At 41.8% G+C, this 576,716-nt stretch overlaps 8 protein-coding genes and 1 long non-coding RNA gene across 16 annotated transcripts; 5 read left to right on the top strand and 4 right to left on the bottom strand.

The window, feature by feature from the left end:
* Nucleotides 1-12,439: 12,439 nt before the first annotated feature.
* LOC130265344 (uncharacterized) lies at nt 12,440-24,337 on the bottom strand. Of its 3 annotated transcripts, XR_008842588.1 has the most exons (3): nt 21,994-24,337; nt 13,383-18,758; nt 12,440-13,041 (listed from the first exon to the last, which is right to left on the bottom strand). XR_008842588.1 is itself a non-coding variant. In XM_056514382.1 (2 exons), exons 1-2 carry the CDS (start codon nt 22,925-22,927, stop codon nt 18,745-18,747), a joined length of 948 nt encoding a protein of 315 aa, XP_056370357.1. In that variant the 5' UTR covers nt 22,928-24,337; the 3' UTR covers nt 12,440-18,744. The 3 variants fall into 3 exon arrangements, 1 of the variants encoding a protein (XP_056370357.1); XR_008842589.1 differs by having other exon boundaries at nt 12,440-18,758; nt 23,923-24,337; XM_056514382.1 differs by having other exon boundaries at nt 12,440-18,758.
* Nucleotides 24,338-95,151: 70,814 nt separating this feature from the next.
* Nucleotides 95,152-361,018, top strand: PALM2AKAP2 (PALM2 and AKAP2 fusion). 4 transcript variants are annotated; one of them, XM_056513035.1, is made up of 11 exons: nt 95,152-95,704; nt 145,469-145,549; nt 160,977-161,107; nt 205,119-205,233; nt 205,838-205,859; nt 213,959-214,060; nt 220,517-221,221; nt 255,222-255,304; nt 339,011-341,411; nt 348,180-348,358; nt 357,496-361,018. In XM_056513035.1, exons 1-11 carry the CDS (start codon nt 95,660-95,662, stop codon nt 357,586-357,588), a joined length of 3,957 nt encoding a protein of 1,318 aa, XP_056369010.1. In that variant the 5' UTR covers nt 95,152-95,659; the 3' UTR covers nt 357,589-361,018. The 4 variants fall into 4 exon arrangements, with proteins under 4 accessions (XP_056369010.1, XP_056369011.1, XP_056369012.1 ...); XM_056513036.1 differs by lacking the exon at nt 220,517-221,221; XM_056513037.1 differs by lacking the exons at nt 213,959-214,060; nt 220,517-221,221.
* Nucleotides 361,019-372,363: 11,345 nt separating this feature from the next.
* On the top strand, nt 372,364-379,543 carry SLC46A2 (solute carrier family 46 member 2). The gene is made up of 4 exons (XM_056513040.1): nt 372,364-374,025; nt 375,578-375,661; nt 377,281-377,437; nt 378,901-379,543. The coding sequence occupies exons 1-4, from the start codon at nt 372,966-372,968 to the stop codon at nt 378,956-378,958; spliced, it is 1,359 nt and encodes a 452-aa protein (XP_056369015.1). The 5' UTR covers nt 372,364-372,965; the 3' UTR covers nt 378,959-379,543.
* Nucleotides 379,544-384,823: 5,280 nt separating this feature from the next.
* SNX30 (sorting nexin family member 30) lies at nt 384,824-427,516 on the bottom strand. Its single transcript, XM_056513039.1, has 9 exons — nt 427,108-427,516; nt 408,877-409,065; nt 403,295-403,405; nt 399,458-399,616; nt 396,949-397,144; nt 396,101-396,300; nt 390,493-390,579; nt 387,426-387,578; nt 384,824-385,242 (listed from the first exon to the last, which is right to left on the bottom strand). The coding sequence occupies exons 1-9, from the start codon at nt 427,438-427,440 to the stop codon at nt 385,183-385,185; spliced, it is 1,488 nt and encodes a 495-aa protein (XP_056369014.1). The 5' UTR covers nt 427,441-427,516; the 3' UTR covers nt 384,824-385,182.
* Nucleotides 427,517-427,623: 107 nt separating this feature from the next.
* LOC130264675 (uncharacterized) lies at nt 427,624-429,644 on the top strand. 2 transcript variants are annotated; one of them, XR_008842502.1, is made up of 3 exons: nt 427,624-427,720; nt 428,022-428,256; nt 429,013-429,644. It is a non-coding gene; the product is annotated as an uncharacterized LOC130264675 (long non-coding RNA). The 2 variants fall into 2 exon arrangements; XR_008842503.1 differs by having other exon boundaries at nt 427,681-427,766.
* A 9,117-nt stretch (nt 429,645-438,761) lies between these two features.
* On the top strand, nt 438,762-450,636 carry INIP (INTS3 and NABP interacting protein). The gene is made up of 6 exons (XM_056513873.1): nt 438,762-438,936; nt 439,298-439,405; nt 439,940-440,027; nt 446,642-446,744; nt 449,245-449,335; nt 450,230-450,636. The coding sequence occupies exons 3-6, from the start codon at nt 440,003-440,005 to the stop codon at nt 450,323-450,325; spliced, it is 315 nt and encodes a 104-aa protein (XP_056369848.1). The 5' UTR covers nt 438,762-438,936; nt 439,298-439,405; nt 439,940-440,002; the 3' UTR covers nt 450,326-450,636.
* A 20,251-nt stretch (nt 450,637-470,887) lies between these two features.
* KIAA1958 (KIAA1958 ortholog) lies at nt 470,888-535,948 on the bottom strand. 2 transcript variants are annotated; one of them, XM_056514204.1, is made up of 5 exons: nt 535,739-535,948; nt 503,961-505,225; nt 484,263-485,812; nt 483,147-483,204; nt 470,888-475,288 (listed from the first exon to the last, which is right to left on the bottom strand). In XM_056514204.1, exons 2-3 carry the CDS (start codon nt 505,111-505,113, stop codon nt 484,767-484,769), a joined length of 2,199 nt encoding a protein of 732 aa, XP_056370179.1. In that variant the 5' UTR covers nt 505,114-505,225; nt 535,739-535,948; the 3' UTR covers nt 470,888-475,288; nt 483,147-483,204; nt 484,263-484,766. The 2 variants fall into 2 exon arrangements, with proteins under 2 accessions (XP_056370179.1, XP_056370178.1); XM_056514203.1 differs by having other exon boundaries at nt 483,147-485,812.
* A 12,435-nt stretch (nt 535,949-548,383) lies between these two features.
* LOC130265114 (hydroxysteroid dehydrogenase-like protein 2) lies at nt 548,384-550,219 on the bottom strand. Its single transcript, XM_056513927.1, has 2 exons — nt 550,049-550,219; nt 548,384-548,598 (listed from the first exon to the last, which is right to left on the bottom strand). The coding sequence occupies exons 1-2, from the start codon at nt 550,101-550,103 to the stop codon at nt 548,399-548,401; spliced, it is 255 nt and encodes an 84-aa protein (XP_056369902.1). The 5' UTR covers nt 550,104-550,219; the 3' UTR covers nt 548,384-548,398.
* A 3,710-nt stretch (nt 550,220-553,929) lies between these two features.
* On the top strand, nt 553,930-572,377 carry HSDL2 (hydroxysteroid dehydrogenase like 2). The gene is made up of 11 exons (XM_056513381.1): nt 553,930-554,018; nt 556,739-556,902; nt 557,310-557,408; nt 557,554-557,668; nt 562,513-562,616; nt 563,435-563,533; nt 568,308-568,502; nt 568,997-569,068; nt 570,410-570,598; nt 571,502-571,630; nt 572,075-572,377. Exons 1-11 carry the CDS (start codon nt 554,002-554,004, stop codon nt 572,185-572,187), a joined length of 1,296 nt encoding a protein of 431 aa, XP_056369356.1. The 5' UTR covers nt 553,930-554,001; the 3' UTR covers nt 572,188-572,377.
* Nucleotides 572,378-576,716: the final 4,339 nt, after the last annotated feature.

The raw sequence follows: 576,716 nt of genomic DNA, 5'->3' as shown, positions 1-576,716 counted from the left end.
TCACTTCAACTCTGATTTCAACTCTGACTTCAACCACAAGTACTTTTTGTTCGGGCTTTGGCTTCTTGCTTGGATTACTTTCTGCACTCCTCCTTTGAAGTCCCCTCTCTCAGTCATGTGGCAGACTGGTGTCCTAGGTTACAATGTGAAGATATGCCCTAAGGGATGTATCCTATCCCCATCTGCTGTAACCAGGTGGGGCAGTGATTCTTATCTCTGTGGGAGATATCCTCATATGTTAAAGCCAGATGGGACAATGTTCTTTATTTTTCCCACGACCCACCCTCCCTCCAGGAACCTGTCTTCTATTAATGGGCCACTGAGTCCCATTGCATGACTGATAAAATTACATCACCCCAATGTGAGATGCTCCACCCATGGGGAGGAGCTAAGCCTTTCCTACCTCGATAAAAACTGAAATTTGAAACACCAAAGCTGCCCTTACCCACTGGTTTCCAGAGGACAAGAGCTACCAGGACCACTGCCAGAATTTCCACAGGATCACTGCTTCGAGAAGACCTCTGCATCCGGACTGCTACCACCATCCTAACTAGCATGGTGTCAGGTTGTATTCTGACTCTGTGGTTTTTCTTTTGTATGTACTATTGCATGTTTTTTCTTTTTTCTTTCTTTCTTTTTTTTTTTTTTAATTTATTTTTTTGTTTTCAATATTTTTTTCCTATTAAATTGTACTTCTTCCTTGGAGTCTCTCACTGGTTTTGATTTCAAAACCATTACAACTGGCTATCACATCTTTAATAAATATCTGGGCATGAGTGCCTTGTATTAAAAAGTTTGTTCAGGTCAGTAGAAAGATTCTTGCTGACTGCAGTGGGTTGGAAACTGCATGCTTTGGGAAAAGATCCAAGAGAAAACATTAAACTGATCAGCATATCCTTTGTATTCAGTCTCTGTTTTCTCTAATAAATATGAGGCACATGCTTATAAATCACACCCGTTCCTCTGTTCTCTATAAGTCTTAGTTTGGTATTTCACACTGCCCTTAACAGTGGATGTGCTTTGGGGAAAGCAATTTTCTATTCTACTAGCAGTCATACAAGTAGTGACAAAAGTGTTGACAGTTCACAGTAAAAAGTCAGAAAGTGCATTTGTGGGGGTTTTTTGTGTTTTTTTATTGCTACATCACATACATATGTGAACCTCTCCTAATGTGAGTTTCACTATCATCAATCATACATTCCAGATATCACAGTGATTCAGCAAAGGGATTAATTTGTTTCAAAAGTCAGACTTCTAAAGTCAGTGCTCTTCATGAAGTTGTGTTCCCACCAACAAAGACCTCAAGAAAGGTTCTTGGATTTATCCTTGGAGATAACAGCAGAAGTGCCAGCTGAGCACCTCTGCAGCTCTAACATCTCCTGCTGCCCCTTATGTCTCAGTGCTGAGCTAGATTTATTTATATATATATAAAAATGAAAACAAGATGAGAGTACATTCAATCTCAGCAGCTCATCTCCTGTGGCCAAGACACCTGCCCTGCAGCCCATGTCTGGAGGGGTGCAGGTGTGTATGGGAGACCCATTTCCTTCAGGAGCAGCAAATGAGGCACAACAGATCCCACAGGATAGATTACATGGATCAAGATGCCCACTTTAAGGCACTTGAACCAAGGATGAGATCTCCAGCAGCCCTACAGGAAGTTTGGACACCCAGCTCCCCTGGAGGGACAGGTGCATGGGACAATAAAGTACAGCCCTAAATTATTAACTATCTAACTCTAACACACCTCATTTTCACCTGGGGAAATAAGGAATGCAAAGAACATGCATTCCTACTAGAGAAACTTTATTCAGCTGCCTAAGAGTGTTTGATATCATTTTTAAAGGTAGATAATGCCAGCCAGGGGTTTATGTACAGAATCAGGAATGGGATGGGACAGCTGTGGAACATGTCTCAAGCTGCTTTAATATTATTTCTTCCTCCAAGCATCAGTCTCATTTCATGGATGGGACAGCGGGAAGATGCCAGCAGCTACTATCCTCAGCAGCAGCCACAGAACGTGATGTTACAAAGCACTTTGAAACTTTTTTGACCAATCACAAAAAGCAAAAGCATATTGATGGTAGCTCCATCTAACCACTGTAAGTACATGTACCTTTGGTTAAAACAATGCTTGCTTATTTCCAACATAATACCTATTTGTAAGCTTTAAAATACAATGCAAAGAGCTCCATTATTGAGTTTAGACCTTCCTAATATTTTGCTAGATAGACTTTTCTTCAGCTTAGAATTATTCTAGCCAAGAGTTAATACAAAGAACATTGTTCTATTTGTCCTTGCTTTCTACATCTCATAGAACTTTTCTGCTGGCATGCCTTATGCTTTCTGCAAAGCTCTAATTGCAGATTGCTGTCTCTGAGGTCTGCTTTTTTGCAGCTTTCCCAAACCCCTCTGATTTTAAGGATTCCCACAGGAGATGCCATTTTTAATTTTCCTGTCCAAAAGGGCATGCATGTTCTGCAACTCTCGTGTTGTATCCGTAGGTTCTTTATGGACCTTTTCCATTTAAAACTGTTTTAGACAGCTGTGCTGAGACCACAGAACTAAATTCTAGATATCTGATTATCACAGACCTGACAATCCTTCATCTACAATCTGGGAGGAGCCCAGAAAGCAAAGACAAAAATTGAAGTAAGTGTGATTCTGGGTTAAATAGTATAAAATAATCAGATATGAAGAATATGAAAGCTTTTTTATCATTACTTTTCCTAGTTGGAAACCATAAATTCTGTGACCTAAAATGTCTCTTACAATCCATGGCTGCACAGTTCTATTACCAAGAACACAAATATTAGCTGATAGAATAAGTCATGCTGTACATGGATAATCAAGAGATTTTACAATGTGGTCTAAACAGTAGCAAATCTTCAATATTGAACTACATTGCTGCTGCCTCAGCAACTCCCAGATGAATGAGTACAATAATCAACTACATCATATACTGATTTTTTCTGCCTTTCAAAACAGGGTACGGGGACATTGGCCACTTGTGTTTACAATTCTGCATCATGTGGTTTAATTGTCATTTTATGATTTCTTACAGTATCTGTTAATCAGTGCTTTACTACTGCCTAGTTTCTGCTTTATAGCCATGGCTATTTCAAAGATTTGTTTTGCTCTGAGACAGCAGCAGAATGCAAATCAGACCTATGTTTACCTGCAATGCTCAATAGCTCCTGGGAATACCTTACAATGGCAATTTGTCATTCCCAACACTTTCTGATACTTCAGTGACAAATCAAGTGCAACTGGTTCAATGCTGCAAGCTGTAGCAATGTGTTTATCTTTTAAATCTGTGGCTGAAACTAAAATGATCAGCATTAATTATTCAAGAACATAAAAGAAGTGATGAGCTTTCAATCACTATAAATCTAATCCATATAAAACACATTTTAAGTATAACTAAGATGAGCTAGATAAGCTTTTTTTATTGTTATCAAATGATTTTTTATCTTCAGAATCAGGCTCTCTTATCTCCATCCTTTATGAGATCTTCACATTAATTGCAATACAATATCCCACAGATACTTTGTGCAACTCTTCTGTTAATAATTGCTTACCACAGATGACACATCAATTTTTTCTTTGACAACAATTAAAATTTTTGTTTGCGCATTCCTAGACTAAACTTCATGAAACTTGCAAATTTTTTAATCAATTGATTTTTGAAAGAACAGTAGTATTTCTCTTCCTGATTTGACTAAGAAAGAACAAAACCTGAGGCTAGCAAAAAATGTAGATGAAAACTTGTTTATGAACATTTATTCAGCTGATACTTCATACCTGTACATATATACATTGTTTTTAGATAGCAGTGTATTTAACCAAAGGTTTACAAAGTGATGTGAACTAACTATCTGGTCATTGCTTTATAAGATTTGCTCCCTTCCCTTCCTTTAACCTTTCTTGTTCCTGCGAGCCATAGGGAGTTGTGAATGATAAAGAAGTTCCATGGTATCAATGAATCCAGTGGATTACTGACATTAAAATCAAAATCAAAAGTATACACATGCCTTGTTTACTAGAAAAAAAGAGAACAAAAGAGAAATCTAGGTTTTCATTCCTGGACATTAATCAGATTTAAAGGAAATCTTGCACAGAATGAAATACAATTTGCAATAAATTTTAAACCAGCATGCAATTTTCACCCTTAATTATTTTAGCAAAGTGTCTTTATACTATAGGTACTTTAGAAAATAATTTGAAATAATGGTCTATGGAACCATGCTGTCGTAAAACATCAACCCTTTTTTATGTTTACCCTTTCTTCACAGAGAAGAATGAATGTTCTATAAATCTGCTAAAGGAGAGAATGCATCGTTTAAAATGCTGAGCACTACCTTTCGAGACACAGAGGATACTTAATGCAGAGATAGTCTAAGAAACCCCCAACAGAGTGAAAAGAGAATAAACGTCATTATCCCCTTACATTTTTCCCCTCCTCTCCCCAGCCAGGGTGGTGCCTGAGAGGGTTCTAGAGACGGACCACAACTCACAGACAAATAACCTCAGTCAGGTTCTATTACCCACAGACTGACAGACCTGTGAGCGTCATCTTCAAAGCCTCTCCCTCTGGCTCTTCGTCCTGTGCAGAGCAGTTCCCCTGGACAGGGACAGCAGATGGGACATCTGGGAAGAAAAGGGAACACTGAGTCAGGAGCAGGGCCTTTCCCTTGGCAGCACCTGCACTTCCATCAGGGAAGAGAAAATCTCAGCGCCTCCCCAGGAGGGCAGGAAAGGAAAAGCAGGCCGGGCAGGCCAGGGTGTGGCGAGCGCAGCGTGGCGGGACTGTCCCGCAGCCCCCGGCAGCCCGGCACAGCCGGCACAGCTCCCGGGCCCTGCCGGCACAGCTGCCTTGCCCCAGGACAGCCCCTGTGCCGGCCGGGGCAGCTGCGCTGAGCAGCCCCAGCACGGGCAGGGCCGCTCCTGCCCCTGTGCCGGGCACTGCCCACGGCCACAGCCCACGGCACCCTCACCCCACCCTGCCTCACCGGCCCATGGGGCCTCACCCAGGCTCTGTGCCAGCAGCAGCTCCCTGCTCCTGCTCCTGCTCCTGCTCGCGGCCTTCAGCCTCTCCCTGCTGGCTCCTGTCAGTCCTCCTGCTGTCTCCAAGGTCTTCACTGCAGCTGTGGCAAAAACAGAGGCTCAGGAATTAGTTCCAAGGCCTGGCAGAGCTGCAGTCCCAGACCCCTCTGTGCTCCCTGCTGGCCCCCTCCATCCCCTCAGCCCCACCATGCTCGGCAAACCCAAGTCCCCTTCAGTTTCTTCAGAGCCTCGCAGTCCTCTCACCCCCCTCAGTCCCTTCTCACCCATCCCATCCCCTTAGAGCCTCCCTCAGCCTGTGCCACTTCCCTGTCACCTCAGTGCCACCATCGCCCTCAGCTGCCCTACACCCTCAGCCCCTCAGCCCCCTCAGTCTCACCGTCCCTCAGCAGCTCCTCAGGGGACACTGCCTGCGGCCACCGGCAGCTGCCACCACTCCAGGGACACCCGGGGCTGGAACTGCTGCTCCGCACAGCCCAGCCGCCAGCTCGGACCCAGCACAGCAACAGGAGACAGAGTGGCACAGGGGAAAAACAAGAGATTAAGAAGGCATTTGTGAGAGATTGCAAAAAAAGGCCTGTATTTGTACAAATATCAATCTTTGTAACTAAACTCCCATATAAATATAGATATGCCTAGTTATAAACTTAACTATATATATATGTAAATGTAACTATACATATGTAAACATGCATCTAGGCACATCTATAATTTCACATATAAAAATATAATTATATACATATACATCTATATATAACTTAAGCTATCCAGATCTATTAACACAAGCTATATAAATGGATAGACATAACTATAGACATACAAATACACATATATAAATCTGTAAATATAACTATATAGATAATTAGAACTATATTGGCAGAGGGATTTCACCTGCCTGATGGTCACAGGTCCTCCCTCTGTCTCTTCCTGCCACACAGGGCAGTCCTCCTGGAGAGGTCCATCAGATGGGATCTGGGAAGCAAAGGGAACATTGAGTCAGTCTTGGTCCTTGTGCGAGTTTCCCTTGGGCATCAACTGTCCTTCTGTCAGGGACTCTTCAAGATGGTCTGAAAGGCAGACTCTCACTTGGAATTTGAAGCCTGCTCTTTAGAGAACAGGGACCCCTCTAAATGTTCAAAACAGTGTAAAGCATTAAAGTATCTTGATAAAGTCTCAGTGCTCTCAGTGCAAATGGCACCTGTGAGAGCTTGAAACACAGACTGTCCCAGCTCCCACAGAGAAGCCCAGCCTTGTTCTTTCTCTGTGCTGACAGAGAAACCTCAGGTCTCACTAGTTTTGGGTCATTTAGACTTCTCCTTTTGTTACCGGATTTGCGATTTTCAACTGCTTGGCCTCTGATCTCCTGCTCCTTGTTTTTCTTGTGTCTCATAAGATACACCAGCAGACTGCTACTACATTTAGTCAGTGATTTGGCCTTCTATCCTGACTTTCTGCTTTTTTTTCCCCTCCGTTCCTTCATGAGTCGCACAGTCTGGCCTCCCCTTTAACCTTGCAGAAAACTTATCCACGGACCTCAGCAGAAAATTGGGACACCAGGCTTGGTGACACAGCTCCCAAGGGGTCGGGTTTATTCCCTGCTCTCTTGCCATAGCACAGGACTCAGTGTCAGAGCCTCTGGAGAAGTGTGGAGGGCAGGGCTCGGGGAAGTTTTGTCAGTGCAGGATCTGAACTAAAGGCACCGGGAAGCACCAACTCTGCAGACAAGAACTCAACTCTTCTGATCTCCCTTCCTGCCAGAGGCAGGCTCAGAGCAGCTGTCTCACACCTCTCTAAACCAACGGGGGCTCTGTCCTTACCAGGCTCCTCACGCTCTGGGGAACTGTTCCCACAGCTCTCGGTGCCACATGAAGCTTCTGCTGCTGCTGCTGCCCTGTTCAGATCATCGTCTCCTGAACACACAGGGGCAACATTAACATTTCCCTTGTAAGAAAAACAGAAAGAAAGAAATCCGGAGATCACTCACTATTTTCTTAGAATCATATTACGGATAGAGGGACTCTCCTTCTCCACTCCCAGCGGACATGGAGCACAGTGGGGGAACACTGCCCACACAGTTCACATGACAAGCATTTTAAACTTAGGATTTGGGTGGTCAAGATGAAGCTGAAGCCCTTACAAAATGTCCCTTGAGGCAAAATGCAGAAAACCAGAAGACACCAAGTGAGAGGACGTGCCCTCATGTTCTCACCCTGGCTCATCCCATGAGCTGCAAGAAATCAGCCAGCAGAAAGCCAGGGGCCCTCCTTGTTGACAACACGGCTGTCAGCAAGGGCAGAGCTCGCTCCCAGCACTGCCTAGGGCTATGTGCTGCAAACCCACACGAAAAGCACACATCTCATTTCTGGCTGGAAATCTCACCACCCCCACCCAACTGCTCACAAAATCCATCACCAGGTGCTGCTTTTTGGAGCCCTCTGCTGCTGCCCCATATGTATGACCCAGGCAAACCTTTAGGCACCTAGGATATTTCCAGGATCACATTTTCCAGTGCCAAAAGTCTGTAAATTTGGATGGCAAAAAAAACCCCAACTCATCTCTTCTGCAATAGCCCATCTATCCAAATCCTAAAGATTTTAAAGCTGGTTCAGAGACTGCAATGTCTTTTCTTGTATGGAATGAAATTCTTTTGAAAACGGCTATCTGTGAGTTTACAGAAGACAAAACACATCCCACTTGAGAATGAAATATTAGTAAATCCAAAGAATCCCACTCCCCACCTTGAGCCTGCCCTTCCTCAATCATGAATGTACTGTAGCCGGTGGGGTCAGCACATCAACAGAAAGAGAGGCATTCTTTGGCCAACATGTATAATAACTGCTAAAAGGCCTTTGCAACACTTCAGGCAAGTCTGGGAAAAGTTAGACAAACAGGATTCCTCATCCAAAGATTGAATCTGTCAAATGACAGAAAGCTGCAGTTCCAGCCCATCCCCAGATATGGCTCTGGGAGCGCCTACACGCACGGCACGGCTCACACAGCAGCAGCAGCTGCAGCCCAGCCCTGGCTTTGCCTTGGTCTTCCAGCACAAAAGAGGCAGAGCCCACATCTGCTCCTGGAAATGAGGCACCTCTCACATGCCCCTCCCTGCACAGGACACTTGGCCTTCAGTGGCATTCTCCAAACACTCTTCTTTCCCATCAAACAAAGCCTGTTACAATCTACAAAGCATTAGCATAAATGCTCCTGCATGAGGCATTCTTCCCAGGAAATGGAGGAACTAAACGTGGCCAACACAAGCTCACATCTTTTCATCCCTATTCTTTTAGAGGTCTTACTTTTCCAAGAATAATTAGACAACTCTCTAACAAGGAAAGAAATTGACTTGAAGAAGGATTTGCTTCTCAGCCATGTAATGGTTCAAAGGCTCTCAGTTCAGCCTCTTTTATTCCCATCCAATGGGGTTATCTGAGCAGAGGGAGACCTTTGAAGCAGGGATCTCCTGATCTCCGGAATAATTTTTTCTGTTTCAAGGGCTAGCTGTGATTCCTTTTCTGCAGTAGCATTCCATGCTGGAGGCCATCGATGCTGCACAACCAGCACTACCAGGTGGAACACTGGGGGCTGAACTGCCCTGTGTGGCTGCAGGAATCCAAACACATTGGTCAGGCTCCACAAGGTGGCTTTGGGACACAGAGCTCTATTGCTGCCTTGGATCAACCATCACAGGAAGCACATAGGAAATCCAGGCACAGAATCTTTTGACCTTCTAGGACCCTCTTCCTAGTAGAATTTAGAGTTTCTGTCTCACAATGACAGAGCATTGTGGAAAAATACTTCAAGTGGTCACTTTTCATGACCTTTGGAAAAGCAAGGCTAGAACTCTTTTCCCACCTGGCGAGCCGGGGCCTGGGGGCTGCTGCTCCCTTTGGAGCTGCTGGAAGCTGCATGCTGGATGCTGAGCACCTCCCAGTCGGCCGGAGGCAGCCGCTTCCCGCGGAGCCCGAGCAAGTGGCAGGGCGGCACCCGGAGCTGCTCCCGCTCGGCCGGCACCGGCCGCTCCCTGTGCAGCAGGAGAAAGCTGCTGGGCGGGTTCCCGGGAGGCAGCAGGGGCCGCTCCCTTGTGCAGCGGATGGAAGGGACTGTGCCCGTCCCGCCCGGGCGGCAGCGGCCGCGCCCTGGGGAGCTGCTGGGAGCCGCGGGCCGGGCGCCTGCGCCCCTCCCGCCCCGCCGCCAGCCGCTGCCTGTTGGCCGCGCTCCGGCGCTGCAGGCGCAGCAGCAGCTCGGGGCACTCGCGGCGAAAGCAGGGGCTTGTGTAGTGGAGCCAGGCCCCGGCATCGCCCGGCGCGGCTGAGCCGAGCCAGCCCGGCACCTTGCGGAAGCCGCAGCGGTAGAGCTGCCGCACGAAGCTGCGGAACTGCGTGGCCCTGAAGGTGCTCGGGGCCGGAGCCTGGGCGCTGCCCGGGCTGAGCAGCTCACGCTCGACCAGGGAGCGGTCGATGAGCAGTCCCTGGGCCCGGCTGTCCCAGCACACGGAGCGGACGGGAAGGCTGTTCGCCAGGCGCCACAGCTTGGCGGGGAAGGTGCCGGGGTTGAGGCCGGCGGGCAGCGGCCGCTCCGCCGTGGCGCCGATCGCCGACTGTCGCCACAACGGCCGCGGCTGCGGCGGCGGCCTGAGGGGGGCGCTGCGCGGCAGAGCCGGGGCTGCGGGCCCAGCGGGGCGGGGCGGCTGCCGGGGCCGGCCGGGCACCGCGGGCAGCGCGGGGCGGCTGCAAACCCTTCCTTGTGCCTCTGCCTGCAGCCATCCTTCCGCCTCGGCAGAAGGAAATTCTTCCTCTTTGTGGAAACTATGGGAGAGACAGACATAGATAAATGCTCCCTGGGCAAGAAGTGACCAAGAAATATATTGTGAAACTTTGTGATAAGATAATGTTACCAGGCAAGGGGATGTCATGAAGAATGTGTAACCAATGGGACATTGTCACCAAAATTAGAACCCTATGTGAATGCCATGCAAGTTAAACCTTCTATAAACACCTTGTATACTCAACAAAATTGACTTTTTATCACAGCTCAGAATGTTCCCCATCTCTCCAATCGCTCATAACAGAGTAACCATACTTTGCAGTCTAGTGAATTCAAAATACCTGAAAGCAACACTTAGGGGGCCACCTTAGTCTCTGGGCTTTAGAGTGTAAGAGGAGAGAACATAAAGTCTGTTATCCAACAAACAAAAATGCAAAGCAAAAAGTCATGTTAACTGCTCTGAAAATGCACCTCAGTTTTGGAATGAGCTTGGTGTGAAATGGTTCTTTGTTGAACTTCGCAAGCAACGTGTTCCTCTTCCTCGCTTGGGTTTGCTTTGTCTGCAAACAGCACTTCAGGCTGTTCTAGTGCTGCTCTTCCTTGACTAAAATGTCTCTGTACATTCGCCAGTCTCAGCTGAATATCTGTATGAGCTGTTTAGTGTGATGACTGCCCCAGTATTGTTAGAGCTGAAGCTGTGATGCCTTGCTTTGAGTCACCCTGTCTGCCGGACATGCTGCTCAGGTCTGCCGGGATCGTGATCCTCCCTCAAGTGAGCTGAGCTTGTGGAAGCATGTCAGGGACATTGAAGAGCCCAGGTAGCTCAAGTGGAAGAAATTTTCATCATCTGTGCCCATTCAGGCTGCCTATGGGAAGTGGCATTTGTTGCCTGAGTAGCTCTAGGTGGACTAAAGGTCATGGTGAGGGCTGTGGCAAAGGAAAAAAACTTGGATTTTTCAGGGGAGTTTTTAAAAACAATCACATCTCATTCTGGCTGCTGTCACAGGAAGTTTAGTCACTGCCTAAGGTAGCTCAGGAGTGATTGTGGAATACTGCTCTTGGACTTGAAAAGGTATGGACTATTCCTCATCCAGATGTGTGGCTGTGGGCCTGTGTGTTTATCAGTGACACACAAACTGAGAGAGGCAGACAAATCTGCACAGCTCCTGGGGTTTAGGTGCCCTTCTGCATCTTCTGCTTGCTGTAAAATCTTCTTGCCAAGCAGTGGAAGATACATCTCCTTCTTCTTGTCCAGGAATATCAGCTTGACCATCTGTATCTTGCAGCTCATGTCAAAGGAAGTACTGGGGACCTGGACATTTTACAGACTCAAGACCTTGTCTCATGTATTTGCTGTGTCCTTCAGTGAAGAATGTCTTCTTATCAGGAGAACTTGAAGGCATTCTAGACCTAAGGCAAACCAAAAGAGAACCAAAAAATTCAAGCATCTGCTGTCAGGATTGAGGAAAAAGAAAATGCAAATATTTGCAAATGGCTCAAATGAAGAATTGAAGAAACAAAGCACGGTTTACTCTTTTAAAGCTAAAGGAATGAAAGTCTGCCTCCTTATGCATCCAGCTGCTTTCCAGGTGTGCACCTGCCAGGGATTTAACCTTTCTGTATACTGTAGGTCTCAGGCTAAAACTATAAGCAGACAAACCAAACCAAACAAAACTAACAAGCAACAAAACTCCACAAACTTCCCCAACCCCAAACAAAACTAAACAAGCAAACAAACAAACAAACAACAAAAAACCCCAAACACCAACCCGCCCTGCAAACCAAATGAAAAGTAGGTGGAGAATCTTGTTTTCATGATCTCCCTGCTTTGACATAAGACAGTTAAGACCTCTTGACCACAGGATGAGATTTTGAGGAATAGGATGTTCACCAGATTAACACCAGACGCCCTCAAGAGACCTACTCACAATGTCCCTAATTTTGAGGACGTGATTTAAGTATATCAAATAATTTGTGGGAATGTTTAGCCAGTGAGTTTGAGCAAAGTAATGAATATGTCTTAATTCCATGGGTGTGCATGTGTTAGGAAAGTGATTCCCCACACAGCCAGCATTGAAATAAAGTAATGCCTCTTTTCCTACACTGAACTGGCAGTGGGGAACAAGCCGTGCTTGGTAATTTTCATTTTAGTCATTTCTATTGAAGAATAAAGAAAGGTGAAAATTAAATATTTTCCAGCTGTGCCCTCTGGTTTACCTTTTTGAGGCACAAAGCTCTGTGCCACGGTGGCCTGGGTGTGTGCAGAGCAATGCAGCCCCCACAGACCCCTCGGTTTTCCCACAGGTGTGCCCAGCTGTGGCAGCAGGAAGAGCCCGCAGCGCAGTGGGCGCCGTGCCCTGCCCAGCCAGGGCTCTGTGCACAGAGCAGCAGCAGCGCCAGCACCTTTCAACCCGCTCCTGCCTTGGCATCACCTGGGAGACAGAAGCCTCTGGAAATCAGCACCACTAGTCACATTCCCAGCTTGGAACAGCTCCGGCTGGCGGGCAAATCCTGCTTCCAGGTAGGAATAAAGGCAGAGGTAGAGATTGTTGCATCTGGTTGTTGCTTGGGGTGATAGCAAGTAAAAAAGCAGGAAGGGCCTTTGCAGGAGTTTTACAGAGATGTTTTATTTCAGCCACACATGTGCACCGTCCAAAGTTCAGGGAACAAAGGCTAAGGGGCTTGTGGGGCTTTAGGTTTAGTACATGGGATGAGCAGGGCAGGGAGAGCATCAGGGACCAATTACCAGGGGACAGGGAAACAGGGTGGGAGTGACTGAAAGGCTGACAGGCAGGGAGAGGGCACGGGGGTGGCCTAGGGAATACAACAGGGGCTTGCTTCTCCTAATTAGAAATTACTTCAGTCTCCACAACTGCCCTTTTCTTTATTAATCAAGAAGGTTTCTTTTAAGGATTTTAAAATTAAATGGTTGAGGTAAGTAAAAAATACAAAATGACAAAAACAATTAAAAGCATTCATAAAACAATTTCCAAAATGCAAGCTATTTCTTGAGTCTCTAATGTCTGAACAGATTTTTGAAGCATCTTGGAACTGGTAGCAAGAGAGGTGAAGTTTTCTTGGTATGGCTTGTCAGGAAACTGAGTCAGAAAAGGGATTCTTCAGCATGGACTGGCACTCTGGTGGCCGTTAGCAGTGTGGTTAGCTGTGATTGATCTTGTACGAAGTAGAATGGGGGTGGAATACCTGTTGAAACTGTAAATAGAAATAATTAATTTTGAAGTAAAAAACAAAGGTTGTTACCTTGGGAGATTTTTCTTTCTTTCCCCCCCATATCATCTCCCACTTTGTATTAAAAAGGAACTTTGGGAAAAGGGATTGGCAGCTGGGTGGTAAAGGTAGGGAGAAGCATGGCTGTGGGAGGGAGACCATGGAGGGGAAAGTGGGGTAGGAGTTTGAAGGAACATGAAGAAAGGGTAATAGGATTTAGGGAAATTTTGAAAGGACTTATTTTGTGGATGAAAAAAGGGGAAAGTGGAAGGGAAGTAAGGAGGCAGTGGGGAATGGGGAAAGGCACTTGAAGGAGTGGGATTTACCTGTTTGGCAGGTTTTGCAAATAGAGGAATGAGCTTCTTGTTGCAGGACGGCTGATTGGTGTTTTATGCTATTTTTGCTTTTGGATTGCTGCTGCGACTTGATGGCTGTTGGCTTTGGGCTTTATCTCTTTGGTTGTTGTGTGAGGGACAACGTTTTTTAGGATGTGGAAAGTAGTTGCAGTTTGGTGTGTGAATGCTTCCTTGCACTGGAACTCCACCAGGCCCTGTAACACTGGCTGCTTGGGGTCCTTTTCCTCCTTGTACTACATCAAATTCCACAAATTCTCCATCTCCTACACTGCAGAGACATTTTCTGGGGTTATTTTTTTTGATTGCAGTTTGATGGACAACCACATCTGCTTTGGTATCATTTTGGGTGATGAATCCATATCTATTTTTCACATTACCATTTGACACTTCCCAAAACTTTTGTGGCAATGACTTTTTTAATTTTGCCTGTGAGTTTGTGTCCATGGCTGTGTTGCTGGACGTGCTGGTGTTGGTGAGGCTGTTGCTGCTGCTGTTGCGTGCCGGCGGGGCCGGGTGCGCGAGGCTCAGCGGCGGGCAACAGGGAAACAGGGTGGGAGTGACCGAAAGGCTGACAGACAGGGAGAGGGCACAGGGCTGGAGGCCTCTCATTTTCCCTAATTGGGAATGCCTTTCTGGATCTCCACAGAAAAGGAAGAACCTGGACCAGACGGGAGACCAGAAGAAGAAACATGGAACTTAAGTCAGAAGTAATGGGTAAAGAGCGTAGATGTATAAGAGGTTCTAAACACATCATTTATGTAGGTGGGCTACATTGTAAAAGATACTATGTGTCTAATGATACCCATCAATGGCGGATTCCAAAGTCATCAAATATATACTGGTCCAGGAAACAGAAACAGGGCTGCTCATTTGTTGAAAGAGAAAAATTATATGAATGTATCACCAGAGAACCTAATCTCTTCTTAGGTGATCCCCAGGTTTTCAAATTCTGGAGTGAAAACAGTATTAATTTGGAGAAGCAACCACAATATTGGAGGGCCCCAGAAGGTCTCTTTTGGCTCTGCAGAAGAACTGCTTATGTAACACTCCCAAAAGACTGGGCAGGTAGTTGCACACTAGACATCATAAAAACATCCTTTTTGCTACTTCTCTGAGTTGAAGGACAGCATCTAGGAGTACCCCTTTATGATGAGTTAACAAGAAAGAAAAGAGATATACAAATAGCGGGAGAACAGAAGTGGGGGAATGAAGAGTGGCCACCAGAAAGAATTAGTGCTACCTATGGCCCTGCCAGCTGGCCCCAAAATGGGTCATGGGGCTACAGAACCCCAATATATATGTTGAATAGGATGATTCGGTTACAAGCACCATTGTAAATTGTTTCCAGCCAGTCCACCTTTGTCATGGACTTACTCTCGGCCCAATCCCGACAAATGAGAACAATGATTTACCAGAACAGATTGACACTGGATTATCTGCTAGCTGAGGAACAGGCTGTGTGTGGAAAATTTAATTCATCAGAATGTTGTGTAGGGATAGATGATCATAGTGATATTATTAAAAATACAACTACCAACGTCAGGAAACTAACCCATCTTCCTGTGGAACAGTGGACCCCATTATTTAAAACCAATTGGTGGGATAACATTTTTAAGGGAGAGTGGTGGAAAAAGGCATTGATAATTGCTGGAGGTGCACTAATCAGTATTATTTTCACCCTTGTATAATCCCCTGCTTGACCCGAGTGATCACAAGAACCATACTGCGTTATTCCAGGACAATTGTATAGTTGGGCGAAAGCTGCCACCAGCGACCGCTATCAAAAATGTTATGAAAGGGAAATTCCCCACTGACTCAGCACATCTCAACCTATGATCCATAAGGCTCGATCCAAACAGTGTTGCCTTCATCATCTTGGACCTTGACTGTTTGTTGGGAGATTTGAGTTACCATAACACCTCTAATTCCCATTACTGATGATGCCCTCGTCGTTGGCCAAGAAGGAGGCCATGCACTAGCAGGAATGATAGTTACATCAGATCCTGTATCCATCATACCTACAGCAGAAATTGAATGACCAATTTTGTTGATAAGGTTGATAAAGGTCACTTGTCTTTGTGGTCTTTGCATAGTAATTTTTTCACAGAAGGCAACTTGCAAAGAACTGGTTGATCCAAATCCTCCTTTTTTCTCAATGGTACTATGGCATGAAACCTGGCTGTGGAAAGGAATAAGTTGTGCTATTGTAGATCTACTGGTACAGTCACAGGAGGAGAAAATATTTTAATCATAATCCCTATAGGACCTTGATAATCAGCATCAATACAACCAGGAAGCACAAATATGCCTTGTTTGGATGCAGGTGATCTGTCTATTAATAGTGCTGAGAGACCATTCTCAAGGGGTCCAGAACATGTGGATGGCATGACATGGACTTTGTCATTAGATATGACTGCGGTTGCTGCCACGGCCAAATTGACTACTGTATTTCTTCTGGTTGCAGCGGCAAGCTCATGAAGACAGCCAGAGCCCGAGGATATTTTTTCCCCGCGTCCATTGGCCTGCGGGATACCAAGTTTCCCAACAGGAGGGTTCCATCTTTCTTAAATCTTGAACGACATTTATTTGCTCTATGTCCCCATTTATTGCAATGCATGCATTCTCTGGGAAAAGCATTTGGAACTTGGCTTTCTGCTGGTTGATTCTGCTTCTTTCTTTGGGGACAATTCTTTTTCAAATGACCTACCTGCTCACGGGAATAACAGGCCACTTTCATTTCTTGGTTACCCTTTCCTTGAGTTGGAACTTGTTTGAGGGCAACAGCCATAGCAGAAGCATGAATTTTTGCCTTTTCAGCTTGCCATAACAATGGAGTCCATTTGCATGCTTCGACCATCTGAGCAATAGAGGCACTAGGTTGAAGAGTGGCTATCAATCGCTTACATGCTTCATTGGCATTTTGCGTTGCCAATTCTTTTGTCAGCGTTGGTTTCAATTCAGAAGACACGTTTGGGGTGTTCTCTATGGTGTCTCAAAGGCGGTCTACAAATTTTATGAAAGGTTCTTCTGGTTCCTGCATAATTTTCGTGTAAGGGAGTTGTGGAGTTCCAAGTTGTGGCAGTGCAAGAAATGTTGCCAACGCTGCATTCTGAGTTTGAGTCAATATCGGACTATGAAGAACATCTTGTCTTTGAGGGTAGTGTTGCCTTTTTACTGGGGCAAGTGCAACCTGGTTCGGAGCAAGACCACGACGGTACTTACAAACTGGCCGGACATAACACACGTGACGCCAATGTGGTGAACGGTGAAATGCAATTTATTTCCTGTGGGCACCCACTTAAGTAACCGCAGTGTGCCCACGTCACTTCCTTAAAGCTGGTTGCTGCGATACAACTGGGTGGCGTCATGGGGAGGAAGGGGCCCTGCCTCCTCGTACAGCCCTAGATCTTCCAACCGGCTTTGGCTAACTACATTTCCCCCCTCCCCATGAACGGTTAAAGTTGTAACTTGCATAAATGCGGTGTTAGTATAAATTTTTAAACATGCTAGTAAACAAATGCAAACTTTTTTAACTGTTATTTTAAACTAACTGTCATTGTTGCAAAAGCATAAATCAGTTCAACTTAAACGAGCTTTAATAAACTGGGTTATTTTGTTAAGCAAGCAGGGTCCAAACACAAGTGCAAGCACTATGGTTATAACTGGTCCTATTAGGGTGGAAACTATAATAGTAATCCAGGGGTTTTGGCTAAAAAGAGAATTGAACCAATTATGTTGTTGGAATTTTTGGCTGCGACGCCGGAGCCTATCTTTAAGCTCGGCCATAGACTTTCGAATGGGGCCAGAGTGTTTTACATAGGTGCAACACTCTTCATTTAAAGCAGCGCACAGTCCTCCTTGTTGCATCAGCAAAAGCTCTAAACCTCGCTGATTTTGCATGACCATCTCCAACAGGGAGAACAGGGATTCTTCTAATCTTAGAATGTTTTTATGAATTTCAAGGAGGTCTTCATCTATCGCTTGCTGCAGCTGTAGCAGGTTTTGCTTTTGTGTTACTAGTGCGGAAATGCTAGTAGCAGCGCCCGTTCCTCCCAAACTTAAGAGGACTGCTAGGCTGGCAGTGGTCACCAATTCTCACTTTTGTAAATGGAGCCCTGCTTCAAAGTGAAGAATCACCTCGTTGTCGGTGTGGTACAGGATTCTAGGAATAACAACGACTTGAATGCAAAAATCGTTAGACTCATCAAAATGCTTGATGGAAACACAAGGGGTGATACCAGTGGTATGACAAGCCCATATACTTCTAGGTGCAGGGATGGCCCAAAGGTGTTGTTTGTCAAGGGGGACCGAGATGTTACAGAGCTGCTTATTTTGTGTTGCCAGGGGTTGGCTACCTATGCAGATCCCTTGGCCTGAAACCACTTTTAGGGTAATTCCTTTACGGGGAGTGTCCCATTTACATTGTTTGGGGCTAGATTCTTTGGAATAACTAAACATTATGGGGAGGCCTATTCCTTCATTAAAAGGTGGTTTGGAGTCATAACAGAGCCAACAAGACCTGGTGAGGTTGGGGTGTGAGGCGTTAAGGGACATAAAGGCAGCATATAACATTTTAGTAAACAAACTATGTGGAGGAGTTTCAGGTGCTGCCCTAAAGGGCATTAAATTGTTTATGGGTTTAGGGGTAACTTGTACGGAGTTAGGCACAGCGGTTGTGGTAAGTGGCTCCTCTTTTTCTTTGGGAGCTACAAGTTCGTTAGGCCCAACTGCTATGTATTGCTTGGGTGAGTGATATCTAATAATTTCTATTACAGTGCCACGGTCACGGGGATGATTTAGGATGGAAGCATCACGACGTATGTACACTGACCACATTTTTCCCAGGGCCCAACTTGGATCTTGGGGTTGTAAAACAGCGACTGTAAGGTGGGTACAGTTTCCGGGGTGCTTGCTTTTTGATATACAGCCGCTAGGCCAGCCTGTTACTTCTAAAAATTCATCTTTTCTGAGGGGTTTCCACCGGTTACCGGTCACGATGGTTTCACAACCCCAGTACCCACAAAACCAGTAGCCCGGGTAAGTGCAGTAGCTTTTTCCCGGATTACTGCTGGGGCACCAATATGTCCCTACCTCAATGTACCATCCATACTTGCTGGATTGGTCACTGGTGAAAATGTCTGCCAAGCGCACAGTCCAGGTAGGAGTGTTGGTTTTGGACTGTCCTATGAGCGCGCCGGTAAGAAAGTTTCAGAATGTCCAAACGTAGGGCTGGTAAGGGTGGTCATTTGTTCTTGCTTGACTAACACTGAGGTGGGCTGAGGATAGCAGGATGCTAAGGCACAGAAGTAAAGCCTAGTGCTTGGCGGATGACTCACGGTGGTAAACCTGTAAAGAGATACTCAGAATGTTCATTAGCTTTTGCTGGGTAGTACTGGGTTTATGGATCTTAAAGGACACCATTTAATAACATCATCTTTTTTAACCGCTGCATATCCTCTGCCGGTTACAATTAACTTCCAACCTGTTTCCCATTCCCCTATTTCATTTTTTACACTGACCGGGGGACCCTCTTCAACTGCTTTTGCGGCCACATGCTTTTGGGAGGGAGCCTAGTTTTGGTCTCCTCTGGGAAACTGATTTAATGCGAGCATGGCAGTTGCTAGTAGGCGTGGCTGTTCTGATGGGGGAATGGGGAATGGCGCTGGTGAATCCTTCTGCTTTTGCCAGAGTTTCTAGTTTGGACTTTAGAGTTTGGTTGGCCCTTTCCACTATGGCCTGGCCAGTGCTATTGTACGGGATGCCTTGTTTTAGGGTGATGCCCCATTTGGTGGCAAACTCTTCAGCTGCCTTAGAGACAAAGTTAGTTCCGTTGTCTGTTTTAATTTGTTTTGGAATGCCGAGCCAGGCCATGGCCGACAGCCAATGCTGAACAGTAGCTTTGGAATTGGTCTTGGTGTGTTGGGTGGCGACAATCATGCTGCTGAATGTATCTACAGTGACAGCGAGCCATGCTCTGAGTTTTAGCAGCTGACATAGCATGAAATCCGTTTGCCAAATCTCTGAAGCCTTTAGGCCTCTGGGGTTGACGCCGCTAGACCACAGCGGTGACTTTTAGCAGTAGGGGCAGGTAGCCACGATATGTTTGGCGTCAGACATGGGGATGTTACACTGTTTGGCTAGCGTTTTGGCTCCTATGTGGAGGGATTCGTGTAGCTGGCATGCATCTTGTACGGTCCATAGGCCTTTTGCTGCAGCATCGGCCTTTTCATTGCCTATTTGGAAATACCCCTTGATCGGATCGTGGCTATTGATGTGGACCACTGTCACAGTGCCTTGGCGTGAATACAGTGCTTCTTCAATCACGAGGGCGGCTGGCGAGATGGAAACGCCTGGATGGTACATTGCCTGGCAGAGTTTTGCTGTGAACATGGAGTCTGTAACGATGTTAAGATGTTCAGTTTGGAAAAGGTTGCAGGCTAGCACTATTGTGGACACTTCCAAAAGCTGGACTGACAGGGATTTATCTTTTGTTTTGATGCATTGCCATCGGCCTTGCTCCTGCCACACGACTGCTGCTGTAGAGGTTGTTGACGATGCGTCGGTGAACACTGTTGGGCTGGGCAGAGGTCAGTCCCTAACTTTTGGTGTGAGGTCAATGTCTATTATAGCGAGTAGCTGCGTCCACGGGGGCTTAGCAGCATAACAGGGTTCTCCCGCGAATCCGAACAAGGCTAGAGCGAGATGTTCTGAGAGTGTTACTGACACGGAGGGGATCTGTTTTCGAAATGGAAGATATATTTTTGCAGCCTCAGAGCCTAGGTGATTTAGGGCGAGCTTTCTGCCCTTCATAATCAGGCTTCCAAGGCACTCAACACCGGGGGAAAAGGCCCGCGAAGATCTTCCGAGGACTACCCACTGTATTGGTTTTGCCAAGTCAGGAGGCCCTTGAATTAATGCTCCGACTCCCCCCTCTTTTGTAAAGTGCACATACAGATCTAAGGACAGGTTGGGGTTCCATCTGGACAGCGCAGCGATGGGTAGCTGTTGTTCGATATAGTCAAGTGAACGAGCAGCTTCTTCTGAGATGCTTTTAGGTTCCCATGAATGTTTGCCCTTAGAGAAGGTCATATAGTGGAGACATAATTTCTAGGGGAATAAGAACAGTGTTGCGCAGCCACTGTAATAATCCCACTATTTGTTGAAAGTCGTGCAGCATCTTGATGTCTTGGCGAATTTTGATTGTAGGGGGCGACACATGGAAGCTGTCAATTTTCACACCTAGGAATGTAATTGAGGGGCCCTTTTTTATTTTGGTTTCTGCAATTTTGAACCCGTTGGTTCTTAGCACTTCTGAAACTGCTGTTACAAGACTATCTACTTGATCTGATGAAGAGGCAGCTATTAGAATGTCATCTATGTATTGGATGATCGTAGCCTTGGGATTTTCTGACCGAATTGATGCTAAAGCTTTGCTCACAACAATTTGACAAATCGTAGGGGAGTTGACCATTCCTTGTGGTAGGACCTTCCACTGAAAATGGAGATTGGGCTGGTGGCCGTTTGGGAACACAATGGAAAAGGCGAACCGCTCTTTGTCCTGTTCATGTAGTGGTATTGAGAAAAAACAGTCTTTGATGTCAATCACGGCACAAGGTTGATTTGTTGGGATGAAAGAGTTGCTGGGTAATCTGGTTTGCAAGGGGCCCATCGGCCCTGTTAACGGCTTGCAAGTCATGCAGTAGGCGAAAACCTTCGCTGTTGCGCTTGGGAATTACAAAAACAGGTGTGTTCCATGGTGAGATGGAGGGTTCGATGTGCCCCTTTTCCAATTCTCACTGGACCAGTTGAAGGAGTGCGGACATTCGAGACTCAGGTAGGGGCCACTGTTCGACGTACACCGGATCTGATGACTTCCAGGTTAACTTAATTGGGAGCGACGGGTACGCCACAGTGGCCCTAAGGGTAAATTTGTCACCCTAATTCCCAGTAGAGCTTGCGCATCTCATCCTAGCAGCAGTGGAGTGTTAGATAGGACATAGACGTGTACGTTGACAGGCTTTTCAGCTCCATATGGAGTATGGACAATTACCAATATCAGATCTACACTCTTTCAGGCGCGTTGGACTCCTCCTACTCCAACTACGGCTGCGGCATTCTCCAGCTGCCAGTTTGGGGGCCAATGTGTTTCCGGGATGACGGTGACGTTGGACCCGGTGTCCACCGTGAAAGGAAGAGCAATGAAGCCATCATCGGGTCGTCGGGCTGGTCGGCAGACTCCCCAAACTATTGGGGTTCGGACATGTCACAGTTTATGGCCAAGGCCAGCCAGGGAGTGTCGTTGGGCTGGGGATTGTTGCTGAAGTGTGTTGGGTTTACATGCATTTGTCTTTGGTGTTCTTTGTCACTGTATGCATGGCCGGCGCTTGTGGAAGCGGTGCCTGGGTTATAGCATTGGACATGGCTTGGGCTGTAAAGTTGGTCACTTCTTTGGGGGGCAGCGGATTCGGGAGATGCTCCGCCCCAGTAGGGACTACATATCTGGGCCGCTGGCTGTCCCAACGGGAAGGGAGCTGCATGCGGCCCGCTTGCCCCCACCCCCGCCCATTTCCCTGTTTCTTACCATGGGCAGAGTGTCGAGCGATGTGTCCTTCCCTTCCACAGATCCAGCAAGGTACTCTTGGTCTTGGCGGAGGGAGATCTGTAGGCAGAGGCTGGCTGTGGTTATAGCGGTTTTGAATGGCCATTACCTCAGCCACTGTGGCACTGACTGCGGCTGGAAGTGGAGCTACTGCAGCGCCAACCACGGCTTGGACCGGAGCTAAATTTTCTTCTTTGACAACATGTTTAATCATTGTCACGAGACTGGCACCAGGTAGCACTGACCGTAGTAGTTCTTTGGTCGATTGATTACATTGTTGTCGCAGGCACCCCTCGAGTACTGGTCCTTTTGCTTCCGGTGGCAGGTCTGAGGCATCTACGGCTGCCTGGAGGCGGTCGACAAATGCAGTGAAGCGTTCGCTTTCAGTCTGCCTGATGGTGGTCCATGGAGACGGCTGGGCAACCACTCTGCAAGCAGTGCGGATGGCTTCTCTCGTGGCACGGGTTGTAGCGGCGATTTCAGAGGCTCGCAAACCCTGTGCCTGTGCTTGGGGACTGACCATTTGTGGGCCTCGGCCCATCAGTCGCATTAGACTGGAGTTGCGCTGTGGGTGCTGGTCTCCGCTGGCTTTGGCGAGCATTTTTTCTAAGTTGTCTTCCCACTCTTGTTTAAAGACGATCATTCCTGCCCCGTCAAAAATCATGCAGCATGTTTGCTTAATATTAAAGGGGAGCATGTCATCATTACCGAAAAGGCCGTCAATAAGAGTGGAGACCATAGCAGAGTTGATCCCTTTTTCAGCGATGGCTTTGGCAACTGCCTGTACGTCCTTGGGGTTTACCGGGGAATAAGCTGGTAAATTATTGTCTAGTCTTTTGACTGGAAATATTTGCGCTGCAGCTTCGGGTAACTCAGCAAGTCCCGTTTGAACCTTTTTCCAGTCTGTTAGGGCCATAGGTTTAAAGAAGTCTTTTGCTTGTACGGAGTGTGGGTGGGCCTGTAGGTTTGGTGAAGGCCACTGGTATAGGATCCATGTCTTAATCGGAGTCCGAGTCAGAATCGGACTTTGCGCAAGAGGGGCATTGTCCTTTGCTTTTAAGCTCACCCTACCACTTGACCCAAAGCGGCTCTCGGGCCCGCTCAAACTCTTCCTCCGACTGGGAGGAAGAGGAATGGTCAGAGACTTCCTGTCGACTGCACCTTTTAGTTGGGCTCCGCCCTCTGGATTTTTGGTGGGTGGAACCTCTACTTTCCTTATTCTGCCTCCCTTCTAGAGATTTCTCGGCCTTATAAAGGAGGCGCGCTTTCTGATTGGGTCCCAGTTTCTCCTCCCAGTCATGGGTCGCACCTCCCCCCTCGCATTTACGACCACGCATGACCACGGTGGGAAAAGGTTCCTGGCCCTTCTACTTCTGTCTTGGCGCCATATTGTGGCACATAGGGTGGTGGTCTATTGCAGACTTGTTTTGTGCCTGCATTGCTAACACTACCCTCAGAGTCTGGGGAATTGTCGCAGCTTAGCTGTGGGTTAGGGTTAGGTGCTGAATTGGGGACAGGGGTGGGAGATTGGGACCGCAATTGCGGAAGGTTGTTAGTTTTAGATGACAATTCCAAACTCGCAAAACAATCACTAAACGTGGTCTGAGTAGTGGCTCCCACACCCAGCTTTGGAGTTATTTTTAAACATTGTTGAGCTGCTTTCCAAGTTTCCTGTTCTGTTAACGCTTTTTCTAGTGCCTGAATTACCTTCCCCCAACTTTTAAGACATTTACCAGTGCCAGACGCGATGACGTCTTTGGAGAGAGCATTTGTACACTTTTCCCAACATCCCGAATGCAGAACATCCACGGGACAATCAATGATTCCTAATTTTAGCAGTCGCATGATTGCGCATCCAAAATCCTTGAATTTACATTCAATACCCCACTGTTTATAGATTTCTGCAATTACCTTGCCGATTGAGTCCATCCCGGCGGTACTGGGAATGTCCTCCCCGCCGAAGTCAGCCCAACTGCTTCGATCGTCTCCTCCTCCAGCGTGTCTCCCGTCACCCAGAGTGCACACGCACCGTGTGTCGGGGGGCACTCCCGGGTTTCAGCACCACTTGTTGCCTTTTAAAATACTGGGGCAAGTGCAACCTGGTTCGGAGCAAGACCACGACGGTACTTACAAACTGGCCGGACATAACACACGTGACGCCAATGTGGTGAACGGTGAAATGCAATTTATTTCCTGTGGGCACCCACTTAAGTAACCGCGGTGTGCCCACGTCACTTCCTTAAAGCTGGTTGCTGCGATACAACTGGGTGGCGTCATGGGGAGGAAGGGGCCCTGCCTCCTCGTACAGCCCTAGATCTTCCAACCGGCTTTGGCTAACTACAGGGTCACGGTAAACCCCTGTTCCCATCATCTGATCTAGGCTAGCAAATTTGAGTGGGTCGTCAACGGATAGATTGAGACTATTCAGCATGTTGTCTTACAAGCGCTCCTGCTACTTATTTAACTATAACATATATGCCGTAGGTGTAAGCACAAGCTCCATTATTGCCTTAATATCTGTTCGTATTAGTGACATATATTTAAATAAAACTGTTATTTGATTCCTTACTAATTTATTCTCAATACCATACTGCATAACCGTTTATTGCAGTTGGGTGACTGTGTTCCAATCCAAGCCCTCCCATCGGTCCTCTTGCTCATCTTGTACCACTGGCAGAGTAAGGGCATTAATGTGAAATCTCCTGTTAACTGAGCATTTTCTATTATTCCCTTCCATTGTTTACGGTTATTAAATGTTGGATCCTTGGGCGGCAGCATAGGTTCCTTGTTTCTTTTCTGCTCGGCTTTCGCCAGGTACTATGAGAGTACTGAGCAGCCCATCTCCTGTGGTCTCTTTTGTGTCTCTCCCATCACTAAGCCAGAGCTGCTCTTCTTTGGTAATTGCCGCATTTTGTCCATATTTTGACCATATGTAATTATCAACCTTTTCTAAGGTCCATTCTCCCGCTTTCACCCTCTCTCCTATTTTGGGGTCCTGTTAACTCAGCAGAAACCTTTCCTCCACTATTCCCATTGCTCTGTTTTGTTCAACTGTTCCTCAACATTACGCAGTCCTGTTACAATTGCGTCATGATCCTTCTTATATGCTGCCTTCACATCACTTTTCTTAGAACCCGCATCAAGCCGTCTTATTTCAACTAATGTGTCATGAGCCTAGCGTGTTCCTCCAAATTCAGCCCCTGCTCATTGGGGAGCAGCACATTTACTGAGTCAACCTCCATTGCAGGAGCAGTGGGCTCCCCTGGACGAGGTAAATCTTCTCCCGTCCAGGGGGGTAAATCCTCATCTACACTTTTCCAGGCTTTTTGATCTGCTAATGAAACTGGAAAAAAACCTTTTTTCTGCTTCCACTTTTTTATCATTTACTTCTACTTATCGTTCCATCTCAGAAACCTCATCTTGTTGGTCCTCAGCTTCTCGCCCCCCCTTGTTGAAATACACCCTGCAAAGCTACTGCCACATGTGCTTCCCCATGCAAGTTTTCAATTACCATGAGCACTTTCCGGTATATTTGAGCTAACTTTTCAGCTTTGGGGGCCCTGGTCTGTATTTGCGCCCATAGTTCTTTTTCCACCTTCTCCCAGGTGTTAACATTTGAGTAGTATCCATTAAAAGACCTTTTCGCCTGTACCTTTTCGCCTGCGGCTTGATCCAGCCGTTTATCAGTCTTTTCTGCAAGCCTCATTAGGCTGTCCAGCTCAGCGTGCTGTTGCAAAGAGGCAACATTAGGAACCCAGGAACTGCAGCAGCTGGAACAGCTGATATGCACTTTAAGAGAAGGCCATACACAAGTATATTGTACACGCCATAAGAATGTAACTTGCTTAAGACATATGTAGTTGAGAAAGGTCTTCAGATGATGGTCATGAGAAACAAATGTTTTGCAGATGAAAAGGTGGAAGGAGCAAATATGTGTCAGTATGACTTGTGCCATGCTACAGGATATAGAAGGGTGACTGTCTTGAGCTATTCCATTTGTGGAGGTAGAGAAGTGTTTAGGAAAACTGCACTTGAGAATTATAATCTGGGAACACTACAGAATTTCAGAAGATGTACTGTATGTGAGTGGTTACTCACACATGGGATGTACTTTGTATTACTGAAATTACAGTCAGATTTTACTTTGTACAAGCATGGGGCTGGAGGGTTGTTGAGTGTACTTCTGCTGTGGTCGGTGCAGAGGAGCTGCCTAGCAGAGCCAAAAGAGTCTGGAAAATTCTGTGGAAAGTAGCAAAGGACCAGTTTTCGTAATCTTCAACCTATCATGGGCACATTATTTCTCTAAGTTGCATTAATGCTTATCATGCATGTAGTCAGTACTATTAAATCAATTTCAGTCTAAAATGTTTTGGTTCTGTGGTAACTTCTAGAAACTATCTCCTTAAAGGACTGATAATGTCAGTGGAAAAAATGCACAATTACTGTGTCCATAAACCCTTGTCTCCCCATCTCAGAATGCAGCCTCCTAAAACAGACGGATAGAAAAGGCCGGATTTTTCACTCCAAGATTTTGCCATTACTTTTTTCCCCTCTGCCCATGTCTATACCTTGTCTATCATTAGGTGGACATAGATTTAAATGCAGTACAGAAGGGTGCCCATGTTATGAAGGCTTTTAAGATCACCCTAGACATGAGTATTCAAGTCAGGAATCTTTCAGTTTATTTAGCTGACTGTGCCTGGCAGCAGAGGTCTATTGACCTCTAACATCCAAGAGCTTTTTGTGAGCGTTCCCAAAGCATAAATGTTATGCTTCTGTGTGGTCCCTTTCCATCATAATTCATATATTTTTCTCCTGAGCACAGCAGTGTGTGCAGTGAGCCAAAGTCTCCTTCAGAAAGGTCTGCATGTTTAGCCTCCAGACTATCACCAAAGAAAACATCTTTAAGCAAAGCAAGCATTTGACACTGCCATCTGTCTTGCAGAGAAAAAATATCATTCCCTTGGCCTCATTGAAGCAACTGATCTTCGGTCTTTGCTGTCAACCACTGCATGCAGCCTTCTGTCTGCTGACAGGTAGCTGCCAACTCAGGAAGGTTTTAGAGCACTAAACCCACAGAAAATTATATAGGAAGAGGGATATTCTTGTGCCTCACAGTCCTTCTCATCTGCTGAAACAGATGATTGTTTCCCTAACCCCTGCCACAGCTGGGGTTGTATTCTAGATATCTGTGGCTGGGTAAAGATTCCAATTTTCAGTAAAGCTACATCACTATAAAGTAATAAGAAAGCAAGAAGTACTGACTGTCCACATAGCCAAGGGTGTGGAGTGTGTGATTTGGGACTTTAAATGCATTTCCTGCCTAGGGAAACTAGGCACAGTGTGCCAGACTACTAAAGAACGACGTCAGAAATCATGAATCTGTGCACCTGTGAGGACTGTGAGCACCGCCTTTTCCTTCGGTTTCTACCTTTAGACATGTGAATTTTCCAATCTCATGTCCTCCAGATGTTCAGATCCAAATTGTGAGGGTTCCAGATTACTTGTGGAGTCCACCAAAGCTCTCCTTCTTGTCTTGAATATGGCACATGGGGCAGTTTGCAGAGATCTATCATCAACTTCTATACTGATGCTCATGAAGCAATGCTTGAGCCTTTGTTTCCCCTTTCCTGCTAGAGAAGTGATATAAAATGGCTTCTCTCAATTCTACATCCAGTTGAAAAAATATTTTCTACACACTTCATCTCAAGCTGCACTGAATTTCTGGAATCCATTGGCCTGCTTCCTGTCGTGAAGCAGGGTGAAGTGATAAAGGGCAGCCTTTGACCTTCAGTTCTTTTCCTGGTTGCCACAAGTGATGATAATCAAGGGCTGGTAAGGCAGCTGGACATTCAGCTTCTCAAAGAAATCTTACAGCTCTAGTACGTTTGCTCTTCTTTGCTTTCCTTCGTACAATACCTCTCATTGCACTTACTCAGTGTTTAGGGGCTGTTCACTCACCTCCCCTCTGGGCACATAGTGTGCTGTGTCTTCTGCTCCTCCTGCTTCTGCCTCTCCTCTTCCCACAGCCTGTTTCAGTGGCCTCACAGGCACAGGCATTTTTGGCAAGGGTGCAACCCACTGAACAATAAGGAGCATTCTGATTCTGAGCAGCTCCCACTGCAGTTTTCTTGCTGGTGCCTCACCATGGATTCTTTCAGAGGCAGAGATGGTAGGCACAGGCAGTGCACTGTGGGGGAAAGAGAGCAAAAGGACACAAACATTACATGACAGGGAGGAGAGAGGATTGCAGCAGAGCTGGAGGAGCAGTCCATCCATCCATCCATCCATCCATCCATCCATCCATCCATCCATCCATCCCACCCTCCCTCCATCCCTCCATCCATCTCACTGTACTTCCCAGTGCTGCCAGCCCCTTCCTGTCTGGACTGCATGTTGCTGGTGAGCCTCTTTACAAGCAAAACTTGGTGACTTCGAAGAGATGATCCTGCTACCCCGATCCTGCTGTCCCCTTGCCTGAGGCAAGTCTGTGGCTAAACACTGAGATTGCAATGTAACATCTTCCTTAGTAAGACTGTGATTTCAGCTGGAAAGCAGTTTGATCAGAGACTCAGATAGGAAACAATTTTATTTGGAAATGACACAAAGAATTGTCCTTGCTTCTAAGCTTCTATGGTTGCATTCAGAAGGTTTCATTGATGATGTAATAACTGTCCACATGAAACATTCAAAGCATCATAAAATCCTTGGGCAGCCACCTGTCTCACCCTTCCAACCTTTCCAAGGAGTAGCCCAGCACTTCTTGCAGCACAAAGCCCCAAGAGGTACATCATCCATTCAAGTCAGCCTTTAAATGCGTAGGAAACAGCTAAAGATTGCTTGATATGCCTGTAGAACAAGTCATTATTCAAACAAAAACAGCTACTATGGGAAATTCCTGTAAATGAATTAAAGGTTATAAAGTATTAGTTATTCAAATGAACAGAAACAAGCAAATATATATATATATATATATATATATATATATATATATATATGTATATGCATGCATGTGTACTTTTGTGTATGTATCTGTTCCTATATCACAGCTTTTACTTATGGGCTTTCCAGCTGTCATCCCTCAAGCTGTGTTTGAAAGACAAACCTCTTGTTTGTTATGTGTGGCATAGTAGCTTGAAAATTTATTTTTTAGAAGCACTTTGAAAAGGGCAAAGAAAAGAGAAAGTAAGAACAGAGTTGATCATGGCTCAGTAGAAGGATACACAGCACCAGAGGCTTTGACTGAGCATATTTGTGCCATGGCTCTGTGTCCTTCCATGAGCTCTGAGAAACTGGCAGGTCAAAGGTATTCAAACCTTTAGAAGGATCATCTTATTTGCTGTGTTCTGCAACAGTTTACACATAAATCTTTAACCTTTCTGTATTACTTTCCATCAGTTATGTTGGCAGTCATTCAGAAATGGAAAAAAATTTATAAAACACTGTATATTAAAAAAAAAAAAAAAAAAAGTATTTACTGAAAGTACAGTATGGTCAACTGTTGTGCAGTGCTCCAGACCAGAAGTTGTGTGTCCCTGTTTCGCCCTCCACGCTCCCCACATGGGCAGGACACAGTAAGGGAGTGTCTTTCTGCCAGAATATTTTGGAAGAGGCTGGGGAGGGGGCGTGGGCAGACCACTGAAGGTGTCTGTCCGGAGAGAGTGTCAATGTCAGAGGAGCTGAGACAGTTCATCACATCAACTTCTGCTAGTCTTGGAAGACTGGCTGCCCAGAGTTATTCAAACTCTCTGTGTAGCTGGCCTAAATCTGTTTGTCTCAAGTCATCTGGATGAGAAAGGTGATTTTACAGGTTTTGCAGTGATTAATCAGATGGAGAAACAGCCTTGCTATGTCTTTCCAGGGAATTACTGCAAAAATATGTGAACTGTAACAAAGTAGTGGTTATCCCTGACCTAATGACTGTTATTATCAGGATTAAATAATAGTTTTCTGTAAATTTGCTATAGATATTAATTATTGTTAATCGGCATAATTCTTAGTACGGTTGTTCATTGTGAAACCTTTTGCAAGCTGTATACTTTGAAAAGCTGTATTTAGCATTGCTTTGAGAAGTTCTCACTCACATGAATATTTTAGTATAGTTTCTTTTTGATTCAGGGGTGTAGTGGCTTTACAAGTAGATACACGAATGCTTGAATACCATGTATGACCATCCTCATAGTGGTGACTCATTAACAGTGGCCTGATTTCTGTTCAGATCTTGTTCAAACTTTTTCATCTGCTCATTATTATAAGAATATCCTGGATTGTGTTTTTGTCTCAGATGACAATGGCACTAGTTAGAAGATGATAAGCCACAATTGGATTATCCTCAGTTATAATCCACAAATCAAAATAATAAATTGCAAACACTGCAGCACCTAGAAGAAACCATTACAGTCTATTAGATGCAGTTTAGAGTGCTAATGACATGCTAGGATCAGGCTCATTGGGAAAGACACTACTTGACTGCATTGCTTGGCAGCACAGGTGGATGCTGTGAGCTCCTGTCCCAGACAGGTCAAAGCCTCTGCTGGGCAGCACAAGCTACTGGAAGAATTTATTCTCTGCTGCAGATGGCAGCCAGGCTCCTTATGGTGCTCTACATACATTGGGCCCCAGAGAATTCAGTGCTGGATTTTGAATGTCACCTCTGTTGTGACAGGATGTTCCCACCACAGCTCATGTGGTGGGACTGCTCTCAAGTTTGGTCTCTGCTGAAACTCCAGTATTTCAGTTACAGAGGGAGATGAGCAGGAAAAGCAAGTTCAAAAGGATGAAAATCGCATTGGATGATTTTGGACCCCACAAAAAAATGCAGCATCTTGCTCAAAAAGTTCTTTTGGAGTACTCAAAGATGAAAGGAAGGAGCAGGAGAATTAAAGACGGTCCAAGGCTGAGCGCTGAGTCCTCAGGTGGATTGATATTGGGCTGCTCCTCCCAGCCCTCACAGTTTACTCCTAAATGATGAAGGAGGTGAGTGAGAAACCTCTCCTGTAAGCACTGTTTTCCTTTGCTCCACATCAGCTTCTGTCTCCCCAGTCATAGGCTGGAAAGTTCTGGCCTTTACTCTCTCTTACCTAGGGGAGGCAGCAGGTACTATGAGTGTCACAGGAAGCTGATGCAGAGCGCACACGTAGCACTGCTTGCAGGACTAAAGACGGGCAGGACACAAATCTTTGCAAAGTGTGAAAACTTCTATGCTACGTAGTTTAGGGCTGGCTGATATACTGAAGGTATTGCAGCAAATAAAAGCACTCCCTGGAGGATGCTGCCCTGGTGCTATTTCTCCATGCACTCCTGTGCTACAGTGCATACACAGTGCAGTGTCTTGTCCCTGGCTACTTCTGCTGCATTTCATTTGCTGCTCTGAAGTTCTTGAGCCTGGTGTAGGTACCCACATGCTATGCCCGGGCAGGAATGTTGTTACAGTTTCAAAGAAAGCACTGTCTTTCTGCCTGGGGCCGCACTGATGCATCCCATCAAGTTCCTCACAGCTTTCAGAGAGAAGGCTGACAACACAAAGAATGAAGAATCCAAATAAAAGAAGAAGCCTGGAAACTCCACCTGACAAAGCTCTTTCTGACACGGATGGGAGGAGATGTGCAGCATTTGCAACTTGTGAACTTACGGAGAAACATTCATTTTGAGGGATGAGGGGCCTCCTTTTGCTGCTGGCTGCTGTGACAGCCTCTGGAAACGAGGTGAGGCAGAGCAGCACATGGACGAGAGGAAAGCCTGTAGCACAGCATATACAATCCGGCCATGGAAGTAATCTCCACTGGGTGTCACTGTGACCACGAGTTTAGCAGAGCTGGCGCTGTAAGCATTTCTTACATTCTCAGCAGAAATACCTGTTCTTGAGGAGAACCAGCTTGGTGTCGGTAGCTTCTATGCCAGAAATAAAGCCCTCAAGGGGCTTATCCCACACTTCTTATATCCTGCTGTTTGTCCATAGAGTTGTGGCCAGCAGCAGGATGATGAAGCACAGCAGTGTTCTTGAACCTGGCCTACACTTCAGGAGTTTCTTGTTGTTCTGCAGCCTTTTTAGAAAGTGCTGTGAGACTCAGGGAGATATTATAAATGCTCTGTCTCCTTTCTGACCTCTGGGAGACAGATTCTTAGTTACTGTGATTGTAATCAGGGGAAGATTCAGTGCATCTATTTGCCAGTATTCTGGAGAGCTGACTTTTACAAGGTTCCAGGATCCTGGAAGCTGCTAGAGTATGGTCTGACGCTGATTAAACCTGCGTAAATTCATGAAGGAGAAATGCTATGGAACTGTAATCCGAAGTGATTGAGGGCATAGGACAAAGGCATTGGACTAGCAGAGCCAAGGCAAGACAGCATTATTTCAGTGTTGGGATTGAATACACTGCCAGGCTGCTGTACTTATGAAAAATGCCACTTCTGCAAGCACTTCCTGTCCTTCTTTCTTGGTGTATCCATCTGTGGTTCCTGCATTTCAGCTTACCTGTGGGAAGCAGGCATATACAACACGATCCACTAATTTCACCTGCACCAGTGCCTGTCATGAGGCTTCTGCTCAGCTACTGCCAACCATTCACCTTTCTGTTCATATTTCATCACACTTTCTCCCATGTCTTCTCTTCATCTTTAAAATTGCTGAACATACCCAGCCCTTGCTTTCTATGCCAAGAGCTAGGCCCAGATCTTGGCAAGAGCCAACTTGGTGTGTGAGGAGTAGGTTATCCTGGTGTCCCCAGCTGCTTCTTTCATCACTGGTGCAGCATGCTCTATTTTCACCCATCAATGCTACTTGTAACACCAAACACTAATATCACTCCTAAAAATTTAATATGTTCAAGTGGGATTAACAGTGTCAGCTCCTTGCTGCACAGCAGATCTCTGAGGCATATTGAATTCTGATGTAGAAATTTTTCCCAGAAGTAAGGAGACTGTCCATGTCAAAACCCCATATGTCATGCAAGCTTGGTGCAGTTTCTATGAGATGAGGTAAGAGGAGAGTTTGGTCTGAGCACCCAGCTGAGATAAAAATCAATTCTTTGAGAGATGGTATACAGTAATGTTTGCTTCTCAGATCATTGTTCCAGCTGAACACTCATGTGCCGGGAGATGGATGTGCTGGGAGCTGTACATGCTGGGAGATGGGTGTGCTGGGAGATGGGTGTGCCGGGAGATGGGTGTGCTGGGAGACGGATGTGCCGGGAGATGGGTGTGCTGGGAGATGGGTGTGCCAGAAGATGGGTGTGCCGGGAGATGGATGTGCCGGGAGATGGGTGTGCTGGGAGCTGTATATGCTGGGAGATGGGTGTGCCTGGAGATGGGTGTGCTGGGAGATGGGTGTGCCGGGAGATGGGTGTGCCGGGAGATGGATGTGCCGGGAGATGGGCGTGCTGGGAGATGGATGTGCCAGGAGATGGATGTGCCGGGAGATGGGCGTGCTGGGAGATGGATGTGCCAGGAGATGGATGTGCCGGGAGATGGGCGTGCTGGGAGATGGATGTGCCTGGAGATGGGTGTGCCTGGAGATGGGTGTGCCAGGAGATGGGTGTGCTGGGCAATGGATGTGCCGGGAGATGGAGTGCCAGGAGCTGGGTGTGCTGGCAGCTGGGTGTGCCGGGAGATGGATGTGCCTGGAGATGGCGTGCCAGGACATGGATGTGCCAGGAGCTGGGTGTGCCGGGAGATGTGTGTGCTGGGAGCTGGGTGTGCATATGGTGCTCCCAGGGAAGACCTCTTTGTGTGACGAAGATGGGCTTCAAAGAGTTAGTAGATGAACTTTCCTCTTTTGAGGGAAGGTCCAGCTCTGAAGCGCTTTGCCTTCAGGCTGCCACAGGGCCTCGAGTTCCCATTTTGCTTCTCCATAATCTTTCTGTTCTCCTTGTCAGGGTGTTCATTGTGCCCACCCTTCCACAAATTTTAAGTATTCTGAAGAGAATTGTCCTTATCTGCTTTTGACAAAGAGTCTTTACTGTGATTTTTTCTGCACCAGGGCTTACAGTCTTCCTTCAAGATCTCCCATTTAGAATTGCGCAGAAAGTAGATTTCTTGTCCTGAAGGAAGATGTCAAGATTTAAATAATTTTGTTATAAAGGGAGGCCAGAAGAGCAATTTTATTACATATTTCTTAAATGGAATTCCAAGGGAGATTTGCCCAGATTTGATCCTCTCTCTTTACTCCTTTTTCTCGTTTTTGGTTTTTGTCTTTTTTTCTTCTCCATTAAATGAGGTAAATATCACTTTGAAGAATACAATAAAATTATCTGTAAGAAGCAACTTTTACTTTGAATACAGGAAGTATACAGACATATTTGATGTACTTCTTGCTAAAACAAATGCAAGTGGTGAAGAATATATTCTTATATTGATTAAGTGCTGTCCTGCTGAAAAAAGATAAAAGCTTTTAAAATTGAAAGCTCAAACACTTTCTAGCATGCAGTTTGAGAATAGAGACTAATCTCAGTTTGTGTAGAAGCTGCCTTGCTGTTGAGCTGTGGCAGAATATGAAGGGAATGCTGAGTCTACCTTAGTTTGACAAAACTGCTTTTTCTTCCTGACCAAAATGGGGGCTCACCCCTCCTCCTGTCAGAGACAGAGGGCAGAAATGGATAGAAGGGAGAGGAAAGATGAAGTGTGGGCTTTTCCCACTGAAGTCTCCAAGGGGCATATTTTTCTAGCCAGGATAAGTTACAGACAGAATCTATCTGAGGACTGGGATAAATTTTTGAGGTTTCTCCTCTCAATAGTTTCACATTTTACATGCAGAGAGATGGGGTTGGGATATTTTCCTTGGGAGATCTGTGAGTCTTTGAAGTGGCTTCTTAAGTTTAAACTAAATAAGACAGCATGAAAAAGAAGTGACTTACATTGTTTTCTTTAATATGACAAATACATTTTAATAAGTAATTGTAGCATCAATGCTGTTTTTGACCGGTTCTATCACATAAGAGTTTTGTCTCTTAGCTTTTAATACCATGTTATTCTGCACTCTCTAGTATATTTCTGATTCTTTTGTGAAATGTTGTATTTCTGATTCTTTTGTAAATGAGCCTCTGGCTTGGCATATGGATAATACCAAGGGGCAGAGAGGCTGCTTCAAGAACACTTGATTTTCTGAATGTTACATGTGATTTAACAACACTACACCTAGCACAACTATTGTGCCTATCAGGTGGCATTATTTTCACTGAATTATCTGCAGTAGCAGAAATGAAGGTCAGTTATTTTTCTCTCAGTTATCCCTGAATTTAATTTAGTTTACCAATCAGGCTCTAGAGCCTCAAATAGCTGCCCTGCAAGTAAGAAATGTGTCATGCAGAATTATTACTTTTGGCCTCAAATTTTATGCACTCAAGGTCTAAAACCATCTCGTTTTATCACAATACAACTTTCCATTTTCCTTTTTCAGCTGAGAAATCTGAACAGCCTATTTAAATCCAACAGAACATTTCTACATTATGTAGAAGCCTTTTCCACTTCTGCTGTCATAAGCACACACAACTCTTTACCAGAAAGCTAATAACATGCAGATTTTCTCTTAAAACTGAAAGTTTTGATTTTAAGTATTTACCTCTCATTGCATTAAACATCAGCTATCTGCTGGATACAAACTTGACAGTTCCCTTGGGATCTGTCCCAAGGGATATGCCTCATCTGGTCTCTTTTTCCCAGGATGCCTGGTACTGGGATTGACCATTGAAAGGACAGGTCTAGGTTTGTATTCTTTCTTCATTTAGGTGGCAACTTGTTGAAAGCATGAGGACGAGTTAAGCAGTGCAAAATGAAGGGTTTTAATTGTACATTTAAACTGTTTACTTTGTATTTTTTGATGCTGCTCTCTATTTACTTCCTATGTAAAAAGAGCATATGGGGCAAGAAAATATTGTTGAATACTGTAAATGCCACTTTCTTCAATAAGCTGTAGTATTTCATTGACGAATATATCTGAGATTTCTAGGGATTTTTCCACAAAACCTTAGATAGTTCCTGCTTAGCAGGGTTTGAGAAAAAAATGAATAAGGAAAAACCCTTAAAAACAAAAAAACCCACCTTTTCTAGACTTACGGAAAAGAAATACAGACTAATCTTTAAAAAAGTTTGGAAAAAACATGCTACAAAGCCTTGGCAACTTCAAATGGCATAAGGGCTTTCAATCTGTTGAAGAGAATTTTTCTTAATTGTCTTACACAGATAACAAGCTTCCCCCACCTTGTCTTATGTTGCACACACATTCTTGTCAGCATCAGCATATTCTCTTGACTCCTTTAAGAGAGAAGATGAAAGCAGTACAAATTCAAGGCTATTTCACTTTATACTGATGACAAATGGACCTTTAAATGTATGACAGTCAGAAGAATTTGGCAGACTATTTGAAGATAAAAACTGAAGGAGGTCAGGGTTAATTTAAAGGCAGAATTTTAGCTTCTAACCACATTTGATCTTATCTTGAAAGTAATTATTTAATATAATATTGCATGGAAATAGAAAGAGCTGGAAAAAACCTTAAAAGTCATCTGACACAGCATTGAATTTCCAGCATATTTTTTAGTGTGTGTCTTGGAAAAAAAGGAAGCAGCTACAATTTCAGCCCTGCTTTCCAGAGCAAAAATGTACTCCCACAGGGGTTTGTTGCTGATGAATGAGAACTATCTCAGAGAAAAGTTTACCATGTAAAAATGCCTTGCATGTGGTAGAGTGAGAGGAGTATTCTTCAGTAAACATAGCAAAATAAGCTTTGAATTTGCAGTGGGATATTGATGAAGACAGCCAAGGATGGTTTTGTTACACACTGACTGTGCCAGAGCACTCAGCGAATCCGCTTCTTGCACACTTTTCCCTCCCTTTTTGGCTGCCCATGACACTTATATTTGGTTTTTTATGGTTGCTATTCATCCGGCATTTTTCAGAGCCTGGAAGTGTGTTCAAAGCAGATACACAGCTTTTGTGGAAAATATTATCTAGGTTGCAGTGGACTAATTAAGTTCCCTGAAGATTGAGGGTCTGTACTTTTTTCTGGTCTAGCAATGGTAGTCAATACTTGAATCTTCCAAAAGTGTGAGGTCTCCTGTTTTTCAATCATATGGGAGTTGGTCAATCACAAGTTATCTTTTAACTGATCATTTTTCCTCAGAATTGAATGTTGCAGAAGTACATGCCCTACCTAATATTTCTGGAGGAGAAGGAGCATATATATATGTGTGAAAAGGCATGCATATTCCCTCTTTGCACCTTTTCTAATGCACAGAACAGAACACAGAGATCTGGAGCAGCTCTACAGTGGCTGAACATTGCAGCCCAGATTGGTACCCTGCCATCCATTTCTGCTTACACCCTTTCCATTTGCAGCAGTGTGGGACTTCTTGTGTGTAGGAGGGTGCAGGAAACTTTTCCCACTTTTTTCCAGTTTAGCCTTGTTACGCAGGCCAGTTCTGCAGGCAGGTGACAAAGTACCACATAACCATGATTCAGAAACTCACTGAAGGCTCTGTCAATGTTTCTGATAATTTTGCTCATTAATACACAGAAATTAATGCTTGTAGGTTGCTTGCCTTAGTTTGCTGAAAATTTAGCCTAGGCCTTGTAACTATGTAATGCCATTAAAATCTGGACAGCAGCATGCACTGAATTAAGCACATTTTCAGTGATGGCAAACCATCAAAAGTTAGACCTTGTGTGCAAACGTGGGTTAAACTGTACAGAGTTTTAGTTCCCCCTGAATTTTTTTCTGATTTTGACATTTCTGCACTGTATAACCCTAAATATCTTCTGATCTTCTGTTTGAAGCTATATGCCTGCTGTATGCCAAAGTGCATGTGTTGTCTTGTAAGTGAGAAGTTGCCACAATCTCTTGACTAAAAAGTGACTTATAGATAGATGGAAGAGCTCTTCTGGGAAGAGGTGTCTTCATTAACATTGGCTTTGTGTTTTGTCAGTAGCATAAAATAAGTTTGAGCTTAGCCCCAAGAAGATACCAGTTCTAGGTATGGCAGCACACCACCAGTCTCCATGTGTGAGTATGGAGGGATCACTAAGCTCTCTGGGTCTCAGAAGTGCCTTGTGTCACTATAATCCTGTTTTACCAGATGGGGTTTGTTACCCAAATTATGTCAGTACACGGTCCCAGTCTTTACCATTATAGCTGTACTGGTAAAATGTTTTGAGCCTTGACCCTGCTGTAGAAGGCAGAATTTTAGGAGATCTTTGGGTGTAGTTTCTGTTGAATGAGGAGTGGGAGAAATACTTGAAGTTAGATTCTAAAAACCTCAAGAGAGAGAGACACTTTTAGCTGACCTGCTTAATTGTTTTCTGGTTATATTAATAAGCCATTCCTGATTCACCAGATAGTCAACCAAGAAAAAAAAATTTGTATCTATTCTTTCTTATTTAAATGCCAGTGCTTGGGATAAATATACCTGGCTTATTTTTCCATCAGTCTTCTAGTAGAGTAAAACCAGAGCTGTGATTATTGATATTGTGGAATTGGCAAGTGCAGAAAAAGTGAAAGCAATGCTCAAAGAAATTTTCAACCTGATAAATAAGAAAGAATTATTACTTAAAGATCTTCTTATACTTACATTATTAGTGAAACAAATTCCACAACACAATAGAAGCTGAGAATCCTGTTTCAGGTTCTGCTTGAGTTAGTCACAGACAAAAAAATTTAATTTTCAACTTTTTTCCCAATTCTTAATTGAGGCATTAGCACCATTTTTGTGAAGGTTGCCTTGCATTCTAACTGACTTTCAAATAAAATATTATTTGCAAATTACTTAGTGTATTCAATGCCTGACTCAGTCTGGCCTGCTAAACTGGGCAAAGCACACTCTGAGCATGATTAGTAAACACAGGGAAACCTTGGGGGTTTTTTATTTGAAAATGCCAAGAACTGTAATCAAATCAAAACAGAGGATTTTTTTTCTCATCCATTTGATACTGTTTTAAAACATGAACCATGAGACTGTGTTAGGATATATTTCTTTTGGAGTCTCCAAGTAAGCAGCAGTCCCAGTAAGAAGTCTGCTTTGAGTAAGCAGTGTGTTTAACAAGGATATATACTCACCAAATTGTCATTGTGCAAAGTTTATCTACATAGTTAGAGTGCACATGGATATGGTGTTTGATACATAGAGGGAAAAAACCCCATAGATTTGTAAAATGTTAATTTGCACGAAGAAAGAGACTTCCTGATGTAGACTTCATCCACTTTGGCAGAAATACATAGATTTTTAGCTGTGTGCTGCTGAGAGCCGACATTTCAATACCTCAGATGATGAAAAATTTCATCCTAAATGTAATATAATAGGTAAGAAATTCTCAGCAAAGATTTCATCTAATGATTGCCTTACCAACTGAATATTGTAATGTTGCATCTCCTAGAACCATACTGCAATAATTTAGGCTTCTGAGTCTTTGATCTGGTGTTGTAATAACCACACCTGTCACATTTTTTTTCAAAGTATCAAATCTCAAAATTACACCACACTCTTTTCAATCAAGATGAGTGCATATGGGAAAAGTTTTTATTGACATTGTGTGTTATCAACAGTAATTATTCCTGTTTCGGTTTTTTAAATGAAAGCATCAAAAAACTTATTTTTTAATTATGAAAGCTCTTAAACCCTCACAAATTCCAAAAAACCTCACAAATTCCAAATTCATAAATCTTCCACAAATTGTTATTTTAACAATTAAAAAGAAATACAAATTAGGAAGACAAATGTTTTGAAATATTTCTGTTTAAAATTAACTTAATTTTTTTAAAAAGTAATGGAATTAAACTTTGGTATACTTTATAGCAAAAGATTCAAATACCTGTCAACCTGCAACTCTGTTTATCTTGGTGTTTCATGAGCAAAACACACAAATAATTTAAAAGAATAGAACAACCTATTAATATCTAAGCCAAAATTTTTATCTTGCAGTATAATAGTAACAGATCCAATTCAGATAAGTTATGGATTTGGGGTAATAAAAGAAATAAATTCAAGAACCTCATAGTCCATTTTTAGTATTAAATCTGGGAGAGTGGTACTTTCATCTGCCACAATTTGCTTTACCTTTCTTGGCATTTCTTCCCCTAGAAGATATTTACATGTTTCTGTAAACCCCTTCCACTTGTATAGCCAGAATCTCTATTTACTGTCTTTCTTTGGGATAAGGATCCCTTTTCTGGTTCAAAGGGGGTGTGCAAACCACATCTGTTAAGGACTAAGCATGGCAGTGTTGAAGAGGAGGGTGCATGGGTGTAACCTATGTGGACAACCATTGCCTTCCCTGGTTTTCAACCTCAGTCATCTTCCTTGAAATCAGGTTGCACACGCTGGATCTGCTCTATCCACAAAGGCTCTCTGGTATTTTCCTAGGTGGCTCTAACTCTGTCTCCTTATACTAGACATATATCTAGTGTCATGTGTCATTCATCCAGTATCAATGTGTCAGCATTCTCTGAAACTAAGAGTAAATGTCCATCCTAATGCATAGAGTGGTGAGTGACAGGGAGCAGCTCTGTAGTTACGGATTAGCAGCAGGGAAGTGACTTCAACTTTCACTGCATCCACAGCAGGATGGCTGCAAACAGCTTGTGCTGTGCATCCCCTCTGCCATATAGAATATGGCATGGGTGGGAGGTGAGGGGAAGGAGTAGGACTGGGCTCAGAATGCAGCATCAAACCCTTTTCCTGTTCGTGGACTGTAGATTTACAGAACCATAGAATCATGTATGTTGCAAAAGAGTTCTAAGATCATTGAGTCCACCCACAAACGTGTGTTTTTATTTCAGTGTTGTAATTATCCACTGCTTTAACCTTGCTAAGACTCCAAGCGTGCAATAGCTGCATCAACATGGAGAGTGCCAGAACAAGCTATTCCTGTGAGTCAACTCTGCACATGTCCACATAGATGTAAACAGCTGCACAACTGCAAGGCCAATGCATGGGCTTGGGATGTAAAACAGACCATTAACAGAGAAGCACATCTGCTGAAGGATCATGTCTTTATCAGGTGCATTTCAGTTAGGGCTATCAAACAGAAAACTCAAAAACCTCCTGCCCACAAACCTTGTACAACCTGTACTACTGAGAGGAAGTGAAAATGAGCCATTTTTGTGAGCTGGTTTAGAGAAAAATCTTTTAAAAATAATATTTAAATTTATAGATTTTCTTTAAGGAAACGCATGTAATATATTTAATAACTGTTTTGTCAGCCACATAAGTATTTGTTTCATGGTGGATTATTTACTGTGGGATAAATGGCACTTAAAGAAAAACTTTTAAAATGCAATTCCTTGTTTGACATCATCTCACTAACTCTTTTACTAGTAACTTTGCAGACCATAGGAGCTAAAATATTTCAAAATGCACTTGCAGCAGAATTCTCCACTAATGTCCAGCTTAAAACTGGATTTCATTCTTCCCAGTGGTAAGACATGTGTGTCCTGTGCCTCAGACAGACATCTGTATTATATCATCATAACACTTGAACTACCATTTACCACAGAGGCAGAAGTAAAGCCTTAACTAGATGCAATGTGAGCAATCCCACTGATAAGGCTGGGAGTATCAGGCAGTGCAGAGTTAAACTCACTGTTTGCTTGCCAGCTGCCTTTTTGTGTATCCATTATGGTCCCTGGTGTTCCCACAGACAGAAAGAAGTCTTCCCACCTAACCCTTCTATATATCACTTCTGCCAGGAATTCTGGGCCTGTCTTATTTAATGATAATGGCCAATCAACCTGACATTTTGTATTGTTATGAACAGTGAGTAAACATAACACTGTAAATTTTATTCCCTCTTAAGTTGTTTTCCAAAGCTCCTTTTCCAAAAAAAGGAATTAATGATGTTAGGTAACCCAATATTTCTTCTGCACACTGTTAATTTCCTTCACCCACTTATTTCAATTAAGTGCAAGTCATTAGTGCAACTTCTCATTTTGTTCTAATGAGGTATATATTGATTTATAATGGAGATTATTTTCTTTAAGATTAAATGCATTTTCAAATAAATGGTTAGAAAGCCTAGCAGCACACTAATCTTTCCATCACTTAGGCAACATATTCACCTTTTCTTCCCCATGGCTGCTACAAATTATTAGAAATATACTATTAGATTAATTACCATCACAATTTAACAGCTGGATCTGCATGGGATCTTATCAAAGATACTTAAAAGTGAGGGTCAGGATGAGGCCTAATTACAATTACAGCATTTTGAGACAGCCCAAGCAGAGGATTCCTCTGAAGTAGTTCTTGGTTCCTTTGAAAGGCTTGATGTGAGAAGCTCTCTTGAAGCCCAGAGGTCTAATCCATGTGCAGAGCAAGGTGTTCCTTTAACTCTGTATGTGTTGCTGGTCTGCGTGCACATATCATGATGCTATGCTACATAAAAAGCCAGAAATGTGAGAAAGCAGTTCTGGGTTTGCACAAGTGCTTATCTCAGAGCCTGAGGATGAAGAGAAACCAGGGGAGTCTTGGAGTGCCTGCACACACAGACACTGACATTCTATCTTCTTCTTCAGTGGTCCATTTTCAAGGCCAGGAGCTGTAATTTCTATTTAGCAAGTCACAGCTGCTTTGCAGAGTAATTTCCAGGCCTATAGAACAGGCTTGAAGGTTTTATTTGAGAGCATGCAACATGCTTGGTATGTATTTCAAAAATACCTTCCCAACAGCCAAAGCCACTAAAAACGTTCGCAACAACCTGTAGCAAAATGTAACAGAAGAGTTTGAAGCTAAATTCCCTTTTCAGTTTTCTTGGGTCACAGGCTTTATGACTGATGAGGGACAAGGAATGCAGCCTCCTGGACACTAACAGTACAAAAAATCACAGTCTGAAAAGAGATTGGGTTGAAATCATCATATCCTTAGTGTGTCCCAGGAAATTTGCTCCTAAAGAGAGTCAGGACACGAGATCTCCTGGGACCTCCATCCTAATGTAATAGGTGAAGCCCTAACTCAGGGAAACGTCTGCAAGCTGAGCAGCACATTCGTTCAGGGAAACACTTCCCAAGAGAAGCAGCCCTTCTCCCAACTCCACTATTCCCTGGCCCAGTCCCTTCAGTGTGTCTAGCAGCCTGCAAGGCACAGGTGCTTCCCATCAGACCAAACACATCCCAGCTTGAGTGGAAAAACTCAGGCTTGGCTCCATCACAGTATACAGAGGGGGCCTATTACTCCAGAGCTCTGGAGAAATTCCTCCTCTCCAATCAGCAAGGTAATTAATTTTAACTAGCTGTCCCACTCTTAAGATTATATAAAATCCAAGTATATTTCAGAGATGAAATTACTGTCAGCAATCAGCTATAATTTTTTCCATTTTGCATTAAAAGGAAGAGGAGGCACCAACTTAATTTTTTAGCCCAGTTCATCTTTGCATCTTCCTCTCTTTTCACAGGGAGCCTACTACAAATGGCCTCAGGGATTAAATTATATCTTTCTTGAGTATCTGCACAGAGAGCAAAATTTCCCCAAACCTGAGGAATATTATATCCTCTGAAACTGAAAAGAAAGATGGTGGAGGTATTAAGGCCAAGGCAATCCTACATGCCAGTGAATTTCCACTTCTGCGAAATTTCTGGAAACAAAAGTTTTTCATCTGCTCATGAGGAACTAGTTTTTCTTAGGCTCCACCTTAAGCCTCTAATAGTCAGTTTTACTCTTTGGTGCACTGCAAACTTCAAGTGCAGCTTTATAGTCCCCTGCTCAAGGTGTCTGAGCTCTTCCAAGTTTAGATGTGTTTCAACCACAGGTGTTAAGAACAGTTGTGGTTCATTACTAAGAAGGCACTTTCGAGCCAGGACTTCAGTCTAAAGGCAGCTACATATCAACAGGAAAATTGTACTAACCTCTGCATTTGCAGAAGTATGAGTCATAAGAGATGTAGGTGACATCAGTCCTACAAAAACTTGGCTTTCGCTTTCAGGAAAATACACATATGAAAAAATGGAAAGGTTTCCTTCACTTGCAAAGCCACAAAAATTTGTGCATCTCTTTCTAAATTTTTCTTTTCTTTCAAAATGACCATATTTAAGAATTTTCCTGGGGAGAAGAGCTAAAATATTTGCTGCTTTCTAAAAGACCAAAAGTATTATTTCAGTCTTAATTTTGTTCTTACTGAGAATGCTTTCTTTCTGTGCCATAAAGCATAAATAGAATTAATTTGCTGTCAGTCTTTTTTGCATTTTTGCATGAGCAGAGCTTAACAAATGGCTCTGAAATTTAATCATGGCTTGGTTACCTCTACAGCATTTAAAGGAATCAGCTTTATCCTCTCTCCACTGCCAGGAAAACAGAAAGCAAAACAAGCAAAGTCATCTAAAGCTTTCTTCCCCTCCAGAGTGATGTGAAATCTCAGAATACTTAAGATACTATAACCATAATATACTGCTGGGCTTTTAAAAGAAGCTTTAGTGTCTTTAATAGAAAATATATGTATATCCTCAGCATTGTTTTAGTCCCAGTTTTCTACCTATAGTATACTATACTATACTATACTATACTATACTATACCATACCATACCATACCATACCATACCATACCATACTATGATTATAGTATGTGATTTTACAACTATTACTGTAGAATACTCCTCACAGTATGGCATATTTAATGCCTAGTAGTACAGATTTATGTAATTGGCATTTAACTTATACAGAACTTCAAGCAGGCCAAAACCATTATTTTAGGCTCTTTTTGAGTTTAATAAATTGAGCCAATATTCAATCAGTGCCAGATAGTGTATGTGTCTGGCTGAATGGACCATCTACTCTGATGCTGACACACATATTCAACAAGCCAAGTTTCACTCCTAAGAAATCACTAGAAGCAGGTAGCTATTTATAAATTTTGAATTCCAGAAAGAGCTTTTATGATCATGTAGTCCAAATTTCCATGCAATATAAGATGGTGAATCTAAGTAATTCCTACATCACGTTGATTCTTTTTTGAGCTATATTAAATCTTTAGAAAGATACATAATGTAATGACCTCTCTAAAAGGGATTAACAACAGCGAAAAAGACATTTCTTTCCAGATGTTGGCATTTTAGCCAGATGTTTTAGCATTTAAGTGCTGAATGCACAGTAGCAGTTTTGACTATTTTCAACTTCTTAATGGTCTATGTTCCCAGACAACATAAAAAACGTTCTATATATAATTCATGGGGAGAAAATATATATGTTTTTTCTTCCCTCCCCCCATAGCTGCCCCCCTACCCCACAGAAAAGAACAGAAAAGAAAAAAAAAAAAGGAGGGGAAACTACAACCATTAAAAATAATGACTGATTTCCTGTGGGTTTGCAGTCTGAAATATGTGATAATGTGGAAAGTATTTGAAGTCATAAAATGGGTCCAGCTTCATAATAGTTCAAATGAAGACACTTTATGCAGCATTCTCTTTAACATGAGGACTTCTTCAACCTGTATAGACATACAAAATTGTGTGTAAATCACGAGTGTGATATTTTAAATTTTAGTCAGTGCCAATGAAAGCCATTACACTGACAGCACTGGAAGTCCGTAGCCTGAGTTTACCCAAGTCTGGTGTAGTTTGGCCTAAGACCATGAGAGGCACATCATTGAAGGAATTCAAACCTGAGATCTGATGTGTGACAGGCTACTGTGAGAAATGCGAAAAACTGAAATAGTTTCTAAATAAGTGACTGAAGACCTGCTTTCTTTTCCTTCCTGCAATTTCTCTCTCTTTCCTTTCTGGAAGCACATGGCAAACAGCAGCTATGCCTTTGAAGAGGGTCGCATTTATATATTTTCCCCCATTTTCTGTGCTTTTTTATGTGTAAGACCTTTCTTGAGCACATAGCTCCCCTGCTCCCAAGAGCCTTACAGAATGTGTTGTATCATACATATCATCTCCTTCCTCCTCCCTTAGCTATGAAAAACAGTAGCCTTCCAGGAAACAAATTCTCATTCTCTACCAAGAGGATCTGCTTGTGTCCACCATGACAACAACCATCCACAGCATTTAGCTTTGCTTTTTTATTCCTGAAAGCATTGTACAATAGGAGGAAATTCCCTGCATAGATTCCACCTCTCTGCCACTAAGCCTGCTGAGTCCAGACTCTAACGGGCAGTTTTTCATCCACCTGCTTTCAGGTCTGTGAAGTCTAAAGGCCAGGATGCCATGGGGGTTTTTACACCCTTCCTGTCACAATCTGAGGAACTGGTTTTTTCCCATCTTTCTTCTCCATGGCACACAGTGTCTGGAGTAGAAGACATGACACACCACTTTAAAAACTGAACAAATGTAGTGTTCCTCTTTTCTTCACCGAAATGTTTCAGCTTGCAAAACTAACTCTGCCCTCAATATCCACGTGGCTTCTCTTCTGCCCAGTATACTTAGCTGTCTCTGGATATCTTCAGCTATATGCTGGCATCCAGATACACACATGTTTATAGGAAAGAAAGACACAGTCCAGTGCTGTGGAGGACTCTGAGGCCCAGCAGACCAGCAGTTGCAGACTATGTTGGTTTCTGTGAAAGCACACACTGCTCAAGGTCCTTCCATTTGATGAGTCCTATGCATTTTGCAGGAAAAAAATAGCTGTTATGATAATAATAACAATTTTCCTATGGCAGGAAGAAAAATAAATACATTAATATAAGATAAAACAGAACTAAAAACTGGGCAAACACTGATGCCTGCAAAGCTTTTGTAGGAGGCCATGATGGGAAAGGAAATATGGAAATACCTGAAAAGGTCCATCTTTCCCCTTACTTCCTTCTGAGTTATATTAACTTTCTGTCTGGTTCCTTTTATTGCCTGAATAGAAGTGTGTCTTGACAGGCTTTGGACAAGCTGATCCATCCAGTCCTACAGTCTCACTTACCCAACAGCCTAAATTCAGCCAGCTCTGTCAGGCTGTATCTTAACAAAGGACAGATGACCCAGTCCTCTAAGGTCTTTCCCACATTTTGTAATTATACTGAACACATGAAAAAGAGATGCACAAAGAGAATAGACTGACTGTGGTGATGGAACTCACCATTATGCCAATGCCTGTAGACATCTGTCTTTGCAGTGGTGCATTCTTTGCTCTATAAAGGCCAACTTAGATGTGTCTGACCACCCAAACTGATGCCTGTGAGAGAAGCAGGTTCTCATTTCCTTAATTTCTCTCATTTTAATGGCATACCTTATAATTTGGTAGCCAGGAGTGATGGTGCTGGAGTGGCTAACAAAGTGATTGTGTGTTTCAATACTGTGTTGACAGGCTCCCAGGGCCTGAAAACTGTAAGAATTCTTTCCCTGCAGGTTATTTGTTCCTCTGAAGACCACCCTTCCCCTGCTTCCTCAGCTCCTCTTATGCAACTTAAAACAATGACATGACCTGTACTGTAACTCTTCATCCAGTCACTCCATGAGATTTTGTGAAAGGATTGTTTTTTTATTTGAGGGACAGTTATGGCTATGTCAAACAGAGGCACCAGGGTATTTCACCACCGTGAGCATTTGAAACAGAATCACAACTTTTGTATATGCTCTTAGAAGTGAATCAAAGTGAAAGGGTCCTTTCCTTTCTACTTCATCCTTGCAAAAAAACCATACCTGTATACTGAAGGAAGTCTGTCTGCAGGTTAGCTTTAAATCTTCTCCTGTTCCTCCCCGCTTCCCCATTGTTTATCTAAATCCCATCATCTCTTTGTGGAATTACTTCTACCATCACTAATTGCCAAGTTTCAAGGGCAGTTTTTTATAATTGGACACCAGCCAAAACACCAAGTGTATCTAAACCTCTCAACTGTGTAACTATTGCCAGTTTTACTGCTGTTTAACCTCCAGGAATTCAGCTTTGATTTGAAACAGTTCATTGTTTTGAGTCATACTTACTTCTAATGCCCTGTTGTCATTAAAGGGAAGGTTCTGCCAGCTTTATAGAGCTGGTGAACAGCATAATTATAATGAATGTATATATCTGATTTCCTAACTTACATGCAAATTTTCATCATCATAACCCAAATTTTATTCTGTCCAAGGTTAAGGTGTCCTAAGTCTTTGCATTTAACACACTCTTAACTGAGAATCATAACTCAGAATTAAAACCATTTGAGGAAATAAGTGTTTACAAGAGAAAAGTTGGGGTGCTGTGATCAGTGAAATCAGTAGAGTTCTTCTTCTTGACATGAATTGCTGTGAGATTGGGCAATGGGTAGAAGAAAGCGTAATTGCTTGTGTCTGTCATCAGGATGAGCAGTGTGAGGTGTGCTCAAAATGACGAGGAAGTCAAGCTCAGATATGCCAGTTCTCACCAAGAGAGAGTTTGCATTTTGTGTGAGAGTTCTAAATCCCACTGCTTTTAGCATAAATGGGCAAAGGAAAGTAAAGAATGTATTAATATCCCCATGAAAACACATTGAACTGTTTATCCAACTCAGAAAGCAAAGGAAACTGCACACAAAAATCCTTTCAACACATGATATGTTAGTACAGTATGAAATCAGGCAAACTTCCCTGACAAATGTTGATAATGATCTCTAAATATTTCTTCCCAAAGTCAGTAGAGGAGAGACAGCCTAGAGCACCACACCTCCAGGCCAGTCCTTCCTCATACAAACCCAGAGTGAGATGAGACTTTTACTTCAATGCATCCCACGAAAAATCTCGTTGAACAAACTGATGGTGACATTAGTATGATCAAAACTTGGGTAAAGCTCACAGAGGAATAATGCTCAGTCACAGAAGTTTTCTGTCCCTCAAGGACAGCATGTCCTCAACATCAAGGAGTTCCCCCATTGATACATTGCATCAGTCCCGTGTCCTTGCTCCTCTTTAAGGCCTTGGCTTCAATGGAAAACTCTCTGCTTGGGCAGCTCTTTGTGCTTACAGACCCATGACTGAACACAGAGGGATCTGCCCAGGCATGTCTGTGATTAAACTGTGCTTTCTTGGCTTGATGGAAAAGAGATACGTGTTTTCCTGGTCACCCAGGAGAAACACTTATTACACCTGACACTGTCTCAGTGTTATGGTAACCATCTCCGTGGGATCTAAATGGCTTCTAAGATTAAAACCTTCCTCACTTCAGAGCTCCTAGAACAACATGTTCTTTTTCCTCGTGCTTTTACTCACTGTGCACTTTATTTCAAGCACTATAGCTCAGTGGAACAAGAGATCACAAGAAGATAGAACATCAGTTGATTTGTTCTTTTAAAAAATGGGAGAAATTACTTTCTTTTGGATGAGTAAAAAACCCTATCTATCTCTGAAAAAATATGAGACTTCTCCACTTCCAATATTCTTCTGAAATGCATTATAGCTGTAATATTTTAGGGACTGCACTTGTACTCTTTTACTGACCTCAAGAAAATAAAAAGGAACAATTTGATTGTTTATCAGTGACAGCTGATAAATCTCTGAGCCAACAGTTGTGAAAGCTGACTGATTATAACTATTAAAATTAATATTAACTATGTAAGTCTCAAAATACTCTTCTACCTTTTGCTTCTGTGTAATGAACATATCCAAATATTCTGCTATTTGTTAATGTTATAAAATCTAATGCCACAGAAAGAGCATTTGTTATTCTGTGGTCATTTCTAAAGTGTTGAGAAAAGAGAAATTGAAAAGAACACTTTTGTCCACACTCATACATTCTATAATTGTGTTTGCCACTATTGTCTTGATTCAAGTATGATGAAATTGGTAGTGAGGGAGAATCCCTCACTGTGGCAGAACCAGGATGGGAATACAGGGTGAATGATTTTCCCTTAAACCTCCTGAATATAGCTCCTAGAGGATTGCAATGGAAAGAAGAAAAACACAAAGGTGGAAAATTGTTGAGAGAAAAGGAACTGTGCCCATTGGCATGACTTACAAAAGCAAGTCTCAGCACCAGATGATTTTACAAAGTTCACCAGTAGCATGAAGTTTGTAATTTGGCTGTAAATACACACCGTTGGCTAACACCACTACTCCAATTAACAAAAATAGCAACAATGACAAAAAGTACCCCAGCACAAAACCAGCATTGTTACTGTCAACAGAAGGCATTTGTCTCTGCTCACCTTGTCCTGTCTGAAGACATCCCACTTTATTGGAAAAATCACCTCATGCCATGTCCTGTATTCCTAACAATGAGCTGTTTCTCCAGCCAAGCAGGCCAGTGAGCTGAGAACAACTCCTAAGCACAAGAAATCCTTGCACAGAGCTGCTATGGAATGGCACCATGGAGAATCACAGTGACAGACTTTGGGGCAGGGGGAATTGGGATGGAGGGATTGCAAGGTCAGATGGGCAGAAACAGCTACACATGCTTTTTTCTAAAGTAAACTGATTGTGATTCTAATTTGATTAGCCGGTACTGGGGTTAATTCAAGTTTTAATTAGCAAAACGTTCATACTAATTATAATTCATATTACCATGGAAGGCTGTTAATTGGTGTAATTAACACTATTATTAATGTCCCCGAATGGTAGGGAAATTGTTTCCATGACTAACAGGAGTAACCTCTCCTTGGAATTGCTAATCCATTATCTTCTGACTTCCTCTCCCATCACCACAGCAGCATGGTCCAGGTTATCTTGCCTGCACCACGTCTCGCAGGCTGGTTACCTGCCAGTGATGGGAGAGCCAAATCCCTGCACAGGCCACTCTGCAGCTCGACAGGAGGGGCATGAAGAGGGGCTCAGCAAGAGGTGACACTGCCAGCACAGCCCAGGGCAGCCCAGCCCGTCCCCACAGAGAGGCAGAGCTGTTTGTCTCCAGCCGGGACTCAGCTGTCCTATAAACTCCTGGAGACTTTTTCTCCCTGCGGCTGTAGTTGGCTGTTGACCCACAATCTGCTTTCAAAATCATCCATGTAAGGCTGACTTCAGCTCGGGCAGTTGCATTCCCAAGGGTTTGCAAGGGCTTGGAAGCTGCAGATTTGCTGAGACCCACAATGCCTGGAACATGCTTCCTCCTTGCCGTATTTAGTTCATTCCTTTCATAGAAGTGAAGGAATGTAGAAATATAAATAGCACTATCCCTCTGAGGAGTACTAGCACATGCAAAATGTATTCCTCAAACCGAATATTTAATTGATGATCTCTGTAGAAATTAACCACAATATCCCAAAAAGCACATAAAATATCACAAAATACAGGACCAAGAATGATTCTTTTCTAAATACTGGCTTCAAATTCTAACAGAATTGTAGTCCTTACTGTCTTCCTCAGACTTAGTATGAATGCTAGAGGATGAAGTAAGTAAATCTACCAATCTTTACATTTTTCCCTTCTTTTTAATACTTGATACATCAAGCATTTAATTTATTTAATACATCAAGACTTGAACCAGCCAATGAACAGAAAGGTGGAGTTTTTCATCTTCTTCTGGTTTAATCCTTGATTCTGAGTATTATTCAATTCTTGTTACCAGCAAATATTTGCACACTTATTTCTTAATTTAATTTTTTTTTTTTTAAATCTGAGTCATGCTCTAAGTGGACATGCTGCAGTTTTGTGGTTTTCTAACTGGTAAATTAGCACGTTGAAGATAAAATATGATAAAACAGAGCCAGAAAGCATTCCAATATTCTGCTTGGTAAGATTTGCTCCAGAAATCTTGGAAGATGAACTGGGTTAAAATCCACAACTTGACTGTAAATTCCACAACAGGAAGAAAGAATCAAATTCCAGGCATACTGGTCATGGAAAATAAACCTTAAGATGATCATTCTGCTAAAGGGTATCTGTGCAAAGACCCCAAGCACAGGAGTGACATTTAGCTTTAAGGTGTCAGTGGGCAAGAAAATAATAAGCTAAATCTCTTCTTCTTGGGCTTATCCAGTATTAACTGGAATGCAGTTTCTCATGGAGTTTCTTGTAAGAATACATTTTGTTCTCTGTGTGTTTTCCCTTTCTCTTATTCCACTGCATTTGCTGTGAATACTTTGGAGTAAGTAAGCCTTTCCACTATAGAAGTTTTGCTCTCCAAAATGTATTCCTGGTGCCTAAGTGTGTGCTCCAGCCAAAGTATTGCCTGCAGATTTTCAAGATATGGGTGGAGATCTGTGTAGTGTGTGAATAAAAAAATATAATAAAAAATAATTATAAAATAAAATAAAATAAAATAAAATAAAATAAAATAAAATAAATTTGTGACTGTTTTCTCTGTTTAGTAAAAATAACTGAGAAATTTACAAAACACATTCACTGCTAGTGTAAATTAACAGATCTCTTCCAGTCATAACCAGGAGGAGGCATGACCCTGCATTGCTTAAGTTTTGTTGACTTGTGTTATCAAAACTTCTGTTTTCCAGATAACTTACTACAGCTCCCATAATTAGTTTGATTTGTTCAGAAGAATGTGCCCAGATTCCATAGGTTGTAATTCCATAAAAGCTATGTTTTAGTAGGAAAAAATCAGTCATCCACTTTAACAATGCTTTAAATTAAAACACACTTGTTTTCTATGCGAACTTAGAGAATCAACTGTTTTTTATTGAAATAGAATTGAATTCTCATCAAAGTGACAATTTCACATTAAAAGTTAATGTGCTCAGAAATAGTAACTTAGATTCCTCCTCACAGTTTTCCAGTTCTTATAATGGGATGTTAAAACCAGTCAGAAAGACTGAGAGAGTGTGAACAGAAATAGCAACCAAAAAAAGGTAAATAGAATAAACAAAGGGCCTCTTCAAAAAGGATAAATGTAAATTCACAAGGTTTTCAATATAATTCTTATTTAGATTCTCATTTGTCAATCAAGACACCTTCTAGACTCCTAAGTTTTTTGTTTGTTTCTTCATCTGATAAATAGCTTAAAAGCAAGTTTCATCATTTTATATTGGACATACTGCTGAGATAACCATGCAGTGACAATAAACACAGTCTTCTTTGTGCATCCTCCAGTGAGCATCTGGGATTCATCTGGGGTCTGTAGTTTGCATCAGGAGGTAACTGTGGTCCCTCCACATGTCTCTGGTTTGGTCAGCATTCTGTTTTCATTTAAGATGTATGTGTCAACATCTGTCATTTCTTTAATCACCAGAAGAAGAATTAAATTACCATTTCATAAAAGAACATTGACAAATAATTTTCTCTCAGGCACAGCAAGAAAAGAAGGGAAGTAAAGGCTGATGCATCATCTTGCCTGCAGAACAATGGAGCACAGCCTTGTAGAGTTTTGCATAAACCATGTGTAAGGAATTGTGGCTCAGAGTCAGGGATGGTAACAGCCTTGCCACAAGGCAGTGGTGGCTAACAGAAGAGGTTAGAGCCCTAGGGCTGAAAAGCCTTCCAGATATGCTTTGCAGCTGTGCTGGGTTGTGATCATTACACTCTGCTTCTGGGAGAGTGGATGGGCTATAAACTAAACAGGAGGCCCATTAAATCATCACACATGTGTGCTGCAGATTAAGGTCACAAGCCTGACTATTCACTCTGTGGGGATTCCTACTTATGTCAATGCACAAAATCAAGACCATACCTGAATGCAGCACAGAATTCTCAGGGTGAATGCTTCCTTTTTCAATATCTGTATATTTCTAAATATGGGAAGCTGCTTTGGGTTTAAGCTGCCAAACCTACTGTGAGGCTTTCTTATTCTTAATTAATGCTGCTGCTTTTCAATAAGGAACTTTTCAAAGACTCAATGCTAACTAATTTATGACTTATTCTCTGAAATCAAACAAGTTCCAAATGCTTGGTAGTACACATATCTCATGTAGCACCAAGCACAGGGAAAAAAAGAAGTGGGGCTAGATTTTGTGTGAGGTTACCTGATGACATTTTTAGCCTCACAAAACCTACATTAGCCTGAAGCAGAAGATTGTTATCTGGTTTTAAGGCATTTGGATTTGTTTAGTTCCAGAGAAACATACACCTACTGAAGAAACATTCTCCCTGTGAATTCTGTACTGCATTCAGGCATGTTCTCAATTTTGTGCATTGACATAAGTAGGGATTCCCACTGTGTGCCACGGGATCTTTGGAGGTCAGCCTTTGGTGAGCTGCCCCTTAAATTTCTTGATGCTTTTTAATTTTTTTTTTAAATTTTTTTTTAATTTTTTTTTTTTTCCCCCCAGAAGGATCAGGAATTAGGCCACAGAAACTGATGCGGCACGTGAAGCTCAAAGTGACTCCTGCTGCTGCTTCAGACATCACAATCCTTAGCAGAGGCTGAAGGTATCTGCAGGTCAAGAGTTTCCTCCTCTCCTATCCCTGTGCAGTGCTGGAGGCGTTATAGATACCAGGGCTGATCTTCCCAGGGAGGATTGACTGGGATTACTGTGGGAGTTTGCTGAGTTGTCCTAGACTGTATTGGTTCTGGGAAATGCCAGGAGGCCTTTGGAGATCAGGATTCTTGTTCATCATTCTGTCTCTCATGAGTCCAAGCTGAAAAGTATTAAAGATTAGGGGGAAAAAACAAAGAAAGAACAAGTAGAAAAAGAGAGAAAATTTTAAAAAAATTAAATCCAATAGTATGAAATTTAAGCAAATAGCACTAATAGTAATGAATCTAAGTAAATTAAACTAAAATGGGACCCTTGTTTGTCTTTTTTTCTGAGGGAAAAGCACTTCAGAGACAGAATCACTGTGCTGGTTCTGTACTGATACCACACTTTACTTTTTAATTTCAAGTGGTGTCATACAGTGATACCATTGCCAGTGTTTTTCACAACACTTCATTAACCCAGTTGTCATTGCAGCAAAGAAAATACGCTTCTTATTATTATTAGTGAAGCAAAAGCTCATAAGCATGGTAAAATTGTCATTAATCTGTGTAATTCCCTGCCAATTCAGAGGTTAAATGTTTCGACTACTTCTTTGAATCAACTGTATGTTCAACCCTTGGCATATTATGTGTTTGTATAGAAAGTTTTTATTATTATCAGTATCAGATGCTCCTTCTGCTAAAATAATTCTAAATAGAAATTGTGATGCTGTATGGTTTCTTTGTATTCTGGTATGTATTACTTGATTTAGAAAAGTATACATGTAAAGAAATCAATTATAAAAATCAGCCTTTTTAAAAATTTAATTTAAATATATTTCCCATTTGAAGAAAATGAATAAATAACTTTCTTTAGTAAGAAGACCTATCCCCACTCCACCATTCTCTTGGTGTGTTGGCAGGTAGGTTCAATCACAACTCCTAAGCTTGAAGGAACTAACTTGTCCTTTGGACTATGGGGGTTTTGTGGGCAAATGGGGAATGGGAGGGAATATTTGGCCTTTGGCATTGCAGGAAAAGCTCTTCCAGTCTGAAATTTCTAGAGCACAGGTTGGGGCCCTAAGAGATGCCACCTTCAGCTAGGCATGGCCAAACCTCGCCTGTTAGGAGACAGATGGGGGCAGGGAGCATAGTGACACAGTGAAATGGGAAAAAGTAGGCTTTTATAGAAAAGGAGGATATCAAAAAAAGCACGAGGGTGTTCTGTCTTTCCTACTGTCATAGTATTCTCCCCTCCAGGAAAGAACACAGTGTTTTCTTCTCTGTCTTTAAAATCCAGTGTGGGCAAATCCTGGCTCCATGAGAAATGAAAATGAAAACCAGTGGCATATGATTTGTTATTTTATGTTTACCATTGTAGTTTGGAGCTGGGCATGTTCCAGATCTTTTAAAGAATTTATATTTTCAAAAAAGAAGGTCAGTGTACCTGCAGTAATTTTTAATGAGCTCACAGATTTAAATGGAATTTTAAGTGAAGAAAAGTAATTTTAAAATTACTTGCATGCATGGTATCTACAAGCTAAAGGAAAGAAGGGATATTTATAAACAAGCATTTTCTTAACAGAACAATTGGCATTTTCTTTGCTACTAATCCTGAAACTGGAGGGGCTGCCCCTTCTAAAATCTCTATTACTCAGTTAGTTTCCAAGAAATGAGTGTGAAGCTAGAAATTCAAATTCAGGCTTCACAGGAGGAACTCATAAAGGAGAGCCAGGGGCAAAGAATAAACAAACCATGAAAGGTACATTTTCTCACATAAGGAGCACATCCATTCATTCTGCTGACTCCAAAGCAACCAAACAAATTAATGCTGAGATCCAAGGGCTGGGTCTTAACCACATAAAACCATTTTCTGGGGGTTGTCATGATGGGGGGTTATTAAATTTAAATTGCTGCCCACACTTAATACTATATATTCAAAGCAATTTTTACATATTTTGAAAACAAAAGACAAATTCAGAATTTTTAAATTTTGATAGGAGCTTTTTATTGGACAAAAATTACTGTGGATGTTTCAAGCTTATTTCTCACCAAATCAATGCAAGGAGGGAATGTTAGCAGGACAGTGTTAAAATCAAGTGTTCTGGCAATGCATCTTTTCTACAGCTTAAACCAACTGACTTCATATGGGCTGGAAGAGTTTTGTCTGTATAAAGTAGTGATGGGGACTCAGAAGATTAGCTGACAAAACAGATTTAATCATGTTTTATCACAGGGGGTTTTTATGGTTTTTTCAAGGGAGACAGAGTTATAACTCAGGATAGCTGACTTCCACAATATTCATACACTTCTGCCAAAATCACAGCAAAATTTCCAGAATTAAGAGCTGGATAGGTTCTTTTGCTGGAAAGTTCAAGCTTCAAGAGATAAAAAGAAGTCCGGTCTTTCTGGATAAAAGCTGCAAAGAGAAAAATCTTGAGAAAAATCGAAACAATACAAATTTAAATAAAACAGGGTTTCCAAAAACATACATTCAAAAGAAAGTTTTAAAAAAACTCTTATTATTTTTTATTGGTGGCTTGAATTTTTCCCAGGTTTTATCAACTTTTTCCAAGATTTTAATTCTCAGAAGAATATACAGGCAATTCAGCCTTGCCAGGATTAGGATCAAGGCTGTCTTTGCCCCATCTGCCTCCAACCAGGAGCAGTGTGTTTTACTCTGTCAGTGTTTAGTGTTACCAGCTATGAGAAACATTTCTTGTGTCTGCTTTGCAGATTGCTTGGTTTAAAGGAGGATGATGTAATACAGCAAGGAACAAACAGCTACTTTCCCTGCAGTAATTTTACCTCTTCTCTGTGAGAGGACTACTTTCTAAGAGATAATCCGTCCTCTTCACCAGCAGCACTACTTTGTGCCTTTTATTCTATTTGCCTTGATGTCCCACTGGAAAGGTTGGTTCAATTTCAGGACCGGGATCAGTCAGCTTTCAAAGTGACATCTCAGCTAATCAGGAAATGGAGCCAGTTCAACATCTGGCTTTTATTTGAGAGTAGCTCTGCATCTGAATGGTGAGCTCAGAGAGTGGAGACAACAGCAGGACTTTGATCTGCCACTGTTTAATTTTGCTTGGATTACTGAGGTCACCATTAATGTTAGGAGGAATATGACAACAGCCTTACTCTAAAGGCTTCCTGACTGGAATTCCTGTACCTTTACTGGTCTTGTTGGCCACCAAACTGTAGTAAAGGTGTATTTCGTATGAAGACACTTGAAGTAGTTCCCCTAAGACCTGGTGACATTCTTAAATAGCTAAAATTTAGACTGGGAGCTACACTATCTTCTTTCATAGGCTTTTGTAGGCAGAGAGGTGAGGAGGTTGCTGGAACACCTGTCAGTGGATGTTTCTCACCCTGGTCCAGGTCTTCTTGATCCTGATGAAGACAAATAAACCTCTATTTAAATGAAGTGAATGAATGATGCTTTGGGGCTAGTTCTTTAACTGGAATAAACTGACTGCTTTCAGCACTAGCAAGCAAAATATCTGTGTTTAATATCTGTTGATGGGGAATATGGTCAGCAAAAATGGTTTTCTCATAAGCCCTTTAAGCACTGGTACACAGATTTTTTCCAGCATTCATGTAATCTAGTTATCCAATCAATCACATATGCCACTCAATCACATTTAGAGACCCTTGTCTTGTCTTAGAAAATTTAACTCTAGAGGGCTTTTTCTTCTTTGCCCAGTAGAAAGCAAACTGCTAACCCAGTTCTTCTCATTGTTAGACTAGTTCAGCTATTTTTATTTACTTAAGTTACTCTGAAACATGCATATGCAGAAAACCTGAAAGTTATCTGACAGTCACAAAAGAAATGCCTGATCAAAATATAAACATGTAGGCAACATACTTCTTTAATCACTGAGACAAGTGCTTCTAATTTAAAAATGGATGAGAAATGTCTATCTCAGGACAAAGGGACAGTTAAGAATGGCTGAGGGTGTTGGCAGTACTGATCACAGAACCATATATTTATTTGGGCAGGAAAAGACCCTTGAAATCATCCAAAAGTAAATGGGATCTGGTCCAGACCTCTTAGTATGACAGCATGATCTTTGGACCGTAACAAGTCTTAGTCTGATGGTGTAATAGGGCCTGGAAGCCAAACAGAACCACTGACTTCCACTGGGCAGCAATCTACAGCAAAGCAGAGACTGGAAAACATAAGCAGCCCCTTGGTTTCAGGAGCTATCAGCAGCCTTCAGATGCAAACTTTCTGCTGCAGGCTGAAGACTGGTGGATCCTTGCTTCCCTTTTTAGGCAGTGCTTCTGAGTGCAGACAGAGCCTCAGCCATCCTTTTTATACTGGGATGAAATGCAATGCCAGCTGCTATCAAAAACAAACACTGAAAGGCAAGGAAATTAATAGGTAAAGCTCAAATTTAAACTGAGAACTCATAAAACTATTTTCCTTTTATTGAGTAGTTAAGGAAAGATAGGTTTCATCACAGCACACATGGGACAATGGAAAGCAGGAAAGAATGGCTCATCAGATTACTAAGCTGAAGGAGAGAAAGGTTTTGGCCAAATTAATACATTATTATTTAGTTTATCATTTAGATTTATTTAGGGGGTTAACAAAAACATCTATCCCAGTGCTCAAGGCACTTTTGCCCAATATTAAGGCGAAAAAGAAATAAACACAGCTGTCCTCCTTAAAGCTAAAATAAATCCATTATCAGTGCCCTGTTTTAGCGTCAGCTTGAAGCTGAGCATCAACTTGAGTGCTTTTCTGTGTCCATGACAGAATTAGAGTGCTGATTTTCTTGAACAATGCTTATCTATCTATTTTGAAACTATCCTATAGTCATGGTCTTCATCTTCTAAAATACATATATTTGTTCATTACCATATTAGGCCTTGGAGAAGGATTTCACAGTATATATTGCCTTTGGAATTTTTTCACTTATTTCATTGATTTATTAATGTTTTGCCCACAAAAGGGATAATAAACATTCAGTAGCTTGTTTCAACTTGCAACAAACACATGTTTGTAAGTACACATTGTCCAGGAAAAACTTGTTCAGTGACTTGCACCTAATCAAGAAACAGATCTAAATTTAACAAAACAAAATGGATTAGAGAGCAAAGACAGACTAAGGCTTTCACTGACAAGCAAGCCAAGAAAGACTTTGGAACAATTTCAGAAACTTTCCAGTAAGAAACAGCAGCAAGTACAGAGAGGTTGTTCACCAGCATCTTTTAAAAACATTATTTTAAAAATGGATAACCATCATAAATAATGGGGAAAGGTTTGTACAAAAGGAAATTTAAGCAGAAATCTCACACCAAACATTGCTGTGTGGAAACTGAGGCAAAACACTCAAGAATATCTCACTGTTGCAAACTTCCAGCTCTGATTTAGCAGCAGAGTAACTGTCTCAAGGTGGCTGGGAGCTGCCGCCAGACATTCAGTACTGTATATTTTTTCTTCATGTTATTGAGAGGGAAAGGTTAGACAGAGACAAGGTTTATAAAAAGCAGACTTTGCTCAAGTATTTTGTTTAACCTCCATAAAATATTCCCAGCTTCAGTGCAGAATCAAGGGCTGGGACAAGGGGAACATAGGATGGGTACTTGCATTTCATTTAGTACATTTATCCTGGCTTAATTAGGAAACATAAAAGTTTTCATTTGGATGCAACACAGCAATAACCACTTTTATAAAGGCAGGCAATCAGTGTGGTATAAAAGAGTATTCCAGGCTATTCAGAGCTGAGGTAATGCTGTTGCATGTGGCAGTTTTGTAGCTCGTCATGCACAAGAAAAGGTGTTCAGTTCTTTTATTGCCTCACAGCCCATGGTGTTTGGCCACTGCAACATGCTATCATCAGCTTTAGCACTTAGGTAAGCAAAGTTGCCGTAGGCATTAATGGAAAATGGTGGGTATTTCTGACCTCATACTGAAAATTTCCTGCAAAAAAATAATTGAAATGACAGCAGCACGTCTATTTCTTTTTTTTTTTTTTTTTAATATCATTGCCTATCCAGAAATAGCTAACTTATACTGCCCAGGTAAAAAAAGATTGCTGGTTTGTTACTTTTTTCATGAAAATGGTATCATGGTAATATCTTGAGAATTAAGCAAATATTAAATTTGTCAACGAATTTTCCTCCAGAGAAGGAAAATCTTTTGTTATCCAGAAGCCAGTATCTGTGAGGCATGGAAGACAAGAGTGATTTGGGACAAAGGAAGGAGAGGAAAAAGTGAAGACAGTTCTCTGGCACTTCATAGCAGAAAGAGGAAGGAGTTGTGCTTTGTTGCAATTCTTCACCTTTCACCCCTTTCCTTTTCACGCCCCTCCTGCAGCAAGTGAAAGCTGTGCCCTGTTTATTTTTGCTGGTCTGATTTATAAGGAGGTGGCATATAGATGTGTTCAAGCCAGAAGGAAGGGTTTGAAGCTTAGATGCACTGAGAAACCATATATGGTAAAGGCTGAAGAATTTTTCAAGCCATTTTTAATATAGAATTTTTTCTCATTAGCAGTGGTAGAAATAGTAGTTACCATCAGGCTATATGTACATATAGTGTCACACTAGATAGAGTATTGCTGTTATATACAAATAGTATCAGACAGACACTTTTTTACTACTAAGGCTTTGGGATTGAGGAAGCCCTTGGACTGTGAGGTGTTGTTAGAGGAAATGTTGCAGGTGAGCAGGGCACAGGCAGATGAAATGGACCCACCAGAGCAACACTCACATGGTAACTTAGACTGAACACTCCAGAATAGAAAAGCAGATGAAACTGACAGAAAGGGAGTCTTGAAATTATTTAACTTAGAGAAACATTTTCCATTTTGGGAGCAAAGTTTTCTAGACTTGGCTGGAGCCTTTAAGTATAAGCTATCTCAGAAGATTTCCTCTCTGGTTTTTCATAGCAGCACTTATGTGTAGAGGCAGGGAGAAGGAAGGGGTGGTGAATAAAGAAAAATTGTACTAAATTTGTTCTCTAGGGAGGATTTTGGTTATAAAGTAATGAAGTGATCATTACCCCTGAGTAATTTCTGAACAAATTTTACAGGTTAGCATTATTCCCTATGGAAATGTTAGTGATTTTGTGCCTAAACCTACAACAGTAGGAAACTGGGAGATACATTTGCATGGGTCACTCTTGCAACTTTGTAAGTCTAGCAAACTTCAAATTTATGAGAAGCTGCCTGCATTTAATTTCATTTTTTTTAACCTCCTTGTGTTCGGTAGTAGGAGGAGGGGAGGGTATTCCCAGGGGCATCTTCTAGTGAAATAAATATAAGCAGAAAAGGGGAAAAATTAAGATAGACTTTCTTGTATTGTGAATCTAGTGTTTTATGTCTTGCCTACATTTCAACAGACTTATTCCACCCTCAGCCTTCACATCACATCTCAGTTTACCTTCCTCTCCACCCACAAAGCCCAAAAGATTGAAATTTTTAGTTGCCTTTATAACATTTTCCTGCATTGCTTGCTGGTTTCTTTCCCTGCGTGATGCTTCCATCTTTACTTTGGATGTTATTCATTGAGTGAATCTGGTAATCATTAAAATCAGATATTGTTGTCATAGGACCTGCATAGTGTGTGGTGAGAATTGGCATGCTTCAAGCAGCTTGCTACTGAGAGAGACAAGCAAAGACAGTATGAGGAGAAAAGACATTCTAGAGTGTTCAACTAAAAGTGCACAAATGTAAAGAATATATAGCTCAGGGTCATTTGGAAAGCTGCAGCAGAGCCAGAAACAGAATTCATGTTTCCTTATTTTTCACTAGAAACCCATGCTTCCTTCTCCATGCTAGCAATTTTCCACAAGCTGCCTTGTAAAACAAATGAAATGTGTAATTCAAAAATACTATAGGAACTAGATGTTTAGAGAATGTCTTCATGTGATTTTTTTTCATTAAATATAATAAGAAATATTAAATTATACAGAGGTCATTAACTAGTTCTTTACAGGCATCTTCTATAACATTGAAACTACTTTTTCTGTACCCAAGTACTTAGGAAGACATGGCTATTTGATTTTATATTTACGTCAGAGAACACCAATTTGGGATTTACTTCCAGAACACTTGAGTATCTTGCAAAATAGAATAGCTTAGTAATAGAACTTCTTTATAGCCACTCAGTGCTTTCCACTTTTAAGAAAAAGAAAAAATTACTGACTTGATAGTGAGCTATGAGGCTATTTATTTTGAAACGCTGAGAAGTGATTATGCAGCAATTTTGACCTTTCCTGTCATTCAGGGGATTTGAGAATGGAGCAAATGCTTACTTGCTGGCAAAGCAAGGACCTGCCTCACTACATGTGTAAAGAAAACAGTTACAGAATAAATACCAAGGATTTATGCTAGCCAGCCACTCTTCACTGAGTATCATAACCTGAGTTTCCTAAGGCTGACTGCTTTCTTAGTATACTGAGCTGACATTTACAGTTCTCATTCCAGTACCGAAGTTTGCATTTCCTGTGACATTATCCTCCTGCACCCACATAATCTGGTAAACTTTGCTTTTGTTTAAAGGTGAAGGTCTTTACCTGATCTGGAGACATCCTGGTCAAAGCAAGAACTAGCCTCGTCCCTCTCAACATGCTGTGCTAATTCAGACTGATGCCTTGGGAATTGGTAAAAATTCATTGCCAGCCTAGTTAGATCAACTTGAATTTTCACATGAGGGTAAATGCATATGTGTTTTTAATTAATCCCCTGCCTAAATCAAGGGAAAGGATATTGCATTTTTCAGCAAAATTGCTCCACGCAGTGCTGACTGCATATATTTAACAGTTCTTACTCATGTAACTGAGAAAAGCCACTGGAAAACTTCCAAACCACATTGAGTTTTTGCCTGGCCCTGTTTGAACTCTCCTCCACCTGGTACAGGGCTGGGGATCTGGAGCTGGCAGCACCAGTAGGAGTTCTATACCTGCAGTCCTGATAGAAGAAGCTTGTCCAATAAGGAATTTGCTTTTAGGCAGCATCTTCCCCTCGGTATGACCCTGGTGAAATCTATCCCTGAACATTAAACATCATGAATAATCCCACCTCCTCTTGTCAAAGACATCAAACATATGCTTAATTTTCAAGTAAGTCCTTGGTAGGAAACTTTGTATGAGTTACAGCATGTCATTGAAATGGTTACCAGGTAAGCTCATTGCTCAATATTAGCAGAATGTATACATTACTTTTTTCTTTTTTTAGGTCTCGGTTTGTGGTTTACTGACCAGTAAACAGATTTCTTATACACTTCCCCCTTTCCCCCCTTCCCATTTTTATTTTGTTTTCCTGTCCTACTCATATTCTTTTGAAGAATTTGGTTAGATTTTGGTTTCTCCAACTTTCTGATCTGTTTAGGAATCAAATAGCTCTTTAAACACGAAGCCTTTCAGGCCTTTTGATTTGGCTAACCACAGAGGTCAGTTTTTAATTTATAATTTAAATTATTCCAGATGCTAGCACAAATGAGAATTGCAAAGAGATCAGTTTTGACATGCTCTTTAATACAACATGTGGTTACAATTTATAGTCAAAAGTCACCTTTCCCAGGATAGCTTGGATTTTGGAGGTCAGAGCAGGTGAGATATTTTTTTCTCGGTTAAGGCACTGACAAGTGGCAAAGGCTGATTTTGGAGTGCCTTATAGTATAGTAAACCTATACATAGGAAGAGAAAGAAACACAGTCATTAAAAAAGCAATAGTCCTATATGGATGATTTTCACAAGTTGCTCCACTGTCACAGAATACATTTCCAGAAGAAGGATTAAAGGAAAGATGACTTTGCCAGACTTTGTGTAAAAAAAGTCTTTGAGAAAAGGAAAGGTGCTCCCAAAGGACAGCAGAGATGCTTGAAATACCTTCTGCCAGGAAAAGGTCAGACTGAACTACTGAAGTTACTAAGCCTTCACAGTGTTTGCTTTATCATTTTTCCTCTCATGAACACTGATAAATAATAGTTTCTGTACAGGAAAGAGTCCTCTCACCTCAGTCAGCACCCACTGGGAAGAGCAAGGCACAAACCAGTGACTGACCAGACAAGCCATCTCCCTGGCATTGCTCCTACCCCTTGCACATGACGGGATTGATGCAACTGGAAAACAGTAATTTTTCTTTACAAGGTTAACTCATTGATGCATCCACTCCTTGGCCTGGGTAACTGACCATTTATACAGACTGATGAAAGATACTGGGAGAGAAAACCTTGTGTTCAATAGGTGCTCAGAGAAGCTGTGGATGCCCCATCCCTGGAAATGCTCAAGGCCAGTCTGGGTGGGGCTGTGAGCAACTTACACTAGGGGAGGTGCTGCTCCCCATGACTAGGGGTTTGAATGGGATGATCTTTAAGGCCTGTTCCAGCCCAAACTATTCTGTTATTCTATGTGGAAAGACAGTACAGCATGTGGCAGCAGCAGCTGCAGTTTAGACTGATTTTATGTCTTTCAACGCAAATATATGGGTGGTGGTGTTTGCCTGTGCTGCTGCAGAGGAATAAGCTAGTGTTAGATATCTCTCAATTTTCCAAAGCTTACCTTTTATCTGTGTAGAAGACACTGCTTAAGACATTTTTCATAAGCACACCACTTTGTGGCAACTCTTGTTTGACGACAACTCTTTATACCAATTCCCTTCTCCTTCAGAGTTTCCCCCTCCCTCTCCTCCCAAAAAAAAAACCAAAAAACCAAAAAAACACAAAAAACCCCAAAACAAACAAACAAACAAAAAACAAAAAACAAAACAAAACAAAACAAAACAAAACAAAAAAAAAAAAAAAAAAAAAAAAAAAAAAAAAAAAAAAAACCAAACAAGTATTCCTTGCACAAAGTGAGGTTCAGTTAAACAGTATAAACGTACAGATTAATAGCTAAGATGATGATGTGGTTAAGTTAGAGGTATTGCACACCTTGTGATTTTTCAATGTTTTTCTGCCTTGTGCTGTATTGTTTTGGAAAGCTCTCAAGCGAGGAAGTCTTTACAAGATGAGAAGAGAGAAATTATTGCAGATTAGAAGATTATTAAAAATTGCATTGTCATCACCAAGATGATTGCAAGAAGCTATACCTAGTGAAACAAAATTCTCCCTCCCCATGCTTCTGTACTATTTCTGATGTCAGGAGCACACAGAAAAGTACCTCCTTGCTCTTTGCCATAGCTGGAATATTTAGAGGCATTATTTAGAGAGTGACATACTTAAGGCCATCCACACTGTGCCATACCAAAAGTCTAACTTGTTCCTTATCCTGCTTCCAGCAGTCATTTTAAAGTGGATACCTGGGAATCTACATATTATATCTTGGCCTCAGGTGCTCACAATTTCATATGTAGATCTCTACAATAACTGCTAAATTTCTTTCTTTTGAGGCATCCCCACCTATTACGCAGCTCCCAGTACAGAAAGAATGCCCAATCTTTTCATATCCTTTAGTTATCCTGCCTTGACTCCTTCGTATCTACTCTGAAACTACAGTACAGAAATTACACATGGTATTCAAAGGATGAGGAAAATACAGCTATTCAGTGGTAAACAAACCTTCTGGCTTTCTCTGTTCCTCTTGACTTGCCTTTTATTCTGAGCACCATTTTACACTGAGATGACACTTTCTTGGCAGTATCAGTCAGAGCCCTAAGACCTCTGAAGAAGTCATCATCCACCCATTGTCCATTATCTTATGCAGAAGCTCAGATATTTTGCCTTGTGGAACTTTATGTAAGATTTCTCTACACTGAATTTCATTCCAGTTTTCACTCAATCACTCAGATATTTCTGCAGCTCTTCACACTTGGCTTTTTTAGCTGTTACCTTTAATGTTACCATCCTATAGCTCATGTCATTCCCAGGTTTTTTATTAATACATTGAGTAGCACAGGTTCCTGCATGACTTTGAGAAGTTTGGCCTCACATTTACTTATTCTTGCCAGAAGTCTCTCTTATGACATGGCTGCCGAGTTTCCTTGAAAATTTGATAAAGATTGTGAAACAATTGAACACACTTATATGAATTTGTGGTGCTCTTCAGCTTGCCCAGTCGTAATGAACTTTACGGAGTTCAAATAATTATTTTAAGTATTCTTGCTGAGCCATAGTAATGAAAACAGAAATAAACTGAATTCCTGGCTGACAAAAGCTTTTGTGCTCCTGTTGTGTATGAAAACTTCCCTTTTGAAAAAGTGTTTATAATTTCTGAAATATTTTAAAACATGAATGGTACAGTGCTATTGAAATAGAACAAGAAGTGGTCAGCCTTTACTACCAAGAATACAAGATATGAAGATCCTTGAGGGTTCATGGTACTTCCATGGACTGAGCCTCTGTGCTGACATTGTTTTGGTTCTATTTTAATTTCCTTATTTTTTCTGTAAGCTTCCACACACTTTTATCACTGTCTGTGATGTTTGCAATGAGGGCACAAAGCTCAGCTAACAAACACAGACCCGGTACATACAAATTTGGATATTTTATACCAGAAAACTGCCATAAAAACTACATAATATGAGCTAAAAGCACCATAGAACTCCTTCACAAATTACATCATACTTCTCTGTAAATTCGTACTAGGCATAAAACAAAGACAAAATAATTTCTAGGGCACACCAAGGCTGATCCTAATAAAGGAGATAAAATACAGTCAGCAGATCAAAACAGCATCTGGACCCAGTGGCTAATGGAACATTTCAGTATGGAGATATAATGCAACATAATGCAGTAATGATAGCTGATTTTTCACAGATTGTTATACATCATTAAAACTTTATATGCCCTGATCAGCAGCTTTGAGTGCTGCTCCTGCTTGCAGACCAGGATCAGCCATGAATAAAGTTATTTTTAATGTCTTCACTAAAGAAATACATTTTCAGAGGATACAAATAAAAGCTAAAATTGAAAATATTAATTTTGCCAAAGCCTTACTCTAGCCATGCATGATACCATAACACAGCTATTCCTGCTTCCAAAAACAGCTCTTCTGAAAGGTGAAGCTGTAATATGATTCTATCAGGAATTATTTTAAAACCTAAGGTTTTATTTGCTAGGTCATTTGTCCTGTTGTGAGTCATGTCTCATAGCAGAGGAGTCAAAGGCTCTGACTGAACAATCACTCTTCAGAAAAGAAGTCTGATACATGTTGCTGCCTATAATCTTCATTGATTTAAAATGTAGTATCACTCCAAGCACTGCTTGTAGACAGCCATGGCAGATGCTCTGGAGATGCTGTTTCCTGTTCTGTGTAGATCCTGTGATGAAACATCACCCAGATGGACTTGCACCGTAATTTTTCTTTAGAAGAGAAAAACCGCTGTCTGTTCAGTGGTACCTTCACCCTTTTAAGAAGTCACCTTCCATTTATACACTTTTATGCAGCAGTTCAATACTCCATACACTTCACACAACCTTTCTTTGCCCATAGTTAGGTCAGCAAGTGAGTGCCAGCAGTACCCAATGCCAAGCTCTATTTCAGGTGGTGAAGAAGTGATGACAAGCAAATTAAGAATTGTTGTTTTCCAGGATCAAATGTAATCCCATGAACATTATTATCTCCAGGGGGGAAAAAAATGCAGCTTGCAGAGGTTGCAAAAGTTTTTGGTTTTTTTACATACCTACAAATGTTTGAAAGTAGCACCTTAAGGTAATATATGAGGATTCTAGCTCTCTATTGATCTTACATAAATTGGGAGTAAAAGCTGTAAAATTAAGAAGCTGAGTTTACTGAAAAGAAGCCTGTTTAGACTGTCAAGCCTAAAGCCATTCATCCAGTAATGCTTTGCTGCAAGTAAAACAAGATGGCCCTAAAAAATATCTTTCTCAGCAACTGTCCCTTTATGACAATACTGGTACTTTACACTGAGACTGACCCATGGGAGATACTATAAAAGCAATATTTTTCTGCATGCAGCCTAGAAGGTGCTTTTCTAGAGTACAGAAAAGGGTATCATCAGACCTCAGGAAAATTACTGCTCCCCTTCAGGATTTCATGTAGATCAGTTTTTCAAATGGTTATTAAATGTCATAACAAGGAAAATTGTACAGTCATGGAATCACAGAATCACAGAATCACTAAGCTGGAAGAGACCATCAAGATCATCAAGTTCAATCCAATCCCTAACATCTCAACTAGACCATGGCACCAAGTGCCACATCCAGTCTTTTTTTAAACACATCCAGGGATGGTGACTCCACCACCTCCCTGGGCAGACTATTCCTGATAAACTTTTTCCTAATATCCAACCTGTATCTCCCCTGGTGCAGCGTAAGATTGTGTCCTCTTGTTCTGTCAGTTGCTGCTGGTGATAGAGACCAGCCCCCACCTGCCTACAGCCACCCTTCAGGAAGCTGTAGAATGATAAGGTCACCCCTGAGTCTCCTTTTCTCCAGGCTGAACAGCCCCAGCTCCCTCAGCCATTCCTCACAGGGTTTGTGTTCCAGCCCCTCACCAGCCTTGTTGCCTCCTCTGGACACACTCAAGTGTCTCAACGTCCTTCCCAAACCAAGGGGCCAGAACTGGACACAGCACCCAAGGTGTGGCCTCACCAGTGCTGAGTACAGGGGAAGAATGACCTCCCTGCTCCTGCTGGCCACACTATTCCTGACCCAGGCCAGGGGCCATTGGCCTTCTTGGCCACCAGGGCACAGGGCTGGCTCATGTTCAGTCAGCTGTCTGTCAGTGCCCCCAGGTCCCTTTCTGCCTGGGCACTGTCCAGCCACACCGACCCCAGCCAGTAACACTGCAGGGCATTACTGTGGCCAAAATGCAGGACTCTGCACTTGGACTTGTTAAACTTCATCTTATTGGACTCTGCCCATCCATCCAACTGTTCCAGGTCTCTCTGCAGAGCCTCCTACCTTCCAACAGATGGACACATGCTCCCAGCTTAGTGTCATCTGCAAATTTACTGATGAAGGACTCAATACCCTCATGCATGTCAACAGTGAAAATATTGAACAGGACTGGCCCCAGCACAGACCCCTGAGGGACACCACTGGTGACTGGTGCCCCATCTGGATGCAGCACCATTCACCACTCTCTGGGCCCGGCCATCCAGCCCGTTCCTAACCCAGCACAGAGTGCTCCTGTCCAAGCCATGGGCTGCAGCTTTTCCAGGGGTGTGCTGAGGGAGACAGTGCCAAAAGCCTTGCTGAAGTCCAGGTACACAACACCCACAGCCTTTCCTGCATCCAGGTGGGTCAGCTGGTCATGAAAGGAGATCAGGTTGGTCAAACGTGACCTTCCCCTCCTACACCCACACTGGCTGGGTCTGATGCCCTGGCCATCCTCTAAGTGCTGTGTGATGGCACTCAGTATAAATTGTTCCATAGCCTTCCCAGGTACTGAGGTCAGGCTCACTGCTCTACAGTTCCTAGGATCCTCCTTGCCACCCTTTCTATGAATGGGTGTCACATTGGCTGACTTCCAGTCATCTGGAACCTCACCAGAGTCCCAGGACTGCTGCTAAATGATGGAGAGAGGCTTTGCAAGCTCATCTGTCAGCTCCCTCATCACCCTGGGATGGATGCCATCTGGGCACATAGATTTGTGAACATCCAAGTGGCTCAGCAGTTCTCTGACAGCCTCCTTCTGGATACCAGAGGGACCATTCTGCTCCCTGACACCATCTGCCATCCCAGGAGGACAGTTGTCCTCAGCACAAGCCGTCTTCCCAATAAAGGCTGAGGCAAAGAAGGCATTAAGCACTTCCACCTTCTCCTCATCTGCATTCAATAGAGAACAAAGGCTGATTTTACCCTTCCTTTTGCCATTAACCTGTTTGTAAAAACATTTTTTATTATCCTTTACAAAAGTTGCCAAATTAAATTAAAACTGAGCTTTGGCCTCCCTTAATTTTTTCCTACATGCTCTAGACACCCCCTTAATTAATTCCTGAGAGACCTGACCCTCCTTCCAAAGATGATACATCCTCTTTTTATTCCTAAGCTCCTTCAAAACCTCATTGCCCATCCAGGCTGCACGTTTGCCTCGCTGACTCATCTTTCAGCACACAGGTACAGTCTGTTGATGGGAGTCTCAATGTGAAGATAACAGTCTAATTTCGTATAGATCATAGGAAAGGGACACAGACAAGGCAGCATGGGGGAGCAGGGGAACAGGGTGTATTATTTCCAGGCAGTGCCCTTTAGGGTAGTAGTGTAGCTCCACATCCTCTGTAATTGCATTGCACAGCCAGGCTGAAGGATGAAAGCTGCCCTTCACCAAACACACCCTCCTGGGCTTGATGTGCACCTCTCTCTAACAGGATTACTTACCCCTTGTTAGGTAAGCATAAAGCAAAAGGAAAGCTTTGCTGCTTCAGAGCCTGAATTAATTTGCTTACGTAGTCTAGCTACAGTGTGGTAGAAAAACTCATCAATTTGAAGAAGCTGCTCAAACTGAAATGCAAAAATCCCATGGCACTTTTAAAAAAAATATATGTAGATAACCTGTGATAATGAATTAGATAAATATTATCACTAATTGGAGAAGACTGGGAGAAGGCAGAGAAAGATGAACACAGGGATGGGTCATCCTTTCTTGCAAGGGATGGTAGTAGATTGAGATTTGCTAGCCTGGAAAGAGGGGAACTGGGGGAAGCATGGTAAAGCATTCATGTAAAGCATGAATGATTTGAAGTCTCGCTTTTGTCTGAAGGATGCTGTGGATGCTAAAGGACTATTGAGGTTCAAAGAGTGAGTGTGTAAGTCCAGGGCAGCAACGTCCAAGGAGGGTTATGTCCAGCTCCAGAAATGTCTGAGCCTCAGATGGCTGGAGACTGAGAGGAGGCATAATACATAAGATTGCCCTTTTAAAGCATACCTTCCTCCTTCAGGATCTGTTATGGCCCACTAGGCAACAGCTCTTCGGTCTGGCACACCACAGTTGCTCTTGCATTGTGTGAACTCTTGGGGCTGAAATTTTCTGTATGATCTGACTGTCTTTTCCTCCATCAAAAAAAGTTTTTTAAAAAAAGAACATTGTGGGGAATAAAGAATAGGAGTGGAAAGTAATAGTTGTACTGCTTTTAATGTTGCAGCTACAGGATACACAATATTTAATTACTTGTTAGGTACTGTGCCTTGTGTCTTGTGATATATGCAAAGTTGCAGATATAAGTTAGTCTTATTTTATTAAAAATAGGTCAAGGAAACTGAATTTAACCTTTTAAATAATTGGATTCTATCCATAATAATAGTTTTTGCCATCAATGTGTTTGAAGTGTAAAGAACCAAAAGTGTTCTTGCAAATTAATTAATTTACAGATAAAATTGACAGTCTTCATTTCACAATGCAAGCATTTATTTCATGGAAGAAGAAAAACATATTTGTTGGAAATAAACACTGGTACACTGAACTAAAGAGTCCACAGTGAAGACTATAGATTTTGGCCAACTTGAGACACAACAGATCATGACTTCAAAATATTCTGTCTGCCTCAAATTACTTGTTTCAATTTTGTATGCCCTAAAATACTGTTTTATAGAAGAAGAAGAAGAAGAAGAAGAAGAAGAAGAAGAAGAAGAAGAAGAAGAAGAAGAAGAAGAAGAAGAAGAAGAAGAAGAAGAAGAAGAAGAAGAAGAAGAAGAAGGAGAGAATGCCAGACTATTTATTGTAAATAATGCTCCCTTGCCTCATTACAAAGCATGTTTGCACTAACAACTATTTCAGAGAGGTTGATGAACTAGAGCAATTAAGCATACAGACATTAGCAAATGCAGTCTGACCAAAAATCCCTCTACAATGCATTCAACTTCAGTATTACAGTGTCAGTGTAGTGATGTCAGTAACAGATGTAAAGATCACAAAAGTATCTTGCTTCTCAGAAGACAGAAAGTGCTTGAATTCAGGAAAAACAAATGAATAAATGCCTTCTGTAATTCACACCTTTTTTGTCTTTTTTATAGAATTGCATTTTTAGACATCATGCTATGCAAGTTTTCCTTAGAATTTCTTTAATACTTACTAATGGAAGGAAAATCAAATCATGAGGTACTGTAGCAAAAAAATTTTGAAGGTATACCCAGGTAAGTAGCCCTGAAATGTATCTGACTACCCAATTTTGCATCAGATGCCAGTAGAAAATAGGAAATGAGCATAAGGACTTGACGAATGGGATCATTGCTTACTTACTTACATTTCCTGAGATATTTAAAGGGATTTCATATGTGTAAAACTCTTACTAACACTTAATTTTAGTTACCCCTAACTAAGGAGCTGTTGTATTCAACAAGAAATAATGTAACTGAGTTTTCTTTTGATGTTTTGATGAAGATGATCTAAAGGAAAAGGACTGTGAATGGGAGGGCTAAACATCTTCTGCACAAAAACACTTTTGCTAAATCTTGCTTGGAAGTGAAACAATGATGTACCCATATGTTTTTGCAGGGGTCTATCACCCCTTGCCATCACAGATGAGAGAAACTCTTGGGTGCCAGAAAAAGAAGTCTTAGTCTTATAAACTGGAAGAAAAATTTTAGGTATCAGATGGCCAGAATGTACCATGAAATGTCACCATCTGAAGCATATATTTTCCCTTAAATTATGGGGGAGGATCTTGCACTTTTCACAAGTATGGCTGAAGAATCTATGCACCAACACCTCCAAAAGGACAAGTAACAGCAAACCAAGTATTTAATCTCTACCATAACACCAGCAGGCAATAGTGATGGTGTTCTTACTTTGTAACTCCGCAATGAATGGTGGTGAATTAATTTTTAAAAAAACTCAATTAATGAAAGCATAAGAGATAACACAAAACAGCAAAATGTACCCAGAGAAATCAATCAACCTTTACCAGGTTACTTGCAAAGTCATGTTTCTGTCTGAGAAAGAGGTGTACAAACAAGGAAAGTTCTGCTTCTCTGAGGATGGAACACCTGGTCTCAGTAGATACAGTGCTCTACAGGAATGCTGATGTTCTGTCATTAAACAGATGACTCATCAGTATGGAGGTTTCATTGGATTGACCTAGAAGGTGGGGAGATACATAATAGTACATTACATGACATGAGCCCGAAAAAAATATTAAGGAAAAAACCTGTAGACTGCTAAAAGTACCATCCTTGAGCTGGATTAATGCTGCTAATGTTTCAGTAACTTGGCTAGCCACCAAAAGAGCATTAACTGTTTCTAGGAATTGAACAGATTTTTGTTTGCTTTTACTGCAACCATTTAAATTCTTATTACCTCCAATTGCCTTTAATCTGTCGTGACCATAGAATATTTCTGTGACAGAGTTTTACTTTAAAAACTAGGGAAGTTTTATAATTGACTTGTTGTTTGACTCATTTCTGAAACTGCTGGATGCTGGGCCCAGAGAGGACATGAGATGACTTCTACATATATTAATATACCTTCATAATACATATATTAATATACCTTCATAATGCTTTCTTACTGGATTTCAAAAACGTGTTTTACCTTTGTCTTGTCAAAGGCTGTAGGAAGGAAATTGAGTCCTTGAGTAAAACAAATGCCCATGACAATCACCTGATGCAATTACACTGTTGAGCTCTGGGACTGGCTTTTCTTGTGAAGGCTATTTTTCAATGAAAAACTTGAGATGAGATGCTGATATCATGCAACAGGTCCCTGACATAAGTGAAGGCTGGGCACTCAGTTTAGGTTTATAAAAAAGAGGGTAAAAGCTTGTTCCTTTATCTTTGGTATTAAATGTGTATGAATATGCTGAGAGCCAAAACAATGTATTTTTTCACACTACACCTTTCACTTTAGGTGATATGGACACACATACATGAGTTTCATATGCTTTCAACATCTGCATTTCAAATAGAATTTATACAATTTTGCATGGAAATTAAATCCTTCAATTGGCAATCCGAAGTACTTTAAAAACATGAAGTTTTTCTGACTTATTCTTTGAAGATTTTGGAAAACTGTAACTTCCCTTTCCCATTCTGCCTCCTGCCCTACCAAAAAATATTCAGGCAATGACAGAGCTGGATAGACATGGCTTAGCTTGTGAAAATGTTGAAACTACCATGAAAATGGAATAAAGTACACATTGTAAAGGAATTAGGGCTGGGTGGTCTTGCAATAGAAAATACTGCAGCAGTGCTCTATTGGTAAAAAATACATTTGCTCTGCAAATCTGCTGCTCCAAAAACTCTTGTGTATTTCAACTGTTCTTACTTCATGCAATTATACTGGTGCAAATTCTCCTAATACAGTCTGCAAGCACACACACTAACTCTACAAATTACACCATTGCAGGTTTGATGAATATTAATCACATATATTAAATATATAAGTAAACAAGTATACTAACAAAACAGTTCTGATGCAGGCTTGTTAAGACCTGACAATGCTTTAGGACTCTGATCTCTGCTGACAACATGTTTTATTCATTACAGCTCACATCAAACTTACTGACAGCTTGTTTGAATGCTGCCCTTGGTAGGTTGCTGAGTCCCTTTTGTTGCTCTTCATTCCTTCTGTTACTAAAGTGTTACCTGAGCTGTAGCTGGAAAGTGGGATCAAGCACCCAGGAGCTTTATTAGCTGCCTGGACAGCACCAGAACATCTGTGCAAATTGCACCTGGAAACCCAGCTGGATGGCTAACCAACAGTCCAGTTTGTATTGCAGTGGCCCTGCAACACATTACATAATTGACCAAATTGGATGGATTTAATCTGGCATAGACAGGCTTCTCCTCTCTGCAGAGGAGTATTTAGCTCCTGCAGAGGACATCCTTAGGCTGCATTTCATTCAGCATCTGTGCAGTGACTGATGGGCAAAATGGAAGTCTTTATTTATGGCCAGGCTGCTACAGAAGTCCAAATAGTGACATCTTTTTCTTTTACAAGGTAGTGGATGGAATCATCAGCTGTATGTACAAAGGCAGTGGAGTTTAGAGAAGATCACTAACTCTTCCCTTCCCTCCCTGGTACTAGTCTCCCTTCCTCTCCATTGCTCTCTACTCCTCTTTTCTTATTTTTCTGTCCCTTCACATCTTTCTGATATAGTATAGGTTAAGTTGCAGTTCAATAACGTAATAAATACTTTCAGGTTATATCTGCAATTCTTGCTGAATTTTTAGGAATATTGCATAAATTTTGTCTCATTTGGCTCAGTCTTCAGTTGAGTCACCAGTGGCACAAAGGAATAATGTCTCTGCTGCAGGAACAAAAAGCCTCTGTATACTGCCCGTAGGAAATTCAATTGGTGTCTGTCTGTCTGCTTCCCTTTCTTCCTGGGGACACTTCTGAGGCACTATAATTGTCTTAGCTCGGGAGATAAGTGACAATTGTGGATGGGAGGAGGAAATCTCTCTATTTTTTTATCTGTCTATTGAGATGCCAGTGTCAGCCAAGAAGCACTTCAGAGGTCTACTCTTATCTGTCAAGAACAAGGACACATGGAAAGACCTAGTCATGACAGGAAAAGCCAGTTTCAAGGGTGCACATGCCTAGGGCTTTCTGTAATGTTTACTGATGAGAGGCTCACTGGCATGCTCAGGGCTGGATCACTGCTTTGGGAGAAGGCAGGACGGAGCTAATTCAAACCCTCGGGTTCCTACCAGCCACATGCAGAGGTTCATAGTCATAAACATTCACCTCTTCTGGGATATTTGCCCACATTAAGTCAGTACAACTTCACTGATTCCTTTGATCTCAAAAGCATGCATGCCTGTTTCCTACATGGCTTCTAGCATCACAGGCTGGTTTACACGGACTGAGCAAATTTGACCTAATATGGATTTGCCTGATTTTCTTAAAAAAAGTGCCTCTATGTGTGATGGAGGAAAATTTGGAGTCTAATTACATGCAGGTTGATTTAAATGGTCCCAAGCTATACAAAAATGAGAAAACTGCTGGAGCCCTGAGAGCCTCTGTGTTTCCTGGTTGTGTACAAAAGACACTGCAGCAAATTGTTTCAATTGGCATAATAAGATGAATGAATCATAAAGCAGACAAGCAGCAATTCATCCCTCCATGCAGCTTCTCCCTCTAATAGTATTGTAGTTAGTCAGCTCAGTAATTGTATTTTCACTAACATTTTGCTTGCAGTCAGGTTCCTCTGCTCTTGCTGACCAAAGAGGATAACATACATTCAGAGGTTTATCCCAGAAAATAAAATAGTTTTGTAGCTCTACAGAATTTAATCTTAAGTGCAAAGGCCAGAGTTTCCCTCACCAGATACACATCCATCAGTAGTCTCTGACCCAGGGTAACCTTGGAAATGAGTGTTCAGCTCATTTTCACCATCCAGACCAGTGCAAATCCCGTTTAATAGGCACAGGCTTCAAGCTGCTCATCAAAAGAGCAGAATACCCCCAACTTTATTTTCAATTTTTGTAAGACCTAAGCAGGCTTATCAAAAAATTTCTAGTCAGACACCAAAGCTTTTTTTGATATTTTTTAAACATTAGATTTCAGTTGGTAGAGGTTTCACACAGAGGCACATTGTAAAAATGCTTTCCTCATTGCTCAGTTTCATTGCTTAACAGTGTAAATATAAAATACTGAATTCTACAAACTCTGTTCCCCTTGCCTTCACAAGTATTTGTAGGAAAAAGCCATCAGACCTGTGTCCAAAATTACAAAGTTATACTTGACTGCATAGGCATTTTTTTCAAAGCATGTAAATGTCAGGTGTTGGAATTTGAGGTTCTGGATCGTTCCTGAATACACTGTCTTGACACCAGTCAAGGGTAGCATTATCTAAGATCTGTTCTGGGTCACATGTGCAACACTGAACTCTCTAGCTTACCTCCTTGGCACTATTTATTTTAAATATTAGGGGATTAAGCAAAATCAAACCCCAGCATTCATGTATTATTTTCTGATTTCAGAAAATACCATCTATTTTTACAAGATCTGGAAATCATTTGAGTTTTTTTTTTCTAATTACTAATGTAGAAAGTAATTCTGAAGATTAACAAAAATATGGGGTATGTAGACAAAATATAAAGGAGGACATAAAGAAGTTTTCAGTGTCAGCAATTTATGACAACCCAATATTTTTCTTACACCACAAGAGGATTGCCTCAGAAGACTGGTAAAAGCTTAGCAATGCCATTAGCTAGCAGTGCCTTCCACTCTGAAAGGTAGGCAAACGCAAAGATGTTCATGGTCAAAAAGGAAAAGCAAAAGTCAGAGGGTCCACAAGAACTTGCATAGTTTCATTAGTAAATTATGCACTAGGCATGGAAATTGGTATACATTAGTAAGTTAGTCCCTTATCTTTCAGTATAAACACATGGTGATGGATTTTGAAGAAAAGGTAGGGTGAAAGAGGAGAGAGATTAAAAGAGAGGAGAGATAGAGTTGGGGAGGGAGGGAGGGAAGGAAGGAGGGAAGGAAGGAGGAAGGGAAGGAGGGAAGGAAGTTTGATCATCAGTACCAGTCATGGCTCCAGCATTGACACAGCTGATGTGACACAGCTGGTGAGGTGTTTTAGAGTCCTGGAGGCACCATCTGGACTTCAGGGAGGTGCATTTTATAGATAACTTTCCCCACCCTGGAGTTAAGTTTCTCAGTTTCTCACTTTAAGCACAAATTATTTGTCATGCACAGTTTGTTCTTTTATACTTTTGTGAAAATGGGTCAGAGGGTTTCAAGGGTCTTTAGTGACCTTGATCCACCTCTATTGGGTTGACCTTTAGTTGACAGTCCGTGCCTGCTTCTTGACCTCATTCCTGTGTCTGTCCTGTGCTGTGCTGTGCTTATCTCCAGAAGCCAGAAGGGTATTTGGCCCAGAAAAATACTGTCCTACCTCTGTCTGGTCCCCTTTTCTTGACATATTCTGCCCTTTTTCACAGCATGTTCTTACTATCAGTCCTTTGTTCAGCTTCAAGCTCTCCAGCTATCAGTATTTGAAACATACATGTTAGTCCCTTATCTTCTGGGCTGTTGCAGCTGAGGCAAAGCAGTCATATATGTTACACATCAAACTGAGCTCTACTTCAAGTCTCTGGCCACAACCAACCTTAATAACAGGTCTATGTGGTATATCTAATTCGACTAGTGAAAATTTTGTGTTCCTTTCTCTGCTTTTATTTTTCTGGCCATTTGCTTAGCATTGATTTAATATCCCCAAACTTGGTTCTGATTTGAGTGCATTTTTTTTCTACATGGTATTTGCTTACACTGCTTTTCTCCATAGGTTTGTTTTTTTTGGTTTTTTTGGTTTTTTTTTTTTTTTTTGGTTTTTTTTTTCCTATTTAGTTGCCTTTACCACCAATCTTTTAAAATAACTGTACTTCAGCTTGGCTCTTTCTGGTCACCAGCTGCTGCTATTCAGTAGTTTATAGAGAAGGCATTTCCTAGAGATTATGTACTCTCAATGAGAATGCTCTTATGTTGATGGATTTCAAATGTGATTTTCTGAAGTATTCATTTAATGCTCTGTCTTTATGGAAGTGCCTTCCAGTTCAATTAGCTGTCCACTTTTAGAAAGCAATGCACAGAATGGTGGGTTAATAGTCAAAACTAACCAGCTGAAGTTTGGATACTTAAAATGTTTTGGGTTTATTAGAGCTACAGAACAAATGGCACTTTGTAACCCTCCAGTTACTGCCAATTGTCATCTGAAGATGACTAATTTCCTGTAAGCTCTTCATTCAATCACTGTTATTTATCTAGCTCTTGATTCCCATATTACCTTTGGGGACTGATTTACAGGTGTGCTTGTGCCTTGATATCCAGTGCCCGCCAAAACCTAGGTAGGATAACCCCGATGAAGATGGCTGGTATGATGTAAGGAAGATGTATGAGTACATCTTTTGCACCCTTCACAAATGTGTGCATCACTGCAATGGACTAGGCTGCAATGTGTCTGAATTCATCTTCCGACAGAGGTGGATTACATATGAATTACTTCAACATACTTCTAATCCTATTTTTGGCATCCATGAACAAAGTACCAACTGCAAATGGAAAATGTGTTGGCAAGTCCTTCTCACAAGGATATGTATGTTTCAGCCAGGATGGGGTGAATTTTTTACAGCAGTTGGGAAGGGGGGGGCATGGCCATACCCTAATGTTATTCAATACTACATGGAATCATTGCCTGGGGTGGAGAGGAGGGAAGGGAATTTTCTTTTCTGAGGAGAAAGGTGTCCTTTCCTGATCAGGAGAAAAGGAAGAGTGGGGAAGAGCCCTTCAATAGTTGCCACAGGCTTAACATGTAAATGGTTTCTTTATCTTATACCTCATTACTGTTTCCAGTAAATTATTCTTATCTCAGCCTATAATTTTCACCTTTTGTGCCTCTAATTCTCAATTCCATCACACCAAAGTGGTAAGAGGGAGGGGAAGGTGGAAGGGAGTGAGAGGCTGTGTGGTTTGGAGTCTCTAAGGAGAACTACATGGGGAAGTACCAATCCTAAATCATGAGAATCTATTAGTGTATGAGGAGTCAGTGGATATCCAACAGATGTCCAATCTGTTCCTCCTCAGCTGTAGCAAGACCACCTCCATGTATCTTCCTTGTAGGAAGAAGAAAACAAATCTCAATTCATTGGTCTTGGTTTCTGGCATTCACAACTTTCTGCTGCTTTTATAATTGTTTACACTGCTTTGAACAACCACATTGACTTTGGAGAAGTGAATAAGCATGCTTTTTCCTCAGGATTGCCATGTAAGTTTTAGGTCAGCACCTGCATGATGTAAACAGGCTTGTAGACAGCTGAGTAGAAACAGAAAAAGGAATTTGAAAGGATTTATTTTAAAGTATCAGAAAATAACAAGCAAAGGGCTTGAACAGTAAAAAGGCTTGAGTAAGAAAATGCAAGCAACAGAACCAATAGAGAGGAGATTTAAGAAACTGCCTGTGAGTAGGCATCAGCTGTTAGAGTCGCAGCAGTTTGATCTGGCTTATGAGGGAAAAAGATGGGCCAGTTCCTGGTGCAGTTGAGAGCTTTGTGAGTGAGCACCACAAAGTACCACAGAATCTCAAAATGGGTCAGGTTGGAAGGGATCACAGTGCATCTTCTGGTCTAATCTTCCTGGTCAAGCATTCTGGAGCACATGGCACAAGATTGCATCCAGACATTTTTTTAGTATCTCCACAATCACTGGGCAGCTTTTGCCAGGGTGCAGTCACCTGAACAGTAAAGAAATTTTTGTTCATGTTCAGGTGGAACTTCCTGTGCTTCAAGTTCTGCCTTTTGTCCACCACAGAGAAGAGCTTGGATCCATCCTCCCGGCACCCTCCTTCCAGATACTTATAGGCATTGATTAAACCATCTGCCTGACTTCTCAAGGCTAAAAAGGCTCATCTCCCTCAGCTTTTCCTCATAAGACAGCTCAAGTCCCTTTATTGATTCAAGCTTGTTCTTTTAAAATAACTAGAAAAGAAGTCTCTGGGGTGACTTTATTTGACCATACTGTAGCTTTTTAGTAGCTGAAATGAACCTGCAAGAAAGCTGGGGAGAAACTTTTTACAATGCTGTGTAGTGAAAAAACAAGGCTTTAAACCTGAAGAGGGTAGGTTTAAATTAGATATAAGGACAAAACTTTTTACAGTGAGATTGCCCAGAGATGTGGTAGATGCTTCACCCCTGGAGGCATTGAAGATCAGGCTGGACAGGGTTGTGAGCAGCCTGATCTATTTGGAGATGTCTCTGGTCATTGCAGGGGGTTGGACTAAATGACCTTTAAATATCCCTTCCAACACAATGTATTCTGTGGTTCTGTGATTCTGCAGTGTAGTGGAAAGTGTCCTTGGCCATGGCAGAGAGGTTGGAATTGGGTGATGTTTAAGATCCTTTCCAACCCAAGCCACCATATAATTCTGACTATCTTTGTAACCCTGCTGAACTTGCCCCAGGAGCTCTGTGTCTTTCTTTTCCTTGGGACCCCAGAACAGATCACAGCACTCCAGATCTCACCAGGGCTGACTAGAGGAGCAGGATCCCTCCCTTGACCTGCTGGCACTGCTCCTCCATGCAGCCCAGGATGTCACTGGCCTTTTTGGCCACCAGGGCACACTGCTGGCTCATGGGGAGCTTGCTGTCCCCCAGGACCCCCAGCTCCTCCTCCACAGAGCTGCTTTCCAGCAGGTCAGCCCAGCTTGTACTGGTGCCAGGGTTGTTCCTCCCCACGTGCAGGACCCTGCATTGGCCTTTGCTGAATTTCAGGAGGTTCCTCTCTGCCCATCTCTCCAGGCTGCTGAGGTCCTTCTGGAGGGCTGCACATTCCTCTGGGGTATCAGCCACTCCTCCCAGCTGTGTGCTGTCAGTGAAATTGCTGAGGAGGCCTCTGCCCCTTCATCCAATTGATGTGTAAGTTAAACAGTACCAGGCCCTCAAAGGACACCACTAGTGACAGACCTCCAGCTAGACTCTGTGTCACTGACCACGGCTCTGTTGCCGTAAGCATGCCGTGCTTTTCCTGCAAATTAGGAGAGGATGCAAGGCAGCTGTGCCTCAGTTCCACCTGAACCATGGTGGCAACGGAGGAGGGGTTGGAATTCCTCACACCTAACTGGCCATAAGTGAGCTGGAGGTTCCCAAAGCTGGGTTGGTTTACTGTGGAGATTTCCAGGGCAAGGTCTGCTCATTTTGTCATTGATACTACCACTGCTGCTGATCAAATAGATTGGTTGGTCCAGCCATGAGCTCAGAGAGACCTCCAAATAAGTATTCTGCTGTAGAGAGTGTATTTCCAGAAGAGGACTTAACTTCATGAAATCCTAAAAACATATTTAGTGAATGGTACTTAGCTTTTCTCACTGCAGTAAAATGAGTCCAAGAAGGGGACCTAATCTAAATTTTCTTGCTGAGACTACCCTGCAGAGCCTGAAATTCAAAGATACAATATCTGCTTTGTTAGTCTATGAGCTTGCTGTAAAATATGCTGTAATCTTTGCCAGGGATATGTTGTGCATTCCCTGGAGGTTTTTCAGCACTGAGGAACACTTCAGACTGCTCAACAGTTTGTTCAGGCTTTGCCTTATAAGGCCTTTTAACTCCAGCACAAGCGCATGACAGCCCTCCAAGTGCCAGGCTGTGGGGAACAGATCACAGCAGCAGTTTCTCTGCTCAGAGAGCCACATTTATCCTGTCTGCCTTAACCCACTGCCCTCCCAGCTCCTGTCCTGACAGGCAGCGTAAAAATGGGGGCTTAGGGCAAAGGGTGGGAAGTGCAAAAACTTAACTCTGCCTTTGTGCATGTCCTTACTGGAAAGACTGAATGATTTTGAACACATCGAGATTCTTTTGAGTTTTACACAGACTTTGATTACAGCTGTGGTGCTCTGGGAAGATTGGTGGTGTACCATTTTACGCACACTCTTCAGTGGTAAGGCAGGGATCTGCTGCTCCCGGGAGACATCTGTTCTGCTGGTGAAGCTGAGAGCCATGAGTTAAAACTTGCCCTCAGCTCATTCCCTTCTGCAACAGTAGCAGCAACTCTCTATCAGGGCAGCAGAAACATCTTGCTTTTTCTATTCTCGGAGTGTCTGTGTCTTATTTTAGCAGCCCTGAAACATCAGCAGATAAGGCTAAAGTACTGAAATGGGGAATGCTAACCACTGAAGGCCAAACATGCTTTACTTTGACTTAAAATATCCTCTGGTTGAGTTATAAGCCATGGGAAACAGAGACTTGTGGAAATTCAGGAGTACTCTCAGCCTCTCCTGTAGTTCCCATCAGCATTCCCATCGCGCTTGGCCAGGCTGCACATTGTCAGAAACCTCACTGGCCTTTGCAAGTGTTTGGAGTTGTGGGGAAAAGCAGCCCAGTGTGGGGGCAATACAGGGAACAAAACAGACAGGAACAGACCTTGGGCTTCCTGCACCTCAGCCCCTTCCCAGAAGGCTATCCCATCTCCTGCAGGCTAAAACCACTCCTTAAGCTCTTTCCACATCCAAGAGGGCCTTCCATATTTCAAAACCTACAAGTAGTAGGAACTTCTACTACATAGATTCAGTAGCTGAGTAAGTCCAGGGGAAATAATTCAAAAGAGGACCCACAGAGATAGGGTTATATGACTTCAGTGGGGCTACATTTGAAAGTGATGTGTTCGAAGACTCTGAAATAAACTGTAACCTACTTTGAGGGCAAAAAATACTGAGACATCAGTAGCCAGTATTTGTCATCATACTGTACTTTATCCAGAGCCAAAAGATCATGACTTAATTAGACATTAAAACTGCAAGAATCACAGTATCCGTGGATGTTGAGTTGCCCAGAGTTAGGGCAGAAGTAGATTTTATTTTCAGAAACAGACAAAAGATCTGCCTATGTTGTATGTTGAGCTCCGTATACCAACAGGGACATTCTTACAAAAATTTAAGCTGCATCTGCTAATCTCCAAAACAAACGAACTTCTAATAGTTTAAGTTGGTTTAAAACAAACAAACAAACAAACAAAGAAACAAAGAAAAAACCAACAAAAAAACAAAACCACAAACAAACAAAAAAAATAAAACCTCCCACCTTTTAAGCACTTTTGGACCAACTTTTACTTACAGTCCTATCTAATGTGGGCACTGCTGAAAAGTTTTTCCAATTTCTTACTTGCAGCAATGCTGCGTTTGACTCTCTGGCATCGTAGCACCTAAAATTGCAGTTCACTCAAGGCAAACAAGACACAAGCTAATACTTACTGTGGGACTTTTAACACAAAAATAACTGATTAAAATATTAGTGCTTCTTCCCCTGAATCATCATTTTAATTTAAAAATGCACACAAGATACCTAATCTAAAGGCAACCTCTGTTTTTCCTGACATTTTTCCATTATTAACTCATTTTTCTCAGTACACTTTTTGTTTCTCTTCAAAGTATCAAGAAAGTTCCTTTTGGTTTGCATCTTTTTTCCTCTCTGCCTCCTTCCAAAAGACTGTAAGCTACCATTTGTTTCTGCAGCAGTGGGTTTTCTGTGCTCTTTGGGAAAACTGCTCAGATCGATTGCAGGAATGAGTCTCACTACAAAATTTCACAGCTAGTACACTTTCCTCGTGAGATGAGACAGGCAGTCTAGAATACTAAATAAAACTCTGATAGCTGGATAACAAGTGTAGTGAAAACAAGAAAATTGGCTATTAAAAAGAAGCATTTATTTGAGCTGATTTGTGGAACTCCTTGGCACAGTACTGCTAAGAGTCAGAATTAATTATCAATCAGTCAGCAGAGGACTAGAGTCTTAGGCTGATAATAAATGCAGTGTGGCTTAAAACCAGTTTTGAAAGGGAAATCAAATCCAGAGCTGCTTATCAAGCTGTGATTGTGAACTCCCAGAAAAAGGTTTATTATTTTGAAGAAACTAATAAGGACTTCAAATAATTTTTTTCAACCAAAAATAAAAAGATATCATATAATCTCTAAGTTTTTATGTATTATGAAATTTAACTAACCATCTTTTATCTAATCATCCTTCCTCAGCAGCACACAGCAAGCGGTCCCAGTACTGCAGAGTTCACATTAGACGAACAAGAAGATGAGAAGACAAGAAGACAGGCAAAGAAACACTTTCGTAGAAAGATGATTTGAAAATTGTCAGAGCTTGACCAGTAGTGGCATCTACAGAATGTCTGCTTGTTGATCTACTCCACTAAATAAATTCATTTAACTTGTTTAGGTTAGAGTTTGTTTTGCAAGAAGTCTTACTGACTCACAGGCATATTGGGGGAGAGAGGAGCAAGGAGGGGGGTTGGAAAATAAATTATGAAATTCCTAGACAGATTTGAAATGTGAAACTCAAAATATTACTTTAAATGTCCCTTTTTCCATATGGTCCCTGTTTTCTGGAAAGTGCCATCATCCTTAAATGGGACTCTCATGTCAACAAGGAGATATGTGCTTTTAGTATAATTGAACTGTGGTTTGGCAATTAATAACATGTCCAGTAAAAGATGTATTGAAGATGTTACTTGAGACAGACATGTCCAGGGCTCTTGTCACTTCATTGTCATCACACACTAGACACAAAATTGACATCTGCTATGGACATACTTATGTAGGTTTATGCATACTTGAAGTCCACTGAAATAGCTACAAAACCACACCATGACCATCTTTCTTGATTCTAGTGACCACCTGGGCACTAGAATTAAGAAACACCTTCATCTTTTGACAACTCTCAACTGGAAGTATTTTATCAGTCTTTGAAATATATTTGTTTAAAAATATACTTATTGTTTTTTTAAAAGTATACTTTTTCACTGCAGGAACAGTCTAAAATGTAGATAAAATTAATTTGTCTGAAAAGATCTCATGCAGCTACCCTCTCTATACTTTTGTTGGGTGTCCAAACTGCAAATGCTATAATGTTATGAAGTTAGAAGATCAAATAAATTGGTCATCTAAAGTAATCAAGGAAAAATGTAGAAAAAGGGAGATGATTTTTCTTTTCTGTAAGCAAAGAGTAGACAATCATGTTGGGAAACACCATGAAGAATAGATGTATTTTTTTTCATTAGTTGCATCTGTTTGTCTCTTTACAACCTTATAATGAAAGCAAGGTTCCTCCACCATCTTTAAGAAAGAGTCTCAGGCTGTTGTGATGTGAAGAGCAGCCTGTGGGATTTTTTCACCTCACTAGTTGATTCAAACCTCCTAGGGGAAATCTGCAAAGTTCTAGTTCTGCAAAAGAATAATTCAAGAAAGCTTATATTGTTAAATTAACAACCTGACATGCTGCTTTCTTCTCCATTTGTGCAGATGGCACTGCTACATGGTCACTATTATTTTAATGCATAATGGACAAATACATGGAGCGCAGAGCTACAGTGGGCTGTCTCACAGTATGTGCCCTTTGTAAACCTGTTCCAGCCTCTTGGGGAGCCTTTTTGTTTTCATTCCTGACACACCTAGCAGCAACTAAGCTAACTACATGAGAACACTTCAGACCTTTTGGGAGAGGTTTGGATTTATCACGAAGTTGAGGATACTTGCAGCCTTGCTCCACATGTTATTCTTCGGTACAGGAGACATAAACCAGAGAAAGTTGGAGAAAGATGAAAAGCCTGCTTAAGTACTAAATTAAGACATAATTGGAACTTTTCAAAGTTAAATTATTCAACATCTTCCCAAATATCTTTATTTAAAAGGGTGGGTGACTGCCTAGTTTTGAAACAATAATGTCTTGTATTCTCTTCCAGGTTTCAAAATTGGAGTATATGCAGAAGCTTAAAATGTAGACACATTGACATGGAATTTCAAAGCAGTCTAGAGGTTTAAGAATCATTTTTTCACTAAAATCAGTGGAAGACAATGTCAATCATTAAGACTGCTTTGTAAACCAGTATTAAATTTCTTCCTACAAACTTCTGACTACTATGTTTAATGAATACTATCTTTTCTGAAGGCTGCTTACCAAATCAGGGCTTTGTACATTAGAGGTGCAAAATATAAAGATGATTTACTAATTAGATGCACACCAGAGATACTAGTTTAATGGTAATGTCATCTTGAGTGAGGTTTGTGTGTGATGCAATCGAACATAGAACACTTCTCCAGTTTGTACCTTACAGCATTAAAGCATAAAATAATGCCATTAGAGTGACACAAATAGGAAGTCAGTGGAATTTGCATATTCCTCAGGAATTCTGATTAAGAGTTTTTCAGCATCTGCTCTCTGTAGTTCAAGTCTTGGAAAAGCACTAGAGGGAATAATACCTTCTTGCCATGACCCTAAGCAAGGAACCAGTGGGGATACATTTCCCAGGAAAGGGACATGGCAATATGCTTGTGTGCCTGTGATTGTTGCACTATAGAAAAGGAACAGCCTTAATGATCCTTGGAAGAAACCATTTTCACATATGCAGTGCAGGACTTTCAAATAATACATACATACCTGTGTTCAAGGCAAAGTCTTGGCACTTAGCTGCAGGCTATGAAAAGCTAAATTAATTCCTTCGACAGCAAAAGAAGTCAGATGTACTAATTTTAACGTGGTGTAGACTGATCCAAAATTCACATCAAACTTTCAGCATGTGTCCAGAAATTAGCCAGATATTTTTTTCTCTCTGTGACTCTGCCATTCTGAAGCTGAGGCCAAAAGGCCATGAGATGATTTCTGTGTGAAAGGTTTCCAGTTTTTGTCAGGTTAGAGGACTAGAAATGGCATACATAAAAATACTAAAAATACATAATTTAATTTGGGTTTTTTGGTTGATTTGGTTTTTGTTTTTTTCTAGGGCTAGCACCACTGACTAGCAGGCTCAAAGGCTACATGGCAGGTCTCAGGAGGATTTCAGGATGATGGACTGTGATAAATAGACTTGACTCCGATCTGACTCACTCTTTCAAAGTACTGTTAAGGCCCCTTATTTAAATTGATGCATTTAACTCCTCTCTATCACAGAGATAAAATCAAAATTCTATGTTCTTATGTTCCTATAAGGAGCTGAAATTGAGGTGGGCTGGTTTAAATGCCCATTGTTAAATGACAGCTTGATGCAGACAAGCTGTAGAGAACCTCTCTGGGCAGCCCCTCCACTGAGGAGGAAGGTAATGTCATAATTTTCCCAGCTTTTTAACCTGAACTAAAAGTTTGTCATTAACAAAAGCCGCCCTTGTAGACTGGAATGGATTCTTCGAAATTTTTTTGCATTACAAATCCAGTGCCAATACCACAGCCCTTCTTTTGGGAGCTTGAGGATAGGAGACAAAGGATCTAAAGGATCTGGTAACAAAATGTTGTTTAAAAAGTAGGCATTAAGTTATCTTCTGGTCACATGTTGGGGAAGAAAAGCCCCAGAGACTACAGTGTGATCACAGCAGTACTAAAAAACAGATATTCAGATTCTGGCCCCAGTTACATTCTGCAACACTCATTTATTTTCACCTTTCTACAGCTTTTGTCTTTTGGGCTGCAGAAAACTTATTTATTTTCTTAACAATCTCACTTCTGAAGCAAAATCCAGTGTACTAATCCAAACTTCAGCAGTGAACATTTTAGCATTTTTTAAGGGAATATCATTTCAGCAATGTACTATATGTGGAGAATGATAAGAAGGCACAAGAACAGAAATAAAACCCACTAAAACAGTTTTCCTGCTGCAGTCTGAGTTGTTTGAAAAGAGAGAGAAATGCCAGAACCCACAAGGAACCAAGCTTTAGTTTTAAAATCTGAAGTGAAAAAATGTACACTTTTTCTTGGCATAATGAAAAACCAAGCCAGTTTTAAGGGACTAGAGGAGCAAGAGCCTCCTCTGTATCAGCATTACAGTTGTCAGGAACAATGAAACTCAAGCCACAAAATGTTTCAAATACATGGATAACTCAAGTCCTAGGTACACACAATTCTCAGCTCATTAACAGCTACAGAGAGATGCACAACTAAGGGATGGTGACCTATTTCAGTGGCATAATTTTGCTGATAGAATTGAAATTCAACAAAAATTCCCTTTTTAAGGAAGGGAGCTGTCCTATTCAGAGATACGTCTCTGTCCTGCACAGTAATGCTGGCAGTTCTCATCATTTCTCTCTCCCTCAAGTGGATTTGAATGCAGAGGGAAGCATTGGGAATAGAAAGTGCAAGGACAAGCCAGGATTTTCTGTTTGAGTAATTTCAGAGACTAAAGGAATTTGGGAAAAGTTGCCTTACATTTCTCCTCAGCAGGTCATTCAATCCCACCCTGCTCCCCAGGAGCTGGGCTAGTGACAGAATCACAAAAGCAACTGGTTTGGAAAAGATGTTTGAGATCATCAGGTCCAGCCTATTACCTAAGTTTACCTAGCACCACTCTGTCACCCAGACAGGTCAGTGTGTGACATGTCCAGCCTTTTCTTTAACACCTTCAGGTAAGTGGCTCCTTCACCTCCCTGGACAGTCCATTCCAGTGCCCAGCCACTCTTTCTGTGAAGAACTTGTGTCCAGCCTAAACGTCCTCCAGCACAGCTTAAGACATTCTGTCCTCTCATCCTGTCGCTGATTGCCTGGGAGAAGAGGCTAAACCTTCCTTTCTCCTTTTCTCCTTTTCTCCAGGCTGAACAGCCCCAGCTCCCTCAGCCATTCCTCACAGGGTTTGTGTTCCAGCCCCTCACCAGCCTTGTTGCCTCCTCTGGACACACTCAAGTGTCTCAACGTCCTTCCCAAACAGAGGGGCCAGAACTGGGCACAGCACCCAAGGTGTGGCCTCACCAGTGCTGAGTACAGGGGAAGAATGACCTCCCTGCTCCTGCTGGCCACACTATTCCTGACCCAGGCCAGGGGCCATTGGCCTTCTTGGCCACCAGGGCACAGGGCTGGCTCATGTTCAGTCAGCTGTCTGTCAGTGCCCCCAGGTCCCTTTCTGCCTGGGCACTGTCCAGCCACACCGACCCCAGCCAGTAACACTGCAGGGCATTACTGTGGCCAAAATGCAGGACTCTGCACTTGGACTTGTTAAACTTCATCTTATTGGACTCTGCCCATCCATCCAACTGTTCCAGGTCTCTCTGCAGAGCCCTCCTACCTTCCAACAGATGGACACATGCTCCCAGCTTAGTGTCATCTGCAAATTTACTGATGAAGGACTCAATACCCTCATGCATGTCATCAGTGAAAATATTGAACAGGACTGGCCCCAGCACAGAGCCCTGGGGGACACCACTGGTGACTGGTGCCCCATCTGGATGCAGCACCATTCACCACTCTCTGGGCCCGGCCATCCAGCCCGTTCCTAACCCAGCACAGAGTGCTCCTGTCCAAGCCATGGGCTGCAGCTTTTCCAGGGGTGTGCTGAGGGAGACAGTGCCAAAGGCCTTGCTGAAGTCCAGGTACACAACACCCACAGCCTTTCCTGCATCCAGGTGGGTCAGCTGGTCATGAAAGGAGATCAGGTTGGTCAGGCAAGACCTGCTCCTCCCAATGATCTGCTCCATAACCTTGCCTTGCTGAGGTCAGGCTGACAGCTCTGTAGATTCCCAGGTGCTACAGTTGGGTAAGCAAGCTACAGTGCTGGCAGCAGCACTGAAATCCCAAGAGGAGACAGACCACATCCTCCGCCTGGGAATCTTCAAATAACCCAGCTACCAGGCAAGGAAAAGAGGCAGAAAAGATAAGTTCATACATAATTTCTTCTTCTTCTTCCCTACTTCAAGGAAAGTCGCAGCAAACAGCATCTTCAGAGCTGCTCATCTGAAAGCTTTGGCAGGGAATGCTCTGTGGCTCACTTCTTAAATTACTGCCAAGGACATTAGTAGCTGCCAACATACTGCAAGATGTTGAATAAACCTCAGGCTAACAGGAGGCTATTTTAGCATGGTAGTGGGGATGGCAGAACAACAGGTCTCAGGAAAACAATTGCTTCTAATCCCTCATTGCAGCTGGAACAAGCCATTGTTTAGGGACAACAAATATCACTTGGCCAGATTTCTGGTCTGTGGAGTCTCTTAGGGCCCCTACCACTCCGAGTGTCTGGTGGTCTGTTGAGAGGAGGTGCTATGAAGCTGTCATGACTACAAGGAGACCCTCTAGTTAGAGGACTTCTCAGTGCAACCTTCCTGCAGCTCCAGAAAAAAATGGAAAAACTTCAAAGACTGTATTTATTAATAATTTATGGCTTTCCTATTCATAAGCCTGCTGTCTTGGGGAGGTTTAAGACAAAGCCTTGTGCTCTAGCTTATTATTTCTTACATATAAAAATATTCTTTTCTATAAAGAAAGAATGATCTTGTGATCATTCTTAGAAAATTGGACTCAGAGGTATAGGTTGAACTCTGCCACTGCTCTCTTGCTCAACTTCAGACATATAACTTATAGTTTCACCATCTGCATTTTCCAGGTGCAAAGTGCTGTGATGGATGGAGGGGAGATTTCCAAGCCTTTGCTTGTCTTCTTGCACAGACTGGTTTTCTCACCAGCCCACACTGCCTGGGGGCTGTGCCCCTGAAAATCTGTGCACAGAGGAATTAGAATGAGAAAGTGTACTGGTGGCAGCATCTGCTACTCCATGGAAGGGTGAGGACACGCATTTGGATGTTCAACTTCTCACTTTCACCACCTGCAAGTCACAAGTGACAACATATTGGGCACGTCTCACCACCAGCCACACTGAGTGTGAAGGGCTTGGACAACAGTCCCCATCATACAGCCACCACTTTCTGGGTTAATGTGTCCAGGGAGGATGAGGACAACTGTCCTGGAGTGATGTCTTGCTAGGATGAGGGTCTCTGCAGCTCACAACTGTGAGTTCCAAGAGGCACAAGCACAACCCCTGGTGTTGTAGATACTCCATACCCCAGCCAGCTGTCTGGGTACAGGTGAGAGAAGGACAGGAAGGGGTTTTTGTGTGGCAAGGCAGAGAGCTGCAATTATAACTGCAGATGGAATAGTTCTCCTGGAAGTTTTAGATGGTGACAGTGCCAGAAATTTTGACGGGTATGTAGTGTGTGGCACAGTGTTTGAAGAAGTCCAAAAAACAAGCATGAGTGATGAGCTCAGGTATCCAAAAGTTTAGATGACCTATTCATTCCTGAACTATTTTAATACAGCCAGACTCTGGTAAGACAGATAAAAAAAGATTAATCAAACCTCAGAATTTTGACTTAGAAGAAAATAATATGGTTCAAACATACTGTAGGCATGGATGCGTGACAATATTGAGGATGCCAGAGTAGTGTTAGTGCAGCACAATGCAACATGTTGGCGTGTGGTAATTTTAAGAGCCAGAAGTATCTTCTCTTAAACAATCTGAAATGCAAATATGAAGCCCGTTTTCCCTCCTTGCTCTGTGTTTTCCTAACAGCCACTGCCAGGATCCAACCAGTAACTTGTCACCTCAAAAATACATAATTTGCAATGGCTGAGGTGCTAATCCTGCCCATCATGTGTGTGCACGTGCCTTCCTCATGCAGTCTTCAGGACAAACTCTGGTTTCTCAGAATAAATCTGTCTACCAAAATCCAGGAGGATGGGAAGCCAGAGGCTTCCTATGGACAAGATTCCTGGCATCATGCAGAAGAGTTCTTATAGTATCAATGAGCAATGAGCAGAGCAATGGCAAAAAAAACAACCTGGCTGGCTTGAACAAAACTAAACTCAGGTGATTTAAACTAGCACCTTTCCTAATCCAGTTCAGCTGCACGGCAAGGACAATAACCTGATTTTCTCCACATAACTAAGCTTCTCATTTAAAGTTCAGGCTACACATAGCTCAGAATGCTTTCAGGATCTTCTCCAGCACTGAACAGGGTCTGCAGATTGTTTCCTACACTCTTTTCCAAAGAAATGAAAATAAAAATCTGTTGTGCATGGAAATGGGATGCAATTCACACGTTATTAGGATTTAGCAGTTCTTGCTCTTTTAAAAATTGCTGTGGAGAGAACAGCTTCTGAACTGACATTTGAAGAAATAAAATGAATATTTCTTTTCTTTTCTTTTCTTTCTTTCTTTCTTTCTTTCTTTCTTTCTTTCTTTCTTTCTTTCTTTCTTTCTTTCTTTCTTTTTCTTTCTTTCTTTCTTTCTTTCTTTCTTTCTTTCTTTCTTTCTTTCTTTCTTTCTTTCTTTCTTTCTTTCTTTCTTTCTTTCTTTCTTTCTTTCTTTCTTTCTTTCTTTCTTTCGCTACTGAACAAAATATATTAAATCTGCTCTTACCTACTCTTCCAGAATCTCCTTGCTCCTCTCCACATGCTCCCTTCTCTCTTGTTTTACTAGTCTCTTCAAAACTTGGAAATATCACCCTGGTCTCCTCAGCTAAAAGTAAGGGGAAAAAATTCTTTAGAATTTAACAAAATTTCTTAATTTTTAAATTCAAGTCCCTTACCAACCTAGCAAAACATTCTGGAAACAAAATCTTAACAAACATGGATGAAAAATATGTTTGAAATATGTTTGTTTTGTTCCATTTAAAATTCTTTCACTAACTGTCTTACAGGGGCTGTTTGCTGCAGACTCCATCATGGTGTAGTAAGTCACCTCACAGAGATCACTTCACCTGGGTGTGCTCTGTGAAATGCCTTGGTAGAGGATTTTGACCTCATTGCATCACAGGCTTCAAGGTGTATGAGAGACAGCTATACGCAGAGAAATGTAGAACTAGATGTAGAGAAACTAGTGGCTATTACTATGGCATGACTTCCAGCCTTTCCTCACTGTAAGACAAGAGCAAGAAACTGCTCTGGTGCAGCTGCAGATGCAGCCCCTATCATTCCTCTGCAGTCACAAAGAGTCAACAGAGCTGATCCATGTGTCTGTGGCAGACTGAGCTGGAGGGGTGCACAGCCTTGCAATGTGTTTCATTGGAACCAGGAATGCTTCAGCATGGACTAGGGATGCACCCTGCTTATCTCCTGCTGGCAACAAGCATTGCAGTTAAATTGGAGAGAGGATATACAAGGCAGGGGGGTACAGAGTCCAGCTCTGTACCATAATTGAAATACTCACATTCATTTTTATATACAACTGTCTGGAATGCACTTAAATATATGCTTAAATCCCTACTTGAGTGGAGGTCATGTAGAAGGAAAGAGGGGATGGCCTAAAGTGATGCATACTGCACACAATTTTGGCAGCATGTAATGTGACTACAGGTTGTAGCATGAATAGGCTGCCCATTCCAGCTCCAGTAAGCACTGGGGCATAACCCTTGCCTTTGCTGGATATAGCCTGTAGCAGAATTCTTCCCCTGGGCAAGGCTTAACAGCAAAACATGAGAAGGGTATTGAAGGGATTTAATTGCATAGCTATCAAGCCTTAGTAGCAGTTGCCCATATATGTTCTCAGAGCACATGTGGGAGTAGAGATGTCTGGATCCTGTGTGATGGGATATTTCAAAGCCAGCTGTAGTAATACAAGTAGCAATGCCTGGACCTTTACATGGTAATGGAAAATAAAAAGGAGAGATTTTGAAGAACAACAACAAGGAAAGGAGACCAAACAGGCCAGAGGGCAGCTTCTATTCAATAAATTACTTAAAGCAGAAAGACTGAGAGAGTATTCCAGTATGTAGCTGCAATAGTTGCATTTTCTTGAGCTCTGATCCCCCCATCGCCCAGTTACTCATACTGCCCCACTTGGGATGTGGCAATAAAATTTTGTCTTTTGGCTGCAGTGACTACTGGAATTTTATAATGTTTTGTGGGTTTTCAGATGACAAAAGGATCTCTTTCACAGAGGTAAAGCCAAGTAAGAAGTCACTTTGACATGCTGTCATGAGACTAGGAGTCTGTGCACCAGTAAGGAAAATAGGACCAGGAGGTGAAAACACCTGACAAAGCAGCTGCCTTGAAAAACAGCCTGCAGCAAGTAGCATGGCCTGGAACTGGAACTGGGATGAAGGTGGAAGATGTCTGAGTGAGGAAACTAGGATGTGGAAAACTAAAATGCCAGGCTAGGTGGCCTTTGAAAGAGCAGGCACACGGGAAACAGGATGACTTCCAGATTGCTTTCCTTCAGGATGATGGAGTTTCCCCACCTTACCAGCAAGAGGTTGGCAGGAGACATGCAGAAGTGCATTTTGCAGCATATAATGCTGGTGGCAGGACAGCCCCACAATGCCATGATCAGCCCCCACACACCATCTGGCCTGGTGGCCACCCTGGCTCAGAGACACCCCTCCACTGGGGCAGCCCCATGTTCACTGTGCAGTGGCACAGTGGGACAGGACTGCGAGGGAGTGGGGCAGCTTCATTGCTGTCTTGGAGAAAAGGAAGCAGACAGACGATCATACAAGTAAAAATAAAAGTGTGAGGAATTTGCATGCAAAACCAAAGCCAAGCTTGAAATCATGGGTATCAACCTTGTGATACTGGCTCAGGTGTGCCCTCACTTCCTCACCTGCCTCCTTCTTCTCCCTTTATAACACTGGATTCTTCAGTGAGACTGTACACACAGCTTTGTCGCTTTCGATGCCTGATGCCAGTACATGCAGTGCATGCAGGATGTGCGGACACCTTTCTTCTCCCTCCCCATCCAGATGCCCTTCGTCTCTTGTGCTCAGGGCTGCCCTGCAGCAGCAGCCTTTTGCAGGGTGCCGTGTTACCACGGCGCTCGCAAGTGTCTGTGCAGCTGCCCCAGGGTCCGAGCTCTCCCTCCTGCCAGCAGCCCTGTCCTTTCCCTTATCCCACGCCGGTTCAGCCGGGGCTGGAGCCGCCTGCCGCAGCTCCCTCCCTGCGCCATGTGCCGCCGTCCTTCCCTGCGCGCTGCGCCGCTGCTCGCTAAGGACACGCTGTGGCACAGCTGTCTGCCTCCTCTGCTGCAGTCAGGCAGGTTTGTATTGCTGTGCACGCTGCTGATGTCGAGCTCCTGTCGTGACCCAGCACCCCATAGGAGGAGCAAATGAGCTGAGACGTCAACGCAAAAAATTATAGCCATGCGAGCGATCCCTCTGCTCAGCTGCTTGGAGAGTGCCTACATGGTTTGTGTGACAGCACCAGCACACAGAAGCAGCCCTGAAATGCAGTTAGCAATACAGCTGGGAGACAGGCAGCCAGGCAGGCACTGGTACAGTGACTAAAATGATCGTACCGTGAGCCAGCCTGCGGTGCCTCCAAAAGTGGCTGACGGCTACACAGGAGCTCGGCTTTCTTTGCAATTACTCCAGTTTCCCCCCGGTGACTGCAGTGTGCGCTCCGTTTTGGTTTTGTTTGCCTTTTCGTTTCTCCCTCCCACCCACCGGTTTCCCTCTCTCTCCTCCCGTGTCCTTCTCTCCAGGATGGCGGAAGCAGAGTTGCACAAGGAAAGGCTCCAAGCCATAGCAGTAAGTCAGTTTCCTTTTACTTGCTCTTTTGTCCTTAGCCGTGGGTTATTGGAGGGAAGGGGGGATTCCAGCACAGTGGCTGGGAAGCGCCCAGAGAGCCTGGCTTGTGCAAAGTTGTGTGTGGAATACCCTGTTCGGGAAATGAGTGGTTAAAGTCTGCTTTGCGGGATTTGGCGGAGAAAGAGGGCTCTGAGGAAGAGCGTTGAGCTGACACGTGCAGAAAGAAAAATGTGAATGCACAGTGGCATGCTTAAAAGATTGATGATAGAGAAGAAAAGAGGGAATAAATGGGGAGGAGATTGCAGGAGAAAATCAGTACTCTGCTGAATATGTATTTTTTCACAGTTGGAGGTTTTGCTTAGCTGATGAAGAAGTCAAGCAAAATGATCTGATGCAGGATGGCTTTTAGTGAGAAAATGATTTTGCTAATTTTAAGACAATCGAACACAGACACTACATTTTAAAAACTGTGTAATTGTTTGATTGACTAGTTAAACTGTCATCTCAGCTCCATAGCTGAGCACATGATTTCAGAAAAATTTCCTGCTGTATTATGCTGGGGTAAAATCTAGGCAGATTGAGCCCCATTGTAGTTATAACTTTTGTTTTCACATCTAGTAGAATATTTCGACTGAACCATGAGTTTAGTTGGTGCAGACCTCGGAGGAACGTGGGTAGTGACACCTGGTGAGGAAGGGGCCTGGGTGTTTAGGATCCACAGACATCCCAGCATACAGAAACTGCCAGCTCATCTTCTAGCATGTCACAGGCACCGTGTCAAAAGGCCTGTGTTTCCGTGGGCACTGCCAGTCAGACAGCCCCATACAGCCTGCCCTTGTTCAAGTGACACCCAGCTCTTCTTCCCCATGGCTGAGATGTTGATGCAGCTGTGCCAGTCCCAGATGGATGGCACGGTCCGTGCCGGGGACCACACACCTGGAGGTCTGAAGAGAAACAGAAGATGGCAGAGCCCACATGGATTTAAGTTCTCTTCCCCAGTTCACCCAGTGATCAACAGATGCTACATTTTTCTGTAGCTGGCACAGGTTACAGATTTCTTTTGTAGTGTAACAGGAATGGCCGCTGCTGCTGCTTCTGTTGCTGCTGTTGTTCCAAGGTATTTTTCTGAAGTCCACTACTCTGCTGATAGGTTCATGGATATTTAAAACAATCAGATTTAATTGAAATAGATTAGGGATTTTCTCTTTAAAATATTAACTGTAAAAGAGTAAATGGTATCATTTGATATAGGGAGGAGGCAAGCTATAACCATTTAATTTTCAGGCAGTGGAAAGCAAATGCACATTTTTAAGCTGGTTCTCAGTTTTCTATCAACATAGGCATTGCCATATCTCAAGTGGAAACACCAGGAATGTTCCCCCAGAGGCAAACCTCACCCCTGCTGGTGATTTGGGACTCCTTTATGGCAGAACTGTACTGCAGAGCTGCTCTGTGCTGTGCTGCAGTGCATAGCTCTGAAACGCTTCTGTCTCCACACTAAAAAAAAAAAGAAAAAAAAAAAAAAAAAGAAAAAAGGTTTACATTTTTGTTGTTTCTTTTAGCTGCTATGTAACAGAAAACCAAACAACACTCATTTCCATATGATGTCCTGAAACCTTTCACCAAAGTAGATCAAGTGCTCTGGTTCTTAGTGCCCTGCATCACACCAATGAGGCCATTATGGATTCAATATTATCACCTTGTGTAGTGCAGCTTTTACTGTAGGTAAAATAGGCTGACATAATAGAAGTCCTTGAGAGTCTGGACCTTAACCTTTTATACATATTTCCTTTTTGGTTTCTGTTTCTGGTAATTCATAAAATACAGTAAGCAATGCATGAAGTTAATTAGATGGAAAGAATTTTACTTCAGCATAAAAAGTATTCAGCCTTATTTTAAGCATTAGTGTGGGTCCATGAACAAACTTGTTTGCTTAGCACTCTGCAGAGCAACAGGTTTTTCATATAAGCTTGTAAATTGACTTTTCTCCTGTGCTTGGGCTGCTGCAAATGTTTGTCAGAATGCAGAGAAGTTAATTTCTAGAGTAAGCTTTGCTTCATCAGAATGAGTGACATGACACAGGTTAGGCATTTCCTCCTGCCACTGGGTGGCTAAAATAAAGTAAATTCTCAAATGCTGTATGGCCTTTCTCAGAGGAAGAAAGAAATGGCACTTCAGTTCAGCTTGGTGTTTCATCTGTTTAAACATGCTGCAGTATCTCTCAGATGAGCAGAAGCTTACTCCAGCATTCTGCAATCACACTGAATGCTAGCCTTACAGAAAGAAACCCACTCACCACTGGGTTCTCTACTCACTGTTCTCTGTCCATTTGCTTCTATAATCATCTTGGTAAAAGAGTTCGCTGGGAAATTTGCAGAGTAAATTTTAAGTGTGCATCACTGAATGTGTAAAGATAAGAAATCCAAAAACAGAAATATGAGCTTTAACACCAGAAAGCAGACTGGTTTCAAAGCATTTAATTCTATACTTTGTTGTCTTGACTTATCACAGTTCTAATTTATGCCTCTCTGGAACAGAAGCAAGTGTCATAGGAAGAGAGAAAATGGAGTCTACTGTTAGGACATTATTCTAAACCTCAGTGTACGTGAGTTAGCCACTTGTTTTGTCTGCAGCAAATACATAGCCTGTCTGTGCATTCATGTTCTATCTGTAAACTGTGAATAATAGACTTTGCCCTTGTCTTAGAGAGGTGTTAGGAGTGCATGCAAGATTGAGTTGTACTTGGATGCCATGGTTTATCAGGGCAAGAAATATCTGAACAGATCTTTAAAACAGAATTTGGGATTCCAAATCCAGAGAAGCTTCAAATGTGTGTTTTAATGTCATTGACATTAAAAAAATCACAGCTTAAGCTGTGATTTTCAGATCTTTCTGAAGTCCCTAAAATTCACACACTGACTATAGCAAGACTCAGAGCACTGTGCAAACCTGGTTTGAGAAGAAGGAAGATGTGAGACAGCTACTAAAAACTGGAACCCAGTTCCCTCTGCTTGGGAGGAAAACTTAAACTCTGTGTCCTGCAGAGACTAGGAGTGATTGGTTTTCTGATCCTTACTTGAGCAGAGGTCATTTCAAGTCTTGCATGTTGTGTGTGCTACAGATGTGGTAAATACAGATACTGGTAAATTTTTCTGCCATGACACACTGCTCTCAACCTCTGCCTGAGCATGAATCACCACAGCATCCATTGGCTGCCCTACCAGCAGTGGAGCTGAGTGGTGCCTACTCTTAATGCTGGAGGAAGATGCGTTCAGCAGGCACACAAGAGGTTAAAAGAGGAGATCTGAAGCCATCTTCTCTCTCAGCTTGTTCCTGGACAGAGCACCTGCTTGTTTCCTGAAGGGGATTGGTGGGTAAAATTTTGGGTGAAAAAGTAAGCATTTTTATGGCTTTAAAAAATATGCTGGCTTCAAGTTGCTTAGAAGTTGGGAATTTAAATAGTCTCAGACTCAGTGGCTTGGGGACAGGTGAGCTGACTTGATTTATCTTATTTTGGATAAATAATATATGTGGCCCCAAAATTTGTTATAGGGATCCTCCTCTATGACTGTAGAGAACGCCAGAAGATAGCAATCTAAATACAGACAAGCATTTACAAAACCTAAGTATTTTTTGTCCCTTATCCAGCAGTCACAAAGCTAGGAAGTGGGGCGCTGAGTATCGATTGATGCATCTGGGATACAAATGCACATATGAGGAAGTGAACATGTGTTATCCATACATCAGGTGAATTAAATGCAATCATTGAGGGGCAGCACTGAGAAGAAATTTTCGATGAAAGCAACGACCCACGCAGGAGTTGGAGAAAATTTCCAGGTTCAAGAGCTGTCCAGCCTACATATTCAAATGGGGAGCTACTATACTGATTCCTTAGCAGATAAAAACAACAGCAATGGTCCTTTACTTACAACTGCCCAACTCAGAGAACTCTTAACACAATTAAACAATGGCTGACATTCAATTAGCCACACCAAACATACCTCCTGTCAAGCAAGACCATTCTTGCTTTTTCTGTGAGATGATGAATTTATTGAGCTGAATCTAAGATTATGTAGATGTCATCACGGGGTTGACACTATGACAGGATGATTGTGTTTTAAAATAGCCCCCTCCTGTATCAGTGTGGTCTGCCTTACATGGATTAAGGAGTGGCTTTCTGACAGGTCTTAAAAATTTTCCATTTGTGAGGGAAACTTCTGTTCCTTGAAAGCGAAGGCAGGGGAGAACTTACAGGAAGCAGCTTTTCAAGATTTAAAGGCATTCCCTAGATGTAATTTGATTTAAATGCAAATTGCTGTTGTGCAGGTAACATAACGAGTGGTGGAGGAGTTGGACATACCACATAAAGAGAGCAAGTGGGATTATTTGTAAACTGGATCTTCCATTTAAAGAAGTACTTCACACCTGTGTACAGCTGGCATTAAGAGAGGCCAGTATGGATTTGTGCATCCAGATTAAGGTAGTATGGGGCTAGCACCACAAAAGAGGGCTCAGCACTCTGAGCAGCACTGTTTTTGACAAGGAACAAGAGCTAATGTGGGAGGAAATTCAACAGGAGCAAGGAGAGGGATCATTGTCCTGCAAAGGAGATTAGTTTCATACCAGTTAAACGTACACCAGGTGAGATTGTAGAGTCCTCCCAAACGAGAGCTATGTGTGTTCATGTTTACATACAGCACTGTACTGATTTTTCAATAGGTGTTTGAGAATACTAATGCAATTATAAATGTAGTAAAATCTTTTGGAAAGATAATACCAGTATAGTTTCAATATCACAGTTCCTGGTAAGCTAAGATTTTTGTCTTTCTGGGTTGGACACTCAACAACTGCAGTGAGCATCATGTGGTGTCCACAGCTTTCAGAAAATTTACTGAGAAAAGAGAGTATCCCTTCTGCCTCTTCCCACCCTCCCCCCACAATAGCTGTTATTCCACAAAATGAAAACCCTTGACTAGTACATCATATCCAGGATAATTTTACTATCATTTTACTATAACACTGCTCCACAATTTTTGTGAGTCCTTTCAGAGATCATTGTCATGAAAATTAGAATGTGAGAAATTAGCATTGAGAATCACCTAGAAAGATGTGGCAAATTGACTTAATCAAAGTTTGCTATTGCTGTGATAGCTTAATACACTAGTTTCTAATGCTTTCATTTATGAAGTAATGCTTTTGTTCTTTAAGTCAAGCATGGGATCAAATCCATCTTAATCTAGTTGTCTTCAGACCTAAAGATTGCAGAAAAAATGAAAATGCAGCAAGATATGGAAAAAACATGCCAGCAGTGACTTTTCTGGTTGGAAAATAGGTGAGTGAGAAGAATCTGCAGAAGGAATGAGTATCTTGGAGAGAGAGGATAAGTAACTACTACTGACATGTTTTGGCACAAGGATTAGTGGGTATCTAAGGAAGGTAACAGTTACAGACAAAACAAACACAAAGAAGTGTTCTTCCTGTAGTGAGTTGTTAAGCTGTTCAGCCCCATTATCCAGGACATGGTGGATGCTGAAGAGTGCACTTGGGCTTGAGAACAAACCAGGCACACTCACAGAAGTAGAATCCGTAAGGACTTTCTCATTAGAAGCAATTTTTGAGTTGCAGATTACTGAAGACTGGCAGAGAAGTTTTTCATCTGGTTGCCACGCTCCTAGTTCTGCTTCAATCACTGTGAGGCACAGGCTAGACGTCCTGATGAAGTGCAGCCATCCTGTGTTCTCAAGTCAAATTCCTGGAGTAGCCAAATCTGGAAGTTTTGGCACTAAACCAAGCCACCATTACAATAGTTATTTTAATTCAAACTCATTTGAATATTGCATAGTTTAATCCAATTTTCCCATACCCATTTCTCCCTCATTATCTTATTTGCTCTTATCATACTTATCATAGTTTTCTTATCATATTTATGGCTCTGATTAATTACAGCCATCCTCTGTCATCTCATTCTTCAGTGGTCCCAACATCCAATTACCTGAAACAAAAAATCATTCTGTAGCTCTCCTTCTTTTATATTCTGTGCCAAAAGACTTGAGAGCTACTGAGAACTTATCATAATTCCAGAGCACTCTGGTGAGGAAAGCCTGGCAGAGTTGAGTCTTCATCCTGCTGCAAATATTTCCAGGGATGGATTCAGCAGGAGTAAACTAGGAGTTAGCACAAACTAAATCTAAATTAGATTTGCAGTGTGAGCATGAGACGAATCTGCAAGACTCCTGTGAACCTCAGTGCAAATCAGCCAGAGGAGGGAAATTATTTTTGCATTGCTGTAAAGGATGAAGAGAGGTTTCCCTGCACACAGATCTGCAGCTCTACCCTGGACTGCAGCAATACCATGAGTCAGCTTCATGGCAGACCTTACACAGAGAAATACACACAAGCAAGGTTTGTATCTTGGCTGTATTCTGGAGCATATAAAGCACTGAGAAGTCATACACAGTGTACAAAATGCTACAGCCTTTGCCCATACTAAGCCAAAAGTCAAGAAAAATGCCTAAAATATCTGAAAACTAAAATTACCTCCTCAAGTTTTATCTGTATTTTTGCTCTAGGAATATTTAGATAATGACATGAGAAGCAGAAATAGGAAGAAAAAATACTTCTGCCAAAGTATTTGTGAAAACTAGGTAAAAAATTAGAGAAACAGAAATCAATTTGCTCTCGAGAAATTTCTAGACAGTTTCCAGACTAACTCAAACTCAACTGTTTAAATTTAGAATTGTTTCCACAGCACATTCCTAGCCCTTAACACATCACCAACATTCCTTGAGCACAGGCAAGAAGGCTGAGATACTGCATTTTACTTTGTGCCTTTCAAATTATATTTTGAAATAGAAGTTGAAAATGGGTGAAAAGGTTTTGTGATTGTTGTTGTTGTTTGGAAGTCTCTGGTTAAACAAGAAAGTTGTGAAAGATCTACATTTTTGGAAGCTATTGAACAGCTCTAGCCTAGAGCGTAACTTTAAGGACAGATTTCCCATGCCACTGTATTAGTGGGGTAGCTGTTCATCTCAGGTCAGACTGTGGAATTTACATGCCATGCTTGAAGTAATGGATAGCTGGGTAGCTAGGCTGAAGGTGGGATAGGCCTAAGAGGGGTTTCACAGTGATACTCAGCTTTTCCTTGAGCAGACCTTTTCAGGAATCACTCCTTATATCTAACTCCTCACCCACTTTATAAATACTGTTTTATTCTTGCACAGAATGAAGTGCATCTGTCTTGCAAAGCACAGCAAGACGGTTCATCTGCCAAGAGTATTTGGTAAAGTATTGGACTATGCACCTCTAGTAAATTATTAATTTACTCTCAAATGGCACAGGAGCATGTGTTGAGCTTCTGTGTACTGAGGCCCTGGTTGGACTGAGGATGCCTATCAAAAGCAGAACTAGGAATGAAAGGGATGCTACACCTGCTTCTGGCCCTAGTTTCCTAGAGCAGAAAAGCATTTTCTGTAAGCCATGTGATTGCAAGGGTTAACATCACCCAACAGGTTGGGTGGCAGTGAAATGGGAATGTCCTTTTGGCAATGGCACACCAGACCTGTGTAGTTCTTCACACATAGATTTTTTTTGTTACATAGCTGACTTCCTGTGAGGTTAGATGCTGGAGGCATGTAAAGCTTTCTTCTTCTTCACCAGTAAAAACAAATACTCTCTGTGCACAAAAAAAGGCCAGCAACCAATGCAGTCTGGAGAGCTCTTTTTGGAAGGAGACAGACCTGCCCTCATCTATGGGTTGCTGTCCCTTCCAGACAGCACACAGCTCAGGTTGTTGATTTAGGCAGTGCCCAGACTGTTTTAATTTGAGCTGCTGGCATAATTTGTCAGGATCCACAGACAACAGAGGGTGGGGCTCAGCCCCTCTGCAGTTCCTAATAATAGCAGTCACTGGCAATCAGCTGGAGACTGGGACAGCAGAGAGGTATTCAGATATTTCCAAAAAATTACAGATCTGGAAAGAATGCCCTCATTTTATCAGCAGAGGACTAAATAAAAGGTGCTTTCCAGTTTTCTGGGGCTATGTCATTGTCAGCTTCTCTGCTTCAGCCATGTTCCTTTTCCACACAGATCTCAAGCAGCGCTGCAGTAGAGGGAAGTAACCTGTGCAAGTGATGGAGACCCTTTTAAGAGGAGAATACTGCAGACAGAAATAAGAAGCCTGGTTAGGGTGTAATTTATTGCTGGAGGAGAGAGCAGCGAGCAGCCCATGGCGTGGCTGCAGTCACCCAGCTGCAGTCTCGTTACAGCACAGCAGCAGGAGCAGGAGCAGCACAGGGCTGAGACGGCTCAGGGTGGGCCTGGCCATTAATTAACCAGATGAGTGCCACTGCAGAATGACTGGCCTTTCCCAGAGGGAGAGAGTATATGGGCACGAACACAACCCCTCCTTGTTAACCTCTCCTGGAGCAGCTCTGCTCTCCACCACGTGCCAGGTTCTTGGTAAAGCTCCTGCTGACAACGATGGGTTTTTTAAGGATCCCTAATCATCCAACTGTTTCCCATTTGGAGCATAAAGCAAGCATTTGGCATCCAAGGTGTCACTAAATTTACCATAACTGCAGCACAGGGGACTGGATTGTCTCATGTGCTGGCATTAGTACAAAATTGCTATTTTTAAAGTGTTGGCCAGTTCTGGCAGCTCTGTGCAGATAGTATGAGAGAGTTAATCCCTTATCTCTTTTGAATCCTTAACTACATTGACATAGAAAATAAAGCTCATTTACGAGTTATGTATTTGTTCTTAATAAATTTAAGCATATGCAAGAACTTGCTGCACGTCAGAGAAATAGGCTCCAGCAGAAGTCTGATTCAGCATTGAAAGCTGCATCTTGAAGACTGCTCCTTGTTGTAGGGATACCTGCTATATTAGGAATGTGCATAAATTCATCCCAGCATCACCAAGATCTTAGCAAATTATTCTGGTTAAGGAAGTAACTTCAGACAGGAAAAAAAAATCTAGTGTTTTCTGTTTTTGTTTTAATTTTAATTACATTAAGAATGGCCTAAATGTAACACTTTAAAGAACTGTGTCCCTGAATCAGTAAAACACTGGTAAGCACCAGTTCTTTGTGCTAAATTTACAGTTGTTATTGCTGAAGTTTCAAAATGTACAAGATTTAGACTAAAATACAACAAAATACAATATAAAATACAATATACAATATAGACTGTATAGGATGTCTGAAACTCCTTTGTGAAACAGAGACCTGTTCACACTTTTCATGCTTTAGGTTTAGATTATCAGATTGCCAACTTCCTGGTTTCTTCAGGGCAAAATAATAGAATTGAAGTGGTTTATGGGAATTCTTTTCCTTATCATGTGCAACACTGCTTATGATGCTGATCCAAGATTTTGGTAAGACTAATGTGTCACAGACCTCATCCTCTGTGAATTTGTCAGTAATTCTAGAGTGTTCCAGAGGAGTTGTTCCTGAATAAATAAAGGTTACAACACAGGAAACGCTTTAATATTTTTTCTGGGAATAGAATAGAATAGAATAGAATAGAATAGAATAGAATAGAATAGAATAGAATAGAATAGAATAGAATAGAATAGAATAGAATAGAATAGAATAGAATAGAATAGAATAGAATAGAATAGAATAGAATAGAATAGAATAGAATAGAATAGAATAGAATTCTGAAAGGAAGGAGTGTTCAAAGATTATTCCACTTCTGAGATGGAGAAGATGGAAAATCCTGCTGAACTAGAGAAAGCTGGTAGGAGTTGAATTTTACAACTCTGCTGCAAATCTCAGAGCATTTCAGGGGTAAACTCCCCTCTGGATCTGGCCCCTGTATCTCTGGACTACACTGCCTGCAAACTCACTGCCCAGAAAAGCAGCCCTGAAGCACAGATCTAAGGATAAAAACAGTGGTATTTTGGTGGTCCAAGTATCTACAGCTGAAGTTTCTGCTACATTTCAGTCTAGGACAAGCCACCATCCCAGCTCAAACATATAAGAAAACAAAAATAGTCTTAGGTCTCTATTAGTCTGAAAATACATAGTCATTGGTGAAATAAATCCAATTTACATTGACAGTAACAATGTGACTGTGAGCAAGATGACTAGTGCAAAGGGGGAAAGGTAGTTATATACTGTAGTTATAATCTGTATGGATTCAAGAGTGGTTTGATCAAGCTCATCCATGCGCCACTGAAGTGCAAAAGTGAGTTTATAATGATACTGACATTTATTACCCTTTTTCATGTGGTATCTTCAGAAAAAGGATTCTTAGCACCTTGTAGTTACTAACTGCTGTATAGCAGTTCTGAATCAAAAGTGATAGTGGATAATGTGAACATTACTCATCTATCATGGAAAAGGCATTGTGAGTGTGTATATATATGTGTATGTGTGTGTGTGTATATATATGTGTGGTTTTAAACACCCCCCAAAAAAAACCCCAAAAACAAAAACCAAACCACCAACCAAGCAAGCAAGCAAACAAACAAAAAAGCTTGGTATATACTCTGGAATGCTGTTTATTCTGTAAGTGGAATGGTCTTTTGGCTACACCTGTCCTGGGTCTTAGTCTCCAAGAAATCCATGGGCACAATGGAAAAGAGTCCAGGAGAGTCAAGAATGATCAGAGTAGAAGAAAATTACTGCTGAGGCAAGACAGAACTGTCTGGCCCGGTGAAGAAAACACTAATGTTTAGCTGATCTTGTGTAAGAGTAGAAAAACCTTCTGTATTCCTTCTAGGATGGATCACCAGTCTTTTTGTTCTCAGATGTTTCTCAGTCAACCAGTGCTAACTAGTCTGCATATAAAGGGTTCTTCTGCAGCCAGTCAGTTCTTTTCAATGCCAAGCACAATCCTTCCCTAAGATCTAGCAGCTGACGTATGGATGCTTGCAAACCCAGAAGAGCAATTTAACCCAACTGGAGTGGCAGAAATCTGAAGCTGGGTTGGTTTACTTTGCATTTTGAATAGGCTAAGTGTGTGAGTAATCAGGCACTGGAATTCAGATATGTTGAGTAAACTGATCATACTTTAGAACATACAACTACCTTTCCTCCTGCAGGAGAACCACCAGTTCCTATTCTCTTCTGGAGCAGGACCCTATTCTGGTTCCACTCAAGTTTATAGGAATTTTGCTGCTAGTTTCAGTGGTGAGCAGGAAGAGACCCGTAGTATCCCCATAAATATTCACACTGATTATAACTCTATCACAAAAAATGCCAGATCTGTGCCAAATCAGACATGTAAATCAGACTTTCCAGGAGAACGCATTAAGATGAGAATGAATACAGAAAGTGAGATTCACTGTTTGTCTAACCTTGAGAGTTGCATGCTTTGCCATATCTCAAATGCTTGTATCAGCAGTAGAGAGGCACAGTTAGAAATTACCTAAATACACCTATCCAAAGTTCAGCTTTTTATGTAAAAAAAAAAAAAAAAAGAAGTACTGGATTTTAAACTCCATGTGTTCTTGTTCACCCAAAAGGAGAAAGCCAGTTTTGACAGCTTGGTTCCCGTAATACCTACCTACTGCTCTTGACTTCTTCCCTTTTATGTTACCGAGAGTTACAGATATACCTTTGCTGGAATAAGCTTCCCATGCTTTAACTGTGCTTTGCAAGGAGCTGCTTTTTCAATACAGTCTTTTTCAACAGTTTTTTTTCTCTTGGTAGAAATGTTACAAATGGGAGCAGGGGAGAGGAGGATTTGGAATAATAAAAAAAAATATAGCAATGATGGTACCATCTCTTTTTTCTGTTCAGGCGGGGGGTAGAGAAGAAATTTTAAAAGAAGATATATTTTCAGTTTTAGTGAAACCATGTTTGTGGTTTCTTTGTTAATCCTAGAATGTATGAAACCATGAAGGCTCAGCAAGCTGAAATTTCCTCACATCTCTAGCCTAAAATCAAAGGGGGTGAGAACCCTACCCTTCAGCTTTTGCAAACAGAATTAAAGCATCAATACTGTGATTGAATTTAATTGTTCTTCTTTTTATCCAACCCAAATTGGCTTTGAGTTGCCATTCCAAAACAATGCAAAACTCTGCACTGAAACTTTGGAGCCAGTCCTTAGGACCTGTTTGGGGGCTTGAAAACAAATAGTGCACAATCTGTAAGGCAAATAAATTGTCAAAGGCCTCCAGAAATCTCAGCTTCAGGCAGATTTCTTTCCGGGTGCATCCTAACCTATATGGGCAGAAAGCCTTTCAGCATGCGTTGAGGTAAAGACACAGGTTCTCAGATTATAACATCCTTGCAGATTTGTCTGTCTCTGTTCATATAGCTCACATCATATTTAAGAAACTGATCAGAGAGAGCCTTCACTGCTGATATGCTCTTAATATTGCACTCTGCTTGTCTTGGTTTAAAAGACAGGCATCCTCATTCCTTGGAATGGAAATGTAAACCCCTTCCCTCTGAATTATTATAACTTTGAAATTAAGGAGCTATCAGGCAAAGATATGAGGTAGGAATAACAGTTCTTTACTAGTGTGTATAATAAAGCACACAAACAGACAACAACCCATGAACACAAACCAGGGCAGGAGCCCAGGGACCCTCCGGGGCCCCGAGCATTTCCCTGGGTGCAGTTCCCAGCACAGCCAGCAGGGGCGCTGGTGGCTCCGGGCGGGCAGGGCGGGTGCGATGATCCCCGTGTGGCTGCAGGGGGCGCTGTGGGGCGGGCTGGGAGCAGCGCTGGGGGCGGCCGGGCCGGACAGGAAGGGATGGGAGAGCTTTGGGTCTGAAACCCCTGGGGCAGCTGATCCCAGTGCCCAGACAGGAAGGGATGGGAGAGCTTTGGGTCTGAAACCCCTGGGGCAGCTGATCCCAGTGCCCAGACAGGAAGGGATGGGAGAGGCTTTGGGTCTGAAACCCCTGGGGCAGCTGATCCCAGTGCCCAGACAGGAAGGGATGGGAGAGCTTTGGGTCTGAAACCCCTGGGGCAGCTGATCCCAGTGCCCAGACAGGAAGGGATGGGAGAGCTTTGGGTCTGAAACCCCTGGGGCAGCTGATCCCAGTGCCCAGACAGGAAGGGATGGGAGAGGCTTTGGGTCTGAAACCCCTGGGGCAGCTGATCCCAGAGCCCAGACAGGAAGGGATGAAGGAGAGGCTGTGGTTCTAAAAACCTCTGGGGCAGTGTCAATCCCAATGCCCAAATGGGAAGGGATGGTGGAGAGGCTGTGGTTCTAAAAAACCTCTGGGACAATGTTGATCCCAGTGCCCAGATGGGAAGGGATGGAAAACGTTTGCTTTGTAAACCGATGGGACAGTGTCGGTCCCAGTGGGAAGGGATGGAGGAGAGGCTGTGCCTCACAAACCCTGGAGCAGCCGATCCCGGAGCCCCTGCAGGACTCTGGGAGCAGCAAGCTGTGCCAGCAGGATGTCTCGGCACTATGGGTGTGGGGCTGCACTGAAAGCTTGGAGCAGCGCCAGAGAAGAGGTGGGGATGGAGCAGTGGTGGCCCTGCTCCCAGCAGGGCAGGGAGAGGCGGGCTCAGGATTCTGGGGTTTTTCCCCTGAGGTATCCGAGCAGATAGTGAAAAGTCCCTTTTTTCAGGAGGTAGGTTGGGTGCAAAGGCTGGTCTTACGAGCAGAGCTCCGCTCACGGTAGCAGAGAAGCAGCAGAAGACAGAGCCCCACAGTGGTGATGAATTCTCCCCACAGCAACCACAGCCCGTCTCGTCTCCCAGTGCTGAGAGCACAAGAGATAGGGGCTGCACCCAAACCTGTTTGCCCAAATCTCACAATATCTCTGCTCTCCATGAAACCCCAGTGTTTTGGTTGATTTGGGTTCGCCAATTTTGATATATTCAATTTCTTTTAGAGATTGGATTTAGCAGCAAAGACAAGGCAGGCCAAAACCTTAAAAGGGTATATAGAAGGAATTTATTAATAACTCAGAAAAAAAAAAAAAAAAAGAAAATTCAGAATAAGATTTCCAAATCATTCCCTCCTCCCCCCCATCTCACCTTCCACATTTCTCAACAACAATATACAGAGAACACTTCACTAGTTTTCCACTTAAATAATCATTTCAGTTTGCTCTAGAGAGATAAGTTCATTTTTTTGGTTTAGGCATAAGGGGTGTCTTCACATTCACAATTTGTGTCCACCTGGGGAAAAAACTACAAATTGTGGGACTTCTTTCCATCTTCACAGTCCCTCCAGAGCTGTGTTATGGGTTATGCCATACACATGGGGGTATTACTTTTAAGGGCAAGCTGTTCAAAGACAAAATTTTCTTCATCTCTTTTTCCCATTAAATGTCTTTGTCCATATTTCCAGTCCCAAAACAGACAGCCCCATTCCCTCGGGGCGAAAGATCTATTTTCCTCAAGCACTTTAACCCCTTTCAAGTAGGTTCCCACAGTTTAAAGGCATTTTAGTGTAGTCCAGTCCCTTCATAGCCCACAAAAAAGGTTTTTTAGCCATTTATCATGGCATCTCTTCCCACTGGAAACTTAGCTTTCACTTCATTGACTTCAGTAGACTCCTTGTTTTATTCCTGTCATTCAGGGGAGCTCAGGAGATCTGTATTCTTATCCGGGCATTAGGAGGGTTAAAATTGCACCCAAGAGGTGAAAGGAGCCCTCGGTGGCTCCCTCATTCCTGCCCTGGCCGGGCCAGGGCTGGTTGTTACCTGCCTTCCCAATGGAAGTGAAAAGAGACAGATTCACTTTACCAGTGTAATTTATGAAAGCGAAATAACTTTTAAATTGGTTACCCGGGTTGTCAACCACCCTCTGATTGGTGCCTGCAGCTCACAGAGGACGTTCTCATAGAGGAAACAGCCCCTCTGTGTCTCTGTGTCTCTGTGCTCTTCCTCTCAGGTGACCTCCCCCAGTGCAAAACCAGCACACCCGGATAAAGAGAGCAGCCAGCTGCACCCCTCCCCTGAGCTGTGACAACTTCTTTTGTCCCTCTGAAGTATCCCATCATTATTGTCTCCTAGCAACACGCATGGGGGAAAATTCCCTAAGAGACAAAAAAAAAAAAAAAAAAAAAAAAAAGGAGAATTCCTAAAACCCAACACCATTTCAAGCTGTTTGTCCTTTTTTAGCAGAATTTTTAGTCTTAATAAAGCCCCACTTAAACCATGAACAATAAGCAATTGGATTGCTTGTGGATATATTGCTGAAGCATTGCATGTTTCCAGGTGCAATCCAGAATTGCAGATTTTCGGTACATAAGAGAGTGTAAAGGTAGCAAAGTTGGTAACAGCCTCTTACTGTGTTGCAGCAGAAATTACCTCCTGAGTTTTACAGTGTTACAACTACCACATTGTGTGTGACTTAAAAATTCCACTCCATCTTTCCAGACCAGCTCTTCTCACTTTAACAAACTAAGCAAAAAGCTCTTCTGGATACCTGAGAAATAGCAACAGTGGTTTTGGCTGGTCCAAGAGTTTAGCTTTTTTTTTACTGTGAAGAGCATCACTTCCCAAAAAGTCACTGTGTAAGTGGCATTCAGCTTTCAAATTGTATTGTCTTTCAAAAATTAATATAGAGTATCTCATCCACAAAATGTTGGAAATATTTTCATTGGCTAAAATACATTAAAAGAGTAATTATGATGGTTTAGAGCATATCTAAGTCATACACTGAAGTACCTACCTATGTACAAACATGCACATCTGGCTTTTAGGTCTGCTAGGTATCCAAAACACGTCTTCATTGTAATAAATCAGATTACTGGAATGGATGTACAACATATATCAAATGTAATGGAAACAAGCTGGTAACCTGCTCCAAGATAAGTAGTTGAGGGAAGCAGAGAGCAGTTAAGATGTGCCAAAGAGCCCTACTCAGTAAACTCAGCATGAAGTCTAAACCTTTGTTTCAGAAAGGAGACAGTACAGCAGTTTATTATTCTCCATAGTGTCCTTATTCAGGCATCTCTTTCCAACAAACCACCATCACATTGAGTTGTTACCTCTTTTTTTCCTGTTGCTCTGACAAGGACTAGACTTTTTCCCTGAGTATGAGTAAGAGCAATATTGTCAAAAGTATCCAGTAACTCTTGACTCAGCCTGAGACTTTTCAAAGGCTGCATTTTTCAGAAGGTAGGTTGTTATGTAATGCTTCATATATCCAGAATACCGTTGTATTGATCTGAAAGACATTTAGTGCATCTGAGTTTTGCATCTGCTAGAAATCCAAAACAAATCTTCATTCTGACAAATTCACAAGTGGCAAATTGAACAACAGCGCACAGTTAGTGATAGGAAAAACTTCCACTTACCCTTTTTACATTGATTGCATCCTTGGTCTTCATATTTTTAAATCAATATTTATTTGTTTCAGTTTCTCCTTTAAAACACACATAAAAGGAAAGAGAGAAACTAACTTTACTCACTAGTAAGGAATAAAAGGCACGCCATTGGAGGCAGCAGCACTGGTCATGAAAAAAAACCCCATCAACTCCCTCTTTCTAATAGTTTTGTTTTGTCACAGTTACAAGTTTGTTCATGCCACCTAAATTTGTGGCCCCATCCTTCCCTACAAAATGTGTGTTGTGATACTTACTGTGGCACAGATGCAGTATGAAAACCATGTACATCAAGTCTAAATGATGCTTTGAAGATGGAAATGCAGGCACAAGTGCTTCCAAGACTTTTATTCTGTCTCCAGCAGCTGATGAAGCTTGATGCTACAAAGTAGGCAAACAAAATCCCTTTAAACACCTCCTCAATCGTTTCAGAGTAGTTTTCTTTCTGTTTTAGCAACAGAGAAGATGAATCTCTATTGTTCATTACTGGCATTAGAGCAGTGCCAGCTGAGGTCTACACCCCATTGTGCCAGCAAAACAGCAAACGCGTGCCCAGTGTCAGCCTCCAACAGAGCAGGCAAAATGAGAAATGAGCACAAAAATGTTAAATAATTTACCCAAGGCATTCAGGAAGCTGAACCCTCTTTTCACGCATCCAGTGGCAAGCTCCACACTGAGTCCCACTGCCCATGTCCATGTTAACTGCTGTGGGCAAAGGTTCCCACCCTACACTGAAATGCACAGTCCACTGACCTGCTTCTGTTTAGGGTGCTGGAAGATCCTATGTGGGCACAGGGGTCTCTCTTATCTATCTTCTGTGCAGGGTGCTCTGATCCTTTAGTGCCCAAGGTCTGCACCACCTACACTGGCCATGCCAGCAAGGCCTTCAGCAGACCCTCCTCTGTGGAGTTCTCATGTGTTTTGATTAGCTGGCATCAGTGGACTGACTCTTCCTACATGTGCTGCGCTGCTGCTCCTCAGCCATGTCATGTATGTTCTGTGACTACATTGTGTGTAATCAATTAACCCACTGGGTTTCTTCCTCACTGCCATCATGCATTCGAGTAGCCATACTAATAACACACTTTCAGAGGTCCTTCAGAGGTGTCTGAGGAGCAAAATTTGCATTAAACATCTGCCTGGTGATTCCAGTAAAGAGACACCTGGTACAAGAAGGAAACCTCGATCCAGCCTGCTGACGTGGCTTTTCTCCCTCTTGTTGATGTTCATTATTACTATAATTGTTTGCCTAGTCTAATTTGGTGGGCATTAGGGGCAGATTTTTTTTATATCTTTGCAATAAGGGATGGAGTTACTGAGCTGGTAAATCCTCACATAGAATATGTATTACAGCATTGGCTGTGGCCCTCACGTGTTGGAGCAGTCCCAAGCACAAGTACAGGCTGGGTAGAGGATGGACTGAGGGCAGTCTCTGGGAGAATGACTCAGAGGCTGGACATGACCTGTCAATATGCACTCAGAGCCCAGAAAACCAAACTTGTCCTGGGCTGCATCCAAAGCAGTGAGGCCATCAGGGTGAGGGAGGGGATTCTGCCTCTCTGCTCCTCTCTGGTGAGACCTGTTTGGAGTGCTGTGTCCAGCCCTGGGGTCCCCAGTATAAGAAAGACAAAAAATTGTTGGATTGAGTCCAGGAGAGGCCATGAAGAGGATTGGGAGACTGATGCACCTCTCCCATGAAGACAGATTGAGAGAATTGGAGGTGTTCAGCCTGGAGAAGAGAAGGATCCAGGGAGAGTTTATATACCTTCCAGTACATAAAGGGGGAAGTCAGATGGGGAGGGAGTTTTTACCAAGGCATGTAGTGATAGCACAAGAAGTATAGCTTTAAACTGAGAGAGGGTAGGTTTAGATTAAATGTAAGGAATAAACTCTTTACTGTGAGGGTGATGACACACCCACACAGGTTGCCTCAAGAAGGGGTGGATGCGCCATTCCTGAAGTGTTCAAGGCCAAGCTGGATGGCACTTGAGCAACAGTGAAAGATGGCCTTGCACTTGGTAGAGGGGTTGGAGCTAGATCATCTGTAAGGTCCCTTCCAACCCAAACCATTTCTGTATTTCTCTGAATAACATGTTTCTTTATTTCTAGGGAAGCAAAGCAAGAACATCCCCTCACAGTGTAGCATGACCTAGGAAATTTTCCATCTCTGCAGCAAAAGCACTATAGATCTAGCTTGATTTCTCTCCCTTTCTGTTTTAGTTCACAGATGTATTCAGAGCTACTGTCCCACAGCAAGTAATAACCCTTAGAAAGGAAAAAAATCGTTTAGGCTGAGAGTAAAGAATGACTTTAGGAAGGAGAAGCAGAGGCAGAAATATTTTCAGCTGTATAAAAAGAACTGTTCTGTCCAAGTCATTACAAGTTACATAACTGTGGCATATATTTTCAAAAATCTCAGCAGTGGAATGGATCTTTTTTGCCTCTGACTTTCAAGCTGTGATCTTGGACAGGTCGTGGGAAATTTTGAGGGTTTTAAGGCTGTTAAGATTCAGAGAGGAAAACCAAAAAGGTGAAAGTGTTGGTGCTAGTTTCCTAGCAATCATTATGGCAGGGACAGAGTGTTTCCAAGCACTAGCAGGACTGTAAGCCTGCTAGCTGCTCAACAAGGATGCACCCTCACAAAGAGCAGTGGTAAAAGGATCATATCTTATTAGTACACATATCTTCTCTGAATGACAATTGTTCAGCACAGGGCAGCAGAAAAGATCATTTTGGCAGACTTTGACTTGGCAAAAATTGCATCAGAAAAGAAGATTCTTTTTTTATATCTCTTTCTGTTCCAGAAAATTTCTTATAAATGGAAGAGAGAAGTATTACTGCCACTCCCATTGAATACTCCATATGGGCCAAGACATGCTGTTAACAGTTTGTTTAGAAAAGTATTTCTAAACCTTCTCCCTTTCCAATGAATCCATGCAGGTTTAGTCTTTGTCCTCTACTTGAGATATTGTTACCAAGCACCCCAGATTTAACTGTTTGCAGATGTGACTGAACTTCTGTTTTTTTCATTATCAGACTGACTTCAGATTTTTTTTCTGCTTTTCTTCCTTAATTCTGACATTGTCATGTCTTTGAATTAAGCACTGTAGAAGTCCTGTGGTGTGCTCCAGCATGGCAACTGGCTGTACTGGAGACAAGTAAAGTCATCTTTTCCAAGTATTGCATGATAGTTCAAGCCTTGTCATATTTGGATGACAATGAAGACTCTGATGCAGCACAAAAAAAAAAAACCAAACCCAGTGCAGTGTCCAAAACATACTTTACCATGGAAAAATCCATTGTTTAGCACCATATTTCCTTTAAGAATTTTTTCCTTCCCCTTAATAAGAGAACTGAAGAGCTTATATAGCTCCTGTTTCATCCTCTGTATGGCTGCACATTTCTAATATCCTTACTGTTTGTCATGTTTCTTTTATTCACCCATGATCAACCTGAATTGATTTTTATGCATAATGTAAACTCTTGACCAGATTTGCAGGAGAATTCAGCATTCAGCATACAGTACAAAAGAGTTTCAAATAAAGAAACCCTTAAAAATACAGACTCTCTTGTGCCCCCATTCCCTCACATTTCTGTATGGGATGGGTTATATTTTCATAATCTATCTCTAAATGTAGTGAACATGTCTACATAAACTCCTGGTGGGTGGATCCCATCTGTTTCCACACTATAAGAAAATGTTTTAGAAACCTAAAGGAAAGGAAAGTTATACATGTACCTATACTTACACTCTATCCCAACTTCTCATTTTCTTGTCCTCTTTGATGTCTGTCTAGGCAAATGCCAAGACTGAAATTCAGGTCTTTTCCTAAACCTTTCTTTAACTCAAAACTTAAATTTCTTGTTTCTCTTATCAGCATTTGAATCTCTGTCTCTCAATTTTCCTTTGGAAGAGGGTAAATGAGATACATTGGTTATGTACTTACTTGCCATTAAACTCTTTACCCCCTATAATTCAGTCTCTTCAGACTACTGTTCCTGAAGAATCAATGACAAGATATAAGAACCATCCATAGCAATTACCAGTTAAATCTTTCTCATATCACATTTTAGAGGAAATTATTCCAGAAGGAAATTCTTGGCAAGCTTCCTGTTATAAGTTAAATAAGTAAAAGTTATAGTGGAAAAAGGAGGAGAGGGAAAGCTTTGTAGGAACTACTGTTTATTCCACCTTCAGATTGTAAAATGATGCAGAGGACTTGTGAAAATGCTATGGACATTTGAAAAAGAAAATCACATCTATCTGAGCAAGAGTTAAGATTTCATTTGCATTCAGTCACTTCCTTGGCAGCACTATTGCTTTAAGCTTATCATCCTTGTTTCCTGATGACAATGTGTTACTGACTTGAGCTTAAGCTGATGGCAAAGATATTTAGAAAATAAAGTGTCACCTCATGGAGATGATCTGCCTGTGATGCACACCAAGGTGCCCAGCTGGAGCTGTGGAGTCATGACATTATCACTACACAGGGGAGCAAAAAGGATCACAGTGCAGTAAAAGAGGGATAGATGTTCATTCTTACCAGTTGGCGTGGAAGAATATGGTTAAATGTTGATTCCATAACTAATTGGAGATACGGCTGGTAGAATGCAGACAATAAAAAAAACCCACTGCAATATTTTATATACTTTTAAATTTGTTTTCCACAGTTCATTCATACTTCCATGTCTTCTCTGCATCCAAAAGGACTCCTAAATTCCTTTTTAAATACGAAAGCTAAGAATTCCCATATAGTCATATAACTATACAACTAAGGTTTGGAAAAAAAAAATGAAACTTGTAACAAAATCACAAGAGTTGGCAAAGCAGGGTTTTGATGTTCCTCCTGTGCATAGGCCACAGTGACATATAAGACTTTTACTAGCAGATCTGCAGCGGATGTGATCTGCTTTTAGCAAGGAGAAGTTTTGTTAAGTATCAGAAACTTACCCTTTGAGACCTAAACTGAGAGCAGATGCAAAGTTAAGATGAGAGCCTACAGCTACAATTAACTAAAGACTGCTTTCATGGTGACCACACCTTTAAAAACAACTTTCGCAGGGTGAAGTACAACTGAATTGCAGCAATGATGAAGGCTATGTATGAGTAAGGATTGCTATATGTTATCACATGGAAATCTGGTAGTTGATATAAATGAATCTGGACTTTTGTCTCCTCATCTGGGGCTTCTTGGAATTACTGTAGTGCAGATGGAAGTACCTATTCCTAAGCCTAAGCTTAATTGTTGCTTTAGAATAATTCAGAATTTGAAGATGCAAAATTAAAAAAAAAATTTTTTTCTCTTGCACACCAACTAAATGGTGTTAATAAGTTTGATTATAAAAATAAGCTGTACCCTGTTAAGCTAATATATCTGCCCATTGCTCCCTGATCCTATTCATCATCTCATAACAGGTTAAATGCACTTTTCTCTGCCAAAGTATTTATTTAGCATAACAAAGTATGATCTTGCTTACACTATGACTTGGAAAATATGACTTGCTGTGACACTTTTCACAGGGCACTGCAGGAACATGCGAATGATACAGAAGAACTGGAGAATTAATGTCTGCCTACAAAAAGAAAAAAACAGATAGCTTTGTGTATCCACAGAGCTAACCCAGAGTAGTGACAACTTTTCACGTGTGATACAGGAAGAATTTACTCTTTCCTGGTGTAACATATGCGGTTGTTCCCCATGAGAAGCCATGTTAGCTGTCACCATAATGTTGTTTGAATATTGAGATAGGTTTTCCAAGTTTGCATCTGTGACAGTACCACATGTCATCTGCTTATTCAGGAAGGAAGATGAAGGTAGTAGGAATAAACATTGTGTTTTCATATATCTCTAAAAAAAAAAAAAAAATCACATCTATCTTTTTAAAAACCAGAACAAATTTTGATCTTGTTGGAGTCAGTGAGTCAGGGATCTCTCTGAATTCTTCAGAGAGAAATCAGAGTGAAGGGATTGAATTAAAGCCTTTGAATGGATTGGACTATATTAAGCCACTAACTCAGACATAAAGCAGACATTCAAGTTAGTAAGTTAGTAAGTTTTAGGGTGAGTTCTAACGTTTTTAGTAAGTGAAAGATTTCAAATGCTACAGTAACAGAGCGAGTTCTAGTGAAGGTTGAAACATGCTGATATCTTCAGCAAGAGGCTTCAGGCCCACAGCCGTAGACAGGACTTAGACATAATAGAGCTATAGTAAGAATATTGCTTACACTTTTTAGATAGAACAAGACAGATTGTATGTGTAGCTCTATACGTAACCTGGAGTGCTAAGAAATATAATAGGTTAAGGAGTGGTGGTCCGAGTTGGTGTCTTAGCTTGTTGGAAAAATCCTATATAAGAGTTTGTATTGGGGAGACTTGTTGCTTTTAGCCATTGGCTTTTGCCATGGCTTTTAGCCATTCTGGCTTCTAGCCATTTGCTTACTGCTGTTGCTTTGCTATTGCTTTGCCATTGCTTTTTGCTAGTGCCTGTTGAGACTGATGTGCTTTGTAATAAGATGTGCTTTGTAATAAATAACCTTTTTAACTATTAGCTGCTTTGCTTATTTAAGATAACCAGACAAAGTAGAAGCCAAGAGCTCAGAGTAGGAGCCTAAGACCTCTGAAGTTGGTGCCATAGAGCACTGGAGATCCAAGAGCCTCACATGAACTAAATGCTCTTTGAGCTTGCAAGCCTTCTTTCATTGCATTCAGGGGAGGTCTAGAAAAGTACAATGTGCTCTCTGTAAGAAATTTTAGGTAACTGGGAAATTCTTTTTCATGGTTTTGAGAGTCCTCTGGCCATTGCTGTAATTCAGAACTGTGAAATATAGACTGAGAGAACTTCCAACCAGGCAGTGTTTCAAAGCTGTCCTGCAGAGTATGGTACCATACACAATCTGCAGGATTTGACAGTAACAGGGCACAGAGACAGGCAGAAATTGTAGTATTTTTATTTATCCAAGATAAAAAAGAGGGAGATGGTACAGCAGAAGTGATCAGGTATGAATTTTACTCAGTGCTCCTCTCCTTGCCTGAGCTGGGCAGCACTAGGTCAGTGGCATCAGGACGGTAGGTACGCTGTGTTGGAAGGTGAGCTTCACAACATATGGAGACTGCTAGGCGGTAAGACCAACTCACCCTTGTGTGTATACATTCATGTCCAGCCTCACAAAGGTCTCATGGCCCCCTGTTCCTACTGAAAATGGTGGGCACCAGCACTTAAGTTCCTCTGTGGAATGTGAAGCCCTGTTTCTTAAAGGCTAGACAATTCTTATGAACTGTCTGTCACACAAAATCAAAGTGTCTGACTGCCCACCTACCCTGAGAATACTCAAAGGACAGCCTAAAAGTCCTCTAAGAGCACATCCCTTGACTGGCTTCTAGTACAGAGCCAAGGTGGGCTGCTCCTTCAGTAAAAAACCTCATTGTGCCAAGTGCAAGAGGTTGACCACTTGTGCTGATTTGGGCACAGCCTAGGTTTTAGTAGTAGGGGAAGGCCACCGAAGTGGCTTGTGTGAGAAGCTGCTGGAAGCTTCCACAGTGTCCGGCAGAGCCAGTCTCTGATGGCTCTGAGATTGGACATGCCACTGGCCCAGTTAGAGATGTTGGTAATGCCTTGGTGATGACATATTTAGGAAGGAAATCAAAGCAGCAAGCAGTCAGTTTTTCTAGACATGTCAAGGTGCTGCCACTGGGGCATCCCGGCACAGCGCACGGCGATCCACCACTGCCAACACTGTTTTGGCATGGCCCACTGCAAACTTTGCCTGCTTGGCCACCTCCAGCCAGCTGCACTGTGAGCAGAAGGGCAGGGGCAGTGTCATCAGCTTCTCTTTGTCTGTGCCCCATGTGAAGAGAGGCATTAAATATCACCAGTGCCACAGCAGCCACAGCCACTCACACAGTGGTGGGGGAGCCACGTGGGCAGTGGCAGAAGCGTGGTGAGCAATTCCCCAGCACAGAGCCTGGATGAGATTGGCCTCTCAGCCCTGCGAGACGTTACGAGAACTTTTGACGGTGGTGCCCACGAACAGCAATTTTTCTTTTAGTCAGAGAAAGAGGAGAAAATGAGAGCATGTGAAGTAAGACAATGTGTCAGTGCAGAGGTCAGTGAAAAGAAAGAGGGGAAGGAGTTGCTCAAAAAGTCAGAGTTGAGATTCCTCTGCAGGCTGTGCTGAGGATGATAGTGGAACAAACTGTCTCCCTGTAGTCCATGAAGTCCATGGGGAGTGCAGAAAAATCCACTCGCAGCCCATGGCAAAGGTGCCCACACCAGAGCAAGTGGACGCCAAAAAAGGCTGCAATCCAGTGGCAGACCTGAAGAGAGAGAGACCACCCCTGCTTCCAGAGACAGAGAAAAACGGCCCTTGCTTCCAAATTAGAGCAGCTTTTTCTTAAAAAAACTACCCCCATTGAACACAACACAGCAGTTCTGGGAAAACCGTCTTGCCCATGGGAGGTACTCACAGCATAGTAAAGAAAAGCTTTCTCTCCCTGAATAAGCTTAAAAGATCTCGGATAATGGACTGACCAAGCACCCCCTCCCCCATGCCCTGTCTCCTGCGCTGTCAGTGGGAAGGAGGGAGGGGCTGGGGTAAAAAGGTGTTTAAAAACGTATTTGACTCCTCATTATCCTTCTCTAACTCTATGAATAATAAATTTACTTTATACCTCTACTTTTGAGCCTGTTTGCCTTTAAAATGTTTTGTCCTTGTCCTTATCTCAATTCATGATCCCTCTGAGGCTTTTTTTCCCCTCCTCTGGTCACCTATAGTGGAAGAGAGTGAGTGAGCAGCTCTCATGAGTGCCTGGCATTGGCCAGTGTCAAACCATGACTCCACTGCAAACTGACCCTTGGCTGAGGATTCCTGCCATCAGCAACCTCCTCTAGCCACCTGTTAGCAAATAATATGGTTTTTGTAATCCACACCATAGCATTTCTGCAAGTACCAAAGAGTTTTGCCAAGGTGTCTGTGCTGGGCACAGAGGTCTTGGAAAGGCTGAGGGGCTATCACAGGTGCAGGCAATCATGGCACAGAAGGATGTAACATGTAGTTCAGGAAATTTGACTGTTCAGGGTTGTTTCTCTTTGTGTTGAACCAGTTAAGTCACTGCCATTCACAGCTGGCTGACTGGGTTTTAGAAGCCACAATAATAAAATAATAGCAATGCACAGACAGCCAAGTGATCTGTCAGAAAGCAGAGAAAAGATATTTCTGCGGAGAAGACTGCATAGAAGACAAAAAATTTCCAATTTGTTGAGGGAAAAAAATCTGTGGTTTCTGAGAATCTGTGGAAAAATGAATAAATTATTCTTTGTAGCTCCTCTTATTATTCTGTGCAGCTGCAGGAAAAGGCTGTGTAATTTTTATGCATTCTTGAACTAAAATCTGTGGTCTGGTGACTAGATATGAGAAGAGGGCAAGTATTCCTCTCACTCCTCAGGATTTCAAAAACTCTGCAGTGTTCTTTCAAAAATGAAGAAAAAACACTTCACCCAAAAAATAAAAGTTAATTTTTTTTCATTTGATGAAATATTTTACTATTTAAATAATTTCTTTATTCTTTATTTCTGGTTGTTATTTGAGCAGACAGTGTTTATTAGATGTGAAACACAAACATGCCTTATGGAATAGCTTAAAAATTAAAATGTTAATTTTTAGTTTGTACAGTGTCCCCCATTTAAGTCATACTGTGTGTTCATCAATAGCTCTTCATTGTCAGCCCATCTTTTAAAATGGACACATAGGTAATTGCCCTACTGTGCAAGAGCCATAGGATGAAATGGAGAATTAGATTTGTGGGCAGCACATCACCCACAGAACATTTTGTTTTGCAGGCATGCTATAGCAGGTGTCCCCTAAGGCAAACACAGACTCTAAAACAGACCTTAAAAGTAGCATGTATCTACTACATAGCTCATAGCTCAATGAGATCCATCAAGTCTGGTGAAGATGTCACTCACCATGACTCTGGCCAGCCATGAGCAATGACGGGTCAGAACAGCATAGAAACCCCACAACGAACAATGTTTCATATGCCAGTGACATTGTAGGGCCAAAACTGTCCCTTTCCAATGCAATTTTGCTTTCCTGATAAACAGGAACTGCCAGCTGCTAAAAAAACATGGCAGACAGGAAAGAGAATTCAGCCTTTTATGAATCCCAGACCATAATCAAGATGAATTTTGCTTCATTTTAAATAGGATCAGATTGGAATGCTAGTAGAGGAAAGTTCAATTATTTTAAGTCTGGAGTATTTATTAAGAAATAGCAGACTTGACATTTTATGATATCTAAGAGATTGTTGTCTGAAAATGTATTTATTGGATCTAATCTGCATTTTGGCAAGCCAGAAGCTGTGCAGTGTCTGCTCACGCCCCTCTACTGCTGGAGGTGGTGACATGTGGCGTCAGATGGTGATCTCCAGCTTGTTTCAGAAGGCTTCTGCAAGACACTAGGAGCAGGCACCTGTTGGCTGGCTGGCTGCTGTTTTCTCTTAATCACTTTGGTTGGTTGGATATACTATGCAAACACAAAAGGGACGATGAGGAATGGGAAACAGCAAGCTCCTTCTGTACACTGGAGAGCCATGCCTTGAACAGTGCTACTTACCTGTGCTGTAAAGGAGACTCAAGTATTGATTAGTTACTGATTGAAGATCATGTTCTCTGTGCTCACAGTGCACTTAGAAGAATTATTTTTTAAATGGTAATTAGAAAAACTTAACACAGGTTAAGTTCTTTGCAGCTAAACCAAAGTGGAGAAAATTTGTACACAAGTAGCAGATCCAGCAGACCTATAAAAAGACACGAGGACTGGAACTGCTTTTATATCATGTTGCATAAATGCAACTGAGGTGTGTTGGAGTGGAGACATATAGTCAGGTGCTCCAGACCCAGCTGAAGCCCTGAGAAGGTGACAGCAGCCACAATTCTGGACAATACTTTGCTGGAGCCTCCACAGTTGGTGGAACAAGAAACCCATCTCCTCCATTTAAACCAAAGTGACTGACTTTACACAGAGAAGGATAGCCCAGAGCAGATTTACAACTGCAGGGCAAAGAAGGCGGTGGCAAGCAACTGGAAAGCAGTAATTGCTGCAACAGTGAGGTCCTTTGGAAAGCAGATACACGCCAGTGCTTACATCCACATGGGTTTTAACTGATCATTGCTTTGGATGGTGAGAACTGAGGTTACAGGAAAAATTATCCAAAATGTTCTGTATTTACTTCATAAATTTTTGCAAAATCTTCCTACAAATTTCATTTTTAAAAATTAAACTCTTTGATAACATTTATTCCTATATAACAAACTGAAAAAAGAGCTATATCATCATATACCTGATTATAACTATAAGATAACTGTATATAGGAAAGAAGTTTTTCTTTTTTGAGGGGGTGCTATACATATGTCTCTGTATAAAATGGAGTTCAATGATTGCTTTGTGACTCCTGTTAGCCAGTATAAGGTGGACTCCCCCAAATAACAAAACTTAGCAAGAGAATAGGAGATGGACAAATTAAAGTGTTGATTTGCCTGAAAACATCTGGAAAACAGAAAGTAGTGCTCCACAAATTTGTGTTTTGATTGATTGCTGGAAATTATTTGCAAAGCTAAACCAGTGCAGGAAGCTTGAAACAGAAGATTAAAAAAATACCCTGTCTTTGCAGTAGCTGCATTCATTCATTGTCATTATTAAGATCTGGGACTTAGGCTGAATAGCAGAAAGATTTGCAGTAATCATTATGCATAGGGAAATGTGCTTCATGCACAGATAAATGTTAGACATCTTCTTTGTGTGATATCCATGGGAAAACTGTTGTTCCATCAACCTACAGTCTAGTTCAAGCCTTTCTGATTCCACATGGCTCTCCCTGATCATAATCACAGAATGAGTAAGAATGGAAGGGGCCACTGGAGGTCATCTACCCCAGTCCCCCTGCTTAAGCAGGGTCCACTAGAGCAAATTGCACAGGATTGCATCCAGATAGTATTTGAGTATTTCCAGTGAGGGAGATTCAACAACCTCTCTGGGCAGCCTGTTCAGTGCTCAGTCACCTGCACAGTAAAGGAGTTCTGCATGTTCAGGTGGAACTTCCTCTTTCTGCCTGTTGCCTCTCACCCTATTGCTCGGCATCACTGAGCAGAGCCTGGCCATCCTCTTGACACCCTGCCCTCAGATATTTATAGATGTTGGTGTGGTGCCTTCTCTGTTGTCTCTTCTCCAAGCAGAAGAGGACTGGTTCCCTCTGCAGTTCCACATAAGAGAGAGGCTCCAATCCTCTTGCCTTCTTTGTAACCTTGCCCTGGACTCACTCCAGAAGCATCACATCTCTACGTAATAACACTGTTTAGGTGTTTAGGTCATCTATACACCCCCTCATGCAGTCACTTCCAGCTCAGTGTCAGTTAATTCCTAGCCACAGAGAAATTAAGTTAAAGAAATACCTTTTTGTGTTTTTGTTTGTGAAGCAACAAAAAAGATTCATGTCACTTCTGTTTTCAAGGAAGTGTTCAAGCCTGGCTGTGGTGAAAAGCACATGGCCTGCCTGCAAAGTTGTGCTGTCATATATTGTACTGCACAAACAATGATACCAGTGTGTGAAAGGTACAGAGGAAAAAGCCTTCAAGCTCATCTTTAAGTATGTAACCTACCAGCACATGTGTAACTTCTTCCTGTTGGAAGATAAACTAGTTATTTCCCTGAAGAGCTTAGTGGGGTATAGAGATGGATATCCTGCTTTTGGAAATGACCAGAAAGCAATTATTTATCTTTGGAGTCAAACATGAACTTCCCTTGGCACTACAACATTCCAAGTTAGATTTTGGGTTTGTGCCACATCAACAGCACGTGCCTGTGACAGTGATTCCAATGCTGCATCTCTGTCTGGACCCTTCCAACAGAGATGGCAATGGCTCAGATGCCTTAAGGAAACCTTTAGTTGACCTTAATGTGGGGAATGAATGTTCCTTGGAATAAACAGTTTGCAAAAGGAGGCTGTTAATAGCAAAACCTCAAAGGCTCTTGCACAACTTCAGAAGGAGGAAGCTGGTGCTTTTGATTTTTCCCAGCTTTGAGACTTCTGGGAGAAATTCAACAAAGAAGCTGTTGACATCTACACTTGGAGCGGCTCATGATGTACTCCTGGTGGGAAAAATTACATTCTTGGGTTTCATAGTCACTTTTAGAAGCTTTTTATAGTTGGTAGAATTTGTCTTATGCGATCCTAGTTAGAAGGAGACTACTGTACCACATCAGAAAAAGTGCTAAGGTCTTAATACATCAAAGGAGGAGCCTCCAGCCTTCAATCTGATGCAGAAGTTTAAAATACTCTGCTGCCTCCACTGCAGAAGCAATGACTTTTGTGTCTGAGGCATAGTTACTGTTCACTGTAACTATTTTTCATTTGCCATCTCAGACAACAAACGCAAACTCAGGGAGCTTGCTTTCAGATTTGGTGTCATTGTAATTTATAGACCATGGCCCCATTTCATGCAGCAGCCAGACACCTATCTCAGGAAGACAAGAGGGACTGGCACAAATACACAAGAGCTTCGTTAAATGGGGCAGACAAACAGCAGGGTACTTTCTGTTAAAAGTTTTTGAACTCATAATCATCCCATCCCAGTAAATTTCAATTCTAATCACAGGAAGGAGGAAATAACAAATAGAGGTATTGACATGAACGTATGGGCCAAGAACAGTGGGAGAGAGGTGTAATGATGTAATTGGTGTGCAGTCTTCAGGAGGTTCATGCAAAAATTCATCAGGTGGGAAGGGAAGGAAGAGACAAAAAGTTGTGTAGAGCCATGTTTGAACTGTGAGCTTAAGAAAACAGCAGGCAGAGTGGGTTCAAGCCCACTGACATTAAAGGGTAGTTTGTCAATAGTTCCAGTCTGCTTTGCAGCAGGCTTTAATACTCTCGTCTTTGCTTTCAATTCCCTGCCTGAAATGCTTCTGGTCTGTCCTCAAAATCAGATTTTGGCGTGTTACTCAGAGACTTTGCCTGTGAATCCCTTGAAAGCAGAGCAGCAGAGTCTGCCTGCTGTCTTACACATGACAGCCTGACTCAGGATGCACAAGGCTGCAGGGAACTAATGGATTTTTTATGAGAGTTTTTAAGGGCATCACAGAAAAGGGCCATTCAGTCCATCCAGTCTGTTGTACCATCCTGATAGTAACGAACGCATTACAGCATTTCCCCAGTGCCCTACCTTCTAGGGGAATACACTGCAGCTGTAAACCAGCTGTGCTTCATTTGCACTCTGCAACAGAGCCCTTTTGTCTGCTTTAACTGCTATTTACCATCTTCTCTTTCACCATTCCTGCCTTCTCCTTCTGTCCCTATGCATGGCTCTTTATAGGCAAAGCAGTTTCTGAAAGACAGGTTATCAGTTTTAAATGTAGCTTTTTCTGGGCTTAGCATCTATTCTGATAATATTAAATCTAAGACTATTTGTGATATGGAGGAAAATGAAGAATGACTCCTTTTGAGTGAGTAGAAAAGGATGGCACGTTGCTGCCCTGGCTCCAGCTTCATTGGAAATAATGGATTCCTCACTGAGCTTTAAGCACTTGGCAGAGGTCTTGATCTAATGACATACTGAAGCAAGTTTGCCACTCAGTCACGGCTACTTTGCAGACACCACATTTAAAATTGTGTCTATTTGCTGGTCAGTATGATCACAAAGATTTTGTGCAGCTCAGATTTCTGCTGTGCAGATGTGGCAAACAATGAAGTGACATATTTTGCAGTGGTTTGCATCACTTTCCCTGTGACCTGTGCAATTGTGACAGACATAAACACAATGTTGCAGGTTGCCAAGGGGCTGCTTTTTCAGCTGCTTTGATTTTTAAGTCAATGTCTTGTTCCTGGTGAAACAAATGGTGGGCTGGCAGTGGTATTTTGGATACTAGTGCCATCCGGTGGCCCACAAAGAATGCCATAACATCATTCAGTGTCCTCAAGGAGCACTAACACATTGCATTTTCAGCCAAAGTGGGACCATGAAAATACACGATAGGAAAAGTAAAAGGCTTGAGTTTTAGAGGTCCATATTTTATTATTATTTTATGTACTGTGAGTACAGGCCCATTTGCAAAAAAGAGATGCAGTCTTTGGCTGTGTTTCGATCAGTTCAGAGCAAAGGGGAGTACCCAGAAGTCAGCACAGCTATCTTCTGTTGCAAACTGTTAGTCATTCTTCTCAGCATTTAAAGAAGATTATCAGGGATTAATACTGCTTGTATGAAAAAGGGAAAAAAGGACTTATATTACAGTATGGTATAGATGGACAGTAGTTCTGCAATTTAGTAAAAGGACTTTTGTGACATCTGCATATTGGTTCATAAACACATATACATCCACATGACAGTAGGAAATGAGGCAAAGTTTATTAGATCTGCTCATACTGCTGGGGACAAAACAAGAAAACGAAAGAATACAGGCAAGACTTTATTCAGGTAAAAGGAGAAGGAATGAAAAGGATGTGGTAAACTTCAGGCTACATGGGAACCATTGCCCTGAGTTGTGTTACTGAGATAAGTAATGAAAAGGAATTTTAGTTTAAATCAAGGACTTATAGTTTGGGACATTGGGAAAATTGGCAGGTGCTGTGAAATCTGCCATGTCTTGATGAGTTCTTCATTTGCTGTTCTCGCGTGCTGTGCTTCAAGGGCAATGTGTCTTTGTCCATGGCAATTTTTCTTCAGTTAGTAAGCCTTAGTAGGGAAAGGGGTTGCCTGAAGACTAGGAAGAGATACAGACTGAGGAAAAATATGATTTTGAGATGTGAGCCATAAAGCAGCTGTTTGTAATCCAAGAGTATTTGACAGACTTTTTTGTCTGAATCTTTTGTTCTTGGAAGTGCTTTAATGTTTCCCATCTTACCATTTGCAAAGCTTGAAGGCCCTCAAACACAAAAAAAACTTAACATATAATAGACATCTACTAAGATGAGCAGAGCAGGACCAGGATTTTTTTGCCTATGACAATTTTTATTTAAGATTACTGCTGAAAATTGTAGCTCATGAAATGACTTCCAGGAGGAATGTGAGCCACATGATCTATAGAATAACCAGCTCTGACCACAGCTATTTACAGGAAAACAAACAGGCAACTTCCAGTAAAGCACATACTTGAGGCACAAACCCTGGCAACGGGATTAAAATGTGATATGCATGGCCTGAGAGTCTAGCCTGATCCCCTGATTGCCTTACTCAAACAGATTAAATTGTTGGTAACAAACAGAAAACAGGCATTGCAGAGACCTTTGCCTCATACTGGCTTGGATGTGGTTGTTCTTGTGACATTAATGTGAATAGGCTGATTCACTATTTGTATCCCTGCCTAGAAGATGGTATCTTTATCAAAACACATTTCCAGTTCTCAGAAGAGTGCTAAAAATAGTAGAAGTAGATAGAAGAAGAAGATAAACCAACAGCAGGAAGCAGAGTGTATGGATGCCATTTACTCCAATCTATTTAATTACATTGGTTTCTAAAAAACAATCATGTGGGGGAGGACTCAGAAGAAATGATGCTTGTTGTTTTTATGGATGTATTATATTTGTTAATATACAATCTTATAATGCAAGGAACAGCATAGCATCATGCAGCTCCCAAGGCAGACTGGAAAAGAAATCATGACTTCAGGAATCAGAATTTCTTTTAAGTTACCTACTTTAGCAGATCAAATGAGCCAGTGATTCTCCTTCATAGCTCAGATTCTCTGTGGTGTAATCTCAGGATATTTCCCTTCGGTCATGCTGCTGCATGATGAAAAGATTTCAGTATGGCCCTCAGCAGGTCTTCTCACTGTTTGCAACTTCCCAATACAAGAATAACTTGTGCAAAAAGAGCAGAGTCCTCAATCTCTTATTTCTTTGCCTTTGATGTGATGACAGCCTGGCAAGATGTTATCTAGATCTGAATGACCAGTTGTGTTTGGGGTATACTCCTGCTCCAGGGAACGGACATGGGATCCAGCTGCTGCTACCAGCTGCTATACCAGAAAATTCTCCTGTCATTCATGCCTGAAAGACTGGATCAGAGGTGTGATTTATAAAAAATAATTGCTCTGGATTCTCCCTTGGCTCTCTGCCATTGAAGTAGAAGCTTCTGAAGAAAATTAGATTATGGGGAGCAAACTACATATTTTGTGGGTGGCAAACAACATATTGTTGTCTTCCTGTTACTTGTTACTCTTCTCCATAGTTGGTAGAGACAAATGACTGACTTACTACATGATTTGCAGAGTTATGATGAATAAGTATCTTTTCTTTATAAGTAAGGGCCATGATAACTGTGTCTGACAAGTCCTTCAGGAAGAGGTCCACACAAGTGTGGCTGTGTAGAATTGCTTTGGCAGAAAGAAATATACAAGGAAAGGTTTTGCTTTCTTTCATGCCTAGCACAGTACAGAACAGAACAGATCTGGGGCCTGTAGGCACCTGGTGGGAAAACACTGGTCTCCTAGCCTTTGGTTGAAAGTCTTCCTTCTATGATGTGTACCTTGTATTGTGATATTTGGTGTTTTCTCCCTTCTTTCCACAGAAGTGCTTCATCAGTGGTTGTTTTGAGTGCTTTTGCTCACCATAAGGGTGAGCAGTCTTATTTAAGTCATAGAATCACTATGCCAGTTCTGTGTAGAGATACCTCCAGAAGGAGCTCCTTGATACTATAATGCTTTCCATGACATCTGGTGAAAATGGACTCAAAGCTATTTTTCTCTTCAGACTTTTCCTTCAGGTACTAAGTACCTTAGCACTAGCCTGAATTACAAATTACATTTTTGCCTACATAGCACATTAATCAGGGGAGCATGATGATTTAGGTTTTGTATTCACTATTCATTTTGTATTCATAGAAGAAAGCTTGAGTTTGGATTGGTTGGAGGTTGATAAGGGGCTGGGTGTTTTTCTCATAGAAAATACAGCCATCTGCAGATGAAATGCTTTATCCTCTAGTAGAATCCAGCAGTTTGCCACTTCTGACATTAGAATAACAAAATAGCTTGTAATATTACTGATTGTTACCAGTACATCCTACCCACACTCATGCTCATGGGAGTCATAGAATCATGGAGTCGTAGAATGGTTTGCATTGGACAGGACCTAAAGACCATCTCATCCCAACCACGATGCCAGGGGCACTTTTTACCAGACCAGGTGGCTCAGAGCCCCATCCAACCTGACCTTGAACACTCCCAGGGATGGGACATCCAGAATTCATAGACAACTTATCACAGTAAAGAATTTCTTCCCAACATCTAATCTAAAGCTACTGTCTTTTGATTTGGAGCTATTCCCCCTTGTCCTGTCTCTACACGATCTTGTCAAAGTCCTTCTCAGTGTTTTTTGTAGGGTCCTTTCAGGTCCTGGTAGGATGCAATTAGGTCACCCTGCAACCTCCTCTTTTCCAGTTCCCAATTCCCTCAGCCTTTTCCTGTCGTGCTCCATTCCTCTGAACATCTTGGTGGCCTCCTCTGGACTCCCTCCAGCAGTGCCATGTCCTTCCTGCACTGGGACCTCAGAGCTGGATGCAGGGTTCCAGGTGGGGTCTCACCAGAGCAGAGCAGAGGGGCAGAATCCCCTCCCTCCCCTGCTGCCCACACTGCTCTGGATGCAGCCCAGGATGTGTTTGGTTTTCTGGTCTGGGAGTTCTCATGGCTGGGTCATGTCCAGCCTTTCATCCACCAGCATCCCCCAATCTTCCAGCAGGGCTGCTTTCAGTCTGTTCATCCCCCAGCCTGTGTTGATACTGGGAGTGTCCTGACCCACATGCAGCACCTTGTACTTGGTCATGTGTGTTGGGTTGATGTGGCCAGAAATGTGCATTCTATCACCATCTGTTAAAACTGGGTGGGGTAGTGATTCCTTATCTCCATATATATATCTCCATACTATCTGCTCATGGGCTATCTTTAAGACCAGGTGGGGCAGTCATCTTTATCTTTTCCATAACCCATCCTCCCTCCAGGAAGATATCATCTGCTCTTGGCCCATTGAGTCCCACTGTACGACTGATAAAATGACATCATCCCACTGGGAGATGCTCCAGCCAGGGGGAGGAGCCAAGCCTTTCCTACCTAAATAAAAACTGAAATTTTGGACAACAAATTACTTTCTTTCCACTGGATTTGAGAGGAAAACCAAACCTTTTCTCATCATCCCTGGACCTTCAGAGGAAAACTGCACTGTTCTACAGGAGCACTGCTTCAGCTGAACCACATCTGCCACTGCAGGGGGACTGCAGCCACCATTTAATGGGACTGCTACCAACACCCTGACTGACAGGGTGTCAGGTTGTATTCTGACTCTGTCAGTGTTTTTGGGATTGTTCTTTGTATTTCTATTTTAATTTTCCTATAAAGAACTGCTATTCCTGATTCCCATATCTTTGCCTGAGAGCCCCTTAATTTCAAAATTATAATAATTTGGAGGGAGGGGGTTTACATTCTCCACTTCAAAGAGAAGCTTCTGCCTTTATTGGCAGATGCCTGTCCTTCAGCCAGGACATCATGTTAAACCTCTTGAGATTCCCATGGGCTCAGTTCTTGAGATATCCAGGTCACTTTGGATGTCCTGATGATCTTCAGGTGTCCATCTTGTAAGCTGTTGTAGGCTATCTGCTAGCAAAAAGCAGACACAGGTGTCTCTTTTCCTATCCCTGCTTGGCAACAGGCAGTTTTGTACATTTAATTTTCAGAGGATTGTGAAGAGTGCAGGTAGAGTGGCTTGGACTGGTCAGTAGCACCTCCCATTCAGGCTACATCTTTAACTTAGCAGAGCAACCTGTCTGGCCATGAATTCATTGTGATCTGTCTACAGGCTGGAGCACTTCTGTCTATTAATCCTTGTTTGACTGGAAGGATACCTAGGAAACATCCAGCTTTTCAGGGACAGGAGCTTCAATAGTGTCACTACTGGGTGGTTTGCTGTGATCTGATTGTAGTGGCACTGTGCATGCTATGTCAGGCAAAACTCAGCTTGCTGTAAGACCTTAGTGTTGTGACCTCTTTTATTTGTGGTTTGTATCCAGTCTTGCAGCTTGTCATCTTTAACATTTTAGTTTAGTTGCTCTGATAGGGAAAATCTGTTATTTCTAGGAGCTGTGCAGAGCAGTGATTTTGCAGGCAAGCTGACCCTTGTCAATAGTGGATTGCAGATGATTTGAGTGGTACAGGAGACAGATGCTTGCCAGATCAGTGATGTATTCTGTAAAGTTTATTCTGATGCACTGGAAGAGCATGCACTGCTAATGTGTAGGTAGTGACCTCATTCTGTTCATATTAAAGGTAATGGGTGAAGCCATTTGAAAATCCCAGTGATAATAGTCTCAAAGTTTTCTTTAGCAGGTATACTGAGAGCTTAGTAGTGTGTCAAACTTGTGTCCTTCAACAGAAAGAAGAAAAAAATAAAAAAAAAGAAAAATAAAAAAAAGGCTTGAAGCATTTGAGTAAGTTATAAATCCTGAGAATCCTGAGTAGCCATTTGTGGAAAACCATTTGTCCCTGCTGTTATGAGCCACTCCCTCAAGAAACTTTTTGCCTGACAGTTAGAAAGCATCCTGAATTTGTGTGTTCATCTATATCACTGTTGAATACAGTCAGGGCTTAATGACAAACACTATGTACTCTTCCTTGAGCTTCCACTGTTTTTGTACTCAACAGTGAAATGTGACAGGAGGCAAAGTTTAGGTAAGTTCCATTTGTTCCTTACCGGAGAAGCATGACTCTATATTTGTGGAATATACCTGTGAGAGGATCTGAGACACAAAAATTCACAAAATGGTAGGGCTTGATGGGTCCAGCCTCAGGATTTAGCAATCCATGTAGTTTGCACAGAATTCCTGCTCACAGTTCTTACATCTGGCTGTGAGACTGTTTCTGTCATAACATAACAATCCCAGGCAGGAATTAGTACCACTTTCTATTAGATTTTGGGCAATTACACAACAGAGGGACTGTATTTGCCACAAAAAGCTTGTAGTCTAAATAAAGTTTCCTATCCCTGGTGCCAGACCAGTTGGAAGCCAGTCAAGATATAGTGGGTTGTGTTGTCTCTGTCATGGAGTGGGAGATTAAGAGAGACCACCAAATAAACAGCAGTGATCATCAGTTGTGGTAAAGGATGGAGATGCTTTTCTTGTTAAATGATATTACAAAAAGTGAATATTTTAATATTCTATATGGTTGCTGGAGCCCCATCCTGGTCTGCCAAACTGTAAGCAAAAACTAAAATATCTTTCTGACCAGGACTTACTGAGGCTTCTAAGTCATTTCTTCACTAGAACTCTTTATTCCCTTCCTGTGTTGAAACTTTCAGCCAAATGTGGTCCTGACTTGAGCTATGGGAAATGAATTTTGTGTAGAATTCAGCAGCTACTGTCTGTGCAGGATGACTGGTCCACTAACATTCAGGCCATGAAAAACTTCCTATGAATTCCTTCATTGTGAGAGGTAACTGATTACGTATCACATTAGTGCTAATCCACAGAGGAGAGGGATTTTTCAACCCCTCTTCTGTACCAGGAAATAAATTTCCAGTACTCCTCCTAGACTATCCTGCCATCCCTGGAAGAGCCTTGGGTATGTCCCCATAAAACCATGTGTTGGTTTTACATGATCTTCTGCAGGTCCCTGCAAAGATGAGTAATTCAGTTGTATGCGGCATCATTCCCAAGCTGGTAATTGTATCCCACTTGTGCTCTGCAGTGGTCCAGCATTTCAGGTAGCAGCACAACCGTCAAGCTGAGAAGAGACTTGTGTGGAAGATGTAAATAGTTGAATGGAGGGCCAGCAGTTTTCTTTTAAAAGTGAAGAAAGGAATAAAAAGCTAATTTTAGGTTAATTTGAAACAAAAATAGGAGGTTTGGTTTTCACCTTACTCTGGAAAATTCCTTCATAAACTGGGTAGGGAGCTGTTGTCCCTTTACCTCTCTCCTTTGTCTTTTACTTCTAAAAGTAAAAAAAGTGACACTTAGTCACTCTATCAATGCAATACAACATCTCTGACCAGCTTTTCCAGAAGTTACATCTCTCTGCTCGTAAGGTAGCAGAGTTTGTTCTGCTAAGGCAAAGACAGCATCCCCTCAAAAACCATGGAGCAGTCTGGTCAGCAAGGGCAGAACCCATTAATTATAATTTATAGAACAAGACAGCTATTTACTTCCAGATTTATTACCACAGAGAGAGTATAGAGAATGGTTGTTCATATCGTTTAGTGCAAGCATGGAGCAAACACTGTGTTGAATTCTCACAAAGTACCCTTGACTGTGGCGTGAGAGACAGGTGCTTCAATTTAAGTGGTGCGTTGCATCGCTTATGGCCAGTGTATTTAAGCACCTCTTGCCTTTTGGACACATTTCCTAAGGTCTTTCCATATAAAAGGTCAGAGATCTTGCTTGTGGGTGTCTCCCAGGTGGAAGAGAGTCTACAGACCAAGGGAGTGGTGTACACTCCTTGGAACCTGCTGCTCTGCTGCAAGTTGTCGTGGCTTCTATCATGGTTTCAACAGTGCAGCCAGCTTAGAAATTGAGACCCTTGCTTTTTCTACAAGGTCCTGCAGGAAATTGGAGTTTACAAACCATATAAACTATTGCAACTCGCTGTATTTTTCACCTTAATCCAGTCGCTGAGTAAAGAGAAATACACATTTCACACAGATCTGAATTAAATAACATCCTTCAACGGGGACACCTATGGAGATGCGCAGAGCAGCGTATTGAAGACTAAGCAGGTGATGACAATTCACTGGCTTTATGTTGTCTGAATCCCTGGAAGAGACTAAGCTGTCCATTTTAGAAAGATAAAGCTTTAAGAAGAGTACTAAGCCTTTGGAGGCAGCCTCAGAGAAGGATCGGAGCTTCCTTAAGGAAGAAAGATTTGACCTTCTTTAAGGATGTTCATGTGTGCAAAATTGTGTGTCCGGATGGAGTAATGGTAGAAGGAAGAAAGAATATGAGTTTGAGAAGGAGTGTGTCTGCAGGTGCATCCTCTCTGTCCCCTAACTTCATAGAAGGAATTGCTGCAAAGATGCGTTTTCAAGCAAAACTGACAGAAATGCTCCATGGAAGAAGGAGAAGGAATGGTTTCAAAATTCAGTGTTATAGAATAGTAGGGCCTCCTTTGTGCAGGGGTCTGCAGAACACCCTTGCAAAGACAGAAGAGTTGCACGGGAGTAGTTCAACAGAACCTGCATAACATTCAGTAGAAGAGGCCCCATTACTCTAGAGGAGGCAGGCAGGAAGAGGCAGGAATCAACCTGCATCCCTGAAGCTTCTTGTGTTACCTGCATGGTTTGGTTTTGGGTTTTTTGGTACACTCATTGCTGTTCAATAAGCTGTTCAAATGGTTTACATTTTATGAATTTTCAGGTGTATGTGTCAGCTGTGTGAAATTCCTCTACACTATACAGGTTTTGCTGTTTCAGATTTCCACAAACCCTGAGCACCTGGGCAGATAAACCTGCAGAAACCACACAGCAGGGTATATGGGTCACTGATATGACCTTGGAGTTGTGAATTTGCAGATACACTTCAGAGCAAGGATGCAAATCACGGAAAAATGCTGGCAATTTTCTGAAGGGGACAAACCTTTGATGGCACAGCAAAAATTTGCCATCCCTACAGGGATTTGGGCTCTGGAACCAAGCATCAAGGTGATGAGATCCCACATCAATGCAGCAGACTGAACCTGTGTACTGCTGTGCACCCTGCCTGTGGCCTGCAGCCATGAGCACCCTACCCTGAGGCTCTGTAGCTGATCCATTCCTGGAGAGCAATCAGTCACATCACAGATTTCATGCTCTTACCAGTTCCTCCGTACTTGATGTGACCAGGTGGTAAAGAAAAGGTGCATTGGGGTCTCTCTCTGGGGTATTGCTAGGATCAGGGTGGTCTTTGCCTTTGACAGTGAAGGGAGAAGGCCAGCAAATGAATTTGTTAGGCAATAAGAAGAGTAATGTCCCAGCTGTTCCTATTCACACAGAAAGCATCGGGATGCCTGACCTAAAGGAATGACATAGCAGTAATTCCTCCTGCATACTGCTAAGGTTCAATGTTGAGGCATGTGATCTTACACCTGTCAGATTAAATAAACTGGCTGGAGATGAAGACAGTTCTTTTATGTGCTACGAAGGCAAGATGCCAAGACCGAGGCTGTGTAGGATTTTTAGCATGCCTGGATCAGAGCATGCTTTTTACCAAGCACATGGATGTGTCTACTGTCCCAGCCATGATCAAGTTCCTCATTTATGGTCAATGGTCTCTCTGTGTTCTCTGTCGTAGTAATGTGACTCCCCTGATTAACTGGAGAGGAGACAGAAATGTCATGTCCAGCAGCCCCACCAGTTTCTGTGACCCAGCAGAGAGCTACTTCCTAACTGAAGAGGGGCACTCGTTCCTTCTCAGACCTGTGTGGGTCTTCACAAGATGCAAATGTGTAAGATCTCCAGAGCTGGTCAAAAAGCAAGAGGAACCCAACCCTCTACAGCTGCTTCAGGAAGAAAGGAAAACCTAGCCAGAAAGGTGGTTTGTGAGCTGGTGTGTTGTCACATTAGCATCACCAGTTTAGAAGGGTACTGGCAGATAGTGGCAAGTCCCAGAGTTTGAATTGCATTACACTGTGCTTGTAAGGAAGGTTCTCCCCCTCTTTCTCTGTAAAACCAGGCATTAATGTGGAAGTACATTCTTCCTGAATGTAGAAGTTAGGACTCAAAGTAGTTAGGACACCAGCAGCTGCCACACATGTTAGCAGATCCCTGAGCACCAGACAATGTAAATATCCTTAGCTGATGATCTAGATTAGACAAAAGCTTAAAGAAAGGGGTTTGAGCTAAAGATTTTATCTCACAAATGAGAAGTGCTTTTCGATAGCAGAGGCTCCCTGCACAGTACAGCTGCCAAGCACAGCCCTGTGGCAAGAGGGTGGGATGTCACAAAGGTCGTGCCGAAAGCCTCGGGGCCGGCAGGCAGGTTGCCACACGCACAGGCAGAGGGAGGAAGCCTCAGTAAGAACATTTTGATGTGAGGCACTGAGACTCTGAAACAATTTGCTAATCCAGCCAGAATGTAAGGATTAAAACACAAAGCGCTTCATTTGGGTCTTTTCTACCAGTGCTTTGAAAATAACAAGCTGAAAGTTGGATATGATTCAAGTACCAAAATTAGCACTGTCCCTGTGGATCTTGGCCATTACTCTGTGCTGACCAGCCAGACCAGTTTGTTCCCTTTCCACTGCAGAAAATCCAGTTTCCTCTTAACACTTCATACACTTCATATACTATGTCTTGGAGAAGTTTTAAGTTTCTTGAGGTGAACATGTCTGTCATATAAGCAACTGAAATGTATAAAGAGGAAATCAAATTCTTCTGAAATCCCAGTCTTGGTAATTCTAATCTAAGTTGTGACCAAGTGGAAAATAATGCATGGAGATCTTCATCAGACATTTGCTTAGGGGAAAACCAGAGTAAGCAATCATAGCTTCAGGTTAGATGCCTTATAATCTTGGTGATTTATTTTTCATTTCTAGATAAACCTTGTATAGGTGTTTCTCTGCACATTCAGCTGTGATCAGATGTGTTTCCACATTTACAGTGAGGCTTTACAACAGCTTCATTGGCAGTATAAAGAGCTATTTATGGAGCGTATGGAGCATGAGGGTAAACAAGACACTTTTATTTGAAGCTGTGGAAATGTGATTAAATTATGCCCACAGACCAAATCCTGGCTTTCTTCTTTTCAGCAGCAGACAGTGAAAGAGTAGACATTGAATGGCATGGATTTAAATGCCAGTTAGTAGCAACAAGAGAGTAGGGAAAGTTAATGAAAATTAAGATTTTCTACAAATAATCTACTCAGGATGAAGAAACTCCTTATTGTATACTTTTGTGATTGAGAATGTAAAGTCTGCTTAACATTCCTTGTCCAAAATATATTTTTAAGAAAAATACAGAGAAAAAATACTTGATTAAAAAGTAGCTTCTTTGAGAATTTTGCTGGTTGTCTACATAAAATAGAAGTTTCAGAATTTATTCTATGTGACATGATCTAGAAAATTCACCTAATTTTTTGGAAGAAGGGCAATTTTCTAGATGAAGGCAGAATTTTTCATTTAGCTCAGGCTGCAGTAGAAGAAGGTCAGTGCTAGCAAGCTGTTCATATCATCCTGGAGGCTAGCTGTAGTAGGCACTAGATAATGAAAGGTAGTTGCCTGTCATTTATAACTCCTATTAAGGATTATCCAGAATAATGGGTAAATAATTTCATTATTTATACTAACAGGCTCTATACAGTTTTTTGAGCACTTTCCAGAAATAATTGGTGTTGAAGAGAAGGTTGCTTCTGTACTCAGGTGACTCTGAGCTCTGAGCTCAGGTGACTCATTTTCAGGGTTAGTGTAAAAACTTCAAAGTTCTGGAAGACACGCTGATGTGGAGTCAATAGAGAGTGGGAATCTGACATTTATATGGTAACTACTTAATTGTTGCATCTCAGAGAAAAGATCCTCAGACACCAATGACCCTGGTCACCTCTCAGCAGCCATTAAGGAGCCTGATACCCATGATCAAATTGTAAATTCATAGGAAAGTGAGACTTTTTTTCTGTCAGCAACTGAAGGGAAGCAGCATCTGTGGGTGTCAGCCCATGCCCACTTCAGAAATGGGGGAAAAGAAGGGAAGTTCACTAAAACTTCATTCTCCAAGAACTTGTTATGGTGGTGGCCCAATCAGAAATGCCCATGGATTGCATTAGAACCTGAAACTGCTTCCACTGACCCAGCAGCTCTCAGTGAAAGGAATATTAGTATATAAAATCTGGGTTGCATGAAAATGAGCATTACTGCTCCATCGAAGTGGGGATTTTCTCATGGGATACCAGAGGAACCATGTTTCCTCCTCAAATAATTTTACTTCACCATCTCAATGAGACATTTTTCCATTACTTTTCAAAATTGCTAATGGCGGAATTTTTTTAAAAGGAAATTCCTTCCCATGTTCATCAGTTTTCGGTAAGGGCTGTTTTCCTGGGAGCAGTGCCATCCTTTTATTTGTTGTTTGAGATGCATGGTGATTTTAATTAAGCATTCATTGTCTGTGTGCTTTGTGGTGGTTGCCTTCAGTGACCAGAGAGCTATAATTACAAGCACACAGGGCAGCTGAAATTTTTACTGCAGCCCTTTAGAGGATTGTGGGAACTGCTGTCTTCCCCAAAGATGATCCCTTCTCTTCCTGGAGAGTTTTGACTTGGATAGTCTCAGACATTGGCAGTGAGTTTGTGGCAGTTGGGAAATGTTCATAATTCAGAAGCCCTGAGCCACAGTTAGTCTTACAGGGCTCTGTGTGAATGAACCCCTCGTCTGATATCCAAGCAGACAAGCTGACTATTCCAGGTCTCCTACTCGGAAACTGTAGGGCAATGTGCAGGTGGGAGCAGAGCTATTCTATTTACTTTAGTAGGTCAGCACAGCAGAACCTCATTTTATCCTGCTATGCAGGCAACAAAAAATATCAATAAAGACAGCTGCAGACCAGAAATATTTGTTCTTTTACTGGGAGAGCATTTAGGTTGCCATAACTTATATCTCTTTACCTCTCTCAAACCATACTTGCCTTGTGTGTAAGCAAATATTTCTCTGACCCTCACTACTAGTGAAAAGAGATGCAAAGCTGCAGTGAAAGCAAGTGTATTTCTTCATCTTGAGGGTCACCTCATTGCAAGTAATTCTGCCTTACCTTTAGCAGGGGCCTGTTCAATATGCTAAAAACAAAGCATTTCCATAATTTCCAGGCTCTTCTAGTTACTCCTTTACCAGGTTCTGACTCTGCAAATAAAGTTTATTTTATTTCCAAAACAAACATGCCAAGTCATATCTTGCATGCTGTGGCAATCTGGGTAATGGGAATCAACCCTTGTGACAGCAATCTCCATTTTATACCAGTTTCACAAGAGACAAGGAGGAGGGCATATCTGATCATGAGCTGTTCACCTTGTCTCCAGTCTCATCCTTGCTTCCTGTGTGCATGCAACTGTGGAAGGAGCAGGCATGAGGAATGGAGCTAAACCCAGCCCTTACCTTTTAGGTGGGTTTCTCTTCTTCCCACAGGCTGCACCTGTGCAATTGGGATTCCTATTGTTTATTCCTCGATAACCCTTCTCCTTCTTGCTTGGAGTAATGGAAATTGACACATCTTTATCAAGCTGTACTCCTGCTATCCCTGCACCCCATCTAGAATTTCCAACTCACAATTTGTTTCAATTAGGTATGAAGGAGGTCTAAGTAAGGGGGGCTACCAAGGTCTTAGGCACCTGGGACCCTTGAAACAATGACTCTGTGTTTTTGGAAATGAGCTTTCTGCACAGGAGAACTGTGAATGGAAAAGGGTGTCGATCTCTTAGATGCTACATATAAGCAGAGAGTGGAGCTCTCTTTAAGTTCAGAAGATGTACTCCAGTATACACGGTCTGGGAAGCTGTATACATACAAGGAAGTTGTCCCTGGCTCATTTTTCAAGTGAATCAAAGCTTAGTGAGGTGACCATGGGATTTCAGGGAACTGGGCAGAGAGGGTCTTGCAGGAAAATGCTTAAGGGAGTAAAGCCAGTAGCTTGCATTTATGTCCTGTTGATGCTATGATTGCAGAGAAAAAGTGGACTTCAAGGCAAGAATAGGCTTGATTCTGTTTGGAGCTCAGTAGGAGAGGAGCTGCAGTGAGAATCGTTTCCCATAATTGGAAAAAGCATTTATTTTTCCCAGAGCTCAAAACAAGAGACCAGACAATCCCCCAGCTTGCAATTAGAGAGTGTGCATGGCTACCCATAACAGCAGGATTTTCGCCAGGCATAGTCATGCAGAACAATTGGCAGCAAGTAATGAGAGTGGGCATTGACAATCCAAAAGGAGCAGGCATCTTGCCACTATCCTTCAAGGTGTGTTCATCCTGATGTAACAGTGTCTCTGCTTCAGTTCTGCATCCTGCCTCTGCTGGTGCTGTGATTTGTGTGGTCTGCTGTGGAGAGGAGAGGAGAGGAGAGGAGAGGAGAGGAGAGGAGAGGAGAGGAGAGGAGAGGAGAGGAGAGGAGAGGAGAGGAGAGGAGAGGAGAGGAGAGGAGAGGAGAGGAGAGGAGAGGAGAGGAGAGGAGAGGAGAGGAGAGGAGAGGAGAGGAGAGGAGAGGAGAGGAGAGGAGAGGAGAGGAGAGGAGAGGAGAGGAGAGGAGAGGAGAGGAGAGGAGAGGAGAGGAGAGGAGAGGAGAGGAGAGGAGAGGAGAGGAGAGGAGAGGAGAGGAGTCCACTGTCTAGCCTCTGTTCCAGGTAGCCTCCTAGGCATCTGTTTTTGGTGACTCTGCTGTGACAGGAAGGCATTGTTTTAATGCTAAGAATTCCATCCTTTCCAAAATATAGCTTTTTGGAAAAAAATTTGTGGCTTACATGTTGCACATCCACGTATGAACACCTGAATACAAATCTCATTTTCCCACAATGTGAGTCACCTTCCCATTTGACCTATGTTCTTTTCCCATCCTGTAGATCTGAATTTAAAAAAAAAAAAAGTATTTCCCATTTTACTTGTAACTTGGTGAAGGGACAGTTGCAAAGGTTAAATCCTGTTTTGCTCATTAATATTTCAAATATTCAGAGTGCCCTGAGATTACCTCCCAAATGGTATTCCTCTACCATTTTGGAAGGGTAGTTGTCTGTGATGATTATCTGTATTATTACAAAAGCAGAACAGAGAGATACACCTCAGAAAGACACAACTTTTCCTTTAAACATGCCACAATCACAATAAAATTAGTTTCGGTCTTTTCCACCTCTCTTCAGTGCCATTCCTCGAGTAAAATTTTTGTTTAAAGCAAGCACTTTATTTTTGGTGCCAGGACCCTTAGAAATATGTAATTTAGCGGGAATACTTGGAAAAAAAGTTATCTGTAAGTAGATGAACAAAGTAATGAGAAACATTTACTGGCTTACTCATAGAAAAGTGCCTTAACATGCTCAAGTTAAGCATTTGCTTCAAATCCCATGTTTTCAGTAAATTGTTGAATCAGAAGACTGTTTAAGTGGAGGACAAGATGATTACTAAAATCCTTGGATGTTTTTGATAGGATTTTTGTCATCCAGTCCAGCCTTCTACTTTTCCAGAACCTGCTCACGTAAACCAGGTACACATATAGTCCCAACCCTCAGAGGCTGGGATAAACCTAAATGGAATGTGATATAGTGACCTGAAGGTGGAATGTCCTGACAGCTGATTTGCACAGTTTCTGGGAGGGGAAAAAAAAAAAAAAAAAAAAAAAAAAAAAAAAAAAAAATTTTTGTTATTGTATTCCTCAGCCATACTTGTACAAAATCAGAAGGTAAAGGCATACACCCTGAGGCTGTCTGAATGCCAGTGAAATGGAAACGTGAGCAATATTCCAATTTAACTCCACAGAAATCCACTGGTTAGTAAGTAGTTCAAGTATTTTAGTGCCCGCTGTGTTGCTGCCTACAGGGAAAATACGCTAAGTGCTTTCCCTTTCTCAGAAAGAAAAGGAGTTTTCATCTATCTTTTATAAGGCTTTCTTGTCACATCCATTATACAGCATGACACAACCAGCCAAAGGATGTATTGTGGTGGTTTCCATCACATGTTTTAGTGACAAGGGTTTTGTGGACAGTAGAATACATATACATATACATATACATATACATATACATATACATATACATATACATATACATACACATATACATACACATAGATGCACTTATCAATCTAGATCACCTTACAGTGAAGGTGTACATACCTTATACTGGTCTATGGAGTGTCAAACATGGAGTGTTAATGCCTACATGTGTGAAATCCAACATTTTTCATCTGGCCAGCCTGACACAAAAGGGCAGAATTGTCCTTATTCCAAGAATATTAGGTCATTAACTGGAACAGCTTTTAGAATTACTTTGTTCTGGTCCATGGCTGACTAGCTATTTGAGGAAAAAACAAAAAAACAAATTATGATTTTCAGACTCCATGTACAGTGTTAGTATAACAGAATAAAAAAAGACAAGACATGTCCCTGAATAATATTGGAGTTTGAACCATCTAATACACTATTCATTTCAAAAATATAAAGGGCTGATGCAGATTGGAAGATAGGAGTGATGATCCACAGTTCACAGTTCTGTATCAGAAGGATTTTTAAAGGTGCACACAAATTCTGTATGCCTGTATGTGCATAAAAGCAAACTTCCTTCTGTGTGCAGAAACAAGCGAGATGTGAAGATGGGCACAGTTTGTGGCATTTTAGTTACTGAAAATGCTGATTTTCCTACTCTGAAACAATGTGAGCAGATTTTTGGAGCAAGAGGAGGGCCAGCAGGATGAGTAGAGGGATGGAGCACCTCTCCTAGGAGAAAAGGCTGAGAATTGGGAATGCTTAGCCTGAAAAAGTGGTGGAGTGACCTGATTGCAGTCTGCCAGTACCTGAAGGGGCCCTGCTAGAAACATGGAGAGGGACTTCTGACAGGAGCATGCAGAGACTGAAAAAGGGGTAATGGCTTCAAACTGGAAAAAAAAGTAGTTTTAGATTAGATGTTAGGAAGAAATCCTATGCTGTGAAGGTGGTGAGGTACTAGAACAGGTTGCCTGAAAGTTTTGGATGCTCTGGGAGTGTTCAAGGTCAGGCTGGATGGAGCTCTGAGCTACCTGGTCTGGTGAAAGGTGACCCTGCCCTTGGCAGACTGCTTGGAATGAGATGATCTTTAAGGTCCCTTCCAGCCCAGACCATTCCATGATTCTAGGATTCTATTCCATGAGGATATATTTGTTCAGCAATAGTCTTACACATTTCAGACAGTGGGGACTGTGTATATTAATGTAGATATACATGAATAATCAGCATGTAAGAGTGTGCAAAACATTACAGAGCAGCTTGGCACATGCAACATTTAACTGTTTTGCTTCTTCTAGGTTCATTATTCCAGCCTTTCCTGATATCACCATTCTGGTGTCTAACTCTTCAGCAGAAGTGGTCCAGGCAGTTTTCTATCTCCATGTTTCCTTATAGTGAGCTTGATATTAACTAATATTTTTTTTAAAGTTTCCTGGTCTTCCTTGTAAATGTAATGTTTTCCCCTCAAAATGCCTTATTTGATGTCCAACATAAGGATGATTAATTTCTGCATAGGCAGAATCTTATCATATACTCCTTGGGGATGAGGCATGAAGGTTTGAAATCCCTTGAAAGCAGAGAATTCCCGGAGCACCAGTAGGGCACCTATAAATAAGGAAGGAAAACTACTTTGTGGATTTAAGGAATCCCCAAATGCCTTCAAACCCAACCTTACAGCTACTGAAACATTTAAATAACAAAAAAAAAAAAAAAAAAACAAAAAAGAGTTTGCAGATGAGAAATAAAAACCATTTTTCCGATAGAAATGAGGCTGACTGCTTTCATTTATTACTCAGTATTTCTGTCTTGGCCACAAAATCTGAAATAAGGAAAGATCTTCAGGAGAGGGAATCTGGTCCAGGATGGGGATGGATGGATGGATGGATGGATGGATGGATGGATGGATGGATGGATGGATGGATGAGGACGAATGCTCCCCAGAATGTGCAGAAGGCCGCAAAGGCAAACAGTTTACCTTCTTAAGAGGAAGGTGTTGCAGGGGGAAAAAGCAGGTCATTCTGCTCCTGAAACACCTGAGAGAGTCTGCTGCCTGCTGAAGGGAGCAGCCCCGGTGCAGATGAGGGAGTGGCACTGAGCAGGGCTGTAACAGCTCAGCTGTGGAAAGGACTGAAGAACTGTGCTGTCCTTGGCACCACTTGGTCACTCCAGCTTCAGGGACCTGGTGAGGACCAGCTGCTGGCACGTGTTGGTGACTTGAATGTTAAACACAGCCAGCTGGAGGTTACCAATGCCATTTACTTTGTATGTAAATCCTGTACAACCTGTCTGAAACATCTTCCCAGCATTGAGCCCAGGGAAAGCTTTACCACCATCCCTGCTGGGGAAAAATGATGTCTGCAGACTGCTCTCTTCCTCCATGATGCCACCCCCTGATTTTGTGACACCTTGCTGTCACACAATTGTACCACACTCTCCATGGTTTTGGCCCCAGCATCTCAAATGCAAAATCACATCTTTGTCCCTTTAACTTCTCTCTTAGCTGTTATGCCTGTTTTCTCCCCTCCTCTGGGACTGTGCACTCTGTTGCTGCTCTGGCTGCTGGGAGCAAGCGAGGAGAATTTCTGCTGCTGGCAAGTAACCAGCCAGTCTGGGGCTGGCATCTTCTCAGAACGCTGCTGTTTGCATACCAGCAGGCAGAGGAGCAGGTGAAATGGGACTGGTGACATCTGTACAGATGTGTTTGAATGCTTACATGCTGTTACGAATCTGCTACCCTTAAAGCCTCCATTTCTCTGACGAGATCTCTCTCTCTCTCTCTCTCTCTCTCTCTCTCTCTCTCTCTCTCTCTTCCTCCCTCTCTCCCTCTCTCTCTTTTTCTCTCAAAATTATTTTTCCAAGGAGAAAAGGAAAAGGCAGACAGAAATAGAAGGCAAGAGACAACAGCTTGAGGACCAGATACTTCAGCTGCAGCATTTCAAGGTAAGGGACTGATGCCAGAAATGATGGATTGACTTAATCTGCTCATTATTAGACATGCAGATCACACGCCTGAAAGCTGGGAAAAGCCCACTCTGACACGAAGCAGCTTTCACTGCCGGAGCCTATCTCTTGCAGTGATCATGTCCTGCCTGCTTTTCATTCCATGTGTTTCATGCACAGGACCATGTTGTTTAAACGGTTTATGAGCATGGAGTCGGGAGGGTGTGAGTGCAGGCAGCACAGCAGTGCTGTTATTATTAAATGCTGTTATTTATTATACATAATGATAAGACACCAATCATTGTGGCTTGGGTGTGCACTGCATGGCTTCAGCCAGCAGTTTCTGCCCGCAGAGCTGCGTTGGATTTCTCTGGTGCCTGTCATTAGGTTTTGTGTGTGTGTGTGGTGCAGAAGGAGTGTTAGCATGCATCTATGTATGTGTGTAAGGATTTCATTGCAGGGTGGTTATTAGGCATGCATGGCATAATAAAATGAGCATGTATGTTCATGCAGGGAAGGTGTTGGTGCATATGTGTGTGTCTACATGGAGGGGCGCCTTGATATTTAACAGGGTGCCGAGCAATCCCAGTCCCTGTTGGTCTCCATGACAGCTGCAGATAGCATCATTTGAAAGCCATCCTTGCTGTTTCTCTTGCTCATCCCTCCTGTCAGTAGCATATTTGTGCATAGCAAAGATAAGGACAAAAGCACACATGTGATCTTTTTGTAACCGGTGAGCATTTGTGGGTCAGATCCCGCTGTATTAGTTCAGTAGGGGAGCCTGAGGAATTACAGTGATTAAAATATCTGAGAAGGATGATTGAAAGAAACTGGACAGTTTATCCTCACAGCAAGTAAGCTGAGCTGTTTTTTTTAAATTAGGATATTTGGGTTGCTTGTGGAATAAGTGTATGTGTGTGTGTGTGTGCTTGAACAGTGCACCTGCACCAGGAGACAATATGCAGAGTATCTCTGCCCACACATGAACTTGTAGACCACACTGCAAGTTATGCTACAGGCAGGATCTTTCCCCTGCCTCTTCAAGACCCTGCAGTCACATTCGGCAAATTATTCCTCCTTTTCTGGCAAACACATTGCAGTTAAGCCCAAGTGATTGGTATCAGCCTACACAAATGCCCCAATCAAGTTTACCACCAGTCTGTCAAACATTGGTGTTTCCAGGCAAAGATGTGATTCCATTTCTGTGGGGCAACAGGAATTGCTATTTTGTTCAGGCTTCCATTGAGTACAGGCAGGAGAGAATTTCTTCTGATAACTATAGGGTGCTGCAGCAGTACCTTCGTGATGCTTGTTTTTCTCCTTCTTGCTACCAAGTTGATGATTCCTTTTAGCAGTTAACTGTTTCCAAGCTAACTGCATTATTATTCTTTGTGAAATTCTTTAAGCAGAACCATTTGGATAGACAGTTCTGTCAATTTTCTGCTTCATCTCTTTTACTTTGATATGGCTGCTGCTAAAAATGTATTTTATTATCATCCATAGGAAAAGTAAAACCCCTCAAGGTGGTGCAGTGGGATCAGCCCCTCATCTAATGCAGACAAGCATTGACTTCAGCCCTGATATGTTCATTGCCACGAGTGGAGTTTCAGTTTTGCTGCATGGATTTTTTTCAGAGACACACATAAAAAATAGCTGTGTCCCTTTATTTTTTAACCCACAGGCAGGAGCAGGAGCAGTAATCAGGAAGGAAGCTAATAGAAGATCAGGGCACAGAAATTAAATGGCAGAGATGTTAAAAATGGCAGCTTTCTTAGCCAAAATCACAGCCTGACTTAAGGTCTGGAATGCTGTGTACGAGGATGAGCATGAGGAAATGCTAAAATCTTCCCTATCTCTCCATTCAGTGTCATCACTTGTCACCAGAGGAAAATTGTGCTTCTTCCGCAGGAGTGGTCATGGTGGCTGCTGCTCTGTGAGCTGCTGTACCACCAAGCAGTGGTCTGCTGGGACACCTGAATGAGGTGATGCCAGAGGTCTAACTGGGATTGCAGATTCATCCTCATTGCTGCTAGAACCTTCCTAAAATTAAAATAATAAAAATGTTTAAAAATGGAAGTAGGAGCACTGGCTGGTAGTGTTTCTCTTTCTCTTTGGAGACAGACAAAGAAAACTGCACTTTTGTTTCATACATCATTCAGTGTTCTTGTTGCTTAGTGAAGTGCTGACCAACATTTTATTTCGCCTGCCAGTTTGATTCACTCGTTTGCAAAGCTGTGTATCCCCCTGCCACCTACCCAGTGCTCCCCCTCGCCTCACCCTGCTTATCCTGAGCCTCTCCACGTCAGGGGCTCCAAGTCTGATGCGAATATAGTCCCTCAGCCTGATATGGCTCCCCAGTCTGACACACCAGACCAAAATAAGTGCTTCTATTTTCCCTCAGAGTACTAAGTAGAACATGATTCATTTCCTGAATTATGTGGATTTCATCTAATTCCGTGCAAGGCATACATCTAGGTTAAAAGACCAGGCTTTCCCTGTATTTACTCAAAATGCTGTGAGGCTTTTTAGAGTGTAAGGATTTCATATCAGTGTTCATTAAAATCTGCTGTGTAGAAACCTTTGAAATGAAATCTGGGTTAATCCTGTGTCTGCACTATCTGGGTTGATCCCACAAGCATAACAGCTTGAATTCACACAAAGACATTCATGCCAGTATTCAATGGGTTTGCCTCATTTTTGTGCAATGTCAGAGTAATTTTCTTTTTAAAATGCACTGTGTAAAATAGCATGTTTGGTTACCTAATAAAGGTTCTGGAAGCTACAGGGTTCCTGTTAATTTCAGAAAATTTTATTCACATTGGAAAAATATCTAATAGGAATCATTTATTGCAAATGTTTAGGCTGATTACCTATAGTTCTCAAGTTGCCAATTAGACCCCAGACAAAATTACTTTACTACCAGTTCATTTGTTTTTTCCTTGTTGCATATCTGGCTGAAAATAAGGCAGCAGCAGGTGCTGTCCCACTACTTTAGGCAAAGCAACCCAGCAAACACTAGACCCAGTAAAAGTCAGCGCTGAATGGGAACAAGGCTTTGGCAACACATTTTACCAAGGCTCCTGAGGATGAGGCCAGTGCTGAGGACATCAGCACAGAAGTGTAGCTCAGCTATTAATGGTCTATGTGAGATTCAGAGTTAATCAAGTGAAAACCTTCAAATGTGAAGATCTGGAGTAGGAGAGAGTCTAGAGTTGTATAGGCTCTAAAAGCTGAATTCCCTTTTGCTGTCAGTGAAGCCATATCCTCTCTTCCATGAATCACTCCAAAGTAAGGACTGATGGGCACAAACTGAGTACCTTGGGGCCACTGGGGCTCTCTGTTGAAGGCAGGAGGTTTGTCTACACTACAATCAGATCCTTCATGCCCTAGGTCTATACCTATGGAACAGGTATAAAGATACTTTGAAGCCCCATTTTGTGAGATTGAACATGCTCTTTTGCTCTAATAAGAGGCAATTTACAACAGGTCTCCTAACCTCACACCTACTCCAGTCCTTAATATGAAAATAATACTTCTTCTTCCATACAACCCAAGGTCAATTTTGTTGTCTAACAGCAGATAGGGTTGTGGTTTTGTTGTTGCTGTTTAACAATAGGTAGTGTTTCAACTTCATGCCTCAGCAGTTTCTTGGCCACATGCCTACAAATGGGGCTTCCTTGTCCACAGGAACTGGAGGTGTCACCAGCTTCTATCATTTAAAATTAGAGAAGTGGTAAAAATTCACCTTATACCAAACATACTTTGTGCAGTATCCATTGAAATTATTTGGTTTCTGGAGAAAGACTGAAATTTATTTTGATTTATTCATTGAACTGAAGAATAGAACCTGCAAACTTGTTCAGCTAGGCAGCTCTTGGGCAGGTCTGTTTTAACAGAGATGTTTACAAATAGACAGAGATTTATTTCAAATAGACTCCAGGGTAGCAGTATTTTTTCCAAAATCTGACTTCCTTGGTAGTTAATTGAATAGAATTTATATAATTGTTTACTCTAGTTCTGTTTGGTGGCCAATGGTAATAAAATAGACAAAACAAAACCTCCTAATTGAATGAAAAATTACTTCTGTGCTGTTACTTTAACTATTATAATAAATCCATTTTCCACAGTTATATTACTAATGGAGTGGTATAAATATTAGGGACCTGTTTCTTTTAACATCTGCTTCTTAAAGACTGAAATTCATGAGCGCAGTCTATAGCATAATTACATCTTTACTCTCAAGAAAGGGAAAGCCTTTATACATTGTTATAGAGACTTTGTTAGTGTATGGTTTTAGCTGAAACTATCTCATCTATAAATAAATTTTAATTTTATAGTTCCAGTTATATCGCTGTCCCCAATTTAATCTATTCTTAAAAGAAGAGCTGTTAGAAAATATAAATAGGTATATCTGACTCTGGATATATGTACAACATTGTGGGGGAAAAAAAGAGATAACTTTTGCAAATGAAGGAACCTTGTTATTTCTTTACAGAGAATCTCTTTATGATTTTCAGGTAAATTAATCCTTAAACCAAATGGCACCTCAGCCAAGCACACAAAATATGTTTGATGGTGTCATACAGTCTCCATTCCCTACACAGTCAGTGCAGTATTTTCCAAAATGTAGTTCAGAGATAAGGATATCATGCAGAGCAATGTTAAATGCCTTGCACATCTCCAGGAAGACAACATCTGTTGCCTTTCCCTTATCCACCAGTGATTTATGGCTCCATCATAGAAGGCCACCAAATCTGTCAGGCTTGATCTGTCCTTAATGAAGCCGTGTAAGCTGTTACCAATCATCTCCTTGTTTTTCATGTGGCTTAGCATAGTTTCCAGGAGGATCCTGTTCCATGATTTTGCCAAGCACTGAGGTGGAAGGGACTGATTTGCCTATCAATGCACATCTTCCCTTTTCTCTGTTTTAAAAGCTGGGGTTATGCTCCCACTCTCCAATCACTGGAAACAACTAGTCTGCCATAATTTCTCAAATAAACTGAATAACAGCTTAGCCCTCTCTTCTACCAGTTTTCTCATCAATTCCCATTGATCTTGTGCACCTTCAGATTCCTTAGATGGTCTTGAACTCGATGTTCTACTACAGTGAGTGGTTCTACATTCTCCCTGTCACTGCCTTTGCCTTCTGCATCTCAGGCAGTGTGTTTGGAGCACTTGCTGGTGAAGGCTGAGGCAAAAAAGTCATTGAGTACCTCAGCCTTCTCCATATCCCAGGTAACTAAGTTTCCTTTTTCTTTCTGGAGAGACTGAACATTTTCCCTAGTCTTTATTTTATCACCAACATATCTCTAGAAGCATTTTTTGTTGCCTTTCGTGTCTCTGGCTGTATTTAATCCCATCAGGGTTTTAGCTTTCCTGACCTCATCCCTGGCTGCTTGAACAATCCCTTTGCATTCCTCATCCTGAGGAAATTCTTTCACCACTTGCCCTTGTTTTCACTCTCTATAGGCTTTCTTTTTGTGTCTGAGTTTGTTCAGGAGATCCCTGTTGTCTACACAGGCCTCCTGGCATATTTGTATAGCTTGGTCTTTGTTGGGATAATCACTCCTGAGCTTGGAGAAGGTGATCCTTGAATACCAACCAGCTTTCCTGGGTTTCTCTTCCCTCTAGGGTTTTATCCTATGGTACTTGACCAGGCAGATCTCTGAGGAGGCCAAAGTCTGCCGTCCTGAAGTCCAGGGTAGTGCTTTCTGTGCACCTTCCTTGCTGTCCTAAGGATCTCAAACTTCATTTCTTGGTCCTTGCAGTCGAGGCTGCCCTCGAGCTTCACATTCCCCTCCAGTCCCTCCTTGTTGGGAGAAAAAGGTCCAGCATAGCACCTCCTGTCCTTGGCTCCTCTGTCACTTGAAGAGGGAAATTATAATTATGGCATTCCAGAAACCTCCTGGATTGCTCATGCCCTGCTGTTGTCCCTCCAAAAGATATAGGGGTTGTTGAGGTTCCCCATGAAGAACAGGGCTTGTGAACATAAATTCATTTTTAACTGTCTGTAGAGAGCCTCTTCAGCAGTTCTGGGACATGGAGAGGTTAAGATCTAATTCAGAGAGAAAATTCCATTTTGAGAGCACGGGGGACCCCTCTTTATCGCATTCTGTATATTAGCACCTTTGGGCTGATGCTCACCATCCTGAGAAATTTGTCTCCCACCAGGATTTAAACTGAGAATCAAGAGGCACTCCTCTGGATCATAAAACAAAGGAACTATAGACAGTTTAAACCTTTTAGTAAAAACAAAATAAAATAGAATAAAAAATAGAATTGTTTATGCAGGCCAGCTACACTAATTGTTTACCACAGAGAGATGAGAGCTTTAGTCCTCTAGCTCATGTTCCTTATCTGCTTGCATGCCCTTGAAACACAGCTGTAATTATTCCGGTTAAATCCCTCTACAAGTTTTGCTTTTATTCAGGAAAAATATTATGTGTGAGTTGTGATTTAAACTGGGGCAGAGATATCCTGGGATGATCATGTAAATAAACATACCATACAGGCAGGACTTCTTGAAACTCGTCAAAATTAGCAGTGAGATTTAAAGCAGAAACAAGGTCCTTTGAGCACCTCATGGCTACTCCAGCACATTTTGTTTTAGCCAGCCTGGGTCGATGCAACTCCAGGAAACTTACAGCTCTCTGCAACCCCAGCCCCTGCTGATGGCCTGAAACATGTTCAAAAATGAATTCGCAAGTCCAACTTTTTTAAATAATGAATGTAAGAATTTTAAGACTGGAAAACAAAGGAATCTCTGAAATATAACTTTTCTGATTGCCTCTTTTGACTGATGTGTGTATGTGGAAAACAGTGATAAACTGAAGCCAAGGAGAGACTGAATGTAGAGAAGAAATTATTTTTTTGGGTGATAATAGTAAAAGACAACAGTGGCTCTGTAGTAATGATAATTTGCAAAGCTTATTTGTTTTGAGGGGAAAGGTTTGACAATTTTTGAAATCTCAGATTGTTAATTATTCCCAAAAGATTTATCTTTCTATTAATTTTTACTTCTCTCACAGCTACACTTCCTTTGTAAATATGGAGTGAAACTGTTATTCTTTTCATGTGTGTATCTTTAAGAGGGGCTCTTGTTCAGTCTTCAATCCAACTGCAGGAAGGCCAGAAACTTCAGCTAGCTTGCAATTGTTTTTTATTCCAAAATTCCCTAGGAATTAGACACATTCTCATGGAGTTAGAAGGTAATTTATGTGCCAACAGGAGCAGGTTTGTCCCATGCATATCTTCATCCCAATACATTTGGATTCTTGACCAGGAAGGAAACCCATGCCCCATTCCCAGCAGATTTGCTCCCAGGTTGTGAGACCTCATTGTAGCATTCCCTTTTGCAAGCTATGTCTCTGGTGGTGTCAGCCTGCCAGGATAGCCCAGTCTCCTCATCCCTCCCCTCACCTCAGCAGTAGCCACTAGCCCTTGTTTATAGTTTATTCTCATTATGGTGCTTAACCTTGCCACAAGTGAAATATTAAACAATTGAACAGAATCATCATTATCATCTTGCAGTGAAAAAGTCTGAAATTTTAGATAGATTTCCTAAAGAGAGACACAGAAAAATAAACCCTGGCTTTCCAACATAAAACACAACTCTCCAGAAGAGGTTTTTTCCTGTTACTTCAAGCTGATAGACTGGAAGTTTAGAAAATATATGTAGAAAAGAAGCTGTGCTTGACTGTCATCTTATTGTTCATTGTGTTTCATATCAATATCATCTCAAGTCTTTAATGAATGTTAGAAACACTTACCTTTTATTGGGCCATACCTGTGATCCCTGTCAGTGAAACTAAACTGTACAGACCAATGCTCTGTAGCTGGTGGACGATCTGAATGACAGAGATTCAAACTTTGTGTCTGCTCTTGTAGAGCCTTGACAATGTCTCTTGCTGTGCTAAGTTTCTTTGAAGCTAAAAGATCTTGGGTTTTAGTTTGCCCTCTTCATCTTTGACTGAAAAACAACTGTCTGCTTGATTTACAAAGTTAAATAAATGGGACCTGAACAATTTAAAAGCAATGTACTCAGAATGTTTATACTGGTGATTTTACTAATGAATGGGAAGTTTTCTCTGAGGACCAGTTGTTGCTTTTTTCCCCTAAAAATCATTCCTAATTGGGCCTCTGTCTGTACAGCTGCAATTTCTGTTCCTCTGAGGTTTTGAAACAGACAAAGCATGAGACCCTCATGAAGAAGTCATCTACATCTATCATCATACCCATCCCTCAGCTTGTTTGCCACAGACATGCCTTTTCCTTGCATCTGCAGCTCTGGTTGCATGTGGCTCACACTGAATATGTACCTTGTCATGGGGGCACCCAGCTGAGATGCAGACCTTCCCAAAGTGAACACAAATCATGTCAGCTATCTCAGTCTTCCTTTGCCTGTTTCTGCAGTCATTTGGCACTGTGTTACATGCTCCTGTCTGTTCTGTTGCTGTGCTGAATATCTGCTTTGAGAAAAAGCAGTGGCTATTGTAAATACTCAGAAGAGCTGAAGGGCAGTCAAATGGACCTGTTACAGCAAGCAAAGAGGGAGGGAAGATAATCTCTGCAAAATCTTTTGGCTACCATGATTCTAGGTGGGGCTTATAATAGTGTCCATTGTTTATTTTTATTTCCTTATTTACTTCTTTTATTAATTTTCTTATCTCCTCATGTGTACCCCCCTTATACCCACGACACAGTGGCTCACTGGTGCTGTAGCATAATTCTGTTACTCCAGGAGCTGTAGGGGAAAAGGAGCCATGCTTTTTGGAGACAGGCTGAGCACCTGTCCCTTTGGTGGGAAAAATGCCTTGGAGATCCTGGCCTCAGTGGTCCACTGTAATAAGGATTTTATGAAAAGAAAAGGTTCAGGCAAATTACCAATGCCTATGAGGCTGAGAAGAAACTTAGGAAGAGTTTATGCTATCAGTCTCCAATGCCTGACCACAAAAGGTCGTCAATTACAGGACAGATTTAGATGGGAAGAGTTAATGTGTTTTAATGTTCTGTGTGATGAGTACACATTAACTGACTGTTGGACAACCTTTGCCACTTTTGGACTAAATGTAACCTTTTGTAATTGTATGTAACCTTGTAATTTTTATTTTTTTTTTTAAATTCAAGACATCACTTCCTTAAGCTGTTTCTAAGAAATGCTTCATTCATTTATTTCCTGAACAAAGAATAACAACAAACCGCTTTACAGAATAATGTTTAATCTTCCTTACAAACATGCTGTTTGCTCTTGAGCTGGTTAAGCTTCACCAACTAGGATACTTTTTTTTTTACTCATATATATGAAAGCTATGACTATGTGATTCAAGTAAAGACTACAACCAAGCTGTAAATTTTTGAGTTTGGCTTAATTCCCTAATCTGGGCAATGCTTGAATCATATCCATCTATCACGCAGACTTGCTCCTTGAGCTAAAACAAGTGTCTTAGATAGTTGGAAAGGCAACAAAAAGTTTTGCTGCTATATAAAACCAGCAAGCTGTAAATGCAAGCTGCTTGTCAGTTCCAGGGACAGTCATACCATACAAGGCCACATCTTGCAGCAGAAGCAGAATAGAATCTCTTGTGTTTGCTGAGGACCACACCTCTCCTTTGTTCTGCAAGCGGATTCTCTCACACTGAAAACCCACATAGGAAAACTCTGCCTCAGTCTGGGCAGAGGCAGATTGTTTCATTTGCCTAATGGAAATTAAATACTGCAGCATTACTCAGGAATACACTCTGTGAGTCTGCTTATTTCCTGATGGACTTACCTGTCATACAGTTTGTGTCTATAGCCTCTCTCTGCATTTGCATATTTATGCACAAATGGTTAAGGGCATCTAACTTTAACATGCCTGCTCACACTACAGCAGTGCAAATAATCTTTTTGTTTCCATTTTTTTGAAAGGCAAGGGAAGGCCTGCTGGCAAAGGAACAAGGCTTTCTAGAATCTCAGTACTTCATGTCCCAGTGACCTCTTTGCTAATGCTGGCAACAGTGCTGTGCATCAGCAGGGCAGACCAGACATGCTGGGCAGCATGAACGAGCTGGGTTAGAGCCAGGTGGATGGCTCAGGAAGCAGCACAAGAACACAACAGCAAGAAATGCAGTGTTTGGAGAGGAAAAAGGGTTGACAGGACAAAGGAGGAATCCCAGAGCATTTTTTACAATGGTTATTCTTGTACCTGTGTCCCTTACAAATTCAGTTTTATCAACCCAGGCAGATGCTTGAGAGCATGCACAAAGTGAACAGGTTTCGCTGCTCTGGGAGGCTTTCCCTCTTGATCCACTGAGTGACAGGGGGGCTCCAAACAGCAAAATCAGACCCATTGCTGCCTCCATAGCTCCAGATCTGCCTAAAAACCACACCCTTTTTGTACCAAAGTAACTTTTTGAAAAAAAGAATGAGTCTGAAATGCAGCCAGTTATGCTAACATCCTAATGTGTTTGGGGAGTAACATCTAATTCATGCATGTGGCAGGCAAAAAAATGTTCATTGCGCTCTTTTAGTAGGCATGGGCTGGTTTTATGTAGATTTGAGATACCAGCCTTTTGCCTTCATGATTTCCCATGGCACAAATACTGAATGGATAGCGGAAGAAAATAATTTCATATTAATAAATAAGTTCAGCTCTAAAATGTTAATCTCTGATGTGCTTCAAGCTTCAAAATGCAAAGACTTTTGACAAAACTTCAATTTGGCAAAGATTTCAGTAAAAATTACTTTGATTTTAGTGGATCATTAGTGGCTATTTTCTAGGGCACAGAAGACAATAATTACCTGGAATAGTCCACATTCAGAAGTGTTTCACAAAAGCAGGCACATTTTACTGGAAAAGGCCCAACTTGGGTCAACTTTTGATCTTTGTTTCTTCTCAGGACTATCATTTTCCTTGAGCTCAGGAGACAGAGGAGGGCTCTACTTCAGCTGGCACTGCTTTCAAGGAGAGAGAGTACTGATTGCCCCCTCAACATCTGCTTGCACACAAAGCTTGTTTAAGGGACTACCCCAAAAGGTGGCAGCACAGCAAGGACTGGGGTTTTTCCCTTTTCATAAAAAGTTGTGACAAGTCTGCCAGATGTGTCTGGACCTCCAGTTAAGACATTGACACTGTCATACTGTATGTGGGACTGAAATGCATTATTCATATGAGCAAAGTTTATGGAGGTTGTTTCAAAAGCAGCAAGACTGATGGTTAGAACTAACCAACTTTCACAAAGCAGGGAGTGCAGAAGTGCCACGGAATAGACATAATGATTTATGAAAAGGATGCTAAAAGGTTTACTTGCTGTAATAAAATGTCCTCTGATACTTAAACTTTAGATGCAACATTAAAGCAAAATGCAGCACTAACAGTAAAGGTTTTATTTGCTTATACAGCATTAATTCTACAGTGTGCGTTTGAGAAGCTATGCATTATTTCCTTGCTAGCACTAAGTGTGAACAACTTAAAGCCCTCAGGCTTCACTGTCCTGAAGCATGCAACTGGAATAAATAGCATGTAAGACTGCAGTGCACCATTTTTATGGCCATTGCTGTGTCTGCTGCATTCAGACATTTGGCACAATTTCTTTCTGTCCTGTTCAATGGTTTTTCTCTTATTTATGTCCTCGCTATGGTCAGTTCACATAACTGTGACCTATTTTTTCAGTTTTTGCATGATGCAGAATTCAGTTGGTTTTCCTATGCTTGCACGAGCTAAGCAAAGTGAAGCTGCAAATCCTTTCTACAATCTCAATTCTCAATTCTGTGCAGACAAACCCAATCCCCTGAGAACAGTGGCAACCTAGAGGATCTCAAGCCCAGTGCCGTTTCCACTCCAGTAACAGAAAGCATTTTTAATGACATGATCTAATTTCTGCTGAAGGATTTAGCCCTGAAGAAACCATTCTCTTGCAGTAAATTAAAGAATACCAATACCAGACAGTACATAGCATAACTGTTGCTCTGTTAGTAAAGGGGCTTCTTCTGAAAGTGCAGCATATTCACTGTATTCACAATATTCACACATTCCAGTAAGGCAATAATCAGGACAAATACCTACATTTTCACAGTAGTTTATGTGGCTACTCTCAGAACTCTCTATCACTTGGATGATATCTAATCATACAGCACAACTGTGGTGAATAAAGAAGCTTTAAAATGCAGAAGAGAGTTAAAGCTCATAGCAGACAATGAAGGAGAAGCAATGCTGAAATACTAGCTTGTAGCTGTTTTAATCACAACCTGTTAAGCAAATGCACAATATTATTGAACAGGGGTAGCTCACACAGGTATGCATTTTTGGGTGCCATCCTCATGCAAACCTTCTTTTAGCACATTTGAGAAATGCCTCCTATTCTTCCTGGGAAAATATTTCATAAGATTTTTTTAAGAAGCATAACCCAAATTTCATAGGTATGGAGAACAGATGGCAGCAGACTCTCTTTTGTTTCCAGTCTGCATTTGGCTCTGGTTTGCATCTGTCTGGGTTGCTTTGATGTGGGCTGCCTCACTAGACTGCCTCATGTGCAGGAGCTGTGCCTGAGCACCCAGCACAGCTCTACCAACTCCTCACTACCCACCCTTGGTTTCCTCATATGTACCAAGACCTTCCCTATATTTTTGCGATGAAAATGTCCCCTTGAGAAATGTTTGCTCAAAGCAGGTGAGACATTCTTCCACCCCTGCCCACTGCTTCACTCCTACACCAGTTGTCTGGCCGGGGAGAAAAGGCTTCCTGCACAGCAAGAGGGGTGACCCTGGTGTCTGCCCACCTGCCTGTTTGCCTCTTGCATCTACAGTGAGTGGATAAGTACACACAGCCTCAGCAGCATGGCTAACAGACTCTCTGCAGTTTAAGAAATGCATTCATAAATGTTTCCATTCTCAGTTTTCTTGTCTGAATTCCTCAGTATAGTATCTAATAAATGCCTTAATTTTCATATTGAAAAGGAGAGCCAGAAACATCAAAGCTTCCAGTTTTCCTGTTTCAGATGAAATATGCTGACATTTCACCCAAGAGAGAAGATTTTTAGTAGATCATAGCATTCTTGTCTCTAAATATGTCTTTTAAAAAGCTCATTGATGCTTTCCAGTTTCAAAAAGTTTTTAGGGAGAAAGAAACCATGTGATTTTGTAGCTTAAGTGTTTCACATAAGCAAAGACCAAAATAAAGGCTGTACAAAATACCTTACTTTTAGTGTTTTGAAGGGACTGGCTTCTTCCTGTAAAACCACATTTAGAAAAGTCTCAATTTTACCTGTGCTCCTGGAGTAGGAGAGGAGTGACTGTTAACTTAATGTCTTCAGTGTCAGTGCTTTCAAGCAGAATTTTCTCAAAGGCTATATTTATTTATTTTTCTGGAGCCATATCTTATTTATTTTTCTGGAGCCATATCTGTCTTAATCTTTAAAGTTTGTTCTTTAGAAACTTAGTGGTTTTTTTCCAACTGAGTGTCATTCAGATTTTCAGTATGCAGCTGAGTAAGATACATGCAGCCACATAGCTCCTCATGCAGCTGGTCCACATTTGGCACATAAGCAGCAGTTTGCTAAAGAGCAGTCAGCCTTCACTAGGCTTTGTGCTGGATCTAGCCCAGCAGGTATCCACTGTGCTACTGAGACTTTAAAGGCCAAAGCACAGGTTGTTAAATCTTTAGCCCTCAAGACCTGTAAATCCATCTTTGTCCCATTTTGTTTCTTTATATGTGGTGACTTGAGAGTCCTCTGCTGAGAGCACATTTCTATAGTATGGTGGGCCTGAATGAGATGATGAAAGTTCTGGCTGGTAATCAGCTCAGCTGAACACAAAAATTTCACTACCAGCACATGAAATGTGGTAGGAAGCACTAATAGATGGTGGTGCCAGACAAGGAGTAGCAAACTGTGGCTGGAGATAGCCACTTGTACTGTTTTGGCAACTAACAGCTGGGAGGCCATGAGCAAGGCTGAGTTCAGCCAGGTAAAATATGTCACCAGCATCAGCAGGTCCAACTATTGAACGTGACTGCATGGGACAAGAGCATGAGACCTTTTCTGCTATGCAAAGTCCTAAGTCACATAGAAATCACTTTAAATCCACCTAGACATCCTCTCATGCATAGCACAGTTAAAGCCAGTGAAAGCTTGAGTAATTTATAAAATATAATTTGCGTGTGCGTTTTGTGTTGCTTTATGTCTTCTGCCTTACTAAAATATAATTGCCTGACATCAAATAGGCTATGGAGTGACAAAAATAGTTTGTGCACAGTTACTATGTCTATATATATACACACATTCAAAATCTAGCAAGAAAGCCTTGTCTGACATGTCAAAAATGTTTCTATTTTGGGCAAGGTTTGAAGCTTGCTGTTGGTGGTAAGTGCTTTCCCTTTATACATAGTTTGCACAAGTCAGGTTCTATTCCAGCAACAAGCATGGCATTGAAAAGACACATACAGCATGTTTGGGCTGCTTCTGGAATCCAATTTCCTTGAACTGATGGTTTCCTGATTAACTCCTCTTTGCAGAAAAAGACGTGGTTCCTTGAACTAGCATTGCCAATCACTTTGCAAATTCAAATCCAAGGCTCCCCTTTACTGATCAATGCAAGGGAAAGTTTGGTTGGTCCCCTGGCTGACCATTTCTTCCACCAGCTCTATTTCCTTCTTGCCAAGGTAAACTCCAAGGGGCAAAGTCCTGTTTAGCTTTGGCCTCCTGGTCTTCCTTATCCTATCTGCTGCATTTCTCTGTTTGATTTGGGCCAGACAAGTAATACAGTGTAGAAAGCACAACAAAACTCACAGGAATAATTATACTGGGTGAAAGATATTGATGCTTTTTGCAACAAGGTTGCTGTGTCCTGGCAATCCTTCCATGATTTCTGGAGACTTTTGTTCATTTGTTCTGATTTGTGTATGCTCAAGAGATGACGTATGTGCTCATGTTTATGTTTACATGTGTCTGTCTGTCTGCCTGTAAATATATGGAAACACATCTGTTGTAAAAAAAAAAAAAAAAAATCTTTGATTGATTTAATAGGAAACTAATTTTATGCTCCATGAAAAATGTTACATTTAGAGCACACTGATCTTTTGTTTTGAAGCTTTGAAAAGTTTATTACTTTAGTCCTTCCAGCACATGCCTTCTTATTCACAGAAATCCAACTTCTGTTCAAAAATTTAAGTTCTTGCAGGACTTTCTAATTTGCTGATTTTGTCAAGAACTAAAAATAACTTAATATGAAAGCATTGATGGTAAATGAACTGTATGCTGTAAAACTGACACTCCTCAATGTGAAAGGCCTGACATCTCAGTAAACAGCTGATTGCTGTTTTTAACTGTCTAAAGCAGTAAGCAGAAATTTAGTGGGGACTAACTAATATTCAGAAGCAAAGACAGTTTCTCCTCAATCTTCAGATAGTTTTTTTCAGTCTATACCTAAGATATGGGATTTTTTTACATTACAGTCAAAAGCTCTTCGGGAAAAATGGCTGCTACAGGGAATTCCTGCTGGCTCTGCAGAAGAGGAAGAAGCCAGAAGGAAGCAGTCAGAAGAGGATGAGCTGAAGGTGAAAAAGCTGGAAGAAAACATACACAGGTAGGGACAGCTTCCTTTAGTTTTGCCTAAGAGCAGTCACAGCCATGAGGACTGGAGTCTTTCCTTGCCCAGGTCCCCACCTCTGGCAGCAGCTAATGGCAGCTGCCAGGCAAGGCTGTAAAAGGCAGCTACACATACAACCAAATATGCCCAGCATTTGTCTCCTAGATGTCCCTGGTGTTCAAGATAGAGTCTTTGTGTTTAATGGACTTTTATGGATTTCTTTCATGAGGTAGCTGAAAAGGGAATCAAGTTTGGCCTTCAGTTGCATGTGTATGATATGATCAACACGCAAGAGATTCTCCATTCCTTTACACCTCCTACAGCCAAAATGAGTTCAAAGAGGGAGAGCATCCTTTTGCATTCATTTCACTGGTGCAAATAACTTTTTGAAATGCAGCAGCAGATGCCACCAGCAGATCAAATACCTACTGCTTTTAGAAGCAAGGTTTGGGTGTAAGAGTGATTTCCTTTTATCAGTTTCCCATTGCAGTCTGAGTTGACATTTGTCCTCTTTTTTTGTGTTTTTCCTTGTTTTGTTACAAACAAAGGGTTCTAAAGGAAAAGCTCATAAGGAAAGTGTTTTAATCCTCACAGGGCAAATTCCAGAGCTGCTTCTACCATTTAGGTTATGTAAATTTAGAGTTTTTCCAGATGGCAAAAGCTGATGAAACTTGACAACACAACTTTTACAAATACATTAGCTGAGGCTACGACAGAGAAAAGGGAATAGAGCCAGTAGTCCAAGGGTTGAGGTATTAACTTAGCATCTGTTGAACTCAATTTGCCTTATGGCAGGTTTCTTGTGAAATTTCTTGGAGGAGTCAATGAGAATATTTCTTTGGAGATATAGACAAGCAGACCTACCCCAAACCTGGAAAATGCTAAATGTCTACTATGTGGAAGATATAGATCAGCATGAATGTCAGAGTTACCTCGTGCTACCGGTCTTTGTCCTGGGATTCATGATTGAAGCTGATCTGAGAATGTGTATTATTCTTTTACGTTTGTGGTAACATAAGGCAAGAAAACTTTTTAGATTTCATATGATATCTGATGTTTTACTTCATAAATTAATACTGTATATGGAAAGAATACATGGAGCGTGCTTCAGAAATATGTACTGCAATACATATTTCATCTAGTGCTGAATGCTGCAAGGTGCTAAGAGCCCTGAACCCATCCAGCAAAACACATCAGAGAGTGGCTAATTTCAGCTGTATGAGTACCACCACTGAAGGCAATGAAACCTCTTTGTTTAATTAGTTCAAAGTGCAGGATGGAGGACTGTGTAAAACCTTTGCTCCTATGGTTTGCTGTTTTGCTTCCTTAACTGAAGCCATGAAATCAAATGTTTGAATATTTTGAAGTAACAGAGCTTTCTTTTTCTCTGACCACTTATCTGTCAAATGAAGTGTTAGCTGCTTTCTCCTGAGTTGAGGTGACATTTGTGTGAAAGCCTCACAAACAAGCTTAACTTCCCTGTTGTCTTTCCAAGGCAATTCCAAAGACAGTAAAGAAGTATTTTAATTTAAATGAGAAAATATTACATCTGAATTGTAGAGATTAACAGAAGTTGAGGTCCTTAGTCTAATTACAATTTACATCCATGACAACATGGCATATCCAGAGCCCATCAAAATAGGCTAAGAAGGTAAAGGGCTGTAGAAGGGGAAATAAGAAGAGAGATGTCAAGCACATTATCCTGAGAAGTGAAGTAGGATGGACTTATCCTGAAAGTATTTTTCTTGCTGTCTGTGCATTACATTTCCCCTCCACATTCATAGGGAAGAATCAAGGGGAAGGATTACAGGGAGATTGTTCATCTGTTAATGTTTGCAGAGGATCAATGATCCTTTGGAAGTCCACTATACACTATCCAGGGGAACCCTGTGAAAAATCCCAAAGCCTCTCAGCAAGGATGGCAGAGGATAGACTAAACTGGTTCATGAGGATAGAAAATTACTTCAAGACCAGCCCTAAGGCTGATTCCACAGAACTGTAAGAACACTGTTCCGTGGATCTTGCATATTCATTAGTGTCACACTGCATCGTATGTGCAAGCACAGAGCAGCTGCACTATCAATATGTCTGTGAAAAAGTCTTTGGATACATATACTGGAAATTATATATTAAAATACATAATATATTATTAAAATAAATATCATTTGCATTTCCTCTCAGATCAAGGTGACACTTATTTGCAAGGAGCAATGTCCAGCACCTGCTGGCAGGCAGTCCCCATGACCCTACTCCAAGAAGGGGGAACAGGAGGTCATCCCTTTCCTCCTGCAGCAGAGCATCCTAATCTCATGACAGAGAACACTATTTCTACACACACCACTCATGTAGGTGGGCTCATGTAGCTGGTGGGCTCATGAGGATGTGTTCAGTCCAGAAAAAAACAACACCTTTTGGAGAAACAGTAAGGCTAGTGGATGGCCTTTAAGGCCTTTCACATCACACAAAGTCTTTGGTCAGGTATTGCTCACTCTAGTTCAGTTTTAAGTTACTTTCTCACTAAAATCATACATTTTGCAAGATGTAAACATGCTTCTAATGTTTATTCTTAAGCTAGTGTAACCAGTTCTCCTTTATGTGGAAAGTATTTAATTTCAACTGAGGCAGTAAAAATGCGTAAGAGTACAGACTGCTTCTTATTTATTAGACTTCTGTGTTATTTTATCATGATACAGGAAATCATATACTTCAGTTTGTAGCTTGCAAGGATATGTGCATATGACTCAACTTAGAAATGAGTAAGTGCAATGATTTAATGAGCTTCCTTGTATGCAAAAGCATTTTAAAGAAGAATGCCTATATTACTCAGCATTTTTGTGCACTTCATGTCAAGCAATGGAAAAAAAATCAGCATCAAAAAAGAGGGATAAAGCAGAACAAATAATGCAATGCAAATAATTTAATACTACTATAATGCTGCTAGTTAACATCAGGAGGGCATAGAAGTACATGATATACGTATAAGTTAAAAAGCAGGGAGTGCAAAATAAGAACAAGATGCAGGCGTATGAATGGTGAAACTGTTTTACAGGCAAAGCAGTGATTTGACAGCTGGGATTAGTCTAATATGCTTAGGACCCTTGTAACCAAGAATGAAAAGTGAAAATCAAGGAGTCAAAAGCTAAGTAATTTTGGTCCTGGACTTCCAGCACTCCTGCTTGCTTGACTTCAATCTTCAGAATAAGATAAGACGCCCCATGTAAAAATCCTTTGTCTCTTGCATTTCTTTTTCAAAAGTGGTTGGTCCAAAGGACTTAACAAGAAGACTGAACGTGCTATTCCACGTTCATTTAGTCTTTAGTGGATTGGATCTCTGTCGGCAGTGAATAACATTGTTAAATGTTTGAAACCTGGCTGGAAGACAGCTGCTGGTGGCAGCATTGTACCAATGTCAGAGCAAAGCTTGACGTGGATATCTCTTGACACAAACAGTTCTTAGACATAAATTTTAAAGTTCTTTAGTTTTTTTATGCTATTATAAAGTTCCTGGGTCAGTGGTAGAGAAAAGCAGAGATTTCTGAGTTTGTTTCCCATTGTTTCAAAGTACAAAAGTGATCTCCTGTTTTTTGCAGCTACCTTGGATTTGGAGTAAATTATAGTAATGGTGTGAAAAAATGAATGAAAAGCATTTCCCTTCCCTTAAACTTATTCTCCAAATCACAGACCTGAAACATATTATTTGGGATAACATTGATAGAGATTCCCAGTCAACTTCCACAGATGTATTTGTGGTAATGTATTGTAGGTGAAACAAATGTTGCAATGTGTTGTGTGCCTCCTATGGTTTGGTTTTTTTACTGCATGATGGTCTGGGGGTTTTGCAGCAGTGAATGAAAGTTGGCCTCTGGGTATTATACAGGTAATATTCTTAGAACAGAGCAGCCTACCCAAAGCCTGCTATTCCTTTGCAGCATTTCAGATGCTTCCCAAATTATTTTGTTATATTAAATTATAGTTCATGGCTGGTGGCCTGTGTTTGCTACAAAAGATGAAGGGGTTTTGTTGCTCTGAAGCTTTGGGTAGCATGGAAACAAGAAATATGCTATATCTCCCTACTTGATGATGAAAACACTTGCATGAAATACCAGGACTGGACTTGTTGTGGCTCCTGGAGTAAAGAAAACCAGAGAAATAAATGTTTGGCTGGGTGACATATCCCTCCAGTAATCAACAGAGCATTTGTTAACCTTGTGTGAGGACGTGCCCAACAGCTCGAGTGAAAATTATTATTTTAGCCATTTTGGGCATGTGGACCAGACAGCTTAAACCAATGGATTCTGGATCTCCAAAATATACACACAAGAGCCACTAGTGGCACTTTGGTGCTGGGACAGTTCTTGCAGGACAGAGGCCAAGGACTAAGCAGATGTCTTGTTCTTTGCTCAGGACTACTCAGCTGTCAGCACCTCCAAGGTACTAATGTTTGCAAAAGCCCCTTGGTGTGGTGAAGTGCTTCACTGTTCTGCATGCTGGTGATAAGCCATGGCTGTGTCACCTCCAGGAGGAAACTTTTCCACGGTGGTCGAGCATGGAAGTAGAGCTCCAGTGGGAGGGTCTGTACCTTGGCCCACAGGGCAGGAGCTCTTTCTGGGGCAAGAACATCCTTGATGGTTGTTGCTATCTTGCTGATGTAGGCAGGTAGTAAATGCATGCTAAAAATCTCTCCCTCCTGGCGATTCCCATCCCAGAGCGCTGAACGGGAAGATGCGTAATGAAAGGAAATGCAGGAGAAGAACATCTTCCAAGCAAAACACTTAACCTGAGAGACCAAAATAGATGCTGATTGTAAGCTTACAGGATGCAAAATAGATGCTGAATGTAAGCTGAGGATAAGCTTACCACTTCTCCCAAGCAACAGGTGCCTTGGTTGTGCTCTCTGTTGTTCTACTTGCTTGGTCTCTGTCTGCTTATTACACATAAGTCCAAATCTAAGTGAAATCAGATGCAAAATATGGTAGAATTTCTTCAAATTTGGCAGAAACATCATCTTCTCCCATTACTGTAATTGAATATTACAGGTAAATGCTTAGATTTGAGTTTCATCAGAGAGGCTGGCCTAGGCCATGAGAAGAAAACTTCCCCAAGCTGATTTGATGTGCAGAAAATAAAATCTTCTTAATATATCTTATTAATAGACACAAGTGCCTCACAGATCTCTGATGCTAGATGGGGAAATCTCTTCTCATTGAAGAGTTCAGCAAGTGCAGACTTATGGTTCAGCTGAGGCTGTTGCAGCTGCTGCACCTTCAGCATTTTCTCTCCTTCAGGTGTCCATTGTTTCATTTTTTTTAATGCCAATGTTTGTTTCCTGTGTCTTCTTTCCACTATAAAAACCTAATATGTTTCAGACTGGGAACTCTGAATATAATTTAGTCTATCTTGCACTGTCACTTATAGTCTTTGCATGGCAGAGAGAGAGAGAAAACTTAAGACAGATGCAACTGCACTCCTTCAAGAGAAGGATCATCTGATGTCAAAACCAGCTGCTCAGACCTCCCCTGTAGCAAACAGTGTAAACTGGGACCATAAGCCTCTCCTTAGCCAGGTCTCAGTCATTTCCCTTCAGTCTTAACCTCCAGAGAGATATGAGCAGTTTCTAAAGTTATGCTAGTGCAGAAAACAGTGTGTTTTATTTTGCAGCTTCACATTGATGGCAGATGGAGAAAATTATCAGGAAATTGCATTGTTTATTCAGCATTTTTGGCTTTTACCTAGAATGCCAGATGCAGCTGGAGGCAAGCCTTTGGTCTACCTCCATATGCTTCCCAGCTGACCAGCTCTGTTGGGTGAGCTGTGTAGGAGTGAACTCACAAGAATATCTCCTCATGGCCATGCAGTGTCTTCAAATTCTGCTCACCTGGTGAGGGAATATCTGCACAGGAGTAGCTGTTCATCCCCAAGCCTTCTGTTTAGTTCTCCACTAAGATTGATCAGGACCAGTTCTCATATGCTGCAGGCCTGCAGATTCCAATTTCAGCAATCCCTCCAAACTGTGGTTTCCTAAAGAGCACAACTTTCATCTCCCACTGCACTCTTGATGGGGTTTATTTTCATATATGATACATTTCTCAGAAAAGCAGAGACCAAAACAAAGCCAGGCAAAAAGCCTAAAAAACAGGAAAGTACATGTTTTCAAAGGAACCTCCATTGCATTATGATTAGAGAACTTCTCAGAACCTGCATGATGATGTAAAAAAAAGAATGAGCTAGGGGTTGCTGGGTGCTAATGGATTTGAAGTTTTTTCATATGGTATAATATATTCAGATGTAACACTTAAAAAAAAGAAACAACAAGCCAACACTAAAAATAATAATACAGCTTACTAGTTCAGCTCTCATGCTCAACTCATACTTAAAATAGCAGAATGACATGCCAGTGCCTTAACAGTTGCTCAAATGCTAGTGTCCTGGATTTAATAGTAGAAATCTCTGGATCTTCCACATCTCCCAGGCATTGCTAGTTTGTAATAACTTAATGATTTCTATGCATCTTACAGAATGGAGAAAATTATAGACTCTTCAATTGGGGCACAGACTTCCTCCACATCACTTGTGTCTGCTCTCCTTAAATATGTGTACCATATATGGACATTGATAAAGACACTAATTTGTCTACTTTTAGAGCCAGCTATAAAAGAAATCCCACAACTCTACCTGAACATAGCAAAGGATTTTTCATCTCTAGTGCTTCTGACGCTTCATCCAAATCAGTGTGCTATAGATTTAGAGACAAGCTCCTTGAGAATGGAAACAGATTGTCAAGCTGTCCTGGCTTCAGCAAGGGTAAAGTTAATTTCTTCTTATGGTGCTTCATCTCCAGCTGGGGTTAAAACCACCACACAAGGATGCATCTTTTAGGCAAGATAACACTTGTAAAGTGCCATCACTTTCTGTATGAGTTAACACTAGCTTACATGTTTCACCCTCTTGCAAAAGGGGCAATACCTCTATGTCAGGTTCAGCAAGAGAAATGCAATTTCAATAACAGCAGCCTTTCAATAAAACAGACATTTTGTGCAAGACTGGGTTTCTACTAGATGAGACACAGTGAAATATCATCAAGTGAAAAGCTCCTGAGCCTCCTGGGCTTTATCACTTCAAAGTTGAAAAAGTGCACATCTCTTAATGTGATGGTGTTAGCCAGATGGGGAAATCTCTTCCTTATGCGTGTATTATCTTACGTATTGAATCACCACAGATACACAGATACTTACACCTCTTTTAAGCTGAGTAGAACTGACAGGGGTTTCCTGAAGCAGTAAACTGTATTATAGCATGAAGAGTGGAAAACTGTTGAACTTCATTACATCCAAATTAAATATTAATCTTGGTCCTAACAGGATAGTTGCCTGGAGTAAAAAAAAAGCTAACTAGAGTCCATTCCTTTCCTTGTTATGCTTACTTTTGTTGAGATTGGCTGATTGGTTTGCTTGGCTTGTATGCTGGCCCTAACACAGGGTAGTACAGGTGAAACAGCTCCTTACATAAAGTTGGTTCATATAGCACTTGGTAGACGGAAAAAAAATAAAATTGTGGAAATTCTATAACAGGAAGACAAGTTTGTGTGAAGGTAACCTACATATGCAAAGTCTTGTTAGATATGACAAACCAGGAGTCTATTGAGAAAGAGAAGGCACAGAGTTAGGCAACGGCATTAACTCGTTTTATTGCTTTACAGGATCATTAGTGTCTCTTCAAATTAATTCAGAGGACTTCTCTCTTCCCTGCCAAACCACTCTTTAAGTGCTGGACTTAAAGAGGCCACATGCAGTGTACACATATGTGTGTATAGATAAAATTCTGAGGTCATGACATGCAGTGTACATGCACACATGTTCACACACGTGATCACGGAGCCAGGGAAGACAGCTGTAGTTCTGGTCCTCAATATTCCCTTCTCCCAAAGGGCCAGGTCCATCCTGTTGAATTCCAAGAGCTTAAATGAGTCACCTCCCTTGAATTATCCTCTCCTTTGGCCCACCATGCAGTCAGTGAAGGAACAGCATCACCTCTGTGCCATGTAAGCCTCTCTCTCTCTCTTGATTTTGGGCACCTCAGTTAAGTTCCTCGAGGGCCATTGTGGAACTTAAGCCTTGATGTTTCTTCCTGCACAGGCACCCTCTACTGGGCCTCTGAGCACTACTGTGATGCAAGTATTCCCCAGTAAGGACTACTAATGTGTCTGGTGCATCATCTGTCTATGAGCCCAGGCTCTGCCCTGCCACTCTTGCTGATCTCCAGCACTGACACATACTCCTGCAGAGCTGGGCTAGTGCTGAGTAGGTGGAGGTGGGACAAGGTGCAGAGTCTGGAGCCACCCAGTGGGCATTGGCAGTGTGAGCACTGGTTTTAAAAAATCTGCAATTTGAAGAGCATGTCACCTTCTCTGTAGGGTATTTTAACTACTGCAGTGTGTGAATAATAAGGCAGAAATTAAAGCAAATCCCTGTTGATGGCCCACTGAACGTGAAGAAAGACTGGGTGTGCAGTAAGGAATCCTGATTGATAAAAAAAGGGACACTGAATTAATTTCACTGAGAATTTACAGTTAAAGAAAAAAGTCCCAAGGAGGCATGTTCAGGAACAGACAGTAATCCACTTGCACCTTGTATCATAGTCTCACTTTAAAATGCAAAAAACTGAGAAGCTTGTTCAGAGATGCTCAGTGCATTTGAAAAAACTGTAGACATCCAGGAATACAATATATGACTGATGTGGCCAGAGTAACAGAGGGACATTCAGAGCACTTGGACCAGCATGTTACAAAGGTAAAATATGCTCATAGCCATGTACAAATACAGACTTGTAGGCTGAAATGGTATATGGCTCTACAGTAAGGTACTGGGGAATCCAGCCCCAGCAGCAGATTGCTAGAAAAACTCAAAGCAGAGAACTGACACGTTATGACAAGTGCACAGGGGCAGCAAAACCAATGGGGGGAAGAGAGGGACTAATAAGTGGAGGCAGCAAGAGACTTTATACAACAAACACACATGGATCAGAACTATTTCAAAGTAAGACTTGCATGGTGTCTGCTGTGACCTGTTGTGGCCACAGGCAAAAACGGACTTAACAAAGATGTCAGGTGTACTCCCAAGCAATAGAGGAAGGGAAGAAAGGGAGGAAAGAAGGAAAAAGCAAAAATTTTGAAAAACCAGCAGCATAAAAATTTAGTTCAAGATCAGATAAAACAGAGCTTTATGAGGGATTTCCATGTAATCAATACCCAGAGCTGCAGTCAGGACTTCTGAACAAAGAATGTTATGTGTTACAAAGTTTGGTCAGCAAGATCAAGTAACTAGAGTATTGGATTATGACCTTAGAACATTATCAGTGCCTTAAAAAGAATATTTGGAGTGAAAGGTAAATTCCAGTTTACCAGGCATTGGAGTCAGACAAAAACATGCTTGGTTTTACAAGTCTTTCAGCCAGTGAAGACTACTTGATATGCAAGTCATAGCTATGAGACAGTGGAAGAGAAATATACTGAAATTGGTACACCTGTGTACTACCCATGTAAAAGAGTCTGTGGTCAGGGGTCTGATATGCTCTAGGTGCCAATAACATCTTCTGGGACCTGAATGGGAATCTGTTCTCCCTTCTCTGTAGCTGTCAGTCTGCCTCAGGACAAATTCACCTAAATACAGTACCTGAGTCCTAAGAAGGCAAGTAAATTCAAAAACAAAGTACCTGCCAAGGAAAAGATTATCTGAAAGAGATTAAGGTGTTTCTGAATAACTGGATCGCTAGTGAAACTTCAAAAAGCTGTAAAAGCAGCTTCTTTTGGATTGTAAATAGTTTGGAAGACCTGGCAGAGCAATACCATGTTCATGCTGTGCCATTCCCAGGAAAATGCGTTTAGTCCTTCACATGAAAGTTTGTTAAATTGTGACAACACTATACTAGAACATTTTTATTAATGTAGCTACACAAGCAAAGCTTCCCTTTGTGGATTGATGTTTTTACCAGCAAAAAATATGGACACATAATTGGAGTGAGTTCTATAGGCAGATGTTATTGTAGTCATGTATTTGCCTCTCTACTAGAATACATACTGAAATAAAATGTTTTCAATAATAACTTACCCTCTAGGCAAAACCAGCACATCAATGGGAAAGTGTGCAGTCAGTGCTAGTGGAGAGAGCCACAAGAACTGTGTCTTTGCACTCTGCATTCATCTAGATAATGGAGGTGGTACAGAGTGTGTCTCTGGGAATTGCCCTAAGGAAAGAAATCAGCATGAGAGGATGAAGTGCAGAATCCCCTCTTTAAACTCATATCTCTACCAACGACCTCTTGCATTTTTGAAACAAAGTACTTCAGTTTTTCCACATCTTACTCCAGTGTTCATTTGTGCAGTTATCTTTCTCACACATTTAGTATGATGTGAACTGAGCTCTTTGATAGAGGAATTGCTTCTCATTGTATGAAAAGAACTTCATTGGCACATCTTAGAATACCAAGTGAATTTTTACTCTTCAGAATTCTTCACATTTTTCTCTTATTTTGCAATGGCAGCTGAGATATGGTGTTTCTGAAGATATGGCTTGAGATGCCTCAGGCTCATGGTGTGACACACCTACGTAAATTAAATACCTTCCATTGAAAATTCCTAAAGGAGTTTAATTTTTTAATTCAGCTGTCAAAATCTAGTCCCCCAAACAATTGATGAATCTCTTTAACGTGATGGTGGTTTTCTTATCTTTGCCCATTAACCACTGGGCTTGTTTTATTTCTTGGTTTTCTCCTGCTGTCGCTCTCTATGTGCAGTGAGTCAGGAATCCAGGATTCCTACTGAATCTCAAGGGGGTTGTATCACCCCACCTGGTGCTGTGCATGTATATATATACTCTTTGCTGCAAAGACTTTATATGCATGTCACCCAGACAAGCAATGACTAGAAAAGGAAGTGGGGACTAAAAGCATGGACTAGAGCCTAGGTTTTCCAAGCTTGAGTGATCTGTCATGTAGATAAGTCTATAATTAACTGGTAGACTCAAATTGTAACATAGAACTTTAACACCAAAAGAAACTGTTGTCTGCAAACTGCTACCAGAGAGAGAAAACAATTCCAGCTCAGGCCCTGATATCTTGGAGTGTAGCTCAGGGAAAATGTCCTAAATTGTGGAGTTATTTCTGGGTTATTCAAAGAATTTTTTGATTATAGGAAATCCATTTGGAAAACATGAACTTGCCTACAGAACCTTTACTGCCTGAAGTGTGAACACACAGATAGTCCCAGTCAACATGGGTTACTGGCAATATGTAAGCATATGTAGGGGAGCATGTAACACTCGTGTCAAATAAGAGACCAGACAAAATAACTTATAATTAAATCTTGGAGCCCTAGGCTTATATTAGAAGTTTTCCATTCAGTTTTAAGCTTATACATTTTTAAAAACATGCTTAGAAAACTGTAAGTACTGTTTCCTGGTGTGAGTATCTTTTGCCTCATTTCTGTTTTTTATATGTAAGGGTACTCATTAATCAGGACAGTGAGTTTCACAGAAGTGATCCTTCCAAGAGTCCGCATTGCAATCAGGATGTGGGTGGGAAGTCTGGCTTGCAGCAAGATGTTTTTCTGTAGGTCCATTATATAAAGGAGCAGTCTTAATAACCCAGATTAGGTTTCAGTTGAAGATGAAGCTTTTAAGTCCAAAACAAAAGAAGGACAATATGAAACACTACTAAATTACTGCGAAAGACTAATGTTTTCTGACTTGTCTGATGACCTCTGAGCTTTGTGACCTGGCACACCTGGAATAAGCCCAGAAAGGAAGAAGGTTCCTAAGTTTAGTTATGTGTTCCAGGTATCAGATGCTGCAGAGCAACAATGTCACCAGGTGAACAGGGCATGCAAGTTTCATCTCACTTGCAGCATCCAGATGGGGAAACCAAAGTAGTCTGTTCACCCTCCGAACATCCTTCCAGAGGGGTTGCACGGGGCTAGCCATAAGTGATAAAAGATCACTTCTGATGTGGGGGAGTGATTTATATTTGTTAAAATGGCAGCCCAGTTTTGATGCCATAGGATTTTAAGCTGAGAAAATAAATAAAAGGCAAAATAACATAATTCTGACTTTAGGAAATGTTGCAGTGAAGATCCCACAGGATTTATATGTGTGCCCTGTTTATGCCCCAAAACAAGCAAGGGAAACCCCTCATGCCTTTGAGCCCTTGCCTCATTGGTATCAGCTTCTGGGGAGAGCTGTGGAGAACTGCAGGTTTTCACCATGCCAAGAACATGATGACCCTCAATTCTGATTTCTTCTTGAGAAATAGCTGTACTTTCACTTATGCACAATCTAAAATCTCCTGCCTGCCAAAGGCTGGAAGTAACCACCACATCAGATGAGACTTGTTATGTCACACATATAGTCATTGAAACACCAGCTTTAAGGCCGTGGGCAATGTTTTGCAGTCTTCCAGGCAGGCTCCTCTTATCATCTTTTAGACAAGTAATTTCAGAAGCAACCACCCTACATTCAAAACCCCCATGTCATTCTCTGCTCTTTGCTACTCTGAAACACCTTCACAAATGTGAATCATTAATCTTATAGAAGCTATAAAACTCATCCTATTTTCCTAGCCCTGTCAGGGCTATCCAGGAGATTTTCTCATGCATGTGTAGCATCAAAGGTCAGGCAAAGAGTCCAACTTGGTCTGGACAGCAGTCGCTGAAAACAGTATAGATTCCCTGGAAGAGTGAATTGAAAACAGGTTCTAGTAATTGAAGTTTACTCCGCACAAACGAGTTTCGAGGACTTGGTTTTTTCTTACCAGCTACTTTTTTCCTAAATGTTTGTAATACATTGTTTCTACCCAAAGACCTGCAATTATCAGGAATTGGTATAGTCAAAATGATTCTACCTAAGGCAACGCAAAACTTCAGGAGTAGCAGAGAGATGCTGTGTTACACTGTTTCATTAAATGCTTTTATTTAAAATTTACAGTGTAAGAACAGAATATGACCAAATCAGACCAATGTCCGTCATGCAAACTCTTCATCCATGCCTCAATTTTTTCTTCTCTATAGAATGGAAATGTTACAGCAGACAAACACTTAGATACCTGTAAACAATTAGCAGAACACACAAGATCCACATCCTCATGTCCTGGCTTACAGTGTGGCTGTAAGGCTACTGTGGATCCCAGGACCAAACAGATTTCTTGCCCACAGAGTAAGTTGCTACTCATTGCTTTTTGCAAGGCCACTATTGCACTGCACTTTGTGGGCACTTATTCCACTCTTCAGATATTTCAAAGAAGAAAGCAGGATGGAACATCCAGTTGCTCCCTCTTGAGTGCAAATGGAGGCCAGGAGAACAAGCTATGGTTCTTGGGAAGTGACAACTCCTGCTTATATGGGGCCTATGACAAATTAAAACATTTAATGAACAGGGTGACTCTTACAGGTGGCTCCTTGGAGGAGCTGCGCTTTGCCAGGTCCTCCACCAAACACCACCAGACCTCCCTTGGGCACCAGGTTGGCTTTATGTGGCACTGGAATGATGTTGGGTTCCCACAGTGAAATCACAAATTTTCTTGCTTCAGTGGAGCTGTTCTTGACTTGCCTCAATTGTGAACAAGATAATACAGCTTTTCTTTTGGAAGATTACCAGATCAACAACAGCTGTGAAACAGGGTGACTCAAGCAGAGTAGGGTGTCTGATATCCCTTCTTTATTTCCAGTGCTTATTTTGTCATATGAAATGTCTGTAGGGCAAAGCTGCAAAATTACCTATCCTGAAAATGTCTTTTTTCTTGTTAAGGGCTCTGGTATTTAATCATTTCCCAGCTTCATTAAGTGGCTTGTCGTACCACTTACTGCATCAGTACAGACTGCATCACACTGGCATCTTGAATAAGATGAGTAATACATTGATATTTTTCCATCTTAGCGGCCCCCACTGAGCCACCTCATCTCCCAAAAGAGAAGACATTTGAAAAACCTGATGCAGTGACCCAGCATTTCTGAAAGGTGATTCCTTCCTCATTAGTCTTTGCTTTACCTGCTGCTGAGCGGAAGAGGACTCAGTGAAATAAGGGAAAGAAATACTGATAGCTTGTGTTTGGTCAGGGAAGAGGTTAGTAATCTCTGACTGTACTGCTTGTTGCTTTGTTAGATACATAGATATCTGGAAGTACTGTGCATGAACAAAGCTGAAAATGGGTTCTCAAATTCATTTCTCTAAATATGAATAATCTTCATTCAAAAAAGCAATCATTATGGAACCGACATATACTATGGATATAGCTTGGATATACTATGGATATACCATGGATATAGATTTTTTAATTCAAAAATTAAATATGTGACTTTTTTGTTGGCACAAAAATTATACAGAGAGATTCTCAGACGCTGTAGTAGCCTGTGATACACTGATTTTACCCCTAGATATTTGGGACAAGTTAACCATAACACAAATCTATGTTGGATTAATCTGATTAACTTTTTTTTTTTTTTTTTAATGGTATTTTTTCTGGATAGTAACCAGACACTAAAACAGGACACAGAACATCTTGGTTTTACCTAATTTTCTTGTTTTATGATTTTATTGGTGAAAAGTTCATGCTGTTCTATGTGCTGAGAATAATTTGTAGTGAAGCAATGATTTTTTTCATCTGAACTACATCTATTTTGAAAATGGTCCAATCTTATGTAATTATTTGAAGGATTTTCTTTTCTTCATAGGAAAGTGTCTTCAAAACAAATAGTAGTGTTTTGTGTCTGCCATGGGAAGAATGCTATCTGGAAAATAGCCCAGAGTGTACAAAATGTGTTAATGTGACTCTTTGCCCCTGGGATGCTGAATCATGTGTTTGTGAAAGTATTCTGGGAGGGTTTGCATAATGAGGGGTTTGAAAAATCCATTTTCTCCAGCTTTTCCTGGAGAACAAGAATCCAATTTTTGCTGGATGAAAACTTAAGAAAGAACTGGGAAACCTTGGCAGGCAGAGAAGATAGCTTCCCAAGGAGAATCAAGGTGAAGTGATAAAGCATCACCTTCAAAATCAGCAAAAGTACTCCAGCAGCTCTCACTGCTATTCTGTTAAAATTCTTTTTTGTTTTAATAAAGCCGCTTTTCTGTAGTAGTTAGATGAACTTCTCATTTCATACAATATATGTGAGAAACATTAGCCTAAAGACCATGCACCAGTCACTCATTTGGTGATAAAATATTAGTTGTGCCTGTTCTCCCCCATCAGCCAGGGCAAATGAAAGGAAGGGGAACAAACAGAGAGGCATTACTTTTCTGCTGCACTTAGGCAGGCTGTGTTAGTAGGATGACTTGTAAGAATTTAAAGCTGTCATGGCTATTAAAGTTGCTGGAGTTTAACAGCTCCCACAGCTTTGTCTCCCTTAAATGCCATTCACATCCATCTTTTCCTCACCTGCCAAGCCTCTAGTTTTATTTAATTGCTTTATTTTTAGTAGTTTGATAACTTCTTCAACATGGCAAAGGGTTTCCAGGAAACAATTTTCTGCAGTTTCCTCTCCTGTCACATATCAATAAAGTGACCTGCCTTGCAGACAGTTTTCAAGGCAGGCAGCCATGTCTATAGGCAGCACTTGGATTCCTGCTCTCCTCTTTTGTCACAAAATTCCCATCTAACTCTGAACAGAGCATGATGTGACTCCTTGATGAAACTCTCCTTTTCCTCTGCACTCATCAGTGCTGTGGGGCTCACTACCTGCTTCTCTCTAGGGCAGCAGACAGGAATGCTCTTGCCACTCCAGCACAGAGACAGCTGGGGTGTACCAGAAACTTCCAGGCTTTAGCCCAAGTTTCTTTGCCTCCCTTCATCCTAGGGGTTGCAAATGGGAGGATTTGCAGACCCTCACACAGGAGTTTTACTGAGCTGACCTGTGTCGGCTGCGCCATCCATGCTCACTGAGCAGGGGCCTTGATGGGCTTTAAGCATTGCTCAGCCTGTGACCACAGCTGGAGAGGGCTGGACAACACAGTTCTGTCCTATAAATCCAGAAAAAAAAAAAAAATAGGTCACACCATGATGATGTGATTATTTAATTTCAGAAGGAATCAGGAAATTCAAAATTATACCTTCTGTTTCAGAACAGGTTCTCCTCTGATTCTCACTACTTTTTCTCCCTGCTTCCCTCTTTTTCCTCATTATCCTCCTAGGAAAACTATTTTTTAATTAAGTGGGAGGGTAGACTTGCAGAAGAGAGGGAAAATCTTTGTTCTTTGTGTCCCACATTGATTAGCATTCTTGTAGCTTCATGTTTGCTTATCTAAAAAGAAGCTGTGATTTGACTGAGGGAAGAATAGCTTTTGCATATTAATTTTCTCCTAAGCAAAAGTGTCTAGGTTGCCCTAATGATACTGGAAAAATTCTAAGACTCAATCACCACTCTCAGATTCATATAACTAGTAGTATCTCCTGACAAGTTAAGCAGAAGAAACAAAATAAGAGAAAGTCATTAAAAATCTATGCTTATTTTAAAGAGAGTATTAATCACATTAACCTCACCCTGCATAGGGAAGAAAATCTTTGGAACATGAATACCTCTCCCAGCTAACTGTTCAGAATGAGGAATTTCTGCAGAGTGGTTAGCCCATGGTGAAACCCCACAAAATATGAAGGTTAGGGACTAGGAAATTACAAAGTCTGTGACTTACAATCAGGAAAATAAAATAAAAATAATGGATTTGGGGTAGGCAGATTTCAATAAACTTGAGATTTCATAAATGAAAGCTTTGATGGTTAGAGGAGTTACACAGGGTGAAGGACGATAAAAGCACAAACTGGCCAGGGGAAAGATAGGAGGCATAGGACCAGACTCACTGTACTAAATCACTTTTCCTTGGCATTAAGCAAAAATAAAAGGTCACAGAAAATGGAAATTACTTCAGATTTCTAAGCATAACTTGAAAGAGGTGAAAAAGCAGGTGAGGACAAAAGCCAAAAAGGCAGAGGTATAATGTGATCTGTACCATAATAGGAAATTATTCTGTGGTAGTGTTACTGGTAGAGAGAAAGCAAATGAAAATGCTGATCTCCTGTTCCACAGAGAGGAAAGATGCTAGATGACACTAAGAGTCTTGTTCTTCAGTCTTCAATGAAAAGGTGTGTTGCAATTGGGGAAGAAGAAATGGGGAAAACAAGTTGAAGAATACTGAGACAAATCAGATTGAGTTCAGATCATCTGAGCATGGTGAGATCCATTCCCAAGCTGGACATCTGACTGAAACCATTGCAGAGTCTTGTCCCTTTGAGATCTTTGAAGGACCTGTTCATAGCAAAAGCAGTTATCATGCTTAGCTTTACCAAGGGGGCAGAGAAAAGAGGAGTTGAGGGATACCAACCTAATTGCATTCCTTAGAGGAGTACATGTACATGTGGTTTTATAGGAGAATATACAGTGATTTATAAACAACTTGAATTAATCAAACAAGGCCTGCCAAGCTACTCAGCTTCCTTGGCAAGCTCCTAGCAGGCTGTATCAGTTGGATGCTATTTACCTCAACAGTAAGGAGTCTTTGATTCTTTTATTATCCAGCAGGTAGAAATCTGATTTGGACAAAACTTGCCATAGACAGAGACAATACTGGTAAAAAACTGTTCTGTCAAAATTGAAGGGAAAAGTTTTGATGGACTCTATGCTGGTTCTTAGACAATTTCATCTTCTCATAATACTGCAGATTATGAGATGATTTATGAGTAGATGCACTATCTATTTATTAAACTTGAAGGCAGCATCAAATGGGGGCACATGGTGAAGAGCACTGTAGTAATTGTAAATCAGATATGATCCTAAAAATGCAATAGAAATAAATTGCAAAGTTTTACCTTTGGGCAGGCATAGCCAACTGTGGGGACAGCCAACTGTGGCTGTCAGCCCAGTTCTCCCAAAAACATGATGGAACTAGGACGAATAAGAAGCTGGACATGAGTCAAGGATTTGGGGCTGTAGAAACCTTTTGTTACATAGGTAATGAAACATAAAAGAATACTCTGCTGATCATTAGTAAGGTATCACTTGGATTAATGTGCAATTGATCCAATTGCACTGGAACTACAGTTTGGACTACCAGGAAATCAGGAGGAGAAAATGGAAGTGGTTGAGGTATATGGTTTACAAGGAAAGAGTGCTCAGCCTAAAGCAGAGAGTAGGTCTTCAAAAACTTTATCAGCCACTGCAATGGAAAGGCATAACGAGTTCTTTGTGCTCATGGTAGAAGGGACAGCAGCTACTGAAATTAAGTATTGGCAATAGAAATTCATTAGGGAAATCTTTCCAGGATAGTGAAGCACTGGAGAGGCCACAGAGGTTCACCATTTCAGGTCTGTGAGATGAGGTCAGAGACAGTCAGCAGGAGCAATGCTAGTTCAGCCAACATAGTCTGCAATCAGTGACCTGCATGGACCCCTTCCCCTGGGCCACTGGGGCTCAGCACTTGCTTCCAGCCAGTCAGAGGCTTGTCTCCCTCCTTCTGATAACAAAGATCCACAGCTTGCGGAAGAAAGTTGTTTTGGGAAAAGAAAGTTGAACAGGGACGTGATAATATCCTCAAATAGTTCAAAAATAGCTATAAAGATGAGGGAAATAAATTTCAAACACAAGAGAAATAGGATTAAAATGCCAGAAGGCCAGACTAAGAAAATAATCAAGTATTTCTCCTGCAGACCTTTTTCAAGAGTATGTTGAAGCACTGGAGTAGATTGTCAATTGCTACAGGGGATCTCTGCTGCTGGACAATTTTAGGATGAAGCTTGACCAGTTTGTTCAGATACTTGCTGTAAGAGGGAGGTCTGCACTATTTTCCATTTCTGTAATTCTCTTGGAGAAGTACTAAGTATATATGGAAATGAAACAGAGAAGTGAGATCAGAAACTGCTTTTCACTAGAGCAAATGACAGATCGTGAAACCCAGACCAGGAAATTAAAATTGTGGGTGTGGGGGAAGCCAAATTACTCTGCTTTATGAACAGACATTTTGTTGCACTTGTAAACTCATACAGTGGTGTATTTTGGAAAATACTATGCAGAGTCTCCAGGGATTAACAGACTAAATTAGTGTTTGGGACAGGCTGTTGGCTCTTGCAGTGTGTAACAAAGCCAGGCTCTTGCATCTTAGCTAAGGAAGAAACTTTCCTAAATGCAACTCAACACTGAATTTTTGGTCTGTTTCCATGAAATATCTAGAAATAGCTAATGCCAGGCACAGAACTGGATGGACTGCCTGTGCAAAGCAGACAGCCAGCTCCTGGTACAACTGCTTGAAATCATGATGGAATTTTCTTTTCACTCCCCCTCTTCTCACCAGCTGGTAAAATATTTCTGTGTTGGAGTCACTTGTTTCAGAGTTCTTATTTGAGGGCATAAATATATCTTCTGGTTTGAATTTAGAGTTTCAGTTTTGCTCTCCAAGTAACTTTACATTGTTCCACTAGTCTGAAGTAGATTCTGAATTTTCATGCTTTGTCATTAGAGTTGGAATAGACATCTGTGAAGAGGAACAGAAGGCATAAATTTTAGACTCTGTGTACCCTAAAGAACAAGATTATGAGAAGCTGAAGCTATAAAAGAAGCTGTAGCATAAACTGATGACTTGAATGGCTCACAACTAGAAATTTCTATCATAGACAAAATTCTGAGACTTTGAAATTTCAACACTGCCTTAAAGACAGAGAAAAAAATAAGTTTATCAAAAATATTATGAAAGAGAGGAATTAATATTATTTCTCTAACCTCCTGGAAACATTTTGTTTTGATAAGGCTAAAACATTCTCAACACTGACACTGGAACACTTTTATCGGTTAAATGGTAATGTGAAAAACAAATGTTTCTGCTTCATGGAAACAAAATATTGAGATAATTTCATGTCAGTTTATAGTGAAATAGATAAATTCCTGTAAGTATTTAGCATTTAATTAAGCCAGTGTTTTCCAAAGGAGTAATATTTCTCAGGGAAATCATCAACAATATGCCATAATTTTCCAGTGTCCTTTAAGCCCCACAAATGTCAAAATGGTATATACTTCTAAGCAAAGAAAGAAAAATAATCTATGGTTGAAGAAATAAAAAGTCATTTCTAGAGTGAAACAAAACAGCTGCTCAATACTGCATATCAGTGCTTCATAACTGTTTAACAGTTACTAACGACACTGTATGTATAAGGAGAATCAAACATATGTATTTTCTGTCACAGCAGTTGCACAGATACAAATGGGTCTTTAGAGTATTGTACTACCCTTCAGTGGTTTGTTACATCTCTTTATTTCATATCTTCCAGATTTCTGCCAAGAATTGCCAAAAGCATCTTACACTCTCTGCTATTGATTCAGCATATTAAACATCCCAGGCAAGAGGGAATCTACTAAGCTATTTTCCTAACCCACAAATGTCACTGATCTTGTCTCAGGGAGCCTGTGGTTCCCTTCCTCCCCCGGCTTTGTGCTGTCACAGCCGCAGCACCCGCCTGTGCCCACCCTGGCCCGTGCAGCACCAGCTGCTCCTGCCCTGGGACCCCTCACTGGGACACGCAGGACAGCCCCTGTGAAAGGGACCCAGAGGCATCTGGGAGTCAGGAGGGGAGTCCTGCCCTCTGCCTGCAGCTGCTGTCATGGCCAGGGACAGGGACAGGCTGCTCTTGTGGTCTGTTCTCATTTTACAGTAGTGTAGCTGTGATTGATCCCATCAATCTTCAGTTGCAGCACGGAGATGTGAAAATGCCTTCTCTGCTCCTTTTCCTTCTTGCCCTTACTCATCCTCTCACTAGGCTACCTTCCCATTCCCAAACACGTGTTTGGCATTCCCAGCTTTTTGTCATGACAGTCTCCAGCAGCCAGCAGCCACTCAAGCCTGGTAAGGCTCCGTCCCTCCAGAGAAGTCATCTTCATTGGATTGGTCTCCAGCAGTGACTTGTGCTTCCTGTTCTGTCCTGTCTCAAAAGCAGAACATAGAATAGCTCTCCTGCCATGTTTCAGGTTAAGCATGAGGAGAAGCAGTGTGAGAACATGCAGTGTCCCAGACAGGAAAAGAGGAGGTGCTGACTTACGAGGTTGTGTCCCACAGTCTGCAAGCCAACAGGCGAACCAAGAATGGCATTGGGCATTTACTGTGGTGGGGTGGTGCACGCCTGCTCCAGAGGCTGCTGTCCTAAATGCTATCAGGTCCCCATTCCTGTGAGTACCACTGCCTGGCTCCCTCTTACATGTCTTAGTTTATTTCTGCATAGTAGTTTTCTACCTAAATGCATCATCCTCCATCCCTGCTCATTTTAAATGGTGAGTAACAAAATCCTAGAGCGTTTCCTGTATGGAATACCAGGTTTTTCACTACAGCCTCTTCTGAGGAGACGTGGAAAGGGCCAGCATCAGCTTGACTGCTTCCCTATGGAAATGTAATAAGAAGGTCAAAAGTATATGTTTTTTGCATGATTGTTTTATTAAGTTGTTTTATTTTTTTAATACAGGACACTGAAGTGTCCAAAACAGAAATAGTTAACTAGAATATGGAGGCTTATATGACCGAGTTTACATGAAATAATGCCAAGACCCCACCCCAGAAAGTGGACAGCTGTTTACAGCCATTAGGAATTATTCCTGTGAAGGCTCAGTTTTACCACAGAAAATTACTTTTACATCCCTCTCTTCCTCAGCCAGAACTGGAAACAGGCTGTATGTTGCATCTATTTATGGATGTGGGACACTCAGGTCAGCTACTGGTCAATGTGGCATGGGAAAGGCTGCAGTGATGTGCTGAGCAGCCAGACTCAAAAAGCTCTTCTGCTCTGCCCTGAGGGAAAGTGCAGAGCCCTGCTGACACACCCCACTGCCTGCAGCCGGCAGAGACCAGCATGGAGTGCTCACATGGCTCCAGGGGCAATGGCAGCACAGGTTTCTGACAGGCTTAAACATATTTTAAACACGTTCCTTAATTAAAAATATCTTTAATGAGCCAGGACAACATAAGTAATCCACAACTAAAATTGACTGTACTAAGGTATATCATGAAGCTATCCAGAATAACATCCTCCTTTAAAAATAGTGTAACTACACTCAAGATTAAAGTCTGGTGGAAATCAGGGAGCAGAATATCAACAAACATTGCACTGAAGTGTGTTCAGCAAAGCTGCTTTTGGCAGACTTCTAGAAATGTGTTGTATTCAATGTATCACTTTAAAATTTTTGTTAATAAACATTTCCTTCCATCCTCTGGGGAATCACCATGACTCCACAATGCATCAGCCCTGCAGTAGGCTAGGGTTTTACATCACCACTGTAACTTTTTTCTTAATGTTTCTGTCGTGACACAAGCTTTCTGCCTGCTGTGCATTGTGTCCAGTGCCCTTGTCCCTCACAGCCCAGGGCTGTCACCTTGGTGACTGTGACCACGCAAGAGTTCATGCACAGAAGGCACAGACTGCCAGCTCAGAGGATAACTCCACATCTGGCACAGCTTCTTCCCTATTGTAACATTTACAGCTGGAAGGATCATTTTAGACTATATATTAGCTTTGATGGGAGCTGTTACAGCTTCCCTCTTGCCATAGGATACCAATGTGTCACCTGTCTAGCTGTTTTTAAACCAAGGAGATGTGAGAGCTGGAAGTACAAGACATGCAAAAATTGACATTTTCATTGTATTTTTCCATGGCATCATGTGAGAAGTCATCCCAGGTGAGGTTGTCCTGATGCCACACTCAGTGGAAATTTGCAGAAGTCATAAGGATGATCCAGTAGCTGGATAGTAAAGAAAGCTCTACTGCCCTTGTCATGCATATTCACCTGCACCACAAAGTTAGGGCATGGTGTCTTCTCTTTAATTTGTTGAAACACAAGGGTAGCTGGCATCTCCCTAAGATTACAGAAGATGCCATTAGTTTATCAAATAATTTTTATTTTCATATTTCCAAAGTATCCACAAAGAGGTGTTTCAGGGGAGGAAGTTCAGGGGATGTAATCAATGGAAAGTGAAACCATGGGCTTTCTCTTTTTGCCCTGTCTTAAAGAAAAATGTCTTTGCCAGACAAAAGCTGATGCATGCATGGACTGCAGGAGAAAACTTTGTCTGGATTCAGTTAAAGGTTATTTGTTTAATAGTGCAAATATATGGCCCCAAAGACCCCATTTTATGCATCTTTTATTTCTGCTGTGATAGCAAGATGGCTTGCAGGTATTTATCTAGCAAAAAAATACTAAGAAGACATTTTTTATGTAGAATAAAAAATAATTTTCTTAAAATTACAGTAGCAATGCCAGAGAGGTCTGTATTCCTAAAATCTGTCACCAATTTTTTATGCCTATTTGTCCATTTATTGGGTGTTAGTATTAAATATATGTGATAACAGTATCCCAGACAGTTATAATCAAGAATTGTGGTCATTCGGACTCCTAAAGAAGCAGAAAACTTTTTTCTACTTAAGGAACTGACAGATTGCCTGGAAGACTTTAAGCAATAAAACCTTCTGAGTGAAAAAAATTAAAAAGTGAAAGACGAAGAAAATAATTTTGAGAAAAAAATCCGGATTTTATTTACTTGAAAATACCACTACTGTTATATCATAGTTTCCAGTCTTTAATCTTGAAATAGAATAAATCCATCCTCCAACCAATAATTCCAAGACTGGCAATGTTACAAGAGATACTTTCTTTTGTATACTAGAATGCAAAACTAGAAATGTTTGAATACAATATGCAGTACTAGAAAGTTGCTTTCGTGTAACAAATGCTACCATAATTACAAGAATGTAACAGTGAATCTCTAAGTGAGGAAAACCTCTACAAGAAATTTTTGGTCCCTCCACTTGTTGCCTTAGGTTTTTGAAATATCAGCCTGATGTTATTTTAAAGAGGGACGTAGTCTTTTTGTATAAGTTGGAATACCTGAGAGTCTCACATCTGTATAATGCTTCCTAGACTGAGGACACTGTAAGGAGCAGGAAATGAGGACTTTAATTCAAGCCAAGCGATTGTTTTTCATAATATGAAAAACAGTACAGCAAAATCATCTGCTGAATTCAACAGACAGAAAAATATGGACTTTTTTCTAACTCTATTATACTTTAACACTTAACTTTGCAGTTTTGAAATACCTTGTTTTTCTCATAATCTTGGTCACTTTGGAAGTGGAAGTGCAAGGAATTAATATTTTAAGAGAATATAATCTATTAAAAAAAAATGTTTTGGAGTGATCTATATCTAAAAAGCTGTATTTTGCCTCTCTCTTGAAAAGCCTTTTAATTTTATATACAATACCCATGCCTGCATTTATTCCCTAGTCCTCTGGTTTAGACCTAGACCCAGAAACCCAGTGTTGATCCAAAAGTGGCATTTCAGAGTGGTCTGGTCTTTTTCCTATGGGCTGAAATAATGTGTACTGCCACATTCAGTAATATTAAACTCACATGCTTTGTATTGTTACAGCATTTGGGAACTTTTTTTAAAATTCAGAGGCCTAGAAAATTATTTCTGTCCTTAATTTAGCTGTGGATAAATTAGCCCTTGAAAATAGATTTTTCCAAATATGCTACCCAAAGTCCATCTGACCAAAGAAAAGGAAAGCAAAACCAAAACCAAACACTAAAAACAAAAACAAAACAAAGCAACCAAAATAAAAAAAAACACAAACACAAAAAAAAAACCACAAAAAATTACCACAGGAAAGAGTCCAGTGCAGAAAGCACTGAGCTGGGAAATAGCTAGGCATCCATTTCCCCCCTTCAATGGATATGCATGGATATGGAGTGATGAAGTTGCACACAATTAATTGTCGGGATGAAAAATACATAGACTTTTTATGAGAAGACAAAACTGTTGTTAAGGTAAACAAAATCTTACCTATCTAACTACTGACTTGTTTGTAATATCAGTCAAAATATTATAGGAGGAGAAAAAGGATCAGAATTACATAAAAAGTCTGCAGAGTAATAGTTGCAACTGTTATGTCTCCTAGCACCCGCCACTTTTTCTGTTCTTACTCTTCCATGACCTCTCCATATCCATCCCAGACACAGTTAAAATATATGTCAAGCCATCAGCATCTCAAACTCTTCATCAAGGTAAATATTATGCTGATTGTAAGGGCTTCTTCCCTTTTCCAAGGGGAAGGTGATGTAGACATTTGTGGTTTACTTCTCCTCAACTTGGAGTCCACTTGAAGCAATTATTTTTTTTTTTTCTGACACCCTTTATACCTTGGTCTTTCTTCATGGGTCTGTAATTCTATGTCAAATCTGCTATATATATTTTACGTATGTTAGGTAGAATCATGGAAGAATAGTTTGGGTGGAAAGTGACTTTTAAAAGTCATCCAGTCCAAACTCCCTTGCAATAAGCACTGACATCTTCAACTCAGGTCAGGTTGCTCAGGGCTCCATCCAGCCTAAGTTTGAACACTTAAAATGATGAGGCATCCACAGATTCTCTTGGAAATCTATCCCAGTTTCTCCCTATTCATGCCATTAAAATAAAATTCTTCTTTATATTTATATTAAATTTACCTTCTTTTAGTCTGTTCTCCTCCTATGGATATGAGCCCGACTTCAAAAAAGAATCAGTCCCCATCTTTCTTGCAAGCCTCCTTTAGGAACCAGAAGGCGAGGTCTACCAAGAGCCTTCTCTTTTCCAGGCTGAGCAACCACAGCTCTCTCAGCTTTTCCTCGCAGGACTGATGTTCCATCCCACTGATGATTTCCATGGTCCTGCACTGGACTTGCTCCAGAGGTACACATCCTTCTGAAGCTGTGGCCCACAGAGCTGGAGCAGTGCTTGGGTGCAGAGGGGCAGCGTCACCTCCCTTGACCTGCTAGCTGTGCTTCTTTTGATACTTGTTCTCTGCTCTCCTTGCTGCTCCTAGGGCTGTTTTGTCCAGCTCTAGGTCATTATCTGACCATTCTGAACTTGCCCATCTCATCATCCCACCCCATCCTCCTCCTCAGAGTACCCTGTATCTCTCTTTCCAGCCTTCAGCTGTGACATCAAGCCCATCTTGCTCTGCATGGGATGACTACAGTGGGCTCATATGCATTTTCTTCCACAGAACAAACTGCTTGGTACTGCTGTCTGTAGATCATATCTATGCCATACAATTACACAGACGTGCAGAAGGCAAAGAGAGCATGTACAGAGGGACTGGGACAGGTCCTAAAGTCCTTGCAAAGCTATTACAAAGTTTGGAATCTGTTACTAGAGATGGTGCTACTGTATTTACTGGGCAGCACTGCTACATATCTAATTATATTTTGCTTCTTCTGTCTGTAGATTATGTAGACACATACAAATTGACTGAATAGCAAGTTTTCCAGCTGTGCAGGCTGGGACTTGTAATTTCATACTTAAAACTAATCTGGTGTCCTAAAATTTACAGATCAAGGCTTCAGTGACAATTTAGGAGAATGTGAACAGTTTGCCATTATTACAATTATTGAACTCCAGTTTTACAGCTGTTCCAAGACAGACTGGTGAACATGGAGAGTTCTCCACTGAGGAAGGTCCAAGCAGGTCAAACAATTTTCAAGAGATAAGAAAGTGAATGTATTCAGTCAGCTACAGACAGAAAAACTGGTGGACCCTGTGCTCACCTGACTCCAAGCATTTAAAGAGATTAATGTTTCCTAAGCGAGGATCTTCCAGTCTTTTCCTTCCAGTTTTCTGAGGTACTTCTAATACAACAGGACAAACTTTCTATAAACACTTGTGCCCATGCTAAAAGTGGAAAATATCACTGCAGAGGCAGGAATCACATGCTGGCACCTGAAATGTTGAAATACCATCCTGTACTCACATTCTCCAGCGCTGTACCCCGGGTTGAGCAATCACAGTTTGTACCAGGACGGTGTGATAGGGGTGTGGGTTTTGGAGTGAGACGTAGGTTCAGGTATGTTCAAGGGCTCTCTGACCAGCCACAAAAAACTATCAAAAGTCCCAGATATTTGTTGTTGCTCTCATAACCTGGCAGCCTCATGTGAGATGGAGAGGAATGGATGGGCAGTGCAGGTGCTCATGTGTTCATGCCCAGGTAACCAGTCTGGTCTGCTCAGAGGTAAAGCACCAGGACAGCAATTGGTAGGTTTAATGCTTTGCATTGCAGCAGTTTCCTTTCCAGGACTGCCAGTCCAATATCATATAAAATACAGGCATCAGTTCTCTCAGAACTGGAAATTATTTTAGCACATCAGTTTCCCATTTCCTTGCTACTCAGCAGGCTTTTGTCAGGGAAGGCAGCCCATAATACTGAGCAGCCTATATCTCACGGCTCCTGACAAGGTTTTCTCACCACCCCAGTTGCTGCATTGCCCTCTGGCTGAGCAGTTCCCCTTGTCAGCTGAGGACAGGATTCAGTGAAAAGTTGCACACCACATTGCCCTTCCACTGCCAGTGTAACTGGATTTCTGATTTCCCAAAAAACCCAGCATGGCAAGCTCCCTGATATCTGCCATGTCCTTTCTGTTGTCATTCTCTCCTCTCCTGTAGAGGTTTTTCTCCTTTTATCTTGCAGTGGAAAATACTGTTGAAGTATCTGTGTGCATACCTGGCTGGCATCTGGCTTGTGAAGCGTCCTGCTGGGGACAAGCAGGACAAAATTCCATGGAAAAAGCTGAGATGTTACAATGTCTGAGCTCACTAGATGGCCTCATATGCTGCAGAGAAGCTTTTCTTCCAGCAGTGCCCCCTTGCACATTCTGTTTATGCATGCAGTAGGGACTTTTTAATTATTTCCCCTTTTTTTTCTTTTGCCATCTGGACTTGGATCTGTCTTCTGGATTCTTTGCTGCTGTGGTAGACCTTTTTCTGTCTCCTGGGCCCTGGCAATCAGTTTGTGGAGCAATATCCAATTACCAAAGCAAGCCACACAGCATACAGCAGGAATGGGAAGCAGAAAAGAAAGCTAGCATGTGACTGTCATAATAATATACCAATATACAAGGTGGTGCAGGAGCACAAGCATTATGTTTGGAATTTGATGCCTTTCTGCAGTGGTCCCTGGTCCATGGTTGTATATTTAGCTTGTCTGTCTGAAGGTTTGTTGTATTACACCTATTAGGGAAAAAAAACTCTGTGTAATAACATTTCCTACGCTGTGATGAATGACTCCACAGAATCTTGTTGTGGGAAGAGCATGAGGGAGGTCTAAGGGGAAATGAGAAAAGATAAATAACTGTGCAAAAGGCACTGGATATTTAGCAATATGTAAGAAAAAATTGCATTTGTCTGCAGTATTCTCTTGGTCTCCCTGGCCACAGCTTTTGAGAGCCTTTCTGTGAAGCAGGTATTTATTACAGTACTGATTTCAGGGGTGGGAGCTGGAAACAGGAAGAAAAGAAGGGCTCAAAGTCACAGTCAGATTAGCAGAGTGCTACCATGCTTTAGATAAGCTGTGATAATGGACTACAGCCCACCAGCAGCCCTCTGCAAATGCAGGGTAAAGCACAGCTTCAACCACTCTCACTGGCATGTTTAGTGACCATATTCATCTGCTGGCTCTTAGCTGAGGCTGGCTGGACATGATCCAACAGCTAGACTTATTTTTTGGGTGAAATTACCTACATCACATGCACAGACATGATAAACTGAACATGTCTCTTCCCTCCTTTTGGTGGTGTGATGTTGGCGAAAACCATTCTTGTCCTTTGTCCTGCATCTTTTCTCTACTTAATGTTGGACATTTTGATGTTTGCAATTGTATGGACCTGTTCAAAAGCAGTAGGACCCATCTGCTTTCTTTCCCAGCAGACTGTAACACCAAGAAAATAATGGTGAGACAGTCTACCTGGTACCTTTGAAAACGGTTTCTACTTTCTGTCTCAATGACACCCACCTGAGACAGTCATAGACAGAATGGTGGTGAGAGCTGTGCTTGTGCTACGGGGCCAGGCTGGAGCCATCCTTTGCAACACCTCTGAGCTCTTCAGAACAGCCATCTACATGAGGGAGAGTACATTATCCTGCCACTTTAAGTTAAAATGTCAAGCTGTCCAAAAGTAGCCTGAATCAGGCACCTCCAGTTTCACATTCTAAATTGGGGGTTGTGTCTTCTACAAAATAAACCATGCAGAATTGTTTGAACTCAGTATCAAATCATTTGCTTGTTTCCCAGCAGTTTTTTTGAGGACTTCTTGGCCTTGAGATTTTTGTACTTCCCAAAGACATGTCAGTGAAGAAGGAAGAAGCAAGAAAATGCAGGAGGATTTTCTATAAGAGGATTTCTTGATCTTGTGCTTTAAGTCCCAAGCACATAACAGGAGGCACACAGTGGGAAGATGAGCAGAGACCAGACACAAGACCACTCATCTCTGATTTGGATCAGAGATGAGAAGCCAGAAATGCCTAAAGGCACAAATTGGCATCTTTATCAGCCTTAAAATAGCATGAAGTGGAAAATATCAGCAGTCTTGTACCAGTATCAGAAAATGTCTCTATGACTGATTGCAAGAGGTGGCATGAAAATGAGAAGCAGGTGGGAAAAAAAAGAGAAAGGAATGGAATTAAATGGTGACATGGATATTCCACACCACAAATTTGTCAGAGGAGGGGATGACCAGAAAACCCACAGCTCCTTCAGGGACTGTCGTGCTGACAGGAGCTTGCACACTGCCTGCAGGGTGTATACCAAGGTGGCTGCCAACAGCAGACCTGAGAACTGCAGGCAGAGCCAGGGAGCTCAGCCACAACTGAGGCAAATTGAAAATGAGGGAGAAATCATTTAGAAATAATTTAGTTGGTGGTGTCCATCTGGCACTTAGTGACTAACCAGCCAGCCCTTTGTCCAGTCATCTTGACAGGCTGCACTTCCGACTGCCCTTGTCTGGTGGTAGTCACAGTACAGTCAATGGCATTCCAGCACCCAGAATATTGTTGGCAACAATATGCCCCATGTTGTATGGCATAAAAACAGTTTTTATGACATATTTCAAGTAAGGCTCTTTTAGTTGGATTTTATTTTCAGTCTGTCCATTCCAAATTACTAAGATAGTAATTTTGAGCTCTCACATTAATGTGGTTACCCTTTAAATTTTGAGTTAGAGGTACACTTGGATATAAATATATCCAAGTGTTCATCTATTCAAAGCACTGGAACTACAAACATACAGTTTGATGCCTGTTTATCTCTCTTGTTTAAATTCAAGCCTTTGAGTACTGCTCCTTCATCTACTGCCTGGTAACTTCAACTATAAACATTCATAGATGAGGACCCTTCAAACAATGAAGCTAGAAAAGCATAACTATACACCAATTTGCATGGATATCACAGGAGACAAGCTTTCAGAAGTACCTGCATCCCATTTTCAGGAGCACCTTTACCACTTTCAAGCTGGTTTTGTACATCTCAGATGGTATCTACAGACATCTTTTGAAACCTGCAACTGGCCAGTAATTTCTTAATTTCCTGTATCCTGAGCATGTGCACACTTGCCTGCATGAAGCAAAGTGGGAAATGAGCCCCAACCTCCCCAATACTATGGACATCTGTGAAGTCTTTGCCCTTGATTTAATGTTTTAGACAAAGCAAATTAAAATGATCTGTCAGTGTTGTAAATCCAAGCAGATTTCTGCAATGGTCTTACATTTATTATTACTCATTCTTACAAGAACTTACTTTATTTGAGTGCCTTGTTTAAATATAAACATTAAAAAAACATAGTAGGCACAGGAAAGAGACATGGGGGTCAATTGTACAAGTAAGACCAAGAATGTTTGTGGTTTTGCCAAAATTCAGCAGAGGTTTTCTCCTGTCCAGGATCCCTGAGCATTACTCCCATGAGTGAGACTCAAAATCAGACAAAATCACTTTGAATTTAGGAAATCTCTGCAAAACTTTAGCCCCTTTTCTCAAGTTACATAGCCAAAATTTCCATGGATCATCTGTCCTCGCTAGCCCATTCCTCAATACCATCATTCCAGGCACAGAAATGGTTTGCACAGTCAAGGAGACCTGTGTGAGGGAGGTTTGTCATAGCCCTGGGTTGCACTGAAACCACAAGAGCTGAACTAGCTTCTCATGACCAGCTAGTCCTGGGGTCACAGCCAGGAGCCCATCAGGCTCCTTGCTGCAGGAAGGATAATGAATCAACTGCAATGGAATTTATTGGAAAGTAGGGGGTGACCACACTTCTAGGTTCTTTGAGGTTCTCCTCTTTGATATTTACCCTGAAAAAGCAGTCCTGTGCCACTTCTCTGCTATGATCAGCTTGAGGTCAACCCATCAAAACACAGACCCCTGGCACGGTTTTAGAAGTTCTCTTAAGAAGGAAGATTTATAACCCTTTTAAAACACATCCCATTCTACAGATACTCTACTGGCTGCTTTTTACACCACTGAACCAAATCAGCACAAATGTCTGCGTTATCCTGATTCTGAAGCTCTGCAGCTCTTGGGAAGTCCAGGGTCAAGAATTTCACCCCTCTGAGACCCACACAGGCAGGAAGTCATCAGCTGACTCCTACCACAAACACGCAGCATGAAGTCAAGGCAAACTTTTCAGCATTCCATTGTTAAAACTGTACTTCATTCCAAGTATTCATGAGCCAGTAAGGGGGACTTGAAAGGCATTGTCACATTATTAAATATGCTCTCCTTTTTCATTTTTTCATTGAGCTATAGCACTGTGAAGGTTCAGATAGCAATGACTCAGGTCTGGCTGATGTTAGTTAATGTGGAGCAAAGGGCTGGAAAAGGGAGCCTCAAGTAATATCAAAGCAATTTTTCCCACTCATTTCTTCATTCACACAGCTCTGTAGTTGGCTCTATTCACCACTACAGTTCAGCAATAACATCATACTTCCAGGGATCTCTCTGCAGAATTATAGATGCTGTCCAAGGACAAACTCAGTCTTCCAATTTCTCCACAGCACAGAAAGTTGCCTTACACTGAAATCCAAAGATGTGCTCATGATTCCCTGAGCAGTTGGCGGGGAGTGGGTCTGGTAATCCATGATTTCCAGTTAAAGCTGAAACAGCACCCAAAGGAGTGCAGCATCCAGGTCTTTTGTACTTTACCCTGCAGGTAGACATTTGTGAGAGGTCTCTGATGAAATTTATTTTAAAAATCATGAAATTGAGAGAGTTAAAAAATGAGATACAGGTATTGTGTCTGGAGGGCCTGGATAGCCATAGCTCCTCTGGTCCTCTAGTGGCATGGTGGGGTTAGATAATTGTAGGTGAAATCCTGTACCCTTGGAAAGTGAAAGCCAAGCTCTGGGTGGCAGGGATAAAACTAGAGCCATTAATGTCAGTATTTCCATAGCTCTCTATATAGATCCCAAGATGCTGTGGACCTTCTGCTTCCACCCACTCACTCACCTTCTCCAGGGTAAGCGACGTCTTGAGCTGGAATTCATTCATCATTTTATGGTACAATTTCATTCTTGTCCAGCTGAGAACAGCCAATGGGAAAAGGAACAGTGCCTTGCACACTGAGATGCAGTTACCACCACAGGTCCACCTTTCCTGGACTTGTATGCCAGAAATTAGTGCTGGGAGTCTGTGAAAGGAATGGCACAGAGCTCTCCATGTGCCCCTGCCGGTAGTAGCAGCACCACCCACCAGCCCAGTGAACACTCAAAGAAAATGACAAGAACAATAGCAGGAAATGTCTTAGGGTGGAAACAACAAACTGAACACAGCCCAGGTTTCTGGGGGCTTCCTGATTGGCTTGATTTTCATCAGCAGGAGCACTTTGGATAACCTTGGAGCTACCCCCACCAGGGCAAAGCCTCTCCCCAGTGAAGCCACGTTTGTTCCAGGGGCTTTCTGGGACATGGGGACGTTTTCTGCCCAGCACAAGTTAATAAGCAAGCAAAACATAGAAGCGCTAAAGTAGATCAGATGGATGAAGCAGGATCAGGACGCTGCAGTCATTGTGCTCAGAGTGGCAGCAGCTTGGTGCATCTCTCATTGCTCCCACTGTAAAGTCTATCCATTCCCATGTGGCATATTCCTTGCCCCACATCAGCCTTCACCCTGGAAAAATGAACTGTGAGTTCCTGTAAGTGAACAACAGCAAAGGACAAATTTGCAAAGCTCAGATCCAAGAAACTGTTTGCATCAAGAAACAAACAAAATAAATCATAGCTCCTACTGGGTGTTCCCCTTCCTGCCCTGCTGCTCTTTTTCTGTCCCAATTGGCAAGCATTGCAGGGGAATGGATCTGTGTATTTTTGAGGGTCATGTAATATGGGGCATTTTTAAAGGGACCTAATAAAGTTCAGTGTGTGACACATACTGACTGCCAGCTACACATGCCATCCAGTTCCTTTGTCAAGGACTACTGAGGGCATTTACAAGTCCAGGCAGTTGTAACTAGAGCACCACACAAAAGGCAAGGAAAAGTATGTACAAAAACATAGAAGGGAGGCAGATGGGATTCCTGTCAGTTGCAACTTTTTATGGTAGTTGTGCTTTAATAGCCACAGGACCGCAGAATAATCCCAATATTATAAAACTTAGATTTGGTTTTCATGTTTTCAGCCTGAATTTTCGGGGTTCATTTTCATTTTCAGTACAATTCTCAGACTAAATTCAGTCAATCACATGGTGTACTTCAGGTCAGAATGCTGGATGCTGGGCAATATTTTTTGCACCAACAAGTAAGCTTGTAAGCACCATTTTCCTTGAAACAGCTCTTTTAAGCCAGCACAACAGGAAGCAAATAATAGATAGGTAATAGATAATAGATAATAGATAATAATAAAATAGATAATACCTTGTTTGCACCAGAAATCTATTATAAAGTCCATGCAGTTCTTAGCAGCAAATATGAGTCAGTCAAACCAAAATCATGGAAATCTCACATGTACATGTACTCACATATACATACGACTCTAATTAATAATACCAGCTAAGACATCTACTAGGGATAATCATGGATTAATGTACAATTGGGCTCTATAGGATTGACAAAATGTATTGAATCAAGATGGGGGAATGAAGGCAAGATTACTTGCTGGAGGCTACAGCAAGGATAAGAATAGATAGCTATGGCCCATGATTGCTGTTTTTGTCAAAACTGCTTTTCTAGTTGATAACTGCAACATTTTTTCATTGCCATATGAAAGACCCACTTACATGTGCTTCTGTGCTAAATGTTAAACATGGTGGGGGCAGGGAGGGATTCCAAATAGCCCAAATGGGAATTCTGCTGGGAATTCTGCTGGTTCCCAGCAATAGATAACATGCTGCCACTGACTTTGGATGGAGCCAGTGCTCTGTCTAAGCAGAAAAAAAAGACTCAGCAGAAGTCTGACTGGAAATAACCTCTGCAAGAATTTAAGGAAAAAAAGGAGGGGAAGAGGGAGAAAGGAAAGGAGAGGCAGAAAGGGAAAGAGCCTGTATCAGGAAAAAGTTTGTCTTTCACTCTAGGGCTGCTCTGCCAGGCACAATTTTTGTACTGTCACCTTTGTCCCTGCCCTTCACTGCAGCAGCTCTCGGGTGGCTGAGAAGGACAGCTCTCTGCCAGAATTGCTGTGCATGACCCTCTATTGCAAACAAAATAGTTGAGGAAAAAGCTGCAGACATGAGATCCAGACAGCAGACATCATACCCTCTCCAGCCCTAGCTAACAATGTTACCTTTAAAACCAGTCTCCCATGTGTTTTGTTTTTCAATGCAGCACTGCCTGCACTCTGAGCTTGCAGAGTTTTATGGCATTTCTGCTCTAGGCAGAAGAATGCCCCAAGCACTACATCTACATGTCTTTTCCACTCTTCCAGGGACAGTGCTCACTCCACTTCTGTGATCAGCCTGTTCCAATGCTTGGCAGCCCTTTGAGTGAAGAATTTTTTCCCTAACATCCAATCTAAATACCCTCCGGCATAATATGACATTTCCTCTCACCTTGTCACTTGTTACCGGGGATGAGAGACTGATCTCCCCTGTAACATCCTTTCAGGTATTTATACAGAGCAGTGAGATCTCCCTGAGCCTCCTTCTAGACTCTTCCCCAACTTTGTTGCCCTTCTCTGGACACACTTCAGCAACTGGAAGCTTTTCTTGGAGGGAGCAGCTCAAAACTCAGCACAGGACTGGAGGTGTGGCCTCACCAGCGCAAAGGACCAGGGGACAGTCACTGCCCTGGGGCTGCTGGCCATGCTGCTCTTGATACAGGCCAGGATGCCATTAGCAATTTCTGCTATCTGGGCACACTATTGGCTCATCTTCAGCTGGCTGTTGACCTGCACCCCCAGCTCTTTTTCTGCAGGGCATCTTTGCCTTGCTTGTGTTTTGTCCTGAGCACCCCATGAGCCTTAGCAGCTCATTTCTCATTCAGCCCTGTAAATCAGAGACAAAAGGCATATTCCCAGTTTGTACATGGCAGGCTGACATCTCTTCAGAGAAAACACTTTTAGGCTTATTTTTTTGCTTCATTTCCCTTCGCTTAAAAAGGTGATGGATATTTTCCAGGCCTCCTGCCTTTCCAGTAAATGCTTCTAGGTAGCTCAGTGTGCATCTCTAGTATCAGTATGTACAGCAATTGCAGAAAAACATCCTCCTTCCTTGGCAGCTTGCAGTGTGGGTACTGTATAAGGTCATGCATTCATTTTGGTCGTACATCTGCGCTAACCTTGGGTAACTGCTGCACAATGGAAGAATGAGCACTCAGCCATCATCCCCCAATTGCTCTCCCTCCATTTCTTGGATGTCTCCCAAGATATAAATAACACAATCCACTGTACAGCTGAACTGCTGGCATCTGTTGCTAAACCTAAACGAATTTCATGTGCATAGCTGCACAAGGCAACAAGCTGGTTTCACAGGGATGGCCACACCTGTGCTGCTTTTCAAGTCTTCTGGGTACGTGCTGCTGTGTACAGGGACTTTGTGCTGGGGACAATTGTGCTTGCAACCCTCCTTCACCTGGACCACATCCTGCAACATGAGAGGATTTTATGACCAAAAGCCACAATGGTATGCATGTCCCATGCACTCTGGTGCATCCTCAGACATTCTAGAACATCTGTTCTGGTGCTCATCCTGCCTATTTTACTTAAAGTCATGGGAAAGCAAGCAGGTTTCTGCAGGATTCCCTTTCCTGAGTCATTACCTTTCAATAGCCAAGTACAGCATGTATCCTCTCTCAAATGGCTATTTTATCTTCCTTGCTCTTCTCCTGCCATCCCAGTGAGTACCAAACAATGAACCACAGATGATGCACCTCTGTACTTGCAGTGCAAGTCCTGTCTGTTTTGTGATGTGACTACTTGTCTATCCAGACACAAAGATCTGCATGTCTGGTTCTGTGTAGGCCAAGAATTTTATATCAGTTGTGCCTCTTACTTCATTTGCCTTAATATTTTGGACACTGGCTCTTGAAGTTCCAGAGGCAGGAGGACTGGATCTGGCAGGGTGAGAGTAATGGTGAAGAGGAGAGAGAATACCCAGCTTCAGCAGGAGACCTTAAATAACCATTTATATCTTACCTGGCTGGGCCAAGAAACCAGAACATTTGTGCCATTTCTTTTAAATACAAGTGGTCCAGAGGCTGGATGATTCAGGAGCCAGATGCTACGAGGGCAGGTTAAACTATCAGAGAGTTTACTTGATCACATCTGCCAGGTTCTGTCTAGAACCTGGTCAAGAGCACAAACAAGAGCTTTCTGATCCAAACACTGTTATAAGCACACAGAGAAAATAAGTAGAGAAAATAAGTAGAGAAAATAAGTCTGCTCTTTCACTCCTTTGATCACTGGACACTGGACTGGATTCAGAACAGGTCTTTTTTTAAACGTTTTTCCCTTCTGTTCCCAAAGGAGGGTCAAGCCATGTACTCCTCTGCTCTAAGGGCAAGCATCCAAGGCATAGTGATTCACTGATTTCCAGTCAGTGATTTGCCATCTCCTGAGTCAGTGGGAAGTTTTTAAGGTTGCAATCTCACCCAGGCTGGAGACATCTCTCATTTGAAGAATACTGGAAGAACTGGGCCTAGAAAGGTTTACACTGGTAAAAGTCCAGAAACAAATGTGGGCTGTAAGTGCCATGAGGGAAAAATTTTTGTGTCACAGTGATATGAGGAAATCATACTAGGCTGAGGTAACATCTTAAGAAGAGAAAAAGCAGCTCATGAAAAAGTGGTTTCAGTTAGAGAAGAGTCACACCAGAGTGCTGAAGGTTCTCAAATTTGGGAGATTTAATGCTGTGTCAGGCAAACCTGATAGGCAAAAGTAAATCAGAAAACGTTGATTTGGCAAGAAAAAGGACTCAGTTGTATAACTTTTTCAATTCCATATTGTAATATCAAAGTAACGGTTGTTGTGTTTTCCACCTCATCATGCTTAGCTCAAGAAGTTCTGTGGCCAATGATTGACTTTGTTGCCTTGGTTTGTCTAACATGGATTAGCCTTATCCTACACCAGGCAGATGCAGAATATCATTATACTCCTCTCTCTATGTATGTGTGTATACACATTTACTTCAGACAGCAAAGTGAGTTGTGGAATTTTACTTCTTTTCTCAAGTTCCTCATCTGGTACTGGGATGCAACCTTTTCCAGATGGAGGGATTTGGTTGCCTTCTCATGTGTTCAGCAAGACTGATACAGACTACCAGAGCAACTCATTCAGCATCATGCCTGAATCTCATATCCAAGCACTGATTGGCAATGAGGGATTCCTAGTTTTTCAAGTCATGGAGGTTTTGGCTTTTCAAAGATGGTAATTAAGTTTGGTACTCTTGAATTTCACCTGCACTCTGTAAACAACAGCCTGTTCAAAGTCATAAGATGTGCCCTGCCAGCTTTCCTCTTTGAAAGAGAGATGTTCAAAAAAGGATGAGCAAAAGGACTAAACTAAGAGGCATTACTCAACTCTGAAATCCCATTTCAGCCTGCAAGAGACCTGAAATCAAGTGGGTTTTTTGCCATCAGCACTAGCTGTGTGTTGATACAGGGTGACATCCACAAATGGTCCCACTGGCTTCAGCAACTATTGCTGCTGTTTATTCAGAAAACTAAGCCAATGTGGAAATTAAACCAAAGGTTATTCAGTGATTTCCCCCTACAGCAGACAAAGGGCACTGTTCACAGCTGTGGCATGTAGATTTCGGCTTCAATTTCATAGGTATGTTGGTTTACAGACAGCTTGCTGGTGCTTGGCAGTTGATACAGATAATAGGAAGTTTGTCAAGGGCTGAGGTGCTGAACTGGGATCCAGTTATGCTGGTTTAAAAGACTTACATGCCTTTCAGGGGCACCCTTTGCCCTTGCAAGTTCATTTTCCAAGGTTGTTCTGAACCTGGGTGACCTAACAGGTACCCTGCTGGTCCTAAAAGAAATGGGAATGAGAGGCCCATGGAGTGGAGCATTTTTGTCAATGCACTTTTGTAGAAGGCACTGTACTTCCAGGAGGGTGAACCTTACATGTAAAGTTTCAGTTTCTTGTTTTGCTGTGTGGTCAAAAGCTACCTGAGGGCAAAATCCTTGAGACAGGCACAGAGTTTGTGCAGAAATCATTTCATCCTTTCAGGCAAGCTCAGTTATCCTTAAACTTGATGTTTAATTCACTGTTCAGTAAATATCAGGGGTTTGTTACAGTGTTTTGCTTGTGACTCTGCCATTTTAATATCAGCTATAACACCTCAGGATGTTCAGCTCTGAGAGATCTGGTACTATTTACTGTCTTATTCATGGCTTTTATATCAATTTGATTTATGAGATCAGTCAAGTAATAGCAAAATAATCAGTTAAAGTTGAACCATCCCCCACTCTACGTATGCATCCGTCACCTTTTCCCTTCAAGTGTTTACTGTGATTAGGTCTTTCCTGTTTTTCTCTTAAGTTCTGAATACTTTTATACTTTCCTTATTAGTTCTGATGAATGTCCTTTTTTCCACTCACATGCCAATGTGTGTGCTGCAGATATAATTTTTATTACATTTCTGTTTTCTCTGCAGAAATTGCATGAGTATTTCTCAGGTACAACCCAGAATGCACAGTTAGCACAGGCTAAAGAAACATGTCCATAAACCTGCATCTGTTCTCCCTGTTTATAATGCTGTTACCCTCTTACCCTGAAAAACAAAACACTGCTAAGCCAAATGTAGATATCTCTACAAGTGTTGTCTGCTATAATTAGCTGTATAGAGAAGGCTGTTTTCTTCAGTCATAGTTCTGATTATTTAGGATTTGTGTATTCCTGTTTCAAACCAATGTGACTTTGCATCAGCATCTGCATTCACTCTGTGAATGCCCCACAGGACCTGCTCAGGGTCCCTCCTGGGTTCGAGGAAAGGCATCTTGTGCCAGACCAGCCTCTGTTTTTAAGGAAAGAGGAAAATCACAGGCCAGATTTGTGGGTTTCAACATCTTAATGTGGGAAATAGAAGAAACAGAGGAAATCCTTCCCCTGCGAAAGTGCATTCAACACCTTCAGACTGGAGCACAAAGCAGAGTCCTGGATCCAAGCACAATGTTTGCTGGGAGCTGGGTGCCAAATGAAAATGCACATGTACACATACCACAGTTCCAAACCTTGCCTTCTGCCTCTCTGCCTCTTAGATCTCCCTGCCCTAACTCCTCTTTTTGTCACTTAAATTACAGTATTCTGTCCTACCTGACAGGTGCTGGGGTCTCCTTCTCTTCAGCAGAATTCATGCGCTGGTCTTCTCAGAGCTGCACTGGGTGCTTTGTCCACACACATGTTAGGTCAAAATCCCACCAAACTCACAGACCAGGCTGCTTTTATCAGTTTGGTATATCTCCTTTCTCTGCAGAACTGCAAGGCTCTGGTCTGAATCTTGCAGGGCTTGATAGCTACAGAGTCTAAAAGAGAAGGCCTGTAAGTAGCATTAAAATATATTTTCCCCCATTATTCAGGAGCTTCAAGACCCAACTAGAAGAAACCTTTATCATCCTGGCTTGATCATAGCTGACCCTGCTTCGAGCAGGAGGTTGGGTTAGAGACCTCCCATAGTTGTTTCCAGCCTTTATTATCCTAGAAGCCTGTAGTCTTACTAAACAAGGAATCAGGGTCCCCCAAATGACAGCAGAATGCTGTCCAAAAGACAGCATTCATTTAGTTGTTTGTGGTTCCTTCCTTCTCATAGCAGGCAGCACTGTTAACATGAGAAGGAAAGTCACAAACAGCCCCTCCGAAAATCCTCTTACACTCTTGGATGCTTCTGGCATTTCCATTAGAGAAAGCTGCAGGACACACAAGCTGCAAGGCAGGTTTGGCTTTCTGAGTGACAAAACTTCCCATTTGTTTCTGTGGTATTTGGGAAGATAGGACTCTAATGAAACCACTGAAACAAAACCCTTGCCCATGCCACAGCAACCTCAGACCCTCTGGCCCAATTTTCTTTCCCTAGAAACAGTTTAGCAAACCTCAGCCATCAGGTAGATGCCTGGGCCAATGAAGCAGAAATACTAAAAATCTTTTTTTTTTATCTTCTGCATTACCTGAATCTGCATTTTCTTTCTTAATTTTCTTCCCTACAACACTTCAGATATTGTAGCTGTTTATGTAACTGGCTTTATTGTTGTGGCCATCTTTCAAAGGCCAGCCTGAAATCTGCTAAGAAGTTGGCTAAGGAGCAAGGGAATTATAGTGTTTCCTTGCCAGGTGTCAAATGACAATTAAGGCATACTGGGCTAGAAGAAAAGGACATTATTTGCTATTTAACAGCTTTGCACAGGAAGAAATGCAAGGACTTTGTATATACATGTATGTGTACATGTGCACTCTGAATGGATTTATTACTGGTTAAGCCATTATACAACGTGTTGCTCAAAACAGATGTGATACTAATGCACTTATTATTCAGACCAAATTTTTATGACTCTTTTATGTGTTGTTATCAAAAAATCAGGCACTTCTCCTTACTATTGAGCAATTTTGATTACATGAAACTCACTAAAAAGTAAAACAAAGCAACCTTCAGTTTGCACGATTCAAATTTTTGCACTGCTGGACCACGTGTAAAAAGACAGCCAAATAAATGGTGAAGACTTTAGATCCAAATTTTCCAGCGACATCTGTGATACCCAAGTGGTTTACTCAAGAATATATTCAACAATTCACATAGAAACTCTAAGCCTGACTATTTCTTTACCTCAGGAGAGATGCCTTAACCATTAGGCCTAGAGAGCACAAATTAGAATGGTATCAATTCAGCAAAAATGTAAAAAGCAACCTCCTGTGGATACTGATGTCTGGTATATGGCCCCTGTGCTGTGTAACAGGTGCATTCTGATGAATGATCTGTATTTTTCCTGCAATTTTCCTGCATTTTGCATAGAGTCTGGATGACTCTTAGTCTACCTGTATTGATTCCAGTGAGGAAAAGGCAATTTGCCTTGATAGGATGAGTTTCATGCATTCTTCAGTGTCACACAGAAGATCTTTGCTTCTAACAGCTTTGTACATGTTTCTAAATCCCAATAGCTCTGTCTCTATCTTTTTCTTCTTTAGCAAGTTGTTGTCAGTATCACCTTTAAAAGAAAGTCAAGAAGAGATTCAGGAAAAACAAAACAAAACAAAACAACAACAGAAACGAAAATCAGAACAACTAGATGTCTTGTCAAAATAGAGTAATGTAATGTCTGATCTGCCCAAATCATTTTAATGGTGAGGTTAGGCTGGCACAAAGGAAGCAGGAACTGAGGAAGTGAACCAAGAGGGTTAAAACCAAAAGAGCAAGCAGTTAGAAAGTAATAAAATATAAATCGATCGGTTGCTATCTGTACATGCACAAGTGCACATGTGCATGTGCTGAAAGCAAACTCTCTCTGCAAGACCAATTAACAACAAACCCCCAATTTGAGCTGGTGTACAAAAAGATGGTGACTTAGGATGGTCCCAAATTACAAGGAGTTTACTTGCTTATAATCATTAATCCAATGAGTTACCTCAGATACTCAGAGTTTTCATTGTCATAAACTACAAACTAATATCCAATTCATTTGAAAGAAAAGGGTTCTTTCTCCTCCCTGTATTTTACTGTTGCTGGCTTCTACACACTCCCATTTTTTGGTCTCTTTCCGTGTATTATAGCAAGCAAAATGTACTAGTTCATAGAATATGCATCCTGAAAATGCTGCTTAGTGAATCACTGGGGAAGAAATGAAATATGCCAACAAACTGACTTACCCAGTTCCACAATGTATTTTCACTAGGCAGCAGAATATTTGAAATGTCTTTATCAGCAAGGTACAAACATATGTGACTCTGCAAATCATTCCAATGGATAGAGAAGGAAAAGAAGGAACCTAGCTGTGGACTTCTAAGTTCTTTAATTTAGTAAGACCGAGGCAAATGCCTGACCTGAGGGACAAATTAATTTTTCATTTCACTAAGTGTTTAAAAATATCAAGATTTAAAAAGTCAATATAGCAGAGGATATTTTGAAAAAATTCTCCCTGAATTACAACATCAGGTGGAATATTTATCCTGTATCAAACTGTTCCATTGCACCAGAACAAAATACTTAGTTACAATTTTTTTTTTGGTCTTTTATATTATTTTGGAGGAAAAATTAAATGGATTTAAGCAGTGCTTTCCAACTGTTTGTTTTAAAATTATTGCAATTAAGCCATTTCAACTTGGTGATTGAAGTTGTTACCTGTAATGGTAGTTCAACAAATCACCACTAATCTGAGACTATTAAGTATTCACATACTTCAGGGGAACAAAATCTTCCTTTTTCCATCTGCAACAACTTGAGCCTCTAATACTTTTTCCTCCCTCTAATGAAAAGCATTATCAGCAAATGCCACAAATCTTTCATCATCATAGAGCTAGAAAAATAAAGAGTAATTTCTCAGGTAGGTGCCTAAAATTAGACCCCTTCATCTTAGGTTGAACACAAGAATTTCATAAGAAACTCAGCCTGTCCGGTCTGTCAAAGAAGCAATTCCTCCTTCTCTCCTCCCTACATTCACCTTCTCCATGCTCTCTGCCTTGTGATTGAACAAGTATTAGTAGAGTCCTGAGCTGATTAAGGCTGGAAGTGAGCAAAAATGTGTCCTTTAGGCTGGATCAGTGTCCTGATCCCTCATTTGAAAAGTGGTGACAGAAAGGCAGGGGCAAGCAGCCATGGCTAAGGAAAGCACTGGGTGATGCTGATACGTCATATGCAAGGAAATATGGTTCATCAAGCTATGAGCAGCTGCAGATCTTTTGGTAGACAAAGAAATTTTATGTAATTATACCTGTCCAAATGTTTTCATCTTCGCTTATTTTATATATACTTCTTTTTCTCTTTTTTTCAAAAGAAAACAAAGGCAGTGGCACACATAAAGGGAGGAGGGTGGGAGAAAAGAGGGAATATTCCTGCATCTGCATAAATCATGTCAATAAAAGGAGGTTTGAATTAAAGTAATGGAGAATCTCAGCCCTGTCAAAGTGCATCCGAAATCATAATCAACTCATCTTAAAGCATAAGGTCTCAGCTGCTAGGTCTTGACAGGAGAAATGAGAGTGCTGAGTGTTTGCCACCTGGCAGAGTAAGTTTATTTTCTAAACTATGTATTTTATTACCCCAAGTCTCTGGGGACCCCAGTGTCATGCAGTAACAGTAGAAAGCACAGGTAATTGTCCCAAAGAGAAGTAGGCAAAGTATGGGTTCAAGAGAAACTCCTACCACAATTAGTTGACTGCCAGTTTCTAACAACTATTTCCAGTTTCATTGTCTGGAATATGGAAATACTAGAAGACACTTATTCCTCTAAATACTACTGCATATTCATAGTTATATCCTGCACTGTGATTTCTAAAATGAAAGTAAAAGTCAGGGATGTTACAGGAATTGGAGTAAAGGGATACTGAAGTATATTTTTAGTTCATCTGCATATGCTTTTGCAGAAGTGGATAAGATAATCATTATTTTTCCTGTAAATAGATCTGTCTGTTTTACAAATAATTAGCACTCCCTTCATGTGCTAGGAAATCAGTTGTGAATAATAAAGGACAAAGTTGTTTCTGATGACATTTGAAATGTCAGTTAATAGCTAGGAAAGTCTGTCTCATTGAACTAATTTTTACATTTTATTTTTGTGTATGTGCATGTCTGTATGTCTTCCACAGATTGGAACAAGAAATACAGAAATTAGAAAGTGAAGAATCACAAATATCTGCCAAAGAACAAATAATTTTGGAGAAACTAAAGGAGACTGAGAAATCCTTTGACAACTTCCAAAAGGTATTTTAAAAAAAACAAAACAAAACAAAAACAAAAACAGACATTTGGGCACAGATTGAAACTAAAGTGTACTCTTAGCACCATTTGGTAGCAGCAGTCATAATTTATACACTTAAGGAAAGACTGAGGGCAGTTGCAGAGCACAATGCTTAAACCAGTATGAGCAAGTCTAGAAAAGACAGAGTGGTATCAGCTCTATTCTGATTGGGTTCTTTGGGTTTTCTCTTCCATCCCAGCTTTTTTTTCCCTGTCTGTAGGGAAACCACGTGAGCTTTCAGCTCCCCTTAAAGATGTCAGCAGGATCCTGAGAGTATTTCAAACTTCTCTGCTCTTGTAGCATCCAGAAATAATAGCATTTGCCTCAAATGCCACTATAAAACATTACAGCCTGCAACAAAAAGCAGAGCTCTTCATCTAGTTTCACCATGTCCCCCTCCTCCAGTCTATGATGGCCCTTAAATCCAGGGAGCAACAATCACAGTTACCCATTTAAAAATTCCAAAGAACCATAAAAGCCAGCCTAGCCTACAAATCAAGATGTAAAGCAGATTAAATCTAAAATATGAAAGGTTTAACCAAACATCCTATTTTTTTCCCTTTACAGAGTTTCTCCCACCAGGATGGTGGTAAGTTCCTTTTTATTATTCTATATCTTTGAGTTAACAAGAGTTGTTTCTATAGCTTTGTTACAAAGGTTTAAACAGTGAGTTTTTCTTTCCTTCATTGTGTGTTTCTGATTTATTGCTAGAGCCATTACCTTCTTCTTTGGTATTTCTACAATGCAAGCACAAGCGTCACTGTTGTGGTAAAACAGTATTGCTTTGGCAGAGTTCCACCTCTTCTTATGCTCACACAAAGGGAAAGAACAGCATGAATAACTTAAAGCAGACATCATACAATTTCCGTGTTATCAACCCCTTTCACCACGTGATAACTGCACTGCAGGCTCTTTCACATCTCTCTGTGGTCAATCTTCTCCGTTGTATGTGCCCATGCTCTGTCCATAAACAGCTACATTCTGTGAGGACTATTCCTAATGCAGACGAACAACTATTAAAAACAGATTATTTTACTGATGAACAATATTCTCCACATGATGTTTCTTGCAGAAGGAAAACCTCACTTGGTTGGATGAGGATGCAGTAATCCCTAGCTTATTAACTCAGTGTCAAACAAGTGGGATCTGTACAACGTGTGAGCTATAGATTTAGGTGTCTGAGTGACCAAGTAATATGAATGGTTCCCAGGAAGCTGGAGAGACCCTTGTAGTGCCACCCCAGGAACCTTAGGACCATGGAAGGATGTCATGCTAAGGCATCTGCAGATAAATATGTGCACCAGATACTCATTTTCAGTACCATCTTTGAACTGACAAAATAATGAGGCTAAGATTCCTCCAGCTGCTGTCAATTGTATCGTGAATGTAGATGAGGAATATGTAGGATGATCCCAGCATTAAACCACTGGGATACAGTGGAAGTTACTATGCTGTATTTGAGTTTATTTGGAGCTGTCTTTTCCAAGTGATTAATATTACTTACTAAGGAGGGCTTTTTTTAAAGTCAAAGACCTAGTTCAGAGATTTCTGCTCCCCCTAGCAATATAATCCAAGTTTTTTGTTAAATGCTATTGTCAAAAAAAAAGAAAAATCCCAGATAGTATGTTTCATGGTAAGAATATAGTCTTCCTTCCCTCTGAAGGATTTGAATTTGGCTACCACAAAGTGGTAATTGCAAATATTTTGTACCTATGCAGAGTTACACCGTGATCATTAGTAAGTTTCTGAAAAAGGAACAGTGCCTGCAGGGATTAGCAACCAAAGTGCTCAGGAGCTTCTATGACTCCTGCAAGGTGCAGTCTGTTCTTCATGTGCCTTGTAATAGTAAAGGAACCAAAGGAAACCCCACCTAACAATTATGAAGTAGTAGTTTCCCTGAAGGTATGTAGCAATATAGTATTTCATTAGGTTCAAAAGGAGCCCTCATGCTCTCCAAATTTTGCCTGATTTCAGTGGATCCCTTCCTGACAGACTGAGCCAGCATCAAGGACATCTTGTAATTTCTGAAAGGCAACAAAGAACTGCAAAAATACGTCAGGGGGAAGAGAGTAACTCATGCAAGCAAATAGAGCAGGGGGTTACACCCCAGTGAACTGGTCCCTCTTCTCCTCTCTGCCATTAGCTTTATATATCTCGCCTCTTCCTCTTGGCAGCTGGTCCTTGTGGGCTGAGGTGGGCTGGGTCATCCCCTAGGAATTCCTGTCTTCTGGTCCTCTACAGGTGACTGAGGCTGCAGGCTGTCCTTTTAGCTCTCCCACAGCGGGCACAATGCAGCACTGCATCTTCTCAAGGTACAAGCTGAGCCCGTCCTCTTTCTCTCTCTGGCAGTGGTCTGAGAGGGAAGCTCACAGAGCAGGAAGAAAACATGTACACAGCTGTGAGCACTTTGGTGCTTTAGATTTTTTCCCCTCCTTCAAAACCACATAGAACTTGCTTTGTTGCTGCAGATCCACCATCTGTCTGATAACACATGCTGCAGAGAAAAAAGGCAGGAGCCCTGGATAACTCAGGGAGGCTATGTAAAACAGACACAAATCAACAATGACCTGTTTGGGCAATTTCTTCAGTTGCTGCCACATCATGAAAGACTCCCAAATCCATACATCTCATGGTTTTTTGTTCTGTGTCCCCTTATGGTAAATGCAGTGACAGTACAAAAATGTATTTATTGTGTTCCTGTGTATAATTTTGCGCTGTCTGTATGGTGGTGACAGAGATTTTGAGTGTGCAGGAAGCACAGCTAGATGTTCAGAGCCCAGAGAAGTCCAAGCAAAGGCTATAAGGGAAGGGGAAAAGTAGTGGTGAGCACCAGTGAGTGATCAAGCGATGGTGTGTGTCCTTCACAGTTTTCATATAAAAAAAGCTGTGTTTGGCAGTGAGAATTTCTGAGCTTGAAATCATCCAGGCATAATTAACACAAATTCCACATTTTCCAGGGCACAAACACACTGCCTTCATAAATCACTGTGTAAGAGAAAGTAGAGCAGAAATGCTGAGGCTGGGAGTCGTGGCCTTGTCACCTTCAGTTGCGACTGCAGCTGACAAGCTCACCATTAAACAAGGTCTGAGATGATGCTAGGCATTACATCATTTGTTGGTGCTCAGGTCTGCAGTCAAAACCAGGCATGCTGCAGTGCTATGCTGCATGCACATCATGAACAAACGGAGAGGAGAGAGCTCTTGCTCCATGTGTGTGTGTTCCTGTCTCAGTGCACATATAAAATAAAAGGCACATGAAGATCTGATGTAACTCCCCTGTCTGCTGAATTTGCCTCAGAGGTAAATGCATCCTCTGCAATATTTGGCTGTTTGGATGCAAACTATATGCTTCTACTTCAGCCAACATACAGAAGCCACAACTACAGTAACTGAAGAGTTTGCACAAACCTCTGTTTGAATTTTGTATGTATTAGTATTCATTTGGCCAAGAAGTGGTCTAGGAAACCTTACTTGAATTGTTTAGTACACAGAACATTGTTTAGAGACTCTTCTGGTTTTCTCTCCTCTGATTTCGACCAGCTGTGCAGCCCAAGAGCAAAACAGACCAACATGCCCTCAGAGGAGTCAAGTACAGCTCTTTGAAGAGTTCTTTCCACATGTCCTGTAAAAATTCATCAGAGATTGGCTTTCAGCTGTAGGCTTTTGATAACTTTTAAATTCAGTTTCCATCTAAAGCTGCCACAATTACAGCACCCCTGGCTACCTGAGTAAAAACGTTTATCACACCCTTGGAGTGTGACATGTGAGCCAATTTCCTGCACTCAATCAGTCTCATCCAGGAGAATAGTGTGGGAAACTGTGTTAAAAGCTTTGCTGAAGTCTAAGTGAAGTCCACTGCTCTCCCTGTGTCAATAGAACATATTATGTTGTGGAAAGTGATTAGTTTAGTCTGTCATGGTTTATCCTTGGTAAGTTCATTATGGCTTTTCCCAATCATCTACTTCATTTGGTTTGTAGTGGTTTCCAGGAGGACTCATTCTGTCACTTGCCATGGGAAAAAAGTAAGACCATTGTGCTTTCAGCTTCCTGAGTCCTCTTTTGGTCTCCTGTGGTATGATGTTTTTGTCTTTTCTAGTCATCAGGGATATCCCCTGATCTCTGTGCCTTTCAAATATTATAGACAGTCTCCTTACAAAATTTTCTTAGCCCTTTAGGTTGTGGATTTATGTATTTATGGACAAAAAATGGTATTGAGAAATCTGCCTTGCCACTGTTGTTAGTGACTAGCTTCCCTGCACTCCTTAAGCAGTGGTCTTGTGTCTTTCCTTCTGCTTACTGCTCACAAATACTGAAGAACCTTTTCTTCTTGGTATTTTTTGCCAACTTTAGTCCTAGTTGATATTTAGCTTTGCTGACTGCAAATCTGCATTCCTCTAGCAAGGTGCTTGTAGTGGTTGTCTACCTTTCCATAACCAGTAGGTTGCATTTTCTGCTTTTAAGCCAGGGAAGTCTTTTGTTTAGATTTCTTCCTTTCCCTTTGTAAAGAATAGACCATTCTTGTGCTCTCAGAAGGCACTTTCAAGTAACTCCCAGCACTCATAAGCTCCTTTGACTTTCATGGATGCTTCCAATGAAATATCTCACAGCTAGGCTCTTGGCATATTAACGATTTCTCCTCTAATATGTAAGGTCTTCACTCTACTACTGATCTTCAGTTTTCTAAGCAGGACCTCCATAATGTTGGCTTACTATATCCAAGGTGTCATTGGTAGTTAGGCTACCAGTGTAAGTCAAATAAATCTTCTTGGTTTGCAAGCATTAAATGTAGCAATGTGCTACTCCTAGTCAGCATGTCCAACATCTGCAGGAAGAAAGAGTCCTTAAGACATTCCAGAAACCTGATGGATGGCATGTGCACAGTTGTTTTTGGTTTTTTTTCCAACAAATGTGTGGGTAATTGAAGCCACCCATGAAGACTGGGCTCTGTTGCCCCAAGACTTCAATGAGCAGGCACAGTAAGGATTTGTTGGCTTCATCATCCTCCTTAGTGATGACCCCTCTAATCATGGTCCTTAGGCATTAGTTACATAAAACTGGTATGAGCTCCACAGCTCTGCCCTGCATGCAAATATCTCTATCACATAAAGTACAACTCCACCTCCTCTTCTTCCTTTCTTATCTTTCTGAAAATATTTGTAGCCTTCCACTGTGGTCTCCTCATCTTGTGAGTTTTCCCGCCACGTTTCTGTAATTCTTCTGGCATCCCTCACACTGGGCACAAGGCTCTAGCTCCTCCTGCTTGTTGGCCATATTGCATGCATTGGTATACATGCACTTGAGATGGCTGACCTTGGACTTCATGCCTTCAGAAAGGGTTGGGAAGCATTTCCTAATGCTCTGGTAGTGGCACTCATCCACTATGTTTCTTATGGATGTACAAGTGTCAGTTGTGGACCCCAACCTCCAAGTTTATTTGAAGCATGATTCAGTAAGTCAGAGCCAGACAATTCAGCTTCTAGCAAAAGCCTCCACTGATGTTCTTGCAAACATGGTGGGAGGGCCAAAGTCACTGTTCTTCCTGATGCAGTCCCATACAGCCCCAGAGAGCTTTGTAGGCAGAACAGCCCTGCGAGTCAGTATTTGCAGAAGAACCACCGCTAATTTTAGTGGTATAAGACTTTTTAAAGAGAATCCATCCCTTGCAAAATTAATCCATCTGACATTTGGCCACAAGCCTCTGTGTGGGAGCCATTCAGAGTAGTTCCAAATGTTTAGATCTGTGCAAGCACCCTTAAAAGACTACCTTGCTCATATATTTTGCCAAGCACTTGTCTGTCTATTAACCTGGAAGAGTGCCATACTCCTAAAATTCATTTTGTTGCAAGTAGTACAAAAAGACAAATAACTTGTCTTATGGCATCCTTAGATATCAAAGATTGAAATTAAGATAGTAAGTGCAGTCTGTTCAAATGTTGTTTATGTTCTATCTTCTCACGTGAGCAAGATGCTAGTTTGCTTCTCATCCATTCCTTGCAAACTTATCCTCTTAAATACTTTTAAAGGTGCTAAATGAGAGACACCTTGTTGCCAGTGAGATTAAGGGAAATGAGCACATTTGCTTTGTTTGGAGGCTGGATGGGGGGGACAGCAACACAAGATAGAAATTAGCAGAATCAACCAACCCCAGCCTGCTGTCAAATACCCTATTTCTGACATGTGGCAGCACCACTAGCTTCAGGGGGAACTACACGAGAATTGCACTGCCCTCCCAGCATTCCCTTCTCATGATAGTGATAAATTGGAGCTCTGAAGCTAATTTGTAAAATATTTTGTTATAAATAACATACAGAGAAATTTCTAAACTATTTCAATACTAACAGCATCTAATGCTTAGTACTGTCTCCTAAAACAGGAGGCAAGAAAAAAAAACCCAAACAGCATCTTACTAAGGTCCAAGACATCTACCACATCAAAGGGAGAGTTTCACCATCAAGCTGTACGACTGATTTTCCCTACTACTAGATGCCAGCAATGCTCAGTTCTCCCTATAGGCACCAGGGGGAAAAAGAATATTTGCACAGAATTTTGCCTCCTCACCATGCCTGTTGATTCTCATGAACTGCAAAAGAAATAAGGACAATTTGTTAAGCAGTTCAGTTCTGCACTGATTATGGCATGTAACACATGTGACACATCTGTCACTCCGTCGCTGGATGAGTGTGTACTGAAACTACTGTTCCAAAAGGACACTCTGTGGGATGAATAATTACTAAGTTTGTGCAATTTCCAGAACACAAAGTGCCTTCTTTCCCTGGACCAGAAACACAGTGCCCACTTCTTTGTTCTGAGAAATCACTTCAGTTTTCAATAATGGTCTACTCATTTGCTGGTGATATTTCCCAGTGCAACAGCACCAAGCATTGTACCAATTTCTCATTAGAGGAAAGTAACCCTTCAAAAGAAAGCAGCTGTTTCTGGCCATTGCTCAGTCAGCTGTGTGTCTTAAACAATTATTTTTCCTAGGCTCTACTGCTAAGAATACAAAACGTTGAGGCTACTGTATGCATTAAAATTGTAAAAGTACATTTGCTGAGTCTGCCATTTGTCCCCTGAAATACGAAATAAAATAACATTTCCCTGGACAGGCTCAGGGTTTTTTCCAACTCATATTCTACAAACTGAACTCATTTATATACTAAATTTGTGGGGGTTTTAAATGAATTTGCACTGTACCTCTGTGCCTTACTGTTCTGATGCCAGAAGGAAGGAAAGAGGACGCCTTACCCTAGTTACCTATAGTGGTCTGCAGAGGGATGGAGTTCCATCCTGGGGTCCTGTATTTCTGCATCCAGTAGCACTGATGGCCACCACTGATTTCTATGGGAGTAAAACCATTTCACTGATATCAGGCCAAATTCTCCTAAAAAAAACTTTGGGGTTAGAGGTGGCACATCATGTCCCTCCTGTGGACTCTATAAGGTGTAGGTATTTTTTCTGGGATGGGTGTTAAACCATAGGGAATGTGATGAAAATATCTCCCTTAACCAGATGCAGCGGAGCAGGTTACAGCAGAACATTTCATTTTCTCTCTCATTTCACCGGTTCCCTTTTATGGTCTGGACTGGTCAACCTCTTTCACCTGTTTATAGCATGAAGAGGTTTCAAGAAAGGGAGATTTTGCTCCTACTCTGATACATAGACTAGGCAATACCAAAGGTTTGACAAATTATACAATGAACTGGCAAAATATCCTTGGAGGAAAAAGAATGGTCTGTTTCACACGAAATAAAATTTTATATTTGAACATAAATTTAACCATTTCCATGCAGAGTTGAAAATATTTCCAGTTGATAGGAAAGAATATATATTTTTAAAATTTTTTCCATTTTGGTTTTTGTCAGGTGCCTGAACCTTAAGTCAGTTATTTGTACATCTCTCCTCTGAGCTCTGCTCTTAGCTCAGCCACTGAATTCAAGCACAACAATAAATGCTAGTTATATTTAACCCAGCCACAAAATATCTCTGAGGAAATACTTTTAGATCTATTAATATCTCTTCTAAAGTACACATTTAGCTTATGATAAGCAGCCATAATCTCAAATGTAAAACAAGTCAATCATTTAAGATAGCTTTCTACTAATTCAGGAAATATTAATGAATGATGGCATTGCAGCACTGGCAGGAGCACAATACTTACTGAAGTGCAAAACAGGTACCCTATCAATATCTATATGAGATTTCATCATTAGCTAGATTTCAGCTTTAAGAACAAAAAGCCAAATTCTGATTCAGTAATATTGGATACAACTGGTACAAAAGAGCTTGTTCCTTATCCTATTCAGTCAACACTAGCATTTTTAGGCTTTTATACCTCTATTTGAAATGTCATGTATTCTGGGTATCACATTGGGTTTGTTCCTTACCTTTCCCACCCCACTCCCATTTTAAAGCTCACAGACTTGATAAATCCAGAACCTCCTGACAAATAATTTTATGTGCTCATCTGACATAAGGTTTGAGTCATCTGGACCCATTCCCTCCTGCCTCAGCTAGTCTATTGAACACCAATCACAGGACAGTGACTTTGCACTTTGTTTGCTTTGATCCAATTATCTAGTACAAAGCTCCAGTTACCATTGTCAGGGCTGACAACACTGTGCTGTCTAAGCAATGAAGCCACGGGGGCTCGTAGCACGAATCTAACTGTTTCCTGTTCTCTGACACCAGATGCAGTAAATTACATTTACTCCCAGATCCCTGAACTCCCAACCCTCTATTCACGAACAGCAGAGCCAGTTCCTGGGTGGGACGGATCAAGCAGAGTAGCTGGTAAGTCTCAAGGAACAAAGTATTATAATACCAGTCCAGTAGCCATGAACTCTTTTTGTTATATTACTTTAATGATTCTGGTGTCCCGATATCATTTAAATGCCAGGAAATGCTGCTTGATTTTGTAAATAAGTCAAGGCTTTTTGAACTGCAGTGAGTACTCTCAAAACAAGGTAGCTGAACTACATATGAGTACCGTAGGAAATGTCCTTTTTTTTTTTTTTTTTTTTTTTTTTTTTTAGCATGGAAACATTTGGTTCTTACCATCTCTGCTGGTACAAATACATAGTATTAGGCCAAGGTTTCGTGTCCTCTTTTGTACCCAAGCAACTCCAGACAGGCACTCACAAGACCACACACATTCTTCAAATATTTATGCTGTTTATACTTCTTTGTATGTTGTTCTTTCCTCTTGGAAAAAGGTAGGCTTGTTTTGTGCTTGGAGTCATACAGACAATTTTCTAACACTTATTTTTCAAATTGGGTGTGTGTCTTAAATGTAAGAACAAGACTGTTAGAAGCTGTACATTTTTATTGTTTTCAATATCCTTGTTTCTAAACAATGTACTCCCTCTCTCAACACCAACTAAGAGATGTCCCAAGGAAAGGGATAAAAGCTGGCTTACTTAAGAAATGGATTAACCAGCATAGTAAAACAATGTCTGCAGCTAAGGCATGGTACACAGCTATAAAATGTGTAATTTTTTCCATAAGTTCTGTTGCAAGCCATTCCAAAATCTTTCCTTCCACCAGTGCTTACCCTGATATGTCTTTAAAGAAAGCTTTTCTGTGTGTTTTGTGCAATTTTGTTGACAACAAGAAAGTAATAATTTCTTTCATTTTTTGGATGACTCAGAAGCCTTGTTAATGTATCCTTGATAATGTTAATGTCCTTGATAAATGTATCATGTGTGTGCAATAAGTGTTCTTAAAGGTGAGCTTTAGCCATCCTTCTTAAAACAGGCTATAAGTCTAAGTAGTGGGATTTTTTTAAAGAAGAGGCTCGGAATCCACAAAAGAGGCAGAATCTAGATCATTCTGTTGGCACATTGGGATCTTGTCCTGAAGCACTGCATCATGTTTCTCTGTAATTAAAGCCTGTGCAGAAAACACATACTTGTGAATACTAGCTGTCATCTTCAAGTACTGCTTTCAGTTTCAACTCTATTGTAAGGTAATTTTGTATCCTATTAGTAGATCACATTTTGCAGTAAATATGCTTTGGTTAAATAAAGACATTTTAGCATCAGTGTTAGTTCATTTTGCAACTACTTTGACAAGCTGGGCTGCTAGGTTTTCTCACAGACAACAAATATAATGCACAGAGGCTGATAAGCAAGGTTCTGTTATTCACTTCTCTCATGGCAGTGCCTTTTACTAGTGAACAACTTTCTAAGAAATTCACATATGTTTATGCATTTACTTAGCCAAGTAGCTTTAATGTGGTACCTGGGTTGGTCATAAACCACACATGTTGTGCCAATACTAGAAACACTGCAGTAAAATCACAATAGAAGACATGAAAATAAAACTTTGACAGTCAAAAGCCTAAGCAAATTATCCAGAGTTGAAATATAAAAGGATCACATCTGTTAACTTTCTAGGACAGCATCCTCCAAGAAGTGCTAGAATTTTTTGCCTGAAGTGTCCCTAATAGACAAGACATTGCTACGTAACAGTACTCCACACCATAGATAAAAAGATGTATCTTGCAACTTTTCTTAGATATAGAACCATAGAATTTTAGGGTTGGGTTGGGAAGGACCAACCCATCTAGCTCCCACTTCTCTGCCATGGGCACGATGCCATTCAGTAGATCAGGTTGCTTAGGGCACCATTCAGCCTGACCTTGAAAACTTGCAAGGGGCATCCACAGCTTCTCTGGACAACCTGTTCCATGCCTCACCACTCTCTGAGTATTTAAACCTGCCCTCTTTCAGTTTAAAACCATTGTCCTTTGTTCTGTCTCTATCTGCCCTTATAAAGTCCCTCTCTCTCATTTTTATAAGCCTCTTAATGGTATTGGAAGGCTGCAATAAGGTCTCCACAAAGTCTTCTGTTCTCCATGTTGGACAATCCCAGCCATCTCCATCTGTCTTCATCAGAGAGGTGCTCCATCCCTCTGACCATCCTCATGGCTCTCCTCTGAATCTGCTCCAAAAATGTTAATATATTTCTTGTGCTGAAGATCCAAGACCTGGATGCAGTACTCCAGGTGTACAGAGTAAGGGCAGAGTAGAGGGGGATAATCACCTCCCTCAAGTTGCTGGCCACATTTCTTTTGATACGGCCCAGGATAAAACTGGGCTGCAAGTGCACACTGTTGCCTCATATCCAACTTTTCATCATGAGAACCCCCAAGTCCTTCTCCTCAGGGCTGGTCTCAATGACTTCTTCTCCCAGCCTGTCATCCTGTTTGGAATTGCCCCAATCCAGGTGCAGCTCCTTGCACTTGCACTCACTGAACTTCATAAGATTCTCATGGGGCCACTCCTCTGGTTTATCCAGGTTCCCCTGAATGGCATCCCTTTCTTTTGTAGCTGCATTGCTCAGCTTTGTGCCATCTGCAGGTTTGCTGAAGGTGCCCTGAATCTCACAGTCCGCATCATTCATTAAGATACTGAAGAGCACCAGTCCCAAGAGAGATCCCTGAGGAAATCCAGTCATCACTGGCATTCACCTGAGCACAGAGCCATTGGCCACAACTCTCTGGCTCCAGCCAGCCAGCCAATTCCTTTTCTACCAAATAGTCCATCAATCGAATCTGTGTCTCTCCAATTTGGAGATAAGGATGTCATGGGGGAGTATATCAAAGGTTTTACAGAAGAGATAGATGTCATCTGGATAGATGATGTCTGTTACTCTTCCCTTGGTGACCATTGCCATTATTCCACCACAGAAGACCCCCAGATTAGTCAGGCTCGATTTTCCATTAGTAAAGCCATGATGGCTGCCTCAGATTACCTCCTTATCTTTTATGTGCCTTAGCATATCACCCAGGACAATCTGTTCCATGATCTTCCTAGGCACAAAGTGAATCTCACTGGTCTGTAGTTTCCCAGTTCTTCCTTTCTACGCTTTTAAAAAATGTGGGCAGTGTTTCCCTTTTTCCTGTCAGTGGGGACTTCACTTGACTGCCATGACTTTTCAAATATGATGAAGATAAGCTTGGCAACAACATAGAATTAAAGAATCATTGACTAGTTTGGTTTGGAAGGGAACTTAAAGATCATCTAATTCCCTCAATCCGTCTGTTAGGGGCAGGGATACTTTCCAAGAGACCAGGTTGCTCAGAGCTCCATCCAGCCTGGCCTTGAATATCAGCCATTCCCTCAGAACCCTGGGATGCATGTCATCCAGTCCCATGGACTTGTGGCTATTCAGCTTCATCAGGTGATCCCAAATATGTTCTTCACTTCCACTGGGAGGGTCTTCACTTTCCTCACACCCACCCAGAGGATCAGGTACTTCAGAGAATTGGGAAGCCTGACTCCAGTGAAGACCGAGGCAAAAGATCTCGTTTGGTACCTCAGCCTCCTCTGTATCAGTCATCACCAGTTCTCCCTTCTTGTTTGCAGGGAGATATGGGGAGGTAGATTCTTCTTGGCCTTTTTTCCTAACCCGCGTACTTAAGGAATTCCTTCTTATTACTTCTCACATTCCTTGCCAAGTCCTATTCCAGCTTTGCCTTGGCTTTCTTGACCACTGACATTAAACCTCATTCCTGTACTCTCCTCAGACCACTGTCCCTGCTTCCAGTAGATGTTTCTTCCTTACTCCTTGGTTTGAGAAGGTAACTTGAACTCAGCCATGCTGGTAATTTCCTGCACGCTGGGATGGAGAGCTCTTGCAGGCTAAGGGCTCGTAGTGCCCTCTCTTTTGAGTTGTGGTGCTCAGGACAAATCAGGAACATCAGAGATGATTTTCTGAATGTGCTGTTGCTGCCTCATGGTTCATTCAGCTTAGCTTCAGTTCAGAAACCTGCTAGTTTTAGGATCTTCACCATAGGCATCCAGCCTCCCTTTTTACCTTTGTAATGTTGAAATTTATTGAACAATATCTGCCTGAGCAGCCCTGGTGAGTTCAAGCATGTTCAGAGCCCACTCGCCCAAGCCGTAGTTACCAAGCAAATAAACAAAATTCTACGTCATTTCTTCTTCCCCCCTCAAGAAACTGCACCTAGAAAGTTCTAGAGTGTTAGTGCTGGTACCTGCATCTCGTTGTTCAATTATCACCATAAATTGGATTAAAAGCTTCAGAGCAGAGGCTCTAGGATAAGACATAAAGGGCACATGCACACCAGTTCCTGGGTGGACAGCCCTGAACAAGGGATCCCTGCTGGCTGCTCTCTGAGCTTCAATATGGTGCTGTCTGCCACGTTTCTCAGAGCAATTGCTTTGTAGCTTACTTGCTACCAGCCCTGGCAACAGTTTGTTCTTTATTTACAGCCTTAATTTCCTATTTCCAGCTGTGCCAGCTGCCTTGCAGTCTCCAGCTGCACACCTCAGAGCAGAGCTCATCTCTCAGCCTTGTAGCTCCCTCCTGGCTGCCCAGGCTGCTCTGGGATGGCCAGGTGTGAAAACGCCAGCACAGGAGGGAGATCAAAAAACTGTAAGCCCTACCTTACTGTGGAAATGGGCATCCTGTGCCCAGGGTCATGATAGCCATGGACACAACTAGTCCACAAACCTCCTGAGGCAGTGGTAAAACACAGTCCTTAGGAACAGTCCACTAGTTTGCAGTGGCCAGGGTGGGAATGGTGCTTCTGCAGCCCACACTAGCCTTCAGTAAAGCATCACTCTCAGAGGTAGCAATGCTCCTTCACCCACCAGCATCTCTGTCCCCTGCCCCATGCAGGTGTTTGTGTGGTGTTGTACTTGACCTAGCCAGTCCTGCTGGGGCTGGACAAGGTCTGAGCAGACATATGCAGCTCATAGATAGATAGACGGCCATACCAAATCATTTTTCCCACCACTTCTAGGGGACAAAGGAGACCACGTCATGGAGAACAGCATGGACCTGCTCACCAGCACATTCATTTTCTGTCAAGCCCTATAGGCAGCATAATGATGCATGTCACAATAAATTTCCTATTGATGACAAAATACTTTGCTATAAGGTTACAGGAAAAGTAGTTCTACTCTGTGTGAATTAAAAGACTGAGGAAATATGTGAAAGTAATGCAATTTTTTATATTATTTTTTTAAATACAAACATACCAAGGTACATTGATTCTTTGAGCAAGGATGTTCTGTATTCTCTTGAAAGTAAATCAGGAAAAAAAAGCAAACATTCCAATTTGTGTTATCCCTAGGTAAGATAAATCATGATTATATCATTGAGGTTCGTTGATGAAAGTGATCATTGTAATTTTCACAAACACTTGTCACTGCCTGTGGTAATTTGTAATTAAGTGTCTGTGGATGTCTGTCCAGGAGCCAAAATGTCTTCATATGCATACAAGGAATGCTTAAACAAATGAGACTTTGGAAAGTCTGAGATACCTTTGCACATTTTTTCTTTGAAAAGCTGTCTACTGATATGTCATCATATCTCAGAGTGGGTGTTGGAGCAGAGTAGACTTCTTGTCTATTCCAACTGTGTGGTCTACACTTTTCATCTCATTACTACATCCTTAACTACTAGAAAACCTTTGCTATTCTAAAGCAACAGCCCTCACACATGTTTTTACCTGTTGTTTCATGACTCTTTGAAAATCGGTTCATTATTACTTTTTTCTTCAACTTTCATAGTGGTGCTTAATGCTTAATTCATGTAAACAAGGGAGCACTTCTTGGCTATTTTGTACATTCTCTTAACCTGGAAGCAGAGGTCACCATTGATGTCTTGGTGTGGAAGCTGAGAGCTGCCCTGCCACACACTGTGGGAGAACTATTTCTGTGTGATTTTGTTTTCCCACATGTAGAACAGAGATAAACAATATTTCTTCACCCCTCTAAAATGTTTTTTCTGCTACGCATGGAAGAGTTAAGCAAGGACAAGAATTGATAAGTTAATGGTCTGGGTGTTGCAGTGAACAAAACTTGCTAACAACTAACTGGCAGTTTGATGGCAGAAAAGAGAGTAGAAGGGTTCTCTCTGAATTTTGAGGCAAGTTCAGAATGGAAAGTTAGAGGGAAACCTGCATGCTATCACCCCCTTGCCTGAATTACACCTAACCTCTTGGTGCTCCTAGTTGACCAGAGACAGCTCCACGTGGTGTGAGCTGGAAGAGTACGTCCTGTTTGCTGCAGATACACCCAACCTCCTAAAAAACCTACATAAAAAGCCATAGTGTAATAGTGTCCACAGCGTTGCATCCCACCTCTAACTTAGAACACTTAGCCCTTTAGAAACAGGAAGTAGGAAAAAGGGTTTTCTTTGTCTGTTTGGCAATTAACCATTCACTGGCTTTTTTTGTTGTAACATGCACTTCCTCTCTTGTTTTCATTCAAGCTTTGTGCACCATGGAAATTAATGTGGAGAAAGACAAACAGACAGGAGAGACCAAGATTGTCTCTGCTTCACCTGTTGGCCCAGATGAGGCCCATCAAAGAGGATTCAAAGTCTATGATGATGGTTCCAAGGTAGTCTATGAGGTTCACTCTGGTGGCACAGTGGTAGAAAATGGAGTACATAAATTAAGCTCAAAGGACGTAGATGAACTTATGCAAAAAGCTGGACAATCAAGTGTAAAAGGAGGGTATGAAACAATGACTGTGTCAGACAAAAACGTGGTAGCCGATGGAAACCTTAGCCATATGAAGGAGCAAATGCTCTTCAAGGAGGCAAAGCTGGAAATGGTACACAAATCCAGCAAAGGACGTGCTGTGAACCCTCAGCCACAAGACAAACCCTGTGGTGGTGAAACCCCAGAGGCCAGTGCAGATCAGCCGGTGACAATGATATTTATGGGCTACCAGAACATCGATGACGAAGAGGAGACAAAGAAAGTGCTGGGCTACGATGAGACCATCAAGGCAGAGCTTGTGCTGATCGATGAAGACGACGAGAAGTCACTGCGGGAAAAGACAGTGACTGATGTTTCCACCATGGATGGGAACGCTGCTGAGCTGGTCTCTGGCAGGCCGCTGTCGGACACGACAGAGCCCTCCTCTCCCGAGGGAAAGGAAGAGAGCCTGCCCTTGGAAGCTGCCCCAGGTACACAAAAGAAAAAGCGCTGTCAATGCTGTATTGTCATGTGAACACCTCCTCCTTCCCTGCTCCAGGCAGCTCCTGCTCCATCACTTACCTAGACCTCACTGTACTTCTAACTGCAATACTGTGAACTGGAAGTGAATGCCTCCATTGCCTTGCAGTTGGGTTGCTTTCCTTTGTAGTTCTTCAGGAAGAGGAACGCATGGTTATTTTCCCATCAGGCATACTGTTTGATGTTGGGGAGGGGTTGGGGGTTTTTGGCTTTTTTTTTCTTTGTGTTGTTGGTGTTGGTGTTTTGTTTTGTTTCATTTTTTTTCCTTAAGACTACAGAGTGAGAGATAAATGAGAAATGGAACATATGTTTTCATATTTATTTGCTTTATACATATATATTTTATATATAATGAAAACACTTTTTATGTTTTCTTTTTAAGTATCTGGCAGGCTTGATCAGATTCCTAGAATTTGAGTGGGAGTCTGAGTTTCACAGCCACCAGATATGAGAGCCTTAAAAAATGTTACTTTTTTTTTAAGAAAAATCACATTAAGCATTATTTTATAGATCATATTTTTTATTTCTTGGGGGAAGGTTCAGATCACTTTACTGTTTTGATTTGCTAAAACTCAGAGCCTTTCCCAAAAAAATTGCATAATTTTGATTTTTAATAACTTTCCAGTTTAGTTTGCAGTGTCAGAAAAACCCATTAGCCATTTCTGCTTATTGGTGATACCAGAAGTGGACCTTAATTATTCTTTCTAGAAAATGTATGAATGATCATTTTGCCTTATATAAATCTTCCAGATTACAGTATTGTATATGCACTTCACCTCCCCAAATTACAGTTGAAATTGACGTGAAAAAGATGCAGCTGTCACACCAACAGAAATGAAGTCACTCATCAGAGTTTATTTCAGTAACTCTGCCAATGTTTATACATGAAGTTTTCCTGCTGAACTCCAGTAGAAGAGGGATACTGCTTTCTATTTCCCTAGAATATAAATGAACTTTTCTGACAGTCTGACCCTGTTCCTACTGGATTCAGTGGTGAAATTCTCAGTGCTGGTAATGGGGGCAGGGCCAGAGTTTTCTTTTGTAGTTCTCATGGAAGTGTAATTTCTCACAGAGTGTACCTTCAGTGCACCTACATAATGACAAGCAATTGGGTCTGATGCTGCCCTGCTTGTCCAGGTGAAACTCCTGTGGAAGCCCACTGGAGTTTTGTTAGATTGGAGAGATCCTCTAGCCGCAAGACTAATATTTTCAAAAACTGCTGGTGGTTTTGGATGCTTTGTTTTCTAATGTTTTCTAAAAGACGCCTGATTTCCAGTGCATTTTTCTTCATTTGACCTCTGAAAATCAGGCCTCTTAACAACAACTAAAGACGAAAATGCAAAAATGTAAAGGCATCCAAAATCAATAGGTCTTTCTTTTTTCTTGTTCCTTGATTCTTCTAAATGAGAAAGCAGCTAGCTTTTTCATGGTGAGTTATTATAAACCTGATTCTTATATCACACTGGTTTGGCTTAAGTTTAACTTCACTCACTATAGTGGAGTCACTCTGGAATTACAACTACACGACTGAGATTAAAAATCAGGTTTTATATATTCTGATAGTGTGAACATGTACTGAAGATTATTTTAAAGTATCTTTTAAACTATCAGACTTCAAATATCAATAACAGCAACTGAAAAAAACAGAAAAAAAAAAGAAAAAAAAAAAAGAAAACAACAAATGCCTCTTTTCACTCTGAGGTGGTTCCTATGACATTTCTGTTCTTTCTTGGATGGTGCTTTTACTGCATTAATTGTTAGTCCAGAGCATCTGATTAAAAACAGTTCTTGCTCTGTACTCTTTTCTTTCTGTGCCAGAAAAAATGACACTTGTTCAGTGGTGATAATATGAGGCACACTGAAAACCTACGCATACAAAAAAACAGCAAGAAGTAATTACCATGTTAGGTCACTCAGCTGTCACTGTGGAACTGGCCAATGAAACTTCTCATCACTGCCCAGGTGACTGTCAGACAAAAAAAAAAAAACAAGCAAGTAGCAAAAAAAGCAAGAGTAGTAAGAGACAGTCTCACCTCTGACACCTGCAGAAGTTTTGCTGATCTCCATACTGGCAGCAGTGGCAGAAATGAACAGATTTCCACACGCTCCCTTTGCCTCCCCTGGGGGCTTTTGGTTGGGAGAAGGACCAAACTCACCCAGAGAAGCTCTGCACATCATTCTTTGACTCAGGCTTAGGTGGTTAAGATTTATCACAGAGAGGAAAGGCCACAGAGCCTCATATTGCAACAAAAGGTCTGGTGGCTGTTCATTAGAAACTAGCAGCCTGTGTGTGTTTTATTGGCTGAGTTGTGTGGGTTTGGATTTTTTTTTTTTCCTGGTTGGTAGTGGTGATTGGGTGGTTTTTTCTTGCCTCTCCTCCCCTCCTTTTCCCTTTCTCTCTTTTACAAGAAATGCTAAGCATTTACAAATCTAAACAAGACCCTAAGTTTCAAGCCCAATATGGCAGGTGAGGCTGTCCCTAGGCATGTTCAGGAGCCCTGCAACGCAAAGGGTGCAGCCCCTTCTGTCTTATATCTCCCTGTGGAGGATGTGGGACCCTGGCTCGCTCTGCAGTAGTTCTGTCACTCGGGGCCTGCTCACCTCACCAGTAACACTTGGAAACAAATCTCCCAGCCAACTCCTGCCGGCATGGCCAGTCATCTTGTTGCTCACCACCTTTTCCTCTCTGGGTGTGATGCCACCTTCACAGCCACCCTGGCCTCATGGTGTTTTCACAGCCTAACCTTTTTCCCTCTGCCACTCCTGTCCCCATAGGGACATTTTTTTTCAAGACCTCCTTCTTGGGAAATTTGATGTATCATAATAACCTTACCCATTCTGTCCCTGCATCATTTGAGCCATGTGCTCCCCTGTCAGACGACCTTCTGGTTCAGCACCAACTCAGCATTTTGGGGATGACTCCCTTAGCAGCCAGCTTTGGGAGATGCTTGCTGACGCTGGGACCAGAACGTGTCTGAGACCACGGCACCATCGGAGGGACAGCACAGTGGAGAGATGGTGGCACACCACAGTCCAGAGGTGGCCCTTTAGTGGTTAGAAGTAGAGCACAAGCCTTAAACCTTAAACCTCTCAAATACCTACTGTTCAGTACTTGTAGCTGACATTGAGTGCCTAGGAAGGCCAGTCGTTTTCATGTGTTCACATTCACTCCATGGTTAACAGGCCTCGGTCCAGGAAAGCTCAAGGTTCTCCTGCACAACGTTGGTCTTTACAGCTCAAAGGAAGTTCCCCATCTGAGGGCAGGAAAAACATGAAATAGGGGCTGATGGGTCTGAAATCACAGGGCCTTAGCTGAAACATGCTTAACTCCAATCATTCTCCTCCACAAGGGCAGCAGCCATGCCTGGACATTGCCTTGTCCCTTCTCGCCATTCTCCTGCAGCCAAGTTATGGGGAATTCAGATTAGCCCAGCTGATGAATGTAAACTGGTTTTCCTGGGATGGTCTGGGCTTTGAAAGGGTTGGTTTTCCCCTTACTCTTGGATAGGACACTGCCTGTGAAAATCCATGCACAATCAGGCACGAGGGAAGCGGACTGCTCTGTGGTCAACAGAGAGATATTTTTGTAAGGGGCATTATGGGATGGTTTTTTTTGTATTGTTTTAGGCAAAATCCCTGTCTGTTTACCTTATGCCATCACATGTACATTTTCAGTTTCAGCATGAGGGGATACAAAAAAGTAGAGTCAGAAACTGGTTCAGTAATAGCATTTTGCCACAACAAGCTGCTCGCCTTAACTTTTGTAAGAAAAACAAAGAAAAACCTCTTTTCAGTGTATTTTTTTCCTAGACTGGGAAAAAAGTAACCTAGGAAACTTTTTTATATTTTGTATTTTCTAAGTTTCTATAAACCCACTCTCCATGTCGTCCCTTGTTTGCATTCAGGGACCATTTCTTTTGCAAACCACTGCATTATACTTCCTTTTTCCCTTTTTTTCTTTTATTTTTTTAAACAGAAAAAAAATACAAATCAAAAAACCACAGCATTATGATTAGTGGCTAGGCAATCTCTTTCAATTAGTAGAATATCAATACAGAAAGAAAAGAATTACAGGGTTGTTTTCTTTTTTTTTTTAATTTCTTGTGGCTGATGTACTGTATGGTATATGTTTACAGAACTCCTCTGGTCTGCCTTTGTGATGTTATCTAAATGAATGACAAAGTAGGTATGATGTGCCATTTGACAGTTTGCCTTAGCACTCTTGGGTTTCCTTCTTCTTTTTTGTACCTTTTATTTTCTTCTTTTTTTTTTCCAAAAAGTGCAGGCTGTATTCCAAAGCTGTATAAACACAACATTATCTTTCAATCCCCAGCAAGAGAAGTGTGCACAAGCCCTTCTCCGAGACGCGTACCTCTACCAGTGAGTGAGGTGTGAGACTTCAGTCCTGCAAACAAAAACATGTATGCCTAATACTGCTGTATGTAGGCCTGTTCCAGTCAGCAGGACTGCTCACAGGAAGAACATTGTAGGCATCTGCAACATCAGGGCATGAATGACCAACACAGTAGTTTGGGTGTTCCTTATGTACCCGTGTAGATTTTACGCACTGCTGAGTTCGCCTAAGGTGGTGTAACCCAAAAGGCTAACTCTAAGCATTGTACTTCTACTGACAACAACACAAAATGAAATAATGCTTAGCATCTGGCAGGATCAGGTCCTGAGTCAGCACTGCTACCATCCGTGAGCAAACACTCAGAGGGACTTCCCTGACAGCAAATATATTAGTCCCCTGCCACTGTATCTAAGTTCACTACTGATTCTTCACGTCTGAAATTATTAAGATACCACAGACTGATCTGAACAGAAAGATAGCATAGAGAGTTGCTAGAGGAATAAAAGGTGTTCTACCTTTTAATTTAGTCAAACATCCAAATGGCATACTTGGAAAGTAAGCGGGGATATAGTAGAAAATGTAGTATTTTACATTTGTGTATTTTTTTAAGGAATAAATATTTTTGTAATGAGATACAAACCCTAGATGGGTATTGAGTTTTGGAATATCATCCTTCCCATGACATTGAGTCTTTCAATTTTTTCATATGTTTATGACAATGCCCAAATTCTTGGGATCTTTTGTAGACCTAACCACATTTTTTTCCAGGAAGAGGGATCACAACACTTTTTAAAGAGTCAAGTTAGAAGAATAGAATCCAATATAACTGCTATAGACACAGCTAAATAATTAAACATGTTTCACAGAAAAAGGTGGACCTACACCTTCTATAGCTAGACAAATTTCTTTACCTGGAAAGCCAATAGGCAATAGTAGGCAATAGCTAACTACTTTCAGCAGAGTGGTATGGTTAATAGGGGTAACACATGTTTTCTCATATTTTATTCAACATTAGATTTCAAAGTGAAAGAGATGATGCCACTGGAAAGAGTTGAACAAAATATTTTACACAAAGTAGAGGATTTTCCCACATACTGAGGCATGGATTCTTTATTTTTTCTAAATTCAGTAAGTTTCAAACAGTTCTTGCTGTCTGTTGAAAAGTTTAGGATTTGCTCAGATTGTGTTTCTTGACCCTTCTGAGCAGCAAGAGTAAACCTTAGTTCTGAGCTTAATAGTTGCAGACTATGACAATATCCAACAGAAATATAGACTGTAATTTTTGTATTAAAAGAGTAAATTCTATAAAATGGCTGAATTTATTCAGTTTAGAATATAAATGGATTGTCACCTAGTCCAAAGAGAATATAAATCCAACTTGTAATATAAACTTCTATTAACTTAGTTTGTAAATAGTGACAAGGGTGCATGAAGTTCTTTAAAATGTCCCACTTGTATTTAAAATTAAACAATTATAAAACTGAGCCTTTTTCCTTGTGAATTCAAAGAGTCTTGCAAAATCGATAGCTTTTTACCTGTGATGGTTCCACTCAGGCTGTTCAGTGGATTAGGAATAGGCTACTTCTTTTAAGGGCAAACTTGTGAAGAATTCCAAGCCCCTTTCTTCAGTTTGCTGAAGCTTCTCTTACTTTGCAGGGTTTTGCTGCTATTGTATTTCAAAGCTTTCCTGCAACTGTTTCCCAAATTCATCTCAAAGGTGGATTTAGGGGTTTGTTCTAAGAATTAATCTACTCCAGAATTTGGATTAAAAAAACCCCTTAATTAATGTTTTAGAATTAGCTAAGTAATTCAGTTTCACTAGTTTTGGTATATTTATACACTTTTAAGTTGCACTGGTATGCTAGTGACTTGCACCAAAATTTAGACCTTGCATATCTATTCATCAGATCTGTAAGACCTAAAGATTTGCCCACGAGCATAAAATCAAGCACCCTTTTTAATGGAATGACCCAGACAAGTAAAATTTAAGCACATGCACATATGTGTATAGGCTCTGGTCTTTAAGCAATATGCTACAGGCAAGGCTTATGCTGCTTTAACTGTGTCTTCTCATTAGTTTAATTAGAATTTTAAATGGTGTTGTGAAACTGGTGCACTTTTCTGCAGAGGGATTTACAGCATGGTTTCCTTGCTGACTGTGTTTGAGGAGACAAACACCCTCCAAGAACTCTCAAAATCACACTGCCTGGAGATGCAGGGGGTAGAGGGGTAAACTTTATACCTCCACACAAACACAACAGAAAAGGCAGTGTAACTTTTATTTCCAAATTTTGCACTCTGCACACCTCTGCCTCAGACTCTGCCTGTCCCCTGTCTCTGTGCTTGTTCTCATTCTAGACACTATTGTTCAAATTATCCCTTTTTCTTCATCCCTCTGCTTCCCTTTTTCTGGTCTCCTAGAAAAAAAAAAAGAGGTGGAAGAAAGGGAAGACCACACTTATAAAACTCACCCTAAGCCTTCTGGTGTCAATCCTAAATTATGTTATCTTGTCCTCACTATTTTGACATTTTCCTGCATTTTCCTAGATTCTTTAGACATATTTGATATTAAAGGAGCACTCTCCCTCTCTATTCATCTGGCATCTCGTATGTGTTGCCCAAAGAGTGAGTTCCATTAAAATCTCTCTATTTAGGTAAATCTACTGTCTCTCTTACTATTCCTTTGGAACACACTATGCCCCTTAAACTTGTATGAGTCAGATGTGTCCAGTTACATAAAATATCAGCATCCAGAAAGCAGTTCTCACTGCAGCAGAAGGGAATCCACCCCGCCATATGTCAGGTTGTTATTAGCAGGGCAAAAAAGCCTGGAGAAAGTGTGAGCTTCCCCGTAGACTGATCCAGCATGCAAAGGCATTCACAGTAAAATTAGCTGCCAAGAATCTACTGGTATCCCTCCAAGATAATATGCCTGTTAAAGAGAGGCAAACTCCAAAATTAAGAAGGTTTTGTGCAACCGTATAAAGTTCCAGTTGAACGTGGTGCCTGAGCTACACTAACCGTAAGCACATACTTGAAGTGTTACATATACTTAGCACTGTGCAGGTTAGGGATAGCCTCGAGGATGTGTGAAGATCAGTCAGTATTTATGATTAAGGTGCTCCACTGATGATGGTCTCAAACATTGTACCTGTTATTCCTGTTATTTTGCAAGGAACTGCTCAGGGGCAAGAGACACAAGAGAAATAATAAATCTGTAAGTTTTTGCTTTTCCATTGACCAACTGACTGCAACAAAGGTAGCCAAGAAGGAGCAGGTCAGGCCAAATGCAAAGAACACATTTCTAAAGGTTTTCTGCCCCTCCCAACTACGTTCACTCCATAGACAAAGAACGACTCTTTACAGGGGTTCAAGAAAATGTTGTGTAAAATGCAGCTTTTATGGTGAATGTAGATTGTGGTTGAGATTTTTTTAAGCTTTAGTCTCCCACTTTCTTTGTGAGCTAATGTAAATAAAATCCCATTTTGTTCGGGGAAAACTGCTGTGCTAACACTGGATTAGAATTGCTGGGGATAGCTGCTGTACTTTGTAACCTGAAGTGTACTTTTTTGACTGTTATGTTTTTTTCTTCAGATTAAAAAAAAAGAGTATTAAAAAAACCAAAATAAAAAACCCAAGAACACTGCCAGCAACAGCCATGCTGTAACTGTGGCTTCTCTTCTTTTTTTTCTCTGTACAGTATTACTAGTAAATAAATCTGCCTTTTCACTGCGCCTATTCCTGTGTCTTTTTACTGTGTTTCTATCTACCTGCCACTGTTCAAGATACACTGTGATCTCAAGGACATACTGCAATGGAGCTGCCTCTCTCACTAAAAGAATTAAAGTACTAACACCATAGTTGTTGGGTTTTTTTCCCCTTTCCTCCACTGCTGTGACCTGTTGCTGTTATTTTTATGAGATCGTTCATACTTATTAACTCATCATACCTGTTACTGTCTCATTTCTTTTTTCCTTTCCTTCTCTTGTGATACTTTGCCAAGCATATTGTGGACCATGTTGCTCTAGGATCACATGGCACGTTTTCATATATGCAGAAGAAAAAGAAAGATTGGGTTTAGCCAGCTAGGCAGTATGTTCTGAGTGAACTTAATACCTGACTGACGGAAGTATTCCATACTGTGCATATAAATTGTGAGAAGAGAACACTGAGTTATTTAAGGACTGATAAAGTAAACATTGTGCAATTTTCTTCCAGGGCTTATCACAGACAGCATCCTTTCTATATCAGGACTGGAAGAACCTCACCATAGTCTGACTTGCAGGGAGAAAAATAAGAAAAAACCCTCAAGAAGGTTTTTTTTTTCCTGAAAAGCTGTGTTTACCTGAGGTTTGAGCTATGATAGGATGGATAACATAGCTAGGCATCACATGCCTCCTTTTCAAAAATTTAAAAATTCATCTTAAACTCTGACATTTAAGAATGCACCTCAAATAGCCCACTGCTACACAAGCACCCACCCTCTGTTCCTTTCACCCAGAAGCCATAGAGGTAAAAGAAAAAAAAATATATATATATACACACACAGAGGCCTTTGCAATGTGGTACTTTTTAGCATCACAGAAGGGAAAATGGCCCTGCATTTCTGCTTTATAATATAGTCCTTAAAGTTTTGCAGTAAGTGGAGCCTCATATTGTTTTTTTTCCTACTTGTGTTCAGTGACAGAAAGTCAATTTAGCTATCCAAGAAGACTCTGTGAATGCTGGGAGAACTGGCATGGTTCTGCCATCAAAGGCCTAGAATTGACTCAGCTGAGAGAAATTATTATAATTGTTTCAATTCCCTTTGGTTTTGCAAATACCTTCCTAATTCAGAATGTGTGTCAACATGGCAAAAGGAGGGATCATGAACTTGTGTTTGTAGTAGTATCTGTGAGAAGCCCGTGAATTAAAAAGGGCATTGTCATGCACAACTAATTTAGTGCTTGGGCACTTGGAGGTATATATACATCAGGTACATATTCCATCTGTTAGCACATACCATGGACTGTGACATACTCTTGTTTTCATTCCACTTCACTTTATTCCACAGCCATAAGAAGATTTTCATTTTCAGCTGATAATTCCTCTGCTGTACAAAATCGAGTCATCCAAGCAAACACGAAAAAGAAACTAGACAATTTTAATATTGCTGCTGTTACTAAGGTTTCAGAAACAAGGTATTTCCATGCATTTCCCTTTCTAAAATTTCTAAGGACAAAAAAAAAGGTTTGTGGATATTTTTAATAAAATATTTAGCAGCTGGTCAGATAGCATGGCACTCACTCCTCTGGAGCAGTTCTGTGGAGGTCAGGGACTTCACAGAGTAAGGGCATATTCAGCATGTAGGAGGCCTCTCAGGTTTTGCTTCTTTTTCATTTTTTTAATAGCGCTGTATCTTTTTGAAAGTAAGCACCTATTTCCCTTCTTTTACCCAAGTTCAACACTTGAGGTGTTTCAGTAATTTGAGGAGGATGGAGGGGAGGAAACTGAATAGCACGTTTTCAGAGAGCCCCTTACTTTCCTTGCCTTGATGCCTCAAAACTCCAATTCTGCAACAATTCTTACTTTGCACTATGATATTTTCGAGGTTACATGAAGAAAGCTTTAATGCTAGTAACTGTAAGAATTAATAATTAAAAAGGGACAAGAAGCTAATAACAATTTTTGCTGTTCCTGGACCTCCATTTGCAGTTCTCATGTGCTGTTCAGATGTCCATTGCACTATGTACAGTCACATATGAATTTTGTGTAATTGCTCATGGGGAAATGCAGGCTGGTCTCTGGAGGAGTTTGCAAAAACATAGCATTTGGCACAGCTGTGCAGAACACCCTCCATGTCTACCTGTGATAGAAAAAAATGCCTGCTTTACTGTCACAAGAGTCTAGTTGACACATATCACCTTCTCAGATGAGACAAGAAGGAGATGCTTGTAGAGAAATACAGTTTGCTATATCAGACTTGGAGGAGGGCAGTTCCTAAAATATAACCCAAAATAAGAATTAAGGGAAAAATTAGCTGGCTGAGAGAGAGATTGGATTACTCCAAATAAGGGGCAGGGACCAGTTGTGTTGGTGCATAGACACTGGCATGCAGGTAGTTACAGGAGGAAGAAAATTGGCTTCTTTCTATTATACACAGCAGTTTTTCCTGGTGTAAGGAAGCGAGGTCTCTGGACTCACTGAGCACTAATAAAAATGCTGCTCAAGTCCTGAGAAACATAATTTCTAGTTGCTGTTGCTCTGAGCAGTTCAGCATGACCTCACAAAAAGTCTCTCATCTGCAGATCTACAAAGGTGTGTAGAGACATCATCCACTTGATTTGGGTGGGAAGTTCAGGCACCTAAAATACTCTGTGAGTCTGAAGTTTTTACATTTTACATTTGTAATTTAGGATGTTTAGCACTATCCTGCCTTATGCAGCTCTGGTTGTGTGGTTGTTGGTGTCTGTCACAAGACTATACAAATGTGAGGCATGCTGAGGGCACGCAGCCTCATAAAATATCTTCTTACTGCTACAGTTTTGGAGTTGTTCTGCTTGGAACAGCATTGCCAAACCAGAAAAAAAGTATAGGCTGTATTGCAATCAAACCCAGACAATTACAGCAGTCATGCATTTGCTGGGAATGATTGGTTTGCCATGGATTAGGAGAAAAAGGATTTAACTGGTTTGTATGTAGGAAAACAAATTAGAATAGGTGAAGAGAAAAAAGGAGACATGCAAAAATGGGTCACTTTCCCAGACATGACAAATCAGTTCAACTTCCTTTTTGAGTATTTCCACTGTATGTAATGCATCACTGGCTACAGATTCCCTCCAGCTACAGATGAGTATGCCCCAGCAGTAGCAGCAATATGGTAGCCCTTGTGGGCAGGGGAGAGTTGGTTGAGCTAATCAGCCCTGCTGTAAAAGAGGTTGTCTATTCACTTGAATATAATACCATGCTAAAATGATTGTAGAGTGGTTACCTGTAGACAGCATTTCATTGTTGTTTGCAAGCATTCTGTGGCTTAGAAGAAAGGATACTGCTTAGTACCATCAGGTCTTGATCATTATATTTCACTGGAGTGTGGTAGATACATAATTAATTTTAAAGCAAATGAGTTTACTTAGTCCTGACAATTTTTTTAAGTAGATTGTTGGTGCTCAGTTTTTGTTGCATTATAAGATGTTTCTTCTTAGCATGCTGTGTTAAGTTATAGAAGCATCTTTATTGCTTCAGAAATAAGGGTTTATGGACAAAGATGGGATACTTCCTTGTGTTGACCAACTTAAGCAATTTTATATTGTTTATGGTTAAGTTACTGGTGAGCTGGGGTAAAGTGATGAATCTGTTCAATACCACATGTAGTTGCACACTGAGAGCAGGGCTGACATCTGGAAATCCTCCACTGCTGCTATTTCAGTCTGCATTTTTTTACAGAAGCTGGAGGTCACCAAGGGGTTAGTAAATTGGGAGAGTTAACTAAGATAGAGACCACCCTGGGACACCTTGACAGAAGAGAAGTAATTACTATTATTACTTCTATGACTTATGCTGAAATCCTAGTGCTTTTTGGGGTCTTTTCTGAATCTCCAGCTCCTGGAGTCAAACAATTAGAGACAAGTCTTCGCTGTAATTTGGAAAAAAAGAAAAAAAAATGCACCTAAAAGAAAAAACAGTAGTTCCTGGGATTCCTGGTTAAGAATGAAAATTGAAAAATACTTCCTCTAGCTGAGTGCACAAGTCCTGCAGGTCTGTGGTACTCTATTTTCTGAGCCCTTTTCTGTGGCATTTTTGAGACCACAGACAATATTCTCAAATGCTCTTGAATACTATGAGGAAGTGAGACTAAGGCAAATGGAGAAGCTACTGAAATATTGCACACTGTTCAGTTTCTTCACTGATTTTATACACCAGGATTTTTAGTTCACAGAGCTGGAAATACTGGGATTAATTTATTTATGTATCTTCACAATGTGCCGAATATTTGCTAAATATGAGCAAATCCAGGAGCTATCATGGAAACTGTTACCTGCCTGTCTCAATTTTCTTCACACAAGTCCTACAGAGAAAATATTAGTGCTTAATGCTCTAAGCAATGTTCAGGATATTAAAAAGTTCTAACTGAAAGTGAAAATAAAAAGAAACTAATTATTTTCTCTCACCCAGTGCCAAAAAGGGTCCTCCTCTAACCCACAGACAAAAGGAATTAAATTCAGTTTGATGTCAAAGGACATTTCACAATTTAACAGCTGTAAATATTAGAAGCAGGGCCAATAAATCCCTTAGAAAAAACTCCACATATTCTCTCTGGGTCAGAACCTTACCCCAAGCCCAGCCAGTGAACTCAGAGTGCCTGTGGGGGAAGTCAAGGCAGACTTCTGTCACAAAACACTAGAAATAAAGGAAAGTATTGAAATTAGTTTAAGAAACCCTCTCTGGAGCAATGGTATTTTTTAAAGCTAGGTTTCTGATTGCCAGAAAGATTGCAAGACATAAATAACCAGTCCCAGAAAGCTAAATTCAGGGAGCAGAGCACGGGGTTTTATTGCACACCTAGCTTACTCTGAAGAAGTGCACTACCTGTCACCATCAGCACCTGAGAAGCAGCTAATTTTTCTTTTATAAAGGAAATAAGTGGCACAAAATGAAGATGTTTTCACAAAGGCCTCTGCTGTGTGCAGAACTTCAAAAATCAAATCTCTTTACAGCAGCAAAGCGGGGTTGACCTTGTGGTTACACTGCCTGGAGTTCCTGGTGTGTTCCAATATTACCCACTACAAAAGCACATGAGTCACTGCCCAAGTTACAGCCTTAATTTTCATCTTATGTGTTTAGTCATTTTCAATTATGTACAATTATGTTAAGAAAAGTTTGGCCAGAGGAGTTCATAGAAAAGCTAGTAAGCTTATTCAATAGTATGCAGTCAGGTTAGTACATTACTGTGATATGGGTTACTGAAAGCCACGTTTTTCAAATAAGTAAGAAAAAAATGTCCAGTAGGAAATTTAAAAACTACTTTTAGAAAATAGACCTGTAAAAGATATGTTGGAGAAACAATTAACCCTTCTACTGGTCTTTTAATCCCCACAAATGCTTTCTGTCATAGCAGAAAAGAACTAGCCATGTACTTGAATTTAATAACATGGGTAGTCAAATTTATTTCCATGGATCTTCTTGTACCATCTCATTTCATTAGAGACTTCTTCACAAAGCCACAGATAACTGGAAACAACAGAAGATATGAGCCATCCTGTGAAGAAAACACCTTTTTTAGAGAGCAGGATTGTTAAATACTTCCAGGAAGAAGAGTGAGATAATTATGAAATAAGTTCAAATTGAAAGGGAGGAAATATAAGTTAGATATACAGAAGAAATTCTTTACTGTGAGGATGGTGAGGCACTGGAACAGCTTGCTTGGAGAGAAATTGTGGATGCCCAGTCCCAGTGTTCCAAGCAAGGTTGGATAGCGTTTTGAGGAACCAGATCTAGTTGACATCTCCCCTGCTCATGGCAGGGAAGCTGGAACTAAACAATCTTTAAGGTTCTTTCTCACCCAGACTTCTCTATGAGAAGCAATTAAGTGCTTTAAATTAACTGATCTGTTTCAACCTGCAGCAACGAAGGTCCTGCCTTCTCTGTAACTAACCCCTTTTTCTTCCAAGACCACTATTTTGCAGAAATATCTTCTTGATCCTCCATTGCTAATGGGTGTGAAAGGCCCCCACATATGGTCCCTACAAAGAATGGATAGCAGAGTAACGAATGAAAGGAGGCAGAAACTCACGACGTGGTGTTCTGTTCTAAGGAATCTGAGAACACTGTCACCATTGGAATAGAATAAATAATGCTGTTTTAGTTCAGTGGTGCAAACTAACAAAAAAAAAAAAAGCAGATTAAAAGGAGATTCTACCAGGCTGATCCCAAAGTGAAACTTTCTGAATTGACCAGTTGTTTAAAAAAACATAATTTGAAGCAGGGGGAGGGGAAAACCCATAATATCTCATACAGAATAAAATTATTGCTATGACATTACCAGGACATCCCCTTAAATTTTTCTATCCAAAAATATTATTAGTGATTCTAATTATTATTAGTGAATTCTATGTGATTTTGCTGGTTTAGACCTCTGGTTTTTTTCCAGCAAATTTGCTGTTCAGAGTCAAAGGGAAAATTCCCCTGGCTTCAGCCAGCACAGCACTTCCATGTGAAGAATGCAGGGCTGACATTACAATTTCAAGTCAAGTGTGTCTAATAACAAAGCCAGCTATGGGCAAGAGACCCACAGCTGTATATTGTCAGTACTGGATGATGCTCCTTTTCCTGCTGACTATGGCCAGCTCTCTGACTTTTCCTTCCCTCCTGACTGCTGCCTCTTTCCCCTCAGCTGCATTCATATTTGCACAGAGCTCATTCAAGCACTGATGCACCACATGGATGTCTCTGCAGCAGAGACCCAGTATGATGCTGTCCTTAGAAAGGAAGACTCTGGTCTAATGTGCATATGAACACTAGCACACCTGTTTGACAGATGCTAAATTTTATGAAGAAAATTTTCTCCAGAAGTTTGTTTCCAAGAACAAAGATGGGGAGTGATTTCTTTTCCTGGACTTATGGTCCCCTGTACACAAATCTTCCAGTGCCACATGCATCTTGAAACCCTTAAACAATACACACATTTGTAGAACTTACATCCAGGTACAATGTCTGGCCCCAAAACAAATCTTCCCTTTCTCACTTCCATGACATAAAGTAAGGAAAACTCAAATCAGGTAGTAAAGGTTGGGGCATGAATATAACATGATTGCCAGAAAGATCTTAGTGAAAAACTATCTTGTGGACCCCCTAGCCCTCCAAAGAAGTCTCAGAAGTGGGAAGCAATAAGCAAGTAAAACACAGCTTTGAAGCTAGAAGTTCTGCAAATCTGGTTACTGCTCAAAGTCATGGTCTCTGCATTCCTTACTCAAGTCACCTGAGTTGTCCACCTCAGCCTATCTGATTTTTCAGGTGGAGACACTATTCATCTTAAGATAGCAATATGGGCACTAATTTTTATTATAGGGACTATCTCCATCAGGCTGTACAGCAGTTTTGGTAGCCTCTGCCTGTTTCAGTACAAGTAATTAACACTGATTATAAGAGTCACCAAAACAGAGTTCCATTCAGTTAATTCTGTTCTTAAAAAGAAATTCTCTCTTGAATAAAATCTGTTTGTTTTGGTAAACTGTCACCGCATCTGTATAATCACATGGTGCTTTTAAAGTGTCAACATTACTGCAAGGTAATTTAGGGCCCTTGTGTATGAAGAGAATAGATTGGAAAATTGCCCCTGGCACAGTCAGAGAACAGGATTCCCTCTATGTTGAAGCAAAGTGGCATCAGTACTCCCCAGCAGGTGGTCAGATGGGTGATTTTTTGTGGTTCAATATATATTCCCACTCTGATTCTTGAAGTGGGAGTCAAGCAAAGAAAGACAAGTGCCTAGTTGGGCAAGCTGTGGCAGATCTCCCAGCTTGTCTGAGTTGAAAGGAAGTTAATCAAGGAGAAAACAGACTTCTGGTGCAAGGGAGTCCTGTGAGAAGAGAAGAAGAGGAATACTCGCAGGTTTTCCCAGTCCAAGGAGAAGGGAAGCACCAGGCAGCAAAATAAATTGCAGGTGGACAAAATACCAGTTCTTCACAGCATTCATGCTGAACATGGGGTTTGGGGTCCAGCCTGCTTACTGGTCCACCAGGGAGTCCTCATACCAGTTACAAGCCAGTGTCTTTATTTTCTGGAAGCAGCCAACATGTCATCATAAATAAAAACTCAACAGGCAAAAGTAAACTTGGGCAGTACACAGAAAAAGTTACTTTTGATAGTTTTTTGAGGTTTGCTGCAGCCCACTGCAAGCGTTCCAATTCAGAACTACCCCACAGTCCAAACATTAGTTTGCTGTCCCTGTAATTCAGAGCAGAGAGGATCATAGGCCACAAAGATCAGGAGCTAGGCAAACTTCAGGGCTAGGCAAAGTACAGGTTTTGCACAAGGGTCACAGACAGCCTTATGATTTAGAGATGGACATAGGTCCAGACTTTCCCAGAAAATGGGTGAGCCAGCATCTGTGGTTTGGTGTGCATCCATTAATATAATTTGTGCAGAGATGTGCTGTGCAGAGCATCATTGTCTGCATCAGACCATGCTATTAACCAGACCTGTAGATAAAGCCTAAATGCTCCCACGACATTAACCTCAAAGACAATCCAACCTTAAACTTGACAAATTCTCAGACCTGAAAGATCAGCTTCAGCCAGAAAAAATGAGCACATACAGGCCTCCAGATATTAACTTGCTTCTCATTTGCTATTTAGATTTAAAAAGAAGTTCTCTGTGGAAAGTGGTTGCTGTAGCAGATGTTGTCCGTTCTGTCTTGAAGAGTTTAGTCAGTCTCAAGGATTACATTGGCTTTATACTGGACTCAGAAACCAGGCTGAGCTTGACCACAGACCTCATAGCCATGAATAGCTTTGTACCTGCAGAAATTAATGGTGTGTAAATGTGTGTGTGTGTGTGTGTGTGTAAGTTCATGTATGTGCTGAAAATATCCCCTGACACAACAAATACAGGCTTAAATTTGTAAAAAATACTTGGTATTAATTCTAAACAATGTATCCTTTTGTTAGTATTTGCCTTTGGGGTTTTCAATTTTATCAAATCTCACTGAGACAGGACTCACTTTTTTTGTTGGCAATATAACACAACTATCCTAGAACGTGGAAAGAGCAGAGCAAAGGTAAAAAATTTCTGATATCTTATGTCAAAAAACTGGCCTCAGACAGTACATTTTACAAAATCTGGTAAACCTTCAGCTGTGCAATACTGCCTGCTCTGAAAGCAACAGCTGGATTCCTGGCTCCACTGCAATAAAAGGGGCCTTGTTTCTGATTTCCTGGGACCAGAATGCACAATGAATTTCTGTGTGTAAATCTTTGCAGGTCTGGATCCTAAAAATTTACATGAAAGGATGTACTACTTTCCATAAGACATAAATTTAAGTCAATATATTAATATTACAAATACCAGCTTTCCGTGAAGTTAAGTTTAAAAGAAAAGTCTATTCAGTTGCCAGAAAGTCCTGAATATCTTGTAAAGATTTCCATTGTAAAAAAAATATTTATGTCATTACTGTCATTGTAACTAATCCCGTCCATTTCCCCTAGCAAAGAGATGTGAGAGTTCAGTCTGGATATGAAATATTTATGAAAGACATATTAAAAAAAAAAAAGAACCTCCAACAGAGCCATGAGGGATAGCCCACTGAAGTTATGCAGAAAAGATTACTAGTTATTTGTCTATATCTTAAGACTCTGCCTACATATACTTTAGCTTGTGTGACTTGACTCACCTTCGAGATTTTGCACAGCCCATTGTGCATGCCTAGCTTTGATATTAGCAAGCTCAGACTCCAGATTTTTGAGAATACAAATCATCCAAAGAAAACTTACACTGACATTTGGATTAGTTCTTATTACCAGCAAAGCTGCGTGGTTCAGTTCACGTAGTTCTTCTTTTAGAGTTCCTCTTTTTGATTTCTACCTGAATCAAAACTGTTATTTGTGTAGTACTGTGAGTTAATGTATGGTAAGATAGAGGGCAATTTAGTCTGAACTGCAAGGTATATAGACCTTAAGTTAAACAAGATTAGCATCTGGCAAAATGGGTGAGGAATGACAGGGTGATGTATTATACAAAGTGGAGCTGCTGGTAGAAGTGAATGAAAATATCAGGGTAAATGAAAATATCAGAACTGTTTTCAGAAATTGTTTAATCAAAAACTATTACTAGTTTTTTAAATAATATGTATTTCCATCAGACTATGGTTTTTGTTTTCAGATAAAGTGATAAATCCAATGCAGTTACATACATGAGCCTTGGCTTGGCAGCTGACATAATGTAAAGTTAGGCCTCCCTCAAGAACCATAACTAGTTTAATGGCAACATGATTATGTAAATATCAAAGTGACAGAATCTTGCACAGTAGCATGTGTGCCTTGTGCAAAACTAGATTTTACTGAAGTACCAAACATCCTAAGCATTTGTGGAATATCTTTTATTATTTCCAGGCAGTAGGTGAAGAATTGAATGGAAGTGGTCTTTAGCAACTGAAGTGCAAAAGATGCTGTAAGCTATATTTTAGCATTTCATGTGTATTTTTAAAAAACAGCATCCTACTAAGGCACAGAAGAGCTATTGTTATTATATGAAAAATGAGGAACTAAGACAAGAGACAATGAAGTGACTGCCTACAATGTCGTAGCTCAGCCATTTCCTCAGAAAAATAAGTTTTCTGATGCCCATGTGTTTCTTCATTCAAACAAACCATGAATGCACATTTAATCTGCACAGAGTATTAGTCATAAACTGAAGAGCTAGCAGGCAGGTAGCTGTTCCAGCAAGAAGCCCTGTCAAAAGCCCTTCGGGGTGCTTCAGTGCCCAATGTGGGAATGATTACAGCCCCCAGCCCTCCCATATGTACAATTACTGCTGATGTATCCCATCAGCAAACGTTCTGTGTATAACATGCTAGCAGGCATCATGAGGAAAGCTTCTGCTGTCCTGCAGGTGTTCATTATGGCCATATCTTTCACTATTCCATGTATAACCACTGTTCTGACCATGTTTTTGGATGGCAGAAAAGTATCTCCACAAGAGCAAAAATTTTTTGTCTTCCTTTCTCCTTTTCTCTGCTTTTCCAAATTTCTGGAACATTCTGGGCACTCAGTGTCAACTAATGTACAATTTTCCAGTAAGGATTTCCCAAGTCACTGATTTTTAATGGGAGCACTCTGTGAACAAAAGCAGGTGGGGCTATCAATATGCCTTAAACCACAGTAGATAGAGATGTAATTACACAGCAGCAAATGCAAAATAATATCCCATTTTACTAGGATAAAATATATCTTCTAATTTTATAGCCAAAATAAAATAAAATAAAAAATTGTAAATCAAAAGCTATTGCTACTGGTTCATTGAAGAGAAGACCAAGGGACATTATTTGTTAATCTGTTAGTCTCTGTTAGTCTCTCAGCACTTTTTCTCAGATTATCCATAGCTAGACAGAAGGAAATGCAGAAATTGTGAACTGCTAGCTTCCAGTGTTCCTTCTCTAAATATTCACCTACACAATGAATATACTTCCCATTATAACTCAAATTCTTGTAGAAACTCAAAAGGAGACCAGCCTCAGAGTGAGGGAGCAAGGATTCACAGTCACATTCAGCTGAAGTTGCTCAGAACAAGCCTCTGCTTGTGTCTCCATCTGTTTGTTTCCATTATGTATATACAAGGCCTTAGGCCAGGCACTGTCTTTCAACTACATTTGCATTATGCAGGAAACATCTTTCTTGTTAAATCTACCGGGTTTTAGAGCGTAAGCTTTGGGATAGCACCAAAATATTCATATGATCATCCTGGTTAAAAAAAAAAACAAAACAAACCTCAAACATCTATTTGAAGTCAACTATTCAGCTCCTTCTGCAAAACACAGGCGAGTAAATTCAGCCCTGATACAAATATGCAAATATCTCACTGACTTCAATGGCCATTCAGCTTAGCTGTGTCAAATCTGAATTAGGCCTTAGGTCTCAAACTGTCTTGTCTGCTCTTGCCATCTGTCTTCCTTTGCTAACCTAATTCCTTATTAAATAGTGTGTCCTTACTGAGTGTGAACCTATTCTGCTGATCCTATTTCTGCAACTAACATTGCTAGAGGCTAAAATTCCTGAAAGTTATGACTACTTTGACTGCCTCTGCCTCTAGATACTACAAGAGCTTCCTTTAAGGTGGTCTGAAATTCAGACTGTGAATTTTAAATTCCTGAACATTCAATCTTTTCACAGTTTTATCTTAGACATTTAAAATTACTAAGCTGTTTAAAAAGCCATAATTTATAACAGCTCAGTTCTTGGATTCACTGTCTGTTCTCCTTAGAGGTTTCTGAAGTGGAAGCACTAAACATGGCAATTCACACACTGTGTAGATGATGAGGGTGTTTATGCAGAAGAAAAAACAAATGAAACACACAAACAAGAGCAACAAGAACAACAACAAAAAAAAAAAACAAAAAAAAACAAAAAACAAAAAAAAAACAAAAAACAAAAACAAAAACAAAAAAAAAAAAAAAAAAAAAAAAAAAAAAAAAAAAAAAAAAAACCAGACAGACAAATGTCTCCACGTTAACAAACTACTAAATATTAGATTTAGAGAACATATTAGAGGTACAAGGCAGAAATGTGTCCAGAGACATCGCTAATCTAATGATTGTGATGCTGAAGGAAGTACAGGGGATAGACTTTTACAGGGGTTCTCCCTATGTGAAGCCTCTTCCTGCTGCTGCCAAAAAAATATTTTTCCAGTCCAGTAGGCATTTCTTGTGTTCTTATACTGAGATAGAAAACTCATGTGTTCTCAGAAAATAAATGTGGAAAATTCAAGCAACCTACCTGTACAGTTAAAATAAGTTAAGCATGACAGTTATTTTTATCTGTTACATGGTATACATTGTGAAGAGACTATAGCCTGAATAAGGGAAAAAGCAGTCACAAACTTACTTTAAACTCAGGCTGAACTATTCACAAATCGAGAGCCTCTGAGGATCAAGTAATTTGATTGCCATTTAAAGAGAAAGAAAAATTTTAAAAAGAGAAAAAAAAGCCCAACAAATGAAACCCCAAATCACCAAAAGCCACCTCTCTTCTTTATTCATTATGCTGAACAATATCATGTTCCATGAAAGGCTTGATATTGAAGTACAGTGGCTCTTTCAAAAAGAGGTTTTCTAATACACTTCTAATTTCCAAAAATCTCATAAGAAATGTAACTTGTTAGATTACAGCAGGAGGGGTTTAAATAAGCAGCCTGACATTTGGGGACTTACCCTGAAACCTGAAATTTCCTGCTCTTTGTTTGTTTTCAGAGCTGGATTCGCTGTCTACAGGGCAGGCTGCCTCTTTAAAGTGTTATTTTAGAATCCTATAAAAGTAAGTAATAACTCTAGCACTGAAGCAATAAGTATTTCAGTTACAGGTAATATGAAAGGTAATTGAAGCCCTGATGTAATTTTATGCTTTCTTCATGCTCTATTCCACAGCTATTATGGGTTTATTGTCAAGATGGGAGCTACACAAAATGGTTATTGCTACTCTGGTACAGGCTCTACACTTTTTTTTTTCCTCAAGATGGTAGCTAATTCTCTTAGGAGAACACTTTACTCAATCAACACTATTCAGTGTTCATGTTAAGGAGGAAGGGAGGGAACAAATGAAGTAGGACAGGTAAAGAGAGATGCAAGTACACTACAAAATCTACATTTTAAAAGGAGGTGAGTTTTGCTTATTAAAGCTTTAGAATGCCCCCAGCTAGGCTCAGGGCTCAAACTCTGCAAAAACTCCACAACTACACATACTGTTCATGCATCAGCTTCCTGATGCAGCCTGCACAGATGGACTGCCTCATCAGGCAGGGAAGCTCTCACATCATGTGCTGCCTTGCATGCAACTTCTGCCCCAACAGGCTGCGTGGGTGCTATAAACTAAAGTGATGTGGCTCCAAAAAAGTTGAAACTAAGCATAGCTATCAAAAGTGAAGCATCAGCCTTTACTGTGTTTTGATGTACTCTGGAATGCAAGTGCTTAAAGATTTTCATTTCCTCAGGAATATTTTTAATTTTTAATTTTTTACTTTTAATTTTTAATTTTTAATTTTTAATTTAGACAATGCAGGTCACAGGATAAACAGCTGAGAGAGGACAAGTAGAACTGAGCCCATAATTTCCACAAGCCTGCAGAAGAAGACTGTTACTGACTTTGGACTGTGCCATAGCTGCTTGTTCTATACTTGACGAGCCATGTTTAGCATACCACAGACCCAAGAGTCAGAGCTTTTGAATTGCATCAGCAGGGCACATTTTAAGGAGCACATGTTGTGACTTTGAAGATGTGAGAGGGTACAAAGCCCTTCAGGAATGCATGGCTGGCCTATGCTCCTTTAGGAAGTATAGAGAAAAAGCACCTCTTTAATGTCCCAGTCCCAACATGTTTGCTTATCTGAAGGCTTAGATGTTTTACTAATGCTCAGGTTTTCTGTTTCTGGATGATGTCTTTACATGAGTTCTCATAGCATGGGACAATTTGAAAAGTTATACCCAGTTAGCCCATCTCTCTGCAGCAGAGACTTGAAATTACTAGAAGGATTAGACTGTATGGAGCTCACAGTTGACAATGGCACAGCTGACAGCCCCTGAATAAGAATTAAGGGACAAAGAAATAATGTGGATGCCAATGTGGGAATCCTCTATAGAACTTCTTGCCAGGACAATAATGCTAACAAATTATTTGAGGAACTGACAGACGATTCCAAGTCGACTGCTTTTGTCCTTGTATGGGGACTTCAACTTGCCAGAAATTAACTGAGAGCATCACACAGCTAGTATAACCCAGGCTGGAGGATTCCTAATAAACCTGGTTGATTACTGTACACAACAGGTCCTCAAGGAACCAGCTCAGAAGGATGGCCTCCTGGGTCTGCTGCTTGTCAGCAGGGAGGATCCCATGGGCAAAGTGGAGATGAGGGGCCATCCTGGCCACAGTGATCACAGAGCATCGGGCTGCTGCCAGCAGGAAAAGTGCCAGCAGAGCCTCAGCTCTGGACATGAGGAGAACAAACTTCAGGCTGCTCAGGGCACCACTAAGTCCCCTGGGACAATGCTTTTGCTCAATTTTCAAATATCACCATCTAAGGGCATAGGATGGGCCATTCCCAAATGTTGGAAGCCAAGTAGAAAGGCAGGAGGCCAGCTTGCTGGAATAGGGATCTTCTCTTGGAAGTGAGGCAAAAAAAGAAGCGGAAGCAAGGTCAGGTGATAGGGAAAGAATAGAGAGATGTTGTTTGCCACCATAGGGAGAAAATTCATGTGGCCAGAGCTCAACTAGAGTTGAAACTGGCCAGAAATGTGGAGGACAATAAAAAGAGTTTTATCAAATATAGTAAGGGCAAAAGGCAGTGTAGAAATAACATTGGCCCATCACAGGATGAGAATGGTCTCTTCACCAACAGTGACATAGACAAGGCAGAGGTGTTTAATGCATTCTTTGCCTCTTGTCTTCAACACAGGGAAGGACCAAGAGGGTCCCAATGCCTGGAGACCCATGACTGCAAGAATATTTAACTACCAGTCCAACCTGACATTGTGCAGGATCTGCTGCTCCAGTTGGATCCCTACAAATCTATGGGGCCTGATGGCATTCTTCCAAGAATCCTCAGAGTGCTGGCTGATGTCATTTCAAAAACTCTCCTGTTGATTTTGAGCAGTCTTGGGAATCCAGAGAGACCCTAGCTGACTGGAGTTGATGAAAGTTGTCCCAATTATAAAGAAGGGCAAGAAAGAGGACCCCAGAAACTATAGCCTGTCAGTCTCACTTCCATGCCTGGTAAAGTTGGGGAGTAGACTATTCTGGGAGGCATTGAAAAACATCTGAAAAACATCTGAAGAACAATGCAGTCACTGGTCTCAGCCAGCACAACTTCATGAGGGGGAAGTTCTGTCAAACCTGATTTCCTTTCATGACAAGGTAACCCACCGAGCTCATCAAGGGAAGGCAGTTGATGTAAATTTTTGGATTTCAGTAAAGCCTTTGTCTCTTACAGGACCCTTCTGGACAAACTGTCTGGCATGTGACTGGATTAACAAATTATGTGATGAGTGAGCAACTGGCTCAGGGCTCAGGCACAAAGGGTTACAGTGAATGGGGTGACACCAGACTGGTGACCTGTCACTGGGAGGTTCCACAGGGCTCCATCCTCAGCCCTGTGCTCTTCATAAATGGCTTGGACACAGGACTGGCCAGGATGTTAAGCAAGTTCACAGCTGGTACAAAACTGGGAGGAGCAGTTGACTCCCTCCAGGGCAGAGATGCCCTGCAGAGACCTTGACAAATGAGAGGACTGGGCAGGCACCAACCACATGAAATTCAGCAAGGGAAAGAGCCAGATTCTGCTCCTGGGATGGGCAACCCTGGAATTACACAGACAAACAAATGAGAGGCTGGAAAGCAGAAATTAGTGCAGGAAATGGACTTGGGTGTCCTGCTGAGGACAAGGTGAACATGAGCCAGCAGTGCCCTGGCAGCCAGGAGGAACAAGCCTGTCCTGGGAGCATCAGGCACAGCATCACAGCCGGGCAAGGGAGGGGATTGTCCTGCTCTGCTCTGAGCTGGGGCAGCCTCACCTCCAGTGCTGGGGCAGAAATGGGTGACACAACACAAAAAGACACTGAGCTGTCAGAGAGTGTCCAAAGGAGCCGTGAGGGTGTGAAGGGTTTGGAGGGGAAGCCGTGTGAGGAGGGGCTGAGGGTACTTTGTCTGTTCAGCCTGGAGGAGGCTGAGGGGAGACCTCACTGCAGTCACAGCTTCTTGTGAGGGAACAGGAGGGGCAGGCACTGATCCCTGCTCTGTGGGGACAGGGACAGGACCCAGGGGAATGGCCTGAAGTTGTGTCAGGGGAGATTTAGGATAAGATTTATCACCCAGTTGGTTGGGCACTGGAACAGGCTCCCCAGGAAACTCATCACAGCACCAGCCTGACAGAATTTGAGAAGTTTGATCAATGCTCTCAGCCATGTGGTGTGACTCTTGGGAATGGAGCTGTGCAGGGCCAGGAGCTGAATTCAATGACCCTTGTGGATCCCTTCCAACTCAGCTTATTCTGTGATTCTGTGAAGTGTTGGTTGTTATATTTCTCATAATGCCCTAAGTATCATCTGGAAGGTGATGTATATGACATAATTTGACATTGCACATTAACTTATGTTCTGTCTGAAATATTAAAACTTTTAGGTGAAAATGATAGCCCAATATCATGAACCAAAAAAATAATTTATTTTCTTTTTAGTTTAGCTTTTGCTTTTAAAGCACTTGAATTCTTCCTCTAGTAAGGAGTCAAGAAATCCTTTACTGAACTCCGTAAAGCATATGGGTTTAATAAGAAACATCAGTGGAATTTTGACCAGCAAGTCATGCCTCTTTTGAATGTTGTGGCTGGGAAATGAAACATTTCACTAGCTATTTTAACTGGTGAGTTGATCTGTGAATAACTGAGGAGGATATACTGTATCTGGGTATTATGTTTGCCAGTTAAAACAAGTAGTACTTTGAAAGCAAACATTATCATTTTTTCAAATTCTATATAATTTTCTAAGATTATCCACAGAAGCCAGAGGCTGATGTTTCTCTAATTGAGCAGTAATTTATTCTATAAGTACCCCCTCTGATATGACTGAAACTGGTTACCACGCGGCACAGCTAAGCTTAGGTGAGAACATGTATCTTCATCCTTTAGTGTCTGGATCTTATCTCTGATATCCTTTTGTCAAAAGTCAGATTACATTAACCTTACATCAACAGTGATTTTACTTTGATTACACATTTACTAACTCTGTTCAGTGCTCTGGATCTCTTATTGCAGATAGTAGATCTATCCTCAACTTCAGGTGAAGGAATACATGGCCTCAAAGGGTACACTCTCCTGGATTGCATGGCTTTCCAGCATTGTCATGGCTCATGCCATGATGACACCAATTCACATGCACCTTTCAGCTCTCATGTGCCAGGTCTAGCAAGATTTAACTCTACCATTGCAGAATTTACAGGTCTTGTGTTAACATGTGTCTAGTACAAATGTAGGATTGAACAGGGTGCTATCATTTCATATCTTGACCACAACAGAAGGCAATGCATTAATTAATACAATTTTTATCAAACAAAATTGGTAACTTGACTCTGCCATAAAGTATTGATACCAATTTTTATGACAGAAAAGTTGAACAATTCTTCAAAGCAGCTGACAATCTTAACTCAAAAGTATGCAAAACTGGAGATCAAACATTAGACTGCTCCAGGCAGTCTGGGCTATGTCTGCCTCATTGCAGTCTGGTCCTTAGCCACTACAAAATAATTAGACACACAAACCCACTCTCAGTGTTCTCAGGGGTCTTCCTGTTGCTTTGTCAAGAACTGAATTAGTTCTTTAGGGTTTTATGCTACAAACCTCTATGTTTTACTAGTTTAACTCAAGGATAACCTGTAAAAATCTGGCAATACGTCATTTTTTACCAGCATGGAACAGGGCTGCTCAGAGTAAGTTATACCTGTTCATTCCTAAATCCACAGGTGGATGTGTGTGGTTCAGTCGCTTGTAGTCACCTTCAGAGAGCCTGACATTTTTGCAAGAACTCCAAATGTAAACCAGATTCAAAATGTCACCTCCTAGGAGACCATGAGGTGTGAAAGGAAAATTGGTGGTGGTAGTTTCTCTCATATGCACCCTATTACCTGCAGCTAAATGTCAGCAGAGTATGCTTGTCCCACCTTCTCTGCAGTTATGCCACCTGACACATATAAAACCCTCTTGAGTCGAACTGTTGTTTCACAGGAAAAAGCAGATAAGCATAATTGGAAAATCATCTAAAGACATAGTTAGCTGAAAAATGGAGATTGTTTTCCTGCCATTTCCAGGAGGTGCACTGCCAAGGCACAGCCATTTACTTCAGCACTACTATTTGATAGTAGTGGGGAATGTCCAGTCTGCTGCTAAGTGTCAACAAAGAGAAAAGTAGTTTAACTGCACGTGTCACTTTTGACTATCACAGATGCATCCACAACATCTTCTGCATATGGATGGAGCATTCCCAACCATTGGTCACGTAACTGCAGCTCTAATTCAGGAAATACAAAAAATAATCATAAAAATATGCCTTGTCTGCATCAGTGTAGGCAAGATCAGCATGAGGAAGAGAGAAGACAAGCTGTCTGACTTAGCAGCTAAGGGAACTTGACATAGCTTTTACAGTCCTTTCTGTTGGCTATGATGAGAAGATTAGAAGCTTGTCTTAATGGTCATTTACCCACATGCATTTCTTGGGGTCAAGAAATCCTTTATACAGGTACAGAGAGGTTAGCACCACAAACTGTCTCCTCCCCTGCATTACAGATCCACTTTCAGTGCTGCTTCTGTAAGTGATGGCTTTTCTTTCTCCTCACAGAGAATGGTTATCAGTAGCAGATAACCTTCCTGCTACCTTCTGCTTTCTTTCTGTGGTTAGGTTTAAGATGTCATGATTAAAAAGGACTGATATTACATCACTTGTGCTTCCTTACTTCATATCATTCAAGGAGTTCTCTGCTAATTTTAAATTCTTGTTCAAGACAATGAATTCATCATTTGGCTGCACTTCTGTCACATTCAGGAACTAGCTCTAGACGAAGTTAGGATGCTATCTGTTCTTTTAATAATAGAATATCACACTTCTTACCCGGCAATTCCAAATAAGAGAATGTACTCCAATGCAAATTATTACAATCAAAGAAACAAAATTCACAGGTTTTTCTCTTATTCATGCCTCCAAATTCATGTCAGAGTTTCAGCTTACGTTTTGCAGACATTTTCTCTGTCAAAACATTTTAGTGGTTTTCTCTTGCTTCCATCAAAAGTTCTTCATTGTGATCAAGATTGCTGGGACTGAAAGCTATTTTCTAAGCAACATTGCAATCTTATTTTCTTAGAATAGCTTTAATCTTAGGGCTGGTCTATACTTAAGGTTTCTTTCCAAAATATATGCAGATTGTGGTTCTGAGGGCATTTTGATTGCTTCATAGCAGAAATGATGAATTTCATTGCACCCTTGCAGCTATTTTATGATACTAGAACTAACAGTTAAATTTTTTTTCTCACAGACTGAAATCTATGCGAAAATGCACACAAGATCTAAATCAACACTAGTTCAGCACAGTTGGTCACTAGAAACTATGTTGGTAGGTAGAAAGTGAAGGACAGGTATTGAGACAGGTATTGCATGACCGTGTAGTGAAAGGCACCATCACTTCCCCCTCAACTGAAACATGCAAAAGCAATCTCAAGAGTATGGCTAGACAGAAGCAGTTCCAATCACTCCTAAAAGCCTGAGCTGAAGAGAGCTGATCCATCCCACTGATGGAGATCCCTGCAATGGCTTTAATTGCTCTGCCTGCAACCACCAGTGAAAGTCTTCTGAGGTGTTTTCCAAAATGGCACCAGACATCTCCATCTAAAACGTGCACCTGAATTTTGGAGATAGAGACTTTGACCTTTATTCTCAGTACAGATGAAGCACAGTGCTTCTGGCATGGTCACAAACCAACCAAGAGCACTATGAGGAATGTGACCAGTCAAAGCTCCTTTTGCTCAGGGCATAAGTAAGTGTGATTTCCCTCCTACTGGTACAAGTAGGAAGATTTGTATTTAAGTACAAAATATATCACAGTGTAAAAAAAGATAAACCCTCTAGAAAAGAAAAGCAAATCAACAAAAGAGAATTGTGCCATTAGTTCTATAACCTGATCATTCTCCCCAGTTAATAACACAACTATCAGATGGAGAAAAACAGATTATATGAGCTAGTGTGCTTCAGACAATTGCTATGAGACACATCAAAAAGAAGTGCCACCTACAGCACTCCTTGCAATAGTTTTTCTAAGCCTGAAGATTTTATGAAATAGAATATAATTTTTTTCCTAAGTCTTAGAGGTAAACCCTCAAAACATGATTAAACGGTAAGAGATTTTTCCTCCTGTTGTTTAAAAAAATAGCAAGCATGCAATGCCTCAACATACCATTAAATAAAGTGCCAAAAACAGATAAATTAGTGGTTTTCTTCACCACTTAAGTTATGTCTTTTTCTTCCTGCTGCTATGTGACCCCTCCCAATCTGAGCACCATGAAGCCACCAAGCCACTCAGTGGTTTAATAAACATGTCAGCACTCTTGCTAGAAGACATTTTTTCCTAGACTGTGCCTTTTTTTTCTCCCTCTCCTTCTTTGAGGATTTTATTTTTCTGAATGACTTTTTATTAATCACAGGAATCACTGGTAAGAAACTCTACTTTGTAGTGTAACATTGCATCTGTCTGCTGGCTCAGCTGGGCACTGCCAAGATATCAACACAAGGACATAGCTGATCTTTCATTTTAAATGACAAGTCCTGGGTAGCTGAAAGAAAGCAGACTGAGATACAGCAGGAATTCCTATGATCCAAGTCAAGTGAAAACAGTTGCTCTAATAAATTGCCTCATTGACCAAGGTAAATGATGATCCAGAATTTATGTGGTTTGAGCTGACCTGCTCCTTTGCCATCTGAACAGGGCAGGAGGCACTCTAGTGAGAAACAGACTGGTCAATAGACCCAGGATACAAGCACCTCACAGCAGCGAGACATGACCAATCTGGGAGTAGTAGTTTTGCATCTGGGACTCAAATACAGTGTTTCTCAACTTTGAAAAGGACTAGAAGTGCTCCCACAAGCAATCTGTCTCAGTGAAAGAGAAAAAAAACTGATCCATCTGCATGCAAGCAGATGGTTGGTTTGGTCAGACAAAAATTACTACCTTGAGAAAAATGAAGAAAGCTTGATTTCATTTTCCTAGTGAATACTCTTAGGTGCTTTATCTGCTTTTTCCTCAGAGAAGACACATATTTGCCCTAAAATTGTTCTCTGATTCAGCTTCTCTTATGCTACAATCTGCTCCTTTACTAAACCAATTTCTTCTACAAGAAGATGTAGGCTGGCAGATTTTGTATGGATAGAGACTGCACCAGTGTTAATGGCTATGTGGCATAGGTTTGGAGTTGTTTCCTGACAGTTTAACACAGCAATGGAGTCCTTATGCTGAAAACACAGAGGTCTCTGTTGTTAAAACAAATACCAAAACTAAGGTCCTAAGTCTATAGTTCCTGGGTTTTCTAAGGGAGTTTTGGATCACTGCAGAGAGTTCACATACTTTAGTAGCTGAATTGCACCTAAAAGTTTCCCTTCTCTGTCTAGCTTCTGTGTAAGTAGAACAGAAACTCAAAGTGCTTGGGAGACTGAAACTGATGGAGATGAGCATGGTGGCCCCAGGCCAAAGCTAGCCCAAGCAGAGGTTCCTCCCTGTGGTCACAGTGCTGACCATGAAGAACTGTGATTCAGGAACAGGTTGATAAAATCTCCCCTTGCTTGTTAAGAGCAATGAGTGGATGTGCACAGCAGTTTTCCAGATTCCTCATCAGTACCTTTCTTTTTAATCCATATTTTGCACATTCACTGCCAAATACATCACCAGGAACTACTCTTACTGGACTTTTATTCAAATTTCAGCCTTCCTGTCTTGACAATGCCTGTTCCTTTCTCTACTGGCTAATGCTGGTGAGACCCCAAATTCCTTCCAATTATCTGCACTTTGATTTCTCTCCCAAGTCAGCATGGATATGCCTCTTAAGGAAAAACTTTTAGCTCAGCTTCTTTCCTATAGTATTATTTGGTCCTCTTTATTGCAAAACTCCTGCCATCTATCAAACTCTATTCACAGTTGAAATGAACAGCAAATAAAAGGAAACAAAGAAGTCAGCACAGTGCTGCACAGAAGTGGAGCAAGCATGCACAGAGATGGATGAAAAGCCTCTGAGCCCCGATAGTGCTGATGGAGCTGCCCTGCAGCTGTTCTGGTTGAGTTATTTCATCACTGTTGTACAGACAGTGAAAAACGTGAAACTATAGCTGTGTTAATGGCAGCAGGAACTGGTACTATCTAGGCCTCTAAAACATGTCCATGGATGTGAACATGCTTGGATATTTATTTATTTTTTAATACAAGGATGATTATGAAGTTGCTATGTCCTTCATTTAAATCAAGTCTGAGGTCCATCCTATAGCAGATATGGCCTATCACCAAAAACAATGTGGGATGAATTCTCCTCATGATATTTATTTCGTGAGATGTGTAGGAAAGATATAATTTTCTTATGCATGTTAATTTTTAGGCCTCAGACTTTTGTGACTTTCTTCTATTTAGGTACATTTATTACCACTGTAAAGGTAATAATGCTCTCTTCTTAACCTTTCAATTATTGCCACATCAATGGGGAATATGTCTGACAAGTGGAGAACCTAAGACAGTACCAGTGCCTTCCAAGGGGTATGCAGAATGCTAGTTGTGGCACAGGTGTGAAATTAGGTAACCCACATCTCCACTGAGCGTGCTAGTCACCAGGCTATGCTTCCTTGGTGGGCTTGGGCTGCACATACATCAGCATTTCATCAGAGAGCAGCAGTATGGTTTTTAGTGAACTCATCCCTCTCTCCTTTACCACATCTGCAGTTGATGCAGACGTGGAGTGATTCACACTACGGGTGTACTGTTGAGTCACATGCAAGAGGAGGAAACCAAACCAGAAATTCTGCTGCAGGGAAACATGAAACACTTTCCAAACCATAGAGTAAACATAAATATTCAAATCAAGTAGTACTCCTTATGACACTATGGTAACATTCACTCCAAGGTAACATTCACTATTTCAGGAAATTAATATAAACTACCACAGAATTAGACTAAATCTAGTCTGATATTAAATCCTGGGCATATTTATAATTTCAACTTAGATATATCAGCACCAACTGCTCCCATGCTCTGACCCAGACTAACAGTAATAAGGTAATGCAGAGGCATCCATTCAAGGATAACATGCAAAGGCTTCACAGTTCCAAATACATTGCAGAAAATGATGTAGCTTGGGTATAAAGGGAAGTTTTACTGAAACTGTGTAAAAAGGCACACAGCTCTATTTCACGTCTGATTTTGGATAGCAAGAGAGCATACAGATATCAGTAGACAATCAAAGATCCATTATGCTGAAATATTATATATGGATACATAAAAAGGAGAAAAATTTTGGCCTGAGATTAGCATGAGTAAAGCTATCAAAGAGAGCTGGAAATAAAAAAAAAAAATAGACAAAAAAGAACTCAGGACAGAATAAGCTAGTTGCTTTTTCTGCGGACTCACTTCCAAAGCAGCAATGCTCTATGGGAATCCCATAGAGCATAGAGATGAATGCAAAGAAGGGATTAATCCTGTGGTAAAGTCACAGGATTAGAGCTCTGACTTTGTGGACTCTTTCAGAGTGTAGAGAACACAAGAAAATTGGTCTCTATTCTGTAACTACTCACATTGGTTTTAACACAGTTCTCAAACCCACCTGAGGGCTACCTGGCTCTGTGGACTACATGGGCAACATAGCTCAGCAGGCAGGAAGAGGAAGGGCTAGTTCCAGAGAACCTGTGCTGTAAAAACTTAAAAGCATTTTCAGGATTTTTATGTACACATAAGTTCCACTGGCACTTTTTAATATTCTCCTTCCAAAGTAAAGAAGTCTAACTGAAACTGCAGCCGGCCAATATTGTTAGAAGGAAAGATGCAGCTCTGTAGTGAAAGTCTCTCAACTACAGCTCAAGCTAACACAGTTAGCATGTGCCACTGTCCACTGCAGCAACAAATACGCAATGGGCATCTCTGAAGCATGGTTCCTTTTTGCATAAGTAATCATAACACCACTGTGGTGTATACACTCAAGATTATAGACTCAAGTAGCAGCAGAGGGCATCAATAACTATCCTTGTATTGACCAAGGCCTGCAGAGCCATTTCAAGTCATATTATTACGTGAGAGACCTATTTCAAATTTAGTAGGCATGCACTGTGCTGCGGTAACATAAGGAAGATTATTCAATGTACTCCTGCTGAGTACATTGTAGCAGAGCTACTGGAGATTATAAAAAAATCCTTATACATTTTTCTTCTCTATAGAGGAGATCATGCAATAATTTAATTTCATAGTTTAGAATATATTCCCTGATTTAATCTGACACTAACCCAACATTAATCAATTATTACCAGTGCTATGGAAATTCCAAAAGCAGTCAAGCAGCTGTCTGTTACTAGCTATGCTTAAACAAGATTGTCCCTAAAGGTGAAATTAGCTGAAATGTTCTTAACTTCTTCAAGGCCTAAGCCTGATGCAGAGGTTCTCCCAGACAGGCTGTCCATGCCATGACCTGCAAGCTGTGCTTGTGATCTGACATGACTCAATAAGCAGTGGTTACTACTGCCTGCATCACAAAACAAAATTCTCTAATGACATACTCTTAGTTAGGGGTCTAGATGCTCTTATTTGCCCTGCTCTTTGGATGCAGAGGAGTAATGAAAAGTCCTTTGGCATCTCCAAGAGACAGGACAAGTTTATGCAGGACATGGTGTGAGCACAGGCATACCTTCAGCACAGTGACACGGACGAGCACAGAGCAACCAGTGTCTAGGGAGCTGCCTGGGGGTGACAAGACTGCAGCTGCCCGGGAGTGGCAAGGGCCATGCCACTGCCCCATCAGCAGCCAGGGCAGCTCTGCCACTGGGAACCACCCTAGGGACAGGGATGGCCACTGAGTGGACTGAAATGGAGTATGTTCTTCCAGAGCCATGGCACACAGTGTCAACACTTAGCACCCATTGCATTTTCCCCCATAGGCAGCTGCCTCTATGCAGCAAGCAGAGCTGTCTGCAGCTGGAAAAGATATTTGTCAGTCATGGTTTTCGTAGGCTTTCTACATTCTTCAACAACACTGACAAAACACCAGGCTGGTGGCAGAGCGTGGCGGGTAGAAATGGATCCAATCAAAGCAAAGCAACCTCTCAGCCGTGCGTATTCTCCCATGGGCAATAAATGTCTTTGGTTTTGTAGGTGCAGGAGGATTGGCTATGCTGCTGAGGGACCCATCGGGACCATGCTCCTGTGAAGGTTCTGAAGCCAAGGAGGGTGCAGGGGTAAGTCTCCTCTCACCGTGTCCTTGTGGGAGGCACAGGGATCTGCACTGTACTCAAACGTAATTCTTGATAGTTCTCCACTCTCAGAGGAGTGCATCGCATCTGCAGCTGCAAGGAGGCTGTCATGCTGGGAGTAGTTTTATAGCAGATCCCTTTGGTGTAAACAGTGTTCACTTGGTTTCCACAGGGCTTCTTTCTAAATATCTGAGTCTGGTGCAATGGTTAGGATTAGGAGGATTTTCAACAAAAGTGAATCTCTTGAAAAGCTTGGTTAAATAATCCTGGCAGTTCATGGACAGTGTCAAATCAATGCTCTATCCTTCCTCACTGTCAGTCAATCTCCCACACAGGAATACTCCTTTTTCTTTGTCATTCTCGCTGTGATCATGTGCAGCCATGTGTTTTTAACAGCAGCAAATGAAATTGCCAGTAAGATAAAGAGTGGAAAGGCAGTGAATGGGCAAGGGAATTCCTGCAGGGCCAAGACATTCATTTTCACAGTGGCTGACATTGCTGAGGAAGTTTTTGTCTGAAGCCAAAAACAACCATGTTAAAAGCTAGAGGTGTCCCCAAAAATTTACACTATAGACCAGACATTTTTAAAGATGCAAATTTGAGTATACATAGGCCGTATTCATGCCTAAGTTTGTTTTAAACTTTCACACTTTTAAAAATTAAATTAAACAGCAATCTAGGCTCTTAAATAGGTTAATATAAGGTTGATGAAGCATATTTCATACTTTTCCTATAAAAGTAGATTTGTCTGAGATTTTTTAATTACAGTTAGGTAAATTTCTGAGAGAAACATTCAAAGATAAAACGCAGCAGATTTGTGTCTTCTTCTGGCCTGTGAGTGAAAACTAGTGTGAGAAGCTCACATCAGCTATCTTTAAAATGTTAAGGGCCATGGTGAATAATCAGCTCAAGCCATCATCTGCATAACTTCTGTTTTTGAATGAGGAAAATATAAACACATAACACATTTTGATTTTTCTTACAATATTTACTTCATTCTTTTACTAGATTAAAAAAATAAATTTCTCAAAACCCAGATTTCCTATAGGCTTTATTTTTTTTATTTTCTACAGTGCTGAGGAAATCCAAATGGTGCTAGAGCAAAATGATGTTTAAAAAACACCAAAACAAAACAGACCTACTGATAACAAATACAAATCTGACCACATGTAATAAAAAAATCAGAATGGGCCAGATAACACAGAATTTCATAGTCCTGGGTATCAAAAACTATGATTAAATTTAAGGTTAAATCTATATAAAGCAGCAAGTCAATGCATTCTCAGAGACATCAATCAATAATAAACTACTTTTCCTTAAGGAAATAATTTATAATACAGGCAATAAAAGCAATGTCCAAATTGATAGTGAACAGAAGTCAAAATGAAATCCATTCATGTTATGGTTAAATCAGATATTCAAATTATTCTGACTGGAGCTGGAGCACAGACTTGCACAGGCATTCCCAGATATTGTGCTCTGGTTGCTATCAATGCTCTGCTTCATGTAGTATTGCTTTGTGGCAGCTCTGGTATCACAAACAGGACCTCTAGGGCTCCTGGGAAAGCTCTCAGCTGGAGTTTACTCAGCCCATAACACTCTCTAGCTTAAGTTAAGGTCATACTTAAGGAAGAGGGGGAAAAATGACGGTGGAATGCAATTTGTTTTAATAGCACATTATCCCAAATGCTTGGGAGTATAACATCATAGAGAACAAAATCTGACTTAGCATTGTTTCCTCTTTGGTTTTGAAAAAGAGGTGCCATTTTTTCATCAAGACCTCCCTCTGAAGGAAGAGATTTAAAGACATAATTTTGCAAAAGGGAGGCTGTCTTAGTGTTGCCACTAAAGTAGCGTGAGCAGAATCAGCAAAATGCCAGCACAGGAAAGTCAATAAAGTCCATGAGAGCTTCCTTACCCACATGAAAAAAGATTAATTTAGTCATAGAAAATGACAAAGAGTTAAAGTTTTCTTTTAAAAAACTTTCTTTAAAGTGCTAGCAGTCTAGGGAAGAGAAAATCCTGGTGTTTGAAGCAAAGATTATATGCAGCAGTTGGTTATAAACTCTTCTAAATTTGCTGAGAGAGATATCCAAAATAATTGTCTTCCCTATAGTTAAAATGTCAAATGGGCAATAGTATTTTTATATAAGGAAACTATCAGTTCTAGATCAACTCCAAAAATAATCTATGCAGACCTAGTTGCAGTAGTGTTTCAATAGTATTTTCAATTAATAGAAACAGGAAAGAGAAATCCCCATATCTCTGTTATTTTCAACAACCAACTTACTCCAAGGGGAGTCCTGGGCTACCATAAAGTTCCCTTCCCTTTAATGAACTATTAACAAAATAGCAACAAGCTACACTTAGGTCCTGACTGTGCTATTGACTGTACAGTTGAAGTCAATGGTAATTCGTGTAGCTTTCAATAAAGTGTAGAAAATTCTTACATCAAATAGATAATGACATTCATAACCAGTGAAAACAGGATATGGATCAGTAAACACTTGGAATACTCTCCCTCACCAGAGGAGAAATTTGTAGTCCTCCCTAAGAGCCATTCTATGTGACACACTCTGAACAAGCCAAAGTTTGTGAGTAATCTTGGAGGGATTTTTATGTTTCTTCCTTCATTTCTAAATAGCAAAATGTTGCCTTTTCATCATTGCATTTGAAACACATCCAGCTCACTTTAGAGTTCAGGTTCAGAATACCATGTACTTTACTACTGAGCCATTCTTGCAGCTTGTACTTGAAAAGTATATGTGTGTGGGAGTAGCATAAACTGCAGCTGGTTCTCTTTATATTTCCACCATTATTACTGCTGATTGGTAGGAAGGATGAAGATGAACGTGCACAACATTCAGGGTTTTCTCTGTAATACTGATTGAGAGATTATCTTGGCAAACAACTTCTAATTTCAACAAAACTTTTAGGACCATGAAAAAGATCAGCAATAGGCTGAACTTGTCTTGCAGTGTTAATATTTTGGTGTCATGTTTTCTCAGAAACATAGATCATTAATTTGGTTTTTCATTGGTGTTATAAAATATTATATCATCAAAGAACCTAAGTGAGTCCAGAAATTTATGGAAAAAAAGAATCCACTTCACCGTGCAGCTGCTTACAAACAAACAAAAAAACAAACAAACAAACAAACAATTAATATAAGCAGATCCAAGATATGCCCCTTCCCCTCATCCTCCCTCTTGTCCTGCTGCCAAAATTGTGTTGGAGATGAAAACTTTACAGGTAACTCAAAATGGCAGAGGCTTTGATATTTTCCTTACTCTAGATCAGTTTATAATGGAAATGCTTTTTTTGCATAGTACAAGAATCTGAAGAGGCCAGACAGCAAAAATCCCTGATCATCTTTCACAGTGTAAGCCTGCATGGCCTTACATCCCCTTCTTTCTGACTCTTCAGGCAGTTTCAGATGTATCTCACTGCTATGCCCACCCACCATGACCAGGCACTGCTGAAATTCTGACACAGTGTGCAGCAAAACAAGGCAAGGTACCAGCCAACTTGGAAGAGCAGAACAGCTTTTTTCCTGCAGCTGATGCTTTCCCCAGCTGGCTCCTGCCCGCTCTCATCACTGCTTTCCCAGGCTGCACTGTCCATCTCTGGTCCTGTCCAAAGCTTACCTCATGCTGAAGTCAGCAGAGCTGGGCAGGGTGATGGGAGAGGAGGATTCATCTGAGCTACTGAACCGCATGTCATAGCTCACAGCTAAGGGTTCATTTCCAGTTACTTCTGCTAATTGCTCTCTGTATCATTATGGAGCCAGGCAACATTGGTCAGGGAAACCAGAGATTATTCAGTTATTCAAAGCAGTCAAACATTATGTTTGACCTCTGGCACCGTAATTTTATTTTTGTGATTCTGCATGGAAACTGTCTAAGCTGAGTAACAACACTGTCAAGCTGTGGCACCTGTGTAAAACATGCCCCCCACCTCCATATCCAGAGACAAGAAAGATTGCCTGCTCCAACAGTGAGTTAGACAATAAAAGTAACATCAGTTTTGTAGTGCAGAGCTGGGTTTCCATACAGATTACTGTGAATATTTAATCAGCAGATTTATCTTCATAGGTCTCATATTGTCTTATTACAGCTTCATTTTGCCTGATTGCACCTTTGATGATCAGAAAACACAGTGAATCTAAGACCTCAGTGATTGCAGGGACAGCCAATCCTTCAGCTGACCATCGGTTTGGACATTGGGCTTGCTCCCTCTCTAATTCAAGAAAAGGACACATCTTTAGGAAACCATGATACTGTTATTTGAGGGGGAAAACATATTCCTAGTCGTGAAACAAATAATTGCTTCTTTGAAACTATTATCCACTTCTTTGAAATATTATCCACTTGTCTCTGACTTTCTGAGAACCTGTGGGTAGTCTTGATTTTCTCAGTCATTTCTAGTGTTGCCATCCACTGTGCAGCACAAAACACATTCCAATTGGAGGCATTAACACCATTGAAATCGTGCTAGAAGGAATAAGCATCCAGCCTTTCCCTTGTGAGGACCTGGTAAAGTATGTTGAGAAGGGAGTTTAACTGCTGAAGATTAGCACTTCAATGTGCAAAAGTGAGGAGATTGAAAGATATCAGAAATTTGCAGGACCATTCACTAGTCTGTAGCAACACAAAGGTGAAAATAGGAGTATGGGAAGGGAGTCATGATGTTCTTTCTGTATAGTAGAGATTTCAGTCACTGGACCCTGACAGGGTTCCCTATGCAGGAGAAAAAAGGCAGAAGGATTTCTCTTCTTCATTGTTGTCAGAGCATATCTGCGGTAATGCTCCAGGAAAAGATGTCATAAAAATGTCTCCATTTAGTTCATGTTTGGAACAGAAGTAACTACTGTGTTCACTTTGCCTAGCCATTAGATGTACAGAATTTAAGAAAACTGACCTGTTTTGGAGGCGGCTAATTGTGAGCTGAAAAGGCTAGGAACATAGAAATGTTATTATTTTTAATAATTATAGAAGTAGCTTAGTGTAGTATTAGTTATCAACTTTGATTCTCTTTTCCCTTTCCTGGTTAAAGTTTTGCATAATGTCCTTTTCTGCTCACACTTTATTGCCCCAGACACTAGTTCTTTCAAAATCCACCTCTCTCCACATATTCATTATGAAGGTCATTTTTTGCTATGACTGAAATCTATTCTAATCAGGCTTCCTTTTCAATTTCTACTTTCTACATAAATCCATGCAGGATTCATATTTCAAAAACCATGCTTTTCACTCTTTATCACTAGATTTCTTCACTTGGCTTCTGCTAAAGCTCAATTTCTGCTAATTGTTCCTCTTGTTTGCTGTCTTTTACTTCAGTAGCTCTCCTGTATCTCCCACAGTTGCTTATCTCCCTTATCAGACTCTTTTTCCTGGGGAGACTCTGGCCCCAGATTTTCCTGCAGGGGCAGGAGAAGTCTCTGCACATTAGCACCCATTATTGCTTGCATTTGGATAACATCATGGGCCAGATAAGAAATCACTATGTTGAATGAGATAAACTTACTAAAGGAAAGTCTGTCTCAAGTCCAGGTCTCAGTAAACACTTTGTATCCCTCTAAGAGCTGTGGCAAAAAAAAAAAAAAATATTCCAGCTTATTCTTCCATCACAATTTTGTTCATTTTTGGAAACAAATTATTTCGGTGTTATCTTTGCTTGAACTACTGGAATTTATAGTTGTATTTATAACTCAGTTTTTGCAAGTACTACAAAGTTGAATAATCAGTGAAAATACTTGTATGAGTGCTTGTGTGTAGATACTTCAACATTTCTGGACTGTACATTTTGTGAATTGCCTATACAAACAATTTGAGCAGCTCTACATTACTTTGGTTTAACTATAGAGACTAATGTATTTAAGCTGTTGCAGGACAACACTGCTTTATTCTGTGTAGACAACTTTATTCTTTGTCTCGTTGTTTTTATTGTTTCACTGGTAGTGAATAAAAGCCTGCATCTGTTCCTCAGGAAGGACTTAATCCAAAGCTTATTGAATGCATTGGAAGAGTCTCCATTAGGCTTTGAATCAAGCTCTTTAGTTCACAAACAAATGCTTTTTGTGAGAATATGCTATTCAAGTATTGTATAGAAGAGTTACAGAGGTTCCCTATTCCTAAAATAATGACTGCTCTTTAAATCTTTTTGGCTATGCCCGTTCTATTGCAGGAATAATATGCAACTGTACATAATTGTTGAAGTACTGTAGTCCATGTTTATCATGCCTCACTAGTTGATATAAATGCAGAATATGTAATGCTCTGGTAACAACTAGTGCTATATTTATATGGCTTTTCCTATGGAGATAGTAGTTGGAAAAATATGTAGAGCTTAACTCTGAGGATGATCAGGCTCAGTCAGGCAAGCTGGACATGGCAAATTATCTTTGAGGACTGCCTTGTGCTGGTGTTATTGATGAAGCTGACTTGAAAGAGGAATTTGTAGAATAAAAGAGGGATACTACTGAATGGAATTTCTTTTTCTGCCCTTAGGAAAAGGAGCAGACTGAAAGGAGTCGCAAAGTTCTCAATAGGGAAAAGAAACAGGGGCTATTGTGGACGAGGGCACAATGAGACAAAGATAAGGCAGGAGGAATCAAAGCACAAACATTAGCTGGAACAAGACTGTAAAGAACTTTTAAGTGAAACTTTACAGCTTCAGAGTTGCAATGACTGCGTTTTCCGAAAGGAGGGAGATCCATGAGTTGGTTATGCAGTGGCATTCCTGGAAGCTGCAATAAAATAGATCTTTTACTTACAATTCCACAAGTACTAAATACTTCTTTGGATTTCTTGTGAAAGGAAACTAACAGTTTCCGTGAATCGAAGAGAACATGATTGCAGTGAAACTTGGCTGGTTTTTCGACTGCAGAACAGAGTAACTTCTACACGTGGGTGTGGATGACAGAAACAGTTACTACTGGGTATTATTCCTGGGAGAGAATTGATCGCAGTAAAACGCACTACACCGTGTGGTAAGTGCTCGCAGGGTTGCACACGTAGTTTGTAAGCTGATGGTGACTCAGACCTTTTATGGAGCCAGTACTAAAACATTACTCACCCAAGGAGTCACATTTAAGCCAATGAGATTACTCATGTAGTGAGTAGCTGATAGAGATCTTGCCAAACTATTCCAAGACATAATAGATGTATGTAAATGAGCCTGTTAGACAGGTGAATAACTTCAGAAAGGAATTTTTGAGTTCATTCTATGAACTTTCTATTTGAATTCCCTAACCACAGCGGAAGTCCTATTAAGTTTTCCACCTCCTACTAACCGAAAGTCCCGATCCTAAAACTCATCAACTCATATAGACAAATAAGAGAAAGTGACTTACCTTCAGTGACATAACAAATCAGCAGCAATGACAGGAATAGAACAAGATCTCCAGTCAGTTCTCTACCAGCAGCTCCCTGCCTCTGCAATTCACAACATTTCATCCCTGCACTGAATATAAAGCATTTATGAATGTGACCTCCAAACTTCCTACAGCTCTTTTGCTAACTGTCTGGTGGATCTCTGCATTCATTAGCTTTATAAATGCATAGAGAATACACTGAAGTACTATTTTCATCTCACACACATTATTACAAGCTGGTGCATTCTCCCATCCAGCTCATCTTCATGTTTTTCTGCAGTCAGAGAAATAACCAGAACCACAAGAAAAGGAAAATTAATCTAATCACAAAATATCTGACAGCCAGTCTAGAACACTTAAAAATCTGCATCCCAAGCAAAACTCATTTTTCATATTCAGTGTGGAGGCTACCATATGAAGCATCACCCTTCAGGTCTACGTTTCATTTATAAATGTTATAAAACTGCCTGGCATATTCAGCATCATTATCATAGTGTTTTCCTTCCTTTCTTTATTCTGCATTCAGCATCTTTTAGAGTTCATAGAGAACAAGAATAGTGTGCTGAGCTATAAACAGCAGCCTGAAAAAAATTCTAATAGGAAGAGGTATCCTTTTAGAATTATTCTCCATTTCAAGGTTCACTGCATAACAATAAAAAAATCTGCCTCACTGAAGCCATGTTCCCCTATACTGACAGGGTCCAAAAGCAAAGACTGAGTTATTCCTCTCTCTCCAAGACAGGAGCAGCAGGAGCAGCAGATACTGATACAATCTCTCCTCTCCTCTCCTCTCCTCTCCTCTCCTCTCCTCTCCTCTCCTCTCCTCTCCTCTCCTCTCCTCTCCTCTCCTCTCCTCTCCTCTCCTCTCCTCTCCTCTCCTCTCCTCTCCTCTCCTCTCCTCTCCTCTCCTCTCCTCTCCTCTCCTCTCCTCTCCTCTCCTCTCCTCTCCTCTCCTCTCCTCTCCTCTCCTCTCCTCTCCTCTCCTCTCCTCTCCTCATTTCCTTTAATTTCCTTTAATTTCCTTTAATTTCCTTCTCTTTATCTCCCCATCCTGAGCTACCCTGTGTCTCTTCCCCTTTCTAACTCCAGGCACGGTTTGTTGGCAATGGTTCCATCCTCTTTCTGCCCATGGAAGACCACACATCTGTACAGAGGCAGATTGTAAACTAGGTCAGTTTATATGGCAGAGATAAAACGAGCAGGAATAAGAGCCTTTTTGTATAATAACAAGGTCTCACATAAGCACATGGCCTGGTTGTCAGAGATGTTGACCACCTGCCATTTCCACAGGCCGCAGATGTAGAAAAGCATCCTCAGTTTTGCAGTCCCCTGCAAACGAAAGCTCAGATACACAGTTGCAGTTCCTTAACATCCTTCAAGACTCCACATTAATCTCAGGATCTGTTTTTGTCAATTTTTCCAACATTTTCAGCACAGTCTTGGGATGCAAACTGGTCGTCCATTGAAGAAGGAGTGAGGTGATACTGGGGATAATAGCTTTTCATTTCACAAGCACATAAAGCAGGCCTGAAATAGAATGACGTGAGGAGCTGTCATGTGAGTGTTAACAAATAACTATTTTTCTTGACAAATATTTGGTTAATGCAGCTATCTTTATATTCTTCCTCTTTGCAGGGTTTTTAGTACAGTACCAACTAATCTTGCAATTCATTGTCTAGGTAAAGGTATTTCAACGTTATAGTAAAAATAAGGGAAAACTGCATTCTGGCAAAGATTAATTGCTCCTTCCCCCTGCCTGAAGCTCTCTGTAATGCTGTAGTAAATTTACAGAGCATTAACAAACTGGGTCAGTTTCATTTGTGACATTGCTTTACCTAATGGAAGAAAATCTCTGCTGCTGTCATACAGTCCATTGTTGTATGAACCCAGAAAGCCGGAGAGGGACAGAAGGTAATTGCTGGAACAATAAGATAGAGAGGTGTGAACCCAGGAAGAGGAGCTCTGAAATTCCTCCTCTGACACTGTAGCATCATTGGTTTCCAGATTTTTCTCCACATTCGAGTACTGCTAGTCTCCAAAACTTTAGAAAGCATGAAACTTGACAATGCTTATTTTAATTATGTTTTTGAGGTCTGGAGGAGATCTTTCTGCATGGTTCTGAAGGTTTCCATAAGCAAAAACCACTAATTTATTTCCCTTCCTCCCTTCTGATAACTGCCATACTCTGTTTCTAGCAGCTGAAGTACATAAAAACCAAATAAAGGGTGGTCAGATCTGTGAAACATACAAAAAGGATGTAACTCCCATGCTCTTTTTCCTCCTTCCTCCACATGCCCGTATTGCCATTTGGATGGCATGCCTATCTGTGGGAGTACAGACTCTCATGCCTGCAGGGCAGGTTGGTGGGCAGGATCAGCAATGCATGCCCATGCACAAGCGCAGCTCCCCTTTGCTCCCTGTCTGCTCTCTGCAAATAGTCTGAATGAGGATGTACTGTGGTTCTAGCACCTTATCCTAGAAGGACAAAGGCTAGGAGCCCTGTCTTTGGGCAGATAACTGCATTGCAGACATTCCTGGGGACATTCCTAGATGGTGCAGCTGAAACACCCCTGTTCAGAGCTATCTCTCTTCCTCCTTCCTGTGCTGCATGCTAGTGGCAAGAAAAAATGTTCATTAAATGTTCATTAAAAAGCCTAGCCTTTGTCCAGAGAATTTACAACAAAGTCTGAAAAAGAGAAAACAGATGGCTGCCAGTAGAGAGAATGGCAGGCAGTTCCCTGTGTCAAAGACCTTGGGGGTTTTTGTCTGTACCATACTCTCGTGTGCTTTCAGACACATATATTTGCAAAGAGGATTGTGGCCACTTGTAGTTGATTATTAGGATAATTTCTTACTTACATGTCTGCACTTACATATGTACACCTCAGTTACCTTATACCATTAGCTTTTACCATAAATCGTTTTCATTAGCACACAGCATTCAGTTAGCAACCATGTCCTCTGTGTGAGCATCTGTCCTTGAGTTCTCAACAGAAAATGCAGCAACTGAATCATCAATAGCAGTGTGTAATCTCCCATTTAAAACATTGGCTACTGAAGAGTGGAGGGAGGAAAACGGGACACTAAACTTCAATACAGACTGGAGAGCTAAAGGTTTGCAAACCTCATGCCTGTACTGTCCAAATACAGAGATGCTAATTGGGTTAGAACTAAAGAACACTTAATGCAATCTATCTGAGAAGAGTCAACATTGCTGCTGTAAAGTCCTGCCTTAAACAAACCTTTTGGAGGTCTCTGAAAAGGTCAACAAAAACGTGGATAAGGGTGATCTAATTTCCATATCAGACCGGGTGTCTAAAAAGTTCTTGACAAAGGCTTTTAAGGAGACTAAGCAGAGAAAACAAGAAGAGGGAAAGCCCTGGTATAGCTCTGTAATTTTTTAGAATTTAAAATTTAAAGTACAGGAATAAATCACCAGTTCTCACAATAGAGGGAGGTGCTGGATGGTGTAGAGTTCTGCAAGAGACAGTGTTGCAATGTGTGCTGTTCAATGTACTCTGCCTTACCTGGGAATGGAGTCAAATAGCAAAGTTCATTAAAATGCATTTATTTGGCAGTAACAAGAGGAATGATTGTAAAGAATTATATCTGGACATTACAAGACTGAATGTTCAATATCAGAAACCCAGTATAAGTAAATGTAAAATGACACACATAGACGAATAGTCATTAAAAATGGTGGGCTCTGAGCTGCCACGAGTAAAATCTCAGGGTTTTGACAGGCCACTGAAACATTCCCTCAAAAGTTCCTCATGAAGTATTTTCAAGGAAAAACGTCATTGTGCCATTGTATGAATGCATGGTTTGATCACATCTTAAATCCTGTGTACTTCATCAACTCAAATTTAGATCTATTAGGTCATGGTCATTCTCAAGAGTGCATTAAGCATGGTAAGAGGTACAGAACAGTCCTTAGACAAAGGTTCCCATGAGAGCAACCTTCAGCTCTTCAGCGGGGAAATGTTAGTGATGTACAGAGATTACAGCGGAGATCTGCAAACCCATGATCAGTTCTGAGAGGGTTAATTGTTCCCCATATCCAGCTCAAAGAAAGCGTTAGTTGTTCTTCATCTCCAGCACAGGAGCTGAGGGGATAATTAAATTTGTACTGATACCAAAAATAAAAGGCAGAGCTTTTTCACAGGAAGGATAGCAGATCAATGGGAACCTTGCAAGCATATTTGGGTTAAAGGCAGCATTGAAGAAGCCCAGGACAGTAGTACCACCTATTAAAAAACAGAACAGAACAAAATAAAACAAAAATCCAAAACGGCCAAGCCCCCCTCACCAATAAAGAAAATCAAACCAAAACCAAACAAAAAGACAGCAGCCCGAAACCCGCGGCTCGGAAACCCCCGGAGCTGGCGGGGGAGTGAAGCTCCCGCCCCTGCACGCCCCGGAGGCGAGGCGCGGGGCCGCGCTCCTTTCCTTCGCGGCCCCCCCGGTGCCGGCCGCGGGCACCGTAACAGGAGAGGCTCCCGGCCGCCGGTAACCCGAGCGCGGCGGGCGGGGCCGCGGGGGCGGCCGCGGAGCCTCCGCAGGACGGGACGGGACGGGACGGGCGCGACGGGACGAGGCGGGGCGGGGCGGGACGAGGCGGGCGGCGGCTTTGCCCCCCTCTTTCGGCGTCGGCGAAGGGGGCGGGCGGGGAGGAGGAAGAGGAGGAGGAAGGGGGACCCGACGTGCCGGGGCTGCGCGCGGGGCTGGCAGCGCACGCCGCGAGCCGGAGGAGCGGGAGCGGTTTGGATAAGGTACCGCGAGCGCCGGGATGCGCGTGTCCGCGCGGCGTCTGCCTGTCTGTCTGCCTGTCTGTCTGTCTGCCTGCCTCTGTGTGTGTGTGTGTGAGCGCGGCTCCCAGCGCGGAGCAGAGGGAGGCGGCGGTGGCTGCGGCTCCGGCGAGCTGGCCCTCGGCGGGTTGCGGGCGGGAGAGAGCGGAGAGGGGAGAGGGGGGTGGGCAGGAGAAGGCGGGGGAGGTAAGGAGGTGTCGCTAGAGGTGCGAGGAGGGGCAGGGGGAAAGCGTGGAGGGAAGGTGGAATCGCGGGCAGGGAGAGAGAGAGCAGGAGAGGAGAATGCAGATGCGCGGAGGGGAAGGGAAGAGGCCAGGAGGACAGAGGGGATGCCGAGTTCCTGCCCTTGCCGTCGCAGCCCGGCGCGGTGTCCCCGGCCCCGGGGAGCCCCCGGCGTGCGCAGCCCGGACGGGGGAGGCGCGGCCCGCCGGAGCTGCGGGAGCGGGACGGCACGGACAGCCGGGTCTGTGCGAGCATCCCGGGGTGCGCGGGCCGGGGGCGGCTGTGCCGGGCCGGGGGCGGCTGTGCCGGGCCGGGCCGGGCCGGGCCGGGGGCGGCTGTGCCGGGCCGGGCCGGGCCGGGCCGTGGGCGGCTGTGTTGGGCCGGGCCGGGGGCCGCAGGGGCTCCGCCGCCCTCCCCTGCGCGGCCGCTGAGCCTGGAGACGGCCAGGTCGGGAGGATGGAGGGGCGTGTGGAGGGGGCTAGGCAAGATCCTGAGAAACCTGTGACGTAATTATTTATTAATAAGCATGTGCGATCTAAAATTTTCCTGGACTCCCCTTTTTGAACAGAAAATCCCCTGTATCTTTGTTCCAAGTATTTCTATTTTTAGGTTCCTCTGTAACAGCAAGGCGAGTTCATGAGTTTTAAATATTTTATTTCTTTTTTTTATTTGGCCTCTGCTGAGGACCACTGCAGCGTAAACTACCGAAACACTGGTGTCTCTTACAAAAAAGTTGATAAAATTATTACTGAGGTGAGCAGGCCGGCAGCTCTTGTGGGTGTACCAGTGTTGGAGTTCCTGATACCATTAATCATTAGCCTTAAAGAGCAGTCATCGTACTGAAGTTAGGTTTTCATCTTCAGACGAATTGCCTGTCAGGTCCCCAGAAGGTGTACATTAGGTACAAGTGCCAGCCTGCTGTTGGAAGAGGTAGACCATATTCCCCCCGTTGTGATTTTACCAATGAAACAAACATGTTGTTTTATTATGAGTGGTGATTAACAGTTCAACGTTGTAATATTCTCTGATTCTAGCATTGTCTCATAGCTCTGGTATGTCAATTTGTATTCATGCTGTGTAAGTGTTTTGCAGAGGTTTTGCCTATCTGGCAGGGATTTATTTCAATTTCACAATTACGTTTTCAGGATCTCAGCAGCCTCAGGAACCCAAAAAAGTTGTGTTTATATATATCTGTATATGTTATAGTGCGTTATTTTTTTTCCTAAGAAAGGCAAGTTTTTTCATCTTTGCATCACACTTTTTATGTGTCTGCACACAGCAGAAGTTACAGCTAAAATTGTGTTCATTTAAGTGTATTCACTGCAAGCATTTCTGACCACTCAGTATTGAGTGTTTTTTATCGATTTATCTTCATTTTATATTTGAATGCCCATCTATTTAATGCCCTGCCGTAGCCTCTGCCAAAGTAAGTTTTCAGAGATTTAAAATGTTACATACAGATATTGGCTTTTGACAACTGATACTTGTTTTTGTATTAGTTTTCCTAGCTGTCCAAAGAGTACAAGTCCCAGGTGAGCTCTTAAGTAAATTAAGCCATATTTATAGTTATCTTGTCATAGTGCCAGTAAAAAATAGCTCTTGTGGCAACTGATGGTTATTTCCCTTCACTGTGGATGTGCAACTTCTGTAGGAAGGGGTGTGTATAGTCCTTTTTAATTGCTCCAAACTCCTGTTGACTTCAGCCAGAGTTTTGGCTAAGTTAAGGATACATGATCATATTACTTACAGCATGAAATGTCCAGCCAGCAGAATCCTAAGCAGTTTGATGTATACTTTGATCATAAGATAATTTGATTCATGCCTGCTTTGTCTTGTCTAAACTGCAAAATTCACTTTTGCTACTGGAAACATCTGCTGATTTAGCAACTGCTATTGACACTCCATTTATAGCAAGACAAGAAGAGCTACATAAAGCAGCATCTAGAACTGTCCCTATTGTTACTATTCACAGTGTGATTTTTCTCTCTTTGATGTGCTGCTGTACTGATTTAAAGGCAGTTCTGACTTCAACTGATGGGCAGTGCGTTTATGGTTGTGGGATAAAGAGGCTTGTTCAAGTTGCCAAAATGGTCTCTTTCTGCCTCCCACCCCCCTTTAAAAAATGAAAAGCTGCGGCAGCTGTCTCTCCTAGTAGACTGCTGAAGGGGCAGATCTTTGTTCTCAGGTGCACCCTGTTTCTTGGATACCTAGAGTTCAGCCTGAATTCTGTGTTATTTTGATACAATTTTCATTGCTTGTTTTCCATTTTTAGGCCAGTGTTTTGTTCTGTTTTTTTTAGGTTTTGGTGGGGGTTTTTTGGGGTTTTTTTGGGGTTTTTTTAGGTGTGGGTTTTTTTGTTTTTTGTTTTTTGTTTTTTTTTTTTTTTTTTCTTTTTTTCATTTGTTTCAATGCCAAAACTTAGTGAAGTTTCCCTAGGAAATTCTAGACTCATAATTCATTGAGGAAAAGTAATTTCCAATACTCCCACCCACTAGGACCAAGTCAATTGAAGTTGATGTGGATAGGCTTGGCATTCAAATTATGGTGGAAAAAAAATGTTGACCTGTTAAATGATGGTGATGCTGGCTTACCTAAATATTACATTAGTCCTGTAGAGGGATGATCTTTGATTGACTGCTGACCTAGACTACTTGAGTAAAGTTCTATAAAATTAAGTTTGATTTTGAAATATTGCAAGCAACACTGAATGAATGCCAGCAGATGCAGTTATAACTATAATTTCCATTGTTTCCTTTGAGCCATATGCCAAAGTAGTGCTCTTTTTCTTCTACATTCCCAAAATTTTAAGTCTTATCTGCTTAACTAATTGCAAGACTTCAGTGTGCATTGCTCCAGTAAATTAGTATTTAAAGTTGAGCACAGTCTATATACTCTGTGAACTCTCCTGTCTGGGATTCTTCTTCTTCTAAGAATGTATTTCACAGTACAGCTTGATGGGGAAGGATCTGGAGAATGATTCTGCTGGTTAGTCTTCAGTGAGGAAGCAAACCTTGTAGTCTTCCCCTCAGGGTAAGTCAGTTAGGGATAGTTACATCTCAGCCATCTGAAAAGGAAAGATGTCCAGTTGTAGTTGGTAACATTAACTATCCCCATATTTTACCAAATGGGAAAGATTTTTACAGAGTCAGATGGGGAATTGTAGGGGTTTTAAAAAACCTAATGTTAACCTGTCATCATAGTCATTGTAGTTGACTGCAGGAATCTAGACCATGACTAAGATGGCATCTCAAGGCCCTTCCAGTATTTTCAGTCATCAGTTAAGAGTCATGGCTGTTCAGTATGGAAATGTGTACAAAGCTTTAAAAACTACGCGTAGCACACAATAACTTCAGGAGATCATGTGTATCTCACTCCATTCTGAAGAACAAGTGTGAATCATCAGTGCTGAAGTTTTTCACCTGTAAAACAGATTCTTGTTTCTCTTTTTTTCTTTACATTGGGCAATCTTCAGGGCTTTTCCACGATTTTTGCTCAAACACACTATGTTGAAACTGTAATTTCAGCTTCTACTACAGGCTTGTTTCCCAAGTAATTGCATTCAAGGTGCTTGGCTTTTCTGGTGTTCTGACAGAATTAACAAAAAAGAGGATACTCTTTATCATATTAAAATTCTGGATTATCAGCTGAAATTGTTGTTCTTTTTGGTGGTGAATAACCTTCATTAATCCGTTATAACTGTAAATCATGCCATCCTTAAGTTTAAAAATAGATAATTTTATTTAAGTTTATAATTACTGAGAGTTCAGAGTTCACTTTTTATTTATTTGATGATGGTAAGATACTGGATTTCCAGGAGAAAGGAGAACTGTGTCTTCAGAATATTTCCTCAGAAATGTTATTAGAATACTGTATTGTAACAAGACTCAAGCGTTGCATAGCTTAATGGGAGACTTACATGTAATGTAGTGTGAAAGTGAGAGTTTTCCCTAGGTATTCTACAGGCAGGGAATGATTTATTTAATCCCTTATTAATAAAATAGAAAAGCAATATTTTATTTAAAACAAATCAGATTTCCTCCAAAACATATCTACATCTATTAGAAAGGTTAGGAATATTGCTTTAATTGATATGCACAAGCTCTAGGGAAAACTTTGGTATGTGCTACTGAATCATGAAAGTGTATCCTGTTCATTTTGGAATTTTCTTTCCATCTTTATTTAATTGACTAAAGAGATGAATCATGATCCAGGGGGAAAGAATGCTTCCAAAGCTCTGGATGTTTTTTTTTTCTCCAGAACATCTTGGTTCCACTGACTTGTTTTGGGGCTCTGGGCATCATGATTTTCCTATTCTCCCATGTTTCTGGGTTTAAAACAGAAAAAGCAGAACACTCTGTGTATAAATTAGTAAATTCACATCACCATATGTACTTCAGAAGAGAAGGGTTCTCTGTGTTTTACTAGCTTTATTCTACACGGTTTTTTGTTGCTTCATGCAACATCTGTTTGTACAATTTACGCATAAATCCGGAAAAGTTTTTAAGGGTGTAATACTGGCAGGGAAGGGTTATATTCATCTCATTTATTCCCTTTCTAGCTGCTAAAGTTGACCGCTTTAATAAAATAGCAAAAAAAAAGAAGAAATCTCCTGTTGTGGTAATTTTAAAATACCTTTAAACTGGTGACACATTAGGATTGTACTCACTTAAGCACGCACATAGATACACACACCCCCCAAAACAAACAAGCAAACAAAACCAACCAAGCAGGTAAATAAACACCACCAAACCCACAAACACCATCAATCACAGAGTAACTAAGTAAGTTGATTTGGCCTGACAGCAAATGCACCAGAGGACATGTGCACTTTCCTTCCTAACAGTTCTTCTCAGGGACTGATACTTGAGAACAGCGATGTTATTTTTTAATCATTAAACCTAAGAATTGAAGTGGACATCATGTGCCTCATTGTCTGGGACAGCGACACTAGCATTGTTTGAGTTGAGCTTAATAACAGCCGTTTTTTCCCCAGCACTCCAGGGAAAAATATAGCTCCATCTGTATACATGCTTGGAGTGCCCTATTTCTGTATCTCATTAAATGTGGAGCAAGTTTAGTAGAGCCAGTTGAGAAGAATTCCCTAATAGAATCACTAAGATACAAACCAGATCCACCCATCTTTGAAAAAGCTTCACTTTTAAGAAGTACCCCTTTTTGTTTTTTTAATTGCTCTTCTAGGGCAGGTTTCAGGAAGATGACAGACCAGAAATAGGAATCTGATGAAATGTACACCTGTACCGAACTCTACTTGCAAACTAATTAAATAGATGTATGTATATTAATAAAGCTTGCACAAGTAAAGAAGTAAAGATTGTTTTTGTTAAAGCTGGTGAGTTGGTTTGTACAGACCTTTTGTTTCTCTTAATTCTGTTTTGTTAGGAGTGTATCACAGTACTCCTGTAGCCTTGTATAGAAGACGGCGTGAAGCCAATTTCAAACCTTTAAATATTATTCTATCACCTTTCCTCAGAAATAGGTCATTTATTTCCAATTTTAGAGTTCCCTATTAGCTGCTACCCTGCCCCAAGAGTAAGCGCAAGAAGAGATTTTTGCTGGTAGTGCTCTTGGGAGCCCACGTGCTGGTGTGGGAACTACTATCAATAACCCAGAGAGTCATTTAACCTGATTTTAAAACTGAGTATATGCAAGGTGAACAAATCGTTGTGGTTTGTGCCATGATTTGATGTTCCAATTGTCCCTATGTTTTCAAGACATGTCTAACTGGCACAGCTTGCTTGCATTTAGAAGAGGACGACTGCGGCCAAAGTACCAAGGAAGATCTGGAGGGCCAGGTGCATTAGTAGGAAATGTAGCCATGAGGAGAGTGCAGACACATTCAGGCCTCAACACCATCTTGTTTCAACTGTTCACAACATGTGGCTGGGGCCTGTTTCCAGCAGCATCATTCTGGCATGGCACGGCTGAGCTTGGCAGAGCAGACTTGTTCCTTGCTCCTGCTGCTGGTTGTGATCATTAAAAGGAGAAATTGAGATAAAGTTATGGTCTTGCTTTTCCATTTGCTTGTGTATTTTCATAGAGTCATATACTCATTTCGATTGGAAAAGGTCCTTAGAACAACAACAGTAAAATTATTTATGGCAGTTCTGTATTTTTCTGTTGTGAAAGCAGTGGATGTACTGAACACACTGGTCAGCCTATCACTGGAAATTGGCTTAATCAAACCAACCATTTTGATCACTTAGTTATATCTAAGAAGAACCTGTGCTGGCTTTAGGTGCTGCTCTTTGATTTGATAGGTGCCTGAGCCTATCCTGCACCCAGTTGATGTTCTTGTTCTCCACAAGCTTCCCATCACTACATTATGTAAGTGTACTTTCATTTACACTCTTCTCTTTCAATTCCTGGCTTTGTTTAATTTAAAAATGTCAAACAGAGACATATTAGCTTCCTCTTACATTATTGTAAATGAAAGCTTGTTCTTCCTCTCTGATTCTCAAATCCATATGCGTCCCCTCTGAACCTCTGATGAACAGCAGCTCTGAGGAAGGAGAGCAGCAGCCACACTTTTGGGGAGTTCTTTAAAATTTGAAATGTGCTTTAAAAGAGGAACCAACATAGACTGAAGAAGTGCTCATTCACTTTCTGAAAATGAGACCTTTGAACAGCATTTTCCATGGGTGCTGTGAACATCCCTGTCGTGTTGCCTGTTTGGCTTTTTGGAGTGATACATTTGTAAGGACTGGGTTTATGATCATTTTGATGTATTAAATGTGCTTATCAACTTGGTTAATGAGAACAGAAGTGGCATGGAACAGCAGCTCAGAGTGCATATTGACAGACATTTAGCAAATAGTTCTTACTTCAAATTAAAAATATCTTTTAATTAGTTGACATTTTTGGCATTTTGGGGTATATTTTAAGCCCTTAAACTTCTTGAAAAATCTTATTCCATCTAATTAACTTACAGATAGCTCAGGTAATTTTGAAATTTCTAGAAAGATCACCCTCAGGGGAAAAAAGTCACATTTGGAGTTGTCACTGGAAAACTGACAACAGTTACTGACATATTTAGACAGTCCTGAAGCCAGTTTATGATAAGACCTGCACATAAGCAGAACTCCCCAGAATTTAGCTTTGAGTGGCAATTAATTCTACAGACTTTTTGCTTATTTCTTGGTGCTGGGTTCTGATGGTCGGCAATAGAGTTGGATTCCAGATAATATATGGTGAATATTTGGAGCCAAACTAGCTCAGTCTTTCAGAATGACTTGTACTGAAGATACTGCAATAGAATTAATGTTTCTTGTGGGGAAGTTCATTGTTCTTGTCTTTTTGTCAGATGTCATTATCAAATGAACTTCTACTTTGAATAAAATGTTTTTAGGCTAGTCTGCCTGTCATTCTTTCTCCAGGCTTCTCCATTATTCAGGGGTTCCATCTGTATAGCAGCAACAGTTCAGCAACAGAAATGAGTTATTCTTCACTGGTTCTAGTGGGATGTGTGGAAAACTCAGAAGTTCAGCTGTCGGGCATGCCTTGCCTACTGTTCTTGTTGACTCTGGCAAGTCAGCATATCTTGCTGGCCTGAATATGGGATGTGACTTCGCTGTGGCAAGCTGGATAGGGTTTGTATTAAACTGTGTCCTGCTGGAAACCTGTTTTCTTTCTGGAGGAAAAGTATGATAGGACTGTTCTCTTGAATGCTCCAAGACTCTGTATTATCCTGGCTTTCTGAAGAGAAAACAAGCCAACTCCCAAAGTTCTTGGCAGAGTAAACTGTCAAAAAAAGGATATTACCAACTGATCACCAGCTGCCTGGGGTGTAGGTCCCTGTGGGTAAAGGAGCACATATACTGTATTTCTGAGCATTTCCCTTCCCATGCCTTTGGGATGTATTCTGCAGAAAGGAAAATAAAACTGGAATCCTGCAGGTGCAGATGGTAATGTGTGGTTGTGGCTGAGTTTTTTAAATGAAGAGAAGGGGGCCCAGTTTCACAGCAGGAGAACTTCATCTTTCACATGATGCCAAGATTTTATAGTGAATTGATGGTTTCATTCCTCAAGAACATGGCAGTGGATTCCAGCAGCAATGGACTTCCATTGTGGAGAGTCATGCTCACAAAATTTCTCAGATACGCCCTAGGCAGGCAGGCAGGCATTTTAAGTAACTGGGCAGTATGGAAACAGCTGCTACTGCTCTGTTGTATTTCATATTTGGGACTAGATGCTGGGTGATACAGTTTGCATTGGTTTGGTGAATCAGATTTTGTGTGTATATTTGTTGCTGGACATCAGTTAATTCATGCTGTTGAACAATGTTTGAGATTTTCTAGTTAATCATATTTACTTTAATTATGTAGGGTTGATATGGAGCTTACCATAGGTGATAGGAAAAATATAGCAAGAGACTAAAACCAAATTTTTCTCTCCTGCTGATTTCAGATATTAATAAAATCCTGTTTTACTTAACTATACAGTAGCTTCACTGATAACAACTTTGGGCTTGTTAACTGTAAACTTTTTTTAATCGTTAAAAGTTTTAAAATGTTTTCTGGGCTGCAGAATTAAAAACTAACAAAAATATTTAGATTCAGAGTGTATTATAAAAGCCAGGTGAGTCTGAAACAGTGACTTCTCTGGATCCTCTGTTGTTCTTGTTCAGATGCTGAGGCTTATAACCTTCTCTGGAAAGCTCTGAAATAAGCTACCCCTCCTCCAAACCCAAATCCTTCAAACCCAAGACCCAAGCTTTCAGTTAATGTGAATGGATTGGCAGGAGAAGACCCTATGATTTTCCCCTGTGCTAACAAACACAACAGATAAATATGTTGTTGGTCTCTCTCAGTATTTCCCACAGTCGGTGACAGTGTTGCCAGAGTTTCTTTGGTTTGGCTGTTAAAAGGATAACAGTAAAAAGTAGCTGTTTTGGGAGTGGCAGGGCAGGATCCTGGTTCTCTGGAGATCTGTGACAGGAAGGAGGTGGTGGGTAGCATCATTGCCCGGGAGCAGGCAGCTCTGCTCAGGGGACTTACCAAACAAGTCAGCTTGGTATTGGCAATGGTGTTGGCTCAGACCCTTCAGTGGGAGTGGGCAGCGCTTGTGTTTTCCAGTCTGGGTTGCTTTTGCAATGTCTGTCTCAGTTCTGAATGTCTGGGCTTTTGTTCTGCAGGGCAACCTGTGTCCTCCCTCCACCTTAAGCCTGTTTCTTGTTTGCTTCTCTTCTTTTGGTGTTACATGAGGGGATTTTTGTTGACACTGGATGTCAAAAACCTAAATAAGAGTAAAGTTTACATATCCTAACTCCTTCCCAGTTCAGGTCTCTGTTTGATTTGTGTGAGCTTGAGAGGAAGGTTGAGTCATTTTCCTCAGGGAAGAAGTCTGAGTGTTCAACTTCTTTCTCTCATAAAGCTGTGTGTTTAGAAAGGAGTGAGATGTATGGCAGTAGTGGTGGGAGCACTCAGAGGAGCCTTATCAGGTGAACTGAATTCTCCTGCCAGCTCTGCACCAGGGAGTGTCTGTGACTACCTGAGCTGCTGGAGAGTTCATACAGATCTGGTGGTGTGACAGAGCAAAAGATTTGATCCTTGTCACCACAACAGTCCTTCAGTCTGATTCACTGTTCACATGTACGTGGGACAGCTTGACTGAGTTATATTTTTGCTCCTAAGATATTGCCTACATTTAGGGCTTCCTGGAATGCAGTCACCAGGCAAGCCTTTTCACTTTTCTGATGCTGTCCTGTATCTGCATTTTCAGCATCAGATAGGTATACATGGCACACATAACCCTCCTCCAGAACAGGAAGCCAAGAGGAGAACCTTGAAGGCTGCATCTTACTGCTGGTCTCTTCCCAGAGTGCTGCTTCCCCTTTCCAAAGGATAGACCAGGAGCAGTGCCCTGGTTTTGGGGAGTAAAGCCCCTGGGTGCCATCTGACACAAGCTTATACAGGAGCTGATTTAAACAGCCAAAAAGCACAATTCATCCATGCCTTTCTGTTTCCTTCTAGAATGTAACTGTCTCAAACAGAAGAAAATATAACCTTCTCTGTTACTGCATTACTGCATTACTGTTGATTCTTTCAAGGAAAGATCAGAGCTTTCCATGGAAGAGCAGCAACTGGCTTGTACTCCATCAATGGAAATTACTGGGAGAAGCTGCATAAGAAATAGCTTTTCACTAGATAAAAAACTAGAAAACCTCTTAAAAAAATTACTAAGAGTAAAGGTTTAATTTTTGCTCTTAAATTCTTGTTCAATACTGCTAGTTGCAGTATTGTTGCTGCAGACCAAGCAGTTTATTCACAGGACCTTTAAATAAACAAAATGGAAAAGGTATTTACGAACTCTGGTTAATCCCAACATAAAGTGAGAATGCTGCCCATGTGCTGTTATTTTCTTCTTCCTTGTGGTGCTATGATCCTGTGTTTATACATTGCTTGGATCTTCTGTGAGCATTGGGTGGGTTCTTTTACTGAGATTGGTGGGATTTCTGATTCCTTATGTGATCATGGCTTTTGCCTTTCCTTTGCCTTGTTTTCTTTATAAAATTAAATCAACCTTCTGTGATTAAACTCATTGCATAGAAGGAAAAAATGTGAGATGTTTCCTGCAAACAATTGATGACAAACTCATTGTACTAAGCTTGCTAAAAAGGAACTTTTTTTTGGAAGGTGAGAATAAAGGAATTTCCTCCTCCACCCTTCTGTTGTTCAGCTGTAAACTGATATTGTAAAGAGGGAAAAAAGTTGCTCTAGTTTTCCTCAGGATATTATTGTGTGATCTTAGTGAAAACTTTTAAAGATACAACTGTCACTCTAAAAGTTTTGGTTTTGTACAGAATTGAAAAATTAGTTCCTGATTTGTTTTTAATTTATACCATAGTCTCAGTTAATTTTCATAAAAGACATCCCTTTCTGAAGGTTCAGAGATTCCCTGAGTTAACTTTACAGTTCAGTGAGAGTGAAATCTCTTTTATGGCACTCTATATGAAACAGTTTGATAATTATTCCAGCAGATAGATGAGTTGGCCTTGACAAAACAGTGAAGCCACACAGAGCAAAGTCGTGGGGTTTTTTTTTCAGAGGAGTAAGACTACAACTAGGTTTGTTAGTCAGTAGCAACTATGTATTGAGCATTTTGGCTTTTTATTCAGGTTTTATTACCAAGTGAAGTATCATTGGCATCTGACCCCTGATGCAAGAAGTTCATTTCTGATCCAGCCTGGCTGGCATTGAGGAAATGGGAAAATGCTTTTTAAGGCTGGTAGAGGGATAGGGTATGTTCCACTTTTGTGTTTATCAGGCAAGATGCCTAAACTAAGGTTTGACATTACCCTCTTTGTATTGAAGTCACTTTTATTAAACCACTTGCTCAGCAGCAGGGTGTGAGTCCTGTGATGTCCTCTGCGTGTATTTTACTTTATCAGACTGTAAGTAGGCCCACCATCCCACCTTTTCCTGATTCCATGGGCTCTCCTATAGACACAAACTATTGCAGCAATACAGATCCCAAGCTCTTGTTCCACCATTTCTCTCAAAACTCAAATTGTCTTTAATTTAATCCCATGATGGTCTAGTTCCTGTTACCATTCACGTGAAAGAGCAGGGATAGATTAATGCTGCTCTGAATATTATTAATAGTTCATCGTTACATTTCTAATTAAGATTGGAAATTGGATTTAAGTAATTGCATAAACCCGTTATAAGATACAGCTTCTGTCCCAAAATCTAAAGTAGACAAAATAGTGAAGACAGCAGATAGAGCTCATTGCTCAGCAGACACCGTTGCTACTGGTAAACTCTACAGAGCTCACAAGTACTAGTAAAAAACAAAATTATCTCTGCATACTAGTTCCAGTGAAATTCAAGGCTAAAACATTTTCAATGGTTGTGATTGACAGGCTGAAGTTTCTGCAAGTTTTGGTTTAACTCTGGGTGACAAGTCACCTCCTTCTCCATGCATGTAGAGCAGAAAGATGTAAAACGTGGGGTAGATCTTCAACTGCAGCCTCCTAGGTTAACTCTTATTTTTGTGGCTATACTTTTAAAAGTCAGCTGTATCCCTGCCTGCAGGACCAGCCAGCCCTAGAAGATAAAAGAAGCCTTCAAAGGTTGGCAGCAGTTTTTCTTTCTATTGCAGCATGGAAGGATCAAGCATACTGCTTTATTGCTTATTCAGACTTTTACACTGGTAGAATTAGGTATTCCTTGGCTCCTGGAGGAACAGGTATTCATAGTCTTAAACACTAGCCTTTTTGGTGGTTCGGGATTTGTATTATTCTTATTTTGTATTATTTGTATTATTATTATACCCTGAAACTGTAACAGGATGAAGCCTGGGAAACGGTTGGAGGGAAACAGGGAAGCAGAGGCAGGGTGGAAGGAAGCTCTTATGGTCTGAGGCTGGGATGATGTCAGGGAGAATAATTGTTTTGTACACTTAATTGCTAGCTTTACTCATGCAGCCTGAGTTGGCATGGGTGGGGAGAATGTGGTGTGCCACATCTGCACTGACTCATGGGACAGTGGTCACCTGCCCTCAATTATTTTTGGCTTACCGTGAAAGACTGAAGGATGATATAAGCAGGGAGAGTGATCTCCAAAGCCCTTCATTTTGTTAGCTTGGACTGTGGCTATGTCACCAAATAATCAAAGCAAAATGGGAGTTCAAGGTTTTTTTCCTAGTTTAAGTGGAACTGTGGTTGGGCAGGCTTTCATATCAGGCACACGGATAGCAAATACCTCTCTAGAGGCACATCGATAGCAAATGACTTAACATTACCTTGTGCTTGGTTCTTAGGCTTTCCTAAAGCATGTCTGTTGTCTACCAGATGCTCTGATCTGTTGAAAAGGAGTTTAAAGAAATATGGCAGGTTCAAAGTGTTGGTTTTAGTATAGAAGTTGTAGGACATCACTTATATCTTTCAAAAATATGAACATATGCAAGTAGAAACAACCAAAAGTTAGCCTATTTTATAGATTCTGTTTTCTCAAATGAGTGTATTTGAGTTACCTGATTTACATATCGTAGTTTAACCTCAGCCAGCAATCAGGCACCAGGCAGCCACTCATTCATGCCCGCACCAGCAGGGCTGAGGAGAGAATTGAAGGGCTAAGAGCTGGAAAACTCATGCATTGAGGTCAAAACCGTTCAGTAAAGAAAACAAAAGCCACACACACAAGCAAAACAAAACAAATTATTTTACTGTTTCCTATGGCAGGCAGGTGTTCAGCCATCTCCAGGAGAGGAGAGCCCCATTATGCGTAACTGTTACTTGGGTAGAAAAATGCCATCACTCCAGATACTGCCTTCGTTCCTCCCCTCAGCTTTATGTGCTGAGCATGACGTCACCTGTCTGGAATATCCCTGTGGTGGGTTGGAGTCAGCTGTCCCAGCTGTGTCTCCTCCCAGCCTCTCATGCACCCCCAACTTTCTCACCAGTGTGGCAGTACAGACAGCAGAAAAGGCCTTGGATCTATGTAAGCCCTGCTCAGCAATAACAAAAACGTCTCTGTATTATCAACCCTGTGCTCAGCACAAACACAAAATACAGCCCCATGCCTGCCACTGTGAAGAAGGTTAATTCTGCCCCAGCCAAATGCAGCACAACAGTTCAACTAAAATAGACTGTGTACTGAAGCAAGGGGATTTTAAGGCTGAGTAAGAAGATTTAGTGAGAACAATTTGGAAGGGGTTCCTGTAGGTGGAGAGTTACTTAATTTCAAAGTAAGTTCCCTGTAATTTCCTTTATAGAGGTTAATTACCACAAAACGTGAATGGCTTCTGGCTCCTTCGTACACATATGACTTCCATGTCAGCTCATCATCTTCATAAAGCAGACTGGCATGAAGCAGATTCATAAAGGGGTGTCCATATCAATGCAACTCTTTTCATACAGCTGTGTGTATACAACTCAATTTATAATTTAGTGCCTTCTGTTGAGTAGCAATGGTTCTTTTTAATTGAAGGAACGCAGATGAGTATTTCTTATTTGAAAGCATGTGTGCATGGTACACCGCTTTGTTGGGTCTTCAGAACACTCATATAGCTGGAAAAGGTTGTGTATGCCAAATATTTTGTTATCAGCATTTATAGTTTCCTTGATTTAATACACATTTCAATGTAGTCTTTAAAGCCTGTTTCTTACTAAAGAAGAGTTGCTTAGCTAACTGTGTCCATGATGTATCATATTCTGGAATAGTTACCAACAGTCTTGACAGGCAGTGAAGGCTATGCAGGAGCAGTGGAAGCCAACAAGAACAGTTTTCTGTTGATTTCAGGTTGATTTAATTGCCATTTCCCTACAGATGGCATGACTGATTTAAGGTAAGAAGCTGAAACTGATGAGGGAGGATGGACATCTAACATCTGATTAAGGCTTCTCTGCTTTTGATCAATCTGCTGGTAGTCTAGATCAAAAATAAGGCTAATCAAGTTTGTAGGAGAATCTAAGCCAGAAGAAAGTGTTGTGTTATACGACCCTTACGTTTTTAAGTCAATTAAGACACTTCACTGGAAAATTTTTGAAATTTCCCTGGTGATGCCTAACTGGGACACTACTGAACATGCAGGGGAAAAAATCTTAAAGGTTGACATCTGACAACAGAAATTAAATGGAAAATATGTGGGACAGCACTGCACAAGTGATTGAAAATCCCTGGAGCACACCAGTGAACAACCCAACTTTGAATCAGTGAGGGGTTGTAAACATGTAGATTTGGCAGTTAGCTTGATTAGGGGAATAAGGTAGTGATGGAGAGGATTCTACTCAAATACAGTTTCACTTGCCTTAAGGCTTTTTATCTGCAACTTCAAATCCTATTAGATTTAATCCTCAGCTGTTTGGAAATTTCACCATTGTCATGCACACATTTTCCAGCTTGCAATCTTACTCGCCCTTGATACCTCCATTACTTCTCAGTAGTTCTTCACAATTTTTCCAGATGGAAATTCTCCTTGAAATCAGATCTGAGTTTGAGTTCACTTGAATTTCAAATTGTTCTTCCTAGTTCACTTGGTAAGGAATATCGTGGTCAGAATCCATATGTAATAAAACCTCAATTTGACCTGTTCACCATTAGCTTGGAATTTTTCTAATGGATTAATTATCTTCTGTTGCTCACTTCTATACTGACTTCTTACCATATACACCCTACAGCTTCATGCGGCAGCATTTTTGTTGATGTAAGTCAAACCTGTAAGTGCTGCTGTAAAGCTAATATACTCTTTGTTTAGACAGCTAATTAGCATGACTAGCAAGCTGCCTGAGGTCTCTGAGTCTGAATTAACTCTCCTACACACACTGCTTATAACTAGAGTGTCACTGAAATAGCAGTGTAGGGGTAGACATGAACAACTGGCTGACAAAAGGGAAGAAAAGGTCTAGGAAAAAGCCATTAGGAGAAAAGCACTTTCTTGTTCAAGTCTGTTTTGAAAGAGACCAATGAGTTGTTAGCTCTTCTCAAAATGTGCTTTCTTCTGTTGGTTCTATGTCTGCAGAAGGCAGGAAATAACATTTTGGCTGAGGTCATTGTTCCCTGGGCTTCTGTGCACATTGAAAGCTTACCCCTCAGGTCCAACATTGCCCAGTTTTAGTCCTTGGGATTGAGGATCACACTTTCTTCCAGAAGCAGCTTTTGTCACTTCAGGCAGCCAAGGGATAGCTGATAGCAATGAAAAATGACTTTCACACATCCCAGATGAACTGTGTCTCCATGAGGAGAAAGGCAGTCAAAGGAATGCCTTTGTGCATTTGTGCCTGAGCACACTGTCCAGCTTTACATCCATCAGAAATGCTCACATATGCTTCCCAGGGTGAAATGGATTAACAGATGGTCCATAATCCATTCTCTGCAAAAACCATCATGTACATCTCCTAATCTGTTAATAAGTGATAGTAACACATTTCCTTGGCTGTTCATAGGATTCTGATGGTGCCTTCAGGCAAGCAGGAGCAGACCCCCTGTTCTTTGCTCTCTCTCTCCTTAATACTGCCTTTATGCAAGGTCAGAAAGGAAAGAGTCAAGGTGTTCCATTAACAGAGATACTACCCTGAGACCCAACCAGAATCTTATCTGGTGCTTTGTCATACTTTTGTAAGTTTACAAGCATGCCACTTCTCACTTCAAGCACTCTCTGGGACTTGTGGAGCAGAAAGGATTCTTTGGCATTTATAATGCAGATTAATTTGTGTTAAATTTTGCTGCTGGTTGTGCTGAAATTACTTGAGTCAGAATCCAGCCTTGCCACCCAAATTGAAGCAGCAAGCTTGCTAGGGAGGCACTGAGAGATGCAGGTGTAACTTAAACAACATATTTTGTCATGGATGCAGCTGCAGCAGCAATCATCCACATGGAAAATCACTGTTGCCAGATTTTTGGTTTTTATCCTCTGTACTCTGTAAGGGAGGCACTCGCAAGTCTGTTTCACCTGGTTTTGACCATTAGTAAATTCAGGAATAAGAATGTAAAACCAGAAATGCCAGGGGAGGTGAGAGCAGGTGACCCATACTTTATGTGGTTCTTTCCAAATGGTTGGTAGTTTTCCTCACGTGTGAAGTTTCAGAGTGCATGGATAAGAGTGGGAGAGGTCTGCAGCCTGCTGCTTCCTAAAATGGGTTGGTATCAAGGCTTACTGCCATCAGTTGCTCATTTTCAGTGGTGTGTTAAGGAACAATAGTTTGCATAAGTTTAAAAAAAAGAGGTGAAAGAAGATTTGCATCTTTCAAAAACTGGAGATTAGCACTCTCTCCTAGTTGGCTTTTTCCTGTGTTCCCAAATCACTGCCTACATATTTACTGCATGGTGGGGTTTTTAAACTCCTTTTGGTGTGCTTTTATTTTTAAGGATGGTGTCAGGTTCACCCTGGAAGTCATCTGCTCTGCCTGCAGGAAAGTCTAGCACAAATAACTATAGGAGGCTATAGCTGACTGTGGCTGTGACCACAATATATAACTGAGTGTAGACCACCATCTAGGGAGGAGTGAGTCTGTGAGGAAGCCTGACAGCTGGAGGAGGTAGGATTGTGTTATGACAGTGTGAGCACTCACATGGTGTCTTTCTCCTCACTGGTTAAGCCAACAAACTTTGGAAATAAGTGCTAGCTGTCAATTATTTGGTTACATGAGCAGAGTGGGAAAAGATCAAACTGTGGTCACGATGTGCAAGAGTTTCAAGAAGGGTATAGAAACATTTGAGCTGGAAAAACCCAGAACCAAAGTCAAAAACCACAACCAGAGGCTTTCGCCTTGCTGTGGTGCAAACAGCATCTTCCCACTCCAAACAGCCACTTCATGAATGCAAAGGAAGAGGTTATTCCCACAGCCTCCACCACTGCTATTTCTTCTCTCCCCTGTGACAAAAGTTAGGGGGAAGCTTATTCAGCTGCTTGGTAATGCAACAGGACTGCTGTCATAGCTTTCATCTGGCTTAGTGATTTGTTCCTTAATTAAGCTAATACTCTGTTCTGCCCTGAAGATGTGGCTGTCAAGTCATGGCTCATTTAAACCAGTATCTTGTCCTGCACTGAGGCTCTGGCTGTCGTGGCACAACCAGCACCGCAACTGATGGAATGAGCAAGGAGCCAGTGCCAAGGGGTTGAGACTCTGTGCAGGCAAGCCCAGCATCAGTGGGAGTTTGCCCTCAGACCTGGGAGACAGCCTCATCATGACCTCCTGCTGGCTGTGCTCCCTGGGAATCCAGTGAGTCTTCTCCCACATCCCTGATGGCCACTGGGGATGGGCTGGAGTGGGCTGAGTGGGAAGTGAGCCTTCCTCCCCAGGGACACCTCTGTGTTCTCCATTTCACTTAGAATAGTCCACACCCTTGCCCCAGATAGTGCAGAGGTTCACACCCCAACAGGACCACTGGATGTTCCTCTAAAACTGCTGCTGTGTTGCCTGTGCAATGTTTTTCTTCCTGGCCTCCTGCATTCACCAGTTGAAGCAGGGCCTGGCCATCCCTGTCTCCTTTCCTTCTCCCTCTCTCCACAATCCCTGTGGCTCTGACTGAGCAGTCAGCAAAGAACCTAATCTGTGTCTAATTGTCTGCCATCTTCCACCTAGTTCAGCTGCACACCCTTGCCAAGACCGTCTACAGCAGTAGGTCAGACCCACATTCCTTAATAAGTAGGAAATCAAAAGCAAACACATCCCGCCTCAGTTACTGTAAGCTTTAAAACAAAGATGCCCCAAATGTGATCTCATTTGTAAGTAGAGCAATTTCATTCTGCTTTTGAGTTTGCTGCTGTGTTTGGGATTTGGTATTTTTTTAAGGAAGTAAATATTTAAACAGTTTTTGCATATGAAGTAAAAATTTTATGACCATTATTAACATGTGTGCAGTTTTGAGTAAGCTGTACATAAAAATAAGCAGCATTCCTCTCCCTCAGGTGGTTTTAGTGGGCACAACATTACTCAAGGTTACACCACCACTTCAGTGGATTTCCTGAGACCCAAGGAAAATAATTCTAAATCCTAAGTTTTAATTTATGCTTTTAAAAATATACAGATTTGAGCTGCAATTGTTGCCTCATAAAAACTAGTTTCATTTCCATCTTCTAATTTTTTAAATTAATTTGATTTGCTTGTGGCAATGCAAATTTTAATGGGGCTTCTTTTTAATTAAAGTGAGAACATGTGAATCCCAGAGGGTAAATCCTGCTTTTGTTACAAACTCCCTCATACAAATAGGATGCTGTTCCATTAACAGTGCTGCAAGAAAACAGATTTGAGGATTATCAATGCACAATGATATCACAGCCCTGCTCAAAAAATGTCTGAGATGGAAGAGGCCCTTCTCCATATTGATGTGGCTTTTATGAGAGAAGATAAAGGCAACTAAATATAGTGAGGACTGTACTATAGCCATTGATGAAGGAAGAAATTAATGATCTTTGCTATTTAGGAGAACTTAAATGCTATTTTCTCTCTTAAATGATATTTTCTCAGTCCCAGACTAAAGGCAGACCTCATTCTCAAGCCTGAGACTCTCATTCCAGTCCCCTGGACTTACGGGTCTGTTTATGTGAAGTTCTCTGTATGAACTTCAGGACTGAGTGTAGTGAAAGGAGGTTATAAAAGGAAAATAACATGGGAATTCCCTGCTCCCCCCACCTTCCCTTGCTAAAAATATCATCACTCCGTTTTGAAGAGGAAGAGAGGGAAGAAATTTGTGAGTCCAGAGCTGGAGGAACCTTCCCAGCTTTCCTGCTTACTGGCTCTTATGTCCCTACTCTGCTGCACAGCCCTGGAGACCAACAGAAACACTGGCAAAGCCCTCACTCTAATTAATCATTGGTTAATGGCAGACACTGCTTCAACTCCACAGCAACCACAGTATCACCTGTTGCCCTTCTCTGGGTATTTTGTTGTTATTACCATGTGCCTTTATGGTGCTGTATGCCACTTGTGTACTTTGTTCAGCTCCAATTCCCAGAAAGAACACAATTCTAATCTTAAAAAAATGTTTTATTAGATAAAAGGGGAAAAAATCAGCTTACATATATGGGAAAAAGCAAGATAAAACCTATCAGAGGAAATTATATTATGTTTTTGTGAAGCTCAAAGAAATGTGTTTTGTATTGTGAAAATATAAAACAGTTTGCTCTCTTCCTGCACAGCTTGCCATCTTTTTCTTTTTTGTTGTTGTTGTTTGTTTGTTTTTAATAAAGTTAAGACTTAAAACCAGCATGTTTTCTGGAACATTGTTATTTTACTAGCTACAGATTAAATAAATCAAGAAGTACTTATCTCAGGTGCCTTTTTTACTTGGACTCTGGCAAAGTTAAGAAGTACAATGATTCACAATCTGATTTGCTTGTATAGCAGCATCCCAGTCAGAAATCTCAAATATTTGTGTATTACTTCAATAGTGAAGTAAGCAAAAACAACCCTGTCTGAATCTCATCAGCTTCAAGGAAAGGAAGGAAGGAGGAAGGTTAAGGAGGAAGAAAGATACACTTAAGTTTTTAATTTTAAAAACTAAAATCTCATCTATGAGTCTTTGTGAAAGTAAAATCAAATTTTCTTTAGTGTATCCCAATTCTCATTCAATAGCAAAAACAAAATTAAAAACTAAAACTTTGCTATTATAAGTGTCTTTTGTAGGTTGGAGAATAGTAAGATTGAAGGGATTTTATATCCATAATTACTGTGATTATTCCCCGTGCTGTTATTAATTGAAATTCTCTATACCTCCTTAAACAAAATGCCAGACAGTGATTAGAAAACATAAATTCCTTCCTTGATGGAAGGAGAAAATCAGTCATTGCTGCACCATGCTTCATTTTCCTGCAGTCTCACCTGCAAAGCTGTTCATACTGATCAAGCAGGAGAGACTTGCATCTCAGTGTTTTTAAACACTTGCACTGGTGGAAATCCTTCAGGTGCTACTGGGGGATTTTTATCAGTATCTCTCTGCTGTGGTTAATGTCTTGGTTGGTCACAGAAAAGTCACAGATACAGAGGAGACACTGAAGTAGGAAGTTTACTTTTGGCCAGCTTGGCATGCTGTTGTAATTATGTGTTGCTGTAATTAATCCAGTATCATCTGCTGCAGAATCTGACCCAAGCAAGAAAAGTCACTGGCCAATGTGGCCAATTAACTGCATACTGTAACAGACTATATGTGAGCTTGCTGATGTTTCTTGGTGCTTGCAGAGAGTGGGATGCAGCATGGTCATTCCCACTCCAGCCCCAGAGAGCCCTTATTCAGTGGGAGACCCCAGGAAATGTGATGCACAGCCTTACTGTGGCAGGTTTAGAAGAGATGGGTTTGGCATCTAACATACCCGATGGGCCCCGAGATAACGAATCTGTGTCTGCCCTTCGGCTCTCAAAAAGCCTTCAGCATAACATGAGGAGACATTTGGGGGAGTCATGACTGTAAAACTGGAATGGGAAAAATGCTGCAAAGCCACTGACCACAGGCTGACATAAAAGCAGACTTGAACTTTTCATGCACTTGTGTGCATGAAGTATTTTTAACCACCTTTGCATTCTTTTAGTGAAATGCTAGTTTGTCCTGTGGTTGTAAGTGTCCCTCAAACAGATGAAAACAAACCATGCTCTTGATTCAAGGATGTGTGAACTGAGGGCAACTTGTCACATAGGACAAACGGTGAGCATGCACTGAGGATTTTTGGTGTGCAAAATTCAGCAGCAAAATGTTATCATCGTGTTAGGCAATGATACAGACCTCCAAGATAACTTTTGCTCATTACCTGTGTCTTACTGAATGCAGGGGAAAGCTTTGTTAAAGCACAGCATTATGCACTATTTAGAGGTGGGTATTGCTGCTGTGGTACTGTCTTTGAGGTAGGAGACCCAGAGTTATGGCATATGGCTGAGACCTCTAAATATACTAAAAGATACAGGCAGAAGCAGTTCTTGAAACAGTTTGAGAACAAAAATAGGTCAAGACAAAATGGTTTGCCTTTGGGTTTTCCATTAATCATTTGGATGCATATGTTTAATATTATAAACATGATTTATATCCGTAAAGTTACCTTTACACCTTCTGGGTTATGTTCTGCTTTTGCATATAACATTCTCAGCTTCTATTAGCATACTTTAGGTTTGGAGGCCTCAACTTGGCTGTACAGACCACTGACATTTACACACAGTTGATTTCAGGATGTTAATGAAGTAGGCCTGATGCACACAAAGATGCCTCTAATTTAAGGCATGCTTAAAGCATATATCTTGCAGAAGATTTTATTTCTGGATAGGAACATACAGTGTATTTTTAAATAGAAGTTACTAGAATTCTCACTGAGGTGACCTTAAAGGCAAAACCTCCTGCACTTTGTTGCACAAAGTAAGTTTGGACTATTCATGTGGAGTGTGTTTTCTTAGTTGCTCTCTGTGTGCCCCCGGGATTTATGACCCAATTATTACACTAGATCTAAACCTATGAATTTTAAAGTGCATCATATTGTTCAATAGTCTTGTGTTCTTACATCACTCAAAAACTGCAGCCATGGAAGTGTCTCCTTAGGCAGGGCCTAATTGCCTGTGGGGTTGGGTTGCTTTATTTTTTTTCTTTTTTTCAGAAGGGTTTTTTAAGCCCTTGGAGCAAACTGTTTGCTTTATGGAAGGATATTAATGGATCTTTTGCCTTTGATTTGTTTTCAGCAAGTACACTACCTGTTCATGGCAGACCAAGAGCAGTGCTTTCATGGTGCCTGCTTCCAGGGGAATGTAACAGTTTTGAAAGGGCACATAGATGCTTTACAAATTCAGGGGTGGCTAAATGGCATCAACAGTTAGAGCAGCTGCTAGTATGGTCCACAGAACCTAGAGATGATCTTTTCTGCAAAAGAGGAGGTTTACAGCAGGTCAAGTGGATTGAATACGGAGGGCTTAAATGTTTCTGGTTCTCTAGAAGAGTCCAGATTGCACCCTTAAGCATCCTTGGATTGGATTAAGGAAGAGTGGTTTGTGAAGTCTCTTTTGGAAGCAACACCCCAGCTCCACCACCTTCAAGTGGGGAATGGTTGTGACAATGTTCACCTTGTCATCCTGTGGGACCACAGCCTCTTTCCCTGGTCATAAGGCACCCTGGTCATAAAATGGAAGGATTCCATCTCTCTGTATGCACATATGCCCCTTCAATCTTTCAAGTTTGATGATAGGAAATGCTTCTGGTGCCTTTCACATGCCCTGACATATGTCCAAAATGTGTCAGGTGTAAGAATATAATGAGAAGAGGAAAGAAAAACTGATTAAGATGTGCAGCTTACTGTTTGTTGGTCAGAAAAGGATCATACCCTGCCACATAACAAAAATTAGATGCCCTTTTTTGTAGGAGCAAATACGTATTTCCTTTGCATGGAAGAGCATGTGCTTTGTGATGGATACTATTCTGAGCTGGTAAGAGACAAGGGCTCGGGGCCAGCTGAGGCTAAAGGTTATATTTTGTATTGTTTGCGTGGTGCATAGGCACACTGCAGCCTTATCCCATGCAAAACACTGGAGAATGTGTGTTAACAAAATGCCATGTGTTTACCAACACTAAAGGTTCACACAGGACAGGCAGAAACACCAGAAACAGTATCTTTGCTTCAAATGGCCTTTGTAGAAGTGGGTTGTGGTTGCTCATTGCTTTGGCAAAGTGAGGAACTATTATGGCAGGAATTGTTGGGAATTTACAGGAGCTTTTGAAATGAAGACCATCTGGACTATGGTAGTTCATTGGAGAATGATTCAATTGGTGAGAAGCACCATAAGATAGATAAAGTCCTAACAGGGTCTAAGAGGACACAAAAAGAACTACCACAACTGAGATTCATGGTAAGATAATAGCTTAAGCAGTTTGAGAGACATCAAGCTATAGATAGGTAATCTCTGCCAAGCAAATTCAGTCATCTGAAGAGAGACCTGATTGGATGGTGGGAACAAGTGGAAACCTTTCTCTAGGTTGGAGGTGGTACACTAGGCCTCCTCTAGATGCTTCCTCCAGAAAGACCTGTACTGGAATAGACTCCAGATGCAAGGACAGGTCTGTGAAGGGGACAACTTTCTGGCAGTGCTCCATCCAAAAAGAAGTTAGCTGAAGCTGGGTAACACCAGGTTAAACATAGGTTTTCCATATTTAGAGCATAAGTTTTAGCTCATCTTCTTGTATCTTGTGAAGATCAGTCAGGCAAGAACAATGCTGCCAATCAGACACTGAAGTATAACATACTGTAAAAATACTTCCAGTTGTTGTCCGAGCAATGAAGAAGTGGAAGATTCTCTAGATGGCTTGATGCAACCTTTTAGTCCTTTGGAATTTCTTCAATGAGCATCTTTCACTTTCTTCTTGCTGTCTGTATGTGTGTACATGTATATATATACCTTTTTTTTTATTTTTAACTCTAGTGTACATAACTCTGGAGGAAGCTAAGTGAGACAAAAGAAAAAAAAAGCCTATCAGAATTATCAGGCTTTTAATTCATAGAGGGTGGCCTTCTCCAGAAAAGTTTTCAGACAAGGCAGCCAGATCACAGCCAGTCTTTAATTTCAGCCTTTGTTCTCTTTTTCGCATTTGAAGATTGTGATTCGTTTACAGATTTACAAAAGCACCTTTCCTTCTTTCCCTTGAAAATAATTGCACAGAAAATCATGGAGCAAATGCTTTCCTTATCTCATCGCTCTACAGAAAGGAGTTACTTATAAGCATTTGCATGTGAGCTAGTATAAGCAGCACCTGAGTTCCTGGTCAAAAGAAGAGGATGTGCCCCTTGTTAGACAAGATTTAAAAGTGTTTTGAAAGATAGTTCACCTCCCTCCAGGTAAAGTATTTGAATGTAAGTCCACCAGAAGAAATAATAAAATCATTTACTGAAGATGCTTAAGTAATAGCATGAAACTTCCAGAGACTCTTTGATTACCTTGTTGAAAGGACCTTCAAAGAAAGGGAGATATGTTGAGGAACACAGATCAGTCCATTCTTTTGAATGTTCTTCTGAGACTTAAATATTAGACTGTTCCTGTCTCCCCCCATTCAGTGGAAGGTGGTGCTGTGCTTCAGTCCCCCACTTCTGCTTCCCTTGCAGTTTCAAGTGCTGCTAACCTTGAAGCAGACACACCATCATCAAAGTGAATTGTCTAAGGCAGACAGAAATTGTGAAATGAAAAAGAAGGAAAATAAGGATGAAGGAAAAAAGTCAAGCAGTTGTTTCATGACACTGTCAGTTTCATCTTGAAAAAGAGCGGATGAAAACATTTGAACAGGCAGAAAAGATCAGCAGTGCACTTCAAGGACAGGCAGAAGATTTCTCCTGTTGTTTTTGGACTTAGAGTTAACTGCTTTTCCTATGGCTAAGGTAGTGTTGCCAAGATAAGGATTGGAAATGGGGCAGAGAAAATTAGATAAAATTTCCTTCAATATCTTTATTATATTTATATGACCCAAGAGAAGAAAACCAAATGAGAAAATATTTTCCTTGCACATCTGTGAGTTTGAGAGCAAGTGTGACCCTTGTAATTTAGGCTTCTTAACTGATTCAAAATCCTAACCATGTCTGGTAATATGTATGAGTTTTTTGTAGAGTCACATCATTTTAGTCTTACTGTTCTGTGTCTTCAAAGTAAGAAATCTCAAGAAGATTCATCCTTTTCCTAGATTTTGTGCTGTGCTCATATGACCTCAATATAAACAAAGTCACAGGTATTTTTGCAGTTGGTCTTTTAAGAACTTTCTTCTAATAACATTACTTTGTTCAATTTTTCAAGAATGTTTCCTTCTGTTTTCATACAAGTTATTCCATGGAATACATACTTTTTGAAACAAAAATCAATATATGCTTTTTCCTTAAAAATGCATGAAAAAATGTCCTTTTTGACTAATATAACTAATGTACACCTATTGAATTATTTTAGTGGCGTTTAAGGAATCGTAGAGGATGCCAAAGGTAAAATGCAGTATGAAAGCCGAGAATAGTAGAACATTTATCAGTAAGGACAGCCCTTGTGTGAAATAACATTGCTTTTTAATTAACCTATTAAAAACCTATCCTAATCTTACTTTAAAATGTCTCCCCCCTTTCTCTTGGTCTCAGAGGCAGTCACACAAGTCAGTTGTATGCCTGTGAATCACGGGAAGGTTCACTTTGGGGATGCTTTGGGGAAAATTTAGCTTATTTTAGCATGAGGATGTGGTGTGGGGAGGAACAGCAAACCCAGACAGCAAACCATGGCCTGTGCTGCTATATTTTTTTAGCATGGATGGACCTTCATCCTGACCTTTAACAGCCTTAGCAAACAAGCATCCCCCAGGATGACCTCTGAAAGGATGTATGCAAGGGAGACAGGACTGCTACTTGGATCCATTCCTGCATTTCCTTACTGATCTTCAGGCACTGCTTTTAGAATCTTGCTTCAGGTATTCATTTCATATGAAATGAATGGTGTGGGCGTTCCCCACAGGTCCATATTGACTTTGCCTGTTTCTCCTGTATAAAGTGGGCAGAGGGTTTAGCAGAAGTGCTCAACATCTCAGCAGCGGCTTTGCTTTGTGCCCACGTGAATGTGACATTTCTGTGAAATAAATTGTGACTCATCAATTGGGCAAAACTGGCCCATACCGGTGCTTTTGAAAAGAGTTGGTCTCTTTTCTAAGATACAGCAGACAGCATCCCTTACGTCTGACAGGGAGATCTCTGCCTAAGCAGTAAGAAAAGGCCAGGGAAATTGGAGGGATTGGAGTCGTGGTAGGGAGAGATTCGAAGAATGAGAAAAATGGGGAGGGGCTGAAGGCTATCAGCAGGCTTGGTTAGGAGTCCTGGGACACAGCGTTTCATGTTTCTCCCTCAAATGGGTCTCTGTCACATCAGATACACCCAGACATTCCTGCTTAAATTGGGACAAATCCCTATGCTTGCTCACAAAGGAACTCACCTCCAGATGCTGTCTGTAAACACAGGACACCTTTATGCAGTGCAAATAACCAGTCTTCCCCTTGTGTGAACATTTCTTTGGTAATTGTCCTTTAGAGTAAAATAGAATAGTTTTTCTTTTGACTCACCTACAGAGTGCTTATGCTCAACAGGGTGTAATAATACTCTCTTTCATTCCATTGTGAGAATGTGTGAAGTGTTGCCCAAGCCCTTCATCCTGATAAGCAGATTTGAAAAGTTAACAACTATGTGATAAATAGAAGGAACTGGAGGACTTACGTGTCCATACTTTACAATTTGAAGTAGTTACTGCCCCTCCTAAACAGGTGGCTGAGGTGCTTGTAAAGCATTTCACAGGAGTCCCTGCCCTTTGTTAGCATGATGCCCCAAGGCCATCCTTAACCACAGAGCAGCTGCAGAGGAGACTGTCATTATTTATGTACAGCTCATTAGCTGCCCCTGCAGAAAAAAATAAGTTCAAAACACATCCTGCCCCACTCTCCACAGTGAATGAACCATCTTAAAGGCATTGACTTTGTCTGCTGAGCCTGCTCTGCCTGTGAGCAACATGTCTTCTTTGTTCCAGTCACTTGGGCAGTGCACCATCTCTCTGCGGGTGCATGTGCTCAGCGTTTTCGATAGCTCACTTAAGTCTCTTGAGCCCTTTCCTCACTCAGGCACCCACAAAGAACCAGGACACTCCAAAATGTCTGTCAGAAAAACTTGTAAAACTCACAAACAGGTACAGTTCAGACAAAAAAAAAAAAATCATAAAGTGGAATATGTTCCCCATTTTCTGTTTGGTTTTAACTTCAATTGCACAATGGCAAATGCTTCTCTCCAGCTGTCTGGTGTTCCTTAACACCTTAGTGACAACTACATACAAAATAAATTTGCTGTTAAAACTGAATGTTATGAATGCTGTATCTTAATTAGTCATCTTGCTCCCTGTTTTCCTGCTTGTACTCTCTTACAGTCTCTGAAGGGAAGTTGCTGTGTCTGATCCCTTTTGACTCTTACACATCTGTGGTACTTGCCAAGTCTTCCCTCTGTTTTCATTCTTTCATTTCATTGGGGCCTCCAGAGGAATGCAGAGAAAGGTATCACCACCACAACCACAGCATCATATTCTCCTGAAATTGTGCAATGGGGTAAGATATTAACCTGAGAGAAAGCTCTAGAGGAGTCATTCTTGCAGCCTTTCTTCCCAGGAAGATTTCCATACTTAACCTACTAGAAATAAGGACGTAAGTTAGGTTCTATGACAGCCATGGAAAAGTGCTCCAAAAGAAGTTCAAGCACGGGCTTAGTTTAGTGTTATTCTATTTCTTGCTTTTTCTCACCAGCACCATTTGAAGGCAGACGTGCTATTGCCTAATTGTAATAGAAAGGTGTTTCAATTAACTACACGAAGAAGCCTGCACTAACCTTCAATTTCCTTTGCTGCACTTGGTATAAAAAGCACAGGAGTAAAAGCACCGTTAAAAACAAGCCACAACTCTTAAAGAATAAATACAGCTGGAAACACAAATACAGTTTGGGCAAGATTTCTGTCTGAGGCTTTTAGCATACATAAAATGTGGTTTGATGGTCCCTCAGAAAGGGGCTTGTTTCCTAATATAGGAAGGGAGAAGCCATTGAAGAAACATCAAAAGCTGGGAAATAGCCCTTAAAGTTGGCAGGGTTGGGTTAACGATTGGACTCAATGGTCTTGGAGATGTTTTCCAAACTGAATGGTTCTGTGGTCTCAGAGAGGAACATGTGGCAGTCAAGTAATGTCTCTAGAGATGCAGGTGGTTCCTTGCTGATTGCTGTCATGTTCACAGACTGGTGTGGGTAACCTGAGTTGGGTATTAAACCTCATTTCAGAGGATCTGCTTCCACCAGAGAGAGAACTATCAAGCAACAAAAAATTTTCATTTCTCCCAGTCCACACGTGCAGCACCACTAACAAGACATGCTTCATATGAAGAATACCTTACTGGAAGCAGTGTCTGGGGTGTGTGGAAGAAAGCCAGTGACTTCCAGGCAGGGAACGGCAGTAGGTGAGGAAAATGGGTGTGGAAGTGTTGTTGTGCCTTCAGGATGGTCTTTGCACATCTCTGTGCTGGGCTGTCCCTGCGTTCCCCCCAGTGCTCTGGAACAGTCCCTGTGGAGCTCTGGGCGTGAGAAGGGCTCTTCAGATGAAGAGGGGGAGGCTTTCTCCCTCCACGGTCATGCTGTCCTGTCTAGGCTTGCAGGTTTGGCACTGACACATCTGTGTGTAAGAGCCCGGCGTGCAGGCTTTGCAGGAGCGCAGATTGCGTGTACCTTCACAAAGCTCATTCACATAAGCCGTGTAGAAGTGAAAGCGTGCCCCCCAAGCTGGTCTATCCCAGCACCCGAGAGACCTATTTCACAAGAGAAATTCCTAGGTGGAGTTACATGCCGAGAAACTTGCTCAGGCTGCTACATTTATCTTGTTTAGATGGTATTTTGTTTGGTGGTGCTCCTTAGAAACCATGTCCGCTTCCTTTCTGGCTTCACAAGGCACTCTTAAACAATGCTAATCAAAGAGTGTCAGGGTTTCCTTTTGAATGTCGCTTTTGACTCTTAAGAGGTGGGCTGCCACTCACAGCCAGCTCTCTGGCTGCGTACATCCAAAGGTGGGCTGGTTAGCCAAACATCTGTTTCCACCAGCTTTGACTCTCACCTGTCCTTGGCTGTTGTTTGTAAATTACACGAGGTAGCAACTGTTGGTGTTTTGCTTTCCTTGACAGCAGCAGGAGCACGAAACGCCCTCTCCCTCTACAGGAGGGCAGATGACTCTGATCTAGACTGAAGGAGCAACTCACAAAACTGCAATGCTGCATTTAAGATTAAGGAAATCAGTGAATTGACTTTTTTACTTCTTCTTTTTTTTTTTTTTTTTCTTTCTTTTCAATTTAAAACTAATTTTAAAACTCGTATTTACATCATTCTTTATCTGTGCTCAGTGATTATTTCATTAGCTACCAGATTTTAAAATGCATGTGTTTGGTTTCAAATGAGTGTAGCCGAATGATCGGCTGTAGGTCTCTTGACTTTCATGGATTGATACTTTAGTGCTTGTTTATTCCTGCACCTTAAAAAATACATTGAGGTGAAATGTAGGTGCTCTCCAAGCACAAGGGTTAGTTGCATATAAAGCATCTCAAATTTGGATCTCATCTGCCATGTAGGTGGTTGTCTGTGAAAGTTAGGTAAGATCAGTCTCTCTGTATAAGTGGCCCTAACCTAGTGCATCTTCATTCTCTTTGTGTTTTGCCTCTTACTGTGAATGGCAGCTGCAAGTCTGCAAACAGCATCACACCTCAGCCTGAAACTCTTGAATGGACGGAAGCAGTATCTTGAACTGAATCTAGGATTTTAGACTCATTTTTCAGCATCTCTCTTCTCATGTGCTCTTAAGACATTACAAGACATGATGGACCTCTGTGAAGGGTACAACTGGTGTCAGTGTCTTGAGCCAGAAGAGCATTTGTGGCTGTGTAATGCATGGGCACCTCTCATATCCATACAGCCCACCTAGCCAGATGGATGAAGGAGCTGGTGCAATAACCATATGGCTACCAGTAGCAGGTATTTTGTCTTAGTGTGTGGTGCCTAGTCAGTGTGGGCAAAAAAACAGCACGTAACAAGTGATTCCAGAAAGGCACCATAGGACGGCATTAGTCAGGGAATTAGTCCCGCTGCTGGGTTTCTAGGTGTTGCAATGACTGGAGTGCTTTCATCCTTTAAAATGCTCCATATCTTGAGTGAAATTCTTGCACAATAGCAGCCTTTTTACATCCTGGCAGGGGCAAAGTGACATTTTGTGCAAGCAACATGAAGTTACTCTTAACAATGCACCAGAAACCCACTTTTGGATCCACATGGCAGGAATATATATTCTTCTGCACCAATACAGGCATTACACGTGTGTGTGTTTGTGTGTGTGGTGTGAGCACTGAAAGACATCTGTGTGTGCAGCAAATCAGCCTTCTAGCCCCTCCTTCCCCTCCCAAAGGTTATTTCCCCTAATTGTGCCCTGCAGCAGCAACATGTGACATAAGAGAGCTGGGACAGGCTCGGCCTCTGCCTGGTCTGGGCAGACTCTCGTTAAGCACAGTTAACACCAGGAAGGGAAGATCTCAGTGACCAAAAGGAAATGCAGATTGTGCTGCATATTGGAAATGCTGCAAGTGCGTGAATTACTGTGATGGTGTCACAGCGTCTGGCAGAGATGGGAGCAGGGGACTCTGCACAGATGTCCATACTTATTGTCAGAGAAGGTCTTCTAGTAGAAAGCTTTCAGTGTCAGAAGAGTTCAAGAGGCAGTGCAGTTACTTTTCATTGCTTATATGTAAGTGTTTCTTTATTATAACTAATTAATTAACTGAAAATGAGGGGATTTGTACAAATCCTGTTGCAAAATTCACTGTTTTTAACGGGATTAAGCTAAAAGGGAGAAGAAAAGAAGCATTGTTTGGAAAATTAAGAGGAAAAGACCATGCCCTGAGGCAGCTGAGTGCTCTGCACATGATGGGAGACTATTGTAGCTGAGATTTTAAAATGGGACAAGAATTTGTGAATTGATAAAAAAATGAAGGAATGACAAGGGCAGGCTAAGGTAATGCTGAGCATTCATCAAAACTGTACAAAAAATACATGACACACCTGGAAGGATATTTGACCAAAATAAATGTAATATTTATTAATTGAAATGACAAGTAAGAATTTGATGCAGCTGGCATTATACTGGTGTTTGTCCTGCTGCTTTTTACTTTTGTGAAAACCAAGCTACCAGGATCATGATATGGTCCTTGTGTCTCTTCTTCCTGAGATGTATTTCTATATGCAGCCCTGTCATGGGGTGAATTCATGGATCTCCGTTCTACATCTGCCAGTGGTTCTGCAGTGTTCTTTATCTGAGGATACAGTGCCTGAATATGTCCTTTGGAGTCACAGATTGACTTCCAAAGACCTGAGCAGGGCACAGACCATTAGCTGGGAGAGTTCATGGCTGGAAGGACTAGGCAGTAAAAGTTTTGCAATGAAATGAAAGATTTTCAGGTGGGAAGAAGCCTTGAAGGACTTAGGAGGGATGATACCCTGCAAGTTCCTAAAATTTTTTGATCGAGTGGAGCTGGTCTCCAGTCACCACACTTAGCCAAGTTGCATTAAGAAACAGTAGTTTTTGTAGAAGGATGCAATATCTACCTACTCCAAGGATAATCAGATGAGTTTCATGCTAATGTTTTAACTGGCAGCTTTTTCTCCAACGATTTTGTCATGCTGCACTTTATTTGGCACAAATATATACAGTAGTTCTCCTATGGAATAAAGAAAATGTAACATAAAAGCTATGATAAAACTGTGCCATAAGGCTGGTGGACTTTCTCAGCCAAGCTGGTGAACAGGAACATTTTCATGTGGCTGGAGCTGCTGGGGGCTTTCTAGTTGGGACTTTCTCTTTCTGTTTTTCCCTCGTTCTGTTGTAGTGCAAAAGTGGCACATGTGAGACCTAGATGGAAACTTTATGAGAAGTTTTAGGAGAGAGGCTGAGACTTGAGTGAACAAAGAGCAGAAGTTTTCCTCCATTCTGTTTCGCAGCCATAGCTGCAAAGAGTTTGTGCCAGTAGGCACTATTCTGCAGCGCTGAGATCCGTGTACCCATGCAGGGGTAACCTCTGTTAAATCTTCACAAGGCTGTGCCACCTTGAAATCAGCTGGGCAGAGAGCCTTGGAATGCCTCAGGTAGAGCCAGCAGGGCCCCAGCCGTGTCCAGGAGTGCAGAAGGGGTGCTGGCAGAGGGGCAGGGCACAGCAGGGAAAGAGGTGCGAGGAGGGATGGAGCTGGTAGGGCCAGGAGGTGGCAGGGGCTGGGCTCATAGCAGGGTGTGGGATATGGCACGTGTTTCAAAGAGGCCTGGATCCGTATTTCTGAGCATTATTTGTTATATTCTGAAATGACTTGTGGCAGGGCAGTGCCATGGAGCTGACAGTCTGAGAGGAGACTGATTTTGTGGCTGTGGTGGTGCTGACTGCTCCAGTTAGAGCACGGTGCGAAGGGAGAAGAGATTTTGTCTCTGAGTTCCTCTCTGAATTTCTGAAACTTTCTCTCGTGTAAACAAAGCAGTTGTTTGAGCATCCTCAGTTTCGTTTTTCCCTTCTGATGCCATTTCATGCAGAGGAAATGAGCTTGCAAGTGTTTAGCTTGGCACTGTAACTTTGGTAATCGTATCCAGGGCATAGAGTAGCATGGGTTGGTGCTTAATCATTCACTCATTAGCTCAGTGTCGGTTGAGCTTGGAAGACAATTAGAGGGTAAGAAATTGTGTCGGGCTGTCTGAGAGGAGCATGTGTAAGACAGTCTATGAAGGACGACATACTTTCTGTGTTTCGTGTTGCACTGACTCACTGCTATTTCAGCACAGCTGTTGCTGCTGCTACCAGTTTTGGAGAAAACGTTTGTATTTGAAATGTCCATCTGCTAGCAGCTATTGTCATCTTTTAATTGGTATAATCCTGTCGGATGAGAGAAATACAGTCGTAAGCATCTCCTGCACTGCCACTGACTGCCAGCACCTCCTGTGCCATGCACTTGTTTTGCCCATACACTTTCTGTATAAATACCTTTCTTATGTACCCAGGGGTTTCTCTGAGAGCTGACTTTCCTTATGCAGCAATACAAAGATGATTTCTTCCCTCTTTGGCTATGATTACTTGCCAATCAGGACATTTACAAACGGGATAGGGGAATGACTTGACATTGCAGTGATTGCATGGACAGCTAAGAGCTGAAAGACTGACATACAATTTGAGATTAAAAGAGCTTTACTTGTTTAGTCTAGAAAGTTGCAGACTGGTATGTGTCAAAAATTTGTATGTGCATCAGGGAGGGAAACAACAAGAAGGGCAGCAGGTTGCTAAATCAAATGGTCAGTACTGGAAAAAAAAAACCAATACAGATTAACTAGATTATTACATGTAGCCTAGAAACTAGAACTCAGCTCCCTTGAGGATCAGACTAAAACTGCCATGGACACAGTGGGGACAAATTTTCTTTGTTTGTTTGGTTTTTTTTTTAAGACACAATTTGAATAATTTCATGAAGATGGTAAACTGTCATGCTTTCCTGCCATAACAGGTGATGGGACCAGATGACATAGGAAATCTTATTTCCTTCTTCTGTCAATGCATTTCATAACATGCATTTGTTAAAGTTCCTGAAGCAGTTTTGTAGTGGGGCCTAAGATACTGCAAATGGAAAGCACATTTCTGAATTTGAACTGCACACAAGCGCTGCTTCAAACTGTAAGCTGAACAAATTTCACAGGATTAGGAGAGAGGATGCTGAGTTGATGGCTTGCTAGTTGACCACCCAAGGTAAGTATGATTAGGCTACTGCAGTGTCAATTTATGCTGTGTAATGTGTGTGTTTGTTCAATTGGAATCTGAATTTAGATACAAATCACTCTTTTTATTATTTTTATTACTCTTCAGCCATAACATCAGCCAGCCAGCCAGCCAAACCCAGCATGGCCAAGACAGAGGTGAGCAGGGTAGCCTGGCTTGCCAGTGCCCTGTGGCTGTGGCTGCCTGCTGTCCTTGCGTCAGTATCAAAACCACAGTGCCAGCACCTTTCAAGTGCTGTTAGGCTAATTAAAAGCCTGTTTTTCCATGGTGACTTCCACATGATCCCAACTGCTGTCATCCAAGTGCTTGTGATAGTTTCTGCTAAACCACAAGAGGTTGCAGTTCCGTGATTAGTGCCTAACTCCTTTCATAGAAAGCCCAGGGATACGCTTGGCATATTACCTGGACAGGGACACCCTAGAAAAGCTGAAAAGAACTGTTAGGCAGTCACTCATTATTTTCCAGGACAGACAATGTACATAAATCCCACTCTTCTCTTCTGCTCCTGTTGTTTCTTCTACATTGATTGTCTCAGGATGATCTCTCTCTCTTCCCCCCCACCGCAGTTTCAGTGAAGGTTCTAAGAGAGTTTCCTCTTCTGCTATAATTTCAACATTTTTGTCATCTTTCCCATTTGTAAAAATGTTTGGCTTTTGATCTTTCAGAGGTTAAAAGGTGGTCAAGCAGCAGTTGTATCTGTTTGGAAAAGAATATGAGTGAGAATTTGGGATTTCCTGCTTAGGGAGAGCCATGTGAATACCAGTGAATGAGTGCAGTCTGAAGCTCCTTGCACTCTACAGACAGATACCCACTTAAATTCCTTGTGTTGTGAGCCATGCCTTAGCAGCTAAAATAGAGAAACTAGAGTTAAACTGGGGCTTGCATAATGTCTTCTTCCCACGTTTTTGGTGGCAAGATTTGTTTGACAACATGCTAGGAAGCTGTTTTACATCTTCACCAAACCAAGTAATTTGGGTACGATTTGAAGATCTCATTGATCATGCCGAATATCATCGCTAGTTGTTTGCAGTGCACAAATAGATGTATTCAAGGGAGGTTTTACAATCAGTGAATCTTAAGATCTTAGCCTTCATGATCTCATGCATTCCTTCTGAAAAATACAGTCAAGAGTCACATTCATGGATAGCTGCTGACCATTTGGGACAAAATACCTTCTTACGCCCTTCTTACACCCTTTCTTACTGCTGTTCCTTTCAAACAGAAGGTAGACAATTATGCTTCGTTCTGTTTATCTGAATTAATCTTTCTAGACAGTGTTAGTCTTGACTAGTTTTGACTTTAAAATATTCTTTAAAAAGTCTTTTCCTTGTGATGAAACAAGTTTTTTTAAGTATTGAGAAAATTATTTAGTACTGGACAACTCCTTGCGCGTGCTCTTACTGAAATACTCCTAATGTTGTTACTCCTTGGAGCATCTGGTACTAGCTGTTCTGGTCTAAACTAAACATTCTTGTTCTACCAGAGATGGCACTTTTTTGTAAGGAAGGTGGACATTGAATAATAGTAGCTGTTTGGTATCTACAGAGGTTAACCAGAAAATAATGGAGATGGGTTACATAGGAAGAAAAAATTTACTTTATTAGACTAACTAAGGCAGAAGAAAAAAACCAAACCAAACAAAACAAAACAAACAAATAAAAAAACCCCACCACCCAAAGTTTTGGGCTCAGCATCTAATCACTAGCACACCTGCATAGTACCACAAAGCAACAGGACTTTTTCTAGCTTTGCATTCTCCAGCCTTCACACACAGGGTCTGGACAAAACTTTGCTGCTTTTTTTCAAGCTTCTCCATTTATGTATGAAAATTTGCTTAGCCTTTGAGATGTATGATTGGAAAAGACAGGCTTCTCATGTTGCTGATACTGCATGCTTTTGGTGTACTATCTGACATCTTGCATATATAGTATGATGATAAAAATAGCTTTGAATCTGCTCTTTTGTATCACATATAAAATGGGGATTATGAAATGTTGTGCAACAGAAGAGGTAAGATGAACAAAATTATAGATTTAATTCAGGAGATTTAGAGACTGGCTGCTTTAAAATTTTTATCTTACTTCTTTCCAACGTGGAGGCAGGAATGAAAAATGAGAGTTTTATACCTGTAGGAGAATTCTTACTCTAGGAATGGAAGAGCAGCAGTATAGTATCACTGCACACTAGAAATACCTGTCACTCCTTCCTGAGGAGCTCACCAGGCTGATTTCTTGGGCCTTCTTGTTCAATTCTGCAGTTCTTGTTTTTGCAATAAAGTGCTCCTGACATTCAGTAATTACAGATGGATACTCAGCAGGATTAGACAGCTGAGTACTTTTTCCCAAGTTTCACATCATCAAACCATGTGTTCTGCAATTGTCAAACCTTGTGATTATTTCAAATCTTTGACTGCTCATGGACAAGACTGAGAGAGCCTCTGGCACCTATGTGGCAGTGTCCTTTGCCAGCCAAACTGTGTTCTGTAGGACAGGCACGAATTGTTCCCTTCTTTCGTAAGGGAATAACAGAGCACAGTGATGCCTGATTTCTCACACCACTTCTGTGTTTGTACATGCACATAGCATGGACAAATACAAAGACATTTCAGGAAATTTGAAACTCCCCTGTGTCAAATGGTGGCAGAGGAAGGGAAGCAGAGATCTTCCTCAGACTTCTGGGACTGTGCCTGCAATATGCTGTGCTGCATTGGCCATTGCATTTCATTACACTGAGGGATCAGGAAAATGCAATGAACCATTTTAATCGGCAGTAAAATAGAAAAAGAAAATTGAAAATCTTGGGTGCCTTTTCATCTTGGGTTCTTTGGGCACCAGAAGAAAAATACACAATATGAATACCTACCTGATTCACTGATATTATGTGAGAGATTAGTTCTGAAGTCTTCAAAGAATGAGATAAATTAGCAGATGTCCTCATAAATACGCTCTTTGCATACAACTCAAAATATGCTATAGACACCTTTCTCATAGAAGACACTGAGATTGAATGATTTTTTTCCAAGACGTCAGAGCCTGGGTTTGAATTTGATCTCATAAATTCCAGTCTAATATTTTAGACACATGCATTTTTCACAGCAGGAGGTTTTATCTCTTTGATGCAGTGTCTCATCTTCCTTACTCATGGACAGCTGGAAGACAAACAACTTTTCTGGCTTCATCAGCTTGAATAAGTTCTTAACCTTATCCTAAGGCTTTGTATTTATTGGGAAATAAAAGAAGGAGGAGTAGAAGGGCAGCACTAGTAAATCCTGTGCTGTCAGAGTCTCACAGGAAGTTGAATGACCCTTGCTTGAGAAACAGAAACCACAGAATGTGGGTGTGATATTTATTGGTACGTGCTTTGCATTCTCCTCCAAGGACAGATTGCATTTTGCATCACTGCTGTAAATCCTGCCTACCTTTTCCAAGAAGATTTCAACACTAACTCTTCTGACAGCAAGCTGCTGGAGAGAAACACTGTGAGTGTTAGTATTTTGACTTCTGAGCCCTGGAAAGCTCTCCCCTGGTGTTAATGGTTTTTGGTGAAAGGGAAGAATGATGGGCTTTCAGACACAGTGGGCATTCATTAGCATGTACTCTCTGTCAATGGACCCAGCTTGGAGGGCACAGTCTGTGGCTTCCCGTTTAGTATGTCTGTTTGTTCAGTCTTTCTCTATAAAGACAAGCCAACAATTGCACTGACTTTCTGATCTTTGTATGTCAATGTTTATATCAGCATCAGTGGCTCTGTGAACTCACTTAAAATTGTGGGCTGAAGATGTTTTAGTAGTCCTTTTTTTTTTTTTTTTTCTAATTAAAAAGAAAGGGGGAAAAGCCTAGAATGAAGGGGGGAAAAGATGGCTTACTTTTGCAGAAAATAAGCAAATTATATTTGTATGGGTGTAAGATCATAAAAAGTTCAGATTATGCATTTTTAATTGTTTATTTGTGTGAATTCTTTTTTCTTAATGCCAAAGATGTAAAAGCAGTTCAGTGTGTTGTTCACAGTTAATTAACTGTTCTAAATATGGCTCATATATATCACAATATTTTCAGCTAGCTAGTTTCTGAGCTATTTAGGAGCATTCAGTTCTTCCACTACAAAAATCAAAGATGAGAGGTCTTCTTTTCAGGAAGCTTGTTTAATATTCTGTATTAAGGCAAAACATTTTGTCATTAGCATTTTCCTTCGGATTTCCTAGGTTTCAGGTATTTTTGCAGACTTAATTCACTCTCAACTTTGCATGACTTTATCTTGGTACTTATGATTGATGCATTCTGTATCTATATTTTTATCTAACTTTAGAGTTAAGTGCTAAATACTAAATATTGGTATTTAGAGTTAAATAATGTGAAATTTGGAGTTAAGTACTGCAATATAAATGTGTTCCTATAGGTAATGAGCAAGGCACACAGCCTTTAGCAAGAGGAAAAAAAAAAGTTATTAAGAAGGTACAAGATGAAGATGCATGCAGACAGGCTCATTTCTTTGCCACATCATTTGTTTGCAAATCTGGCCATGGGAAAGTTCAAAGGATGTGCAGAATCACTATTTCTCACCAAAATCCATAGTCCTGCCCTTGACAATACTGAAGTAACTAAATGTTGCTTTATCAGAAAGGCAGCACTTCTTCTAACTTGTGTTTTAACCTAAGTTCTCCTGCAATCCATGTTAGTCCAGACATCAGGTGTGTTTGTTGTTTGCCAAGTACATGGTGAAATCAGTACTTTAGTAATGTCTAGGTGTTTTTTGATGCTGGCTGTCCCTTCACTGTTGAGAAGGACAAAGTATTTATGTGGAGGTACATTTTCTCAGAGATTTTTTTTTAACAAAACAGTTGTGTGTGAGAGTGCTTCTGCTGGTTTTTGTGCTCCAGTAGGACTCACAGGGCTCTGTTATGACTGCTTTCCGTACATGAGCTGAGGGGGGAGCAGTGCTGTGCACAGCCTCAGTTATCTGGTAGGAGTACCTGTACACACAGTTCTTGTACAGTTCTTCCTGCATCCCTGTAATTTATTTGGGTGGCGTTGCTGCAGTACAAGTACTGGAGATAAAATATTGAGGTTCTCTGAGTCAGATTTGAATCAATATAAATCTAAAATTACTTCTTCTTCCTCTGTTGAAGCTAAAGAAAGAAACCAGTTGCTTGATAACCTAGTTACTTGATCTGGTTGTGTGGACTTGAATCTGTGATAGTTTGTGCTTGGAAGGAGCTGCTTTAAAAGAAAAACTAATGTGGCACTGGTATGTGGACAGCAGCCCACTGTTTCCTGGGCAGGAGTAACATTCACAAGTGCCTTTTTTAGTTCATCACTGAAATAACATAGAAATAGAAAGTGTCTGAGCTTTGCTCTTTTACCAGTTTCATGTCTTTTAGAATAGGTCTTGTTCTCTAACTGAAAAAAATTACAATCCATTAAAAATCTAACCACAAGCAAGGCTGCAGTGTATCTTATTTCCAGTGTTGCAAAGACCTCATGTTGGGGTATTTTGGAGAAAACCTTTTAGTCTCATTTACGGTGGTAATTTTATTTAATGTGGTGATTGTAACATGAGAGTGATCATAGCAGCTTCTGTGGGAATTTGTTATTCAGTATTGTGCCGATTGCCAAGTAGAGATCAGGATAGCAGAGACAGGGACAGAAGTGAATCCGTCCTGACAGGAGGAAGAGGGATTTCCTTTCAGTTAGGCTAAAAGGTAATACAAAAATAAAGAAGGCAAACCTACAGGCTGTCTCTGATAGCTGCTTCTGGGGTTGTGAAGTAGAGTCTAATGCCTGCAGTGGAAATACAAACAAACTCAAGATTTGGAGGAGAAGGAGCGACCCTGCCATGACATGCTGTCCACCATCCTCTCCTTTGAGAGGAGGAGTGGGAGGCTCAAAGGTCATCATCCTATTTATGCTAATTGAGTTTGAGCTAAGCTCTTCCCAAGGAAAAAAGCCTCTTATTGAATTAGTTATTCAGTTCCTTGGGGTGCAAGTGGAATGGCTGTAACACTGTCTTAGAGTCTGCTGTAGTGGTCCTTGAAGAGTACATCTGAAAGATTCTCTTTATTTAAGCATCCCTCAGATGCAGAGCAATACGAAGACCTGAGAGACTTGTGTGCCTTTTGCTATTTGTCTTCAAAAGGGGCCAAACATGTTCAGGTACACAGCACCTTGGCAGGTCCTCTGCTTGTCCATGGAGCAGGGTTTGAGGGTAAGAATGATTTCTTTTCATAGTATTGTCAAACAGCCATAATTTGTAACTGTGTAAATGTGCTGTAAAGGGGAGGCAGTGTTAGAGTGACTTACACAGAAAATGAAGGATCTGTAGGTATCTGTCTTGTTCCTTCCTTCACTGCCTATTTCCAAATTGCTGTGACTTGAGGGAACAAGTCAGAAGTTCTGTGTAAACATGCTGTGTATGTTTATGTGTCTCTGCGTTTGTGTTCATACATTAAACATATATCACTGTTTACTTCTATGTAGGTAAATATTGTTAATAATAGGAATTTCCTTCCATCCTTAAGCTTTTGAAAGGTTTGTAGAGATGGATTAATTAATTAAACCTCATAGCAGTCTTAGGAGACACATGTTAAGGTAGGATTGCAGTCTGGATAAATTATTTTATTCAAGGTCATGCAGCAAGTCAGCAGCAGATAGGAGAATGAAATCCTTATGAACTTCTAAGTCACTCTAGTTGGTTAACAATTGCTACTTGTCTTCTAAACTGGATTTTTTAAACAACATTTTGTCTTGAGGATTCATGAAAGTGCCATGAAGTGTAGCAGTAGAACAACTGTGGTCAAGATTGACATCTGAAAAGCGTAACCTTAAATTAATTTGGTTGTCATTATTTGTATACCTATTCTTGCAGTACATGGCAGTATTCGTTTCCATGAAACCTGTCTACTAGTCTCTGGTGGCATTTAATATGAAAGAGTTAGTTTGCAATTCAAAAATACCTATTGCATTTCCTCGGCTCTCCTGATTTTATCGCAACTCTTGAAATACTTGGTATGGGTTTTCTTTCCAAAAGTGCCAGCTGCGGAAGACCTTTAAATTTTGAAAATAGGTTTATAGGTTCAGAAGTTGCAACAAAATACTCGAAATTATGGTTTCTAAGTGTTTCCTGATCTGTTTTTTTCTGTCCCCCTCCCTGAAAGATGCAAATCAAAATTAAAATGTTATTTACACCATTTTATTCTTACATCTAGCAAGTCTTGTATCTAGGTTTTATGATTTTTTTGTATTAGTCTCTCTAGAAAGTGCATACTTAAAAACAGAATGAGCAAGACCTATATGCACCTATGTTTTCTATATGAGGACAGTTTGCATTTGTTGTTGCTAAGTCCATTTTGACTATTCCCTTTCTAATCCTTTTATCTTAAAAGATCCAGCTATACAGATTGTATAGATCACTTATCAGTGATTACGTAATCTTCTTTGGGATGGAGGTGGGATTTTGTGCTGTAAAAAGGGTAGCCCAGGGCTTCCAGAGGGCTGGTATTTCTGCCCATTTTCCCTCTCCAGCAGGTTCTCAGCTGGGTCTGGGGTCTCTTTCAGCAGAGACTTTCTCAACTATTCCTTACTATATCATAAAAGCTTACTTCTGGATGATTATGAATCTGCAATGTATGGCTTTCACCATTAGCAGTTACCTAACCACAATTTCTGCAGAAGTTTCTCCCTTTCTTTCCCCCCTGGTATCTTAATCAAGCATTACTGGAAAAAAAAAATATTCAGAAAGTCTGTGAAGTGCATTTTTTGTCCTGTTTCTATTTTCATGTAGACAGCTCCACAGTCATAAGTTACAGTATATCTGAGACACCCAGTATATTACCAGAAGCTATAGATGAAAAGAAAATTTGGCCTGTGTCCAGTGAAGGGATGGGTCCCTGAAGGGATGGCATTCTTCATTGAATTCTGTCTTTTACAGAGCTGTTCAAGTACTAGAGTAATGATAATAAATTTTGAATGTTTATATTCAAATGCATTAAGGTGTCAGAAAGCAGAATGCCAGCTGCCAGCATTGGCTGTAGTTCAGTTCTGGGCTTCAGCTCAGGGGATTGCCTAAGCCAAAATTAAATGAGGTGCCTGGGGAACACTCAAATCAAATGAAATCAAGTGCGCACTTGCTGTGAAAAAAAAGGTTAAAAGATTAAATGCATTTACTATTCCTGCAGTACAATATTGTGGTTGTGATACCAGCTCAGATAGGAATATGTGTATTTCCATTCTGATTGAAATTCCGCAGGAGGATTGCCACTTCATTGAAATAAGCGATACTCTCAGTGATACTCTGAGCTTTCTTTCCATAATTGCTTATTCAAAATCAGCCAGAGATGGCTTCTCCCAAAAAAGTGATGCTGCATCCCTATAATGATTAAGTAATGCCTGCTGTGACTGTGCCAGGCTATGAAGTCATAGTCTGCTGTCTGCATACCAGCCATTTATTACATGTGTGCATGGACTACTATCCAGGATCAAGCTGGGATGTGTTATGTAGAGCAGTGCTCAGAAAGTCTGAATTCCACAGGATTTTCTCTGAGTAATGCTGGAATGGTTTAAAACTTCAAGTGTGGCAATAGTATGAAAAGTATCCATAGCCCCCCATGCACAAATCTGCCCTCTATGTGTTTAAAATAAACCGTGCCATTTAATATAAATATTTGGATTTGTTACTTATTTACATTTCTCTATTGCAGTGAGTTAATCTAGTCAAGCCAGTGATAAGTTTCACATTACCTTTTGCCTATGCAGGCACTGTTGTACATTACTATTTATTAAATCATATTAATTAGACAGCTGATGAAAGCATACTGTTAACCTTTCTGGAGGAAGGCTGCAGTGTTTCTTCTCTGTTAGGCTGAGCCAAAGTCACGGTTTAGCATTTCATGCCTGAAGGCTGTCCAGCTCACCTTTGCATGTGATCAGCATTCGGGCTTACAGCCTCCTTCTGCTGAAGTCCAGACCAGAACTCCCCTTGATTTGGACTAGTGCAGGGCTGGGTGTGACAAGATAATGTGACAGTAGTTTGAAGGCACTATTTATAGTGATGCCAAAAATGGAGAAGTTTTGCTGAAGCATTGTTGCTAGGGGCTTTGGAGTTAGCAGAGGTATGATTAGTGAAATGGCAGGACCACCTCTAGTCTCCTGGTACTATAGCAAAACTGCTCTGAGGCTCATTAGGGGCACATCCAGGCAGTGCAGCAAGTACTGGTAATTTGTTTTAATGAATGCTGCTCATTTAAAAAGCTGTAATTTGTGCAAAGCCCTTAGGAAGTAAGGAGGAACTGCGGGAACATAAATTCCCTTAAGCAGAGTCACAGTCATTCCAGGTGTGTGGGTAAAGGACATCATAAGCCTTACAAGAAGCAAATAAAGACTGTAAATCATCAGAGTTCTGAAGCTACTCCATTGAGCTTGGCATTCTGAATTTTATTGAACTATTGAGACTGCGTGTTTGCACTAAATTGTTTTGAATTAGATCAGTAAAGGTAGATGTGATCTTTTAATATTGTTCAGGTGCATTTAGCTGGGCTGGTTGGTGCTTTTCTTTGACACATACATCTTTTAGCTCTAGCATCTCTAGAATTTCGTATTTTATCAAATGGTGTGGTAAAGGCAAGATTTGGAAGGAATGCTCATGTAGTAATTTACATGCAAATAATACATTTCTAGCTGGTGGTTCCCAGATTCCAGCTACCACATACTAACCATGGCACCGAAAGCCAATACATTTTCATACTTAACTGAAAGTTTACTAAGTATGTCTCCAGGGATTCAGATGAATCCACTCATAGCTGCTTCTCTTCAGACTAAAGAGCTGATACAATTTCCTGACATTTTTCAGTAGGAGAAGCTTGAGCGTGGAATCTGACATAATTCCCCAGGCTTATAAAAGCCTGCAGTCCCAGGCAGATAAACAGCACTGCACAGTGAAAAACAATCTACTTGTCTTACAGCTGAAGAGGTGTTTTCAGACTGGCAATTTGTCATGATAGAAGTAAATACGAAAGCATCCTGCAAGGAGCTGACTTGCACTTAACATAATGCAGCAGCAGTAGATGACTCCAGTTGCACAGACTTGGATCACATACTGCCTGTCCTCCTCTCATCATAACAGGTCCCAGCAAAGAACCTCAGTGTCCTCTAAGGTAAACAGAATGAGCCGCAAATGCCCACCATGGCTGGATAGTACTTGCTTGGATGGAAGTGTTTCTGTTTTCTCTATACTGCCATTTTTTTGTTTGTTTGTTTGTTTGTTTTGTTTTGAGTTTTGGAAAATAAGCATTTTGCTGAAATTCGGAGTTCATGTGACTGAAGAATAATAGAAGAATTTTTAAAGGGTAGCTATCTAACGATCTGGAAGAATTTTAAAGGCATTTTCAAAAATAAAGAAAAGATTCTAGCTTTTTCTGGTATCAGAGAAAAGCTTGGAAAAAAGTCAGGCTCATTGCTAAGAACTTAAAAACATGAAGAAAATAAAAAGGGCTATATAGCCATATTTTTGTGCTGGCAATTCTTGGCTTCCTGGGACTTTAATAATGACATCTGAGCAAATGGGATTATTTTTGTTGCTGTACGATTAGGGAGCTTTAGTTCCATCAAGTGGCAGCAATACCAGTTTGTGCACATTATTATAGTGACCCGGGTCATTTCATCTTTGTTGTTGCTAGTCAAAGTGCAGCACACTGCACTTAAACCACTTCTAGGTTGTTGTCTCTGTTCCTACATGATGCCCTTCTGCCTTTCAAAAGTGTTCCCAGTTCTCTTCAACTTCTTTTTCCCTTAGTTTTCAGTCTTTTAATGCTGAACCAGTGGAACACAGGTCTGCTCTCACTGCTGTTTGTTTTTCATATGACTGAGAGATTTGGCAGTCTGGAGATTGCCAAAGAAAAGAATTAGATAAACTGGGGAGAGGAGTGATGATACCACCAGACTGCCTGACCTGTAAGCAGAAGCTGTCCAGCAGAAGTGTCTTAATCTGTTTTGAGCTGTCCACCATGCTCATTGTACTCGTTCAGTGGGAAAAACTTTCAAGGCCTCTTCTCAAGTTACATTTGAGCTGATGTGTACCTGCATTGCCATTTTCTGGCAGTAAATTAAAAGTTCTGATTATGTGTTCATGAATTTATTCTGGGGCATTTTGGTACAAATTCAAAATAATTAAAACTTGTCTTCAGTTCCCATTAGAATATCTTTGCTCATTTTGTGCTGGGAAAACATACATGGATATAAATACAAGAACACTGAGCTTTTGCTGAAGTCAATTTTTGAATCATAATTCCTGGAAAAATAACTTGTCCATGGCAATCATCAGGGAAAAAAGTTCTTGAGGAAAGTCACAGTAAAATATGTCATTAATCATAACCCACCCACATCTAGGCATCATATCACCAGACACTTCACTGGAGGAAGGAACAGTACTGTTGATATTCGTGACTCATTATATTCATGGGTTATAAGGTTTAAGGCATCAACTGTGATCCCATTATGACTGGCATTGTGACATAGACTAGTGGATTTCCCCAAATTGATTTTTGTTTAGATTACAGCTTATCTTTTAGAAAAACATCCCGTTTTGACTCCGCATGTCCTATAAGGGAGCATTAATCACAGCCCTTAATAAATTGTTCTGTTCATTAATTATATTTATTGCTAAGATATTCCTGTTAGAAAATAGGCATTATTTTAGTCATGGTCATCCTAAACACTCCCCAGTGCAATCAGAAATGTCTTGTGCTCCTTCCTCATCTTAGGGATAGGTTTTGTCTGAAGATTGCAAAGTGATTGGGAGGTATTTTATGTTTTTGGTTTGTTTCTTTTTATTTTTTTTTAACCTTGCATAACCTGTGAGGTTGGAAGAAGTTCTGGCTTATGGCTTTAATTACAGTCTGTCTAACTATCTAAAAAGCCTTGCCACTCTCTTCCTTCAAGTCTTACCCTTGTGATGCCAGCACACACCTGTGGCTAAGAGTAATGTTGATGGCATGTGCATGACCTCCACTTTTCATTCATACTGCTTTCATCTTGTTGTCACCTGATATTGCAGCCTGCCTTCATGTCCACCTATTTCCTAAGTTCTGAGGCTGTGACCAGGTTATTATTGCTGTTAAAAAAACTAGGATTTTATCTAGTGCATTGAGGACCCCATCCGAGCTGTGCTGAGAGCTTATGACCATTAATTAGATTTCCTGATGAAATGGTCAAGGTGAAGTGCCTTGGTTAAGAGTTCTTTTCACTGTTTCAGTATAGTTAAGGGCTGTACTTATATTACCATTTCCACTACAAAATTGGCACGTGCATTGACGTCAGACACATGCAGACTCAGGGTTGGATGAGGACCACTGGCAGCAGTTCCGAGATAAGCCCAGGATCCATGTGGAGTCCAGCCTGTGTTACTGGGCCAGAAGGGTGCTTCTCCCAAACCCAGTAACGAGGTGCCTGTGTGCAAACCGGAGTGGTGAGGGGGGATGCAGCACAGAGGTGTGAGTCTGGGTGAGCTCTGCTTTGAAGACATGCCCTTAATTATGCTGCAGGTTTGGGCAGTGCTTCTGTAATAGTTGGTTGTCTTATCATCTCAGAAAGCTATGATCTTTCTTTATCCCTTTTGAGACACTAATGGGTAAGAAGAGATGTCTGTGCTAACGCGCTGATAAGCACATTAGCCATGTTGTTACTTGGTTTCTGAGATGTTCACAATTCCTTAATTGAAGGCATTTATTTCCTTTGCGTAATTTCTGCTTAGCTGACATACTCAGCAATGTTCTGTCCACGTGCGTTTCCTGAAGTTATCAGCTGACATAATACAGAATACTGCTTTATGCATGTCTGTACAAAGTTAAAAGGTGTACAAAGCATGATGGCTTCCACTGAGCAGAATACCAGCATGCCATGACGGGTGTTTCTGGGTAGAAAAACAAGAGCTTTTCCATGCCCTCATAGAACAACACAAAGGTCCCATTCAGGTCCTCCCTGAGTCAAGTTGAATTATACTTTTGCAAGCTGGGTGTTTTCCTTTGTACTCAACAGTATGAATAATGATGGTCCTTGGTTAGGAGAAATGTCAGCCCTTGCACTGTGGAATGGGTGTTCCAGGTTCAGTGATCAGCAAGCTCTTGAAGAAGTCTCAGTAACTTTCTTGTATAGGTTGTGATGAAAATTAAGTACTACTTTACTCCTTTCTTTTCAGAATCTGAAATTCTTAAGCACTGGGTGTCAAGTTTTGCCTTCTAGTGTATATTTTATTTTTCCTCTTCATGGGACACTGACAACCCCATATTTGTCATTTGTTGAATACTTGAAATTTAGCATTCAGATCTGAATGTATATGCATCAGTAATGTCTAGATCTGTCTGTCCTAGGAACAGGTGTCAGGAGCTAGTTCTGGGACTTCACCTTTAAGCATCAGGATTCCAGCATTTTTCTTTTGAAGACCTGGTCTGTAGTGTTTGTACTTCCTAAAAACAAATTAGTTCTGCTTTTAGTACATCTGGAGCAGGTCCAGATCTCTGCTGTTGTCCATGTGCAAACTGCTGCTCACCATTCCAGAAGGGAGGCCAATTCCCACATTCATCCCACTTGCAAACAGCAAAACAACGTGGTTTTTCTTCAAGTGGCTTGTTTTTGCAGCAAGTGACTTTTTAATAGTACGCTTGTATTCTTGAATTCAAAGATTTTTCAAAGTTCATGGTGCCTCCGAAGAGGTGCTGTGATTATGAGTTTAATTTTATTTGCCTTTTAATGCTGCTAAGAGGATTTTTTTTTCACCTGTGATGTAAGAAATGTTAAATGCTATCTGATGAAAATACATTTGTTATTTATAGGTAAATCCAATTATTTAGTTAATTGATCTTAAAAATAGCTGTAAGAAGTAGTCATTCATATTTTTGCAAACAACTGATTGCTGTTTCCCTCCTGAAAAACATCCATTGTGACTGATTTGTGAGTATTCAGCTTTGTGAAAGGAAAGCCAGACCTGTTAGCATAGCTTTATCTTGCATGTCACAGAGAACAGACAAATCAGTGCTTATTGAGCCACCCTGTAATTGCATTAGTCTGTAAACTTCTGGTGGCCTGGTTTCCTCTCTTATTAAACGGAATGAGAAGGGTTGGAGACATGCTTGGATACTTGCACTTGTAGATTAGACATTTCCTTTTTTGGAGGTCAGCTTTACTGGCTTGGGTTTTTTTCCTTAAAAATGAGACATGTTTTTGGTCTGGTGTTATTTTTTGTTCTGCCAGAAAACTGTAATGCATTATGCAAAAATGTTCATTTGTTCTACGCTAAGATTATTTATAGGTCAGAGTTCTCACATGATGAGTACTGCCAGCTTTAGGTCCTCATAAGGAATACAAAGTCAGTTTGCTCTTGTGTTTCTTTTTTTAGTTACAATAACTAATTTAGTCCCTGTCTCATTTTGAATGTGTCAGTTTTGATAAATGATATTCACTTCACAAAATTCTCCTGTCTGTCACTTTGTGAGTTACAAAGTATGTAAAAAGGAACATAAAATACATTTTTGTCTTCCTCATGAAAGTTCTTTTTGAACACCAAGTTCTTGTTAACCTGTCAGTCAGAAAGGGAAACCACCAAATGAAGATGTCAGTCAGGGCAGGGGGCAGGCAGGGATTGCTGCAGTGTTTTTGTTGTGTGAAAATCAGCTTGAGATTTTTCCCGGCATCCTGAGTTTCTAAGCTCTCCTGTATTAAAACCAGAGAAGCCAATTGGGGGCAATAAAGTTAGACAGGTGCTTAAGCAATTTTTTTAGGAGCCTACAGCAAGGGGAAGGAGTTTTTAATGGGAAGCCACAGGCGCATGTGGCTGCTTCAGCTGAGAGCTGCTGCTCCCCCAGTCGCTTCCCCGGGCCCTTTGGCTGCTCCCAGGAAAGTAAACAGCCAAGGTTTGCCCCAAATCTGCTGTGTGACCAGAGAATCCTGTTCAGATCAGAGCTAGGCAAACACCAAACAAACAGCTTGTGCTCCAAACCTTAGGCATTAAGTCTATAAGTAATTACAGTTCCAGTTCTTTTACAGTATGTATTAATAATGCAAGATAAATCTTGATGCTAGCTGTTTCCAGCAAGCCAAAGCCCTGTTTACTACCCAGTTGTTCAAAGAGGCAGTGGTTAGAAATAAAAGGGGAGCTGATATGTGGTCTAATGCTGCCATCCTGGAAAGGCAGATGGTGTCCTTGGGTTACTCCATGATTACGTGTTGCCCTTTCTAAGGGCATCTCTTCAGCTGTGGGAGGAAGAAGGATCAATACAAAACCCAAAAAATGGACTGATTGCAGCATGCGTGTTTAGTTTGGTGGACAAAGGACTGTCGTAGGAAATTTCTCACAAGCCCCATGCTGTTTTTTTACTGACAACCATCCTTGCCCTTCCTGTGGTTGTATGAAGAAAGGTTGTGCGGGAGGTGCCTTCAAAATTGACAAATTTGTCAGAATTTCATGCTGGAATAACAATGTTAGAACAGGAGGAGTCCCATGGTTTCCCCTGTTGGTGGCTACCTTTCAGTTGGTAATGCTCCACAAGTAATTCACAGAGTGGAAATTCAGCTCTTCCTCCCAGAATTTGGAGCTGCTCTGCCTTTCCTCCTGAACCATGTTACAGTTTAGTGTGATGTTTTGGGCCAGTTTGTGCTATATATTGCAGTATATATATATATACTACACTGGAAGGAGAGGAGGTGTTGACACAGAACCATTCACCAGCAGGTCACGCATGAAGTCTCAGAGCCTTTACAGCATCTTGGACAGTCTCATACTAAGCTATTAATGCCCTGGCATCTAATTGACAAGTCTTGCTGTGATATTTGACGTGCTGCTTAATGGTTGTTATTTTTTCAAGTATTTCCCCAGTTTTAGGTTGTCCCAGTTGGATGACTGCCTTAGTTAGTGGCTAAATGTCTATGGTTTTGTAAAATTGACTAGGACTATTTGCTACAGCAAATAGTTTTTTAAAATCCTGATTGAGAATACTCTGTGAAATTAAGGTCATTTCCTGGGATGTTGTGAAATACCTAGGTGCTTACAGTGTGGTTAGAGGTATTTGTGTGGTGGGACTAGAAATACGCAAGGTGTTGTTCTGCCTATTATCCCTGTAAAAGAATGACAGAATGGCTTTATGGATTTCTTCATGCCTGCACTTTTCAAACTGCATACTTAAATATATGAAATTGCAGTACCATCCCATGTACTGCAGCTGCCTCGGTGCAATTTTTAATACAGGAGTATAGGTTGGGAAGACACTTCAAGCTGGGCCACCCTTCCTTGACTTAGAATTTGCCATGAGATAGCATGTATTGTCATGTTCGTGGATGCAAGAGATAAAGCTCAGCATAAAGTCATTCTCTGTTCCCACAGAGTTACTACAGTGGGAACTGCTTCCTGTCTGTTTCCCTCTAGACATGTAGAGATAGATAGATAGATAGATAGATAGATAGATAGATAGATAGATAGATAGATAGACAGACAGACAGACAGTATGACAGAAGGAGGAAGGAACAAGAGCTCAGCTCATTCCACATACAAGTTTGATTACTGCAATTCCTGAGTGTATGCTGCAGAAGAGAGCCCTCTCACTGCTCTTACAGACAGCTGTACACAGGGGACACAGGCCAGAACAACATTTGCAATTACTTTCCAAAACCCTGCATTCTTGTCGTTGTTAGAGCCCTAATTTGCTGAGCAGTTGATTTGAGCTCAGGAAATTATGGGTTGATTTTATTGTTGCTATTATTGTAATAGGAGGAGGGAATTAAAAACAAATGCCTCAGTGCTGATGTTTGACTAGAGTGAGAGACTGATCTGTAAACGCCAGGAAAAGCCCAGGCAGGAGGACTGCTGGGCAGTTGATGAGCTGTGTTTCAGCATTATGTTCCAAGTGGGATCTATACACAGAACCTCAGTGGAAGTCAGCTTGGGCAGAGGCAGGGTGAATGGGCTCAAACCACAGGATGTTGCTATTACAAGATACTACATGGAAGGAATGTCACTTAATGCGCTTAGCATGACCTTTTTTATCAAGATGCAAGTTAGGTGGTGGATAGAAGAAGCCAGAGGAAGAAGAGGAACAGCTGGCACTGAAGAGGAGGCTTGAAGAAAACCAATGATCAATAGAAGGAAGCGAAAACATTCTGGAAAAAAAACTCAGAAGAGAGAAATTTCAGACACACAAGTTAACATCGGTAATCATAATTCCAAGTTCTCCAGCCTCCAAGATGCAGCAGCTGCTGTTTGTCTCTTGGCAGTGATGGAGCAAAGAAGGCCTCTGGCAGATGTCCCCCATGGAGCATCTGTGATACTCAAGGCTGGCCAAGAGGAAGTTCCTCTTAAGTGACAGAAATAGTGGGAGGCCTCCTGTCACTGATTGTTGTCTCAGGGTCTGCTGCACACTTTGTGAGCGGTGAACATCTTCATTAGTCTGACTTGAAGCCGTAGCTTACAGCAGTGCACCCAGTGCTCACGGCCCACGCAGATGGGCAGAGCACTTGGAGGGCAGGCTCCAGCAGCCAGGGAGACTCTGCTTGTCTTCCCGTCTGCTGCTTCAAGCAGTGTAGACTGCCACAACTGTATGTGCTGTGTCTTGCAAGCAGAGGTAATGAGCATTAGCAATGTATGGAGAGCTTCATGATGAACATTGTGTGTTCACAGCATGTGTTCACAATGTATTTACAGCCACTGCAATGGAAAAAGATGTAGGCAAGTCTTATTGTGAAGGAAAATCAGCCCTGTAAAAAAAAAAAAGAAAAAAAAAAAAAAAGAAATAAAGAAAGAGTAAGGAGATAAACAGTTGCCCTAGATAATTCTGAGGTTAGTAAACTTTCAACCAATAGTGCAGTATTTCTACAGTAAGATTTGAGTCTGTCAGTACTTAACAGTTTGCACTGTCTGTGTACAAGGGCTATATCATATGTTGAATCTGTAATTACAAGAAACTGACAAGTACGGCAGCACTGCCCAGTAGGCTATCAACAGCAGTCCTAAATGCTCTCTATTTCACACAAGAATACAGATTTACAGAGAGTTCTTCATCATCAATTCTTAAATGAGGAGAAATAAATTTGCAGGAGGATAGTTTAAAAAGAAATGAAAATAGTTTCATTAAGAAATCATGTAATATTCTTATCGATAACAATAGGTTCTTTAACATATTCCATGAATTAATTCATTATTACAAGTAAAAGATATGTAGTCCTCTCTTTAACAAGGTTTTGGTATTATACATCTTTTATTCAAATTGAATTTCCTTTAAAGTACCCATGAGTTTCACAGTCTCAGATAGACTTCAAGAAAAGGATATGTAAACCTGAATGCACATGTGTTGACTTTCAGAGTGCCTTACATTTTCTTCCATTTTTGTGAACTTGAGCATCTGTCTTGTCCTAGGACAAGTTGTACTACTTGGTAATGTCTTGTTTTTATGAAGGTTTTCTGCCTCACTATGGTAAATCTCCTTCAGCATTCTTCTTCACCTCCCCCTCCAAAATGTAAAAGACAGTTCAGATGTTTCCAACCCAGCATTTTTTAAATAAGAAAATATTACTGCATCAGGAGGAGTATGCTTATAGTGGAACATGGTGCTTGTTCCAGTGCATTTACTGTCAGCAAGCTCATTCCTGTTCTCTGTTTAGCTTTATAGTTGAATCTCTGTGTCAGCAAACAGTGAAATTTCAGGGGAATCCTGAATTTCAGGTGGGTTCATGTTGTTGTATTGCATTTCACATGCTTAGAGAGAAATTAATTATTTCACTTGCTTAGAGAGAAATTTATTATTAACTCTTCAATTATTTACTTGAAGAATGAGGTAAGTTTTAATGCTGAATTTATGTAGAATGTTATGTTGCAGTTGTATCTGCACTTCTTTGCAGATTGCCATCAATTCAATGAAGCTTAGTTTTATAGTGGGGAGCATTAGAGGAAATATATAATAATTTGGAAGATAAGCCAGTGCCTGACACAAGCTTATCAGTAAGACGCTATTAGAAAAATTTAAGTAATTGCCTCTAAATGCTAGAAAATCACATCAGGGAATTCATGCTTGTGTTTCTTTTGTAGTTAAAAGATGCTTTAACATTTCTTGAAATTAAGCATCACAGTTCTTATCTTTGTGTGGAGTCCTGCTGGATGGCAGGACTGTGTTGACAACAGATGTATGCCTAAGACTTAACCTGTGATCAGTAGGCATCTTTTTTGTGTCTGCATTTCCCACATCTTTCTGGAGTCACGGGAAAGCAAGAATATGGATTTCTTGAAGTTTTTTATGAAATGAGCTTAAGGTGTGTTTTTAGGCCAGAAATTGCCTGCCTGCACCTCCTAAGCTGTGTTCAGCAGTTCTTCAAGGAAAATTCAGAGCTCTGGAGAGGTTTAGCCTTAGAAGTTGCTGCTTGTCATAGGAGAAACTTAACATCAGGCCAGTCAGCATTGTTGTGGTTCTGTGCAGGATTCTCCCTGAACACTGCTGGTGCTGATGGTGAAGGGCAGGAGATTCAGGGTTTGGGATGAAAGGGAGCAAATCAGGGGAAAAGAGTCTGGAGGGTCTTTTCCCTGACATAAAGTAGTTTTATTGGTCCTACCGTTGTTGTGGCATAAAGAGAGCTACCCTGTTAAGAAAAAAAAACGGCTACCCTATTGATGAAACCAGTGAATTGTTAAAGAACAAAGTTGGGTGTGTTTTGACCAATTTGCCAATATTAAGTGTAAAAGAAATAACTGCTGAGTAATTACAGCAAAAGCAGCATTAAATGCAACTTGAAATACACACATCTTTCCTAAGCTTGGAGATGTTTGACATTTTGTAGTGTTAATCTTGGTTTATGATAGACTGGTCATAATCAATTTATGTTGATAAGCTGTCCTGTGGTTCTTACTGGTCTCCTTTAGGTAGATGGCAGATAGCAGTGGGGCAGATAGCAGTGGGTGCTGTTATTGTAAACAATAACAGTGTTTGGTTTTTTTCTATATTGTTGAGATCTTTCCTTTTTAATTTCCTATCTATGTGATTACTTTAAAGTACTGTGTCTATTCAAAGCTACAGCAACTCTGCATGTGGAAGAACACCATATGTTAAAAAGTTTGACTCCACTAAAGAAACTATGCTTCCCATAACTGAACCGTTTTGCCAGTGCAGGGCATGTAACTTTGCAAGACAGCACCAGAGTTAAAAAGCTTTAGATTTTGGCTGAATGAATGGAAATTAACAAGCATAACTCCAGCTTGCAAGACTGGGAGTCTGGGAGTTACCTAAACACTTTGTTCTGTTTTAAAACAAACATTTTTCTATCAGGTTTTTCGAAATTCCTGAGGATCTTTGTTTCCAGCCACTTTATCCAAACAAATCAAAACAAACACTGCACAGGTTCCTTGCTACCACAATAAATTGCTTGTTTAAACTGGGTGGTTGTGGACTGGTTTGTTTTTGGGTATTTTTCCTTGTCTTTTGTGTTTGCCTGAGAAGCAGCCTCAGCATGTAGGATGGCAGGTCATCTGAAGTGCTAACAACATTTAAAATAATTCCAGAGGAAGCTTCTTCAAATTACCTCGTGTTTAGGGAGAGGCAAGGACCTGCACAGGACCATTCCCATTGGGCAGCTGATGGAGGAACTGCTCAGTGACCCGTTTTGTGTCCATCCATGGAATATGGAGCAGCTAAAGATGGCTTTCAGTAGGGCAGACTGACTTCCTACTCCAGGCCAGTTTGGGTTATCTCACCTTGAAGACTAAGGAGGCGCTCATCTGCTTGCATACCCCTCCACCAAGAGGTGCTTAAGTAAGCTTTAGACTTTTAAACCTCAGAAGGAAGTGAAGAGTTTAGTGTGAAGTGACTGTAGTACTTGGCCACAGGAATCTCTCTGGGTGTTGGCAGTGGTTGCATGTGATGTCACAGTTTGTGGAGTTTTCACCCACCTCAATACCCACAACAAAAGTGTTTGGGTAAGACAGTGCTTTTGAGAGGTGCTGAAAAAGTGGAGAAGAGACGGAAGTCTTTCCCCCTCTAAGTGGTTTGCAGCAAACCTAAGCAGTTTTTCATTTCTGATTCCTTGTTTGTGTGCGAGAGCACATAAGGAGCCAAACAGCTCCTTAAATATTAACTGTCAGTATCTGAGGAAAAGAAGTAAGTAGGATGCTGTATGATCTTTCTTACTTCTTTTTCCAGCCCTCATCTTTTCATAATGCGTAGCATTCTCAGCTGATTGGCATTTATAGCTCCATCCCTGGTAATTTTGACAAGGTGTTTTGTGTGTGCTGTGCTGGATGTAGTAAACATGCCATGTGCCACTTTTTTTCTTAATGAAGAGTGCCCCCAAAGCCCCACTTTCCAGAGCAGTCAAGCATGAAAACATCATTTAGGAAGTTTTACCTGTTCAGAATGGAAATATGAATGAAGACGGGTTTTAGCATTAGAAATGAATTTAAATCCAAATGTCATCAAGAGAGGGCCTCCAAGTATTCTCTGGGTTGGGTTGAACACAAACTCTTCGTTTTCATCAGGGTGAAAGGTTTCCTACTTAAGTTACCTAACCCAGCAGCCAGCATAAGTAGACATAATGTAAGTACAAGTACATGCTGGAGGGTTTTTTTCCCAAAGAAGCTGTAGTCTTTTTCTGTCCTGACAAGACACGGCCCTGACAGTAAGCAGCATGAGTGCCTGGCACTGGAGTCCTTCCCCTGTGAAAGTGGCAGCAAAAAGCAATAGCATTGCACCTCCTCACTGCAAAATGCAAAGCAGTAGTGAAATGTAAGAGCCTTCTGCTCTCCCATCAAGGTTTAATGTGACAATTTCCTATTGGAATTTATTTTGGTGGCCTTCCTTGGGTAATTCATGCTGAGCAGTTATTCTCCTGCAGCTACAGCATCAGTCAAGACATTGCTGAAATGCGAGTTTCAGGTGGGGGGTACTCTCTGGAATGGTTGAGGTGTGAGTGTGTTGTCCATACTGCCTATCTCAGAAACTGATTTTATTTCTCTCTCATACTTGTTGTCTCATACTGTTCTTTGTAAGAACAGGAGGCCTGGTTATAGCATCAGGGGAAATTAAACTGACAGAGCCAATTTGTACTCATAAAATAAATAAAATTGGCCTCTGGGTTTAAAGTGTGTGATTTCCTCAGAAGGAGGAGGAAGAACAATTAAGATTGCTCACCAGATTAAATTCTTTGCAATCGCTTGTTTTCAAATAGCCCCTTAAACATGAGGAAATATCCAAGAAAACGATTTATTTTAAAAAAGTATTCATTGCAAAAAGGAATTCTGTCAAACTGCCTTCCCTTGCCGCTATGACCTGTCTCTGCCAAAAATTGAAAATTAGTTTGTGGGCAAGCGTGATCAGTCTGGCAGCATAGATGGGTGGGCACTGCTCAGAAAGCTGCCTTCCCTCGTATGAGATGTGCTCTCTGGATCTCTTCATCCTGCTGGAACCATGCAGTGAGGTCAGAAATGTTTTCCCTGGAGAGAAGCCTGGGGAATGGAGCAATTCACTTAAAAGTGAAAAACCAGTGAGTAACATACTCGCGTTAAAAGCCTTACCATATGCCCTGTATTTTTGTTGTTTTACTCTGGTTCCTTGCACAGGATGCCCTCTGATGTTCACCACCCATATTTAATCCTCCACTGGTTTGGTAAGGGTAGATTTCCAGAGGAGGTATGAAAAATGAGAAGGAGATCCTTCAAACATTTAGTAAACTCTAGCAGTTGTATGCATATTCACTACTTTTGCTCCAAGCAGCCAGCCTTCTGGGGCACTCTCCATTTTACACTCCCAGACAGGGATGTGTGTGGAGATGATAGTTTAAAAATAATGTGCAGAAATGGTGGCTCTGGGCCTGTCAGACCTTCCCTCACATGCAGACGACTTTGCTGTCACACAGAGGAGAAGAATAACACTTCCTCCAGTGAGGTGTGTGTCATGAAAAGACTGTTGATGCAGGAGGTAAGAGAAAAGTTCTGATACTTATTTTTTCTTCCACAGTGGCACATCTTGTGTTTAATAGTCATGTAAGGATGCTATGCTATGCTAGTCCAACAGACTCAGAAAGTCAGGTAGGGAATTTACTCCCTGAACGGGAAAAGGATGCATGAGACGATTTTTTTGGTTTATGCTAAGCTTGTGTATATTTTCCATAAAGAGGAACCTTCTTTGTTTCCTCCCCCTGCTCCCCCTTTTTAATATTCCTTTTTCTTTTTTTCCCTTTTCCCATATGTTAAAAGGGAAGAATTAGCCATTTGCAAGGTTGTAGCAATGACCCTGTGGTTCAAGTCATGCAATCACTTCCAGTGTGAAAAGGTGTTTGGGCTGATAGGGAAGCATCTGTGACCTGAGGTAGCTGAAAGGGATTGTGAATGCTGTCATTTTGTTACTGTTTAACCAGGAGATATAACACTGCATACCACTGCTTCTGCCACATTTTTAAAGAATTTATTTTGAACCAAAACCATAAGTTGAAAACTACTGCTAAAATCTGGGATGGCCTCTCCCAGAAACATAGCATAGGCTGTGCCCTATGTTTGGTGCCTTATCATGTATTGTGAAGGTTCACAGAGCAGGGCTAATTCAGATTAAAGAATCTCCCAGAGTGAAGGGCCTGGCAGAGAACATGGTGTCACCTATTTAAATGTCTTTGACTGGTTAAGCTCTTGCTGACAGTGATGTAAGGGACCCAGAGGCATACTGCTTATAGTCATGCAGAAGAGGTGGTTAAAAATTCTGATATGTCAAGAATCTTTGCACTTCAGAAAGTTAGAAGGAATCATTCTGAAGTTAAAAGGATTCATTTATAAGTATTCTTGGACCACTTTGAGTTAGATTTCTTAATTTTTATTTGTTTCTTAATTGTTCAGCTGTTTCAAGTTTCTGTTCAAATTTTTTGTTTCAACCAAGAACACTACAATTTTTATTTCTTTTTTAAAATAAACTTTGGAGGTTTTTGGGTGGGGCTGATGTTTTAAGGGGTAAAAAATCCCCAAACGACAAAAAATAAGAAAAGCCCCAACTTAAGCTGATGACAATGATGAGTGTGAATTCCTGAGAGGGAAAAGGCTGTTGGTTTATCTGAGGCCAGGTGTAGCAGAAAAGGGTTTAGCAGGGTGTATCTGCTGCCTTTGCCACTAAGCTACACTGCTATACTGAACACACCATAAGCCCATTCATTCTTGCAACATACCAACAGATTTTCCAAAACTGGTTGGTATGAGAAACAGGTCACTTAAAAAAAAAAAAAATCATGGTACAGCTCCTTTAAGGTTCAGTGCAAACCGGGCATTTGCATGTCAAATGGACAATTGCCATGAGTCTGTACCAAACAAGGGTGTTGAGCTCCATCTCCTGCACACCTGGGTAGTGCTCCAGTTACAGCTCTGTCCTGCAGTGACCCCCCAGGCATGTGGGGCTTCAGTCACCTGGTGTCACAGAGAGCACAGAAGATAAATATCTTGTGATCTTCCGCTCCTTCAGTGACCACAGATGAGGCAGAGTTACCTAAACTTCGTATTGAATCAGTAATCAGCCATAGAAATTGCATTTTAAATCTGTTTGCACTTTATTTAAATAGAGTGTTTTATTTCTCCATGGGACACTAATCCCTCTTTGTAGTGTAAAATTCTGGGATGATCCAAGGCAATAAAATAGCTAATACTGTGAAATCTGTAACTGTGTATTAAAATATGTATCCCTCTACAGTTCAGATAGTGTGGGAAGTGTTACATGAAGGCGCACAGTATTTCCTGTCACTTGAGGCTCACCAAAGCCACTCTTAGCTTAGGACTTGTTGAGTGCCTTTTATTTCTTTTTCTGGTGAGAACCTTATTTACATTCTCTTTTCATAGATTCGTTCAATAGGTGGCAAGGAGTTTCTTACCCTACCCATTTTAAAAATGTGGAGGCTTGACTTGCCTTATTTAATGTGGCTCAGGCAGGTTGTGGAGCATCTGATGAAGTGAGCTACTGCTGCCTTCAAGGGTTCTCCTGCCAAAAATGTCACTTTCATCATTGATGGTAAAGAAGAGTGGTGTCTTCCTTTTGCTTATGCCATAGAAGAAAGAAAGCATTTAAATACAATATGTAATTCCTCACGGGAGTAAAATTTGCTTGAGCTGTGTCATTTGCAGCATCATGCATGATACTAAATTCAAGCCATTTTAACCCAAAGTCCAGAGGGCCTTTGCAGGGGATGTCTGGTCAGCACAGCTCATGTTTTTACCTTAAACTATCAAGCCTCCAGGAAATTTAATCCAAGGGTACTCAAATGTCACTAGCCCACAGGCAGCAGTAATGAAGAGGTACTGTGCTGTAGAAAATGTGCTGCCTATTTGCACCCTTCTAAATTTGGGTGGGGTTTTATTTGTTTGTCTGTTTTCATGGGTGGGTTGTTGTTGGGGGTTTTTTTGTTTGTTTGTGTTTTGGAGATTTTTTTACACTCCTTGTATCCAGTTATTTTCCATGTGGCTGGTACTTTCCATACAAGCTATGCACCCCTACCCTGACCTGAGTTTTCTGAAAATGCTTACCAAAGGTGGCCTAAGCACTTCAGTTAACATTTCAGCCTCTCCTGTGGAAAGTCAAGCCTTTTTTTTTGTTTCCTGATAGGTAAAAATTACTGCTAATTTCCACTTGGAGCTTGTGTCTTTCACAGCAGCCCTTCATGTAATTGCTGTTTCTTCCTACTAAGCCGGCCACATGCTGGGTTGTTGGGTTGTGGCTCTCACGGTCAGCCCCCTTCCAGCCTCCTGCCAGAAAAAAAAAAAAAACCCTAACCAAGACATCCAAACAAAACCCAAATTAAAAATAAATAAATAAAATAGAAAAAGAAAAAGGAAAAAACCCAACCAAAAATGAACCTAAAAAATGAAAAACCACCCCAAAAATACTCAAACAAACAACACTACCATCAAAAAAAGTAAAAACAATCCCAAGCAAACCTAACCACAAAAAACCTACAACAGTACAACAGTAAACTCCTGCTTATGCTAGATGAAAACAGGTCTGTTGCCAACACAGTGCTTTTGAAAGTATCTCTAAGGAGGTGGCTCCCTTGCAGTTAAGTGAAGTCTTGCTTTTTCTATGTAGTGTGAACTGGCATTTTCCTTGTAAAAGAGACTCTTTGTGTGAATGGTCTGAGTGTATGGCATGCTTTTTTTTTTTTTTTAAACCAGGTCTCCCTTAGCCTGTGACATTACAGTACTGTAATGAGCTGGGGAAGGAATTTGATTTAACAAGCCAAAAAAAGCTAAGGCCTTTATGGAAAACAACATGTTTGGGGTGTGCTTCAGAGTTTTACAAAACAGAGAGAAAGGAGCAGCTAAGGTTTCTGACCTGCCACACATAATCTATCCTGTTTAGTCTTTATCTTTCTCTATCTTTCTCTATTGGGAGGAGTATTTAAAATACCACTTTTCTAGGTAGGACTTGTGGAATTCTTTGCACTGTAGCTGGTTTGTTCATTGTGAGCAGTAGTGAAATTTACAACTTTCTACAGATGCAATACAGGAGGATATTGATTCTAAAGAGAAATATACTTTTGTATATCCTGTGTACATGATAACTAGGAGAACCACCCAGCACATTCAGTGTCTATAATCTTCAGACAACACTTGGAAAGTCTTCTGGCTGAGTTTTTGGTTGCTCTGAAGGGGTATGTTTCCCACTAGTTGGATGTGTTACCCTTCTTGACACTAAAGCAAATTGCAGTTCATAAAGAGGCTTTCAGGGTGTCTGTTCAGCTTCATCTTTTAGTTGTTTAATGCTGGAGGAAATTAAGCATAGCACTGTGAGCAGTCACAGTGAGCACTGACGGCATTCCTGGGTTTTATGGCATTTGATGCATGCTGTGGCACTTAGCTGATACCTCTGTTCATGCACTGGGATACCACATTCTTAACTCTTGAGAAATGAGGATGTATTTTAGGGGAAAGGATCTGGAAGCCAAGATGATTTGCTCTCACCAATGAGCCTGTGCTTTGGCTTTTAGGTACACAGACTCTGTAGCTGAAGTCTCATACAGTCAGTTCAGGTACTGAAAACTAAGCTACTGCTTGTGTAACATGCTAGTAAACAATACTCTTTTGAGAGGGTCTGGTCTTTCCCCCCTCTCTAAAGCAATTTGATCTGGAATGTGTCAAACTTGTGTTTCTACAGAAAAGCAAGATGCTGCTTGCTGTTTAATGCTGAGCCTTTTTATGACTGTTTAAAATAGCTCCAAGCTAGCATTTCCTATCAAATAGCAAATTGTCTGAGAAATGCAGCAACTCTTAATATAACAGTTTAGTTGGCTTTAGTGATCTTGCCAACATTAAATGAATTAATCACTGTTTATTTAAATTTTCTATAATTAGGTAAAAAAGAACCTACAACTGAGAGACTGGACAATCTGAAAGAATTTTAAAGCAGAGCAGTTTGAGCTGGAATAGCCAGTTCAGTTAATACTGTTTTCCTCCACCATTATCTTAATTCTCCACATGCCAAAAGAGCAAGCAGTGAATGCCTTAATCAAACAATATTATAATGTAGTCCAGATGTACTGTAGGTCATTTTAATCAATGCCTTTTCATCAGGAAAAGAAGGAATAATGAGTTTTGCTTGGAAGAGGGAGGGTAGCAGGGGCAGAGGGACAGGAAGTGGTAGGTGCTGAAAGGAGATGTCCCAGGGATTTCTCAACTACCTTCTCCCAAATAAGGAATTTTTTAAAAAATCCTATGCAAGTCTCACTTTCAATGAAATACTCTCCTCTGGAGACAAGAGATGACTGGAATGCATAGTTTTTGTTATGAGCAAAGCGTAGATGAAGTTGCTAACTGTTCACAACTCCAGACTCACATGGTGCATCATATTTATAGCCTAGGGACAGCAATGGCATGTAGAGAATTTAGCAACATCCTCCTTCTTATAGACTACACATTTGGCCTCTCATTAGCAAAACTGTTTTGTACATCTGTAGTCTGACTTTCTGTTAAATATTATTTATTTGCTGGATATTTATTGAAATGGTGTGTCAAAGTCCATTGAAATGGTGTGTCCAACATCCTGGCTACACTGGATTCATCATTTAATGACAGCAAGTTTCATTTTGTTGGTGTGTATTTTTGAAGGGAGATTTTTCTACATGCACCATCCATAAAATTAAATTACATGCATGCCCTTAGAGGGAGAACCCTTTGAAATGCACTTCACTAGGGTTGCAGGGTTTTGGCTCTTTATAAAATCTCCAGCTAAAATCTCCAAATGCTGTTTTCTCCATGTTCTGTTTCTGGAAAAAGGGATTGGGGGTGCATGGGTTTTTGTGTGGTGGTTCCCTGATGGTGCTGGGCCTGGTGACACGGAGGAGGGCGTGACTCAGGCAGGGGAGGTGATGTGCCAGTGATGTGCCACTCTTGTTGGAAGTGGCTTCTCTTCCCACTTGTGTGTGTAACACTACTAATGGCAGAGACTTCAGTCATATCCTTGGACCACCATCATACTTCCCCTTCTTCACTTAGATAATGTGATTTTTGAGCCACTACTAGGCTAGATATCCCTTTTTTTTTTCCCTGTCCTTTCAGTTTTCTTTTTATAATGTTCCAGTCATGGGCTTTTGCCTGAGTCCGGAGGTAGCAGCCTAAAATACATTTTGTTTAGAGCTAATTCTAAAAAAGGACCTTTTAAGGCCACTACATGCTCTCTCTCAATAGAGACTTTTAGAGGTCTCTAGCTTTAAAATAATTCCATTTCCCTGAAAAACTGGGAAGAAAGCAATCTGTAGAGTGCTTAAGCTGGCTGGCTGGTTGAGCCCTCAGACTGTAACCTTCTCAAGACTCACTGCTTGCAGTAAATAAACATTGCCCTGTTCTTTGTGCTCCTGGCAGAGCAGGCTATCACTGGGTGAGAGACTGCACCAGGCACAGTTACGTAGGCATACCTTCATTTAAGGAGATTTTGCTGTGATGGGTCTTAATCTAATGGATGAGAGCAGCTGTAACAAGTGCTACTGATAAAGACAAAACATCAACAATAATTCTCAACTTTCTTCAGCTGTCAGAGAAACAGATGTTTGGCTTTACATTTCTGAGCATAATTTGTTCCTTTAGCCCAGCATAGCCCCTGTGGCAGTAGCCCTGTCAAACCCCAGTAGGTATTGAACAGCCATGCCTTTCAGAAGTGCAGGAAGTATTAATTAGGCTTTGGGAAATAATTAAGAGCAGCATGACCTCCAACAGTTAACATTTATGAAATAGAGAATTGAAAGTGAAAAATCTTCGTCTTTATTGGCAAGAGTCTGTAGGTGGTTGTTTCAGTTAAAGCATTCAATTCCTACTCTACTGCCCTTGAAAGCAAGTGGTCAAAGAACTCCTGAAGAGAGATCATGTATCTTTTTTTCAGAAAATGCAGGTTAGGCTGCCATTTGTGAAATATTTACCGAATTGTACCAGCTGCTGTATCCTTAGAAGACTTTAATACTAATACATCTCAGAAAGCCTATTGGTTTGTTTAAGGCAGGTTTATCTCTGTTCCTCACATCTATTAAACAGGTTTTCCTAGCAACCATAATACCTGTTCAGAGAGCAAGTGAACTGTATGGCCTTTTGTCTCCATTTACTGCCTTCCTCCTGCCCTTGCCTAACCCAAATTCTTTCCTCAGGAGGTCCCTTTCTTATTCACCAAAATGATTAACATGCCAGTATTTTTCTCGAGATCTCTCATTTACATAGGAGAGTTGTAGATTCATTCTTTAGATGGAACAGGAACCCTGTGCCCCCGATGAAAAGACTAAGGAATTTTCCCCTTGTCTCTATTCTTTTTCGTGCAAGCGACCGTAAAGGTCACTCTTTCCTTGTGCTGACATTATCTAGATGGGTTAGAGAGTATTAAGAGCAAGGCTTAGTTTAGCGTCCTTTCCCCTCCCCGCTGGGATTAGATCATGCTTTATCAGTGCAATTGTTCCATCCTCGATATGTGCAAGGCAGATTTCAGCTGCAGCATTTTCTGAAACTGATTTTTCATGCATACATTCAGAAGTCGTGTTGTGCTCAGTATTGGTTTTAGGCTCTCTGTTAAGCTGAACATTTCTCTTTCCTTATTCAGCTGGGATTTCTCCTGTTTCATTTGACAGCAAATCAGAGGTTGAGTGTGAGAGAATGCTACTGAGCAGCCAAGCCCTTAGATCAGCTCCACCAGCACCAGCTGAGTGGGGAGCTTACCCAAATGGACTCCATAAATGCAGTGGTACAGGACCTCATCTGTGACCTTCAGTTGTGAAGAAGAAATTCTCCTTCTGTTCCTTAAGAATTTTATTATGCATTGAATTGCCTGCCAGGTGTGGACAGTTTTCTGATGTGTTAGTTGGATGGGACGCTCCTTATTTCCCCACCAGACCACTGTGCTTCCTTAGGCAGCATTGGAGGCTGCTTCACAAAATCATTTTTACCAGTTTAAGTGACTTAGCACCACAGCCTCTTTAAATCAAGTATCCCAGCTGTTGGAATTCAATCTTGTTTCAGCAAAAGCTGATTTTAGAGACAATCCGTGGAAAAATAAGCCTGAGGAAAAATGTGTAACAAAGTTAAAAATTACTAACCATCTGTGCTGGTGCGCTTCATTAACACAGTAACGTGGTTTATATTGACCTTGAGTCCAGTCCTGTCCCTCCGTGGCATTGGTTTGTTTCCCATGCCTCCATGTAGACTGTGCTGTCCTTTCTGTCCTAAGGAACTGAGTGAAGCAGCATGAGAAATAATAGCACTTACTGGTGCATTTTAAGTTGAGGTAGAAATAATTTTGCAAGCAAAATGAGCATCAGAAGTGGAATTTGAACTGATGAGAGTGATGATAAAACCATTTTTCTGGATGAAATGTGTTCTTTTGCACACATTTACTGCTCTAATTCAGTTGCACTTTCAGGCTGACCTACATTACAAGAAGTCAACAGTGCAGAGAACAGGAGAATGGCCTTTTGACTGCAGGTTCTGGTACCTGAAATCATCACCAATTTATTGATTTCTTGGGCTCTTCAAGCTCCTGTTCTCCCTATATGCAACTGACTGAAACAGGGGTGTGACTCTACCAAACAGTGCTGCACTTTTTTACTTAGAATTTAATCAGAGGCTCCCGTAATTTCAGATTTGTATCTCAGTTCTGTAAAACTGAACAGAGCTTTCATAGCAAAGCTATTAGTATCTGCATCTACAGCACATGAATATATGTTGCTTTCTGTATTACCAGTTCTATAACCTCATGCTCTAATAAACTCTGCATTGTTTTTTTGTTATCAGAGGTGATACTTCTTTTCACTCAGCAGTAAGCAGCCTTTTGTCCCTAAATATTAATTTCATTATAAATCACTTTGTCCATATAAGTGCTTTGTGCAGTTACAGTTCTTTGCAGGAATTAAAATATTTTGTAAAAATAACTCAGTGTTTTATTGTTGCTTTTTTACAACAGCTGCACAAGCATTAAAGAAGGAAGATACTTGATTTTCTAATTGCTGTAGTACTGGTTGAAATGTAGTTATTAGGCTTGCAAATTTTTAACGAAGAACTAGATCTGTGTTTTTAGGAAGCAAGAAAAAGTAACTGGTGTGCAAGATCAGCTGGTTTCCTATCAGTAGAACACCTCTTCAATTTATGTACCCTGGAATTAGTAGGAAATAGTAAGGTTTATTGCAAATTTGGATCCTGACTTACTCAGGAAAAAAATTCACCTATTTGTTATTGAGGGCACAAAAAAATTACAGAGACATATATGGAAAAATACTGTATCAAGTGAGTGTGTCCTAATCATTAAAATATCCTGTCACACAATATATGTTTATCATTAAAGTAGTCATAATTCTTGGGCCATTTTTATCCTTTTTTGATTTATTACAGCAGCAAAAGGAGATTGATTTGATACTATCATATGGGGAAGCTAAAGCCTCTGGCTCAGATGGAATGAGAATAATATTGCAGAGCCTTTCACATGTTTTCTGAATGAATGCAATCACAACTTTTTTGCTAAAACATGAAAAAAGGAAATAGGAAAACCATGTAAAAATGTCACACAGCAAGCTCTTCAAGTAAGCTCTGTCTTTTGGCACTGTATCCCCACATCTCTTATTACTCTGTACTGCTGAAGAGCCCCTCACTGCTCCTTAGGGAGAGGTAGTATGAAATTGGATTGATTTTTGTTGCATTTGAATGTACTCTTGTGATTTCTGAAGTGTTAAGGAGAGAAACCAGCATTTCACAAAGAAAATATTGTACTGTCTGGCTACCTCAGAAAAGTCACAGAAGAGCATAGAGAGTTGCTTGCAGAGAATGTCATTGTGACACTTAACACTAACACATTTTAGAAACCAGATATTGTTTCAGTTTTTGTATTGTAGACTCTATATAATGCACTGTGAGAAGCACAGGTCAGGTTTTGCTTTTTGTGTGCAAGTAGGATTGTGAATGGAACTATTCAAGGTAGTGTCAGCATGTGCCTAACATTCTTAAATTGAAAATTTGGCAGCAGGCTTTGAGGATTTTTTTTCCCCTGAAACTTGAATTGTATTTTATTAAGCAAAAGCTTGTAAACTTTTTGGACAACACCTCCCCTAGCAGTTTTAAAACCTTCAGATGTTAGTATAAAATACTGTATGAAAAAGGGAGACCTTTTTGTGTGGGAGCAAGAATACAACACTTTGGGTTTGGATTTGGGTCTTTCTGTGTTTTGATTTGGGTTTTTTAATCAAAATGTGTAATTTCTGTAGGTAATGTGAGTAGAAATCCATTCTTTCCTTGAGTTCCACATCATCATCTTCACCCCTTCTGGGATCTTTTTGAGCTTTCTTTTCCTGCTACTGCTTTCTCTTGACTCACCCAAATAGGAAGTTTTCCAAAACACAAATGTTTGGCCCATTTCTTCAGACTTGAAGAAAGAGCCTTGCTTTGTGCACATTCTGGCACATTCTTCTTCGTCCAGGGTGGTTCACCACATTTTTGGAGGGGGTGGGGTGGCAGCTTCCCAGTGAGGCCCTGCTGAGGGAGGGAGTGAGCCATTGTGAGACAGGAGCTTTGGGCTGGCAGAGGTTTGGGCTGTCATTCCCACTTCAGATGGGGTGGGGTGGTGGCATCTGTCTGAGCACCTGCTGTGTGGTGGGGAACGTGAGCTGTGAGGGATGGATGCTGTCACCTTTTTCTGGTTCTTTAAGAACTGCAACACTTCGGGTCCTACCATCCTTCTACAGAAAATGAGTTCTGCAAAGACTTGCTGTCTGTAGCAAGCATGGAGCAGCACCTCTGCTGGCTGGGAGGTTTGTCTGGACAGGGTGTCTGTCTGGAGCCAGGTTCAGCTGACTTTTTTATCTTTGCAGTGTTTGAGACTGGCTCCATCTGTTATGCAGGTGGTAACTGTGTTCTTCAGAAGAGTAAGGTAAATGAAAGCAGCTGCTCTCTTGAAGGTTTGCCAAAGTCAATCTCCTAACAAATCCATCATTTGCTTTCTTCTTAATTGCAAATAAGACAATCGGAGAGGCAGGCCAAGACAGTAAGTGAAAAGGGAGAAGATGACTGACATCAGTGAGGAGGTCTGGATTAGCCAGTAAATCATCTGCAAATGAGGTTTTACTACTAAAAATGCTTGATGCATGGTGGGCTCAATAGTCAGATTGAAGTGAAGAGTGAAAGGGTTGAAGAAAAGACTGGTTCAGTGCTGAAGCAGGGGGAGGAGGAGCAAATGAACTACAGGACATCTCCAAAAGAATATGAAGGATGAAGAAATGGAAGGTTGACAACGCTAACAAAGCCAGGAAACCAACAGCATCAAAAGCTGTCCTGAAACCTGGCTGGAGTGATTATAGAAGCCTGCAGTGAGAAAACTTGCAGATTTTCTTAAACTATGAAACCTCTCAGTTGTTTAATCCTCTCCTCTCCCTTCCCACCACTGCCACTGATGCTTCAGAGGAATGTTGATCTGACTCAGAAGGATTGCCTCCCACTTGTTTCCATAGGCATTTTTTGTTGCGTCAAACAAAGGAAGGCACTGGCAGCACGTTTGTTGGGTCTTGCTAGTAGCACACCCACATTTTATTCCTTCTAAAAGAGCTGATTGCCCAAACACTTACACTTTTGTAGATAAAGAATTCAGCCAAAGAGAAAATATGCTAATAATTTTCTAAGCTGCTAATAACTGTAGTTTACTGAAGTGCTGCAACATTGTACAAGTGACACTAATTGCCCTGTTGCATCTTGACTTAGACAGAAATGAACACACATTTAGAGACTGTGTAAATGTAACAGCAACTTCTGGAAAATCGGGGTCTAAGTAGTTAGGGGCATCGCTGTGAATGCCGTGTGGCTGACTGCAATTAGGTTTGAATGCAGCCCTTTTTCCATTCAAGGTCTTTGTAATGGTGCAGGCTTTGAAAAGCCTTCTCCCTGTAGGCGGCAAGTACAAAGCTGCTGGTACAGGCATACGGAGGAGCAAAAGCAGCCCCCTGGAAAGCTCGCCTCCTTCCGCCAGACTGAGGCACGGGGGCTGTGCTGTCCACTGCCCCCGCTCCAAACCTCTCCCACCCGCGGTGGCTCATCCCACCTCTGCCATTTTCCTACACACAGATAGTTATCCTGGGCCTGTCTTGAACAGCTTTGTTTTGCCATCTACTTCTGTCTTTAGCTATCTCAGTTCTCTTCTTCAAGTAATTCATCAGTAGGTTTATTTCTGCTCCTGGCAGGAGTGTCTGGAGAATGGTCTTCATTGCCATGACCTCACAAAGTTGTCCCCAGACTCTGCCAAAAATGTTTTGAGGAAAAAAAATGATTCTTTGAAACATATCTATTTCTTCTCCTAGCAATCCTCACTGGCTTCTCTGTCATGCTGGGAGTCCTTCATGCTCAGTTAATAACCCCAGCACAGAAAGGCTCCTCCAATAAGAAGCAGTGTTTCCTCATAGGTTTTACTGCATAATTTTCTGTTTTGCTACATAATTACATGTCCTACACTAATTGCATAGACACATGCACTTCCAGAATTACACGCTGTCACAAATACACGCCCTGATTAGACTGTTACATTGCATGTGCCTGAATTGTGAGTTATGGACTGCAGCTATGTCAGAGGATGGGCTCTTACTTGCTAAGCAAAAAATTACACCTGCGGTTCTCTTGTCGATCTTGAATATCCAAATATGATGTGAACGGGAGTGGTTCACACATTAGAGCCGTGGTGGAAACAGATGTGCTCTGTTGAATGCAGTCTCTGGGACAATCAGGTATATTTCCAGTTCTGTGGTGTGCAGCTGCGAGAAGCAAAGGAACAAGGGGCCCTTTGGCTCTGGTTTGGCTCTGCAGGGAGATGTGTTTCAGTGGCAGGAGAGCACATCTTCACTAACTGGTTTTCTGTCCTTTCAAGATGTGTTTTTGTAGCTACAGAGGACGTAGTTAGCTACCAATGTCACCAGTGGCTTTGATCTGTAAGATTAGAAGCAAGTATTAGTGGGAGCTTAATTGCATACCCATGGTTAGTGTGACAGGGGGCAGCTATCAGTCCTGCACTTTGCAGACTGCCCTGGGTGCCACCATACTCCTTTTTGCACCAGCAAGTCAAGCAGGGAAGATGTAAACCCAAATATCAAAAAGGTATTGCACTTTTAAATCCTGTCACCTGAGTACCTGTTCTGTATGTGAAGCCCTGCCAGCAAATCAAGAGCAATTCTTGCCCTTTCAGGTTAAAAGAAGCTTTTGTCTGTGATTCTTTCTTTCCCTCTGTGCCTATTTGAAAAAGTAAGCACTTTTTATACTTACTTTGTATTTGTTTGCAGAGTATCTGATTTCTTGAATATATAATTAACAGGACTAAGGAGGAAATTTGCCACATTTAGATATTTAAATGATGAAAAATACAATAAGCTTTAAGAAAAGAACTGCTATAAACTTCAGTTGGAATATTTCGAAGTTCAACAGAAAATGAAGAAGTTAAGCAAGTAAAACCAGTAAAGTTTGTCAAGTAAAATATGTAGACAAAAGCAGATTGTTTGTTTTTAAAGTTTATTTTCCAACATTTTAACACAATTAGGAAGAAAATATCTAATGGCCAAAGCCAGCGTTTTCAGCTCTGTACAACTACATAATTAGACAGAAAGCTCTTGAGAGTGTTTTTAGAAAGAGCTCTTCTAGGTGAATGGCTGAAATTCCTTAACGTGTGTCAAATGCATTTGACTGCCTGTCTAAATCCAGTGGCAGTGTGATTGTTCAGGTCACTGGTAAGTGCCGTTGTGCTCCTGTTGATCATCTTCTGCTGCAGTGTGTATTAATAGTATGCTGGATAAGTGAGTGCATGGCAGGGTGACTGTCAGACGGTGGTGGTCTTGTTGATAGCCACTGATTTCACAGGTTTTGATCAGTGCTGTTTGCTTTCAAAGTCAGTGCCTCACACATAGAAACACATATGGAAAGACAGAGACATCAGATACCACCTCTCTGTTTTAAAAGGTGGGTCAAAGGGAATAATGTACCACTTTTGGTTTTCATGATTTAGGAAGTTAGCAAATGCTTTTTGAAGAACCATGCTCCAAATGTCCTCTTTGTTTTTGGTGTTTTGGATTCTTTTTGCCTTTTAGCAGTGTAGAATTTTTGAGAAGTTAATTGACGTAGTAGTAGTAGTAGTAGTTCCTTCGGACTACTCTCAGGAAGTTCATTAGGCTGCTTGACCAGTACAATCTGCCTATATATGAGTGTAAATAGTATTTATTTCAATAACCTCCTTGTGACCAGAGGCAACACATCAGGGAGAAACATGAATGCAGTACATCTGCTGGATGTACAGACCAAAGAAGTGGGAGGGAGGATACTGTGACTGTGGCTCCTGTCACGCTCCTTGTGGTGTTCTTCATGCTGTGGGAGTTGCAGATGCTTCCTGTTTCCCAAGTGCAATTGTGTGGGTTTCCATGTGGGATGGAGAAAGACCCCATGTCTTTCCAGCACCGTGTAATTCTACTCCATGTTTGATGACCAGGACTGAGCCACTGAGAATTGAACATTCCTTACCGTTGCCGCATTGTTTTTCCTAACTTGGCGAGAATCACCAGCTCTTTCAGCGCATCAGCATCTGTTTCTGCAAAGTACAGGCATTAATATTTTCATCAGTGGAAGCATTATAAAATTTCCATTAGATGTGGAAGACATTTTTAGAGTACCAAGATTATAGCTGTTGTGTACTGCATGTGCAAATCTTTGAGGAACCTAAACTGCCAAGTTACTGTCAACTTAGAAATTCAAAGCTTACTTCTGGTCACAGACCAAGACACAGGCATGAAATGTCTGTACATTTAATGACAAAGTCAGGATGGTAAGCGAGTGTGAGATTCTTAAATGAAAGTTAGTTGTTGTTTTAGTACCTTTTCCAGCATATGGTATGATAACTTCCTATTTTTTTGTATTAATGGCTTGCCTTGCTTTCCCATGCTCTGAGGGAATGCTTTAATCTCAACTTTATGAAGTGCTGGGATTTGTTTTCTAGATGGTATTTGCTGTGCAAAAAACTAGGTGTTCATTTTTTATGACTCCATAATTTTGCTCTCTTTTATTTTAGAAATCTTCCAGAATCCCTGAGGATGACATCAGGTTAAGGAAAAACAGAGACCAAAACTGTGCCAATTTCTTGGAGCCAGCTACTGTGCTTGCTACAAAAGAAGAGAAAATGGAAATTGAAGTTCCAGTTTCTGAACATAAAAGCATCACCACAGTGGCTTCACCACATCCCATAGACAATCCAACCCACTTCTTTTCTCCTGCTTCCAGTCGAAATGGACTTAGGGACAGGCATGAATCTCTGGACAGTGAAGTTGCTAAAGAGATCAGATACCTAGATGAAGTGCTGGAGGCTAATTGCTGCGATTCTGCTGCAGACAGTACATTTAATGGGACATCCTCCCCTGAACCAAGTGCAGTCTCTATTATGGATGGTTCAGGAGCATCTGCTAATGTCAATAAGGAGTCAGTACCCAGTGAAAGGGAAGAAAATGTAGCAGACAAGCAGGCATCCTTGGAAGCTGAGCCATGTGAAGCTAGTATAATAGATGAGAACCTGAAATCTAATGGCCATTCCTTGGGTGGACTGAAAGAAGACACTAGGGAGAGTCTGAAGGTGCCAGGAAGTCCCACTTCTTCAAACAGTTCTAGAAGATCCTCTAAGGATGGAGAAACAACTCTTACAACCCTTAAGAAAGAGGCAAAGTTTGAACTGCGAGCCTTCCATGAAGACAAAAAGCCCTCAAAGCTCTTTGAAGATGAGGAAGAGAAGGAAAAATACAGAGTCCGCAAAGTAAGACCATCGGAAGAAATGATGGAACTTGAAAAAGAAAGAAGGGAGCTCATTAAAAGCCAGGCTGTCAAGAAAAACCCCAACATTGCTGCCAAATGGTGGAACCCTCCTCAGGAGAAGCCCCTGGAGGATCAACTGGATGAAGAGCATCTGGAGTCTCACAAGAAGTACAAGGAGCGCAAAGAGAGGCAGCAGCAGCAGCAGCAGCAAGGGGCGGCACCAGCTTCCCCCAAACAAGTCAGCTGCTCCTCTGTGTTGCCAGAACCAGCCAATATCAAGAAAGAAGATATTGTCACGGAGCAAATTGACTTCTCAGCTGCCAGGAAGCAGTTCCAGCTGATGGAGCATTCAGGTCCATCTCAGGGTCAGGCCCCACCAAGGCGGTCAGGAGCACCCAAAATGTTCTCCATCAAGCCCTTCTACAAAAGCCTCAATTCTCCATCCGTGGACAAGCCAATGTCCTCTGTGACAAGACCCGTTTCGGTGTGTGGGCAGGCTGGACAGATTGAGGGTAACAATGCCACAGTTGTCAAAGCACAGAGAGTCTCCTGTGGCTCAGAAGATGACAAAAGTGCTCAGACTACCACGACTGAGACAGCAAGGGAGTTACCTTGCAGTGATAACCCCAGAGCTGGACCAGCCTCAAAACTGTGGGCGGAGGATGGAGAATTCATGAGTGCAAGGGCGGTCTTCACAATGGTGAAGGATGACGGACAGGGAATTCTTGACCACTTCCCAAAGTCAGGCAGCGCCTCTTCGCCTCCAGAGGAGCTTGACTCCGGTTTGGATGACTTGTCTGTCAGGTCTCAGGATACCACTGTCTTGGAGACCCTTTCCAATGACTTCAGCATGGATAACATAAGTGACAGCGGTGCCTCCAATGAGACCATGAGCGCCCTGCAGGAAAGTTCTCTAGCAGATTTCTCTCTGCCACAGACCCCGCAGGCCGAAACGCCGGCTGAGTGCAGGGCTGAAGGCATATCCAAGTCTTTCAGTGACCCAGGCTGTGATTCACCCTCCTCTGCCTTGGCAGACTCCATGCTGATGGACGAGCAGCTGGAGTACCAGGCTGGCCTGCTGGTTCAAAACGCCATCCAACAAGCCATAGCTGAGCAGGTGGATAAAGGAAACCCCAAGGAAGAAGAAATCCCAGCAGAGAAAGAGGTCTCAGCCAAAGAGCAGCCAGCCAGCACCGGGCCAGCTCCAGCCTCCAAGAAGCATCAGAACCCAACGTTTGAGCCACCCCAGGTGTCTTCACCAGTTCAAGAAAAAAGGGACACCATACCAAAGACTTCAAAAGAAGAAGACTCAGGACTCAGGGAAGGGAAGAGTTTGCAGCAGTCACCCATGTACTCAGCCAGCCAGCCATTCCTTGTGGAGGAAAACAGGCATGAAGTCAGCTATTTCAGCAAGTATTCCGAGGCTGCAGAGCTTCGGAGCACCGCCTCCATCCTGGCCACCCAGGAGCCTGAAGTGACCGTGGGCCCTTTCAAGTTACGGTCAAGGAAACAGCGGACTTTGTCAATGATAGAAGAAGAGATCAGAGCTGCCCAGGAACGAGAAGAGGAGCTGAAGAGGCAGCGGCAGGGTCTGCAAATGGCACCAAGCCCTGTTACAAAGAGTGCACCACCCATGCCCACCAGAACTGTGTCTTACAAAACTGCACCAGGTAAGAGCCCAAAGTGTCAAAGAGCAGAAGTGAAATGTGACTGAAGGGTCAGGTACGGTTTAATTTTATGTCATTTTTAAATGAAAACATTGTATTACAGGGCATAATACAATGGGCGTGGGAGAGCAGATGACTTCATCTGCCTGGAAACTGCATGGGACAGCTTAATTTTCTGTCCATGAGCACACCTGCAGAAGGTTCTGGTTTTTCACAAATACAGCACAGAAATGCAGATTATCCTTGCCAAGCCCCGTTCTATTCACCCACTGCCACATTGCAGCGTGACATGTCCTCGCTGTGCTGCTCAGACCACCCACTGAAATTTAGGATCATCTCAAGGGGGACAGCAGCAGTTTATGCAGCTGTGTGGCTGTATGAAAGACAAACATCCAAAGCCTTCCTCAGTAGGCTTCCTGTTCTCTTGCACATCATTAGGGAAGTGCAAAAGTAGTGGAGATGTGCAAATTTTGGGGTAAGAATCAGATTTCTTTTTCTGTGAATTTTGCTTCCTGTTTTGAGGTCTGGATGCTAATGAGCTTTGTCTTGTAAAATGATATCCAGAGCTATGAGTTGTCATGTATTTTAGCTGGTGTTATTCACTACTGAATTAAACAGGCATCACAAATAAAATGTTCAATAGATTCAGTGGAAGTCCTCTTGACTGATCACTTTCTGTATTTTTTTGCTGACCTTCACAGCAGTTACAGCATATCTCTCTACTCTTTCCCCTTCTCAAGAAATAAGTTCAAGCACCGATTATATTCTAAATATAATACAGAAAAAATACATATTAAAAAAAAATAAATCCAGAAACACACACTAGGCTTATTTCTGTGTAGTGATTTTTGTTAAGCATATACCTGCACAAGCTTTGCAGGTGCCTATAAGGTTTATTAACAGTGGTCATCGTGAAAAAGTATTAATTTTACCAAAAATGCATACATCCTGTCTTTTTTTCCACTGGTGTAAATACGAGCCAGTGGTAGTAATTTTCTTTTGAAAGTCATGGTTAGCTTGAATAAGATGCGGATTTAGTCCATTACTGGAGCACATAAATAGTGAATACTTTGTTTTGTTTCTCCTGCAAAGAGGATGATCTTAGCATGTATTTTAAAAAAAAATGTAGTAAATATCAGTCTTCTTTTTGAAGTGTTGTTGTTATAACTCCTCTAGTATAGCATTTTCCATAAGGGTCCTCTCTAATCTGAGGTATTCTGAGAAATGTGTGATAAGATGTGAGATGCAGGGCACCGCAGACATCATAGGAGGACTGTTTCATTAAAGTGTGCTCATGATTGTTCAGAAACAAGATAATCTGTAGCTGAAAGTGCTCAAAATGGGGCAGATAATGATTGTATTTTACTCAGAAGTGATGTTGGATGGGCTGCTGACACTAATGCTTGTTTTAAGCATTCTGGGAATGAGCTTCTGGGAAAAGAGAAAGCATACTTCTGCTTTCTCTACACAACAAGGCATTTACTTTGTGTCTGTAAAAATGTTTGTGGGAAATTACATTCTAGAGAAAATTATAAACTTCTGTTTATAATGAATCATTCCAGACAGTTTCCTTTAAATGTCCAACTGCCATATGTTCAAGAAAGAAAATTGGGATCTCTTAGCCAATGACTCAAGCTACTGCAATTTGCAGCCAGTGACAAGGCAAAGAAATAATTTCTAGGAAAAGATGAATATGTAGCAGTGTTTAAGAATGTCATTGATCAAAAAAGCCACAAAGAACATTGCCAAAGTTCTTCTTAGTTCAAGTAAGAATCTACTTTTGGTAGAAGACTTTCTGAGCAGCTCTCAGCTGCAGGACGTCAGCTCAGCACCCTTAGCATTGGAAGGTGAGTAAACCTCAGTTTATCTCTTCCTTGCTGTTTCTTTAGCCAGCTGTATTGCTGTTACTGCCTGCAGGCATCCTTCAAAACAGGGTGGAGGAACACGGTGTGTCCCTTGAAGATGCAGCAACTTCCCTTTTAATAGTTACAGGATGTTTTCTATATTTGTGAAAAAAAGGGCAAAATGTAATTTAGCAGAGTCGCAAACATTGGGCTGTTAGGATGGACAGAGCAGAGGTGTCATTACAGAGCAGGAAAGAAAACCTGCTTCTGGTAGGCCCAGTTTGGAATATGCTGTGGAATATGTCTGGTACTGTAGTATGTACATCTAGTTTCACACAGAAAAATAATAGTAATTCTACTACTGATGATGATGATAATAATAAGGAAGAAACAGAAGTATTTCTGTCAGGAAATTGCCTTTTCCAAAGACAGAATTGGCGCTTAAATCAGGATACCTCAGCAGAAAGGGATTAATGGGTCAAGTAAAAATTTGAAAAATCTGTTTCTAATCCTTAAGTGTGGAAGTGCGTGCTCTTTTAATAAGGCAATAATAATAATAATAATAATAATAATAATAATAATAATAATAATAATAATAATAATAATAATAATAATAATAATGTTATCATTATATAATAATAAATATAATAATAAACTTAATTAGCAATGGCCTAACACTCAATGGCTGTTTTTAGGTGATGGTCTGGGCATAGTAGCTTTACTAGGATTCTTGGTATTCCCTGAATTTTATTACTGCTGTTCCCCTTCACTGCTTTGAACCAGGTGGATACTCACATAGGTAACATAAAGACAAGCCATGAAAGGGGACTACAGTGAACTGCACTTAATTTAACTGAAGTGTGGCATATTAACACAATGCATGTAGGTGTATGTGTGCAGTAACTGCTAATAACTTTGGATAGCAAACAGGCTAGCTTTACTCACCCTGACATGGAACTTTGATAAAACTGATGGTAACACTCAGTTTGTCTGCCGATCACTCAGCACAATCCAAAAGGTCTCTTAGTAATAAAATTCTGTACTGCTAACAATTATCCTTTAAAATTTTTTGTTGATTCTTTGAAGCAACCATTTAACCCATCTCACTATGCTGAATTTGAGACACAGTAATTTCAGTGGAATGTGTACATTGGAGACCTGCTCCTGAAAAGGTGAAGATGAAGAGCCTATGTGAATTTTTCCCAAAAAGTTGGGTCTTTCTGCATGAGGAAACTCAAGAAAGAGCAAGAAAGTGCCAGTGTATTGCTGTAAGGATAGTCACCATGGATCCTGAAGTATTTGTGGAGCCCTATTTAAGCCTGAACATTTCCTGTGTCATTCTGCAGCAGCTCCTGCTGCACTTGGCATGGTGTGAGCAGCTGCACAGCAAGGTGGTGGTTTCCTCCAACAAGGTGCAGGTGGTACAGCATCTCTCCTGGGCAGAGCATTTGGGGCTGTCTGATAGTATATTTGAACAGGATGGTGAGAGTGTGACCTGAGAAGAATCCAGGGTAAGCATGGTGATGTAATTCTCCTGGATTTTGTTATTCTTTTTATTAGAAGTAATTTTGACTATGAAGGACTTCTATCTAAGTTCCTATAGTGCCTGTCTTTGAGTAATTCTGTTCCTCAAAAGGAGGTGTGAAAATCAATACAGGAGAGGTCTTGGCTCAGTGAAGGCTTTTCATCTGAAGCCAAACCCTTTGTCAATATCTGCTGTCTCATGATTAGGGATGAGGAGTATCTAGCAGAAGAAGCTGCCTGAGAGATACTTTGAGAAGCTGCCACATCTGTGTTTTTGGTGCTTGTCACCAGAGTATTGCCAGGTGAGGCAGAAGGCACACTGGGTTCATCTACAGGCACTCAAACACTTGCTCAAGCATCAAGCAGAACTGCCCACCATGCTCATCTTCTGTTGCCCTCAGCTGATGAACTAAATAAGAGAATTTCAGTGGGTGGCGTAAGCCTAGGGCAGGAGTTGCAGCTTAGAGATGCAAACAGTTTGATACCTCTGACCTGTAGGTAACTGTGAGGGATGTGTGTGTGCTGTCCTTTCCTTTCTTCTCTCTACTTTTTTACCTAAGTGGCAGCTGTGGAGTTTAAGCCTGTGTTAGAAAAACCACTTCAGCCTTAAAACTGTTTTCCACTTCAGTTTTTTCTCTAATAAAGACCTATGTTTAGGAAGCTTCTCAGGTTCAGCCATGGCCTGAGGATACTGTTTGTGTGTGGGAAGACAAGCAGAAACTGTGGGGCAAGATATTTTGTGGTCATTGCAAAATTTTTAATGCCTTGTGTGTATGTACAGATCAGATATAACACATATGCATGAACTCCCTTTTAAAATCAGAATTTTGAGAAAGGCTAGAGCAGAAAGAAATGTTTACAGAAGATGCTGTTTCCTCACCCCTTTATAGGCACTGGTATGAAAAAAAAGAAAGTTAATAATTTTCTCCAAGGATTCTTCCGGAGTGCTCATCAGTCATCCCCAGAATACTTCCAGGAGTCCCTTAAGAACATACTAACCCAGCTCGTTTGCTACTTGCTTTCTTACTTCCTCCCTATTGGAGGATGTCTGTGAAGTGAGAGAATCTTTGAGAGGTTCTTTGTTCACTCTTTTCTTGTTTGTGATTTTGCATATTTCATTGCTTACCTGGTGCTCAGGAAGAGCCAAGAAGCCCAGGTTTGACCTGGTGTGGTAATGAGGCTCTGTATTACTAGAGGGATCTTTTTTTAATTGTACTTCAGCAATCCCTTGACTCAGCACAGACTGGTTTCCTAAAACAATCTGTCCTGCTGAAATATCTTATTTTGAAGACTTTTATCTGCTATGCAGATGTCTTAAAAAAAAATTTCAACAGCATCTCTAAAAAAGTAAATGTGTGTATGTAGATTTGGGATGCTATAGCCTTCATGTAAGTAGACACATGTATAATATGTGTACATATACACACACACATACACATGCAATACAAAGCTTGGAGTCAATGATTTTGAAGGTCTTTTCCAACATTAATATTTTTTTGATCCTGTGTTTATGAAAACTGATGGACTTTCCATGCAGGGCGAGCAGTCCTGCTTGAAGATATACCTTTTTTAAATGGAAATCCCCAAAACCTACCATTCCCATTGCTTCCTGGACAAAGGGGTGTGGCTCTTTTCAGCCACTAGACTTGTCTGTAGATTTGAGCATCCTGTGGTGTGTCTGTATCCCTGGAGAAGGTACAAGTTGGGCAGACATCTGAGAAGCCTTATTCTTCCCCCATTACATCCATCCATCCTAGGCAATTACTAGTGTAAGAACGAAGTAATACAGCAAGATATCTGACCCTTAATCAGGCCTTTAATTCTCACAATATTTTTTTACCCACTGGGCCTAATTGGCAATGTGACAGTGGTTTCAAGTCTCTCCTGCTGAGCAGTCTAAGCTGTCACACGTGGGTGCAGCTGGGCAGCTCAGGACCTACTGGTGGCCTCTGCTTTGGCAGCATAATTCCTGTTTATCTGTGGAGCAAACCCTGATGCAACCCAGAGAAGAACCTGGGCCCATAGAAGCTCCCCCTCCAGTCTCTGGTAGGGTGATATAAAGAAGATGGACTTCCAGCCTCATCACTGCATTGCCCAGTTAAGCCTGTAATGAGAAACTAACTATGCTGGGTTTTTCAACACTGATCAGAAATTTAAAAAGCTTGGCAACGGGAGTTCTGGTAGAAATACCTCTGCAGTGTTGTCTCACCTCTTCTTTTTAGAATAAATCCTGTTGATTCTTTCAGGAGATTTCAAGGCTGCTCTCTAGTGGCTGCAACTGTCATGATGTTTTTTGAAGGGCCAGCAAGGGTTTTCATTTGCTTCAGCAACAAGTTTCCTGAAAATCTGCATGATCCTTCTGATTATTTAACTTACTTTTAAGGAGTTTACAGTGGGTATTTTTCTCTTTTTATGGTATTTTTTTTACATTCATTGAAGTGTCTTATTTCAAAGACTTGACGATGGTCTCATGGAAAAGGAAATGTGATTTTGATTCAGAATTTCTGCTGTCACAGCTGAGAACCCCTTCATATCATTCCCATGACCTGCCACTGTCATCCTCATTTTTTCCAGCAGGACATGGTGGGTGGTTCACCCCAAGTCAGTGCTTGGTGATGAGGAAGGCAGGCTGTCCTTCCCAAAGAAGCATGGGCTGTCCACCTGTGAGCTTCCTGCAGCTTACAGCAGCAGTCTCTTGTTCTGGCGTGCCTTTTGCCTGCCTTTGGGGTCACTGTGGTCAAAACAGTGACCTTCCATGGGGTGCAGTGGGCTCAGCCAGAGAGAAAAATGAGCATTCTCTGGCTTTCCTTCAACCAGGAGGAAATTCAAAGGCCTTATCTGAACCAAAAATTTTTAGGACAGAGATCTGGTCCTGCTCTACCACTGGAGAACTCTGTGCAGCCTGCAGAAAACTGCTGCAGGGAAGAGCAGCACTGGGGGTCAACCCAAAGCCTTTCTTGCTTACAAAGCAGATAAAAAAACTGGGAAAAGAGAAGGCAGTTGTGTTTAACAAGACGCCTTCTTTGCATGTCTCGTGCATTGTCTCTGTGTGTTGCACTGGCTGAGCGAGAAAATAATCATCTTGCAGTTTTCCAGAATCTTACAAACATTTACAAACTGCTGAAATGTATCCTGTAGGAGGAAGCAAGGGTATTTCAAGTAGTTACTTTTGTAAACAGTTTTGTAAAAAGATTTTGTATTGTGTGTAGTGGCTTACAGTAAGATGGTGAGGTTTTTTTTGAAGTCCATGACCATCCTGATTTACCAGATTGTTTCATAGACTTCATTCCAAGCTGTCTCTTCATTCAAAACCTGCTGAAAATGCTTCTCTACCCATCATCTTTGCTAAAGAATTTGTGAGTCCTCAGCTTAGAAAGGGTCATTCTTTTTCATGTGATTGCAGGGAAGATAGAGAAGATCAAGCCTCCTGCATCCCCCACTGCAGAAGGCCCTGCCTCACAGCTGGACCCTCCTCCCGAGGAGTCTGCAGGAGCCCAGCGACCCAAGAACCTGATGCAGACCCTCATGGAGGATTATGAAACACACAAAACCAAGAGACGAGAAAGGATGGACGACAGTGCGGTAAGTGCGCTTCTCCTTCTCCCTTTTTGCTCTGGACCATGACTTGCAAGAACCAACAGGTACTGAAAAAGGTTATTTTACCAGGATCTGCTCAGATCACCTTGCAAGTGGGTAAGGACACATTGTAAGGGGCAGGTATTCAAAATGGAAGGATGCACGCCAGTGAAGAGGAAGAGTGTGTCACTAGAAATATTAAAGACAACTCACATTTAATTTTAGTTAATTATGTTAACTAATAATAAGAGCAGTGGGTAGCTGTCCTGTAATTGGCAGATTCTCTAATTCACATATCACCAAGACCCTCCAGTGAGTTATTTCAGTGATGCTTTGAAGTTTATGGATCAAGCATGTATTGACATTCACCTGTCTTTGTGGACTACCCCATAGTCCAATCCAAGTGTGCTCAGTCTTCACTGTAATTTGATAACTTCCCCAGAAACCACCCCTTGTGGAACTAGACAGGGAGTGTCTCAAGTTAACTTGGATCATCAACAGCCAGCATGTTGCTGGATTTGTTGTCTTTCTTCCACACAAGTAGTAGTAGAGTTTGTCTGTAAGGTGTTCTTATTAGAGACACTAACAAGAGGAACTGTGGATTTTGTAACTGGAAGTATCAAAATTCAGGAAAATCTCTTTTTTCTAAGAGAGCATGAGCTGTTTCTTATTCAGAGTTACTACTATTGTGTAATGAGTGTAGAAGATAGTGAGATCAAGTTCAGTGTCAAACTCCTTAAAATGGACACTGTGTTTGCTTAGCAGCCAAAGTCACCCAGACATTTTCCAAAGATATCTGAACAATGACCCTACCACCAAGGATCCTCCAGCAAACTGCTTTCTAGTACTGTTCATTAAAGGCAGGTTCTCATTCAGGGTGTAGATGTAAGTGAAGGCTTGTAACACAAATACTGCACTGGTCTGGCAGCTTTTAATCACTACTTGTGAATATTGCACAGTAACAAAAAAGAAGTAAAAATCAGAAGGAATGAACTATGGAGGGGTCCTGATGCACTTTTGTTGGCTAACTAAAAATGCAGATAGAGTCATTTCTAGTGCACACCAGAAACTTTCTGGTCCCTTATTCTGCTGGGGCCACTGAAAACAAGGTTCCATTGTCCATCAGACTTCCACAACAGATAGAAAGCCAGCTTGTGCTCAGGAGCATGTCTCATTCTGGCAGTGGCATCTTGGGGCCACATCTTAGGAAGGAGCCGCTCCTGGTTTCCTCTCCCTCCCCAAAGCACCCAGTGAAATGGGGTGGCCCCACCTGCTCTGCTCAGTTCTGTTTCCTGGCATCTCCCCAGAGCGTCTCTCCATGAAGGTGCTCAGAGGCTTGCAGGGCAACTCTCATGACCTTTGCAGAAGCTGAGAGAAACAATAAAGAAAGTTGGGTATAAAATGCCACTGTGCAAACCAGCTCTGGAGTCCCGAGACGTCAGCCTGGTGGCTGGGAACTTCAGAGCAGCTGCTCTGCCAATGGCAGGGCACTCAGCTTGTACTCACCCTGTGCTCTTCTTCTACCCCTGTGAAGAGTAACCTGCCCAGCCCATGAAGTGGTGTCTTGTGGCTGAAGTCATTGATCCTGCTTATTTACTTGAGCACAGTTCCTCAAGTGTTTGCAGAACTCCACAGGTGCTCCCTGGAAAGCAGACTGGGCACAGTTGCCTGGTCTCTCAAACAGTCTGAAGTGATGTCCTGACCAGCATGCTGGCCAGTGGTCTGGGCAGTGTCTGACCACAGAGGCATTGGTGGCACTCAGACAACCTGTGGGATAGCTCCTTTTCTGGCATGAATTTTCTAGGCTTCAGTGAATTTGCAAAGACCAGTGCACACCAAAGTCCCACAGTGTTGAGGTTTGTTGTCATTCTCCTCTTCTGTAGGCCCACTGCATAAAGACAAATAAGATTTTTTTGCTGCTGCCCACCCAAAATCCTATTAGAGGTCTGCATCCTGGAAAGCCCAGAGAGAACTTCCTGAAATCAGCAGGAGTGTTTTGTTTCTTTTCCCTGTTTTTTTCTGCTCTCCTTTGGTAAACAACTCTGCCATTGACAAGGGAAGAATGATTTTAATTTGAAGTGCTGCACTTGTACCACTGTCAGTTTGAATGAATATTTTACAGTCTAGGCTAAGCAACTATTATTTAAAAAACAAATAGCTTTAGTTTGTAGAGAGCATTTGAACAATATTGTCAGGAAAAAGGATTTCTATAACTAAATAAATAAAATAGCAAGTCACTGCCCTATTTTTAAAAATACATTAAATGCAGTGGGAGAAGGAACATAACTGACAATCAGACAGGCAGCTGCTACTTGGAGTATTATGTCCTGAGAGCTGATTGTGGCTCAGCATTGCTCTTTGTGAGTGAGGAGAGCCAGAGTCTTCCTCAAGTCCTGGGAGCACTCAGGGTGCCTGGCACAGCAGCCATGGTCTCCTGAATGGAGGGATTTGTGGAAAGGTTTCATGTCCACGGGAACTCCCTCTCGTGCTGAGCACACCAGCTGTGTGATGTACAGACATCCATTTTTGCCCTGCATAAGACACAGCAAAAGACAGGAGGGTGGTTTCAGTAGGACATTTACCCTTTGTAGTCTCTCCTCACATCACCATCTTCTGTTTCATGTGTGGCTTCAGTGGCTTTAGTGGCTACAGCGTGGCCTCTCTGGTCAAGGCTTGTGTTATGCCTTTCAGAAAGAGAGGGCAAATCAAGTGCATCTTGGAAGAACTGTGCTGCTCAGGAAAGGGAGCAGCTTCTTCCAGAGGATGTGTTGCAGTACAGGTTTCAGCAGATGAGTGAAAGAGGAGAAGCAGCAACAAGGAAACAGGTCAAGCACTGATGGTAAACAAGACTGAGACTGGCCAAGCAACGTCATTAAAATAACACCAAACTGGCTAATCTTTCCTTTTTATTTTTTATGACACTAAGTTGCTTGAAGTCTTACACTGTGGAATGTGCCAGTTCTTGGAATTTCTGTAATTTGTTCTTGTTTCCTAGTTATAACATGCTTGTTCAATGTACTAATGCTGGTCTTTTCCCTTTCTACCAGTACACCTGTAAATTACTGTCTAGCAAGGTTACTTCTGAGGTACTTTTCAAGTGCTTGTTTATTTTTGCTTCTTCTTGCATGGTAATTCCAAGTGCATGTTGCTTCAGTTGGCATTTTCATTGTGTGTGCCAGTGCCATTCCATATAAAAAAATGTGTGCGTGATATTCCCATATATCTGTCATCAGCAAGTATTGGTGGCTGGTCTTCTAACTCTTGGATTCTAGTTACAATTTTTATGCCATGGGAGGGGTTGTAATTAAAGGGATGGGAGCTGGTGCCTTGGACTGAAGCACTCCTGGGGTGAGAAATGAGAAATTCCTCTTTAGCTGGCAATTCTAAACCTGGGATCCAAGCATTTCAGATGCTGCATGAAACTTCTGTGGCTTTCCTTTGTCTCATCTGTGGAAGAGTCAGATCTGAGTGCATGGCCTCAGTCTGTCTCATTTTGTGAACCTTTACTTGTCCTGTGATGACTGATCACAGCCCCACAACGTAGCATCAGTGTGTGTCTCAGGGTGAAATAAACCCAAATCTGCCAGATAAAGGGTATTTAAAATGACAACTGGTATTTTAGCAAAGTAGCAATTGGCACAGTCCCCACAAAGCTGGACTTTGCTAAAGGCAGTAATTTTAAGAGCAGGTAGTTGATATTAACTACACTTTCACAATGTTTGTTAAGAATTAGGTATATTGTAATTTCAATATTATATTTCAATGTGTATATTTCAAATGCATGTAATTTTCTCTGCAGATGTGGTAATGACTGATACTCATTTGTCCAATATCAGTACTTTTATATTAACCTGAACCTTCCATTTTTCCCTATTCCATAATATATTTATTCCATTATATATATAGCACATCAGCTACCTCAGGACAAGTACATGCACATTTTCTGACTTGAAGAGTAAAGCAAAGATAAGTCTATGCCATTTCCCATTCACTAAATAATTTAGAGTGGGTTTTATCACACTGATACAAACCAGTGATTGATCTTTGTGTATTTATAGATAGTTAAATCAGTACAAGAGCAGTGTGCTGTCAGAGTCCTGGTTTTAAACACAGGTTGTGCCTTTTGTCCTCCATAATATCTGCACAAGAATCTATAAGTCAAGATTTGTGAACAGCAAGTAGTGATCAGAGTGTTTGATGTTATGTGAGAGGCAGAAGTTCAGGTGCAGTTTTTACAAGCCCAGGCCATGGTCTTCTGCTGGGAAGAGTTTTGTGTCCACTGTGTAATGGTAATGATACAAAGAGGAAGGAGCTGGAAAAGAATGTGTATGAATGGGAAAGGGGCTGGAAATAAAAAAGACTGTAGGACACAGCAATTCCTCATGCAAGTGAAAGTATGTTCTCTGGATATTCCCTAGCATCCAGCTTCAGAAACCATGTGATTCTCACTGGAAATCTTCAGCTGAAACCAGACAGATTGTTTCAGAAGGAACAGCAAGACTCAAGGCACGATATGGCTACTAACCCCACAGCTGATCTTGTCTCCTGTTCACCAGAGTCTTCCAAAATGCACTCTGCAGGCCAATGGCTCACTTTTAGTCATTGTTGGTAGCACTATAGCTGTCCCAGGTGTGTTTGCACTGGCTTGGGAGCAGAGGCTTCCATGCAGTCATCCTGACAGCTCCTCTCTGGAAAGCAGAAAACAGCTCCCCAGCAAAGGCACAGTAACTGCTGGAGTTCAGCAACTGCACCCTGCTTCATTAGGGTGATCTGTTGCATCACCCCCAAATTCCTGCAGCCTATACTAAAAGCACATCCCACTGCTGCTTAAAGAAACCTATTGTGCATACCCCTATATAGGACGTTTTTATCCTCAAAACCTTCTGCTTTTGTCCTTACAGCTATACATATATTCAAATGTACAGGACATTAGTCTGAGTTTCCTTAATACCAATCATGCTGTAGCAGATAACTGCAGTAAGGTGACATTTATGCAACATTAAAGGCTACTGCTGAAAATTTTTGTATTACCAAACAGAAGATGAACATATTAGATTTGATGGTATGGAGCACACAGTTCAGGTTTTAATACTGAAAGGAGCAACTTAATACTGCCACTGTCTTGTTTCAAGTAAACACATTTTAATCTCATATTCCCAGCTCCTCACTGTGTTTACTAGCAGTCTGGGTGTTCAGTAAACAGCATTAAGTAGGTACAGTAAGGAAAATACTCTCATGCTGGGTAAAAGATGTTCTTTTGGTAGTTCCAGTTTTATTTAAAGCATTTAGTTTATCATTCCTAAGCAGGAGCACTCACATCTGCAGGAGCAGGCAGCCTGTTTCCTGCATTTGTGCTTCCATCTCTTTATGCACACTGTGCTCCATGAATGTGTTTTCTGCAGCAACTTTAACACATAGTACTCACAGATTTTAAACATGCAGGCCTTTGCATTTTCTATTTTCCATTTTTTTTCTTTTAATTCTTTCAGATTCAGATGGGAAGAATCAGTAAAACCTCAGAAAAACTGTTTCACTTCCACATCAGTTTTGCTACTGTTCAACAAAAATTGTCTGCCACTATATAGCAGTGAGTTTTCTGACTACTCAAAAAACACCACTACTTCAGTGGTTGTGATAAATATTATTTGGGCTAAAGCATATATATATATAGCTTCCTGTTGTTGTGCGTAAGAAAGTAGTTGTTAAAGCTGTAAGCTGTGTACTGGATTTGTTAAATCTGATGGAGGGAAACTCAGTATAGGTCAGTCTCCATCTCTAGGATGGATAGAAAATTATTCATACACTTGACAGTGGCAGCTGTTTCACAATATTCCTCCCCCACACCACCCCAGTCCTCAAAAAATAAATGAAATCTTTAAGAAAAGAGCCCTCTGCAATTCTCAGGCTGCAGCCACAAGATCCAGAAATGTTCTGCAGAGAGGTGAAAAGCAGTTCCTACAGCCCTACATGTATTTTGTCTTTCCCTCATACCTACTTCTGATCTCCAAGTTCTTCCCCTTCTACTACAGCTGATATTCAAACCACCTCTGCCAAATAAAACATTTTATGTAACTTTGCTTTTTTCCCCTGATGTGGCCTTTTCATTAAGACATAATTCACAGCCTAAGCTTAAGTGAAGCATCTGCTTCATGATCTTCTTCCTGCTGTGTGCAGTTCTGGCACTTAGGATACCCTGAGCCCCAAGCCTGGCCCTGCACCCACTCAGCTGATGCAGGGCATCATCAAGGAGGGTGCCTGTGAAGCATTGAGATAGCATTTTAGACTTCCTATGGAGAGCCTGGGTGTGCTGCACTCATTATGGGTCCAGAGTCAGCCAGAAATATTTTAAAATTGAGATAGTTGGCTATTTTTAGTCAAGCAGCTTCCTGGGTCATGAATTCAATGCTCCATTGAGGGGTCCCAATTCCCCAGTCAGTCATTCCAGTTGCATGCTATAATTATGCCAATGTTTCCTCTAGCGGGTCTAAAACTGTCACAGCCTTGTAAAAACAAGGGTTGTTTTAGGTCAAACACTCTTTTCAGTAGATTAGAAGAATAATTCAGGAATGGCTATTGAAAAGGATCTTTAGTTTATGTGCTGTGCCGTGTGGTTCTAATACTAAGCCAGACTTGCTTTTATGCAAGGTCCAAGTCCACATTCAATGCCCTCATGCCCTCTGACATTAATCAGTTGTGCTTGGAGAACCAGCAGCATTTGAGGAAGCAGTCAGGCTTTGGGATAGATGTGCAGAACAGGGAAGAAACCCCAATGCAGTCTTTTAAGACAAATACAAGCTGACTTACCCAAAGCAGGAATCTTCAAAGTTTAAGTGTCCTAACTGTTGCAGTCCATCACCAGAGACCCTCACAATACTGTGATGTCCTGCAAAGAAGCTGCTGATTTCAAACTGTTCTAAACTATGTAAAATACATTTTATTTTCAGCTGACATATTTTTGCAGGCCAAATTCCACAGACCTTATTTAAAAATATAGTGGCAGTTTTACTTTGAATTTTATGCTGAATGATGCACTGATATCCACTCTCTGTTTGGCTTCTCCATTATTCAGGTTGAGGTGTCTTTTTTTGGTTCAGGCATTCTGTAGTGGGAGTAACTCCAGGACAGAGCTTATGGGCTGATGTTTCAGACCAATTTTTTCCTACTGATTTTTTTTTTCTTTTTTCTCCTCCTCTCCTCTCCTCTCCTCTCCTCTCCTCTCCTCTCCTCTCCTCTCCTCTCCTCTCCTCTCCTCTCCTCTCCTCTCCTCTCCTCTCCTCTCCTCTCCTCTCCTCTCCTCTCCTCTCCTCTCCTCTCCTCTCCTCTCCTCTCCTCTCCTCTCCTCTCCTCTCCTCTCCTCTCCTCTCCTCTCCTCTCCTCTCCTCTCCTCTCCTCTCCTCTCCTCTCCTCTCCTCTCCATTGCTAGGTTTATGAGCACATTTGCCCTCTGCTAGGAAAAACAGAAACCACTCAGCCCTCATCTGTCCTGTTCAGCAAAAAGAGGATGCATTATTCTGGGCAAAATTTCTAAACAAAATCCCTCTAGTGGACCTGGACTAACTTTGTAGCCATGGTCAGTGCTGAGAATGAGATTAAACTTTTGTTAAAATTCATCTCTGTTGGCCAGATTTTGTCTTCAGTCCTTTGGCTTGTTCATAGTCACAGTCAAAAGAAACTAAGAGGGCAGAAAATACTAATGCTGGCAAAACTCCATCCTATCTTCAGCTCCTGAGTGGAGGTCTAGAGGTTACAGTTGGTTTAAATGCAGTAGTGCATTCTCATTCCCATAAGCAAAGTTATAGTCACCTGTAATTTCAGCTGGCAGAGGTGATTTTCTGATACTACCTGTAAAGGTGCCTAGTACCTGTGTACTCTTCCAACCACAGCTTTTCACAAGCTGGAAGAAGAATTTCTTTAGTCTTAAATTACCTACTTTTATTCTAGTCAAGGCATAAGTCCTCACTGCATGTGACTTTCTTAACAGAAGAATAAAATGCCATCATTCTGTCTTAAAAGAGCTTCTACACTTCTGCAGTCAGGGAGTGTGCAGAGCAGCTTGCAGGAAGCACTGGGGACGAGAGATGGCCAGCATTGCTTCAGTGAAGGGTCATGTATTTGTTGTGGGATTTTTTTTTAATTATGTAAAGCTTCAAATGCTTGATTCTTTGGGAGGGATGGTTAAAACATACTGAGGGCAATTGACATTTCCAGCTCTTTAGTTTCATCATGGAGCTGTTATTCAGAAAATAACATTGTCATGTGCTTGTGTAAGAAGGCTCCAGACCCCTTTATATCTCACTCTGCTGTGTGGGAAACGCCCACAGCCATGAATTATTTGCTGAGGAGTACCTCAGACACATCACAATAATGCCTTTTGCTGTTGTCTTGGTTTCTTTTTGATTTTCTCAAAAGACACGTTAAAACTGTTCCTTACATTTTTAGCTGATGGTTTATGTATGTGCATATGTACAAATAGGTACAGAGTGTGTGCATATACCTGTGTGTATGATGTGTGTTTATGAAATACATATAAATTAATCAGGCCCATCTTGTACCAGGCTTTGTAGGCCCACCTTGTGCAAGTTTCCTTTTGCATGTGCACAGAGTGATTTTTCAGCCCAGGAGCACTTTGATCACAGTGTGTGGTAGCTGCAACCAGGGGGTAGGCACTGCCTGAGAGGGTGATGTGCTGGAATAGGCAGCTGTCTGCTTCCTGGCCTCCCTGTGCAGCTCCAGAGCAGCCTCTGGACAAAGCTGCAGGTTGGTTGCTGGCTCCTGGTTCTGAACGTGTGCAGTTTTAGTTTGAAACTGAAGTAAATTCGCCCTGGGGAGAGGGCCAAGACCCTGGGCAGGGCAATTGCTGCTGGGCTGGTAGAGGTCAGCTGGGGCTCCCCTGCAGAGAGCTGGATGCTGCCAGACAATCCTACCACCTCTGTCCTCCTGTGGTGTGGCTTTGCTCCTGTGTGCCATCCCCCCACTTGCACATCAGCGAGTGCTTCGTCGCATGTCTTCCTTTTCTGCACAGGTGTGGCACTGGAGCCCCGTGGGGAGGGCTGGCCCCGCTGGTCTCTGCCCGCACGGTGTGGGACAGCCTGGGGGCAGGGCCAGCTGAGTGACATCCTGCTTTTCTTTTCTCTCCTGACCAGGTCCTGGAGGCAACCAGGGTGAACCGCAGGAAGAGTGCTCTGGCGCTGCGCTGGGAAGCCGGCATCTATGCCAACCGGGAGGAGGACGAATAACCTCGCTGCAGCAGCCAGACAGCAGCCAGGCACGCCGGAACCAAAAAAAGAGAAAGGCAGAAAGGAAAAAACAAAGCGAACACAAAAACCCACCATGAAAGCAGCAGCATTTTAGTCCAATATTTATTAAATACACATCAAACTCGATGCACATAGACACAGAAATGATCCAGCTCCTGGCAATCCTAAAACTACAGGAACCACACACCTAGAAAACAGCCCCTTCTTCTTCCCTCCATCTCCCCTCTGAAATAATGCAATGGAGAGGGTGCAGGGGGTGGGAGCCCTTGGGGGTGGGCACAAGAGGGTGATTGTGCCCATGGACCAGGCAGGCTGCAGGCATGGGGCAGGACGCCATTCGTGGAGGAGTCTGTGGCCAGGGCTCACACTTGTGTTTCTTGCTGACTGAATTGCCAGCCCTGCTAGCCCCCAGGACCACCGTCCACCCAGCAGCTCCTGTCAGAACCTCCTGCAGTTCCTTCACCTCCCACAGCCGCTGCACAAAGACCGTCGGCGTTAATTCGGCATACTCTTATCCAGCCACAAAACACAAAGATACTGCCCTCTGTTCTATTTGAGGAGACTGAAGGGTTGGGTTTGGGATTGGGTTGGTTGTTTGTGGGGGGTGGGGGGGGTGCATTCTGCTCCCCTTTCTAGTAATTTATCTGTGTAAAAGAAGAGAAACCCAACAAACAGGGAGGCAGTTACTGCAAATGTACAATCCAGCAAACTCAGTCAAACAGTCCTTGTGTTGCAAACACAAGCCATCACAATTTAGGAGTGGAATAGATGGGGATGAGAGCTAAGCCAAATGGATTACCTTAGCTTTAGGATCCTATATGCTTGCAATATCACCTGAACTCCAGGTTCTCAGAGCATATTTACGCAACAAAGTTTCTAAGTAGAAAATCTGTATTTAGCGGATAACAACTATTTTTTGATGGTGGGGTGGGAAAGAGTGGCATACGTGTAAAATCTTTGAAGATGGATAATTTCAAGTAGAAAGGTAGTGGGAAAGGGATACAAATAAAGGACATTTAATTTTTAAATAAGGCAATAAATGAACTAAGCCAGACTCTGGCCTAGAAAGAGGTATGAAATAAAGAAGAAAGATAGTTATGTCTTCAACTATATTTATACAACTTAAAAAGCCTTTGAAGTAGAGTGCTTTGTGGAAGTCTTCACGTTTCCAGGCAACAAAAAAGCTAAAGGGCATAATGAGTTGGAAGGAATGAGCAAGGAAGAGCAGAGAAAGGAAGAAAATATTATTTTAGCCGTTCAGCCAGTGTTTTCAGCGCTACAAGCAAACCATAGAGCCTTTAGTTATTGCTTAGGCTTGGGATCAGCAGTGAAGGATTAGTGTGGATGTGTGTGTGTGGGTGTGTGGGTGAGTGCATGAGGCTGGCATACCATAAAGTGTATGGCAGTGTGTGTACTGATTATTTTCTCCACAGCTGTTTACCAGCTATAGGGGTGAGTGCTGTTTTGTTTTATTTTTTTCCGAAAGGGGATATAAAAATAAGGCACTGAGTTAATGCAGTATTTGTGATATTAAAATTTGACCCAACATGGTATTTGCATGAGTCACAATTGCAAAGTATTGACCAGTTTTGTAAGCTGACGATTAGGAAAAGAAATGTGGTATTTATTCTTGTGCTTTGTATTTGTACTTAGTGTAGAGGCTGCGAGTTTACTCTTTCTTATCACCAAGCAATACAATAGGAATATTTTACAACTGGGAACCATAATTTCTGGACTAGAAACCAAAAAGTTTGGGAGGTGATAGGAAAAAAGACACCAAACCTTTTTTCTCTTAAATATATTTCTTTTTTATAATCAATTAATATTTTGACATCTTTTTAAAAAATCATCAGCCAGAATACTGTGTCCTCCCTAAGCCTTTCCCTGGTTTCACGACCTGCTGTGCTGTTTTATTCTGAAACAGTGAGCTCATTTAAATGACTACCGATACTGTGAACATACTCTGGTGCTTTTCTTAAACAAACACAGAGCTTGCAACCAAATTATTCACCACCACCACCCTTCAGTTCCTCCAGCATGTGAGTTCTGTCCATGGGCACTTAGAATTTTGAGGTTTGTTTTCAGGGAACTGTAGTAAATACAATTGTATCTACCCATTGGCTCAGTTCTTTCCATTTTCTTCATAAGTGCTACTGAACTGAAGAACACCTGCTGAACTGAGAGTTCACTGTGATGAGGGCAGCGAGCTCATCTCAAGGAGAGGCACCATGGGGAAGCTCTGTGCCTGTGAAGGAATTACAGGAATTAGGTATCTAATGAAGTGGACCTGTTTTTCAGGCATGGCAATCAAGGGTGATTCATGTCTCAAGGCGGGTTGTTGCCATACAGCTGCAGGAAAAGCACCAGTGCGGCTCTAGTGAGGCCACATGTCACGTAGCTGCAGATGTGAGCTCCACACACCTGTGTCAAGAAGATTCCTGGCCTTTGGGGAGGGCTTAAGAGAGACTAGGAAAAAGGAGTTTTCTGAGGACAGGAGATGGCCTCTCTGGTGTGGTGGACTTGCATTAAATGGCACTCATTCAGAGTGTCCCCAGTATTTGCTCCTGAAAGCTGGGTCAGCCCTGGACTGCTTTCCCAGGAAGTTGCATTTTTATTTTCTTTAGTCTGTAGGCCTGTTTTTCCCTCCAGCATTCTCACTGGAAGCCATCATTAGCATAATCACCCATCATTAGACTTTTTTTCCATGCTTTGTTCTCTGTGATAGAAGCATTTGCTTTCAGCCCCTGCATCAAAAGTATTTCAGTCCAGGACAGACAGCCTTTTTACCCAGCACAGTTTTTTCTCTTCCAGAAATTATGGGCACTTATAGTCAGCAGCACATTCAGTGCTGTGGTAACAAGAGTGAGATGCAGTTTACTTGCCTCTGTTATTTCATTTGCATGCTACCAAGCTTAGGTGTTTATAAGTATACGGCAGTAATACATATCTATCTATATATGACTATATCAAATGCAACAGAAGAGCACTATTGCAGAGTTAACTTTGTCTCCACAAAAGAAATGCTCAGATCCTTTCCCGTGGCAAAGACTGGTTTTAATGAAACTGTGTACTGAGAAATAGTTAAGCATTAGCATTTGTGATTATAATCGGTTTGGGGTTACAGTGCAGGTTTTCTGAAAAATTTGTTTTTAAAGCTGCCAATTTGGGCTTCATCTTGCTCTGTACTGGCATTTCTGAGGGAAAATAAGAGTAGTGTTGACATTTTTGGCAACCAAAAGGCAGCATCTCTGTCATGACTTATCAACCAGTTTCAACAATACCTGGCTTTCTGTATGTTAACCACTTAAATGTTATCCTGCTTTTGTTTTATAGTGACTGTGAGGCCTACAATGCAAGTATATAATTATTTTCTCATTAAAATAGAAACCTGTGTTGTGTTTCTATAAAACTGCCTGTTTCTTCATGTTATTGCAGAAAGGTGTGGCTGGAAGAGAGTGGCCTGTGTCCCACCTCCCGTGGCAGTCGGTCGGTCTCTTCCCGTGGTTCTTGACTTGGTGTCTCTCTCTTTGTCTAGAGGTGGGAGACATCTCTCTCCACTTGGTGGTGTCAATTGCAGGAACAAGAACATCCCTGCACATTTCTTTTCCACTCTCAAGCTTGTGGAGGTTTGCAGAGGCCAAATCTACTTTATGATGAATCTCACCACCTTTCTTCCCTTGTTCCCTGCAGGAGCCCCAGTGTCCTGCATGGCAGAGCACACCCTTTCAGCCAGTTATCCATTTACCACAGGCCTGGCTGCAGCAACCAGCTGTTTGCCATTGCCCCTCACTCCCCCTTCATGGTCAGCCAGACCAGGGGAGATCCCATCCCTCACCCCTGCAAGGAAGCTGCTGCCAGCTGGGAGGTGCCATGGCACCAGGTGCACCTCAGGGGGCCACAGGGACTTGTTGGGATCTAACCAGGTTCATGTCAGTCTCTGCCCCTCCCTGTGCCGGGAATAGTCGGGTGTTTAATTACAACCCTCTGTGGGAGGCAGCAGAGGACACTGGTGATTTTGGTGGGAGTTTGCTAGGGACAAGTGCTGCCTCCAGTCCATGCTTTCCATAACAATAGCCCCCCTCTCCTTGGCAAATAGTATCAGAAATGCCTATGGAGAAAATCAGTTGTGGGTTTACTTTACAGATAGCAAATGGAAGTCAAGAAAAAAATGGGCTAGGGAACAGCTTCTTTAAAGGAAAATTTATCCATTAATTCCAGTCCCTCTGTCTTTGAAAAAAGTGTGGCTGTCATCTCAACACAGGAGAGACTTTCTGTCTTCCTCTGCCATGCTTTGCTCTGTGCCAAGAAGGATGGTGTATTGGACTCAGTGGCACACAGTGGGAAAAAGAACTCCTAGGCATCTTCTTTGGATTTTATGTGATTTAAAAGTGAAAACTGGAGTTTGTCAGGAGGCATTCAGACATTGCAAAAGTAATTCAGTGACACCAGTGAGTGGCAGCAGGTCAGGAATTTTGCGGTTAGTTCTGCTGTTACCAGCTGTTGTTATGTGTTTCATAACACACTCAGGATTTTTGAAATCCCTGTCACCCCATTGCATAGCTGAAATGGCATGTACCAAGCTTCAGAGCACATTTTACAATGTAGGTAAGGATTATAGAAGAGCATTTTATCAATAATTTCTGGCATAGCCACACAGAAGGTGAAGATAGTGTACCTCATTTAGTTTCAGGTGGCTTTAAGAGGCCCCAGCACAATGGGAAAGCAAATGGAGAGGCAAAGGATCTCCTCTGCAGAGACAGGTTTGATGAAACAGCTTTATAAGGAGGGAGGGCATTCAGTACAGTGTTTTCAGTTGTGAATGGGCACAGGAGATTAAAAACCTTACAAACAGGGATCTGTAGTGTAAAGAAATCACTTCAGAGCTCCACAAAGCTGTAACAGGGTGGAGGGACAGGGCTAGGTAAGGCCAGAACTACAAATATAAGCATGAACTTTAGCACTAAAGGCTTCTAGTTATGGTCTAGTTGCTGAGTTGACTGAGGAGGGCAGACAAGTAAAGTACTAGCAGTCTGCATCCAGCCCTCAACTGCTTCCCAAGAAAAAGGCTGAAAGCATCTCCGTTTTTCACATGGCTTAAAGCTATGAGAGCCAAGGGCTATCCTGTCACTTCAGCAGTAGCATGGGGGGAAAACAAACAAAGTACCAAACAACAAACAACCTAAGCAGCAGCAGAAAAACAACCAGAATACCATCTAGACCTCATGGTCTGCTGCTATCTGTGGCTGAGCACTGATTAATTTGCATCGTAACCCACTGCTTTATCCATGGGGCCTTTTGGAAGAGAGCTTTTGCAGTAAGCACTAAACATGGCAAGCAGTGTAAGAGCCCCTGCTCCATTCCAGACATGTCAGCTCTGCAGTGAATTGAGAATGGTATGCCACCAGGAGCTGGAAATGATTCAGGCCTTGTTCCCATTGAGAGTGTGGGAGCAGTGGCAAGAAAAATCGATGAAGGAAGAAAAATGCACAAAGCTGCCCTGTGACATTTCCTGTACTGCCAACAGCATGGGGAGCATTGCCTGGTGGGGATTTGTATGGCAGCAGTGACATCTGCAGGGGGGATTGCACTGATCCTGGTGAGAGCTTCATTTCCAAGGACTGCCCCTGGAAGCCAGATCCTGGGGACAGCCAGCGCATGGGAGAGGAGGGACATGGTGACTGATGCCCAAATCCCAAGGCCTGTTCAGTGCCGAGCTCACTGCAACAGCAGCCCTGCCATTAATGCAGGAATCCCTCCTGCAGCCAGCAGAAGATCAGGAAGAGAGCCATGGGACAGCTCGCAAGCCTCCCATGGGAAGACAGTTGGGATGGGAACCCAGAAAAAGCTGCTGTGTTCAGTATGCATACTCGGAGCCCTGGTCATGCCCCTTCCTACAGGAGCTCCTGGAGCACACCAGCCCTGCCAGGAGCAGCTGCAGGCTCTGTGCTGCCTTGGCAGGCAGCTTGGTGCAGGACCGTGGCTGGACACACAGGACACTTGGCAAGGCCCTTACTGCACTGAGCTCTTGTTGTGGGGACTGTTGCTGGCTGTGAAGGTGGATGCAGAGCAGGAGGCAGGAGCAGGAGGCTGGAAACTGCTCCTCAAAATGGGGAGGAATTCATACTGAGCTGCAGCAGACAGACAGAACAATGCTGTCTCCATTGGGGTGTCACTTTGACTCAGAGTGAGCCAGGATGCTTATGTGCAGACAGCCCCCACTTCCTCCTCCTGTAGTATCAGAAATATGAACTTTCTTGGCCTTTTATTAAAATGAGCATCAAGTTCTCAAGGTGCAACTGAAACACAAGAAATCAGGAAAATATTAGCAAAAACACGTGGATAATGATAGAACCTTGGTGAAACAGCTCTTCACAAGACTCACATAAGGCTTCCAAAGTGTTGCAGGCAGCAGTGTTGCAGTGTTCAAAAGTAGTGCAGTTTTTGCAAAGGGGAAAGAGGTCTGTCGAAGCATTATCTCCATGGAGAAAGGTGGAGTTTCCAGATATGCAAGGGGAGTTGACTTGCTGAACAGCTTTGTAACCCCCACACCTTGTGGAGGTGGCAGAAAATATTCAGCCCCATTTAATTAGAGTGAAAGAAGGAAGATGGTAAAGTAGGGCACGTGCTCACTCTCTGAGAGGGCTTGTTTACTTCTAGGAGCATGGTTTTTGGGTACAGCACCGGCCCAAAGTGGACCCAGATTTTCACAGTATTACCCTTTCCTGCTCCCTGCCATCTCCTTGCCTTCTGCTGCTCCCTTCTGTTTTCCACATGATGCTATTGACACCCAAAGCATGGCTGATTTGGGGCACACAGACTAGGTGGCCTCTCTGGGCACAGCCGTGTCCCTGCCCACTCTGGCCATCATGCGAGGCCCCATCAGCTCCCAGACAGACTCCCTCCCAGGCTGGTTTCCTCTCCCCAGGTATTTCACTGCATTTACTCTGCTTTGCCAAATCACCCCATTATCCATCCCATGGAAGACGGATAAACTGAGAACCGTGAGCTAAACCTTAAGTGGACCTAATCCAAATGTACCAAAGCACTTAGACACCTATATACCTGTAAGGGCCTTGCTCTTTGAGGTCTACACAGCACTAAACTCAGCTGGAAGCTCATGGGCTGAGCTTGTGCCAGTGTACTCTAAAACGGTGTGGGTATATTAGTGGGACTGGAAAGGGTGTTAGGGGAGAGCCATGTGAAACAAAAATCCTGTCTTGGTTGATTACTCATTCCAAAAGTTTTTCTTTGCTTTTCTCTGCTTTTCTTTGATGCTGTGTCTGAGGAAAACAACTGCTGAGATAGTATGTGGTGCAGAGGGTAGTTTTCAAAGAAAAAGTTAATTTCAAGTTGTGGGACTTATGTATAAAGAAAGCGAGGATTAGTAATGCAGGTCAGAGCAGAGTGGTATAAACAATGGAAAACAGAAAATAAATAGGGGAAAATCTTGCTGATGGGAATTTTTATGGAGGGAGCCATTTCAGAAGCCAGCTGAAAGCATGATCAAGCAATGTTTCAGCAGGGGTAAAAAGTATACAATAAAAAGCATATTTACCCAAGCTCTCTTGAAACCACAAAAAAACCTCTGGCCAGTTACAGCAGAAGTCTCACCTGCTGCCACGTCTGGACTGTGGTGGCACAGGACAAGATTCAGCTCAGCTGTCCTTCTTGGCCACTGGTTGCTCAGTTATCAGCAGAAGGGAATCAGGAAATAGCTGAATGATATCATTGTTCATGAGTCTCATAATTTATTGACATGAGAACTCAGAGTTTATAAATTAAAAGGTATGTCAATATAGTCTGGGTGTTTCCAAGGAATTTATTATAAAGATGCTCAACAACAAAAACAGCATTTCAGTACCCCAATGAGCTCTATTTTTCCAATCTTGCCTAATCTCTTGTTTCCTTTCTATACAGAAATATTAAATCAGTGTGGTTTTAAAATGTCAGGAGCTCAGTTTATTCTCCTGGCATCTTCCTGCTTTGCCCTAGGCTGCTCTGGTTATGTGTCCTTGTAGAGGGTGCCTTGAAGTTCATGACCAGACATGACTTGGCTGCTAATACTTCCCAGTGGCATCTTGGAGGCGACCTCCAACATAAAATCCCTGAAGGTGACAGCCACTTACCCTTGGAAAGTGGTGGTGTGGAAGTACATCACATGTGGCAGTGAGTACATCACCCACACAAGGTCCTGGCCCTGTGGCAACCAAGCAGCCTCATCTGCAGCAGAGCAAGAACAGCACAGTCCTCTGGAAGGAAGAGCATGACGTGACCCTCAGCTGTGTCCTGTTCAGCAAACAAGAGTGTCTCGGGTCCTGCAATGACTGGTGTCAGCAGTCCTTCAGGAGATGAGTACAGCTGGCAGTCCTTCTTTCAAGAGCATCACTGGTTCTAGGCTGCTGATCAAGGCACAAAGCCATGCTGAAATGGGTAAGGGGCTGAGAGATGTCTCCCCAATGCCCACGTGCTGTCAAGCAGGAGCTTTGGAACCACTGCCCAGAAATGCAGAGGTTGTGGTGGGAAGAAGCAGTGCTGCTCTCAACTAGTATGGCCATTTCAGCATCTACACAATGGGGCATAAAAGAAAAGTTTTAGCTCAGTGAAGCCTTGAATACTCCACAGTGCTGGAATGAAGCATTGAAGAAATAGGAAATACCAGTATCAGCTGCTGTCTTGCCACACAGTTCAAAATTCACATTTATGTACATTTGTGTATTTATAGTTATCTGTCCTTCTTAGACACTGAAGAAATGGAGCTAGAAAGCTGCCTGGACTTTCTTGCTTCCTAGTGCCCTTTACCCAATACCCCTCTTCAACTCCAAAATTTCCTGCAGATACAGCAGAATCCTGCAAAGAAAGAAGAGGTGCAGTATTTAAATCCCTTAAATGTCTTTTTCAGTATCTTTTTATACATGTACTGGAGCCCTAAGAGCACACAAAATCTACCAAGGCTGTTCATTAATTAGCTGCCTGGGAGGATGTCAGCTAACATTCTCCCAGGTAGTATGCACTGTTTCCATGAGTTTCTCCAGAGTCTGGGGCTATCTTCTGGAGCAGTGCTGTGGGCCTGGGGAACTCCAGGCACATCTTCCCTGTGTTTTGAGTGGAGGTGACACCCCTGCATGGGTTGCAGGGACTCAACAGCCCTTGCTGTTTTCCAGGTAAGGCTTCTCCAGCACCAGGACTGCACCTTGCCCACCCAGGCACAATTCTGCTCTCTTGTCTGAAGGTTACACCATTGCTGCCATTTTTCACTGGTGCCCTGAAGCAAAATGAGTAGGGACATCTCCTCCATAGCTTCCCAGCCACCCTCATGGAGGATGCTGGTGCCTTTCCCTTCTGTCTCAGGGACCTCTCCACCCTACCAGCTCAAAACAAGCTGGATAATTAGCCAGGTGTGGCTACGGCACATGTTATAAACAGGGTTTGTAAATAATAGGGATTTAATAATCTCTGTTGTTTGCTGTGCCTTGTTGCACAGGCTGTCTGGAAATCCTCATCTGGCATTGGAGTCTGTTTGCAGAAAAACAGTGATAGGCACTGCCATGCAACCATGTAGCCCAAAACCTCCTGTGTGTGGGCTCTCTGTAATCAAGGCAAGCTTATTACTGAGTTCCCTATGCTTTTCAATTCTGAGCTGTTGAAGTTGAGTAAACACACCCCACGAGAAGAGCTGCTGTATGGAGAGAAGGGTGCTAAGGCTTAGAAATGTCACAGGAGTGTGTCACATCATCTGCAGCTTTTGGGTTTTGTATGCCATTTCTTCGTTTTTCCTTTTTCTTTTTAACAAATGACTGAATGTGTTTGACGGGATGTTCTGCATAATAGAAAATTTAAAAATCTAAATTGTTAAAACCATAGACAATTTCTGTACTCAGGACCCAGCCCAGCAGAGTAAAGAGAGAGAGGTTGTGAGGAGTGAGTTACCATCTGCCTGCTCTGAATGTCTGGGATATCACTGAGTGCTTACTGCAGGTGATGGCTTCAGTGTTCACTCTACCTGCCTGAAAAACAGAAATTTAGCTAGGCAAGGAGCTAGCTTGAGATCTGCCAGGTGAAAATGAATGGATTACCAGGCAAGGGTGTCTTCAGAAGATTTAAAGAAATATATACCTTCCCTCTTCTCCAGAAAAAGCACTATGTCTTGAACAAAGCAGAAATGCAGAGCTGTATCTTTTATGCATTTATGATGGTCTCCACCTCTCAACCAGGAAAATCCGGTGGATTCATCCCTTTTCTCTCCACTGTCCTGATGTCCTCTGCCAGCTGCTCTTCTTACTTCTTGTACAGTCTCAGGCTTATGGAGAGATATTAATTTCCCTGGCTAGGGCTGAGTTACTTAGCAAAGGTCCTATCCGACCAGAAAAATCAGCACTCCTCTTTTCCTTTGCTCTCCTTTCTTCCCCTCACTTCTAAGGATAGGTGATTTACTATTTCTTTCTCCTCCATTATTCTCCCATATTATTCTTTCCAATATGTTCTGTGTGTTATCTTCTTCTAATTCATGCTGACACCCACCCAGATCCTCTCCAAACTTATAAATCCCAAGTCAGATTTAAATTTCTACAGAGCTTTTATTCATCCTTAGTGTTTTTTTGCAAAAATTACTATTTAGACGTTTTTGTAGGCTTTTTGGAACCTATTCACCATAGCCAAAAAGTTTTGCAGAGCTAAATATGAAGTAGACCAGCAAAATTATTTCAAGATAGCTTTGGAGGGCTAGCTTAGGAAGGGGAGAGAAGTTGGTGGGTTAGAACCAAATTTTTTTATATTCATGACTGTAGTTCATTCAGCAGTGGCATTTTTAATAATCATGTTTTTGATATAGCTCTTTCATTTTTTCAGACTATCCACTATTAGTCAAGATAGGATTGCTTAAGCTGTAGTGTTAGGACAGTTAATTTCATCCCATTTCTTAAGGCCATTGCTGCCTGCACACTCTTAAAATTTGAAGTGCTTGTGTTCCAAACTCATATATAACTTGGCAACAATTTTTAAAAAGGCTTGAATATAAATGAAAAGGAGGATGTGCACACACACACAAAAATGTGTTTAGTGTGAGGATTATCTGGGGCTTATCTAAGAGCGACAGCAGGATTTGTTCTGTGGTCCAGCTGATCAGACATCAGGTACTGCAAGGAGCTTTTATTCCTGCTTCCATATAGAGGATTAATGTTAAGACATACAATTAGCTGTCAGGACTATCAATTGCCCAAATTCCTCAAGCTAAAGGGAAAAAGCCAACTCAGCAAAAAGCATCTGTCAAAGAATGATGTGGTTTTATTTTCAGCAGGGCATAGGCCCACAGGAGACTACAACAAGGTAAGCAGAAAATTCTGAATGGAGAAAAACAGAGAGAACAAACCATGGAGGTGAAAGCAGGGGAACACAGGTGTCTGGTGCTGCTTGGCCAGTGACTGTCCTGAAGGAGAAGTGGGCAGTGTTGCCATTCCCAGCCCCTTGCTGCTCTCCCAAGTTGTTCTGAAAGTGCTGGTGCAGTGGTGGAGAGTGCCAGCCTTATTCTTGAGGGGATCACGGGTCACCCCTCCCCTCCACGAGCAAATCCCCCCTCCAGCGTTTTTGTGTCCTGCACACCAGCCTGGACCTTGCTCAGGTGGAGCAGTGGGTGAGGCCCAAGACATGGGGAGAAAGCTCTGTGTGCTCCCACAGCCTGTGCCCCCACTGCCTTTTCCTCCCAGGAGAAGCAGAGGAAAGCCCATGTCTCCACAGACCATCCCGACATTCTGGAGGTGCTGTGACTCCCAAATATTGCCAGACTGCTGGCACAGGTCTCTGTGTCTGGGGCATCTCCAGGTGCCCCTGTGAGGGCATGGTCCTGTATTTTATTACAGTAATGGTCCACTCACCACCAGCCCGAGTTCCCAAACAACCTTGGTTTTGTTTCTCAGAGCCACAAAACAAGGCTGCTAGATGTTTTTCACATTGTCCAGGCATTAGCTTCCACCGTCAGTGGCTCTGGATCCAACAAGACAACTGCCTTGGACTAGAATGCCACATCCCTGTGCCCCTGGCTGTTCTCACAAGGGGACATTCCCATTCTCCCTCCAACTCCCCCATCCCTGCAAGGAGAACCACACACCTTGTCAGGCAGGGGCTACATAGAATTAGATGACAGCCACCTAGGAAGCCAATCTCCCAAACCACAGAATGCTTTGGTCATTTATGATGAAGTATTTTCCAAAGGAAAATCAGCTGTCACTAAAATAGCTGCTCCTCCTCAGTGTTTTCAACCAGCTCTCCCTCCCTCTGGGGTGGCAGTGGGGCTGCAGCCCCATCCAGGATCACACCCAGGCACTTTAGAGCTCCTAGCCACATTTCCCCACTTTACCACTGCCAGAAAGCCACACTGGAGAGGGTGATCTGCACACACCAAGCAGGAGGAGGAGGAGTTAGAGCTGATTTACTACCTTGGAGGCAAAACACCTTGCCAGACAGGGACTGTAAATCACAGATTCCATTAACATGCTTAGGGGAGAAAGATGAAAAGGGCTTACTTGTCCACATTGGATTGCAGTCCCGGATGTCAAAAGGATCTTTTCACACAAGGGATGCTGAAGACCAAGTTCCAGAATGCTGGTACTTGCCTAGCCCAGGTCCCCCAGCATACTGGAATCCCTATGGCAACTCTTTCAGAAAGAAAAAGTGATGGAACTGCCATAAATGGTTTGGAAGAAACGAAACAACAATACTGCATAGGAGCGTAAAACATCACCACAGAGAAACATAAAACACCTCTGGTTTGGCCAGGTTGAGAAACATTGAAGAGCTGATGAGATGTGCTGACCCTGCCTCTAGTCAGCCTCCAGACAAGACCACTCTAGAGAGAAATGCCCTAAAACAGTGTGCCCTTTCTCCAGCAGGACACACCATTGTATTTTTGTTGATTTGATAGTCTCTGAGTCTGCAGATAAATTTTTCTTAAATGTCACTCTCTTAAGTCTCCACTGTACTTACGCTGCATGAGCATATTTTAAAGCAGATGCAAATGTCCCTATAAATATTAGTAATATAAAAACAGGGGCTTCTGAAAAATTACTAGATAATAGTAATTTGTGGCATCAAATGAATATGGGATTTGTGAAAATTGTTTTGCAGTAGTAAATATTTTGGACCCTGAGCTAAATTCTTACTTTAGAACTTACTGTTCTGCAATTACTGACATGGAAATATGTCAGGAATTACCCTTCCATGAGAACTAGTTCTAAAAACTACAGTTAATGTGAATGAACACACAGAATATCCTGAAAATACAGATGTAATTAATGAGATCTCTAGTAACATTTAGCACAATTCATTGGCTATCTAGGCTTGAACAGTGTTGGCTGAATAAGCCAAGAAGCCTGTATGTGCAACAAAGGGTGGAGGAAAAAAATTCCTCATGTAGGAGCACAGTGACTGTAACATACCTCTGCACTCCAATTTGATGCCTTTGCACCAGACTCCATGTCCCAAGTTGAAGCTTGAATGGAACAAGTAATTTATCTGTCCCTGTAACTCTGGTGGAGACACAAAGCTCCCTGGGTGAAATAATATGTGGCAATTCCTTTGTTTGCATTTGTTGTTCAAATGGTCACAGGCTGATGCTTTGGGGTTTTCAGTAAGGCTACCTGGAATTTCCATCCTCTGGAAATATTTCAGGGTTTGCTGAAAAAAACCTGTCCCACTTCTCAATAAAAGCTGAAGAAACTAGGTATCTTTTACAGCTGATCTGGGGAAAAGGAAAAAAAGGCAACTGTTGGAACAACATACATAATTTAGAGCTGGCTGAGTCTTCGTCTAACAAAAAACAAAATTCTCTGATGAAGGTGGAATTTTCTAGAGTAAATAATTCTAGTGGACAATTCCCGACTCCTTTCTCTGTTAGATCCTGTATCTTTCTTCCCATAAGTGAAATATAAAACAAAAATTATTTCACAACCAAACAGAGTGAAAAAAAAGAAACTCTTGAGCCATGGCATTGAGTAAATGTCACCTGAGTCAACAAAGAGTCCAACAGATGGAGGTTTTAACATTGTTTTTTTCAAATTCATCATCAATTTATTTTTTAAAGTAATGACTGTAAATCTTCCTAGAACAGATTGTTATTCTGCCTGTTATGATTCATTGAACCAGTTCAGAATGAGATCACTATCATTTAAGTTAGCATTTTTGAGACTGCCAAATATCCTCCAAGTACTTCCTGCTACTGGGACTGCAAGCATTGTCCTTGGAGCTGGCAGCCTGCTTGCACCATATCCTGGTCCAAGAGCTCCGTGTGCCACTGGCTAGCAGCCCTGCCGTGCCCCCAGGGCCCTGCCTGAGCGGGTCCTTACCTGCCCCTCAGGCAGCAGCAAAATTGACTTCACCTGGAAGGCTTGAGAGTCTGTGGAAATAAGCACCTGCAGAGATGCACAGCCATCTCCCTGAGGAGCTAGGGCTGGAAAACTCCTCTCCAGAGGTGGACTCTCACCCACCTCAGCTGGCAGCTGAGCTGGCTGATGACTGGGACACAGCAGTCATTGAAGCCTTTGGATAAACTGGGACTTCTCTCCTCCTCTTGCAAATTTCCACATTGTAAAGCCAAAGGATGTGGCAAGCAGAGGGACAGCCAGAGGAGACAGGTTACCAAAAATAGACCTTTTCCCATTTAATTTCTTCTTTTTTGTAATTTCCTGATTGCATTATTGAAACAACAATGATGTAAGGGGTATGATGCAGTGACAGGGAAGGCAGAAGCAGATAAAAGCAAAAGACACAATGACATATTTGTATAGAAAAAAGAAAAATGAGCTGGCAGTAAAGGGGAATTCACAAATTACTTGATAAAAAGGCACATAGCCATTCCCTGCCCCCACAACCACTGTGAGAGTTCTCTGATACATGAAGAATACCAAAAGGAGAAAAAAAAAGCACCCAAGAAGTCAACAAACAAAGAACAAACCACCACTCCAAATTACAGCAATTACTTGATCTGGGCATTTTCACTTCCTACTCTGTGAGAGAGAAATTCCCCAGGTCATCTGACCTCTGTTGAAACTACACCAGGAAGAGGAGCAGAGGCAGTCAACAAGTGCAGGGCGTTCTCTGGCTGTACAAAAGCCTCCCATGTGTGAGCCAGATCTCAGAGCAGCGCAGGGATGTGCAGGTGTGTGTACACACAGTGAAGTGAGCCGCGAGTATCCTGCCAGCCAGATCATCTCTTGCACAACTCTCCAGTCCTGTGCAGCCCAGCAGATCTTCGCTTTTCCTTTCGCTGCCTATTTCCAACCATGCCTCCAGAGCAGAGCTTCTGAGGAGCTGTTTCCTCACGTGCTGCTGAAAGCAGCTCTCTCCAAGAAGAGGTGGTGGCTGGCAGCATGGTGGGAATAATGGCAATGAGGACGTGGATTGAGCCAGTGGTCGCGGGTTCCCAAGTGGCCAGTGCCTTCTATGACACAGCACTGCTTCTGGTAGTGAAGAACTACTACAACCAGACCAACAGCACTGCTCCCTCTCATGTCCTGGAAGATGCTCAGCAGAAGGCTGTATCTAATTTTTACATCATCTACAATCTTGTTCTGGGCCTGAGCCCGCTGGTGTCAGCCTATGGCTTGTCCAAGCTGGGGGACAGGATACATCGGAAGATCCCCATCTGCTTCCCTCTTCTTGGTTATTTGGGCTCCAAAACTCTCCTGCTCCTCCTTATTCTGCTGGGCTGGCCAGTGGAGGTGATGTATGGGGCTGCTGCCTTCAATGGGCTGACAGGAGGCTTCACCACATTTTGGGCAGGCATCATGGCTCTGGGATCCCTGGGGTCCTCGGAAAGCAAGAGGTCTCTGCGGCTCATCATTATTGAACTGGTGTATGGCCTCGCTGGCTTCCTGGGAAGCATGGCATCCGGCTACCTCTTTGTTGGCTTCAGTGACCACTATCGAGAAGGCACCGTGCTGGTGTGCTGCAGCATTGCTTGCTATGCCTTCTGTCTCCTCTACAGCATTTTTGTCCTCACAGTCCCCAAGCCAGCAGCCTCCTGCCCAGCCAAAGCCAAGCGTGTAGAGGAGGTGGGTGGTCAGCTGCCAGAAGCAGTAGGACCAGGGAGTTCCCAACCTTCAGAGGGCAGCATCTCCACTCGTGTATCACCCTCAAAACTCACCATCATCCTGCTGTTTGTGGCAGCAATCCTCTACGACCTTGCTGTGGTTGGTGCAATGAATGTACTCCCACTGTTCTTGCTCAGGGAACCTTTAAGCTGGAATGCCGTGGAGATTGGCCACGGCAACGCTGCTGGGTACGTGATCTTCATTACCAGTTTCCTAGGGGTACTCGTGTTCTCCAGATACCTGAGGGACATTACCATGATCATGATCGGAGTAGCATCGTTCAGCGCTGGCATCCTCATCATGGCCTTCGTGCAGTGGACGTTCCTGTTCTACATTGGTGAGTTGAACAGCCACTCACATGAGCAAATACACACTGAGAAAGGGGTGCTTCAACATCACTAGAAGGGCTTTTTGCTTTGCTTCATGACAAGTTTGCAACCAGGGAATGAGGCAGATCATCACATGGGCAATTTGCAAGAAAGCATTCTTATTATTCCACCTTCCCCTCATCTCCCTTGGTACTGTTAAGACTGAGCATTCTACAATATCCTGAGGAGGCATACACTCCTGCCAAGGATTAGCTTATGGCCCATTGACTTGTAATTCGTCAGTAGGTCACAGACCAGACCTAAGCAGAGCAATGTTCACACTCTGGGGGACTGGGAATTGTTGCTGACTCCCTGTACTAGTAGGACCACATCACTGCAGCAATAGGAAGCACTTGCTTCCTCTGAGGTAAGGCTTAAGGCTACAACAGAAGCAAAATGGCTTCCTATTGCATGAACATCTTAAGATGTGATTTATTTTTGTCATATGAAGGCACTTACACTTGACAGGAAACGTAATGAAACATTGGAGCTGTAAAGTATCACAATAATGTAGTTTACAAATCTCACACTGTACATAAATCACTAAGGGACAGGTAACAATAGATGGGGCAGTATCCCATGATAAAGGAAAGGCAAGTTTACTTCTGGGAGGTAACCTATGACAAAAAACAAGATCCAAGAATTGCATTGTGGCAGAGCTATCTCACAGAGAATCATCTATTGCATGGCTTTAAGGTTTTGATTCTGAAAGTGAGAAAGCCTGGATATAAATATCGTGAAGTCATTTTTCTGTCCATCCCCACAGGGAATGGGAATGGGAAATTGAAAATTAATCCAAGTTGTTCTAAAGTGAAAGATGATAGACTATTGTATTTGTGTCCTAAGCCAAACAATGAGTGAAAATTTGAAGAGATTTTGTTTATTTAGCCAATCAAGCTGGAGAATAACAGGTAACATATTAAGTAAAAAAAAAAAAAAAAAGCTTGCTTAAGAATTCAGCTCACCTTCATCCTGAAGACATGCTGCTACACAGTGTGTAGGATGCTTATTCCCTGCAATGCAGAAACACCTTGGTACACTAGACCTGGACCAAGTCTTCACTGAGGCTGGTTCTGCTGATAGGAAGGTAATTCCAGTTCCCTATAAATTTTCACAGTAGGGACAGGCTAGAATACTGCAAGCCAGAAGCACCGTGATACAACACAGATGTAGTGTTACACAGGTGTTGTTTCTGTCAAGGCGATGTAGCACAGGGGGCTCTCTGCATGATAAAACTTAAGTCATCATCCTCACTATCTCAAAGGTGAGTGAGAATCCCATCTGCACCGGGATCTGGCTAAGAACAGACTGTCTAGTTTGGGCAAAGTACCTCTGCTAATGGGAACAACAGGTGGCTTTTCTGCTTGGATGAAGTGAGGACCCCCACTCTTTTTCACACTCAATGGATGAAAAAAGGTGAAGCAAGAGCCCAAGCCAGAGGCATATAATCTTCAGAAGCAGTGGTTTGTTGGGTCACAAAGAGCAAGTACTGGTGATAACTCAAAATTCATTGCATTACAGCACGGGCAGTGATGCTCTTTGCCCTCATCCCCTTACCAACCATCAGGTCTATGTTGTCCAAGCATGTTGAAGGATCATCCTATGGTGAGTATTTTGGTTACCTTACCAACCAAAACCCCTTGAAATCCCTTTATTCAGCTTAGACTACTTAGAGAAAGGTAAGTTGCTGCTGCAATCTGTGCTCTGTGCAATAATACCAGAACAGACGATACCACAAACAGGAAGGGAGAAGCAGAGAAACTTGCTGGACAACATTCTCATATCCAATCTTCTTGTCCTTGGTTGCATCATCATTTATCCACAGAATTTTCAGCACATACTTCACAAGATTACAATCAGTGCATAGTTCAAAGGTGGGGAAAATAGCTGAGGTGCTGCTCAAAAACACAGTACTGCAGGGAGAACCAAGAAAAGCAGGACATTGAGTTGAAGCACTGTGGTATTCATACCATTTATATCAGGTTTCTTTTACTTCCAGTTTTGGGAAGGATGGATTATTTTCATCTTTTCAGTTACACTCTCTAAACATTTCTTTAGGTTTTTGGCAGTTTGTTTCTGTCAGGCCTGATTTAACTACAAAGAATAACTTTTGCATAAAAGTTCACCCTGCTTGGAACAGCAGCTAGAATTCTTTTCCATTAAAATATGAATTAAAAATTAGTGAAATGTATTTTACAGCAGCTATTGAGGCTTAGCATTTTTACCCCAATGAGCTAGATTTAGACACAAGATACAGGACTGGCCATTCATTCAAGCAGCACAGGCTCACAACTCCTCTTACCTCCTCCATACATGCTTCCTCTGCATCCTTCACATCCTGTTCCTTTCTGCCAAATGAACATGACACTGCTCTGTCACCAGCTCATTTCTACCGCTTGTGCTCCCTCAACATCCACCGTAGCAAAATCATCTACCTGCCACAAACAGCACAGCTCACACCCCAAATTAATCAAATAAATCAAACGTTTTTAACCTCCACCTTGAGCTATAAGGGTTGCACTTGACAACAGCGTTCAGACCTCGAGTAGGAGCCTGCAGCAGAGCAGCACTTGCCTCCTGGTTGTGGTCTCCTCTCCTTAGCTGGTAGCTGCTGGTGCTGAGTGGCTGCAGAAAGCTACCAGGGCAACAAGCTCAGCACACAGCCCTGACCTTGCCTCCAGTCTGCAAGTCCTAGCAGGGCTGGTTTACTTCATTTCACCCATTTAACATGACAGAAACCTTCAGTAAAAAGTGGTTTCAACTAGAATTCAGTTTCTGCCTTTCTTCCACATGAAATACCATACAAATCACACCCATATCCCCATTTCAGGCATTTTTGTACTTTCAACCCTGTGGACCACTTTCCTGGCCTAGGCCAGAAGCAGACCCTGACTAAAATCTCTCCTGTCCTGAAGATGTCAGCTCTAGACTATTTTTCTACCTCTAGAAAAAGGAGTACTTATTAACCAGTTTATTGCTGTTTTTACAAGCAGCTACCTTTATATGTAGACTGTTTAGGCAGACAGTTTTCCAGATGAATCTTTTGTTCGATGCCTAAAGGAAGGAAAAATAATTTAATTGTGTTCTAGAACAGAAGCAGATACAAGCTCATGCCATCTGGTGCTGTGAAGCAACGACTACACAGTTGTGACCCTGGGTTTGTCAGGGAGGCACCATGGCTGGTTTGTTAATCTCCAGTAACAAACTATGTTCTTGTCTTACAGGTAAGGTGTTTGTCCTGCTGCAGCTGTCTTTAGTCACCACGGGAGTAGTGACATCTACAGTCTACAACAAGATCTACCAAAGCACACTGGACTGGTACGGCGGCTTCTGCTTCATTTTGTCTTTTCTAGCTGGCTGCCTGAGTCTCCTCCCTTTAAGGTAAGAAATAGGAGAGATTTTGTTCAAAAAGACATGTTGTATTTTCTCTGTTCTTCCTGATTCTTGGTATAAAGTATATAATACAGATAAGGATGAATTTTTAAAACAAAACAACACCTCTCCCCCCGCCCCCAAATTGAATTTAAAGAAATAAAATTGGGAAAAACAAAGAAACTTGCAGAAATGAGCTGACAAATATCAAAGAGATTCAAAGAATGAAAGTTACTATGTCTAGCAAGCTTTTTTTTTAATCTTATTTTTGTTCAATATAACATGAATTGCTGTAGGAAGAGTATTTGGCATTTTAACAGCTAATAGTCCCAGGGAACAAAGCATTCACACAAATATAAGTGTTTGATATTGTGAAAATACCAGTAAGTAGAATGAAGGAATAATCCTACACAAAGTAAAATGTTTTTTAAGAATTCCATTGTATGTCACTTACCCATCATAACAGAAAAGAATAATCTGAGTCTCTCTCAAATGTTTCAAAGAGAAACCATTACCTTAGTGAAGGAAAAGGTTACTTTTCTGGTCTACTGAATTTGCCCAACTGTACCAACATGAAGTGACTGAGAGGTATAATTTCAGGAACAACTTTTAAGCACAAAACCAGCTTAATTTTAAGAGAGAAAGCTGAAACAACCCCTCCATCCACTTTTACAGATTTTCTGAATGCTCTTCCTCCAAATCTCACTTCATCCATTAGAGCCTCCCCAAGACTCTAGCATGTTGCATTACGAGAAACAGCAAGACTTTTTCTATGTGAACTGTGATAATGTCAGTATTTAATTCATGTAACAACAGTATTTTTATTCATATATGACAGACACACTGGATAGGCTAATGCTTGATTCCAGGGAAAATTCTTGCCTAGCTCTGCTGTAGATTAAACAAAATATAGTAGAAAATCTAAAAGCACTATGTATACTGACTTCAGCAGCACCACTTAGAGAGGAAGAAAAAGCAACACTAAGGAAAGTTCCTCTACCACCACTTCTGTTTTATCCAGAGTACCAAAAGCTTTCTGGGCTTGTGAATGCATTTGACAATCAGTGTCTTCAGGACTACTAGTGTAGAGAAGGCTACTTCATACTTTTCATTTCCCTGGCTCTGCTTTCCTCCTCAGATCTTCCAGACACAAAAGACTTGTTTCTGATGTGTAACCCTCTCTTTAACAAGGGTCACTGCTAGCTACTCAAACACTTCTCAATACAGATTCCAAACAGAAGTACCATTATCAGTACAAACATAGGTTATTAAAATGAAGGATGACAAATGGTGCCAATGTTATTGCTTGTATACAAGAGAGGTTGGCAGATCACTGAGAGGAATCCCATTAGCACCCAGCCAGCTCCAGACACCCCAGCAAAGTCTAAGATATAGATGTGGAAAGAGCAACATGCAGTTTGAGAAGGTGGTTTGCTAATTCTTATTATCTGCATTTTTATTGCTCTTTACAGCTTTGTGGCCATCAAACAACGGTCAACCACTGGCTCCCTTGAGATTCTGACTGAGTAACAGAGGCACCTTCTGGTTGTTATTAGTCCCTGCAGTTACCAATACAACAGAAGACACAGCATTTGTATTTCCACTTCACAGCATGCCACAACATCTAAGCCAATAAGCTCACCTAGGAAGAGATGTTTGTCTAGTTATTTCTGCAGCATGCACCCCATCCTGCAGAGTATGTGCATGGGCTATTGCACACCAGCAGTCCTCAGAGCATGCTGCTTTTTGCTAGGCTGGTTAGCAATACCAAAGAGGGACAAGAATATAGGCTAGAAATGAAAATGGCGTTTCTAGACGCATCACTCAGAGTGCAAGCAGAAAGCAGAGGACTGGTTTTCCATTAGTTCCTTCTTGTCTGTTCATTCAGAAATCTCACAGCAGTTCTGTGACTTTGGCTGATGAAACGGGGCTGCAAGCCACATGTCACATGCACAGAGCCATCAGCAGGAGACACTGGCTCTCCACCTCCTACAGATGTTATCAGCCTGGCCAAGTAATGTTACAAACAAGACCATTAAATAGAGAAATAACACCATACAAATATGTAAGATTAACAGAATTTTAGTAATCCCTACAATAAAACACCCCTGAACAGATGTACACGACCCTGATTTCTGGGAGACTGCCCCACTGTCCCCGGATAGTGCTTCAACAGAGCTCATGTGAGGACTAAGACTCAAGAGCTAACGCCTGGTGTTTCAGCTCACACCACCACGATGTGCTACTCTTGTAACAGGTTATGAACAGGTAAGTGCAGCACACAGCTCCTACAGGATTTATGCAGGTGTAGGACACTGATACCATGTAATAGTCACCATGTTACCTCAGTTTTAATCTGGGTTGGACAAAAACCTCATACAATACAGTAACTAGCATGAGATGATGTCACATAAATCCAAACATGAGTCAAAATTCTGGCATGTCTCACAAGAATGTGTCTGCTTGCATGCTAATTGAACAAAGAAGGATTAAGCAGCTTCCAAGGTACTGGACTAAGTAAAGGGAAATTAAAAGCCCTTAAATAACTGAAATAATCTGGAGGCAAAGCAGGCAGCTTCTAATTCTAGTCAGAGCTATAGCAAGCAGAAGTTGTTTCATCATTACACAACCCCTTGCTCTGAGGAAGTTGCTGTCACCCTGTCGTCTCCCCCTTCCCCCCCAGCCCAATCTTTCCTTAGCTCCTTCACTTTCAGAAGCACTTTCAGAAGCAGTGCAGCAACAGGTCAGATGATTTCTAGTTAGATCAACTGTGGAAGATTTTTACAGGAAGGGTACTTTTGCAGTAAGATAGTGAGCTGCTTAGCAAAATAAGCACACATATAATTTCACCAGTGAAGACTGCAAAAAAATGAAACTTTATTCTAAGTAGTCATCTTTTAATACATTTATTGGTCCATTCCATTAAATTAATTGAGGTAAACAAATGGTGCATTTAAAAAATGTACACACTAATAGAGAATTACAAACAGTTTTACCTCAAAGCATTTTTCTCCATCAATACTAGCTCCATAATAAACAATGCACAAAGTATATTTAAAGAGATATATGAAAGGGTATAGAAACATGCCAGCACCAGAAGGCAAGACAACATTTCCTAGCCTGTGAGTCTGAACAAGAGCATAGTTGCCAGATTTGACCAAGCCCAGGGAGCAAAGCCTCCTTCCAATTTTTACGTTGTTTACTAGCTAATTCAGAGAGAGACAAGTCTTTTCACAGCTTCCATTTTGTGTTTTAATGGTATGAACAGTGACTCTAGTTCCGGTAAGTGGGTTTACAGAGTGAAAGCAGAAGCGTCTGGACAAGGAACCAGCACTGTTTTGGTCCCCATCACTGACACCTTCAATACAGTGTGTGAAGCTCACAGCCAGCTTAACTTCACCTGCATGGTCCAACTCTCCAGACTTCAGGGAGCGACAGAGGGATGCAGCCACAGAGAAGCAAGAACAAGGATGGTGCTTCTTTATTTCTGTGTACTGTAGACAAAAGCCCTTTGGCTCTTATGCTCTTATTATAAGACTGGCCCTCGCTAACCTGTCTCCTTGTGCAGTGGGAATGTGGCACTGACCACAACACTGCAGCTTCATCTGAAGGTATGGATACATATACCAGCACCACAATTAAGGAAATGGCTTAGCTTCAAAGCATAGAATACCAAGACCTTCAAAGTAGTCTAGGACAGTGACTAGCCTTTATTGTTTTAACATGCCATTTACATAAGGGTGATCTACTTACACCTCTTTGGAAAGTTCATTATTTTCTGAAAATTTCCTGTGCTTTAGGCATGCAACCTTAAAACTTGTCCAGTTCATTACTAAGTACTTCTACAAGTCAGATACTTCAGCAAGACTTTCAAGTGCTAAACACAGAATTAAGCACTGCCATTTTAGTTTGTAAATTGGTTCAACAGCACTCCCAAAAAGTTTTAAATGCCACATTCAGTCTGCCAGAAGGCAAGTTTATTCCTGTGATCCCCAGTTTTACTTCACAAGAGGAAAAAAAAAAAATCCAATAAGTAGTAACAACTTGCCTGTCTTTAAGAAAAAAGCCCTCATTCTCCCTATGTATTGTTGTAGTAAACATTAATATACCCAAGGAAAGAATGTTCTACCTTCAGAATTTAGGATGACAGAACATCTAATGAGCTAATTTAGTCTATACAGTTTTGTACACTGGTTATCAGGACAAGGATTTTCAAAAGTCTGCAACAATAATCATAACAATATCCAGTTAAATTGTGCAAATTTTAACAAAAGTGTGCCTCCTGTTAAAATAATAAAGTCTCTGCTGATGTGGGAAAGAATTCTTTTGTACCCTTGCATCTGCAGGACTGACACCTGAGGCAGTATGTATCATGAACTGGTTATGCAGAGCCACTGCTTAAAGGCTGCTGCACAGTACTTCCACAGAACTCTCTCTGCCACTTATGCTTTGTTTCTATTAGTTTTTCCTTATTTTATCCTTAGCACAAGTTTTAGTGAAGCAAAAATCCAAGCAGATTTCAGTGAAGAATCATATTTCATTCTTTAATACAATTCACACCAAAACTGTTTGTCTTTAGAGCTACACGTATAACCTTTTCATTTTCCAATGTATACCTGAAAAAGCCATGATGTTTTAACATCTATGTTTATTGCAAGATTTAGAACCTGATAAAGGTATACACAAACAATGCATGGCCCATTACTGAGCACAGAAAAAAGATCTCAGTGCTTGCTTTATTGTGCTGGTGCCACTTAAGAGAAGAAACAAACACCACAGAAACTATACAGGAGTAACTGGGCAGCAGTGATCTATGCATCCGCTGAGAGAGCCTTGCCCTGGCGATGGATTATGAGGAAACGGCCAATTTAAGAACTGCTGAAAGAACCACATGTTAAACAGGCCCATAAAAAGGGCACCAACTACTTTTGATGTCATTTTGGTTCACATGCAGAGAGTCATCTTAAGTGACTTCACACTCAACAAGTTACAATTGCACTATTCCTGCTTCCCTTTACCAACATCTTCTATTTCTCTCACAGAAGTGTGGACCATCCAAAGTAATGACTTTTATTCTATAAGGATTACAGGATGGCACATTAAAGAGTTTCACTCTCAGTTCAGGACTCAACCTCCCTCTAAAAGCAGTTATGTCACTCTGCACATCTTAGCAGAATTTCCTTCAACTTTTGTAGCTTTCCTTACTGGCATAGCTGTCCCAAACATCATGGTCAGGATCCTCCCCACACCTCACCCACAGCCTCTCCCTCAGTCACCTTGTGATTTATAACAGATCTTCATAAGAACAGATCACTACACAGCCTGTAGGAACTGAGACCCACCCTTATTACACTGCAGCAATTCCTGCAGAGGACTACTCCTTTGAATGCCAAGTTTTACTTCCCTTGTACGAGCTTAAGATGTTTTGGTCCAGATCACATAAGATATCCTGACCTTCAGCAGCTCCAGCCTCAACAGTTACATGTTGATTTGAACTTCACTTGGTACTGCCAGTTCCATTATGCTTTTCATGAACAGCTCTGATATTAATTGCTGAATTCTCCAGAAGCAACACCCACTTCAGTATGACAAAATAAAGAAGGAAGAGTCCCTTGGTATTGTAAGGCATCAGATGAAACCGCCTGTAGGAAAAAAAACACCATTCTTTCTAGTCATCTTGTGCTGTTTATTTTAATAAGATGGTGGGAAGACTGACTAAATATTAGTTCAAAATGTATTTTGCTTGAGTCCCAGTGATGTTGTAGAGTCAGCTACAAAATTCCATTTACTCCACATGAACAAATTCAAAAAGTATATTGATCCTTCTTTGTGAAAAACAGGGAAGACTGTAACCCTGAAGGACAGACTGTTTAGATAGCATGCAAGTGCTTATTCTAGATTGCTTCAGGATGATCCCCTTAAGTACCTCCCCTGAACAAGAGGAGTTGGTAATTCTGAACCAAACAGTAACTTTAAAAAGTTCTCATTTACACCAAAAAGTGCATATTGACAAACTGACCCTAAAACAAGGAACACAGTTTTAGTACCACAAAGTTGTCTATGAAGGCTGAGCCAAAAAGAAGAAATTCTTAAAATGTCTTATATTTTACCTTTTCATGCAGAGAACACCATCTCATTAGCCTGACAGCTACCACAGTGCTGCAATAACTCATCTTGAGAGTTCCATAAAGCCACCAGGCTGAGAAGGGTGGCTGCATGTTTGGTTCATGTTTATGAAGGAATAAATTCCAAATCAGACTAGTACCTGGTAGGTTGTTACAAGAGAACAGAGAAGTTGCACAAAATCAATCACTGTTCACATTCTTTGCAAGAATGTTGCCAGAGAACAAGTAAGCACTCAAATTTAGAAGTAAGCACAGAGTTATTTATTGCCCTAAATCCCAGTATTACACTCATATGAGCCCCAAATGCCCTCACTAGGATGTTTAAATCACGTCAGCATTCCTCAGGCCATTAACAACAAGCAGGCATTTATCTGGGGCTGGACTGCAAGAGCAAGGACCAAAAAGAGACTTTTTGCAGCTGCAATTCTAAAGGCCAACAAAAACTACAAAGAAAATAGATCTGTAACAAAAAGTAGTCCTAAAAGACTTGCCATGTGGTTCAGCGGAGACAAGCACGAACACTATGTGTACCTAAGAGGGTACCCATCTATCCCTCACCAACCCATTTAAGGCAAGTTTCACACACTGATGTTTGGTGGAAGGAAATATTTGACATCTCTTGGCTTTCGGCTGCTGCAAAGAAAGCATGGAGAGAGAAAGCAGAGTTCTGCTTTTACTACAGCAGACATCTTAGGTGACCAAGCCTAAAGTGGCTCTAGTAAAACCCACATATAAAGCATGGTGTAAGAGATCACCACGCAACTTCCAGAGCTAGCTTTGGAAAAATTAGACTCAAACTTCCTCCCTCATTCCAGAAACAACCCTTGAAAGGCTGCAGTCCAACTCATTCCTGCTGCTAGGCTGGTTTTGATCCCCAAGTCAGTCACAAGTACACTTCAGTCAACTGACATTACTTCATAATCACCAAGGTAAACAAAGATACTCAGTATGAACCAAGAGCATGCCACACTCACAAAAACCACAGTTCATGCTTGTGTCACCAGCTATCCGCAGCTAGTGTTGGTATGGTCTGTCTAGAACCAGCCCAACTCCCAGACAGAAAAGTCTACAGAGACCATTTCATCCAGAGGCAGCACACAGGTGGTAACAGAAAATACCCTTTCCCAGCCTTTCCTTGTCCATTCATAAAAAAAAAAAAAAAAAAAAAAAAAAAAAGTGGGGGTAAGGATTGGTTTGGGAGTACTGTTTCATAGAGATAATTATTGGTTTTGGTTTTTTTTTAAGCAAACAAAACAGAATAGTAAAAATGTCATTTGGCACCTTGCAGTAGAGTTTTATTTTCATCTTTTTAGTGTTCCACTCATCAGTTCCTTCCAGACTAGAGAGGTAAATTTTAACAAGATCCCCATGCACTTTCACTGTGAACCCCAATCACTCCATAGGATAGAGAAGGAACCATTCAAGATAACTCAAAAAGATGAAACATACCCCAGTTTAAACACAGAAATCGAGGGAAAAAAAATTCAAATAGGCTGGAACAGATACTCTGAAAAACTTAAGTGCAGCTGTCATTTCAATTAACTTAACAAAAAAAGAGTCCTCCATACAGCTCCAGTATGACTAGTGGTACTGAGCACAGAAGTGCTAGACTGTCCATGAAGGTACTTCTTATTTGGTCTCTGGCTTGTCTTGTAATAGTGGTATAATTGACTCCCACGCCGTAAGGCACTGAAGAAAGAAAGAAAGATTTACAAAACTGATTTTATATCGGTTCATATAGCTTCTGACCAACCCTTCCAGACCAACAGCAAGCAAACTGAAGAAAAGTTATGTGGGTCTTTATAGATTATTACAGAAGGGGGGAAAAAAACCAGAATGTCAAACAGCAAGGAAGTGTTAGAATAGTTGCACCTTCCAAACAAATTCAACAAATTCAAGTTTTCCAGAGTCATCAGCCATTAAAAATCATCAGAACACCCAGGATTTCCAAATACTAACCTAAATTTTTCTAAACTGAAGAATACCACAGCTTTCAGCCAGGTAGACGAACTGTTTTGAGTAGAAATTTATGTCTTTGTGGCATGACTGAGGGTGAAGGCTGATTTGGATAAAATGGCATCTATTACAGATCACCTCCAGCAAATTTGTTTGAAAGAAAGCAAGCTTTTAGGGAAGTTAATTCTGTGACAGTGTATTCCAGTATGGCTCTGGAGATTTGACTCCACTTAATGACGAACTTCTAGTGCCTTTTACAGTAAACTGTAAATGGAGTGTAGCTCCTGGGTTATTAGGAAGCCACTCTAGGCTTTAGAGCAATTTTCCCAGACACATACACATTGTACAGTCTTTGTACTGTGTGTTGTTACTGTCATTCAACCACATAGAGCCCAGAAGTCAAACTGGGCAAATACAGACTGTGGAATCCAAATTATTAAATGTTGGAAATGGGCAAACTCATCAGCAGCTCTTATATTCACAAGTCATTGTTGATGGACATCTTCCTTCTAACCTTGCTGACTGTACTGCAGATGAATTGAATACTTCTAATTGTGTACCCTAAAGCAACTGGACACTTCCTTACCAAAAAAGCTTCCTTGCTAAAAGCAAAACTAACGTACACATCTAATTGTCAATTGCAGAGGCACAGCTGGATGTTCAGTGGAGTCTCTAATATCCCCCTCCACAGCAACCTTAAAACTGACAGACCAGAGTGAAGAAAGTTCTGTATGAGCAGTTATGAACTATGACAAGACTGACATTGGAAGGGGAAAAGTACTGCATATTAATATTACATGGAGAAGTAACAGAAAGAACAGACAGAAGTAACAGAAGTAACAGAAAGAAACTTGTAAAGTAGATGTGTAAAAATGAACAGAGAAGATGAAGTATAGTTTAGTAGACAATGCATAAGCCTAGTAGTTCTAGTAGTTTTTAATATTCCGTAATTATTTATTATACCTAAAGGGGGCTTATAAGACAGCTGGAGGAGGACTTTTTACAAGGGGTTGTGGTGAAAGGACAAGGGACAGCTGCTTTAAACTGGAAGAGGGCAGGTTTAAATTAGACACTTAGAAAGGAATTCTCTACTTTTAAGATGAAAAAACACTGGAACAGTATGTCCAGAGAAGCTGTGGATGCTCCATCTCTGGAAATGTTCTAGGTTCATGCTGGATGGGGCTTTGAACCATCTCCTCTAAGGAAAGGCATCCCTGCCTCTGGCAGGAAGTTGAAACTTACACGACCTCTAAGGGTCTCTTCAAAACCATTCCATGATCCTATGGTATCAACCACTGCATTAGGCTGCACTGTTCTAGCATAAAGGAAAACTAGATTGGAAGCATATGCAGTTAAATATCAAGGTCCTTTTAATTAAAAATTTAAAAATCTAACACCAGACCTCAGGTACAAATGCACTGACTGAAAAAGGGCAGAGTCTAGGTATTTTCAGGACCAGTATACAAGGGACATAACAATGCACAAAGGGACAGGGATTAGAGTAATTTATACATAGCAGATGTAATCTATATGTGAGTCTGTGGATGTGCATTAACTCATGTAGTTTTGTTCATAAAAGCCAGAATTGAGAGATTTTTCTACTCTGGTACTATTACTAGAACATGCAATTCTGGGGGTTTTTCATCACCACTGCTGCTGCTCAGTAATTTGTTCAATTCAAAAGTGCAAAACAGACAAGTATGCATGATAAAATGCTGTTAGAGTGCTGACTTGCAAAAGACCACTAGTATCACAGAATTCACTTGACCATAACTTCCAACTCTAACAAAGAGCAGCTTCAGATGTCTAATATTCTTGTCTTCAAGACAGTGTGAAGATTTCATGAAGAATTATCACCACTTCAGAGGAGAAGAAACTACTTTTATTCTTGCTAGTGCTCCAATAGTGACACGTACCTTCTCGTAGTACTGGATGTTTTTATCTGCCATCCCCATGAGTAGCTGCCTGAAGTCTTGTCTTTTGTTGTTCTGCCATCTCTCCATATCTGCTTTCAGGTCAGCATTGAAACATTCTACTCGGTCTTGACATTTCTCAACATCTGTGGGTACCTGCAGCAAAAGAAATGAAGATTAAAACTGTCACTGAGTGCTAGATTACTGAATTAGTAATGAGCAAAACTACAGAAGAAAGGATAAGTCAAAATATGGTTGTTATCCTGAATCAACTCAGTTATGGCTGCAGGGAAAAAGTTACGGTTCTGAACTACAGAGAATATGGGATTGCTTAATTTGTTCTTTGCTGTTCGAGGTAGTGAGCGCTTGTGCTTGTCCATCTCCATGCCTGACATAGAGACATGGAGGAAGCACTCGCTAAAGGCACAGGAAAACCATTTGGTCTAAGTGCTGGCACCAAGGCTCAGTTCCTAGTGCTCAAACTGAGCAGCTTGGCTCCACAGCAAACTTTCCTGCTTCCCATTTACAGCTGCAGTAGGAATGTCCCAATTTACCTTAGTGTGTCTACAATAACAAATATGCAGGTTTATCCAAAAAGCCGGATAAGACATTTCGGTAATGACAGCTGCAGAAAAATATTTTTAAGTCCTTAGTTTCTAGTTTCCACTTTCAATCTTAAGGGCTTCTTGAAAAAAATTTAACTGCAAAACACTCAGGATCATCAACATGGGATGGGCTCATGGACTTTTAGGCTCAACAACAGACATGCAACCATGCAAAAGCAAGAAATGACATCTTGATGGACAGCCTACTGCAAGCTGAGGTAGAGATTTAAATGGATTTTTGACAGTAGTGACTGGACTAAGGTACATACACTTCAGACCAACTAAGTTGCTGGTCTTTGCTTATGTTTTAACTAATATAATGTATACCACCAGGCAAATACAGGAATAATAATAATAACAGTGTTTCCTCAAGCAGGGAAGCTAAATATCTCTTTTTCCCCTTCTCATTGCTGCATGTCCACAAAGACAGGAACCTTGTAAGGACATCCAGACTAAGCCCGGGAGCCTAGAAGAGGAAACTCCTGAATCCTGGTACCACAGTAAGAAGTGACCTTTTGCTCTGGAAGCTGCAACTCGCACAAAGGCAAAATACAGAATGAAGAAGATTTGAAGAACTTTACGAGAACTTTCCTCTCATACTTGATACTTTCAGTAAACTCCCTTTCTGAGGGGTGTGAAAGAAGGAAGAGGATAAATAGGCTACATAAGAAGTTTTTCATGGATACCCACATGAAGTTAGAGATGGGCTACTATCTTGAAGTTTGGTAAGGTACTCAGTTTAAGCAGAGAAACACCATCTGTGTTTCTTCTCTAGGACTTAGATTTGGGCTGATCACTTTATTACTCAGAGAAGGTCTTATATCTATTCTTCAATAAATCAACAGTTTGAGATGCAGGAGCTCTTCATACTCATGGGACTTGAGCTCCCCTTTATTCACACAACTGAATTTACACTACAGGCAGCTTGGCTCTAAACAAAGGCCTTTGTTCTCTTAAGGTTTCCTTTGGGGTCTTTTTACATCATTTCTACCAAATCAGCAAATATGCCACAAGGAAGACAAATATTCTACAACAACATGACCCTCTGCCTTCTTTTAGTTTCCAGCAAGTCACAGCCAGGAGACTTTGCTGAACATAAGATATGCTGCTAGGCATATCTTGTATTCTCTGAGCTATCAACTCTTACAGGTAATGACACATCATCTGGCTGGAAAGATTCTAAAAACCCAGAGATAGTATTTTGTGAATGTGCAAGGAGTTCTACACAGTTTGTTCAACTTCATCTTGTAAATGACACAAACTACGTATGTTACAAAATGGTACAAGGAGTTGCCAAAAAATATGCCGATACTCTGGAGAGGAGATGTAAGTATTCAAAAAAATTCACAATATTTAAATGTTTATGCAATAATCCTACTGAGATACAAGATCCAAAGGCCTCTTAACAGGTGCAAGATTAGCAAAATTCATCAATTCCGCTGCATCAAGATCTTGGTAAAGTCAAATGCCTAAAACCTGGCTTGATGAATATGCTAGAATTAGTTCCCTCCATCCTAGATACAACTGTTAGAACCTATTTATACAAAGCTACACTGAGGAAGTAGAGTGTATACCACACCAGCCAGAAGAGGGGCAGGCAGCAAGACTCAAATAAATACAAGAGCACCCCAAAACACCTAGTACACCACTATTTGTATCTATCATTATAGATAAAAGATCAAGAAAACATTTTTGCATTTCTATGCTCTTGTCCTCTTCAGCTTCTTAGATTAAAAATATTATGTGAACCTACTGTAGAGTGAACCTTCAGAAAGAAAGTCATCCATTAATTATTAACACAAATATAAGGGAAACCAAAAACCCCCAAACAGAGGAAGGGAACAAACCCTATTGCCATTATCAGTTAAAGCTGTAGTGATTTAAGAAAAGGCTCTTGCACTTTGTTTCATGCAAAGTGGGTGGCAGCATAAGCATGTCAGTTCACAGGTTTGCTTTTGTATGATGCCCAGTCAAACTGTGTCATACAGTGACACGTGCCATCTCTGTTCACACAGGTAGACCTCCCCAGCAGAAAGGACAAATAAGGATTTCTCCACAGCAAAAACAGTGTTTTGCAACAATAAAGTTCCACAGCGCCAGGGACAGGACCTTAATTCAGCTAGCTGGCATACTGCTGAGTCACCAGGGACTGTTCTACCACTGCTTTGTTACTTGACACTGAACAGTCCAACTGACTGCTGGCTGTTGTTGAAGTGTTACAGAATCATCCTGCTTTGAACTGCAAAAGATCAATAGTACAGAAGTTGCTAGACAAGTCACATATATTTACACTTCGGTCTTTATTTCACACCAGCTTGTCAACAACAAATTTCTGTTCTGCCAGAAACTGCCTATATTACAAAGAAGCCACCAAATCCAGAAAAAAAGAAAGTTCTGCATCTCCATTCTTTTCAGGAAGCAGTGTAAGTGCAAACAGTTTTTATAGAGCAATTTTTAATGCTAACCTTTGGACGGTCTTCTCTTTTCAAGGCTACTGCTTCCAGTTTTGCTTCATACTCCGCTTGAACTTGGTCTCTCTTCTTCAACACATTCTATGGGCAAGAGAAAAAGAGAGCTTTGAAGGGATCCTCTTGTTCCTTCCCCCAGCCCACAAGAAACTCTAAAGTGATACATCTTCAGTGCCAATTAAGCCCCAAGTCAGACTTCCAGATTTACTTTGTCCTATTTTGCAGGGGTTATTAGGGGTCCTATTTTAGGGTTTAGCTTTTAATAATAAACAGCACTTGCTCTCCACCAGCTGGCAGAGGCAGATAAAATTCAACATCTGACAAGCTGGAGGCATGCAAGATAGAAGCTGTCATGAAACCATTTATATAACCTTGACTAAGTAAGTTTAATTCATCAGTTGACCTATTACTACCATGAAAAGGATATAAACAAAAGCATCAAAGCTGACAGGAGCTAATGTAAAGTTTCTGATATCCTCAAGCAGCAGACAGAAAACAGCATTGGCTGAGAGACAGAAAGACTACCACAGACTTTTTTTTTACCACAGCTCCCTTTTCACTTGCATAGACTCTTCAGAATCCTTCAAAGCAACCTGTCACATTCTGGTGTTAGAGCAAAAGTAAGCATTTATTTTAGATCAGTCTGGGGAGTGGGGTTTGGTAGTTGGTCTCATTAAAAAAAGTAGAAAATTATGAAAAGGACAATTTATATAAAAAGCACTGGACTGGCCTGAGAGAGCTTCTCAAACAGTGAACATTTTCTTTAGAGAGTATTTTCAAAACAGAGAGCCAAAGATGCTACCCTTTAGCTAGTACGATATCCACAAAGACCTTCACTAAGGTTATACTACAGTCCTACAGTTTGAAAACAACCACAGGAATTAGTCTATTCTAAGAATGACTTACTAAAAAATAAACTAAACTAAATAAACTAAAAGTTTTGTGTCTGCAAGAGCAGGCAACTTATCACTTCAGGTTTCAAAAGAAATAACTAGTATTTTTTAATTATTCTGTTTTTGCAAAATTATTATTAAAAACGCTGAGAGAGAAGCCAGCCAACACTCACTGTTGAATTTGAAATTCTGTTGCAACTTGGCTTCCCTTCTGCCATCTAGAAGGAATTGTCCCATTAGGACACAAAGTGGTAACTAGTCATTTTAACAGGTCCAGATAAGGCTGGTAATACAGGACTACTCATGAGCACTGCTGCCTACAGAAATATGTTTTTAGAAGAGTAGCTCCTTGAAGCTCTAACAGCCAGTCTAGATGTAATTAAGAGCAATTAAGAACGTACAAATCCTGTATTTACTAATCATCATCAGCCTCCTCCTTCTTCTAAAGCCAAGAGAAGGTCACCAAAGCAGTTGCTCTAGAGATGCTGCCATCAACAGCTTTATAAACTTCAATTCATGATAAATAGGAATAGTACCCCATCCACAAAGCTACCATTAGAGTAGTCAATAAAAAGAGGGCAAACCTGAAGAATTCACCTTCAACAGCTTAATTCTCCCTTTTGTTCCAAAAGGGATGCAGAAGCATGCTTTTGGATATATTTGTTTGAAAAACCACTCTTCTTTTTGGAATCTATGCAACTGTGTGGGATGGCCTTTAAGTAATTGAGGCTATCAACGCAACACAAGTCTGAGAGATTTAATAGGTATTTCTACTTTGTATTGCCTCTTAAACTGGAGCCAAATGAAATTTCTTCTGTGAAAAACAACTACCACCAGCAATTGCATTTTGCCTTTAGAGCCTAGAGCTAGTGAGGGAAGCTGAATCTATACCAGCAGTAGCCAATGATTAAGTTATTGGCAAATTGGATTCAAAGAATAGGTATCTTAATTCTCCTTAAGTGCTCAAGTCCACCTACTGTGGACCATTAACAATGAGCTTGTGGGCACAGTTTTAAGTATCCAGTAATGGCCAACCTGTAAGTGATGAAAAAATATTGCCCTCCCTTTCACTTGTCCCCTATTTTCCTCAGGCACCTCCAGGCAATCTCCTCTGTTCTAGATCGATGCCTTGATGCTTTAGCAGCAATTATGAGAAGCTCTGCATCAAGCATCCTCAAAATTACCACAGACCATGCAATACTAGTGAAGGCTTCACTTGGAGAGAAAAAAGTTTAAAAAAAAAAAGTTGGAAGAAATCAAACTCAAAACCGAAAAAAACCTCAATCAACACACTTCAGTTAATTCAGGTCAGAATTAAACCAGTGGTGTCTGAACATGAGAGACTTAGCCTTGTTTCAGCAGGTCCTTCACCATTTTGAATTTAGTTGAAACATTCCACCTTGGCCGATACAGAGCTTCAGGAGGAGTTTGCCACCAGCCTGCTATCTCAAATTTAAATTTCAATCTTGTTTGCACACCACATAGTTTCCTACTGTGACTAAACATCACAAGAGGATCTCCAGTTACTGCACACCCTTAAAGACACAGTTACCTATTAATGTGGTGCTTGCTTTAAACATGAGTTAAAAGTAATGTCCAAGAACACCCCTGGGGTGTTCATCATCATCACATAATAATCCCTTCTAGCAATGTTGAGCAAACACAAGTCATGTAACATCCTAATATCTGCACTTAATCACGTATAGGAGATTCTGTGCTCTGCAAATGCCTCCCAAGGCAACACCAGTGTGCATCAGCAAATGTGTACCACATGTTTACTGACAATGACCTCACTACACCAGGAACTGAGACATTGCCTTGCCACGTAACAGAAACCATAGAACACCAGACTGGAAGAGACCTCAAGCATTATCTCAACCTATCCTTCATGGCAAAAGCACAATCTAAACAAGATGGATCAGCACCCTGTCCAGCTAGATCTTATATGTGTCCAGTGTTAGGGAATCCACCACTTCCCCAGGGACATTATTCCAAAGGTTGATCCTCATTGTGTTCAATGAAAATGTCCCCAAGAGTAATTTGCACTGTTTTTCCCTGTTTTATCATGGGTCTCCTTGTGAAAAGGGAGCTTTCATCATACTTAAATACTGGTAGACAGCGATAATATTTTCCCTAAATCTTCTTCCTCAAGGTTGAACATACCCAGTTCTCTCAGCCTTTCCTCATACAGCAGGCTTCTCAGACTCTTGAACCATCTTTGTGGTCCTCTTCCAGAGCCTCTTCAGCTTATCCACATCTTTTTGAGTGCAGGAGGGATAAAAACTGAACACAGTTGTGGCCTAACAAGTGCTGAGCAAAGCAAGTAATTTGGAAAGGGTCTCTTCTAGACACTTCCAGTGCACATTTAACTCATGGCCACGACGCCAGTTTCTGTCCTCTTCTGCATATCTTTCAAACAAATCCAGAGGCTAGGCTTCCCTCAAATCAGCTAATATTCTATTCAAGCAGAACTACTGGGCTTTGACTCTGTATGTGCACCTCCCTCAGGCTCTTCCCCTCAGGTAGACAGTGCTCCTGAAGACATCAAGACCTCTTCATCTCTGAACAGGGACAGATTAACTGGCAGTTCTTACTAGAGATACATTCAGCCACCTATAGACTGCTCTACAGATCATGTTCCCATACCTACACCAGGGGTAAATGTGCAACAAAGAAAGCTAATCAAGGTTGCACTGAACTCCTAGTACCTGAAGAGTTACTTCCATCAAGTACCCTATGCAAAAGATGTTCTCTAAGACCGAAACAGCCTTTCACCTCACAAGTAGTCCTCACAGCAGCTGAAGAGGAATGCACTGCAGCTGAAGCTTTCAACAGGAAGTGTCCAGCACTCCAAAGGTGCACTCCTTGGTTGGTTACTTGGTGTTAAGGATTCTGCAAGGGCAGTTCAGTAGCTGCTCATTTCAGAAACAGAAACAGGCTGATGTTTTCTAGCAGAAGAAAACTGCACTTTGTAGGACCTGAGAGAGTTCAGTTTTGCTATCTGAGAGGGAAGGAAAATACTAATGGTCTAGCTTGGCTAACAGTAGTTTTTGTTCTTGATTTTCAAATTTTAAGACTAAGTAAAGCTAGTAAGATGTCCAAGACACACACCAAACAGTATAATCCTTTAGAGCACTAGAAAGTCAAGTCAACAGTCTAAAAAGTTCAAGCAAAAAAGCAAGGGTTTCTTTAGCTGAAGAAGTACTTTAGATAGTTAAGTAGCTGTTGGCTTGGAGATAGTGCCATTCTGAAAGAGCTCTAGAAGGCCAAAACTAAGCCTAGGTGCAAATCTGTAATGCTGCTCTGCCTGCACTGAGTGGTGATTATCTGCCTAAAGTACCTCTTCAGCTAAAGAAACCCTTGCTTTTTAGCTTAAAAAAACTTCTCCTGCTGTATTTGTGAAGAGCACCCCTCACAATTCAGCTTCCCCCTTCAGATGCCATGTTTAGTAGGCATTTTCTGCATCAAAAGCCAGATGTTCTGAATTAAAAGTATTTAATCACTAGCCTCACACTCTGTTTATTTTTAAGCATGCTCCATCCACCTCCACTTCCTACAGACCAAAAACCCTGAGACAAGGCTTCCTACAGCTCACTGTTAATAGATCCATAAAGACAATACATTTCATTCATGCTGGGGTCAAATTGATGGTGACATGCCCAAGGAATTACTCCAAAGTCACTTGCTGTTAAACCACACAGATGTACAACTCCTGAAACTGGGAAAAGACATCTACAAGTAAGTGTTTAAATTCTCAGTTTGAGAAGCATAGGATGAGATTAAAATAAATATGGAGAAGGACAACCATGTTCAGATGTTAGTTTACAGTGGGCTATTAGATTTGTAAAGGAGTACATATCGTAGCCTTGTAATGGTTGCTCCAAGTGGGAAGTCTTCAGAAGGAACTTGTCTGTTAGTACCCTATAGCAGGACTGCTATATATATATGTATGTTACACATACTGTGCCATGTCAAATGGTGAAAAGCCCTCATGGACAAATTGAAGTCCTTGATATCATTTGTTAGTGGAGTTTACTCAGTAGTTCTTTTTCCCATAAGATGTGATTGATTACCAACACTCTTTAGCTTCAAGAGAATAAAACCCACATTAAAGTAACTTTTATTACTTCTGCACAAGGAATAAAACATTAAGTTATTAGAAAGATTACGAGCCACAGAATACCATCTTTAAGCAGTTACTTGGTATGCAAAACTTAACAACAGACATAGGGTATGGGGATGACAGAGGAAGCAATGTCTGTCTTTTGGATGCACAGTTCTAAAACAAGGCACTCAACTCTGCTACATACAAGTGAGAGGAATTGCTAATACTGTAATTCCAGTTGGACCAGGCGGTGACCCTCTAGTAAAGAGCTGAAGCACAACTGGCTTCAATTCAAAGAAAGATTCTAGGCAGCCACAGGATGTCTCCTGTAGAGTACCACCTGGTACACCAATGAAGGGGCAACTCTGCAACATGTTGTGTATGCCCTACAATACTTACCCTAGCTTGACTGAAGACCAGAGCAGACCTATACAGTACCCTGCTATTAAACAAACCCAGCTTTGTCTTGACTATGAAAATATCTTCCTACTTAATGTATTATTTCCTTCCCCACTTTTCCCACTACCACCATCTCTCACTGTTAAAAAATGAATTTGCTAATTCTAGGCAAACACAACATCACTTTCTGCCACAGGGCTCTCTTTACCTTCATTGACTCAGCATACAATATATATTCCCTAAGCACAGGCAGGAAGTCTTCTGTCATGTCCTCACTGAGTTCTTCAAGAGCTGTGCAGCAATTCCCAATACAGGCAGACACTCCTTCCAGTGGCTCTGATAGCTCAACCTCCAGCCCTCCCCAGGTTGAATAAACAGGTCCATATTCTCGTAGTTCCACCAAGTACTCTACAAGAGGCACATGGAAAAATAGATTAACAGAATATAAGCAAGGCACAAAGATGTGCAAACACAAAATAGGAGAAATTATGCGCCAATTTTGAAAACATTAATCCCCATAGGGAGTCAAGACTTGTGTTACATTAGCTTCTTAACAGACAGAGCTCTATGGCTGCACAGGTGACAGGTTCAAGTTGCCTCTTTCTTAAATTTCCATTTCTACAAACTTCCAATACAAAGACTTTTGCACCTTTGCAGTAGCCAGGGTCAGTTCTTTAAACGTACGTAAAACTTAACTCTACTAAGACAGACCTGTAAAGCTTGTCTTTGTCTGGGAATTCCATTTGTAATTCTCCAGGTGCAATCTACAGGTTCTTCCACCTTCCAAATGTCTTTCAAAAAATTACTCCAGTAAGACAGTAGGTTGGTATAAAATGTTCAACTTTAAAAAACACTTGGAGAGTTGAGCTAATATAAGATAACTGTGTTAGGTTTTGGGCCTTTTTCAAATCTGCAACAGGCATTTGATTCTGCCCTGTGTGTGACTTGTTACAGGCCAGAATCATCTACACAAATTGCCTTGATCATGCTATCAACCTGAACAGGACACGGAGCATTCAAATTGAAATATTATGATGGAACACCTTGTGTCCTTACCCAGCTGTTCCTTGATGATCCGCTGTGCTATTCTGTCAATGGTACCAAGTTTTAGAGAGAATGTGTCTAGATAATCCCCAATGGCTGCAAACTCCAGTGGTCGACTTCTTAATTTGTAGCCTCCTGTAACGTATTTGACAGACTCCCCCATCTTTGACAGCAAAGCCATTCCTTGCTTTTTGTAGGCATTAAGATCCTAGGAATTAAAACAAGCAAACAAAGCAAAAAAGAAAATGTTTAAGAATACTCACTTACATGTTTAAATAGCAATACAATGAAGGTTTAAATATTAATACAATGAAGGATACTTTCCAAGATCAGATCTTGTGAAAGCAAGAGATTACATGTGACATGCAGCCTTGAACAAGCAGCATGCAGCTTGCTTTCTACAAGCTATACAGCTGAGCACAGCTCCAAGGCTTCATGGAGGCAAATTATCCAGGAGAAGAGTATGAGGAACATTAGAAATAACTAAGTAGTTCATCTTTGCATGTGGCCATACTTTCCCATGTTCCTTTACTCTCACCAGGGAAGCAGGCAACTCTGGTTCCACCGAAACAGTCCACATCATTCATCTACCAGCTGGCTTTAATGACCTCCTATAGAGCCACACACTGCACACCTCACTCCAGTTCTGTTGGTCAAACAGAAGGCAAGTGAAGACTGCATGGAGAGAAATGCAGCATGGGGAGACCAGCAAAGCTTCTCTGCAAGAGACTGTAGCTCAGGCTGGGTCAGATGCAACCACGCTGCCTCCACAGAAAGTGTAAACTTCCTTCACACTCCCTTACACATTAGCGTAAACTAACTTTCAGATAATTTACGTTAACAAGACTGCTTGCCTACAATTTTCATGGGATTTCACCTTAATAGTACACCAGGAAGAAAAAATGGTTTTAGTTAGCCAAAATGCTGCAGTTTTTCATTTTACTTCTTCCAGCAGAGGTCAGTATTCAACATACCAAAACAGGCTCAGGAGCTACAGCTATCATCCTATAGAGTCTGAGGAAGAGATGTTCTCAAACCAGCTAGGCCTACAGAGATCAAGAATTCAGATGTATTATTACAAACTAGACTAAAAGCTTAAGTGTTCTTAAAAAAAAAAAAAAAAAAAAAAGAACAAAAAAAAAAACCTAAAAACAAACAGCAGCCATCTTCAAAACATGTAATATGGTATTCCTTCCAACTACTTAACATAAGTCAAATGTAAATCTGATTAATAAAATCTGACATCTTAGCAGCTAATATAAATTTCAATTATGTTTGCATGTAAATGCAGTTTGGCTTTTTCTTTCCACATGTCCTCAAAGGCATCAGAAAAGATCCTTGAACTCAAAATTATTCACTCACTCTCAAGCATTCTGGTATGTTATAGGTCTACACAGGAACAAAAAGAAATGTTAATTTCTCTTTTTCAGCCAGGATGTGATCTCATGACTTCCTGTAGTAATGAAATTCAGAAGTCCTAGTACACTGAACTGACACCTCACTGCTCCACTAGACCAAGTTCAAACATTGGAGACAGTCAGCAGAACAGGTGTCCTTTCCCCTCACCTCCCAGGATGTTCTGTAACCTCAAGGCAAACTCCTCCCAAATCAGAGGATGAAGCCCTTGACATTCATTTCTCAGGGGTGGGAGAAGACAAAAAAAGCAGCTAAGAAAGCTGCATCACGCTTAGATAGATCAAAAGAGGAATAGAGCTATATGACATTTAATGTGCTAAACAAATTCTCTATTTCTGCTTGTTTCAGTGAAGTTCACCATGGAGTGGAAATAAAAGAACACTGGAGATTGATTATTAACAGTAAGCAGAGCAGGAACCTGAAGTGAGCTCAAACATCACATTTAAGTGAGCTATAGTAATGTGACTTTGGAAAGGCATGCTTTTACAGCTCTTCTCACTCATCTGGTAAAACCCAAGCATAGCTGCAGGTTCTCCTAGTCTTATTTGAAATGCAGTTCTAAAAAAAGTCAAAGAAAATTGCACCATTCCTGCATGAGTCATGCAGAAGACAAGCATGAAATTGCTGGCTGAGACCAAATAAGAATGAGGCCTCCATGCTTAGTTTTGAGAGCATCAAGTGCAAACAATATAAAAAGCACAAACAAGATAAAAAGTCAAGAAATTTCCAAGCTTTTGTGCAACGGAGACTTTTCTTCCTCTCCCCCTTCCCTCCTCCCCAAAAAAGGATTTTAAAGTCTACAGTTTTCTGAATTTTTATTCGCTCTTGCATAATAGCAGTATGTTCTAATCTATAAAACAATCAGGTCTGGAGAATTCAATTTATCAGTCGGCGGAGAGGGATTCCTCTTCCCTTCATGCACAGGGAACCCATACTGTTGTCACACACAAGAGTCTGTCACACACAATAGTCAGAGTGCCCAATAACCCTCTGCTATTTTAGAGGAAGCTCTGATCTGCAGACATAGCTTTGTCAAAGCCTTTTTACCCTCATTTCAGAAGGGACTGCAGAGGTCAACAACTGCATTTGGAAGTTACTGGCTTACCTTAGCTGTGAGAAAGACGTTGAAGTGCTCATTAAAAGACAGCACTGGGTGATCAGTTATTCTCTTCAAGAACTTGTCTAATGCTTTCCTCCTTGTTTCCACAAACTCTTCCGAAAAGCGATCAACAACACCCTTCACCACAAATTTTTCAGGAAGAGGCTGTGAGAGATAAGCAAACAACACGAGATTCAGACGACCAAAAACTTGCTTCTGTTACTTGGAAACTAACAAAGCAATCAAATTCCAGTCTTAACAGGAACTGAAACACTGTGTTTGCTAACAGGAATCATGCATCAGATGGGCTGCAAGCGGTGCTCAGAATTATCCTTTAGCTGATATGGCTTAAAGCTAGCCATTCTACTGTGTGGCTTCAGCTGAGAGTCACAGCAGGGAAGTCGGGCAGTACTCACACTAACTACTTGTAGCCTAGCTTAGACTGCTCTCCCTACTGCCATCCATGTTCAAGATCCAGCTCTGAAGAGATGCCAGAAGAGCTGAACACTAATTATACCAGAAGAGCACACACAGACACACCCACACCCCCCCCACACACACTCCCAGTGTTGAAGCAAGGCTGCCTGGTCTCTGGAACTCAGAAAATTTGACAATTCTACTTACTCCCTACACATCCTCTTGAACAATTTAGAGCTTTTGAACAGGGCCCTCCTGTAAAATGCTGAGAGCCTTAGTGAGAACACTAAGCAAAAAAACAAACCAAGGGCTTAACACAGCAAATGGCTGGATCTTTTCTAAATATGAGCACACCTGGTCATCTATCACAACTGACTTTTCTGAGTATGTCTCCATAAGTGACAAAAGCCTGATGATACATCCACTTTTACATCTTACAGTTTTGAGCCTATCAGTTCATCTCTGCAGTTCAGCTTGACATGTAAGCCCAGACTGTTTCCAGACTTGCTAGTTACACAGTCTTGCCGTTACACTTGGAGCACAGACTCTGAAGTACCACTCTGGATGGAAAGTTACTTTTCAAGCTGAAGCCTGCTTCGTTTCAGCTCTACTACTAGAGGTGCTTTTTGTTCAGCATGGACTTCAACATTAATATCAGTTTTAAAATTGTTCCTTGCATTTCATTCTTGTCACCTAGTCCATCCGGGCAATCTGCTTACAGTTAGGCCAGGAACGACAGCCATTTTCACCCAATGCAGGAATCAGGATTCTCTTCCGCAAAGAATCTGTCATCTAAAATCTGTTTCAAAAATAATTAAAGAAAAAAAATCTATACATATTGCTTTCTAACCTTACCTGAGCTGATGTAGGTTGTATATGAAGACTGTATCTCCAAGAAAAGCACAGCCAGCATGACTTAGCTGCTACACAACTACATTTTGACCGCTGTATTTGGTTCTTCTAATTTAAGACTTACCTTATTATGCTTAGTATTCAAATAAGTCAGTCATTCTAGTTAAACCACTATCAGGTACACTATCATTAGGCCTCTTCAGAAGTATAATGCCTTGTGCATTAGTCTTCAGAGAGGAAGAAACTCTCTTCCTTTGCTTTGTAAACTTTAACTGGGACTCTAGGAAGTCACTAGCTCAGCACCATATGCAGGAGGAAAAGAAAAAAGTATAAAGAGGAAAAAAAAGAGGGAAAGGAAGAGTAGTCTAAAGAACCCTAGTTCAACCAAACACATACAAACTGGCACTGACTAATCACTAAAGTTTGAGCATTTGAAGAATGCACCTCTACTACAAAGATTTATGCCATTTAACCTGGTTGCGATACAGCAGTAGGTACATTCCCTTCCATTTTAGGCCTCTGGAGGTCCATCTCAAGTATTCAATACACACAGCTAGCAACTGATTATCTTGCTTTAACTGTGTTAATTTTTTCTAATAGTCTTCCATCTTAACAATTTATTTTTCCCTGCTGAGACATGAGCAGAGTTCATTGCCATCAGAAATGGCTTCAGGTATCCAAACAAGACCATCCAAGGACAAGAATCTTGGCCATATTATGTTTACCTTTCTAGTCTTGAGATAGATCTGAGATCAATTTTACTGTTTTTTGAAACAAAATATTAAAATGTCTCAGCTCTTTTAAAAAGAAGCAACTATCAGTAACTGAAGAGATGAAAAGGAACCCATACTGATCTTAGTTTTGGCTCCTAAGTGCAGGCTGTCAAGACACACTGCACTGAGAAGACACATCATTTGCTACAGGAAGATTTTAGGCAGAATCACTATATTGAGATTAGGAAGACAACTCCCTTTTAATAATTTGTTAAAACAGAAGGCTTTCAGGGATTGCAGTATCTATAATTACAAATACAGACAGTCTTAAATTGTTTTGAAACATCTTTTCAGAATACACTTGAGTCAGCACATCTGAAACTGCCTTTAGCTTCTTCACCTCATCTATTTCTAGATGACAAATACATAAAGCCTACAGCAGCCTCCTCACCATACCCTGAAAAAAGGATTAATAGGAGAGTCTGTAATTGCTAACTTGTGCATAAACAGATAAAATAAGGCAGCACATCCTTTTATCTACAGATTTTCTAGAAGAAAGGCACCTAAGATACTGGCTTGTTTGCAGCGGGTTCCACCTCCAGTATTACAGCTACTCGTGCTAAGCTTGGTGTTCTGTGTGAACAAATTCCTGGTCAGAGCAAAGCAGCTTGATACCCTGGCTATGACTTGACTACTATTTACAGCCTTGCAGGCTGCAGGCAGAACTGGCCGCCTGCTAGTGTACACAAGAATCTGCAGAAACTTAATCGTGATTGCTCCAGCTGTTCAGAGAATGCGGTGAGAGAAAACAGTATAGGCACTTAACATATTACACATCTCCATCTTTTGCTCTCAAGCTCACTGTCTTTCTTTTCCCTACTGTTCACTAAGCATACCTGCAGCCAGTTAGTGGCGTCACACGATTTTGTGAAGTACTTCTTGTCTCTGAGACACTCAGCTATTATTACACTTGAGGCAAGCCCCAGCATAATTAAGGACTTAAACAGTGCTCAACCATAGAGCAACCTAACAGTACTTCTCACACAGCCTACTCCTTGCTGAGGGAGGAAGGGAGGGCAGAGAAACTTCCACCTCATCACCCACCCCAAAGAGGCACGCCAAAGTATGCTAGTAGTGTTGCTATTTCCCGCCAATTCAATTCCTACAGGGCTTTTTAAATGTCTTTGTTCAAAAAGGCTGAAGGTGGTGATCTCACAGGTTTCCTACCTACTCACACAATAAACATCTAAGGCAGTACTAACCGCCTCACATCAAATCAGGTGGTCAGATCACCAGTTTCAGCAGCAATGGGTGCAGTAGTTTAGCTAAACTTATTAGGTAAGCTTCTACCCACTGAAGGCATGCAATAGCTACCAAGCCAGCGGTTGAGACTTCCAAATCTGTGCTATTACACGTCAGTGCTATTAAGTGCTAGCACAAATAGTTTTAAATTACTCTGTAAAACCAGCTCAAAAGGCCATCTCGAGAACCGAGACTAGAAATGGCTTTTCATAATCCCTAGATGCTCTGAAATACAGATGTAATAACTGAGCAAACAGATGAAATGTATTCTATTTATGTCACAGCTACTGTAGTCAGCACATGTTCTGCCCTGCAGGAAGCTAACAAAGCTCACCCCTCAGGTGTGCCTCTCAAGAAAAGTCTAAGCTTCCTAACTAGTAAGGAATAGGAAGATCTTTCCACTCTACTATAAGACACCATATTTACCACATTAAACTCTATAAATAGTCAAAGAGAATGAAGTACTGTTTTTTAAATCTAGATGCACATCATCCAAATATTACCCTTGGAAGACAGATGCACAACTGTCCTTAACAGCAGATTCTTGCTTACTACCTACGGGAATAAGATGTGTTGGCTGAGACTCTTCCAGCTTGTTTCTCAACCAGTCGAAGTCTTGGTACCGCCGACGGACAGAATACTCTGGCAAATCAAACTCTGCTCGTGTGGTCTGGAAAAGAACAGGATACACTTAGTGTGCAGCAAGGCCTCTCACTACAGAGCTTAGCAGCAAATGCAGTACAGCATCCCTGGCCAGGGTGAAGCCAGACAAGCCTTGCAGGAGGGTCTTAATCCCCAAAATTGTAGAGCCAGCATGAGAGAAAGATCCTCTGGCCTTTCAAGCAGTGGAAAAGCAGCAATATGAAAAATGATTGCTTGGAGCTGATGTGTTAAGATCTATATGTAGTTCATTACATTTTCTGCTCTTGTCATGGTAGAAGTCCATAGAGCAAAAGCACTGCATGCCACAATTACTCTCTCAGCAGTTGCAAGATTGCAAAGACTGTATGAGATATTCATCGTGAGGACAAGACTATTTTAACCATCAAGAATTAAAACTAAAGGTGTTTACTGGCTTGTTGATTCTATTACATGCACTATCCACAGGTGAGAAAGTGTTTCATCACTGTCCTGTATTCTGCAATTGATAGGCTTATCACACTCCAAGGTCAAAAGATGAGAACATAAGCCACTGCAAAGATTGACGGACTACTTTTGTTGACTTCCAAGACGAAGAAACAAGTCTGTTTATGAGTATGCCCGATTAGATATATTAGTACATTAAATAAAATCTTTAAAATGTTCCTTCTTTAGAGTGAGGTCATTACAAGTTCGAGGGAAAAAAAGTAAGTATGCAGATAAACTACCAGCAAGTGTTTTACCCAGCCTTTGAACAGTCTATAATCTGGAAGGCTGATGGTATGGGGCTGCTTGCACAGGACATACTGCAACTGCCTAAAAGCACTTGTGAAATCATGTACCAACTAGGAGTGTCTGCTGAAGAGCCTGGTATTGCAGTCCTGATCAGAAGGTAGACGGTGTTTGTTGTAGTTATGTTCCACTGAGAAGCACAGGCAGCTATACTTAAGTTATTTGCAGCATTATGTCCGTCTTGCAATGAATGGCTTGCAGTGCCAGAACACTACATGCCTGCAGCCGGGCATCAAACCCAGCACATTCTGGGGAATACACTGGCAACCCCAGCTTTGAATTGGCATCGAGTCCAGCACCTAGTTGCTTTGCTAGTCCAAGCCAGTAGCAGCCTTTGAATGCAATCCACCTCTTCACTTGCTCTCTGGATGATTCTAGCTCTTCAGCTGCTGCATTTTACTCCCAACAGTCACCACTAGGGATCCTGTAAAAGTTCTACATATGAAACCCCTTTCTAGGGTGAAGCTGGGAGCCTTAACACAGTATCAACAGCACAGCAGGTCTAGAATACTAGCTTGTAAGCAGCAAGCTGATGTGTTATTACCTATGACATAGTTTGGCTTCTAGTAAAGGAAGACACAGACAGACAAAAAGAAGAAATCAGGATCAGCTCCTGCCTTCTTTAACCTGCTAGGCATGGTAAGCAATACAGAGGTTAGTCCACAGACTAACAACAAATCCTCATGAATTGGAGCAGTTGTGTTTGTAGATGAGGGACTACCAAGACCTCGATATTCACTGCAGATCTGTGCTTTACTCAGCTACAGACATCCCAGAGTAACACCAGCTTATTTAACGTCTAAGAGTGCCACACTATAAATGTGACTTCTGAGACATCATTTTGAATCATTTTCACTCGTTTTGAGTAAGAGACTGAATGGCATTATTCTGGAATTAAAAAAAAAGAAAAAAGGGTGGGGCAAAGCAGCAGTAACTTAGTAGAAGGCAGAGCTTCTGTGAACCGGCTGTCACTGCCCAAAGGCATTTTATGAAATCAGACAGTGAGTGAATGAGAGTAATCAAAAGGGCTACACACTACAGTGTCTTATCCTGTAGCATGAGAATGAAAATAAAGTCTCCCATCTCTTAGCACTGAGAAGCTTATTAACCACTATTCTGCTAACAGTTAAGGAAAATCATATAGGACTATCTAGGAGTAGGAAACCAGGGTTAAGTCCCAGTACACAAACCATACATTAGCTACCGTTCACCTCTAGCAAACTGTCCTTGATGCCTTTACTTCACAAGCAGAATTACAAAGTTTTCCATATATCACTTTTTTCGTGTGAGATGAAAATACAGCAGCAACATTTCAGTGTTTACTGTACAGCTTATCCAATCTAGACAGCAAATAAGCTTTTCAAAGACTATTTGGGCAAAACATAAAGGCCCTTCAAAGTTTTAATGAAACCTCACTGACGCTGAAAGGATTTGGATCTCAGATGAAACTTCATTAGTTTAGCACACGTTATTTCTTCCAGACTGCACACAGGAGGAAGGAGGACCTTGCCACTGTCCAAACATAGTGCTGAGGAGCACGTTCACTGAGGTAGCTCGGGGTGCAGCTGCAGTGGGAGCTGCAGGTGGAGCTCTGGCTGGTGCAGCCCAGGCAAAGAGGCCGTGAAGAGCCAACCCTGGGCACAACAAGGCCCGGGAACGGGACACAGACACGGCAGGAGCCCACGGCCCCAGACCTCCACCTTAGAATGGGGAGGGGATAAAAGCCCAGGAGCTCCTTTGTTCTGGGTCCCTAGTCAGAGATACCAGCTCGAGCTGTTAGTTTGTAACTGCACTGTGATTAAACTGTTTTAATGGCAGGGACACCTGAGACTGCTATGGGAAACCTGAGGATGGAAACCTGCTGTGACTGTGTGAGTGAGGAGGCATAGGTGGGAAGGAGCCTCTGTGCAAGAGTGACTGACAGAGTGGTTCCTGGATGGCTGAGCAGGGAAATTTCCTTAACAGACAACAAGTGAAGCATCTATGGTTTTGACACAGTTAAATTCCTCCGGCTTTCTCAGTAAGATTCATAAATCTTACCCTGCAAGGACATGTGTCTCTTCCAAAGGAACCTGAGAAACTTACATAGCAGATCTCAACTTCCCAAAAAATAACAGGCAAGACGTTTCCAGGAACTTACTGAAAATTCCATCATAGTTCCACTAAATCAGCACTGCAGCACTGTGTGCTCAGTTTTACTTGCTGGAAAGCAGGCAGAATTACAGACACTTTTACCTCAGTTGCTGGAATAGTTTTAACTAGAGGCAGTAGTAAGGTAATCACCAAGTCTTGGTCTTGCATAAGATTCTTGTCTTCCTTGGAAGAAGCCTAGCAGCTAGACCTGATGCTAGCCTGTGATGACTATATGAAAGTATTTTTTGTACCCTAGTTCACTCTCTAACTCACTAGACTTGACTGTAGATTCTCCTCCATGTTACTATATAAGTTTGAGGCAAAATTTTCAACTACGAAGAAAGGAGAATGACAGAAAGGGGGAAGGGAAGAAGGCTACTGTTCTTACAGTATTTCTTTTTGCCTCAAACAGTTTAGCCTGTTTGAAAAAACCCTCATATTACTTTTACCTGCTACTCTCTAGGGAATCAAGCTGTTTCATGCGTTCAAGTAATCTAACCAATGAATGGACTGGGAGCAAGAGGAGAAGGACAGGAAAGTGAAAACAAGACCTCCACTTCAGTACTGACTGGTTTGAAAAACTCTCCCTTCAAGCCTGCAGAGCAACTGCGTGACATGGCACTCAGCTGTTCAGACCTCCAAGGAAAAAGGCACAGAAGAAGGCCTTGCCATTCTAAGAAGTACAATGAAAGTGAAGTCAGAAGTACATGTATTTATGTTTTCTTTGGGAGAGATGACTACGTAACACAAGGCCAAGCTTTACTATCCCCTTTCTTTCTAGAAAAGAATTCCGCTTGGTAGAATCTCCCTAAAATGTATATCCATCCACCTGAAGGACACAAAAGACCCTTCAATCATCACAGTCAAGACCCAATAAGATCCAGCACAAGTTTCACCCCTCTTTATGATTTTCACTAAGTCCCGCTGTGTAAGGAAATTGCTTACTAACTTGCATTAGCAAGATGAACACAGGGTATGAGAGAATCAAGAGTCAGTTCTGAATCACTGTCTTGTTAGCTGGAGGATTACCATTATATTCTTTAAACGTGTTCATCCACAAGGCAGGCTAGGGAATGCTATCTGGCTGTTACTAGGGAGCTGTGAAAACAGGTACACACGCAGGATCAAGTAAACTCTTAAGTTTTCCATTGCAAGCCAATGTTTTGACCCTTCCTCAGTCACCACCACCTTCCGACACAGGTATGAGAAGATGAAAAGCCCAGGGCATACTGCAAGACTTCTTTTTTCTTTTTTTTTCTCCCTGTTAGAATGAAGATGTTTCAAAGTTCTGCTTCAAAAAGAAAAGGAACCTTTGAACACAAGGATTTCCAAGCACAGGAACATTATTAGGGTGCCACTGTATAGAAATATTTCATATTGATAGAATAATTTAGACTTACTTAAGAGAGAAACAACATTAGTCAATTTTAGCCATTTCCCTGTGGCATTTTATTTTGTGGTTCCTCATCAAGCAATAGCTGAAGGCTAAGCTGCTCCAAGTAAAAAAAGATACATTGTTTCCTGCAAGATATGGACTCTTAGTGTAAAAATAAAGGACTGAACTGTGTTAAATGTGCAGCAAGACATACTTACTATGTTAGAAAAACCTCCATTTTCTCCTGTGTAGTCTGAAAGTGAAACTTTGAAGTGGACATTTGGAAAAAAATTATCTGTGGCCTGTAAAGGTTCCTTATCTCCAAGGAAAATATTTGCTCCAGTACATACTGCCATCTAAGTGGGCTGGAGGAATGTTAATCTTTCTGGACAAGTGTATCACATATATTACTAGTAAAGTTAGTGAATACCTTTTGCCTTAGGTAACTACAAGTGTCCCAAGCAGATGTCAACATCACCTAGGAGCTCATTATAATGAGAATGAGTTAGTAAAGAGGAATCAATATTTCGGTTGTGAATGTGGTGGACTTTTCAGATCACTTTTCATATTAATATATGTAGATTACATTAATGATTGAACTATAGTGCTGAAAAAATCTCCAGGCTCTTTTAGTTGGCAGCAGCATTCTTAGGCTACTTCATTTTATCAGCTGTAGACCTATCTGAACCAGCAACTGCATGAAAGCTAGTTTACAGCTGAGGATCAACACTATTTTAGTGGGTAACAGAGGAAATGTAGTAAACACTTCCATCAACAAGCTTAAAGCATTTCAGAAAAGAAAAGACACAAAATGTGAGATGATTAGCAGTGAAACAGTAACAGCACATTTCCCTTAAGGGAACTCAAACCAAGTGAGTGTCAGATTACTTAAATGAACAAACTGTGAAGCTAATGAAAGAAACTGGCCTTGCAAGTTTGCAAACAGTTCTATTTAGGAATCAGAGGTGGAAAAAAAAAAAAATCCAAGTTGACATGTTAAAAGCTTTTTCCACAATTTCCGACACTGAAGTAACAGTTCTGCTAAGAGAAGTCACATCTTCAACACATTCACAAGGTACCAAAGACAGTAAGTTGTTGTCCTTAAGATAGAAAAACACAGTACAAGATGTGAATATCCAGAATATGCCCTGAACTTATTCCACAAAGAAGGAAGTAGTAGAAAAGAGAATATCGCTTTGTACCTTTGTTGTAACCCTGTATGTGATATACGTCTCCATCGTGCACACGTGTTTTTTGGGATCATCAACAGTAACAAAGAGGTCTCTAGTTTCCACATCGAAGTCATCATCCAGCTGCAGTCTGTTAAGGAGAGATGAGGAGGAGGCTGGGCTAGAAGTGTCCACGGGTGTGCCATTGGGCAGGCTGAGATCCTATATTGGAGAGGGAAAAAAAAAAAAAAAAAAGCTTTTAACAAACTTAACAGATTCAAGGTAAAGCACAGTATTTTCAAAGACACCACAGGCAAGCTTCTTTGATATATTACAAGGTTCTTTTGTTTCAATACCTCCAAAGGCCACTCTTTTCCAGGACACCTGGGTAACACCCTAGTCTTCAAGCATTAAGCTGAGGAGAAAACATTGTCACTATACCTCCCTTAAGTACAGCACAACCTGCTTTCTATTCATAAGGAAGTAAAGCATTGCTGAACCAACCTTCCTGGTGAGACTGAGCCAATCTAGACTGAAAATAAAACAGCTAGGTAAATCAAGAGACCTAGTTATAAGACAGGTTTCAGGCAAAATGGCAACAATTCAGTTGTGTGGAATGCAGTCAGCTTCCACCTCTGGAGACTCCTACAATGCAGGAAGGAGCACAACTTTCATCACAGGCCTCCCATCCAGTCCACTAACCTCCACGCATCTTGACAGCAGTCAGAGTCTGAACTGCCATCATTGCACTATAGAACAGTCACAGATCATAGTCTCACACACAATTGTCTAGGCACACCACATCTCCCTGCTGGAGTCCTAAAGCAAATGAAAACACTACTTTTTCTTTGGAGGGATCCTCATTCTCTTTCTCTCAAGCCCAGGAGTGTCATCCAGTGCCTAGAGAAGACACAGGCTAAAATATCCAGCAATTTATTTTATGAAGAAAACCACAAAAGTTCAGGAAGTCAGCAATTCCTTGAAACTCACTTGGCAGCAGCGGAAAAAAACAACTAAACAACTTTATAGCTAACTTAGTACATCCACACACCTTCAAATCTCACACTTCAATACAAACCAACTACCCTGTAACAGTAGTCATTGCACTTCCATAAATATCACAGCAACTTAACATGTTCTTTGCCCTGGTATTGTAGCAGAGGGAGCTGACGGTGTGTGATAAGTTGTACACAGAAAGTCCTAAGGATCCATGGCTCTTCAGAGAAGACAGGAGTACTTTTGCTTGCATCTTTTTAATAGTAGCACAGGGATAGATTTATCCACAGAGTGATTTCCCTTGCTGCTAAACAGAGAAACAACACTACAGCTAAGCACCACATTAACTAGGAAAGTTTTAGTTATACAATTACTTCTTACACCCAGCTTCATACAACTGTAAGTGGCTAGACAAAACATATCATCTTAGCAAAGCAATCATATGGGTGAGACCCCCCTCTGCTCATCAGTGCTCCTTTAGCCAAACATACAGAATCACAGGCAAGAGGTTTGAGGTAAAGTTACTTACAAAGGTGGGCCTCTGATAATGGCTAAAAACACAGCTAAATTCCTACCAGTCACTGTCACAAACCCATCATGGGAGTACTGGGATTTCATAGAGAGCCATCTGTCTGTCCGCAGCATTGCTCTTCACCTTGAGGGCTATGTATGAAGTAGAGAAAATAACTGTTTAGCCTAGACGTTTAGGGAAAGGGGGGCTCTAAACTATTGCCTCCTAAGAGAGAGGTTAGATACATTCTCTCAGCTAATGTACAGAAGACTCTGCCAATAAATGGATGGTTTCAGATTTAACTGGCAGGTCAGCAGGCAAGGCAGGCACTCAAATGCTCTCAAGAGAGTAAAAGAACAGGAGACGCAAGGCACAGCTTGCCAGCTCAAACATGAGGTAGACACCTCAAACTACACAAGCATCTGGCTCGGACTGAGCCTAGGAGGAACATGTACAACAGGAGAAAGCAATGGCAAATAACTCAGTAGATAGAAAGTTCTGTTGAAATTACAGAAACAGAATAAGCAGTAGACAGAATAAGGTTAACAACAGGAGATGGCTTCAGAAAATCTGCAGTTTAGCTAGACAAGAGAATTTGGCTGAGCGGACTAAAAAGCAAACCTTGGGATACCACAGTAGCTGGAGACAAATCTGTTTCTGTTTCCAAAGGAAAAGACAGCTCATCATTGCCCATGTGCAATAAGCATTAACATACAACAAGTTGTGCCAGAACTGCAGCCAGTCATATTCTAAGCTTCCAGTATGACAATTACTTGCAGAAACAGCTTAAGCCTGGTTCCTTCCACAAGAAATCTCAAATGTTTGTAAGAAAACTCTTCCAAAAGAGGGCTTAAAGAACATAATGGAATCTGCTTAAAATACAAAAATCTAAAGAAAGAGCCAACAATGGAGCTTGCAGCCAGTTGCATGAAGTTAGCACTTTCCTCACCAATTCTCTTCGGAAGTAACAACATCATATAGTATGTCTTGTACATTTTAAGCAGGACAGAAGTATGTGAAAGCTTGAATTGCATTTGAGTGTGTTCTTGCAGTTGTGGGTCCTGTGGAATGTTTCAAGTGTTAAAGACTGTGACAATTCATTCTGGATGAAACACTCCAGACCTACATCAAGTAAAGCTTCTGTACCAGCAGTGGTACAGATCAGAAAAGCTGCTAGCTGTGGTGGTGGGGAGAGACAATGTGCTATACTGCCTCATCTGCAGAATTCTCCCCTGGCAGAGACAGCTGGCACAATAACCCGCTACTTTGCTACTTTTCAGTAGATGAAAGCCAAGTTAGAAGCTAACTATTTCTCCCCCTGATTGGGTGGAAGCTCCTGCCTAAGTGCACTAGAAACAATGCATATGGCTGCTGAATCCTTGTTTGACAGTAGGCAGGAACAGTTTTGCTGAAGTCTTATGCTACTGATAGAAAGAGGCAGGCTTTGAAGTATGACAGCAAAATACCTAAGGTTGTAGTCTGCTTTTACCACAGAAAAAGGAGTATGTCCTGCAGAGCCTAAAGGGAAAGGGGATATGTAGCCACCTGTGTTTCTACCTGTTGGTATAACTATGACACCTACAAGCATCTGAAATACTGGCTAGTATTATCCATTTTATATAAACAAGTTAAGACAAACTGTGTCTGACTTCGGTTGCCAGTGGCTCACACATCAGCTTCACCTTTAGTGCACCAAGTAGCTGCCTGTTCATGTTTTAAGAATCTCCCTGCATTATTAGAGACCAGCACGGTCCAAGTCACAGTAGGTACCTACTACTGCTTACAAAGCCTTTGGTCAAAGCACCCATTACTCACAGTAGTCAGTCTGCCATAAAGCTGAGCAGTCCCACAGCAGAGAGGAGAGGCTGCTTCTGGTTAGCCAGGCAAGCTGGCATCAAGGACATGTTTTGTCAAAATATTCTTCACTTCTTAACGAGCATCCATAAAGATTTTCTGAAGTTTCAAAGGTTTTTCTAATGAGTAAAGATCCATAGTATCTGCCCCTGCTGCCTCAGGAGTTTCACTCCTTTGTCACCTGTTGAAGTATGTCAGGTGAAGGTGTAGGAAGGCCTAGATCACAACCTATTGTAGATATAGTGTGACATGAAAACTTCCAGGTTCATGAGCTACTGGTTCTTGAATACAGCTGTAAAACAACCACAAGGGCAGGCTCTTCATGCATTCCTGTGAAGTTCCTAGAACTTCTCAAGACACCTGAATTTATGGGTACAGAAGTCAGACAATTTTAGCAGCGTGTTCGGTATCCTAGAGTGCCAGGCTAGTAGAAACTAACTGCCTGTGCTGGAAACGCACCCTGACAACTATGCAGGCTGCTATCTGGTAAGCCTGCTTCACATTAGTTCGCTAACTCATGCTCTCCAAACACCTTGACTAGTCAGCCTGCCCAGAAACAGACATTTAATCTATCAAGAAGTTCACTTGATCCAAACATAAAATTCAACTGAATTTTTTAACTAGAAGTCTGCGTGTGAGATTCAAAACAAGTTGGGAAGTTTCCAACTATTGTCATCTTCTCCCAGGAGATTTTCCACAACTCCACTTACAGAGCAGTTTGGATCCACATGAAGTAGAAACTTCAGGAGGTTGGTATTCCGTCTTCTGGATGGCAGCCTCCCCCCATGGAGAAGTACACCAGAGAAAGCGTCCAGGACTCAACCCTTGAGAGTCTAAATTTCAATAGATATTGTTTTCTTGTGAAGACCATGGAGTCTTCTGCTGAGTTACAGGCAACTAGTTGATATTACGGTTTCCAGAAACGGAATGCTAGTTTTCACCTATCCTGCCTAAGCAAGTGTACAGCTTATGCAGATAGCTTTGCTCTCAAAGCAGCAGTCCATGAGAAAGCAGAAGGCATGGCTCAGCCATGCATGGTTCCAAACATAAACTCACCTCTGGAAATGGTTACCCTGAACCCATGGGATGCTGTGTGCTCACTGCTTCCATTCAACAAGTATCCTGTGACAGTAAGAGACATTTAGAAATGTTGCTGTTTAGAGGCAAGAGGTGCACTAAACCCTACATACCCTTGCCTAACTTAAGGACCTGAGAGCCAGGCCTATATTGCTGCTAGAACCCCATTGCTTCACTTCTGAAATTCAGAGTGGTGTACATTTTCTCATTCTATTTCAAGGTGTTCCGTTGCTTTTTGCCACTCATTTCACAGAGACACAATGACAGACAGAGTCATATTAAGCAGACAAAAATTCCACACAATTATAGCTGGGTTTTGGAACACGCTTATCTCCATACCCTCAGTACGTGACAGTCATAGGAGAATGGCAGCCAGTGACTGGAAAACTGAAGTGGTTTAGACACAAACATTCCCAAGGGCACTTTTAAAAGCTTACGTGAACTTGACTTTCACAGACCTGTTCATAACACTCCTTGTCTCATCCCAGGAAGTTCTGAATGCAGGTGTTTTTTGTACAGGCCAGCTCCATGTAGAAAGAAAATGCACTTCTGCACCCTCCAGTATACCTAGATTAGCACAGTATTCTATTCGAAGACCCCACTAAGCATCTGTTTATGGAAATTTCAGTCTACACAAGATTATTATCCAATACCAGTTAGATACAGAGCAAGGGAAGAAAATGCATTTCCTTCCCCTTTATGAATGTTCAGTTTCATTCTCTATCAGGCAGCAGCATGGGACTTTGTTCATTAGAGGCCACTTCTGTTTCTTCATGTCTGAGATAGCAGTCTCAGCCTCTTGCACCTGCTTTTGCACAGTTAATTTAAGGCACCAAAGTGGGCATACAGAGTGCAGAGAAGGGAGAATATTGTGGACACAGAAGGGATGGAAAGAATAAGGCAGTCATGCTCAACTGTGTTTAAAAATTTTTTTTAAAATCCTCCCAGTTAAATGCCAAAAACCCTATTCATTTTCAGGAAGAAGAACCATGCTCCTACAGTGTTCCACAAATAAGATAGTGCTAGGCTGTTGTTAGTCTAGAACGAGTTGTTGTTAAGTATAAGAACTGAAGAACTGTGATAATCAATCTCTGGTTTGGACCTACCTTTCTGGAAAAGGGTAAGTGGTTACATGTGCCAGCTCCTGATATCCTTCTCCAGTAATGGGAAGGGACGGTAGAGTGTATGTGGATGTATTCACAAGGAACAAGATGATACTTTCCAAAGAGGTCAGTGGTTCCTATTATATTAATCAGCTAAAATCAGACTTAAGGTTGAGGCCATTTTAAGAGCAATTCAGAGTAAGTACAAATCAGAAGGAATCTCTCTTGCTCTTACTTTAAAATGTGTCACTAGCTGAGGAACAAATGCTGGGTTGCAGAGGACCCAAGCCAAATTTTAACTTCTTAGCCATGAAGGGTATTATGAATCAAGTCTGTGGGCTCTCCAGTGTCAGATAGAAAGCCCCCATTTTAACAGGCCCATGCCTCATCTTTAAAGTTTCAGCAGTACAACTGGTATTTTGCCCATCTAACCAAAAATCCACTAGAATAAGACTAGATCAATTTGCTTTCATATTTTAAATAGAAGTCCAAGTACAACACCTGGCAAGCTGTGAGTCTGGTAACTTTGCTCTGGAGTTCATAATTTGAACTACTATTTCTGCTCTGTAGGTCAGAGTTGCCTAGAGACATGCTCCTCAGTATCCCTGAAAAAAATAAGAATTTAAGATGCTACATGATGGCCTGCAGTTTGGTACCACTCAAGGCCTGGAAGCATTCTTGCTTATACAGGTATCATACTTGGAATAGTGCCTCTTTGCATTTCAGCTGGACAGAGAAACACTGGAACGTGCTTCATAGAGACACCACATAGTTGAAACAAGTATTCTCCAAGCCTTCTCATGTAGGTCATGGGATTTTCACCTCGTTTCTGAGGTTAACAGCCAAATTTCATAGAAAGAATTATTTTACTTTGTGGTTTGTTTTCCTGTAAGTCATCACAGTTAAGCTAAGCAGAACAAGAATGTGGGCACGGAAACATTCTCAGAAATACCATTTTCAACAAGAGCTATAAGCTATCTCCTGCCTCTGTTGCTAAAGTCTTTAGAGACTCAGCTACAATACAGATTAGTTTCAACATTCCCGCACACCAGGGCAAAGGCAAGTGTCAAAAGAAAGTGTCAAGTACCATACCTGACTATCTGTTCACACAGTCTGGCTATAAGTCTGTCTTCCCACGGTCCATAAGTAGCTGGCTTCATTCCCTAGTCTGGAAAAGGAACTGTGCAAATACCATTCTAAACCTAAACATGTTTCAGGTTAGACTCTGAAAATCAGGAATGACAAATGTTTTACAACAGTTAAGACTTTCAATACCAGTAATAAGCGATGTTACTGTGCTGCTTTGTACATGAAAGGCTAAATGCCTTTGGAGGATAGGCATCTGGAAGATGAAAGGGGTTATAATTTGCAGCAGACATTAATTAGGCAAAATGTAAAGGTATAATACATGCTTGGAATTTAACTGCCATGAAGCTGTCAGGTATACCCCCAAATCCTTTGGACGGGAAAGGAAGTGCAAGGAGTAACTGCAGGATTGTCATAGCTTCCTTACTGTTGTAAATGTCAAGAGGTATTTTAACACATCCACAGGATGAGCTATTCTCTTGAAATAAGTTCCAGACACAAGGTTAGCTCTCACATCTGCTTTTAGAGCACTTGAGTCCTTGCAGAAGGCTGCATCTGTCTTCCTAAGCAAACTGCCAGGCTGGCAACCATCCAGTATGATTAGTTCAGTTGTGTTTAAGCCATAGAAAGTAGCACAAAAGTGCTTATGACCTGATAGAAAGCAAGAGAGCTTACGATTTGGGCAGACTTGGATGGTTCTTTAAAAGAGCTAGAGGTTCTTTTATCTCTCCAGTTATCAGTAGAAGGCAACAGCATCAATTCCAGTCTATCTTCAGAGCCCAAAGGCTTCCACAAATGGCAGAGCCTACACGTCCTTAGAAACATTTCAAAAATAATGGAATTTATAACCTCTAGTTCTCTTAAATTCCATGTCTGTACGCAAGGATTTTGTTTCAGTAATATTGTTTGTTATATGGATTCTGAGTTGTGTGCACAAAACCACCACAAACCATTTCAACATGTTAAAGAGCACCTTGTCAACAAACAAGGCTGACATGCCCTGTGTTTTGTTTCACAAGCTGAGCGCTGACCTTCTCAACAGCAAAGCAGCAGCCAGGATTTCAGATCATGAGGAGGAAAACTTGAATCTTGCATATGACTAGGAATCATTCCCAATCCAAGAAACCAGATTTATATCTGATTACAGATGGAACAGTTTATTAAGCTTGTCTAAACTAAACTGCCTTTTCCTAGAGACATAGTTTTGCATTAAAGCTCTGTAGATATATCATTCAGAAGTCTGAGTTTTTCTGTTCACTCTCTAGAATTAGACTTAGTTATATCTGTTATCTAGATATCCAGCATCACCAAACTGTTAATTTGGCTTTTGAGAGCAAACAGATCTGGGGGTTTTTAATGCAAACAGATGCAAAGGATTAAGGAGAAATAGAGAAGAAATAAGAGGGAAAAAGATAAGAGGAATACAATGCAGGAAAGCACTGTAGTGTCCTGGTGACTATTTCATTTAAACAAGAAAGAATATGCATACACTATAATGTGGGTTCCTTCATGCTCTCTGTTTCAGACAAGTTGCATTAGCTTTCCTGACACAGACCAGTGAAGACTTTGTGGGAGCAAGTCAGACTGACAAGATACCACTGTGCAAGTGTTTACATCTCATGTCCTGGAAGAGCTGGAGGAGTGTACTCCTGGAGAAGCTCTCAGAGTTAGTTTGTGCAGGTGCAATTTAAGCAATATCTCTATCACGTTTGCTGATAGATATTTTCCAGCAGAAAGACATTTGCTCTCAAAGGGATAAAATAAACAAAGTGCTTATCTGTTGGAAAAAAACAAACAAACAACTCTAAACCAAAACCCACACAGCATGACTGCTTCAGTCCCTGCTTTGAGGAAAAAAACCTGAGGAAAAGCAGTCACACAGTATTTCTTCACTAGATAGAAAACTATCTACAGAGACTGATGGACTTGTGTATTGGTTTTGCATGGCCTGGTTTCTGGTAGAGGATGGGACTACAGAGGTGGCTTCTGTGAGAAGCTGCTGGAATTTCCAAAGTGTCCAGCAGAGCCAATCCCTGATGCCTCTCAAGGTGGACATGCTGCTGGCCGAAACTAGAGAGGTTAGTAATGCCTCATATCTAAAATGAAAATCAAAACAAAGGGCTCACAGTTTTTCTTCTAATCAGAGAAGAGGAGCAGGTAAGAACATGTGAGGGAAGCAACATGGCAACACCAAGGTCAGTAGAAGAGAGGGGAAGGAGATGCTCCAGGCACCAGAGCTGAGATCCCTCTGCAGGCTGTGGTCAGACCATGGTGAAGCAGCTGTGCCCGTGCAGACCATGGGTCCATGGGGGATGCAGAGATCCACCCACAGCCCATGGGGAAGGTGCCCCTGCTGGAATGTATGGATACCTAGAGGAGGCTGTGATCCAGGGGGAGACCCTGGTGGGGACACCTACCCAGTGGGAGGCTGTGATCCAGATGGAAAGACAAGGCCCTGCTTCCAGGATGGAAAAGGAAGTGCCTCCATGAGAGGACTGCACCCCATGGAACAGTGACCTGTGCCACAGCAGTTTTGGGAGGACTGTGTGCCTGTGGGATAGACTCACATTTGCAGCAGGTGTGGTTTGACTGCTGCTCATGAGAGTGGACCCACGCTGGAGAAGTTCATGGAAAACTGTCTCCTATGGGAGAGACCCCACAGTCTCACAGGGGAAGGACTCTTCTCCCAGAGCAGCAGAAGGAAATCTCGGTGATGAACTGACCAAAACCCCCATGCCATATCTCCCTGTGCTGTCAGTGGGAAGGAGGGAGGGGCTAAGGGGAAAAAGGTGTTTTAAGGGCTTATTTTACTTCCCATTATCCTCCTCTAATTCTGTTAGTCATGAATTCACTTACGCAGCATTCCAGGTGATACCTCACCAGGGCTGAGCATAGGGACAGGATCCCTCCCTTGACCTGCTGGCACTGCTCCTCCATGCAGCCCAGGATGTCACTGGCCTTCTTGGCCACCAGGGCACACTGCTGCCTCATGGGGAGCTTGTTGTCCCCCAGGACCCCCAGCTCCTCCTCCACAGAGCTGCTTTCCAGCAGGTCACCCCGGCCTGTGCTGGTGCCTGGGGTTGTTCCTCCCCATGTGCAGGACCCTGCATTGGCCTTTGCTGAATTTCAGGAGGTTTCTCTCTGCCCATCTCTCCAGGCTGCTGAGGTCCTTCTGGAGGGCTGCACATTCCTCTGGGGTATCAGCCACTCCTCCCAGCTGTGTCCTGTCAGTGAAATTGCTGAGGAGGCCTCTGCCCTTTCATCCAAGCCATTGATGGATAAATTAAACATGCCTGGGCCAAGTATTGGACTTTGGGAGACAGGACTAGGAACAGGCCTCCAACTACAGCCTGTATCACCAATTACAATCTCTAGGATCTGCTGTTCAGCCAGTTCTTAATCCACTTCCCTGTCCACTCATCCAGTCCACTCTCCCTGAGCTTGCCTATAAGGATGTTTTAGGAGACAGTGCTGGAAGCCTTGGTGAAGACAACATCCTCTGCTCTGCCCTCATCCATCCAACAGTTTCTTCACAGCAGGCAATCAGGTTGGTCAAACATGATTTACCTTTAGTGAATCCATGCTGACTACTCCTGATCACTTCTCACCCTCTCTGTGGAAAAAGATGGCTACCATGGTTTCCAACAAATTGGAATTCATTGTTCCATCACCCTTCCAGTTATTGAGGTGAGGCTGAGTAGTCAGTAGTTCCCTCTGAGTCTCTTTTCTTGCCCTTTCTGAAGGCCATTTAAGCTGGACTGGCATTGGAAATGCTAACTCATTAAAATAATTGCAGCTTACTAGATTTTTTTTTCCTTCTTCAATTGATAAATGCAGTAGTGCTAGTAGCTACCTTGCTGTCAGTTATTGCCCTTAGTAACTGGAAAGAAATTGTTCCCCTTTGCTTTTCAATAATTCACTAAGAGTAACTCTACACAGATTTTATTTCACAGCTGTAGATGCCATGCCATTACATCCTAGTGATGCAAGCAGTTTCCCCCAGTTACAAGAACTTGGAAATCTCTGGCATCCAGGCTCAGGCAGTCAAATCAGTCACAGCTTAAAGAGTCAGTACAGCTCAGCATTTAAGATCTTGCTCATGGTCAGCAGCAAACAAGCCTCAGCAAAGTTATTTCTGAGAAATACACAATATAAAATGGCATTTATAACTGACTTACAACAAGTCTTCCGCAGACTGAAAGCACATGTAAGTTACAATCTCAAATATGCATTTCAGGTGTGGCAAGTAGATTTTCTTGCAGTGGCACTGAGTCTACTGCACCAAAAAAGCTACCTGCCTTGTCTCCTGACCTACTTTACAAAGACTATAGTCTCTCAACTCAGAGCAGGAGTAGACTGCCTCATGTGACAGCCAGACCATCTGTTTAAGATACCACAAGAGTACACCACAATGTTAGAAGACACCAGGACAAGAGTTTGCACATTCATCTAGGAACCGAGGTCTCCCAGATAGGTGTGTCACTAGCAACCAACCCTTCATTCTTTTATTCTCTGCCCCTACCACCATTAACTACATGGACATGCTTCCTGAGGCATTGATAGGAGGAGGTCCCCATACAATTGTAATAAGAGAACTTTGTTATCAAAATGGTTATCCCTTTCTATCCATGAATGAGCTCAGAAAGCATTCAGCTACTTGGGTAAGTTTAAGGCATTCCAGCACAAGCAGCCCTGAGGATTCCTTCTGACCATCAAGCATAACTTTTTCCACCATGGCTGACAAGTTATTGCAAAGACTCATCCTTCTTAAACCCGTCTGAAGAACCAAGCTCCTCTATGTATGCTCTGAATATCTGTTTTCAGTACTCTGTCTCATTATGTATGAAGCAATCCTGTTGAAAAGATTCTGAAAGCTGTGCAACACTGAATTCAACCTCAAAGTATACATCCCTGCCTCCATTAAGTTGAAGTAAGAACCACAAAGTAATAATACTGTTCTACAGTAGAAGCTATGTTTAGCTTTACCAAGAGAGATTGAAAAAGTAATGGTACTAAGACAGTTATGCTGATGCAAGTGTTTGTTCCAACTTGCTAGCTATCCGTCATCTTGTTCAAAAAAGAAGTGAATTGCCAATCCAAGAAACTCGCTGTAGTTATGTTTCATAGAGACTACTGAGTTTTACAAGACCACTAGAGCATCTATGGTATAAGACACCAAGAAAGTACTCTTTCCCATTTCTACAAATGAAGGCAACTTGAAGTGAAGCACCAGTATGCTGTTATAGTTTGCTTCTACGCCATCAAACCTCAGAGTGGCTACAAGGGAAAAAAAGAAGACAATCACATCTTTTCAGTAGGATACCGGCATATTAACCTATCCAAGCAGTATTATTAGTTTGAGAGATGAAATAACTACAGAAAGCAGTTCTAGTTACCACTGTAATGAAAGACAGGAAACTGGATTCAGACAGCAACCTGGTTGTGGACAGAATGCTGATGACATGCTGAAAGCCATGCCAAGTTTAAGTAAGATCTTTTAGTAAGAAGACTAGAAAAGAGCTGCCTGATATGCACACACACAATGCAACAGAAGAAGAGATCCTTTAAACAAGATGACAACCAAGCTCAGCCTTTGAGAGCTGATGGCCTGCTTAGGAAGCATGTGGCAGACAACTGCCTGTACCTAGAAGCTTTCTGAGCTAAGGAACATGGTTCACTCCAGTCTTCCTAAAGGATAGAGGGAACTACAGCACAATCAACTTCACCTCAATACCTGGAAAATGGTCAAGCAAATATTAGAAACCACTTCGAAACATACAAAGCACAGGGTGATGAGAAGTCAGTAAGGACTTAAGGGAACTCATGCTTAACCAACTCAATGCCTGCCTGCTCTGACAATATCACTGGGCTGACGTGCAAAAGAAGAGCTTTAACATGGTTCACTTCAACTTTAAGAGAACTTTCAGAAAATCTGTCATAACACAATCCTAGACAATGTGATGAGTCACAAGGTGATAGATGTACAGCAAAGTGGACTGAAAACTGACTAAACTGCTAGGCTCAAAACTGGCTGAACTGCTAGCCACAAATTCCAAATGGTGTACCATCAGCAGAAAGTATTAGGGCCACTACTGTTTTAACACCTTCATTAACAACCTAAATGATGGAACAGGGTACATCCTCAGCAAGTGTACTGAAAGTACACAGCTGTATAGAATGCTTGATCAGATGTTTGTGCTGTCATTCAGGAAGACCTCAACAGGCTGGAGAAATGAGCTATGAGATACCTCAAAAGAATCAATATGAGGAAATGCAAAGTCCTGCACCTGCCAGGAGCAACCTCATGCAGCATGTGTGCTGCAGGCTGATTGACTGAAAAGCAGTCTGGCATAGGAAATGAAAAAAAAAACAACACAGACACTCATGGAAAACTTGACCAAGAGCCAACAACATGCCTCAAGGTAAAGAAGGCAAACAGGCTGGAGATAATAATGCTCAGGGAATCTTATCAATAAGGATAAATATTTGATGGAAGGGTGTACATAAGGAAGTGACAGATTCTTTATAGTGAAAATTGAAATAATGCAAGTTTCACTTAAACATGAGAAAGATATTTCACTTTGTGGGTGACTGGTTGCAGGAACAGGATGCCCAGAGAGCTGTTCAAAAAACAACTTCACAGCATCCTGGGCAGCCTAAGCCAACAGGTTGGATGAGACAATATGTAGAAGTGCCTTCTAGACTCAACTTCCCTGTGACTATCATTTTTGCATCCTGTAGACAGGAACACAGATCAACCCATCCATACTGACATTGTTTCCCAAGTTCACTGACTTCAGTTTGACTTTCTGCAGTCTTCAATCTCTCCCACAACTGAGAATTTACCTCCAGCTTCCTTTAAGAACAATACATGGTGCTAGCCTAAGTTCTCATGTAGTCAGAGAAGGAAGAAGTTTTTAGACTCTCAGGCAGATCTATTTTAAATTTTCAGATTATACTGCAAACTGGCTTCGTCTGTGGGTGGATAAGGTTAAGAGCAATAATTATAAAATAGCAACCAAGGAGGCTGGAAGTAGAGCTTCAGACTCTCAGCATATTTTTTGGAGTTGGAGAGGTGCCAGGCTCTCTTTCAGAGTGAGTGCTATGTAACAGCACTTCAGCAAACACCAAGTATTTATTTTTGATCAGGTGCTAATAAGAAGTCTAGAAATTCACCAGGGTGGTAACTTGGAAGCAGAGGAGCACGCAAACAATAGTTTTCAGTTAGTAACCAGAAGTTTGCAGTAGGGGTTTTAAAGTCCATCTCCATGAATTAGCTAATTCAAGGTATGCATTCACTGCAAGTCTGGTATTCCACATCAGCTCTGGTATCTGCTTGATATACTATGTGTAAAACAGCCTTGAAGCTCCCATCAGATGTACAGCATTAACAGAGGCAAATACAAGGTACGCAGATTTTCCAAGAAGAAAAGCTGAGAAAGTTACAGGTAGCTGGCCACAAGTACAGTAACAGCAGTCAGAAATGTCTGAAAAAGGACAACGGAGTCCGAGTACTAGGACAGGTGGGATATGAAAGCTTTTGGAGTCCTCAGCAAGAAACCAGTGATATGAATCAGGCCCCTTATGACACAGCTGCCAATCTCAAGGCAGACCATAGCAAGAATAGCCAACATCACCATGCTAGGAAGATTCTCTTAGATGATACAAGACTAGAGGCGCCAGAGCTAGACTACAGCAGAACTAAGCCATACACAACACTTCCTTTCTAACTCTGCACAGCCTGGCACTTCCAAATCTTAGCAGCAGCCTACCAAATCTCCACAACCTCAGGGGAGCTGAATCCAAGTCTTCCCACAGCAAAATATCATCGACTTCTCACCTCTGTTCTAAACTCAGTAATCTATTAATACAGCCTTTTCTTCTCATTGTCAAAGCATTTGTCCTGGTGCACAGAGCAGATTTGCTATCAAACTCGTGCACTGGAGTCAAGTAGTCATGTGCAAGCAGAACTTCCTTATTTTTTGAAAAGGAAAAGGCAGAGAGAAATCCAGACACTTCCCCATTTGTCTTGCCCTCTTCAGCAGGGGATCTGCTCTGAGAATGAGATTTCAATTAACCTGCATGTGTTCCAAAAGCTAAACCAGCAAGGCTTCAGTTTTACAACTAACTTTACAACTAACTCTGCCATGAAACTTTAGGAATTGTTTTCCGCTGCATGTTTCTTCTCTCACCTGATGTTAAAAAAATCCCCAACCAAATAAAAGGAAAAAACCCAAAACACAACAAACATGACAGCACTCAGGTTCAGCTTTAGCTGTGTCCTTATCTGAAAGCTAGCAAGGATGAAGGGAGAATAAACTCAAAGACACTCATGGTGATTAGGTGTCAAGACAATGTTTTATTCAATTAGACTTCAGGGTAACAAAAAGTCAGAAACACATGGCCAATATATAAATGCTTTAGAAACAAGAATCTACAAATCAAGTGTTTTGTGTTTCCTGCAGCATTCACTTGACTGTGAAAGTCAAGTACCTAGCTAAAATGTCCTTTTCATTTAAGAGGTAAGATGCTGCCAAAAGTCAAGGTATCCTGATTCCTAAAACTACTGTCCACTACAAGCCAGGATGAAGACACTACTTCAGATAACAGAAGTTCTGTAGCCCTCTTCCTAAGATTCAGAAAACTCAAGACTCGTCCACTTAGATGGCCTCAGAAAACAGCATAGAAGATTCTCCTTTCCTTTCCAATGACTTACTGCTCTAGTAGCATTAGCCACTGTTCTTGAACAGCAATCTAAAGTTTATGAAACTTTAAAGTTACACAGGATCTGAAGCACTACATTATTCCCATATTTGAATCAAAATCCGAAAGAAGACACACAGGCAGGTATTCCTGTCCCCTGGATTTCTCTTACTCAGGACAAAATGGTGTTCTTACTCAATGGATCAAAATAAAAGTTTAAAAAAAGCATGGTTTAAAGAACACAAAGCAGTGATGGCAGAGGTTTAGCCACTTCTATGCTATACATTAGCGGTAATAAAAATTGAAGCACTTTATGGGCAGAAAACCTCCCTTTACTTCTGTACTTTCTCCAGTCAGAAGATTTCAGTCTTAGGTACTTGTAGCTTGCAGCAGATTTTAGGAAGTACTTGCTCAGAGAAAACATGAGGAACCCATAAAAAGCAAATTATTCACTTCATGGTGATGGGCCAGCTATTGTCACTAGCCCTCTTCCCAAAGGGATATGCTAATAGGTCTGGATATAAACAGTTGTCCTTAAAGAAACTGACTCAAAGACACTTTGAACCAGGAGACTTGGACCAAAATTTCTGCAGCATCAATCTCTGCCAGACTCTCCAAAAAGGCCAGAGAGAATAGAAGAGCTCCTACTCAAAAATCAATAAATAACAAATGCAGAGCTTTAAGCTTTAGTTAGACTTGAATGCAGACTTCCCTGTGTTACTCAGCTATTGAAGTTACTCAGTACTATTAGTTGATTAGTGAGCCAGTCTCTCAAAAGATCAATAATCCACCATCAGTGATTAAGATTTTTAAGATTAACACTGGAAGTGTTCAAGGCCAGGCTGGATGGAGCTCTGAGCAACCTGGTGTATTGAGAGGTGTCCCGGTCCACAGCACAGAGGTTGGACTAGATCATGTTTGAGCTCCCTTCCAACCCAAGCCACCAAATGATTCTGAGACTGAGACATAACCACCCAAAAAGTGGTTTTACCTGCTTACCTCCACTTACCATACTCCCTCTGTAGACTACTAAATATACAGTGCAAATATTGCAGTCAATGTATAAAATATTAAGCTGAAGAAGGGACATCCCACACACACCAGAGCTGTTGATCTCCTTCCATCAAGAGGATAAGACATATGGCTCTTTCTGCCCGTTCAGCTAGAAGGAAAAAAAATATTCTCTTCCTACTGGATATCCTTTTATTCTCATGGATCATAGCCTAGTGCCATTTCCAGGTCAAGAAAATAACTGCTCTTAAGTCTAAACATCACTACCACAGCCTCTTTTGCCCTGTCTTTTAGAGTACTTCTACGCTGCCAAGTGCCTAGAACAGAATGGTACCACATACAGGGTACAGGAAGGTGGATTTCATCTCTATTGTTGATGGAAAAACTGGGCAAGAACTTTCCTACTTATGAGAAGTTAGCTGACCACAGCCTGAAGCTAGAGTTATTTCTTCTCCCAGGTTGTCAGGAATACTGATACACTTCTCAAAACCTCACAGCAGTAAAGCAGAGAGAAGCTTGCTTGCATTCCAAAAGCAAAGAAGCTCTTTAATACAACTGAGGAAAGACATTATAGTGTGTGAGATACTCCTCAGAATACTGCTTCTCACCAGCTATACAGCAGTGTGGAAGGACCATGCTAACAGCTGCAACTCCTCAGCTGCAAGATTTGTGAGGGCAGCTGCCAATTTCTATTGCTACAGACAACAACCTAGTTACATGATTAAACCATCTATCACAGACAAAAACCTCCACGATTTCCATCCCTGCCTTAGTCACATACCCTTTTCTCAGGAGGTCATCAACTGACTAATTTGTTAGATGAAGGCCTAAGTTCCTGAAGAGAAGGTAAGCCTCACTTCTCACTCGAGCAACAGTGGGCAAATGTTCAAGAAGAGGACTCCTTACATGGGCAGGAAGAAATGCTGAATCCCTACATCACAGCTACACACAGCAGATGGTGAAAAATGGAAAAGGCCAGGCTACCTTGACTCACTCTCCTGTAGCATGGGAGTATATTGGGCCAGATACTGCTGAGAAGCCTCGAGGCTTTTGGAGCCTAGGCGATCCATCCTACCCAGAAACATATTCCTCAGGACAACAGCCACAGAAGAAGCACTTCTTGCCACCAGCAGCTCAGCTGCTGCAACACCTTGCATGCACGAACCAGCTGTGCCAGAACTGGTTTTAAACCCACATCACTCCTTGAAGTTCTTGCTCCCAGGAAATCCTACCCTAAAAATTTCAGGAACACTTTGTAGACTACAGAGATACTAAGTCTTTGCGAGCTAATGTATCAGCAGTGCTGTACTGCCACTACCAAATTATCACCATGGGGAAGACACTTCACTGAGTTCGCAAGTGTCCTGTGAACACATGCCAGAGCTAGGGACGGGAAAACAGACATAGATACTCCTGCAGAGCACCCTGTCTGTACTAGCGCTGGGAAGAAGTAAGCAGGAGTTCAGCGTAGAAAGCACAATCACAAATAAACTGACGATAAGGAAACAATGCCAGCTCCAAGCCTTCCCCGTGATGGCTACAGGAAGGAGGCAGCAAAGGAGCTGCAGCAATACCTGAAAAATTTACACCTACCTGTAGACAGTATGAGCCACAGGAGATACAGTAAATAAAATACTACCTCTCGCAACCCTCTCGTGACAGCGCGACCACCAGTGTCCCAGCCGGTCCCTCGCCGCAAGGGACACGATGCCTTCTCCCCTCAAGAGCCGCTCTGGGCTCTTGCAATGGATGTCAGCAATGCCCACGGGGAGATGAAGCCGGGAAAAGGGATGTGTCAAGGAAACACACACACACACACACACACACACACACACACACACACACAGACACAGTCATTCTCCCCGCTCTCCTTCAACAGCAGAGGCCCCCTCAAATGCCGCGCCCCCTTCCCCCGGGCCGTACCTTGTCGGCGATGCTGCGGGGCAGGAGAAGGTCGGGGCTGGGGGTGAGCGCCGGCCCCATCTCCTCGCTGCTGGACGTGGCCAGGGGATGCGGCATCTCCCGCAGCGACTTGGGCCCGGAGGACGGCAGGGGCTTAGGGGCGCTGGCCGCGCCGCCCGACATCGCGCCGGGGCCAGGCAGCGACCGAGGCAAGGAGGGAGGGGGCGGAGGCCGCGCCGCCTCGGCGAGAAGCTGCGGGGCCGCGGCCAGAGCCTGCCCCCACCGCCGCGATACGAGGAGGCGCAGGAGGCGGCGGCTGCGGCGACGACGGAGGAGGAGGAGCGAGCGCAGCATCCGCCTGCGCCACCGCCCGCCCCTTTCCAAAGCGACATCCGCGCCACCTGCCGCCCCCCCCCGCCCTGCCCGGCCCGGCCCGGCGGCCGGGGCACGGGCACCGCCTCCGGCAGCCACCCGGCGGAGCGGGGCGGGCCGAGCGGAGAGGCGGCCGGGGAGGCATCAGGGCTGGCGGAGCCCGGGGCGGGCCGGGGGACGCAGCGGATCTGGCGGAGGCCCAGGTGGGCCGGGCCGGGCCGGGCCGAACGGGGGAGGCACCGAGTCACCAGCGGCCCCGACGGTGAGCCCGGATTGCGGCGGTGTCGCCGCACGCTGTGGAACGGCAGGTTAAGTGCCAGAAAAGCTCGGCTTTTCCGGGCTCGCCGACCTCAAACTCCGCTCATGGTGGAAGGGAAATTTGTAAACGGGCGGGTTGCGGTGCAGGACCGACCGCAGCCGGGCTTAGGAGGGACAAGGCCCGGCCTCCGGGACTCCCTCACGGGGAGACTGCGCCGCAGGCGGATACACTGAGAGATATCTTGCACACAAAGGCTGCATAGAAACATCCTTTCACTAATGCCGTGTGTTTACTTTTGCCGCAGAGATTTCACGTTGAGAGATCATTGTTGTAGAATGTTTCATCGTGCTGAAATGAGCTGAGACGCATTTCATCAGGACCTCTAGAAGCAATCCATGCAAATCTGTCTAACAGCATGTATCCGTTATAAAAATTCAGATCTATCCACATGTAACAGCATGGAAAAAGTGTTCATGATGGCAGAACAACCATAAGCAGGAGAAAAGTCATAGTCTGGTCTAAAGAAGTTTCCTGAGCAGGTAAAGCAGCTAAATCTGGCGAATAAATTATTTTTTTCCAAATAATTTGCTCAGCACTCGTAAGACATGATAGAGTAATATGCTACTGGGGAAAGTGATGTATCTCTATAAGACTGTCACAGTCCCTTTCAGCTACAGATAGATAACATACTGGTCTGTGACCAGATAAGATTTGGATGCTTGGATGTGTTTAACTTTTCCCTGGGAGTACAGACCTTTGAAATCAAAGGGCAGCATTAATATGTAAAGGTAAGCTACCAAGTTTTACAGGTGTCACTGCCAGGTGCCACATAGCAGAACGAGTGTGAGAACACAACACTGTGGACTGTCATTACAAAAAGAAATGCTGAGTATCACAGGAAAAAAAATACGGGAAAAAAAAAATCAATCCTTACTATAAATAACTACTTAATATTACATAATGTTCGAACGCCAGCAGAGATCAAAAGTCCAAACCAAGCACTAGGCTCCAGTGAGAAGGTGGCTATGAAATATTCCTTGTTCATTACACTTCAGAAACAACAACCTATTTATCTGTCAGGAAAAGGAACCAATACACACTAGCTAGCTTAAATAAATGCATCCCAATTTTCTTCTAGACTATCCAAATCTTAAGTGGAAACTATTGTGGTAATGCAGCAGGCAGGTTTATGTATCTGCCATACTGCTCAGGCATTGGTTCCCTTCAGTTTTGTGACAGTCTGCATCCCAAAGGTTTATGACTTACTGAGACCTCTTCCTCTCTTTTCCCTTAAGCATCCTCACCTAGCTCTGTTTCCAACTCAATCCTGGGGCCGTCCTACTCTGTGCATGTAAAAATGACCTTCTACTCATTAAACCTTGGCTTTGTGGGCAGTAGCATCCTTGCAGCAAGGAAGACTGGTGGTATCCAAGCAGCAGATTGAGGGCAGGATTTATCAGACACTGCCTGGCACTCCTTAGACCTTATCAGACATCCTGTTTTTGATTGTGGCACCTTTATACAAGATGCTGACAAACTGGACAAAGTTCAGATGGAGGCACTGAGATGGTTGGTGACCATCTGCAAGCAGCAGTTGCAGCACTGAGGCTTTTTGAGCCTGGAGCAGATCGCTTCAAGGGCAGTTAATTCCTTCCTCCAGTAACCCATAGGAAAGGGGTGGAAAAGATGGAACAGGGCTTACCACAGCAGACCATAGCAGGAGACCAAGAGACAAAAGACATCAACTGAAACAGGACATTCCTGATGGATGTTAGGAACAACTTTTTCCCCTTGAAGATAAGTCAGGAGTCAGAGCAGGTTGCAGGGAGAGGTTGTGCAGTCCACCCTTGGAGATTCTTAAGACGATCTCGTGTGATATCACGTCTGACCCTCCTTTAAGCAAGAGATTGGACCAGAACCTCCCTACACCCTTGATTCACCCTCCCTACACTGAATAATTCAGTGCTGCTACAGAACTCATTATGTTCAGTTTCTGCGGTTACATAAGGTGACCCTTAAATTATCCTGTATATGAGGATGAAGTTCCAAGCTCCAGAGATATACTTACTGGTCTAGTTTCCTGTGATAGGGCAATATATGCCTCTTTTTAAATTAATTATAATTATCTGTGTTACCTCGTTCTGCTAAGTCATCCTTACTTCTTTTGTAATTATATTGTTCGTATTACTTATTCTACTTATTGACATAGAATACTTAGAAACATTTTCAAGTAATTAACTGCATCAATATATGCAAAAGGCAACTGTGAATACAAGTAAGCTGAAATCTGGTTAGAAAAAGTTCAGAAGACATTACTGGAAGATCTGTTACACAGGAAAATTACAAACTTGCTGATTATTATGGTGATATTCCTAAATTCTGGCTATGCAAGTTATGTTAAATTTCAGAATTCCAACACCACAGCACACTGTAAATCAAGCTGGCTAACTGTTGGGACTAAGTGAACACTTAAATATAATTTATGATAATAACATGCTTTAAAAAAACCAAAAAATGGAGGGTAAGCAATCTAACCCTAACTGTCTTAATGATTAATGAAAAATGTCTCTCATCCTCTGATTTTGGCGAGTACTAAATCTGCAGAGATTTGTACAGACAGCAATCTAGGTTTAACAGTGGTATCTTAGGTAGCAAATGGAAACTATCATACTGAGAAACAAGAAGAAGACCAATTGGATAGAGCTCTGAGTGACTTGGTCTAGCAGAAGGTTCCCTGCCTATGACAGGGTGGTTGGAACTGGATGATTTTTGCTATCTCTTCCAGCCCAAACCAATCTATGTTCTATTAGAAGAGTTCAAAAATCATAAATTACACCTTAAAATAGATTAAACTTACTTTAAATGTGTAATCTTAAAAACCTGTACGACTCTCTGGCCTTTGCTGTATTCTCTGCAAGTTCGTATCACATCAAGGGTAAGCTTTTAGCTGCTTCTTCTTCAGTTATAAGGGAAACTCATTTCTAATTTTTTTTAATATGGAAGATGACCATATTATGTAGTTGATTTCAAGAACTGGAACTTAAAAGGGAGACAGAACATTGAATCTGAAATTAGAGTTCAGAGCAAATTCTTGTATCTTGATTAGAACTAGTCACACAATATGAACAGGGTTCATAAAGAACTCCAAATCTGTTGTGCATGAAATGAAATAGAAGAAAAAAAAAAAAAGCTGTGTAACTGACTTCTTGTAGGAATTGTTTTCTACACACAAATAGAAACCTCTAAATGTGTGAGCATGTGGTCATCTGGCTCCAACATCAGGCAAATACTGAGGAAGCAAAGCATCTATTTTTCTAATACCAGCAGTGAAATATATAAATGTCTTAATCCTGCTAGGAAATTATGAGTGATTAAAAACATGGTTATGTATCCTTTTCTACTGTGCTGGTTTAATTTTACAACCATAATATTTTCCTTGATGTTTATATTGATAGTTTTCTTTTTGTTAAACATCGACCAAGCTAAAACCATTCAGCACATGAAACATGCAACCAGAAGAAAATACACAATGAAAACCAAAATCAATGGCAAGCTAGAAAGAGACTGCTATTCAATGCCCACATCTTAACCCGAGTTAACTTGAAAAAACTGACATGCTCTCCTAGCAAAATCATAACTATTTATTATGTTTACATCATTTCAACCCAAAAGCATGACAAAACAGAAGTGTAATACTAAGGGCAAGGGGACAAATGGTCAGTTGAGGGATCAAGAATCTCACCAATTCGAGAAAAATATCACCAGTTCCACATGTTTTTTCCCTGAAAAAAAAAACCAGTTCTGTCTTTCTATTGCTGAGATCAAAGTCCTGCAGTCTACCTCTTAGGATTGTTTACTAGGATAAACAGGGAGAGGAAGAATCCATAGATGATGTGCAGGAAAACCTATTAGCAGATTTAAGGATAGCACCTATCTTACAGTGCTGTTCTGATCTGGAGTGCCAGTTACAGCAGTAATATACCCAGGATATTTTTATAATGGCAGATGGCTTTTTAAGTGCTCAGTGTCAGCCTGAGAAGGACTCTCAGTTGTTTCATCATTCTTTTGTTAATACATCTTTATCTTCTTGCCCAGATGAGATATAAAATGGCAACAGGGTTTACAATGACTGTCAGGACGCTAAATTCACCTTGTATTTATTTACTAGATCAGACATGTAAAAAGCCCACCTGCTTTTTTAAATAGAATACCATAAAATATTTTATTTAAGGACAAAATTCCAGGATTCTCAATAGCATACTCCAGACTGTACAAAGAGTAAGGTAGGCTTGAGGCCACAGAGATATTGGTAGGTTTGGCTGGTTTAACAGGTCAAGGGCAGTAATTTTTTTTTTCCCCTGCTGTCAATTGCCTCTTCTCAACTGCTTTGTCTTTCCCCCACTATGGTCTGTCTTGGCAAGGATAATGTTTGTGTCTGTCTGCACACAGGCACACATGAAACTATAGAACAAGACTATTCTAAAAGATGTAAAACACCCAAAAATACAGTTGTATTTTCAAATAGGATTCTTCCTTCCATATGCTGCTAGACATCATGTCTTGTATTGCAGATTGGAGAGGGAAGGCTTTTGACTCCATCATGTTAAATCTTATGTGCAAGCTCAGTGACACTCTAGAGATAGGATCAGTTTCAAGTCATGAGCACACATCACCTGTGCATTCGTGCACACATGTAAGATTATGCATAAGCTTTTGCTGCATCAAAAGCCTTCAAAGCTGTCAAGTTATATGGGGGTGCCGTAAACAGGATTGTGGGAACAAAGGACACTTGTGATTCTGTGCCAAATGGCTATAAAACGAAAAATCAAAAATCCAATCAAGGAGAAAGACTGTAACTATGGATACAGTATCTTTACACAATTGGATATGGAAACCCCAATCAATCTAAAATGTTTAAAGACTCTTCAAGATACATTTTATTTGTTTGAAGGGGTTTTTAGTGACACACACAATAAATAGAGGAAGGGAGTCTTAGGATGGATATGTATGTGCAGCACTGCCATATGGAAATAAAAACAGCATTCTGGAAGATCTTGGTTCAACCCAAGGAAGCATCATGCACATACTATCTTCACTAGCTGGGGGAAAAGAACCCAACATATAAATCACTATTCTACCTCAGCCTATAGAACTAGAACTTCCTGTGGTCATTCTGAAATCACAGAATTCACAGAATGACTAGGTTGGAAGAGATCTTCAAGATCATCAACTCCAACCCATGCCCTAACACCTCAACTAGACCATGGCACCAAGTGCCACATCTAGTCTTCTTTTAAACACATCCAGGGATGGTGACTCTACCACCTCTACAGGCAGACAATTCCAGGACTATATCACTCTTTCCCTAAAGAACTTTTTTGTAACATCCAACCTATATTTCACTTGGTGCAGCTTAAGATTGTGTCCTCTTGTTCTGTCAGTTGCTGCTGGTGATAGAGACCAGCCCCCACCTGCCTACAGCCACCCTTCAGGAAGCTGTAGAATGATAAGGTCACCCCTGAGTCTCCTTTTCTCCAGGCTGAACAGCCCCAGCTCCCTCAGCCATTCCTCACAGGGTTTGTGTTCCAGCCCCTCACCAGCCTTGTTGCCTCCTCTGGACACACTCAAGTGTCTCAACGTCCTTCCCAAACCGAGGGGCCAGAACTGGACACAGCACCCAAGGTGTGGCCTCACCAGTGCTGAGTACAGGGGAAGAATGACCTCCCTGCTCCTGCTGGCCACACTATTCCTGACCCAGGCCAGGGGCCATTGGCCTTCTTGGCCACCAGGGCACAGGGCTGGCTCATGTTCAGTCAGCTGTCTGTCAGTGCCCCCAGGTCCCTTTCTGCCTGGGCACTGTCCAGCCACACCGTCCCCAGCCAGTAACACTGCAGGGCATTACTGTGGCCAAAATGCAGGACTTGGCACTTGGACTTGTTAAACTTCATCTTATTGGACTCTGCCCATCCATCCAACTGTTCCAGGTCTCTCTGCAGAGCCCTCCTTCCTTCCAACAGATGGACACATGCTCCCAGCAATTTACTGATGAAGGACTCAATACCCTCATCCATGTCATCAGTGAAAATATTGAACAGGACTGGCCCCAGCACAGAGCCCTGGGGGACACCACTGGTGACTGGTGCCCCATCTGGATGCAGCACCATTCACCACTCTCTGGGCCCGGCCATCCAGCCCATTCCTAACCCAGCACAGAGTGCTCCTGTCCAAGCCATGGGCTGCAGCTTTTCCAGGGGTGTGCTGAGGGAGACAGTGCCAAAGGCCTTGCTGGAGTCCAGGTACACAACACCCACAGCCTTTCCTGCATCCAGGTGGGTCAGCTGGTCATGAAAGGAGATCAGGTTGGTCAAACGTGACCTTCCCCTCCTAAACCCACCCTGGCTGGGTCTGATGCCCTGGCCATCCTCTAAGTGCTGTGTGATGGCACTCAGTATAAATTGCTCCATAACCTTCCCAGGTACTGAGGTCAGGCTCACTGCTCTACAGTTCCCAGGATCCTCCTTGCCACCCTTTCTATGAATGGGTGTCACATTGGCTGACTTCCAGTCATCTGGAACCTCACCAGAGTCCCAGGACTGCTGCTAAATGATGGAGAGAGGCTTTGCAAGCTCATCTGTCAGCTCCCTCATCACCCTGGGATGGATGCCATCTGGGCCCATGGATTTATGAACATTTAAGCAGCTCAGCAGTTCTCTGACTGCCTCCTTCTGGATACCAGGGGGACCATTCTGCTCCCTGACACCATCTGCCATCCCAGGAGGACAGCTGTCCTGAGGACAAGCATATTCCCAATAAAGGCTGAGGCAAAGAAGGCATTAAGCACTTCTGCCTTCTCCTCATCTGCAGTTACTAAGTTCCCTCCTGCATCCAGTAGAGAGCAAAGATTGATTTTACCCTTCCTTTTGCCATTAATACATTTGTAAAAACATTTTTTATTATCCTTTACAAAAGTTGCCAAATTAACTTCAAACTGAGCTTTGGCCTCTCTAATTTTTTTTCCTACATGCTCTAACCACCCCCTTAAATACTTCCTGAGAGATCTGACCCTACTTCCAAAGATTATATATCCTCTTTTTATTCCTGAGTTCCTTCAAAACCTCATTGTCTGTGGGAAAAACCAACAGTTGCCCATCCAGGCTGGACATTTGCCTCATTGACTCATCTTTTGGCACACAGAGACAGTCTGTTCCTGTGCCCTCAAGATGTGTTTTGAAGCACACCCTGAACTCTTTTGTTTTGAAGGGCTGCTTCCCAAGGAACTTCCTGAGTAAGTCTCCTGAATAGGCCCAAGTCCACCCTCTGGAAGTCCAGTGTAAAAATCTTATCATTGTTCCTCCTGATTTCACCAAATACCAAGAACTCTATAATTTCATGATCACAGTGCCCCAAGCGACCTCCAACCACCACATCTCCCACCAGCCCATCTCTATTTGCAAACAGCAGATCTACGACACAGTCGTTCCCCTGGTGGAATCACCCACCAGCTGCGTCAAAAAGTGTCCTCCACACTCTATAAACTTCCTGGATTGCCTTTTTTTTGCTGTATTAAGTTCCCAGCAGATCTCTGACAAGTTGAAGTCTCCTATAAGAGCAAGGGCTGATGATCTTGAAACATTCTCCAGCTGCTTATAGAAGTTGTCCACCTCTTCTTCCTGGTTGGGTGGACAATAACAGACTCCCAGTAGGATGTCAGCCTTGTTAGCCTTGCCCTTAATTCTCACCCACAAGAATTCAACTTCATCATCATTAGTTTTAACATCCATGGCATCAAAAGCCTCCCTAATATAAAGGGCCACCCCTCCACTTCTTCTCCATTTCCTGTCTCTTCTGAAGAGCTTGTAGCCATCCACTGCAGTGCTCCAGCTATGTGAGTCATCCCACCACATTTCTGTGTTGCATTTTATATTAATTTAGAACTATATTCAATTTAACACAGCTTGTTTATATAATGGGATACACAGCTGCCTCTACTCCAAGATGATGAGAACAGCCAGCCTGAAAAACATTTAATTGCCTGAAGGAAAAGCATGGCAAGATTTGCGAGGCAGTGTTCAAGAAAAGTCTCCTTTTAAACTTAAGATTTTATAGTGGGTTTCCAATAGACATGCTACCAATGCTTTATTTTACATTTTTTTATTTGCTTATGCTGAACAAGAGGGAGGAATTTCTGACACATCAGAGATTAGACACTGTTCCTTCAAAGGGCTACATTTCCTGTCTCTACATGTTATATTGATGCAAAACTCCTCCCAGAGCCAAGGAGTCATTTGACTTAAGGCATGACCATGTTTTTGTAGAGATGTTAGAAGTTACTACTATGATCAACATTCACCACACTTGTACAGAAACAAAGAATTAATGAGTCCCAACTCTTCTCCACCTGAGTTTCCTGCCTGATGACTCTTTCTTCTTGCCCTGCTGCTTCTTCCTTCTCTATCTTCCTTTCTTGATCCCCAAATAAAGATCACTGTCCATTAATTAATTTTTCTCACAAGGGTTAGCTGTGTAAAGACGAGTGCAGCAGCTAGGCCTATCTGCCTCAAACTGCAGCTTCTTATAATCCCTTACATCCTCAGTCCTGGAACGACATCACAGAGAATTGCACCAGGTAGGATTATTAGTGTGGATGCTGTGTTGCTCTTCACTCACCCTGCTTCTCAGCAATTAACGATTGCAAGTGAGGTGTCTAGATAAAATTAAAATCATCCAAGGGATAATTAAAAAGGGGAAGAAAACAGCAAAAATGACATTTCTAAAGGCAGAAAGTGAAATAACAAAATGAAACTAAGTAAAAAACAATACCAGAACAGAAAGAGGAGGGCAGGTGCTCAGTCAGCTGTTCATGCAAAGAGAACAGTTGACAATAATACAAGTATGAGGGAATGGCAGCAGTGTTTGCTTCCCATAGTATTAATCAACAGGGCTTTAAAGCAAACAGAAAACTCCCCAAGATTGTCTGCTGGCTTGGGTACAGGCACACACACACACATACCCCTACACCAACACACACAGAGACACACATAAACACAGCTTCTACCAGGCAAAAAATACAGGTAACTAAATTCTACATCTGGACATTACAAGTTCCCAAACACAAATTTGTTCAGTTTTAGAAATGTCAAGCACTTTGTGAATCTTTGAAAAGTATAAATGGAAGAACAGACAGCATGCTTGGTTAGCAGAATATTGCTTATCTCATAGAATCCACGTGTGTAATACTAAGGTACACTATTTTAAGACAAATTAATCCATTATTATAGATACTGAAAAGATTTTTATGTAATCTGTATACTCTCAAAAATGCAATTTATTTCTTCATGGTCTAGTGAAGCTGGCTGCAGCAGATCTTAAAAAATTGTTAATTGCTTTCAATATTTCTGTATACATGTGGTTGTCCAAGCGAATGAATAAGTGTGACATTTAACACCATGTACACCCCATGTGTGTTCTTACCATTATAAATACTTCCATTGTAAATCAACAATTTTTAATTAGCTCTTTTTTCACTTTAGAGCTGAAGAGTGAGGAGTTTATGGACTTCTAACATTTGATGAAAGAGAAAGCAGAAGAAATCAAATGCCCTGCAGCATTTGATTACCAGATCCAATATCACCTTTGCTATAAGGGTAATTTGCTCAGAGGTGCCTGTTACATACACCATCAAAACCTTAATATTGAAAAATTTAATATCCTGCAGTAAAAGCATGTCTACATAGACATCTTGAACTAAGTCATATAATAAGTAACTGATTTCCTGTTCTTATCCTTACATTCAGTTAAGGAAGAAAAAGGGCCTTTATTTCATGAAAATTGTTTAGTGCCCTAAAAAAATCCTGCATATATAACTGAAGAAGACAATATGACTGATTTCTAGCTACAGAAAGGTCAGTGTTGGCCCCATCTTTATGCAGTTGTTAAATTATTTATTTATAGCAGTCCTTAATAATTTATTTTATGTACAATCAAAGCTACAGCTGCTACTTAATCAAGTTTGATTCAAGTACATATTTGAACCACAAGAGCATAAAGAGTCTTAGACTGCTGCTTTAAGACTAAGGTTTATTCTCCAGGTCAGACCAGATCACTTAATCAAGATACCCTCATCTATACATTTTTTACTTGACATTCCAAAAGCACACTATGGACTAGTTTCATGAACAAACTTCTCTGGAATTTATGCCAAATGTTGCTGCTGCGATCAAACATAATCTTCACGGCAATGATTTAAAGTAGGGGAGAAAAAAAAAAAAAAAAAAAAGGTATAGGACAAAAGGACACAGCCTCGAGTTGCGCCAGAGGAGGTTCTTCCCTGGAAGAGCGACTAGACTTTGGAGTGAGCTGCCCAGGTCAGGGAGGTGGTGGAGTCAGCGTCCCTGGAGGTGTTAAGCAATGACTGGATGTGGCACTCAGCGCCATGGTTTGGTTGATAGGGTGGTGTTGGTTCACAGCTTGGACTCCATGACCTCGGAGGTCTTTTCCACCCTGATTCTGTGACGCCTTCCTTTCCACTTGTGGAATTTTTTTACTGTTCAACCGCGATGCTGCCTTGAGTCCCCACAGTGTGGCCCCAGCGTGAAACCCTCGCGGTTGCACCCGTCCCCATGCTGATGGCCCACGGCAGGAGCGAACACAGCCAAACGCTGTCTTACCGCTGAACCAACACCCGCGGCCCGCCTGCCTGCCTGCGCCTCCACACAACACCGACCCTCCGGGGCTCGGGCACGGCCGGCTGGGCACGGGAAGTGCGGGGCGGGGGCGCGGACAGCGTGAGGGGAGGCGCGGGAGGACAGCAGGGCCCGGGAAGGGAGGAGGGGAGGCGCGGGAAGGGAGGAGGAGCAGGGCCCGGGAAGGGAGGAGGGGAGGGCCCGAGCAGTGTGAGGGGAAGCGCGGGAAGGGAGGAAGGCCCGGGCAGCGTGAGGAGAGCCGCGGAAGGCAGGAGGAGGAGGGCCCGGGCAGGAGGAGGGGAGGGCACGGGAAGGGAGGAGGGCCCGAGCAGCGTGAGGGGAGGGCACGGATAGGGAGGAGGGCCCGGGCAGCGTGAGGGGAGGCGCGGGAAGGGAGGAGGGCCCGGGTAGCGTGAGGGGAGGCGCGGGCGCCGTCGCGCCGAGCGAGCGTCACGGGCAAGGGGAGGAGGCGGCGTGGCCGCGCTGCAGGAAGGGCGAGCGGGGCAGACGGAGCCGGGGCCCCGCGCCCTCGGGCAGGTGGGCGGCGGGCAGGACTGCAGGAGCCCGAGCCAGGCCGGCCGGGCTGAGGCGGAGCATCGCCGCCGGGTCGGGAGAGCCGGGGAGGCCATCCGTCCATTGTGGGCGGGAGGGAAGCGGCGAGCGGGAGAGCCCATTCCCGTGCCGTGTGGGGGGAGGCGGGCATCGGCGGGAGTGGGTCAGGCCATCCAGGGCTCTTGGAGAAACCGTCCCGGCCGCCTGTCACTGCGCTTAATTAATACTGTCATTGAGTTAATAATTCACCGCAGTGTTGCTGTTCAGGGACCCACAGGTCCAGGGCGTATCAGTGACTTGGTCTCCTGTGGAAGTGTGACTGACTTCTGCTTCACGTTTCCTGCAGGATTTAGCGTTCCCATCCCTCGGCTCCGCCTGGCTGAGCCAGAGCTCATCGCCGCTGCACCTTACAGCCTGGCACCTTGATGGAAACAGATGTTGATTGTGGCCCGAGGTGACGTATGGCGGAGGAGCAGGCCTCCTTTTTTGTTTTGCCACAGCTGCAGCCAACTTTGGCTGGCCTTGTATCTGGGATTTAAATTGCCTCTCCTCAAACAATCAGTTTTTCTTGAGTTGGAACCTAAACTGGGTTCTTCCAAGGCTCCAGCTTTTAAGGACTACAAAGGTTTGATGTGATTCTTAAGTGTAGTCTGACATACCTTGTCAGGAAGAAGTTCAGTGGGGAAAATAAATGTATGACTAATTATATATATATTTTTTACTAGAATAAAAATTACAAGAAATTGCTACTACTTCCACTAATAGTAATCACTAGAATGCGAAAAAAAAGGTTAATCACAACTCTTGATATTTCAAGCCAAAGGTTCCAGTCAGAGCCATATAAATTGTGTAATACATTTTAAGTAACACACATTCTGTGTTTGGCTTGTGCTTTTTAACAGTTGCCATATTTATTTATTTTGTAGATTGAATTCCAAACTCTTCTTTTAAAGGGGTATGTTTATCTTATACTGTGCTTGTTTTGCAGATATTTGTGGGGGTTAAAAGATTTGAACTCCAGCTGAATAAAACAAGGGCTGAAAATTGAAGGATGGCAGCAAATTCTTCAGGACAAGGTAGGTTTTAATCTGAGTAATGAAGGGAAAAGATTAAGCAAAATATCAGTGTGTCACCATAACTGTAGGTTTATTTTTATGGAAAGATGAAGAAAGGAAAGAGAGATGGGGCTGAAAACAGCAGAATGACAGCAGTTCTTCTGGGACAAGGTATACACGCATTTAATAGTTGAAAAAGACAGCTGATTGCTGGGAAGCTCTGAATTACTTAGCATGATGTTGTGCTAGTTATCATGCCTGTGATACAGTGATCATTTCCTGAAGCTTATTTCATGCACTTACAGCACTTGGCATTGAGCATGACTTCCAGCCATTGCACTCAACATCAGATTTCAGCCAGAAGTCAGATACATTCTATGTCACATTGGGAACAGCAAGACCCAGATGGGACTATCGGTCACAGGCAGCAAGTGGCCAGGTCTAGGAGAAAAAGCTAATTAAAAACTCTAATGGTAACCATGATGAAATGTTTCTTTATACCAAGATACATCTCAATTGCGTTCTTAAAATAACAAAAGTTAGTAATGGTCCATCTAATCGTGTGCTTTAGAGGGGGCTCAGGATCTGGGGGGTGTCACCTAGTAAATTTGAAGGAGGATCTTAAACCGCCCTCTAGAGGTGTTTTCTGGAAACCTTAGGGAAACTGAGACTTCTTATGTGGAAGAGCTGAGGAAAAAGCTTCTCAAGAATGGCTCTTCCCTTACTTGTTTATGAGAAACGAATTCTGGGTCTAATTTCTCAGCAAGTGGAGACTTTTTGCAGATCTGTTTGTGTTCTTACCTCAAGCAGTTCTGCAAACCTGAGTGTTGCTGGATGATACTTCAGGGCGAGTGATATGATTCGTGTGGGTCCAAACCACAGATTTGACTTGCTGCTTAATGAAAAGGAGGTTTCTGGAATGCTTATTGAGATCTTGTGAGGTGTTGACAGAGGAGTACTGTAGATTGCAGACCTGTCTGCTTGCAGATTTTAACTCTGAGAAAGTTTTTGGTATGTAGTGGTAAATCTTGCTTTTATTCTTTGAATACCAAATCAGTGTCATTAAAAGGAATAGAATGTTGTCATAGAGAGTTAAAAGCTGCTTTTTCTTAAATGTATTGGTTTACTGAGAGATGGGATTTTAGTGCCAGAATACCTTTGCTTCCCTCCTGACTCCAGAGTCTTATAATTTAATAGAGCCTTGAAATCTTTTATATTTGAGACATCCTTTAAAGACTCATTAATGGAACTGTGTAGTTATCATATGAAAATTGTTTGCACTAAGCGGACAAGAAACACTGTCAAGTTTAATTACCAAATAAGCTGATAAGTTGTACAACTAGGAAAACTGGAGAGGAACAGGTAAATATAAACGACAGTTCAGGGCTTCTGTCTTGGGTAGATGCAGTCTAGTAGTGAAAAGGACTGTGAGAAACACTGCATTTTTAGGTTACCTCGTATGTATTAGTACTGTTCAAGCAATCCATTCTCTTCATTTAGACAAATGGAATAGAAGTTTACTGAAATGCTCACCAAAAGGGTTATGAATGGTAGGGCACACTCAGGCAGAGCTGTAAGGAAGGATTAAACATTAGCCTTCTACACAGGTAGACTGTGATGGGAATTTTCTGTACTGAAGCACTGCTTTTCCCTTGATTGGTGTGAGGTATTTTCTTAGGCGAAAATTTGAGTTTTCCATTGGTTACAGACTTGGACTATAAAACTTAAGATTTTGTGGAGCAGACTTTTATTCATTGGCCTCTTAGTAAAGCACTCTTGGTGCTGAGCTGCATATGAGTGCAGAAAAAACAAGAAGAATTGAATGAAAAGCCTTTCTTCAGTTCATTAGTATTAGGAAGATCTTCATTAGTATCACAAAGAACTGATGGCACAAGATTGACTGTGGCATTTAAAAGCGATGGAAGATCTTCCTCCATGCTGTGTATTGTCCATCTGATGTGGACATTGACCAAAGTGATACACTTGGAGGGATGGAAATCAGTATCTGAATTACAGGAAATACTTCCAGGTGCTCAGGAGTACTCTGCTCCTCCTGCAGTACTTCACAGTGCTTAGGCAACATGCATTCATCAGACTACTCTCATGTAATGCCTTTGCTTGTGTCCAGCAAGGCAAGAGCATATATTGTGTGAGTCCTCCTAGAGGAAGCCCTCTATCATGAGAAAAAGTAATTGCTCAGGACAGAATTCTTCTTTTGGTCCCCAAAGGTAGAAAAAATACAGATCCTGCTTTGGACAGGGCTGAACCTTTCAGAAAATAAGAGTTCTGATATCTTGGAAGAAGAAGCTCTTGAAATATGAACAGAGTTCCAAGTTTAAGACTGTAGCAATTCTAGTCTCTTTATATCCTGAAAGTTATATATGCTTTTGGCCTAAAAATGGTATGTGGGAGCATTCACATAGCGCAGTCTAAGTACGTAGTTAGATTTGGCTCTCTGTTCACTTTGACTGAAAAGGAAGATTGTGCTGTCCTGCATTGGATTACATCATCAACTACACATTTTGTCCTTCACCATATGAGTCTGATCTGTGTGTAAGCATAGTACTTGAGAACTTTACAGCCATAAAGCTGTCAATTACTTATATTCAGCTATATATGTAACTGTTTTCTGGAGGCACAGACAAGATACTGTGTTTTTAAGTAATTCAACTTTATTTAATAACCAATACACCATTGGTATTGTTGTCACACAAAGTAAATGAAAGCATGTCAAGATGTAAATTGTTACTGGGAGTATATTGGCATGCAGCAGACTATTTGATGATGTTTTGAGATGCCAGTCATCATAAGCAGAAGAGGGTATCAAATAGAATTACTCCCATTTTTTTCACAAGTGGTGTGTGTTTAATAAGGTCTTTAGATTCTGCTTGTTAAGAGGTTTCTGCCTCATTTCATGAATGCTGCCATTTATCAAAACCTGTGCTTCAATAAAGAAATTGCTTTAAATCCTTTCTGAATTGAGCAGACAAAATGCAGTGCCTTTCAATGTTCAGAGCTTGGAGCTGACACTGTTTTGAAGACATTTTTGAGTAAAAGTGTATCTTTGACACAGAGTCACGGAGGGCTCTTTAGTGCTGTTACACATCTATGGACAAATGAAGAATAGTGTATCTTGGAAAAACCTTAAATATGCTGTGAATTTGAAGCAATAAATCGAGGAAAGATCAAGGAAACAAATCAAGGAAAAGATAATCAATGAAAAGCAAAAAATTAGAAATAGATAAAGATAATTTATCTAAAAGCTGTTGCTTCCCATGCAGGGTTAGTTAGAACAGCTAACTGACATAGGTAATGGTTAGACAGGGTGGTAGATAAGATGCTGAGATTAGGTTTAAGAGAGAGGCTTGCTGTGAGCTCTTAAAGCTGCCAGCATCACTCAGCTGGTTACAGCTTCCTCTGGCTTTCTGCCTTTCATGTGCAGAAAATAGGTGCAAGAAATCTTTCCAGTCCTGCACAGATAGAATGCTTGGTGTCAGAAATAGAGGTATCAGAAAGGTTTAAATTTTAAATGTCCTGAACCTGCTACATTAGAGAGTAATCTGAGGATCTAGGTGCTCATTTTGACATCTGACACTGCCATTAATCTATTTAGCTGCCTTGAGCAGGTCATTTTGTATCAGGACTCATGTCAGCAAAGCGGAGAAAAATATTAATGAACTGCAATATTCAAACTGTTTGAACTCAAAATATTAGTGCAACTCAGCCCAGTGAAGGGAAGTCTAAATCTAAAGCTCTATTATGAAGTTTCTGTGTTTGAAAATCTGCACTCGCTTTCACGGATGAGAATCTGGTCTATACTAAGGATGGCTTTTGATTTTTGCATGTCCAGATTTTTAGTACAGGAAAGCAGAACAGACAAATCTGCAGAAGAAAAATTACTCTTGTTCATAATTGAAGCAGGAAACTTCTTTCTGTAGTAGTTTCAAGTTAGTCTTTATGAGAGCATTTTGGGTTCCTCGACAGTGAAGAATCTAAATGAAAGTCTTGCTCATGTATTGCCAGATATGGTTAATTGTTTTCTAGGTATGCCAGAGTTTCTCCATAAAGTGTATTTCTAATGTTCCACCCCCTCCATTGTTAATGTTTAAATGAACAGGCTTTATTTTGCATGTTGAAAAAGTTTACCTGCAGGAATATCACATTGCTTATCTACCCTATCTGTTGAATGCGGTCCTCCACTTTCTTAAACAGGCTTTTTTCTCCTTACCAATAACAAATTCTCTTAAACAACTGAATTTTTCAGCACATCAGGTTGCTGGTGATCTGAACTCTCGTGCAAAATACTACTTTTAAAAAACCCAACTAACAAACAATCAAAAAAGCACACCACAAAGCTCTTAGTAGAGGTTTAAGAAAGGAAAAAATACTTGAGTTTCTTCTGAATACCAGTGCAGGTTCTTCCACAAGATACTGTAACAAGACTCAAAATAGAAGACAGAATCTTCTACTCATTCTGATCACAGTTTAAAAACAGCATTTAAAATGTCTCAGGCTTTCCTGAATCATACCATCTGTTTCATATACATTTAAGCATATTTAGTCTTTATTTTTTTAAATCACAAACATATTAAAAAGTGGTCTCCTTTTTCTTTCTGTAATCATCATATCTTCTGAATACCAAACGTGCGTTTAAATTTATGCAGGATAAGCAAGCAGTATTAGAAGGGTGCTGAGGAGTATGTCAGGATTTTTTGACTAAAATTGCATAGAAAACGTAGTTGTTTTAGATCACACCCTCTAAGAGGTGATTCAGTCAACCTATTCATGCATTGTTTCCAGAATTTACAAGAAAGTAACGTCTGAGCTAGCTGCAACTAAAGAAATATTAAATCCTAGCTTGTTGGCAAGATTTGTTAGCCTTTGTATGTCAGCTGTGTCTTAAGGTTTTACATTCTTTGGAAGTGAAAGGTCTTAAAACAAAAATAGTGTCCAATACCTGAATTAGTAGAGAAATATCAAAGGCCTGAATAAATACTCATATCAAAAAGAGTTTAAGTGGAGCTAATGCCACATAGGAAGGCAAAATTAGTGGACAGAAAAATGCCACTTAATTGAATTAATTAAATGTAACTGAAGATCTTATTAACGAATGTTGAAATTGTGGGTGATCTTACATAAAACCGTAGTACAATGTATTGTAATCAAAAGACTTCTTCTTTTGAGAGCTCTTGACACAATGAAGTTTATGAGCATGTATGTTAGGCGTGCTAGAAGAAAAAGGTGAGAGTTTGGTAACAAGGCAGTACAGATGCAAATTGTTATTTAGAGTTAAAGGTTTCTCTCTGGTAATTGTCTCCTTCATTAAGATGAAAGGAATACTGGATTATGTAATTGAGCATCAGCACAAGTTCTGTCAAAGAGAATGAACTTTGAGTGCAGCTACTGAAAATAAATCATTTTACCTTGCCATGCTAATACTGTCCTTAAGAGTTACCGTGTGTGGCTTTCCGAACAGTTTGTAGGCTACCATGTTTTATTGCTGTCACTAAGACAGTTCTCAGGGCAGGGACACAGCGCGCAGCACTTCCCAGTGGGAATCTTGGAGTTTTTGTGTGGAGAAAATAAAGAACTTGACTTTTTTTTTAATGATGTTGTCATAGCTTGCTATGTATTGAACAGCCGCAAATCAGAGATTCAAAAAGTATGTATTTCTGACATGAGGAGTGTCCTTGGTGGCACAGAGACATGTAAGAGTCAGCTCCGGAGCTGTTGTCCTCAGCTGTGCTGTTTGGGCATACTGGGCAACAGCAGGGGCTTGTGCGCCTGGTTTGCTTGAGGGCTGCAGTGAGATCCTTTATTTTATGAGTCCTGTGTAGGTAAAAGAGTTTCATCATGTTTGCATTTAGAAGGCAATTTTGAAAAATACATAGATGGCAGCTGTTTTGGGCATTTTTAAAATTCTCTCAAGTCACTCTACTTCCTGACCCCTTCTCTAGCATTCAGCGTCTCTTTAGAAGAATGATGAAAGCAAATGGAGGCCACATTCTTATATTGTGTACAGACAGTTTAATAGTTTAATTTTTCTTCTCTATTCCAGCATTTGATCATACTCAGAATAAGGCTAGTGTGTGTAGGACGCAGTATATTTAAACTTCTCTTCATAGATTGAGTGAAAGATGTTTGTGTAAACACATGTGCAAGCTTAGTGATTTTTTCATACTGTTACATTTATAATGCTTGAGTTACGATTTAAGTTCGCTGACATGAGAAATTAAGCCCCGTATATTACTCCACTGTTATTGTTGAGTTGAACATTCAGTGACTACTTTCTAAATTTAGGACCGGGTAAGTCTACTTGTTTTTTTGGGAAGGCAGCTATTTGATCATAAACCTTGATTTTAGCTCCAGAGCTGGCTTGAGAAGGATAGAGTCTACCTTGAGTTAAAAGCCTCTTTCTTAAAATGTGTTAATATGCATAATAGCTTATGGAAGCTATTGCATGGTGAAAAATGAAGCCTATTTAATAGTAGTCTTTTCAAATGGTTACAGAGCTTTGAAGATCAGTGTATTGATCTTACAGTAATTTTGTACAGGGATTGCTAATTCCATAGGGTTAGAGTTGAGACACAGAAGTCAAATAAATATCTCTAATATTTTTCTGTCATTCTCACCAGGTTTCCAGAATAAAAATAGGGTTGCAATCCTGGCAGAACTAGACAAGGAGAAGAGAAAGTTACTTATGCAAAACCAGTCTTCCACAAATCACCCTGGAGCCAGGTATTTTATGTTCTTAGACATATTTGGATATCACTGACTACATCAAGGAAAAAAGCCAAACAACTAGTGCGCTGTAAACTTGCATAAATACTTCACAGGAGTGTTTTCTGACCATCCTTAGTAACAAGGCAGAGGGACATTGCTCTTTAGGAACATACTAGTATTTAAAATGGTTTACTTAGCATGAATTTTGGCTTATATAATTTCCATTTGAGAATGAGAGAAGCAGATATGCTTACTCAAGTGTATTGAAGTCTACCGTAAAGAAAAATCAGGAAGCAGACACTGAGAAAACATTTAATTATTAAACTGAAATGCTCTGGGGAATGGAAGTAGCAGACCATTAGATTCAGGATTCTGTGTGCTTAGAGAAGAGCAATTAGAGCAGGCGTGAGTTTTTCTTGAAACTCCCTGTGTGCAAGACAAAGCCAGTTTATGTTACGGCAGATAATCTTGTAAAGGATGCTGTTGTTGTAGGGATGATTCTACACCATAAAGTTTAATAACCTAATCTGATCTGAAGGGCTATTACTGGGATTTCTCCCATACAAGACAAGGAGATCAGATTTTTGTCATAAATCAGTAACTATAAAATCACACAGTAATTTATGTGGAGAAATTGAGATCCTTAACTTTGGGGTTACTGTGAAGTGAGTGCAGTGTCACATTCGAGACACTGTGTAACCCTCAACACCTATGCAAGAGTCAAATACTCTGACTACAGTCTTGAGTTCTGACCATGTATTTTGCTGAAGAGATTCCATGGCGCTTTTAATTCTTTCATAATGTCAGAAAACATGCAGAATGCTTGAAATTGCTTGATGTAGACTTCTGAGTGAAGTAAGAAGTTATTAATAATAATTAATAATATTAATAATAATTGTATGTGGTTATTATTTGAGAAAAATAGTTGGAAAAAAAAATCAGAGTATAATACTGTTATGTACAACTCCTGACTCCTGGCAACAGTGTTTCTGTGCTTCATTATAAGTATGACAGCACTTCAGGAATGCTTGTTTACTCTCTTTTTTTCTTTAAGGAAATATAACAGTATATTCTAGTGAGCAGAATTAGAATTTTCTAGTTTTGAAGGTGGACATAGTTGGAATATGCAATGCAGCAGTCAGACTCTCTGCTTTGGCATGGTGGGCTGATATGTGATTTTTGGGAAGCTGACAGTTTTTTGATGTTGTGACAAAGGTCTTGAACCGCAGAGTTGTCGGAATTGAGACCATAAAAACTGTGCAAACTTGGCCAGAAGAGCTTGATGTACCGGAAGTACAACAGTGGCAGGGACAGCCTAAGGGTGAATGAGTTGATTTCTGGCCTTGGCATGTGAAAATCCTGTATCCAAGAGCAAGACTTCTTTTGAAAATGTTGGCTTATGGCAGAGCCTTAAGCTTATCTACGGAAATCATATTGAAAAGTTAGAGGGTACAGATTAAATGCAAATTAACTACGTTTAAAATCACTGAAAATACTGTGTTTTAAATAAACTGAGTAGTACTGTTTTCCAGCAGTGAAACTTATCTTAATACTTGCCATAAGCAAAAATTTTTCTGAATTGTTTAGCTTTTGTTAGGCATAAATTTGGCTTCAGATCTTTTAATGAGCATCATTCTCAAAAACTGGTTTACTACATCAGCTGGTGACACTGAAACTGCTGGTAAAATTCAGTTGATGAATTTGCCTGGAATCCTTGTCACTTGTACTTCTCTCTCTGTGATTGGTAAAAGCAGGGTTTTCAGCAGCCAGCAGTCTCCAGTGGCAATTTCAGAGACAGCTGAGAATTGTCTTGCAATACAGTTCTAATGGCAACTCTCTCCTGATTACCATGTTACTTAAATAGAGTTGGGGATGCTTTTTCGTTTAAAAAGGCAGACAAGTCCTAAGGTATAAAAAGACAAGAAGAAACATAAGTTTTAATTTGAAACCTTATGCTGCACTGAGATAGATAAGCTAAATCAGTTTTAGGTACTGCAAGCTGCTATCAAGGGATCATTATTTCTGCTAGCTTCAGTAGGAAGCTCCTTTATCGTAGGCAGTGAGCTGCTTCCTCCCCACCGAAGACCTGTTCTTACAGTGAAGTCTGCAGAGCTCTTGTTAGTGGTTCTGTTTATCACAGTTGTTTAGAACAGTCACTCGGTGACTTGAGCAGTGGTGAAAGCACAAAACTGCTTTAGAGATTCCTTGCATTGTCTAACACTGCACCCCGGTGGTTTCGTTGACTTCCGTGGAACTCAAGCCATGAGCAAAATCCGCAGTAGACTTCAGGTTTAGTTTGGCAGGAATTGTTTATGATGGCTCAAATGATACAGCTGTGGTCACTCTATCTACCCTTTTTTCTCTTATATTTACAAATAGTAATTCCAAACAGTAACTGACAATTGTCAAGCCACAAGTGAAATGAGAGGTCAGGAAGTCATGGTATCCATGGCTAGAATGGCAAGAACATGTTTTGGCTGTGGTCTGTGTCATACCATCTTGTTTTTTCTTGCAGCATTGCACTTACAAGATCACCTCTGAATAAGGATTTTCGTGATCATGCTGAGCAACAGCACATTGCAGCACAACAGAAGGCTGCACTGCAGGTGAGCTGATACATTCAGGGTTCAGCTTAGCTCTGTTTTAGATGTGCATCCCTTCAGACAGTAGCCCTGCTCCTAGAGATACTGAAAAGCACCTTTTAGGGATGAGGTATCTACATTTCTGTATTTGTCATAAGTGAAGTCTGTTACGATGAAACATCATCTTGGGCATGGAGAGCTCCACCCAGCCCCTCTTTGTGTCTCTGTTGAACTCCCTCCAGTCTGTATCTCAGACTGAGCTCAGATAGCTCCCCTTGGCCTGCTGGCTCTGCTGTTGCTTTGCTGCTGCAGCTCACTGTGCCAGTTCACCTTGATCACTCCAAGGGAATACTGCAGACTCAGGCTAAATTCGAGATCCATCAGGGCTCTTCCCCAGTCATGGAGGGAGGGAATATACGGAACATCTGACTTGCTGGAGTCCAGCCTTTGAACTGGGAAGGAGTATGTAGGATTTCACAAAGGTATTCCAGAGCTATACAGCAGCTGCCTCCCTCAGGTGAACAAGCATGTATCTACATCACATGAGTAGAATCCTGGTGTCTCCTATGTTTGGGAGTGTATCTGATGGCACTCTGTGTAGCAGCTGTCATAAACCAATACTTGCAAGCTGGTCATGGAAGGGAGTGGAAGTGAAAACGTGGGGTCTAGGCAAAGAAGAGCAATCAGGCACAATTAATTTGCTCCACCACCATGGGGTTCACTGAAAAGAGCAGTAGCGAATGTCCAAGTTCATTGTCTCTGATGTGGCTGATCTAAAATGCTGGGTTTGAGTTTGACTATCAGAATTAAGGAGAAGACTGGGAGAAATGAATAAATAATACTGCAAAAGCCATGAAGTCTTAAATCATACCAGTGCTGCAGGGAGTTATGCTTTAACAAATTCTTTTCTCTTTCCAGCACGCACATGCACACTCCTCAGGATACTTCATAACTCAAGACTCTGCATTTGGAAATCTTATTCTTCCTGTCTTACCTCGACTTGAGGCAGAATGAGGAATGTTGTTTGTCTCAAAAATTCAAGATCTGATTTTTGTCCGTAGCAGGAGCTGTCTGATCTTTTAATTTCTTTATGTATCTTAAAACCTACTTTTTTCTGGGTTTTTTCAAATGCCATTCAGGAGTGAGAGCTCTAGTGATGGAGAAGTAGTGTTGAAAATTTTTTATCCCTTTTTTCTGTTCCTCTGTCAGGTCAAAGTCAAATGCAAGACTTTTCTTGGAGTTTGAAGTGCACAGGGTTTGCTCTTCCCTGTTTCAGTGCTTCCTTTAAATAAATGTCCAAACCGGAGTCACCAAGAGATGCACAATCTGTCTGCATTTGTGTTTCTTTTTATTATGTACAGGTATGATTTTTGTAATGAATAATGAAAATTATTTCTGTCCATCAGAACAGACACGAATTTGTCAAATGCATCAGCCAGTCTTCCTCCCCCACCCTCTCCTATGCAGGAACATTTCTAGTGTACTGTTTGCCATTGTAGTATCATCTGGTCTCAAGTCCTTAGTTACAGTGTGCTTGCCTCTTACCTTGTTTTGTGAAATATGAAAAATGAATTAAAGTGGGAAAAAAGCAAATGTTTCTAACAGTCTTTTTACAGACAAAAAGTCAAAAGTTCTCTAGACATTTCAGATGGAAAGTGCTGTCTGCAAAGACAATTCCTTTTAAAAGGTCAAATTTTTCTAGTCATGCCTTTTTCCAGACTCACTGTGTTTATTTTTGTTCACTTTTTTCCCTGGTGTTTTTATCTGTGATAAATAATTCCAGCTTCCTGCTGAAAGAAAATCTATTGGTCTTAAGGTAAATTATTTTGGAACTGTGATCGTGCTTCCAGAATAAAGTAACTTAGAGTGAAAATTAGTACTTACATAGACTTTTTTATGTCTCCACAGCTTTGCTTATACAGGTATGCGACTGCATTGATTGCTTTGCCTATGGAAGGAAGTTTTAGAAAACAGAAAAGAACAGGAAAACTTACGTGAGAACAATAAATCAAAAAGCATCTGTTAAACTGCTGCCCATTTGAAGCAGCTCTGTCCTTTGTCCTTAGCTGTCCCATGCAGTTTGCAGGGTTATAGTTGTCATTTCCTTAGGGAACATCTAGGATATTCTGTTTCTATATGCAGGAGATTGCCTTGACGCAATAAGCACTACTGAACTCTCTGTTCATATTTCACTGTTAATATTTGCAGTAATCATGAATATAGAACAATTACCAAGAGATGGGTGTAGGTATGAGGAGAATGCCACTGCTTTCATATACCTCAGCTGAGTATAGGCATTTGCAGAAACTGAAGCATACTGAAATATTTTCAGGAAGGAGAATCTTCTGGACCCAGCCTAATAGAGCCTAAAGATCTGCAATTTTAACAAGAACGATTCATAGCATATACTTTTTTTTTTTCTGGATTTCTGATGAGTCACAGGAATGATGATGGTTTTTGTGGGCAGTGGAGAAAGTCCCTTCTATTTTCAGTGGTTTGCTTGTGTAGTTTTTTCTTTTTAATTACCAAGAATGCATATGAAATTACCACGTGAAATTGTCGACTGTTCAATACTCTGCAGTGTGAACTGTGCATCTTAGATGCTTTGAAGAAAAAGATGTGCAAATCTCAGTGTGAAAGAGGCAGCTATGAATTTGTCCAATCTGGAAACATACAAAGGCAAACGTCTTAAAGAAGATGCAGCAGAAAGCACAGATTTTGTATTTGAGTTGAATTTAACATTAAAGGAGCTCTGTGCTAAAAATTTGAACTAAAGAATCTGTCAGTATCATTGTATAGACTGCAAATGATCTAGGCAATGCAACAGTAATCATCTTTCTCCCTTGAAAAGTTGTAGTTGCTCCACTGCAGGAGTTAACACTTATTGGCTGTGTTGTTTTCACCTTGGATATTGAAAGATCTGCATTTGGAAATTCAGAGCCTGAGCTCAAGGATGAAGGTATTCAAATGGAGAGGGGGTGGAATGAGCACAGCTGTTGTGATATTTTTAAGTTATACATGTCAATAGAATTAACTGTCAAATACATAAATTACATGTATGGGAGCACCTATCTTAGAAATTACAGACTTGAGCAATTACTGTCAGACACATCAGTTTGTCTTGCCACTTTTTCTTTCCTTGTGTTAATCAGTATTGGACACATTAATCTGTCCATATACAGTAACTTCAGCAAAACCCTTTCTCCTCTTGGAATTGCATGTTCAAATCGTTACTGGTTAGAATACATGTGAACCAGGAAATGTCTGCATGTCTTGCTTCTGGCAGTAACCACTAAGTTGATCGCATAAAAAGTGGAGGCTTGTAATATAGTGCTGACCTGTGTACCTCAACACACATGACTCAAGTTATTTTATTTCATTTGCTACAATAGAAATTGGCCTTTCCCCTTGCCATTGTTTGGTGTAGGGTCTGTTAGAGCTGAATGATGGGCTAACATGCTGTGAGATCAAATTATCTAAGTGATGGCAGAGTTGTAATCTCTCAAGAGCACGTGAGGTAGAAGGGTCAAAGATATACTGAAGCATTAATAGGACTGAACCACAGCTTTTCTTAGCTCTGTCATCTTTTTTTTCCACTAAACAGATTTTTTCTCTGTCATCTTTGTTTTCCAAAGTCCCACCATTTCCCCACTGCTATAGGCTCTGGAAAATGCTCTGTTTTAACTCGAGAAGTTTGGCCTGTAAAACTACATGTGATTTCCTACCATACGTGCTTTTACTCTCCTTTTTTCCATAGTATTTTCATTCTGCTGAGCTCCTAGAAGCATTGGTATGAAACTGATCAATAGTACCTGTTGTATTGACTTTGTCAGAACACAAAATACTCCATGATATGCAGTAGTGGAAAGAAATTACATCCACTGGTGTGGCTTGCCTAGATCTTCCTAATTGCTTTGATGTGCTCAGTGAGTTAAAATTGATAGATGCTGGTTTTGCCTTCATGTGCTTTCAGCAGTGGACAAGCCAGCTGTAATTTTCTAGTCCTGTGGACACAGCTGGGTAGCATTGTTCATGACAAGGATCCTTGTCTGACATACACACTTTGGATGGCTCTAGGCTTTTATTAAATCACCTTTGTAACTTAAAGGCTAGAGGTCACTTACCACCTTGCTGCATAGCAGTTGGTGCTCCAGCCCAAGCCTCCAAGAATTGCATGAAGAGGCTAGGCTTTTCCCAGCCTCTTTAGAGAAGGGGAAAGTATCAATTACCAACCAGTTTACAGGGAACATGAGCTTGAGCTGATGGAAGGAAATGCAGACAATGGCATCGTAAGAGTGCACAGCTTATTACGGCTTCTCTTACAGAATCTGCAGTGTTGTAGGGGCAGAGCACAAGGGCTGAAGAAGGGAATTAGCCTAGAACAATGTGGTGTGCAGTCACAAACATGATCAGGCAGTGACTATCTCAGTGCATCCTCTTTAGCATTATGTAGCTAATCCATTCAAAATCAGGAGAATGGCTGAGAAAGCAACTGGATGATTCCTGTTGGTCAAATTTATAGCAATGACAATTCCTCCTGACAAATCAGCTCAAATAGCAAGCCTTCTTGAAGGACAGTCAGCCAGTCCTGCTGAAACTGTAGCTGATTTCCATGTTTTGGGGGACGTACGCTAAGAAAAAAGACACATGAATCCTAAGGGGAAAGTTAATAGGGGGCAGCTGGTCTGCTGGGTGGTGTGTGTTCACAGGCACCTCTGAAGGAGGAGGTGGAGATTGAGATTCTGACACCCAGATGGAAAGGTCCACCTCCAGAGCTGTGTGTCTGATTTATGTTTTGCTAATACACGGGAAATTCTATAGCACCTGCCAGTAACAGTCTTGTGTCTGGAAAGCCTGGTAATCAGTGTGTTCTGAAACACTTTTGGAGGGCTAAAATACAGAGCTTTCTGTAGTGAATGGTAACTTTGACAACTAGTCAGTGAAGTAGTTTTCACATGCTCTTAGGTTAATAGCTTGCTCAGAGAGTTTTTGCATTTATTGGAAGCACAGAGCTTACCCCAGGCATTTTACAAGGATACCACCATCCTGTTTCCTAGTTCTTATTATTCATAAAATGAACCAAATGATATATGTTTCTTGGGAAATGATCTTTATATTCTTTCCTTCAATACGGGTTTTTTAGAGAGAAAGTTTAATGTTTTAAATAGAGAAAGCTTGATTATTTCAGTGAGACATCTACTGGTGAGGAAATTACTTTCCTCAGCTGTTCCACTCTGCCAAGTTCTTTCAGGTATTGAATTATGAAGGTGGTGACACAGTTCTCAATCTCTTCTCATTAAGGTCTCTAATCTGGATACTTTGGTGTCAGTGGATTCTTCTTTTTTCATTAAGGTTTTGTAGACAGGATCTGAAAGTTTTTAAATATCTACCTGGAAAGTACAGATCACAAGCTCACATGCAACCTTCGCTATGCACATACGTTGCACATATAAGCAGATGTGTATAATTGGTTGCATAAACCTCAGCAGGGAAAGATTGTAAAAATATGTGTAGATTTACAGACCTCTTTACATCTTCACAGGCTTTTTCAGTGTGTTACTTGAATCCTTACATGAGGCAAACTAAGTTACTGTTACCTTCATTTTTGCAGATGGAGAAGAATGCTAAGGGGTTCCAATGCCTGCAGGTACACAGAAAGCCAGTGGGATTGTCAAGATTAGCTGCTGGTTACTCAGCTAGTGTGAGGCATCATCTGGAGACTATTGCTCTGCACCCAACATCAGCAGCTGGCTCATTACCCCCTACTTGAAGGCAGAGTGCTCTTTGGTTTCTGGTTTGTCTTTGCTTTCATTAATAGCTAGTGCTTGAGCTTTGGTTTGGTTTTCTTTTTCAGATGGTGAAGACAGCAAAATAAGTCAGAGTTTGGGCCTTTTATGTTTTAAAATTTTGGGTAGGAGAGATGGAAACTGAAAGAGCAATATTATATTCCATGTTTGGAAAGAGCTTTCTTTATTGTGCTTTGTTCTTTGCAACAGTGACCAGGTAAAGCTGCCCATTATGCTGGGGTTTAGCCATCACTTCATGTCCTAAGTAGAGGCATGTTAGAGCATCTCTCTGCCTGGCTGACTGTAGATCTTCTCCATCTGTCAGTCAGTGGCCACCTGTGGAAGTGGGAATGGCCAGATGCGGGCCCAAGCCAAAGCCGCTGTCTCCATATTTCTCTGCCAGCAAGAGCTGTGCACAGCTGGCTGACAACTGGGATGGGTCAGAAGGACTGAGTGTTTACAGCCTGTCAGGAAGAGACACACCAAGAGTCACATGTTCTCAAACTGCCCAGCAGAGGGCTTGTTTGTCCAGAGAAAACAAAATGCTCTGCATTGGCCTGTGTAGGACTGGCTGCCTTGCCAGCACCCCTGTCCCTGTAAGGACCAGGTGGTTTATGTCCCATCCAAATGAAGGATTGGTTTGAAGCTACGCTATTCTAAGCATAGCCTGCTTCCCTGGACTTTGAGGTTCGCAAAGGTTGACTTTTCCCTTTGAGCTGGGCCTGTGTATATGTCCCAGTCTCCCACTCACACAGAGATTGGTTTTATCAGATTCAGGCCTAATTACTTTGAATTTAATACCTTGAACTGGTCAGTTTGCTCTGTCAGCTAACATACCTACTTAACCTGTCAGTTTGGACAGACCATCTTTTTTTGATGGGTTTGTTCATCACCTGACACAGCAGCGTCTTGACATGAAGCAGGTTCCTAAGCACAGGAAATCATTAATAGGCACAAATAACTGCTGAATCAGCCTTTAGTATTGATCTTCCTTCAGCTAAGCATTGCTAGAGGAATCACAGAAAAAAAGAAATTTCATTTATAGTAATATCCCCCATATTTGTACCTTATTCCAGTGATAAACTCAGAGGCAGGGTTTCAGACATGCCAGTATGATGTCCTGACCACAGTACATAAATACATGACTGCAGTACATAAGAAGAAAGTGTGAGTCCAGCAGTACTCGCCACAGCTTTGGTAATGCAGACATATGTTAGGGATAGCTGGTGATATTCAACCAAGAGTGGAAAGTCTAAAACCTAATAAATTATTGCTTATCCAATCCCCACCCCAGCGATATCCTTCATGTCTTAAGCAAGCAAGTTGCTTTCCTTAGCATGGCTGAAGACAACTCAGTATAGCAGCAGAGCCCTAAAGCAGACAGGAAACATGGCGATTCTTGTTTCTGCGATTATTACTTTTTAGCTTTTCCATGCTAATGTGGTCTGTGATTCTAGCTGGCCTTATTATATCGTTTTGGTCCTTTGTAAGTCTTGTCAGCATTTTCTTAAGACTTTCTAGGGTTACCCCTGTCAGAGTTACCATTTTTTTCTCTGCTAGACACATTAATCTCTCTCAGGTACATTGTGTTGCTTCTCCAGCTCCACTTCTTTCCCTCCCATTAGTGCTCCTTCCTTGCAATATTTCTTACCTGAGCTACTTGCTTATGCCACAGCAAGTGTGCTTTAATGATGCTCTATTTCAGTACTACACAAGATATAATTACATTTTTTGACAGATGCAAGCAAGACTAGGATCAGAAATTTAATTTTGGAAACCTTAAGAGTATGTTCAGCTGAGAAAGGTCATGACTCTATCAGCTAGCTCAGCGTCACCCTAAAGTACTCAGATTCATTGATGAGGAAGTTGGGGGTTTTTTGCAGCACTTAAACAGTTACATTATGATTGAAGAGTGGCATAGATTGTGAAGAGTTTAGCAAGCTGAGTAAACAAAATGCTGGCTGATTCCAGCCTGAGCAGAAGCCTGATGACATGAGTGACAGGGATGCTACCTGATTTTGGCAAAGATTAGGTAAGCAGCAACAATACCTGATAGAGCACACATCAAGCTATCTCAGTCCAGAGCTCTCTAAGGGGGCAGGCAAGGCTCCCCTGCTCTAACCCACAGAGACCACCTGCATTCCACATGTGGTCAGCTTGCCTCAGGCTCTGACCCAGGGAAAGGCAATTAATTGGCACAGCCCTCTCAGAAACTTATTTTTGCTACCAGACTGTAAGGGTCATATAAAGAAGGCAAAGCAGACAAGTGGTGACTGGAAAAAGGTTTCCTCTGTGGGCCAAGGGGCTGCAAGATGAGATGCCAGTGCTGTCTTGGAGCATGTGCTTGCACTGTGCATGTGGGAGCACCTCCATCCCTTTAGCTCTGGAGAATTCTTAGTCTCTGCTCCTCTAAGCCAGCCTCACACTCCAGCTCTATGCTGGGAAGTGCAAATGTCATCTTAAATACACTTTAAATTAGTGCTGAGTGAGGCTCTAGTTCTCACTTCCCAAGGGGGGCCTTGAGATTTCAAAATAGTCTTACTCTGTGCTGGTGCTTCTAAGGCTATCTGAGAAAGCAACCAGAGATAAAAGTTTACCACACAGGAGCAGTCTGTGTGCTGCTCTGTCCAGGCCTGGAGTGTGAACCTGACCTCCATAGGCACAGGAAAGTGCCTGGATTCATGCTTGCAAAGGCAGTGCTCTCAGTCTGACTGGAGCTCTTTCCCCTGGGATAAATTGAAAAAAAATAATTGGAACCTAAGCTGACCCATGGTTTCACACAGGCCAGATGAGAGCCTGACCCTCAAGGTAATGAGGGTGGTTTTGTCCAAACCAGTGAATTCAGTGTCTGTCTAAAGAGAATCAATTCCAAAGAGGGAGGTTGAGAAAGATGTGTGAGGAGAATGCCTATTCTGTGCTAGTGAATGCTTTTATGCATGGTCAGGATAAGCACAATGCCAACTGGAGGAGGCTTCATCTCCTCTCAGTAGTTCACACCCAAACAGAGTTCATACAGGACTTTTTACTCACTCAGAGGACATAAATCTCCATCAGACAGCAATTCACTGCCTCCCAGTTCTGCAATGTATGTTCAGTAGGCATTGTGAATTACACATAAATATGCTATTATAGATTCATATACATATGTCACTGTAGGTTTCTTGCTTGCTTTTGATACAGCAATGAAAGCCAATGCTGGGTCTTCTTCCCCCTCCCTGACTCTTTTCTGTGTTCTTCTTTTCTATCAGCTATATCCTACAATATTGTTTTCAAGTGGCAGGAGATCTACCTATGGGATTTCCTAATGCATGCAGTATAGTGAAAATTACAGGCTTCTCTTTGACAATCAAATTGATTTCAGAAATATCCCTATAAGTAATATTTACAGCGAGTAACAAAATACACCTTGCAGATCCCTATAAATCTGACAGCCTTTCAAAACCAAGATCATTTTCATGAAGAACAACGCAAAACACTGAATCACAGCAAGGGCTCTTACTGTTTTGACATATAATGCGTTATTCACCAGCGAGTGTTAGCTTTCCTGCATCTCGCAATGTTGATAATTCACATAATGGGTAAGAATCATGTCTTTAATTCTTTTGCATTTAGGGACTGGATTTGGAATTGAAAACATTTCAAAACTCAGATGAAGGAGTAATGATCTTACTGATTCCAGTTGACTTATGGATTCCAGCTGCAAGTATATCTGTTGAAATATTTTCATCTCATTAGTAGTCAGATGATGATCAACAGTTACGCCATGGTGTTCTGCTTTATTCTGACATGGCAGGAGAGAGGTGTTATACAGAACTAGAGCAATCAGTGTCTGTACAGTGGGCATGGTAAACCTCACCAATCCTCTCACGGTAGATACAGTGGATAAAAACCCAGCCATGCCTTTCCATTGGAACAGAAGCTGATTGCACATCATCAAATATTGCTCCCCAGCTCTGTGCTAAGTCTTCCAGGTCATCTTTGTTTGTGACTTAAAGGCTCGTCACAGATCCAGCTGAAATGAAGTTTTCCTCTCAAAAGAAAGAGGACCAAGCCATAGCTGTAGAAGTTCAGGGCAATTGTTTTTATACCTGATTGCCACTTTTTGAAAATTACATCATTGGAATGTGAGACTGATATAAGCTCCTTTTAAAATGTCTCAAAACCTAGTCAGCCCCAAACTGCTGGGTTTTGATTTAAGTGCTCATCAATTATACATGACTGACTAAAAATGCTGTCCTTTGGGAATGCTATTTTTGTCTGCTATTAATTTGTTAGTTAATTTCATCTGTTTATTAATTGGTAAACCAGTAGTAGTTTACAGCAGTGCCTACAGATCTAGTGTAAATGATCAGGTAGTGAAAAATAACTATTTACAATACACTGAACAAGTGTACAGAGTTGTGAACCATTAAAAAATATGATTCACAAGAAAGTAATATTTGTACAGTGGCTCTGAAAGCATAGGTACTTAAGCTTCAGGGGTTCTTGGTCCCCAGAACTCAGTCTCCTTTCTCCTAGCTATGCTTGCTAGGGAGGAAACTCCATCATATACATTTTGCTGCCTCCAATGAGGAAAAAGCTCTCCACCAGCTCTTTTCTTGGAAGACCTGGTAGTGATGGAGGAGACCATTGCTCCCCAGCTCTTCAGAAGAAAGCAGTATTCACCCCCAAAATGGGACCACACCATATTCTGCCTTCCTTTGCCCTGTCCTGTCTTTCCACTTTTTTCTCTTGTTTGAAAGCAGGTCAGCTCGTTCGTATCATCATAGAGACCTCTTGGGATGCTGGATACTGAGAGCAGACAGAGGGCAGAGTTGCTCTGTCTTAGATGATAAGATGGGAAAAATTTCACAGTGCTCCAGGTTTCTTCACTAGTCTGGGGATGACTGCTCTGAGGGAGCAGATCTTCACCCTTGGCTCCTCATACCAGACACTCCTCATGCCTCTGACCAGCTGCCAAACCACCAGCTAGAGGGGTGACTTGGCCTCCCTTTGTGTCGGGGCCCTTGTATGCACATGTAGAGACTGCACTACAGGCAGAGCTTGTGCTCATGGGAGATCTGGCCATAACAGTCTGTGTTCTGCCTGTTTTCTTGCTTCCTGCTACCATTCTGGCAAAAAATTACCTGTTCTGGGAGTCTCTGAGCAATTCAATGTCATCAAACTCTATGCCTGCCTGCTCCTGCAAGGTTTGCATGTTCAGGTACTGGCTGCAGTATTTCCCCCCATGGAGAGGGGGCCTATGGGGCTGTCACCTCCCAGTCATCCTGTCTTCCATGCCTCTTCCTCATCAGCAAGAAGAAGTAGATGTTGTGAGAGAAGTCACCAGACACACCAGCCTTGCTCAAGACCTTAGGCTTATTCTTCAGCTTTCTCATGGAAGAGCTGAATGTGTTGCTGGTGGTGGAGAAAGCAGCCACTGGCATTCTTAAGGATCTGGTCCAAGCCCTGTTGGATAGAGCAGAATTATGTGGCTACAGAGTCAGACTCATCTGTTTTCTTTATGGTGATGTAGAAGTCCTCCAGGGGTTCACTCAACTTCACTGCTGGGATCTGAAGTAAGAGGAAGGGGAAAGATGTCAAGGTATTTTCAGAAAGGAAATGCATCACAGGTGGGGAAAACACGTCTAGGGCTTCTCTGTGCCCTCTCTGAAGAACCCTGCAACAGCTCCCATGCTTGCCCAGAAATATGTTTCTTGGCAGCCTTAGAGTTTTGTGAAGAGGCTGCAAGGAAATGCTGTGGTGTAAGGGGTGTTCAAACAAATCAGATGAAGTTCACTAGCTGGTGCCAGTTTTGCACCACCTGTAGAAATCCTGATTCAGAAGAAAGGAGCCAAATTCCTGGCTTTTTTTTGAAGTGAATAAAGGTTCTAGTTGCACTGAAGTGTGACTGTGTGCAAATGTGTGTGACCTACCACTTGGGTGTAATACTCCCTATACTTTCCCAGCAAAGTGGTACTAATGGAAATGGATATTTTCATGTGAAGAAAGAGAAATAGGTGAAGGAGGAGTATGAGGAGAAAAAGGAGAAGCAGTAGCAACTTCTTCTTTTCGCCATGAGATGTCAGTATTGCAATCAGACTCCCAGTCTGGCTGCTTTTGCCTACCTATATCTTAGATAAACCTAACAGAGAAATTCAGTTATAAAAATGTGTGCAGGTTATTTATACACTGGATCTTAGACAAAGTCCTTATTTTTAGTGTGATGTTTTTGATGTTTCTGGGAGTTCATTTTTGGAGAAAAATTCTCAAATGCTTGAGATTACACTAGCTAGCCCTGGAAGCAGAAACCATACCTTGGTGTTACAGCTGAAAATTTTGTCACACAGAGCATGCACACAAACGTTATGTACAAGGAAACGTTTAGCATCACCCTGGGTTTCAAAGCTACTGGCTCAACCATGAAGGAAACAGGGTATAAATTAGAAAAGGTTTATTGAGAGAAACTGGGAAAATCTCTGAGACCATAAGGACATAGAGAAGGCTGAAAATCCTTCTTTATGATAATTTCATTTCACCAGATGGACTCGCTCCCAGCACTGAAAAAAAAACAGTATTCTACTAAGTTTCATTACCTTAGTGATGTCCATGTAATCTCTTGAGTCCTTTGTTCATGCACCTGCACCAGTATCTCCACACACAGAGAGCAGAGGGATAGCCTTGGTGGTTTTGGGGCACACAGCACTGGTGTGCAAGTACTCAAAGTCATCATCAGAATTACATTGTTGAGCTTAGTTGAATATGCTAGAAAACGAATAAAGAAAGGGGATAAAAATAGCTTGTCCTAATGACACTCTGCCACCATTTCTGAGTCGTAGGAACATATGTGTTTTTCACAAAAAATAAAGAATTTAAGAAAGTTTATTTTCCCTGATTATTTCTCATGAGTTTATGTGCTGAAAACTCCAAGAAACCAACAAGAATTTTCCCTAGTGTTGCTGAAAAGCTAAAAATGTATTGCCACACAGAGCCAGTAATAGAGAGGGAGTAACACAGCGTCTTTTTTCTTGCTGTAGAAACCATGGGAGGCTGGCAAAGGCAAAGGTTTTTGCTTTTTTAATTGACCCTGGCACCTGGGAAAAATGATCTATTCCTCTACTGGCTCACATTGTGTTGCCAGTGCATTGCTCTACCACAGGTGTCTGTGCAAGCCGGACAGGCAATTCTAGTCAAGTAGCATTTTTCACCCATACACACTTTCTTCTCCCCATTAGGCACAATAAAACATGATCCTCTTGCTTCAGTGGACCAAAGGCAGGTGCATCGTGATGAATACCATGAGTTAAATGAAGACAGGTAGTGTGAATCTCATAAATGGAGAGCTTCAGCCCTATAGGCAGGAACTAAAAGCAGAGGATTGATGGAGATTTTTTAAATAGATGTTCAGACACTTAATATCCTTTTTGAAAGAGTAATGCATTTTTATGATGCCACTATAATTTTATTATATCTACTATACATTAAAGTCTACTTTTTATAGGGCTGAAACTAATGGGATTTTGTAGCCCTATGAATTTAGCAGTGAGAGGTTGCTCTGAATGTTTATGCCTCATGATCCCCACAGTGACTATCTCAGTGTGGCAGGAAAAGGGGAAAGGTGGTACATTCAAGGTCAACAGGAGGGAGATGTTGGATTTCTCCTAACCTTTGGTTTTTTTGACCACTGCTGACTGTTACTGCAGCCCCAGAGGTGTAATGCTGTGGAAGATGTGATTTTAGAAAGAAGCTTATATTGTTGCGGATTTTGCTGTTAATATAGTATATAAAAGGTAAAGGAACTGCGTAAACCCAGCTGAAGGACCCACTGCAAGAAAATTAAGCTGGAAAGCAGAACAGGTGAGTCCTACACAAGCTAACAATGCAAGCACATTGTCTAATCCTCTGGGCTCTGGACTCTCCTGTAACAAGAGTCCTCAGTCTGTGGTGTGCACATCCCTGACAGCTCAGGGTCTCCTTCTGAAGACTCCAAGAAAGATTGCTGAAAAAAACTACACAGAGGGCACGTGTGATGAACGCACATTGCTGTGCAAGTCTGTCAAGGGACAGAAGTCTCATGAACTGAATGGACCCACCTCTTCTTCTGCCTACTGCGACTAGCTAGCGGACAAAAATAGGACTTCTTTCCATCTGAAAGGTAGGCTGCAAGCATTTTTTTCTAAACTAAGCTGTGTCAAAAACCTTTGGTCATGGCAAATGTTCCTCCTCTGCCTGTGTGCAGCCTGGCAGCCACTGGAGGAGCTGTGCGTGGTGAGTTACTAGCTCTGCTAAGAGAGGCCAGAATGCTCAAGGAAATGATGAGCTGCTCTCACCAGCAGTCTCTTTGACAAAGGTTTGCCCTCCTGTGCCCTTGGGTGTTGCTACATCCCTCTCCCAGCGAGTGTTCAGGCACTGCTTGCCCCCTCCTCGTTCTCCATAGAGTTTTGTACCTCCCAGGATGTTTCTCTGCCCAGTCCGTGGATCAGTAACATTCAGTCCCACATTTCCCCACAAATTGCTTGCTATCTCATGAGTTGTGACTGGCTCATAGTAGCTCATCCAAGGACTACTTCAGAGCATTTTGGGAAACAGCATTCCAAAATCAAGATTGTAGACGTACAACACCAATTGTCCTGAAAGATATAACAGTTCCAGCCACACTGATACTTTCACACTGCAATTAATTACACTTAATTAACTTCTGACAGGCCTTGGTGTGAAAGTTATGGTGTGGTTTCTTGAATCACAGTATCACTCATGCAATTTACTGAACTGTTGCAGGAGACAGAGGCTTAGATTGCTTCTGGCTTCCCAAAGCAAGGTTTATCATGTGATAGGAAATTTCCTACTTTTCCCATACTCCAGATTTTAAAAAGCCGTGTGTCTAGTTTGAGCTGAGCTCTGATTCTTGATAGCCCACAATAACAGGTTCTTATTAGTTCCATTTGGTCCTGAAGGTGAGAGCAAGATGCATGGGTGGCCATTCAGGAATGCTTCATAGCACATGCACAGTCATGAACATGAAAGTCTGTATCAGTCTTTCTTTTCCTTCCCACTACACACCTTTGTGGCAGGATGTTCCTCCTCCTCAACACCTGAGCTGGTGCATATGGATGAGATAAGCCAGGCCAGGACAGATGCCTGGCAGGGGGTTATCTCTGGCGCCAAGAGGGCCGAGACCCCCCAACTGAGAATAAACATCTTGGTCTGGAGAACAGATGTAGAGAGTGATAAAAGTTAAGTATCACGGACCTAAAGACACTGCTTTACAATATAAAAGCTACACAAATTTCCACAGAAACAGAAGCCTCCTACACACTCCCTGGAAATGTGCAGGGCTTCTTCCTCAAAGTTTGGACACATCTCCATGAATACTTTTCCAGAAACTGAGAGGAAGGGTCCTATGTATACCCCATCATAAACTGGGTAGGAAGATGCATTGAATCCTACTCTATACTATTTCTTCACTGGCTGTAATACAGGTACCTCACTCTCATTGTTTATCTGCTACTAGTATTTCCTTGCTTATCCTGTGTAGTAAGTAAATCTGTTGAAGTCTTACATCTGTTAAATTTATATCTATCAAATAAATAATTCATTTTGTAATAGACCTAATTGACCATTATTAAGAACTTGCAATGAGAGTGGGCTTTGGGGTGCTGGCCACCTTAGTAAAAGTTCTGTCTACTGCCAAAGGTCTGAGCAAAGACAGAACCTTGTTTAAAACTCCTCTCTTCATTCGTAACACTCTTGTCCTCATAAACAACAAAAAATAGCACTAATTGCTCTAGGGCTTGGATGTGTAGCAAGATCGGAAAGCAATGGCTGCTGCAAGCTGCGTGAAGCACTAATGCTTGCAGAAAAGGAGTCTTAGCCTAACAAAACTGAAATAAAATTACACTTTTCTGATGGCAAGCATGTATCGGCTACAATCTGTAAGGGTGTTCTATCACCAGAAGGCTGGAATAAGAATTACCCTACTTTCCACTCCTCTAGGAAATACAGCATCCTTGCCTTTTTTACTGGTCCCAAAGAAACCAGTTTATCCCTTTCATTCTTGGACAGTCTGGAAGAGTCCTGGAAAGACTGGGATCTTGGTTCAATATGACATGAGCTCATGGCCTCTGTTTAAAGATAAGTGTATTCCCATCCTGCTTTCATCACTGACTTCAGTGATTTGATACCAAACCACAAAACTCTTTGCCCAGCATTGCCTGTCAGGAGCCAGATGATGCTCCAAGCATTTAAAATTATGTCTGGACACCTCGTGGAGTACTTGGGAGTACTTTTGATGCATCACCAGGACACATTTACAAAACTACACCCTTACTGAATGTACACAGGAGTTCTTCAGACCTGTCAGACAGAATTTGGAAAAGCATAAAGCTGCCAGGAACGTGTGTCCTATAGCCAGAAGAGCCATCACTGGTTCTCTGTTTTATAGTCACATCAGCACTAGGTGGCTCTAGATCAAGTCCCACAAGACTGAATTTTTATGTGTGTAATTGAGAGGCTGCCTGTACAAACTCAGTGCCTGTGCAACTCAGTGCCACTGTAGGTACATGAGAAACTGATAAAGGAGGAGCTCTTGTACCTAAATCTGAGTCCTGCTCCTTCATCCCTAAAATGCCTTTTGTCTCCATCTTCCTGGATCTTCCTGGAGGGTTTCTTTTCTAACCACACTTCAGGGGATGCGGGCTAGCCATGTGAACACACAGCACCTGAGCTTCATTACTTTCAGTAACGCAGGTTCCTTTGGAAAAGTTATCTGGTTTTGGTTCAGCTGATGCTATACTCATGTCAGAAACCCTGCAAAATCACACAACACTGCCATCTGTGCAGGCACAAGCCCTCATGCCAAACTTCTGTCACTGAGATGATACAGGAAGAAAACAGTTATATTTTCTTGCCAAAACATGCACACGCCCTATATCTATGCAGACAACTGTGCTATTGTCTGTATGGCTGGTGGGTGCTCCATGCCAAACCATTTAAGTTGAAATGCACATGGTAAATGTCTAGACACCTAATGCTCTGCTCCATGCTGATGCCAGGAGTTGCATGGTGCATGTGTTTGGTGAGGGAAAAAGAGGAGACTTGCCAGATGAGCTAATAAGGTGCCATCAAAACTGATTAGATCTCAACTCTGATGTCTCTTTCCATCTCTGCATGCCTCTTCTAGAGCAAAGGCAGCTCCTCATGCAGAGCCTGTTGCTGTTCATAATGCAAATCAGCAGTCACCTTCTCAGTGGCACTACATCAGAAAAGCCAGCATCATATTAATTCTCCCTCTATGGAGACAAACATACTAATCTCCCCCCACAACTCTCTAAATAAAGAAGATAAAGATACCTGCAGTATCTGGAAGTTCCTAAAATCCACAGATTCTGCTAATCTTTAACTGTCTTTACTAATTTTTGTGCTAGCACAAGCAGCAAAGACACTGACGCACACCACAGGCCCCTGGCAGATCCCACTGTGGTTCTGAGAGAACTAGGATTTTAGATGCTGTTTAGAGGACACCCAGCTCTCATTGGGTGACACACTTCCTGCTGGCCTGCAAGCATCAGGAGCCTGATGGAGCACCAATGTGGTCTGAACAATTTCTAGTGGGCTGAATAGTTTCATAACCACTCTCTACAGCTCCGTAAACAGACCTGTCTACAGAAGGGGCTCCAAACCCATGAGGCTGAAGACCCCCATAGCAGATGGCATTGCAGAGGAGGATACAGCTTAGCTCTCTTTTTGTAGCATGGGCAATGTTTGCTTAATCATTTCCTCATGAACCCTTTGCACACTAGAAACTTCTGGCCACCCTGGACCTTCACGGACATTTCTGAGTGTCCCTCACCAAGGTCCAGACACACAGAATTCTCCTTCCAACAGATCCAGCAGATCAATGGCATCATCTTGTATGACAGAGTAATGGTTCCATGGCTAGTGGCATCCTATCTCCTCTGCTCAATGCTTCTGCCTGCCCTTCCCTAGGTACACATTTGAAGCATGTTTTTTCTTCAGACCCCTTTCATTTACTATTTTGCTTGGTGTGGTGGTTTAAAAATAGCTGGGAATTAAACTCCAAATAAGCTGTTCCTGTTCCCCCCACTCCTATTCCAGTGAGAGAGGGACAAAGGCAGATACAGGTTGAGATAACAATTTACTGAAAATGAACAGCAACAAAATAAGAAACACAGAAAAACAGCACAATACAATAGCTAAAGTATGCTGAAGAGAAGGTGCTTTACATACAAAAGGTGTTTGCCACCTCAATTCAGTGTGCTTGGTTGCTGAGACAAAGACAAGATGGCAGATGCTCTCCCCACATGGTATTCTCAGTCCCCGAGCACAAGACAGTGAAAGAAAAGATGGACAAACCTTCCAAAAGCTGGAATAGTTTGTGTTCTGTTGCCTGATTTCAACTGCTGGGCTTGGCTGGGCTCAGCTGTGCTTAGTATCAGCAGTTTGGCTCAGGTCTCCTCTGCTAGGCTTGGCTCAGCTGGGCTCAGGCTCAGGCTCAGGCTCACCTCCATCCCCATGGCTCTTCCCGCACTGTCGCCGTGGTGCTCTGCTGGGCTCAGCTGTACTTGCTGCTTGAAGCTGCATTCCTCTTGAGGGACAGGAGGGGACAGGCAGTGGCAGGAGAGGGACAAAATGTGCAGTGCTGGTCCTCAGGGAACAAAACTGCTGCTTCTGCGGTGCGTTCACTTTTTCTCCCACCAAAGCTACAGCCCAGTGATGATGAGGATGGTACAGAATAGCAGCCCAGCCATGCCCACAAGGCCACAGGCTCCCTCCCTCCCTTCTCAGCCCCCACCAGCAAAACTAAGAGATATGGCGACAATGTAACTAAAAGTTATTGCTTGTACTTTACGAGTTTTGAGGTGAATAATCAGAGTCACAGAAATGTTTGAGTTGGAAGCGATCTTAGAGATCATCTTGTTCCAACTCTGCCATGAACAGGTGCATCTTCTGCTGGACCTGGTTGCTCAAAGCCCCATCCAACCTGGCCTTGGACACTTCCAGAGATGGGGCATCCAGAGCTTCTATGTGCAACCTGTGCCAGTGTCCCACCACCTCACTGCAAAGGATTTCTTCCTAATATCTAAACTAAACCCTCCCAGTTTTTGTTTAAAGACATTCCCCCTTATCCCATCACACCATGCTCTTGTAAAAAGTTCCTCTCCAGCTCCCTATGAGAATCCCTTTAGGTACTGGAAGATACCTACAAATCTCTCCAGAGCTTTCTCCCCTCCAGGCTGAACAGCCCCAACCATCTCAGCCTGTCCTTTTAGAAAGGTGCTCCAGCCCTCTGATCATTGTTATGACTCCTCTGGACTTGCTCCATCAGGCCCACATCTTTCTTATGTTGGGGACACCAGAGCTGGCTGTAGTGTTCCAGGTGGGGTCTGAGCAGAGCAGAGCAGAGCAGAGCAGAGCAGAGCAGAGCAGAGGGGCAGAATCCCCTCCCTCCCCTGCTGCCCATGCTGCTTTGGATGCAGCCCCAGGCTACGTTTGGCTTTCTGGACGGTGAGTGCTCATGGCCAGGTCTTGTCTAGCCTCTCTTCCACCAGAACCCCTCAGTCCTTCTCATATGGCTGCTCTCAATCCATTCTCTGCCCAGCCTGTGTTTGGCCTTGGGGCTGCCCCAGCCCAGGTGCAGCACCTTATATTTGGCCTTTAACTTCATGCATCATCCAGCTCAGGTATTCCTTCCCTCCAGTGTCAACACAGCTCAATGTTGTCAGCAAACTTGCTGAGGGTTCTCTCAATCCCAGTGTCCATGTCACTGACAAAAAAGTTAAACTGCATTGGTGGAAACACCTGTCCCTGAGGAACTCCACTCACATCATGCTACATGCAGGATTTTGTCTTAAAGCTCCTCCAGGTGCCATTTCCTTATAGGTTTTTTAGAGAAGTGGCAATAAGCATCTCATGTACTGCCGGTCTTGATTATGCATTCTCTTCCTGTAGGAATTTGTACCTTGGAACAAAGTGTCCATGCACAAATAGCCACATATTCTTATAAATAGCCATCTTTTTAAGCCATCTTTTTTTTCTTTCTTTCTAATTAGTCTTCTTGAACGATACCAGTAGTGGAGGTTGTAACACAGGAAGCCATCAAGCTACACCACGAAGAAATGTTGTGGATTCTTTCAGGAATAGCTGCCTTTTTCAATTTCTCTTTGGTGCACTTGCTGGTGGCAAAGCAAGACACCAGTGAATTACAAACCCTGCTTTGCCACCTTCAAAGTTTATCTGAAGAGGCAACATGCCATAGTGTCTCTCAGCAACTTCTGCATCAATTGAAGTCATGATACCCTTCAGCAATATCATGAACTCAATGTTTGGATATATTTAGCCACAACTGAGCTCAGAAGATTCTGTCACTTTTGTGAGATTACCCTGGGGAAGCACTCCAGATTTCCTGAGCCAAATTCTTTGGCATTGCTTTCCCTGCTACACCAAAGGCCTTCATAGTGCAAGACTGCACCCGGTATGTGCACACTGCTGATGGTTATCCAGCCATTTTGCCAATTTGCTTACCTGAATCTGCATTAAACACTTTAACCATTAACCACACACTGCATACTCACTTTTAGACCAACAGAAGTTTATTAACTTCAACCTCTGTGATGAGTTTAATCCCAGCTATAAAGTTTAATCCAACAGGTTGACTGTGCATGTATAAAAGACAGTGAAAGCACCAGATAGCCCCTGGCCACCACATGTCCATACCTGATTTCTCTGTCTCTTCATCCAAAGACCTTCCTTTCTTCCTTCCACTTGTCACTGGGACAATATCAGGATCTTTGACAGTATACGTATTACATGTCTCTGTGCTGAGCACAGTCCAGCCGCTAGCACCAAGCATCAAGAAGGGATTTACTTTTTTTTTTTAGCAGAATTTGCCAGGTGATGGAAATGCATTCCCAGAAGACCTGGTGAAAAGCATGTTCCTCTACAGCTCACTCATGGTGTCACTTACCTCTTACTATCCTGCACTATCCTGCATTGATGTCCTAAAAACAACACACGTTGAAGTTCCCTTGTTCTCAAGATACTCTGACCTTTTCCAATTGGGATGTTTCACTTTCACAATATAGGGGATTTATTAGATTTAGTTTCTTGATCCTTTCATTTTAAAACCTCTTGATCTAAAAAACTTTGTATCTGACAAGCCAGACTTAAAGGATGTGTATTCTTCGTTGGATTCATGCTTCATTCTAGATGAACTTTAGAACAAAACAATGTGAAGAGCAGACATTACTGCTGAAATTCTACATGCAAAATAAGTAATTTCAGGCCAAATTGTGCCTTGGCATTGAGGTTCAGGAAAATGGTTTCCAAAAGGCTCTCCAAAATGGCTCTAAGAATGTAGGCTTTCAGTCCTATTATATTGAGAATAAATGAGTACATGGTTCAAGTCAAGCTTGCTTTTAAGTACACTCCTGAGTAGGGAAGGACTTACTTAAGCAATTGGTTAAATGTTTTCCTGAAACACAACTCCAGGAGCTAGGAGGGTAGGACAGCAACTATTTCTTGGTCAGCCAATTTGTACTTTGCTAATCAAAATGCAGCACAGGTGCATGGGGACTCCCCAGCTATGCAGATATTCACACTTGAAAAACATGACACATAGCTTGTGCTATTTTTATACAACATGCTTTGAAATGCCACATAAATTATCTTTACTTGATTAAAGAAAAGAGTCAACTTTGCAGAAAACAATTTATTAAATACATGAGACTTGGTTGCTACCCCTAATTACAGACAAAATACTGTGAATAAAGCATGCACTTATCACAGACATCAATGACTATTTTGATTTATTTGAAATGGTCTTTATTTCTGTAAGTTAAGGCTGTACCATTAAAAATTTTAAAAATTAAAAATACAAAGTCACACTACAATAGTAGCAAACATTGTATAGACACCGAAACCAATCTCTAATGCATCAGAACCAGACTTATTGAAGATTATTATGAGAATAAAAAATGGAGGTGAAGTGCAATAAAGATCAGAATATCTCTGGAATTTACAGACCAGTAGCAGTGAATGTCATACTCCAATTAGCACAGATTGAATCCATTATTTTCAAAAGCCTAATTATCTGACAACTAAGCAAGAGAGAAGATTCATAAATACCACTTTAAAGAACCCCTCTTGGTCTCTTTGTTTTACTCTTATTGAGGGCACATCTGTACATTTTTCAAGAAGACATTGTGGCAGACAACAATATAACACACATACATTTACTCTATCCCCATTAAAAAAATAGTGGAATGTCTTGAAGAAGAAAAATACATCACAACAAAAAAAAACAGTTCTCAACTGACAAAAGTGACAGTCAACTTTGTTAACCGTATCAGTCTTTACCAGTGAAGGACCTTACCCTGTATGAAGTTTGCTTCTTAAAAGTATACTGTAGTCATGGCAATGTGACATTCACATGGGTGAAAACTTACCCAGTGGATGAGTAAAAAAATTACCAGCCCTGGAAACTCCACTGGGGACTGAGGCTCAAAGTAAGTTACGAAATCCTTCTTCATTTACAGGCACAAAGCCTTTTTGCTTGGTTTTCTCCTGTTGCTGTGCAAGTACAGAAATCGGGTAATTTGAGGACAACAGAGTCAAACACTTAACTGAAAATGGACTAGTTGAAAATACTGCTCACATTTTCAGAAAATGATCTAGTAATCTCCCCCTTCCCCCCAGATTTCTAGATTTGCAGAGCTTAATGCATTAAAATGCATCAGAATATTACTTCTCCCTAATAAACTGCTGTTTATATAATCTCCCAAATGCAGAAGCAAGAGATCTGTGTAAGAAGGTGCCCTGTGTACAGGCAACTGCATTTGGAGTGGAAGATATGTAGCACTCCTCACACTAAAATCTCTGCTTTAAATAGCTGATTACAGCTGGGGCTTGCAAGGGGGTCTAAAAAAAGCTAGGTCCCAAATTCCTCTGGGGTTTGGATGGATAATTCTTTCCTGGATCCTTTCAGCAGCATAGGCTAAGCTACATTCAAAAGGAAAAAGGAAAGCTGGTCCTGTGATATAATGCACACCAGACAAAATGCAATTACAGAACTGACAATATGTACGCTGAAGGAATCACTGTGATTGGAAGGTGGTATCTAAACCAGCACACCATTTATATAATCTAATTTGCATCTTGAAACTGATGAATTGCGGTGAAAAGCAAACAAATGCAACTAGAGACTGACATGCCACAGGCAGCAGGCTAGATCAAGTCTGCACATATAGAACCCTTACTGCACTTCCAGTGTGGAAAGTGGGAATAAAAGATGTTCATGGCTTTTCTGACTTGAATCCAAGCAGAGGTAATGCAGATACACCTAGATTCACAATGGAAAAGAAGAAGATGGGAGGAAAAACAGCTGCTGTGCTGCAGGAATCTGACTCTGGTTTTTTGGTGAATTAGGCCAACACATAGAAGTCAGAAAGAGAAATTGGTAAGAGTGCAATGGTGAAACCACTGAGACTCTGATCTACCCATAAACAGAAGAAATGTAGGATATAAGACCTGAATATTTAATATTAGGGCCACACAGGCAGGAGTTCTGTGGAGTGAAAGCTCTCCATTCATACTAGCGAAAGCACATGTTCATGTGTAAATGGCTGCTAGACAACCAAAACAATGCAGAACTACACAACTAACTGGTCCCAGCTGGTTCCTTGTCTGGTAGAAGACGTCGGAAGAGGCTTCCAGTTTTTAAAGGACAATTATAGAATCTAACATTTCTGAAGAGAGCCCTGTTCCCTCCAACTGATAGAAACTGAGGTACTGCAAAAGGCTTCTCAGCATTCTATCGCTTGTGGGAGGTTTTAATCTTCGTCTGGGGTTTTTTATTTAATCAGATTCTGGGGGACCAGCTTGCAACCTACTGCACAGGATGATTTCTCGGTGTATTCTGCATGCTTCCCTTAATACTGCTTTTTGTAAATGTCCTGAGTATCACTTAAAGGAACAACTACATTGAAAATTTTAGCATAAACATTATCTTTTTGAAGTGTTTTACATCACAAGGGTTGTCAATTTTCCTGCTTGGAGACAGAGATTACTTCAGACTAACACTTCTCAGGATGAATTCAATGTACTCTTATTTTTCCACAATCACACAGTTTTTCTCCTAACTTGTTATTTTGGTTTGAAAAGTCTTTTCAAGATGGCTTTCATGTCTCAATAGAGATGGAAAACTGATAGCCCGTCTCTTCTTTTTTCCATATAAAATACTTAAAGATCAGCCTAGGTACGGTGAACCATGCCTGCGGCTGGGAAATCCACCAGAGGTGAGTATCTCACATTTCCCTGTTGCCTGTTTGTTCTGTGAGTACAGTATGATACAATTTCAGAATTTTACAAAGATCAAAACGAATGCGTATGTTCGTGTGCATTTGCAATACTGCCAGATTTTAGGCAGAGGGTAGAAGAGGAACTGAAAATGAAATGTCAGAATTCTGATAAACAGGACTTGTCTGCCATGGGAGCAGCTGGAAAGAAAGAGACCAAAAATCTTAGGCTTGATTTTCATCCAAGTCTCATTTGGCAGCAATGTGTGGCTTCTGTAGGGGCAGAGCAGAGACTGGAATCTACCACTTGACCAGGTTGACATTTGTTTACAAGAGCCAGCTCACAACTGCTATGAGAGCTAACAGTTTCTTACAGTAATCAGAGGACTGCTTTAATTAAATGGCATTTTAGCATGCTCTAAAATTACCTGGCTATTCATTAGATCCATTGCCAACAGGAACATTTGGGTGCTACACATAACCTCATACCCCTCACAGTTGGTAGACTGCTGCTGCAATAGGGTGGCATGAGAAGATGGTTTTTTTTCAGCTCTATTAAAGATTTTCAAAATTAAAATCAACGAGAAGATGTTTTAAAGAAAGATGGAAACTTAAATACTGGTTTTTTTCCCTTTTACTATTTTTTAAGCTTCAAGCTGGTAAGTGATCATCTGTGCAGACAAGATACTAGAAATTTGGCACATCCCATCTACCACAACATATTGATTCCTTCTACAGAAGGCACTAAATACTGGCATAAACCAAGAAATGATCAGCAGAATGCAGTTTTAGCATGACACACGAAAATCCTGCTAAATGGCACAGCTCCACAGTACAATTTTCACTTACCTAAAATGATGGTGATTATAGCAGCAACGGTTAGGATTTTTACAAGTATCACATAAAACATACGAATGTCAGAACATCTAGAAAACATGCAAAATTTCAAGAGCAACATCACTGAATCACACAATGCATAGAATTACTATTATTATTATTATTATTATTATTATTATTGTAATTATTTTTATTATTATGCAAGATAATGTAATCTTTTTAATAAAAAAGTATTGTTTTAAAACCTAGTTTTTTACAAATTGTTCTTAAAAAAAGGTTGTTCAAGTCAGTGAGTGAGTGTTAGCCTTTTAGAGGTGTTACTCTAAGAATGAATTGGTCACTATGGAGAATTCACAGTAAGGTGTAAATTCAGTTATATCTAAGCAAAATATGTTTGTCAACTGCTGTTTTGAAAGAAATTGTGCTAATCTTGTCAATTTACAAAATGGGAAAAAATACATTCACATTAAAAGATTAGAAAGATTAAACATTGCACGCAGGGAAAGACAAAATCCTTGCGTTAGCTGTTTCTCCTAACACTGCTCACCATGAGACCAAGGGTTGTCATAGCAAAAAATACTTTCCAAAGGCAGAGTTAAAGCCTGCAGATAATTAAAATAAATGGAAAAGATTTTCTAATTCTGGTGTAAAACAAAATAGGATATTAAGGGATAAGGATTATGCTTGCCTTCTTTTGAAAAAAGGACAAAAACTTGCATTGTATTTGCTAGGCTTTCCCACTGCCTTTTGTTGCACTTGGATATGCTGCCACTTCTTCTTCTTCCAGTACTCAGTAGCTGGTCTGCCCAGACAGGTCTCGAGATGAACGCCGAGAGGGATGGGCCACATGGACAAAAACAGCTGCTCACACATCTATGGCCAAGTTATGTCCTCTCCTGCACACCCCAGATTCATTTCCACCGGGCCCCTCTTGTGCTTGGGGGGGAAGTGCAGGAACAGCCCCAGCTTGGTGGGAGCAGAGGCAAGGGCATGCACTTCTCACAGCACTCTGCAGAAGTGGCACCAAATTCTCTCTGGCAGCAGCATCACCCAGCTTGCAGGCACTGCCAAAAATAGGTGCAAAATCAGGTTCTCACCATTTTCCCCCCTGACAGCTTTCAGATTTCATTAAGACATTTCATGTCATGATTTGTCTGCACATCTCTGAATGCCTTGGATACTTCTGAACCTGCATTTCACATCCATACACCCAGCTTTGTGCAGAGGAACACAGTCTTTCAAGCTGCTCACAGAGAAAGCTCCTGAAGAAGTTAAAGCTTCCAAGATCTGAATCATAAGCACCAGACAGAAAAGAAAGGTCTCCACAAAGCAGCTGACACTGCAGTCATTGCTCAGTGTACCTTTAGCCTCACAGAGAATAGGATATTTGTCTCTGTGCACAGAAGTTACCAAAATCAATTTGAAGCCATTTAGTATTGATCCTTGTCTTTTATATCCACCACTGAAGATAGTGAAGCAGTCTCCTGCAATGGTTTGTTTTTAGGCTGGGAATTTACATATGGTAAGTGAATTAAATGTGGGATAGTAGAAGAGAAAGAGGAATCCCAGCAGGAGCAATGTGTAGCAAAACAGAAAGCTATATTTGATTTAGGAAAGCTGAGAACATGCTATAATACTAACAACAGCAGTTTCAGCAAGATTACAACTTTCAGAAAGCAGATCAAGTTCTAGGCATGAGGAATGTCAGAAAGTTTTATTTGTTCACAAGAAAAAAAAAAAGCAGCTGAAGGGGCAAAGATATGTTAAACAAATTAATTAATTTTAAGCATTTAGTCTTCAATTTTTTTCCTAAACATTTTGCTTTTTCTTGATGTTTTCCCCTTCACTTGATTGCTATGTTATTTTCTTGACACTTACAGACTGTATCAAACAGTAGTAACCAAAAAGAACTCACTAATGGATTCTTACAGCTTTGTTTAGAAGAGCTAAACACCTCATTCCAGCTGAAACTACCCCACTGAATTTCAAAGATAGCACCTACCTTACATTAAATTCTGTGAAAGAAACCTCTTTTAATTACAAAAGATCAGATTGAAAACTGAAACGGTACTGTTTTTTCAAGATACTAATAAATGCTGTCTAATGAATGCTGAGCACAAGAATAAAAGATTAGCCAAAAGCATTCTAGTATCTTAGAAACCGTAAGTCCATTTTTAGTGCACAGACAACTCATTTAGTGGCATTTGTATAATAAAATAAATGGAATTTCGTATGCATTACCAACTACCACTAACCAATTGAGTGACAAAACAGAGGAAATAAATTAATTTCTTGAGACAGAGACCCATCAGTTCATGTACCAAGAAAATTTTGTGTCAAACAAAATATTTTTTGATGTTTTTTCCCACATCAGGAATTAAAGCTTTAGACATCACCACTGCCTCAAATATGTTCCACTTGAAAGCATAGTGTCAAACTTTTCAACAAACACAGAGGTGTCTCTGGGCTGTGGGGCTTCAGAGCTTTGCAGGATTTTGCCACTGTAAATGCCTCTTTGCTTCCAGGAAGGTGCTGGAGAACAATGGCAACAGGTCTTTGCAGGGCATCAGCCCAGTGCAGTGGGGAGGAACAAGCTGGAACTTGGTTTGCAGCAATGCCACTGGAAGCAGTGCAACCACTGCTTTGCTGGGGGCTCAGAGAATGCCAGCTTGTCCTCAGAAGGGCTATTCCCTTGCTGGCTGTAGTTATGCTCCTGTGAAAGAGGTGGATCACTGATGTCCCTGGGGGCCCTTAGCTTTCCAAAACCCTTGAAGAGATCAAGCACAGCCTCATGGCTTTTTCATATGCTGTCCTCTGGGAAGTAGCATCATTCAGTCATGCTTAAGGCCTTCTCTGTTCTTGGCTTGCAGATGCTCAGCTGATAGGGGTGTCCTTGACAAGCTGTCCTTGCGCTCTCTGTTTTCAGAGAATCATGCTGCAACCTTCATGCTGACTTTGCACACAGCCAACAGACAGGTGGAAGACACCAGCTATTATGGTGTCCACGACCACCAAGACATGGCTCAGCACATGGGGACCATCACCAGAAAGCATAATTCCATGTTTCTGGCTAGGAATATAGCCCTACTTTACGATGGATGGTTTCCTCTCTCCATTGTTCCTCAGCACTGAGTGCAGATTCAGCACACACAGGAAAGCAGTGAAGTAAAAGAAAATGCATCCTGCCCTTAAGAATAAGGACAGCAAAGAAGCTGTCTCTTCATGGAGACATTTAGCAAAGAACCCTCATTAAAAAGAGCAGACTCATTTCCTGCCATATTTCATAGGGAGAAGTCCTTCTTCACCCTAAAACAGAGGGATGAACTGGCTCATTTCAGGCAAATAAAATTACAATTGTGCATCCTGTAGTTTCTCTTTTTTAACATGTGTCCACACTGCCTCGGGAAGTTCAAGGAGCCGGATAGGTCCCAATGCCCTGTTGTCCGCACCATGAGATGAACTCTTCCCCATGACAGAGGGAGCACAAAAGTTGCATACTGTTGAGGACCATTCATCTCAGTCCTCCTTGTCAGTCCATGATGTCTGTGGAGGGCCATACAGTACACACGAGGGCCTGGTCCTCCGCACAGGAGTAAATTTAACCTCATTTCATGACTTGAAAGCCTCTCACAAAAAGCAGAAGAGGGAAGGAGAGTACTTCCAGCATGAGAGATGAGAGCCTCCAGAGTGCTCACACACAGTGCCCCACAACCCCACATATCCCATGTGAGGTGGTCTGCCCTGAGCACGTTATCCCCAAAGCACAAGGTCACTTGATGGGCAGGGCTCCCAGCCAAGAGCAGCCCTGCACAAAGCGGGCCCCCTGCCCCATGGTGCACACAGCAGGAAGGAGGAATATTTGAGGATCAGGAAAGGTGAGAGGGGTGGAGCTGTTTGGGTTGGGGAAGACCAGCCAATCACAATAGTCTGTAGCTAATTGTCAGAATGATCAGCCCATGCACCACATGTGTTAGTCTGGTCAGACAATGCACCTATGGGATGTACACAGACATGACGACAAGAAAGGGTAAAGTATGAGCTGAACAGGAGGAAGCCTAGTGCAAGAGGAATCTCAGTTTCCTTTATGGCTCCCAGTCATTAGGGCAGCCTGGGCTCTAGAGTGACACAGCACCTGCTCTTTCTATCCCCAACTTACCACCCCACTTCGTTTGCACAAACAACAGAACAAGATTCAGTCACAAACACCTAAGACACAAACACACAACAGTACAGCAGTGCTTGTGTGTCATTCTCTACACAGCTTTCTAAGAGGGCACCAGTGTTGTAGAGACTCAGCATCAGTCCACAGCAGCTTCTAAAAGGAGCTTGAAAGTGTTGATACTCTTCATGAAGGAGAACGTGCACCAAGGACACAGATTCCGTTAGATTATCCTCTATGTCAGCAGCCCTGATGCTGCTATCATAGAATTATTGCATTATGCAAGTGAACAAGGTATGTGCTGTTATTTTAGATATCCCTTGGAATTTAGTTACAGTATAGTTCATGACAGTATTTCATTCTCCTGCACTTAAAAATACATTTTGTTGCATAAACACATTTTTGATTTGCAACATGCGAGCATCACAGACTTCAGTTCCAACTAACCGCATGAAGACATGTAACATTGTGCAAAACCACAGCATCATAAATACATGCATGGATGACTAAAAAAACAGAGCTTACACCATCCAAAGTGCCCACAGCTCTGACCATCTACATGTGCAATCATGTGAACAGATCCAAATGCATGTATTGTGCACAGCTGCATCCAGATCAGTCCAGTGACATCCACGTATAATCCCCATGTTTGACTTATTGTGGTGTCCTGAAAAGGCCACGTGGGAAAATCAGCACTAGCATTGGTGCAGACCCCTTTGCACTGTCTAGGCCTGTGCTTTGGCACTCAGCCCCTTAAGTTCAAGGACAAATTTTGCTCTTGGTAGCACTGAGCAAATCTCCCAAAAGCCAGTAGATAATTCTGAAGGCATCCAATACATCTGCAAATGATCCAGAAGGGTCTCAATCTGCATTACCCCTTTGATAGGTTTCTAATGGGATGCAGTAGCTGAGATAGGCTAATGACTCTGTGATGCTAGTAGACGAACACCATCCTCTGTCTCCCGACTGGGTCTGCACCTCAATATTTTAGTAGATTCAGCTCAGTATATTCACAGAAAATTATCTGACTTCCCCTTTTTTTTGGCTGTGTTTTCTGCTGGGGAACTGAGTTGGAATCAGTCACTGATGAGGTCTAACATCAAATTGAAGAAATGTGAGTGGCAGGAAAAGAAGGAAGGGAAAAGGAGAAAAGCAAGCCCTGTTTTGGAGCCAGCTATCCCCATCTTAAGGAAATCACAGCCTCACTATGGGGAAAAAGCTCAGCTTTTATATCAGAGTAGGATGTAGTCAGGAATGCAGCCACCCACCTGCAGTGCCTCACTGTACCCAATCACCATCATACAGCTTGAGCTAGGGAGGAGCAGGACAGTGTTTTGGCAGCTGCCCTTGATTTCAAGGTAAGAGGTTCTCAGTAACAAGAGCCAAGGTTGGAGACCACAGCTCTTCATTTGGGCAGAGGGACAGGAAGGTAAGGCTTGGCAGCACTAGCCTCTGGCCACACTGCTGTGTCTTAGCACCAGGGAAGCTTCATCATTGCTGTGAGGTTGCAATTTGTTGCAAAAGCAGGTGTGATACCCTCAGTCAAAATGGCAAATAACTGAGTTGTCTTCTCTCATCTAAAATACAGAGATTAGGACATCTACTCTCCTACCAGTATTAGACAAAACCACGAGAGCAGTTTAAATCCAAAGTCTCCCACCCAGATAGTTAATAACCTTTCACAGCCTTAGTAGAAATGGAAATTAGATAAACTGTGGTCACTCAATTCCTTTAATTATCCACAAATAAAGACTGAAGAATAGGTTGTATTCAGTGTCCTTCAAAACTAGTAAGTTTATTTTTGTACTATGATACAACTTGGGTATCATATTCTGTCTATATACGTTTAATTTCTTCAATAAGTAGTTTTTGTGGGGCTGCCCCACCAGAACTTGCCAGACAATCTGCCATCAGCACTGCTAGAGTTACTGCAGATATCACAAAGCAGAACAGAACTATTCCTATAATCACAGAACCACAGAATCAGGCTGTGGGTAAAGTTGGAAGGAACCACAGTGTGTAATCTGTTTCAACCTTCTTGTTAAGCAGGGTCATCCTAAAGCACATGGCACAGGATTGTGTCAGATGTTTCTTGAGTATCTCTGGAAATCTGTTCCTGTGTGTGCCTAGAGAGATGCCCCCTAGAGAGTGCCTTAATCCTATTTGTTGTCCTCCACTGGACCTGCTCCAGAGCTCCTTGTCCCTCTCGCACTGAGGAGCCCAGAGCTGGACACAGCATTCCAGGTGATGCCTCACCAGGGCTGAGCATAGGGACAGGATCCCTCCCTTGACCTGCTGGCACTGCTCCTCCATGCAGCCCAGGATGTCACTGGCCTTCTTGGCCACCAGGGCACACTGCTGCCTCATGGGGAGCTTGCTGTCCCCCAGGACCCCCAGCTCCTCCTCCACAGAGCTGCTTTCCAGCAGGTCACCCCGGCCTGTGCTGGTGCCTGGGGTTGTTCCTCCCCACGTGCAGGACCCTGCATTTGCCTTTGCTGAATTTCAGGAGGTTCCTCTCTGCCCATCTCTCCAGGCTGCTGAGGTCCTTCTGGAGGGCTGCACATTCCTCTGGGGTATCAGCCACTCCTCCCAGCTGTGTGCTGTCAGTGAAATTGCTGAGGAGGCCTCTGCCCCTTCATCCAAGCCATTGATGGATAAATAAAACATGCCTGGGCCAAGTATTGGACCTTGGGAGACAGGACTAGGAACAGGCCTCCAACTAGAATCTGTGCCATCGATTACAATCTCTAGGATCTGCTGTTCAGCAGTTCTCAATCCACCTCCCTCTCCACTCATTCAGCCCACTCTATCTGAGCTTGCCTATGAGAGACAGTCTCAAAAGCCTCATTGAAGTTGAGGCAGACAAGATTGCTGCTCTGCCCTCATCCATCCACATAGTTGTTTAATTGTAAATGGCAAATCAGGTTGGTCAAGCATGATTTACTTTTAGTGAATCCATACTGACTATCCTTATGTGGATAGAGGCAGCCTTCAGAATGAGGCACTTCCTCACCTCTCCAGGGACTGTAATGTCGCTAACTGGTCAGTAATTTCCTGGGCTCTCTTTCTTTCCTTTTGGACATTTGCCTTCTTCAATCTGCAGGCACCTCTCCATGACCTTTCAAAAGTGATCATGAGCAGCCTCAGCTATTGTGTCCACCAAGCCTCTTAGCACTTGTGGATGTATCCCGACAAGGCATTTTTGGATGTCTAGGTATTCTCCAACACCTTTGCCTACTTAACCAAGGGAAAGTCTCCCTTCCAACATTCCTTCATCCCGCTCTCCTGGGTCAGAGATCCCTGAGGGCTGGTCTTGCCAGTGAAGACCAATGCAAAGGCAGTGTTCAGCAACTCTGCCTTCCTTACATCCTCTGTTACCAGGGTCCCTTATTTTTTAGCAACAGGCCCATATTATCCTTTCTTTTCCTTTTGTTACTGATTTGCAGACATCCTTCTTGTTGTCCTTGATGTCTTTGGCCAGATTTAATTCCAGCTGGGCCCTGGCCTCCCTCGTGATAATACTGAGGCAATCACAATAAACACACACACTCCACTGTTTATCCCCTAACCAGACAAGCAAAGGTTGCTCTTGTGCCCTGCTAACTCAAAGGTATCAGAGATGTTGCCTCACCTCTGCTGGTCAGCAGCACAAATCATCCTAATACTGTGGTAATCAACAATTTAGGCAGCATGTAGAGTCAAAAAGTCATGGGAAATGCTTCTTTTGACCTCTCAGTTCAAAACCCAAGAGTGCCAGTTTTTTCTTCTGGGGTCTATGCTGAGGCTGAATTACAGCACTGATGTGAAGCAACACTTCAAAGAGCTGCTTGCAGCATGTCAGCCTCCTCGGAGCAAAGGTATGGGATGGGCTGGGCAGAGGAGGAGAGGTGGGAAACAGATCTGCTGCCCCACAAAAGCCAGCTGATACCCATCACCTCACTGCAGAACAGGAAAGGAAATGTAGGGAACTATGTCAGATACTGCAATAGCTGTCACTGGGAAGTGTTGAGATGAGTGGGGGACAGTGGGGACAGACAGTGGGGGACAAACAGAAACCAGACTTCCCTAGAGGTCAGCTCCAAGGTGGAGCTCTCACCTGGCACTTTGAGAGAGGTCCTTGGCATGGAATGCTCCCACTCCAGCACATACTAAGCACCACTGTGTGAGTCCTCAGTAGAAAATGGTAAAGAAATCCCAGAGCAGCACTGGCCTTGCAAAACTATTCTTCACTATATCACACTAAAAGCACTGCTGTAAAAAGGCAAAGCAGTGGAAACAGCAATCAGATGCCTGGCCTCATCTGGAAACTGGACAGCTATCTTTCTGGCTTCACCTGAAATTTCTCTGTGCTTCTGTCTCCTCCACCTACAAGTCAGATATGCCACAGCACTGAAAGTCACAGACACAGCTTGCAGTCACTTCAGTAGAGTAACAATCTGGCCTCCAGTCCCAAAGCCAAGTTACAAAAGGAGGGCTCTACAATATGAACAACTGCTTGTGCCCACCAATCCACTGCCTACCCCCAGAGACAGCAGATGGTAAATGGAAGACTGTAGAACTAGTGGTTACACTACAATGGCGTGTCAGACAGGAAACACAGACTTTATAACAGCCTTGCTACATGTGGAAAGAAAAGAGATGACAGTCAGGTTGTGTCACCTGCATAAAGCTTCCTGGGAGGACAGATTTTTATTATAGTGGAAATCTCTGCCCTTAGATTTTTCAGTGGCACATCCGCTATCTACTTCATCCCCAAAACATACCTTCAGTAAGGCTTAAGTGAGGTGCTGTCACCTCCCTCTCACACAGGAACATTTCTTCCTAGGAACACAGAAAAAAGGGTTATAGGTGCTAAGTCGCTCACTTCTATTTCTATTTGCTACCTTTCTTTCACCTCTTCTTTGGAATTAGTGATGATTAAAGTCATTGCACAGTTGAAGATCTAAAGAATTTGAAGGATATGCAGGAATGTGAAGAAATACAGACAAACAAGCATAAAGAAACACAACAATTAAAAATTGCAAAACAAGAAAGTCTCTCCAAAGGCTGTTTGGTCCAATACCCAGCGGAAGTCAGCCAAGGTTGTCTCTTTCACTGACTTCAGCAGGCACTCGATTACCCCAGCAGACTTGTCGAAAGCCTCACGACAATCCCAGCACATCCTTGTGGAATTTAAACTAAGTTTAATTACTTGAAACGTAGTGTCCCTAATTTTAAGTGTCAAGAATTATAATTGTTCACTGAAGTAGTGAATTTGTTAGTGTTCTTCCCACACTCGTAACAGAACAACTACATTACAAAGTAGAAGAGCAGAACTTGATATTTCAAGGCTTTAAGGTCCAAATTCTGCCTTCAGATTCACATGCACATTTTCCATCGTCTGAAATGGAAACAGACAATGTGCAGCTAAGTGAAATTTGTATTCCAGCACTTAAAATTAACAGCTTTTTACCTCTCTGTAGAAATTATTTTAAAATTTCTATAGAAATATCATTACACTCTCTATTGTTTTGTGGATTTCAAATGATGGCTTAAGTCATAGTTGATGCCATTTTTCCGTATAGCTGGGATAAAATTGCAGATATTTCTGCACTGTTGGTTCTCCCAGAATACTGAAAGAGTGCTCTATGTCAATAGCTTTTACATTACATACACACAGTGATAAAACACTAACAACTTATGCTTAAAGAGGTGAAATTATGTGTGACAATGGTTTTGCCATTATACTTTTGCATATTGTTGAGAACAATACTTTTTCACCTAAACACCACAACACACAGAAAACCAACATACCCAAAAGTTAAAAATGGCATTTAGCTGACTTCAGGAAACATAATAAAAACAGACAAAAAATGCCACAAATGGTTTTGTGAACTTACATTGATGTATTTCTTATTTCTTGGTCTTGCTGATGAAGAATAAACTGGCAGGTAAGAAACAGCAGCCAATGTTAAGTTTGTGTCCTCCACTGTGGGAGATCGTGTTAAAATACTAAGTTGAAAAAATGCTTTAGAACACAATTGCTACGTAAGCCTCCCTGGGGATTTACACTCATTAATGTGTGCATGTTAAAAATGGTATTTTCAGTCTATCTTGTGTTGCCTGAGAACCATTTTTATCCTTCTAAAGTCTGTATTCATATTATAACCCATAAGTACTTTTCATTTTTGCATTAACACTATAAATACTGTTAGTAATACTAAACTATTTCTGTTGACTTATTTGTAAAAAGAAAAATATATTATACGTTTATATATTCTTATAAAGTGAATTAACACTGGAGAGAGGGCTGCGAGGGGGAAGAGTGTACAATCACAGCTGATGTGTATTATTGAGCACAAATTCAATGCTTGAAACAAAAAGAAAAAAGTGTTCACGGTCTTTCAAGCCATGTCAGATGAAGAGTCATAGGATGCTGACACTATGAAGTTGCCAGTATTGGAGTGGCTTGCCATGGACTGGGCAGCCTGCTGGCTCAAGTTATTGCAGATCAGCACCAGCTGGTTGCTCTGAGCTTCTGAGAGGGTGCTGCAGCTCTGGTAGACGCTGAAGTTGGTCTTGCGCCCAGGGATGTTGCCTTTCTCACACATGGTCTTCACCATCTTGGCAAGCTTGTTCTTCCCCAGGGCCTGGCAGTTGTACCAGTGAAGGGCAGCCAGGTTGACGACGGGTTTGATGGACAGGTAGAAAGGCGCGTCCTCGTAGCGCATGGCCGGAGGGCGCCGCTGGGCGTACTCCTTGTAGTCCTGCACGGGGCAGGTCTGCGGGGAGTGCTGCGTGGCGTACACCCGCGAGTCCGTCCCGCCTCTCTTGCTCTTGGTACTCACATCCCCGCTGTCCGGCCCCATCCACTCCAGGTACTCCAACCCAGTCTCTGTCACCCGCAGACGGATGTCTCCCCACTTGAGTGTGGACCCATGGAAACCCGTGCAGTGTCCGAACGCCTTGGTGTTGTTCAGCCACACAAGGTTCAGAAGCCCTTCAGGATTGTACCGGCTCAACAAACCTCTTTTGCGCAGGATAAGCTCATCAGCAAAGGTGAGTTTCATGGACTTGTGTGGCTTGTTTCCTTTGCCTTTACACCTCAGCTCTATCTGCTTTTGCTTTAGAGCTTCCTGGGACCTCTTGAACTCCTTATCCCTTGTAATACTGTATCCATATCTGTGCTCTTTGAGATACCGCTCCAGTCCACACTGGTAGTTGGCCAGACTGTTTGGCTCATACTCAGATCCATCTTTTTGTCTGGCGTCCACAAAGAAGGACGCAAGGTAGGCATCAAGCTCTTTGCAGGGGATGACATAGATCTCACGGGTCTCAGAGGGGTACTTGGAAATGAGGAATTCTCGGAAATTTCGGAGAGCTGTCTGCGTGCTGCGAATGGTCTTCTCATTCTGCTCCCTGCTGAGCTCTGCTGCTCTCTCATCCTGGTCTGGAAGAGGAAGAATGGGACAGAAAAGAGAAAGCAGAGGCGGTGAGTTTATGTGATGCACTTTCTCCTAAAACAAATTTCCTCAAAAAGGAAAGAACTTAAAATCAATTTCACAAAGAGCACTGGTTAGCATCTTTACATAACTGTCACGCGACTAAAAAGCCAACTTCAGTTTAACAAATCACATACTAAATGATACAAAAACTAAATAAGCTCCTCATGACACTGGGGCACAGTTTTGTTCATGGAGATTTGTGAAAAGCACTGAAATTAAAGGCAATAGGCTTTTTACAACAAAGGCAAGGTGGAAGGATTTTCCATGGATCTCAATGTTGTGTGCAAGGCTGAAACTCAGGAATAAGCCCATTCTGTATTGTTTCCCTTGTGAAACTAAAGGTTGCACTAGTTACACTTCCATCCTACAAAAAAAAAGAGCTAAAACACCACATTTATTACAATAATATTTATCTTCAATCAGACACATTTTTAAAGAGTGAAATAAATATAGTCAGGATGTACAGTACAAAATAAGGCAGCACATCTTACAAAATGCCAGGTAAAATTACTACAAAGCAATGTGCAATTTACAAATGTACAAGAATAAAGAAAATATAGTTAATATGCTCACATCAGAAAACATGGAAAAAATTGATTATATAGCCTCACTATGTCATCAAACAGTACCTTGACATTACAAGTACCATTATGACGTTGTCTTTTCATTTTTCAGAAAAATAAAATTCTGGAAACAATTTTGTATCACTTAAAAAGGCCATCCTCATAGATCCTTACAATCAATAACCTATCAAAACGCAATATTCAGATGCAACCACTATGATACCTGTTACTGACAGCTGATTTTCTGGCTGATCATAAAAGCAGCATAAAAAGGAAAAGCTTTATAAATAATGTGTGTTTTCTTAGCACATGCAAACTATCTGTTTGAACAAGAATGCAGCTTAAAGCATATTGGTGGAAATGTAATTCTGAATGAGATAAATCTTATGGTTTTAGAAAATTAAAAACAAATGCAAAGAAGGAAAACTACAATTATTTAACTATTTTCTGAAATTGTATGTGAAGCATTTATTGCCTCTATTCCACTTATCAAATAGAAGAGGGAAAAAAAACCCAGGTTCTTTTCTATTTGGTCTCATTGCAAAACCCATACATTCTGGCATCCTTTTAGCAATGCCACAGCAACCCTCACCAGGTGTTCCCCACCCAAGATAGACATACAAAGTGATATGAGACCAGGTGAAGTTCCTGTTGCCTCTCTGCCATTCAGGTCAAGCTTATGTCAGACCGTGTAGCACACCTATGCCATTGCACAAGTGTTCAGACACTTACTCCTCTCTTCCCTGCAAGCCTATTAGCACAGAAGGCAGGAGGGAAAGGAAGGCAGTCTCTCCTTCCCTACCCCACCTGCAGTGTTCCATGTGGTGCAGAAACACTGATGCAGAGCTGGGCAGCTTCTCCTTCCACCAATCTAGAGAGTGCTTCTCAGGAAAGTTCATCCCATCACCTCCAAACCATATCTGCAGATAGAAGCACAGGGAATAATTTGCCCCAGGACTTCCCAGCAGGACAAAAGCAGGACTGAGTTTATAATCCTCATGACCAGGTTCTGTGACTTCAGACAGAGGCATCCTGCATCCACACCACTCACCCTTCGAGAGGCATTTCTCAATCCTTTGTGCAAAGCACAAAGAAGGGAGCATTGCAGTTAAGGCCTTCGGGGGCTTCTGCAGGCAGGAAAAAGTGCTGCCACAAAGGACCTGAGGTTTGCCTGAACTGTGCTCCAGAGGAAAAAGAAAGGTCACCTGCCTGATTCAGAAACTCATTTTAATACTGATGTCAGTATCAAAGAGCTCCTAGCAGCCTGCATCGAAGCTTCATGCTTTAGGCAATATACATAATAGATCCTTTCAGCGTAGCTAGATGCAGGCTGGAAACAAAGAGACAGCCCTGTTCAAAGCTCCAAAACAAACATTTACTCTGGTATTTTGTTCACTGAGCCCACCATCACTTATTATAGAACTGTGTAAGTAATTATTGCTTTGACTGACAGCCTACATCCTAAGTTCTATTTCAATATAAACAGCACATATAATGGCTCAGTTTTATAAATGTCATCAATCACTTCTTCTTAGAGGATAGCCTGTCACAACACAGCAGTGATACCCAGTCAGTCATTTATGTTACAGCATCTTTCCTTAATCTGCAAAGGAAATTATTCTATCTGCAGCTAACAGTTATAAAACCCATGCTAAACTAAAAATTTTCCCAACTTACATTACCAAAACAGTACCCCAGAAACACTGCATTCCTGCAGTGGTGTGTTGTGTGTTACTTCACAAAGCAGGTGGGAAACATTAAAAAAATAATAGGCCAGGTTTTCCCATCAGGAGAGCTACCACTACTTCGGCTGTGAATCCAGGCTGCAGTAGTAGCAATCGATTATTGTCTTCCTACAAGATCACTGAAATATTGGTGATGTATCATGTAGCATGGCACAAATGCAGGGAGTTTCCCATGTGACAGTTCCCAGATGTTTGCTTTGTCTCACTTGGATGATCTTGCTGAATAGAGACCAAAGCTCTTTATAATGTTCTGTGGAGCTGGTGGAAACTACTGAAAACACTGGTGGGGATCTACATTAGTTTCTTGACTACTACAAACATAAACCTGTTTGCTCTTGAACCTCCACTACTCAGTGCATCATCAGCTCTTCAGAGTGCATGGGTAATGGACACTGAAAAAACTGGGTAAAAGCACAGAAAAACGGCACCAAGTGCTCCTAGAGAACACCTCTATATCAGAACATCCCCAAGCTGCAAATTGATGTGGGATAGGAGAATGGGGAGGTGTTATATATGCTTTAACCTTTCTTATAGTCCTGTGTATGTCTCTGCTATTAGGCTTGAGGAATACAAATACTCTTGTATTTCAGTCTAATTTCTCTCAGCTGGTTGGTCAGAACCAATAAATCAAAAATCATTGTCATCACTGAACTATAAAGCCAAGCTATCCTTAGTGTCTTTTTCTTCTCATAATTCAGTCTTTGGAACTAGTAGTGCTGCTCCCCCTGTTTTACAGCCTAGAAGCAGAAGCATGAAAAAATGAATTGGAGATACATTTCCTGAGGTCCTGCCCCCCAGCTGAATCACTGCACATAGGACCTGGTGCTCTTGGGCTTCTCATCATATCCCACATCAGAGTTTCATTTCCAAGAAAACCAGAGAGTGGCAGAAAAAGACAGTAAAACCCACCTTACTGGGGGGTCCAGGGTAAACTCCTAACAATGAGTTTGAAAAAGTGATGAGTACTTAAGATGTTCAAGTTCAAATGCAGTGGAAGAGATAAGTGACCAGGCAGAGATTAAACAGACAACCTAGTGGGAGTAGATGTCCCAGGCTAGCCCACGACCCATCAGATGATCTCTCCCACAGAGCAACAGCTGTTTTCTGATCTTTTCATAATCTGATCTTAACACAGCCAAGACTTAATATTATCAGCAGAGTTATCAAACTCAGGCTTGTTTTAATTTCAGCTCACACACATACACACACTTGGACTCCCTGAAAAGGATGTAACCTCTGTAATTACATATGGCAAGGGGAAAGGCACTTGCTTTCACGACAGATACAGATTTTTAATGTTCAGAGAACATTCATGACATCAGTGGGAGTCACAAACCTGAATTATTATTACAAACAGTCTTAACTCTGCATAGGGTAAGCAGTGAGATCTCACAGATGTACATTAAAAGTAAGGTGGGTTTTCTTGGTGGTAATCACACCACCAGCTTAAGTCTTCTCTGCCAAATTTTTGTCCTGACAAGGAAAATGCCTTTGCAGCTTCCATCAATATGCCTTCATTCAAGTGAAAAAGCCTAGTTAGCCACACACAAAGCACCACAGATCTCTATTCTGGAACTAAGTGCCCTGTCTCCACTCCCCAGCACCCTGTATGTTGGCTGTTGACTGTTTTGCAAATACTGAAAAGCAGAGATATCCAGCCTTTGGGCCATGGCAATATGCAGCCCAGTAAATCATTCAAGTAAACCACAGTCTGCTGCTACCTTTTTCTCCTGTGCCCTCCTGTTTCAAGAAACTATCTACAGGAAAGCAACACTCTCAAATCTACAGTCCCAGTGAGCAAAGGTCATGCTGTTTTGCCAGGGAGTCATGGTCAAGTCACAATGGGGAACAGCTGCATGAGCCTCTGACTAACGTGCCCCCCTGGAAGCCATGCTATTGCTTCCCTGTAAGAACCAGCTGAATACCACTGTCATACCACAGAATCCCAGAATTCTAGTACTTGTTCTGCATGCCAAACTTAGAAAGCTGACAGCTGGTTTTCACCATATCACAAGAATAAACCAGTGAATACCATTCTCATGTCTTGCTGCCAAAAATGAGGGTGAGGATAAGAGCAGAAGGTGTCTACAGCAGAAGTGCCTCTAAACATTTGCAGAAACATCGTGGGATTAAGTAGAAGAAATTGTTTCTGTATTTTTTCTTGAATTTCTGCTCTACTCCTCTGATGTTGTTACTAAATTCTGTTTAACAGCTGAAGTTCCCTGTTCCCACTATATTAAGTTAAACACTATTTTAACATTTAAAATGTTAAACACTAGTTTAACAGTTTCAGAAAAGGCTTTCATCAGCATGTAAAATCTGTAATATTAGAGAATTAATTAATATCCACTTACGAAAGACATTATGTTTTTTGGCAAAAAAATATACTTCTATTTAGTTCACCTTCTCCAATGAAATTATCTGCAAAATGTTTTATGATTAGAAAATTAAAAAGCTTTAGATAATGTCAAAGGAAAAAGGACATAGACTGCAAACAAATGAGTATGGGAATATTTATTCATTGGTGTGTCCATGAAGGAAAGTCAACAAAAAATACTTTAGTCACCTGTACATTTTTTGCAAGATGGCCTGATAACGAATGCTCACTCACACAGTAGAGCTGATTTCCAGTTTGTGTTCTCTTCCACTACTTTCTCACAACAGTTTCAAAAGATTTGAGACATAGTTTGGCTGCTGGCAAAGCCAACAACAAAATACAGATTGAGATTAATGCGATTTCTGCACAATCGTCTGATGTCAGAAAATTTGTAGCCATGACAAGAGATTAAGAAGTTATGTTCTCCTATGACTGACTGTGTCACCGTTTTTTTGCAGTGGATCCTAGCAATTGCAAAAGAACAGTGTAAAACAGCAGCACCCTGGGAACTCCACTTTTTACAAAGCTGTCTTCCGTCTCCACCTGATGTATGTTACATCTGAGCCATTCCAGCACAAAAATGAATTCTAAAAATTAATTTCCTAAACAAAAAAAGTGTTCCCATTGATTCACTTCATCTAGTTGTCTGGTTTTGGTTTCACCAGGGTAGTGAAAAAGAGAAGTGCTGCATTCCAGTTTTACCTTGCATTCCCCTTCTTCCACTGAACAATTTCAGTGGCATTTCTGTGGTACGAGGCCATACAGTTTCCTATCTCCTTTTGAAGCTATTCTGAGATTCACTGGCATGAATTGCTGCAATGGAAAATGGGATGTATTTCCTCTGTACCCACAGTGGGATATTTACCCAGATTCAATCTCCATTTGACAGGAAGAAGTATACCAATTCCAGCCCTCCCAGGCTTGCCCAACACTGCAACACTGCACAGCAGGATGCTACAGCTTGGACACAACATGGAGAACAACAGAAACAGAAAATATTTTGAGAAACCGATATACCTGGTATTTATGTGATGTACAGGCAAAATATACTCAGCTGGCAGCTGAGGAGAAATCTGCTCTTTTATCTGGCCCATTCCACATCAGTCACCTGGACTGTAACTAACCCTGCAACCATCTCCAGGTCTACCTGCCATGCCTCATCCCACTCTTATTTCTACAGCTATTATCTATACAGGAAGTACATATAAACAAATTATTTGAACCCTTAAATAACTGACATTCAGAGACTCAATTCTTCACAGAGGTGGAGGATATAAAAGCCACACTTAGAATCTTCGATCCTACAAACTTCAAAACTATTAGAAAACTTCCTAAAAAATGTGAAACTGTTTTCCGTTCAAAATAACAGACTAAACTTCCTTCAACAGTGTTCAGCTCCAAGATGCAACTTCTATTCTTTCAGAGCTCAGGTTAAACAAATCAGGTAGTTTGGTGAAACTGGAGTGCTGCTAGAGTTGGTAGGTAGGAAAACATTACCTATAATGTGAAGCTAATATCAGCTGTATGTTAAGCATGCATCTTTGTATTCAGCCATATAATATTCTAATAATTTCCAAACAGTTAATGGCTAACACCATAAGAAAACTCTAGGTACTGGTTTCAGTTTAAAGCTGAAGACACTTTTTGACAATTATTTTCTTCAGATTAAATATTTAACTCTGGAAAACAGTTTTTTAGTTTTTTTTACCCAGGACTTCCTAGCAACATAAAGAAAAGTTGCCCCTTCAAAGTATGTTGGCTACTTAATGTTTGCGGCAGAAGGAATTAAAGGAATGATGGCAATGCTCTACTCACTGAGAAGTGAAAGTTGGGTGATCACAGAAGAAGGCATGCACTCATTTTCAAAGACTGGCTTGGCATCAGTCTGGAAAGTGTCGCATACATATGCTCAGCAGAGTTCAGTTTTTCTCCCAAGTAAGTTTTCAACTCCACAAAGCATTTTTAAGAGCACACTGGAATGGTGTCCCTATAATTAAGTATTTGCTTTTGTAGAAATCAACTGGACTAAGTCATTATATTTATAGAACGTGGAACTGAATAATAATTACGTGTATACGTGATTTGATTCAAAAGCTGAAAAGAGGAAAGAAAAACAAGAAGAAAAAACAAAAATGAGGAGAAAAACCCTTAAGATCTGAGACATACCTCCTTTATTAAATTCATAGTTTGAAAATTATACAATTCTCATGACAAAAATCCATTTCTTGCATAACAAGACCAAGAGGCTACATTTTTGGAAACCCTTCCACCTTTTCATGGTCCTACAGAGAAAGCCAGATTTACAGATGTATCAACAGATCTTAGAAACAGTGATTTCTCAGCCAGGAATTTAATTACTGGGCTAGTTTGCACAAAATCACAGGTATAAATTTATATAGCATTTTGGAATATTTGACACACTTTAATTTTGTGCCTCTCTGCAGTTTAAAGCTCTGTGGAAGGAGAAACAGGGCCCTTTATAGTTCAGTCTTTTCTAAGAAGAATTTTAATGTAAAACATGTAAAACATGCCACCTCATACCACCAGAAGCTTAACATGTTCTCAGCTAAGTTTAGCTACACCAGTTTTAATGTCATCACATTTAAGAAAAACCTTTAATAAGCATAGCTGAGAAAGCAATGCAAGAGGTCTGGAAGGGATGTGCCAGGGCTATGAAGTTTGCTTTTAGCTCACTCTAGACAGCAGCTGAGAAGCAGAACTGGGAAATATGGGAGAGAAATAAAGATGAGGGGGAGAGAAGAGAGAGTAAGAACAAAGGATATGAAAAAAAACATAACACCAAAGAGAGAGATTAAAACCAGATGGGAATCCTCATCTTCTGAAATCTAATTTACATCAGTGTTTCAAAATGAGTCAGTCTAACTGGGGCAGCAAGCAGGGAAACAAAGAAAAGGAGAATGTAATAAATATTTTATTACATTAATCATAATAAGCTGCACTTTAAGTCTTGGCCAAAGCATATTCTTAAATCAAGCTGAGAATGTGAGCAGTTTCAGACTTAAGAGCATGAGGCCCACATGACTGTAATTAACACAATAAATCATGCTGTGAAACTCTCTACACAGGCTGACAGCTCTTGGTTGATATATTGCTTATTAAAGACTGCAGACATTTTTCCTCTATTTTATTAAAGTGCCATGGGTAGTGAATAAAAAAAGTACCCTTTTCTACTCTGTCTGAACTGTCTACTAGTTCAGCCAGAGGAAGAGGAAATGTGCTGGCAGGTCATGCCATTTACTTCTGGTAATACAGACTGCAGCATATGCACCCCAAAGAACTGCATTTCAGTATTTTTCCTCTCACTATCTTTAATTTAGCCAAGTACTCCAACTGCCTTGTTAGAGATCTTGATGTATCATTTCTGAAATTCTCTGTTGGTGATTTTGCCCAAAATTTGGTTTTACCTTTTACTGTATACTGTCCAGTAGGAACGAAGCAAGTTACGAAGAGCATAAACTCTATGAAGAGCTCAAAATTTACAAACCTACATAAGGAATTCCATGCACACTTTTAACACACATATTTCTTTTGTCTTGACTGGCTCAGAAAGCAGTATTTGAGGAGCAGCTCTTTACACAGTTCTCCAAAAATGAAGTATAACATTTCAAGTGAAACAGCTTTTAAGGTGACTTTTTAAGGTGGATTAAGGCTGCTTTTCTGTTTTGTGCAGAGTCCTCTTCTCCTCACACTCTAGGTAAAATGATAACTGAGCTTTATTTTAACCTTCACAAATCCAGCTCTCATCACATTAAAGGGATGGAAGTTTAAAATGCACAAGGCTGGAGAAGACTCAAAGCTGGGAAGAGGGCAGAGATATGAATACATCCCAGCTTTCAGAAGGAGGATAGGCCTCAAACTGTGATAGGCAACTGCTCACACACCCTGGCTGACCAAAGACCACTTTATTCTCAACTACCCATGGCATGCCCAGGCATTTGCCAAAACAAGGATTCCCAGGACATGCAGGAGCAGCTGAAAATTTTGCACAGTGAGGAGACAAACCTACAAGAGAAACACATTCATCAAGAGCCGGACTGTTGTTCATGGCACAATTCATTTCTTTCTGTCCTTGAATACTTGTTTAAACCTAATTTATCATCCTTTGACTGAGTAAATATTTAGTCACATTTTGCAGCTCTACTTGAGTAAAGTCTCCTTAAGTAAAATGAAGAGTTTCAGACATTTTCTAGCTATGTACACTCAGGAGAGTATATACAAACAACATACCGCTCAGACTATTGTTGTAATTTCTCTTCTGTATTGACACCATCAAAATTTTCCTGTCAGGATTGTTTTGTTATTTCCATAAAAATAATTTGTTCTTCTTTATAGGATATGAACAATCAGTTCCCATGCTACTGAATTAGTTCATACCAAAACTGACACAAAACAATTAATATAAGAGATGACAAGGGGCATAGTTCAATGAATATAATTGTGGATCTGTTATACATATACATGGCTATTTTAATATGCACCGGCACAATAAACAGTCTGATGTATTTAACAGTACTGCAAGTGAATGGTAAATGGGAGAAGTTACTGTCAAACTGTAAGTTTTCTGAGAACTATCTTAAATCAGGGGAGGAAAACAAAGGCATAAAGCCAATTCTTTATACAGAGAGGAAAAATAAAATGCAAATCTTTTAGCAAAAAACCAAGATGTCTATAAGCATACAGGCATGAATACTGTTCAGTAATGCTAGGAATAGTGTTCCTGTCTGTTATTTTGTTTTCCTGGATTTATAGTCAAATTAGAAATGAAAGTCTCAAACAAACGGCAATGCTCCATCTGCCAAGAGCAAAGGACAGAAAAAACTCCGTAAGCTGGCACATCAACATGACTGAAAGATAGAGCCCATAACAATCAGAAGAGTGCTCCAAGTTGTGGACAAGATGAAATTACTCCTATACAAAACCATCAATGCTTCTGTGGCTCATTTCATACTGCTATGCTTGACCAGTCACTGTAGGAACGCAGACATTAGGCACATACCCAGTGAAAAGAGAAATGAGTGTAAACAGAAAATCAAAACAAGCTATTCAAGGATCAGAGATGAACATCCTTATTTTTCACAGGCTTGATCAGGTTTCCTGATTGAAATAATACAGTAATACAGCACCTTCAGCTGTTGCCTTGGGGTGATGTGATCTGGGGTAGAACAGCTCAGAATACATTTTTTCCTTCTCTGAATAAAAACAGAAGACCAGCTTTTTTCTTCCATTTTTTTCTTCCCAAGTACAAAGCAGAAAGCAATTTATTAAATATTATTAATCCCCTGTTGTATGGTTTCTAGTGATGTTTTAGTCATGAAGACCTATGAAGTTAATGAAAAGCTACAACAGAGCACAATGTCACTGTGACAGTCACTGTCAGTTCTATAAATAGGAATACATGCAGAATTTCTCTGTGTGTATGTGCATTTACTGTTCAATTAGAGTTAAAGGAATTAACAAGTATATATTAGAAGTAAGATGCAGCCAATGCACTTAATGGACAATGCATAATTAAGCAAAGCTTTAATAACTCAAAGTTTTAATTAGACTCAGCAAGGTCCTCAGCAGGACTTTTAAAAAGACAAGTATACAGGAAGCCCTGCCCCCACTCCCACTATGGGCAGGTTTCAGTGGGAACCATGACCTGGGAATCACTGTGTATGACACATTTGTGTGATCAGCAGCATCCTTCCATTTTCAAAGGGCAGCATTGCTTGGCTCCAGACAAAGTAAACTTACTTGGGAAATGAAAATACAGTTCTGCCCAACCATTTCACAGAGGCCACCAGCCATATTAAAGATGTACAAAACAGTCAGTGCTGAAAAAAGCTTTCCTGTGACCATTCCATGGAGTGCCCCAGCAAGAAAGAATCATCAGGGAAAGCGGGTGTTCCAGTTCTCTCTCTTGAGGTTTTGATTTAATAGCCTGTTTCAACACTTTCTGGAATGGGCATATGCTTCATTTAAGCATACTTTATCAAAGAAAGGTAAATTTCATCATGTTTCAGTGCTTCCAGGATCTGAATGTTTTAGCAAGCATTGCCCTGTGCTATGCTAGCCATGATAAAATACCTGAAATATCATCATGCTTTTGTTTTCTTTCCTGAAAAAATTCTGACAAGGATTCTGTATTCCAAATTTTTATCTTGCAAAAAGACATAGAAAATACACTCAGCTATTTTTACTGATCTGTTTAATGCTCAAGGAGATTCTAGGTTCACTGTACAAAAAATAAAAAGATGACACAACAGGAGAAGAGGGAATTGTATCACTAAGAGGGATATAATTTTAGTATGAATATGGGAGAAATGAGTAGTCGCTGAGTGCTGGCTTCACAGAACAGCTTACACAAAAATGCCACATTCCTATCACTGAGACAGGTGAAAACAGCTCTCCCCAAGGTCTATTGCTATTAAAATCTTAGATCTTGAATATATATGCGAAGTAGTCCTTCTGAAGGTATAAAATCACTGAACCACAGAATTGTTAAGGTTGGAAAAGATCTTTAAGATACCAAAACCAACCACCCACCTTGTACAATCACCATGTTCACCACTAAACCATGTCCTCAAGCACCATATCCACATGGTTTTGGAACAGTTTCACAAGGATGATGACTCTACCACTTCCCTGGGCAGCCTGTTTTAATGCTTTACAACCCTTTTGATGACAAAATACTTCCTAATATTCTGCCTTAACCTCCTCATGGGCAGCCTGAGGCCATTTCCTCTCATCCTGTCACTTACCTGGAAGAAGAGACCTACACCTACCTGGCTGTCCAGAATAAACCCCAGTTTAAACCCCAGTTCCTTCACCTGCTCCTCATCAGACATGTGTTCCAGATCCTTTCCCAGATTTGTTGCCCTTCTCTGGACATGTTCCAGCACCTCAATGTCTTTCTTGGAGTGAGAAGCTCAAAAGTGACCAAAGAATCTGAGGTGTCGTCTCATCACTACCCAAAACAGGGGAATTACAATTTTCTTGGTCATATTTAGTGAAGCACCAGCCTCACACAAAGCAGAAAATCACTCCCAGAAAGTGTCCTGATCTAAACCATCAAGCTCTGTGTTCCCTTTTTCTCCTAGCATCCCATCTGAAGTGCAAAAGTAAAGTACGTGTCTGAAGCCTTTCCAGGGTCAGCATTTCTCTTGGCTCCTGTGCTGCATCTTCTCTGCAGATCCATATATCATCCTACCTTACTCCTCTTTTCTTAAAGACTCACAAATCATAAGCTGAAAATAGCTCCAAAATGAAACAATTGCAAAGATCACACAAAGGAACTGATCTCAGATCAAAAGCACCATGTTAGATTACCTATTTCCTAAAATTATAGTGATGTTCAGTGCAGATGTGTCCAATTTTGTTTGGTTTTTTTTTTCTGTACGTTTTCAGGACAGCTGGAACCAGCAGAGGCATTATTTTCTTCTTTTATATACCAGCATCATAAACCAGAGCACTTCACACAACACAGTTGCCTATTTAAGACACCCTAGAGAAAGATAGAACATAGCATCACGTTGATTTGCAAAAAATGATTGTTTTCTACTTTTCACTTGCACATCCTATTTTTTGTTTTTATGACTTTCATGTTTAGGTAATGGAGAACAGGGTATATTTCTAGGTCTGAAATGAACAGTTATGCTCCAGAACACAACCATTCACCGAAATTATACACCTGGTATGACACACCATCTTCCTTAATACTATTTGTTCTATGGTATTTTGAATGAAAAATATATATTTAAATGAAGACTCGATAATTCTCAGTGATGCAATTCCTCTATTCAGAACCCCAGCAAATATTCTCAAATGTTTGTCAACTGAACTTGGCACGCTTTACAAAATTAATCCTTAAAAACTGCTGGGACCTAGCTGCAATAGTCCTTTTCCTTCCCTCCTAGCTGCAGGCAAATAACTTTCACAGATTGCGTGGAAACAATCATTCTTTCACCTTCCTCCATTACAGAGGATCAATAGGCCTATGCAACTTTCATTGCAGGAATTCAACTGAAAGCCCATCTCCCAAACTACTCCCTACATCAATCTACTTTCAGTATGAATACTCATTAATGGTTTTCTCCAAGAAGTGTATATATCTGTATCTACATCTACACCTACATCTACACCTACATCTACATCTACATCTACATCTACACCTACATCTACATCTACACCTACACCTACATCTACACCTACACCTACACCTACATCTACACCTACACCTACATCTACATCTACATCTACACCTACACCTACATCTACACCTACACCTACATCTACACCTACACCTACATCTACATCTACGTCTATGTCTATGTCTATATCTCTCCAGTAACACTGCTGCCAGGAGAATGTTCAGCAGGTACTTTCACTCAGATCTCTTTGTGCTGTAGGTAGTTCCACTCAGAGGAGGTCCATGAAAAGAGGAAGCAAGCCCTGACATCAAGGAAGGCAGCAGCCTAATCTTTTGCATGCATAGGTGTTATTATAAACACTTAATATTTAGGACAACCTCTATGTGATGAGTCCATTGCTCATTATACAAAAAACCATTCTGAGTTTGAAAGGAATTTTCACTAAAGAAAATACACGTGAAGTCCTAAAAGGTAATAGGTACATTACTTAAGCACAGTGAAAATCTAAAGATATTGTAATAATTGATGAGTTTCCACTTCCGTGTTCTCCTGCAAGAATTACTACCTTGATAAATGCCTCTTGTAGGAACAGCTGCATAAGCAACTCTTGTATTAGAGTTGTTTGTACTATGGGTTCATTTATTTTTTAAAAATTTGTCATGCTGCGCACCCTGATGATAAATGCAATTACATGATGACTCTGCCAAGGCCAAACTTGTCCTATTTATGCTACTGTCCTGTTTTTAAACAGAACTCCTTTGTAATACTGTAAAGATAACCAATCATTACCTAGACTTCTATAATAAAGACGTCAAGACATTAGATTATAATTTAACAGCATTTGGATGCAGATAATTGAAGATGGGAGTGGACTGGCAAATCACTGCTGCAAGATCAGGTGATTAATCCAGTCAGTAGCTTCCTTTCCCTGATATTTAATACTACAATGATATAATTTTATTCTTCTAAATAAGCCAGCCCCTAGCAACTTTAAAAAACTGCTATATTTTTTTGTAATTCTGTATCTCAGCATTTGTTATTTTTAGTCCATTGACTACAGCAGCAATAGATATCAATTATGGGATCTCAGGAGTCACCAGTGGACTCTGAACTCTGCATACAACCCAAAGAGAAGAGATTGTCTTACCCCTAAATATATCTAAATGTTCACTTGACCACATTCAGCAGCATATGTCCCTGCAGATAGGCTTCAAGCAGTCACTTTAGCCAAAACTCACCAATTTTTGTAAGTAAACTGCAAATACACAGACTGATCCGCAGTTATTTGAGTGTTCTTAGAAGAATTTTATTTAAATAGGAGTTTTGTAACTTTTTTTTGATGTGATTATTTTTTTTGTGCTACTTTAGTTCTTGGCATGCTTCCACTGGGCTGGAAAAAATTATAAGGATTAATTTTGCCTTTCTGTATGCTTTATATACACCCGTAAAAAAGGCTTTATTTCTTCTTGTTTCTTTTTTGGAATGTGTGAGGCTGACACTTTTTTTAATACATAAACAGTGATTTAATAGTTAGAGCTAAATCTAGCCAAAACAGTTCATAAGGTGTGAAGAGAAACCATTCATCTCGGAGTTTTGTAACATTTAGATGATCATCCAACAGATCCTAATCCACTTATATCTATTTATATGAGGATCTTGGTTCCCGTTTAATTTAAACCCACACCACTGCAGACATTGCAGACAGAAAGAAGGGGGAAAGGGAGAGGTCCTACTTCTTATGACTGCCGAGAAACACCTAAAATATTCCACTAAAAGCTCTACATCAATATCCAACAATCACAGATGCACTCCATTTCATAACGGTTATGTTCAACACACATCTTCAGCCTCAGTCTTCAAGTGGAAATTGAGTATTCTTCATAAATTCTTCAGCAATTCTGTTTATAAAGTAAATCCTACGGCTCTCAGAATCAAAACTTGTGTTCATTCAAAATAAGTTCCATCCTTCTCTGGGCCACAGCCTCCGTCCGTAGCCTTCTGCAATAACACCAAATCATTTCCATTCCTGGTTTCAGATATCCAAATGTCACTAATTGCTCTAGGCTGCATGTACTGCAACCAAAAGCATCATGTTTCTTACTCATTTTCCATCTCCACTGATGTAATCTACCTTGCCCTTGCTGGTTCTTGAACATTAAAAGGAGTCCAATTATCAAATACATAGAAGAGGTGGTTTGAAAAGTAGAAATTGCAGAAATTCCCTGCTCTCCACCACTGCAAAAATTCCTCTCCTAACAGATGCAGGTCCTGTCAGTTTTTCCAGAATTAAAAAAAGGACTAAATAATTAGTCCTAATAACCTACACATAATCTTGAAGGCTCTACTATTAGAATGGTAAAGTAAAATCTGAAAACTCACAGATGAATGTCCACTTATTAGCACTGAAATTTAACAAAAAATTATTCAGTATATTCCACAGTGCTTAGATGGAGACCTAAACATAAAAATCAGTGTCTAACCTAACTGAATCTTCATTGGGATGCCACTTCACTTTTGAGACATGAAAATATCTTTGTAGCATCCCTGCTTATACATTCAGTTGCCACAGCTAAATCAAAGAGAATAAATGAGGTTTAAAAAAAAGCCATGTTTGAAAAAGAGACTAGTCCAAAAGCATAATGTGGCTTAAACTGGCCTAAGATAACATACATAATCAAGAGTTTTGATTTCATGGATAATCTCACTCAAACTTTCATGATCTGTGGAATTATCATACATGGAAACTAACAGCTGTGTCTGGTATGAATGCAATGATATGTCACTTCAGCTAAAGCTCAAGTAGTATTACTTGCTAGTTGGATTGCAGCCTTTAATCATAGCTTAAATAAGGTCATAGTCCTGTATACCTTAGACCTTACATCACCAGTTCTAATGGGACCAGGAGCAAGGCCTCAGGCATTGGAGAGGACAAGGCAGAATTTAAATCCCCTGCTCACTTTCAAGTAAACCTTTGTTTAGTCAAGCAGGCATTAAGTTTATAAATTATTAAAAGCTCTAGGCTTTTTGATATAATTAGTTCCTTCCTTTTTTTTTTTTTTTTTTACATCAGAATGTAAAAGACTCCCATCTGTCTGTTAAGCACAGAAAAATTTTTACACAGGATAGATAAATATCCCCTTCTTGTGCCTAAGTCTGTACTTATGTACAGACTCACTGTACATAAGTAACCACCCTAATCTAGTCTTTAAACAAACCTCCACATTTTACCTGCAAGAATCTGCTGTGCATGTGTAATAAATTCAATTTCCAATATTGCCCACCTTTTTCCAATTTGAAGATTTAATAATGCCAGCACCTCTTTCCCAAAGGAGAAGGCTCTATGGAAATGGGGGATTTTACTCAGGTGTCAAGTTTTAGTCATATGTCAATCTCTTTATCTTCATTAAAATGCCACTACCTTTGAGTAGAATAACAGCATATGACAACAACACTGTATCAGTCTGAAGAGAGGAATTGTGTAATGCTTCTTTGAAACAGCACAAGAAATTTAACCACTAAGAATATACTGAATAAATTGGAATTTGGACAGCACTCCGAGAACCCCATCACTGTCCATGCATAAAACACTTGGAGGTTCTGAGGATTACTTTAGGCAGTGAGTGTAATCCAGGTGCAATCCCACTTTGCCTTCAAAGTGAGACACTAGACATGGACCAACCCTGGTTTTGAAACTATACAAATGTGAAAATGTTATGCTGCATCCATACTTGTGAAGTTTAACCCTAAGCAGTAACAACTGCTGACCTTGTTTGGCTTCTGAGGACCTGGCAAAAACAGTTAAAAGGAGCTTCAATGTGTTAATATTAATGGATCTGTTGAAAGTAATACACTCTCCCAGATAACACACACCTAACACAGAATAATTCTGCTTAGGTTTGTCCTCCATTGTCCCAGACTGCAAGTTTGAAACTGAGAAAGTTGTAGGGTCAGGTTAGTAGAAACCAGATCTACATATAGCAGTGACAGGTTATAAACTGAGGAAGGCAGAATAAGTACATTTAATACACAATTTGGGTTGAGTGGCATCAGGCATCCTGCTTTTCTAATATTCAGAGAACACCGTTTGTTCTAAACTAGATGAAGTTTTGCAAGGGAATTTCCATGAGGGATGTTACACGACAGAACTGCAGCAAAATAACATCTCAGAGATGCAGTCATGCAAGAAATGGGTCCCAAAGAAGAATTTGCTTTGCTGTAACTAAGACAATTATAATCCTCTCAACCCTACTAATGCTTAGTTCAGGATGTTCAAGTTAAAGTCATGCTTGTAGCTCGTACAGTATCTGCCACAAGGATGTCATATAGGCACTTTTTAACCCTTTCACTGTTTGTCTGTACTCCATCTGACCAGGCAATCCAAGGCGGAACAGATGGAGAACTTGCTCTTGCCTCATCTCCTCCTGGGATGGCACCACTAAAGAAGAAGCTGGAATAGTGAGAACTGTCTGTGCTCAGGTCCAGAGGGAGCTGACAAGTCTGCTTAAGAAACAGATTTCCACCTCCTTCTGAAGACCTGTGGCTAACAGTTATTCTGCACATGGGAGAATCACTCAGCAGAAGTCAGCTGTTTTAACATGCTCTTTATCCAATACTGCTGATATGTTTGTGCCAATTCCATATGCTTTGGCAGGGGATGAGAAAAATTATGGACGCAGTATATGAGAACCTGAGAAAATGGCAAAAAAAAAAATTATCCTGGATTAAAGTCTTATCAATTTCATAGTTAAGGTTATACTTCTTGTGTCCACAGACTGCTCTGTAGTGATTTATAGAAGCAAAAACTTCTCTCCTGGTACTCTCCTTTGCCTTTCCAGGTCCAACAGTACTCTTCTGACAAGGTGAAGGCAACAACAAACCCTCCAACTCTAGGCTACACTGGCTGAGACTACTTCTTCCTGGTTCATCAGGAGAGTGCATGGCCCAGTTCATGTCCTCCCTGACCCGTGCACACAACAAGGTCACTGCATGCTCTCTCCCATGCCACAGCCGTACCCAAGAGGGACCTTAAAAACCATTTTGCCTATGGCTGCAACACACTTTCTCATGCGCAAGTGCTTAGCTGAGGTTTTCTGAACCCTCTCCCAGGCGCATATGGCTTCTGTACCTACTGACTTAGATGCCAGCAGGATCCTGATGCAACGCAGCACATAAATCCTGGCTGTACCCCCACTGAGCCAGTCCTGGGGGCCATCCCCAAAATGCCACCACCCCTCCACTCCCACCCAGTGTCCTACCTGGCATCGGCGGCACCGCTGCCTCGGGGGTGGTGGTGGGCGCGGCGTGGGGCTGCTGCTGGCTGGAGCTGACCTCAGGCTCGGCGCTCACCGAGGGCGAGCCGGCCACCTCGCCACCCGGGGCCAGCTGTGGCACGGACGGGAGGGTCTCCTCACCAGCCGCCGGTGGCTCCTCCTGACCGGGCAGCTGCAGGGCTGAGAGGGGGATGCTGATGGGTTTTCCAGCGGGGGTGATGGCATTGGAGCTGGTGGCTGGCACCTGCAGGGCAGCCGCAGGGCCGCCGCCTGCCCCCCAGGCCGGCGAGGCCAGGGGTGCCCGGGGTGGCCGCTGCGCGGCGGGGCGGGGCGGGCCGGACGGGGAGGCGCAGGGGCGCTGCGGGTCGGGCTCCGGGCCGGCGGCCGGCGGGGGCGCGGTCCTGGTGGGTCCCAGGCAGGAGGGCCCAGCCGCTGGCTGCGGCTTGGGCTTGGCCATCTGCGTCAGGGCCAGGGCCGGCCCATCGGCGCCGGCCGTCAGCTCCGCGTTGGCCACTATATAGTAGTCCTCAGGGAGCTCCTGCTTGATCTTCTTGAGCAGCACGTCGCCGCCGCCCTCGTCGGCGAGCTGCGCCTGGGCCTGCGCCGCGGCAGCCGGCCGCTTGCGGGGGCCGGTGGGAGCGCGGTGCAGGTGCGGCTCGAAGTCACTGTCCTCATCGGTGACGGAGGACTCACAGACCATGTCGAAGAGGGTGGCCTCGTCCTCGTACTCCTCCACAGGCTCGCCCAGCTCCGACGGCTCGCTGCAGTAGGAGAAGTCGCAGGAGTCACGAGTGCGGGTGCAGTCCAGCTTGGCTTTCCCCGGCCGGCCTGGGTAGCGCTCCAGGGGGCTGGCCTGAGCCTCTGACGGCACCCCCAGCATGCTGGGGCTGTCCGAGTTGAAGCTGCGGCTGTCCTGGAAGCAGACGCGCTCCTGTGAGCCGGCCCGGCAAGTGGCAGCCAGGGGCCAGTGGTAGGCATGGCCAGCACTGCAGCCCCACATGGCTGTCAGGTTGCCGTGGGCCCCCTCGGAAAGCAGGTGCTTGAGGTTGGGGATGAGGCTGCAGATGGTCCCATGGCTGTGGGCCCAGCTCACCAGCTTGGAGAGATTTTCAGAGGAGGTGTGAAGGCAGTCCTCCATGGTGCAGGATCGACAGCGCCCGGCCGCTGGGAAGTCAGCTGAAGACACGGTTCAGATCACAGGGTCCTGGCACTGATGGTCGTGTGTTGCCAAGCTCATATTTACTTCTCACCTGCAAAGAGACAGAGCAAAATCTCACTCTTCAGCACTCCAAAAGCATGACTACATTTGCATGAGGAAATGAAACATTTGTACGCTCAGCTAAACCTATTTCACTGCTATCTCATGCCTTTTCAAAAGCCTCAAAACTATGCCTCATTTTAAGCAGCCTCTATCCTCATTCTCAGAACATCCCTGCAATATGCAACTGAAGAAAAAACTGCTTTTCAAATAAGCTAATTCATTATCAGCAATAAAATGATTAGAATCTTAAATCTTTGACAAAATACAAAAGCAGCCCAAATGATGGTGATTGTGTGTTCATACCTGGGAAATGAAAATTAAGCAAAATCTTAAAACATACAAGTAATCTTGAACAACAGGGTGGCAATCAAGCATCAACATTTACTGGATCTGAAGAAACAATGAAATTTTACGTAATTTATGCATATTTCTTAACTGAATCAAATATCTCCTTTTCAACTTAATTTAAGAAGTATCAAAAGGAAGGCTCGAAATTTGAGTTTTCAATACAAGGAATAAGCAAACAAGCTCACCTTTCACTGTTCCATACTGATACTCATTAGTTGCTCGAAGGTCTAAGAGACTCTTGAAGGACCTGCAAGGCTCAAGCCATAAGTGGCTTAAGCCACCTTTCTTTAACTTTGAGACTTAACATTTTGGGTTTTTTTCATATTGCCTGTTTTCAAAGATTTAAATTGTGATTCAGTTCAAGAAAAACTTTTGCCATTTTCACCAAAACTAGAAATTTACAGCACAAGATAACAGCAAAGTCTGCTTGTCTCTCTTTGTACACACCTAATGACAGAGAAGTCATCTCTAGTGACCTGAGACAGCTAAAGTGTCTGTGAACTTCTCATTTCTGCAGGTCTGTTTGGAGCTCATCCTAACCCTCTTTCTGTTGTGCTTTGTGAACATGACCTGCAAGTCTTGGAGTTCCTGTTGTTCTCATTTCACTTTTGGGGCAGAAAAGCCCATTACGTTTTTCCCAGATGAAATGCAGCATTTGTGACAATGTTACATCTCATTTTATTCCTTGTCCTCTTCTACACAAGCATTTTTAGATGCAAAATGAACTCTGTCAAGGCTCAAGAAGACAGCCACAAGGTGGCTAACTGCCTCTGGGGAATGCTTTCCCTAAAATCAACACAAATTACTACCTGCCTAAAGTGCTCTTCAGTGTCACCCGTCACCATTTAGCTGCAGGTATCTGCGTTTGCTCTGTGCCAAGGGAGGCGAGGAGGCTGTGTTTCAATGATTTTGCTGTTTGCACATCCCTGCCCACTCACTCCCATTCACTAGGCAAGGGTTGATCTGAGGAAACCAAAACTGGAAATAAAATAAACAAGTACTGCCTATGATTTTCCGCACAAGGCTCCTCCCAAGTTTTTCCACCCTACCCACTGAGCATCTTTGGTGAGGTCATGAATCGAACCAGAATGGGAATTTCTAGAAACTTTGCAAATTTCTAGGTATTTTTTCAACATCTTTGAAATTAACCATGAAGGGAATGAATGAACAGGAAGAAGCATATCATTAGGAAACAAAATTGTGTAAAATTCAAGCTTGTTTTTGCAGTAGCTCAAGCCAGAGTGCATACACAGAGAACAATAGCTACAATATCTTGAATACCAGCCCACATACAAACAGAGATCTCAGAGCATCACCTTCAATACTAAGCTCCTTGCATGACCAGTGCATTTGTGAAGTATAATAAATGCAGAAGGTCCCCAGTTTGCAAAACTTTTAGGCACTGGAGAAGACCTCCTTTTTCAAACATACAACTTTTAAATATCTAAAACTTCTTTTTTGTTATATTTTGTTATTTGTTTTAAAGACCACTCTTAACACAGGTCAAAACCCCTGTGGCATCTATGTTTCTTTTAAGAGACATATTCAAAGATATGTACTTATAACATACCCTGCCACAGAAGAAACACCAAAACACAGGAGGAGGAACACCATACTCATAGCAAGGCAAAGAAGACAATCTGGAAAGTGAACAGAGGAAAGGAGGGAAGATCAAAGTCAGCAGTACAGTCAGAAGCTGCATCAGTGTAAACCAGCTCCTTGTGGAGCTGCTCAGTAGCCACACAGCCAGGAATGTATCTTGGGAAGACAAAAAGCCCCGTTTGGCTGAAGGACTAGTTTTCCCTTAGGGAAATGAGATAAGGCCTGCCACAGTCTGACTGCCATGGTCAAGATGGTTTGTGCAGTAACTCAGAAGCACTGTGCCTTCAGTTTGCCTGCAACAGAAGTTGCCAATGGCACTTTGGCAGGGAGGGACTTACACTGCAGAAAGCACAGAAAATGCATCATTATGTCCCTGGTGTTCTGAAGAGTACCTTGCCTGCTCAGTCAGACAGCAGGATCCTGGCTGACAGTCTGCTCTTGTTTTCTAAATTACATTTTAGAGATTATGTAAGTTCTTCATTCAGACTGGCAACATCTGATAAGTGACTCATGCTTAATAACCTGATAACATGATAACTCTGAAATCATACAGTAACTAGCAAAAACATGATGTAGCTTCGATGTAATCTATACTGATATTTTAACTGCATTACAGAAGCCTTAATCTTCCACACTTTTCTGCAGTTCAGAGTCTAAAAATATCTGATTCAGAGAGAAGCATGTCTGGGTGCTGGAAATTTATTTCAGCTATCTGGACCCTCAAGGAAGAGTCAAATTTTAAGTTTTTTTTAGATTTTACAACCTCATTTACAACTGTACCACTGTAATGACTAATGTGGACAGAATGTGTGTTGTGAAGAAACTGCTGTTATTGCAAAACCATGTCTTGAGAGCTGCTAATGCATTAATTAATTTATTAATTAATTAGTATTAATTAATTTCCCATTTGATTTGGGAAAGGCAATTATTTTCTGCATCCAGAACCAGAGTTTTGCCATAGTAGATACATTTGGTCACCAAAGGGCAATGAAAAATAGCAACATTTGAAGAGCAGCCCTTCTTCATGCTCTAAGATGGGACTTGGCTTAGCTACTTTAATGTAGACAAAATTCTTCCTGATTTTGCACAGAGCAGTAGCAAGAGGCCCTTTGTTATGATGCAGAGGAGAGGTTCCTCAGGACTAAAAAGGAATTCTGTGATATGGCTCCCTCAGAAAGGAGGCAGCAGAGGTGAGGATGCAGTGAAGGAGCTGAATGCAAAAAAATGGAATGATGCAGAGGTGTGGAGTGGGAATTGGGTGTCCTTCAGCAGTGTCTGTACACTGGAACATGCATTTGGTGGACCAACAGCTCAGGGAAGGTGATGGGTGCGTCTTGTTGTAAAGAAGAAAAAAAAATCTTGTTGGGATTCTGTCCTCTCACAGAATCCCAGGTAGTTAGCAATGGATTGGCTTCCCAGGGTAAACTTAGAAAAGTTGATTCACACTAACTTGCATCACACATATCTATGTTTACAAATTTATTACCATTACTGATTATTAGTACTTCCATGCTGATGTTTTTTGAAGGGAATATAGCCAGGACTACATTAACAGTCCTTTTGGGACATGATGCTAAGGCTGATACTACTGAAAATTTTCTAAAAGTTCAAGATTCTCAAGAATACAAATTTACTTCTGTTAATAATAAAAAATAATTGTTCTAATCAGACAGCTGTATAAAAACTAAAACCTGAACCCTAAAACATTAAAAGACAGGTTTAAAAAACCTGCATTTACTCATTTTACTTAGCATGGATTTCAAACCAATCTCACAGCAGCTGAAACCTGATCTCTGAGCATTTTTATGGAGAAGCAATATTCTGTCAGCTTCTACATGAAAAAATCACAAGTTTGAAAGAAGTTGCTTTCTCATACTTGCAAAAGAAGTTAAAAATATTTTAAATCCTCTTTTTTGAGTCTCTCCACCCTGTACAAACTCACTAGGCTATTACTCCATAACCATATGAAGGAGAAGCATTGCATCATTTTTTGAAATACCTATCTTTCCATACTTAAAAGCACTGTGTATTAAAGGTTTGGCTACCATAGTGTAAGTATCTATCTGATTCAAGATTTTAACTAATGGACAATATTGGGGCTTCTCTTATTACTTGAATTTCTTAAGACAGATGATTAGCATTGATGAATTACTGAGGTCAATAGCAGCAGAAATCCAAATGTGAATTCATCCATAAGTTCCACAGGCTATAGTAGCCATCAATCCAGGATCATCTGTATATTTCTCTTTCATAAATTAAGGCGCTGAAGCAAACTCAGCAGGAGCTACAGCCTTGCCCAAAAAGCACCTGCAAATTCTGGGGACCCCAGCCACCCAACAGAGCACCCAAAATCACATCTCTGCTAATCACCTACTCTGCTATCTCCTATGAGAGGACTCCTGCTAACAGCGGAGTTAAAGCTCAACCTCTTTCCCCCAGTGTTTTGATTTCTTCACTGATATTGCTAAGGAAGATGACAAAGGACCAGGACAGACAAGCAAAACAGACCAACAAACTGGAAGGAATGGGAATAGAGGAGTGCATTTTCTCTGATTTTTTAGTTCCATGTCAACTCAAATATTACTGAAGTTACTTTCTGCTTGAAATAGAGGCTATGAAACAAGAAAAAAGTAGTAGGAGAAAGAAAGATAAAGCAGGAAAAGGAAAAGGAAAAGGAAAAGGAGAAAAAAAGAAAAGAAAAGAAAAGAAAAGAAAAGAAAAGAAAAGAAAAGAAAAGAAAAGAAAAGAAAAGAAAAGAAAAGAAAAGAAAAGAAAAGAAAAGAAAAGAAAAGAAAAGAAAAGAAAAGAAAAGAAAAGAAAAGAAAAGAAAAGAAAAGAAAAGAAAAGAAGAGAAAAGAAAAGCACATAGAAAACACTGGCATCTTATAGGCAAGGTATGAATCAAGTCGTTTACCCAGTTCACCATGCGGGGAAAGGGTTGACTTCCACCTCTGATACAAACTGTATATGGCTTCTTTTACTTAGGAAAACATATTTTTAATTGAGTGTCTCTTCAGGAAACAAAGGGCATACATTACAGAGGAAAGGCTCACAAACCCTGGCAAGTTCTGCAAGCCTGTGAAGTAGTTTGGGAATGTCATGGATTCTTAAGCGAGGGAGCAATTTCTCAAGCTATGTTCATTTGTCACTTAACACAGTCTCTGGATGGTGTCTTCAAGGGAAAAAGAAACCCTCACCTGAACAAAATCACTATTTTCATCTTATGTAGGCTTATGCTGTTTGTCTGTGATTTTAGCTCTGTAAGAAATAATTTAGAAATAAATAGGGATACACAGCAGGAACAAAATAAAACCTTCGTGCTAATTTTCAACCTCCACATTTCTAGGATCCCAAATTTTAAATAAATTCAGTCATTTATGTGTAGCAAGTGCCTTCCCTCTTGTGTGTCTCAGAGATTTTGTGTTTATATTTTGGGCTTTCTGAAATCAGTAGGAGCTCTGCTGCTGCAGAAGCAGGCTTTACTCTCAATGAACTACAATTACAATTCCTATCAATAACAAGCAGCATCAAGAATGTTTTCCTGAGAGAGGGACTCAGAGGGTAGTAGGAAGAAAAAATAATACATTTGTTTCTGGGCATGTAATACCGTACTCCATTCAGAAAAACATCATGCTTGTCTGCCACGTTTAGTTGACAGTGCTGCAGCGCCTTCTAAGTTGATGGTTAGTCTTCAGGATGCTTTCCTTGCCAAGTATGGCACGCCTTCAGCTGCAGCTGTCATCACAGCAAGCCAGAGCAAAGCAGCAAAACCTGTTTGCTGTAGAAACTCCTTCAGCTGGCTGGGACAGCATTTGTGGGTTTCTTCACCTTTTCATGTGGAAGACTATCACAGGATTTAGAGCCTCCCAAGGGCCTGCCTTCACAAAGTAAAATGATTCATCCACTGACAACAGAATTGACTAAGGAAAAGTTTGGGGGCTCAATCAACAATCTGAATGTAATGCTAAAGGCACCACTGCTTCTATTTTGTAGTATTTTCCCCCAGCACCTACTAAACAGGACCTACATGAATCCTACTCTTGCACAGAGTGGCTGAAGGGTCACAGAGACACCAAAAGAGCACCAGAAGAAGGTGGTGAAAAGGGAGCAGAACAGGTGGTGCAGGAAACCTGATCAATCTCATCTAGATCTTGTGCATAAGAACCTCTCTTATTACCTCCATGGCAAAGTCTCAGTTAAGCTTCCTGAGACTGACCTATTTCTCACCCTCTTTTCCCCAGTCCATTGTGATTCTTTTCATAATTCCTCAGACATACTAAATTCTTATAATGGATCCCTGACCAAACCACCCCGTGTGCTGGTGCTTCCCTCTCCAGAGTTTCGGTCCTCAGGAATATAGGCCTGAGTTGATTGTTCTCATTTGCAGGGTGTAAGATCATCAGATCAGGGGCTTTCAGGCAAAGATATGGGAATCAGGAATAACAGTTCTTTACTAGGAAAATTATAATAGAAATGCAGTATTACAAAGAACAATCCCAACCCTAACAGAGTCAGAATACAACCTGACACCCTGTCAGTCAGCGTGTTGGTAGCAGTCCCATTAAATGGTGGCTGCATCCTCCTGCAGTGGCAGATGTGGTTCAGCTGAAGCAGTGCTCCTGTAGAAGGGTACAGTTTTCCTCTGAAGGTCCAGGGATGATGAGGAAAGGTCTGGATTTTCTTCTGGAATTAAGTGGAAAGAAAGTAACTTGCTGTCTAAAATCTCAGTTTTTATCTAGGTAGGAAAGTCTTGGCTCCTCCCCCTGGCTGGAGCATCTCCCAGTGGGATGATGTAATTTTATCAGTCATACAGTGGGACTTAATGGTCCAGCAGCAGATGATATCTTCCTGGAGGGAGGATGGCTGAGCAGTGTACAGCTGAACCCAGAAAAGATTTTAGGATTTTGAAAGCACCAAATCCTGGTTGTTCAATTCACTGTTTAGCAAGTGCACCCCTGAAACTTTTCCTCAAAGCCTCAATGAAATATATCTCATTTTGTTAGCAAAGATACTTCTCACTGTGATCTGCAACAAGTACCTGAGAGACAACATGGACTCTGTGGCCTAGCTTAAATAAACTATGCATCTTCAGACTGACAAATGAAAGCAAGTTTTAGGACTAGCAGTTCTGCAGACTTACATACTGTTAGATGAACTGTACAAAACCTATTATGTACCGCTGGGTTAGTGAGCAGAGAAAAGTGTGGCAAGAACAAACATTTTCAGTCATACTCAGGTCTTTCTCCGTTAGCAGCAGTGGAGGTAATGCAGCAAGAATGATGATCAGTGCAAAATCCATCCTGGATTTCAAAGCATTTGGAAAACTGTGTAACTGTGATTTAGGAATTTTGACTCTGTCTTCCACTGAGGTTATAATGAGTCTGACACTGAACTTTTCCACATCTTCAAACAAAACCCATCCTTTTCATAAAGGATTTTCAACAGCAAAGACAAAATGCATGTTTCCAGCTCTAACGTTTTTACTGTTGCACTGTTCCTCATTCCTTGCATACACTTAGGACCACTGTTGCACAGAAAGAAACAGCTCTTGTGGTGCAGCCAAGATATCCACCATCAAATTTGCTTAGAAGAGCTTAATGTCCACTGAGGTGAAGACTCCACTGAGTGCAGTAGCCATTGAACCAGGTCCAAAATGTCTTTTCTGTGAAGCTGGACTTGCCTAAGGAATAATGTCACTGCAGCCACTTCACTTGATGGATGAATTTTGGACAGGCTAGATAGATGGGCTGAGGCCCATTGTATGTGGTTCAGCTAGACCAAGTTCTGAGTCCCGCACTTCGGCCACAACAACCCCATATAGTGCTACAGGCAGGGGTGTCGAGCGGCTGGAAAGCTGCCCAGTGGAAAAGGATCCCAGGATGCTGGTGGACAGTGGCTGAACATGAGGCAGAATATGCCCAGGTGGCCAAGAAGGCCAATGGCATCCTGGCCTGTATCAACAGTAGTGTGACCAGCAGGACCAGGACAGTGACTGTCCATCTGTACTTGGCACTGGTGAGGCTGTGCCTCAAGTGCTGTGTTTAGTTTTGGGCCCCTCATTACTGGAAAGACACTGAGGTGCTGGAGTATGTTCCAAGACGGGCAAAGGAGCTGGGAAAGGGTCTGGAGTGCAGGTCTGGTGAGAAGTGGCTGAGAGAGCTGGGGCTGTGTAACGTGGAGAAAAGGAGGCTCAGGGGAGACCTTATCACTACAACTCTGCAACTCTGAAAGGAGGGTGTAGCCAGTTGTGCTTGGTCTCTTCTTCCAGACAGCTGGCAAAACAAATAAAAGGCCTCAAGGCCAAAAAGTTTAAAAAAAAAAACCTCAAAGGGTTCAGGATGGCTGGGCTGCCCTGGGAGGCGACGGAATCACCATTCTTGGAGGTGTTTAAGAAAATATTGGGTGTGGGACTTAGTGCCACAAGTATTGTACTTGATGTATCAGAGTATCAGAGATCATTTTCAAACTGATTCTGTGATTCTGTAATTTTGATTTCTGTTTTTTGAAAATCCCAAACTGATGAAAATATGCCTCTATACTCACATAATTATTTCATTGTTTTTGATAATACTTAATTTCTTTAGTAATCCAGGTTCTATTGCTTTGAGATCACATTTTGTCTACCAAAACATAAAAATCCAAAAATAAGACCTCTTGCTCTGTTTTTTTCAATCCAGTATAAGTGCTAGAAATTCTTGCCTCCATTTTTAATGACTCCAACCTGTGTTTTATACAGAGCTGGCATCATCATTCAGAGCAAGATGAGCAGAGTGCTGAGGTGACAACAGCAATATGACTTTCCAGAGAAAAAGAAATGGCGCAGGTTTTGCTTTTGCCAGAAGTGGGTCTTGCAATAGCCAAGCAGGAACTCTCAGGTACACTAGTACTCAATACAGAGCCTCTGGGAAGAGGCAAAAATGATAGTGACGGGGAACTCTGCATCCAGTCAACCAACACCTTAATAGTTAAACAGCTCTGCTGCAGCAGTGCCAGGGTGAAAACCTGATATTCACGATGTCTCCATGAGCTTTGTCAATATGAGTGTCAAAGGCAAATGTGGTGGTGACAACAATGTACATTATTACACCATGAAATAGTGCTACAACACAGGAGTACTTGAGAAGATGCCTGTGCATCAGGACTAGTAAAACATAGCAGGAGGTATTACCGTAGCCTCAAGTCTGTCTTGGCTATCTCTCATATGTTATTATCTGTGTATTCAGCAAAGACATTTTTAAAGAGAGGGAAAGCTTCTGGGAAAGCATTTCTGGAAAGTATATCAATGATAAGACTTTAAGGTCCTGAGCACTTTAAAAAAATAGTCTATATTTTATTGAAGTTACCAGGGAGCTTAGCTATCATGGATTGGTTATTTTGTGTTGTTTATTAAAATTTATTCCAAAATTGCATCTGCCTTCATGCTATTTCTCATGTTGACCTGAGACTAAAACTGCATTATATCAAAGACAGTAGAATTTGTCTCAGCTAGCAGTTCACAATCATTCTTTAATGGAGAAATAATTCCCTGAGTTTACAATGGAGTGAGGGTACCCTCTCTAACTTTAGAATTACAATGAGAAGAATCAAGCACACACAGCCTGAAGGCAAAATGTTTTCCCTGGCTCTTCATTTTTCTAGAAATTATATTAAGAGAAAGCCTGCACATGATTTACTGAAAAAAAATCAGGAATATTAACATTGACTTGCACAAAAATTGTGAAGACCAAACTCCTTCATCTTCTTAGAGTAAACCAATGCCTTTAGTTCCAGCCCAAATAACTTAACTATTCCATGCTATTCCTCACTAGCAAACCCAGCAGTTTCTGTGGATGGAAGGCTTTACTGTGCCAGATTTGATCTGTAACTTTCTTTTGCAGGATTTCTTTCATCTCAGTGCTTTTCTAAACCAATTGAACATTGGAATAGTGCTACTATAGCAATACTGAAAGCATGTTACTTGGCTAAAAAGTGTGAGTGAAACAACACTATTAACCACCTATGAAAAACAGAGGTAATTTCCTACAGAAATCAGAAAAATTGTAGAAACTCAGCATTTCTGTGTAAGGATGGAAACTCACTTCCTTTAGTAGAATTTAAGGGTTTCCGTTTTTCCCTTTTTTAACACAGAGGTGGTTTTGGATGTTAAATGATTCTCCAAGGACTTAATTCTCAGCAAGAAAAACTTTCTGAACTGTCTTTAAAGTGTGCATTTTTAAGTATCAACATTTATTGTTATCATTGAACTATGGCATCACTCTGAGGTCCTGTCTTGCAGCTTTTTAAAACCTTTTTTTTAAAACCCAGTCTCAGAGAAGAGTTGTTCTTAGCAAACAGTTTTGAAAAATATACAAGAAACTTAAAGATAGCAATTATTCAATGAGCAGGCTCATATCTAACTGTGTGTAACAAATCATATGCAACTGAATCTCTAATAAAAGTTCCTAGACCTGACTTTGACACAATGTAGAAAAACCAGTGATATAAAAACTGCCCTAGAAATGAGCTAGCAAGGATTTGCATTCAAATGTAAGCCAGACTAAAATACAAAGAAACATCCTGTATCTGACAGCCAGAGGACAAAAATTTTAGAAAGGCTTCAAATGCTCAACTTTGTACCAAGTTTCCTTTTATCCCTAGAAATATATCTAGGTGTGTGCCTCTAACATAGTATCACTGATCAACTGAGATGAAAATGAAAATTAAACCAAGGTTTGAAATAGATTACATTTTAAGATTACTGAGATGAGTTCCCTGAAAGTATGCAAAGATTGATGCCTCGTGGTGCTTACCCACATACAGGTGAGAGGTTGGTGGCAATCCCACAGGACAAGCAGGTTTACCTACTATTCTCTTGATGGAGAAGATAGGGAACAGGATATCCAGAACTTTTAGAGACTGAGCCCACCCAGGCCACTCCGCATGCCGCCACAAAAACTTGCACGTCTGAGTTCAGTGGGGCTGGAACTATGGAGGCTTCAACAGCTGTACATGTACAGCCCTTTGACATTGGCTGGTTCAGTTAACCCAGGCCTCAGCTCTTAGAAGAATTTATGTAATCAAAAGCACTGAATGAGATCTTTAGAGGTCTGTGTAAACTAAATATCTATAAAATCTGAGCCTGAGGATCTGAAAACCTGACAAAACTCTAACTAGGGAAGCCCTGGAGTATGGGCCAAAATAACTGAATGCATGTTCTCAAGCAAGCACAGTTCTTATTAACATCGGTGCAGGATTTGGCATGCACAACATGTAGATTTAGGGAAGGTGCCTGATGAAGAAAGAGAAACTCCAGAATACTCAACTGGCATGCAAAAGACTTTGGAAGAAGAGCTCTACTTATTATGGAGGACTCTCAAGTCTTACAAACTCTCACTTATTTCCTCTTAGAGATTCAAAACCCAAACTGTAGCCTTTGGACAACTGAAATTCAAAACAATGTGCTATATACACTGCTGAATGTTTGGCAAAGTAAGTGAAAACAATACTGAATAAATCTCCAGTAAAGTGGAAGCAGGTGTGTAAAAAAAAAATTCATATATGGTTGGATGTTTTTTTACATAGTTGCATCACATCTCTTCATTAACCTGTGGATGCCCCATTCCTGGAAATGTTCAAGGCCAGATAGAGTGGGGCTCTGAGGAACCTGATCTAGTGAGTGGCATTCTTGTCCATAGCAGAGTAGGCTGGAGCTAGATCTTTAAGTCCCTTCGAAACCAAACCATTCTATGGTTCTGTGATTCATTAAAGTCTGTTCTTGTTATGCTTTATTAGTACTGGACTTACTAAACAAAAATACATAAGGAAATTCCTTCCAAAATTATCCATTTCTGTTCATACCAGTTCATTTCATTAGAGTGAGAAATGGCCCTAGACAAAATGCATGCTAGTATAAACAGTTAAATAAAACCGGTTACAAGCAAGATAGGAATTTCTTGCAAAGTATACATATCCAAAGCAAACCTTTAACTTTCAAGAAATGCATCCTGACAAATTTCTTAGTCTCCCGAAATATAATTTTAAAAAAATCAAAAATATAAATTTTCTATCTCCTCTCCTCTCCTCTCCTCTCCTCTCCTCTCCTCTCCTCTCCTCTCCTCTCCTCTCCTCTCCTCTCCTCTCCTCTCCTCTCCTCTCCTCTCCTCTCCTCTCCTCTCCTCTCCTCTCCTCTCCTCTCCTCTCCTCTCCTCTCCTCTCCTCTCCTCTCCTCTCCTCTCCTCTCCTCTCCTCTCCTCTCCTCTCCTCTCCTCTCCTCTCCTCTCCTCTCACCAATTAAATGACAATCAACCAAATATTTCTTAAAATATAGTAGATTTCAAAGAAAACAGCAGATGTTTTGCCATACCAATTTGATCATGTTTCTAACTAATTTTTTGTGGTTTCATTTAATCCAGCCTTTGACTAGAGTTAAAAGAAAATATACAGCCTTTCCTCATTCAAAAAAAAAAAAAAAAAAAAAAAAAAAAAAAAAAAAAAAAAAGGGAAAAAACCCACACACCTTTATCCTGCAAATACAAGCTCAAATATCATACTGTATAGGCATTCCAGTGATGTTGATATCAATATCTAACTTCTTTTAACTGTCTCTAGATAATAATAACCTATAATTAATGACAAACACTGAAAAAAAGGCCAAGAATAACTAAGGATCCATGGGTAACACAGAGCTTTCTAATATACTAAGTATCAATCTAATCTTTGAAGACATTTTCTGCAAGGACATGCACAGATTTGATACTCATTCATTCAACTGTGTCATGGAGTATATTTGCATTTAAAACCAGTCAGATCTCTTACACACAGCAGACATCTGGACATGTCTTGTTTGAAGAAATGAAACAGAAGAGCTGTTTTGGAATTATAGTGAGGAATGACACAGGGTGTTATTTAGAAATTAGAACCCAAAGTAAAAACGAGAAAGGGTGAAAAAGAACATACTGATATTTATGCAGGATGAAAGTGTACTGCCTCGACCAGTTTTCTTTAATTTCTGCTGATATTTTTTCAATCAGATTTCACTGTCAATGCACTTAGACAGTTTCCTCTCCTCTCAGAAAAAGCTCCTGATTATTTACTAGCACGTTGAGTCTAAAACAGAAGAATCTGTACTGTGAATTCTTGTACCAATGCTTCATACCACTATTGAGGAATCTGAAAAAGGCTGGTTCCTTCCAGTTGCAAAATGTTGCCAGTGAGATACAGCTGAGAGGGCAGCAGTGAAAATTACTACCACCAAACTCAGCAGTGATGATGTTGCTTCTCTCTAGATAGCAGCACTTCTGAATTTGCCAAGGCAAAATATGCTCTAACACTTCTGCAAATTGTCAATGCAGGAGCAACCTCAGAAAGAAACCAGAGGGACAGTTACCCCTTACATCACACCTGGGTCTTGAGTTGAATTTCACCTTGTTTTGCACTGACAGTATTTAACCTTTACCTGCAGGCATCTCAGCAGTGACAGTGCTGCATACAAGGCAGTAGAAAACAGAATGTTCCAGGTCTGACTGGCAATTCCTGTCATATGTTCACACACACACCTCCACCTGCCCAATTGCAAGTAAAAGGTGCATGTTGGCACCAAAGAGAAAGTTGGAAGTGCTGATTGAGTATTACCACTGAAAATTGTCCCTGCTATGTTCAACCTCCAAACCCTTCTGATGCTGCCAGTGCAGTCTAAGCTTCAATAGCATTTGTATGAGACTACATTGAAGGGTCAGAGCAAGCTGGCATCTCCATCCACAGTCAAAGCCAAAGACAATGCTGTGAACCAGGCCTTAGCAAAGCAGCCCCCTATGTGGGAACTTTGCTGGTGTGCCATGTGGAAGGGCACATTTCACTTACTGTCCTGGGAGGCTCAACACACCCCTATCCTGGCTAGAGAGAAAGCTGGACACCATTTCTGACCCACGCTTTCCTGCAGCAACAGAAAGTGAAATTCTGCCACACACAACAGGTGAACACACTTAAGTCTTGTAGGACAGACATACCTGCTCCTCCTTGTGTCGTCTACGCTATGGACCATATGATCTTTCTACAATTGCCTTTTAAAATGGAACCATTTCATTAGAGCAGAAATGCAAGTACTGAAGTGTTGCTTCTGATGAGGCACAAATGCTGGCACTTCTGTAACTGTTCCTCTTTGTAGCCATGTAACTGCCCATGTCCACAGAAAAAACAGCACAGAAACAAAGCACTCAAAATGCTTTACAAAACACAGGACATCTGAGAAGTCTGAGCAACCCAAATTACAAAAGGTGAGCTCCACGGTTTCGTAAGGCCCAGCAGCAGCATGAGGCAAAACTGAACATCTCTGTTCCCCCTTTAAATATCTTTTATGGTGCTGCTTTTAGACCAGTTGAAAACATGAAGTAGGTCCTTCAGTTTGGCCCTCAGAGATGAAAGTGTGTCCACCTTTGTTGAAACCAGGTTTCATTTCAAGCTGCAACAGAGCACACTACAAAGCAGTCTATTCCTGTTGCTAAAGCAAGCAGAATGCTGAGGGGACAGGAAGAGAAATTTAGCAGACTTGCTGTCTGCCAGACTGGAACAAATTGACTTAGGAGTACTTCTAAAAGAGATGCAAACAAGAATAAAGCCTCTCACAGCATTTTAAAAGGCCTCTGTTTAGAATAGCTGTGCAATACAAGGATAAATCTGCCAAAGACAAAAAGGGAAGAAATTAAAATCTCTTGGCTGTATGGTTTTGGAAGATGATAGATAGGGAAAAGACAGTCAAAAGATTTCTCTCTCTGCAGCACAGCTGTGCAAGTTAAACATTTCATAGCTAAGAGCACTGTATTTGGTAACTAGCCACTAAAAAAATTTTTTTACACATAAAGCTTCTGGCTGTTCTCATCCAGAGTCCAGTGCTACAGACTAGGCAAGATGGACCTTGCAGGGCAAGGGGAAAGAGAGCAGCCTCTGAGACAAACACACCATTTGGCAGGCAGGATTGGTTCTACCAGAACCAGAAGTGATACTTGAGCCAACCATGTGAAGACACAAGACATGTGGAAGAAACCCACTCTGGCATTGCTCTCCAGTGCATGGAGATCACTAAGACCAGTGGCAACAGGTGAGAGCATTGGAAACTACCTTGCCAATAGGCAGACAGTGCTTGGTGAGATTGACCTGCTCACCTGGGTGGCTGCAAATGCTTATCACTCTAACATGGAGCATCTGAGCCACAGCCATCACTGGGCAGCATCCAGTGATGGGGCTGTATGTATCAGCTTCATGCTTTAGAAACAACCAGTTCAATTCCTTTACCTATGGAATGTTTGTGAAGCCAGTGAGGTACAAAGTCTATAGCACCAGCAGTTAATACTGGGAAAAGACTGATTTAAGAAATGAATGTAAATGAAAGGCTACCAAAATCCCCAAAACACACACATATATATATAAACAAATGTCTATAAAGAAGACAAGTGGTAATGTCTAAAGCACTGCACTTAGCTTCTCACTGAAACAGAGCAGCACTGTCACCTGCCACTGCTTTAGCAAGTGCTTCCACAGAAAGTTAAACACCAACTCTAAAACTTTTTATTAAGAAATACACTCTTAACCCAGATGTTGAAATCAAATACTCACTGCCAGTTTCAACAAGGGTCACACGTGGCTGTAACTTTCTTAATTCTTCCTCACAGCATCTGACTGCTGTGATTTGTAGTCAACATTTGCAGTAGTTTTACCATTTGGCATAAAAGCATGCAGAAATATGTGAGCCATCTAGATCCATCCAGAGGTAGAAGGTAATGTGAAGTTTTCCAGCATGGTTCAATTCCATCAGCTTTATTCAGCCCCTGCACCTTCACGGCACATGCTGTTGCCATGCACGTCACTGGCATTCCCAACTGGCATTCCAAGTTGACAGACTTATGCCAAATCCAGAGTGATGCACAGTGAGGGTACTCACTTGATCTTTCTTGTACCTTCCCATTAATGGCACACTAAATTCCTTTGCCACTAAGGTTAACAAACAAGATGTAACTCACTAGTCTGATAGTTTGCACAGTCTTGAAAGTAGAAGCGATTTTGGTCAGGTGCAAGAGCTGGAGCAGCGTGTGTTCTCCTTGCCACACAGCATAGAGGGAGAGTTGGGAGCTATCTTGGTGAGCTTGGCATGCATAGATACCTCCAAAATTAAACCCACAACCCTTTTAAACCTTCTCAAACCACCCTTATGACAGAAAAATCAAGATTGCCCTTTATGGCAGTTTCTAGAAAACATTATCTGTTAACTGTGGAACATAAGCTGGCAACCAGACAGGCCAAGGGTTTTATTTACAACAGCAGTTCCTGAAAAACTGTTCTCTCCAGCAGTCTCAGACTTCCCACTCACAGCCCACTCAATCCCCAGCATGCACATCAGCAACCTTTATGAACACAAAGCAAAACAGAATAAAACAGGATTTTGTCAGAACAAATACTGTCTTGCCACAATTGTCCACCCAGTTACTCTGTACTCCTCAAGCATAACAAGCAAATGCATACCATAAGAAAGAGCAAAATAACTTTCTGCCAGCAAAACAGGCATATTGCTTTGCATGGACACACCTGGTGGCTTGCATGCTGCAAGTGCAGTAGAGTGCACAAGGTTCACATGCACTGCACACACCAAGCTGTGTTTTCTGATGAGCAGCCGACAGCACCAGGTAGCCCTTGCATTGTCCATTTTTAAATTTTGCTGTTTAGTTGTAGCCCCTTTCTCCTCAAGATATCACTAAGAGACCTGCCTCAAAAAGACACTGTTGAATATTGTTCTCTTCTCTTACTAGGAAAATACTATTGCTTTAACCCTGTCTGTGGGAAAGGGTTTTCTGTGTCTCATTTCCACCACAGGGGTAGCTGGATGGACAGTGAGCAGAATCAAGACAGATTACTGCAAACAGCACCATTCCAGAGGGAACTGTATTCTCATGTCCAGAGAATACAGTCTGATAAAAAATTTTGTTTTCTCTTGAGAGATTTGTGCCAAAACACAGTAAGCTCCTTTAGGAAGCACCAGTCCTGAGCCCCATGGCTTTTGAGGAAAACTCAGTTCTTAAGTTCCACCTCATCCTCCTCCCAAACAACACCATGGCGTGTAATCACCTGATTATCTGGTTGCTTCCATCAGATTCCATCCCCAACTTGAGGGGCTGGAAACTTCTTTGTATTTTTTGAGTTGTTTTCATCCTTCTCTCATTCTTTTTCTGAGGATATTATTATCACACCTATTCTTCAGAGCTCTCAAGCAAAGTAGATTTTCAAAACCTGAGGCTTTTTTCCCCTCCACAGTATATACTGATAATGAACTACCACAAAACTTAAGCCAGCAGTGCCCTGGCAGCCAGAAGATCCACCTGTGTCCTGGGAGCATCAGGCACAGCATCACAGCTGGGCAAGGGAGGGGATTGTCCTGCTCTGCTCTGAGCTGGGGCAGCCTCATCTCCAGTGCTGGGACAGAAATGGGTGACACAACACAAAAAAGACACAAAGGTAATAGAGAGCATCCAAAGAAGGGCCATGAGGATGGTGAAGAGTTTGGAGGTGAAGCCATGTCAGGCATGGCTGAGGTTACTTGGTCTGTTCAGCCTGGAGGAGACTGAGGGGAAACCTCACTCCACTTAGAACTTCCTCATGAGAGGAAGCAAAGGGGCAAGTACTGATTTCTTCTCTGTGGTGACCAGTGACAGGACTTGAGGAAAAAACATGAAGCTGTGTCAGGGGAGGTTTAGGTTGGATATTAGAAAAAGGTTCTTCACCCTTTTGTGGTCGGACACTGGAAGAGGCTCCCCAGGGAAGTGGTCACAGCACCAGCCTGACAGAACTCAAGAAGTGTTTGGACAATGTTCAGGCACATGGTGTGATTCTTGGGGTGCCTTGCACCCGGCCAGGAGTTGGGCTCAATTATTCTTGAGGGTCCCTTCCAACCTACAATATTCTATGATTCTGTCAGTCTATGAAAACTCTCTTTCTGAAGTTTCCTGCCCTCAGAGCACAGAAATACTGGTTTCACAGAAATGCAGCAGCTGATCATAACTGCTGCTTTTCACTGTCTTGATATAAAATACTGCGACCATTGCACACCACAGTCAACTACGAAATGCAAACCTTGGTTTTTAGTGCCAGAACTATAGCCTTAGCAGAGAAAGCAAATTATTCAGAAAAACACAAGCAAAGGAGTAGTTTACAAAATAAAAGCTTTTCTCAGGCAACTGCTATACAGAAAGTCCAGACAGCACCTCCCTGCTCTTCTGATAGCAGGCAAATGGTGTATCAGGTGTCTGCTCTACACTTCTATCAGATACAATAAATAATACACAACTAATGCAGAATATCAGTTTCATTCTGTTCCTACTTACTTAAGACTGCACTGCATGCATTACCTTATCTCTAGCTGAATGCAAAACATCTGCCCAAACCCATCACTGGAGACTGAATTAAATTTCCTTGGCAGTAATATTATTATATATGCAGCATGTATACCTAGTACTGTCTTTTCTATTTTCTATCTTAAGCATCTTGAAAATGTAAAAGCAATTCATTTTGTCACCTACTCAAATACTTTCTACCAAATAATCTAATGGGTCAAACCATGTGAAAAATAGTAATGTCTTTTTCTTTTGTCAGTCCTCTGACAGAAATCAGGAAAAAGAATACATCCCAGACAACAAAACCAAGGCATTGTTTCTCAAATAGCATGTCACATTAGCAGAAATTTTATTTTGGCATCCTCTTGAATTCTTAATTCCTTATAGTATAATTATACATTCAGAGAAAGTGATACACTTCTATTATTTTTGAGAAAGTATCTTGCACAAGCGAAGTATAATTAAAAGTAGTGCAGCATTTAACATAAAGGAAATCAGAAAGGATCGCACTTGAACAACAGTCACAAGGGAAAACTGCCAGATCATTGGTGGCAGTGAGAGTCTTTCAAAGTGGTCATTAAGTAGAGATGAAAGGTGAATCAAGCAGTGAAAATTACCTGTATAACTTAATTTGCTTGACTTTCAATAAAACTTAAATAACATACCTCATGCCTTGGGAAGAAGGCATTAATTCTTGCAAAAGCATTATGCAGTGGGAGCAGCAGACCTTCCTGACACATGAGCAGGACCTTCCTGACAGAGGGCTCTGGCATAAGTCTGTGCTGGTTTCAGGCCAAGTAGAGTGAATTTTCTTCACAGTGGCTAGTAAGGAGCTGTCTTCTGGATGTGTGCTGGACACAGGGTTGATAATATAGAGATAGTTTTATTATAGTGAAGTACTGAGTCCTGACCAACGGGCCCTGAGCCAAAGCTGACCTCTACATGAACCTTGCAAGCAAATGTTATATGATATTTGTACCCACTCATTAGCAAAATAAGCAGATCATTAGTATCATCCCCTCATTAGCAGAATATGTAGTGTGATAAGAATGAATTTATCTTTCTGTGTTTAGAGGCTTGACAAGGCCATGAAATCAGACATCTGGCCTCGTTTGGAGGTATATAGTCAAAGCCAACTCCCTTGGTTCTTCCTTGAGCCCTGGCCAGGCTTTGGGTAGAACCCAAGAGGAGGATGAAAACAGATGTTTCCACACTAGAAGGTATGTAAGCTTGTTTATTCCACAATATAAAAGCCAGCCCCTCTCACAGTGAAGATGGAAACCTCGTTTAACAGTGGACACTCCGTGTTGGATTGCCCAGTTACCAGGAGTGGCTCTCCAATCCTTCGCTGTGATCAGGGCTCCCCAGCTGATCTGGATGTTGGTAAAGTACTAGGGTAACCAGTAATGTATTCTTCTTAATCACTATAGGCAAGTTTTGTACTAATGCTTTAAGTGCTTTGCTCAGCTTATCCTTTTGTAACTCTTCGCTGTTACAAACTCTTTACTGTAGTTGTTGAACTATAGTAAATTACACTGCTTCCTTGACTTTGGTGTATGTGTCTGTTGTACTGGCCCTGCCCACAGGCAAAATGCATTGCTGAGCACGGCTTGCACAGAGCCAAGGCCTTTTCTGCTGTCTGTACTGCCACGCTGGTGAGGAAGCTGGGGCTGCATGAGAGGCTGGGAGCAGTCACAGCTGGGACAGGTGACTCCAACCCACCACAGGGATATTCCAGACAGGTGACATCATGGTCAGTAAGTAAAGCTGAGGGGAAGAAAGAGAAAAGGGGGAACATTTGGAGTGGTGGCATTTGTCTGTCCAAGTAAGCACTGCACATGATGGGGCCCTGCTTTCCTGGAGATGGCTGAACACCTGCCTGCCCATGGGGTGCAGTGAATCAATTCCTTGTTTTGCCTTCCTTGTGTGCGTGGCTTTTGTATTCCCTATTAAGGCACCTTTATCTCAACCCATGAGTTTTCCAGCTTCTGATTCTCTCTCTAGTCCTGCTGGTGGGGGAGTGAGCAAGCGCCTGTGCAAGGGTCGGCTGTTGGCTGGCGTGAAATCATGACAAGGCTTGGGTCCACCCCTCCCACTTGCTGGTTGGCTGTGAGGAGGCTTTTACACCAGCCAGTACTGCAGACCTCTGCTCAACCCAGTAGCAGGAGCACTTTTCCTGGGATACCAGCCTGGACAAAATGTGCAAGACCACAGGGAACTCATTGCACCTACAAGCTGCAGTATATAAATCTGACAACTCACAAAATCTCCAGAGGAATGTTAGACTCCTCCACACAAAAGCCCTGGCCCCTCTGCACAGCCAAGATGTTCCCACCCATTGTCCCCCACCCCCTATTAAGGCTACCAAAGGCTGCCCTAATTATGTGAAAATATCTGTGTGGTACCATCAAGGCAACCCTGTGCATCCTGAAAATCTTCCTACTGACTTGCCAAGCCAGTCCCCAGGCCTTGATAATGACATCTGCAGGGGCCAGGATGTACTTTCATTTAATCAGACTCCAGTTCCTTCCTTCTCACAGGAGTCTCAAGAGGTGCTCAATGTCTCAAGAGGTGTCTCAATGCAGATGCTCCTCTGTCTTGGTGAGAAGTCCCTTCTGAAGAATGATGGGTACGCTGATCACCCTGATTTTTTTCTGAAGAGCTACAATCTCCAAAAAGTAAACAAACAAACAACACATAAACAAACCCCAGCTCAAGTGAGGAAAAAAGACTGGCAACTCCCTTGGAATACATTAATGAAGATCCCTGCCTGGTCGCCATTAGTTGTGGAATAAAAGGCATTTGATGAAAGGGACAGACTTAACCTAATACCACAAATTTACCCTAGCTATGCTGGAGGGAACAAGCAAACTTATCTTCCAGCATGGCACTATGTAGGCAAGCAGTGAAAGGTGGAGATAGACAAGGAAAGAGACCAAACAGCTGATTGTCTACATGTGCTCAAGTCAGACTTTCTGCTTTTTCGTTGTACTGGGACAGTGGTAGTGCACTAACAGTAATGAAGTAAAACACAGAGCAATTTGCTTTGCTCTCATCTTGTTGAAAGGCATATTCCTCGTGCCCCATGTGGATGTAACAGCTGTGGACAGGGCACCAACATCAGGGCAGAGCCACAAGGAGAGCTGCTTCAATAAGGGAAACCAATGCCTTCCACTGAAGGAGCAACTCCACAGGGAAAAAAAAAAAGTCATTGATCCCACAGGACCAGTCCTGAGACTTTAAAATACACACATACATGATGGATTCATACCTCTTTGTTTCATAAAGCCTGCTGAAGTGATTCCAGGTTTTTACCTCCCCCATCTTTACAGTATTATTCCATGTAAATATTCCTGCACCAGTTAAACATTGTGTAAACTAAGCTAATTGAACACAGCCAAACTGTTTAATCAGTATCTAGGAGGTCAGCAGAGGTGACGCAGTTTCAGAGATGCCTGAATGGGAAGAGGTCACTTAGCTTTACAGAGTTAACTATTCAACAGGAAAGCACTGAATGTTAACACAGAGAAACACAAAATGCAGTGGTTAATCATATGTATTTTTGAATATATAGGGATCTGAGCTGCTATTTTTTCTTTGACCCCTGGGTAGACCAAAACAAATTTTGGCCATCTTTATGAGATTGTTCAAATGCATAGAGCAAACACAGCATGTTCAAGCAGATGCAGCATATTGAAGGGAGCTCAATTTAAGTGCAGAGTGTTACTTGCAAATAAGGGGCCGGGTGAATAACCAACCTCCATGTAAATTGCCTGCTGCTGTATTTCAGTAATGCTCCAGTATATTGTGGAGCTGCTCCAAAACATGACTTATTTGTGTTGCTCAGTATAATGTATTCTCTTGTGGTCAAAAACAAATGGTAAATCCAAATTTACAATTTTTTTTTCCTCTGCCAGGATATCTTTTTTCTTTCATACATGAGAACACCTTGCTAAGAAAGGCTCCTGTATATTGCTGTATTGAAAACAGACTCATTATTTCAGAATAGATTGTTGAACCAGAGGAAAAAAGCCAACTGAAGGGTAGACTATTTGAGGGGAAAAAAAGCAAACAGGAGGAAAATGCTTAAAACTTAATTATCTAGAAATTATCTAGTAAAACTTACAAGCATTAATTGACTAGTGCTTCTGTTTCTGAGAGGTTAACTCACCTGTATTTTGCTGTGTAGTACCATTATGTCTAATATGTTACAGGAACGAGCCCTTGGACTATTTATGGTGAGACAAAAGGAAAAAAAAAAATCTCCCTTCTGTGTGTTTATACATACTGCATACATAAATTTCTGGTCTTCTTCACCCCACAATAAGTAACTTCTGTTCTTCAAATCAAGACAGATTTGTGAAAACAGAATATCTGACACAGCTCTGCCCAGCCAAACAATCTTTGTCACCAATATTTCAATCAAATCACACTGCCTGTTCAGCAAACACTTGGCACTGTGCCTGATTTTTAGGCAGATGCCAACCACCAGGTCAGACAAAAATGGGTGGAATATACTGCTTGTTTAATTCATAATATTGAGTTTAGAGAAAATTTGTCATGTGTGGGGCTCTTAACTGTATGAAATGAATCTGTGTGCAGAAAACAGTATTTAATTGAAAGAAGTTGGACTTGTTATTTGCATTGGGGTTTTTTGCATGTCTTGGCTTGAAAGCACTAATTTTAATCTTGTAAAGAGAATCTACATTGAAATGCAACTTGAAATCTAGAAGATTTGGAAAATATCCACCTGACAGTGGATAGTTAATAATAAATCTTTATAAACACAAAACACAACACTTCTTTTTAACTTGCTTATTTCCACAATAGTTGTAGTAATAGTACTTTTGGAAATCAGAGATGGAAATGTTAAACTTGAGTGGTTTGAAATTAAGTCATCAGCACTCATCAAGTCTGGTAAAATTGCTAGGATACGTGTATCTGGCAGAGACTATGCCAACCACTTTATGGAACACTTTCAATTGCAATTTACTGGTTACACAATAAATGTTTGCCCCCTGGGTTTAAAAAAATTAACACTGGCACTGTGAGAGCTCAGTTTTTAAAAGCACACCCTTGTTTTTATAGTTACAGATCAGAAAGTTAAAAAAAAAATAAACCAGGTATCATTCTTCCCCCTAACAGAGCTAAAAAAAAAGACAGTATGAAAGAAAACTAAATTTTGAACTGGAAATACTCACTTTCCTTGTTATACATGGAAAAAGAAAGACTCTATTAAAAGCATTCCGTTACAACAAAATCTGAGCAAATATTTATCCTCAGAGTGTAGAGTGGCATGACCTGGTATGACTGCAGTCTGCCATAGGAGACAATCCACATGATGGAAAACAGAAAACATTCCACTGCAGGGGTAGTTGGGAATCTTCTATACAAAGCTGGCTCAACATGAAGGATCAAAATCTCACAGAAGAAAAAAAAAAAAAAAAAAAAAAAAGTGCCAGCTTCTACATTTTGAGAATAGTTCATTAATCTTTTTTCTACCCTGCAATATTTTGCAAATTCCAAGCTATGACATTTGGAGTGTTACCAGCTAAAATATGCTGGCTCCTTATGGTGTGTTGCAGCAGATTTTGCAAACTATCACAGGGTGACGAGGGTTTTCCCTACAGCTTTGGGAGAACACTTGTAACATAAATACACCCTCTCCCCTCCGTACTTAGACTGCAAAGATACCAGGAGTTTAGAAATTACAGTCTGTGACTTCAGGAGAGGAGACAAACAGGGAATTTACACTGCAACACCAATTTCACACCAAAAGCTAATCCTTTCCTAATCTGGGGAAAAGATTAGCTCTCTCCTTCAAGAAACTTGCTACACACAACTGCATGGAAGTACCTGCTGTAGCCCAGATAAAGTGTACATACCATGCAAGTGTGTGGCTCAACAAAACAGAGGAGGTTTCTCACTGTTCCAGCCCTTTTCTGTACCAGTATATCAGATACCAGAGCTATGACAGGGACTGAAGATAATGCCAATTGAGAAGTGCTTTAATTTCACCACAGTGTTTTTCTCTTTATGCTGCTGACATCCCTCTGCACACCTACTCCCATATCACACTGGCTAAGGAGCATGTTTTGATGCCTAGCCCTGAACCTTCCCTGCTACCAAAAATTGTTCCCTGTCCCATCCACATTGGCCACAGAGCAAAGTTACCCCCTTCCCTTTGCACAGTAATTTTTGTCAAAAAAAAAAAAACAACAACCAAAAACCAAACAAGCAAAAAAAAAAATTTGCATTTTCCTCACCTAGCACAGAGCAGAACCCTACACCTCACATCCTGTCATCTCTCAGATCTCCAACCTGTTGAGATGATATTGAAATTTGATTCTGTGCTCCCATATCTTTGTGTCTCTTTCTGGCCTCATGCTATGTACAAATGCACTACAGAGAAAAATGTATTATGTCTTACACCGTATCATTCAGGAAAATACTGGACAGGACAGATTCCAGCAGAACCACAGCTCCATTAGCCCATACATAAGTCAGACACCTTCTGTGCAAGACCTCTCTTTTGTCTCTCATCTGACTACAGAACAGAACATATTTAATAGTAATAGCAATAACAATAATAGTAATAATAATAATAATGATAAAGTGTATATACCCTGCTAATAGATTATTATATTTAATAATACAGAATATAGAACAGAATTTCAAAATAAAATTATATTACTTATATGTATTATTGATCTTATATATTGATCTTAAAAATGTATATGTATTTATAAATAAGCATAATTTTACATTTGTATACTATTAATATTTTTATATGACACACCTTTACATATTTATAAAATACAATGGCAGCTATTTTGGGCCACTACTGAAGAACGTATTAAGTGTAGTTTACAGCCTGTAAACCACAGTCCATGACCACGTGGAAATTTACAAAATTAGTGTCTGTGCTCAGCAGAGGCATCCTCGAAACTCTGTTTTTTTAATTGGACACAGGGAAGGGGGAGATAACTACTTCAGACAGGGTAGCAGACAAGCTCTGGCCTTTCCCGGGCAGCTGCTGTCTTGGCACTGCTCAAACCTATATTGGCTTACAGCTAAGAGGTTATTTCCCTGCTCTCCCTGCCCACTTATTTGGTATCTCTTAGGACTTCCCAACACAGGAGGGGTGGGAAAGTGACTCAGATTCGAAAATACCTTCGGCTGCAGATGCACTAAAACAACACTGGTGGTCTTTTAACAAGTAACAATTTTATTTGAAGGGAAACTTAGAAATGGTCACTCGAGTGAAGGGACACCGTGAGCAAATGGCTGTAATCGTAAACTTTGCAATCTGATATGAGAGACAGGAAGAAAGAGGATGGAGGGAGAGGGGGAGAGAAAGAAAAAGAAAAGAGATGGAAAGAGAGAGTGAGAGGGATCACTGGCGCTGGATCCAGCCCACGGGGATCTTTGATGTCCTGAAGTCCCACACAGTGCAGCTCGCTGTCCTTTTTCACGGTGGTTGCTTCGGGCAACCCCCCCCTCCATCCCAAACAGGGTGGCAGCCAATTTATATGTAAATGAGGAGTATCGGGAGTAACAAAGAGATTGCAAGGACTGTGGGTCTTGCATAAGGGCGGAACAGGACCGCAGTCGCCTCAGCAGCGCTCCTATCTTCGGTCTGGCTGGCTGTAGCCACAAGGGTGTTCCAGCTCCTCAGGCACACCATCCGCACATCTCACGGCGTGCCTCATCGTCTGGCTCCAGTTGCTTCATCTAATTTCTTTTTATTTCATTTGAAACCTCTAACCTACTAGATCATCAGTGGCTTTGCTTTTCTCCGGCCTTAACCCCAAGAGGATAGACAGTGAAATTCGAAATGACTAAAACCAGTTGCTGTCAACTTTAAACATATTTTGAAAAAAAACCTGCTGCATAAAATAACTGTATCTTGGAGATGTTTCTTGCCTATTTCTTTCGTAGAGATGCAGCTGTTCTTAGGTGAAGGGACTGAACAATCAAGCTTTCAAACTCTAGCACTGGTGATGGAAGAAAACTTCAACTGGACTAGATGAGAAGTAAAGTCTTGTGTACATTTGGATGTTTGATCACTGCTATATGGTTATGTTCCTGTTTGCAAAAAATGTTAGAGATTTTTTAATGCCTGATTGCCCGCTCTGATCAAAGATACTCACTTTACTGAAGATCACAAAGGGAAACAAAAAAGCAGGCCATACAAAACAAGAAATTAATTGATGAATAAACAAAGCTGGAGAGAAAATGAAACAGAAATCTCTTTCCTCCCCCTATCTCTTCCAGTTATCTTGGGTACTATTTGTAAAACACACATGTAAAATATTTAAGGTACAATGACTGCTTTCAGAAAATAATTGCCTTGAACAATAGAAATAAAAACTTGCAGAATGTCACAGTACTCACTCCGCAAATACCATGAACCTAACCCTGAGATTCTGCACTTAGCGGAAAACTTTTGTTCCTGCAACTTTTCATAGGACTAAAATCTTAAAATGCCTGGGTCCAGCAGAACTCATGGGATGTCTCTGAGCTAACATCAGTCAAGTGAACAAAAGTTTCAGATCCTGCCTGTTGCTGAACAAAAAAATAAGAAGAGGGAATGAAGCATGAAAGAACTCTTCAGCAATACAAGGATCATAAAAATAAAAACTTACGAAGCAGAAAATGCAGAAAATACCTGTAATTGAGAATAGCACCTAGATCTTGCAGAGTAATTTCTTAGCACACAGTCAGGTAAAGCAGAGGCTCTACAGAGATGAAACTAAACCCAGGATCTGAGATAGGTACTTTTCACTATACAGTTCTCAGAAGAAAACAAATACTGAATGTTATATGTTTGCATCCTAATTGTGTATGTATTACTGCTTTCTCACCATAGAGCTGCAGGCTCTTATTATTTTATTTGTTTTCATTTTGAATGCTTGAGTTCAGACAGTCATATGGCCAAGATCTCTTATTTACTTCAGGAAAAATACAGATGGTCAGTGGCCAGCCAGGAGTGCCATTCTGGAATCTGTGAGGTGTACTTGTTACCACAGAACCAAGACAGAACTGACACCCTGTAATTTCTGTCTTGCAAGAGAATTCACCAACCTAACTAGTAAATAAAGTTCATAAATCAACAAATCAGAACCAAGGTGAAGTAGATGAAGATGAAGCAGCTGGGCTCCATTGGTCCTCTTCATTGCTCACAGTACTAAGGTATCTACTGTCTTTTGAGTTCCTTTAACTTATTATGCAAATTCATCCCAGAAACATTTGATACAAACTAATACTAATTTTTAAATATGTTTCACAGAAAGGGACTAGAAAAGCCAATAAAAATTTGCTCTTACTTTTAAGTTACTAACCTTCATCTCACCCTGTTTTACTTTGAAAAAAGGTGTGCGGCAATAACCTTTGGAAGCAGAGTATTATGTTCAGCCAGTTACACTTGAATTACCAGATGTGTAACAATCCTCAAGAGGACCCATTGTCACACACATTTCTGCGAAAGTGCCTTACAAACAGCAGTTAATTTTCACACAACCTCTGTGAGCTGTGCATGGATGGGTTATCACTCCCAGAGCGCAGATGTGGGAAAACAGTGGCACGTGGAAATGAGTGCCAAGGTTGGGATTATACTTAAAACCTTCAGACCTCTCCTGCATTTTATGACTAACAGGAAAGGAAGGCAGAGACGTATAAGACTGGGAGACTGAAAATATTGAAGGATGTAACTGATGAAACTCCAAGTCTCCATGGAGCTGCAGTGGGTGGACACATGACAGTGAGTCTAACTGGCACCAGGGTGAGGTTCAGTGGCCTCTTGAGGCAGGTGCAGCTGGTGACTCCCAGGTGTCAACAGCTAAGGCAGCAAACTGCTGGTGCCCTAGGAACTCTTGACTATAAATCCATTATCGCTGCGTCAATGAAACAGAATTATACTGCACTTTTGAAACTTTCAGTAAGTTCAATTATAGAAAACTCCCTGGTGTAATACCAGTACATCAGTACAGGAGCAATATCAGTATATATTTAGTTACAAAAAAGCCCCCAGCTTGCTAACAATGGCTGGAGAAGTACTTGAGTTGTTACGGTTTCTCCACAAGCTTTAAGTTACTTTTTGAACACCTAGCTATTTTAATGGAATACAAGGAAAGCTTCTGCTACACTCTTGAGATGAGTTAGTGGCAACAACAAAAAGAGCAACTCCACGGTGCACCTCTCTCACAAGTTTTACACTGCATGTAAGACCACCTATCATCTCCTCAACACTTTCTGTCAAAACTTAAACTACCCAGTATCTTTTCCCCAATTCTTGTATCTATTACTTCTCTGGGTGCAAGGTTTTTAAACTATAGGTTTGTTTGTTAGCTTACCTATGAAGGATTTCAAAGAGCTGATAAACTTGAGCAAAGGTTGAAAAATTGCTTTTTGCTCAAAGCCACAGGCAAAAGGGGAAGATGGGCACTGGGCATGACTTAGTGAGGTTGAACACCAGGCTCAGCACAGGATAGTAGGTGAGTAAATGAACCATGTGATTTCCAACTTTTGTGTGGCTTTAGAAGTGGGTAAAAACAGGTTTAGCCAAGCCTGAAATGACGTTTGAATAATCAGCCTGAGACAACTGGCAGGTTTGACCCCCAGGGCAATTTTCCTGGCTACTGGTAAAGCCAGTCAGTCATGCACATGGTGGTGTGGGGCAGGCGTGCATCTCCAGTGTGGTGCTGGCTGAGCTTATTAGGTTAATTGCACAACCACGTGAGTGCAGCCGTGTTGGTCTGAGCTCTGAGTTATATGGAAGAGAACTCAAGAAGCCATGAGAGAAACAGGAACTGGTCATTCCTGAATTGAAAAGACCTTTTGAGGTTACTTTGTTTAAAGAAGAAAAAAAGAAATTAAAAAAAAAAAAAAAAAAAAAAAAAAAAAAAAAAAAAAAAAAAAGCCTAGCTCCTTAGCTGAAAAGTTGCCATCCAGAACAGAGCAAAGGGATGTCATCATTTGTTTCATGCAAATTCTCAGTGCTTCTATCAAGCACACTAAGTGCTTAGTCCTACTTCTCTTCAAATCAACAGAAAAATGAGAGACGTTACTGAAAAACAGTACCATTTGTGCCAGCTCACAGCCAAGCTTCAGCATCTATCACAGTTTTAGCATTGCAACACCACTGGCAGAGGTTGTATTTCTGAGAATGATAAGTGGGGGAATGGCAAAGAAGGCAGTCAAAAGCAAACTTCACGGATTACCAATTTAAATGTTGAAAGCCAGCCACATACAGGGATGTCATTTTTACTGAGTGTATTGTTTTGTTCCTATGGCAGATCTTAACTCACTTGAATGGAAATAGCCGTACTCTACATCTAGTACTACTGAGCTGACAGCTGTGTTCAGGAGATATTTATAACCACTAACACTGTAGATGGAAGGTGAGTTTTAACATGTCATAGTTACTCTGGCTGGAGAGCAGCTCTCTGTCTGACAGCTGGAATTGAATTGCAGAAAGCTTAAAATATCTCTCCATCGTTTTCACTCTTTTCTTTTGCATGTAACCATCCCTTCCAAGCTTGCTTCTGTTTTCTGGCTTGCCTTATTGCTCCTGCCTCGTCTCGGTGGCAAGCCAAGTTAGTGCGGAGCTGCCTTTCCCAGTGCTCACCCCTCTGCCTGCTTGGGCTGGGGACCAAAGGGACCCCTTGGATCTCCTCTGCGGGAGGTGCCAGAGGGCTCGAACCTCACGTGGGAGCACAGCACACCGCCAGGCACTTAGTCCCCGGCCCCGTTCTCAGACAGACCCCTGGGGCCCCAAACCACAGCCCCCTGCGCCTGCCCACCTCTATTTCAGCCGGGAGCTCTTGGGAGGGGGCGGGGGCTGTAAGGGTCACTTTTTCCAAGAGGATGCAACGCTGGGCGAGGGGCTGCACTCCACTCCGTATGTTGTGACAAACCACGACCCCTCAAGCACCGCTGCCTCCCCCTTGTCCTTGATGGGAACGCCCCGAGCAGCCCGGGGGCACGCCGAGCCCTGCCACGGCGCAGCCCTCCACGACAAGGCCGGGGGACCCGTCCCTGTGCCCGGTGGAGCTCCCAAGGGAGCCCTTGGCCGCGCACAAAGAGAGAGCGAGGCAGGCACGGGCGCACCGCCCGGCCCCGCGGCGGGCAGCGCTGGATGCACACGCACGCACACCCCGCACGCACCCCGCACACGGCGCGACCGGCGGGTCACGTACCTGCAGGTGCCTGTCCGTGGGAGCGCGGGGCGGGGAGCCGTGCTATATCGCCCGTATTGCATGGGGGGATGAGGGCGATACCGCTCGGGGGCTCGGGCGGGGGGGGCAGCTCTGCTCCCTCCGCCCTCTTCCTCCTCCTCCTCCCCGCGGTGTGTGCGGGGGTGTGTGGTACTCCGCGCCGGAGGAGGCAGCGGCGGGCTCCGGCTCCTGTCAGCCACCGGAAACAGGCGCCCGGTCCCCCGCACCGCAGGAAGTGTGCAATGGCACACCCGCACACCGGCCCGGCGTGGCAGCGCACACCGCAGGCTCTGTGCCGTGGCACCCCGCACACTGTACCCCGCACAGTTACAGCACAACAGGCTGTGTGCCATGGCACCCCGCACACTGTACACACACAGCACACCAGGCTGTGTGCCATGGCACCCCGCACACTGTACCCCGCACAGGCACAGCTCCGCAGGCTCTGTGCCATGGCACCCCGCACACTGTACACACACACACCGCAGGCTGTGTGCCATGTCACCCCGCACACTGTACAGCACCGCAGGCTGTGTGCCGTGGCACCCCGCACACTGTACACACACACACCGCAGGCTGTGTGCCATGGCACCCCGCACACTGTACAGCACCGCAGGCTGTGTGCCATGGCAACCCGCACACTGTACACACACACACCGCAGGCTGTGTGCCATGGCACCCCGCACACTGTACACACACACACACCGCAGGCTGTGTGCCATGGCACCCCGCACACTGTACACACACAGACCGAACAGGCTGTGTGCCATGACACCCCGCACACTGTACACACACACACACCGCGGAGAGGAGCTCACCATGCCTTCTGCGGGGAAACAGGCAACGGGAGCTTCGTTCCCTGCGTTCCTGTGGGAAGGAATGAAAATAAGGAGAGATGCATGCGTGTGAAACGCGGATGTTGTGGAAGGAAAACCTTCTCAGTTGGCATGAAATAATGTAATTCTCATTATTGGAGGTTTGTTGTATCGCAGCACCTCAGCTACTCGAAGGTGTGCCCAAATAGCTGCTACTTTGTTGTTTTGTGTAGAAAGATTTACTGTTACTTTTTTTTTTTTTTTAATAGGTTTCTGGCACAAAGTGGTAATTTTATATGAACTATATACATACTCATGCACATATCTGCCCACATGCTGTGCTTGTGACAGTAAGACAGTAAAAACTGCAATTTGTGTGCTATGAAAACGTCATTAATTTGCTTGCAACCAGAGACCCTATCAGCAACTAAACTCATATTGGGATTTTTTTTGCAATTAATCTCAGGAGGGCTCACTATGCGCTTGCAGCATTTTCTCTTGGTGCTCGTTCTCTCACTGAAAGCAAGGTACATGCCAAAGCAAACTCTGCTCATCTCCTCTTGGGCTTTTTTTACCCTGCATCACTCCAGAAGGAGACAGGCCTGGCTATCAGCCTTCTAAGCCGGCTGCTTCATGGCCCAGAGGTTTCTTTTCCTCATCTTCCTTATGCCAACATTTGCAAAACTTAAATGGGCTAACACATGCTACTAGCTACAATGGCAACAGTGCTTACACAAGAGTATAATGGAGGCAATCTGGAAGTGTATTCATGCCAAAAGTAATGCTCTTTCCAGATTTGCCTGTGGGGTGGCAGGGGAATTTGGTAGCAGCATTAGCCTTGCCTAGGGGAGATTTGTCTTCCCTTCTGCTATTGTTATTTTTAGTAAGGTGTTATGGTCATGGTGCTGCAACCAGCAGAGCTCTATAATACTTAAATAATCAAGGTTTCAATAGTAGATTCCTTAAGAAGAAGAACCCTAACAGGAGGAGTAATTTTTCCAGGGAGTGAAGGGACAGTCTGCCTCCAACCATCATGATCAAATACCTGCTTTCAGATTTTGCTTTTAAGGCAGAGACCTGTAGTCAAAGCACTGGCAATGTTAAGAAAAACACCACAACCTTCCTGGACTTTGCTGTGCCCACAGAATCCTACCAGGAACAGGAACAGTCTGATTTTCAGGAATATGCCCCCACAGTACTGCACAGGTCAACAAACACAGCTCCTGAGTCAGAGGCTGCATAGGTTGTACTGGTTGAAACCAGTGCCCTGTTTGCCTCTGAGATGAGGCTGCTGAGCTGTCTTTTCAAGACACCAAATACTTACACTTCCACAAATGATAATAAGGAATTCCTGGAGAGAAGGACTGCCTACCAAACAAACACTCCTCATCTCTGAGAGCCCTATAAGCAAGCACACCATCTACAGTCAGGAAACTCAAGGGGCTTGCTCTTCGCTGTGGTCTTCAGTCTTGTTCACTCCTTTGCATTCTTTTTCTTTGTCCTTCTTTCTCTTGTTTTTCCTCAGTGGCCACAGGACAAAGCAGCCTCCAAGCCTCCTCCTCCCACCTTCTTCCCCAACTCTTTCCTCTCCTTCTTCACTTCTTCATTGTTAGGAGCAGCCACAGGTCAATGCAGTATCTGCACTCATTAATTAAAAAGAGGGTTTGGAAATACTTCACAAACATCTGACACAGTTTCTTGGTTATTGTGCCCTATTTTCATCTCATGGTGCTACACAGGGCTGTAATTGAATCACAGAAGTTTCTGTTTCTCATCATATGTTCTGTCAAAGACCTCAGTTAAGCCTAATACAGTGTAACCAGCACTTCAGCTCAGAATTGCAGCTCTGGACGAGCTCGTTTTAGCTCACGGCCTGTGTTAGTAACTGCACTGAGAGGGCAGTGATTGTGTGCACTGATGTTGCCAAGTGAGAAAAGAAAGTTTTCTCCAGGTAAGAAAGCTGCTGGTATTGAAGTGACAGGACAGTGCTGGCTGCTGCAGGGTGGACAGACAGAGACACTGCCCTGCCTCTGCAGAGCCGAGAGACTGCTGTGGTGAGGACTTGTTGATGGCCATTTCTCCTCCTTTTCCTCACTTGGAAAAAAACACATCCAGGCAGACATCTGACCTGGTTGGTACGGACACCTGCTGGAGGTGCTGAGCATCACTCCATAGATGGTTCACCTGTCCACGTAAGGCAGCAGGGTCTTGTCATTAATGCCATGGACTGAGAAAGAAAGTGTATCACATCCTCATCCCAGAGCTAGCATGGATTTTATTCTGTGACCTTTGGCAACTCACTAACCCATGTGCTATGACCCTTTATCAACCATAGCAGGCTGTGTGGCAAGGGTGAATTGTCTCATCTGGGTGCCAGTGCCAGGAGAGCTAGGGCTCATGGGTTCAGTGGAAGCTCATGATCTCCCCTCCAGTACTCCGGTCAGCCTGCCATCCCATTAAGACCCATGCCACCAGCAGACCAAAAACAATGGGCAAAAGCATCCCAGATCCCACAAGAACTAAGCCTTCTGCAGAGAAACACTGGCTGTGAAATAGGGTGTACAAGCTGCCAAACAGGAGGGAAAGGAATCACCATCCTCCTGTTTGGGAGCACCTGACTGCTTGAAGGGAGGCCCAACGGCCCTGGCAAGTGACATCAGAGATGACAGCACCTCAGAGAAAATGTGCAGACACCAAGTGACCATGTGGATTTGTTGTGAGCCGCTCAGCTTCCCCGGCGTCCCTTCAGCACCACATCAGTCAAACAGGAACAGAGCAACTTTGGCTTTTCAAAAAGCAAACTTGGCTTTTCCCAGGGATGTCCTCCATGAGATAAAATGTGCCCTGACTTGTCTGGGCTGGTTCCCCTTTTGTTCAGGACTGACAAATGAGCTGGATTCTGCTGAGTGGCTCTGCCCTTCGTTTGACCCAGGCAGCAAGGAAGCTGAGTCACAGCCCTGCAGTCTGTGCCCTGGCCATGCCTGCTCTCTCCTGCCCAGCTGAGCATGCCAGCACCCACACAGACTCTCCCTCAGCCCCCACCACCAGACATGAGCCCGACCTGGTGCCAGAAGCTTTGCCAGCTGAAACACAAAGGTGAAACATCACCCCATATGAAATCCCCGAGCCCACACAGCAGCAGGAAAGCTGGCCTGGGATGTGATGAACAGGCTGGAAGACAGACACAACAGAAAATACTTCAGTTTTTAGCAGAAAGCTGCCATACACTAAGGACCTACCACTAGAGTAGCTAGGATGAGAAGGAACAATGAGAAAGGCCAAGAATGGTCAGTTTGACCAGGTGTAGGTTTGAAATCAGAACTGATTGTGTCACAGGAAAAAGGGCAGGATCAGGCCACTGCCACAACAGGGATTTTTTCGCAGCAACAGTGCCCCACAGACTGCCAGTAGCATGCCTGCTCCAAGGGCTGCTCATCATGGCTGGAACCAGCCAAATGCAGATCATGAGCTAGTTTTTAAAGGTATGTTTCTCAGAGGAACATATGTCCAACCAAATTAGCTCCTGCTGTGCAAGAAGTTAAGCTGAAGCCACTTTTGAGTCAGGAAAAATTCCTGGCACAACCAACATCTTCCTGAAAAAGGCAGGCTGCTTGAAAAAGCAGTAGGAATTAAAAGACCCATCTTCCTTTTTGGACTTGATTTGTCATGACCCAAGCAAGATGTTACCCCATCAGTTAGCTGGAGCACGGAGAGAGCAGTATCTGGAAGGTCCCAGAAAGTCCTAGAACAGCTCAGTGCCTGTCCAAACCTTGTGGTGTCCCACACTGCCTCTTCCTCCTCTGTAACACTGTGAGGGAAGCCTGTTTCAGGCAGCCTTCCAACATGCAGGCAGACAGCTGGTTCTTTACTGAGGCTTCCTCCACCTCAACATCTGTTGCAAAGGAATGAGCACCAAAAATCTGGGGAGCCAGTTTCCCACCCCAAAAGCTGGTCTGTCTGAATCCTGAAGTATTCCTGCGGGGGAATACTGCAGTCCCCTCTCAGAGAGTCAAGCACGAGCTAGACCCACCCGGCTGACACACTTCTCTGGGCGAAAGGGCTTGGTAAGACACAGGTGTCTGCAAATCAGTATTAATGGGCTGATTCCCTCCTGGGACATGAGTGCTCTCAAAGGGCAGAGCAACAGCTGGGTCTATGGGTCAGTGTAGCTTACAGATCCCTAGCTATGATGACTCAAAGTCAATAACAGAAGGTGAGTAGCAGTTTCCTTCAGGACTGCAGGAAGACAAAGGGTCTGACTTGCAGAGAACTGGTGTGACGTGTGGAGCTGGGGTATTACAACAGACACCTGAGATACTTGTAGTACTGACTTGTGGTCAGTAAATAAGGAGTTCTCTTATGGTGGTGGAGAGGGCTTTGTATCCGCCTGTTTTCAGAAACATCAGTGCAGCTCTGCTACACTGCAAGCAGGGTCAGAATGAAAGCCATTAAGCACCTCTTTGGACACCAGCTTTCTGGCTCTAAACTCATATGCTGCTATTGGGAAGTTCCTTGGAAAATTGTAAATAACTATGGAAGTGAATAAGTTGCTTGTCTGTTAGGTTGTTGGTTTTGGGGGTTTTTTAGATTTCCTGTACAAAACACTGGAATGGTAATGTCTGAAAAGCAAATTCATTTACTAAGGCAAGGCAAAACAGTATCAGAACATGATCTATTTGTTTAAGAGTGGTCCTTAGGGAGGAAGATCAAGCAGGCAGCTTCTCCCTCATGCCCCACAGCTTCTCTTTATTTAAGGAAAGGTTTTTAAAGCAGGATCTGTGAAGCATCATATCTGCATTCCTGGAACATCTGTAATTAAGTACAATATTTCAAAGCAAAGCACTGCTGGTTTGCCCTTCACTTACTTGCCAGTCCAAAAATTACTTGTGGGGGGCACTACATGATGCTATAAGATTTCATCACTTTTGGAGAAGATTTCTGGGAAAACTCACTTTTAGTAGACCATGATCCTTCAGCTCTGTTGGTCATTCACCACAGGATTAATTGCACCCTGTTCAGCAATATTTCAGCATTTGTGATCCTGCTTTTAATACCAACCTGACATCCCTGCTCCGTAGTCAGAAACAAAGGCACTACGAGGATCCACAAGAGAGGAAGGCATTCTTCATTCTGGGACACTAATGGGACACAAGCCCACAAGGAGCCTGATTCAAACAGGAAAGCTTGAGGAGAGTGGTCTTCTGCTCCAGCCACCTGGATTGCTGGCAATCTCTCTACTGGATTGCTAGGATAGATGCTGCAAATACTGCTCTGCCTGACCAGGGCAGGGCAGACTCATACGAGTGCATGAGCAGGCTGAATTAAAAGGGGTGACCAGGCAAGGAGTGTCCCGAGCTTGTTTTTGAAATGGAAGGTTGTGTGGGACAACCTGAGGAGCAGGGATTCAGCCATCACAATGCATTGTAAAGGTTTTGTCTTTTTCCATTAATCACTGATTACTCCTACCCTTCTCAAACTCCCTTTGGAGGTTCAACACCCAGCCTATAGCACGTATGAGGGCATGCTCATTTTTCTTTGGACTTTCTGAAAGAACATGGGGGAGTAAGTACCAGCACTAAAGACCACCCAACTCACAGTCACTAGATTTGTTATGACTGTGGTTATTTATCAACTCTAAAAAAAGAAAAAGGAAACCAGCACAACAAAATACCTAACTTCAGGTCAGAGCTACGATCAAAGTGAGTTGGAGTGTGATTGATGAAATGCAAAGCAGATAACAGCTTATGAAAGCTTAGAGACATGATAATGCCCAGGAAAAAGAACCAGATTTTAGAACACCCACTTCTAAATTTTTCATTCCCTGCCTGGGCCGCTAATAATCTGACAGAAGAAAACTTGTTAGTTTTCTCCACTGAGAACCTCAGATTGTCACGTTAGACAGCCACCTTTCCTTCATATGTGCATGATGCTGAAGAAAGCAGTGCAGACATCACAAGGATACTTCACATTTATACCCAAGCATATCAGAGCAGAACTAACTTTCTTGTGGTCTTTCCTTTCTTAGTTTTGTTACTAGGCGGCAGGTAACAATTAGTGTTAACACAGAAAAAGTATATGAAGATTAGTCCACAAGGTGCCTTTGGAAATTCTGTACTGCTTCATGAGAGGGTTTAAAACCCTTGAGAATCCAGTCTGTGTGTATTTGGAGTTGTGACCCTGTTTTGTATTAAATTCCTGTGGGTTTTGGTGGAACAGGATATGTCTGTGGCAACAGCAGGTGAGTGTGAGCTCTTGCATGAAAGATACAAGTAAAGAAGAGCAATTTAAACAGAAGCCCAAATTATGAGTATGGAAAAACTGCATAATAACAGCTCAACAAGAATCCCACCTGAAAGCAAGCAGGAGACTTGGCACTACAAGTGTGTGCTAATTATACGAGGGGGATTTTTCTGAATGTACAGTGTAATTTCTCTATATAGAATAAGGACACTGGGCTGTTTCTGACTAAGAAACCATGATGCTTTGTTCTCCAGCCTGTGGCTTCAATTTACTCCCTAATGTCCTTCAAAACATAGAGAGTGGCTTTAAAACATAACGGGATCATGCTCTTCACCCACTCACACTTCTAGCTGTGAGTTCCTGGGCTCACAAAAGGGGGTGGCTCTCTGCAAATGACATATGAAGTCTGTAGCAGACCTGCAGTGCATCCATTTCTGTTCCCCTCAACACTGGGCTGTGAGAGCAGAACTCCTCTTTTACAGGGTCCCTTAAAGAGCTCACAGTGCAAACACAAAAAGATGGAGGGTGAGGAAAATCTTTGCAGCGGCAGGTCTGGAATCATATGGGAGCTGAGTTGTGGTTCTGCTGCAGAACTCCTGGGACTATTTCCAGCCTTCATGCAGTTGCCCATCTGTAACAGGCTGACAACAGACTCTCACGTTGTGTCTTTGGGGAGATCTCCTTTGCTTCAAAGAGAAGAAAATAACGTAGAGAAGGTTCTAAATATGAAGATGGGGCATTATTTACTTAAGATACCTGACTGCCACTGTCACTGTCACTTTTTCCTCTGGAAAAGAAAACAATCAACTGAGCCAGTGTTTCCTCACAAGGTTTCTGCTTTGAGGCAACTATGGTATTATTTTCTTCCCTCCCTTTTTGGCCTGGTAAATTTAAAAGTTTGAGAGACCTGTTTCAGTGAATAGATGTGACCTAGACACTGCTTTTACAGTAAAGTCTGGATCTCAAAATTCCCCTCTAATCATATTCAGTTGTTTAGTAGAAATAAGCTGTATATAAGCTATATAGAAAGAAATAGCTGACAATATCCTTCTGGAGAAAATATTATGAAATGTTTCTTGGTGAAAAAATCCATCACACTGATTTTGTTATTTTTTTACCCAATACTACATCTCACACAAACTCACAAAGTTGTGACAAAGATTATGATCGACAATAATGGTATTGCACTTATCCCCCACCCTGCTAAAACTTTAATCATTGATGAAAAGATATGCTTTCAGAGTTGTTGCTCATGCCATGTGGCTCCAATCAGTGGGAGGAAGTGAGAATAGAGAAACAAGTTCAAAATTACTGATCACTTTTAAGAAATTTGATTGAAGCCACTTTTCCTTCCTTGCTTAATTTTCTAGTGATGTAACCATAAAGCTTGAACTCAACCATGCCATGGCAAAAGAGTCTGCATGCTTTTCTGCCTCCCTGGTTGTTAGGTTCTAATGTGTAGGCTTCCCAGTACAACCTTGTGATCACAATTTAATTGCATAAACCCTCTTTTACCACTGAGTAGCAAATGGCAGACATATCAATTGCTGCACACAGACATGCTCAAGTGACTTCACCTTTGCAGTGCCAAGAGCCTTCTGTGCACCCTCCAGGGCTCAGCTATCACTTGCAGCCCTGCAACCTTCCACCTGAGCTGCTACATCAGTTTTTCTCCCTTGTCCTTCCTACACTGTTGTCACAGCCCGAGGTATCTCTTTATGCCTGAGATCATCTCAGGAGGACATGAAGGTGATCTAAAATTCAGGTTTTCCCCAACGCTTACCGATGAGAGACTGCAGGAGGCTGGCTTCTGAGGTTTCAAGGTTGTTTATTGTTTCTTATCTCAGGAATTCTTTGTCCAGCTAACAGAGACCTGTCCAGCCGGGCATCCAGGGTGGAATCTGCCTGGCAGAGGCAGGACTTATCTTTTATATTCTAAATTACGTACTAGATATTTACAATTATTTTCCAATACACCACAACCTTACTGTAATGTCTAGTTTTGTTCCCATCCAATCGAAGGATGCCAAGGTGGCACTTCAACATAGATGGCATGGAGAAGAAGGAGGAAGAAGCATACCACACCCCAAATCCTCCATCTTGACCACGAGCCCCTTAATATAAACATTCTAGAAATGTACTTATTCTACATTCTAAAAACCTAATTTATACTTCATTTATTTTTGCAGTTTGCATTTCTTCTCTCAATATTGGTAAATTGTTCCAAGGAGCTAAATCCAGCCCCTGAGACACTTGGGTCTCATTTGAGGGTCTTTGGGGACCCTGCCAGCGGGGTCTTGAACCTCCCAGGGAAGCCAGAGGAATACTCTGGGCTCCCACATGCTGTTGCCTTGGCCTTCCACTTGCATACCTCAGTAGATTCTCATAGAAAGCAATTGCTTATAGTCCAAGAATCTCATCTTTCTTCCCACGTGTTTCCTATCTGTTTCATAACTTGAGTTTGTATTAAGGGAAAAAGCAAGAGTTGGTAAATAGAAAAGTAGATAATAATCATGTGAATAACCCGTAAGCATTACCAGCCATAAATATGCACAAAATGGAGTGACTCACATACACCACCAGTGACTGTTTAAATGTGATCCTGTTAGCACTGACAGCATCATATACAGGAACATCCAAGAGGTAGCTTGGCTGGGTCCTAATACCAAGGGCAGAGTTGACAGAGGAGAAAGCCTGAAATCAATAATTATAATCACTTTCCTCAGCTTCCCTGCTTGCTGACTCTGGAAAGGACACTCTTCTGGGGGCCACATTGCTTCACTTCTTGGCTGGCCACTTGTCAGACACTTCCTTCTCTTTCTATTCTTTTTCCACAACAGTAACTTCCAGTTGATGTGTGGACCCCTCTGACTAAATCCTGTGCAGGTAAATCTGTCTCAAGAGGTGTGATGATACTGTCCCCAGACAGTTTGCAAAGTCTTATTCTCAGCCCCTGGTAAAAGTGGTGGGAAGCAGATCTACAGCCCACCCCAGTAACAGAGTACATAGATACATAGAGTATTATTGCTCGAGCTAGTTATATTTAGTTAATTAGAGCTTAACTTGGCTATACAAAGCACCACCTTATTCTAGGACAGAATGCTGCATAGAACTAAGATTAAGCAAGACTCCATCATATTGAGTATATGGATTACATGGACATATTATGAACATTATTCGCTGGGTTTGATTTTAATCAAATTTTAAGCATTCACACTCTTCCAAACCAAATATGGCAAGTCCTGGCTCTCTGCCATCTAGAAGTACATACCTTTCGTCATTCCTGCTGTGGAGCAGGGACTTTATGCCAGGAATGAGGGAAGGGAGGTAAGAGGCTGCGAGGCACAGGCACGGATTTTTAAGTTGCTGCAAACCGGCTTATCTCGCAGTACCTCGCATTTGCCGATGCCTAGAGCGGAGCAAGGTCCGGGCGCGCTGGGGCGGGCTCAGCCCGGGACCAGCCCGGCGCCGGGGCGGGCTCGGCAGCGCCCGGGAGCCGAGCCAGCCCCGCTCCGTGGGCTGCCTGCTCCCTCTGCTGGCACCGCCTGCTCCGGTCCGGCGGAGACAGGGCAGAGCCCTTCGAGCTCAGGGAAGCGCTTCCTGCGCGGTACCATGAGCCATCAGCCCTGCTCACCAGTGCCAGCAGCCTGCAGACCGAGTCTCTCCTATGCTGCTCTCTGCGTGTATCATCCCCCCAAAAAACCTGTACCTTTCTCTCCAGCTACTCGCAACAGCACAGGTTTTTAAGTAACTTCATTTTTATGGGCCTCAAGAGCTGTGAAGTGAGCAATAGAGTAAAAAGAAACATACTTTTGACCTCATGCAGAAATCCTCTGCAGAAGGCAAATATCTGCAAATTCTTCTACTACAGCATCCATTGTACGTCATGTTCTAACAGCGCACAGACGACTTTTTCAATAGGTCAAGATCATCAGCCTTTTAAAATAACATCTGATAGGGGTGGTCAATTCATACAAGCTTTGTGAAACCAGTACAGGACAGAAAAATACTGTTTGTCTCCCAGTCAGAGGAAAAGTCAGTGCTGACTTCAGCTCTTACACTACACTGGAAATACACTGTGCATCCCCTAATCATGGGATAAGAACTCAGGTCTCCTGAGATGTCGGTATTGTTATCAGGTAATCTAAAGATGAAAAAAACCATAAGAAATAAAGTTCTGTTAGGTTTACATCTCACAGTTTTGCAGGATAGTTTGCAGTCAGGAAAAAAAAAAAAAAAAGAGTGAAAATTTAAACAGCTGTTCTTGAAACACCAGAGTTTTGGAACATAATTGTTCTTTTAAGCCTTACAGCAAGTTATTTTTAAAAGCCATGTTTGCCTTAGGGTATTATAATCAACCTGAGTTGTGACTTCTGTAGCAATTACAAAATCTGTTGATCTTATACTGCATCAGCAAAAAATGAGGACTGGTGTTTTAAAACAGCATTGTAGCATAAGAAAGACCAGTTTTCTGCTAGTCTTCAAATTTTAACTATAGCAGTTTTTCCAGACTAAATATTAGAATCATATCAATTTTAATACTAGAATTTCCTGGCATAAAGGCCATGAATGACTCTAGCTTATCTAAAACAAAGTAACAGAATAGCCAGAAAATTAAAAGGATCTGGACATAGGCTGTGCACAGGAAACAGTAATATCCCTAGAGTAAGATTTTGTGTGTTTTAGAAATTCTGTTTTGGATTATACTTCAGAGTTTGATTCACGTGGTAAAAATGCTAAATCAGAATTTATGATTAAATTATAATATCATGCACTTCCAATATCTGAATTTAACTAAATGTTTCCATATAGCTGTATCTATCTATATTTCACAATATTGAAGCATTTGCTGTTAAGGAAGAGGCTGATTAATTGAAGAAGAATTTACTTTTCAGTCCATTTGTAAAAACATTTCTGAGGACTTGTAATTCTGAGGATTACAATTATTAACTTAATGGATAATTTCTTTCTTTTTTTTTTTTTTTTTTAATTATTAATCTCTTCTCTCCTAACTCCATTTTGAAGCATGTTATGGAAGGTTTGTAGCTGTTTTGAATAGCAATATTTGTGGAAATCACAGTTACAAAGAAGTGTAGCAATTTAACATTACAAAAGTTTTGAAATTTCGTCGTGTATAACACTACTTAATAAGTAAATACATTTTCTGGAATGAGAAAACACTCTATAAGAGGAGCAAATTACATCACATGTCCTATCCTGTTACTTAATGGAATTATTAGATTATGACTGATTTAACTAAGAAAAGACCATGTGACTCCAATCTCTCAGGGGAGATGAAACAAATCAGGTTATTTTCCTACCAATTCCTCCTGATAAAAGCAGTGCACATTTAGAAACACTGCTCAGACATGTGCAGAGCAAGAGTCCAACACACTGACTGGATTCTTTCTAAAGACACACTGGCTGCTAAGATGCCAGTACCTGGTTGTTAAAAGCAGTGTAACCTTTGGCACTGCTCCTGTTCACAGGACACAGAAAAATCCAAGCAGCTCTTGCCTGCACTTTCCCTTGAGCCACAAAATGCTGAAAGCTCCTCCAATCCCAGATCACAAAGTGAGCAGCTGCTCTACTGCCCGTCAGCAGAGGCTTTTCTGGGCCCGGTACCTGCGTCCCTTGGCAAAGGCCTCTGTCCCTCACCTGTGAACATTTTCACAAAGTCGGCGCTCGACATGCTCATGACCACGTCAGCTGTCACTGGAGGCTTTCCGAAGCCAGCGCTCCCGCCCTTGGTCTTCAGGTCAATGTACCAAGTGCCTCCACCGTCACCTGGACGAGAGAAGAGAGCTGAGGAGGCAGCAAAGGGAGCTGAGCCCTCGCTCTCCGCTGCCCCGCCGCACCCCGAGCGTTCGCTGCGGCTCCACGGCCGCTCCACGGCCAGAGTGCTCGGCAAGGAGTCACCTCCTGTCCCCGGGACACCCCGAGCGCCACCGGCTGGGCCAGGGCCAGGAGAGCCCAGAGGCTGCGCTGGGCTCACCGAGCCGCTGGCAGCTGGCGCTTCTGCCGTGCCCCGAGAGCGCCCTGGCTGTGTCACTCCAGCCTGTCTGTGCCACCCAGCCCTGTCTGTGCCACCCCAGCCCTGTCTGTGCCACCCAGCCCTGTCTGTGCCACCCCAGCCTGTCTGTGTCACCCCAGCCTGTCTGTGCCACTCCAGCCCGGTCTGTGTCACCCCAGCCTGTCTGTGCCACTCCAGCCCGGTCTGTGTCACCCCAGCCTGTCTGTGTCACCCCAGCCCTGTCTGTGTCACCCCAGCCCTGTCTGTGCCACACCAGCCCTGTCTGTGCCACTCCAGCCCTGTCTGTGCCACCCCAGCCCTGTCTGTCTGTGCCACACCAGCCTGTCTGTGCCACCCCAGCCCTGTCTGTGCCACCCAGCCCTGTCTGTGTCACCCCAGCCTGTCTGGGTCACCCCAGCCCTGTCTGTGCCACTCCAGCCCTGTCTGTGCCACACCAACCCTGTCTGTGTCACCCCAGCCCGGTCTGTGCCACTCAGCCCTGTCTGTGCCACTCCAGCCCTGTCTGTGCCACTCCAGCCCTGTCTGTGCCACTCCAGCCTGTCTGTGCCACTCCAGCCCGGTCTGTGTCACCCCAGCCTGTCTGTGCCACTCCAGCCCTGTCTGTGCCACCCAGCCCTGTCTGTGTCACCCCAGCCTGTCTGTGTCACCCCAGCCCTGTCTGTGCCACTCCAGCCCGGTCTGTGCCACTCCAGCCCGGTCTGTGCCACCCAGCCCTGTCTGTGTCACCCCAGCCTGTCTGTGCCACTCCAGCCCTGTCTGTGTCACCCCAGCCCTGGCTGTGCCACTCCAGCCCTGGCTGTGCCACCCCAGCCCTGTCTGTCTGTGCCACCCCAGCCCTGTCTGTGTCACCCCAGCCCTGTCTGTGTCACCCCAGCCCTGTCTGTGCCACTCCAGCCCTGGCTGTGCCACCCCAGCCCTGTCTGTCTGTGCTACCCCAGCCCAGCTGTGCCACCCCAGCCTGGCTGTGCCACCCAAGTCCCATCTGTGCCACCCCAGCCCTGTGGCCTGGCAGCATCGGGACAGAGGCTCTGTGTGCAGCACCAGGGGCAGCAGCTCCCGGCCCCTGCTCGAGCGGGCCCGGAGCAGGAGCCGCACACAGAACGGGAGAGCAGCTGCCCTGCTTTGGGACCAGCTTCCAAAGCACTGCTGTTTGAAAACACCCCGTGCCTTCTGCTGGGCCGGGCTGCACAAGGATGGGCTTACCAGACAGCTCAAACTGGAAAACACCCTGGGTACTTCTCACATACTCTTCAGTCATTGCCCCTTGAATAACTCGGAATGTCTCTGCAAAGGACCCGATGGTTCGGCTGCAGCAGATTCTGTCTTAACCTTGGCTCCATCGGCTCCTTCCTGCTGGGATCCGCTTAATTTCTTTTCCTGTTTGAATGCTTGGGCAGCACCGCCAATAAATTAATTATTCTAACTTGTAAATAAATTTACTGCTTTTGTTCCCAACTTTCTGAACTCTCTAAACACGGACAAAGGTTTTAGAAAGGAGGCATTGTTTATTCTGCCCGAGATACAAGGATTAAAACATGAAAGAATCGACACATCGAAATCTACATAAACTTGCCTATCTAATACATAGTTACCCCCTGTCTACTGCATAATTGCTTAACTTTCGCAATCCTATGCACTACGTGCCACTGCACTTTCATAGGCCTCTTCGGGGGTCTCTAGTGGTCCCTGGTGGTCATTTGGGGAGATGCCCTCTGCTCAGTTTCCAGCGAAGTTCTGTTCAGGACGTGCAGAACCTCAGACTGAGTGTCAAAGAAAATGTCATCTTCTCAGACAATTGCCAGGCAGGTCATAAACTACAAAAGCTTTCCATAAACATTGAGCAACATCTGCTTAAACCGCTTGATAGCATCTTTTTACATTTAAAAGAAGGGTTAAAGGGGAGAATGATACCATCAACTTACATCTGGATCAGAGATCAAAGGAAGGGACAGGGACAGCGAATTCTTCAAGACTCAGAACTTAAAGATCCAGAGAATTCTACTTAAAATACAGAGAATTCTGTTTAAACACATCAACCTGATGAGCATTTTACTTTATCACAATGAACATGCACATTTAAAAATAAAAGAAAGCTGTTGCAATTTACCAATCAAGTTGAACAGCCCCTTAAAATGCTGTTCAAAGTCTCTTAGGAGTCTTCAGTATCAAGAAATACTTAGGTCTGTTCTGTTAGTCCCTAGAAAACAACCTGCACTGGGAGCCCAAGGAACCAACACCATCTGTCCCTGGCAGAGTGGTCCTAGTATGACTGCTCAAGGAGTATTTCCAACAGAACGGAATACTTCCAAGTTTGCCCCCTCTGCCCTGGCCTTATTCCTATTTTGACACTCCTGTAAAACCACTTCAGCATTCTTAGTTGCATTACAACTTGACATAAAAAAATTCTGAAAAAGCAAAAGCAATGCTTTTCTTAAAAAATCCTAATAAATTTTGCATTTCATCTAAGAGACTGTAGATCATGCACATTTCATCTCAGATTCAAGACAGACCTGTTATGATACAATTTAGCAAGACTGGTCATATGACTCTCCTGAAAAATGTGCTATTTTCCATTTGATGTCTTTTTCCAGCAATATTCACCTGTGGCCTTTACTACAAAAAAAGATTCTTCGAACTAAAGTACTGATTATAAACCATGAATGTTTCAAAGTTATGTGGTAGGTAACATTATTTCACTAGCTTTAAATACAGAGGCTCTGCAGCCACTTCCATAAATCTCACCCTCCAAAAGAGAAAAGGGGTTTTTACAAATAGTTTGAATAGTTTCCAAATTCTTGTGAGAAGAACCAAATCAAACCACTTGAAATCCAGAGGGCAATTATTATCACCAGAATTTATCAACTTGTATATACAGTGGTTTTTCTACATCATTCTATCTTCTCTGCTACCATCAAAGCTAGAAACCTTTCAAAGCTGCAAAGAAAAAAAAGTTTGAAGGTGAGAAACCATGTCTTTTGCTGGTATGTAGTAAAAAAATAAATATCTATGAGTTGAGAAGTTCCAACCTCTTTAATTATTTTCATTTAATATAACTATGTAATTATTTTGTTACTAAGAAATTAAAACAACAAGAAAAATTCACCTCAACTCTTCTTCACACCCCTTATCTACTTCTAATAAATTCTTACATTTTTTACCAAATTTGGGAATTCCTTTTGCTGGTAGTATACTCATGAGTATACTTAACAGTTGTTAGATATCCAAAGATTATTTAATATTCCAATCAAATAGTAGTGAGCTTAAAGTGAGTATTTTTAATATAATGGTTCTTCTGCTACAAATTACCTTATTAATATGTTGAAATAACAGCCATATTCACTAGCATGCACATAGGGGAAACAATATCATTCAGACCATGGGATAGGAATACCAGTGATAAAAAAAAACCTTCCAGGTCAACTGACCCTCCTGATACAGAAAAAAAGCCTTATTTCTCAAGTTCCCCTACTACATAATTGAGGGGAAAAGAAAAACAACAAAACAAACACTCGAGGTGAAGATGACTGGACCATGACGCCCAAGGGTTTGTCCTGCAGGTCCTTGTGAACACGGCTGGAAGTGGCAGCTCTACACACAGACACGATGACTCACTTCCATGGAGGACACTGCAGGCACGAGGCTTATGGTCTGCGCATGCAACTTTGGCAGTCACGCCATGCCTTGGTCATTTGGGCTGAGTAGCTGGAGGGAGAATGAAGGAAAAGCATGTCTGAAGACCTCAGCAATGCACTATCATTTCCACCTGCGCGGGATGTCAACCCTGGGAAAGCAGGTGGTATGGAAGATGTCAGAATGACAAAGAGTTCAGACAGCCCTTGGCCCCTTTAGCCTGCTCATGCCTCAGTCATGCAGGAATCTTCTGCCTTGTGACACTGAACTGCAGTGAAGTGAACCAACAACCAAGTACATTTATACATGGACTTATACATTTGATTTCTGCTGAAGTCAGAAAAACCATCTGTCTCAATTCCTCCAGCAGGTTCAGACCTACCAGGTGATTGATTTCCCCTTCTGCCATCAGCTCCCCATGAAACCTGAAGCCCTCTCAGCATGCTGCACAGACTCACTGTGAGAGCTGAAGGGGGAAAGACAAGCCAAAGGTGGAACCTGGCGGGAGGTTTTCCAACCACAGTAACAGGTGGTCAGCATGGCAAGGATGGGAGGAGGTCAGAGTCTTCCTTAGGCAGCAGAAGGAGGATGAGGAAAAGTTACATGTGCAGGGTATGGAGGCAAGGGCTGACCTCGCAGTTATTCTGAAATAAGAGGTACTAGGGGAAAGGATGAAGGAGAGGATAGGTGTGGCCAGGTTAACAAGGACAGAGGATTCTACTGCAGGCTTTCTAATAAACAGGCAATCCCAGAATCATTAGAGTTGGAAAGGACCTTTGGAGATTATCTACTTCAACCACCCTGTCAAAGCACGGTGACCTAGAGATGACACAGCCTCCATTGACAGACGGTTCCAGTGCTCTGCCACCCTCAACATAAAGTTCTTCATCATGTTTCAGTGGAATTATTGTGGTTTAGTTTATGGCCACTGTCCCTTACTCTGTCTCTGGGCACCACTGAGAAGAGTCTGGAACCATGGCCTTGGAGATATTTATATGCATTACGGAGATCTCTCGGTCATCTCTGGAGTGAACAAGCCCAGCTCTCGCAGTGTGCCCTCCCCATAAAAGAAATACTCCAGGGCCCAAATCATCTTGGGGCTTCTACACTTGACTGACTCCAGTAACTCCTTGTCTCTCTTGTCCTCAGGAGCCCTGAACTGGACAAAACACTCCAGAAGATGGCAAAGAGGCAAAGCACCAGTGATTTGAGTACAACCGGGAAGAGACCAAAGCAAAACTTCGCAGGCGCGGCGGAGAAGGAAAGGACGTGGAAAGCCTTCCAGTTCCACCCTCCATCCCGCGCAGGCCCGTTTCCAGTCTCAGGTTAGCTCGCACCCCCGAGCCCGCCAGCCCCGCCGCGCTGTGCCCACAGCCCCGGGCAGAGCGGCAGGGCCGGCGAGGGGAGCAGGAGCGGGTTCGGGAGCGGGAGCGGGAGCGGCCCCGCCCCGAGCGGCCGCGGCGGCTGCGCAGCGGAGCGGGCCCGGCCCAGGCCCTGCCCCGGCCCGGCCCGGCCGCCCCGCCGCCATGCTGCCCAACACCGGGTAAGGTGCCCCCGCCGCTCCGCACCGCGCCGCGCCGCCGCCCAGGGCTCCGGGGCGGGCGGGCTGCGGCCGGGGCTGCGCCGACACCCCTGAGCGCTGCCCCCTGCGGGTCTGGCGGCCGGCCGGGGACGGGGGGCTGTGGCGGAGGACACCGTGTCCCTGCCGGGCCGGGCCGGCCGAGGGCAGCACCGGAGCCCCGGGACGAGCACTTTGGGTCGTGCAGGGCGCTTGAACGGGGCCTTTTGCAAGGGAAACGGTTATTGGAGGAGTTCAGTGTAAATTAGGCACTGTATCAATAATTTCATGTGGAACATTTGTATTAAAGTATAATTATTATTATTACTACTGTTGTTGTTGATATTGCTGTTTTTGTTATTAATGTTATTTTGTTACTATTGTTTTGTAGTATTATAGTCGTCTACTACTGTCTTACTTGGTAGTCAAATTTTCTTCCTGCACAGGTTCTTAATTTAGAGGTGTTTTCTGCCTTTTGCCTTCTGGCTTCAGAGGCCAGCACTGCTAACAGCTGGGAAGATAAGTTATTATTTGTTCCAGGATTATTATATCCTAACATCTGTGTAAGCTGTTAAAAGTGTCCCTTTTAACACTGAAGATCTTTATTGGCAGTCATTGTGGTGGGAAAGGAACCAATCTTAATGTTTTTCAAGATTGTAGGGCACAGATGTTAATTTGATGTTTTCTGTCTTATTAGCAGAGTTCAACTCTGATGGAAGTGATACAGATATGACCTTCGCAATACAGGCCAAAAGAAATTTTAGCCAGGCAGATATGCTTTATAAACTTTAAGCTATTGGGCTGCCAAGTGAATTAAGAAATAAATCCTTAGTCTTGCGAATATGACTAACTAACCACCACCCTCTGAGCCTGACCAACCAACCAACCAGTATTTTTATCTGTCAGGTTGCACATGCATCCAGATCATAGCATCAGGTCTTGAATGTGAAGCAAAAGTAATACAGCAGTGTTGAAAGACTTGCATTCACCCACTCCACTGGGCAAAGGGCCTGCTTTTCCTGCCAGTGTAGCAGAAGTCTGTAATTCTTTGATGCCCTTCACAGGCTTCTTCTGCAGATGAACTTTGGTTTTCCTGACACCACCCCAGTAATTTTGCCCTAGTAATGTTTCTAATTCCTTCTTTGTGTCCTGTCTTTGCACCTACTCCCTGAATGATGCTTTGCTTGGGAGATGAGTCACAAGTTCCCTGCATAGCCCTGCTGGTCTCCTGGTACACCTTCTTGTCTTCCTGCATAGACCACTCCAGCCCCAGGCAGGGCTTAAAGCCCCATCAGCTTTTCTTTGCTGTTTTCTTCTCCAGAGCTGCTTCCTGCTGGAACCCATTTACCTCTTCCACGACTAAAGTGAATTTTGCTGACCACATACTGGTTGGTTGAAGGTAGATACTTCTGGCCTTTCTTACTGAGTTTTGTGCTTTGAGTTGAACTTTACTCATTGTTCATGTGACTGAACTCATGGCAGTAGTTTTTTTGTGGTTCACTCTTCTGTTTAGATATTTTTCTTCCTGTGCCTTTCTAAAATTCTTAACATTTTGCAGATAAAAGCTGTTTGAAATGGCACCTTCAGGACATGGCTGATTTTCTGAGATCCTGTAGATGGTTAGCCTTGCCTCTTTAGGAGAAGAGGTTTCCCCCCCTTTCTGCCCCATTCCAATTTTCTGCCTTTTGAAAGCAAACATTCTCCTAGAGAGCGTTTAAGAGATAGATGTGCTCAGATTAGAGGGGGGAAAAAACACATCTGAAAGCATAGGGGGAGAAACAATACTAAGTTTGGCTCAGTCTGTAAAGAAAACTAATGGAAGCTCAGAGTAAGCTTTTGTAACATTTGTGATGTGATGTTTGTGATGCAAGCAAAAAGTGAAGTCTCTGCTGCACGTAGTTTATATGAATTCTACAACTGAGGTTAAAAACCTGAACCTCCTGAGTTTTGCTACAGTGTTACATAAAGCAACATGAGCTTTATGGGGAACACTGAAACACACATTCCTTCATACAGAAAACCTGTTGGGTAAAACGCTTTATCATTTAATATGTTTGTGGAGTTGATATTTCTCTTTCCAAAAATTGTGATACTGTGTTAGCCAGGCATCCTTCTTAGGCTTTAAAACTTGTTAGTTTCTCTAAGTTGATTGAACCTGTTTATTTGGAGGACCCATTGGACTACACACAGTTACTGGGAAGCTGTTGAGTGTAGAAGATTTAAGAGAAGAATTGCCATTTCTGAAAATAAAGCTTTTGACATTTGCATATGGCATCGTGGTTCCAGACTTGGTAATTTATACACATTGAGACATCAGAGATCTGTGTAGGTGTGTTGTCTTGTTGGAAACTGGCATTTTGTTTTTATAAATTACTCCTCTTCCATTGTTGCAGAACATAGCACCTCTGTTGTAAAACAGTATGTTGGATCTTTTTACAGAAAGGGAGAAATGTAACTGGGTGACCTGTGTAACCTTCTTTATAGTGTTTGCAAACTTCAAGTGTGGTCTTACATCGGTGATACTTTCTGTAGCAGTGCCATTCCTTTTGTATTCTCCAGGCTGTTTTCTTAATAGAAGAATGAAGGTGTTTTTCTGGTTGGGAGACTGTCCTAATTGCATTTGCCCTTGGAGTCTGATAAAAGTCAAATGATTAACTGCTTTATTCTCCTCTTTTTTTACCGTCCACTTCCCCCTTCACCTTTAGGAAACTGGCAGGATGCACTCTCTTCATCACAGGCGCAAGCCGGGGCATTGGCAAGGCCATTGCTTTGAAAGCTGCCAAGGATGGTGCCAACATTGTGATAGCTGCCAAGACAGCTGAGCCCCATCCTACTCTTCCAGGGACTATTTATACTGCTGCAGAAGAAAGTAAGTTTTAACAAATGAAGGTGCTGGGCTGGGTTTATACCCTTGCTTTATTACCATATCTGAGTGGAAAAATGCATAGACTTAGTTCTAGTTCACCTTTACTAAAATAAGCTTAGTGCTTCTCTTTCCTCCCAAGAATGCTGTAATGTTCCTGTAATGAAGATGGGTGTGTGTATATAAATGTAAAAATGCTATGCTACTTGAGATGTATGAAATAAACATTCGCAGTTTTAAGGTTTGGTTTTGGCCTCCCTGTTCCTTATGCGACGAGTTAAAAGATCACAATTCGAGTGTGTGATTTTCAGTGCTGTCTTGAAGCATGTCATTGCCTGAGAGATTCTCAGAAGGTTCATATTAGTTGTCCCTTCTGAGCAAATTTTTAAATGTTTAATTTTTCAATTGTGCAGTTGAAGCAGCTGGAGGAAAGGCTTTGCCATGCATTGTTAATGTGAGGGAAGAACAGCAAATCATTAATGCCGTGGAGAAAGCTGTGAAGACTTTTGGAGGTAAGTTAAGGCATGGGGGAAGGCAGGCATTAACAGGCAGATTGTTCAAACAAAAAGAAAAAGAACCTGCCTGCCTTATTGGTGTTTTGTTTTTCTTTTTTTCTTTCATTAAATGCTAATGTGAAATGGCTTACTTTAAAACCAGGGATTGATATTTTGGTGAATAATGCAAGCGCCATCTCTTTGACGGGCACTTTGGAAACCACAACGAAGAAGGTCAATCTTATGATGGATGTCAATGTACGAGGAACCTATCTTACGTAAGTGCTGAGAGAAGGAGGCAAAGCAGTTGTAACAGAATGTATGATGTTATTTCAGTTTTTCTGAGAAATTCTGTAGCTGTCATTTTGCTGCCCTAGAATTTGAGTGCAGATATTCTGCATGTGCTCACAGGAAATTGCTCAGTTATTGGTCAACTGATTTGAATTAATATTTCCAAGAATTATTTGCAAGTTGGAGCAAACAGAAACCTTATTACTGCAGTCATTAAATGTTCACAAGCTCCTCCATGCATATAGGAAGAAAAAAGTAATTTATTTCAAATTAAGCTCCAGCTTGGCTTTGTTAAATGCTTTTGCTCTTTCATTTCAAGCAAAATGACTAAATTTTTGCATACATCAAGTCAGTATCTTACTTGTCAGTTTTCTTCTCATAAGCCTCTTTCTCATGTTTAGAAATGTTGTGTAACTCACCATACTTAACTGTTAAAGATGTAGTTTAATGATACAAAGTGTTCTCCACCTACTTTCTGCTTGTCAATTCTGTTATTTATTTAAATGAATGTACCAAGATTTGATGTCACAATTCCCATGGTCCTTATTTTGCACATATTTGGAGGTAGATTTAGCAAGTTGAATCATCATTGCATTTACAGGATGTCATTTAAAGCACTGTCTTAAAATGAAGACTATGATTTTCGTAGGATTTATTAAAAAAACCCATAGGATGATGGAGATTCTCTAAATTCAGATGTACTTTGGTGTGAGAGGTTTGTATGGAAGTATTACCACAGAATTATAGAATAGTTTGGGTTAGAAGGTGCCTTTAAAGGTCATCTAGTCCAGTCCTCCAATCTATAATAGAAACTGCTGAATGGATTCAACTGTATTGCTGTGGCAGGTTCAGTCTTCTCCCCGCCCAATAATAGCAGTAATTTTCTTGATGTTACAGGTAGCTATTCTAAATTAATGGGGAATTCTTAAATTATTTTTGGTCGTATTCTGCCTTGGAAAGTTTAAAATCAGGTTCTGTTTGCTGCAAGTGGAAGAGCATAATAAAAAGCAGTGCCATTCAAGGGGACGGTCTTTGTCATTGCCTTTGTAATTCTCAGTTGAGAAAACATGTTGATTCTGATTGTAATTTGTAGAGACCTACTTCCAGTTTAATGTTCAGAAAATTACAGTGGCTTAAAAAAAGGTGTGGATTTTTTGCCTGCGTAGAGGTGGTGTTAGGGAAGATGCCCCATCTTACAGAGTATACTTGTATATATTACATAGAATCATGAAGTTGTTAAATCATGGAATGGATTGGTTTGGACGAGAGCTTAAAACATTGTCTGCTTCCAAGCCACCCCACAAGCAGAGACATCCCCCACAGACCAAGTTGCTCAGAGGCCATCCAGCCTGGCCTTGAACACTTCAATGGGTGGAGAATCTACAATTTCTTAGGCAACCTCTTCCAGTGCCTTACCACTCTTAGAGTAAAAAATTTCTTCCTGATATCTAATCTTAACCTGTCCTATTTCAATTTAGAGTCATACCCCCCTTGTTCTCTCACTCCATGCCCTTATGGAAAGTCCCTCCCCACCTTTTTGTAGCCCCCTTAGGTGCTGGAAAACTTTAGTAAGGTGACTCCAGAGCTTGCTCTTCTCCAGACAGAATAACTCTCAGCCTGTCCTTGCAGGAGAACTGTTCCATCCCTCTAATCAACTTGGTGGACTTCTCTGGAGTTATCTCCAAAGTCCAGTGTCCTTCCTTTGGGGACTTTAGAGCTGAATGCAGTGTTCCAGGTGGGGTCTCACCAGAGCAGAGCAGAGGGGCAGAATCCCCTCCCTCCCCTGCTGCCCACACTGCTTTGGATGCAGCCCAGGGCGTGTTTGGTTTTCTGGTCTGGGAGTTCTCATGGCTGGGTCATGTCCAGCATTTCATCCACCAGCATCTCCCAGTGTTCCAGCAGGGCTTCTTTCAGTCTGTTCATCCCCCAGCCTGTGTTGATACTGGGAGTGTCCTGACCCACGTGCAGCACCTTGTACTTGGTCATGTTAAACCTCATGAGATTCCCATGGGCTCACTTCTCAAACTTGTCCAGGTCCCTCTGGGTGGCATCCTAGCCTTCAGGTGTGTCAACAGCCCCACTCAGTTTGAGATCATCTGCAAATTTGCTGAGGGTGCATTTTGATCCCTTCGTCTGTGTGATGGAGACATGGAATAACACTGGTCCCAATACCAGCCTGTGGGAGACACCACTTGTTGCTGATGTCCATCAGGACTCTGAGCCATTGATCGCTACCTCTGGATGCCAGTGTCCAAGCAATTCCTTATCCACTGAACAGTCTGCCCATCAAATCTTCTCTCCCTACATTAGATAGAAGGATGTTATAAGGAATTTCTCTAAAGCTGTACACACTAAATAGCACTTGTCCGCTGATGTAGTCCTTCCATCATAGAAAGCCATTTGGTTTATCTGGGAGGACTTGCCCTTGGTGAAGACCTTCTGACTGTCCCAAAACACCTCCCTGTCTTAGGATCACCTCCTGGTTCTAGAAGGATCTGTTCCATGATCTTCCCAGGCATGGAGGTGAGGTTGGTAGTTCCTGGGATTCTCCTGTCCACCCTTCTTAAACATCAGTACATTTCCCTTTTTCTAGACACCTTGGTCTTCACCTGATTCCACAATTTTTCAAATATGGAGAGTGGCTTGGCACCTACATCAGCCTATTCCCTTAGGACTGTGAAATGCATGTTATCAGGCCCCATGGACATGACTGTGTTCAGGCTTCTCAGATGGTGAGAAACTTGATCTTCGCTTAAGGTGGGAAGCACTTTGCTCCCCCAATCCCTGTCCTGCTGTCCATCCACTTAAGAGGTGTAGGAAGAGAAATTGCCATTGATGACTGAGGCAGAAAAAGTTGCTGAGTCCCTCACCCTTCTTGTCATCAGTTGTTACCAGTTTTTCAGCCTTGCTTATCCTGGGGTATGTGTATATACACTTTCTTTGTCTTCTTTTTCTGGCTGACAAATCTATCGAAGCCCTTCTTATTCTTCACATCCCTTATAGAGTTCAGCTCCAGCTTCGCTTTCACTTTCCTCACCCCAAACCTACACATTAAGTCTGTGCCCGTATATTCTTCCTAGGATACTTTCCCCTGCCTCCACTGGCTATGTTTGTTTCTTGTCCTTTAGTTTGACCAGCGGTTCTTGTACTCATCCATGCTAGTCTCTTGCCTTCCTTGCCAATTTCTTGTGCCATTATTGTGGATCACTAGCTCTTGTGCTCTGCTGAAGGTGCACTTAAAGATCTGCCGGTTCTGTCCTGCTCCCTTGTTTCTGAGGGCAGCATTGCAAGAGTTCCTATTGACTGACTCCTTGAAGAACTGGAATTTTGCTCTTCTGAAGCTCAGGGCCCTGACTTTGCTCTTTGCCTGACCCACTTCCCTACAAACTGTGAACTCCACCAGTGCATGATCACTGCAGTCTAGGCTGTCTCCCATCGTGGGGGCCCTGATTAGCTCACTTAGATTTGTGACCATCAGGTCCAGCATGGCAACCCTTTTGGTAGGGTTATTTCCTGGGTTAAGAAGTTATGCTCCATGCCTTCCAGGAATATCCTTGATTGCCCACTGCTCACTTTGCTACTTTTTCCAGCAGACACTGCGGTGGCTGAAGTCTCCCAGCTGAACAAGAGCCTTTGAGTGTGATCCTTCCTGTAGCTGGAGCAAGATCTCATCAATAGGCTAGCCTTGGTCAGGGGTCTGTAGTGACACCAACCACAAGGTTCTCTTTGTTGCCTCAGTCTCACCCACAGACTTTTACTTGCTCATTGTTTTTCTTCTTCAGTTCACAGGTTGTTCTTCAGAGATGGCTCATCACACTCAATCCACTTTTTGGTGTAGAGGGCAACCTCTCCATCTCTCATTCCTCCCCTGTTCTTTCTGAACAGGCTGTAGCCATCAATGGCTACAGTCAGGTAATGGGATTTATCCTGCCAAGTTTCAGTAATGGCAGCTAAGTTCCTTGGTTCTTACGCATTAAGAAATTGAGGAATCTGTAAGTGAACCTGCCACTGAAAAGTGTTGAGACCCCAGGACAGTTAAGGAGGTGGTAAATTATTTATACTTTACTGCTATGGTGATTTTGCTATTGAAGGTGTTGAAGTTGTTCCCTTTGTGGCTGAAAGTATGTGTGTGTCCTGTTGGAATATGTGAATAGTTGGTTACATATTCCAACATGGTGGAATATGTGATAATATTTTGTGATGTTTTCACCCTGTAAGGCTTGATTAAAAATTCTCAAGCAGAGATCAAATATAAACTTGTACCCTAGTGCTAAAAGTGAAGTCAAAAGAAAGTTTCTGTAAAATAGAAGTTCTGATTTACAGAGACGTATAAATTTAAAGTAGAATTCTCTTAGAATATAGTAGGTTCTCAGTTTTCTTTGGAATATTTGTGATCGCATTCTACTATGCAGTATTATCTCTTCAACATTGTTTTAAGGAAGAAATAGGTATGGGATCAGAAGAGATTATTTTTATGACTTATGATTTAAATGATGCTCTGCACTGTTAATTTTGGTTGTTGTCTTTAGAGTGTTTTGTTGCTCCTACCAGAACTGTTACAAGGAGATTATGGCTTCTGAGTATCTGGAAAATTAGCTTTAGTCAAAGCTGATGCAGTGGTTAGAGAATGTAGTTCAATTTGGAGGAATGAATAATAGCCCTGATATAAGTGATCTGCAGCAGATTATTTTGTTCTTTACCTCAGCTGATACGAGAAGAGGTTTTGTCTTGGGCTATTGTGAAGATACTGGTCTACTAGTATTGTTTTTGCTGTAATTATAGGTGTTCCATAAAATAAGAGGTGAGTGATGTGTCTGAATCTATCTTACAGGTCTAAAGCATGCCTTCCCCACTTGAGGAAGAGTAAGAACCCCCATATCCTGAACCTTAGCCCACCTATGAATCTGAGTCCCATGTGGTTCAAAAATCATTGTGGTGAGTAGCAATCAGAACCTTTGTTGCTATTTTGTGAGAAACGTGTAAGTACCTGATGAAATGTGCAGTAGTGCCAGTGCAAGGCATCATCCATCCTTCTTTTTTCAGGGTAAGTCATGCTTTTCTGTGGGAATTGTTAGGATTACATATTTTCTGCTCCAAATAGAGACTAAAACCCAGAATTTATTTTCTTACTAATTCCGCTTCATGGATTTTTTACTATGGACAAGGCTCAGTGTTGTCTTTTAGTATGTATATTATTTTGAGGTGGAAAAAGTACTCCATGTTATCTTGAAGTTAGTGTTGCTCATTTTAAAACTGTAGAAAAACTTTCCATTTTGGACACTTGTCACGTTAAACTCCAGCAAGTTCCAGTTCTTTCCCCAAGAAAGTTTCTCTTCTCAAAGTAGATAGGTAACAAGGATATAGAATTCCTGTCCCCCACTTTTTTGGTATATAGGATACTAATTTTGTCCTTAACAGTTAGTATGCCTTAGGCATTTTTACAAAGATTGATCACTCTTGTCAGTGTGCTGTTTATAAAAAGTGTGACAAAATCATCATTCAGCTAGGCTTCGGCTTTATTTTTGGCAGAACATGTAGCTTTCATTTTGTTTGCATGAAAAGATGACAGACTACAGTTAGTATCTGATGGAGGTGGCAGGTAGAAGGGAGAGATTTTGACTGTAGGAAAGTAGTGTTTTTTCTGAAAGCCCTGAATCTTCCATGTGGACCAATTATCTGTTTTATCTTCCTTTCATAATTTAAATTAGATTTTACGTAGAGTGTAACCTTACTTGGTTTTTCACTTCTCTTAGCTTATACCATTTCTAAATATGGGATGTCCATGTGTGTCTTGGGAATGGCAGAAGAATTTAAAGGAGAAGTTGCTGTCAATGCTTTATGGCCTAAAACAGGTATTTTTTAAAAATTGCTGAAATACCTACTTTCTGTATTTTGTTTGCTAAAGCTTGTTTTATTTGACACTGAATATAGTTAAGACTTCTTCTGGGAAAGGTTAAAATGACTGAGCAGTTCTTTTATGTATTATTTTTTCATCCTGCAGGGGTCCTGGTTTTCATTGCTAGTTTTCACTAGACTACTGCCAATTTGGTCTAAGCTCATCTTCAGCTAATTTGAAACCACACAGTTGGTTGAAGTGTATGTGTAGTGTTTGGCTTGCCTGTGCTTTTTCTGATTCACCCAGTGTTTTGGTTTGGACAGAATCACAAAAATAATTGTGTGCTTTAATGAGTGGGTATTGAACATCTGTGTATGTAGTACTATTTAGAATTCCTTGCTAGTTAAACTGCGAGAGCTTTCTGACAAGATGGATACTTCTGTATGGAAACAATTTTTAAAAGGCCTTTTCCTAGAAATTTTGGCACAGTGCAATTCTGTGAAGAGTTTTTCACAGAACCATCTGATTGCAAACTACAAGAAATTAAAGAGCTCTGGGAGGAGAATAGCTCAATGCTCCTATGCTGTATTAGCTTCAATTTCTTTTGTGTGGGTCACTGAGGATAAGGACTTCTGTTTGAGGCTTGGCCAGCTGTTTGCCAAGGAGGCCAGTCTCTTTTTCCCAAGTCCATCTATGGGTAGAAGTGATACTGGGTATTAAAATCAATATGAGACAAAGGGTAATCCTGACCTTTAGTGGTGTAAGCCCAGTCATTGTGTTAGAAAGCATTACCAAAATGCTTATTTCCTTAATGAGTGCAAGGAAGGAGGAAGGAAGAAGAGATAAAAGTATGAACCAAGATTCTCTTCTGAGGATGGTGCTCCAGTTTTCAGAAGTGTTTGTACACAGACGCTTTTCAATATTTTCCTGTTAGGAATTGCAGGCGCCTTTTAACCTTTGGTGGGAGCTGGAGCTCTCTCATGTATTTTCTCTAAAGTGAGAAATATGAGAAAAACTTAACTATTTCAGACAAAATCAGCCAAATCTCCTAGCTTGAATACAGTAGGTGATCAACAGCTAGACAATTGGCTTTTTCATTGGTCGTGATGCTTGCATCTGAAATGCTTTCAGTAAATGGGTGCTTCAAAGTTCTGCTCACTCTGTGAGTTCTACCCACAGAAATAGTTTGGTAAGGGATTGACTTCTAAAATTATAATTACATTGTTCATGATAATTATATCATCACAAAACCTGTACTATTTTGAAGACAATAAAGTCTTCATCTGTGGTGTACTGAATGCAAGTACATGCCTAACTTAAGAATATGGATTGCCTTGTGGTGGAGTCAAAGTTCACCTTTCAGGTTTCAAATGTGTATTTTATTGTTTTATTTCTGAGGTGTTAAAAGAAATGTGCATTGGTTCCACATACTTGCTTCTTGAGTGCCCCAGGAAAGCCTCAAAAATTTTCAATGGAGGTTTCACAGTGTCTGTGTCATCTGGAACACAACCATGAAACCTGATTCTTGATCTTTAGCTCCCTAGATCCCACCTTCTGTGTCTTTAAAATGACACTCATAAATGGGTTTTATATCTCCTCGAAATCCAGTAGGTGGGAGTGACTTGGTTTCTCATTAACAGAAGTGACCTTTTACCTACCATTGTGTGGTTTTTGGTCATTGACACTTATCTAACAATGTATATTGCCTGTGAGAGTTAGGGACAGTAAAGGAATTAATCCACAGTATCTAATTTAGACAGAGACATGATATGAAACTGCAGATAACCAATTTGACTTTTTTTTTCATGAAAATGGTGTTACAAGATTACCTGTGTCTTTTAAGTGCACATATACATATGCTGCATAGACACGTTATGTGGATCTTCCACAGCTTTCTTATTCTGGATGTGCAGGAAAAAACATCCACTACTTCTGTGGAAATGAGTCAGTGGCTTTATGGGTCCTGTTAAAAGCTAAACAATTTTTTTCTTCAGAGACCAGCAGGTTACACTAGGTATTTATTTTGCAACGTGGCTGTTTTCCCCCACCCATCTGAATAATTTGACCTCTTTTTTTTTTTTTTCATAGCAAGGGAAAAATGAACCTGTGAGAATTTCTCCACTCCTTCCACAGTGGAAATTTTTTCAGAGGGGTGGCTAACTTTAGAAGCAGAAGTTACATTAAGTCTTACATCGAATACTTGAATACATTATTTTTTTCTAGTTTTGGCTTATGCTGCACTCCAAGTATCATTAATAGTACCTGTGTCTTAGATGTGGTGGTATTACAGAATGTTTATTATGATAGTATTAATAAAACTTCTATAAAATCTGACATTCTTAATGTGGGGAAGTTGGAAACCCAAATGAAATGGAGTTGTATCTTTCTTTTGAGCATTATATTTTCACTGTGTCCTTGGTAACATACCCATGCCTGCTAAAGTAAGAGGAGAACACTCTGGGAGCTGCTATTGGTTTCAGGCTAATACTTGTTTCCCATAGGATCCTGCAGAACATGAGGCTTGGAAGTGCAAGAAGATTAAATTTACAGATAAAACTGTATATATTCTAATAAGTGCTTTTTAAAATAAAGATTCCTCTATGTTAGATCCTGCAAAAAAATCAAAACAGTCATTAAGGTTTTTATAAAATCAAAGGTATACAAGCAGAGCTTTTTATTTGCAGAAATCATGTCTGCTCATTCAGTGATGCCTTCATGAAAACTGATGTGATGTCAAGTATAAACAAAGATCATAATGTGTCAATTCTTTTCTACAAAAAATATGCTTTTGAAAGGTTTATCTTCCAAAAGTGAAAAAGTTAACTTCTTTATTATGGTCGTCCAGAGGGGCAGTGTTACAGACTTCCAGAGTATCTGAAATACAGTTGCAGAGTTCCTAATTTAAAAGCCCACTATCATCTCATAAAAATGGGTTTACCCTCAGTGTTAGTATGGATGCCAGGATTGGCTCATTAATCTGATTCTTTACACACTTGAAGGTATGTTGGTAATAAGATACCAGAATTCTCCATTTATCTAAAAGTGAAAGAGGACACCTGTCAAAAGGGCAAGGGGCAATCCCGTCACACAGTGCAGAGGAATGATAGAATTGTCCTGGGACAGAATGAAAAGTCTATTGATGTGCATTAGAGGCAAACCTGCATCACTTTAAGTGAAATGAATGTAATAATGTGCAGCCAGACTATGAGGCAGTGCTGTTTGAAACGTTTTTGCTTCAATCTGTGCAGATAGGGTGACTGTGCTCAGAAGAATAATAGTTAACAGTAGCAGAGAAGTGACAGACCTGTGGGCCAAGAAAAGTGAGCAGCTTAATGAATCCTCAGAATAAATATATTTAAGTCAACAGAACTTGATAAATTTTGTTACAGTATTTGACAGAAATATTTTATGAACTGTTGGTAGTTATTAAAAAAATAAATTTTGCAGGGCAGATACCACTTCAGAGGACCAAAAACAGGCAAATTATTGACTGTCTTAAAGAAGAGAAAAAGGCCTAGGTAGACCTACATGTATGTACTATATATCTATTTGTCAGGTTTTATTTAGACATATGTTTATAGCAGTTCAATTGATTTGAAAAAAAAAGAGAAGCTGAAGTTGCTAAATGGTAAATGAAACCTAGAAGCTAATTCTCATCAGAGAAAACTAAACTAATGAAGCTAACAGGGACATCTACACGCTTCTGCACTCTCCAAGAAAACACTGGAACAGGAGCTTTCAGGCCAGTGCTGAAGACTTCTGTCCTTTTTCCCAGTAGCTACTTTGGAAGGTGAATAAATGATCCAGCTCAGATACATGTGTCTTGCATGGTGCCTGTTTCTTTTTCTATTTAAGGAACTGGGATCGTTTCTGTATCAAAATTGCTGTTACTTTGTGTGGAATGGAAGCACTGAAAGGAAGACAGAAATTTGGTTCATCCTTCTGCTTACCTATCTTCTGGCCTGATATGTAGGAAAGGATTTGTGAATCTGTCTCAAAACTTGGGGTAGTGAGTTTTAAACAGCAGATGGGAGAAAACTAATGAAGCAGAACATATGAAAGAAAAGCAGTAAGATGGCAAATGCCAAAAGGTGCAACCAGACAGCCTTTCTGTGGAATAGGATGAAAAAAAAAAATGGAATGGATACCTGGAAGAACAAATCACAAACTTAGACAGCAACGTGCCACAATGTTAGTAACTCCCATGAGAGAAACATAAAGAAGACTAGTGGAATGGCACAGAAGTAATAGAATTGCTTAATAAAAGAATCAGAAGCCTAGGAGATGTGGATTTTATTCTTCTGTCTAACACAGGCTTTCTGTGGAATACTGAACAAGTAATATGAGATTTTTTGCTTGTTTTCTCTTTAACTTAGGAGAAACACCTTAGTAGCTCATGAGAGTTACCAAAAGACTAAATCAAGGCTTTCAATGTGATAATCACCAAAGCTAATTCCTCTTTATAACTGATGTGTCATACATTCACTTTGAGGAAAACTGTTGTCCTGTTAGTTTTTCATATTCTGAAAAACTGAGGGAAAACTGGTGGGCTGATAAATACGTAGAGGGATGTGAATGTCATAAAATGGCCTTTTTGATTCTGTGATAGTTTCACTGAATTTTACTGTTGCTTGTAAAGCATTTGTTGGTTGGTAGCATTTTACAGCTTCTGTCTTCCTAGAGTCTCCTTTTGTCTGAAAGGGAAATAAAGTTTGTTTGCTTGTGAAAGAAATGAGAATTCCATGTCATCAGTGTTAAAGCTTTGTTTTCTTACCCTCCAAACTTTCTAGCCATACATACAGCTGCTATGGATATGCTGGGAGGAGCTGGAATAGAAAAACAGTGCAGGAAAACGGACATCCTGGCAGATGCTGCATATTGCATTTTGACAAAACCAAAAACTTTCACTGGGAACTTCATTATTGATGAAGTTCTGCTGAGAGAAGAAGGAGTTAAGGATTTTGATGTTTATGCAATTGCACCAGGTAAAAGAGATATTTAAAGGTGAGCAGTAAGTTCAAGAAGGAGGGAAGGATATTAATACAGTTTTGTTTCCAGGGGTTCTTAAATTAGTTTATAAAAAATGTTGCTTTGCCTCAGCTTTGAGAAGATGCCTTACTGGAAAGCCCATATGGATCCACTGAGAGTTTAATATTTAAATGCCTATTAAATAGAATTAAGAAATTCTTTAATGAAAAGAAAACCTACCTGCTCTATAGATGTTTATATTACTATTTAAATGCTCATAGATTTTTATGTTTTTCAGTGGTGGTGTTCTTAATTGAAACCTTACAGGCCTTCAAGGTCAGATTTTAAATGAACTAAATTCTAAAGATGTTATTTCATGCTATGTTTTTCCTTCAAATTTATTTATAAACTGAGATACAGTACTATTTGACTGTAGTTTCAGATGAAATGGATTCCTACTATGTAAATCCAATTTACTTGTATTTATTATTACATTTTTCTTCCCTCTTAGGTCACCCTCTGATGCCTGACTTCTTCTTAGATGTTGAAATTGACACTACAGCTATGAAGCAAGAAAGATATGGTAGGAAAAGCAATGTGTGTGCAAGTCCATAATTTCCACAATTAATTTCATTTCAGAATAATGAATGTCCTCTGTTTTTCTTTTTTTCACTGTGAATTTGGACTCCACTCAAGCTTTTTAGCAAAAACAATTTTCTCATTTGGGGTGTAAGATTTGGGGAAGTAACTATGTAGTTAAAACTGGGGAAAAAAATCATACCTCCAGACTTTCATGGTGTAAAGTCAGTGCATTATTCTGAAGAATTCTTTTTTTATCATCTGAGTTGTGGTAGTAGGGAGGTCACAGGTAAGTACTGCTGCAAAAAGAAATTAGACTGCAAACAGCATATTTTGCAGGAATATCTCCTTTGCCTTGCTCGTTTATACAAAAGAATATGACATAAAGCCTCCACAGCTTCTTACATGAAATGTGCACAATTTGCACAATAAAAATAACTCTTGGATGAAATGCGGAGGTGTTTTTTTAGAAATGTGTTGCTTTTTCCTTTTCAGAATTTTTGTATGTTGAAAGACAACTAAGAATGATGAAGTGGTTTTACAGGAGTGTCAGAACAGGGATAGGGCCAGGGCAGAGGAGGCAAACTTGGAAGTATTCCTTTCTGTTGGAAATACTCCTTGAGCAGTCATACTAGGACCACTCTGCCAGGGACAGATGGTGTTGGTTCCTTGGGCTCCCAGTGCAGGTTATTTTCTAGGGACTGACAGAACAGACCTAAGTATTTTTTGATACTGAAGACTCCTAAGAGACTTTGAACAGCATTTTAAGGGGCTGTTCAACTTGATTGGCTTTGTAAATTGCAACAGCTTTCTTTTATTTTTAAATGTGCATGTTCATTGTGGTAAAGTAGACCAGTGATCAATGCAGTAAATTGATTTCCACCCTAGAAGCCTTTGCAGAAGAATTTATGAAAATATGCATGTTTTTTACAAGGTGGACAAAACAGAATTATTTTGGGATGAGAGTGATGGCTATTAAAGACACTGAGTTTTTCTTTTTAATGTTGGAAGAAGTAGTGTATGGATTACATTAGAAAACTGTTGTGTGAGCATCTGTAATGAAATGTAAACAGTCAGAATTAGAATTTGACTGGAATTTTACAATCAGTTTTCTTTTGATCTATCAGGAGTTGAAATTTATTGCAGGATTGTGTTTAGTGATGTACACCTGTTCAGTATCCCAGTGGAGAAAGCATCCTTTATCAGTGTTAATACTTAAATGGTAAAATAATCATTTTCTCTGCTTTGAAGTTTAAATCTTTTCAAATTCCGTTCTCCGCTTATGTTTCTACATTCATTTTGAAAGTGGTTTGCATTTGAAAGAAAAAAGTAATCTTTCTCATAGGTGCTGCCCAGGAGGAGAAGAAATTAAGCGGATCCCAGCAGGAAGGAGCCGATGGAGCCAAGGTTCAGACAGAATCTGCTGCAGCCGAACCATCAGGTCCTGTTGCAGAGACCTTCCGAGTTATTCAAGGGGCAATGACTGAAGAGTATGTGAGAAGTACCCAGGGTGTTTTCCAGTTTGAGCTTTCTGGTAAGCCCATCCTTGTGCAGCCCGGCCCAGCAGAAGGCACGGGGTGTTTTCAAACAGCAGTGCTTTGGAAGCTGGTCCCAAAGCAGGGCAGCTGCTCTCCTGTTCTGTGTGCGGCTCCTGCTCCGGGCCCGCTCGAGCAGGGGCCGGGAGCTGCTGCCCCTGGTGCTGCACACGGAGCCTCTGTCCCGATGCTGCCAGGCCACAGGGCTGGGGTGGCACAGCCGGGACTTGGGTGGCACAGCCAGGCTGGGGTGGCACAGCTGGGCTGGGGTAGCACAGACAGACAGGGCTGGGGTGGCACAGCCAAGCTGGGGTGGCACTGACAGGCTGGGGTGACACAGCTGGGCTGGAGTAGCACAGCCAAGCTGGGGTGGCACAGCCAAGCTGGGGTGGCACAGACAGGGCTGGAGTGGCACAGCTGGGCTGGAGTAGCACAGCCAAGCTGGGGTGGCACAGACAGGGCTGGGGTGGCACAGCTGGGCTGGGGTAGCACAGCCAAGCTGGGGTGGCACAGCCAAGCTGGGGTGGCACAGCCAGGCTGGGTGGCACAGCCAGGCTGGGGTGACACAGACAGGGCTGGGTGGCACAGACAGGCTGGAGTGACACAGACTAGGCTGGAGTGGCACAGACAGGCTGGAGTGACACAGCCAGGGCGCTCTCGGGGCACGGCAGAAGCGCCAGCTGCCAGCGGCTCGGTGAGCCCAGCGCAGCCTCTGGGCTCTCCTGGCCCTGGCCCAGCCGGTGGCGCTCGGGGTGTCCCGGGGACAGGAGGTGACTCCTTGCCGAGCACTCTGGCCGTGGAGCGGCGGTGGAGCCGCAGCGAACGCTCGGGGTGCGGCGGGGCAGCGGAGAGCGAGGGCTCAGCTCCCTTTGCTGCCTCCTCAGCTCTCTTCTCTCGTCCAGGTGACGGTGGAGGCACTTGGTACATTGACCTGAAGACCAAGGGCGGGAGCGCTGGCTTCGGAAAGCCTCCAGTGACAGCTGACGTGGTCATGAGCATGTCGAGCGCCGACTTTGTGAAAATGTTCACAGGTGAGGGACAGAGGCCTTTGCCAAGGGACGCAGGTACCGGGCCCAGAAAAGCCTCTGCTGACGGGCAGTAGAGCAGCTGCTCACTTTGTGATCTGGGATTGGAGGAGCTTTCAGCATTTTGTGGCTCAAGGGAAAGTGCAGGCAAGAGCTGCTTGGATTTTTCTGTGTCCTGTGAACAGGAGCAGTGCCAAAGGTTACACTGCTTTTCACAACCAGGTACTGGCATCTTAGCAGCCAGTGTGTCTTCAGAAAGAATCCAGTCAGTGTGTTGGACTCTTGCTCTGCACATGCCTGAGCAGTGTTTCTAAATGTGCACTGCTTTTATCAGGAGGAATTGGTAGCAGTATAGATGCTAAGACTTCACTGTGGTGGGATTATGTTCTTCTGTGCAAAGGCTTTTTCCAATTCATTTGGTATTCTGATGGCTCTATTTCTTCTTTTTAGGTAAACTAAAGCCAACTTTGGCCTTCATGTCTGGAAAATTAAGGATTAAAGGAAACATGTCACTAGCAATAAAGCTCGAGAAGATGCTTTCACAGCTTAGTTCTAAACTTTGAGGGGAAGCTCATACTAGCACAACAGTGGCCTTACATATATGCAATGCTGTTTAAATTTTTAAATTTTAAATTTCTTGTTTTTCTGATGCAGTATAAGAAATACAGATAAAATGTGAGATTTTTATAGAAGAAATAACTCATTAAGAAGGTGTCCATGATTAAACTAATTCCTTCTCAAGAGTACACTTAATATCCAGGTGTTTTCTTTATTTCTGTTTCTCTGGATCAATGTAAGACATCTGAAGGGAATTTTTTCCCACGTAGTTGATTGTGCACATCCCATAGGAGGGTGGGTATAGCAAATGTCACTCTGCAGATCAGTCGTGGGAGTGTGATGCCTAATTTACTCAGCTGTCTTAAAAGTAATATAGTCAGTTTAACAGAGTTTAGTTACACCTGGTAAATGAATATATCAAATTTTTCTTTCCTTTCATGAGTGTATTATCTACAGATGTTCTTGTACCTCTGTATTCCACTGAGTTAGGCTGCACAGCCATACTGAGTGGTAAGCAGGTTTCCTTCTTACGCAAAGGCACACTTGGACATATGAATACTTATGTGCTCTCTCTCTTCCCCAGCCCCCTGCACCCCTGCAGTCAGTCTTTTCACCTTACTCCCATTTGGCTGGTAAAGATTTAAGCACACTGGTAGAATGATGCATGCCTCCACTTTGTAAGTGTCCACGTGCACATATGGGCTGCTGCTTCATGTGACAGCATCTGCAAAGCCAGATGGACCAACCTCTTAAAATGGTGGCCAAAAAAACTGCCCAGAATCTGGATCATTCACTCTTCTGAGCAAGCTGAGAAGATTGCAAGACTTAGGATTTATTTCTTAATTAACTTAGAAGTTCAAAAGTTTACAACTTTTTAAAGCCTGTGCTTGTTTAAAATTGCTTATGGCCTTTTTTGAGAAGGTCACATCTGTCTTGTTTCATCACAGTTCACAGAATGGGACAGTTTGGAAAGGACCACATTGGGTCATCTGGTCCAACCTCCCTGTTCAAGCAACATTGTCCTAAAGCACATTGCACAGAATTGAGTCCAGATGGTTCTTAAATATCTCAGTGAGGGAGTCTATGCAACCTCTTGGGGCAGCCTGTTCTAGTGTGCAGTCACCTGCACAGTAAAAAAGTTCTTCGTCATATTTGAGTGGAAATTCCTGTTCATCAGTTTTGCCCATTGCCTTTTGGCCTATTGCTTGGTATCACTAAGAAGAGCCTGGATCCATGCTTTTGGCAGCTGTGCTCAGCTGAGCCACCAGCACGGCTGGCAGCCTGAGGCTCCATGAGGTGCTCCCTGAGCTCTGTGTGCCTTAACTACCTACCAGTGCCACCAATCCCAGGGGCTGTGCCCAAGAGATTCCGACCCCACTGGGCAGTGTGTGCTTGCTACCCATTGTGGTGTCTGAGTTGGTCACCACTCAGTCCCGGACTGCTGACCCCAGATTACTGTCAGTCTGCTCAGATCTGGCAGCTGAAGGAGTGCTGGCATGTACTAGGACATGGAATGGCCATACATGGGATTGGAGGGAAAGATGATCCAGTACTGGAAACCAGAGTCTGCAGGAGACCAAATATCTCAAGTGATGGTGGTAATGCATACTGGCTGGTACTGATAATGCTGGCTGCTGTTAAGAAGTCCAGTGCTCTGCTCTCTACACTGCAGAAACTCCACGGTCCTGGGGGCAGGGGGACGACACCCCTCTGCTCTCCCAAATGCAGCATCCACTGGAGCTAGCTCCCGACCCTGCAGCTGCTCGCAGGAGAACGTGGAGTGCCCTCCTCTTCCAGAGCTACTCCTTTAGTGTGGGTGTTGTGCCCATGGTCCTTTCCAGTCGCTCAAGGCCCTGCTGCCCTGCACTCAGCGCTCTGCCCGCGCTCCCTGCGCTGCTGCGGCTCAGTGCAGTCCTGAGCTGGGCTGGGCTGGCTGCTCCCCGTGGAGGGCACGGGGAAATGCAGCCTCAGCAAGGTCCTGGTGAGCGCTGTCAGCTGGCCCAGAGTGTCCTGGAGACGGTGAGATGGTCTTTCAGGCCAGCAGTCGGCTCTGAAAACACCGTGTGTCCTCCGCGGGACAGCCCCAAGCTGCTTGCAGGTGTCTTTGATCCTGTCCTTTGAGTAGTGTGTAATGTATGTGTTTACATGCTCCCTCTAACTCAGTTCCAATTAACTCTCATGGGAAAATCTTCATTACCAGTGTTTAGGAATATGTCTTTGGGAAATGGCTGGGCTTTGGCTGAATCTTCCTATCATCTTGCCATTGAACAAACTGTCCCTGGAGTGTACTGTTTTCAGGAAGGAAGAAAAACTTCAGTTACTTCTTTCTTTTCCATGTGAGAGACCTTTTTGTTTATGCTATAAACTTACATAAGCTCATTTAATTGGATACATTGCTACTAATTTAAGAGGCAATACACCAGGTACAGTGAATGTATGGTACAGGCTTCCAGGTACTCTGGAGACAGGGGAAGTCTATTCAATTCCACTAGCACTTCTAGGGCCACTCCAGGGGTACTACATGTGCTTTTAGTGTCTCAGATTAGCCTCTCTATGATGATTGTGGCAGAGATCGGTTAGATGCAGGAAATTATGTATCAAGTGCCTGGCACAATGTTTGTTTGTTCAGTATCAGGACTTTGAGCTGAATTATAGAAGATTGAAGGTTTTTTTAGAACTGGAGTTTGCAAATGGTGATACATTTCTTCTACCAGTGTTTTAAACAGCCAAGCATCTACCTTAAAAGTGTCTTCTGGGGAGCAGCTATTTCTACAGACAGCATTATTTGCCACCACTCCCTCACAAACCATCTGTTTAACACAGGGAGATCACATTTTCAGCTCAAAGATGAAAATATTAGTGACTCGCACTGCATATAGTAAAGTTTTATATCTGTTACCAAAATGGGAAAAACAAGCCAGTTTCATGAATAAGTCACAGTAACTTATCTACTAGCACATTTAACTTACCAGGATTCATAGTACTGTTTATTTTTAGGATTTCTTTTTAGCAGGCAAGAGACTAGTTACCATATCAAGCATTTCCATCTGTTCCAACTTAGAGAAATTCCCAAAACTACAGTCCTATTTAGTCAGAATTCCATTTATTTAATAAAAAGAATGTTTGAAATCTAGCTTTACTCATTACTCAAATAACTCATCTCTGTTCCCTTGCTTGTGGCCTTGTATTGGTTTCACATTTTGCCCCAGCATTAGCACTGCGTGTGCTCCAAGATTGTCTTTTTTTTCCTCTTTTGCCTGTACACCATATTCCAAACTTTCCTGGAACAGTCCAGGGTATTTGATTATCCTTAACTTATGTCAGTGCAGAATAGAGGATGAAGTAAAAATCTGCCAGCTCAAGTCTTTTTTAAAGTTATCTGTTAGGAGATTAACTTTGATCTGGTTATGCACGATCTGGTTAATCATATCATAGTCTAGCCAAATTAGTCCAGGTTTCTATTGTTACCAGCTACTTCTTACTGTGACCACCAGTGCTCTGCATGTGCATCCACAACATGGCTCTCACAAAGGGAAGTAACCTACTTACACAGGCAAATGCATACTTTGCAGCCCTTAGTGGCACATCACATTGGGCAGAGGCAAAAATATGAGGAGGCTTAGAGAAGGCAGCACAAAGCACCACTATAACGTGCCCCTGCAGTGTTGCTCAGGGCATTATGAGGACCTTTCCATGATGGAAAGTATATTTGTGGGCTTGGAGAAAGTCACCTGTGGAGCTGAGAAGATTGTCCAGGAGATCATGATCTGTGATCTGATCTATAGAGAGCAAATTAAACAAAAGACTGGCACTTAGAGAGGGGGTTGATGTTCTCATATGCCAGGTCTGCCCTCCATTATTTTTCTATTTAAGATCCCTACTCCTCCATGTTTAAGGTGACAGGCAAACTACAAATAGAAAAAAAACATCCCCTCTATTACCAGCTGAAGAATTCCTAGTCTCTTCCTGTATTTTCCAACCAGGGTACCTTAGCTCAGCTGTGCTGGTATAAGATTGTGGTCCTGCTATGAACCAGAATGGGAAATGCAACCAGGGAAATGATGTCTTTTTTCTTCAAGTTAACCCATATGAATTCTGCAGCTTTGTTAAAATTAAAAAAAAAGCAAGCGAACAACGAAAACCAAAAACAAACCAAACTCATCCAAAGCAACTAAATCTCAAGCCACAAACAAAAAAACCAACCAAAATCACAAACCCACAAAACACAGCAAAATCTAAACAAAATAACAGAACCAAAACAATAGAGGAAGTTATATTTTGTTCCGTAATAGTAGGAAATAAATAATGAGAGTTGGATACATAAAGCTGGACAAGCATGGATCTTTTTGCAGAACAGGAAGTATACTATGAATGTACATGCCTTCAACACCAACACTGCTACGTTATTTTAAGTTTCTTCTTCAGTTTGTGGTTCTGATTTATCTGAAGTTGGCAAAGTCTTTACAGCTAGTCATATAAGAATTTACTGAAATGGATAAATCATACTATTTATGTAAAGCATTTCTCTCTGTGG

The sequence above is a fragment of the Oenanthe melanoleuca genome, chromosome Z, assembly GCF_029582105.1.
Source record: "Oenanthe melanoleuca isolate GR-GAL-2019-014 chromosome Z, OMel1.0, whole genome shotgun sequence".
Classification (NCBI taxonomy): Eukaryota; Metazoa; Chordata; class Aves; order Passeriformes; family Muscicapidae; genus Oenanthe; species Oenanthe melanoleuca.
Note: the sequence above shows the minus strand (reverse complement) of the source record. Positions and strands in the feature narration are given on the sequence as shown.

Bases quoted from the DNA above. Each gene is read 5' to 3' on its own strand.
- INIP (XM_056513873.1), top strand. From the start codon at position 440,003: ATGGCAGCAAATTCTTCAGGACAAG. The intron at 446,745-449,244 runs GTATTTTATGTT...TTTTTCTTGCAG, and splicing joins ACAAATCACCCTGGAGCCAG to CATTGCACTTACAAGATCAC. The intron at 449,336-450,229 runs GTGAGCTGATAC...TTCTCTTTCCAG, and splicing joins AACAGAAGGCTGCACTGCAG to CACGCACATGCACACTCCTC.
- HSDL2 (XM_056513381.1), top strand. The intron at 557,409-557,553 runs GTAAGTTAAGGC...CTTTAAAACCAG, and splicing joins AGCTGTGAAGACTTTTGGAG to GGATTGATATTTTGGTGAAT. The intron at 557,669-562,512 runs GTAAGTGCTGAG...TCTATCTTACAG, and splicing joins GTACGAGGAACCTATCTTAC to GTCTAAAGCATGCCTTCCCC.
- PALM2AKAP2 (XM_056513035.1), top strand. From the start codon at position 95,660: ATGGCGGAAGCAGAGTTGCACAAGGAAAGGCTCCAAGCCATAGCA. The intron at 221,222-255,221 runs GTACACAAAAGA...TTGGTTTTGTAG, and splicing joins GCCCTTGGAAGCTGCCCCAG to GTGCAGGAGGATTGGCTATG. The intron at 341,412-348,179 runs GTAAGAGCCCAA...ATGTGATTGCAG, and splicing joins GTCTTACAAAACTGCACCAG to GGAAGATAGAGAAGATCAAG.
- SLC46A2 (XM_056513040.1), top strand. From the start codon at position 372,966: ATGGTGGGAATAATGGCAATGAGGACGTGGATTGAGCCAGTGGTCGCG. The intron at 375,662-377,280 runs GTGAGTATTTTG...CTTGTCTTACAG, and splicing joins TGTTGAAGGATCATCCTATG to GTAAGGTGTTTGTCCTGCTG. The intron at 377,438-378,900 runs GTAAGAAATAGG...TGCTCTTTACAG, and splicing joins CTGAGTCTCCTCCCTTTAAG to CTTTGTGGCCATCAAACAAC.
- LOC130265344 (XM_056514382.1), bottom strand. From the start codon at position 22,927: ATGGCCCTAACAGACTGGAAAAAGGTTCAAACGGGACTTGCTGAGTTA.
- LOC130265114 (XM_056513927.1), bottom strand. From the start codon at position 550,103: ATGACTGAAGAGTATGTGAGAAGTACCCAGGGTGTTTTCCAGTTTGAG. The intron at 548,599-550,048 runs GTAAGCCCATCC...TCTCTCGTCCAG, and splicing joins TTTCCAGTTTGAGCTGTCTG to GTGACGGTGGAGGCACTTGG.
- SNX30 (XM_056513039.1), bottom strand. From the start codon at position 427,440: ATGCTGCGCTCGCTCCTCCTCCTCCGTCGTCGCCGCAGCCGCCGCCTC. The intron at 397,145-399,457 runs GTAAGCCAGTAA...TTTAATTCCTAG, and splicing joins ACGTCTTTCTCACAGCTAAG to GATCTTAATGCCTACAAAAA. The intron at 387,579-390,492 runs GTTAGCATTAAA...CTTTTGCTGCAG, and splicing joins AAAGAGAAGACCGTCCAAAG to GTACCCACAGATGTTGAGAA.
- KIAA1958 (XM_056514203.1), bottom strand. From the start codon at position 505,113: ATGGAGGACTGCCTTCACACCTCCTCTGAAAATCTCTCCAAGCTGGTG. The intron at 485,813-503,960 runs GTAGGACACTGG...TTCCTCTTCCAG, and splicing joins AGCGGTGCCGCCGATGCCAG to ACCAGGATGAGAGAGCAGCA.